Raw genomic sequence first — 576,716 nt, 5'->3', positions numbered from 1 at the left:
CAGAGTTATGTCAGTGTAAGCTGTCTTGCATCAATCTATCTTAGGGCAGGTCTTCACTTAGGGGGTCGATTTAAGATACGCAAATTCAGCTATGCAAATAGCGTAGCTGAATTCGACGTATCGGAGCCGACTTACCCCGCTGTGAGGACGGCGGCAAAATCGACCTCCGCGGCTCCCCGTCGACGGCACTTACTCCCACCTCCGCTGGTGGAGTAAGCGCGTCGATTCAGGGATCGACTGTCGCGTCCCGACGAGACGCGATAATTCGATCCCTGAGAAATCGATTTCTACCCGCCGATTCAGGCAGCTAGTGTAGACCTAGCCTCAGTCAAGGCCACAAAAGACAGTGAGGAACTTAAGAGATGACCTATTCAAGCTAGGTGATGGGGCAAGATGATGACAGATGAACTTCAATTTAATAACTGCAAAATAATGCACATTTGAGGGGAAAACTGAACTATCATACACAGTGGCAGATTAGCCTCTGAGCCCACGGGGTCTGGGCCCTGGGGTTCTGGCCAACTGGGGCCTGGTGAGTGGGGCAGGGAAAGCCTCCGCACCTCCCGTCCCTGGCAGAAGTTGCTGGATGGAGGTAACCCCCCAGCAGCCCACCAACCCCCTCCCCATCAGAACCCCCTGGGCTGGGGGAGCCCCTGCAGTGCCCCCCCCAACCCTGTCCCTGGTAGAAGCTGTGGGATGGGGGAAGCCTCCCCCCCAGTGCCCCCAACCCCATCCCCAGCAGAAGCCGTGGGACAGGGGAAACTCCTGCAGCAGTCCCCCCATCCCCAGTAGGAGCTGTGGGATGGGGGGACTCCCTGCAGCACCCCCTTATGCCATCCCATGAGAAGCCATGGGATGGGTGATGCCCTCCAACGGCCCCCCAACCCCATCCCGATCTGAAGCCCCCCCAGCAGCCCCTGACCCCGTCCCCAGCAGAGGAAGCCCCCAGTGCCCTGACACCATCCTGGCAGAAGCCACGGGGTGGCAGGGGAAGCCCCCACACCTGACCCCGCTTTCTGGCAGAAGTGCCGGGTGGTGTGAGAGAAGCCCCAGAGCCCCAACCCTGGTCCCCTGCAGAAGTGTGGGGGATGGCAGGGGAGGTCCCAGCACCCAGATCCCTGGAGTAGCTCTCACTCCCTGCTGCGGCCCTGGGGCTGTGACACAGGGACAGAGTTTCTCTGGTCTTGGGGCTGCAGTGGGGGGCCAGAAAGGAGCAAACAGGTTGTGGGGCTGGCGGAATGGGGGAGACCCTGGGTGCAGCAGGGACAGGGTCCCAGGGAAGGGACAGAAAATGATGGGGCTGTGGGCAGGGCCACAGGCGGAAGGGGCGGAATGGGGGTGGAACCACAGGCAGAAGAGGTCGGGAGGGGCCACCCACTTGCTCTGGCCCAGGGCCCTGGAAAACCTTAATCCGCCTCTGATCATACACCTTACAGGGTTCTAAATTAACTTTATTAATTCAGAAAAGACATTGCTTTGGATAGCACAGTTGAAGATTTCGCCTCGATGTGCAGCTGCAGATAAAAAAATCAAACAAGAGGATAGGTTACATAAAGAATGGGATGGAGAATAATATGGAAAAAAATTATAATTTATTTAAATTGATGGTGCAGTCTCATCTAGAGTAGTATTTGCAGTACTGGTCACCCCATCTCAAACAGGATCATTTAGAATTAGAGGGGTTACGAGAAGGGTGACTAGATTAAGGGTAATGGAAAAATTCTCATATGAAGAGAGATGGAAAAGGGAGGGATTTTTTACCATAGAAAGGAGATAAATAAGAAGAATATGGTAAAAGTATGTCAACTAATGACTGCTATAGAGACAGTAAACTAGGAACATCTGTAGTCCCTGTTTCATAACACAAGAACAAGGAGTTTTTAAAAGAAATTAAAAGGTGACAAATTTAAAACTGAGAAGAGGAAATACTTTTTTGCACAATGCATAATTAGCCTGTGGAACACACTCCCACAGGAAGTCACCGAGCCCAAGAACTCAACAAAATTCAGAGAGGGATTGGCCATTTATAGGGATAACAAGGATATCCAGAGTTATAATAGTGAATGCCTAAAAATGTATTGGAATGGATATCATCATACTTCAGGGAGTAAGGCAGTACCTAACTACAGTTGAACCTCAAAGATACGAACGCCAGCATTATGGACTGACCAGTCAACCGGACACCATGTGAAACCAGAAGTAACCAATCAGCAGAAGAGACCCAAAAAAAAAAAAAAAAAAAAAAGCAAATACTGTATTATGCCTGTATTACATCTTAAAGGTAGGCACATCTGGGCTGTCTGTCCCCACCTCGCCCCCTCCCCCGCAGGCGGGGCAGCCACTTACAGCTAGGAGGTGAAGCCCAAGGCAGCCAGAGCCAGCAGAACAGGAGCAGCGCTGGGGTTTATGCCACTTTCACCCTGTCCCTCCCCCCGGCTAGAAGGGGAGGAGGGAGCTCCGCTGCTGCTGGAGCCTAGCCTGGAGTGACAGCTGCTGGATCTGGAGCCCAAACTGCTTTGTACAGAGTTACGAACATTTCAGAGTTATGGACAACCTCCATTCCTGAAGTGTCCAAAACGCTGAGATTCCACTGTACTAAGAGTTAGGATGAGACTGTGATCGGGGACAGATTACCTGATGTTGGGTTTCTTCCCCCTTCCTCTGAAGTATTTGGCCCTGGTTACTGTGGGAGACCACATAGACCATGGATCTAATCCAGTACAGCATCTTCTATGTTCCTATATCCCTGTCTATCATTATGTGGAGCTACGGGCAGGCAGATCTTGTTGCTGGGGTGATTATGGTAAGGAAGGTTGGAATGCATAATGAATGAAAAGCAAAATTTGAGGGTGAAGTGCTCTGTGAAGATATAATCTCCTCACTCCTGCCTGTGGAGTTAGCTTTGTGCTAGAATTTTCTGTGTAAGAGTTTCTAAATCAAATGAAGTGTTCCCTTTTTTTATTCTAAAATGAATGTTGGCCATACGTCAGATCTTTATACAGTCCTGACTGTGTTTTCGGTGTGGGATGTTATGCTGACTAATGTGGAGCATTTTTTATTATCAATAATTTCTGTTTTTAATAAAAAATGCTTTTCTTTTCTCTACTACATTCTCTTCGAGGATCTCAAAGAATGCATAAACATGAATTGATTTAGGTTCACAACATCTCTATGAAGAAAAAGAAATATTAACTTCTTAATAAAATGAGTTTAAGACTTGCCCAAGATCACACAGCAAGTCAGTTCCACAGCCAGGACTAGAACCCAGCTATATATGCTCCTTTGCATCTAAACCACAAGACACATCCTCTCTCTCCCAGCCATTACCACTCAGCACAATCATGCAAATGATCTGCTTTTCTATATGTGCTAACAACCAACCACACTGCCTGGTTGTTCCCTTGGCTTGCAATATGCCACTGGAAGAAACCCACATTTACAAACTGAACCTGTTGGGATGTACATCAGTGCCACGTCTCACTGCGGAGCGCTATGACAAGGTGTCAGGCCTATTTGCTTTCATCTCCTGGCAAGTATTTTATCTCAACATCTAGTTGAACAAACGTATGTGTCACTTTTTAAAGAAAAGCTAAAACATTTAGGAATCATTTTGATTCCTACCTCCCCCAGATTGGAGTTTCTCCTGTAGTCTTGTACAGCCAGGGTTCCCAGGGAGGGGAAAGAGCGGGAAGGGAGTTATTTTCTCTGTGTTTGTGTAAGCTGGTTGACCATCGTTTTATGAGAACCCTTTCTGTGTCTCCAGCAGCGACCTTCTCTTTGCTCCGTTGCATATCCTTGCTTATTCCCAGCCCCCTCCCCACAATCCCTCTTCACTTTCTTTCATGTGGATCAAGGCCTGGAAAATGACAGGCCCCTTGATTAATAGATACAAAAAATCTTCTTATGTAATTTATTTGCTTTCTGCACCTGACTAGAATCACTAGGTCTATCTGGAAAGGAAAATATATTGTCCTTCCTGACTCCGAGTGGCAGCAGAGAGAGCTGAGCATGTGATATCAAGCTGCGCACGGAAAGCAAACAAAACGCAGTTTCTGTATTTTGTAAGCATCTCAGGTCATAAAAGTGTCAGCACACTATATTTCTTGCCAGGATCCTCTCCATTTTATTATCTGAGCCTTTTCCATTGTGCTGAATGTGTGAGGAGAGTTACTGAAGCAGGCAACATCTGTTCCCTGTCATGTTTTCGATTATCAGCGCCATATTCCTTGTGAGTCTCCTGCTCACATATTCCAATCAAACTCAACAGGGGCTGGAAGAGCCAGGACACTTCCCTCTCTCTTGCTTCCCCCCCAACACCCAATCTATCATTCTCACATGCTATCCAACAACCTCTCCGCTACAGGCTATTGCAAGGGGCCAGTTCTTTCTACTTGAGCGGCACAATAATTAACACAACAGTGACCTCTGCAATTTGTTTTGTTCAAATCTAATTACTCTAAACATATATTCAGCTTGGCCCTTAATGGTTTCGGCGGGGGTGGGGGAGGCAGTTTGAGGAGGTAGGTGAGATACCCTGACTGATTAGAGTTTCGATACCTGTGGAGAAGAGCTTTCTAACTTACCTTTAGATTTGCTTCCCAGTATTTTCCCCTGAACAGAAGTCCCCCCCCCTGCCCTTTCTCTCTTAGTCCCCATCACAGCAGGTGGTAAATGAATCTCATTGTGCTTTTCCTGTGAATGTCCATTGCCATTCGCACCGGAATTCAAACTTTCAGGGGGAGATTCTGGCCAGGTGAATCAATTCAGACACTCTCCTTTCACCTCTGGTATCAGAGTTAAAGCCCCCACAGCACTTAGGTTTAGGAAAGCAGAGAGGGAGAGGTACAGTACATTACAGGTGGGTGGGGGCAGGGACCTTTTACACTTTATTTATTTAAAAGATGTGTTTACATTCTCATCACTGCAGACTGCACCTTCTAGCATTGCCTCAGGTACAGCCACAAGGTAGAAGTTGGTGGGAACAACACAATGGTTGCCGGTACTCAAGACTGGGCTTACAGCCCTGCATAAATGAAAATAAAACACTTTTCAGTTCTAAAATCATCTTGATTCCTTTAACATTCTTCATACTAGTCTAAACCCTTCATTCTTGGATATAAAAAGGCCATTTATTATTTGTATTGAGGCTGTGCCTAGAGATCCTAATCAGAAATCAGGGTCCCAATGTGCTAGACACGGTACACATAAATATAAAATAAAAAAAAGATAGTTCGTGCCCCCGGTGAGTTTCTAATCTAAATACATGACAAGACAATGGGTGGATAAAACAAACAGATGGGGGAGTGTGATTGTGGTGCCATTATTGGGAAAGAACAAACAAAAAATTAACCCAACATAAATAAAACAAAGAAAAAGTGAGCAGCAATCTGAGAAAGCAAAACTGATTAAAAACCTTTTCCCCAAGCACAGCCTCCACAGATTTCCCCCTCGCAAACTTCCAGCCCTCTTCAGAGCTTTTTGACAAGCACAGGCCACTTTAAACAGAAAAAACTCCTTTCATTAAGATACTGGACAGCCACAAGGACTTCAAGCATCTCTTTCACCCATCTGGACCCAAGATTTAGAACTTTATATTAGAAATGAACCCTACCAAAAGTTGGGGTGTACAAAAAGCCTTGTGTAAAACGCTGGAGAGGAAAAAGTCCTCCCATTCCTCCTGTAGCTGTGCCTTTGGTTACTGCCCCAAACCTCCCCTGTGATGATCATAGGTAGTTCTCTGCATCATGATCTCAGGGATCTGTTAACCTCTACAGCTGGGGACTTTTGTTTCAAGTCCTCAGGACTGCATATTTAGAGATAGTCAGCAAATGTGCTGCTGTTGATGTTTGCTATGGAAAGAGAGGGATCTCTCAGGTCACCAGGTTCCAAACCACGTAGGGCTTTTTAGATCAAAACCACTAACTTTGAACTGCACCCTGAAGCAGGTGACAGTTAGAGCAATTCATGGAGCACAGAGTTTATATGCATTCTGTATTCTGGACTAGTGAAGGCTTCTGAGTGATCTTCAAGGGCAGCCCACAATAGAGTATTTTAGTAGTGTTATCTGGAGGTGACAAAGATATGGATGAATATAAGGTCCACAACAGAAAGAAAAGGCTGCAAGTGAATAGCTAACCACAGACAGAAAAACCGATATATGCCACCACCACTGTCTGATAATTGATAGTCCAGATTGTTGCTGATGAGCAGTCAAAGATCCAAAATGACCCTGTAATGGGGTATCCTGGATCTTTAAGAGCAGAGGGGGCCAGAAGACTCTTTTCCAGGGCACTGGAATGAAAAAAGGCCCAGGAAATGGCCTGGTAGCGGAAGAGAGGAAGTGGTCCTGGGGAATTAGGAGTTGGATGTGGGAGCAAATCCTGAGATACTGTTCCTTTGAGAGTCCAGGATCAGAAGCCATGTAGTGTAGGGTGGGGGCAGGGCTCGCCTCTCTTCCAGCCAGCTGGGAGAAGCTCTCTGGTTGAGGGCAGTATATAGGCTGCCTTCTTTCTCAGAACCAGGGAAATACTGGCAAGAGAAGGAAGCCAGAGCCAGAAGGCTAAACACCAGGGAGAGATGACTAGGAGAAGGGAATTTGCGAAGACCAGGCGGTGGCAGGGAAAGAGCTCTGTGTGGGTGGCAGAAGCACCAGAGATAAGTATGAACCTTTGGACTGCAGTGATGGACTTTATTGGTGGGACTGTTTGGAACTGTTTTTGGGCACTAAATCAGCCTTAAGTGGAGGGTGGCAGATCTGATAAGAAAGGGGCCCTGAAGAGGGATAACAGAGGGAGGCCACGGCAATGGGAACTCTGGCCATGAGGGACCACTCAGGAAGCAGCAGCTCTGTTACAGTCCCCAAGAATGAAAATTTCTTTGGAAAGACATGGAGATACTCAGCCTTTACATTGAACAGCCACAACCCTGTCAGTTCAGCCCTAGTAGCTTCCCTCTTGTAAGAGCATCGTACCTATCTTACTGTGATTGGACTTCAGATAGTTATCATTCAGATCCCTACCTCAAGCACACCTGTGGAAATTACTGCCTGGATCTGATGAAAAGGAGACATACAGGTAAGTGTCGCCAGTGTGCTGATAGCACTGCAGTTAAACATGACTCACAATTTCCCCTAACAGCCTCATAGTCATGTCAAAGAGGGTGCCTGGGATAAGGTGAGTCTGTACACAATCAAACCTTTCAGGAGCACACACACAGAACAAAATGAGAAGTTACCTAATTAACATCAATGATATCATGGGCCTTAACTCTGTGTAAATCATGGGTGATGGAAATTTAATTAGCCACCAGTCTGGCATGAAAAAGCAAGAAGTGCAGATTAGTTATCTGTAGCCCTTTGCTCCTCACAGGCGACCCAGGCACAATCAAAGGTATACACCAGGGGTAGGCAACGTATGGCACGCTTGCCAAAGGCAGCATGCGACCTGATTTTCAGTGGCACTCACACTGCCCGGATCCTGGCCACCGGTCCAGGGGGCCTCTGCATTTTAATTTAATTTTAAATGAAGCTTTTTAAACATTTTAAACACCTTATTTACTTTTCATACAACAATAGTTTAGTTATATATTATAGACTTATAGAAAGATCAAGCAAGAAGGGAGGAAGAATTCAATCAGAAAAACGTGAATGACAACTGAGAATTGTTTAAGAACACCTTACTAAATGCCCCAAAGCCACAATCTTACAACAGGGGCAGAAGGCTGTGCTGGTTAAAACACTGACCTGATTTAGAGGGGAAGTGAAGGCAATTATAAATTTAAAAAAATGTAACAAATTGAAGAAAGGGGAAGTTAATAGAAATGAATATAAATCAAAAGTTAGGAACTGTAGAAAATTGGTAAGGGATGCAAAGGGACACACAGAAAAGTCTATGGCCAGCAGAGTTAAGGACAATAAGCAGAAGTTTTAAAAATATATTAGGAACAAAAAGAATCCTGACAACGGTATTGGTCCATTACAAGATGGAAATGGTAGAATTATCAATAATGATGCAGAAAAGGCAGAGATGTTCAATAAATATTTCTGTTCTGTACTTGGAAAAAACATGATACAGTCTCATCCTATGGTGATGATAATATTCTTTCCATCCCATGAATATCTCTGGATGATGTTATACAGAAGTTGCTAAAATTAGACATTTTTGAATCAGTGAGTCCAGATAACTTGCATCCAGGAATTTTAACAGAGTTGGCTGAGGAGCTTGTTTGACCAGTAATGTTGGTTTTCAATAAGTCTTGAAGCACTGGGGAAGTTCTAGAAGATGGAAAGAAAGCTAATGTACCAATTTTTTAAAAGGATAAACTGGATGAGCCAGGATTTATATGCCTGTCAGCCTGCAATCAATCCTGGGCAAGATATCAGAAAGGTGACTTGATTAATAAAAAATTAAAGGATGTAATTAATGCAAATCAACATGGGTTTATGGAAAATAGATCTTGTCAAACTAACTTTCTTTTTTTGATGAGATTATAAGTTTGGTTGATAAAGGTAATAGTGCTGATGTAATATACTTAGACTTCTATAAGGCATTTGACTTGGTAGCACACAACATTTTGATTAATAAAGTGGAATGATATAAAATTAACATGGATTAAAAATGGTCGGATAGGTCTCAAAATATAGTTGTAAACGGGGATGGTCATCAAGCTGGTGTGTTACCAGTGGGGTTCTGCAAGGATTGATTCTTGCCCCTATGCTATTTAACATTTGTATCAATGAGCTGGAAGAAAACATAAAATTATCACTGAAAAAGTTTGCAGATGCCACAAAAATTGGGGGAGTGGTAAATAATGAAGGGGACATGTCACTGATTCAGAATGATCTGGATCTCCTGGTAAAATACATGCAAGCAAACAATATGTGTTTTAATATGACTATTTAATTTTATAAACAAATAATATAGGCCATACTTACAGGATGGGGGACTCTATCCTGGGAAGCAGTGACTCTGAAAATTTGTTTGGGATTGTGGTGGATACTCACCTGAACATGAGCTCCCACTGGGACACTGTGGCTAAAAAAGCTAATGAAATCCTGACAAAAAGCGGCGAAATTTTGAGTCAGAGTAGAAAGGTTATTTAACTTCTGTATATGGCATTGGTACAACCACTGCTGGACTACTGCATCCAGTTCTGGTGCCCACAATTCAAGAAGGATGTTGATAAATTGTAGAGGGTTCGAGAAGAGCCACAAGAATGATTAAAGGATTAGAAAACCTGCCTGATCATAGGCTATAAGTATCTACATGGGGAACAAATATTTAATAATTGGCTCATCAATCTAGCAGAGAAAGGTATAACAGGGTCTAAAGGCTGGAAGCTGAATCTAGACAAATTCAGACTGGAAATCAGGTATAAATGTTTGACAGTGAGGGTAATTAGCCATTGGAACAATTTACCAGGGGTCATGGTGGATTCTCCATCACTGACAATTTTGCATCAAGGTTGGATGTTTTTCTAAAAAATCTGCTCTAGGAATTATTTGGGAGAAATTCGATGGCCCATGTTCTATGGAAGGTCAGGCTAGATGATCACAATGGTCCCTTCTGTCCTTGGAATCAATGATTTTATGTATCTATAAGAAGTAGGTGGGAGCAAGGGAGTGGGAGCTTAAGGGGCTGGATGAGTCATTGTAACAGATTGTTGCCCTCTCCTGCCTTCATGCCCACAGAAACCTGAATAGACTCCACTGGTCGGGTGTCCACACCATGCGATTTACTTATGTTCCCTCCACCAACATATTTACAGTTTTGTGCAGCAATACTATTTACAATGTCCTTTGTATTTCAAGCCCTTTTCTCAGGGCCCAAGAGAAGAAGAGGTCTCCCTTCCTAGAGGTTTTGGACTCTGGGCTCATCTAGCCCTGTTCCTCCCACCCTGGTACTTCCTTCCCATACCCTTATTTATCAGTCCTCAGCTGATGGGTTAATTAATCCTTTAGCTCACCCAGCCTGCAATCCTGTTTAGCTAATTACACTTCATTCCCCAATCAGCCCTTTCGAGTGTAGCTAATTAGTGCCAGAGTGATCAGAGTGCAGGTTCACCTGTTAGCTCCAAGCACTCTGTCGGAGACATCAATCAGAATGTTAAAGTCACTGAGGATGAGGGTGGGGGACTGAATTGATAAGAAAAGGGAGAGCAAGGTGTCAAAATCAGAGACTGTATTGGGGAAGATTCTGGGCAGTAATAAATAACAGTGACATGGAGGGACAGGGGAATGAAGAACTTGGTGGAATGCAGCCTGAAGGGGGACAAAGTGTGAGAGACTAACACAGCCACTGTTGTCATTCTTGATGGGCCCAGTGGACTGGCCGTTGTGGGAGACTGAAGCTGCAGAGGCAGCATCAGAGTGTGTAAAAAAGGCAGTAAGAGATCATGGCGAGTTTCTTAGAGATGGAGTGGGCATGGAAGATAATGGGGGTGAGGTTGGTTAGTGGGATGGATGTAATGTCAGAAGAGGGTACAGGATGTGGATATGCTGGGCATGAAGAGCAGGCTGGGATTGGGAAACTCTCACCAGGGACATGGAAGAAAAGGAGGCAGATGAAGAAACGGAGTTGGTACAAGGATTAATGAAGGGGTGGGGTTTAGCATCAGAAGAATGAGAAGAAAAGGTAGATCAGGTGAGGGCAGGGAGGAAGGTGTTCACAGAAGGTGGAGGACATCTGGAAGAGGAGATGTGTCACCAGAGTAATGAGGAGGCTGCATGGAGTAGGAGTGGTACAACATCCAGTGAAAAAAACAGACATAATACATAAAAAGTGACTGGTAACATGGAGACAGCAAGTAGGAGCCTGAGAGTATGTCTACACTGAGAGCAGCATGTATAGACATATCCAAGCTAGGTTTGATCTAGCTAGCTTGAAAAGCTATAACGGTGAAGCTGTGCCAGCTTGGGGAGTAGCACAATCTTCACAAACCTGCCTGGGACCCTGAATACGTACTCAGGAGGCTAGCCCATGTTGCTACCCCTGCTGCTGCAACTTCACTGCTAATGTTCTTTGAGATATATAGATTAAAGCCATCTTAGGTATGTCTACACAGGCTGCAATCATGTCTTTGATTACAGTGTAGACATGCACTCAGGCTTTTTGGATTAGATGGCATCTGCTGGAGCAGGACTACCAAACTCCTAGATTCAAGTCTGTCAGGGCTTCAAGTGAAGTAAGAGATGGGAGAAATACTGTTTTTGTTTAACTCAAACATCTGTGCTGCTCATAATAGAATTTGGTTTTGCAGTATCTCTTTTTTTTAAAAAAAGGAAAATACATACAAAAACTACTTTCAAAGACCATTGTTTAGGATGCAAAGTTAAGGAATTGAAAGTTGGTATTATTGTTAGCTCTATTGGTATTATTATAGTGCCATGGGGCCCTAGTCATAGGCTAGGGGAGTACAAGTAAAACAATGAGGTCTGTGGTCTCTGCACATCAGCAATCTAACCGTTGTCAAGTTTTGTGTGGCTAGCATGGCACAGGAAAGTTTTGAGGAGGGATTTGAAGGTGGAGAATGAGGTAACTTTGCAGATGTTTGCAGGGAGCACTTCCCAAGCATGTGGGGTGGCAGCATGGGAGAAAGCACAAAGTTGCTTATTTGAAAATTTAACAAGTGGGCTGTGGAGGATGGTACTCTGGGCATCAGAGGCGAGCATCAACAGATCAATAAAGAAGGTCCCATAAAAGCTAGACATTGTGACACACATGAATTGAAGATGAAGCCCTGGTTACAGGCCCAAGTGACAAACATGATGGTGATCTTGTCCACTGTAACCGAGAAAGGAGGCAGGGGAGAGGACTTGTGGCTCTTGGAGCTCTGTTTTAGGTATGTTTAGCTTGACATCCATGAGATGTCAGAGAGACAGGCCTATATTTTAGTTTGGCCAGAAGGAGACAGCTTTGAAGCAAAAAGGTAAATCTGTGAGTCATCAGCATAGATAAGGTAGTTGAAATTGTGTTTGCAGATGAGACTGCCTAGAGATAAAATATGGGGGAGAAGACAGGGCAGGCTCCAGGGCTTCTGCCGCCCCAAGCGGTGCAAAAAAAAAAAAAAAAAGCCGCGATCGTGATCTGCGGCGACAATTCGGCGGGAGGTCCTTCGCTCCGACCGGGAGTGAGGGACTGTCCGCTGAATTGCCGCCAAATAGCTGGACGTGCCGCCCCTCTCCGGAGTAGCTGCCCCAAGCACCTGCTTGGCAAGCTGGTGCCTGGAGCTGGCCCTGGGAGAAGAGAAGGGAACCAAAGACAGAGCCCAGTGGAACCTCCAGAGAAAGTTGGTAAATGCTAGATTTAAGTTTGCGCATTCAACCTAAGGGCTATTCTACACTACCTGCCTGGATCGGCGGGTAGAAATCGATCTTTCAGGGATCAATTTATCACATCTCATGTAGACAGATAAATCTATCCCCGAATCGAAGCGCGTACTCCCACCTTGTCAGGAGGAGTAAGCGCCGTCGATGGGGGAACCGCGATGGTCGATTTGCCACTGTCCTCACAGTGGGGAAAGTCGAATAGGATATGTCGAATTCAGCTACGCTATTCGCATAGCTGAATTTGCGTATCTTAAATCGATCCCCCCCCCAGTGTAAACCTAGCCTTAGCTCTGCCCCGCTGTGCATATGCACTATGGTACAGTCACATGATTACATACCAATTTGCCACAGGATCCCTACCTCATTCAGTGCATAGGAGGCAAAACAAAGGATACACAAGCAACCTCTAATCTGGTATTTCCAAACTTTCAAGTGCTTGAGTGCAACCTAAATAACATTCTTTTCACATACTTTTTGTATTTAATTTTATACATGCATATATAGAGCTGGAACTCTACTTAAAAAAACAACAGTTTTCTTACTAAAAATGTAGTTTGGTTGAAATCAAACTGTTTCATGGGAACACATCAATTTTGATGAAGTTTTTGATGGGACAACGTTTAAATTAATAATTTTAACTTTCTCATTTCATTTCAATATGGTCATTTTTTGGTGTGATCATTTTGTTTAGATATTTATATTAATTCAATAGTTTATATATTATATTTAATATTTTTAAAGTTTAAACAAATGATAATGTCAAAATGACATGGTTTTTACCTCACTGAAACTAAATAATTTAACATGATCCAAATGAAATGTTTTGATTATGTCAAACATTTGCCCCCACCCTCATTGAATAAGACATTTTGAAATTTTGGGGTTTTGTTCCAATTCTAAGCAATTTTTTAAAAATGTTTATGTCCTTGTGAGTAGATCAGGCCCAGTTCCCCTGTGTCAGAGTAATTGGGCCCAGTTGAGCCAATTAAAGGGGGCGGGGATATAGCTGGGGATATAAAGGCCTGTCACAGGGCAGGAAGAGGAGCAGTGATTGGGGCAAGCTGTGCCTGGGGAGAGGAACCACAGAGCAGTGGCGCTAACGCCAGTGATGGATCCCTGGAACAAGGGGCCAGGTGCCCGAGGAGGTACCCCTGGGCTGGTGTTCTGGAAAGGTAGAAGACCTGTCTGAGAGCTGAGCTGGCTGAATGAGAACTGACTGTGAGAAGGGAGCTAGTTGGGATCGGGAAGCTGCAAAAAAGCAGGATTACCAGACACCCCTTGAAGGGGAGGCCGTGAAACCTTAAGACAAAGGGTGAGCTGAACTGTTATGTTTGGACAAATAAACCTACTTAAAGGAGACTGGGCATGGCAGTAAGTGCTTGTTAAGCTAGGGAGCAGCCCTGCCATGTCATATATGGCGGAGAATGAAGGCACTTTGATCGACCCTTTATACACGGTGGACTTTAGTGCCCAATGAAGAGGAGGAAAAGAGAGCCAGAATATCACAGACTGACCTCTGACTACAGGGGGAGCGGGGCACTGGGATGGCAGCCACCATATTACAGTTGATATTTCCCACAGAACAGAAATTCAGGTTTCTGACTAGTTCTATGTTTGAGTGTGTATTGACGGCACAATCCTAAGCACCCCACCCTCACCTTCAGTCACGGGGGAGAGTGGGGGGACAACCTCTTGTGACCATTGTCTCCTGCCACAAAGATGTACAGCCTCATTTTAATGAAATGGTGGCAAACCCCAGGATCCCAAATGATATTGGTGTGGTTGTTTTGTCTTATCTGCCTTTTTATACATCGGCAAGTCCCCAAGGACTGTCATCAGTTTCCAACAGTGAAGGCATTCTTACTTACATCCTGCTAGCCCGGGGCTCTGGCAGCGATTTAAAGGGCCCGGGGCTCCCAGCCAACGTAGCTGCCACTGCGGCAACCGCTGGAGCCACAGGCCCTTTAAATTGCCACCGAAGCCCTGGGCGGCGAGGGCAAGGCAGCGCTGAAAGGCTGGCTGGGGCATTTTGGCCCCAGTCCCGCCCCTTCCGTCCAAGGCCCAGCCCCTTCCAGGGGCCCAAAGCTCCCCCGCCCACCTTGCCCAGGACCCTGGCCGCCCTGCATACTGGTAAGTCATTTAAGTTACTTTCACCCCTGTGTCTAACAAAAATAGATTTGATATGCACAATCACCTGTTTACCTGCAGTATCTTCTAGTAAGGCTATATCAAGGAAGTGAGAATAATAGTCCAGGGGAAGTATATAGTTTTTGAGCCAACATAAATAAATCTATGCCTATTTTGTTCCAGGGAGCCAATTTTTCCTGTGCCACCAACATAGGCTCTTTCGCTTGACTTGGCCTGTATTTTTAGCATAGGCAACAAACCTTGACAGCTTTCTCAAAGTTGCTTTTCATTTGAGGCCAGTATAAAATAAGGCCTTTCTCCTTAGATTTTTCAATTCCTAATGACCTTCATGCATCTTTTTAAACATATTTTTCTTTAATACCTTAGGAATCATCATTCTGGTTCCTTTAAACAAAATCCCTTCTAATACCAAGAGTTTTCCCTTAAAATGATAAAAGGAACTAGGAATATCCAAGTTTGGCCACCCTGTGCTAAGATAATAACCTTAATTACTTTCAGCAGGTCTCTTCCTGAGCAATAGCTCTGACAATCACAGTCCACGTCACCTGAGACTGAAGAGGAGATTTTATCAGATTGGCATGTACAAAATCTAGCTCTGAACTTTTCTCCACTGCACTTTTGTGAAACGCTCTAGAGTATGTCTGCAATCACCAAACCTCTCCCCGGTTTGTACTCAATTTGCAAATCACACATTTTTAGCTGAAAATATAATCTCTATATTCTCCCGGGGTGGGAGAGGAAAGCCTCTTTTGGCAATGGCAATAAGTGGTTTATGGCCAGTTTCAGCTCACACAACTAAATGAAGATGTGGAGCTTTTTACACCCCTGGTTTAAGGCCAAAGCCTCCTCTATTGAGCACTTTTGACACTCAGTTTTTGTTAGCACCTGTGACCTATAAGCTTTTGGTCTCCAATTTTGATGGAAGAAGAGTGTGCCAACACACTCCTTGGAGGAATCTGTGGGCAACTTACTTTGTGCTCGCAGTCATAGTACCCCAGGACTGGGACCTCTTTAATTAACTCTTTCTTTTTCTCTCACTCTTTATTAAAATTTTTATCCCATATTCATTGGACATCTTTGCGCAGTAGCGCTCTCAGTTGCTGGAGAAACTAGACTAGGCTCAGATGTCCCACCCATAGTTCACCATTCTAAGGCCTCTTTGTACCCTTTGTCATAGTTTCAGGGTAACTGCACCTGTATCCCCCCTCCTCCATGGTCCCACTTAAGGTTTCCAACTCCCAGCTGTCACCTCTCTTAGGCAGAGATGCACGTCTCTCTCCCTCCTGACCAGGGTGTTAAGGCTGCACAGCCACTTGCCAGACACTGTGATATCCCCAGCAAGCCAGACTGTGTAAAGGCCAGTGCCTAGTCTTTGCTTTCTCTCAGAGGGCTGTGAACTGTGTTTTGCCAGCAGTTACAAGTTACCACACAGCTCTTTCTAAACAGACACCTATATTCTCAAGGAAAAAGCATTACAGAGAAAACATACAAAAAAGTAAAAGTTCCTATACACGTGCTAAAAACTTACCAGAGGTCACCCATCTATCCTAGGGGTCCCTGTAGGCCACAGTCTCTTCAACTCTTCAGCAAGGGTTGGGGTCCTTGGACAGAAGGTCCTGTCCATTTGCTGGATCAGTCAGAAGACGCCGAGGCAGTTTAAACCCACCTTTTTATATCAAAAGCCCTTTCTTTGTCTGTTGGTCTCTGGAAAACCAAGGCTGAACCAATATATATAAGCCTCCCCAGGGAAAAGGCACCTCCAGAGAGGTGCCTATAACTAAGTGATTCATCTTAATCACCCACCACTGTTTTTGTTTCCTGAAGTAGTTGGGGTAGCCTTCTCTCCTTGAGTTACAATCCCTGGCCCACAGTGATACATAAACTTAACACAATATGGTCCCCAAAGGTATTTCATGGGATTGCAATATTGATTACACCTCTTTCTAGTCCATTAGGGCAGACGTGTTGGTTATTGTCTTTCCCTGTATGCCTTGCTGTGTTCACTTCTCTCTCAGGTAGGCTATTTCTGTTACACAGAATTTTCATTTTGTTTGTGTTACTTTAGCCCAGCAGCTCTGTCTCTTTCCAAACCTTCCTGGAGTCTCTGGTCATGCCCTTTCAATGCCTTTCCTCAGATCAACTTTAATCTGGGGCACCCTTAGCACCCTCTGTACCATTAAAAATGTGGTGTATTGTCTGGTGACACACTTCAGGGGCTGAACAAAACCCCAGCAGCATTCTGTGGAAACAGTAGCTCCCAAGGGGATGTTGAATGTGCACACACATGGGTTCTGTTTTTCTAAGGGCACCTGCCAGAACCCTGCTGATGCAACCAGCCTAGACAAATAGTTAGCTTCAGCCAACTCCCCTAAATTTCTCTCCATGTAGACAGTGGGAAATGTTCCTTTTTAACATATTCATTTAATTCTTGGGGGTCTATATGTAAGCAAAGGATTTCATCTTTTGTTTTCTACAGTGACCAATGGGTGTATCCTCTCTGTCGGTTCTTCTACTCATCTGGTGATTTTCAGGCCAATCAGCCCATCCAGCTCTTCCTTTGGCCTCTGCCTTAGGGCAAGAGGAACTTTCCTAAGGATGTTAATTGTGGGGCAGTTTGGCTCTTTCAGCTCAATTCTGTACACTGTTGAGAGTTTCCCTATTCCCTGGAAGATGTCCTCAAACTCTTCTGGGGCCAGATTCTGGGCCCTGAAGGAGCCTTAAATCTATCCTAACTGGCCCCTTAAGGACTCACCCTGCACAGGCAATCCTTGGGTGACACAGAGCCGAGCCACTATAGCACCTCCTACACTGGCCTCTCTCCTAGCCTCCTGTGTAGAGGCATGTGGACTGGGGATGACACGAGGGGTTTCCATGTATCCCCACGGTATCCAGCTGCCAGACCAGTCCTTGGAGTATGTGTACACTGCAAACAAACAAACAAAAAACCCCACAGCAGCAAGTCTCAGAGCCCAGATCAACTGACTCGGGCTTGCGTGGCTTGCTCTGCAGGGCTAAAAGTAGCACTGTAGATGTTCCCACTCGGGCTGGAGTGGGGAGAGGGTCTCAGAGCCTGGGCTCCAGCCTGACAGGAAAATCTACACTTCTATTTTTTAGCCCTATAGCCCAAGCCTGAGTCAGCTGACATGGGCCCAGAGATTCACTGTAGTGGGGTTTTTTTTTTTTTTTTTTTTTGCAGTGTAGCTGTACCCCTCCAGACCACTGACAGCAAGATTAGTTACAGCAGCCCTGAAGCTGCTTTTATTTATATCAAGGACTGGCCTGGCAGTCAGACTGCCCCAGATTTGGGGGAACATAAAAGCAGCTTTAAGACACATTTGCGCAACTCCCTTTCTGAGCTTTGCCAAGCATAGCTCAGCTGCAGCTCTAGCCCTGGGTCTCGGAGCTTAGTAAGGCATTTGAAGGTGTTTCATGAAGCCTTCATTTCAAAGTAAATTAAAATTGTCATGTACAGAAACTATCACGTGGCCTGAAAACTGGCTGAAGGTGTATTAATAATAAACATCAATGTATCAAGTTGGCAGAAGGTGACTGGTGAGATGCTGCATGTGTTAAGGATGACTTTATGTGATATTTTCGTTAATGATTTGGAAAAGAGCGTAAACAGCAGCTTAATGAAGTCTGCAGATAATACTAAAATGGGAAGTTCATATCCAATAATAACACTGTAAATACAGCAAGGCGAGAGAAATAATACAAAGAGACCGAGAGAGATCAGAAACATGGGCACAATGTAACAAAATGAAATTCTACTTTGAAAAAATGTAAACTAATACATATGGGGAAAATTATCTGAAACGCATTATTCACTGGGAGAAACCTGGAAATAGGTAGTGCTGGAAGAGACCTAAGTTCGATAGCGGACAGCAAATTAGACATGAGTTTGCAATGTGTCAGCAAGAAAAGGCCTTTGCAGTTTTAGGCTGTGCACACAAAGGCACCACATCACAGAGCAGGGAGATAATAAACCCTCTCTGCACATGCTTGGTGTGACCACACCTGAAGGACTAAGGGACTTTGAAGTCACTGGAGCTATGCCAATTAACGCCAGCTGAAAATCTTGCCCATTGTGTTCAGTTCTGGTCACCTTGTTATCAGAGAGGTATTGACAAGTTGGAAGTGTTCTGAGAAGAGGACCATAAGTTATCAGGGAACTAGAAAGTCTGACAAAAATGATTAAATGAACTAAATATTATAAATGGTTGAATACTGCAAAAGAGCATTCACAAATGTTCATTCAAATTCCAAACAGCTGGTTAGTTTGACTGTAGTTTGATATCCATGAACATTCCCATGTTCATAAGAACTCTGGGGAATTGCTGTTCTTTGTATCAGTGGCGATATTAACGCATAGAAGGGCATTTGTGAACGAACAAGCGTATTCACTACAGAAGCCCTTCTCAGCATGTTCTCCTAAAACTAACCTATATTTAAGCGCCTAAATAAGTGAACTGTTTTTCAGAGGTTACTGACCCTGCACAACTGCCATGGACGTCAGTGGGAGATGCTAGAAGTTCAACACCTCTAAAAATGACCCTCTTTTATGTCGTTGTTTAAACATGGATTTAGGGGCCTAATTGTAGGCATCCACATTTAAATATTTTAGCCTATATCTCCTGAAGTCACCATGAAAATCTTGACATTTTCCATTCTGTTGTCTTTTATTTGAACATTGACACTATGTTAAACCTGTTTACTGCAATATCATTTGAAAGAAATTCCAGAAACTGAAAGTTCTCTACCATTCCATGTAAAATCCATCAAGGGGCTGATCCAAAATCCATCGATGTCTATGGGAATCTTTTCATTGATTTCCATGGGCTTTGGATCAGGTCCCAATTGGCAGCATCTCCTTCATTAACTCCAATTAAATTCAATTGTCTGAAATTGCACAGTAGACAAATTAATTCCCTACCACTACCACCACCACCACCACCCTGCATTGTTTGCAGGCCAGCTCCCTTTAACGCCTCTTGTGGGGCTTACAATATTTAGTGGAATATTTAATTGTTATAGGCATCTTCTGTCCAATCTGGATCCCAGCTGTTGAGCTCTGACTGATCATTGTTAAAGCACAATACAATAAACAACAACCAGAGGAGTCAATTAATCTAAAGCACCCAATACAGGACTACAGATGTCAGTGAGTTGATCAGACATAGGAAATAGTGGTCGGATATGCCCCAGCAGCAGTCAGAAGACTACAAAAACCCATATGAATCATTAGTCTCCAAGGCCATAAAGTCATGGATGGCAACGTCATAGCCCCTGTTCTAAACACACCAAGTGATCATCTGACCACATAATTATTAGAGACCCAAATAACTTACACTACATATAAAAATGAGGTTTAACATATGGCCAATCCTGTAGGAGACTATAAGTCCCAGACAGTCCTTCACTTCCACAAGTTGCCACTAATGTGTAAGGACTTTTAAATAAGCTCGAAAAACTCAGTTGTGAAATCTGCATTAAAACCAGTGAGCTAAGCACCATGAAAATAGCGAACTTTTACCTTGCTGTAGTGACACAAGTCTTGGCCAGATGCTCAGGTGGATTCATCTGCATGGTAAGCCATCTTGTGTACTGTAAGTAGGATAAAAATATTGGAACTACACTGCTGTCACCACCTCTATCTTCTCCCTAAGATTGATCAACCACTCAGATGCCTACCTGGAATCAACATCATGCAACCAGGACTCAGCAAGACATCCCATGGTCACTTCATGAATCATGAAGTACACTAGTCTTAGTCATATAAGACATGACATCACTCAACCAAAAATTTATGCAAGAGAAACCTGAATTATTCATTCCAACGTAGCTACGTGAGTGTTTCTCAGTAGGATATAGGGGATTCTGCCAAAGGAGCCTAAGATGAGATGCCTTCTGACATACCTTGGACTTATCTCCCCTATGGAGAGTTGTCTGAATGGGTAGCTTCATATCTACTATCTCAGCTACTTCACCATATGACTCACTTGTGCTATAACCTCCCCAGTTGGAACTCTCTCTCTTTTGTGCACGTCAACAAAGACAAAGCAGTACCTAAGCACTCAAAGACTGGGATCTCTCAGATCCCTTTCTCTAAAGTGGAACAAATCAAACAGAAACGAAGAAATAGTGCTCCTCACTGACAAAACACACTCCAAAAACTCACCAAGAGAAGCATGCTTTAACCACTGGTGGAGAGAAGGAAATGAAATGATGGGTAGGTAAAATGGGGAAGAGCTCATCTGATGAAACAAATAGCAACTCTCCATAGTCAACAGATACAAATAGTGACATTAGGATCTATCCTGCTTCAGAAGCTGCTGGAGCCAGCACAGACCCTGCCTTTATGCTTTTGCCTCCATTCCAAGCACCCATAGGCAAGTGTTGCAGTAAGAATGTTACTGCCTTATGCTATTTTTCTTGACTTAATGCACATTCCCTGCAGCAAGACAGGTACATTGAAATAAATCATATTTTCCATCATCCTTGGGAATTTAGTATCACTACGAAACTGAGGTTTATAAAGTTACCTCTCCTCAACAAAGATAATAGGATTTGTAAAATCATTTATGGCAACCATGACTCATGGGTAGCCTGGAACATCTTCCCCAGGTGAGGGCTTGAAAGTGGGTATCAGACCACATCATGTTTCATCTTTTGTAAATAAAGTAGAGCAGAAGAGAAAAACGAGGACATCAGTGGAATGCACTTAAGAGAAATAGATACATGCACCAAAGAAAAATGCTTTGAAATTTAAAATATTTATGACTTTAAAAGGCATGAAAAATGATACTATCCATTAACTAATAGACATTCCGCCTTTGTGATGCAGCCTCCATCCCTAACTAAAAACACATCTCTGCTCTGCCTTTGAAGCCAGATGCAAACATGATTAAATTTGAGGGTTAGGTAGGGGAGAGTGTTTATGTTCCATCACTTATTGTATCTCTTTAGAGCACATAATGGCTCATGAAAATCAGATTGTACATATTATTTGCTTCACTTACTCTTGTTGAGCTGAGATGCTGAGCCCATGATCTTCCGCTGTGTCACCTTGCTGCCTGCTATAATGTGCAAGCAGAAGAAATTTAAACTTAAGGACGCTTGTCCTCTGCTCTCAGCAACAGCTTCTGTAGTGTGTTCACAATTTACAAATTATATGTTGCCCAGTCTCTCATTTTTATAAGAAAAGGAAAAATATTGGCTCCAGATCTTGTGGTGTGTAGATCACTGTAAATGAGAGGAGAGCATATTATTTACAACTTCTGCATTTCAGTGTCAGAATAGCCTAACTCTACCCGTGTATTTGTGCCATGCACCTACCTACAGTCGGAAACTGAAAAGACTGAGGCTGATTCTTCATTGAGACCCTCAAGGTCCTTGGCAAAGTGTCTCACTGCCATTTGGAATGAAGAAAAAGACATCAAATATATACATTTTTTAATCAGGACAATAATATATCCCCTACTTTACATGAACCTGTGCAAATCAGCCAGCATAGACAGGATCCATTCTTCCTTTTCCTCTCTGTTCTAGTCAACATCACCTTCATGTAGAGTTGAGCCTAAACTGACTTTAGGATCAATCACACCCACATTCAGGTTTTTCAGATGCCCAAGCCCATCTTCCAGCCAAACACAAAACTCCACAGGGACAGGTTCAAGACACCAGATTAAGAGGTTCCCCCAAACCACTCCACTTTTGTCTTGACTAGGCCCTCCTTTTCCTACAGCTATTCTCCCCCCACTCTTCATGGGCCTTTTCCATGCCTTCCTCCTCAAGGGCCCTTTGGCCTGGACTACAAATTTGGGCAACTGAGACCTCATGATTTCAGGGAGATGACAGATACCCTGGCCCAGACAGCAGGAAGTTCTATCTCCACCAGGCATTCCGTGAGTGTCCGTGAGACTACAGACCATATTAAACCTTTGTGAGACTGGGATGGGTTTTTTTCCTTCATATTTCTCAAAGGAACTTGCATTTATTTGGAACTCAAAGTTGGTGTTTTGTTTAGGTTTTTCCAATGTGGTTGAGCTGTAGGGGCTATTCTAGTCTCGTCTAGTCTACCTAGGTTATTATACAACCTTCATCACTGTAGTATCTGAGCACCTTACAGTAGTACATGAAGTGACATGACTAGCATCTGTCACATGTAGTTCATTTTCTCATCCACTCCCATGGGGAGAATTGTGTATGCAGTGGAGTGACTTGATCTGGTAGGGGTATGTTTTCGAGGTTTTTTTAAATGTATACACTGCTCTGTGGTATGTGTGTTTGAGAAGGCACAGTTGAAGAAGTGCACCTTGCACTTGGAGCGGAAGGTGGTGGGGTTTGGGATGGCCCTTAGTTCCTGGGGAACTTCATTCCACAATCTTGGACTAGCTCCCAAGAAAGCTCTGTCTACCACACAGATAAGCTTTACGCTGATGTTAGACAGTTCCATTATGCTAGAGGAGCAAAGTTATTGACCATGTCTCCATCGTGGAGTTTTAGGCAATCTTTTAGATATGCAGGGCCAACTCCATTGAGTACATTGATGATAAGGACTGAGACTTGGAACTTGATTCAACATTCTATGGGAAGCCATTGTAGGGATCAGTGGGCAGGTCTGATGTGCTCAGAGTATCCTATGTCGCTGTGCTGAGCAGACACGCTGCACTATTCTGTACTAATTGGAACTTTCTAAGGGCTGAGGACTTCATACCCAGGTATATCACATTGCAGTATGCCAGATAGGAGCTAAGTCATCATCTGCCATGATCAGATGTTTTGTCCTAGCTAATAAGAGATAGAAAGCCTCACTTGTGGATGGTGCTATGCCTCATAGAGGAATCCAGGAGCATTCCTAAACTATGGACTGAACTGACCAGATGAAGGTGGATACCTTCAACTATAAAAGACTACACTATGATTGCAAAATCTTCACAATGCTTTCCTCTGCCCACCAGCATGACTCCCATCTTGGCTGAGTTCAGCTTCAACCAGGGGTTCTTTATTCATGAGCTGAGCTCATCCAAACCCAAGGCCATTTTAGTGTAGTGGTATAGTTGTATGTGGTGAAGTTTAAACAGATCTGTGTGTCATCTGATCTGCTGTAGTTCAAACAGGAGTTAACTCAGGAAAGTCCTATGGCCTGTGTTATACAGGGGGTCATAGAACTAAAGTTTAAGGCCAGAAGGGACCTCCAGATCATCTATTGCAACTTGTATATCACAGGCCACCAACACCACTCAGCCACCCACACACTAAACCCAACAACCGGAATTAGACCAAAGTATTACAGTTCCCAGGAGACTAAACTATTGTGGGCCACAGGCAAAGAACAGAAGGTCAGATGAGAGTTGACAATGGTCCCTTCTGGCCTTATAACCTGTGAATTTGTGTATTGCTAGGACTTGTGTCCATGTCATCTGACCAGTTCACCTAGTGGCTGTGTCTAAATGTTGAATAAGACCTTAGAAAGACTTGATCCTCAAGGGACTTCGGTTGTCGGGGCTATTCAGGAGGACTGGTTGACACAGAGTCAGACTCTGCAGAGGAAACTGGGCCTTCCCCAGATCCAAGAAACGGTAAGCCTTAGAGGCAGGCATGTGTGTAGACTATTTTATTAAGGTCTGTTTCCTGTATCATGCTTTGGTTTGCTTTAGGAAGACTCTTTGCTCACTGTATTAACTACTGGTCTCTTACTCCTGTTGGGGACAGAACTGCAGGAACTGAAGATAAGTCTGGTCTGTTGAGGTAACCATGGTTAGCACCTGGGGACTGCAGCCCAAGGCCTGGTCTGAGAATTAGAAAATCACTGGGTTCCTTCACTCCTGACAAAGGTTGAGACTTGAAACCTAACAGGAGCGCACTCAAAAAGATCAGTAGTGGTCAGAGGTGCAGTGAGCCCAGTAAGCATGACAGAGCTAACAAGACACACCGACTGTCATGCATCAACAGAAATAACAGCATCTTTATACAGGTTTCTAACAACTGACTGTGGTAAATAAGGAGAAGATATCTGCATTACTATGCAAAGTCCTAAGAAACAGCCTTCCTGTTACAAACTGGGGAAACTGTATCTATTTTTACATAGATTGAAGAAACTATAAAATAATTCCTATGGCTATAACTAGGGCTGTCAAGCGACTAAAAAAATTTAATTGCGATTAAAAACATTAATTGCATGATTAATCGCACTGTTAAAGAATAATAGAATTCCATTTATTTAAATATTTTTGGATGTTTTCTACATTTTCAAATATATTGATTTCAATTACCACACAGAATACAAAGTGTAAAGTGCTCACTTTATATTATTATTTTTATTACAAATATTTTCACAGTAAAAAACAAAAGAAATAGTTTTTCAATTCACCTAATACAAATACTGTAGTGCAATCTTTATCATGAAAGTTGAACTTACAAATGTAGAATTATGTTAAAAAAATAACTGCACTCAGAAATAAAACAATATAAAATTTTAGAGCCTGCATGTCCACTCTGTCCTACTTCTTGTTCAACCAATCGCTCAGACAAACAAGTTTGTTTACATTGGCAGGAGATAATGCTGCCCGCTTCTTGTTTACAATGTCACCTGAAAGTGACAACAGGTGTTTGCATGGCACAGTTGTAGCTGGCATTGCAAGATATTTACGTGCCAGATGCTCTAAAGATTTATATGTCCCTTCATGCTTCAACCACCATTCCAGAGGACATGTGTCCATGCTAATGGTGGGTTCTGCTCGATAACAATCCAAAGCAGTGCGGTGCAATGCATATTCATTTTCATCATCTGAGTCAGATGCCATCAGCAGAAGGTTGATTTTCTTTTTTGGTGGTTCGGGTTCTGTAGTTTCCGCAATGGAATGTTGCTCTTTTAAGACTTCTGAAAGCATGCTCCACACCTCGTCCCTCTCAGATTTTGGAAGGCACTTCAGATTCTTAAACCTTGGGTCGAGTGCTGTAGTTGTCTTTAGAAATCTCACATTGGTACCTTCTTTGCGTTTTTTCAAATCTGAAGTGAAAGTGTTCTTAAATGAACAACATGTGCTGGGTCATCATTCAAGACTCCTATAACATGAAATATATGGCAGAATGTGAGTAAAACAGAGCAGGAGACATACAATTCTCCCCCAAGGAGTGCAGTCACAAATGTAATTAACACATTTTTTAAATGAGCGTCATCAGCATGGAAGCATGTCCTCTGGAATGGTGGCCAAAGCATGAAGGGGCATACAAATGTTTAGCTTATCTGGCACATAAATTTCTTGCAATGCTGGCTACAAAATTCCATGTAAATGCTGTTCTCAGGTGACATTGTAAATACGAATTAGGCAGCATTATCTCCTGTAAATGTAAACAAATGTGTTTGTCTTAGCGATTGGCTGAACAATAAGTAGGACTTAGTGGACTTGTAGGCCCTAAAGCAGTGGTTCTCAAACTTTTTTACTGGTGACCCCTTTCACATAGCAAACCTCTGAGTGCAACCCCCCTAATAAATTAAAAACACTTTTTAATATATTTAACACCATTATAAATGCTGGAGGCAAAGCGGGGTCTGGGGTGGAGGTTGACAGCTGGCGACCCCCCCATGTAATAACCTCACGACCCCCTGAGGGGTCCTGACCCCCAGTTTGAGAACTCCTGTTCTAAAGTTTTACACTGTTTTGTTTTTTTGAGTGCCGTAATGTAACAAAAAAAAATCTACATTTGTAAGTTGCACTTTCATGATAAAGATATTGCATTATGGTACTTGTATGAGGTGAATTGAAAAACACTATTTCTTTATCATTTTTATAGTGCAAATATTTATAATAAAAATAATAATATAAAGTGAGCATTGTACACTTTGTATTCTGTGTTGTAATTGAAATCAATATATTTGAAAATGTAGAAAAGCATCCAAAATATTTAATAAATTTCAATTGGTATTCTATTGTTTAACAGTGCAATTAAAAGTACGATTTATCTCGGTTAATTTTTTTGTGTTAACTGTGATTAATTGACAGCCCTAGCAATAACACTATGTGGTTCCCATATGTACCTATCTTTGCCTGCAAGATAAATATGAAGTTTGAAAAATAAGCAGTAAGAATAGAAGTGCCTTTTCCCTCCCTGACACCTCAACTACTGTGACACTGCAGTACTAGGATGCTGTAATAAAAGAAAAGTTATGAGGAACAGCTGAACAGCTGACATAACCTAGAGATTTAATTCAGTGATGAATTAATTGCACCATATTTAATATTCCCAATATGAAATTGCAGAGAAATTGGTTCTGTTCCTGCTCTCTGGGAATCCACCAGAGGGAACTGTATCCCCTAATTAAGGAAGACTGATTTGATTTTTCAAGCCTTCTTTTGCCCCAACACAAAATGATGAGAAATAAATGGTGTGCAGGGTAAATTGAAACCACATTTGAAATGCAAACAGGATTCAAACTTTGACTGCACTGGATGCTAACAGCTAAAGTTCTTTAATCATTTAAATGAAGAGTCAGCCAAGTGGAGAGTCAGCCAGAGAGTCAAGTTAAAATAAGAAAGAATTTCCTTCTATTCTTTCAGTGTGGACAAATCAGTGTGCTGGGACAATGTGTGCTGAAACTGTACACATTTTCCACCTATTTTATAGGATTGATTTTGGATTTCGGGATGATTAGTTTATCATTGTATTTCTTAGAACTGTAGGGGAAGTGAGGAGGACTAGGGGGGTCAAGATGAAGAGGTGATGATAGAGCCTCATGAGAGCCCAGGATTGGAACTGCAGAGGGGATAACTTGGAATAATGATTTTAAACTGAACAAAAGAAAATGTAGGCTGAATAGCAATAAAATGGTCAGATCTATTAGAATGCAGACTGGACTTCAAAAATGAAGTTATGGAGTCATTTAAAAGTAGGCTGAAAAGTCCTACAGAATAAGTCGTTGGAAATAGTCTTTCATTGGTACACAGGAGAACCAGATGTGAGCTAATACTTCTTCTGCAACTCTGTTTTATGAGACTATATTTTTCCTGATATCTAAAGTTGATGAACGAAAGAAGAGAGAACTGCAAAGTTTATTCAGCGAAAGGAAAGTTCAGTTCTGCACCTTCTAAAATATGCTATGGCTAGTTGATTGGAGGTATACTGCTGTGGTCAGGGTTTTGTGAGTTTCTTCCATTGCCGAAATGCCATGGTGAAAAACAGAACAAGTAGGGCTTTTTTTTGCTAGAGAGAGGCTGAAGATGGACACCTTTGATGGTCCACAGATGAGTTGCATGATGATCCTTCTACTATCTACTGCTAGTGGCTTAAAAATAGTTAATGCTCTTAGTCCAAACCAGTCTCACAGAATTTACCATAAGAAAGAGACGTTTTCCTGTAGTAATTAATATCTGTGTTTCAGAAATTACTCTCTGTGATCCCTGATTTTGCCGGTACAGCCTGGGAACTTTCTTAGTTTGTCAGAAGAAAAGGTAGAATCAAATTAAGGGTATGTCTACACTACGGGATTAATCCGAATTTATATAATTCGGATTTGAAAAACAGGTTGTATAAAGTCGAAATGGATGCGGCCACACTAAGCACATTAATTTGGTGGTGTGCGTCCAAGTACCGGGGCTAGCGTCGATTTCTGCACCGTTGCACTGTGGGTAGCTATCCCATAGCTATCCCATAGTTCCCGCAGTCTCCCGCGCCCATTGGGATTGTGGGTTAAGATCCCAGTGCCTGATGGGACAAAGAACATCGTCGCAGGTGGTTCTGGGTACAGCCTCACCTCCTCCCTCCCTCCTCCCTCCCTGCATGAAAGCAACGGACGGCAGACAACCATTTTCGCGCCTTTTTTCCTGGGTGGGTGAACACTGCAGACTCCATACCACGGCAAGCATGGAGCCCGCTGAGCTCAAGACAGCAGTCATGAACATTGTAAACACCTTGCGCGTTCTCGTGGAGTTTATGCTCAGCCAGGACCAGAAAAACGAGGCGAGGAGGCAGCGGCGGCGGCAGCGCAGCGACAAGCATGATGAGGACATTGACATGGACATGGACACGGACACGGATACAGAATTCTGTGAAACCACGGGCCCCGGTGCTTTGGAGATCATGTTGTTAATGGGGCAGATTCTATCCATGGAACGCCGATTCTGGGCAAGGGAAACAAGCACAGACTGGTGGGACCGCATAGTGTTGCAGGTGTGGGACGATTCCCAGTGGCTGCGGAACTTTCGCATGCGTAAGGGCACTTTCATGGAACTTTGTGACTTGCTGTCCCCTGCCCTGAAACGCCAGAATACCAAGATGAGAGCAGCCCTCACAGTTGAGAAGCGCGTGGTGATAGCCCTGTGGAAGCTTGCAACACCAGACAGCTACCGGTCAGTCGGGAATCAATTTGGAGTGGGCAAATCTACTGTGGGGGCTGCTGTGATGCAAGTAGCCAAAGCAATCACTCAGGTGCTGCTACGAAAGTTAGTGACTCTGGGAAATGTGCAGGCTATAGTGGATGGTTTTGCTGCAATGGGATTCCCTAACTGTGGTGGGGCGATAGACAGAACCCATATCCCTATCTTGGCACCGGAGCACCAAGCCACCGAGTACATAAACCACAAGGGGTACTTTTCAATGGTGCTGCAAGCACTTGTGGATCACAAGGGACGTTTCACCAACATCAACGCGGGCTGGGCGGGAAGGGTTCATGACGCTCGCGTCTTCAGGAACACTACTCTGTTTAAAGGGCTGCAGCAAGGGACTTACTTTCCGGACCAGAAAATAACCGTTGGGGATGTTGAAATGCCAATAGTTATTCTTGGGGACCCAGCCTACCCCTTAATGCCATGGCTCATGAAGCCGTACACAGGCAGCCTGGACAGGAGTCAGGAGCTGTTTAACTACAGGCTAAGCAAGTGCAGAATGGTGGTAGAATGTGCATTTGGCCGTTTAAAAGGTCGCTGGCGATCATTATTGACTCGCTCTGACCTCAGCCAAAGAAATCTCCCCATTGTTATTTCTGCTTGCTGTGTGCTCCACAGTCTCTGTGAAAGTAAGGGGGGAGACCTTTATGGCGGGGTGGGAGGCTGAGGCAAATCGCCTGGCTGCTGATTACGCGCAGCCAGACACCAGGGCGATTAGAAGAGCACACCAGGAAGCGCTGTGCATCAGAGAAGCTTTAAAAACCAGTTTCATGACTGGCCAGGCTACAGTGTGAAATATCTGTTTGTTTCTCCTTCATGAAAACCCGCCCCCTTTATTGACTGATTTTCTGTAAGGAACCCACCCTCCCCCTTCCCCCAGCTTTCTTTCAAACCAAATAAAGTCACTATCATTTAAAAATCATTTATTCTTTATTAATAGATTAGAAAAAGAGGGAGGGAACCCGGGTGGTATTTGGGAGGAGGATTGCTGGGAAGGAAAAAGCCACAAAGAAAAGGTTAAAAAAATGACAGCCTTTTGCTTGGGCTGTCTACTGGGGTGGAATGGGAAGGTGTACGGAGCCTCCCCCCCCCCGCGTTCTTACACGTCTGGGTGAGGAGGATACGGAACATGGGGAGGGGGGAGGGTGGAACAGGGGCTGAAGCGGCAGTCTGTTTTCCAGCAGCCGTTCCTGAAGCTCCACCAGACGCCGGAGCATGTCTGTTTGCTCACGCAGCAGCCCCAGCGTTGCATCCTGCCTCCTCTGGTCTTCCTGCCACCACCTCTCATCTCGAGCGTCTCTCCTCTCCTCACGTTGGTCCCTCCTCTCCTCACGTTGGTCCCTCCTGTCCTCACGTTGGTCCCTCCTGTCCTCACGTTCACTGGCTTCTTTCCTATACTTTGAAACTGTTTCCTTCCACTCATTCAGATGAGCTCTGTCACTGCGGCTGGATTCCATAATTTCAGAAAACATCTCGTCTCGCGTTCTCTTCTTACGACGCCTTATCTGTGATAACCTTCGGGATGGAGGAGGGAGGCTTGAGGAATTTGCAGCTGCTGTAAGGAGGGGAAAAAAGAGAGAATTGTTTAAAAAGCTACATTTTGCAGAACAATGCTTATACTCTTTCACGGTGACCAACACTATTCACATTACATAGCACATGTGATTTCTGTGCAAGGTTGCATTTTGCCTCTTAATGCTGAGTGCCTGTGGCTTTGCTGCTAGAGATCACAGGTCTGGGCAACAGAATTCGGCTTGCATGCGGCCATGGTAAGCCATTGTCTTACAGCTTCTGCGCCCTCCTTTCCCACATACCAAGCATAGCCTGTAGAGTGCTGCGGTTTTTCTGTTAACATTCAGCAGCAGCAGAAAACAAACTAACCACCCCCCCCCTCGCCATGAATTCTCTGGGATGATCGCTGTACCCCTCCCCCCCACCGCGTGGCTGGTATCAGGGAAGATCCCTGCAGGCACCAAACTAACCACCACCCCCCGCCGCCGCCCCCCTCCCGCCATGAATTCTCTGGGATGATCACGGTACCCCTCCCCCCACCGCGTGGCTGGTAACAGGGAAGATCCCTGCTAGCCAAACACGAAAAACTCAGGGCCAATTTCCCATCTGCGCTTGGCTAACTGCAGGGAAGGATTTATTTTCCGCCACAGGCAAACAGCCCAGTAGGAACGGCCACCTCTGTCCCCTTAATTAAGTTCCCGTATTTCAACCAGGTTACCAGGAGTGATATCACTCTCCTGAGGATTACACAACAAGATAAAGAACGGATGTTGCTTGAATGCCAGCAAGCACCGGGACCATACGCTGCCAGGCTTTGTCAGGCAATAATACCAGATTACTTGCTGCAAGCATGGCGTGGTCAAGTGTCCTACCATGGAGGAGGGAATAAGGATGCACTGCCCAGAAACCTTGTGGCAAGGCTTTCGGAGTACCTCCAGGAGAGCTTCATGGAGATGTCCCTGGAGGATTTCCGCTCCATCCCCAGACACGTTAACAGACTTTTCCAGTAGCTGAACTGACCGCGAATGCATCCCAAGTCCTCAGGGCAAAGTAATCATTAAAAACCGTTTGCTTTTAAAACAAGTTTTATATTTTAAAAGGTAAACTCACCTGAGGTCCCTTCCATGGGGTCAGAGACTTGGGTACTGGCTTGGGAGGCTTGGGAGGGTACCTCAGTCAGGGTGAGAAAAAGATCCTGGCTGTTGGGGAGAACGGAGTGCTGTGTGCTCTCTGCAAGCTCATCCTCATCCTCCTCCTCCTCCTCTCCCCCATCGGCAGAATCCTCAGGTGTCGCTGATGAGACTATCCCCGACCCAGAATCCACGATCACAGGTGGGGTAGTGGTGGCAGCCCCCCCTAGAATTGCATGCAGCTCGGCGTAGAAGCGGCATGTCCGCGGCTCTGACCCAGAGCGACCGTTTGCCTCCTTTGTTTTTTGATAGGCTTGTCTGAGCTCCTTGACTTTCACGCGGCACTGCTCAGAGTCCCTATTGTGGCCTCTCTCCATCATGCCCTTGGAGATTTTTTCAAAAGTTTTTGCATTTCGTCTTTTAGAACGAAGTTCTGCAAGCACTGAATCCTCTCCCCTACAGCGATCAGATCCAGTACCTCCCTCACAGTCCATGCTGGTGCTCTTTTTCGATTATCAGCCTGCATGGTTACCTGTGCTGATGAGCTATCTGTGGTCACCTGTGCTCTCCACGCTGGGCAAACAGGAAATGAAATTCAAATGTTCGCGGGGCTTTTCCTGTCTACCTGGCCAGTGCATCCGAGTTTAGATTGCTGTCCAGAGCGGTCACAATGATGCACTGTGGGATAGCTCCCGGAGGCCAATACCATCGAATTGCGGCCACACTATCCCTAATTCGAAATGTTAAAATCGATTTTGGCGCTACTCCGCTCGTCGGGGTGGAGTACAGAAATCGATTTAAAGGGCCCTTTACATCGAAATAAATAGCGTCGTTGTGTGGACGGTTGCAGGGTAAATTCGAATTAAAGCTGATAAATCCGAATTAAAGTCGTAGTGTAGACCAGGCCTAAGATGTGAAAAACTGCTGCCAACCATTTCCACTTGCTGATGACACTGTAATAACTCTGTGCTTGGACATGGAGTGTCAGAGCTCTGCCCAAATGAAGGCCACATTGGCAGCTTACCAGGAGTCTGCGAGGCAAGCCAGACAATCTGTGTATCTGTTCATGGAATCGTTTTTAATGTGGTGGTGCAGCTCATGGGCACCACTTGTTATAACTTTCACTGTGCTATGCAGGTCAGAGTGGCTTTCTCCATTCATTATGCCGTGTATGATCTCAGCATACTCAGATGCTATGCTGGCAACAGTAAATGAGGGAGATGGCTCTGATCTACATAGAGCAGTGTATACAGGAACATGTAGATTCCATAGGCTTCACTTGTCTAACATAGATGAGGTGGCTGCCCTCTGAGCATCCCTCCTCTGTCTCACATCCCCAAAATACCATCATGCATGTACACCCTCCCTCTCACCCAGTGCAAGACATTGTATTTTACTAGTCTGGCTTTTACTTTCACAGTTATTAGGCTAACTGTCGGTTTAGATGAGCAATGCTGCATCTATCCATGGAGAGAAGGATAATCTCTGTCCTCTCTAGTTCAGTGGTTCCCAATGTGCAGTTAAATCATTGTGCTTCCTCCTCCTCTGTACTGCCTGAGCATCTTTTGTGAGGCATTGAGAGCACAGAAGAGACAGAGAGTCCTGTGGCACCTTTAAGACTAACAGATGTATTGGAGCATGAGCTTTCGTGGGTGAATACCCACTTCGTCAGACGCATGTAATGGAAATTTCCAGAGGCAGGTATAAATATGCAGACAAGAATCAGTCTGGAGATAACGAGGTTAGTTCAATCAGGGAGGGTGAGGTCCTCTGCTAGCAGTTGAGGTGTGAACACCAAGGGAGGAGAAACTGCTTTTGTAGTTGGCTAGCCATTCAGTCTTTGTTTAATCCTGATCTGATGGTGTCAAATTTGCAAATGAACTGAAGCTCAGTTTCTCTTTGGAGTCTGGTCATGAATTTTTTTTGCTTACGCTCCAATACATCTGTTAGTCTTAAAGGTGCCACAGGACTCTCTGTTGCTTTTTACAGATCCAGACTAACATGGCTACCCCTCTGACAGAAGAGACAGTATCCCTGCACCACAATGACCCCTGGCTGCATGGAGCAGCAACTGCAGGGAAAGTTCTGTTCAGTTCCTGCAGCCCTAGGGTGGATCATACTCAGTGCAGGCAGAATCTTCAGAGAAATTATCTGCCAGACCGATAACAAGGTCTGCTGAGCATATGCAAACAGGGATTTTCAGGGGCTTATGACTTGGTCAAATCTGGGTGGATTTTCACAAAGACAGCAAAAGGAACCTCCGTGATCCCAGGAATTATCCCCTTCTTCAAGCATAGAGCTGCATGAGCTTATCAATGGAACAGTTGTAAGAATTTAGCATGAGGAGCTTCATTCCTGGAAACTGCTTAACCACTTTTGCTGCAACTTTCCAAAATATTCAGCTCAACACAGAGAGCGAGCATAGAAAAACTCATCCTGAATAATTAAAATCTGACAAAGTGATAGTCAATTGAAATGGAACCTTATAATCGGAAGTGTTAAGCAGCATCAAGTTTAAGACTTGCTTCCATCTGAACCTATAATAAAAGGGTAGAAATTTGAGAGGACTTTCCCCCATGAACAACATATAAGGGGAAAGTGTTTTTCTGCAAAACCTGGAGCATATGCCCAAGAAACAAATCTGATAAGAAGAATCACTGCTGACTTAATAGTTTTGCCATCTGGTTTACATCACTTAGAATTATGTCAAGCCAGGCTCCCCACCAAATTCTTCCAAAGTCCCAATCCCAACCTGCCACTACTGGATGCTAGAGTGAGATGACAGCATGAGACATAGTTATTTGCTCGCTATAAAATCAAACAGAATAACCAACCTGGGCTAATAAACATTGTGATTGCTGTAGAAACTTGCACATGTTTACACAGGAAGTTTTTGCTTGGACTCACAAAATTATATGCTTCTCTCACCAACAGAAGCTGGTCCAATATTACCTCACCTGCCTTGTCTCTCTAAACTTCAGACTGTGCACTCGCATAAAAATAATCAACTGCAAATAACCAGCTGGCAAAAATCATATAAAAAGGCAGACTTGAACGTCAACAGTGTTTTGGCCTGAATGCTGAATTGTAGGAGTACATGTTTCTTATTTTATTTTCCTCACTATCCTAGAAACAGGGCAAACACTACTTAAAAGAGAGAGAGCCATTTTTATTTTATCTTGAGTCAGTCACAAGTGAGCAGGACAATGTTGGGAAGCAAGTGTTAAATACTCAATCTCCTATAGGCCAGAATCTAAAACCAAGGGTGTCTTTATTTTCTGTTTGAGAAACCCAAATATAGTGGCATTGGCCCTTTTTAATCTGTATGTAATGGTGATGGCTGAACACTTGAAAACCCTTAAGTTTGGTGAGTTTGCTAGACAATGTACATCCTAAAGGTAGGGTGTTCACTGAGCATGTGCAACTTGAGAACAATGGCAAAGGACCCTGATGATGATTTCAGCTGAAATTTATATTGGTCCAGTCTGGATTTATCACAGCGTCACACTGTGTACTAATGACTGTTGAGGATAAAAAGCATGGAATTAAGATTTCTAAGCATATTAGCAGACACCGGTAAAGGCACCAGGCTGTTTTATGCCCTTTGTGTCTGGCAGAACCCTAAGCAAAGGCTTTTTTTATGCCAGCATTAATTTTGATATTTGTAAAGCAAAGCTGACATCTAGTGGGGAGAAAACAAACACAGGAGCTTCCCTACCTCTACCATGGATGCCCAAGTGCATGACAGGAGATAGTGTTTTTCCTCTTATAAAATGATATGTAACCAATAGGCCACTTTACGCCAATACCATCTAACTGGAAAAGAAAGACAACTAAAGAGCACAGAAGTGACCATTACTGAAGTGTGCTTTTTTTGGGCCCCTGCAAATGTAGTGATGAGTGAACGCCAGTGGGTACATTGCAGCATTCTCAGTGTATCACAGGCTTGAAAGTGCTTCATAAGCTAATCTTAAAGTCTCCGGTACCTAGTAGAGCGTTGGCCAATACTCAGACATGGATAGAATAAAAATGAAAATCTTTACTAGGCCTGGCAGAAAGAAAATGGTGCAAATGTCCCAGGCTTGCAATACTGCAGTTAGGACCACAGAACCTGCCAGATTGGATCAGAGCAGTGCCTCAGTTATTGGGTGCCCAATTTGAGACACCTCAGGACTCATTTTCAGAAAATGCTGAGCATCAAAAACTCCAATGGAAGTCAATAGCAACTGAAAATTAGGCCCAAGATGTCTCAAGCTGGCATATTTGTCAACATCTTCAGGCAGAATAATAGTAGATTTTTAATTTGCAAATTGAATTAGGCCTTATGTAGACTGGAACTTTGCACTGATTACTGCTATCAGTGTAGTTGTACCAAGTCAACCTTTGTATCAATTTAGATGGAATATACAAGCCAAAGATGTTAACATAACCCAGTCACAGTCCAACAGTATACAGTTTTTAACAAGGTTCGGGGTTTGGTATACAGAGACCTCATTCTGCTTAGTACTGTGGGAAACACACCATGAAACATCCTTTTAACCTTTTGTTAAAGATAATGAGGGAAAAAACTGGTTAAAAATTTGAAATGTAAAGTATTAAGCCAGGTCCTCATTTTAATAGTGTTTCTTGTTCTTTTTCACATTAGCTGGAGAGAGTTTTTAAAGGACAAACCCCCTTGTTTGACAGTCTGTTAGATGGCATTTAACTTGGTAATACTTTCCTTAGGGTTACCATACGTCCGTTTTTTCCCGGACATGTCCGGCTTTCCGGCACTCAAACCCCCGTCCGGGGGGAATTGCCAAAAAGCCGAATATGTCCGGGAAAGTGCCGGCCAGGCACTTCCCCTCCCGCGGCGGCTCTGCTCCTCCCCTGACTCTTCGGCTCTGTTTAAGAGCCGAACTGCCCGAGCGCTATGGGCCTCAGGCATCCCCCTTGCCTCCGGACCCCAGCCGCCAGCCGGGCACTTCCCCTCCCACAGGGTCCGGAGGCATGGGGGCTGCCCGAAGCCGGTAGCGCTCGGACAGCTCGGCTCTTAAACAGAGCTGAAGAGTCAGGGGAGGAGCAGAGCCTTCGGCCGCGGCGGCTCTGCTCCTCCCCGACTCTTCGGCTCTGTTTAAGAGCCGAGCACTACGGGCTTTGGGCAGCCCCATACCTCCGGATCCTGCGTCGCCGGAGCCCGGGAGGGGAAGTGCCCGGCTGGGGGCGCAGGGTCCGGAGGCATGGGGGCTGCCCAAAGCCCGTAGCGCTCGGGCAGCCCGGCTCTTAAACAGAGCCGAAGAGTCAGGGGACGAGCAGAGCCTCCGGCCGCGGCGGCTCTGCTCCTCCCCTGACTCTTCGGCTCTGTTTAAGAGCCGGGCTGCCCGAGCGCTACCGGCTTCGGGCAGCCCCCATGCCTCCGGACCCTGCACCGCCGGAGCCCGGGAGGGGAAGTGCCCGGCTGGGGGCGCAGGGTCTGGAGGCAAGGGGGCTGCCCGAAGCCCAAGCGCTACCGGCTTCACGGTTTGCCGGGCAGCCTCCAGACCCTGCGCCCCCAGCTGGGCGCTTCCCCTCCCGAGCTCCAGCTGCGCTGGGGAAGCCGGCCGGGGGCGCAGGGTCTGGGGGCTGCCCGGCAAACCGTGAAGCTGGTAGCGCTCGGGCAGCCCTTTCCGTGGGGCTGGGAGTGGGAGGGAGGAGGGGGCGGAGTTAGGGCGGGGTTGGGGCGGGGAAGGGGCGGCGTTGGGGCTAGTGGGAAATGGGCGGGGCCAGGACCCCATGGAGGGTCCTCTTTTTTTATTTGTTAAGTATGGTAACCCTACTTTCCTTTTGGGGAAGATAGAAGAAATTAGATGGGTTGGGATGGAGCTGTTTCATCCCAGCTGGAGCCGGTAGAGGTGGCGATGTCACCTGGATCCATCTCTCTGGCTCAATGTGGTCAGGACATCTCTCAGGATCAATATGAAGGCCTGGATCCTAGAAAATGCGGGGAGGGGAGCCATCATGGTGAAACTCACTCCAGTAGCCAATTTTTGTGCCCAAAGTCTCTTTGTTTAAGGACCCACAAAGGAAGTAGTGGGCAGAATAGTTCTTACACTCATTATTTTATCCACCAATTAGGCCTAATTTTTGACACACCAATTTTGGTTCATTGATTTTTTCAGTCTGGCACTTTTCTTGTTTACCAAGCATGATCTCAGCATAGCCCATGAGTTATATCAGTAAGCCTTTTTTTGTTTGCACTAATTCAGTCTTTCTGTCTCCCTTTCATACCATTTCCCATCAACATTTGATATTATAGATCATTGTGACATCCTAAAAAATTGCACTTACTTTTTTACAGTTGAACTCACAATTAAGGTAAATTTGTAGGCCCAATTATCACAACAGACCTTACTGTAGACAGGCACCAGTAGAGTTTACGGTAGGGTTTCAAGCAAGGGTAAACGCCACCGGAGCAAAGCGTGGTTATCTTATCTACGCTAAGGGGTTCACTGGTACCTAGAGCAGCAATTGGCCACCAATGACTGTAATCAGCACAAAATCAACAGCTGAGACGTGGCTGCTGATAGTGTAGTTCCTCAGCTCTGCTTTTTGGCTGACAAAGCTGATGCATTGTCCCACACTGATGTGTCAGTAGAAGATGTTTTAGAACAAATTGACAAATTAACCAGTAATCGGTGACCAGACCTAGCTGGTATTCACTCAAGAGTCCTGAAGGAACTCAAATATGAAGCTGAAGAACTTCTAACTGTGGTATGTAACCTATACTGAAACTTAGTATGTCCCAGATGACTGGAAGTTACCTAGTGTAACACCAATTTTCAGAAGGGCTCCTGAGTTAATCCTGGAAATTACAGGCTGGTAAACCTAATTTGAGTACCAGACAAATTGATAGAAACTATCATAAAGAACACAGCTATCAAACACATACATAAACATGATTTGTTGGGGAAGGACCAACATGGCTTTTGTAAAGGTAAATCATGCCTTACCAATCTATTAGAATTCTTCAAGAGTGTCAACAGGCACATTGATAAGGATGATCCAGTCAATATAGTGTACAATACTTGGATTTTAGAAAGCTTTTAACAGGGTTCCTCACCAAAAGCTATTAAGGAAATTAAGCAGTCCTGGGCTAAGAGGGAAGGTCCTCTCATGGTTCAGTAACTGGTTAAAAGATAGAAAACAAAAGCTAGTAATAAACTGTCAGTTTTCACAGTGGAGAGAGGTAAACAGCGGTATCCCCAAGGATCTGTACTGAGACCTATGCTGTTCAACATAGATTCATAGATTCATAGATTCTAGGACTGGAAGGGACCTCGAGAGGTCATCGAGTCCAGTCCCCTGCCCGCATGGCAGGACCAAATACTGCCTAGACCATCCCTAGTAGACATTTATCTAACCTACCCTTAAATATCTCCAGAGACGGAGATTCCACAACCTCCCTAGGCAATTTGTTCCAGTGTTTAACCACCCTGACAGTTAGGAACTTTTTCCTAATGTCCAATCTAGACCTCCCTTGCTGCAGTTTAAACCCATTGTTTCTGGTTCTATCCTTAGAGGCTAAGGTGAACAAGTTCTCTCCCTCCTCCTTATGACACCCTTTTATATACCTGAAAACTGCTATCATGTCCCCTCTCAGTCTTCTCTTTTCCAAACTAAACAAACCCAATTCTTTCAGCCTTCCTTCATAGGTCATGTTCTCAAGACCTTTAATCATTCTTGTTGCTCTTCTTTGGACCCTTTCCAGTTTCTCCACATCTTTTTTAAAATGCGGCGCCCAGAACTGGACACAATACTCCAGCTGAGGCCTAACCAGAGCAGAGTAGAGCGGAAGAATGACTTCTCGTGTCTTGCTCACAACACACCTGTTAATGCATCCCAGAATCATGTTTGCTTTTTTTGCAACAGCATCACACTGTTGACTCATATTTAGCTTGTGGTCCACTATAACCCCTAGATCCCTTTCTGCCGTACTCCTTCCTAGACAGTCTTTTCCCATTCTGTATGTGTGAAATTGATTTTTCCTTCCTAAGTGGAGCACTTTGCATTTGTCTTTGTTAAACTTCATCCTGTTTAACTCAGACCATTTCTCCAATTTGTCCAGATCATTTTGAATTATGACCCTGTCCTCCAAAGTAGTTGCAATCCCTCCCAGTTTGGTATCATCCGCAAACTTAATAAGCGTACTTTCTATGCCAATATCTAAGTCGTTGATGAAGATATTGAACAGAGCCGGTCCCAAAACAGACCCCTGCGGTACCCCACTCGTTACTCCTTTCCAGCAGGATTGGGAACCATTAATAACAACTCTCTGAGTACGATTATCCAGCCAGTTATGCACCCACCTTATAGTAGCCCCATCTAATTTGTATTTGCCTAGTTTATCGATAAGAATATCATGCGAGACCGTATCAAATGCCTTACTAAAGTCTAGGTATACCACATCCACCGCTTCACCCTTATCCACAAGGCTCGTTATCCTATCAAAGAAAGCTATCAGATTGGTTTGACATGATTTGTTCTTCACAAATCCATGCTGGCTATTCCCTATCACCTTACCACCTTCCAAGTGTTGGCAGATGATTTCCTTAATTACTTGCTCCATTATCTTCCCTGGCACAGAAGTTAAACTAACTGGTCTGTAGTTACCTGGGTTGTTTTTAGTTCCCTTTTTATAGATGGGCACTATATTTGCCCTTTTCCAGTCTTCTGGAATCTCTCCCGTCTCCCATGACTTTCCAAAGATAATAGCTAGAGGCTCAGATACCTCCTCTATTAGCTCCTTGAGTATTCTAGGATGCATTTCATCAGGCCCGGGTGACTTGCAGGCATCTAACTTTTCTAAGTGATTTTTAACTTGTTCTTTTTTTATTTTATCCGCTAAACCTACCCCCTTCCCATTAGCATTCACTATGTTAGGCATTCCTTCAGACTTCTCGGTGAAGACCGAAACAAAGAAGTCATTAAGCATCTCTGCCATTTCCAAGTTTCCTGTTACTGTTTCTCCCTCTTCACTAAGCAGTGGGCCTACCCTGTCTTTGGTCTTCCTCTTGCTTCTAATGTATTGATAAAAAGTCTTCTTGTTTCCTTTTATTCCCGTAGCTAGTTTGAGCTCATTTTGTGCCTTTGCCTTTCTAATCTTGCCCCTGCATTCCTGTGTTGTTTGCCTATATTCATCCTTTGTAATCTGTCCTAGTTTCCATTTTTTATATGACTCCTTTTTATTTTTTAGATCGTGCAAGATCTCGTGGTTAAGCCAAGGTGGTCTTTTGCCACATTTTCTATCTTTCCTAACCAGCGGAATAGCTTGCTTTTGGGCCCTTAATAGTGTCCCTTTGAAAAACTGCCAACTCTCCTCAGTTGTTTTTCCCCTCAGTCTTGATTCCCATGGGACCTTACCTATCAGCTCTCTGAGCTTCCCAAAATCTGCCTTCCTGAAATCCATTGTCTCTATTTTGCTGTTCTCCCTTCTACCCTTCCTTAGAATTGCAAAGTCTATGATTTCATGATCACTTTCACCCAGGCTGCCTTCTACTTTCACATTCTCAACGAGTTCCTCCCTATTTGTTAAAATCAAGTCTAGAACAGCTTCCCCCCTAGTAGCTTTTTCAACCTTCTGAAATAAAAAGTTGTCTCCAATGCAGTCCAAGAATTTGTTGGATAGTCTGTTCCCCGCTGTGTTATTTTCCCAACATATATCCGGATAGTTGAAGTCCCCCATCACCACCAAGTCTTGGGCTTTGGATGATTTTGTTAGTTGCTTGAAAAAAGCCTCATCCACCTCTTCCACCTGGTTAGGTCATTAATGATCTGGAAAAGGGAGTGAACACTGACGTGGCAAAGTTTGCAGATGATACATAAGTGTTCAAGACAGTTAAGTTCAAAGCTGATTGCAAAGAGGTACAGGGGATCTCATAAAACTGAATGACTGGGCAACAAAATAGCAGATGAAATTCAACTTTGTTAAATGCAAAATAATGCACATTGGAAAAAATAATCCCAACTATACATATAAAATGATGGGATCTAAATTAGCTGTTACCACTTGTAGCGAGGTGGTGGGATACCCCACAGCCCCGCTGAGGGCTGAACTTCCCCTAACACCAACGTGGGCGGAGCCACCGGGTCCGGCGCCCGCCCCCCAGAGGACACGGCGCCGACCCGGAAGTATAAAAGCCCACCTGCAGAGCTCAGTGGAGAACAAGCCGGCGGAGAGAGCAGATGGCTGTGGCCGAGCTCCCGCTTGGGAGACAGTAGCAGGCCGCGACCGGCCTGCTGAGTCACCAGGCCAGCCGAGCCTACCCCTCGCCCGGTACCCTGAGGAGGACTGTCCAAGCCTGCCCCGTTCCAGCTATCCCGAGGAGGAGCCGAGCCTGCCCCGTGCCAGCTACCCTGAGGAGGAGCCGAGCCTGCCCCTTTCCTGCTATCCCGAGGAGGAGCCGAGCGTACCCTTCGCTACCTACCCGGAGGAACCGATGCTGGTGGAGAGCACCGAGGATACTAGTACGGCCCAGGTACCGTACGAGGGGGAGTGTGGAAGTAGCCCGGGGGCAGCCGACCCCAGTCTGGCTGCAGCCCTGCCAAAGCCAATGTCAGTGTGTTGCGTCCAGGATCCCCACTGACAGCAGCGAGTTTCTGCAGCTGCTAGGGCCCCAGGCTGGGATGCAGTGGAGTGGGAGGGCCTGCCTCCCCTCTGCCAGACTCCCCCTTTCCCTGGCCTGGAGAGGCTGGGACCTCTTGCTCATTGACTCAGCCCCTGCTTAAGGGTCTGGGTTTCTGACTGACTGTTTGATTGCTGCCCCGCCCTGACCTAGGGCCTGGGCTACTACAAATATTGACTCAGCACCTGCTTAAGGGCCTGGGTTCCTGACTGAGTATTGAATTGCTGCCCTGCCCTGACCTAGGTCCTGGGCTGCTACAAACATTGACTCAGCACCTGCTTAAGGGCCTGGGCTGCAATCAAACAGTGAGTCAGAAACCCAGGCCCTTAAGCAGGGGCTGAGTCAATGAGCAAGAGGTCCCAGCCTCTCTAGGCCAGGAGGAAGGGGGAGTCTGCCAGCCAAGGAGCGGGTGGCAGGGGGGACGCAGGCCCTCCCACTCCACTGCGTCCCAGCCTGGGGTCCTAGCAGCGGTGGAAACTCGCTGCTGTCAATGGGGATCCTGGCCGCAACACAGTGACATCGGCTCTGGCAGTGCTGCAGCCAGACTGGGGTCGGCTGCCCCCGGGCTACTTCCACACTCCCCCTCGGAGGGTACCTGGGCCGTCCTAGTATCCTCAGTGCTCTCCACCAGCATCGGTTCCTCCGGGTAGGTAGCGAAGGGTACGCTCAGCTCCTCCTCGGGATAGCTGGAACGGGGCAGGCTTGGCCAGTCCTCCTCAGGGTACCGGGTGAGAGGTAGGCTCGATAGGCCTGGTAAGTCAGCAGGCCGGTCGCGGCCTGCGGCTGTCTCCCAAGCGGGAGCTCGGCCACAGCCGTCTGCTCTCTCCGCCGGCTTGTTCTCCACTGAGCTCTGCAGGCGGGCTTTTATACTTCCGGGTCGGCGCCGTGACCTCTGAGGGGCGGGCGCCGGACCCAGTGGCTCTGCCCATGTTGGTGTTAGGGGAGGTTCGGCCCTCAGCGGGGCTGTGGGGTATCCCACCGCCTCGCTACACCACTCAAGAAAGAGATCTTGGAGACACCATGGATAGATCTTTGAAAACTTCAACTCAGTGCTCAGCAGTGGTCAAAAAGGCTAACAGAATGTTAGGAACTATTAGGAAAGGGATAGAAAATATCATAATGCCACTATATAAAGGCATGGTGCACCAACATTTTAGTCCAGTTCTGGTTGTCGCATCTCAAAAAGCATAGTGGAACCGGAAAAGGTTCAGAGAAGGGTAATAAAGATGATCAAGGCTATGGAATGGTTTTCATATAAGAAGAGATTAAAAAGATGAGGGCTGTTCAGTTTAGAAAAGAGATGATTAAGGGTGGATATGATAGAGGTTTATAAAATCATGAATGGTGTAGAGAAAGTGAATAGAGAAGTATTATTTCCCTTTCCCACAATACAAAAACCAAGGGTCACCAAATGAAATTAATAGGTATCAAGTTTAATAAAAAACAAGAAGTACTTTTCCATACAACACACAATTAATCTGTGGAACTCATTGCCAGGGGCTATTGTAAAGACCAAAACTGGGTTCAAAAAAGAACTAGATACGTTCATGGAGGACAGGTCCATCAATGGCTATTAGCCACAATGATCAGGGATGCAACCCCATGCTCCAGGCATCCCTGAGCCTCTGATTGCCAGAAGCCAGGAGGGGAACACAAGGTAGATCACACCAACTGCACTGTTCTGTACATTCCTCCTGTAGCCCTAGTAGTGGCCACTGTCAGAGACAAGATACTGAACTAAACGGACCACTGGTCTGACCCAGTAGGGCCATTCTTATGAGAATCTCACCTTTCATTTAAAAAAATAAGTCTCCAGCTCTTACACTTGCAGAGAAAAGCTTGAAAATGTGAACCCAAAAGGCTCCCGAACTAGAAGACAGATACAAATAATCCAACATTTGTTATTTTTTAAAATCTCATCATTTTAAAGCCAAAATCATGAATTTTCAGAGCCTGATTCACGCTTTTTGAACTCCTGGGCTTGGCAGTACTAGAGCGTGCAGGATTCTCTCACCTCTCCCTAGGCATGAGGGGTGGGGTAGGGCTGGGGAGGGGGCAGCACTAGCAGCCAGAGAGACAAAGCTGCAAAGCCAGCTGGGACGCAGGAGGGCCGAGAGCTTGGGGAGCACTCTTGACCCCTTAGACAAGTGAGGGGGTAGAAGGGACCTCTGCTTGCTCCATGTGCTGAGGGTAGACGAAGAAGCTCTGCAGCACGTGGAGCAGCATTTTCCCAGGAGGCAATGGGGAAGGACAGCCTATCAGAGGGGTTTTTCCCCACAGACCTGAGTATGAGGGCCTGAAAAGCTGCAGGTTACAGGGAAAGCGGGTAGAGCTGGCAGCCCTTTGATGGAATCCTTAAAAACCAACACACCCAAAAGCAGTAGCCGCTTTTGAAATTTGGGGGCTAAGTGCCTATCTGTGAGCCCCTGGTCCTTATCCACTGTTGGAACGTGGGGGCATGGCCAGTCAAGTTCATTGATAAATCGTTCTGTCTGTTCAAAGAAAACTTGGCATGTATGTTCTTATTGAGGTACAGAGGGTCTATATTTAACACTTACATTATATTTATTTAAACAAGTGGTTCTCAAATTTTTGTACTGCTGACCCCTTTCAAATAACAAGCCTCTGAGTGCGACCCCCCTTCTAAATTAAAAACACTTTTTTATATATTTAACACCATTATATATGCTGGATATAAAGCGGGGTTTGGGGTGGAGGCTGACAGCTCGTGACTCCTCATGTAATAACCTCGTGACCCCCTGAGGGGTCCCCACCCCGAGTTTGAGAACCTCTGATTTAAACACTACATAACTCTGACACAACAGCAGACTGTTGTTTCTGGTAGCCCACAGCCCGCACCTTACCCAATGGAGGAGACAGGGGAGTGGTACTAGGGAGAGAAAAACTAAGGTCTTCTCCCCGCCCCATTCATGGTGTCCTGTACTTGCATTCACTGTGGGGTTTCTTTTTCGTGCCATTTGAGGAAAGGAGGGGAAAAGTGGTATCAGCAGGAACTGGTGATGTTCAAAGGTATTTGCACCAAAGATGTTTCAAAGTGTCCATCTCTTTTCCTCCCATCTCTGGGATAGGATCTGAAATATGGTTGTGTTCAGAGCAAATAACTAGGGTTGGTCTTAGACAAATGCTACCAGGGAAGGGCTCCCAGAATGTGAATCCTTGAAGCCCCAAAGCATGGTGCCCTGGGAGGCCATACACCCCATACAGGCCTTGGACCTGCTCTGCACATGCTTCAGTGTTATTTACTCTGCATTACCTTCTGGGATGCTGCAGTCCAGTAGTCTTTGCACTGCAATATCCAGTCCCAAGTATGCTGCATTCTGCTGCAGTGGCTCTGTACCTTCCATTGATGACTGCACTGCCTTCAGTCACTGTCACCCAGCAGTTCCCAGGGATGTTTGCCAAGCAATCAGTTTGTAATAAATATGATCTGTGTCTTTGGCAGGAACTTTCTTTCAGAACAAATTTAGACAAACACAAAAGTACAAAGTTTGCTGGTAGGTTAAGCTTTAATCTCTCGTAGTTGTTTATTCACTCCAGAAAATAGTGGCCATTTTGTAGGTCTGTAATTCACTTTGAAGCCTGGAGTCTCACCTGGTTCTGCTTGCTTTTAAAGCGCAAAGTAAGTTGATTTTTTCAAATGATTGAGAGATGAATAAGGGCTGTGTCTGGGTGACTATGGTTCCTGCTTTTCCTGCTGTGAAATAATTTGATTTCATATTTGTCCTTGGTGACTTTTGCTTTCTTTGCACTAGGAAACTTAAGTCCTATAACTCTCCTCTGGTGTGGTTCCCCTTTTGTCTGCTATCATGCAGATGTGTACCTCATGCACATGTCACTGTGTCACCTTCTCAGAGAAGATGACACAGTGACAAAAACACCCAAGTCCTGTCTACGCTACTGCCTCCGATATTGCAACTATTACTGGAGTTGCTCTAGTGGAGAATTACAGGTCCCTATCTTTTAGTGGAGAGTTAAACATGTCTGTCAGTGAGACAGGCCATATCTACTCTTGGAAGTTTGGTTGAGTGATTTTGTCTACATAGCCAATGTGTTTAGACTCATAGACTCATAGACATTAAGGTCAGAAGGGACCATTATGATCATCTGGTCTGACCCCCTGCATGCTGCAGGCCGCAAGATCCTTCCCTGGACTCTACCGTTGAAGTCCCCAATCCTGTGTTTTAGTGACTTCAATCGGCTGAGACCCTCCTGCTAGTGATCCCTGCCCCATGCTGCGGAGGAAGGCGAAAAACCTCCAGAGGCTCAGCCAATCTACCCTGGAGGAAAATTCCTTCCCGACCCCAAATATGGCGATCAGTAATACCCCGAGCATATAGGCAAGAGTCTCTAGCCTGACCCTTGTTGGCCATTATGCTGTTCATGTACCATTGCTTGGTTTTCCTTGGCTACTATGTTTTATCATTAAACCATTCCCTCCATAAACTTATCCAACTTAATCTTAAAACCAGACAGGTCCATTGCCCCCACCGTTTCCCTCGGAAGGCCGTTCCAATATTTCACCCCTCTGATGGTCAGAAACCTTCGTCTAATTTCAAGCCTAAACTTCCCCCCGGCCAGTTTGTATCCATTCGTTCTCGTGTCCACATTAGTACTAAACTGGAATAATTCCTCTCCCTCCCTTGTATTAACCCCTCTGATATATTTAAAGATAGCAATCATATCCCCCCTCAGCCTTCGCTTTGTCAGACTAAACAACCCAAGCTCCTCTAATCTCTTTTCATACGACAGGTTTTCCATTCCTCTGATCATCTTAGTCGCCCTTCTCTGCACCCGTTCCAGTTTGAGTTAATCTTTTTTAAACATTGGAGACCAGAACTGCACACAGTACTCCAAATGAGGTCTCACCAGCGCCTTATACAACGGAAGCAGGACCTCCCTATCTCTACTACATATACCTCGCCTAATACATCCCAAGACCGCATTGGTTTTTTTCACCGCCACGTCACATTGCCGACTCATAGTCATCCTGCGGTCCACAAGGACCCCTAGGTCCTTCTCCTCTTCCGTTACTTCTAACCAATGCGTCCCCATCTTGTAACTAAAATTGTTATTATTCGTCCCCAAGTGCATCACCTTACACTTTTTACTATTAAATTTCATCCTATTTCTGATACTCCAATTCACAAGCTCATTCAAGTCTCCCTGCAGAGTATCCCTATCCTCCTCCGAGTTTGCAACTCCTCCCACCTTCGTATCATCCGCAAACTTTATCAGCCCTCTCTTGCAATCGGTCCCGAGGTCAGTTATAAATAGATTAAATAAGATGGGTCCCAAAACCGAACCTTGAGGCACTCCACTAGTAACCTCCCTCCAACCCGACAATTCACCCTTTAATACGACCCGCTGCATTCTCCCCATTAACCAATTCCCTATCCACCTCTGGATTTTCATATCGATCCCCATGTTTTTCATTTTAACCAATAGTTCCTCATGGGGTACTGTATCAAACGCTTTACTGAAATCCAGGTATATTAGGTCCACCGCATTTCCCTTATCTAATAAGTCCGTTACTTTCTCAAAGAAGGAGATCAGATTCGTTTGGCACGATCTGCCCTTCGTAAAACCATGCTGTAATTTATCGCATTTGCCATTAACTTCAAGGTCCTCAACTAGTTTCTCTTTCAGAATCTTCTCCAGCACCTTGCACACTACTGATGTTAAACTAACAGGCCTATAGTTACCCGGGTCACTTTTTTTCCCTTTCTTGAAAATAGGAACCACATTGGCTATTCTCCAGGCTAACGGGACTACCCCCGAGTTTACAGATTCATTAAATATAGTCGCTAATGGGCCTGCTATTTCCCGCGCCAATTCCTTCAATATTCTCGGATGAAGATCGTCCGGTCCACCCGACTTAGTCCCATTAAGGCGTTCTAGTTTTGTTTCTACCTCGGATGCGGTAATCCCCCATCCCGTATGCCCCTCTGTAACGGTGCTAGTATCCCTAATACCTTCATTGGCCTCATTAAACACCGATGCAAAATATTCATTGAGATATTGCGCCATGCCTAGATTATCTTTAATCTCCTCTCCGGCTATAGTCTTCAGCGGTCCCACTTCTTCTTTCTTTGCTTTCTTCCTATTTATATGGCTGTAAAACCTCTTACTATTACTTTTAATTCCCCTCGCTAAGTCTAACTCTTCCCGGCCTTTGGCCTTTCTCACTCTATCTCTACATTCTCTGACTTCACTAAGGTAAGTTTCCTTACTGATCCCTCCCCTCTTCCACTCTTTGTACGCTTTCTGTTTTTTCCTAATCGCCCCTTTCAGCCGGTCGCTCATCCAGCTCGGTCTAAGTCTCTTGCTTAGTAATCTTTTTCCCTTTTTGGGGATACAGGCCTCTGACAGCTCTTGCATCTTTAACTTAAAGTAATCCCAGGCTTCTTCTGCCTTTAGGTCCCTTAATACGTTTGCCCAATCCACTTCCCTTACCAGTCCCCTTAATTTGTTAAAATTGGCCTTTTTAAAATTATAAACCCTAGTCTTTGACTTAATTCTGGTACTCTTTCCATTTAGTTTAAAGCGAATTAGCTCATGATCACAGGAGCCCAAGTTGTCCCCCACTACCACTTCCTCAACAAGGTCCTCACTACTTACCAGAATCAAATCTAAAATGGCCTCCCCCCTCGTCGGCTCAGCTACCACTTGATAAAGGAATTGATCTGCAAGCACATCTAGGAACATCTGAGCCCTATTATTGCTACTAGCGTTTGTTCCCCAATCTATATCCGGGAAGTTAAAGTCCCCCATAATTACACAGTTTCTATTAGTATTTACCTCCCTTAATACATTAAACAATTCCTTATCCATATCCTGGGTCGATCCCGGCGGTCTATAGCACACCCCAAGCACTATCCCCGGAGAGGCTCTAGTAGTACTTTTACCCAGCTTGAGTATCGCCCAGACGGACTCCGTGTTATCTATTCCATCCACTATTATTTCTTTACAGCTTATTTCACTATTGACATACAATGCCACCCCCCCACCTTTACCTTTATCCCGGTCTTTCCTAAACAGCGCATACCCCTCCATACCTGCGTTCCAGTCGTGACCGCCATTCCACCACGTTTCAGTTATTCCTACGATATCCGGTTTCAATTCTCGGACCAAGAGCTCCAATTCCTCCATTTTATTACCTAGGCTTCTCGCATTGGTGTACAAACAGCCTAATGTATGTCGTTTAGCCTGTCTCCCATTACTAGCACTGTATGTTGCGGGCCTCTTTGTGTTCGTCCCCCCTGTCCCTCCTATGTCCAATCTCATCTCCCCGGCTATGTCTCCTCTTATTACACTCAGCTTTTCAATACCGGAAACTGGCGTGGAGATTAACTGTGCATCTCCCAACCATCTCCCCAAACTTCCTAGTTTAAAGCTCTTTTGATAAGATGAGCCAGCCTCCCTCCCAGAAGTCTATTTCCTTCCCTACTCAGGTGAAGCCCATCCCGCGAGAACAGGTGTCTGTCCCCGAAAGCCTCCCAGTGGCCATACATCCCAAAGCCCTCCTTATAGCACCACTCCCTTAGCCAACTATTTATCCTCACAATCCTATCAGCCCTTTGCTGCCCTTCCCTCGGAACAGGCAGAATCCCACTAAAGATAACCTGAGCCTCTATCTCCTTGAGAGTCTTCCCCAGCCTGGCATAATCTCCCTTGATTCTCTCTAACGATAACCTAGCCGTGTCATTCGTTCCTACATGAAGGATTATCAAGGGGTTCTTACCTGCTCCTTTTAGGATCCTTTTCAACCGCAGGTCCACATCGCGTATCTTTGCACCCGGTAGACAGCACACCCTTCTGTTCTCCGGGTCCGCCCTGGTCACAGGCCTGTCCAATCTCCTCAGTAAAGAGTCTCCAATTACATACACCTGCCGTCGCCTGGCAACAGTGCGATCTAGTAATCTAGTCTCTGATCCCTCTAGTCCTGACCTGTGTCTGCTCCTATCTTCCCTTATGCTCCCCCTTATGCCTTCCTGTATCCTCTGGTGGCCCATAATTGGTGCTGTCTCCATCAACTCCTCTATGTCTATGTTTCTCTATGTCTGGAGCACAGGTTGTCATCATTTGGCCGCCTTTCCAACCTGGTAGCTCACATTGTGGCTATCTGAAGTGCTGGTCCCAATAAGGGTTGCAACTCCTAATTAATTAATATAGGAGGATAGCAGAGAGGGCTGGAGCACTCTCCTGGGTATTTTCAGAAAAAAAATAAATTGTAAACAGCACATTTATTCCTAGTCTGAAGCCCCTCCGTTTTCATTTGCACTGTAAAAGGTCTATTTTAACTAGGCCTGCAAAACTATTAGTAACAAATAGTTTATTAAACAAATTTTGCTTCTTTTTCTGTTTTGTGAATTATGAGGAAACACCTCACACTCATTTCATATTTTGTCATTATTTTCCAAATCATTTCTGTGAATAATTCTTGGTCTGTAGTTTATTCACAATAGTTCATAGATTAATATAGTGCAAGGTCAGAAGGGACCACTGTGATTATCTAGTCTGATCTTCTGTATAACACAGGCCATAGAACTTCCCCAAAATAATTGCTAGAACAGTATTTTTAGACAAACATCCAATCTTGATGTAAAAATTGCTATTGTTGGAGAATCTACCATGACCCTTGATAAATTGCTCCACTAGTAAAATTTACACCTTATTTTCTGTCTGAATTTGCTAGCTTCAACTTCCAGCCACTGGATTGCGTTATATCTTTCTCTGTTAGGCTGAAGAGCTAATTATCAAATATTTGTTCCCCATGTAGGTACTTACATCTTCAAACTTTAGCAGTCATTATTTTTTGTTTTCTTCCAGGAAAAATATGAAATAGCATAGCAAGAATATAGCATAGCATAGCAAACAGAATAGCAAGAACTGATCCCTGTGGGACCCTACTAGAAACACACCCACTCAGTGATGATTACCTGTTTACAGTTACATTTTGAGACTTATCCGTTAGCCAGTTTTTAATTCATTTAATATGTGCTAGATTAGTTTTAAATCATACAAGTTTTAATCAAAATGTCATGCAATACCAAGTCAACACCTTACTGAAATCTATTACATCAACCCTATTATCTTTATCAATCAAACTTATATAATCTTATCAAAAATAGAGATATCAAGTTAGTTTCAAAGGATCTGTTTTCCATATAAACCCATTTTGACTGGCAAGTATTTGATATTCAACATTCCTGCTGCTTTGACTGCACACATATGTCATGCAGTGTTATTTCTGTTCTCTGACTAGATGAAGTAATACTAACAATCATATTTCCAGTGTGAACAGTTACAAGTACAATTTCAAAATTTTCTTTGTGCCAATATTCTCCTATAGTTGCTCCAAATGTTATACATTTGCCTTCGCACATACTCATTTGCTACAATATTCACAGAAAGCAAACATCAAAGGGACATGAATTCATTACAAAAGTCAACTGAATATTCCTGGAAAATATTTGGCAGTTTTCACCAAGCACTAATTCTAACTATGAAGCGGAACATAGTTTTGCACTGCATTTATTCTGGAATGGGTTTAGATGCAGGTTTCTGTATTTACTCTTTTCAGAATTTTCTAGACCAAATTCAAAAATGTTCTAAGTGAGGATTGCATATTGGTGAATGTGTGTAGGGCTGGTATCATTTATAGAAGGGTGGAGAGGAACACAGGAAAATGAACCAGCAGGAGGATGTAAAGGCTGCTTTAATTTGCACCTTCTTACAGGCTTTTGTTGGGTGCTTTTCCTACTACAGCCTTACTCTTCCACCTCTAATGTATGTTCACTTACACCACCTACTGGTAGCAACATGTAACACAACCATCCATTGATGTTGCCGGCAAGTTAAAGAAGTATGGGTTGGATGAACGGACTATAAGGTGGATAGAAAGCTGGCTAGATCGTCAGGCTCCACAGGTAGTGATCAATGGCTCCATGTCTAGTTGGCAGCCGGTATCAAGTGGAGCGCCCCAAGGGTCGGTCTTGGGGCCGGTTTTGTTCAATATCTTCATTAATGATCTGGAGGATGGCGTGGACTGCACCCTGAGCAAGTTTGCAGATGACACTAAACTGGGAGGAGTGATAGATATGCTGGAGGGTAGCGATAGGATATAGAGGGACCTAGACAAATTAGAGGATTGGGCCAAAAGAAATCTGATGAGGTTCAACAAGGACAAGTGCAGAGTCTGGCATTTTGGGCTGTATAAGTAGGGGCATTGCCAGCAGATCGAGGGACGTAATCATTCCCCTCTATTCAACATTGGTGAGGCGTCATCTGGAGTACCATGTCCAGTTTTGGCCCCCACACTACAAGAAGGATGTGGAAAAATTGGAAAGAGTCCAACGGAGGGCAACAAAAATGATTAGGGGGCTGGAGCACATGACTTATGAGGAGAGGTTGAGGGAACTGGTATTGTTTAGTCTGCAGAAGATAAGAATAAGGGGGGATTTGATAGCCGATTTCAACTACCTGAAAAGGGGTTCCAAAGAGAATGGATCTAGACTGTTCTCAGTGGTAGCAGATGACAGAACAAGGAGTAATGGTCTCAAGTTGCAGTGGGGGAGGTTTAGGTTGGATATTAGGAAAAACTTTTTCACTAGGAGGGTGGTAAAGCACTGGAATGCGTTACCTAGTGAGGTGGTGGAGTCTCCTTCCTTGGAGGTTTTTAAGGCCCGGCTTGACAAAGCCCTGGCTGGGATGATTTAGCTGGGAATTGGTCCTGCTTTGAGCAGGGGGTTGGACTAGATGACCTCCTGAGGTCCCTTCCAACCCTGATATTCTATGATTCTATGAAGTTCTCCCTGAACTTGGCCCACACTCTCTGTTATTGATTGTTTTTTCTGACAGCTGAACCTTGGAGAAGACAGCATGGAGACAGAGACTGAGACAGAGAGATCATAAAATATAAGCTTCATTCTGCTTTCTGGCCATATCAGTAATGCTTTTTTGTAACATTAGGGCAGAAGATAATTTGCAGGGTTTGCTTGAGGCCAAGTTAAGTAATCATTAACCTGGATAATCACAACCTGGTAAAGCAGTAGCTAAGGTTAGACTAGGTTCTGGTTTTAGCTATCTAAAAAAGATCAAGGGGCAAATTCTGCCCACATTTGTGATTCTTTCATTCCTAAGTGGCATCCATGGGGTTGTACAGGTACAAAGAAGACAGAATTAGGCCCAGTGCACTTAACACTGTGGCCGACATCAAAGAAAGTGATTTGAGTTGCTTGTGAAGTATTTCCCCTTATAGACATATGATTACATTAAAAAAAACCCTATGTTAAAAGAACATTAAGGTTGCAAAGTCAAGCACTCAAAAGTTAGGAAATGCCAGAATTAAGGTGGCCTATGCCATCTTAATTCAGCCCCCTGTGTGTATGCATTATGATACAGTCTTTAATTATATGATCACATGCTATTTTTTCCACTGCCTCATTGAGTGAACACATTGGACAGTGCTCACTTAATGAGCAGCTATTCATTAAATTAATATTATCTTCATGATTGAATGTGTGGGCATATGCATTATTTAGTGAACACCAGTCATACATTGCTCTCAATACAGAATTATTATTTCCTCAGGGACTTTTCCATGGTGCTCATCACTATAATATCAGTGCTTCACAAACATTAACAAATTTATCTTCAGAACACCTCTAATATTGTTATTCCCATTTTACAGATGGGGAACTGAGGCACAGAGATATTATTGTCAAAAGTATCCACTTACTTGGGGCGCCAATTTGAGATGCTTATGGCCTGATTTTCTCTAGAACTTACCATTTTATGGCACTGTTCAGACTATAGCTCTCATTGATTTCAGTTGCAGCTCTGAGTGCTCAGCACTTCTGCAAATCAGACCCCTTCTGTTTCAATGTAAGCATCCAGAAAATGAAGAACACTCAATTAGTGGCCAACTGTAAAATTTTTGCTTTCGTTGGATCCCACAGGAACTCTGTGGCACAGGCAGGGATAGAATCTAATTCTCCAGAGCGGCATTCAATTGCCTTATCCATAAGACTGTCCTTTCTCTTTCTGCAATCCCCTGCTTCATTCACTCACACCTTCCAGATTCTGCAATAATGAGGGAGGGGTTTTACAGGCAACAGCGTTCTTCTTTACACAGCCCTGATTCATTCCCTGAGCATGGGCCATCCTGTACACTAAATGAGTCAGAAATTCTATGGGGAAAAAACTAGTATTTGATCATATAATTAAAGAGTGTATCATAATGCATACACACAAAGGAGCCAAATTATGGTGGCATCGGCAACTTTAACTGTGGCATTTCCTAACTTTTGAGTGATTCACTTTGCAACCTTAAAGGGATTTAAATGTATTTTTTGTAAGTAATTTCCTAGGTTTTTTAAAAAAGCAAACTGAAACCCCCCCCACCCCCCAAAATTCCATCATGTTGAACCATATTGATTCTCACATGGGTCATCTTCAGGTTTCAAAATTTTAAATCCACAGCACAGCCCTCTACCACTTGAACTAAAAGAGTAACTGGTAGCAGTAGTAGGTTGGCATTCTCTGTGTGGGCCAGCTACTAGGGGGAGGGGGATGAGGCATACATTTTGGGTTACACAGATATTTGCTGACAGCAAAGGAATGATGGGGCCCAGGAATCCTGGGTTCCATTCCAGGGTCTGAGGGGAGTGTTCTCTAGTGGTTAGAGACTTCTGTCCCTGTTCCCTGAAAACTAGGCCCCTTCTGCCCACCAATGCCTCCAGTCTGTCCTAGGACCAGCCCCAGTTATCCATCCCCCAGGAGCCGGCAAACAGGGCTGCTAACAGGGGAGTTTGAGTGGGAGTTCCATTGGAGGAGAAGGTATCTGTATTTGTGTCTGTCTTTGTAGTGCTTGTATGTGTAGAGGCCTGTAGGGGCAGCGTGCTGGGAGGGCAGCTGAGCCCTGATTAGGGGGCGGAGCTTGGCTGAGGAGAGGGCCTATAAAAGCGGCCACCCAGCCAGGCAGTTTGACCGGGGAGTTTGAGTGGGAGTTTACAGGGGGAGGTGGAAGGGGAGGCAGGAGGGCGTGGTGCCCCGTCTGCTGTGTTACCCCAGGTGCGGAGGGCACAGGTGAGCAGGTGGGCACAGACAACAGCAGCCATGAGCCAAGTAGCAGGGGACACAATGCAGATGATTGCATGTGGCAGCTGTGGTATGTACATGGTCCTAACAGGGGAGCCTGAACAGAGTATGCCTGTATGAAGTGCTGCCTAATAGAGCTGCTGGAAGAAAAGATCCGAGGTTTGGAGATGCAGATAGATACCCTGGTAGAGTTTAGAAGGGGGTTCGAGCAGTTGATGGAGCAAAGGCAAGGAGTGGCTGAAGGGGAATGCTCAGGAGTACAGGTGAAAGCAGGGGCAAAGGCCTGTGAGGGGGGAATGCCGGGTTGAGAACAAGGGCAGTGGAAGCATGTGACCATGAGAAGCAGGCCAAGGAAAAGGAGGGCCAGTGAAGGAGAAATAGAGCTCAGGGAACAGGTTTGGGTGTTTGGAAAACGAGGAAGGCATGCAGCAGGTGGTAACTGAAGGTGGGAGGGTGAGGAAGAAGAGAAGAGCAGCTAGTCCCATAGAAAGAGGGGAGGAGTTGATGGAGACAGCACCAAATCTGGGCCCCAGGAGGATACAGGATGGCATAAGGGAGATTATAAGGGAAAATAGGAATGGACAGGGGTTGCAACTAGAGGGAACAGGGCATAGATTAGTAGATCACACTGTCACCAGGCAAAGGCAGGTTTACATGATTGGGGACTCCTTACTGAGGAGGTTAGACAGGCCTATGACCAGGGTGGACCCAGAGAACAGAAGGGTGTGCTGTCTACCGGGCGCTAAGATACGGGATGTGGACCTGCGGTTGAAAAGGATCCTGAAAGGAGCAGGTAAGAACCCCTTGATCATCCTTCACGTAGGAACGACTGACACGGCTAGGTTCTCACTGGAGAGAATCAAGGGAGATTATGCCAGACTGGGGAAGACGCTTAAGGAAATCGAGGCTCAGATCATCTTCAGTGGGATTCTGCCTGTTCCTAGAGAAGGGCAGCAAAGGGGTGACAGGATTGTGATGATAAATAGTTGGCTAAGGGAGTGGTGCTATAAAGAGGGCTTTGGGATGTATGGTCACTGGGAGGCTTTCGGAGACAGAAAACTGTTCTCACGGGACAGACTTCACCTAAGTAGGGAAGGAAATAGACTTCTGGGAGGGAGGCTGGCACATCTCATCAAAGGAGCTTTAAACTAGGAATTTGGGGGAGACGGTTGGGAGATGTACAGTTAATCTCCACACCAGATTATAACATTGAGAGGGAGGACAATGAGATAAGAATGGATATAGCCGGAGGGAAGAGATTGGACATAAGGAGGAGGGGGAGGATGGATACTAGACTAATAGGTCATACTGGTGGTACGGTGTCTGTACCAAATTGGACAACGAATGTGAGAGAGGCCAAACAGCATAAATTAAGATGTTTATACACCAATGCGAGAAGCCTAGGTAACAAAATGGAGGAATTGGAGCTCCTGGTCCGAGAAATGAAATCGGATATCATAGGAATAACCGAAACGTGGTGGAACGGTAGTCATGACTGGAGTACAGGTATGGAAGGTATGTGTTGTTTAGGAAGGACCGGAACAAAGGCAAAGGTGGGGGAGTAGCATTGTATGTCAATAATGAGGTAAACTGTAAAGAAATAATAAGTGATGGAATGGATAAGACGGTCTGTCTGGGCAATACTCACACTGGGTAAAAGAACTACTAGAGCCTCCCCTGGGATAGTGCTTGGGGTGTGCTATAGACCGTCGGGATCTAGCCTGGATATGGACAGAGAACTCTTTAATGTTTTTAGGGAAGTAAATACTAATAGGAACTGTGTAATCATGGGAGACTTTAACTTCCCGGATATAGATTGGGGAACAAATGCTAGTAACAATAATAGGGCTCAGATTTTCCTAGACGTGATAGCTGATGAATTCCTTCATCAAGTAGTTGCTGAACCGACGAGGGGGGATGCCATTTTAGATTTGGTTTTGGTGAGTAGTGAGGACCTCGTTGAAGAAATGGTTGTAGGGGACAACCTTGGCTCGAGTGATCATGAGCTAATTCAGTTTAAACTAAACGGAAGGATTAACAGAATTAAATCAGAGACTAAGGTTTACGATTTCAAAAGGGCTAACTTTAATAAATTAAGGCGACTAGTTAGGGAAGTGGATTGGACTAACATATTTATGGATCTAAAGGTGGACGGCGCCTGGGATTATTTCAAGTTGAAGTTGCAGGAGCTGTCGGAGGCCTGTATCCCGAGAAAGGGAAAACGGTTCGTGGGCAGGAGATTTAGACCGAGCTGGATGAGCGAGCATCTCAGAGGGGTGATTAAGAAAAAACAGAAAACGTACAAGAAGTGGAAGATGGGAGAGATCAGCAAAGAAACCTACCTTATTGAGGTCAGAGCATGTAGAGATAGAGTGAGAAAGGCCAAAAGCCGTGTAGAGTTGGACCTTGCGAGGGGAATTAAAACCAATAGTAAGAGGTTTTATAGCCATAAATAGGAAGAAAATAAAGAAAGAAGAAGTGGGACCACTTAAGACTGTAGATGGAGTGGAGATTAAGGATAATCTAGGCATAACAGAATGTCTAAACGAATATTTTGCATCAGTCTTTAATGAGGCTAATGAAAGGCTTAGGAATAGTGGCAGCGTGATGGATGGGAATAAAGGGGGGGGGGTTGACATTACAGTATCCGAGGTAGAAGCCAAACTCGAACAGCTTAATGGGACTAAATCGGGTGGACCGGATGATCTTCATCCGAGAATATTAAAGGAACTGGCGCGAGAAATTGCAAGCCCGTTAGCGATAATTTTTAATGAATCAGTAGACTCGGGGGTGGTACTCTTTGACTGGAGAATAGCTAATGTGGTTCCTATTTTCAAGAAGGGGAACAAACTGACCCGGGTAACTACAGGCCTGTTAGTTTAACATCTGTAATATGCAAGGTCTTGGAAAAAATTTTGAAGGAGAGAGTAGTTAAGGACCTTGAGGTCAATGGCAATTGGGACAAATTACAACATGGTTTTACGAAAGGTAGATTGGGCCAAACCAACCTGATCTCCTTCTTTGAGAAAGTAACAGATTTTTTAGATAAAGGAAATGCGATGGATCTAATATACCTCGATTTCAGAAAAGCGTTTGATATGGTACCGCATGAGGAATTATTGGTTAAATTGGAAAAGATGGGGATCGATATGAAAATCCAGAGGTGGATAAAGAACTGGTTAAAGGGGAGACTGCAGCAGGTCGTACTGAAAGGTGAACTGTCAGGTTGGAGGGAGGTTACCAGTGGAGTTCCTCAAGGTTCGGTTTTGGGTCCGATTTTATTTAATCTATTTATTACTGACCTCGGAACCAAATGTAGGAGTGTGCTGATAAAGTTTGCAGATGACACAAAGTTGGGAGGTATTGCCAATTTGGAGAAGGATCGGGATATCCTGCAGGGAGATTTGGATGACCTTGTAAACTGGAGTAATAGTAATAGGATGAAATTTAATAGTGAGAAGTGTAAGGTTATGCATTTAGGGATGACTAACAAGAATTTTAGTTATAAGCTGGGGACGCATTGGTTGGAAGTAACGGAAGAGGAGAAGGACCTCAGAGTCCTGGTTGATCGCAGGATGACTATGAGTTGGCAATGTGACGTGGCCGTGAAAAAAGCTAATGCGGTCTTGGGATGTATTAGGCGAGGTATTTCTAGTAGGGATAGGGAGGTGCTGGTTCCGTTATACGAGGCACTGGTGAGACCTCATTTGGAGTACTGTGTGCAGTTCTGGTCTCCCATGTTTAAAAAGGATGAATTCAAACTGGAACAGGTACAGAGAAGGGCCACTAGGATGATCCGAGGAATGGAAAACCTGTCGTATGAAAGGAGACTCGAGGAGCTTTGTTTTGTTTACCTTAACAAAAAGAAGACTGAGGGGGGATATGATTGCTCTCTTTAAATATATCAGAGGGATAAATACCAGAGAGGGAGAGGAATTATTTCAGCTCAGTAATAATGTGGACATGAGAACAAATGGATATAAACTGGCTGTCGGGAAGTTTAGGCTTGAAATTAGACGAAGGTTTCTAACCATCAAAGGGGTGAAGTTCTGGAACAGCCTTCCGAGGGAAACAGTGGGGGTGAAAGACCTCTCTGGCTTTAAAATTAAGCTTGGTAAGTTTATGGAGGGGATGGTTTGATGGGATAATGTGATTTTAGTCAATAGGTCAATAATGTGCCATCACTGGTAATTAGTAACAATGGTCAATGATGGGATATTAAAAGTTACTACAGAGAACTCTTTCCGGAGGGTCTGGCTGGAGAATCTTGCCCACAAGCTGATCGCCATATTTGGGGTTGGGAAGGAATTTTCCTCCAGGGTAGATTGGCAGAGGCCCTGTAGGTTTTTCACCTTCCTCCGCAGCATGGGGCAGGGGTCGCTTGCTGGAGGATTCTCTGCGACTTGAAGTCTTTAAATCATGATTTGGGGACTTCAACAGCTGAGTCAAGGGAGAGAATTATTCCAGGAGTGGGTGGGTCAGCTTTTGTGGCCTGCATCATGCGGGAGGTCAGACTAGATGATCATAATGGTCCCTTCTGACCTTAAAGTCTATGAGTCCTCATCCCAGTCCATAGCCCTGCCCCCACCCATCGGTCCTCTGGGTCTTCATCCCAGTCTCCCCTTCATCATCACCCCAGCCCCTCACTTCTCTGCATTACAGCTAGCAAGTGCCTCCTCTTCCCTGCTGAGGAGCCAGTGGTGGATCAGTCTCCCAGCTCTCAGTTCCTGTGTCTGCTGTCTCAGCTGCCTCTGGTGGCAAGGAGACACAATTGCAGGGAAAGTCCTTCAGGTCTGGGTTGGAGAATGCTCAGTGAAAACAAAATCCTCAGAAAATTTAGCTGCCAAACTCTGTCTCTACTGAGATGTGCAAACTGAAATTTTCAGTCTCACAACTTGGCCAAATTTAGGTGGATATTCACAGCGAAGAAAAAGGACGTGTACCTTACACCAAAGCAAATTCCAAGTCCCTGGACCAAAGGACAGAGGTACTAGAACTTCTCAACGAAACAGTTACTCATGAGCAAAACAATGTATTTTCCCTAAGCTTGTTCTCAGAAATGACTGAACCGCTTTTGTTGAAATTTAAAACAACAAAAAACAAACAAAAACTCAGCCGAAGACAGACACCCAGTATGGAAATTTCAATCCAAATGATTAAAGTCTGACAAAGTTAAAAGCAACTGAAAACAGAGTCTTATGAAGGAAGCGTCAGGCAACCTTAACTATTGGCAGCACTACATGCACCTCTTATAATGATGCCTCTGGGAGAAAATAGATGTGTAGCCAACAGCTAGACCTGCAGATGTGCGCTATACAGCAATGCCCAATGACAAGTGCCCAGTAAAAATAATACGACAGGCGTAGCATACACAGTATCAGCAAGTGGGCTGTGGTACACAATATATAACACATAGTACATATCACAGGCCAAATTCAGCCAGTAGTTATACCCTACAACCTCACAGACTTCAATGGCATTTCATAGAATAGAAAATTTTTCTCTTTATGCTTCAATTTCTGAAAGGATGAACATTCCACCTTATGCAGTGGTCTTGTCAGTACTTTGGTTGGAGACCACCAAAAAAAAAAAAAAATCCCTAGCCTGCTGCAGGAAGCAGTGTGGGTGACTGAAATTTGTTTGGCAAATGGCCTATACAAAATGATATAGTTGCATCTGAGACCATTTCAGATCTTGAAAGCCACCCTCATCGTTATACTTTAAGGCATTCTCAATAGATAGATTAGGGATAAACGCCCTTCTCATTCCTGGAGGTCGCTCCACCATGGCAGAGATGAGGCACACTGGTTGGTCACTGTGGAGAAGCTGGAGCTGTAATTCTTCTGCAGACAGAGGACTGTAGAGCTGTCAATCCAAGACCAGCACTAAATTAAATTGAAATGGATAAAAGCGAAAATGCTGACAAAGGGAATGCTCAGGGACCTCATAGCTACTCTATGCTTCACATGTTATTCCTCTCTTCTCAGGTTCCTATAACCTTTTTCTGAAATGCCCATGATATGTTTGTCAGACTTTGAAGCTTATGCTAAGAAGCATCTGTCCAAGACCACTTGGGACTTCTTTGCAGCTGGAGCTGATGAGTGTTGCACCCGAGATGAGAACCTCCTGGCATATAAAAGGTACAGAGAGCTCTTATTTTGTGGGCCAAAATCTTTTAGGCTATGTTGGGATGCAAGTTCTTGATGTTCTCAAGTGTCTAATACTCTCAACACCTATCCCCTATATATATGCTATATATATATATTTCCCAAACTTGAGACACCGCTTGTTCAGGAAAAGCCCCTGGTGGGCCGGGCCGGTTTGTTTACTTGCCGCGTCCGCACATCCGGCCAATTGCGGCTCCCACTGGCCACGGTTCGCTGCTCCAGGCCAATGGGGGCTGCTGGAAGCGGCAGCCAGTACATCCCTATCATTCCAGTATAGGTGCTGGAATTGCGGAGAGGGATCGCTCAGTGGTTTGAGCAGTGGCCTGCTAAACCCAGGGTTGTGAGTTCAATCCTTAAGGGGACCACTTAGGGATCTGGGGCAAAATCAGTACTTGGTCCTGCTAATGAAGGCAGGGGGCTGGACTCAATGACCTTTCAGGGTTGGTGATAGGATAGCTCCAATTATTATTTACTAAGGGTTCGGGGGATACAGCAGCACCCCCTGGCCTGAAGTGTTTCCATTATATATAGGGTTTACAGTTTGGTTCAATGGCTCACTATAAAAATTGTTCCAGGACCCCTGCCTTCCAGCAAGATGGCCGACCACCTCCTTTGGTCAGAATCTCCCCAAAAGTTTGAAGTGCTCCTTTGTCGTCTTAGGTGAAAGATTACCTGGGGTTCTTTGCCGCACTTTTTATATCTTTTTTACCTTTGAAAGGGATTCAGCTGAAGGTTACCTCTCAAAATAAAGTTCATTAAAGCTGTGAGGAAGGAGCCAGGGAATCTGGTGATAAAGGAAGTTCAATGATGGGGTCTTCCCCTACTAGTGTTCGCTATAATGCGAATTGATCTGTTCCTGCCCCCTCCAATGCAAATGAATGGCCACTAGTCATGTGATAGCCAATTGATTCTGACAACACCTCACTGGAGGGCTTGGCTTGTCCTTTGTCTGGGAGAAACCTGTTTACTCACTCCACAGATTTGTCTGGTAAACACATTTCAGTCTCACATTTCCTCCACATTTGTATGGTCCCTTGGGCTGTTTATTGTACATACACCTCACAAGAATATTAATGATCAGTGTGTTGTTATGAGTTTTCTACTGATATCTTATATGACACATATCAGCTATAGTTTATGACCTTAATGAATTGGTGCACCGAACTGGTGACACCAGCTGAAACTGTCTACTAGATATCAGGGTGCCTCTTGCCCTCTGGCATTGGGATGCTCTTAGATTACAGTGGTACAGAGAGTGATGGCGGATGGTTCAAGAGCAGATGGTATGGGGTTTACAGGTAGGCGGCAATGGCTGTAAAGAGAGTCATATTGGGGAGTGAAATCAACGATGGGGTGGAGTTCTCAACAGGCCATGGCCCCTGGCTTTTCCTGGTTGGGTCAGACTACTGTGTGATAACATGTATCAGGGAAGATTGCAAGCATTAAAACCACGGAACTGTTACCTTATTGACTGGCATTTCATCTTTGTCTTCTTGCAGAATCCGCTTCCGGCCACGCATATTGCGAGATATGTCTGTGATGGACACTAGGACTACGCTTCTAGGTACTGAAATCAGCTTCCCTGTAGGGATTGCCCCCACCGGGTTCCACCGGCTGGCTTGGCCTGATGGAGAGAAGAGCACAGCAAGAGGTACCCTGTTATTTCATTCCTGTAAAACAAAAGAGGACACATTAAAAACCTGTTGGAAACCTTGAGCAACTCTGATGGCATTTTAAAGTGTGGCTGACCCCCTGAAAAACCAATCCATAAACATGGCACTTCAGTATCATTCTTTACAGCCAGATTCTTTTCCTGACCTCCTACTGACCACCACCCTTGTGATGTTCTGGAGGCACAAAGCAGCTGGAAAATCACATATGGTCACAGTACTGCAGCACTGTAGTTATCCCTAGCTAGCAGAACAGCCTCTTGGGGGCTGCTGTAACTTAGAGAAGACCTGAAGCTATTCTTCCTTGTGCCCAGGACCAAACTGGCCCCCTATTGGCCTCAGGATCTGAGGTGGGGTGACAAACAGCATTCAGCCTGTACAGTCCATACACACTTTATAAAATATGGATGAAAGATCTTGTATTGGGGGTTGTTAGCTGGCATTCCCATTGTACCCAGGCAGAATTGGTGAGGAAGCTTCACCTCATACAGAGGCTTTTTAAAATATCTCCTGCAGCTGCTGAAGCCATGAACACCTGTTACATCACCAGCACATTCTCCACCTGCACTGTGGAGGAGATTGCTGCAGTCGCACCCAATGGCTTCCGATGGTTCCAGCTGTACATTCATCGCAACAGGGCACTCTCAGAGGGGCTGATCCGACGTGTAGAGGCTGCGGGTTTTCAAGGCCTGGTGCTCACTGCCGATCTTCCCTACACTGGGAAGAGACGAGACGACATCCGCAACAACTTCCAGCTCCCACCACACATGACAGTGAAGCACTTTGAAGGAGTGTTTGAGGTTTGGGAAATGATTTGTGTGTGTGTGTGAGAAAGAGAGAGAGAGAGGGAGAGAGAGAGAGCAGATGGGAGCCTCTCTGGCCAGAGACAACCTCTGCCTGCCAATAGTGAGGGAGAAGGCACAGTGAGGGCAGCTGGCTTAAGCAGTGTTACTGAGCATGCTCAGTCAGTGTGAGCATGCTCAGTACAAGCCAAGCAGCATATCAGGGTGGGGGAGCACGTGACCACAGTCTCCCTCCCCCCCACAGACACACACATCGCCTCTGCCACTGGACTACAAAAGTAGTTCCTAGTCTTTGTTATCATTTGCCAAACTCAGGCCTGGTCTACACTTAAAAGAGTTACTGTTATAACTACTTCAGTGAGGGGATGTGATGTTATTAGTGTGGATGCAGTTATACCAGCATAACGGTGACTCATACCAGTATAGTTATTTCCCTTTCCATATGGGAATAGCTATATTGGTAGATGCACCTTTATACCAATATAACTGCACCCGTGCTGGTGGCAGTGGTGTGTGTGTGGGGTGGGGGGGGAGGGTGTTATACTGCTTTAACTGTACCAGTATAGTTAAAGTGGTACAATTTTTGTGTATAGACAAGCTCTAAGATCTTAGCTGTACCAGCCAGTGCTCACCACCTTTCATTCATCTGTGCCTGCTCTAAATTCTGATGAAGCTTGGGTTGCTCTAAAGCCTGGCCTCACTCTCAGAGCGCCACTGACAGTTACAGCCGTCATAACTGAATGGGGGGGTGAGCTCTAAATCCGTGTAATGCCCCTGAAGTCACTTTGTTCGACAGCTCAAGTGCCTTTGCAGGAAAGAATTCACAACTGATAGGCATATAGTCCCCTGGTCAGACATTTTCCTTTCAAATGGTTGGATGAAAATCTGTTTTGATTTGACCAAATGTTTAAAATCGTACTCTGTACATGCACAAGAATATTTTAATAGTGCTCCCCCTGTTTTCTATTGGCAGATCTGCATGTGCAGATCTAACAAAATTGTGTGTGTGGAGATTTTACTAAAACATTTTGAAACACCGGGCCAGGTTATCGGCTGCTGTAAATCTGTGCCAGTCCATTTGCTTTAATTGAGCTACATTGATTTACAACAGATGAGAATTGGTCTCGCTTTTCTAATTCAGGGTGCTCGTGTATATTGACTGAGGCATGGCTTCAAAGCATAGACACCAACTTACCAAGTTGCCAGGAGGTGCTCGACTCCTGCTCTGCCACAGGCCCCGCTCCCACTCCATCCCTTTTCTCAGGCTCACACCCCTGCCCCACCTCTTCCCGCCTCTTCTAGCTGATCTGCGGCAGGTGGGAGGCGCTGGGAGGGAGGGGGAGGAGCTGCTCTGCAGGGCCGCTGGCAGGTGGGAGGCGCTGGGAGGGAGGAGGAGGCACTGACCCACGGGGCTATCAGTAGGTGCTGAGCACCCACTATTTTTTTTCATGTGTGCTCCAGTGCTGAAGCACCTTCAGAGTCAGCGCCTATGCTTCTGAGTAACTTGCCTTAATTCCATTCACTTTTTCAGACTCTGCAAGAGCAAGCAGTCATGGGATAAGAGGGAAGGTCCTCTCATGGACTGGTAACTGGTTAAAAGATAGGAAACAAAGGGTAGGAATAAATGGTCAGTTTTCAGAATGGAGAAAAGGAAAATAGTGGCGTCCCCCAGGAGTCTGTACTGGGACCAGTCCTAGTCAACATATTCATAAATGATCTGGAAAAAGGGGTAAACAGTGAGGTGGCAAAATGTGCAGATGATACAAAACTACTCAAGATAGTTAAGTCCCAGGCAAAGAAGTACAAAAGGATCTCTCAAAACTGGTTGATTGGGCAACAAAATGGCAGATGAAATTCAGTGTTGATAAATACAAAGTAATGCACATTGGAAAACATAATCCCAACTATGCGTATAAAATGATGGGGTCTAAATTAGCTGTTACCACTCAAGAAAGAGCTCTTGGAGTCATTGTGGATAGTTCTCTGAAAACATCCACTCAATGTGCAGCTGCAGTCAAAAAAGCAAACAGCATGTTGGGAATCATTAAGAAAGGGAAAGCTAATAAGACAGAAAATATCATATTGCCTCTATATAAATCCATGGTACGCCCACATCTTGAATACTGTGTGCAGATGTGGTTGCCCCATCTCAAAGAAGATATATTGGAACTGGAAAAGGTTCAGAAAAGGGCAACAAAAATGATTAGTGGTATGGAGCATCTGCCATATGAGGAGAGATTAACAAGACTGGGACTTTTCAGCTTGGAAAAAAGATGACTAAGGGGGATATGATAGCGATCTATAAAATCATGACTAGTGTGGAGAAAGTAAATAAGGAAGTGTTATTTACTCCTTCTCATAACACAAGAACTAGGGGTCACCAAATGAAATTAATAGGCAGCAGATTTAAAACAAACAAAAGGATGTATTTTTTCACACAACACACAGTCAACCTGTGGAACTCCTTGCCAGAGGATGTGGGGAAGGCCAAGACTATATCCTGGTTAAAAAAAGAACTAGATAAGTTCATGGAGGATAGGTCCATCAATGGCTATTAACCAGGATGGGCAGGGATGGTGTCCCTAGCCTCTATTTGCAAGAAGCTGGGAATGGGCAACAGGGGATGGATCACTTGATGATTACCTGTTCTGTTCATTCCCTCTGGTGCACCTGGTATAGGCCACTGTCAGAAGACAGGATACTGGGCTAGATGGACCTTTGGTCTGATGCAGTATAGCCGTTCTTATGTTAAGCCAGGGATTCAAAAGAGTGCCTCATTCAAAGCACAATATGAGCACTGAGTGAGGCACGATTCTGCAGGAGTCCTTGCCTCCTTCAGTGTGCATCTTGAATGGACAGAGCAATCTATGGTGGGCTAGCCACATCCAATTTCTTTCTCCTCCCCCCCCCCTACCCCCCCCCCCCCGCATTGTTGCCTTTTAAATAAACTAGTAATTCCATCAAGAAAATGTCACTAAAAGCACTCATAAATCAGGAAATGCCAAAGTGACGGTTGCATATGTAAATGTATTGTGATACCAACTTCATTTACGGGCTACTCTTTCTGTGGGTCTGGGTGGCACACACTGAATGAGACAAGGTACAGAATGAGTGAGAAATGTTCTGTGGATCTGGGCCTGATTTGGGGCCCAATTGTTTCTGCACAGCGTAATTCCTGAGTATGCATTATAGTCCATGCACTTACTCTCTGTCTAAACCAGTGTAACTGAAAGTACCTTTAAGGTTAATGGAAGGATGGATGATATGTAGCAAATAGGCAGGTTGCATAAATCAGAGCTGTATGGCTATAGGTAGCCTTCCCTTCTGTATCTGCTGCTTTCTCATCTTGTTTTGAAATACAGTGAATGGAAAGGAGACCTGCTTTGGCCTCCATCACACCAGACAGTTTATGCTGCTATCTAAAGAAGCCTAATGGGCTTGTTTGCAGAAAAAAAATCATTTTGACAACTGCTGTATCAAGGGCATATCACCTCCCTTTTCTGGTCTGCAATGTCCTCGTTTGCATTCCTGCCCTCCAATACCTTGGCTTTGACATCTCAGCCTACATCCCTCGGAGACTCTTCTTTCCATATCCATTCCCCATAATAATTGTTGTCCTCCAGGGACATGCCCTTTACAAAGCCAATTGATGGAACTGTTATGAAGTCTATTAATGTCTTCTGTGGTAGAGAAAGAGTTTGAGGGATATTATATTATATTATATTATATTATATTATATTATATTATCAACATGTAATGAAATTTCCTTCTACTCCATGGCTGCAGGAAGAGAGTTGTTCTGAGTATGGCCTCCCGCTTAACTCCATAGACCCTTCTATAAACTGGAATGACATCTATTGGCTGCAGAGCCTGACTCGCTTGCCTATCATTCTCAAGGGAATTTTGACTAAGGAAGATGCAGATCTGGCAGTGAGACATGGAGTTCAGGGGATTATTGTATCCAACCATGGTGGAAGGCAGCTGGATGGAGGACCTGCCACTGTAAGTGGAAAGCTGCAATCTGTTGTCATAGGCATGCACATGTCTCCCGACATGAGTAATTGTGTGCCGACATTCATATACATAGCTGTGATATACCTGCACATACATTTGCATGCCTGTGTGTACTGTAGCAAAGATGAAGTGAGCACCTAATTCTGCCGAGACACAAACCCATTGAATTTAGTGGGAACTGCCTGCAAATATTTGCAGCATTAGATCTTAACGGAATGGAAATTTATAGTCCCTTAAGCCCCAGAGTAAAGATAATTTATGTGGCAGAAATCTCCCTGATATCCATCTCTACAAATTAATCACTGGGTGTTTGAATGTTTGCCTGCACCCATGTTTCTTCCCATCTTTTTTCTGTTTCTTTTATCCATGTTATTTTTGCATATTGTCACGTCTGTTTTATTGTGACCTATTCACTTTATTATTTTTACTGACTTTTCTCTCATTTGCTTTATAAAATACAACACAATAATTCCATGGAAACACTACTTTGATGCAATGACAAGGTAGAAAATTTTATGCATGCAGAAGTAAAAAATATATATTTTATTATATATATATATATATATATATTACTTCTGCATGCATAAAATTTTCTACCTTGTCATTGCATATATATATGAGTGATAAGGTTTTCACTACCACCTTAAATCTTCCTCCTCATGCCTGTACCTTCATGATTTTCAAAGTGTGGGGCACACCACCCTGGAGAGACACAACAAGGTTTTCAGGGGGCTGAACATGCTCCAGGGTGGGGTGGGTGGGATGAGGCTGGCCAAAAAAGAGCACTTTGCAAAACACACAAAAACTAACAGCAACAACATTTTAAGTACACCAGAAGCAGGAAGCCTGTCAAACAATCAGTGGAGCCACTGGACAATGGAGGTGCTAAAGGAGCACTCAAGATAGACAAGGCTGTTGCAGAGAAGCTAATCGAATTCTTTGCATCAAACTTCACTGCAGAGCAGAGGATACGGGGAAGATTCTCATATCCAAACCATTATTTTTCGGTAACAAATCTGAGGAACTCTCCCTGACTGAGATGTTAATAGAAGAGATTTTGGAGCAATATTGATAAATTAAAAAGTAATAAGTCATCAGCACCAGATGGTATTCACCCAAGAGTTCTGAAGGAACTGAAATAAGAAATTGCAGAACTATTAACTCTGGTATGCAACCTAGCACTTAAATCAGCTTCTGTACCAGATGACTGGAGGATATCTAATGTAATGCTGATCTTTTAAAAAATCTCCAGAGGTGATTCTGGCAATTACAGGCCGGTAAGCTTAACTTCGGCACAGGCAGAGTAGTTGAAACTATAGCGAATAACAGAATTATCAGACAGATAGATAAGCACGATATGTTGGGGAAGAGTCAACACGGCTTTTGTAAAGGGAAATCATGCCTCCTCAATCTATTAGAATTCTTTGAAGGGGTCAACAAGCATGTGGACAAGGCTGATCCGGTAGATATAGAGTAGTTATGCTTTCAGAAAGCCTTTGACATGCTCCCTCACCAAAGACTCCTAAGCAAAGTAAGCAGTCATGGGTCCTCTCATGGATCAGTAACTGGTTAAAAGATAGAAACAATAGGTGGTCAGATTTCACAGTGGAGAGAGGTAAATAAAACCCTAACCTTTTTTTGCTGAAAATTTCCCTTTTTTCTCCCTTAACTTTTTTTTTTACAAATATTTTTATCTTTTATCATTTATTTTCTATTTTCAAAATAAGAAATTTTCAAAAATGGTTTCTTTTTACATTTTGAATTTTTTGGGGAAGAACCTTCATGCCATGTGACCAAAAATGCAATTTAAAAGTATTTCAGAAATGGAAAACAATTAACAAAAATGTCCCACTATTCACTTTTATTTTTTGTGTGTTTGTTTTGTTTTTTAATCAGCACTAACAAATAAATCAAGTAATCACAACATGTTCATGACACTAGAAAATGGGATAAAGTATTTGGCAAGTAGACTGGAGGACTGCTTTTTTTTCCCTACAATTTAGAAACACATATTTGGCATTTTGTATGATGAGGTGCATTGTTAAATTTCAGTTTAAAAGAGCATAAGCAGTTACAGAAGGTCTTACATAATTGTACCCCCTCCCTTCTCTTCTTACATCTTTCTCTAAGAATCAAAGGCTGAGTTCTATGTGGACGTATCTGTTTCTTTTCAGATTGATGCTCTGATTGAAATTGTAGACACAGTGCAAGATAGAGTTGAAGTTTATCTAGACGGTGGAATACGAACAGGAAGTGATGTATTAAAGGCACTGGCACTCGGAGCAAAATGTGTCTTCCTCGGAAGGCCAGCTTTATGGGGTCTGACCTACAAGGTGAATGAGGAAACGTGGGGTTTGTACGTGCACTCATTCTCATGTTCACAAACATTGGGTTACTTACAGAGCTGGTAGGGATATTTTTTCCAGTGAAAAAATTAAACAAAAATGAAATATTTTTAATTTTCATTGTAAAGTTTCTCTGAAAATATTCAGGCTTTTGTTTTTTCAATGGAAACCAAAAACATTTACTCAAAACCAAATATTTTGCACAGAAATACCCGCTTTGACAAAAATGCCATTTTGTGTCAATGGACATTTCTCTGGAAAAATTTTCACCAGCTCTAGTTACTGATAAAGGAAGAAGTTGCAGATAAGTAGTGTTCACCCTGAGTAAAAGACTCCAACTCTCCAGATGGTAGGTTACCTTGCTCTGTGACATAACTTTTCCAACTCTTGTGATTTCATGAGGAGTTTTGTGATTATTGAGAATTTCAGGGTTTTGTTTTTTTAAGTATATTTATAGCCCTCATGGCTATGAAGAGGGTATGAAAATGTAAAATCTAAAGACTCAAAAACCAAAAAAGAAAAAAAAAAAAAAAAAAGAACCCAAAATGTATTTATAAAAAAACCCTGACTTTTAAGCCAATCAGATGATTTGGGGGGGCCTTCCTCATGATATATGGATTTTCAGATTTGCCTAAAGGAGATAGGCACCCAACTCCCAATGAAGGGGAATGTGTGTTGGGTGCCTCGCCTCCCTAAAGTGCTTCTGAAGATCTCACTCAATGTAATTTTGCTAGTGTATGAGACAGAAAATGCAAATGACCATCAATGAAAGAGAGACATTGACATCACCAAGTATTGTGAAATGTAAAACTGAAATTAGAGAAAAATAATTTTCTCTAATACCTTTCAGTTACGGTGATATAGAATAGTATAGAAAAAATAGGTGGACAAAATGTTCAAATGGAAATGTGCTTTTCAAGTTGTTGGCACCACTTTTACAGAAGAAAATGTACACTACACTATTTTTAGGATCCATAACTTTTATCTGAAAAACCTATATCTTCCAAAATGTAAAGTGCTCAAGACCTTATTGAGCACTAAGTGCATGCAAAATTTGAAGTTTTGAAACAAAGGCATTAGCAGAAGTTATCTGAAAGCACACTAAAAAAAAAAACCCCCAAAAAACAAAAACCCCACCTCACACATCCGGAAAATGTCTGAGGTGAAAAACAGCTCCATTTTCTTTCTTCATTCAGATACAGCACAAAAAGTGAAAATATCTAAATTAACTTCTTGTGAACTAAAATATCCATAAACCTAAGAAGCCATCTGTCTGAGTATCTAAAAATTGGCACTGCTCTAAGGAGTTGCCCCAACTTTCATAGTAAATGCTCTTTGCTGTGTTGCTCGGTGTCTGCATTCCTCTTACCTTCACTGCTTTCTCTGTTTGAATAGGGCGAAGAAGGGCTTCGAGAAGTTTTGCAGATTTTACATGATGAATTTCGTTTGTCAATGGCCCTGGCAGGTAAGAATTTTTTGCTGTTTGATTAGTAATTGATGAGAAGCAGTATTGCCACCTTAGAGTGAGCACAAAGGCACCACATGCAAACAGATGGATCAAATCAAAGTGAGGGGGTTTGTAAAAGGACCGCTCAGTGCAACAAAAATAATTCTATTCACAGGATTTCAGGCTTGTTGCTTTATATGAATGCATCAAAACAGAGTGGGTAGAAAAACTCTCACTGACTAAAATAGGAAGTAAGGCGGGGTACAGCCTGGCTCCATCCCATAGTACTCTGGACAACCCAATTAACCCTATCATGAGGTATAAGCACCTGAAGGATAATAGGGTTATAAGGAATAGTCAGCATGGATTTTTCAAGAACAAATCATGCCAAATCAACTTAATTTCCTTCTTTGACAGGATTACTGGCCTAGTGGATGGGGAAAAGCACTAGGCATGATATACCTTGATTTTAGCAAGGCTTTTGACACAATTCTGAATTCTCGTAAGCCAACTAGGGAAACATGGTCTATATGAAATTACTATAAGGTGGGTGCACAACTGGTTGAAAGAATGTACACAAACAGTACTTATCAATGGCTTGTTGTCCAACTGGGAGAACACATCTAGTGGAATCTCACAGGGGTCAGTCCTATGTCCAGCACTATTCAATATTTTCATTAATGACCTGGTTAATGGAGAGGAGAATATGCTTATAAAATTTACAGATGACACCAAGCTGGAAGGGTTGCAAGCACTTTGTAGGTTAGGTTTAAAATTCAAAATGACCATGACAAATTGGACAATTGGTCTGAATTCAACAAGATAAAATCCAACAAAGACAAGTACAAAGTACTTCACTTAGGAAGGAAAAATCAAATGCACAATGACAAAATGAGGAATAATTATGTAGGTGGTCATACTGCTGAAACGGATCTGGGGATTATAGCAGGTCACAAACTGAATGTGAGTGAATGAGTTGTCAATGGGATGCATCTGCAAAAAGGGCTAATATGATTCTGAGGTGTATTAACAGGAGTGTTGAATGTAAGACACAGGAGATAATTGTTCCGCTCTACTCAGCACTGGTGTGGTCCCAGCCGGAGTCCTGTGTCCAATTCTGGGCACCACACTTTAAAAAAGGTTGGACAAAGTGGAAAGGGTACAGAGGAGAGCAACAAAAATGATAAAAAGTTTAGAAAACCTGACCAATGAGGAAACAAACTGGGCATATTTAGTCTTGAGACAAGAAGACTAAGGAGGAACTTAATAACAGTCTTCCAATATGTTAATGGCTGTTATAAAGAGGATGGTGATCAATGTTCTCCATATCCACTGAAGCTAGCACAAGATGTGATTGGCTTAATCTGCAGCAAGGGAGATTTAGGTTAGATATTAGGAAAAACTTTCTAACTCTAAGGGTAGTTAAGATCTGGAACAGGCTTCCAAGGAAGTACGTGGTCCCCATCATTGGAAGCTTTTAAAAATAAGTAGGAGAAACACCTGTCAGGGATGGTCTAGCTTTACTTAGCCCTGCAATAGTGCAGAGGACTGGACTGGATGACTACTCAAGGTCCCTTCCAGTCCTCCATTTCTATGATTCTATGACCACTTTACTACAAGGGTATAGTGGTTAGATCAGGGAACTGGGGATCAGGATTAAAGCGTTAGAACCATGCTGGTTTCAGTTGTTAGGGTTCATGAAAACCCTCTTTCATTTTTGCTTCCCATGGGTTCACACACTTTGCGTTTTGTGAGAAAGTGGGCTGAAGCTACTTTTTTACCTGGTGTGGGTTGAAACCATGCAAAACCACTGACCAGGGCTAAGCAAAAATTGGAATTTCCATCCATTCAGATATTTCAACATTTCGTTTCATCCTAAATTGGAATGCACTGTAGTTCACTAGTACCGTAGCTCAGGAGGCAGCAGTGTGTATTGCAGTGCTGATGGTGTTGGCTGTTACAATTGCATATAATATGATTTATTTTTATCTTTTTCCTTTAAAAAAAACAAAGAATTTACAACCTAAAAGCAACATTCAAAGTAAATTATGGAGTTTGCAAAGTCAAGCGCTTGAAAGTTAGGAAATGTCAGAATTAAGGATCTCCATGCCACCTTAATTTGGCCCCCTTGTGCGTATGCATTCTGATAGTCTTTAACTACCTCATCACAGACTGTACTATTTTTTCCACAGGATCCTTGTCTGATTCAGTGCACAGCATGGATGATACTGACGGAATGAGACAGCTGCTCAATACTTTTTTTTTATGATCTCTGATCAATGTATGGCCCTAGACCTTGTTTACTGCACACCGTCCAAACCCTGGACTGGACACACAATTATTTATTTCCTTGTGGGCTTTTCTGTGGCACTCACTATCGTAGTATTAGAATGTTTCAAAAACATTAATTTCCCTGTGAGAGAAGAAAATACCATCACCTCCACTTTACACATGGGAGAAGAGAAACAAAGAGGTTTGCCTAAGACAACACATTGAAACATTGGCAAGGACTAGAAATCCATGATCATTCCACCAGAGCACACAACCTTACTGTCAAAAAGATTGAGCATCCATTACTTTCATTAACATCAGTTCCAGTCATGAGTGCTCAGGAGTTTGAAAATCATGCCCCAGGATCTCAAGTTAGGCTTGCAGAAAATAAGAGACATACCATTATTGGCCACCTGCAAAAAATTTAGTTTAAGTCATTTGCACAGCATTATATCGGAAGTCTGCCAGCTAGCCAGGGATAAAAATCCAGATCTGGGCAGGAGTCAACTATCTTAACTATAAGACCATTCTTTCCTTGCCTGCCTGTGTTTGCCTCTACACCATCCATCCTGTGCACTGAGTGAGGCATTTTTGCCTGTGAAAATAATAGTATGTGATCACATAATTAAATACTGTACCGTAATGCATGTGCCCAAGGGGGCCAAATTTAAATTATGCAGTCAGTCTTAATTCTGGTATTTCCTAACTTTTGAGTGTTTGATTTTTGCAAACTTAATATTATTTATAAAGTAGGTTTTTGGTATGTAATTATTATTTATGGTACATTAGTGTCTAGAATCCTCAACATGCTAGGTGCTGTACGTACACTTAGAAAACTGGTGAGTTTACAAGCTAAAACTAGAGTTTTATTGTTCCCATTTTATAGATGGAGAACCGAGACAGATTAAGTGGCTTGCTTATGGTCACACAGGAAGTCTGTAGCACAGCCAGGAATATAACCCAGACCTCCCAAGACTTAGCTCAGTGCCTTAACCATAGACCATTCTTTCTCTCAATAGTCATTTTTAACCCTGTATTTTATTTCAGGCTGTCACAGTGTCTCAGGAATTGGCCGAAACCTGGTTCAGTTCTCCAAGCTGTAAATGGCTCATGCAGTGCCCATTAACCAGACAAATGGAAGCAGCTCCTGATAACTATCAAAGCCTTGAGTATCCTCAGTAACAGACTCCCAGCTGTGTAACTCTTCCACTGTCCCCTGACAAGCACCCCAGTTCCCCTTAAGCTGTTGAATCCCCCCCCCCCATAAAAACAAGTGAAACTATCAGGATGTGTAAGTAACATCACTGCATGTCCTTATCATCACAACCCTCACCCTCCCCACACACACACCCTCCCCGGTCCCAGACCCCTCTACTTTAAGGCTAAGCTTGGACACAGCAGGGGTCAGGCCTTATTTCTGTATAGAGCACCATGCATGCCTATGGCTCTGTATAAATATTTGTTGGTCACCCTGTGGTCTCCTTATTGGCAGATCAGTGCAGTCATATGGGGTCCCTGAATAATGATACTGGCATAAGCTCAGTTTAACAACAGGTATTTATTTTTGGCATAGGATACAGAACATCCTGCTGCTGGTACAAATAGTTTCCATCTCTCCCTGAGGCAGAAAACACACTTCTATTTCCTCTCAGAGTTACTTTTCGAGACAGGGGTCTTTCCATCCGGTCTGGGAGGAGCCACCTCCCTTCCCACAATTGTCTTCTTATCTTCCATCCCACCTCACCCAGAGTATAGCCCTCTGCTATTTTCCCCATGTATCATCCCTCTTCCCCCTTTCTTCTCTCCCCCACTTTGGGACTGTCCATAAATTACATAATGCATTAATGGATGGGAGGGTGGGTCTTTAATTTTGTATGTTTGTTTCAGTGTTACAAGTTGTGGGTGGGTCTTGAAAAATCAATAAAAATGTGTTATGTAATTTAGGGACAGCCCTTTCTCTCACTCCATGTCTTCTGTCTCCCCTCTGCCCAGAATATTGTTTCTTTATTTCCTTTTCCCTTCCCCTATGTCCAGGGCCGACTCTGGCTTTTTTGCTGCCCCAAGCAAAAAACGCCCAGCCGGCCAGAGCAGCGGGGGGGGGGGGGGGGGGAGGGAGGAGGGGAGGAGGAAAACAAACCTGCCCTCGGCCGGGGAGGCGGGGGAAGAGAACAAACCGGCCGGCCGGAGTGGCGAAGCGGGGGGGGGGGAACAAACTGGCCGGCGAAGGAAAGAAAAAACAAAAAAACAAAACCAAAAACAAATACCTGCGGGGTGATGGGAGCGTGGGTACAGGGGGACTCCTGGCCCTGCAGACCCCGGGCAGCGGAGTGCGCACCCCGGCTAGCTGGGGGGGGAGGGGAGAGAGAAGGGGGGCATCCAGGGCTTCCTTAAGCGGGGCGCTTGCCACGCGGCCCCTCCCACTGCGCCGCCTGCCGGGAGGGCTCCGCGCCGCTCCAGTCGGCAGGCAGGGAATGACGCGAGATGCCCTGCTGGACTTGATGCAGGGCGCTCCCCTCCTCCACCCCCTACAGGGCAGCGGGAGCAGCAAACCGAAAAGAAAAAACCTGCAGGGGCGGCCAAAGTGGTGAAGCGCAAAAAAAAAAAAAGGATTGGAGGGAAGCCGCCCTTTGGAATCTGCCGCCCCAAGCTAGAGCTTGCTTGGCTGGTGCCTGGAGCCGGCTCTGCCTATGTCATCTCTCTTCCTTCTTTCAGGAACAAGACATTTCATCCTTTTACATTATCCAGAGGCTGTTGACTGGGATGATGCTTTGTCCCACTTATTGTCACATTTTGCTTTTTAGGCCTTGGCTACCTGCAGAGTTGCACGGGTTGAACTAAAGTTGATAATTTACATTGCTCTAGTTACAATGATGAAAGCCCATGTGGACACTCATATTTTGTTATAGGTGGGACTTACTTCGGTTTAGTTTAAATCAGCTGGGAATTGGTTTAAACTAAACTGAAATAAGCCAATCTACACCAAAATAAAGAATGTCTACATGGTTTTAACTGAACTGGTTTAACTAATTGTGATGGTTCTCATTTGATGGTTCTCAGGGTGCCCAGGACTGTGAGTCACCTCATTACACCCTGCCTCTAGCAGGAGGTAGCCTGGACTGTGCTGGCTGGGTGTTAGCTCCCTAATGTGACCAGCCTGTCAGTCACTCAAGCACTGTCCTCCAGGCTATGCCAGACCTGTCTTCCCTTGTGGGTTAACAATAGGTGCACCCCTGTCCCTGAGTCCCTTTGAATCATTCCCCTGTGATACTCAGCCCTTGACACTGGCTACTCACAGAAATCCCAGATCCTTTCCCCCCAGGAGAGCAGTGTACCCCAGTTTATTAATTTTACCTTAAATCACCGATCCTGTATAACACACAGCACTTGTGAGCACTTATAATAAAACAAAACAAGGTTTATTTAAGAAAGAATAGAGACAAGAGAGAGTAGTGGAAACAAATGGTTACAATACAAAACAAAATCATAAAATGTGAACCTGGATCTACACTTATTAATGGTTACCTCTCCTATCTAATAAAGTAGGGTTCCCCCACCCCAGAGTTCAAGCTGCTGCAGAGCTGGTTGGAGTCACAAGAACCAGAATTCAATTTTTCATGAGAACATCTCAGTACCTGTGAGAAAACATCCCTGCTCCCCGAGATGACTCCTCAGTGAAAGGATGCAGACGGTCTTTCCCCCTCCTCTGGTATACTGAAACAGGCTTTTGTCTTTATTCATAAACAGGGTGAACCCCTTTCTGTTGTAATGTTCCTTTTCTACCTTCCAGTGGTTTTGATTGTTTGCACAATAATACATGTCCCTAGCAGCTCTTTCTCCTTTCCCTTCCTTCCATGTTTGCCACACACTTGGTGCCAGGGCAGGGGGATGATGGCATCCATGTGGGACTGCATGAGGCACATTTGCCCTATCCTGCCACTCATAAGGCCTGATTGCATGGGCCACCCAGCCATGAAGTTGTCCAAACTGTTCCTGGAATGCAGCCAGGGTACTGCAGAAGGAACACAGGCCATGGTGTGGGTGCAGCAGGAGCCAGGACTCTTGCAGACATTAGAGATAGCAGCTGCCCTGCCAGCTCTCTCTGTTGTGCTCTATCTTCCTCCCTTAACCATTGTACCTGTTCCAGGAACTGCAAAGTGAGCACCTGCTCCTGCATTGCTACCCTGTCCTCAAGGTGCAAAGCTAGCCTGAGCCTTTTCCACTTGCCTCCTGCATGTCTTTCCTCTTGCCACAAATCCCTTTGCCTTTGGTACTCGTCCTGCTTGTTGGCCCTGTCCAGAACTTCAATCACAAGTTTATCCCAGAAACCCTTCCTCTTGGAACGGTCCGCGAAGGTACGGTGAGCCCTCTGCAGTGTGGGCGAGCTGTGGAGATACTGCAGCCTGTAGTGGTCGAGGGTCCTGCAATAAGACAAGACACTGAGGGTTACTGTCCCAAATATCTCAGTGCAGGAGCACAGAAACAATCGTTTTGGACTTTCCAGGGCAGAAAATGTTACTTCTGGAAACTGAACTTCACTGTATTGGCAGAGAGCTGCTTCAGACCACAGAAGCTCCCTGGACACAGCCAGGTTAAAGACGTGCTGAGAGAATGGTATGTTAAAAATCACAACTTTAATAAAAAAATCAACAAAATGGAGTTTGGGGGGAGGTTGGTGTCCGTGCTACGTAAGCCTTCTCTATCATTTCAGGCTTTGCACATTTTGGAGGCCATAACAGTTCTTGTGGTGCCCAATTGGCAAAGAGAGGTGTTATTCCAAGCTGCTGGTGGGAAACCAGGCGTGTTTGTCAGCGAAATATTCAAATATATGGTGACTGAACAGCATATCTACGAGTGGAGGGGGCTGGTGAGCTACTGAGGTGGCTCTGGAAAATATGCCCTTCCCTGAAATGTGACTACCTATCTGGAATTCCTGCTATGGGAAAGTTTGCAGATACTAGCACCTGGGATTGGGTCAGAATTCATGAGGGAATCAACAGGATACAACATTATCTTCCAAATGATTAGGTGCCTCCCCATGGCTTCCGATACAGTCTGTTGGGACTGCCTGCAAACACACAGAACTCCATTGCCATCCCCCTTCCCCCTGGTAAATTTCTGGACTGAATTCAAACCCAGTCGTATTTGGGACTAATGATTTCATCACCCATGGAAAGCCTGGACTGCATTAATAGAAATGGACATGTGAAAATGGACGACATTTGAACCTCTTCCCTCTCCCTCCCCACCCCGTACAGTTCAGGCTTTTTAGGCAGCTTGTTACACTGTTGAGTTGGTATCAAGCAGCGTACATACAGGGAATGTAATATAAGATTCTCATTCTAACAAACTGGAATGTATTAGCAAAACTGTGTGCCTTAAATATTCTCTCTTACATGCTCGTTTTACTGTTTGTGTTTCCCGGTTTCCATTTTTAATTCCATGTGGTGGGTGGAGAGTGAGGGGACACCAAGGTGCTGGCATGCAATCCGCCATTAGCAGATATATGCTGCTACCCAGGGCTTATATCTTTTGCACTGGTTCTTAGAGCAGAAATCCCTCCTGTTCCTATACTAGTAAACACAAAAATGGAGCCAGAAATGTACTAGGCTGCAGGGCAGCATCTCCCTCCTCCCTTTCTTCTGCAAGTCTTCTTGAGCTGTTCCTTTGGGCAGGGGGGGGTCAAAAAGCTCCTCCGAGTACGGCCCCAGGATGTGCTGCAGCTGCTCCTGCAGCAAAGTCTCCTCTAGGACCCATTTCGTTAGCAAAGTCTTTTTATTTGACACATTTGGAACTTGCTTGTACACATCGATTCCCATGCTGGCTTCTCAGGCCAGCAGGGCGTCATCCCAGCTGATCAGGTCATTGTGTACCGCTGGTGGATCCCTCCTTGGTGCAGTGCCCAGCACCCAGGCAAACTCATCATAAAACTGGCATGATGTTGGTGAGTTGCCAGAGATGCAGTTGTGGTCCCTGGTTTTCAAGTATTCAGTCCTGAGCCACTGAATCAGTTCTCTGAACTGGTCATAGCCTGTTATATTTCTAATGCTGCCAGCTTCTTTGCTATTTGCTGGTATAAATGGTCATTCCTGGTTCTCTTACTAAAATCCACTGTTTTGCTGGCCTCACAAATTAATTTAAATCTTGCTGTGTGTCCAAAACCATGAAGCAGCATGCTTTGCAGGGCTCATTCTGGTCAGTATCCATTGCAAATGCTGAAGGTTCTCCTAAGGTGTGTTTGCAGCTTGCAGTCAGAATAAAATGCCAAGCTGTTGCATTGAAACAGGGGGTGGAAGATGTTCCATTTCCCTGGAGTTGACTTGATTCTTGGGGGAGAGAGGACAAGTAAGTTGTCCCACAGCATTCTGGGATACTATTGGCGGACTGCAAGGATCTGAGTCTCGGCGGGGACTACATCTACACTGAAAAATGATAGGGCTCGAACCCTCGGTCCTGCCTTGACTCAAGATCAGACCCTCCACCCTCGTGGGATTCTAGGACCCGGGGTCTGAGCCCGATTTCAAGAGCTTTGTGTCTATGGAAGGGGGGTTAGGGCTTGAGCCTGAGTCTGAGCTTGCATTGTTTTGTAGATATACCTTTAAGGTATGTCTACATTGCAATAAAGCACCTGCAGCTGGCACGTCAGCTGACTCGGGCTCATGAGGCTTAGGCTGTGGGGCTATAAAACTGCAGTATAGATGTTTGGGCTTGGGCTGGAGCCCAGGCTCCGGTACCCTATGAGGTGGAAGGACATCTCTATCTTTGTCTTCCCATGTTGACATCACATCCTCATGCTGATTATATATGAACTGAGTCAGGTGAATAAACATTCTTTATCTGACAGAAAACTTAGTTTGTCAACTCTGCCTGTAAAACATATTTTGGGAACATATCTTCAGCACAGATACATTACTCTTTAAATATTCCCTGTCCATACATCATGACATGATTAAGAGGATCAGTGTGATGTAAGCTGCCACTAGACATCTCACATGACCCTTTTTGGATAAATACTATGAAAGCATGTGTGAGGTGTAGTGAGTTTGTCAAGCCTGATACAAGTTGCTGTTACAGAACATTGAATCCTTTGCCAGTGGACACTGAGGAGTTCTCTTGGGCACAGTGACCTTGACTAATTCGCTACACCAGTCAATAGGCGGCCCATGGGTCAAATCCCAACCGCCAGTTACTTTTGAACAGATTGAAAAATCTTTTTATGTACTTATTATGATCATTAGTGCTGGGTTTTTTTTATTATTTTTACCCTCTCATTCTCTCACCATGAGATCTCCATTACATTGCATTGTGAATTAATGATTGGCTGGTTCTCTTTAATTCTTTACTTGCTTAATTTGAGCTATCATCAGTTTCTGCCAATAAAAAAACGAATGTATGTTCCTGTTTTAAAAAATTACATTTTCCACTTCCCACTCATAGGCTCATTTACACTATTGAAAGCTGTAGACCTGCCCCCAGTGTTTTCAGCATCTAACGGCACTGGGTTTAAACATGGCAGCAAAAAAAAGGGAAGTTGACACTGAAAACCATTCATGTAAAGAAGCGTGGCCTGACGCTTACTGTTTTATTTTGCCACAACGTCCAAAGGCTTGACTAGTATGTTTAATTTGTATAGAGCCTGTGGCTGTTGTTGAACGTGGGAACAGCAAATGGCACTATGAAACAAACACATGGATTTTGACCATAAGTATCTACTGGGCTCCCGTTTAAGCTCAGACTAGATCGCTTCATTAAAAGATGAATATTTTCAGGGCAGAAATATGATTTCAAAGGCTACTTGCACTCAGGAAAAGGCAACTGAAGCTTCACTGAGGTGTCTGTGGGTAATGGCAAAACACAGGAAACCTTTTACCTATGCAGTCATTGTTAAGCAGTGTATAGTTACTACAGCTGAAACCCTCTTTGCGGAGAAGAAAGACATTGTTGACGCCTTCAGACAACTGCTGCTCTCAGCCACCACAGCTATTAGGCGCACTGAGTTGATGGCACAAGACGTTTTCAAGCAGTTGGGTGAGAAACAAAATGGGAAGATTTTCCATGGCAGTGGACAAGTCCTGAGATATCAGACCACAGCTCAGCTAGCGCTGTATGTCTGTTTCTTTATGGAGCTAAATTTATGGAGTATTTGTTGTCCTTTATACTGCATAACAATCGCACAACAGGTGAGGATTTGTTTATTCTGTTCAACTTTTTTGTCTAATGAAGGTTTTGATGTGACTCAGATTGTGTCAATTACAACAGATGGCGCTTCTGCCATGATTGGTACTCACTGATAGCTTGTGAATCATCTGCAAGACCTGAACACCAGTCTGATTTCCTATCAGTGTGTAAACCACCAAACCACACTTTGTGCAAAGCTTAGCGATGAGTATGCTAATGTAATGTCAATGGTGATTAAACCTGTCAACTTCCTTCAGTCCAAGTCAGCACTGCAACACATACAGTGCTAAAGCTTTCTTTCAGAAGTATCTGCTGATTACTATGACCTGGCAAGTACTAAGAAGGCTGTGGGAAATTTCAGTTCATGTGGAAGAATATCTACATAACATTCCAGGGGAAAAGGCAGAAGAGCTACATGCATTTTGCCACAAGCCTGAGCATCCTGGCCTTCCTTGTTGATTTGACAGGCCACTTCAATTATTTCAACTTAAAGCTACAGGGGCAAAATCTCAGTGTAGTGGATCTACACAGCAGTGTCACTTCATTTGAAAAAAAACTGAGTCTCTGCAAAAGTGATTTGGAAACTGGGGAGAAGCTGCATTTCCCGACACTGCTAAGGAGTGAATCAGATGGCGTCATTTCTGGACAGGCATCTTCAAAACTTCCATCAGATGTTCCAAGAATTTAAAAATGTTAAAGACGTCATCCTGTTTGTAAGGAACACGTCTGTGGTACAAGCAAATGGCAATCAAGAAAAATTATCATTTCCAGATGTTGAAAAAGCAAAATTACAGCTGGAGCTTACTGATTTACAAGCAGATGAAGAGCTTACGGTGTGGCACACTGAAACTACATCTGAAACTCTCTGGACAACCCTTGTGCTGGACTCCAAGTATCCACATTTGAAGAAGGTGGCATTTAACATCTGCATTATGTTTGGCTCGACATACGTGTATCACTCAGCATTCTGAACAATGAACAACATTAAATCACATAATCACTGCATTTTGACATATAATCATCTGTGCAATTGCCTGTGTCTTGCTTGACTGAAATCACTCCAATCATCAAGGCCTTTGTCCAGCAGAGGACATGTCACTTTTCCCACTGACAGTGAGTATTATATAATTAAACATTAGTCACATATATTTTATTTTATATTTGTATTGTCATATAAAATTACATTATCAGTAGTGATATGACAGTTTTAACAGGTATTTCACAGTAATTATTCATGATTCTTTTGCTTAATACGTGTGTGTGTGTGTGTATTTATTCTTGGAAAGATTTGAATCATGAAGCTAAGATAGAGAGTTCATATGTACTAAGTGTTATTTTCTTTCAAACTCTGATACTAATATTAAATAAGCCACAAAAGGCTTGAAAGTTTTGAATATGTTTATCTATCTAGCTGTATACATACATGCCTACAATAATTTTATTTGACAAAACTAAAGTTAATACTCTTTGTAAACTCAAAACAAATTCAAAACTTAAAACAATTGTCTGAAAGTGTTTTAATGCTAATATTTGCATCTATTTGACAATTTATCTGTGCACTTTCTCAAAGTCTCAGATGTAATTTATTACATCTTTCATGGAGGTTATTTTTAAGTTATACAGTGGTTTGATCTTATTTTTCATGAAATACACTAAAAATATAGGCAATGGGGTATATTATTAACGCACAGCATTGTATGTGTTTGTTGAACAGGGGCACTGGCGCTGTGAAAAATGGTTCTCTGGATTCTGGACCTTGACTATACCTTGACCAAGAAATTTGGACCTTGACAAAAAATAATTGAATATCTCTGGTCTACACTGACAGGACATTTTCCTCCAATCTTAAAATGTTAACAAATAAAACCTCTCCCTCAACCCATTATTTTATTCCAAACATCAAACCACAAGAAATTTAAATTAATTTGTTCAATTTTAATCCAGTTTAAATTGAGCATATGGAATAGACAGTCTGAAAAAGATATAAAATCACAGGCCTACTGTAATATTGAGTATACTATCTGGAAGCTCTAGTCCTTCTGAAAATGTGGATGTATGGAGATTTTTATTATTAGCGTGGATTTCTATCTCTTCCAAAGAAGTCTGTGAATTATTTGGGTGATTTGTTGTGTCTTGGCAAGCAGAAATTTCAGCTCGTGTAAATCAAAGTAAATTTGATGCAGATTTACATCAGCTTTGGCTCTAACATGCAGTGTCTACAACACTTGGGGCATTATGTTCATTTTAATTTAATATTTAATTTGATTTTTTGATAAACCAAGAGAGAGGGAAAGAGAGAGCCATCTCTCGAGGACTGTTTTGACTTGGGCCCAATGTGGCTTGACAGTATTTAGCTTCTTCCTCAGTAGGGCCTGATAAATAATGTTCTAGTACAGAGAATTCCATATAGAACCACCCTCTTTCGAAACAGCTACTAAAATTGACTTGAAAATCCCAGCTAAACATTTTTCCATTGGAATTTGCCAATTTGTTGAAATCAAAATGTTTTGCAAAGATGATTCAGTTTTAACCAAGTTCTGACGGAACCTGCCTGGTTTCCTGCCATTTCACCTGCCCATCTCCTTGACAGCCCACCTAATGGCTTTTTGGGAAGCCTGGGATTCCAGGCTTTGGCTCTTGGGAGTCAGGCTCCCAGGGCTTCCAGGAGCTGTGACTCTGAAACAGCCCATTATGTGGACTGCCCTGGAGCTACAGCTCCATTTCCTTTTGCAAAGCATTTCAAAATGTTTGGGTTTTGTTCAGAATTGGAATGAAACCACATTTTAAAATTTTTAAATCCCCTGCAAAAAAAAATTATCTTATAGGTACTCCTAGCTCTTATAGGTACTATTTCCCATTGTTCCCAACAGGACTGAGGTCAGACGTTGCCCACAGTTAGTTGCCCTTCTCAAAATGACCACCTATCTCCTATTGTTTTTAATAGCATTCAAGCCACAGGCTGCTCTTAACAAGAAGACACTCTGATAAATAAGCTGGGGAAATGCAGGCTCAGCAGAACTACAATTAAGTAGTTACATAATTGATTAAACAACCACAAGCAAAGAGTAACTATTAATGAGATGATGTCAGTTTGGGGGGAAGGTTCAACTGGGGTTCCACAGGGATCTGTTCTGGGTCCGGTGTTATTTAACATCTTTATTAATGACCCAGATGTAGGAACAGAGAGCATACTGATAAAATTTGCAGATGACACAAAGCTGGGGGAAGCAGGGGCGGGATTAGCAACACTTTGGAGGATAGAGCTAAAATTCAGAGGGATCTTGATAAATTGGAGAAGTGAGCTATAGACAACAAAATGAAATTCAACGAAGACAAATGTAAGTAAGGTGTTACACTTAGGGAAGAAAAACCAAATGCACAAATACAGAATGGGGGATAACTGGCTTGGCAGCAGCACTGCTGAGAAGGATCTGGGAGTTGTGGTGGATCACAACCTCAACATGAGCCAATAATGTGATCAGGGCCGGCTCCAGCTTTTTTGCCGCCCCAAGAGGTGAAGCGAAAAAAAAAAAAAAAGATAAAGCCGATCGGCAGCACTTCAGTGGCAGCTCGATCACACCGCTTCATTCTTCTGCGGCAATTCGGCGGCAGGTCCTTCGCTCCCTCTCTTCCTCTTCGGCGGCACTTCGGTGGCAGCTGAAAGAGGAAGAGAGGGACTGACGGACCTGCCGCCAAATTGCCACCAAAGACCCGGACGTGCCACCCCTTTCCATTGGCCGCCCCAAGCACTTGCTTCCTTCACTGGTGCCTGGAGCCAGCCCTGAATGTGATGCTGTTGCAAAAAAACCAGCAAAAGCAAATTTAAGTTGCATTAACAGAGGCATGGCATGCAAGTCATGGGAGGTGATATACCACTCTACTCAGCACTGGTTAGGCCTCAGCTGGAATACTGTGTCCAATTTTGGTCATCGCTGTATAAAAAGGATGTAGAGAAACTGGAAAGAATCCAGAGGCAAGCAACAAAGATGATCAAAGGAATGGAATACAAGCCATATGAGCAAAGGCTGAAGGAATTGGATATGTTTCGTTGAAAAAGAGGAGATTAAGGGGGGACACATGATAGTGGTCTTTGAATATTTGAAAGGCTTCCATAAAAAAGATGGAGAAAAGTTGTTCTCTCTTGCCACAGAGGGCAGGACAAGAGGCAATCGGTTCAAACTATGTCATAGCAGATTAGAATAAATCTCAGGAAAAACTTCCTAACTGTTAGAACAGTAGGACAATGGAACAGGCTGCCTAGGGAGGTTGTGGAAGCTCCTTCACTTGATGTTTTCAAAAGGAGGCTGAATAGCCACCTATCTTGGATGGTTTAGACACAACAAATCCTGCATCTTGGCAGGGGGTTAGACCAGATGACCCTTGTGGTCCCTTCTTACCCTGTGGTTCTATGATTCTATGATTCACTCTCACTGGAAACAATGGAGCAAGGTGGCCATTTTGAAAAAGAGCATCTTACCTGAGTTTTCTCTGGCCTTGACCAATGTTCCACTAAGAACAATGGAACATGGAAGCCATTTTGAAAGAAGGCAAATAAGGAGTTTCCCTGAAGAAAATTGTTATTCACCAGCCTCTGCTGAGAGATAAACTTTCAGTTATTAACGTTAATGGCAAAAATGATAACTAATCCTAAGTATATCTTTTCAAATGCTACCTGTTACACCAGCCCTACTCAACAGAGAGAGTAAGAGGGGGAAACTAGGGGCATATGGGCAGGGGAATATGAGATGCAAAAGGTGGGGGGAGGTATGCAGGAAAATGGGGAAAAGGGGATGTGTGAGTTGGGGAATATTGGGAGATGCAAGAGGCAGGGGAAATTTTGAGGGCAGGAGATCGGAGGAAAATGGAGTGTACACTGCAGATGCTTTGTGCTTCTCTGGCAATGCAAAACAACTATAAATACAGCTTACCTGGCCAATATGATCTGGTCAATTTGGGCTGCTCCAGATTGGCGTAAAACAGTGGGAGAGTACTGGTGAATCCCTGGGTCTGTGTGGACATTGGAGCCTGGGGTTCAGGCCAAGGTTAAAATATTCTTAACCTAGGGCTAGAAATCAGTGTAGCTGTTCAAGCCCTAAATTATCAAATCCAGGGTCTACTGACTCGATTCCCACTCACCCTGGGTATACATTGCAGTGTAGATGTACCCTAAGAAGCAGGTTGTACCTTTTTGTTTTACATGCAACTTATTGTTCTTGTTCTCCTTGCTGACTCTCTCTTAAATCTTAATCTTTGTGATAAACTTATGTTTGTTTTCACTATCAGTAGATGCCAGTGCTGTGTTGTTATAAAGGACCGGAGTCTGAGTTGTCACAGTTAAGCTGGGTGTACACTGTCGCTATGGGGACAGCTTACCTGGTAATTCCTGTGAGTGTCCAGTGACAGGAGCTGGATGCTGCTGGGAGCACTCTAAGGACTCGGGGGTTGGTGTGTACTGACCACTAGCCTGCACAGAAAGGGCAAGGTCTGCAGAGACCAGGAAGTCAGTGCTGGAGGGACCAGAGGCTGTTGGTTTCAGGGAGCTGAATCACAGCAGGCCCAAACTCCTTCGTGCTAATGTCAGGTAGTGGTAAAGTACCTCACAGCCCTGAGTATCCCAGGGGAGTGTCACAGTCACTCATTTGTTTTATTACACACGCTTGTTCTGCTCAATCTCCGGAGTCTTTCTAGACGTTAGTTATACTCTGGGGGGAAGTAAGTTACTTTATTCTTCTTCATGAAGCAGCTTACTGCACCTATGCACCCATCAGCTACTCTGGCCAGCAAGTAGGGAGGCGGAGCCCCAACTCTCCCTGCTCTTTGTCCCTCTTATTGGAGCAGGGAGTATTGGGTGAGTAGCCTTTGCTCTCCTTTCGGGGCTGGAGTCACAACCTGAGCAGGACCATACAGGAAAGGAAGGGTGGGGAGGGGCCAGCATGGCTGAGTAAAAGCTGTGACAATCTATTGTGGGCCTGATCCTGTTCCCACTAAACTAGCCTTTTCCTATACAACTCACTGCTGGGCACTGAGGCCCTTCTCCATTCCTATTGCTCTGCTCTTCTCTTTTCATTTTCTCCGTTTCTTCTTACAAACAACTTTTGTTTCAGGCTTTGCTTCTTGGGTCACGTGCTGTAAGAGATCCTACTATTTGCTTGTTTGTCTCATGGAAATCTGTTCAAATCTGGCTAAATTATAAACTGCGGAAACCCCCTGTTTCCCATCTGTGATTCACACCACAGACCTTGTTTCTGGCCTGCTGCCAAAATCCCTCAGCACTGTGCACGTGCCAACCAGCACCTCACAGCAACCGCCCATATACACAGAGCAGGACCTCCAGACACAACACGCACTTGAATTGGGTCAGAAACCTGGCACGCTTTTTATGGAGCCATTTTGCTCTCCAGATTCTCAGCTTTTGTTTTTTAAAACAAATAAGGATCTAAATGTTATGGCTATGAAGGAAATCCTTCGAAGTGGGAAGTGACTGTAACTCATGCAGGGATGTCTGCCTGTGTGAGCAGAAAGCCTTAAACAATTGCTTTGAACACTGTGAACTTAAATGAGATATTTTTATGATTACCCCCTAGCACCTCGGAGCCCCAGTCATAGACCTATCGTGTTAGGTGCTGTACAAGTACAGAGCAGAAAAATAGTCCCTGCCCCAAAGAGTTTACAGTCTAAGCACAAGACAAGAGATAACAGATGAATACAGACAGACAGGGGAATACAAGGAAACAATGAGACAGTATTGCTAGGCATTGGTCCCAGCGCACCAGCGGCATAAGAACATAAGAACAGCCATACTGTGTCAGACCAAATGTCCATCTAGCTCAGTATCCTGTCTTCTGACAGTGGCCAATGTCAGGTGCCCCAGAGGGAATGAACAGAACAGGTAATCGTCAAGTGATCCATCCCCAGTCACCCATTCCCAGCTTCTGGAGCCCTTTTTAAAAATTGATGTCACATTAGCTATCCTCCAGTCACTTGGTACAGAAGCTGATTTAAATGATAGGTTACAGCTTAACCGTTCTCAAGTTTTTTTGTAGGCATTATGGCAAAGGAGAGTTTTAAGGAGAGATTTTAAAGGAGAAAAATTAAGTGCCCCAACCACATGGGGCAGCCTGGGAGAAAGCATTAAGGTGCTTGTTTGAAAATTTAACAAGCGGATGAAAGAGGCTGGTATCATGAGCTGACCAGACGCAGGAGTCAACTTCTTGATATTGACTGAGCGACACCAGGCAGGGTGGGGATAGGCTGTGAAGGGTCTTGACGTGAAGACAAGTGCCTCATGTTTGATGTGATCGAGACAGGGAAGCAAGTGGAGGGATGCAAAGAGAGGGGTTGGCAAGATCAAAGCGGGTAGACTAGGGAAATGATCTTTGCAGCAGCATTCTGAATGGATCTGAGTGGAGAAGACTGCATTGGTCAAGGCCAGAGAAAAGGTCTTGTTGCAGTAATTGAGACATGAGATGGTCAGAGCCTGGAGGAGAGTCTTAACTGTGGGGACGGATCGGAAAGGCCATATCTTAGAGACGTTAGGCAGAAAGAATCTGCGAGACTTAGACCTAGCCCGATGGGAGGACCTAGAGAGAGGGCTGAGTCGAAGATGATGTGCATGTTATGGGCCCGGTGATGGTTTTGTCTGCAGTGATATAGAAAAGAGTTAGCGGGGAGGTTTGGGGGAAGGGGAAGATTATAAAAGGTCTGAGTTTGAGTTTACAGCTAGACATCCTCAAGGAGATGTCAGAGAGACAATCTGAGATTTTAGTTTGGACAGAAGGAGACAGGTCTGGAGTAGAGGGGTAGATCTGTGAATTGCCATCATAAAGAAAGGAGGTGAATTTGTGCTTGTGGATGAGATTACTCAGAGATAAGATGCGGAGGTAGAAGAGAAGAGGACCAAGGACAGAGCCCTGTGGAACTCCCTCAGAAAGCGGAAGGGGAAATGAGGAGGATCCTCCAAAGTACATACTGGAGGAGTTATTACAGGTGTAGGAGGGGAATCAGGAGAGGGCAGAGTAATGGAAGCAAAGGGAGGACAAGATTTCAAGAAGAACAGCATGGTCGACTGTATCAGAGGCAGCTGATAGGTCAAGAGGGATGGGGATGGAGTACTGATTCTGAGATTTGTCTAGGGCTCACAAAATTGGGGTTGGAGTGCGGGAGGGGGTGTGGGCTCTGGGGTGGAGCTGGGGATAAGAGGTTTGGGGTGTAGGAGGGTGCTCTGGGCTGGGACCGAGGGGTTTGGAGAGAGGGAGGAGGATCAGGGCTGGGGCAGGGGATTGGGGTGTGAGAGAGGCTCAGGGGGTGCAGACTCCGAACAGCGCTTACCGCAAGAGGCTCCCAGAAGCAGTGGCATGTCCCTTCTCTGGCTTCTATACGGAGGCGTGGCCAAGCAGCTCTCCACGCTGCCCCATCCACAGGCACTGCCCCTGCAGCTCCCATTGGAGCATGTAGGAGCCGGAGCGGGGCCATGCCGCGGCTTCCGGGAGCTGCGTGGTAAGACCCTAACCCAGGGCCCTGGCCAGAGCGCTGCCAAGTCACATGGTACGGCTCACGGGTTGGCTTAAAATGGCTTGCAGGCCAGATCTGGCTTGTGGGCCATAGTTTGCCCACCCCTGGTCTACGGAGAAGCCATTAGAGAATTTGGCAAGAGCTGTTTCAGTGGTGAAAGCTGGTTTGGAGAGGGTCTAGGATGGAATTGCTTCTGAGAAATCCAGGGACGCCCGGGGGGGAGGGGCGGAAGTGGGGCAATTTGCCCCAGGGTCCTGGGCCCTGCAGGGGCCCCAATGAGAATATAGTATTCTATAGCATTGCAACTTTTTTGTATGGAAGGGGCCCCCGAAATTGCTTTGCCCCAGGCCCCCTGAATCCTCTGGGTGGCCCTGGAGAAATCCCAGACAGTGACTGTAAACAGCTCAGTCAATGAGCATAGAGATGAAAGGGCAGACGGGAGATGGGGTGATAGCTAGAGAAGCAAGAGGAGTCATGGATTTTTTTTTTAATATGGGAGCAACTAAAGCATATTTATAGTACAAGGGAAAAGAGTGAAGGGAGAGTGAGAGGTTATAAAGACCAGAGTAAGGGAGGGGATGAGAGTAGGCATGCCAGAAGATGGGATGGGGTCACTGGAAAAAGTGGAAGGTTTAGAGGAGGTGAGTAGATGAGAAACGTCTGCATCTGTGTTGGGAAGAAGGAGGAGAGCATTGCAGGTAGGGGCCTGCATGAAAACTTCTAAGCTTAACTACCAGCTTAGCTCTGGTTCCGCTGCCACCATTTCCCAATTCTAGATTCCCACCCTGGGAAACCCTGAGAAAACCTTTCACCAATTCCCTGGTGAATACAGATCCAAACCCCTTGGATCTTAAAACAAGGAGAAATTAACCATCCCCCCTCCTTCCTCCCACCAACTCCTGGTGAACACAGATCCAAACCCCTTGGATCTAAAACAAGGAGAAATTAACCTTTCCCCCTCCTTCCCTTCACCAAATCCTGGTGAATACAGATCCAAACCCCTTGGATCTTAAAACAAGGAGAAATTAACCATCCCCCCTCCTTCCTCCCACCAACTCCTGGTGAACACAGATCCAATCCCCTTGGATCTAAAACAAGGAGAAATTAACCCTTCCCCCTCCTTCCTTTCACCAACTCCTGGTGAATACAGATCCAACCCCCTTGGATCTAAAAACAAGGAAAAATCAATCAGGTTCTTAAAAAGAAGGCTTTTAATTAAAGAAAAAAAGTAAAAATCATCTCTGTAAAATCAGTATGGAAATTAACCTTACAGGGTAATCAAACTTAAAGAGCTCAGAGGACTCCCCTCTAGTCTCAGGTTCAAAGTACAGCAAACAAAGATAAACACTCTAGTAAAAGGTACATTTACAAGTTGAGAAAACAAAGGAAAACTAACACGCCTTGCCTGGCTATTTACTTACAAGTTTGAAATAGGAGAGACTTGTTTAGAAAGATGTGGAGAACCTGGATTGATGTCTGGTCCCTCTCAGTCCCGAGAACGAACACACTCCCAAACAAAGAACACAAACAAAAGCCTTCCCCCCCCAAGATTTGAAAGTATCTTGTCCCCTTATTGGTCCTTTAGGTCAGATGCCAGCTAGGTTACCTGAGCTTCTTAACCCTTTACAGGGAAAAGGATTTTGGAGTCTCTGGCCAGGAGAGATTTTATAGTACTGTACACAGGACAGCTGTTACCCTTCCCTTTATAGTTATGACACGCCTCCCAAATCACAGATAGTGCTGGACGTTCGGTTCCACACTGGCTGTGATTTTTTTCCTGGAGTTCTAGGAGAAAACAGAGTTAATAAGACACATGTACCTTTAGACATACTACTGATTAGATAAAAACTAACAATATGTTTCATTCCAAGAACAATTGTTAACCAGTTAACTCTGGGAAACTTTCCCGGGAGAGTGCATCAGCCACTTTGTTAGAAGCTCCCGAAATGTGTTGTATTTCAAAATCAAAATCTTGGAGAGCTAAACTCCACCACAGAAGTTTTTTGTTATTTCCCTTGGCGGTATGAAGCCACTGTAGTGCAGCATGGTCTGTTTGTAGTTGGAAACGCCGTCCCCAAACATACGGGCGTAGCTTTTCCAGCGCGTACACAATGGCATAGCATTCCTTTTCGCTGATTGACCAATGGCTTTCCCTCTCAGACAGTTTCTTACTGAGAAACACGACAGGATGGAATTCTTGATCCGGTCCTTCCTGCATTAAAACTGCTCCCACGCCTCGCTTGGACGCATCTGTGGTTACTAGGAACGGTTTGTCGAAGTTTGGGGCCCTTAGCACAGGGTCAGACATGAGTGTTGCCTTAAGCTGGTTAAAGGCCTTTTGACACTTATTAGTCCACCGAACTGCATTTGGCTGTTTCTTTTTGGTTAGGTCTGTCAGCGGGGCGGCGATTTGGCTGTAGTGGGGTACAAATCACCTATAATATCCAGCCAAGCATAAGAAGGATTGGACCTGTTTTTTAGACTTTGGAACCGGCCACTTTTGGATAGCATTCACTTTGGCCTGTAGGGGATTTATAGTTCCTTGACCCACCTGGTGCCCCAGGTAAGTTACTCTGTTTTGGCCTATTTGACACTTTTTAGCCTTAACAGTTAGTCCTGCCTGCTGGATGCGCTCGAAAACTTTTTCCAGGTGCTTCAGGTGCTCTGCCCATGAATCAGAAAAAATGGCCACATCATTGAGGTAGGCAACTGCAGATTCTCCCAATTCCGCTAGGAGACCATCTACAAGTCTTTGGAAGGTGGCGGATGCATTTCGCAACCCAAAAGGGAGTACATTGAATTCATACACCCCTGCCTGGGTGACGAAGGCTGACCTTTTCTTAGCGGGTTCATCCAGTGGTACTTGCCAGTACCCCTTGGTTAAGTCCAAAGTAGAGATGAATTGGGCATGTCCCAATTTCTCCAATAGCTCATTTGTGCGTGGCATTGGATAGTTGTCAGGACGAGTTACAGCATTTAGCTTACGGTAGTCCACGCAAAAGCGTATTTTCCCATCTGGTTTGGGAACTAGAACCACTGGAGATGCCCAGGCACTATTAGAGGGGCGGATTATACCCATCTGTAGCATGTCCTGGATCTCCCTTTGTATAGCAGTTTTGGCATGAGGTGACTCCCGGTAGGGTGGGGTTCTAATAGGGTGAGCATTACCTGTGTCAATGGAGTGGTATGCCCATTCGGTCCATCCTGGAGTGGCTGAGAAAATTGGTGCAAAGCTTGTGCACAGCTCCTTGATCTGCTGTTGCTGCAGACGTTCAAGGGTCGTGGAGAGGTTTACCTCTTCCACGCCACCATCCTTTTTTCCTTCGTAGTAGACACCTTCAGGCCACTCCGCGTCATCTGTTTCCTGGGCTGTAAACTGGCAAACGTTTAATTCTCTGGAATAAAAGGGCTTAAGAGAATTAACATGGTATACCTTAGGCTTTATGTTGGAGGTGGGGGAGGCTATGAGATAGTTAACAGCTCCTAGGCGCTCCTGGACCGTGAATGGTACTTCCCACGATGCTTCCATTTTATGGGCCTGGAGCGCCTTTAAGACCATGACTTGGTCTCCTACTTTGAAGGACCGTTCTCTGGAATGTTTATCATACCAGGCCTTTTGCTCTTCCTGAGCATTCTTTAGGTTTTCTTTAGCAAGGGCTAAAGAGTGTCGGAGGGTGCTTTGTAGGTTGCTTACAAAGTCTAGAATGTTAGTTCCTGGAGAAGGCGTAAACCCCTCTCATTGCTGCTTCACCAACTGTAATGGCTCCTTAACCTCGCGGCCATACACAAGTTCAAATGGTGAAAACCCTAAACTGGGATGTGGTACAGCCCTGTAGGCAAAAAGCAACTGCTGCAACACTAGGTCCCAATCATTGGAGTGTTCATTTACAAATTTACGTATCATGGCCCCCAAAGTTCCATTAAACCTCTCCACCAGGCCATTGGTTTCATGGTGGTAAGGAGTGGCAACCAAGTGATTCACCCCATGAGCTTCCCACAGGTTTTCCATGGTCCCTGCCAGGAAATTAGTTCCCGAATCTGTAAGGATGTCGGAGGGCCAACCTACCCTGGCAAAAATGTCTGTTAATGCCTGGCACACACTTTTAGCCCTGGTGTTGCTTAAGGGTACTGCTTCCGGCCATCGGGTAGCAAAATCCATGAAAGTCAGTACGTACTGCTTTCCTCTGGGTGTCTTCTTTGGGAAAGGACCCAGAATATCCACAGCTACGCGCTGAAATGGGACCTCAATTATGGGTAGTGGCTGGAGAGGGGCTTTAACCTGGTCTTGGGGCTTTCCCACTCGTTGGCACACCTCACAAGACCGGACATATTTAGCAACGTCCTTGCCCATTCCCTCCCAGTGGAAGGACTTCCCCAACCGGTCTTTGGTTCTGTTCACCCCAGAATGGCCACTGGGATGATCATGGGCTAAGCCCAAGAGCTTTACCCGATACTTAGTGGGAACTACCAACTGTCTTTGAGGATGCCAGTCTTCCTGGTGCCCACCAGAAAGAGTTTCCTTGTATAAAAGTCCTTGTTCTACAACAAACCGGGATCGGTTAGAAGAGCTGAGAGGCGGTGGGGTGCTCCGCGCCGCCACCCAAGCTTTCTGAAGGCTGTCATCTGCTTCCTGCTCGGCCTGGAACTGTTCCCTTGATGCTGGAGACATCAGTTCCTCCTTGGACTGTGGACTGGGGCTTGGTCCCTCTGGAAGCGAGGCAGGTGCTGGGGCTGTTTCCATTGACTGTGATCCACTGTCCACTGGTGCACTATGTGGTATCTCAGGCTCTGGCTGAGCCTCTTGGGTAGGGTTATCTGCTGCTTCTGCCAGGTCAGGCTCGCTGGTGCCCTCTGGCATTGGAGTTGTAGACGGGTTTGCAAGCGCTGGACTCAGGGCTCGCAATGGTTCTGGTGCTGGTTGCGTTGCCAGTTCCGGTTCTGGGACTAGCTTTGGCTGGGTCTCTGGGATTGGATCCACTACGGTTGTTGCAGTCGTTGCCAGGGGATCCTGTTCCACCACCTTTGTCTGGGTCTCTGGTAACCCAGACGGGGCCCTGGTGGACGGCTCAGGAACAGGGATGGGGGTGAAAGCTTGCTTAGCCTTTGCTAGTTCCAGTTCATGCTTCCTTTCTTTTTCTCTCTCCTCCATCTCTTTTTCTTTTATCTCCATCTCTTTTTTTTTTTAGCTCCATCTCTTTTTCTTTCAGCTCCATCTCTCTCTTGTGGGCCTCCTCTTTGGCTTTTTCTTCTCTTTCTTTTAGCTCCATCTTTCTTTTGTGGGCCCCCTCTCTGGCTTTTTCTTCTCTGTTTCTCAGCTCTATCTCTTTTTCTTTCAGCTCCATAGCCCTCTTGTGGGCCTCCTCTTTGGCTTTTTCTTCTTTTGTAGTCATTTTCCTGTTTTCTTGTGCTGGGTCACCCCCTCTGCAGTTGACTGAAACTGGGAAGCTCTCAGCTCTGGCTGCTGCTGAGTTAACAGAGACTTTCTAACTAGCTACTCCCAAGGATGTAAAAAGAAAAAAAGAACAATTCAGCTTGTAAATTATCTTTACCTTTGTTTGCCCATTTGAACACTTCTCTTAACAAAGGACCTGTTAAAAAAAACTTAACACCTCTGCCTTCAGGCAAGGAGAGATAAGATATGCATCTATCTACCTCCAGCTCGGCTTTCCAAGCAGCTAGAAGGAAAAAAAAAATCTCACTGGCTTTTGGGTTTAAAATGATCCCACCGCTATGCCACCATGTCAAGGCTGGATCCCCACTTTGAACTTTAGGGTACAAATGTAGGGGCCTGCATGAAAACTTCTAAGCTTAACTACCAGCTTAGCTCTGGTTCCACTGCCACCATTTCCCAATTCTAGATTCCCACCCTGGGAAGCCCTGAGAAAACCTTTCACCAATTCCCTGGTGAATACAGATCCAAACCCCTTGGATCTTAAAAAAAGGAGAAATTAACCATCCTCCCTCCTTCCTCCCACCAACTCCTGGTGAACACAGATCCAATCCCCTTGGATCTAAAACAAGGAGAAATTAACCTTTCCCCCTCCTTCCCTTCACCAACTCCTGGTGAATACAGATCCAAACCCCTTGGATCTTAAAACAAGGAGAAATTAACCATCCCCCCTCCTTCCTCCCACCAACTCCTGGTGAATACAGATCCAACCCCCTTGGATCTAAAAACAAGGACAAATCAATCAGGTTCTTAAAAAGAAGGCTTTTAATTAAAGAAAAAAAGTAAAAATCATCTCTGTAAAATCAGTATGGAAATTAACCTTACAGGGTAATCAAACTTAAAGAGCTCAGAGGACTCCCCTCTAGTCTCAGGTTCAAAGTACAGCAAACAAAGATAAACACTCTAGTAAAAGGTACATTTACAAGTTGAGAAAACAAAGGAAAACTAACACGCCTTGCCTGGCTATTTACTTACAAGTTTGAAATAGGAGAGACTTGTTTAGAAAGATGTGGAGAACCTGGATTGATGTCTGGTCCCTCTCAGTCCCGAGAACGAACACACTCCCAAACAAAGAACACAAACAAAAGCCTTCCCCCCCCCAAGATTTGAAAGTATCTTGTCCCCTTATTGGTCCTTTAGGTCAGATGCCAGCCAGGTTACCTGAGCTTCTTAACCCTTTACAGGGAAAAGGATTTTGGAGTCTCTGGCCAGGAGGGATTTTATAGTACTGTACACAGGACAGCTGTTACCCTTCCCTTTATAGTTATGACAGCATCTGTGTTGGGAAGAAGGAGGAGAGCATTGCAGGGGGAAAGAGGGAATGGAGGATAAACTGATGGGAAGATTTTGTCAATTCTTCTCTTGGAAGCAATCAGCAAGGTCCTGTGCAGAGAGAAAAGAGGAAGGTGGAGTATTGAATCAAAAGAGGAAGGTGGAGTATTGAATCAAAGGTGGCAAAAAGTCAGCTGAGATTATGGTATGGAATTCACTTGAGGACTTATGGGGCTTTAGTGTGCAGCAAGCTGGAGTGTGAATCTACAGCGCATCAGCCTGCTGAGCACTAAATGGCCATGTGGACACGGCTGCAACACATTAAAAGTTCTGTAGTGTGCTTTGAGCACTAGATAGAAGTGCACAATGGAACTTGTAGTGCACAGCAGTGGTGGGGTCAACATGGCTTATTTTAAGCCATTTGAGTGAGGCCTGGTTACAGAAACTGCTATTTTCTTGTTTTTTGAAAACTTTTAATTTTTCTGCTCGAGTACGCTGTATATTACTAGGCTATGAGTCAGCTCTGTTACCAGGAGGTGACTTTTCATTCGGCTAAAATTATAACACTTCAATATTGCCAGTAAGTCTTTGGATGTTTTTTTAAAAGTGCTGAGAGTGAAAATATGTGTGCCTGGAAGTGAGTGAAAAATAGCAGTGATGGCCACTAAGTCATGTATCATGCACAGACTCTGGAGGGACTTAGAGGAACGCGATCATTGATACCCATGGCTGACACCCCGGGTGGGTGAAAACTGCATTTGTGGAGTCATCTCCTGTTCTTTTTATATCTATGGAAGGACAGCTATGCTTGGTGATGTATAGTATCACTGAACTGCCAGGAGACCAGACCATTTCTAGATCACTGAAAGGTCAAATTGCCCACTCCTTAACTCTGATTGAACTATGTTTTTGAGGTCTGTATGAGGTCTGTAATCCATTGATTTGCTTGGAAAATCTCCAGAGAGGTGCCATGGGGCAGAAAAAGCCAGAACTTGTAACCTTAAAGACTCAGGTAAACATGGAGGAAGCTATGATCCTTGGGCCACCATAACCCAAGACGACTTTGCTTCCTCTCATCCTGAGGCTGGCTGAAGGAAGGAGGAGATCAAGGCTTCACAGGTCATGTCAACCTGTTTTGCCAAGAGCCCAAGAAGCCGGCTGGCATGTGGTACTGACCAAACAACATCACCTGCAGTCCTGGCCTTAAAGCTAAAGAGCACGCAAACTGAAGAGCTAAATTTCTCTTTAACTGTATCTTTTTTTTTAGGTGGCGATGTCCATTATATTACTGATTTTTTTCCTACACCTTTTCAGGGGTGAATAAGAGTGTGAGTGTCAAAAAGAAACAGCATGTGCATATTTAGATTATAAATAAATGTTTACTTAAGTCATTTTGGGTTAATCTGAGTCATAAATGAGTGATACAGCAACTGCTTTGCCAAAAAAGGGAAAGTTAGAAACTGTCAGTGACCTAGTTCACAGAGAGGAAATTAGTCAAGGAAAGAGACGACAATGAAAGTTACCTAGTAGTGGGGAGACTTTGAAGGGCCTCAGAGCTGTGAAGTAGATGACGCCTTTTTAAGATTCCAGGGATATTAGGTAGAAGAACTGACCATGTGTTATGCTAACTTCATGATTTAAACCTTGATTGTGTTCACGTAATGATTTTGGACAATTGTTGAATCCATTCCATATTACAGTCAATTTGTTGATTCATTAACTCACTTCCAGTTGTAACTCTGATTTGATAATTGCATTATTAATTCACAGATAATTAGCAAAATTTGAAGTACCTAGTTTTAAGGAAAATCTTAATAGATTTTTATTTGTTTTTTTTTAATTTAATAATAAAATCCTTAAAAAATCACAATGCTGGTTCTTCTTCAAAAACTGCGATGAGGGTCACAATACTCTCACCCAGGCTTAAAAGTTAAAGGGTAATCGTGTAAAGTATCAGAGAGCCCCTTAGTTCTGGTTCTAAATGAACAATTTTATCCCTCACAGTCATCAAGATGGAAGTTGAAGTCACTGAGGCTGAGTGTGAGAGACTGTGAAGAGAGAGCCAGAAGTCAACATCAGAGAAGAAGGCTGGTGGGTACTTGGGTGGATGATAGATGACAGGAACATGGAGCAGAGAGGTGGATGCATGCTGCTCAAAAGAGGAAGATTGGGGAGGGGGGAGAGGAGGAGTCCAGCACCCCCACCAGGGGTGGGGAATGTGAGAAAAGTTGTCATTTAAATGACAACATTGTTAATGTAAGCAGAGTCTGAATGAGCTCTCCCCTGACATCTAATGGTGAGCTGTGGAAAAAGACTTCAGGAGCTGATCTCGTTTGTATGGACACACCCACCCTGCCTAGGTGCTCAGCACCTAGGATTGCTTGCCCAAATGATCACTTGTGGCTGGTGTTGGATCCCCCAACTCCTTGTTATTGAGGCAGGAGTAATAAAGGGTTGTTATCCTTGTGTGAACTGAGGGCAGTAGAACTGTACCTGGTGTACCCTGATGGAGGGACTTACCCTCAACTGAATGGCACTCGCTAGGCTAGGAGGGAGGGAGGGAGGATGCACGCACGCACACATACATACTTGTACCTGGTGGGGTGGGTCCTGTTTAAGAGTCCTAGACACTATTTGCCCCTTCTGCTCTTCATGGAATTATAACAGAACTAATTTAGATTTAATTGAGAGTCTTTTTACGTGCTGCAGAGCTGAAATCACTGACACCTAGGTCTAAGTATTAGACATATTTTGGGACAGTGTCTCTATTGCAAGAGACTGCCCAGTGTGCACCAACAGTGAGGCTCCCTCACTTACAGCTGAAATCACTGAGAGCTGTGTTAAGTGGGGGGCCCTGAAGACATTCTGGTGAGTGGCCAGCTGGGTGGCTGGTGGAGAGGTGCAGCAAGCAGGTGGTAGGGTGGCTGGCGGAGAGGCGTGGCAAGCCGTCAGCAGAGACACTGGTGGAGAGGGCCACAGCAGAGCTCCACAGAGAGGCATGGCAATTGGCCATTGGGGCGACAAGTGAGTGCTCAAGCAGTAGAGCATGTAAAGTGCCTCTTTATCCCCCTCCTCTACACAGGGTGGGAGGTGAATACTGTGGATGAACCACTGAACTCTGGGACTGCACTGGCCAAGGACAGCAACTGTGAGTGGGGTACAGAGAAGGGACTTTTGGGTTGCTGGACTTAAGAACCTGAGGGGAAAAGGATACTGCCCAACTTACTTGGGGGTGGGTCTTTTGCTCATGGTTTATGTTTATGAACCCTAGTTGTGGTGTTTTCCCAAATTAATGCTGAGTTACTTCCCTCCTTTTATTAAAAGTTTTTGCTACACTCAGATTCTGTGCTTGCGAGAGGGGAAGTATTGCCTCTTCGAGGCGCCCAGGGGTGGTGTGCAATTGTCCCAGGTCACTGGGTGGGGGCTCGAGCTGGTTCTGTGTTGTATTGTTGAAAAGGAACCCCTAGATACTGAACCCAGCCCTTGTTGCTGCTGGCTTCACTTCACAGAAGGGTTACATTAACTATATCACTGCTGACCAAAACATGTTAGAAAGGAGAGAAGATATCATATTGTGGCAATGTGCACAATTTGCTGTGAGTGGTGTTTAACTTTGTTGTGTTGGAGCGTTATCAGCACTTTATCTTTCCCAATCTGATCCATGGAGCCAAAAAGTCAGGGGGGGAAAAAGGGGCATCTGAGCCTCACTTGGTGGAGACTCAATTCCACAGTCCAGCTGGGCTTCCAAACTCTATCCCCGTGGCCAGCCTTTGCTAGACTAATTATGTGATAAATAAATATATGGAGATATACCTATCCCATAGAACTTACGGACCCTGAAAGGTCATTGAGTCCAGTGCCCTGCCTTCACTAGCAGGACCAAGTACTGATTTTGCCCCAGATCCCTAAGTGGTCCTCTTAAGGATTGAACTCACAACCCTGGGTTTAGGAGGCCAATACTCAAGCCACTGAGCTATCCCTCCTCCCCATAATGGGAGGAGAGCTGTTATGTGAGACTGGATCACTTCATTCAAAATTGCAAATCACTTATTACTCTTTTATTTTTAAATTACACTTGGCATATTCCAAAGTTTTATGTAGCTGCTGGGAGGAGCCATTACGTTGACAAGTGACCTCGTGTAACATCCCGCTTTTAGATCGGTTTAACAGGCAGAAGGGAAGATCCATCTACTAATCTCGTCCTGTTAAGACCTGAAGTTGTCTCTGAGATAAATATGTCTGCACTGATACTCTAGAGTCCTTCACTTGGGGGACTTTCTCTGTGTTCCAGTGATAACAAACCTTGCTGGAAGACACTCAGCCACATAGATAAAGCCCTGGAATAACACCACATCAAGCACTGTGATAGATTTCAAGGATGTTCCCCAACAAAGCAGCAATACATCATACTGATAACCCAGGACACCTGCGGGGACAGCTCTGAAGTGGCCCCCTTGTCTCTCCCATCTCCTGGGCTGGCATGGAACTGTGGCGGCAGCATGTTCAGGCTCTAGGAGAGAGCATAAAAACAGCAGTTTAAAAATATATATACATTGGTGACTTGCTATAAAACACCTATCACAGCATTCCACAAGGGGTGAGAGGTACCGTTGTCATGATGTCCTCAGGCCAGAGATCTGGAAGCGTTTCAGAAACTATTATTCACAAACTGGATTAGCCCCCACCCCAAAACCCAAGCCCCCTTTTCTGCCTCCTGCACAGTTTCTTTGTTGTTTTTATTTGCTGGGAGTTTCTTTGGTGTAAATTCAAGCAAAGCCACATTTACAGATGATCTCAAACCTGGAGGTGTTGTAAACACATCAGGAGGGCAGAACTGAGATGCAATGCATATGGGAAAGACAGAGCAAAGGGTGCTACCGGCTGTAGGGAAATTCAGCCCTAATTAATGTAAAAATCTGTATCCAGGAAGAGGAAATAAACAGCTGAGATATAGCTGTATTCTTCACATTACAGTGCATAATTTTTCATCCTTAACCCTCTTCTAATATTAACTCCTGTGGGGGGGTGGCTACAGCTGAGGTGGGAGATGGGGAAGGAGAGATTGGGAGGGGAGGTATCCACAAGAGGCTCTCTACTATAAGGCAGTGGATCGCAGTATGAAAAAGCTGAAGAACTGTAATAAAGAAATAATGGTTGCTAACATGAATATGTAACAGAAACATGTTCCTATTGTTGTCCTTTTGCTGAACAGCAAATTTGGGGGCCTTGCAGGTCAGTTTCCCTTAGGAAGAGAAACTGTTAACATCGTGTCAGGCTATTTTCTACCATAACTTGTTTATTTATAAACCCTGTTTCCTTAACAAGAGGTTGTAACAAACTGCATGCAGGTGCACAGCTGGTGTCAACAGGAAGGTGGTGGCTTCCTCAACCATGGGATGCTTTTCCATGAAAGAGGATTGCTGGGCAGAATGGGCTACATCTGATGAAGAAGGGTCATAGAGTCAGAGTTCAAGGCCAGAAGGGCCCACCAGATCAGCTAATCTAAGTTCTTCTATATCAAAGGCCACCAACACCACTCAGCTTCCACACACTAAAGCCAACAACTGGAATTAGACCAATTATACTCCTCAAGAGACTAAACTATTCATAGATTCTACGATCAGAAGAGACCTTTGTGATCATCTAGTCTGACCTCCTGTATAACACAGGCCATAGAAATTCCCCAAAGTAACTGATAGAGCAGATCTTTTAGAGAAACATCCCATCTTGATTTAAAAATTGCCAGTGATGGAGACTCCACCATGACCCTTGATAAATGGATCCAGTGGTTAATTACCTTGACTGTTAAAAATGTATACCTCATTTCTAGTCTGAATGTATCTAGCTTCCACTTCCATTGGATTGTGTTACACCTTTCTCTGCTAGATTGAAAAGCCCATTATCAAATATTTGTTCTCCATTTAGGAACTTCTTAACTGTAATGAAGTCACTCTTCAACCTTCTCTTTGTTAAGCTGCATGGACTGAGCTCCTTGAATCTATCACTATGAGGCATGTTTTCTAATTCTTTAGTCATTCTCATGGCTCTTCACTGAACCCGCTCCAATTTATTAACATCCTTCTTGAATTGAGTCGCCAGAACTAGTCACAGTATTCCAGCAGCAGGCGCACCCTTGTACTTTGTACTGTTAAATTTCATCCCATTTCTGTTACTCCAGTCCTCAAGGACGTTTAGTTCTTCCTGTATAAGATTCCAATCTACCCCTGTACTGGCGATGCCTCCCCACTTTATATCCTCAGCAAATTTAATTAGCATACTTCTACTTTGTGCCAAGGTCATTAATGAAAACATGAAATAAGATCGATCCCAAGATTGATCTTTAAGGAAATCTAGTAGCTTTCCTCCATCTTAGTGACAAAAGCCCACAGGGAAATAAAAATGGTGCCTTCAACAAAGGCCTGGGGCGGGGGGGAAAAGACATGGGAAATAGCAATCAGGTCATTAGAGAGACAAGTGGGAAAATAATGGGACAACCTGCTAAACACCTTAGATGTTTATACACTAATGGATGGAACATGGACAATAAACAGGAAGAACTGGAAGTCTTGGCACACAAACCTTTCCTTCCCCATCTCCCACCTTCCCTGTAGCCACCAGAGTGTTCTGTGCAGGTCTCACATTCAAGAAGTGATCCTTACTGAGTCTCTGAGGTGTGATGGATAATAGGACTACAAGTAAATATTGTGTCCTAAAGAGTTTTAATATTTTCTTCTGATTAACTCAACTTTTCAGTTTTCCTCCAAGAAAAAACATGTTTTTTTTCTTTGGAAATCCTGGGAAGAATTTATGAAGTGGGCCCACAGAGCACTAATGAGTTTGATCATTAGCTATAGGATATTAAGCTGTTTTTTCTTAATAAACTAGTCATGTCACCCAGAAAGAAAACTTTTGCACCAGCCTCTGATGGGAATATATAGTTTCAAGGTTTTGAACTATAACAGCTGAGCAGAAAATCACAGATAACTTTTTTAAAGATTTGTTGTCGTAAGGGAGGAATTTCCAAGGACTTGCCATTGAAACACTTGCAAAAATTGTCTTATCATGTGTGTAAACTTGAGAATCCTCTTTATTGCTTGGGCCCAATGACACTTTTGATTTGCTGTTTATATCTGGGGATGGGGGGAGTGGGGGAAGGTTTAAAATAGAAATGATGTTTCCAGAGCTATACACCAAATCCTTGGCTAGTGACTAAACACTATTCATTAACACCATGTAAAAAGGGGAAGGACGTTTAGGAATTATTTATGCTAAGGGTTAAATAAGAGATTTTTTAGTGCCTGCTCTAACTCTCTTTGGGCCAGAGAGAGAGAGAGACGGACTCTATAGTCTAGTGGTTATGGCACCCACTTTCATAAATGCAGAACAGCTTCACCAGGAGAGCCCTATCACTAGGGCCCTACCAAATTCACAGCCATGAAAAATGTGTCATGGACCATGAAATCTGGTCTCCCCCCATGATATCTGCTCTTTTGTGTGCTTTTACCTTACACTGTACAGATTTTAGGGGGGAGAGCAGCATGTCTCAAATTGGGGGGTCCTGACCCAAAAGGGAGTTGTGGGGGGGTCATAAGGTTATTTTAGAGGGGGGATCATGGTATTGCCACCCTTACTTCTGCGCTGCCTTCAGAGCTGGGCAGCTGGACAGCAGTGGTTATTGGCAATACCATACCATGCCGTCCTTCTGCACTGCTGCTTGCAGCAGTTCTGCCTTCAGACCTGGGCTCCTGGCCTGCAGCTGCCACTCTCCAGCTGCTCAGCTCTGAAGGCAGCACCGCCACCCAGCAGCAGCACAGAAGTAAGGGTAGCAGTACCACAACCCTCTCTACTATAACCTTGTGACTCCCCCATGACACCTTTTGGGTCAGGACCTCTACAATTACAGCACTGTGAAATTTCAGATTTAAAGAGCTGAAATCATGAAATTTACTATTTTTAAAATCCTATGATCACGAAATCGACCATGAATTTGGTAGAATCATAGAAGATTAGGGTAGGAAGGGTCAAGGAGGTCATCTACTCCAACCCCCTGCGCAGGACCAATCCCCAACTAAATCATCCTAGCCAGGGCTTTGTCAAGCCAGGCCTTAAAAACCTCTAAGGATGGAGATTCCTCCATCTCCCTAGGCAGGGCCAGCTCCAGACACCAGCATAACAAGCAGGTGCCTAGGGCAGCCAATGAAGAGGGGGTGGCACATCCGGCAGTTTGGCAGCAATTCGGCAGCGGGGCCATCACTCCCTCTCGGAGTGAAGGACCTCCCGCCGAATTGCCGCCATAGAATGAAGCGGCTTTTTTTTTTTTTTTTTTTTGCTGCTTGGGGCAGCAAAAACGCTAGAGCCAGCCCCATCCCTAGGTAACCCATTCCAGTGCTTCACCATCCTCCTGGAGAAAAAGTTTTTCCTAACATCCAAAAAGAGCCCTACCTACCACAGAATACCCTATAGTCGGATAGTTAGGGCACTCATCTGTGAGGTGAGGTGGGGGAATGTGAATTCAATTCATATTTGAGCCTCGGTCTCCTACAGGTGTGCATTTACCACTGGGCTATAGAGGAGCACTGCTGCCTTTGTTTTTTGTGCGGAAGGGATGACCTGGGTTAGGCACTTAACTCCAGAAGAGGGTTCACATCTGTGACTCCCAAGTGAAGACAGGCATCTCCCTCTGGCTCACAGTTAGGTGCCTAACTCCTGTTGAGGGCTGGAGCTTAGGCATTTTCTATTGGCGAGCTTCAACAGCTTCCCACCATGCTGGCTTCTGTGGCTCCTATTCTTAGGCACCTGACTCTCTGCATGCATTATATAGGGACCTGGGCACCTAAATCAGGGTGGTGGAGTCCACACACAGAGTAGTAGGGTGCCTAAAGTTAGGCTCACCGTTGAAATGCCTAAGTTCCCTTTGTGGATCAAGCCCATTGGAGGTTGCGACAGTCCTACTAGGGCTTTCTAACAATAAGAATTTTTTAGTTGGCAGCAACACTTCTAGGCAACTAATTCAGAGGGTTTGTCAGAGTGAGCATTTCTCCATTTGGGTGAACAAGTCCACAAACTTGTTGCACAGCTAGCAGCGTTTATTGACTTTCCCTGGGAAGAGTTTTGAATCTGTAGATTCTTTTCTTCCCTTGCCATGGAGGAGTCTTTTTTTTAAAAAAACTTTTTATTTGGCATGGAAAGAATCCTCTGTCGGCCCACTCAGGAGGTGCAAAGCTCCCCAAACTTGCACTGAAGTCCCACTCCTCTCGCATATTTTGTTGTGCTCTTAGGGTTGTGAGCACACAGAGTTCATAGGTGCTGAGAGGTAAAGTGATGCCACCAGACCTTCTGGAACCTTTCTTTAAGAAGGGGAATGGTCCCGCTACTGTGGGGAACTTTCCTGGCTTATCCACTTCCCCGGTGGAATGGACTAGCGAAAAGATCTGAGTCCTCGCTCCCACTCCCTTTACCCAGACGCCTTCCTGACCTCGAGGGCTCCCCTTCCACTCTCCTGTGTGGCAGAGTCCTCGTAACCCCAGCAAGGCTGGGCCCAGGATTCCTGAGGGGCTCAACCCCCAACCTTGTTGTAGTCACTTAGGGCAGGGGCTGCGGTGTCCCTACTCCGGGGTGCTCTCTCTGTACTGGATGCTTCCCTGACCCACTGATCATTACATACAGTCAGGGCTGCCCAGAGGATTCAGGGGGCCTGGGATCTTCAGCGGCAGGGGGCCCCCGCCGCCGAATTGCCGCCGAAGACCCGGCACTTCGGTGGCGGGTCTCGAGGCGGAAGGACCCCCCCCGTCACTGAACTGCCACCGAAGATCTGGAGCGGAAGAAGCTCCGGGGGCCCAGACTCCGCGAGAGTTTTCCGGGGCCCCCAGAGCGAGTGAAGGACCCCGCTCCAGGGGCCCCGAAAAACTCTTGTGGGGGCCCCTGCGGGGTCCGGGGACTGGGGCAAATTGCCCCACTTGCCCCCCCCCCCCGGGAGACCCTGCATACAGTTCCAAGCAAATACAATTTATTCAACAGCAATCAATTAAAAAAAAACAAGGAAAGAATGGAAAAGGTTAAAGGAAAACCCGTCATCCCACTCTGTGGCACGGGGATGTCACAACCAGCATCTCTGGAATGTAAGGGAAGTTCACAGTCTGTTCCTCACATGTCCCAGGCCCTGGCTGTGCTGCAGGGATGCTGCGGGTCGGACACTTGCTCTGGCGGTGACCACACACTCTCAGGCTCCAGGTGGCAGGACCCTTCTTCCCAGCATTGTCCCCGCCTCGTAGGGGTTATGATCCCCCTCCAAGTCTGGCCTGCAAGACCTCTGCCCAGGGTCCCCCTCGCTCTCCCCAGCTGCTCACCGCACCCGGCTCTGAACTGCTCCAAGCCTCCAGTGCCAGCCTCAGCACTGCTGTTGCTCAGCATCCAGCTCCCTGGGCTGCTTCTCTGGCCCCTCTGGCTCTGGTTGCTGCAGCTCTGCTCCCAGGACAGGTCTGCTCTCTGGGCTGCTTCTGTGGGTCTGCTTCCTGGGCTGCTTCTCTGGTTCTCTCTGGCAGCATGGCCCTGCTCCCCAGCTCAGCTCAGGCTCCTACTCTCTCCTGGCTGGGCCCCCCTCTGTTCCAGGCAATTCCAGCTCACAGGGAGGACAGGACCTCTCTGGCCTCCTGATTCCCTCATTAGCCTGCCCGCCCTGTCAGTCAGGCTGACCTGGAGGGTCATTGGCCTCTTCCCATTGCTCTAGGGGACTGTCAGTCACGGGTCCTGATTTCCCATTGACCCTTCCCCTTTCTTTTCATATTGGAAGCTAGCCACTGAGTTTTAGTAAGCGATCAACAGTCCCCTTATATTTCTGATGGAATCTTAATGGTAGAGGGATTGCTGGAGAACCATGGCCCTGCCTGCGTGCTGGGAAGTCCATGGCTGCCTGAAATACATGAATTTATAGATAACTTAAAAGAGAACATATATGCCTTTAAGTATATTAGGGTTACCATACGTCCGGATTTTCCCGGACATGTCCGGCTTTTGGGGGCTCAAATCCCCGTCCGGGGGGAAATCCCCAAAAGCCGGGCATGTCCGGGAAAATCGGGAGGGAGGGCTGGGCCGGGGTCGCGGTGCCGGGCGCGCGGTGCCGGGCCGGGGTCCAGGGGCGCAGTGCCGGGCCGGGAGCCGGGCCGGAGCCGCGGGGTCGGGCCGCCGAGGGGGTGCGCTGGGCCGCGGGGCCGGGGGGTCGAGCCGGGCCGCCGCGGGGGTGCGCTGGGCCGCCGGGCCGGGGCCGCGGGGGTGCGCTGGGCCGCGGGGCCGGGAGCCTGGGGGGTGCGTTGGGCCGCGGGGCCGGGAGCCGGGGGGTCGGGCCGGGAGCCGGGCCGCTGGGGGGGTGCGCTGGGCCGCGGGGCCGGGAGCCGGGGGGGTGCGTTGGGCCACGGAGCCGGGGGGTCGGGCCGGGAGCCGGGCCGCCGGGCCGCCGGGCCGGGGCCGCGGGGGTGCGCTGGGCCGCGGGGCCGGGAGGGTGCGCTGGGCCGGGAGCCGGGGGGTCGGGCCGCGGGGCCGGGCCGCCGGGGGGGTGCGCTGGGCCGCGGGGTCGGGTCGCTGGGGGGGTGCGCTGGGCCGCCGGAGCCGGGGGGTCGGGCCGGGAGCCGGGCGGGTGCGCTGGGCCGCCGGGGCCGGGAGCTGGGGGGGTGCGCTGGGCCGCCGGGGGCCGGCCGGCAGTGCTGGGCGGGCCGGGGGTGGTCGGCCGGGGGCCAGGGCCGGCACCCCAGGGCCCGAGCCGACCCAGGCTGGAGCCGCCGGGGGGGCCAGCCTGGGCCGCACCTCCTCCCCCCACACCCTCCTTACCTGCCCAGGCTTCCCGCGAATTAAATGTTCGCGGGAAGCAGGGGAGGGGGCGGAGACTTTGGGGAGGGGCGGAGTTGGGGCGGGGAGGGGGCGGGGCTGGGGGCGGGGTCAGGGCCCCGTGGAGTGTCCTCCTTTTGGAGGCACAAAATATGGTAACCCTAAGTATATAGACTCTATCTTGAAGAGTTTCCATAGCTGTACCTCCTCTGCTCCTTGCCCCCAACTCTCCAGACCTCCAACAACTCTGGGAGCACCAATTTGTCTCTCCCTCCCCCAACGACACAGGCTATTATGGAAGAATAGCAGGGCTCACTGGGAACAGTGATTCTGCCTTTGCAAGGAGAGTGCATCCTGTCTTCTCATTGATCAGCTAGAGCTGTGCACAGATGGGCCATGCACTCCTACCACGGTGGCTGTTGGGTTAGGAGAAAAGGCAGGCTCTGAGGCATGAGCCTCTCTAACAACAAGAGAAGGACAAGAAGCATGAGCCAAACAGGCAGAAACCTCTGAAACAAAACTCGCAGTTTGGTCCATGGTCCCCCTTTCCATGGGTTAAGTTAGTGGGAAAGTGTCAGAGCTCCAGCATCAGGCACAGGCTGCAACAGAAATTATCACAGGGGGATTTTATTTCTGTCCCAGAATGACTAGGCACAAAGGATCACATTTAAATGGGCATTCAGATGTCAGTTACTTCAAGGATGCTCTCCAAACCGATGAGGAGCGGGTATGGGGGAGTCTTTGTGTCATCATTAATCCAAGGCAAATGAGGAGGGAGGGAGGGAAAGGGAGATAAGTGTAGTACCAGCTGTGCAGTACATAAATACCAGCCACTCTTTAGTTCCTGCCTCCTGAACCCTAGGAAGTTAGAACCAGGACCAGAGACAGAAAACTGTGAGGTTTATTTATTATATATGTTGATTTTAATAGTTAACTTCTTCAGATTTGTGAATTTCCTCATCTTATATATAATATCTAATTAGTAAGTGCTTAGTGATTTGCCATGAAAAAATGTATAGGCAACTTCTGAATATTAATATATCAGTGAAGTTAATTGACAGGTTAATGAAGTTGTTGAGTTAGGGTTGGTGTCTGAAACTGGGTTGTTTTTTCTGCTGGAATCCCTTTCTGGTGTTATCACTGGTTTCACTGGGCTTCTTGACGTTGATGCTGTGTCTTTTTCTTCCCAGTCAGGAAGAGGAGCTGCCTTTCCTGGGTCTGGAGCTGGCTGGTTTGCAGCTAGGGAGTAATCAGGTGCCATGTCTTTAGCTGGGGTGAGCTGTCTGGTGACAGGAGCAGGGGGATTTCTTGGCCAGAGAATTGTCCGCTTACTGCTGGAGGAAGAGAAGGAGCTGGCTGAGATCCGAACCCTGGACAAAGCCTTTAGCTACGAGGCACGCAGGAATTTTACAAGTAAGTGATTACTGTTAGGATAGGGGATTGGAGGAGGATTCTTAAGATACACTCTCAAGTAGAACCTCTTGGAAGGTTTTCCCCTTTTGCAAATCTGGGACTGACTTACCTCAAGCATACTGTGTTTCATATGCATTCCCAGTAAAGATAAGTAAATGTGGCACAAAAATCATAGGTGTTAAAATGAAATGGCAGTAGCTTCACTGATGACTCTTGGGGCCTCTACATAGTACAGAAGATTATTTATTAGTGTGTTGCAATTAATTGGATGACACCCACCCAGTTTTCATTAGTTTGATGCTCACAGAGCAAAATCATTACAAAATTCCTCACCGTTGATTAGTGCAAGAGAAGCCAAGAATCAGTTTTTATTTGGGGGCACTGTAGGTCAGGACTGAAAAGAAGAGAGCCCAGCCCCGGAATAGGAGGGGGCTCTGCATGTCAGGATCGCAGGGCATTGGCAGAGCGGCGGGAGCGGGGGAGGGCGGGAAGGTCCAAGACTGGAACAGTGGGGGATTCTGCAAGTCAAGAATGGGATACACTGACTGAGCTATATTGGGATAAGTTTAATTATTATTAATTTTTATTATAATAGGGCCCAGCAGTCCCATCCAAGACTGCGGCCCCATTGTGGCAGACAGTATTCAGAGAACCTATAGTAAGAGACAGCGCCTGCCCTTAAGAGTTTACAATCTAACTAAACAAGACAGAGAAAGGATGAGAGAAATAGAGTATTATTATCCCTCGCTGGGAAACTGCGGCACAGAGATTAAGTGACTTGTCCAAGGTCACACAGGACATCTATGGCACAGCAAGGAACCAATATTTTTTAAAATGTCTAAATGACGTAGGAACTTGAGTCCCATTATCAAAAATGACTTAGGAGCTTACATCCCTTTGACTTGTAATGAGCATTAGGCTTCTAAGTCACTTAGGCACATTTGAAAATGTTACCCTCAGTCCAGTGCCTTACCCACCAGATCATCCTTCTCTGCAGCCATTGTCTTTACGGAATCACCCTGTACAACTGGATAAAGAATAATAATGTTTCTATAGCATTTTAAATCAATTTATAGACTTCTACAGCAGGAATATAATTCTCTATTAAATTGCACAGGGTTTTAGAATAGATTTTTTAGAGAACTCTGCTGGTTGGTTTCATCCCTATTAAATTCTATGCTAGGTTCCAATAAGGGTTAGCCAAGGTCCCCCCAGCTCAGTTAATGCATCTCACACTTCGACAGCAGCCTGTGCTATTCTAGTCTCAAGGCAGATCAGACAATGCTGCAAAACCTGCACTCACAAGTGGGCCCAATATCGTGGGCCCCCCACTAACGTGTGCTGTTTACTGTTCCTGTAACAGTGTAGCACAAGGTGGAGCATGAGCGTCTTTGTGCTAACTCAGAGCTCTGAGGGGATAATTTAGCCCCCTTAGGCAGGGCTGCCCAGAGGATTCAGGGAGCCCGGGGCAAAGCAATTTCTGGGGCCCCTTCCATAAAAAAAAGTTGCACTACTATAGAATACTATATTCTTGTGGGGGCCCCTGTGGGGCCCAGGGCCTGGGGCAAATTGCCCCACTTGCCTCCCCCTCTGGGTGGCCCTGGCCTTAGGAACTAGAGCCACCTTCTGTGTAATGAAACCCTGACTGGCTGCAACAAAGGTCTCTTTTCTCCCTCTATTTAACAGGAAAGCTCCATCCACTATTCCCTTAAACTCTCCCCTGCCCACCCTCCTCCAACACATGCCAGATCTGTGCACCTTCTCTCTCACTCTTTGGGTATTTCTACACTGCAATAAAACAGCTGCATTTGGCCCATGTCAGCTGACTCTGGCTTCCAGGGCTTGGGCTGCAGGGCTATACAATTGCAGTCTAGATGTCCGGGCTTGGGCTGGAGCCCAGGGTCTGGGACTCCGACCAGGATGTCTACACCGCAATTATACCTGTAGCCCAAGCCCCGCAAGCCAGAGTCAGTTGACACAGGTCAGCCGCAGCTGTTTCATTGCAGTGTAGATATACCCTTTAAGATCTGCCCTCCTGCCACTGCCAAAGCAAGTGACACATTGGCTCTTGGGACTTGCAAATGGGAAGGGGTCAAAATGAGTGGCACCACAAGGTATCCCAAATATACTTGAACTATCTCTGAATGACACTCCCCCCTCCAAACCCAGATAATTAACTTTGAGCCACTACCATCCCCAGCTCTGTAAATGCACGTCTAGTGACTATGCTTCAGTGATCTCTCTCAGGAGTAAGTGAAACAATTTGAGCCAGTACCCTTACCACAGTCAGTCCCTGACGTAGGGATTCCTGTTCCAGATGTAGTGTTGCTGCAAGACCGTTGGGCTTGATTCCTCTCACCGACATCCATCCGTTATATCCCAATATAACTCCATTGGCTTCAGGGGAGTTATTCCTGATTTACCACTGGAATGAAAAGATCTGGGCCATTATATTCGTTTGCCCATACTTATTTCTGGATTTCTTTCAGGCAGCAGTGACACAGACGTGCAGAGCACACTGACTCGTTCATTTCATGAGTTCTTTTAATCTGAATGTCCTTGAAAAACAGGGCATGAAGACATGTGCATTTCACAGCTATTAGCTTTGTATTTATTTAGGTCAGGGACAGGGACATTCACATTTTGCCTAATCCAGGGCTTCTTGCTGGGCCACATTCAACTCATATAAAATAGAGGAGATTGCTGGTTCCTTCATCCTCGGTATGAAGGTGTGTGCCGTGGAAGAGTCAGGTCCCAGCATGCAATGGGGCCAGGATTCTCCACTCCAAAAAAAGTATTGAGTGGGGGCCTGTAGTTTTTGTCATTTAAACCTCCTTATTAAGAATGAATAAGATAAAAGGCCACATTGACGAACCCAGGTCGTGGGCTCCACCCTGAAATTTATCTGTACCACTGCCAAGTTTCCCAGTACTTCTCCAGTCTAGTTTATTTGCCCAACATTCTATTGCAAGCTTCTTGAAATGTTAGAAATATTGTTAAGTGCTCAATTTTTTTCAAGGAGCATTCTTGATCATTTTAAAGCAGCAGCTTTCATGTCTATTACAGCAGCTATCACTTTGCAAAGATTTGTGCTCACAGAAGGCCCAGTATTTAAGCATGACATCTAGTGCCAGATGTTCCAAACATGGACAACTAACTCAGCACCATTCCCCATTGGGAAGAGTAGAAGGAGATTGGCATATTGTTGTGTATTACTGTTGTTACTGAAGAAAACTGGTTTAGGAGATTCCACTACAGAAAATCTCAATATAGCAGCTGCCTTATTAAATCCAACATTAACGTAGAGCTGCAATTAGATTTGTTTGCCCTTGTAGCTGCACTAACAAGAGACATGCACAATACCCCTAGCACTTCACAGTAGTATAACTGATCTGGGACCAATAGAGTACATACATACATACATACATACATACATATAAATGGCTCAGCTTCCCAATAATAAATCAGGTCAAGATGTGACAAATCATTTAATTCCTTACAAATTAAAATAAGATGTGGTTTCACTATTTTTGCTGTGGATGCCTGAGCTACATTCTTTTAATCAGTCATCTATTTATCTAGGAATTGATACAGTATGCCTGACTGTAGCATCTAACTTACAATAACTCAGCAGTAGTTAGGAGCTATTTGAAGGAAGATCGACAATAAAACATATTGGGTAAATTTTCAGAAATGCCTAAGTCACTTAGAAGCCTAAGTTCTACTGACTTTAAATGTTTGCATGCGTTTTAAACAATATGTAGAAGATAGAGACAAATAGTTTTAGGCAGCTAATATGACTGAATTGGTAAGGCAGATGCTGCTTGCAGTAGCAATTATAGTTTATTAGAATAACCATCAAATTTCCAAGCATAGACTGCCAAGCAACAGGCAGTACCCTTGTTTACAGCTCAGGTGACACAGACAAAGTGTGAGTCATGTAGGCAAAATGTCTGCACAGGCTGCCTGCTGTCTTAGAACAGATACAGCCAAGGATTGTATATGCTTGTTGTTCAACAGAATGTACCACAATGAAATGGAGGGGTTGAATTTCTGCCCCCTCCCCTAACCCCAAGACACACATGCTTTTCTGGTAGATGGTTGAAGACCAGACACATAAAAGTCATTTGTTCTTTGTTCATCCATCTTTATAATAACCTCTCCCTAGCATTAATACTCCCTCCTCATTGCTCTCCTCATCCCCTCCAGGGCCTAATTTCCCTCTCAGACCAATGTACATCAGGAATAACTCAGGTGTGAGTCACTGAATTCAATGGGGGTAAAGCTGATGTAAATGAGAAGTGAATCTGGCCCAAGTTGTACTCATGAAGCAATTTCCATTGATTTCAGTGGAACAGGACATGGCCTACAGTGAGCACATTTTAGCCCCACTTCCTCAGTATACCTTTGGACCAGGACTCCATTATGCTAGGTATTGTACAAACACATGGATTCTACACCAACTGGATTTTTCTGATGATAATCCTAATGTTAGTAGATGTTAGAACAAGCCCAGTGACTGAATATTTACAGAATATTCACAGGTGTCTGTGTCTGTCAAGAGTGGGTCCACGTATGTAATCAAACATTTTGCATATACACAAGTAAAAAACTGGTTTAAGGGGTTTTGAAAATGTAAGTAGGTAATAATGTGAGCTATAAAATGAATGAGTATGAGAGAGAATGTATCAGTCACCAGATATGTGGCACTATTTTTAGATTAAGGCTTAGATCTTCTTATCACTTCATAAACCAACAGTCAGGTCAGAAAGACTATGTGAGGAAAAATATATGTATATATAAAAACAAATGGAAGAAAGGGGAAGTTGATAGTAATGAACAGAAATCAGAAGTTAGGAATGGTAGAAAATTGATAAGAGAAGCAAAAGAACAGCCAGCAAAATCTATAGCCAGCAGAGTTAAGGACAATAACAAGGAATTTTTAAAGTATATTAGGAACAAAAAAGAATCCTGTCAGTGGTACTGGTCCATTATTAGATGGAAATGGTAGAATTATCAATAATAATGCAGAAAAGGCAGATGTGCTCAATAAATATTTATGTTCTGTACTTGGGGAAATATAGATGATATAGTCTCATCACATGGAGATGATAGCATTCTTTCCATTCCACTAGTATTTCTGGAGGATGTTAAGCAGTAGCTACAAAGGTTAGACATTGTTAAATCAGGAGGTCCAGATAACTGGCCTCCGAGAGTTTTAAAAGAGCTGACTGAATGTTGATTTTCAGTAAGTCTTGGGGCATTGGAGAAGTTTCAGAAGAATGGAAAAAAGCAAATGTTGTGCCAATTTTTAAAAAGGGTAAAAAGGATATCAGAGCTGTCAGCCTGATATCAATCTTGGGCAATATAATGGAGAATCTGATATGGGACTCTATTAATAACAAACTAAGGAGGGCAATATAATTAATGCAAATCAACATGGATTGATGGAAAATAGATCCAGTCAAACTGATGCAATATCTTTTTTTGATGAGAATAAAAGTTTGGTTGATAAAGATAATAGTGCTGGTGTAATATACGTAGACTTCTGCACCGCACAACATTTTCATTAAAAACTAGAACGATATAAAACCAACAAGCACACATTGAATGGATTAGAACTGGCTAACTGATCAGTCTCAAAATGTAATTGTAAACAGGGAAGTGTCATCAAACGGGTGTGTTTCCAGTGGGGTCCTGAAGGGCTCAGGTCTTGACCCTGTGCTATTTAACATCTTCCAAGCCTGGAAGAAAACATAAAATCACACTGATAAAGTTTGCAGATGACACAAAAATTGGGGGAATGGTAAATAATGAAGAGGACAGGTTATTGATTCAGAGTGATCTGGATTATTCGGTATACAGGGTGCAAGCAAAATTATGTGTTTTAATGTGGCTAAATGTAAATGTATATATCTAGGAACAAAGAATGTAGACCATACTTACAGGATGGGGGGAATCAGTGACTCTGAAAAAGATTTTGGTGGATAATCAGCTGAACATGAGCTCCCAATGTGATGCTGTGTCCAAAAGAGCTAATGTGATCCAGCAATGCATAAATGGGAATCTGGAGTTGGGGTTAAAAGGTTATTTTATTTCTGTATTTGGCATTTGTGCGACAGTGCTGGAATGTTGTGTCCAGTTCAGGTGTCTGCAGTTCAAAGATGTTGATAAATTGGAGAGGGTTCAGAGAAGTGCCAACAGAATGATTAAAGCATTAGAAACATGCCTAATAGTAGTAGACTCAAGGAGCTGAATCTATTTAGTTTAACAAAGAGAGGGATAAGGGGTGACTTGATCACTTTTTATATGTACCTGCATGGGGAATTAATATTTAATAATGGACTTTTCAATCTAGCAGAGAAAGGTACAACAGGATCAAATGACTTGGCAACAAAAATGATTAGGGGTATGGAACAGCTTCCATATGAGGAGAGATTAATAAGACTGGAACTTTTCAGCTTGGAAAAGAAATGAGTAAGGGGGGGATATGATTGAGGTCTATAAAATCATGACTGGTTTGGAGAAAGTAAATAAGGAAGTGTTATTTACTTCTTCTCATAATACAAGAACTAGGGGTCACCAAATGAAATTAATAGGCAGCAGGTTTAAAACGAACAAAAGGAAGTATTTCTTTATACAACGCACAGTCAAAAGGTGGAATGCTTTGCCACTGGATGTTGTGAAGGCCAAGACTATAACAGGGTTCAAAAAGGAACTAGATAAATTCATGGAGGATAGGTCCATCAATGGCTATTAGCCAGGATGGGCAGGAATGGTGTCCCTAGCCTCTGTTTGCCAGAAGCTGGGAATGAGCAACAGGGAATGGATCACTTGATGATTACCTGTTCATTCCCTCTGGGGCACCTGGCATTGGCCACTGTCAGAAGATAGGATACTGAGCTAGATGGATCTTTGGTCTGACCCAGTATGGCCGTTTTTATGTTCTTAAATTGAAGCTAGACAAATTCAGACTGGGAATAAAGTGTACATTTTAAACAATAAATGTAAATTAACCATTGGAACAATTTTCCAAGGGTTGTGGTGGATTCTCCATCACTGGCAAGTTTTTAATTAAGATTGGATGTTTTTTTTCCTAAAAGCTCTGCTCTAGGAGTTATTTTGTAGAAGTTCTGAGTTATACAGGAGGTCAGACTAGATCAGGGATCTCAAACTCAAATGACCATGAGGGCCACATGAGGACTAGTACATTGGCCTGAGGGCCATATCACTGACACCCCCTACCGCTGCCCCCGGCCCCGCCCCTACTCCACCCCTTCCATGAGGCCCTGCCCCTCCCCCGCCTCTTCCCCCCTTTCCCCAAATCCCCAGCCCTGCCCCGCCTCTTCTCCGCCTCCTCCCCTGAGCGCGCAGCTCCCTGCTCTTCCCCCGCCCTCCTGGAAAGCGCTAAGCGCTACCAAACAGCTGTTTGGCAGTGGGAAGCACCTGGAGGTAGGCAGAACAGCTGGGATGTGGCACGCTTGGGGGGGGGGGTGAGGGAGCTTGGCAGGCACAGGAAATAACTCGGGGGGCAGGGAGCTTGGCAGGCCACAGCAAATAACTCCGCAGGCTACGGCCACGTATTTGAGACCCCTGGACTAGATGATCACAAAGATCCCTTCTGACCTCAGAATCTATGAATAGGATAGTCTCCTGAGGATTGTAATACTTTGGCCTAATTCTAGTTGTTGGGTTTAATGGGGGGGCTGGGGGGTGTTGGTGACCTTTGATATATAAAGGAGGTCAAATTAGATGATCACAATGGTCCCTTCTGGCTTTCGAATCTATGAAAAAGAGGCATTAAAATAGCTTTTTTTTAATTAATAAAAGTTCATTAGTGTCATATTAAATAGGCAATGGGATACCCACAGAGAAAACTTCTTAAATGCTCTTTGTATTCAGTGCCAAAGCACAATAAATATATATATTAGCCTTTCATCATTAAAAATCTGGGGTGGTATCCTGGCTCTAATGAAGTCCGTGGTTAAACTCCAGGATTTCACCCCTGGATTTCAATTGTGGCTCAGGCTGTAAGTGAAATAAACTGGGGCTGGGGGAGTCTCTTGCCTGCAATGGCCATTTGTTAACATCATAATACTGTAGCTGTCACAGCATAAGAGACTATAAGACTGGGGTTGGCTTGGCACCACCATGTTGCATGACAGACACTTGACAAAATTACCGTACTTAGTGACGGACATTGGGGCGTAGCAGAACTTGGGAGCAATGTATGACCTAGGACTGGATTTGTAGAGGTACTGCAGGTCAGGACTGGGATGAAGACAGCCCAACTCTAGAACAGCAGGTTTGCTGCAGGTCAGGATTGAGGTACATTAGCAGATGTGTGTGTGGAGCCCAGGCCTGGAAAAGCAGCGGTATGGCAAGTCAGGACGAGATGTATCAAGAGAGCAGAGTCTAGAGCCTAACACTGGAATAGCAGGAAGTGCTGCAGATTAAAGCTGTAGTGCTTTATGAAAGCTAAGGTCCAGCCCTGGAGTAGCAAGGAGTTCAGGACTTACAGGCCTCAAAAAGATATGTGAGACCTGCATTGGAAGAGCTGTGGGAGTAGGGCTGGAAGAACAAGGAGGTTTATTGGGCAGGAATTGCGTGCATCTGCAGAGCTGTGTGTGCATCTCATGACTGGAGGGATGCTGTCAGTCATCTTTAAGGGAAACGCCTACTTTCATGAGTAGCAAAGCACCACACTTATCAACCTATGTACTGCACAGTGTTCACGTAAAAAGAGATTTGTAGCCCTGCTGTAGGCAGTTTTCTGGGACTTGCTGGCACTGAAAGATGTTTCTCTTTTTTTAAAAAAAAGGACCGGGGTGCATGTTTGCCCCAAACACATTCTAGAAATTAGCAAATATAAGAATTATATAAAACTGTAACTAGAGCTTAAAAGAATATAGCCAATGGGAAAAAGCCATATAGTTTGCCTGCCCCCATAATATCCCTCAGCCCAAGCAGTCCCACAACTGCAACCATGAGATCAGTATAAGCATTTCTCTTGGTTGAGTGCCTCACCACGCCCTTTATTACGCTTCTTTGTCATGCCGATGAAGGCCACTTTCTTTGTTTCATGTTGCTCTTGCAGATTTCAAGGGTCAGACTGTGGTGAAGATGCTGGAAGGGGACATCCGGGATGCTACGTTCTTGGACAGCGCCTGCCAGGGTGTCTCCCTTGTCATCCATACAGCATCCATCATTGACACCTTGGGCCTTGTAGAGAAGCAGCTGCTCTGGGAAGTCAATGTAACGGGTGAGCAGAGTGGATTTCCTTTATTGTTTTAAGCCTTGAGTCTATAGTAATGACCATCATCTGCCTAGGGAAGGACACAGTTGTCATGACCGAGCACCTGATTCACAGGGTTGCCCTGCTGCGCCTTGTGCAGTCATTTACACTCGGCCAAAGTGTGTGTAAAACTTTGCTGGGCTGATTGGGTAACATTGTGCACCTACTTTGCAGCAGTGGAAAGATGCAGGGCAATGCATAATCAGGCCCTGAGACTAGAATGAGGGACTTCAGGGAGAGAAGACACCTGTTAATTCCTATCTTCTGTCACACATCTCCCTCCCCCCCGCCAAGGTGTAGTGCAAAATTATTCTCTACAGCAACAGTAGTTTGGCTTTGGGCGTGGATTGGCATAGTCTTGTTCTGACTGGACCTTTTCAGTACCCACACACATCATCAAAAGGAGGAGAATCCCCATGCCCGCCATGTTAACTGGCTGAAAATGCACAGAAAGGTATTTTTAATATCACTTTCTTCCACAGCCCCCCTGCCAACACCTATTCCCCTTCTCCTCCATGGCTGCAGAGATTTGGCTGTGTTTAAAGTATTACAGGTTTTATATACAATTACCTTCATCTCCTATAACCACCTCCTGGGACTCTTTCAGGCTTGTGCTTCCCCTTTCCTTTCCCCCTCTCTTCACCCTTGTCTTTCCCTCTGCCTTTTTTCCTGCAATCACACTTCAAAGGCAGGAGGGGCTCCTAGGTCCTCCCAGATGCTCACTGTTAAAATTCCTCATCAAACTGAAGGGAGGGTTTAAGTGATTTCCCTGTCAGCGATGAAGTCCCCCTTCCCAGATCCTCCTAAACCAGCTGTGCCATCATCTGTCCCTGGGCCTCTTTCAAATAGTGCTGAAAAGCAAATTCTCCAGGTTTCATCAAATGTCAGGGAATTTCAATACATTTCCCAAGAAAAGGAGACCCCCCCCCCATCCTCCTCCCTCACACCAGATCATTATCCCCACTTGAAGTTATGCTTTGAGCCCTGCACTGTGCTCCCCCAGTACTCAGTGGATCCCTAGAGCTGTGTCACTCAAAACTAGTTGATCTGCCCCGTTCTGCCATCCCCCTGCCTTGGCTGAGAAAGCGTTTTTGTTTAAATGACTATACTTCCCTGTCCTTCGTGCCAAAGAGCAGCAGGCGTGGACCTGGGACACAGGGCTTCTCACAGGCAAATGGAAACATATTTGTGGGAATCCCTTGTTCGGATATTGGCCGCCCATCATTGTTCAGATTAAAATTACTGCTTTTCCCTGTAGCCAGGTGTAACAGAACATAGCAAGTGCCACTCCACGGCCACTCACTAGGACTGCTGTGACGGGGCTCCAGAGATACAAAGGTTTGGATTCCCCTCACAGCAGTCTGGTGGATGGCTTGAAGGGAGCACCCAGTTGGATCTATGACACCAAGCTTCATCGGAGGCAGCTGGGGTTACATTTCAGATATAGTTCACGGTGGGAAAGAAGAGGAGGAAGAGACAGGAAATTGTGGGAAAGAAGGAGGGAAAGGGAGAGAGGCAAGTGGCAGTCTGAATCTGCTTCTGTTACCCATGAGCTCAGCAGCCAGCACCTTTAATTCTATCTGTTCAGTAGAAAGTGTGAATTGAAAGTGCCCACAAATTTCAGCAGAGAAGGCAGCTGGCCAGGCTCCAGGTGGGAGGGGACGGGGAGAAATCTGGGAATCTTAGGGAAAAAACATCTACGGATGGTATATATATATACACATATATATATATATACATACACATATATATACATACACACACACACTCTAAATATAAAATATATATACTAACTTAGAAGGGTATTTATAACTCTCCCCTCACTATTTTCTCTTTCACTACATATTATTTTTTCACAGAATACATTACATAAAATCATGTGAAAGCCAAATTTGTTAAAGGTTATAACAACAGGAGAGAGGCTGGGGTGCTGGAGCTGAGTATGCCCAACCCCTTCCTTTAGGCAGGAGGGTGTTAGGCAGAGGCAGAATTTTGAAAAGTCTTTGCACATTTATAAAACAACCTCAAAGTCCCTCTAAACAACAAGTGTCTCTACAAGGGTCTTACTACAGCTAGAAACTAAAAACTAAGGCTGAATGGAAAGTGTTTAGTAGAATTACCTGTAGAGAGCACCTGATAGCCTAGCAATCCTGCTCCTAGGCCTCAAAACCAGAGGGAAAGACAGGTGCAGAGAGCACCAAGAAACCCAAAACACACTTCCCAATGTGCAGTAAGTACTGAAGTCCCCCTCAGGCTCCACCTGAGAACACTAGTTCACTAGTGCTCTGCTGCCTTGTGGCCATCCCAGCACCCAGCTACATACACGATGCCCCTCAGGATGAACCTTTTGTTTCTGCTTGATAACTAACCTCGTCTAATAAAGATACATGTCAAGCACACATAGGCAGTGACACTTACAAGAGCCAGACCGCAGACACTGATCAAGCTCCAATTCTGATTCACCCATGTTATTAAAGAATTTTTCTGTTTAAATGATCAAGTCACGATCCATACTGTGAGGATAAAGGCCTGGCCTCCTCCACAGGATCCACAGGGTTTGGAGCTGAGGCCTCCAGCTTATTCTGTGGAGATGCAGGGTGTGAGAGGGAACGCTGCCTCTCTCAACCTCCCCTCCAACTGAAATATCTGGGAGGAGCCCTCATGGCATTTTCCTCCATCATAGCTCCCTCTCATGAGTTTTGCTGCAGGGAGCAGCTGACCCCAAGCAAGGACTTTGGGATTTGGTCCAATACCATCAAGAGTTTGCACTTCCCTCAGTGACCTCATCCACCTCATGGAGAGCTCATTTCAAAGCTCTTAGGGGACTTTATAAAAATTAAATGCAATGAAGAGTGAAACATTGGGTCTGAGAATTCAAACCCCTAAGAGTCAGGAAAGGGAGAAGTTAAGTTGAGAGCAACCTAAACCAGTGGTTCTCAAACTAGGGCCGCTACTTGTTCAGGGAAAGCCCCTGGCGGGCTGGGCCGGTTTGTTTACCTGTCACGTCTGCAAGTTCGGCCGATCACGGCTCCCACTGGCCGCGGTTCGCTGCTCTGAGCTAATGGGGGCTTCGTGGGCTGAGGGACATACTGGCTGCCCTTCCTGCAGCCCCCATTGGCCTAGAGCGGCAAACCACGGCAAGTGGGAGCCGCGATCGGCCGAATCTGCGGACGCGACAGGTAAACAAACCGGCCCGGCCTGCCAGGGGCTTTCCCTGAACAAGCGGCGGCCCTAGTTTGAGAACCACTGACCTAAACCAAGGCTTTCTCTGCCACACAATCACATACAACTTATCAGTGGACCAACTAGTTTTTGTTTGGTGGGTTTTGTTAGTTTGTCCAGGCCCTTATTCTGTCCTGACTCCGGTAAAATTTCCTCTCAAGCCAATGGGACTACTTATGTAAGTAAATAATACTTATGTGAGTAGGAATTTACAGCACTGGTCCATTAAATAAATATACACTACATGAAATACGAGCAAATTAACATTGCTGTGAGTACCTGAACTTTTGTATTTCCACAATATTTTATTTTAAATCCACATCCTTAATACAATTTTGTATGCATTTAAATTTATTGGGGTCAGAGTTGTACCGAACAGATGCTACTTCTGAAGATTTTCCCCTCCCCCGCCAATTTTGTACCTCACTAGTTTTTCATTACTTTAAAAAAAATTTTACTGTCATTGAAAGCTAATTAAGAACTTTCCCTAAAACCCTGTATTGCATGTCATCTAGACATACTGACTTATATGAATTCAATTTTTGTAACTATTTTATTCTTGGCTGCATAACAAATGTTTTGTTTTTTTTAAACAAGGTCTTCATTACTTCCTAGCTGTTCAAACATCTTTTCTTTATTTTTCTTGTTAAAGACTGAAGGAGTTCAGTATGCCAGACAGGTTAAAGTCAATAATTCCTCCCACTTCACTTCTCATTATTAAACAAATCTAAATTTTTCACCAGTGTTTCTTTTTCCTTTGATAAAACTACAAAAGCCTTTTTTATTCCCCATAGTCCCTTTGGCAATATTAACTCATTCTGCATTTTGCTTGCTTTGTCTTTTCCACTAACAGACTGAATAGTCTTGCTTGGACATTTCCCTCCTTTATTTCTAGCTATTATTAATTTAACACTCAGATCTTTGATTTCTGAAGCCATGTTGGGAATTTGTTTATTTAATTTTGTCTGTTTTGTTGTGCTTGGAAGACAAAGTTGAGCATGCAGCCTTTGGTGTATGCATTATAATAGCATTTAATTTGAAAAATAATGTGATTGTGCATTTAAAAAAGACTTATATTCCATAAAGAAAGCTATAGTAAAGACAGCATCAAGGTTCCAAAGTGAAAAGCAACAATCAGGAAATGCCAAAGTGAAAGATGCACTCTGCTCCTTGTACATAATATAGTCTTTGATTACATGATTATATACATTATCTTTGCAGCATCCTACTTTATTCAAGGCCTGATCCAAAGCTGATTGAAGTCAATGGAAAGATTACCACTGAATACAGCTGATTTTGGATCAAGCCCTCAGGCTGCAGTTTAAACAAAGCATTTTAAACACATTTCGCAAAGCACTTAAGCACATTTCTGTCTCAAGGTGGACTGTAACATTGGGGCCTCAGTACACAGAATGGATGGTGCATAATGAATGAGGTGGTGTTTTAAAGAGCCCAGCCTCAACTGTGTAAATTTGAAGTTACTGAAATTACTTTGAGTTTACATTAGTATAAGTGAGAGCAAAATGTAACCCTTCAGTGCACAGCCTAGACAATACACAGACCAAACCAAAAACAAGTAGTTGTTTGATTAAAGAGCATGTATATGCTTCATCCTTGTATAACTCAAACAGCTGAGTTGACTCCCTTTTCCCAACTAAAAAAAAAAATCCAAAAATATTCAGTTTGGTTGAACCTACCACCTAATTCAAGAGAGGATTCCTGTCAGGCTCCAGAGTAAGGAACTGATAGTTTCAGGGGCAGCTGTGGACAGCTGTTTCAGGAGATGCTATTTCAAGCTAATAAGCATACCTTCCCCTGGTTGGGGAGGACTAAATCTGAAGCTTCATCAGCAGGGATCATTTTAGGTGCAAGCAAACTAGGTAGTGGCCTAGGGCGGCAGATTGCTGAGCAAATCCATTTTGGGAGCTTGTCTGCACAGTGCTGCAGATTGGTCTACTGGGGTCTGAATGGCCAAGTGCTCTAACATGCAGCACTCTCACTGCCCCATGTGGGCCCTGCTGGCACGAACTAAAAAGTACCTAGTTCACATTGATGTAATCCTCTTTCACGCAGAATTACAGTAACACACACTAGAAACCTTCCTTTTAGTTCATGCCAGCAGGGTCTACACAGGGCAGTTAGAGTGCTCTGCTGCCCCCCCCCCCCACCTACCCCCGCAGAGTGGTCTGCGGTGCCAGGTAGTCAAGTGGGTAGGCTATTTTGAGTATGACAGCAGATCTTCTTGAGCGGCCTCTGTCCATCAGGCAGTCCAGTTATCTACTGCTTTACTAACACGTTCCTCTTTTCAAGGTACCCAGCTACTGCTGGATGCCTGTGTCCGCAGTAATGTCCAGCACTTCGTCTACACCAGTACCATAGAAGTGACAGGCCCAAACTGCAGAGGGGACCCCATTTGCAATGGGGATGAAGATACAGCCTATGAGAGCACATCAGGATTTCCTTATGCCCAGAGTAAGAGACTGGCAGAGACGTCTGTGCTGAAGGCAAACGGCCAGGCACTGAAGGATGGTGGCATCTTCCTGACATGTGCCTTGAGATCCATGTACATCTTTGGAGAAGAATGCCCGTTTCTCCAGAATCACCTGGATAAAAGCCTCTTGAACAAAAATGTCTACCTGCGGATTTCTAGGAAGGAGGCTCTGGTGAATCCTGTATACGTGGGAAACATTGCATGGGCTCACATCCAGGTGGCAAAAGCTCTGAGGAACCCGGAAAAAGCCAAGCACATCAAAGGGCACTTCTACTACATCTCTGATGACACTCCTCATATGAGCTATGCCGACCTAAATTATGAGCTGACCAAGGAGCTAGGGTTTGGGATTGAGCCCCACCTGCCCATGCCGCTGATGATGCTGTACTACTTTGCGCTACTGCTGGAGGTTGTGAGCTTCCTGCTTAGGCCCTTTGTCAAATACATCCCCTCCACCAACCGTCACCTTGTAATCTTGCTGAACACGCAGTTCACATTCTCCTACAGGAAGGCATGGCAGGATTTTGGCTACGTACCCCGCTACAAATGGAAAGAAGCCAAGCAGCGCACCAGCCAGTGGATTGCCTCAGTGATTCCGCAAAGGAGGGAGTACCTGAAAAACAAGGCTGCCTAAGCCTGAGAGAAGCTGAAGCATGGCAAGACGAGCAGGCCCATGAGCCACAGGTGAGCTAGAGGAATTGCAGTAAAAGACGACAACAAAGCATTGAAATGTGAAATCTGTGTAATGAAAAATGGGAATGAATAAAGAATATGAAACTCTTCATTTGTTTGTGGTGGATGGGCTGATTTATTATCACGGTTACTGTATAATCTACAGCCACCTCTTCCGCTCTGCAACACAGATATTTTTATTTGAGTAGAGTCCCTTCTGAAGTATACTCAGCCCTTCCCTTTCTCTTAACTTTATCTGAGACTTTTGGAAAAGGACAAAAGGCTCCATTATTATCTCTCCCAGCAGTGTTTGGATACTCACCCACACACGCCACACTCCACGTACCATCATCAGATTATATCCATATAAAACAGGTGGGAGCAACCTGACTGTAGAAGCTCTTATAACAAATAGGGACAGTAGTCCACCTTTTCAAAGTGGTGTCTAATATTTTTGTTTCCTTTTTTAGGATCCAACTTTAGATACCTTTCTTAGGTGCCCAAATATGGGCTTCAGCTTCTAACTTTATGGCCCCATTTTTGAAAATATATATGGAAAATTTCCTGATATCATATGCGTTAGTCAACTGGGTAAAACAAGTTCTACTGTTCCTGATTCTGTCGCTGATTTGCTGGGTTACTTTGATCACGTCACTAACCTTTTTGTATCTCAGTTTCCCTTAGCTGCATTACAAGGAGAACACCACCTACTCCCAGGACAGTTGTGAAGATTACTTAGCTAATGTCTACCCATCAATCTGAATGTGCAAAGCACTATATAAGTGCAAAGTAATATTCTATTAGTGCTTTGTGGTGGGAATACCCTTGGATATCTTAAGGCTGTCAGCCTATAGCCCCTTAACTTGCCAATTACGTAACTATGGTAAATTTGATGGAAGCCCAGTAAGAGCAAAGGACAAAGGCAATAACAAAATTAAGAAAACTGATGTTGCAGGAAAGTCATGGTACCTAGAGGGGGTTTCTCTGCAAAGTTCATAGATTCCAAGGCCAGAAGGGACAGCTGTGGTCATTTAGGCTGACCTCTGTATAACACAGGCCACAGAACTTACCCAAAATAATTCCTTTTGGACTAAAGCACATCTTTTTCAAAGAAAACCAATCCTGATTTAAAAAATCTTCTGAATGTGATCCAGTGCTGCATTGTCTTCCTGACTCTACAGCCAGCCTGAAACAACCCTAAGAGGTGTTCATCTCAGCATGGTGTTAACACTGAAACTTAATGATACAAATTAAACTATTAATAGACTTCATTTTCAGAGGTGTTGAGCACTCAAAGCCTCCACTGGGACTAATTCTCTGCTGCCTCGCACCTTATTGTCATTTACAACACTGGTGCAAAATGTTACCATTTTGCTTTAGTATAATTGCATACCTACTTTTTTTCCATAGATTCCAAAGCTAGTAGGGAACCCTGTGACCATCTAGTCTGACCTCCTGTTTGACACAGGCCACAGAATTTCCCAAAAATAATTCCTAGAGCAGATATTTTAGGAAAATAACCAACCTTAATTTAAAAATTGTCAGTGATGGAGTCTCCACCACGACCCTTGATAAGTTGTTCCACCAGTTAATTACTCTCACTGTTAAACATGTACACCTTACTTCCAGTCGGAATTTGTCAAGCGTCAACACGCAGCCATTGGATCATATTATACCTTTCTCTGCTAGACTGAAAAGCCCATTACTAAATGTTTGTTCGCCATAGGTTCCCATATAGGTCCTTATAGACTGTGATCAAATCATCCCTTAACCTTCTCTTTGTTAAACTAAATAGACTGAGCTCCTTGAGTCTATCACTACAAGGCATGCTTTCTAATTCTTTAATCATTCTTTGGCTCTTTGCAAGATAAACTGAAGTGAAAAAACAATCACTCATTGACTTTAGTGTTGCCACTTAATCCCTCCCCACATTTGTAACTGGTGAACAGTTTGCAGATGCCTCCACCTAACTAGGACTGCAGCGGCATAGTAGTCATTCAAGCACTGTTTTCAGTCTCAGGTAGCTGGAGGCCTCTTGTCAGGTGCTCAACAGTTAAAAGAATGGGAAGCTGATTTTCACAGGGACCAAGTATCCACAACTCCAAAGTCAATGGGTGTGAGATTTATATATATAAAATTATTCCCCTTGCACATTGGACCACCAGGAATACAAGGGCTACTGTTTCTGTATAAAATGACTTATTAGCCCATAGCTTTCTCATCCTGAAGGAGACAGAAAATGTCTCCCATAGGCTGTACTGTACATTAATAATCACTGTATAGAGCCAATGTTGGGTTAAAGCCATCACATCTCACATCTCAAGGAAAGAGAATTACAAATGCATTAAGGAACAGATATGCAACTAAAATCTGGAATCGTCAGGTCCAGCCTACGGTTCACCTCAACCAGCTAATAGATGCCAAAATGCAACTTACCCTGTCTATTCTAGAGTTTTACAAAAGGTATTTTAAAATGTTTTCATTAACATGTTTTAAAAATACACATTTTATCCTTCTCTAGGCAGGGCTCAAATAGTCCAATCCTGATAGGTGCTCAATATCTATAATATGCCTTCTATGAGAGACATATGCTCAAGTGATCAGGCTCCAAATTAAAGGCACTTTAAATAATTAGTGTCCCCAAAGAGACAAATGTTTCTGGTTTTGGTTGGATCAGTTCTGTGAAATAAACTGCTAACAGCAGGCAAAGGAATTGGAGGTTTGGCAAAATGAAAGTGTCAGACACAGAGGTCTTGTCTAGCACACAAACTGATTGGGAATCGGCCTTTAAATGGTTTTTTTTGTGGTGTGGGTTTAATTTTGTGAAATCATTTTAGAAACCAAGTGATGCCCTGTCCACACAGTACCAGCAAGAGAGAGAGACAGCTAAATATGTTTTAAAAACAGTCTCCTAAATGAGCAGGTCCTGCAGCACAGGCAGGGCTGGAGCAATCAGCAGCTGCTGCTTAGCCCCAGAACAATGTGCCATTATTTTGGTTGACATAGGAAGCAATGAGGGTCTGATTCTCCACTATCCTACTCCCTGTGTTACTTACACTTGCTCAAAGTGAGTTCAAAGTCTAAATGCTACCAAATCAGAATTCTCCACTCACTCACACCACTCACTCGCACCAGTGGGTCGCATTCATTTTGCATAGGTGCAAATAATTATACAAGTGCAAGGCTGGGGGGAACAAGACTGAGTACTTTCCCCTTGTGGTTGCTGTGGGAACTTTGAGTATCCATGATCACCTTCCTATCAAGAATTTGTGTCCAAATAAGGGCTGTTTTTCATGCCATTTGATTTTGCATACCTCCCTAAAATTCTTTTTAGGGACCTTAGAAACCAGCCCTTAGTTTTTAACAAAACTTTTGCAGTTTACCTGACCTGTGGAGGCGCTATTATGGTTGATAATATTGTGGCTGAATACACTATGAACCGATAGGCAGAGTATTGACTTGAAATGTGGCTGCATACAAATGGCACAAGCACAGTCTGCAGGCAGAGGACAAGGCTCTCCTCCTAACATTAGAGTAAACAAACAATCTTTGGACAACATGGTATGGAGCTGTGACCAGGGCAAGCCAGAGGCAAACTGAAGTATGAGGCCTGACAGTAAAACTCCAGAGCAGCTAAAAGATACATTCAGCCCTGGTTCACTCAACTAACTCCAGGGATGGAGACGGCTCTTAGTGTGTACTAGACAAATCATTTTTGAGCAGTGACCATGAAGGCCCTGTCTAGACTGGGAAGATGAGGTGTGCTTAGCAAAGGTGTTTGCTAACACCAGTTAATTCTTCTAGTCTAGACAGGCCCTAACAAGACAGCTTTGTTCCTCTTCAGTGAAGCTGACTGTAAGCTATACAGGGCATTCTACCCTAGAAACAGGACAATAGGAGAGAAGATGGGAGAACATAGGGTATTTTAAAAAAAAAAAAAGTTTTATTTCAGAGGGGGAGACACAACACAACAGAAAACTAGATATTATAACATGTACCAGAAAACTGGGACATTTTTGCCCAGATTTAACTGAGCTCCTAAAATAGCAGCTACAAATAAATAAAATCTAAAATGAGGAAACCATTGCTGGAGACAGTGCCAGAGAGAACAAAGGGCACTTTGTCTTCCTCAGTTCAGTAAGTGAGGCGTTTCCCAGGACATTGGCTCTGACATCTTATGAGCCAGGTATCTGTCTTGGAGCCTAATTGATCATTTTTGACTTCTTAATAAGACAATGAGATATATATTTCCCCTCGTCCCTCTATTTTGCTGTACTTCAAACAATGTTCCTTAGCACCAAATTCCCTCAGCGCCCTAATTCCTCCCACCTCCCAGCCCTCTGAACCCCAAATGATCAACTCCCCCAGCTGCCTCTCTCTCCTTGTTCCCCCCGATACGCAAATGATTGATTCCTATCAACATCAAACTCATTTCCAACACTCAGCACCCCCCATCCATCCTAGAACAATCTACTTGCACAAAGAATGTGCCCCCTCCCTTTGTAGTTCCTTCTCGATGTCATCACACCGTATAATAATAATTTATGCATCAGTTTCTGTGAGCAGGACAGGGGCTCTCATGGCTGTGCTTTCTACTCCATGTGGAGTTTATGGTGTTGGGCAAGGTGACTCTTGTATCGAAAGCTTTTCCCACACTCAGCACATTTATAGGGTTTCTCTCCTGTGTGGATTCTCCGGTGCCTGACGAGGTGTGAGCTCTGGATGAAGCTTTTCCCACATTCAACACATACGTAGGGTTTCTCACCCGTGTGGGTTCTCTGGTGCTGGGTAAGTGTTGAGAAATCACTGAAGCTCTTCCCACACTGAGCACATTCAAAGGGCTTCTCTCCGGTGTGGATTCTTTGGTGGTTAATAAGGTGAGAGTTCCGGCTGAAGCTTTTCCCACATTCGTTACAATGGAAGGGTCTCTCTCCTGTGTGGGTTCTCTTGTGAGTGAAAAGGTGAGAGCTCACACTAAAGTTTTCCCCACATTCACTACATATGTAGGGTTTCTCGCCTGTGTGGGTTCTCTGGTGTTTAATTAGGTCTGAGCGCCAGCTGAAACTTTTGTTACATTCAGTACATTTATGAGGTTTCTCTCCTGTCTGTGTTATCTCATGCTGTGTAAGGTTCGAGCTCTGACTGAAGCCCTCCCCACATTCAGTATATACATAGGGTCTCTCCCTTATAGGAATTCTCTGGTGGATGATGATACCTTGGAGAGCCTCCAAATCTCTTTCTGGATGAACGGAGTTACCCAGTATCTTACCAGGAAGGTCTCCCTGCTGTGTTTCTGACATGTACTGGCCCGCATAGGCCTCCTCCTCATCAGGGCTCTGGAAGACATTCTCTTCAAACCCCTCTGATATCGTCCCATACTGTTCCACATTCTCAGGACCATCTTCCTGGGGGTTCTTCTCCTCATTCTCATTCAGACTCTCACTGTCTCCTTTAATAAATAGAAGCCAGACATGAGTGATTGGTAGAAAAGAAATCTAAGAAAGGGAAATTGCACAGAGTATGAGTCAACTAAATAAAATGTAAGACTGGATGTGAGAAGGAAAATCCCAACCCCCACTCCACAAAAAAAAGAAAAGAAAAACAGCCATTCCCCAATGAGGAGAGGGCAATTTTGCTTCAAAAACTCAAATGAACATTAGAGAAAAGTTGAGGGGGGGGGGCGGGGGGAGAGAAACAGAACTCTGGCCAGAAGTCAGTCAGGACTGGTGGAAAACCATAAGTGAGGCTTACCAGAAATAACTGCTGGCTGTAATCCCAATGCGGAGAAGATGAGACAGTATGGCAAGGGTTTTAAATGAAACAAAAAGTTGGATTTCCAGCCATTTCTGAATTTGCTTAACTTATTCCTCACCTGTGGAGGCCCCAAAGAGGATCTCCCTTTTCTCGGAGTCCTGGAGAACTGGAGCACACAGCTCTTCCTCTCGTTCCATCCAGAGATGATGGCAGGCTTAAGGACCCTGCTCATGGCCATTAAAAGAGTCAGTATCACACCTCGTTACATCGCCATCGAGTATTTCCTATTAACAACCCCCAAAGGGGCACAACAAAAACACAAACAAAAACTCATGAGACTAACTTAAAAATCATTACGTGTCCCCCATCAAGCATTCCCAAGTATGACTGAACCCTCAGGGGCACTAACGAAGTAGGGTATGTCATATTTAATTTTCAGTTTGTCTTCTGATTTTATATTTCAGTACAGAAAGACCACCCTGATATGTACATGAAACACATACACGGAAATATCCTCCTCTTCCTCCTGACAGACAGGAGGGACACTCTCCCCAGCATCCTCCTATGCTCACCTTAAGAATCCCCTGGGGATCTCTCCCTAATTACCTGCCATATACACCTTGATCTGGGTGCTGGCACCTTTTCCCCTGTCCCGCTCCTCCTAAGGCCCCTGTCCCTCACACAGTTTCGCAGCAGAGGTCAGCACAGAGCACCTCTCGTGCCGGTGGAGGGAAGTAAAGGTCACTCTCCTCTATTTCTATACATCCCCATTGCTTTCACTTTTCCATCCCACCCTCCCTGTCATTACATTAAACTGCAAGGGAGCTGCTGCTTCTGCCCGGCCGGCCGGCTGGCAACTCCCTCACTGCGTACAAAGCAAGGAACACGGTAGAAGCTCTTCAGGGAGCCAGGGTGTCTCACAGAGGAACCTGCGCTCCAAAGCCACCTGCTTGGTTGCCAACAGAGGCCTCTAGAGGCCATAGTCAGAAATACTGAGCTGAAAGGCAGCTGCTAGCAAGTTTGCAAGTGGCTGCTAAGACGAAGTGAAGTTATAAGAGTCATAGAAATTTCACATGAACTGGCCACCCTGAGTGTTTGCTGCAATGCACTGCCCCTCAATATTAAAGCTACCCAACCCTTCTACTGGGAGGAGATCTGCATTAGTAGAGAATATAGCACCGCTAGATTATGAGCTCTCTGAGGCAGAGACTGCCTCTTATTAGTATACAGCACCTAGAACAACAGGACCGCAACTTTGTTTTTTTTTAATCAAAAGATTCTACATTAGAGGCTTCAATCACAATCCCATTTATTACTCACAATACATTTGCACAAGTTGGCAAGACCTGAACAGTTACATACACATTAGGGGTCAGGAGAACCAAGGGCGGCTCTATGTTTTTTGCTGCCCCAAGCACGGCAGGCAGGTGGCTTTCGGCAGCGCACCTGCGGGCGGTTCACTGGTCACACGGATTCGGCGGCATGCCTGTGGGAGGTCCGCCGGTACCGCGCCATCGGCGTCCCCACCGCTGAAGCTGCGGGACCGGCGGACCTCCCACAGGCAAGCCACCGAAAGCCGTCTGCCTGCCGCCCTCACAGTGACCGGCAGGCTGCCCCCTACGGCTTCCCGCCCCAGGCACGCGCTTGCTGCGCTGGTGCCTGGAGCCGCCCCTGAGGAGAACAGGGTGGGGGAATTCAAAATTCCAAAGACAGACCAAAACACATTACATTACACATTAAATCTTATTTATGAGGCAGTCTGACTCATGATTTTTGAACTTCTGTAGTTTGCAATACTGCAATATTTTGTTACCCACTCACTTAGCTTTGACAGTAGAGGGCAAGTTTAAAATTGCTTGAGGCCCAAAGTGCTGCCAAAATAGCATCCAGGCTCATGTGAAAGGATCAGTCTCTCTTCCTCTTTCCTCAGCCATCTCAACTGACTATTGACACCCTTTGCCCCCAAGAAAGGTCCCTCTCAGCAGTGAAGCTAGGAAAGGGAAAGAGAGGAGCAGGAGAGCAAGTTATGTCTTTGGGGCTACATTTGCAGTTGAAAGCTGCAAGGTCATTTTTTTGAATATCAGTTAAAAATTCCAGGGCAGGTGGGGAAGAAGATAAAAATTGTTGTCTTCCCCAAATTAATGCCCCCATTAAGTATTACTATTTGCAGTTGGATTGCAGCTAGTTTACCACCTAGGGTCAGGTCAATCCAGATGTGGCTTTACAGTGTACCTAACCAGAATTTAGCATAATTACAACCTTAGCAATTCAGGAGCCTGTCTACAAAATCCACCCAGGCAAGAAGAGTTCCAGTACTTGCTACATATGACCTGGACTCCCCATCTAATCTATATACTGACAACTGAGAAGGGAAGCTACTGGTATCAATGAAAGTCTACGGCCAGTAGGATTAAGCCCAATAAGAAAGATTTTTTTCCCCGTTATATTAAGAACAAAGAGCCAGATTCAAAAAGGTATGCAAGTGCCTAAACTGCCTCTTTAGGCACCTAAGTCCAACATTTGGTGCCACTGACATTCTCAAAATCGCCACTCAGATGCCTCCTAATTCTGTAGGTGTCTAAGTTTCTACCACTAAGCATACACAAAGCAAACTAAGTAAGCCCTGATGCTGCCCCATAGCTAACAAGATACTTGGTGCCCTCACTCACACCTAAGCCTCAATGGGATTCTCAAAATAAGCATTCCCTACATCTCACCAGCAGGGGCCCAATCTTCAGAATATGCCTGTAGGATCAGCCTTACACAAAAGACAGCTGAGAATGAGCAGGTCAGGAATTTTTCAGTCTCAAAGGTGCAGATAAAAACAGTTAACTATTCATTGGAGCAGGGATCTGATCCCAACTCTCCTGCATCCCAGGTGAGTACCCTAATCACTGGGCAGTGGAGTTGCTTTCTCCCTGTCCCCATTAATATTTATTTCTACAAAGTGGAACAGCTCCAATAAGATAGATTGAGAGAGATCCACCTCAGAATACCTGATAGCCTGGTGGTTAGGGAACTCACCTAAGACATAAGAGGCCTAGGTTTAAGTCCCATAATAGGTGGGAGTGTCAGCGTGTGTGTCTTGCTCTCTGGGTATTAGAGAAAGGAATGACCTGGTTTAGGAGCCTAACTGTGGGGGAGGATTCGTGGCTGAGAATCCTAAGCAAAGGGAGGTGCCTCTCTCCAGCCCATCAGCCATGTGACTAAGGCCCAAATCAACAGGATTTTACACCTTTGAGGATCTAGGCATTTCACTCCTGTTCAGTTTGCTGGCATCTGAGAATCCTCTTCTTAGGTGCCTAACTCTCCCCATGCATCATATAGGGGGCTTGCTGCCTAACTCGGGGCCGAGAATTCCATGAGGCAGCAGAGCACCTGAGTTATGCATTGCAACACCTAAGTACCTCTCTGAACCTAGTCCCAAAATCCTAGAATGGTATAGGGTTGCTAGATGGATGTGGTCAAACTGTCAAGGAGGCAAAAAAGATTGGAGTGTTCAATAAATATTTTTTCTGTTCCGTATTTGGAAAGAACCTGGATGACACACTTGCAGCTTACACTGATAATGAAACACTTTCTATTCCAACAGTAACCAATAAGGTTACATTCAACACCATCTCCTAACATTAAATATTTAAAAATCTGAAAGACCAGATAATTTGCACCCAAGAGTTTTAAAAACGTTGCCCAAGGAGCTCCTTGACTTTTACTACATTTTGGAATACTGAATATTTACATTGCCAAACAAACAAAATACTGATTTTTTGCAGGGATTCCAAGTTTAGTGGACAAAGATAACTGTGTTGACGTAACATACTTAGATCTCTGGCAGGCATTTGACTTATTACTGCACAATAGTCTGATTAAAAAGTCAGCATTTTACACAATCAATGTAACATTAAACAGATTAAAACTGGCTGATAGATCTCAAAAAGCAATTGCTAACTCTCTCACACTTGAAGCCTTTAAATCAAGACTGTATCCCTTTCTAAAAGACATGCTGTAGCTCAGCCAGAAGTTACAGGCTTGATGCAGGAATCATTAGATGAAATTGTATGATCCATGTAATGCAGGGAACCAGATGAGACAATGGTCCTTTGGGCCCTGAAAATCTATTAATCTATCTATTAAATATTTATAACAGGTCCATCACCAAGGTATCTGGGTATTAATAATAATTTCAGTCAGTGGAGAGGTTAATTATAGCAAATCCATATAACTAAATAAAACATAGGACTCCATTTTTAATACCAACCACTGTATATAAATATTCGAGAGCCAGTCTAAGGAAGGGGAAATAAACGGGAACCAAAAATAGAGAAGACAAAAATATACTGTCTCCCTCCTGGCCCCGCAGCATAATTGCCATGTAATCTACCAGTCTGGGCCGGCCAGGCAGTACAACGGGCACTAAACCGAGGCAAGCAGAAGGTCCCCGTGGTTTGGTCTGGCCAATGGGGAGAACAAGCTGCAAGCCATTTAAACAGGACCGAAGAATCTGCTATATATCTTGGGGGGGAGGGGGGATTTTAAAGGTGAAAATAGAAGGAGAGATTCAGGCCACCAAACCCTAGCACAAGGAAGGAGAATGTGGTTCTCCTCTCATCAATATGTTCAAAAGGGTGACTGACAGAGACATGGGGAAGAGAAAGAGCTTGGGCCTTTAAATAGAGGGACTAGACTCTCCTCTGCCTTGTCTCTAATCAGTGCAAAGCAAGGGAGGGGGGGGCCTAAAATGGTACCATTCTGATTTGGTAGCATTTTACAGCGACTTTTGCACAAGTGTACATAACTACACAAGGTTTGAGGCAGTAGAGAATCAGACCTAGGTTGTTATACTTTTCTGGGTCTCAGAGAAGGGTGGTAGGAACTGTTTTCTACAGAGACAGAGCATGAATCAGACCTGGTTTGGTGTCCCATGGTACCAGTGGGCTCTGCTCGCTCCCCTCTGCAGGTTGCAGTTACCAAATTATCAGTGATGGAGGAAGAAAGGATCTGTGGAGAGCTAGGGTTGAAAGTTGAGAGTTGCACTGTGCTTGCACTTACTCTATATCACACCTTCCAACAAAGCACTTAACATGCATTACAGGAGACCAGTAAGGGAAAGAAGATTAGCTCTTTTTGCTTCTTTAAGATGGATAAAGACAGCCTCGAAAGTTTAAAAAAAAAAAACAAAATGCACACACCATGAATAAGGGGGTTCTTTTTTGTTTTTTAACATTAGGAATTCAGGTTTACTCTGAAAGACTTTATTGATGACTGGAAAACTGGTAGGCATCACAAGAGACTGAAATCTGAACATGGGGAAGGGTTTATTTTTTTAGAGTCAAAATGCTTAAAAAACTTTGTTTTTGTTAGCACCAATTTATTTCCAGTAACTAATATGGTCTCTGCAGCCACCCACCACCAGTAAGCACCCACTGTGTAGCCTGGAATGCCCACCAATCTTGCCAGGTCCAAGAAAAAGTCCTGAGAAAGATGACCATGGGAGGCTGGGCTGCTCACTGGCTCTATGTACAAGCCAGAGAGCATTACTAGTCAGGGCAAGTGACCCTGGGATCTCCCTTTCACTGCTACTTGAGCCCATGAGTTTTCTATCCCAAATGCAGACAGTTCATCTCATACTCAGAATTTGCAAATCCATCTCCTAAGATATTACCTCAATCTCAGCACAGCAATGCTCAAAAGGTGTCTAGACCATCACCGTGAGGGCTGTCTCCCCTATCACATTTATTAGACATGGGGTCCATACAAAGCAGCATGCAACACTCTGTCCCAATCCAGGGCCAAGATGCATTGCCCACCAAGAGACGGAGCTTCGATAGGCATCCGGTTGACATGGGAGAGCTCTGTTTTCCATGCCTTTCTCAGTCACTCTCCTGCTGTATGACCCTGTCACCAGGTCGTCCCTAGGGCGATGTGGGGCCCAGGACATAGGCAGCGAGTTTCTATCTGCCGGGGGTGCTCCCCCTGGCTCTGCCAAGGCCCTGCCCCCACTCCACCCCTTCCCCCAAGGCCCCACCCCTGCCCTGCCCAGTTCTGTCCCCTCCCCCGAGCACACTGTGCCCTCACTCCTCTCCCCCTCCCCCCCTCCAGATGCAGCAAAAGAGCTGATTAGTGATAGGCACTGGGAGTGAGGGGGAGGTGCTGATATGCGGGGCCCGCCCGTGGGCAGGAGGCGCTGGGGGATGGGGGAGGTTGACAGGGGAGAGGGGGAAGTTGGTAGGGAAGCTCCTCCTCGCCCCCGCCCGCCCACCTGCCTCACCTCTCTGCCTGTCTCCTCACGAAGCATGGAGCCCCACAAAGTGCAGGGTCTTGGGCAGCCGCCCCCATTTGCCATAACCTTGGGATGGCTCTGCCTGTCACTTTTGCTCCTTTGCCTATGTCAGGGGTGGCCAACCTGTGGCTCTGGAGCCACATGCAGCTCTTCAGAAGTTAAAATGCAGCTCCTTGTATAGGCACCGACTCCAGGGCTGGAACTACAGGCACCAACTTTCCAATGTGTTGGGGGGTGCTCACTGCTCAACCCCTGGCTCTGCCCCCACTCCACCCCTTTCCGCCCCCTCCCCTGAGCCTGCCATGTCCTCACTCCTCCCCATTCGCCCCCAGAGCCTCCTGCACACAACAAAACAGCTGATCGAGAAGTGCCGGGAGCGAGGGGGAGGCGCTGATCGTTGGGGCTGCTGGTGGACGGGAGATGTGGGGGTGGGGGGAGGCAGGAGCTGATGGGTGGCTCTTTGGCAATGTATAATGGTAAATTCTGGCTCCTTCTCAGGCTGGCCACCGCTGGCCTATGTCTTTTTAGATCAGAAGGCCTGGGTTAGTGACTGTCTCTGAGGGACACTTGATGGGGAGGGCTCTAAGCTACTACAGAGAATTCTTTCCCAGGTATCTGCCTGGCAGGTCTTGCCCACATGCTCAGGGTCTAACTGATCACCATATTTGAGGTGAGGAAGGAATGTTCCTGCGGGTCAGATAGGGAGAGACCTTGGGGGGGTTTCGCCTTTCTCTGCATCATGGGGCCAGATTACTTGCAGGTTTAAGTTAGTGTAAATGCTGAATTCTCTGGAACTTGAAGTTTTTTAATCGTGATTTGAGGACTTCAGTAACGCAGCCCGAGGTTGGGGGGCTATTACAGGGTTGCGGGTGAGGACATTCTGTGGCCTCAGTGTGCAGGAGGTCAGACTCCAGACCCGGCGATGACAGTCCCTGACACCCTTCTGCCCTTAAAGTCTGTAAGTCTTATTATCTGTGTGAACAAGGGCACATGCACTGCGGCCCCGGGCCTAACGGGAGGAAGGGGAAGCTATAGGACGGACTACAATAGAAATACGGGGTTTGCTTGCCCAGGCCGCCCAGCCACCCGCCCCCGCTGTGCCACACCTCCCCTAACTCCTGCCCGGCGGCGGCTCCCTATCCCCGGACCACGCCCCCTCGGCCGGCTGCGCTGCTGCGCCCTGTCCGCGGCTCTCCCAGCCCTGCACCCGGCCGGGCCGATTCCTGCCTCCCCCGCGCCCGCGCCGCTCACCCCCCGGGCCGGGCGGCTCCATCGCGGCGCGGCTGGGCGCAGACGCCACGGACACGTCACGCTCCCGCCGCCCTAGCTCGGGGGCCGCGGCTGCTGCTTGCCGGGGGCGGGGGTGTCCCCGCGCCTCTGCCCCGCGGCCCCTTGCGGGCGGGGGCGAGCCCGGTCGCCCCCCCGCCGCGCGTGCGGCCGCCCCGCCCCTACCTGCCGGGCTCGCGCGCCGCGCCGTGCCGTCTCCCCGCGCGCGGCCGGACAAAGGGCCGCGGCCCGCGCCGCCCCGATAACTGCCCCGCGCTCGGCCAGCCAGTGCCCCCCCCCCCCCCCCCCGCGCCCCGGCAGCGCTCCTCAGCCACGTCGGCTGCGGCTGTCAGTCCGCGCGCACCGCAGGGCTGGGAGGCTTCCCGGCCGGGCCGTGCTGGGCCGGTCTGTGCTGTGCGGGGCTGCCCCGCGCCTGCTTCCGAGCCCCCCAGCCCGCTCCTTCCCCCGCCAGCGCCGGCCCCTCACAAACCTGCCCCGGGAGCGCCCCGAAAGGGGAGGCCTGGCAGGGCCGCTGGCGGCTCGCAGAGTCTCCCCTCAGTTGTGTGCTTTGCAACAAACAGGGGCTGCCAACGTTGTGGGGTTTCCTTAAGTCCGGGGTTAGAAACACGAGAGGCCCCAGTGCTCCAGCTGCCTCTCGGCGGAGCTGAGGTTAGAAGTCCATAAAAACATCTGGCGCGTATAAGGTTAAGTACGTGGGGGAGCGTTGGAAGAATCAGGGCCTTGGAAAGAAAATCGCAGCTAGTCAAAAAACCCAAACCCCAAATGTTAGAAAAGAGCAACCCGGCAGTGGTCACAAACGTTTAAAAAGACAGCGTTAAGAAAATCAGCAAGGGTTAAGGGCAGCCAAGACAATTAGGTGAGGGATAAAATAATAATACAGTTGGCAAAGACTATGAACAACAACCAACAAATAGAACTAGTTCGATCGCTGTGAAATTTGCCTCTCTGCAAATGTCCACTGTGAGAGTTATGCATTTCACCCAGGATGGAAAATCAAATAAAGGGGAAAGTAGCCACGGGCTCAAATACCTTAATGTTTTAAAACCATTGTGCCTTCCCCCTCCCTTTTCTTTGTAAATCTTTTGGTGGGGCCTTGATCCTGCAAACATTGATATAAGTAACTAATTTTACATAGGTATGGAGCTGTGTTGAACTTAATAGGCTGGTTCTCCTTACCACTTAGGTTGCACTGAGGGCTGGCAGGACAAACAGGCAGGGGTGGGGAGTCTGAGCAGCCCAGGCATGCAGCACAGCTTATCTCCACTGTGGTCTATGAGGGTCCAGCACAGAAGGTCAGTTTGGATGTGTGGTCATAGATCCATGCATATACAGATCCAGTGGCCTCAGTACCCTGAGCAATCAGTATATAAATAATTCAAGAGTCATTGGAGCAGGGGGACTGGACCCAGAGTCTCCCAGGTGGGTGCTCTAACAGCCAGTCTATAGTCATTCCTATTGTCTCAGTCTTGCACTCTCTCTCTCTGGCCCAATGAGTAGTTCAGTATATATAAATCTCTGAAAAGTCAGGCCCTAGACATCTTAAAAGTGGGCACCCAAAATTAGTGGACACTTGACCATTTAAGCCCTAATTTCTCTGTGCCTCCATTAATCATCTGTAAAATGGAGCTAGTAATGCCATATTATCTCACAAGGGTCTTGTAAAGATAAATTCATAATATTTGTGAGGTACTGAGATACTGCAGTGATGAGTATCATAGAAAAGCCGATAAAGAAATTGATAATTCTGTATTCAGTGCAGGGTTTAAATGATATGCAATAAGATGATATGGGGCAACACTGAATTGTTAAGATAAGATACTTCTGATTAGCTTCCCATTCAGTGAGCATAATCCATCCTGTTCACTGAATGAGGCAGGGGTCCTGGGGAAAAATAGTATGTGCCATCCCTAAGTGAAGGAGGAGATAATCATACCTGAACCATCAGATTGTACATCTAGGCAGAAAAAAAAGTGAGGCAGGACAAAAGTCCTCCTCGTAGCAGTACTGGCCAAGCCCAAAGGGTTGGAAGACCAAGATGTTTGGAAGCCAGCACAGCCAGAAGAGATGCAGCAGGGCAAGAACTGAACTGCAGTGCCAGTCACCTAACACTTTCTCCACAAATGGATTAAGAGCCAGCTGCAAGGCGTTAGAATGTCCATAGTGGGTCAGACCACTGGTCCCGCTAGCCGCATATCCTGTCTCCTGACAGTGGCCAATGCCAGATGCTTCAGACAGAATGAACAGAACAGAGCAATTTAGAGTTATCCTGCCCTTGTTGTCCAGCCCCAGCTTCTGGCATTTGGAGGTTTAGGGACACCCAGCACAGGGGATTGTGTCCCTGACCATCTTGGCTAATAGCCATTGATGAACCTATCCTTCAGGAACTTACTTCGCCTTCACAACATCCCCCAACAGCGAGGTCAACAGGTTGACTGCACTATGTGATGAAGTACTTCTTTTATCTGTTCTCAACGAGCTGCTTATTAATTTAATCGAGTAACTTCTAGTTTTGTGTTATTTGATGGGGTAAATAACACTTCCCTATTCACTTTCTTGATACCATTCATAATTTTATAGACCTCTATCATATGCCTCCTTAGTCATCTCTTTTCTAAGCTGAGAAATCTCAGTCTTTTTAATCTCTCCCCATACGGAAGCTGTTCCAAGCCCCCTAATCATTTTTGTTACCCTTCTCTGCACCTTTTCTAGTTCCAGTATATTGTTTTTCAGATGGGGGGCAGAGGGGACAACACACCAAAACTGTATGCAGTATTCAAGGTGTGGTCATACCATGGATTTATATAGCAGCATTATATTTTCTATTTTAAATGGTTCCTAACCATTAGCTTTTTTGTCTACTGTTGCACATTGAGCAGATGTTTTAAGGGGAACTATCCATGATGACTCCAAGATCTCTTTCTTGAGTGTTAACAGTTCATTTGGACCCCATCATTTTGTGCGTATAGGAGGAATTATTTTTTCCAATGTGCATTACGTAGCACTTAACATTTGATTTCATCAGCCATTTTGTCATTGAATCACCCAGTTTGTAACTCTTCACAGTCAGCCCTGGATCTAATTATCTTGAGTAATTTCGTATTGCCTGCAATTTTTGCACTTAACTACTCTCCCATTTTTCCAGATCATTTATGAATATGTTGAACAGCACAGGCCCCAGTACAGACCCTTGGGAGACTCTGCTATTTACTTCTCTCCATTGTGAAAATTGACAATTTATGGCTACCCTTTGTTTCCCATCTTTTAACGAGTTCATGAGATGACCTTCCCTTTTATCCCATTGCTGCTTACTTTGCTTAAGAGCCTTTGGTGAGGGACCTTGTCAAACGCTTTCTGGAAAGTCCAAGTACACTTTATCCACTTGATCCCCCTCGTTCACATGTTTGATGACTCCCTCAAAGAGTTCTAATAGACTGGGGAGGCATGATTTCCGTTTACAAAAACCGTGTTGACTCCTCCCCAATATATCCTGTTTATATGTCTGATTATTCTGTTAATTCTGTTATTTACTATAGTTTCAACCAATTTGCCTGGTACTGAAGTTAGGCTTAGTGGCCTGTGATTGTCAGGATAGCCTCTGGAACCTTTAAAAAAAATCTGCTACTGGTAAAACATAATCCAGTACAGCCTACTGTGAGTTGGATGCTTTTTGACTAAATCAAGTGTTACATTAATCAGCCTATTTAACAGATGGCTGTAAGGTAGCTAAAGTGATAGGTTACATACTACAGTGAGTAGTTCTGCAATTTCATATTTGAGTTCTGAAGGAAACATCTGATCCAGGTGTCTTACTACAGTTAAATTTGTTCCAAAACCTCCTTTATTGACCCCTCAGTCTAGGGCAGTTCCTCAGATTTTTCACCTAAAAAAAAAGTTTGTTTGTGGGTATCTCCATCATATCCTCTGCATTGAAAATCAATGCAAAGAATTAATGTAGCTTCTCCAAAACAGCCTTGTCTTCCTTGAGTGCACCTTCATTACTTTGATTGTCCAGAGGGACCACTGACTGTTTGTCAGGCCTCTAGCTTTTGATGTTCTAAAAAAAAAAAAATTGCTATTAGCTTTCGTGTCTTTTGCTAGTTGCTCTTCAAATTCTTTTTTGGCTTGCCTAATTATACTTTTACACTTGATTTGCCAGGGTTTATGTTCCTTTCTATTTTCCTCGCTATTGTTTGACTTCCAAATTTTAAAGGAGGCCTTTTTGCCTCTAACCACCTCTTTTACTGAGCTGTTTAGCCATCATGGCATTTTTTTTATCCTCTTGATTTTTTTTTAACTTGGCGTATACATTTAGTTTAAGCCTCTATTATGGCAGCAGTGCCAGGTGGAATTTCTCCTTTATGGATATTATTTTTCATTCCACTGTGTATCTGGCATATGTCCCACCAATCAATAGTGGCATTCCCGGTTTAGTGGCTGAGGATCCAACTCGCAGCAAGTCGCACTGGATTATGTGGTACCAGTAGCAGGCCAAACATGCCCAACTTGACAATAAGTGATTATCTACAGATCTAGAACAATCTGTGATTGCCAGTTTCCAGAGGGCGATAGCAGCACATTTATGGACTGATACCATCTCTTTTTTCTTTGACCTTCTTTTAATCTGGATTGCCCACATCCTAGGTGAGTGCCCTAATCACTGGTCTACTTGAGGGGAGGGATAGCTCAGTGGTTTGAGCATTGGTATGCTAAACCCAGGGTTGTGAGTTCAATCCTGGAGGGATCTGGGGCAAAATCAGTACTTGGTCCTGCTAGTGAAGGCAGGGGGCTGGACACAATGACCTTTCAGGGTACCTTCCAGCTATATGAGATAGATATATCTCCATATATTTATTCTGTAAACACATGCACACTCACCCTCTGCTGTCTTATGTATGAGGCCTGATCTGATAGGTATGTTCTGAGAATATCTACCAGATCAAACCCCATAGGGGAGCCAGGAGCAGGATACCTCAACTGGGGCTTAGGCATGAATTAGGGCTCAGAATTGCTTGCTAGCTGTGGGACAGCATCAGGACTTAGAGGACTTTTTGTATGTCTACTAACAGAAATGTAGGCACCTATAGGGTTAAGCAGCAGTGAGTAGTGACTTGGAGGATATCAGGGGCATCCAAATAGAGACTTACAGTCCTAAAGAGGCAGTTATGCCACTAAGTACCTTTGTGAATCTGACCTGCAGTGCCTCTGGTCAGCCACAATGAAGAATTAAAGCAGTAAAAACTATTTTATTCAGGCCTGTAGGTAAAGAGAAGCCAGAGGAAACCATCTGCAGTGTCCAAGTGTCAGTTCCACACAGTCCAGAAACTAGCCTGCATATCACTGAGTACCATCTTATCTATTATTAACTATTTGCATACATACAGATATAGTGCACTCTTATCACATCCTTGTTTAATGGGCAACTTGTTGCCTCTGAATAATCCTTCACTTAAAAGAAAAGTGATAGTGAGTGCAAGTTTGCTGCCTCTTCTCTTCACACCTGGGGGATAGGTGGGTGTTAATGAGGCCATTTAGTGTAGTTGTCAAATGAGAGTCAATCACCACCTGGCGGTTGCAAGAAGAACCTATTCTGCAGCAACCACTTGTGCCAGGATGTAGTAGTTTGAAAATTCCTTAAGGGGTGCATTTTTCTGGCTAGGCTCTCCCCTGACACAACTCACTTGGACCCCAGTTACATATTCCTTTGACAATGCTTAAAAAGTGCCAGTTCCACGTGTGCCTGTTTTCTAGTGGTACAAAAGTCCAAATTTTTGTTGTAAGCTCTTTGAAGCTTTCACACTGTGTTTCAATGGCCCTCATGTGTTGCTCCCCCCAAGCGCCCCTGCCTCTCGGTGCTTTGTTAGCTGTCTTGACCTGACCTACCCTATGTCAAGGAACACGGGAAATCCACTTTTGAAAAGTTTCATCCCCACAACAGCTAGCCTGTGCTTTACAAACCTGCCAGATGTCCCATTTTGCAGAGGTCACCAGAGTTAGTAAGAACCCCAGAAGACAAGAAACAGTTACTCGCGTACCTACCTACCTTTCTCTGCCCAAAGAGCACCTGTCCCTTACTGTGAGAGACATAGGGGAGAAATGAGAAACAAGACCATAGTGGGGGGAAGTCAGGGCAAATGGGGGGCCCAGTGAGATATAAGAGACAATCGGAAGAAGGCTCAGAGGGACACTGGAGGACAGAAAAAACAGAGACACGATGGAGGGAGACAAATGGCTGGTGTGGGAGAGGACACAGGGAGATGGGAGAAAACAAAGAGGGACTATGGCAGGGCCAGGGCCAGCTTTTGCAGTATGCACTTTGATGTAGTGCCCAGGTCTCCTGATTTGTCCATGTAGCTGGGCTTGCACCTAGAGCCTTTGAAAATAGTACGACACAAGTAATGTGCATTTATGTTGTACAATGTGCTCATGTTAATTGGCACCTAGGCTGTTTGAGATAGAGGTACTGTGGGCAAGGCTTGTGGGGATAGAGAGAGGCTGATATTTAAAGCAGGGTGAGATTTGATGAAGGATTGGATCCCCAAATGAAAATATCAGTCTATTTGTCCATCCATTCTGGAAGGGATTTAGAGACGTGACCACTGGGTGGTGTCAGTGCATAACCTTTGCCTCATTTCAGCATTTTCCCTCAGCAGTTACTAGCCAAGGGGGAAAAAATGCAACAGCAGAATATAGGTCAGATCCTGCAAAACATCCTTCAATAGCAGTCTTTGCTTGAGGAGGAAGGAGTTTGGTGTCAGGGATTTGGCAGGATTGGTACTTGAGGAACATTTGTGCATTAATTAGAGCTAGGCCTGCTGGCTGCATCAGTCTGCAGGTTTGTTTACTACAGGGTGGCACTTCCATCACTGGATTCCCCTCACCTGCTTTTTAGAGAGTTTGATCTTTAAAGTCTGTTCTACCATTCTTATTGTTATGTTTCCATCCCATCATCCAGAGCATTAATGATTATAATGCTTGTATACAAACACTAGAAGCTTAAATACTAAGATGGATGAACTTGAGTGCCTGGTATTAAATAAGGATATTGACATAATAGGCATCTGTGATGGGGTTGGGACTCACCATCTGGCGCCTCCTACTGGTTGTTTTGGGAATTAGCTCTGTCCAGTGGAGCGCCCCCTCCTGGTGGTGTCCCGTCCGTCGTCTCGCCCTCGGTTGGCGTGTCCAGACCCGCGTTGCTCCCAAGCTCACGGCGTCCTCTTTGAGCCACTGCCCTCCGGCAGTGCCCCTTAGTCAATCCTTGCCCCCTTCCGGGGAGGGGGAAATCAATCAGCTGCCTCTCTGCGACCTGGCCGATGTGGCCAACTGCACCCTCAAAGTCACTCCCCTCTTGGCAGGGTATTGGTGCAGCTCTAGGTGGCTGCTCCGTCGGCCGGGTGCAAGGCAAGGGGATGGGGGTGGGGGACGACCCAGGCCCGCCCACTACTCTGGGTTCCAACCCAGGGACCCTCTAGTGGCAGCTGTCCTGCCCTCCTTCTCTCCTTCCATCTGTCCACGTCCCTGGGCCGCTTCCCCTTCGGCTCCTCACACCAGCTAGGCCCTTCCCTTCAGGGTCTGCAGCCTGACAGACTCCGGGCTGGAGTTACCCTCTGCTCCCCTGGGCCTGCCCAGCACTGCGCTGTCCCGGGTGCTAGTCTCCCGGGCTGGAGACAGACCTTCCCCTGTTTAAGGCCTGGAACAGACTGCCTGCTCCTGTCCTGAGCAGCCTTCTTATAGGGCTGAGCCTGGCCCTGATTGGCTCCCTGTCTGTGCAGGCCCACTGGCCTACTGCAGCCCAAATTCAGGGAGTGGGGCAGCCACCCCACTACAGCATCACAAAAATTTGGTGGAATAAGGATAATATATGGGACACGGTAATTCAAGGTACAATGTATAAAGAAATGACAGAGTGCACTGGTGGGGGGAGGGGAGGTAGCACTATATTTGAAAGAAAGCATAGACTTAAATATAGTAAAAATCTTAAATGAATCAAATAGTACCATAGAATCTCTGTGAATAGAATATAGCAGTAGGAATATACTACCAGTCACCTGACCAGAATGGTGATAGTGATTGTGAAATGCTCAGGGAGATTAGAGAGACTACAAAACCAGAAAACCCAATAATAATGGGGGATTTCAACTATCCCCATATTGACAGGAAACATGTCACCTCCAGAGATGATGCAGAGATAAAATTTCTAGATCCCATTAAGACAGCTTCTTGGAACAGCTAATCTTGGAACCCACAAGGGGAGAAGCAATTCTTGATGTAGTCCTAAGTGATGCACAAGATCTGATTCAAGAGGTGAATATAGCTGAACTGCTCAGTAATAACGACCATATATTATCAAATTTAACATTCTTATAGGGGGAAAATGCAAAAGAAACTGACCACAGTAGCATTTAACTTCAAAAAGGGGAACTACACAAAAATGAGGAATCTAGTTAAATGGAAATTAAAAGGAATAATCACAAGAGCGAAATGCCTGCAAACTGCATTGAAATTTTTATAAAAATACCATAATAGAGGCTTCGACTATATGTATATCTCAAATGCAAAAACAAAAAACAAACCACCACCAACAGTAAGAGGACCAAAAAAAGTCACCCTGGCTAAACAACAGGGTAACAGGTGGTCAGAGACAAAAAGACATCCTTTAAGAATTGGAAGTCAAATCCTACTGAGGAAAATAGAAAGGAACATAAACTCTGGTAAGTCAAGTGTAAAACTCTAATTAGGCAGGTCAAAACAATTTAAAGAGCACCTAGCAAATGACTCAAAAATGATCAGCAAACATTTTTTAAGTACATCAAAAGCAGAAAGCCTGCCAAACAATCAGTGGGGCCACTGGGCAATTGAGGTGCTAAAGGAGTACTCAAGGAAGACAAGGCCATTGTGGAGAAGCTAAATTAATTCTTTTCATCCATCTTCACTGCAGAGGATGTGAGGGAGATTCTCACACTTGAGCCATTCTTTTTAGGTGACATATCCAAGAAACTGCACCAGATTGAGCAGTCAATAGAGGAGGTTTTGGAACAAATAATAATAAGTCATCAGGACCAGATGGTATTCACCCAAGAGTCCCAAAGGAATTTAGATAAGAAATTGCAGAACTACTAACTGTGATATTTGACCTAGGCTTAAATCAGCCTCCATACCAGATGACTGGAGGATAGCTAATGTAATGCCAATTTTTTAAAACGCTCGAGAGATGATCCTGGCAATTGCATGCTGGAAAGCTTCACTTTAGCACCAGGCAAAAGTGGTTGAAACTATAATGAAGAACAGAATTATCAGACACATAGATGAACACAATATAAGAACATAAGAACGGCCGTACCGGGTCAGACCAAAGGTCCATCTAGCCCAGTATCCTGTCTATCGACAGTGGCCAATGCCAGGTGCCCCAGAGGGAGTGGACCTAATATGTTGGGGGAAGAGTCAATACAGCTTTTGTAAAGGAAAATCATGCCTCCCTAGTCTATTAGAATTTTTTGAGTGTGTCAACAAACGTACACAATGGTGATTCAATGGATGCAATGTTTTCGGGCTCTCGGAAAGCCTTTGACAAAGTTCCTCACCAAAGGCTCTAAAGCAAAGTAGGATGTTATGGGATAAGAAGGAAAGTCCTCTTCTGGATCAGTGACTGATTAAAAGATAGGAAACAATGTTAGGAATAAAAGGTCAGTTTTCACAGTGGAGAGAGATAAATTCCAGGGTCCCCCAAAGATTTGTACTGGGACCAGTGCTGTTCAACATATTCATAAATTATGTGGAAAAAGTGGTGAACAGCAAGGTGGCAAAGTTTGCAGATGATACAAAATTATGCAAGATAGTTAGGTTCAAAGCCAACTGCAAAAAGTTATAAAGTGATCTTACAAGACCAGGTGACTGGGCAAGAAAATGGTGCAATGAAACAAAATGAAAGTAAGTGTTGATAAATGCAAAGAATTGCACATTGGAAAAAATAATCCCACCTATACATACAAAATTATGGGGTCTAAATTAGCAGTTACCACACACAAAAGAGTTTTTGAAGTCATTGTACATAGTTCCCTGAAAACATCTGCTCAGTGTACAGTGGCAGCCAAAAAAGCTAATAGAATGTAAGGAACCATGAGGGAAGGGATAGATAATAAGACAGAAAATGGAAGTAACGGAAGAGGAGAAGGACCTCAGAGTCCTGGTTGATCGCAGGATGACTATGAGTCGGCAATGTGATGTGGCCGTGAAAAAAGCTAATGCGGTCTTGGGATGCATTAGGCGAGGTATTTCTAGTAGGGATAAGGAGGTGCTGGTTCCGTTATACAAGGCACTGGTGAGACCTCATTTGGAGTACTGTGTGCAGTTCTGGTCTCTCATGTTTAAAAAGGATGAAATCAAACTGGAACGGGTACAAAGAAGGGCCACTAGGATGATCCGAGGAATGGAAAATCTGTCGTATGAAAGGAGACTCGAGGAGCTTGGTTTGTTTACTTTAACCAAAAGAAGGCTGAGTGGGGATATGATTGCTCTCTTTAAATATATCAGAGGGATAAATACCAGGGAAGGAGAGGAATTATTTCAGCTCAGTACTAGTGTGGACACGAGAACAAATGGATATAAACTGGCCGTCAGGAAGTTTAGGCTTGAAATTAGACGAAGGTTTCTAACCATCAGAAGGGTGAAGTTTTGGAACAGCCTTCCGAGGGAAACAGTGGGGGCGAAAGACCTCTCTGGCTTTAAGATTAAGCTTGATAAGTTTATGGAGGGGAAGGTTTGATGGGATAAAGTGATTTTAGTCAATAGGTCAATAATGTGCCATCGCTGGTAATTAGTAACAATGGTCAATGATGGGATATTAAAAGTTACTACAGAGAACTTTTTCCAGAGGGTCTGGCTAGAGAATTTTGCCTGCATGCTCGGGGTTCAGCTGATCGCCATATTTGGGGTTGGGAAGGAATTTTCCTCCAGGGTAGATTGGCAGAGGGCCTGGAGGTTTTTCGCCTTCCTCCGCAGCATGGGGCAGAGGGCGCTTGCTGGGCAGGGGGCGCTTGCTGGAGGATTCTCTGCGACTTGAAGTCTTTAAATCATGATTTGGGGACTTCAACAGCTGAGTCAAGGGAGAGAATTATTCCAGGAGTGGGTGGGTCAGCTTTTGTGGCCCGCATCATGCGGGAGGTCAGACTAGATGATCATAATGGTCCCTTCTGACCTTAGAGTCTATGAGTCTAAAATATCATAATGCCACTGTATGAATCCATGTTACTCCCACACCTTGAATACTGTGTGTGGTTCTGCCCCATCTCAAAAAAGATAGAACTGGAAAAGGTGCAGAGGAGGGCAACGAAAATGATTAGGGGTATGGAACAGCTTCCATATGAAGAAACAGATTAAAAAGATTGGGACTGTTCATCTTAGAAAAGAGATGGGTGGGGGGGATATGATAGAGGTCTATAAAATCATGAATAGTGTAGAGAAAGTGAATAGGGAAGTGTTATTTACCCCTTCACATAATCAGGTGGCATCCAATGAAATTAATAAGCAGCAGGTTTAAAACTAAGATAAGGAAGCACTTCTTCACACAACACACAGTCAACCTGTGGAACTCACTGCTAGGGGGGTTGTGAAAGCCAAAAGCAAAACCAGGTTCAAAAAGAATGAGATAAATTCCTGGAGGATAGGTCCATCAATGGCTATTAGCCAAGATGGTCAGGGATGCAACCCCATGCTCTAGATGTCCTAAACCTCTGACTACCAGAAGCTGGGACTGGACAACAGGGGATGGATCAGTCAATAAATTGTCCTGTTCTGTTCATTCGCTCTGATGCATCTGGTAAAAGACATTGTTCGAAAACACGATACAGGGCTAGATGGACCATTGGTCTGATCCAGTATAACAATTTGCATGTTCTTACGTAAGACCTCTAAAAGCAGCTGAGCTTATTCATTCTGTCCAATAGACTTTTGGAAGGTATATGTCAAATTAGGTGTTTCTTTATCTGCTGAAATACATATAGACTCTAGTGTTGCTTCCACATTTTCTTTATCTTAGGTTGTATAGGCTCATGCTTTTACATGCAGAGGGCCCCAGTTCACTCCCTGCAGACATCGCAAACGGGTGGCACTGGTGTCACATTTGGCTATGCTGTCTGTAACCACTAAACCACAACCAACTTCCTGCTCCTGGAAGAGAAGCTGAAGCCCAGCACTCCACTGGTGCTCTGCAATATGTGTTGTGTCTCCCTGCATGGGCTGCTACATGTAGAGGGTAGTAAGCTGCTTCCCCTCTCCCCAGTTACTCCTATAGCAGAAGTGGAAGAGGTCTATACTGTGGATCTGAAAGGGGTAGGGTCAAACCCAGTGAAAAAAATATCCATACATCTATAAGAGTTAGTGTAAGGACCCTGGAGTAACTGTGGGAATGATTTTATATTGTAAAACATTGTATTTGGATGTTGTGTTAATATTTGTTTTTCTGTTGCATTTTTAGTGTTTGTATTTGCCCCCTTTAAGAACAGAATGTGGGAAACAGCATGTGTTGGAGACTGAGTGGTGTGATATGACCTGTGCGTCCACGGTCTGGAAGACCCTGCCTGCCTAAGATCTGAAAAGGTCAGAACTTGAATTAATAAACTTATTTTCCCAGTAAACAACCCTCGTTCTCTTTAGCACTTGAGATGCTTCTCAGGGTGTTGTTAATGCAGTGTTGCCAGGTCTCATGATTTTATTGTGAGACTTGTGGTATTTGATGTTTTTCTTAAAGTCCCTGCTGCTGGAACCAGAAGACTGCAGGAGAGTCTTAGCTTTCCTTCCCCTTCGTCCCCACCCCCCATACATTTCTAATCCTCCTGGTTGCAGAGAAAACCTTGAAAAAATGAAGCTAGAGCACCCTAAAGATTTCAAAACCAGAAGGCAAAGAAAAAAGAAGGCAACATTTATTATTTAAAACAAAATATCATGATTCTTGGGCCCCGACTCATGATTTTTGCACATTTGGGGTTGGCAGTACTGCTAATGAACTACAGTTTTTCACCAATAGGTCACAGTCTGAATCCTGCCCAGCTCAGCAGGGATTAACAGCTGTTCACATCTAATGGATGTTTGGTGGCCCCTATTTGAGATGAGGCTCATTTCTAGGTTCCACATCATCTCTTCAGACTGTCTCTCACTATGTGATTGTACTGGGCCTAGCCCGATGGGTCCCTGATCGCACTTAGATCCTCTATTTAGAATTCCTGCAGCAGGGGCCAAAATTGCCCTTTTCACTATAAATTTGTGGGAAGTGGAATCACTGCAATTGTTATATACACACTGGGATGAGCAGGAGGAGTTCAAAAATCAGAGGACAGACCAAAACCCATGATTTGATGTTGGGGCTGATCTCATGCTATTTTGAAGTCTGATTTATGATGTTTGAACTTTTGGGGTTGGCTATACTATGTTTTTTCAATAGACTTTTAGTATGTATCCAACAAGTTCTTGGAATGTATTGGAGACAATTTTTATTTCAGAAGGTCGAAAAAGCTATTAGGGGAGAGGCTATTCTAGATTTGTTTTTGACAAATAGGGAGGAACTGGTTGAGAATTTGAAAGTGGAAGGCAGCTTGGGTGAAGGTGATTATGAAATGATAGAGTTCATGATTCTAAAGAATGGTAGGAGGGAAAATAGCACAATAAAGATAATGGATTTAAAGAAGGCAGACTTTAGCAAACTCAGGGAGTTGGTAGGTAAGATCTCACCAGAAGCAAATATAAGGGGACAAACAGTTAAAGAGCGTTGGCAGTTTTTCAAAGAGACATTATTAAGGGCACAAGAGCAAACTATCCCACTGCGTAGGAAAGATAGGAAGTATGGCAAGAGAATACCTTGGCTTAACCAAGGGATCATCAATAATCTAAAACTCAAAAAAGAGTCCTACAAAAAGTGAAAACAAGGTGAAATTACGAAGGATGAACATAAACAAATAACACAAGTATGTAGGGACAAAATTAGAAAGGCCAAGGCACAAAACAAGATTAAACTATCTAGCAGCACAAAGAGTAACAATAAAACATTCTGCAAATACATTAGAAGCAAAAGGAAGATCAAGGACAGGTTAGGCCTGTTACTCAACGAGGGGGGAAAAACAATAACAGAAAATGTGGAAATGGCAAAAGTGCTAAATTACCTTTTTGTTTCAGTTTTGACCAAAAAGGTCAGTAGCGATTGGACATCTAATATTGTGAATGCCAGTGAAAATGAGGTAGGATCAGAGATTAAAACAGAGAAAGAACAAATCAAAAATTACTCAGACAAGTTAGATGTCTTGAAGTCACCAGGGCCTGATGAAATACATCCTAGAATACTCAAGGAGCTGACTGAGGAGATATCTGAGCCATTAGCAATTATCTTTGAAAAGTCACAGAAGATGGGGGAGATTCCAGAGGACTTGAACAGGGCAAGTATAGTGCCAATCTATAAAAAGGGAAATAAGGACAACCCAGGGAATTACAGGCCAGTCAGCTTAACTTCAGTACCCGGAAAGATAATGGAGCAAATAATGAAGCAATCAATTTGCAAATACCTAGAAGATAATAAGGTGATGAGTAACAACATGGATTTGTCAAGAACAAATCATGTCAAACCAACCTAATAGCTTTCTTTGATAGGGTAAAAAGCCTCATGGATAAGGGGAAGTGGTAGATGTGTTATATCTTGGCTTTAGTAAGGCTTTTTGATACTGTCTTGCATGACCTTCTCATAAACAAACTAGGGAAATACAACCTAGATGGAGCTACTATAAGGTGGGTGCATAACTGGTTGGAAAACCATTCCCAGAGAGTAGTTATAAGGGGTTCACAGTCAAGCTGGAAGAACATATCAAGTAGGGTCCACAGGGATCAGTTTGGGTCTGGTTCTCGTCAATATCTTCATCAATGATTTAGATAAAGGCATAGAGAATGCACACATAAAGTTTGCGGACAATACCATGCTGGGAGGGGTTGCAATAGTTTTGGAATATAGGATTAAAGTTCAAAATGATTTGGACAAGCTGGAGAAATGTCCGAAGTAAACAGGATGAAATTCAATAAGGACAAATGCAAAGTACTCCACTCAGGCTAGGTCTACACTACAGGGGGGGGTCGACCTAAGATACGCAACTTCAGCTACGTGAATAGCGTAGCTGAAGTTGCATATTTTAGGTCGACTTACCTGGCTGTGAGGATGGCGGCGAGTCGACCGCTGCCGCGCTGCCGTCGACTCCGCTTCCGCCTCTTGCCGCGGTGGATTTCCGGAGTCAACGGCAGAGCGATCAGGGATCGATTTTATCACGTCTTCACTAGACATGATAAGTCGATCCCCAATAGATCGATTGCTACCTGCCGATCCAGCGGGTAGTGAAGACGTGCCCTTAGGAAGGAACAATCAATTGCACATGTACAAAATGACTGCCTAGGAAGGAGTACTGCGGAAAGGGATCTGGGGATCATAGTGGATCAGAAGCTAAATATGAATCAACGGTGTAACACTTGCAAAAAAAGAAAACATCATTCTGGGATGCATTAGCAGGAATGTTGTAAGCAAGACATAAGAAGTAATTCTTCTGCTCTACTCTATACTGCTTAGGCCTAAACTGGAGTATTGTGCCCAGTTCTGGGCACCACATTTTGGGAAAGATGTGAACAAATTGGAAAAGGTCCAGAGAAGAGCAACAAAAATGATAAAGGTCTAGAAAACATGAGGGAAGATTGAAAAAATTATGTTTGTTTAGTCTGAAGAAGAGAAGACTAAGAGGGGACATGATGATCGTTTTCAAGTACATAAAAGGTTGTTAAAAGGAGAAGGGAGAAAAATTGTTCTCTTTAACCTCTGAAGATAGGACAAGAAGTAATGGGCTTAAATTGCAGCAAGAGTGGTTAGGTTGGACATTAGGAAAAACTTCCTGTCAGGGTAGTTAACCACTGGAATAATTTGCCTAGGGAGGTTCTGGAAGAGCAGGTTAGACAAACACCTATCAGGGATGGTCTAGATAATACTTAGTCCTGCCATGAGCCTGTTCCTGAGTAAATTTTAAATTCAATAGTCTTTCCATGAATATTCAATTTCATTCTCCAGGCAGGCTCTGTGTCATCAGACATGATAGATCCAAGAAACAGTAGCTCTTCATTGTCTGTACTATTAGTCAGCTCCCTCATTGCTTTGGTGCAGCAAACAGCTACAAAATGTCCATATTTTGTGCATCTGTTATGCCTTCTGCCTATGGCAAAACATACATCTTTGGGCTATGAATTTTTCCACACTTGTGCATGTAGACTGAAAGGCTTTAGTGTTTGACTTGAATTTGTCCTTCTTAGCCTGGGAGTTCTCTCTCATTGCCTCAGGAGTTTTATGATAATGACTTTCAGCTTTCATGTGGTCTACAACTTCTAAGCTAGTTTCAGGTTTTTCAAGTTGCTCTTGCCTTTTGTTCTGCTGTTTGAATAGTGCAGAGGAGTAGACTAGATGATCTCTCGAGGTCCTTTCCAGTCCTATGATTCTCTATTATTCTATGTTAAAAGCTGATGTAAGAAGTTGCCAGAGAAAGCCATTTACACTGCACATGTTCTATGGGACCTACAGAACCCAGGGACGCAGCATGTTAATTTACTTTGCGGGGTTATTTTACATTAAGGGAAATAAAAAAAAGAAGTACTAAAGTCGGCAGCAGACAGCAGTTATAGAGTTGGAGGCTGGAAGAGACCATATTATCATGAAGTGTACTTTTGCTCATTTCAGTATTCCAGACCAACTAGTGATGACCAATGGACCACAATTCACTGCAGCAGAATTTAAGACATTCTGCAGGAAATATAATTTTGATCATGTTACTAGCAGCTTATATTACCCACAAGCGAACAGAGAGGCTGAGATAGCTCTGCAGACCGCCAAGAAAATCCTACAACTGGAAAATCCATTCCTTGCTCTTTTAAGCTACCAATCAATACCAATGGCAGCTACTGGATACAGTCCAACACAACTCCTAATGGAAAGAAAACAGAAAAAACAGTTATTTACCTTGCTGTAACTGTCGTTCTTTGAGATGTGTTGCTCATGTAGCTGTGTGCTCGCCTCAAACACCGCCGCTGGAAAGTTTTCCCTCATTTATGGAAAGTCAGTAACCTTTTTTGTTCTTTGAGAGCTTCCTCATGTGCATTCCAATGTAAGTGACTCCCAAGCAGTTGTGCAGATGGAGGGTTCAAAGTAATTGGTATGCTGATTGTACTGCCACTCAGCCAAACCCAACATTGTCTCTAGCCTGTTGGGTGATGGCATAGTGAAATGTGAAAGTGTGAACTAATGACTACGTTGCCGCTCTGCAAAGGTCCTGGATAGGAACGTGTGCCAAAAATGCTGTCAAAGATGCTTGGGTCCTCGTGGAATGTGCCATTAGGGCAGGGGGAGCCTTGACCTTTGCAAGGTCATAACATGAGCAGATACAGGAAGTGATGCAGGAAGGGTCTCCCGTCTGAGCTGAGACAGGAGACCCTTCATCCTGTCTGAAATGGCTATGAAAAGTTGAGCGGATTTCTGAAATGATTTAGTTCTTTCTCTGTTGAAGACTAGAGCACATCTAATGTCCAGATAGTGGAGCCTCTGTCCCTCTCTGTTGGCATGTGATTTCGGATAGAAGACCGGAAGGAAGATATCCTGGTTACTATGGGATTGGGAGACCACCTTTGGAAGGAAGGCCGTATGCCAGCGCAATTGGATCTTGTCCTTGAAGAATACTATATAAGGTGGTTCTGACATGAGGGCCCAGATCACCAAGATCCTCCTGACAGAAGTAATGGCCACCAGGAAGGCCATCTTCCATGACAGGTGGAGCAGCGACCATGTTGCCAGTGGTTCAAATGGAGGTCCTGTCAGTCTTGCCAATACCAAGGTGAGGTCCCAGGAAGGGATTGGTTGCCATAACTAGGGGTACAGTCTCTCAAGGCCCTTAAGAAATCAACTACAGATGTAGTTTGAGAAAATAGAACAGCCATTCACCCAGGGATGGAAGGCCGAGATTACCGTCAGATGGGCCCTAATAGATGACACAGTTAGCCCTTGCCGTTTCAGGTGAAGTAAGTAGTCTAAAGTGAATGGCAGTATTGACTGTGTGGGTGAGACACCTTTCTGTGTGGACCAAATCAAGAACCTTTTCCACTTTGCCAGGTAAGTGGACAGTTTTCTGCTCCCTAAAAGCACCTCGTGAACCAGCTCTAAACTAGCTACCTGGGGCAGAGGTCTTCTCTGAAAGCCCCTGCTCCTCCTTCTATGATAGTCTTGGTGGGCAGGTAGCAGGAAGAAACGGTAGCTGGTTGAGGCTTATAATGTTTCCTAGAGGGAGCTGGTGTACACAATCCAGAGGACTTCAGGGTGGCCCTCAAGTCCTTTAGGCTAGGCAGCTTAGAGTCTGTCTGCTCGGAAAAGCGTGATGTACCCTCGAAAGGAAGGACTTGTAATGTCTGCCGAAGCTCAGGAGATAAGCCTGAGAATTAAAGCCAAGAACTTCTGTGCATTGCCACCACTGAGGCCATGGATCGGGTTTCAGAGTCCACCATGTCCAAGGCTGTCTACAGGGACACCCTTGCCACAGATTTGCCTTCCTCCACTAGAGCTGAAAATTCTCACCCGGACTCGTGGTAGCAGCTCCTTAAATTTCAACACAGAGTCCCAGGAGTTAAAATCATATCAGCTCAGGAGCACTTTCTGACTTGTGATCCTGAATTGGAGGTCACTGGTTGAATAGACCTTTCTACCAAAGATGTCTAGTTTCTTGCCATTCTTGGCCTTGGGGGTTGGCTCCTGCTGACCCTGTGGAGAGTCTATCAGTGCCGGACTCAACAGTACTCATTCCGAGGCAGGAGTCAATGATACCGTATGAGTTGCTGGAGCCTTAGAGTGCCTTGGGCTGGGCTGCACTTTACTAGTGTCTCTCTGCCTCGCCAACCTCAGAGTTGGAGAGTGAACTCTGTTAGTCTTTTTCTGCTTCTTTCTCGGCACTGGTGATGGAGAACAGTGCCGAGAGTCCCTCACTGGAGCGATCTTCAGCACCGGGGATGACGGACATTGCTGAGGCTCCTGAGAAGCAGGAGCATCCTTTCTCGGTGCCAGAGATGAGGACCGGTGCTGAGTCTCTTTTAGAGTAGCCGGAGTGCACCTTACCGAGGCTGAAGTACTCGGGGCTGAGAATGAGTGACTGGCATTCTGAGAGCACGACTCCAGGAGGCACCAGAGCCAACCTGATGGATACCACGGAGGGAAAACGTTCTGGCAGTGGTACTTGGGGTGAGCACATTCCTACATTGGAATGGACATGGGCAAGCACTCCAAGAACTGCTGTTCCAACTTTGGAAAATAACTTATCTCCAAAGTGGACAGACATGAAGAAAGGAGCCAAACTAGATAAAAGTCTAAAAGAGCTTAAAGAACACTTTTACAACAGATGTCATTCAGAGAATCACCAGGTCATAGATTCAGGTGACCATGTTCATGTCAAACAGGATGGAGAAAAAAGATGGATAAATTCAGCTGTCATAAAGAAAAAGACTTCAGCACCCAGATCATGTGAATGAGACTGGCAGTGGAGAGTTCAGCAGAAACTGCTGACATCTACAGATGGTTACTCAGAACAACGCACAGCGCAAACTCTACAGATGGTAGATGAAGAAGACAACTTGAGGATTCCAAACCCACCACACCGATTCATTGCAACTAATGGACAGGCAGATGTCCAAGTTGTTATGTTTTCGGGTCATATAGTTAGAAAACCAGTATGATTTGGAGACACTTAACAGACTGATATATGCCAAACTTCAAAGGCAGCATGATACTGTAAATATTGTAAATGGTAGGAATGTAGAATTTTAAGTGGGAGATGTAATGCAGCGGTTTTCAAACTGTAGGTTGTGACCCCAAAGTGGGTTGTGACCCCATTTTAATGGGGGTCACCAGGGCTGTCTTAGACTTGCTGGGGTCTGGGGGCCAGGGCCGAAGCCCGAGCCCCATTGCTTGGGCTTCAGTTTTGGCTCCCGCACCAGGGGCAGCAGGGCTCGGGCAGGCTCAGGCTTCAGTCCCCCCTCTTGGGGTCATGAAGTAATTTTTGTTGTCAGAAGGGGGTTGCGGTCAGGGCCGGCTCCAGGGTTTTTGCCGCCCCAAGCAGTGGAAGAAAAAAAAAAGAAGAAGCCGCGATCGCGATTGGCTGTAGCTCCACCGCGCCGCTTTCTTCTTCGGCGGCACTTCGGCGGCAGGTCCTTCCCTCCGAGAGGGACCGAGGGACCCGCCGCTGAATTGCCACTGAAAGGCCCGACTTGCCACCCCTTCCCCTTGGCCGACCCAAGCACATGCTTGCTCAGCTGGTGCCTGGAGCCGGCCCTGGTTGCGGTGCAATGAAGTTTGAGAACCCCTGGTGTAATGAAATGCAAAACTGTATTATGCTGTTCGGCCACTAGGTGGCACTGTGTGTAACATGCCTTATTTAAGCTAACCTCAGCCAGACCTGGCAGTGCATTAAAGGATCCCATAGTGAACATATCTGGTGTGTATGTCTCTCAGAAGGATGCTTTATAGCCAGTTTGTATCTGGTACAGTCTATATCTGGTACCTGCCAGTAACAACCCTGCAGCCTACTGTGTATAAGTAGTAAACGACAGGCACCATCCAATTTGTCAGTTTTACCCTCTGATGTCCACACTCAGCCTTAACTCTGTAGTCTGGGTGCAGAGGCTATTAATGGGGGAGTAGGGAGGCCTGAACACAAGGTCAGATGGGGCAAGATGAGAGGAAAAGACTAAGAAGCCACGTGCCTAGCATCCCTTCTGCTTGCAACTCCTTCCCATCTCCACTGTTTGTCTTGCTAATTTAGAGTTTAAGCTTTATGGAGCAGGGGTCATGTCTCCTCCCTGTTCTGTGAGGTACCTGGCAATTGGATGAATAATAGTGATAGGAAGAGTTGCCCTCTAAGAAGTCCTGGGAGTCTGGTGTTGCTAGGGAAATACTGCAGAGTCCTCAAAATCTGTTTGTGCTGTCTGCAATGTGGAGTTTGATGGAGGAGAGTGATGGACACGGAGAAGAAAGTCAGGAAAGAACAGAAAGAAAAAGGAGAGAAGAGGCTGAAGCATTTCCTTTTACCAGAGACTAACCGCGGCTATCCAGCCCCGTTGGGAAGTGCTGTCTCAAGTGAAGAGGAGCTGACCCAGACATCCCAGGACTTAAGGGGAGGAAACTAGATGACAAAGGGGAGGAGGCAAGCAAACCATTAGTTATGGAGTCTGACTCTCCACTCTCACACTGGTTTTACACCGGTGTAACACCACTTATTTCAGCAGTAACAGAGTGGAGAATTAGTTTAAAAATATTTGGAGGTGGAATGGCTCCAAAGGGAAAAACTTGGACCACCTTCCCTGCATTGAGCTGGCTTCTGAAAAAATCTCCCCCAGATTCATTCAGCATTTTCCCTCCCTCTTTCACCAGTTCACTGTGAATGAGCTGAAATGCTACAGACAGCTTACAGCAACTGTGGAAATGTAGATTTGACTAGGAATCTCTCTGATGAGTTCTGTATCTGTCTACTAGGGCTCTAATCCTGCTAGATATTCATTTAATAAAGGGACCAGCTGGCTTTTTCTCCTCAGAGTAAAACCCAAACTCAAAATCCTGAATTCTATCAAGAGTAGCTCAGACTCTGTATGCACAGGGGATATGGGAGTGGTTAATACGCCAGCTAGGAGAATGGGCCTTCTTCTCTGTGTGAGCAGAGCCACAGATAAACCCTTTTACACTGCATCATCGGGAACGTGTGGGCAGGTGCTGTGTGGCTGAATCTCCCTGCAGATTAATTATTCTTCACTGAAATGGTTTTCTGGCTTTTCCATTGCTCTAGCTCCCTGGTGGTTTGCTGAAAGGCCTACCTGGGGTGCATCTGATGCCAGCTTGTGCAAGAACTGGATATGGGGGCACAATAATTGTGAATGCTATAGCCTGTTTATAACTATAGGGGCAAATATGCCCCATACAGGATTGTGCCAATGCTAAAAAAACAGCATTTAATCTTCCCTCAGATAGTCCACTGTACAGCCTTGCTAACTGCCACATATAGACCACCCCATCCCTTGCCTACAGCTGCCTTGCACAGTGGAAGCCTTTGGATGGAAGATGACTGAACTGCTGGTTAATTTTATTAGTATACAGGAACAGGCACTGGTTTTTCCCCACAGGTTTTCACCTGCTAGTAATCTGGCCTTAGGCATTTTATGTTGCCTGAACTCCTCTATCCCATTGAAGCTGGAACACGATTGACATACCACTGTCATTTCACTTAAACAAAACACACCTACCCCATAAACAGGAGTGACTTGGCATGAATGGAAGCCCTCCCTCACAGTACTTTTAAAATGGCTCCAGCCTCCCTATTGCGTGATAGATGGCAACCGCAGATCTGCACATGACAGGGGAAATGTAGCAGTGTTCCCTCCTTTAAACATATACAGTTGATGAATGCGCCAATTGGCTGAATATGTACATTTTTAGTAGTATATTGGTGGACTACACAGTAGAATTTGACTATAATGAAGTCACGTGGTCCAGAAGCATGAGTCTAGGGAGCGGAGTGGAGAGGGGGTGGTGGTCCATGGAGAGTTGCATGGGGTATGTGTATAGTAGGAATAGACAGTCATGGGGAGGCAATGTCATAGGCGTAGGGTACAGGGAGATGGGTTACCTGGAGGGGGTGTTTTTCCATGAGGGTCAGTTGCTATGATAGTGGGGTGTGGTGTACCATGGGGATGGATTGCTGAGTGGGACGATTTAGTGGGGTGGAGTGCCATAGGGGTAGGCATTGTAGTGCAGGGGCTGTTGAGTGGGGGGATACAAGGGAATGAAGGCACAAGAGGTACTGTTGTGTTAGGGCACAGGGGTATAAGCTGCTGTGGCTGTAGCTTGCTGTGAGGATGCGGTGCGGCAGGTGTGTTGCTTGGCAAGGGCAAAGGCAGAGGAATGGAGTACTGGGTGTGTGTGGTGTGTGGGAGTAGGGTGCAGTAGAGCTAGGGCACGGGGGGACACATTAGGAAGGATGCATTGCTGCTGGCTTGGGGAGCTGTGGGGGAGTACAAGGGGCTGGGATATTGAGAGGGTGAGATGCAGGCATTGGCATTCCATGGGCAGGTGCAGAGGGTTGGGTACTGTAGGGATGTGGTGCACTGGGATAGGCTGCAGGGCTCTGAGGTTCAAGGGGATGAGGTGTCATGGAGATGCTGCGCTGATGGTAGGACGTAGCAGGGTCGGGGCACAAGGAGTGGGGAGTTGGAAGGGAGGGTGTCCTGGAAGTGGTGGGCGACTGTGGGAGTGGGTGCTGGGGATGAGTTGCCATAGCGGTGGGGTGCTGTGATGTGGAGTGCTGTGGCAAGTGGGACTGTGGATGTGGTATGCAAGGGGGTGACGTTGCTATGGGGCTGCGGTGCACAGTCATGGGGTAGTCATAGGGGTATGGTGTAGAAGTGGTATGCCATGGGGGTGGTGTGCTGGACGTTGGGATATCACGGGTATGTGGTGCTGATGTGGAGGGGTGCAGGCTGTTAAGGGAATGAAGGTCTGGGGATTTGGTTACCAAGCAGAGCCATGCAAGTGGGGTGTATGGGGTGGAGTGTCAGGGCAGTGACATACCATGGTGATGGGATGGTGAATGGTGGGCTGACATGTCAGCAGGCGGAGTGTATTGGGGGATGGTGCTGGGGAGGTGATGTGCATGGGGTCAGGGTGTCGTGGGACTGGCGCCCAGATACAGGTTGCTATAGGGGAGGGATGACATGGGGTGCTGTGGAGGTTGGGTGCCTTAGGGCTAGAGCAAATGGCTGTTAGGTGGATTTTTATTTTTATTTTTTTTATTAATGGAGATATCCCATCTCTTAGAACTGGAAGGGACCTCGAAAGGTCATCGAATCCAGCCCCCTGCCTTCACTAGCAGGACCAAGTACTGATTTTGCCCTAGATCCCTAAGTGGCTCCCTCAAGGTTTGAACTCACAACCCTGGGTTTAGCAGGCCAATGCTCAAACCACTGAGCTATCCCTCCCCCCGAAGCACTGAATGGGCAGTGCTTTGCTCTGGGGGGTGGGATTGGATGCTGTGAGGGCGAGAGGTGGGGGAGGGAGGCATCAAATGCCTGGAGCTTGGATGTGTGATGGTGAAGTTCTGCAGGTGTACAGTGCTGTCAGTGTAGGGTGCTGGGAGGAGGAGGTGCTGGGTCCTAAGTGGGTTGAATTAACTAAGTGGGTGCTGTGGGTGTGGGGTGAAATGCCATGTGGCTGTGCTGCGCATAGGTGGGGGTGCTTTAGAGTTGGGATGCAGAGAGATGGGTCTATGTGGATAAGGTATCATGAGGCATGGGGGGGGGGGTTGGGTGCCGGGGTGTGTCTGCGCCATGAGCATGGGGCTCAGCAGAGTGAGGTGTTGTGGGAATGTGGTGTGCGGCATGGGGTGCTGCAGAGATGTGGGGATGGAGTGTTGTTGGAGTGGTGTGCATGGCAGTGTGGTGCAGAGCGGTGGGTGCTGCCCAAGTGGGGTAGTATGGGGGAAGGATGCCATGGGGTTAAGTGGAGCCTGATGAGGTATGGGATGCTAGGTTACATTGTTTAATGCTTAAAAATCACCATTTTTAAGTGCTAAATGTTACCTGCTTTTATTGTGAAGTGGAATGAAGTAGAATCCAAAATGTGTTCATTGTACTGCAGTAAACAGATTATGGTTGTGGTTCAAGTGAAATTTTTCTGTATTTCTGCAGAGGGCAGAAATTTCTGTATGGGGAAATTATTCCAATCTAGGATTCCTCTGTTTCTGTTCCCTACATGCATAACATTTAAACAATAACTAAGAACTGACTTTTCTCCACATGGAGGACACATCATGGCCAGTTCATCTGCTGTTCTAGCACAATGTCAGGTCCTAGATAATTTCTTTTCTTTTCAAACATAAACATCAAAATTTAAGACATAACTGTGTAAAATGACAAGCCCAGGCTTGATTGCATCCTGAACAGACTCCAAACTTGGAAATCATCTGTTAATGGTAGCTAAGAGATGTGGAAATCTTAGTTTTGAAATAGCGGACTTTGAAGAATATTTAACACTGGAGAGGAAGTGCCTGGCTAAACTGGTTGAGTGGAATGCTACAGCACCAGCAGGACTGCAAATCCACAGCCCAGTGCCTCGGCATGTTGCTAAGAAAGGAAGATAAGAACACAGCACATGCCCTTTTTCACGTAAAGACATTCTTTATTTGATATTTTTTATATACAATATTACTTTTCATCTGTAAAAAGTACATATGCAGGGTACCAGGTTGGAGGCAGCCAGAAAGTTCCCAAATCAGAAGGTTGTCTCTTGCCCCTCTGTTATTTCAGAGGAAAAATAATCTGTGAACTTTATGCAAAGAAAGTGCGGCAGAACGACAGTGCAACTTCCACCGAGAGTGACAGGGATTAAAAACAACAGATTCTGACTGAACCAAGCCATGCAGTCTTCTCTCTAGCTTGTAGTGGTTCCCAACCTTTTGGGCAACTGTAGAGCAGTTGTAGAAACCAGTGCTTGCCCTCCCTTATAGAACGGTGCACACGTTAACCAGTAATGGAGATCAGGTTGCTCTCAGTATGACAGCCCAATCTGCACTTTTGGTCAAAGTAATATTTCCCAAAACATGGCAAGTGAAGGACTGGTTGAGAGTTATGGCGGGAGTGCAGTCAGACCACTCAATTGTCCTCCAGAGAATCAGCATTTATTTCTTTAAAATAAAGTCAATTTCTGGGTGTTATGCCTGTGGTAAAAACCTTAGAAACATGGAGTAAGGTCTGGTCTATACTAGGAAATTAGGTCAGTATAACTACATTGCTCCGGGGTGTGAAAAATCCACACCCCTGAGCGATGCAGTTAATCTGACCTAATCCCTGATGTAGACAGTGCTAGGTCGACAGGCGAATACTCCCGTTGACCCAGCTATCGCCTCTTGGGAAGGTGGAGTAACTACGCCGATGGGAGATAGTCTCTTCACTGATGCGCCACAGTGGTGCAGCTGTAGTGGCTTATGTGTAGACATACCCTAAGTGTAACTAGTGCAGAGATGTCTGCCTGAGTTGGTAGAGAGCATGAAAAGATAGCTCTGAAGTGTGAACTGCCCCATGCATTTCAATGAATGCTAATTCAGATCCCAGTGATGATGCTTTAAATGTCCACATTATTAACCATTTCACTGCTCACCACACTAGGTAGGAAAGCAGAGGAAATATCCTATGATGAAACTCTACATCAGCATTTCCAAAAGAGACAAGGGGGAGGAGCATCTGGGAGCCCAGATGGTGTATAAATTAAGATCTGTAGGCCTTTAACAACACATGGCGGGGCTCCCAGAAGAGTGTGATTGGTTTCATTTTCCACAGCATTCAAGAGTTTGGAAAACACTGGTTCAGAGTGCGCACCAAGGAATGAGAAGTAGCAGGGGCAGTGCATAGAGGGTTATCATCTTTAAGGTTTGGGGCAGGGGAACCTAAACACCCTGAGCTGACTTGGGAACCACAGAACTTTCTCTGACTTTCCACTGACTTCAGGTTTGTTCTCTGGATCTCCAGAATAGCTACAATTGTATATACAAAAATCTTCAATAAGAGGTTTAAGGAGCATTTTGTGCAGTAAGTGAGCAGCTGGAATGTCATTTTAGCCTTATTCAGTAAATGGAGCAAAGCCAAGAAGGAAACTGTCAGGTGTGGTTGGCACCCACAACTCCAGCTAAGTCACTGGGAATTGCAGATGTTTAGCCTCTCTGAAAATCAGGCCCAAAATGTTAAAAATAATGCCTTTGCTCCTGGTGGATCCTGGCCTACAGAGGCCTGATTGGGATGTGGATTGCACATTCATACCTTGAGTGCACGCAAACAGAAAATGGACAGTTTGGGGATCTCCAGGGTCTTTCGCAAAGCCAGTTTGCCACAAGAAATGTGTTACCTAGGGAGGTGGTGGAGTCTCCTTCCTTGGAGGTTTTTAAGGCCCGGCTTGACAAAGCCCTGGCTGGGATGATTTAGTTGGGAATTGGTCCTGCTTTGAGCAGGGGGTTGGACTAGATGACCTCTTGAGGTCCCTTCCAACCCTGATATTCTATGATTCAAGTGCACACCTTGTTTTCTGCTCTTGTTTCTTCCTGTAAGAACACAGGGTGCTGTAGAAATTGCCAACCAAGACAGCAGCAACTTGAATGAAAGCCAGAACTATGTGTTTGTTTGGTTAGAAGATATAGCACAAGATTTGGAGACAGCTAACACTAAAATATCACTCTGTTAAAAAAATAAGTATCTATACCTTCAGAAAAGTCTGTAAAACAGCAGCAACAGAATGAAAGTGACAATGTCCTAGTATGCCACATGTACCCAAGAGAAAACAGAGTCTGAGCTCTTGGCTGCAGCTACTCCATGCTGCTGGTCAGTATCCCAGCTCTGAAAAGGGCTGAGAAAAAGTCTACCACCTGAAGTCAGGAAAACAAGATGGATGCTTCAGCATCCATGTCTGGTTATTATGGACATCCTTCTCAGAACTCACGACAGCCAAACTCATTCTGCTCTGGGGGCAGCCCAGAATGCTGCAATGCATGAAGGGTACAGCAATTAGTTCACAAAATGTATTACTCTAGAAGTAGGCAGCACATTAGTAGCTTTGAGGGAGATGGGTGACTGCATTCTAAACTGGGATATGGTAGAAACCAGCAGACCCTGGGATAACTAGATGACAGGAAGCAAATGTCCTTTATTTGGAACCTATTGCATGTTTACACACAGGAGAAATGGCATTGCTGTACATCTGATTGGAGAAAATTACAATTCCCTTGCCATGAAGTGGCTCAGGACCTAAATTCAAATACTTCTTGTGGCAGTGAATTAACCCCAGTGAGACTTACACAGGCAATTAATTTGAGTGGTGGTTCTGTAATTCAAACCAGTGGGATGGGAAAAGAGTAAACATCAGTGAGAGGTTTGATGTTTCTATTTTTGGGACTCTAGAATTTTGTCCTTGACCTTTCTCTGAAGAGACTGGCAGCCATTCCGTGCTTCCACTAGCCAGGAGGAGTATGGGTTGGCTGGGGTAGAGCCTGTTACTAAAGACTCCCTGTTTTTCCTCAGTCCCCCTTCAACACAGAGAGTCTTACAGAACTAAGGCAATGAAGTGCAGGTTCAAACTGGGACTGGAAAAACTCAACTCAATATCACAAAATATTAAAATGGAAAAGCACTAGCTCTTCAATTAGTCATTAATTTCTAATTAGAAAATTATATTTTGTGGCAGTAGTAAAAAGAATCAGTTTATTTTAATTTGAAGTAAACAATTACTTGAATCAGAATTATTTACTACATTCATTACTTTGACTTTTTTCAGATTGATTTTTTTTTACTAGTGCTGCAAATTACAGTAATTGAGTAATTAGTACTAAGATAAAAACTCTTGGCATTTGAGTGTTTTTCAAGCTCTCTCTCTTCCTCCTCTGAAACTGAAGTTGCAATCTGGCGACAATCATTTGGATAACATTTGTTCCTAGAGTACACCACATCAGAATTGCCATGACACGGGAGTCAGTGGTTCTACCATTCTCTCTCTCCATGCATGGTTCTTGGTCTGTGCATTAAGGCCACAGGCTTATGTGCTTTGCTGAACTGGAGACTAAAAATGGAAAAACTAAATGCCACTTTAGATATACAAAATGGAACAGATTGTAGCCAGGTCACTCAGGCCAAGATGAGACACTGCATATTGGGGGGACACAGTGTTCTGCAGGACACTGCTGTGCACCAAAGATGAAGGTGGCCATGGAGTTCATTGTAGCACTCAGTAGGCTGCACTTTCCTGTCTCCATCCCTTCCTGGAGTTCCTGTTGTGGCAATGTTCTTGTTATAGAAAGCTCATTTTCAGGGGCTTAAAACTCAGTCAAAGCAAAAAAACCCAAACTTCTCTTTAAGCTGACATGAGGGGAATGAAGTACTGAGAGCCCAGAAAGGCTCAAATAATTAAAAATGTCACAGGAATCAAAGACAAAGGTGTTTCGTGGCTGGCTGCCTAGTAATAGTACTTCCCTCTGCAGTGATCTGACATAGCTACAACAGGACTATTGTAAAGGCAGCATGTTCATTCTGCTGGTGTGAAGAGGGCAGAAGCACCTTACGATGATCTACAGCCAGCCCTTCGGAGCTGTGAAGAAGAAGAATAAAAAAGGAGGTGAGCAGAATCCTTTTTAGCTCTCAAGGTGCTGGGGCTGGGGGGAGAGATGATTTGCTTTTGAAGATTGAGTTTCTTTAAATAAATATAGCCCACGATGGGGTACTTTGCCCTTTTGTTGTATTTTGAGAAAACAAAATGGAGACACCTTTAAGACCTCAAACATGTTGGAAATTTGGCGCTGAGGTGTGTGGAAATAAATGACTTACACTTAATATCCTATTCTACCCACTGAGGCATGGTAGGCAGACCCAAAGGCCAATAGCATGAATCTTATATATGCTTTTAATTGAATAAGCCATCTTCTCTAAGGTTGTTTTATTGCCAACTGACTGGAAAGGAAATGCTTAAAATATGTAAACAACAATCTGATTCCAGTCTATGCATACAATATTGATTTAAGACATTTCTCTAGTAAGCTGTCAGCGAGACAGGATGCCTGGTACAGAGCTGCCCACTTAAGCAGAAAAACTGAAAGAAAGGAAATGTTTAGAAATTAAAGCAGCAAGTGAAACTCACTTTAAACAAACCCTACTGATGTTAACAGGCGTTATTTCTGAGTGCACAGGATTCTATTCTATAGATGAGAAGAGATTCTCAGTAATGGGAGACAAGAGTCAGGACACGTATGCTGTAAGTGAAGACTGAAATGCACTACCCCCTTAACTCATGCTGTTGGGCCTGAACTCAGAACAGTGAGGTTGCTTCAGCCAGCAATGTCCAGAGGAAATCATAGAAGTGTAGCACTGGAAGGGACCTCGAGAGGTCATCTAGTCCAGTCCCCTGCACTCAGGGCAGGACTATGTAATAACTAGACCAAATGTATGCAGGTAACACAGCCTTATTAACTTGAGTTATGTGGTATATTGGTGTGTAATAGATTTTACCATGTTTCCAGAGAGACTCTCATGTTGGCTTTGCATTGGGGCAGTTTATGGCCCAGATAAAACTTGTTTTAATAAACTAAATCTGAGGCAGTTTTGGTCTCTTGCCATACACCTCAAAAAACAAGGCAAGACTTCAGATTTACAAAGCAGGATTTGTGAGCATTGTCCAAATAATAAAAGCGAGAGTCAAGGAAAACCACACGTTGCATGGACAAATGTAATGCAATGATACAAACTACTATATCTCACCTAAAGAGAACTGTGTCCCAGTGAATGTGATGCAGTCTGCCACATAAAGCAGGATGGGCAATTTCTGTTGTTATCTTTGTGGAAGTGGCAGAAAAGGACTGATATAAGGGAGTGTGGCCTTTCCATATGACAGGATTGGTGATCAAGGGAAACAGGACACTTAGCTGTGTCTTCCATACTCTGTGTCCATATCTTGTGTGGTGAACTAACAGCACAGTGCTGCCAGTTAATTACAAAAACAAATGCTTGGTAACTGTTCTCTGGGCGTGATTGTGCTTCACAGGTCTTTGGACTTTGTTATGAAGGGGGTAAATGAAAAGGAGGCACTGGGAATGGCTGCCAGTCTCGGCAAACTGATGCAGATTAGAAAAGTCAGACAGGTACAGAAAAAATTTCAAATCCTGGTGCTGCTGGTGCAGTTACGTTGCTTTTTTGTTGTTGCTTTGCTCATGCCATCATCAAAATAGAAAGAAAAAACAAATGTCTTAGTCTCTGGAATACACCCCATCTGAGTAGGAGACAAGTGTGCAGTTTCTTGCAAAGGCCAGCAGCAGCAAACTCCAGCCCCTGGCCAGGAAGCCAGTGGTTCCTTTGGCTGCTGGACTCTATATCTAGTAACAGGCTCCACTCTGCTGTTCGGGTTCAAAGCACACAAGGTCTCTGTCCTGCAAATGCCCCAGTAGCATGTTTTGGTCATGTATAAAAAGGAATTATTTCAGAGTTTACTTATCTACAGGTTGAAGAGCTTTGGGGGCAGAGGTTGTTTCTCACCCTGCATCTTGACTCAGATTAACTAAATGTCTGTCTCCTCTCCAGCCTAAAGTCTCAAGTGGTCCATGTAAACAAAACACAGCTGAGTGCAGTCTCTCCTCTTCTTCCTGGAGCTGTTTTTATCGATAAGCAGGATTTCCTGAAAGTGTGGTGTTGGCTAAATGTAAAACAGGCAAGGGATGAGCTTCTGTGTTAAAAACCCAGTTGTCTAAAGGCAGGAGGTCATCATTGGAGAAAAGCAGATACAGATACCTGGACATCAAAAGAGAAAAACAGGGATTTAAGGATGGCAAAAGCACAAGGTATCGAGCCTGACACTGGCCCCAGGCTGGCCTGTGCCTGCACCCTCAACAGCCAGTTGCCCCAGACTCCTCCCTGCACCGGCTACTCAAACACCTACCTATCCCTCAGCACCCACCTGCCCCCATGAATCCCCTGCCTCAAGAGCTCCATGCATCAGCAGCTCATGAACTCTAATCTCCTGGAGCCCTAGCAGCCCTCTATCCATCTACCCAGTCAAAGTCCTCCACCCAACTATGTCCCCAGACACCCTTGAGCATCTACCCTGCCAGAGATAAAATGTTTTGTGCATCTTCATGTCTTACCGTCATCAGTGCTCAAGGCAGGCTGTGTTCACTGTGTTACATTTATCCGTATATGCAATAAATGCCATTACAGAATTTATATGAACTATCACATGAAGTGGCACAAGACTTGGCAGCTATGAAAACTCATTGCCCAATTTCTATATTCACAGACTAATTACGAAGTGCAGCCATTGAGGAGACCTGTTTGGGAGTTTAAGCCTCACGTTTAGGCCTGGTAAAATGAAACAGAGAGAGCTCCTACAGACCAGAAGAGTTTTTGCTTACAAAGTTATATTTTCAGGTTTTAGCAGCAAGAGACATATCTGAGAAGTAATTAAAATTAATTTTTAATATATTGAAAGCTGGAGCTATTGAGGTGAAAATATGCATACCCTGCAAGAGATCACTTAGGAGCAGGTGAGGCAAGGTGCTCAGCCCAGAAGGATGTGCATATTTCTTTGGGGCGGATAGATCTGTGTGTGCCACACAGCAAGGAAAGATTCTAGCCAGTCTCTCCTTTTGCTAACTCGGTTTTGCTGCCCCTTTCTCTTAATTGCCATATTGTCCCATTTCCCCAGGTCATCTCCAGAGCAAAGAGAGAATCAGCCTGTTGTGTGTGTTTTCTTCCTCGTCGTTAATTTTATTTTACTGATTCATATACACTCGTTTTCTTGATTCTAAGGGCATGTCTATACAGCAAATGAAGGTGTCATTTTAGCACAGGTAGGCATACCTGCACTACCTTTAATCTAGCTAAATGGGGTAACAATAGCAGTGAAGATGTCTCTGCACAGGCTCTGAATGGGCTAGCCTCCCCAGTACAAGCCTGCTGGGACTCCATACATACTTAGCTTGCTTACCTGCACTGCAAATCACACCTTCATTTGCTGTACAGACAGACCCTAAGAGCTCAAGTCCCCTGAGGAGAGGCAGCAGCTTCAATTAGATCCAACTGGAGGAGCAGTGGTTCCTAGGAAGCTGATTTCATCTGACCCATTTGCCTATGAAGCCAGAGCAGAGGACTAGAGCTGAGCCTTTGGGAGCTGTGTGGAGACAGGCCTGGGCAGAGTGTGGCACAACCTCCAAGGTCAGCTCCAAATGGAAACATCCTCAAGTCTTTGGGGAACTAGAAAAACTTTGAGGCAGTAAAATTCTGTTTTTCTTTATTAATAAATGGTTGGTCATTTTATCTTAGTCACTTTACAAAAAAAGTGTGCTAAATGTGGAGTTATTATTTAACATTTATATTGTAGTAGCAACCAGGTGAGGCCCCCATTTTTCTAGTAACTGTACAAACATATAGAAAATTAGTGTCCCACCCCAAAGATAGGTTTCAGAGTAGCAGCCGTGTTAGTCTGTATCCGCAAAAAGAACAGGAGTACTTGTGGCACCTTAGAGACTAACAAATTTATTAGAGCATAAGCTTTCATGGGCTACAGCCCACTTCTTCGGATGCACCCCAAAGAGTTTACAGCCCAACAGACAACAGACAACAGTGGCTGAGACAAGTAGGTAAGGTGAGATGGGGGAGACAGGGTAACACAAATAATAGAATGTGTGCAATTCTTAGGCAATCAGGAGCAGCAATCATAATGCCACCTGCCCATTATCATGGGGGAACTCTATCCAGGGAAAAAGACCTGAGGGAGGGGGGGGTCATGGTAGATAATCTGTGGAAAACAAGCTCCCAGTGAGATGCTGTAGCCAAAAGAGAAAGTTAGGAGGGTGACTTGATGACAGACTATAAGTACCTACATGATGATCAGAAATTTGACAATAGATGGCTTTTCAATCTAGCTGACAAAGGTATAACAAGATCCAATGGCTGGAAGTTGAAGCTAGACAAACTCAAGCTAGAAATAAGGAGCACATTTTTGCCAGTGAGGGTAATTAACCACCGGAACAACTTACTAAGAATTCGCCATTAATGGAAATCTTTAAATCAAGACTGGATGTTTTTCTAACAGATCTGCTCTAGTTCAACCTGGAATTAATTCAGGGAAGTTCTATGGCCTGTGTTATACAGGAGGTCAAACTAGATGATCACGATGGTTCCTTCTGCCCTTGGAATCTATGAATCAGATTGTATTTTACTGTGTCCATTATGGAAGAGATGATTTCTGAGGAAGGAGTTGGAGGAGGGTCAGACGGTGGCTTCATGGATTTTGACTGGGAACTTTTCCACATGTAAGGAGCAGCATGAGAGAAAACACAGAAAAGTTTGTCAGAGACATGGGGAATTGGGCTATCAAGGGTGGCATCAATGAGAAAGGCAAGAGCAGGGCTGGCCTTACCATGAGGCGAACTGAGGCGGCCGCCTGAAGTGCCAGTCTGGGGGGGGGGGGGGCGCCACTAGGACCCAGAGTGTAGAAAATTGTGTCTGCTGCTGGTGAATATGTATTCTCTCTGCTCTAGATGCACAGAGATGGTGGAGTGCAGTGCTGGAGGAAGGAGGGCACAAGAGACATAACAGGCAGGCAGAAGAAAAGGTGAGAGGGAATAACAGAAAGCAGCAGGAGCTGCAGGGAGAGAGAGGAGGAGGAGCCTCTTATGTACCTCTCTATTACCCCCAGGAGCCTGGACTGATTAACACCAGCTTCTCAGGGAGTTTCCTGCTGCTTCCCTGAACCCATTTGAGGAGAACAGGCAGTCAACTGAAGTAGTAGGAACCAGTTAGGCCCTTAAGACGCTGATATCTTCCCTCACTCAGGTCCTGCTACCAGCTTGCTTATTTGTCCCCTTCAACTGAGTATTGAGAGCCACTATAGCTGGCACAGAACAGCAGTTATGAGTGAAAGAAGAAAACACCCCTCTGAGGCAGCATTCAGAAAAAGAAAGAAAGCAAAAGAAGCTTTTCTATCTAAGCAGGAAGGAACTTTCCTGAGATACATAGACACAAATGTTCATGGTGAGCCTTCCGGCCCCAGTGAGGATGTGAGTGGTGAGGAGATGCCTGATCTTCCAGTTAGTCAGAGTGCAGGTGACCTGACAGCTACTGCAGCATCCATATCTCCATCTCAAATGGATGTAACCATGCACATTCCTGAAGAAAAAGGTAGATCAGAGAAGAGTGTGCTGGAGGCGCAAGAAACAGCTGCTGCTGAGTTTAGTTCCTTAAGTCTAGATGATCCAGGACTGTGGACCCACTTGAACAATAGCCTGAGGGACTTCCTTGTACTGCATGGGCCACAGCCAGTGAAAAACTTCATGTTCCCCAAAGACAATGAAAATAGAAGTTTCCATCCAACACATTACTGGTGTGAAATCACCAATGGCGACAAAATGGAGAGGCCATGGCTTATGTACTCCAAACCCCAGAATGCTGCATACTGTTTTTGTTGCAAACTCTTCCAGTCTAATGTTCCAGTCACGCTGGGTTTTACAGGAACAAAGGACTGGAAAAATCTGACTAGAAATCTGGCATGCCATGAGAAGGCAGCAAATCACCAGAGAGCATTCCATAGGTGGAAAGAGCTTGAGATGAAACTAAGGTTAAAGGCCACCACAGATGATCAGCATCAAGAGAAGATTGCATCTTTACTGGCAAAATGTTCTGAAAAGGTTCATTGCCATTGTGAGAATGCTTGCTACCCAAAATCTAGCACTGCATGGCACTTCAGATCAGCTGTATGTGCCAAACAATGGAAACTTCCTTAAAATTGTGGAGCTGATGGCTGAGTTTGATGGTGTACTCCAGGAGCATCTAAGAAGAGTCACCACCCAAGAAATGTACACACAACACTACCTTGGAAAAACAATTCAAAATTAGATCATACAGTTATTGGCAACAAAAGTCAAACAGAAGATTGTGGCAGATCTGATGTCAGCAAGATATTACTCTGTTATTCTGGACCGCAAACCTGACATCAGCCATACGGAACAAATGACTTTAATGGTGCATTTGGTAACAACAACAGAAGCTAGTGAAAATGCCCCTGAAATGGTGACTATCAGAGAGCATTTTCTAGAATTTATTGACATTGATGATACTACAGGAGCTGGTATGACAAATGTGCTTCTTAAAAAGCTGGATGATATGGGAATTGCGATAGCTGACATGAGAGGTCAGGGCTACGATAATGGTGCCAACATGAGAGGAAAGAACAAAGAAGTGCAGACACAGATCTGAGAGTTAAACCCTCGAGCTTTTTTTGCCCCATGCAGTTCTCAATCACTGAACTTGGTGGTCAGTGATGCAGCATCAGCTTCTAGTGAGGCTGCTAAATTTTTTAATGTAATTCAAAGCATCTATGTATTTTTCTCTGCATCAACTCATCGATGTCAAATTTTGAAGCAACATCTGGGAACATCCTCTCTGACACTGAAACCACTGAGTGCCACATGATGGGAAAGTCGAGTGGACGCGATAAAGCCTATCAAACACCAAACTGGGAAGATAGATGATGCCACGGTTGCCATTATGGAGGATAATGCTATGACAGGAACTGTTTGTGGGAGAACAGTGGCAGAGGGAAATGGAATCACCAGAAACATACATAACTTCAAATTTCTGTGTGGCTTTGTGTTGTGGCATGACATACTGTTTGAAATAAATGTTGTAAGCAAGAGACTCCAAGGTGTTGACCTTGATATATCAGGAGCAATTGAACAACTGGACAAAGCGAAGTCATACTTACAGTCTTACCAGTCAGATGAGGGATTTCAAAACGTTCTGAAGAGTGCACAGAAGTTGGCAGAGGAACTTCACACTGAAGCTATTTCCCCACCCATTCAAGAATACAAGAGTCACCAAAGAAGAAGACATTTTGATTACGAGGCACGGGATAATCCCATAAGAGACCCCAAACAACAATTCAAAGTTGAATTCCTTAACCAGGTGCTAGATTGTGCAATACAGTCAGTTGAAGAATGTTTCCTGCAGCTCAAGGAACACAGCAGTATATTTGGGATGTTATATGATATTCCAAAACTCCTCACTATACCTGAAGAAGACCTACACCAGCAATGCAGGGCACTAGAGACAGTGTTGACACATGATGACATGCGCGATATTGATGCGAGTGATTTAGGTGATGAACTGAAAGCCCTTTCAAGATACATTTCAGCAGGATCAACTCCAAAGGCTGTTCTGGAATATATGCGCACAAATAAGATGACCACCCTCTTTCCAAATGCTTTTCTTGCTCTGCGCATACTTCTAACACTTCCTGTAACAGTTGCCAGTGGAGAACGCAGCTTCTCCAAGCCGAAGTTAATAAAAACACATTTACTCTCCACAATGACACAGGAGAGGCTGGTTGGCCTTGCAACCATCTCAATAGAACATGAGCTGGCCCAGAGTATGGACCTTCAGGAAGCAGTTCAAATCTTTGCAACCAAGAAGGCACGGAAAGCACCACTGATTATTCAAACAGATAAAAATGCCAGTGTTTACTATGCAGACAAGAAAAGTTACATTTGCTGTTCAGGCGTTTGAAAGTTAAGTGTTACTTAAAAATTTTGAACAAGGCATTTTAAGTTGTTAGTTCTCCTTTATTGGGGTAGGTAGCATAGCAGTACCATGAGAGGAGTAGAACAGGAAGAAGGCAGAATTGAGACCTTTCAAAGTTTTAGCCCAAGTGAGGGGGTATGGGGGTGTCATTTGAGCTCCCCGCCTCAGCTGCCAAAATTTTGCGGGCTGGCCCTGGGCAAGAGTCAACCTTACTGTAAGATAAAAGGTTGGCTAGGCAGGACAGACCTAGGTTTGGGAAATGCTTTGTGAGAATGCAACAAGATGTTTGGAGTCTGATTGTAGTGGAAGAGGGTCAGCCAGAGGAAGGGGTGACAATCAGAGTGACAAGCCAGGAAGATTATTTTAGCAGCAGCATTTGAGGGGATTTGAGGGGAGTGAGGCTACAGACATTAAGGGTAAAGGAGGAGGAGATTGCAGTAGCTGAGATGTGAGATGATCTGAGCTTGGACAAGAGTTTGCTCAGTGTGAGCACAGAAGAGAGATCAGCTTTTAAAGATGTTGTGCAGGAGGGAGCAGCAAGATTTAGACATAGTTTGGACATATGGACCAAAGGAAAGTGTTGAGTCAAAAGATGATACCAAGGCTGAATGACAGGGAGAATGGCGGTACTGTCCAATTCATAGAGAAAGGTTGGGGAGAGCTGTGGAGTGGGGAAAAGAGCAAGGGGAGAAGATGGAAGGAAGAGGGCACAAGAGGAAAAATAAAATGTATAGAAGAGGGTAGGCTAGAGCCATAGGAGAGAAGTGACTGGTCATGATAAGTAATCAGTTACGTACAACAAGCAGTTACATTGTGAGTAAATGAAACAAGAAATGAAACCTATGATGATTCAGTTCTGGAGTGGATAAATCCAACAGAGAAAAGCAATGGAGGAAGGATTCAATATGTAAATAATCAGTCAGTGACATAGACAGTCAAATAGGGAGTAGTCAGTAGAACACAGCGCAGAGGGCGCTTGAGCTGCCCAACGAGTACCGCTGAGGGAAAATGTTTCTGACAGCCATGCACTGGGCGCACAGACTTCAATAGTTGACTGGACATGTACAATTACTCGAAGAACAATTAGTTTTTTAAAACAAATATTTAGGATTAATAGTCATTTTGCCATTATTTTTCATAACGGAAAGCTTGTGATTTTTTTCTTCAGCCTTTCTTGACAAAGGAGATGTCTCCATCTCCCATTTTTCTTGACAGGAATGGCTGAAAAAGCACTAATACATTTTTCAGGAATTTTTCAAGTTTTTTTACACTTCAAAAATGTCAAAATTTCATTAACATTTTAATCAAAAAATTCCAACCAGATCTAAAGCTGTTTGAAAACCCAAAATGTTAGACTAAATATTTTTTGTTAATTTTTCATTGAAAATTGAATTTGACAAAAACTTTTGACAAAAATGCAATATTTAGGACAATTTTACCAACTCTAGTTCTTAATAAAAGTGAGACCAAAGGGCTGCACACAGTTAAGATGTCCTGTTCCCAATTGCATACTTCCTCCAATTGTTACCAACAGGCGTGAAACCAATCTGTCTGGACGGAAGATTATGGTCCCTTCTTGGGAGGTTGAGAGGAGCATTGTGAGGAGCAGATACACTGAGAGAGTGGATATTCTTTCTAAGGGCAGTGTGTGGCCTCGATCTCATTGAGAACAACAGAAGTAGCAGCCATTTTTAAAGCTCTCCCTGGAATTCTATAGAGTAGAACATTATTCTTCAACCTCTGCTGAAGGAGAAATTTCAGTCATGAAGAATAACGGCAAACAATGTCCATTAATCCTAAACATTTTTCAGTGGAGCGTATGCACAAGATTTCAGTGAGTTTTAACTACATAGGAAGTTTGAAGACTCTATACTGTTCGTTTAAGACCAAACCAATCAAACCAATTAAGAGATTTAATTTTAAATTCTCTGATATTCATTCTATACTTAACAAGATGACACTTTTTTTTCATAAATATAAAAGATGCTGGCTTTAAGTGCAAAACTCAACGCAATCTTAACTATGGAGTGTTAGCAAAGCCTCCATAATACATTGTTATCTCTATATAGATTCCTATCATGGCATCCATCACGGCAGTATCTCAGTACCATTGGTGTGTTCTAGTACAGTAGTTGCTAGGTTATTACTTGGGAAAAAAAGGTGGAGGAAGATCCATTACTTGGGACACTTAAAACCAGACTGGATGAAATACTGGAGAACAGACTGCATTACCATCTGGAAGATGGACTAGATGTGCCCTAGTTGAACCATTTCTAGTTAACAAATTTCGACTAAACAAAAATATTTAAAGATCTCTAAAATTTGAAAACATGCTGAATCTGGCTTTGAATTAAAAGTTACCCCACTAAACAAACATTCTGCAGACATAATACAGAAAAAATATCCAATAACTGTGTGGTGGATTTTTGTACGATGCCATATTTTCCCCTTCACAGTCCCCCAGCTAGGTCATTGCAACATCAGGCAGAGTAGATTCTGCAAGATAAATGTCCTGGCATTTGGTCATGTAAAACATGTTGATTCAGTGCAGCTAAAATTAAATGATCTCCTTACGAATGGAATTTGTTTAGAGGCGATAACCTCTCCTTTTCCCTGGCAGTTGTGTTCTGACTAGAGATACAAGAAATCAAAGTGAGGTCTTAAGAACAATAAGCTCACACTTCTGTCATTGGGGGATTTTTGCTATGGTTTCTCTAGACTGGAATGGGAAAACCAGGGAACTCCAAAATAAAAACAAAAAAGAGGAAAACACCCTGTGACGGTCTCGAATTTGAAGTGTTAATCCAATCTATTCTTTTAGGCACTGGGTAATCATACAGTACGTGACACTGCCCCAGGCTATTTTATGGGAATATGCATAAAGAGAAGTTTGCTTACTTCAGAGTTTCAGCAAGGAAAAAGCTCTGTTGTACATCGTCATATGCAGGAGATGAGGAATAGACATCCTTGACCCCCGAAAATCCACCACTGACTCGGCAGTACTTGTCAATAGCCTGTAGAGATGACGTAAGAACAGAAGAGGCATATTTTACCTGTACTTTAATATTTGAAAAGATACGACAAAGCAAGGATTGACCAATAATGACCAGAGTACACAGCGACATACTCTGCTAATGGTATTGAGAATTTCAGCTGAAATAATGGGGGAAGGACATTCATATCACTGGACTTTGTAGATAGGAGAGCTGGAGGAGTTTTAGATAGTTTGTCATGGGTTCCTGCAGAAGGTTATTAAGAGGGGGCACAAGGGATTGTACACATCACTGGGGGCTGTCTGCTGACCCGTACAGCCTCCTCCACCTCCCTTTGGACTCCCATGTGATCTCTTCCTTTCCTATTTTAACTGAATTTTGATCCCAGCTGTACTGGTCTGAGCTGTCCCAGCAGGGCTCCTGGCCTTTGAAATGGTGCAATCGAAGTCCCTGAGCACACAAATACAAAGAGGAATTGTAGAATCATAGAATATCAGGATTGGAAGAGACCTCAGGAGATCATCTAGTCCATTCCCCCTGCTCAAAGGAGGACCAACCTAAACTAAATCATCCCAGCCAGGGCTTTCTGTTTGTTATGCTCAACAGAAGCTGAGAGGAGTTGAGGCAGGGGAACAAATGCAGTGTAGAAACAGATGTCTCTATACACAAAGAAAATGAATTCAGACTGAATGAGCTACTCACAATCTATGCCTCAACCTTGGAGGGCTGGAAACAAAAAGAGATTCTCCACTGGAAATGTGTGTTTGTGAATATCTGCAGATGCAATCAGGGAAACTAGCAGGGAAAGTTACGTGGTTTCCCCTAAAACTGTAGGACTATAGGTTAAAATTGTCCATATCTATAACTACAAAATCCAGCAGTATCAGTCAGATAGTCAAAGTGTGTGGCTATAATAGTTTAGGACTATTATAAAGAAACTTTAATTCATCCAGACTCTTAACAATGAGGGTAGATGAGAGGGTGGGGAAGGGGAACACCAGGTCTCAGCATGACTGTCCTATCTTTAACATAGTCACCTGGCCACAATGCATGCCAGTGTCTGTACTTTCTTCAGGAAGCACCTCTATTCAAGAGGACAGCAGCCACTGAAGACTTTTAGAGGCTGGACTTGGTCATGTTGGCTGTTCCTGACAGATTTTAATTACCAACAGCTATTATAAATGCTGATAGCAACATAAATACTATAGGTTAAAAACAATACATCGCTTTTACAAAGTATGTTACAAACATTAGCTAATTAATTCACAAAGGACCACTATGTGGTAGGCATTAAATGGCAAAAAAAATAATTAATGAAGAGATAAGGTTGCCCAGTTATAGTTTGTGACTTTCCAGAACATTAAGTTCAGAAAAATCCAGGCTTCTGAAAACCAGGTAATACATAGTTAAGGTAAATGCCTACACAAACTTAACTTTGCCTCCTTCAAGTGGACAATAGCCACTGAGAATTATCTGCATGCACTTAGCTGCATTCCCTGTTAGGTGTAGCTGTACTGAATGGCTGGGGCAACTTGAAAGAGCAGTTATTGTGATATGAGATCTGGGAATTAATTAGAGGAGACTCACAGAGCTGTGACAGTGATATGCAGAGATCTGGGTCTGAGGCCCCTCATGTGTTATTAAAGGAAGGATGTACATGTCTACCTTGAGGTTCCAGTTGGCATCACTTCAATACATAATTGTATAGGTTGTATCAGACTGGGAAACAAAATGGCAGATGAAATTCAATGTTGATAAATGCAAAATAATGCACATTGGGAAACAATCCCAATTATACATACAAAATGAGGGGGTATAAATTAGCTGTTACCACTCAAGAAAGAGATCTTGGGAGTTACTGTGGATAGTTCCCTGAAAACATCTGCTCAGTGTGCAACGAAAGTCAAAAAAGCAAACAGAATGTTTAGAACCATTAGGAAAGGGATAGATAATAAGACAGAAAATATCATATTGCCTCTATATAAATCCATGGTACGCCCACATCTTGAATACTGTGTGCAGTTCTGGTCATCCCATCTCAAAAAAAAAAAATTATAATTGGAAAAAGTACAGAAAAGGGCAACAAAAATGATTAAGGGTATGGAACAGCTACGTGTGAGGAGAGAGATTAAAAAGACTGGAACTGTTCAGCTTTGAAAAGAGACAACTAAGTGGGGATCTGATAGAGGTCTATAAAATCATGAATGGTGTGGAGAAAGTAAATAAGGAAGTGTTATTTACCCCTTTACATAACACATGAACTAGGGGTCACCCCATGAAATTAATTGGCAGCAGGTTTAGAACTAAGACAAGGAAGTACTGCTTCACACAACATACAGTCAACCCATGGTACTTATTGCCAGAGAACATTGTGAAGGCCAAAAGTAGAACTGGGTTAAAAAAAGAATGATGTAAATTCCTGGAGGATATATCCATCAATAGCTGTTTCCCAAGATGGCCAGCGACACAACCCCATGCTCTGGGTGTCCCTAAACCTCTGACTGTTAGAAGCTGGGCCTGGACAACAAGGGACGGATCTCTTGATGATTGCCCTGTCCTGTTCACTACCTGTGAAGCATCTGGCACCGGCCACTGTCAGAAGCCAGGATACGGGGCTAGATAAACCATTGGTCTGCCCCAGTATGGCCGTTCTTACGTTCAGTAGTAGGGCACTGCGGTGGTCTTGCCCTGGGTACTGTCAGCTGTGAGGTGAGATTTAAAAGGATATGATGACATTAAATTTTAAAAGTGTGGTATTCTGTTGGGGGAGTAGGCTCAGTGTTTGAGCACAGGGCAAATGCAGGCAGTGCCTGTCCACTACAATGAAAAGGCAGAGTGTGAGTGTGTGTGTTATGGCGGTTGCAGGGCGTTGCTCCAAAAGGGCAGTTTGAAGGTTGTATGGGTATTTAACTTAACTCTTGTTTCCTGTTTTTCAGAAGTTTGACCTTTGCTGAACTCACCATTCTGCAAGGGCACAAGCTATCACCAGGCAACCTTAACGCTGCATTAACAAAGCCTTTGCCATTTAATTTCTTAGGTTTTTTTAAACCGAAAAAGAAATGTTAGTTCGTAGGAGTTAGTGGTCATTTAAACAGGTGTAATTCTCACCTAGGTTTGCAGTTGATATGCTACTGCAGCTAGGTACTAATCAAAAGACCTAGCTTTTATATAGTGCTTTTCATCAGTAGATCTTAAAGATATTTACAATATTATCCCCACTTTTCATATGGGAAACCAAGGCACAGAGAGATGAAGTGACTTGCCAAGGTCACCCAGCAGGCCAGTGGCAGAGTTAGGAATAGTCCCAGTTCAACAGTCTTTCCACTAGGCCACACAGTTACTATGTGATTCCATTTTGCTATAGTGGAATAGGGATAATGGTCATACTTTGAAATGTTTGCAATGTGTAGTTGCTAAAAGGGCCAGTGAGAGAAATCTTGATGGTCTGTGTTCTAAAACCTTGACAATTTTATTATATAGACAAGGTGAGAGAGGTAATATCTTTTATAGGACCAACTTCTGTTGGTGAGAGAGACAAGACTTTGAGTTTACAGGTTTAACTGGTATGGGGGTTCTTGAACCCAGATTTTCTGTGTCCAATGCCATTCCCACAGATTGTTCTAAGAGGTGGAGCTTGAGCTCACATCCCACAATTTTCTGGTTTTAGTGGAGAACGAAAGCACCTGCTTGGAAAGTATGGTTCATCTAGGCAGAAAAGGCATCTGCTGTGCTCATCTTTATGCAGGATTAGTTTGTATGATGGGTAGGGATTGAAGCCCACTGTTTTTGAGTCTGCCATCTTATGATCCTATACGTGAGCGGTGGGGTCTGTTTAGAGGGTGGAAGTTGTTCAGGGAGGTCTGATTGAAGGATTTCAATCCGGACAAGGGTTATTGAGTCCAAAAGGTTGAAGGTAAAGAGATGAAGATTGGTCTGGAGAATTTCAGAAGTTTAGATTAAGAAAGACCATGATAGAGTTGCTAGCAGATAGGACACTGCTAGGTTCCATCTCACTGCCATGGGTGGTAAGAGGGAACTGAGGGAGAGTCGTGGCCGCCCACCCTTTATGCCTTTGTATGGGAGCCAGTGCAGCCCCAACGGACACTGCTAGCAAAAAGAATCCAGTCACATGCATAAAATGCATGTGCACCTACAGTGGGATCCACACTGACACATATTTGAAGAGCATGTGAAGAAGCTGCCCTGAAAACTGCGGGAGGAGCTCAAAGAAGAGCTTGGTATCCTCTCAGACAGAGAGACACAGGAAAACACTGGGGGTTAAAAACCTCCAAAGCTTATCTCAGAGAAACCTTTATTGGGACTGGGATTCTACTGATTAGTATAGGGCCTGGGCGTCATGGCTACTGGGTTCTATTGCCAACTCTGCCACTCACTTGTTGTGTAACCTTGAACAGATCACCTATTTATACATCCATTTCTCCATCTGTTATACAGGAAAGATAATAGTAATCACCACCACCAACACAACCAATCTATCTTACAGGGGCTGGTGATGGCTAATAAATTATTGTTTGGAAAGTGTTTGGGGTGAAAAGAGCTACAGAAGAACAAAGCAGAATAATTCTATTGACTGAGCCAATCAGCAGTTACCTGTGCTGCTTCCCAGCCCCACTGCCTGTATTTGGGATCATGTGTAAATCTCCACATATACCAATAGGTCTCGATCACCTCTGGTCTTAGAATGTAATATTTTTCATTCTGCCGCACTGCCACTGCCTCTAGACCACCATCAAATTTGAACGCTTCAGGACCCAGCTTTAATGCTGCAGAGAGAAGAGAAAAGAAAAGAGGAATACTTTATTCCTTTCCAATCTTTGGAGGAGGGATTTATACAAAGCATGCAAATAAATCTGAAACGAAATTTAGCTTTTCTTTGAATAGTCTCATAAATATTTCCTATTGTTAAGGCTTCTAATATTTCTAATGAATAATGTATTCGATCCCTGTGTTAAATCTACTTATCTTGACAGGAGAATAGTAGTCCCCTTAGAAACTAATAAAACACTAAGCATATAAGCATTTTAACACATTCCGTTATAAGGTAAAATTAAACTGAGACAGACTGGTTCTTGCTATACATAAGGAAAAGAGAAAATGGTCAGGAACATTTTTAACATTCTATTGATTTAATATGGTAGAATGGGAAAAGGCCTGAGAAGGTGAATTAGGAATCATCATCGCAGATAGTCTGTATTTCCAGCTAGGCCAGTGGTGGGCAACCTGCTCCATCTATGCCTCACTTATAGAAACTGCATTACCTGAGCAGGAAGGATACAGAGAGTGGTGCTGCAGTGGCCTCTGAAGCTGAGACCTGGGATCTGAAGGGAAGAGTAGAACAGGGAGTGCTGTCTACCTGCACTTGAATCAAGGCAGCACATGGAATGCAGCACACTCTTATAATAAATGAGATGGCCTCAGTGTCAATCTGGCTGGGCTTTTAGTGCCTCTTTCATAAACTCTTCCAGGAGTTTGAACCACTGCTCTGCTCAAGGCAGGGCAGAGGAGGAAAGACAAATTAAACTGAGTATCCTGTTGGACAGCATCCTTCTTCCATGCAAAGAAAGGTCTGGTATGGGGGTCCATCATGCTGTCTACCTGCACTTGAATCAAGGCAGCACATGGAATGCAGCACACTCTTATAATAAATGAGATGGCCTCAGTGTCAATCTGGCTGGGCTTTTAGTGCCTCTTTCATAAACTCTTCCAGGAGTTTGAACCACTGCTCTGCTCAAGGCAGGGCAGAGGAGGAAAGACAAATTAAACTGAGTATCCTGTTGGACAGCATCCTTCTTCCATGCAAAGAAAGGTCTGGTATGGGGGTCCATCATGGATTTTTACTGTAGTCTAACACACTGTTCAAATCCAGATGTTTTATCTAGGTATCCAGAAGATTGAGGGGCCTCATTCTAGGCAGTGGGGCAAACAGAGAATGATTTTGGAAACACACAAGAGTGCAGAGTTAAACTATAACAGGACTGGCTCCTAAAGAGACTTTAGCCAAGTAAGGGTGATATCCATGGGAGCTGTGGGTGTTCAGCACTTAAAATTAGGTAACTTATTCGTGTGCTTAAGTATGGATTTAGGAACCTAACTAGAGACTTTAGTCCTAATTTAGTCCTTTATTTTTATATGTTTGTCACTATAAAACTACAGCTAGCCTAGAAACTAACTAGCTAGTGAAAAGGAAAGACAGAGTCAGAAAACAAATGTTGCTTTCTAACCTCTAATACAGGGGTCGGCAACCTTTCAGAAGTGGTGTGCCGAGTTTTCATTTATTCATTCGAATATAAGGTTTCGCGTGCCAGTAATACATTTTAATGTTTTTAGAAGGTCTCTTTCTATAAGTCTATAATATATAACTAAACTATTGTTGTATGTAAAGTAAATAGGGTTTTTAAAATGTTTAAGAAGCTTCATTTAAAATTAAATTAAAATGCAGAGCCCCCTGGACTGGTGGCCAGGACCGGGGCAGCGTGAGTGCCATAGGTTGCCTACCCCTGCTCTAATATAAAAACTGAGGAAGAGACCCTCAGTAGTTTGTAGCTACAGAACCAGTCCATCAGTATATAGTGTCATTTTACATTTCCTAGGAGAACAACTATCACATCCCTCCCACATTTCCTTTGTCTGTTTATCTGATTATAGCCAGTCTTGGAACGGGGCCAGTACCTGCTCTTACTTTGGCCCTACCTTGTCTGAAGTCGTATTCATGAATTCACTTATGCAGTTTGTGCTATTGGGAATGCAAGAATTACCACTGTGGATAAAACCAACTAATCCAGTATCCAAGTCTCTGAAAGTTGCCATCATCAGACACTTCAGGGGAAGGTGCAAAAAATGTCTTCATGGACAACTGTAGAATAAACAGCCCACAGACAGTTTCTAAACTATGTCAGTTAATGGCTGGGGTATGTTCTTAAGCATAAAGGTCTATGTCCTTTATTAAATAAAACCCCGCTATAATACAAATCTGGGTGTTCTCAGTATCCATATGTGTCTACCCCTTTTTGGAATCTTGCTAAGCTCTTAATTTCTATAGTATCCTTGTGACAGTGCATTCTGCAGGTTGATTTATCAGGTTTTAGTTTGTTGCATTTCCAATTTCATTGACTGTCCTCTTGTGTCATGTGATTAGATAAAAAGGAGTGGTCAAAATACCATCTTTTCACAATACCATTCTTTTTTTATGTGCCTCTATCATGTCCCTTATTAGTCTCACTATACTAAATAGAACAACATTATGCCCTAAGTCACACTGGCGTAAATCTGGAGTAACATCACTAAAGTCAACTGAGTTACTTTGGATTAACAGTAGCGTAACAATAGAGCTTGGCCTCCACAGTTTTCTCTCATCACATAGAAATTTCTCCAGGCCCCTTCCATTTTTTTTGCCCAAATCAAGATTGCCTTTATTTACTTATATCTTTGATGAGATGGAGTGACAGGAAACGAACACAGTATTGCAGACATGGTGTCCTGTGATTTATATGATGACATTATTATAGGGGAAGCTGGTAGTGACCCATACACCCCTTTAGATTCCCTAACACTTTCTATTATAAAGGATTCTTGCCATAATTTCTTTGAGAAATTCTCACCCCTCCATTGTTTGTAACAGCCTTTGATATTTGGCAGGGGAATGTCCTCAGGATACAAAAAGGAAATTTCTTATGAAAATTCCATTCAGCTTTTCCTGAGAAATATCAAAAGAATAGAATGCGATTTCTCTTCTCTCACATGCATTCCCCAAAGCAGTCGCAGCTGCCCTGAGAATACCTGGAAGCTGCCAGTGCAGCTGTAGCAGGAGTGTGATGAAGAACAGAGTTGGGCTGGGCTCCCCTCCCCCAGACCCAGCACATGGCCTTAATATGCCCCCTCTGGGGGTACTTCATAGTGCAAGAGCTCCCCCAACTCCCACGGTGTGAGAGAGCTAGAGATTTGGGCCAGGCCAGGCCGGGTGCTCTCCCACTGACCACAGCACCTGGACCTAGAGGTTCATTCCCCACTCTGGGATAACAGCTTCCTCCTGCCGTCACTAACAATTAGTCCTGTACTCAAGTGGTAACAGTTTGTGCTGCAATCCAGAAGACTCAGGATTGAAACCCTAATACTTATTGGGGAGGTTGTTACCTTGCACATAGGATAATTTATCTTAACCTTTTTCCTTTAAAACACCCAGGAAATTAAATACAAAAAATGTTAAATGAACATTATTTAGGTTGCAATGTCAAGCACTTGAAAGTTAGGAAATGCTAAATTTTTGGTTGCTCAAACAACCTCGTTCTACCCCCTTTTGCCCATGCATTATGATACAGTCTTTAAATATGTAAACACATGCTATTTTTTCCATAGGACCTTTGCATCATTCAGTTCAGAGGATGGATGAATGAGGAATTGGGGTTGCACAAACAACTGTAAATCTGGCAATTCACAAGTTCTGTGTGCTTGAATTTATAAAATAAATATTGTTTTACTGTAGCTTTTTTCTATGTAATAGTATTTAAAACAGTATTATCTATCCCCTTTCTTACATAGCCTGACATTTTATTTGCTTTTTTTAACTGCTGCTGCACGTTGAGCAGATTCATTGAGTTGTCCAGGTCTTTCTGTCTTGAGTTGCTCCTCTTCATTTAGAACCCAATAAGGTGAACGAGTACTTGAAATTACTTCTTCCAACATGCATTACTTTGCATTTGTCAGCAGTAAATTTCATCTGCCACTTTGTTGCCTATTCCCACTGGAGATTCTCACAATTTTTTTCTAGTCTTAACTATCTTGAATTATTTTGTATCACCTGTAAATTTGGCACCCATTATTCACTCTTTTTCCAATGGAGTTTAAATATATTAAACAACACTAATCCTGTCCTGACATTAGAGACGTCTTTATTTTGTTGAAACTTGTCCACCCTGCCTTTCGCCTCCTACTCCTAAGGGGAATCCCTTCAAATAAGTTGTCTCTGCTCAGCTGCTGACCTAGGTGAATATATTTGTCAACTGCCTCAATTTCTTTCCTGTTTATCGTGATGATTCCTTCTGCACAATGCTCATTCCGCATCCACTTTGACTACATCACCCCATGCAAAAATGGACAAACACAAAAAAGTGGGATGGGACATCAGAAGTGAATATGTCTGAGGCCTGGTCTACATTATGAGTTTAATTCGAATTTAGCAGCATTAAATCGAATTAACCCTGCACCCGTCCACACAACGAAGCCCTTTATTTCGATATAAAGGGCTCTTAATATCGATATCTGTACTCCTCCCTGACGAGGGGAGTAGCACTGAAATCGGTATTGCCATTTCAAATTAGGGTTAGTGTGGCCGCAATTCGAAGTTATTGGCCTCTGGGAGCTATCCCACAATGCACCATTGTGACCGCTCTGGACAGCAATCTGAACTCAGATGCACTGGCCAGATAGACAGGAAAAGCCCCGTGAACTTTTGAATTTTATTTCCTGTTTGTCCAGCGTGGAGAGCACAGGTGACCACGCAGAGCTCATCAACACAGGTAACCATGCAGTCCGAGAATCGAAAAAGAGCACCAACTTGGATGGTACGGGAGGTACTGGATCTGATCGCTATATGGGGAGAGGATTCAGTGCTAGCAGAACTACGTTCCAAAAAACGAAATGCCAAAACTTTTGAAAAAATCTCCAAGGGCATGATGGAGAGAGGCCACAACAGGGACTCAGATCAGTGCCGCGTGAAAGTTAAGGAGCTCAGACAAGCCTATCAAAAAACCAAGGAGGCAAACGGTCGCTCCGGGTCAGAGCCACAGACATGCTGCTTCTACGCTGAGCTGCATGCAATTCTAGCGGGGGCTGCCACCACTACCCCACCTCTGACCGTGGATTCCGAGGCGCGGGTAAGCTCAGCCACACCTGAGGATTCTGCGGACGGGGAAGAGGAGGAGGAGGAGGAGGACAAGCTTGCTGTCATAATTATAAAGGGAAGGGTAACAACCCTCCTGTGTACAGTACTATAAAATCCCTCCTGGCCAGAGACTCCAAATCTATTTACCTGTAAAGGGTTAAGAAGCTCAGGTAACCTGGCTGACACCTGACCCAAAGGACCAATAAGGGGACAAGATACTTTCAAATCTTGGTGGGGGGAAGGCATTTGTTTGTGCTCTTTGTTTTGGTGGTGGTTCGCTCTTGGGACTAAGAGGGACCAGACATCAATCCAGGCTCTCCAAATCTTTCTGAACAAGTCTCTCATATTTCAAACTTGTAAGTAAACAGCCAGGCAAGGAGTGTTAGTTTTTATCTTTGTTTTCTCAACTTGTAAATGTACCTTTTTGCTAGAGTGTTTATCTCTGTTTGCTATAACTTGAACCTAAGGCTAGAGGGGGGTCCTCTGGGCTCTTTAAGTTTGATTACCTTGTAAAGTTATTTTTATCTTTTTCTTTAATTAAAAGCCTTCTTTTTAAGAACCTGATTGATTTTCCTTGTTTTAAGATCCAAGGGGTTTGGATCTGTGTTCACCAGGGAATTGGTGAAGAGTCTCTCAAGGCTACCCAGGGAAGGGAATTAGCACTTTGGGAGTGGTGGCAGCGGACCAGATCTAAGCTGGTAGTTAAGCTTAGAAGTTTCATGCAGGCCCCCACATTTGTACCCTAAAGTTCAGAGTGGGGAAGCAGCCTTGACACTTGCAGAGAGCACACAGCACTCCGTTCTCCCCAACAGCCAGGATCTTTTTCTCAGCCTGAGTGAAGTACCCTCCCAACCCTCCCTAGGCAGTATCCAAGACCATGACCCCATGGAAGGGACCTCAGGTGAGTTTACCTTTTAAAATATAAAACATGGTTTAAAAGCAAGCGTTTTTAAAATGTGTTAGTCTCTAAGGTGCCACAAGTACTCCTGTTCTTTTTGCCTTTTTTAGTGATTAATTTGCCCTGAGGACTTGGGATGCATTCGCGGCCAGTACAGCTACTGGAAAAGTCTGTTAACGTGTCTGGCGATGGAGCGGAAATCCTCCAGGGACATCTCCATGAAGCTCTCCTGGAGGTACTCCAAAAGCCTTTCCACAAGGTTTCTGGGCAGTGCAGCCTTATTCCGTCCTCCATGGTAGGACACTTTACCACACCATGCTAGTAGCAAGTAATCTGGTATCATTGCATGACAAAGCCTGGCAGCGTATGGTCCCAGTGTTTGCTGGCATTCAAGCAACATCCGTTCTTTATCTCGCTGTGTAATCCTCAGGAGAGTGATATCGCTCATGGTAACCTGATTGAAATACAGGAATTTAATTAAGGGGACAGAGGTGGCCATTCCTACTGGGCTGTTTGCCTGTGGCTGAAAATAAATCCTTCCCTGTAGTTAGCCAAGCCGGGGGGGGGCGTAAATTGGCGCTGAGCTTTTTGCGTTTGGCTAGCAGGGATCTTCCCTGATACCAGCCACGCGGTGGGGGGAGGGGTAAAGCGATCATCCCAGATAATTGATGGGGGGAGGGCATTAGTTTGGTTTCTGCAGGGATCTTCCCTGATACCAGCCACGCGGTGGGGGGAGGGAAAAAGCAATCATCCCAGAGAATTGGATGGGGGGTTAATTTGTTTTTTGCTGCTGCAGGTTAACAGGAAAACCGCAGCACTCAACGGGCTTTGCTTGGTATGTGGGAAAGGAGGACGCAGAAGCCAAAAGACAATGGCTCACCATGGCCGCATGCAAGCCGAATTCTGTTGCCCAGACCTGCGTCTGTGATCTCTAACACCAAAGCCACAGGCACTCAATATTAAGATGCAAAATGCGACCTTGCACTGAAATAACATGTGCTATGTAATGTTAATAGTGTTGTTCACCGTGAAAGAGTATAAGCATTGTTCTGTAAAATTTATCTTTTTAAATACTTCTCTCCCTTTTTTTCACTCCCTCCAACAGCTGCAAATTTTTCAAGCCTCCCTCCTCTGTCCCGGAGGCTATCTCAGATAAGGCGGAGAAAAAAAAAGGACACGAGACGCCATGTTCTCGGAAATAATGGAATCGACCCGCAAGGAAAGAGCTCATCTGAATGAGTGGAAGGACATGGTATCAAAGTACAGGAAAGATGCCAGTGAACGTGAGGACAGGAGGGACCAACGTGAGGACATGAGGGACCAATGTGAGGAGAGGAGAGACGCTCGAGATGAGAGGTGGCGGCAGGAAGATCAGAGGAGGCAGGATGCAACACTGGGACTGCTGCATGAGCAAACAGACATCCTCGGGTGTCTGGTGGAGCTTCAGGAACGGCAGCAGGATCACAGAGTGCTGCTACAGCCCCTGTATAACCACCCTCCCCCGTCACCATGTTCCATAGCCTCCTCACCCAGACGTGCAAGAATGCGGGGGGGGGGGGGAGGCTCCGTGCGCCTTCCCATTCCACCTCAGTGGACAGCCCAAGCAAAAGGCTGTCATTACTTTAACCTGTTTTTAGTGGCCTCCTCCCCGATACTCCTCCCAAACCCCACCCGGGCTACCTTGTCAGTTCTCTCCCTCTTTTTATAATCAATTAATAAAGAATAAATGATTTTTAAATGATAGTGAATTTTAAACATCCAAATGCACATTCTATCACCATTCTGCACTTGCTCAGCCTGTAGTTGAACAGCTCCTGACTCCTGTCCAGGCTGCCTGTGTATGGCTTCATGAGCCATGGCATTAAGGGGTAGGCTGGGTCCCCAAGGATAATTATAGGCATTTCAACACCCCCAACGGTTATTTTCTGGTCCGGGAAGTAAGTCCCTTGCTGCAGGCGTTTAAACAGAGTAGTGTTCCTGAAGACGCGAGCGTCATGAACACTTGCCAGCCAGCCCACGTTGATGTTGGTGAAACGTCCCTTGTGATCCACCAGTGCTTGCAGCACCATTGAAAAGTACCCCTTGCGGTTTATGTACTGGGTACCCTGGTGCTCCGGTGCCAAGATAGAGATATGGGTTCCATCTATCGCCCCACCACAGTTAGGGAATCCCATTGCAGCAAAGCCATCCACTATGACCTGCACATTTCCCAGAGTCACTACCTTTGGTAGCAGCAGCTCAGTGATTGCTTTGGCTACTTGCATCACAGCAGCCCCCACAGTAGATTTGTCCACTCCAAATTGATTCCCGACTGACCGGTAGCTGTCTGGCATTGCAAGCTTCCACAGGGCTATCGCCACTCGCTTCTCAACTGTGAGGGCTGTTCTCATCTTGGTATTCTGGCGCATCAGGGCAGGGGAAAGCAAGTCACAAAGTTCCATGAAAGTGCCCTTACGCATGTGAAAGTTTCGCAGCCACTGGGAATTGTCCCAGACCTGCAACACCATGCGGTCCCACCAGTCTGTGCTTGTTTCCCGGGCCCAGAATCGGCGTTCCACGGCTAGAACCTGCCCCATTAACAACATGATCTCCAAAGCGCCGGGTCCTGCAGTTTGAGAGAATTCTGTGTCCATGTCCATGTCCTCATCACTCTCGTTGCCGCGCTACCATCGCTGCCTCCTCCTTGCCTTGTTTTTCTGGTCCTGGTTCAGCATAAACTGCACGAGAATGCGCAAGGTGTTCACAATGTTCATGACTGCTGTCTTGAACTGAGCGGGCTCCATGCTTGCCGTGGTATGGCGTCTGTTCACCCAGGAAAAAGGCGCGAAACGGTTGTCTGCCGTTGCTTTCATGGAGGGAGGGGTGAGGCTGTACCCAGAACCACCTGCAACAATGTTTTTTGCCCCATCAGGCACTGGGATCTCAACCCAGAATTCCAATGGGCGGAGGAGACTGCTGGAACTATGGGATAGCTATGGGATAACTACCCACAGTGCAACACTCCAGAAATCGACGCTAGCCCCGGTACATGGATGCACACCGCCGAATTAATGTGCTTAGTGTGGCCGCATACATTCGACTTTATACAATCTGTTTCCAAAATTCGAATTCTGTAAATTTGGATTAATCCCGTAGTGTAGACATACTCTGAGTCTTATAACCACATTGAAGGGGATGTCAACAATAAAAATTTGAGGGGACACGAAATGAAAAGATAAAAACTGAACTGCAACCTCCCTGTGGCTGGAGTAGGAAATGGTTTTTTTTCTTGTGTTCCTTGCTGGTAATATAGGTTATGTATAGTACCTGACGGCAAGTGGGGATAAACTCAAGACATCTTCATTCTAGAGAAAACTTTCACTAAAATGAACCACAAACACAAAGAAATCAAGAATAAAAGCAGCAGACTGATCCTCAGCTCCCCAAGCTGTGCGAAGACTTGCCCTTTAAAGTCAAACATTTAAAATAATTTTATTACTGATTCTTTTAATGAAGTTAAATATAATGAAGCTGAAGAATGCTTATGCAATATTACTTCAGCATGTTTTTCCATTCCTTGAATTTGGATGAGTTTTGTGTAAATGAAACTTAGCCAGGAATGGAGCTCTAGATTCACCCAAAGAAGGAAACAGTGGCGAGCGCATTGCAAGCTGTAGTACAGTGATTTGCAAATACACCTCAGCCTTGAACTACCAGCTATAGTATACTGGCAATAAGAACAGACCCAGTCTCCAGGTTGCTGGTACCATCTGAAAATTCCCTTGATTGGATCAGTTGATTGTGCTTTATTAAGTGTATGAGTTCTCTAATGCAAGCTAACAGGACAGCCAAAACATTACAGACCACCATACTCTTAACAAATCAATTATAACTGCAAATGAAACTCAAACCAGAGGCTCAGTTACATAATAGTTGTTGAAGTGCTCGTTCTGGGGCCCAGGCACACATTTCTGCACCATCTTTAAGACTTAGTCTTTTAATACTGAGGGGACAGAGTTTGGGGAATACACAATAGGGATTATGTAACTTCTGGTTGCCGGGGTGTTTGCTATAAATAGAGACAGCCTACCCTTATCAATGAGAGATCCGGGTCATGGAAAGAACTAACTTTATTTGGACTATCTTGGTTGATAAATGTGTCCACTGGTGTTCAATGATATAATGCTACTGAGTCCCAATGCCCCAAAGTCTTCAAGTTTAATTTAATAGCCTTTAACATTTTACTGTCTTCATTTTCAAACTGATTCACAATTTCACCAAATTGTTGGAAATGCTGTACAACCTGCACCTGTTTGTGAACTTGTACAGCCAGCAAGAATGCACCAGTGTTCATTTTAGCCAGAAGCAGGACGGCACTGTCATGACAAATGGGATTTTTGAACCATGGAAAACAGCAATTCACCAATGTGATTTCAAATTGTAACAATTTCACACACTAATTTATGTTTCAAGAGGGTGAGGCTAACTAACAGTTATTACTATAAAAATGGCTGGTGTTTTTCTGCAGAGCACATTCTCATGTATTAATTATTTTGCTAAAACTATTTTAAGTTTTAAAACTTAAAACTGGGGGGGGAGGGATAGCTCAGTGGTTTGAGCATTGGCTTGCTAAACCCAGGGTGGTGAGTTCAATCCTTGAGGGGGCCACTTGGGAATCTGGGGCAAAATCAGTACTTGGTCCTGCTAGTGAAGGCAGGGGGCTGGACTTGATGACCTTTCAAGGTCCCTTCCAGTTCTAGGAGATAGGATATCTCCATTATTTTTTTTATTTTTTTTTTTAAGTTGGATATATAAAACACTACCCCATGTACCAATGCTCTCTCAAATGTAGTTTTATCATCTGAATGATCTGCACACAACACTATATTTAGAAAACATTCAGGGATAGACATAGATGACCAAACATAAAAGTCTTAAGGTCTGAGTCTACATTCACGTACACTGGCCGCATAAATTAGGAGTAACTCCAATTAAGTCAAGAAAGTTACAGTGGCATAAAAATGATGTGAGGTAGAGGAGGATCAGGCTCATGCACTCAAGACAAATGTCTTGAATAATCTGACCACCTCTCTTTCCTGTGTATTTCTACTGTGCAGGGTCCTGTTAAATTAAAATAATTAAATTGATAATATCTCTTACTTGTTCTGTCGTATGACTCATGACATGTATGTGCAATCTCAGCTCCAAGTTGCAAATAATGTCCAGCCTTATCATCTCTGGAACCATCTGCTCCAAGTGCAAACATTCCCCCAGCAAAACAGGTGAGGTGGCCCATCTTTCTCTCCAGGTGCCCATTCTTCCATTCCCCAATGTATGTCAGTCCTCCGTTAGACTTTCTGATAAGATGTCTTTCTATGGCCTGCAAGGAGATTGGGATAATCTTTAAATACTGGAAACAGTCAAGATTCTATCTGTTTTTACTATGCTTTAAACACTATATATTTCTGATCACAGATCTTGTGTTAAAAAATTAACATCACTTTCAAAACAAGAATATTTTTTCCTTCTTACCACATTTATCTATGAACACTCTAAAAACACATTCAACATGGCAAACAAAAATTAACCATAATGCAATTCTATGGTTTAGAAATCAAGCATGTAAAAGTAATTAAATTCCAAAAAATCAAGGTTTCAACAACAACATTAACTCAGTCACATCTGAAGTACAATTTACATCTGATACATTTTATGACAGACATCTGGAGGTACTGAACCCAGGACCTCTTCATTTAAAACCATATGACTCTACTATTGAAAATAAAGACTTAGGACTCATTAACTAGCAACAGTAGTAGCCTCACAAACTTCTTTATGGGCACTAGCCACTAGAGCAGGACAAAGACCCACACTGTGTTAATGTGGGTTACATGGTATTTTTAGTGTTTGTATTTAATTTCCCAGGTTATTTAAGATACTTGAGCTTTTATTATAGTTGATTTATTAAAACCAGAACCCCATATATTCTGTAATTTTGTGACTGCAGAATCCTCCCTTTTCAGCCAAATTGTTCTCCAAATTCTCTACATTAATTAAATAAAATTGTTCTAGCCCTTCTGGTTGCAGAAAAACCTCAAAACTGTAAACTGTGTGTAACTGATGTAATAGTATCTTCCTGAGTCCACAGCTAGCTAGAAACAATAGCTCCTGAGAGATGTGAACAGCCCATTAATCTCAACTGGGGCCTCACACACTTCAGGATTTTGCAACCACAAAATCTGTCATTTTCCCAAAATGCTACAGAAGTCAGCACTTTTGCAGTGGAATTTGGTATTTTGCTGCAACCTGCCACCAAACATTTAGCTTTCTGTATTCCTGCTCTGCCAGAATCTGCCTGTAGCTGCCTTTTGCCATAAGTGGGAGTAGTATAAAGCACATTCCCTGCGCTGTTCCATGGAGCCAGGCAGCAGAGGTCAAGAAGCCAGAGCCGGAGTCCAGCTTGTAGCCAGAAAGCCAGAGATGTAGGCTGGTGGATTAGGCTGTCTGGAGAACTGTTCAACAGCCTCGAGAGCTGAGATGATGAGCCAAGGAAGTCAATTACAAGCTCTCCCCTTCCCTAGCAAAAATGTGTCTGTTTGTCTGTCTGGAAAGCATTACGAGAGCTGAATTTGGCAACCTGGAGAGTAAAAGAACCCAACCTCAATAATAACCATCAAAAATATCAACAAATTTTACACCAGTAACTATTTCAATTTTGAGCCATATAGATGATTGTATGGGGATGGGGAGATGGGAATGAAGGGTATTTTCTGGCAGTAGAATAAATCAACATTTTGGTAGAATTTAGCACTTGTTGCCACAGAATTTGTTCCCATTCTCTTGTGAAGTACATGATACTCTGTTGAAGGTATTTAAATTCTGGGGGTTGACATCTGCAGAATAGATTCTGTTCTCTTTTCTTTCTTCATAATCTCTGCAAGGAGAAGGGTGTCGCAGCCAGACACAAGTGGGAATGTAAAGGTGGCAATGGTGCTCTCTTCCCCACCCAGTGAGAGTTAGGGGAGTGAAGTATGGGTGAACTCAAAGTTAAGCTCAGTTAAAGACTAAAGTCTACTCAAAGGTTAAGGCCTAAACTAAACCACTTAAAGAGTTTAAAGTAGCTTAAGAACCAGATTGTCAGAAGTCCTTACGGTCAATCCTCATCTGCAAGTGCCCTTTGATTTGGGAAGTAGTCCCTGAACCCTCTGTGATTTGGGAAGTAGAGGCACTGCTTGCCCCTGTTCTCCTGATTGGAAGCAGGATGCCAAGAAGGTGATACAGAGATAGTAGGGTCATGGTCCTCCGCATTGTACACTACCCCTCAGAGCTGGGCCAAAATAGAGGAGTCAGCAATCTGCTCTATTCTAATGATGGAGCAGATTTTGCATGTTCAATGCATGTTGAACAAATGCAGGAATATTGTCCATCACGGGCAGGCCCCCTCCTCAAGGATGTGTTTTAGTATCCACAATTTACTCCTAAATGATTAAGGCACCTAAACTTTTAGCTTAGCCACAGTTTCTGAGCCATCTTGAACACTGAAATCAGCTCAGTGCTAAATATGGCCTTAAGGGCTTATTTGTCTTTAGTTCTTAAACAGCAAGTAAGAGCAGTGCCAGTTCTAATAACCCTTAGCTTCACTTTTCTCTGAGAACTCAGCTGGAGAGTTCCAGTGCACACGAGCCAATATTCTAACTTTGAAAACACAGAACTCATTTTTCTTTACCCACTGCGCCACAGGGGTGTTGTGGGGATTAGTTAATGTCTGTACACAGCTTTGAAAACAAACATGCTACAAACATGCTAAATATAAATTACCATCAGTTGGATTGTTTTTCCTTTCTCAGTGAGAACTATAAAACAAACTAAGTTTCACATTCCTTCCTCCTTCAATTTTTAAGTTCTGGGAACACACACACAAATAACTGGACTATGGAAAGAAAGTGTATTTTATACGCTACCCCTTCCACTTCAAAAATGATATGAAGAGATTTTGCTCAAATTTTCCAAAACCAAAGTTAGAAACATCAACCTTAAAGGAAGAGTTGAGAAAGTTATGAGCAACTAAAAAAGAGTAGGTAGATTGGAAGCTGGAACTTGGTTTTAAAGGGTATGTCTACACTGCAGTGTAAGTCCAGGATTAATGGGAGTCAAGTCAGCGGTCCCTGGGTTTGAGAACCCAGGGCTTGTCTACAATAACTGCCAACCCTAAGTTAAGAATTTTTTAATCTCAAACCGGGGCTCTGACGTCCACAGTACAGGACACAAACCTGAGTTCAACCAACTGTATTCTACACTTCCTAGCACCCTCCAGAAATGTGATTGCTTTGTTCGTGGTACAGTGTGGGAAAACTTGACCGTCCATGCAACGCGTTATAGGATGTTTGAATGGCCTGCCAGAACATCTGGCTAAGTCATCAATTTTGGTCTGTGTGCTTCCAACAATGGAAGCCAGCAAAATGGAAAAGTCACCATTTCATAACTTCTTTTGCTTGGGCTTTCGCTCCTGTATCAGGATGCAGGCAGAGCTTCCATGAGACACTGGTGGGCACTGGTGGTGTTTTCTCATCCACAAAAGGTACCTGACAGAGCTAATAACAGAGCAGCAGGAGGAGGAAGACACAGACATGGCACATGTGAACTGGCTGATGCTGCTCCTGACACTCGGTATAGCTGCTGATGCCCCCTACATAGACCAGCTCTTTGAAGCAGGGCCACAAGCACAGACTGGTGGGATCACATCATCATGCAGACCTGGGATGACAAGCAGTGGGTCCAAAGCTTTTGCATGAAGAAAGCTACATTTCTAGAGCTTTGGGAGCAGCTTGCCCTGACCCTTCAGGGTAAAGACACACGCATGAGGGCAGCCATGCCAGTCCAGAAGCAGCTTGCTATAACTGTCTGGAAGCTAGCTACTCCTGCCATCCAGTCTGATGTTGGAAAGTCGACTGTGGAGGTTTCGGAGGCAATCAGGCATGTGGGGAACCCTAAGGAGGCAAGCATAAAAGATATTCCTGAAGTAAATTGCTGGCTTTCATAGAATCATAGAATCATAGAATATCAGAGTTGGAAGGGACCTCAAGAGGTCATCTAGTCCAACCCCCTGCTCAAAGCAGGACCAATTCCCAGCTAAATCATCCCAGCCAGGGCTTTGTCAAGCCGGGCCTTAAAAACCTCCAAGGAAGGAGACTCCACCACCTCCCTAGGTAACGCATTCCAGTGTTTCACCACCCTCCTAGTGAAATAGTTTTTCCTGATATCCAACCTGGACCTCCCCCACTGCAACTTGAGACCATTGCTCCTTGTTCTGTCATCTGCCACCACTGAGAACAGCCGAGCTCCATCCTCTTTGGAACCCCCCTTCAGGTAGTTGAAGGCTGCTATCAAATCCCCCCTCATTCTTCTCTTCTGGAGACTAAACAATCCCAGTTCTCTCAGCCTCTCCTCATAAGTCATGTGCTCCAGACCCCTAATCATTTTTGTTGCCCTCCACTGGACTCTTTCCAATTTTTCCACATCCTTCTTGTAGTGTGGGGACCAAAACTGGACACAGTATTCCAGATGAGGCCTCACCAATGTCGAATAAAGGGGAACGATCACGTTCCTCGATCTGCTGGCAATGCCCCTACTTATACAGCCCAAAATGCCGTTAGCCTTCTTGGCAACAAGAGCACACTGTTGACTCATATCCAGCTTCTCGTCCACTGTGACCCCTAGGTCCTTTTCAGCAGAACTGCTACCTAGCCATTCGGTCCCTAGTCTGTAGCAGTGCATGGGATTCTTCCGTCCTAAGTGCAGGACTCTGCACTTGTCCTTGTTGAACCTCATCAGATTTTTTTCTGCCCAATCCTCTAATTTGTCTAGGTCCCTCTGTATCCGATCCCTACCCTCTAGTGTATCTACCACGCCTCCTAGTTTAGTGTCATCTGCAAACTTGCTGAGAGTGCAGTCCACACCATCCTCCAGATCATTAATAAAGATATTAAACAAAACCGGCCCCAGGACCGACCCTTGGGGCACTCCACTTGAAACCGGCTGCCAACTAGACATGGAGCCATTGATCACTACCCGTTGAGCCCGACGATCTAGCCAGCTTTCTATCCACCTTACAGTGGACACCTCTGAGAGAATGGGGTTTCCAAATTGCACTGGAGCCACTGATGGGACTCATGTGCCCACAGTTTGCCCTCCTCAAGATGCACAAGTACATAAACCACAAAGAGTACTACTCTATCATTACGCTGGCCCCCATGGACCACAACGGCAGATTTATGAATGTCAGTGTTGGCTGCACTGGAAAAGTTCATGATGCCAGGTTTTCCACCAACTGGGAATCTATGTTCACAGAGAGCCTGGGACACTATTCCCACCACAGGACATTGTCATAAACAGAGTTACTGTCCCCACTGTTTTTCTGGGGGACCCCATGTACCGCCTTTTGCCTCCTCTTATGAAACATACCCTGATTTCAGAGGCCCTGGCAAAAGGAGGTTTAATTACACTCTGAGCAGGTGTAGAGCAGTGGCTGAATGTGCTTTTGGCAGATTGAATTCTGGCTGGAGATGTCTGCAGACTTATTTGCATTCCAAGTGTCATCAATGCTGTCCATGTTACTGTGATGTGCTGTGCTCTTCACAATCTTTTTGAAACCAAAGGTGAGCTATTTCCCTATGACAGCTATAGGCTGCTGAATCGGTGAGAAAGTGCACCTATACAGCTAAAGCTGGATGCATCCAGGCAACAGAAATCATAAGTGCTTTGTGCTCCCAGATTATGGACTTGCATGGGCCAACAGAACATGGAGAATGGTACCTTTATGTCTGTGCTTGTCTGGTGGAGGCGGGCATTGATTACTTGTGTGGGAAGGGGGGTTGATTGCCATGCATTGTACTTTTGAATGACATGACTGCTTATGAAATGGGGGGAGGGGAATGGTATGTCTTGATGTAAATAACTGATGTATGGAATGACGCTTATAGCTTTATTGAGACATGAGTTTTGCATACAACCTCCCAGTTGTCCCTGCACATGTGTTTACCTTTATTATTTGAAATACACATTATATGATGTGTTGCATGATAACAATACAATTTATTTATAAAATAAAAACCTTACACATGTATTGGAAAAGTACACCATTAAACCGCTGCCATTAGCACACCAAAACATTAGCAACACCAAAAGTTTTAAAAGTAAACAAGAACAAAGTGCATAAACAAGTGCAAACAGTTAAACTATGTACAAGACACGCTCCCCTCACTATTGTGTGTCCCCTACTCCTCCTTCCCCTTTCCCTCCCTTCCACATTTGCCATGCGCTTGGTGCTGGGGCAAGAAGGTGGAGGCATCCATGGGGCAGGGGTTCAGCATGAGGGCTGCATGAGGTACATTTGCCCTGTCCAGCTGTTCATAGGGCCCAATTGCATGGGCCACCCAGCCATGAAGTTGTCCAAGCTGTTCCTGGAATGCAGGCCAGGGTACTGCAGAAAGGATTTGGGCCATGGTGCAGGTGCAGCAGGAGCCAGGACTCTTGCAGACATTAGAGACAGCAGCTGCTCAGACAGTTCTCTCTGTTGTGCTCTATCTTCCTCCCTTAATCACCATTCCTGTTCCAGGGACTGCGAAGTGAGCGCCTGCTCCTGCACCGATACCCTGTCCTCAAGCCGCAAAGCTAGCCTGAGCCTTTTCCACTTGCCTCCTGCATGTCTTTCCTCTTGCCACAAATCCCTTTGCCTTTGATACTCAACCTGCTTGTTGGCCCTGTCCAGAACTTCAATCACAAGTTCATCCCAGAAACGCTTCGTCTTGGAATGGTTCATGAAGGTACAATTGATGAGCCAGGCTTCGGTGGTGTGGGCGAACTGTGGAGGTACTGAAGCCTGTAGAGGTCTAGGGGCCTGCAATAGGACAAGATACTGAGGATTACTGTCTCAAATATCTCAGTGCAGAAGCACAGAAACAATTGTTTTGGACTTTCAAGGACAGAAAATGTTAAATTTTGAAACTGAACTTCAGTATATTGGCAGAGGGTGCTTCAGAGTTCACTGGACAGAGCCGGGTTAATCACAGTGAAAGAAGTGCTGAGAGAATGGTATATTAAAAATTAGAACTTTTAAAAAAAAGTTTTTTAGTGAAATGGAGTTTGGGGGGAGGTTGGTGGCCGTGCTACATAAGCTTTTATCACTTCAGGCTTTGCACATTCTGGAGGTCATAACAGTTCTTGTGGTGCCCGACTGGCAAAGAGAGGTGTTATTCCAAGCTGCTGGTGGGAAACCAGATGTGTTGTCATTGAAGTATTCAAATGTATGCAGTGGTGCTGGAACCAGGGGTACTGGGGTGCTGCTGCACCCTCTGGCTTGAAGTAGTAATACCAAACCCCAAAGACATGGTTTCCATTATCAGGACCCCCACTATAAAAATTGTTCCAGCACCCCTGAATGTATGATGACTGAACAGCATATCTACGAGTGGAGTGGGCTGGTGAGCTACTGAGGTGGCCCTGGAAAATACACCCTTCCCCGAAATGTGACTACATATCTGGAGTTCCTGCTACAGGAAAAGTCTGCAGCTATCAGCACCTGGGATTGGGTCAGAATTCATGAGGGAATCAACAGGATATGGCATTATCTTCTAAATGGTTTAGTGCCTCCCCATGGCTTCCGATACAGACTGTTAGGACTGCCTGCAAACACACAGAAATCCATTGCCATCCCCCTTTCCCCCGGCAAATTTCTGGACTGAATTCAAACCCCAGTCGTATTTGGGACTAATGATTTCGTCACCCATGGAAAGCCTGGACTGCATTAATAGAAATGGACATGTGAAAATGGACGACATTTGAACCTCTTCCCTTTCCCTCCCCACCCCGTACAGTTCAGGCTTTTTAGGCAGCTTGTTACACTGTTGAGTTGGTATCAAGCAGCGTACATACAGGGAATGTAATATAAGATTCTCATTCTAACAAACTGGAATGTATTAGCAAAACTGTGTGCCTTAAATATTCTCTCTTACATGCTCGTTTTACTGATTGTGTTTCCTGGTCTCCATTTTTAATTCCCCGTGGTGGGTGGAGAGTGAGGGGACGCCAAGGTGCTGGCATGCAATCCGCCATTAGCAGATATATGCTGCTACCCAGGGCTTATATCTTTTGCACTGGTTCTTAGAGCAGAAATCCCTCCTGTTCCTATATTAATAAACACAAAAATGGAGCCAGAAACTTACCAGGCTCTAGGTAGATTTGCCCTCTTCCATTTCTGATACCAGTCCCTGGGTGAGCTGTTCCTTTGGTGGGGAGAATCAAAAAGCTCCTCCGAGTACGGCCCCAGGATGTGCTGCAGCTTCTCCTGCAGCAAAGCCTCCTCTAGGACCCATTTCGTTAGCAAAGTCTTTTTATTTGCCACATTTGTTGCCTGCTTGTACCCATCGATTCCCATGCTGGCTTCTCAGGCCAGCAGGACACCATCCCAGCTGATCAGGTCATTGTGCACCGCTGGTGGCTCTGTGCTTGGCGCAGTGTCCAGCTCCCAGTCAAACTCATCATAAAACTGGCACGATATCGGTGAGTTGCCAGAGATGCAATTGTTTTTCAGGTACTCAGTCTTGTGCCACTGAATCTGTTCTCTGTGTTGGTCATGGTCCGTTAAATTTCCAATGCTGACAGCATCTTTGCTATTTGTTGGTATGAATAGTCAATCCTGGTACTCTTACTAAAATCCACTGTATAGCCAAAATCTGGCTGTGCTTCCATGACCACGAACTAACACACTTCGTAATGGATTTCTTCTAGTTGGCATTCATTGCAAATGCTGAAGGTTCTCCTAATGTGGGTTTGCAGCTCAATGGTCAGAATAAAATAGATGGGTTAAACGCTAAGCAGCTGCACTGGAACAAGGGGGCTGCTTCAATTTCCCTGGAGTTAACTGGTGATTTTTGGAAGAGAAAGGACAAAGGAAACCATCCCGTTGCATTGTGGGATACTGTTGGAGGACTCCAAGGACCCAAGTATGTTGGGTGGGGGAAGGCTGCATCTACAATGTAAAATGATAGGGCTTGAACCTTGGGTCCAACCTTAACTTGGGCTTTGACCCTCTACCATCATGGAGTCCTAGGACCCTGGGTCTGAGCTGGAGCCCAAGAGATTTGTGTGTAGACAGAAGGGGGGTTTGGGCTTGAGCCTGAGCCCAGGCTTATATTGCAATGTAGATATGCCCAGAGACACAGAACACTTACAAAAAAATGCTGTCATCCATGCACTAGAGATCAACCCTGATTAACTATTCTATGGATTTAATAAAACATCCAAAATGTAGTTAGAGAAAACAATCAGCTATACTTACTGAACACTTGTTTGCACACATATTCCTGCTATGTCTAGCAGAATTGCTGACTACAAAAATAGGCCCTGATCCTGAAAGCTCTTCCACATGGGTGGACCCCGATGCACGTTTGGACCCACCTTAACTTCCCTATGTCTCCATGCAAGCACAGGGGTCTGCCCATATGGAATCACTGGCAAGACTGGGACCATAGGGAGTACAATGACAGATATAGTTTTAAGTGTTTTTGGCTGACCACCATGAAATAAGAAAAATAAATGGGGTTTACATATTCACAGACCACGGTGATAATGAAATACTTTTGATTCCAATAGTAACCAGGGAGGATGCTAAACAGCAACTGATAAACATTTTTAAACATGTCGGACCAGTAACTTGCACCCAAAAATATCAAAAGAGGCTGAGGAGCTGAGGTGCTCTCTGAACTACTGATGTTGCTTTTTTACAAATCTTGGAATACTGGGGAAGTTCTAAAGGACCAGAAAAAGCTAACATTGTGCCAAAAATTAAAAAGAGTAATGGAATGAACTGGGTAACTACAGATCAGATTATCCTGACATCAGTTCCAAGCAAAATCATGGAAAGGCTCAGATAGGATGCAATTAGTAAAGAGCTAGAGACAGCAGCAAACTAATGCAAATCAACATAGCTTTATAAAAAATAGGTCCTCTCAAAAAATTTCAAATCTTTTTAAAATTAAATCACAAGTTTGACAAAAGTAACTGTGTTGACATAATAGACTTCAGTAAGGCATCTGACGTACGATATTCTGAGTAAAAATGTAGCATTATATAAAATCAATGTAGCACATGGTAAATGGATTAAAAACTGGCTAACGGACCCATCACAAAACACAATTACAAATGGGGGATCATTATCCAATGAGGGCATTACAGTGGGGCCTCTTAGGGAGAGGCCAGTACTCTAAGTTGTCCAAAGTAACAAAATTAAAAGCCAGAGTGTTATATAAAACTGTATGGGAAAAGGTACAAAAAGGAGACAGAAAAACTGAATTAGTCAAAACAAGAGTCTACTGATACTACCCAAGGATGGTGTTAAGATCAGGACTGGTAAACAAGAGGAGAATGGAATTGGAAGCTAATGAAGCAAAACTGAAGTGTCAGAAATTAGGTCTAATTGCTGGACCAAATAATGAGGGGATGAACTATTTCCCCCATCATTCCCTTTTGCAGTCCTTAAAAATAAGACTTCATGGATCAAAATTTTTGGAGTCTGGGTGGACCGAAAGGAGCAATCTTCACCACCATGGCTCCCACCACTATCTCTTGGAACTCCAGGAGCCACTGTGACACTATTGGACTTTCATCCTTCTGATCCTGAGAGATGTCCTGCCCACAATGGGCCAGAGAGAAACCCACATGATATCACCCTCTTCACTGGCCCCAGCTAAATCACCTGAAATGTGAGATTTGGGTTCCTGCTGTGATTCCTATCGCATGTGTCCTTTTCCTTCCCACACCTTATTTCTTCTCTTTCCTCTCTTTTTGCTTTCTGTTTAATAAAAACTTAGCTGATCTGGCCAAGACTGCATCTTTTGCAACATTGCTGTGAGCCAGTAATCAGAGAGGCAATGAAAGCAATATCTTAAACAGCCCGATTCTGATATGAGTTTTCTAGGCCTTGGAGTGGCTGATAAGACAGTGTGCTGTGCCTGTGTTTCTTCAGCTGAAAGGTTGCAAGTGCAAAAGTCAGCGCCAGAGACAGAAGCTGCATTTTGTGTCTTTGCAGTCCTTTTCTCTCCTTTTGTGTGTTCGTCTTGTTGTGTCTTTCCCCCAAAAGGACATTTTTACTGTCTTTAATGTCCTCTAAAAGACTGTCAGACTGGGTTTTTTTTCCGTATAAAAACTCTCTACATCTAAAGGTAAAGGGAACAAGGACCATTCTTAAAATAAAAGCCTTACTTATTACTTTACATTTCAAATGCTTTAACTGCTTTTCCTTTTTTTTTTTGTAATTTTAATAAAAGATTAATAAGATTTTTAGTGGTGTGTTTGCCATTGTAAGCAGGCTGAGGTCTCTGTACTCAAAAACTGGAACCATGTTTAAATGTTTAGAGTTGTACAGTGAAAGGATGAAGTAGATCCCTGTGACTCTCTGAATTCATTAATTCCATCAAAATTAACACAACAAATCCCACAGGGATCAGATCTTGATCCAATGCTATTCAGTATCAATGATCTGCAAGAAAATATAAAATCACTGCTGAAAGTTTTCAGGTGACACAAAAATTGGCAGAGTTGTTAACAATCATAAAGACAGGTCAGTTCTACAGAGCAGTGTAAAACAAATAATAAGCTGGGCATATTTGAACATCATGTGTTTTAATATAGCTAAATGCAAGGCCATACATAGAATCATAGGACTGGAAGGGACCTCGGGAGGTCATCTAGTCCAGTCCCCTGCACTCATGACAGGACTAAGTATTATCTAGACCAATGGTTCTCAAACTTTTTTTTTCGTGGATCACTTGAAAATTGCTGAGGGTCTCAGCGGATCACTTAATGATCTTTCCAAATGTTTGTACCATTAGCTAACTATTATAAAGCGCTTTGGATAAAAGTACTATCTAAAAAAACCCCTTAATAATAAACGTTTTTTTGTGCTACAAATAAAAGCACACAACTTGTATTTTCATATCAGTAGTCTTACCTTTCTAATGCGACGGATGTGCCCTCTCTCCCACACCGCATCAGCACCCGAGCTGGGACTGGAAAAGAGGGGGAAGGTCTCTCCCCGGCAGCCACAGCCCTGGAGCTGGGGAAAGTCACCTCTTTCTCTGGCTGCCGCAGCCCTGCACGTCCCGAATTCCCCCACCCCCTCTTCTCACCCCACTGCCCCCTCCCACCTACCCCCTATTCCCCCCAAGTCCAGCACCTCACCTTACGTGTGCATCTTCTCCAGGGTCCAGGCACCTAATTAGTGGAGCCAAGCCTGCATGGCTCCACTAATTAGGTAGGTGGCCCTTCATTCTCTCATGTGTGGCCACTCAGGCGCGCACCGTAGAGGGAACTATCCGCGAACCACCTGAATGGAGCTCTTGGACCACTGGTGGTCCACAGACCACAGTTTGAGAACCTCTGATCTAGACCATTCCTGACAGGTGTTTGTCTAACCTGTTCTTTAAAATCTCCAAAGATGGAGATTCCACAACCTCCCTAGGCAATTTATTCCAGTGCTTAACCACCTTGACAGTTAGGAAGTTTTTCCTAATGTCCAACCTAAACCTCCCTTGCTGCAATTTAAGCCCATTGCTTCTTGTACTATCCTCAGAGGTTAAGAAGAACAATTTTTCTCCCTCCTCCTTGTAACAACCTTTTATGTACTTATGACTGTTATCATGTCCCCTCTTAGTCTTCTCTTTTCCAAACTAAACAAGCCCATTTTTTTCAGTCTTCCCTCATAGGTTATGTTTTCTAGACCTTTAATCTTTTTTGTTGCTCTTCTCTGGACTTTCTCCAGTTTGTCCACATCATTCCTGAAATGTGGCGCCCAGAACTGGACACAATACTCTAGCTGAGGCCTAATCAGCGTGGAGTAGAGTGGAAGAATTACTTCTCGTGTCTTGCTTACAACACTCCTGCTAATACATCCCAGAATTATGTTTGGTTTTTATGCAACAGTGTTACACTGTTGACTCATATTTAGCTTATGGTCTACTATGACCCCCAGATCCCTTTCTGTAGTACTCCTTCCTAGGCAGTCATTTCCCATTTTGTATGTGTGCAACTGATTGTTCCTCCCTAAATGGAGTATTTTGCATTTGTCTTTATTGAATTTCATCCTAATTACTTCAGACCATCTAGGAATCAAGAATATAGGTCACATTTATAGGATGGGGGATTGTGTGGGCCAAATTAGGGTCAACATTTAACAAAGATGATTGTGTTTGAAACCACAAGAGTGTAATCACATGAACAGTGTATCATAGCATTAGTACAGAAGTCCCCAAACTATGGGGCAACCCCCTAAGGAGGCACGGAGGGGGGGTCCACCTGGAGCCCGGGCCAGCTCCCACCGAGCCAGCTCCCACCGGGCCACCCAGTTCCACTCCTGGCCCCGACTCCAGCTGCTGGCCCTGCAACCGGGACCCTGGCTGCCAGCTGTGCACCTGGGGCCCCGGCTGCTGGCCCCACGCCGCAAGGAAAAAAGCTTGGGAACTACTGCATTAGTAATATGCCTGGAATAATACTGTGTCTGCCTACAGAGATGTTTCAAAGATTATCCAACAATGTATGAAAATCTATATTCTAGTACTATATTTAATTGGTGATCATACTCATCAAGGTGAATAACCTAAACATTTAAAACGTTTTAAAGAAAAAAACCTTGTAATTAGCCTCCTGACTCTTGACAAGGATTCCCATTCTCCCCCAGTCTGATCTGGAAGGAAAAAATTAAGCCACAGGTCATCCTAGGAGTGGACCATGCGTGACCCATAATTACTAGAAGCAGGAAGAGAGGGAGGAAGAGAGCAAGCCTAAGGGCTTGTCTATACTTACGCGCTGGTTCGGCAGCTGGAAATCGAACTTCTGGGTTCGATTTATCGCGTCTTGTCTGGACGCGATAAATCGAACCCAGAAGTGCTCCCCGTCGACTCCGGTAATCCTGCTCGGCTCGAGGAGTACGCGGAGTCGACGGGGGAGCCTGCCTGCCGCGTCTGGACCGCGGTAAGTTCGAACTAAGGTACGTCGACTTCAGCTACGTTATTCACGTAGCTGAAATTGCGTACCTTAGTTCGAATTGGGGGGTTAGTGTAGACCAGGGCTTAGTTCAGTACTATGCTGACACCACTCAACGTTAAGATCCAACAAAATCACATTACAAGGTGGCATGAAAAACACTGCAAAGAGAGTCACCGTGGGAGGACACTGGTTTGTAACGTCTACACAGTTACTAACTAAATATTTTGTATAACATCTAAATACTTTCAAAAAGAATTTAAGAAATAAAAAATTCAGGACCCCAATTCCTAGTGTCATTACATACACTTAACAGGCAAGAAGACTATCCATGATGTCATGGGGAATTTTGCACATATAGGGTTGTAGGATCAGTCCCAATTAAATTTCACCTTGATTTTCTGTAGCTAATCGTTTTGAAGGAGTTGATATTTTTTAGTACGATAATCTGCACTAAATAGATTACACTGAAATATTTTTTCTTAAACTACACAAAAGGAAAGGTTTCTGTTGTATTCTTGGAGCCTTAAAAACAACCAAATTGCTTTCCAAGTAGACTTAATAAAACAGGTAAAGTCCTGTGCTTCCCAGTTATCAAAAGTGTTTTTTTTAATGGCACTATTTTTATCCATTACATAGAAAAACTCAGTGGATTATAATCACCTCAATAGCATCGTCGTACATTTTCCTTGCCTCCGTGTCCATTTTGTCTGACATCAACCAGGCTTTCAATAAGTATTCATAAAAACTGTCTCCCAGCCCGCCCACGGATGTGTGATCTATAACAGAGAAAAAGAGAATAAAATGTAGGGGGTTTTAATACAGTACCACCTTGGATTTATCCAGGACAAAATTCTACATTTTGTTTAAGCCCCTACCAGTTTCAAACCGTCATTATTTTAATCCAGTTCAGCAGCTATTTCCCCTCAAACCTTTTATTTCATTTTCTTGGAATCTGTCCCACCGCAGGCATCACAATTTTCCTACTGTGCATGTTCAGTATTCCTCATTCTGTGTCATTTACAGAGTAAAGCTGACCCTTCCATGTCACAGATTTAATGTAAGGAATGTTTTGGCTCCATTACACAGAACTTAATCTTTTCATCGTTTGTTGTTGTTGTTGTTTTAAATAAATAAGAACGTATACTCTCAGATTCAATAGCAGGGATATAATTGTAACATGTAGCTATATAAATTGTTCAAACCCATAGGGAATCTGTTCTTTCAAGGACATTTTTATTATTCATTATGAAATAATAACTTACAGAACCTGCAAAATGTGCCAAGGTAAATACTCATATTCATGTTCTTTCACAGTTAAATTGGTGACTACCTTCCTTTGCAGTATACAGTGCAAGCCTTGTTCTGTTACCCCAGGTATAGTTCAACTGGAGTTGGGGAACTGAACAAGGCATGCACTGTTCACTACATTGTTAGCTGTGCTTTCTTGAATATCTATTAGAATCCAACACCAATGAACGCTGGGTCTCCTTAAGTACGTACACAGTGATCCTTACTGTGATGATTTTCATTTCAAGGGCTGCTTATCCTTAGAAGTCACATTCATCACATTCAAAGGCATGTTCACATGTACCCACAGACAGCACGGTAAGGACATCAGAGAATATCTGTGAGAATTTGGTGAATCTACTTACATAATGCATGCTGTTTTATATTGGGGACTCTCCATGTGTACCTGTGTCAGACTACGAGTTTTACTTTCAATGCGGGGTTTGTTTTCCTTCTCTGCTGTCTTTTACCTTCATATTAAGCTAAAACCCACAGGAGGTGACATAAGCTCTTGCCAAGGAAATTAAAATAAATAATAAGAGGTTTTATTAGGCTATGTCAACACTAGCACTTTTGTCGGTAAAGCTTTTGTTGGTCAGGGGAGTGCAAAAAACACCCCTCTGACTGACATAAGTTACACTGACAGAAGCGCCAGTGTGGATGGTGCTATGTTGGTGGGAGATGCTCTCGCCCGACATAGCTACTGCCACTCATTGGGGGTGGTTTAATTATGTCGGCATAGAGCAGCTACACGGGCGACCTTATAGGGGTGCAGCTGCAGCAGTACAGCGGTGCTGCTGTAAGATGTGTAGTGTAGACGTAGCCTTAGTTACATAAATAAAAAGGGAATAAGGAAGGATGAGGTTGGGCCGCTACACAGTGTGGATAGGAAGGAGATTAAAGATAATCTAGGTATGGCCCCAAAACTAAATGAATACTTTGCCTCAGTTTTCAGTAAGAATGATAATATAGAGCATGTGCATGAAGACAGTATGGCTGATGGAAATGAGTGTCTATAGCTGGAAATTACCACATGATGTTGAAGAAAAACGTAAAGAGCTTAATGTGCTCTGTAGCAGGGTGGTCCCCTGCTCCTGCCCTGAAGGGCTTAAAACAGCCAGAGAGGAGGGCTGGGGCAAAGGAAAAACTACAAGGCTGATTGGGAAGCAGCCGCAGCTGGGTCATGCCCCAATCAGGCCTCAGCTGGCCTGTATAAAAAGGTTGGGAGCCAGGAGCTCAACAGTCTCTCTCTGCCTTCAGAGTGAGAAGGGCCTGGCTGCAGCAAGCTAGACATAGGGTACCTGAGTGGAGCAGGGCTGGGGACAGGCTGAGGAGCTGAGGAGCTCCAGCCTGGATAGCCCCAGGCTGCGGCCTAGTAGGAGGCCAAAGGGTACTGGGGGTTGCAGAGGGCAGCCCAGGGGTAGGCCAAGGCAGCAGGTCCAAACCCAACCTTACCTGTGATGAGTGGCCTATACTGCAGTCTGCCCCAGGGAGCGGGGGCTAGTTGGTGACTGGCAGTGGCCTTATTCTGAGGTGAGGTAGGGATAGTGGGTGGGGGTTCCCCAGGGAGGGGAGACCCTAGTACTGAGGGGTTACTGCCAGGGGGCAGCACCCCAGATACAAGGGCACCAGGGTCCAGGAGGGATACGGGGGCCAGAGGACAGGCAGATCACTGGCCTGCAGGGGGCTCTCCAGGACGCTGGAAGAGCTAATTCCCAGAAGAGACCAGCAAGAGGCGCCACAGTGGTGAGTCCGCCCCTCTACATGCTCAAACTGGGGGGACTGGGTAATTTTCATCACAGAATACTGAAAGAAATTGGCACATGAGATTGCTAGTCCAGGAACAAGGATTTTTAATAAAACTATTTGCGGGGTAGTACCATATGACTAGAGAATGGCTAATGTTGTACTTATATTTAAGAAAAGGAAAAAAAGTGATCCAGGCCGTTACAGATCTGTTAGTCAGACCATAACAGGGTTCAAAAAAGAACTAGATAAATTCATGGAGGATAGGTCCATCAATGGCTATTAGCCAGGATGAGCAGGAATGGTGACCCTAGCCTCTGTTTGCCAGAAGCTGGGAATGAGCGACAAATGATCACTTGATGATTATCTGTTCTGTTCATTCCCTCTGGGGCACCTGGCACTGGCCACTGTTGGAAGACAGGATACTGGGCTAGATGGACCTTTGGTCTGACCCAGTAGGGTCATTCTTATGTTCTTATGTTCTCAGTAGCATGCAAGGTTTTAGAGCAAATTGTGAAGAAAAGAACAATTAAATTCACAAAGGTAAATGGTAAAGGGGATGGAACGCAACATGGATTTAGCAAAGTCAGATCATGCCAGACTAACCAGATTTCCTTCTTTGAGAAAATAACTGATTTTTTAGATAAGGGAAGTCAGTACATCCAATATATTTGGACTTCCATAAAGTGTTTGATGTCACCTGTGGGTCCGGGGACAGAACAGGCCCACTGTTCCTCCTGCATGTTGTAAGAAGCGACTAAAAGGGGGCTGCCTGGAGAGGAATGGGCTCCACCAGGTTAGAAATTTGCCCAAGACACACCATATGATGAGCAAGTCAACAATGTCCATACCGGATTGATCGCAGCCCAGGTTAATAATGACCGCGCCATCCATATCCCACCAGGGCAGACACGACAAGTATACTACTGGTGTAACCCCAACAAAGAGGGTCTGTGGAAGATATAACATCACCATAGCCACATGGAATGTAAGGACATTGAGACAAATAGGGAAGTTGAAAGAACTCATGTACGAAATGGAACAATACACCTGGCACCTCCTAGGAATCTCTGAGGTCACATAGAAGAACTTTGGAGAGGTACTAACGGAAGAAGGCCATGTACTCTATTACAGTGGAGAGGACAAACATGTAAATGGCATAGGATTTTTTGTGTGTAAAGATATCAAGAATTCAGTATTAGGATGCCGCCCAAAGTCCAGCAGGCTTATTTCCATCCGTCTAAAGGCAGTACCGTTTAATATCACAGTGGTACAAGTCTACGCCCCTACAACAGACTATGACGATGAGCAAATTGAAGATTTTTACAATCAGATCCAAGACATCATCAATAAGGAAGATATCAAGAAAGATATCTTGATTGTACAAGGAGGTTGGAATGCTAAAGTGGGTACTGACACACAGGCAGATTGGCGAGATTATTGTGGCCCTTTCTGTAATGCGGTAACCAATGAGAGAGGATTGAGCCTTTTGGAGTTTGCCAGCTATAACAATTTGGCTCTTTTAAACACATTAGGAGCACATAAAGCATCCAGACGATAAACATGGCACACACCTAATGGTCTACATCACAGCCAGATCGACTACATCATGGTGCAAAATCGATTTCATTCTGGGATTAACAGAGCTAAAACAAGGAGCTTCCCCAGTGCTGATATTGGAAGTGTCATGACCTTGTGATGCTAAATTTTTGACTGTGGCTAAGGAAAATCGTCAGGCCAAAGCTCACCAGAACCAAGTTTGACTTAGAAAGACTCAGAGACCGAAACATTGCAGAGTAATTCCAAGCAATGGTCGGTGGAAAATTTGCCCCGCTGCTTGCTCTAGAGGAAGACATAGAAACAATGACCAACAATTTCAACGCTGTAATGAATGAGGCAGCAATGGACATCCTTGGGAAACATCGTAAGAAGACAAAACAGTGGGTCACAAATGAAATACTACAACTGTGTGACATTAGAAAATAACTTAAGAGATACAAGAATAGCACAGAGAGCTGATAAATACAGAGCGATTGGCAGAAAGATCAAGAAAGGAATGAAGGTGGCCAAGGAGATATGGATTGAAAAACAATGCTCTAAAATTTAAGAGTGTATCGATAATAAAAATAGCAAATGAGCCTTCCAGGTTGTAAAAGATCTGACGAAGGAAAGATGGACCAAAGCTAACGCAATTCAAGACAAAGAGGGGAATAGTCTTATAGAAGAAAGGGACATCATCAATAGGTGGACAAACTACTGCTCTGATCTATACAACCACCAGACAAATGAAGATCCTAGTGTCTTAGATAGCCCAGATTCAACAGAGGAGGATAACTTTCCAATACTATGTGAAAAAGTGGAGACAGCTGTGAAATCACTCAAGAATGGAAAGGCTACAGGTATTGACAACACCCCAGCCAAACTGATGAAATTGGGAGGAGAAAAAGTAATAGATGTACTCAACAAGACCTGGCAGACCGGCGAGTGGCCTTCCATGTGGACTCAGTCACTAATAATCACTCTGCCAAAGAAAGGCAACCTGCAATTGTGTCAAAATTATCAGACCATAAGCTTAATTAGCCATCCCAGAAAAGTGATGTTGAAAGTCATATTGAACAGATTGAAGCCACAAGCAGTATTTACAACACCAGTAGGACATCTCCCACATCTTTGTTGGCTTCAAGAAGGCGTTTGACAGATTATGGCACAAAGCTCTCTGGGAAACCATGAAGAAGTATAATGTTGGTCATAAGCTTATTCTTACCATTAAACATCTGTATGCCAAGGCCAGCAGTGCAGTTTTCGTCACTGGCACAACAGGAGAGTGGTTTCGCACCACTGTTGGAATCCGGCAAGGCTGCCTTCTTTCGCCCACATTATTCAACATCTACTTGGAGCGCATAATGACTGATGCCCTAGAAGATCACATATGCACAGTCAGCATTGGAGGGAGAACAAACTCAAATCTTCGGTTCGCTGATGACATTGGTGGCCTGGCAGGCAGCGAAGATGAACTTGCCAACCTTGTGAAACGATTGGATGAAACCTCTGCAAAATATGGCATGGAAATCAGTGCAGAGAAAACCAAGCTGATGACAAACAAATATGATGGGATCAGCTCACATATCACTGTCAGTGGACACGAGCTGAAGACAGTGAAACAGTTCAAGTATTTGGAGGCAATCATCACTGATGAAGGATCCAAGGCAGAAATTCGGGCAAGAACTGTGCAAACAACAGCAGCAGTGGCAAAGCTAAAGCCAATTTGGAAGGATAAGAACATCTCCCTGGAATTCAAACTGAAACTGCTGCACGCATCGGTCATCTCCATTTTTCTGTATGCGTGCGAGACATGGACCCTTATGGCAGAACTTGAATGGAAAATACAGGTAGTAAAGATAAGATACTTCCGTAAAATCTCCTACTTTGACCACATCACTAATGAAGAGGTCTGCAACATCATCAGCCAATGCGCTCGGTCAAACGAAGACCTCCTGACGACTGTGAAGAAGCACAAGCAGAAGTGGTACGGCATGTAACAAGATCATCTGGTCTATCCAAGTTCATCCTCCAAGGGACAGAACAGGGGAAGAGAAGAAGAGGTAGACAGAAGAAGAGATGGATTGACAACATAAAAGAGTGGACAGGAATGGACTTCGCGGAGACTCGAGCACTGACACACAATCATCAGGGGTGGAAACAATTGGTTGACTGCTCATCAATGATGGTGCCCCAATGACCAATGCGGTTATGAGAGTGATGATGATGATGATGATGAAAGTGTTTGATACGACACCACATAGGAAATTATTAGTTAAATTAGAGAAGATGTGGATCAGTACAGGCATTGTAAGGTGGATAAGGAATTGGCTAAAGGGGTGAAGACAACAGGTTGTGCTGAAAGATGAACTATCAGACTGGAGGGAGGTTACTAGTGAAGTTCCTCAAGGAGGGGTCTTGGGACCCATCTTAGTCAATATTTTTATTAATGACCTGGGCCCAAAAAGTAGCAGTGTGCTAACGAAATGTCCTATGATATCAAGTTGGGAGGCATCACCAATACAGAGGAAGATCAGAACATTACACAGGAAGATCTGGATGACTTTGAAGACTAGAGTGACAGAAATGGGATGAAATTCAATAGCAAAAATACAAAATCATGTATTATGGTCTAATAATAAGAATTTCTGCTACAAGCTGGGAGACTCATCAATTGCAGGCGACACAGGAGGAGAGAGACCTGGGTGTGTGGGTTGATCAAAGGATGACTAAACGCCACCAATGTCCTGTGACAGTGAAAAAGGCAAATGCAATCCTAAAATGTTAGGCAAGGCATTTATTCCATTAGAGGTAGAGACGTATTAATGCCATTTACAAGGCATTTACATCTGGAATACTGTGCACAATTTTGATCACTCATGTTCAAGAAAAAGTAAACTGGAACGTGTGCAAAGAAAAGCTACTAGGATGATCAGGGGAATGGAAGGCTTGAGAGGAGACTGGAAGAGCTTGGCTTGTTCAGTCTAGCAAAAAGAAGGCTGAGGGGGATATGATTGTGCTGTATAAACACATTGGGGGGTAAATACCAGGAAGGGTGAAGGACTATCTAAGCTAAAGGATGATGTTGTAACAAGAACAAATGGATGTAAACTGGCCATGAACAAATTCAGGCTGGAAATTAGATTTCAACCATTAGAGGGATGTGGCTCTGGAACAGACTCCTGATAAGAGTTGTGGGTGCAAACAACTTAGTTTTAAGAGAGAAGGGGACACATTTATAAGTGCCATTGTATGATGGGGTTGCTTGTGATGGTGGGGGGAAGGCTCAACAGGCCTGTGGCTTACTTCTGGTTTATGTCTTATGTTACTAAAGCTCATGCTTCAGGGTTTCAGCTGGCCACCACAGAGGTCAGGAAGGAATCCTTCCCACCCTCTGCAACGTATTCGGGGAGGTTTTTTATCCCCTTCCTTTGAAGCATTAGGGATGGCCACAATTGGAAATGGGATAATGGGCAGCATTGGCCAGGGCTCTGAGGTGGCACCAAGCATTCACTTTCTCAGGTGCTTGGTTGGCTGGTTCTTGGTCCCATGCTCAAGATCTAACTGATCACCATATGTGGGGCTGGGAAGAAATTTCCTCCTAAGTCATATTGGTGGTAATGTTGGGGGCTTTTCACCTTCTCTGTAGTGTGTGGGTGCAAGTCACTTGCCAGGATTATCTGGGTATACCTCACTTAATACTCTACCATTGTGGGGGCCTCAAGCATTGGTGCACCTCAGTCCTTCCTATTCCCTGCCTGTGGCACATAATAGTCCAGTCTCCTGAGGGTCTCCTTTACTTTCGTCTCATTTCCTTTGTTGGGCTTAATGTGCAGGTAGTGTTTGTCTCCTGTGATATACAGGAGGGCAGATTAGATGACCTCGTGATCCATTCTGGTCTAAAACTCTGTGACTCTGTGACAGGGCTAACAATGGAGAGTCATTCATTCAAATGGACAACTCTTAGATAAAGCGATGGTTATTATGGTGGCAGTGTGTATGGACCTGTAACAGTGTGAATTACACAAGTGCAAAGATACCTCAGGATCACCACTCCTCACAGCACTTAGATTTCTTTATAGTGAAAACAAGTAAAAGTTTATATAACGAAGAACAGCGATCCAAGAACAAGCAAGCAAAGTACTGGAAACATATGGTTACGTATAAAATAAAAACATAAAACATCTTCTAGACCCTAAACTTAACTACCAAGACATTGTCATGTCATATAGAGCAAAAGCTCATATTCTTCCAGTGTATTACAGCCAAGCTTGGCTGTGATCTTCCATTCATGAGACAAGTCAAGTTGTGCTCTTGTCTCTTCAGTGGCTGTGACCAGTGGGTGACTGGGAACCAGAGGCAGTCAGGCTCAGTGAGTCCAGAAACTCTTTGGGAGGGGGGGAGTGGAAGGGACAGGAAAGTCGGAGGCACGCTCTCCTGTTCTGATCTTGCTTCCCATTACCATCTTCTACCCCTTTCCCCTAGCTAGTCTCCCCTACCCCTGCTTCCTCCAGGTTAGAGTTAGACACTAGGGTCAGGACACCTAGCAGTTCTGCTCCTTTCCCTGCTTCCATGGCCCCTTTTAGTGGGTCCCTGAAAGCGTGTGTGGTGGGGGGCAGGTAAAAGGACTCTCCAGGGTACTGGGGGGCACATAACTTTACTCCTTCCTCCCCATCCCAGTATTCTCTAGGCAGTACTGAAGAATCCCTATTTTATGGACTAATGGGGGATTGGGGATTTCATACAATAAAAAATTCTTAAAATTGAACATCTTAAAATTACAGTGCATAAATGTATTCATTGTTCAATGACAGTGTACATAATTAGGGCCCTACCAAATTCACAGTCTGTTTTGGTCAATTTCATGGTCACAGCATTTTAAAAATTGTAAATGTCATGATTTCAGCTATTTAAATCTGAAATTCATGGTGTTGTAATTGTAGGGCTCCTGACCCAGAAAGGAGTTGTGTGTGTGTGTGTGTGTGTTGGGGGAGGTTATGGTACTGCTATCCTTACTTTTGTGCTGCTGCTGGTGGCAGCGCTGCCGTCAAAGCTGGGCAGCTGGAGAGCAGCGGCAGCTGGCAGGGAGCCCAGCTCTTATGGCAGAGCCACCGCCAACAGCAGCACAGATGTAAGGATGGCATGATATGGTATTGCCACCCTTACTTCTAGGCTGCTGCCTGTAGAGCTGGGCCCTCAGTCATCAGCTGCTGCTCTCTGGCCACCTAGCTCTGAAGACAGCGCAGAAGTAAGGGTGGCAATACCGTGACTTCCCTAAAATAACCTTGCAATCCCCTACAACTCCTTTTTGGGTCAGGTCCCCCAGTTTGAGAAACGCTGGTCTCCCCCATGAAATCTATGTAGTAGAGGGTAAAAGTACAGAAAAGGCCAGACTCATGGTCCGTGATGCATTTTTCATGGCCATGAATTTGGTAGGGCCCAACCCGCAGTTTGAAAACCACTGATGTATAGGGCCCTACCAAATGTAAGGCACTGGGTCGTGGTGGCTCTGGTCAGCACTGCCAACCGGGCCGTTAAAAGTCCCATCAGCAATGCTGCCAGGATAAGGCAGGCTAGTCCCTACCTGTTCTGACACCGCGCTGCGCCCCGGAAGCGGCCAGCTGCAGGTCCGTCTCCGCACTCCTATTGGCCGGTTCCTGTGGGTGAGAGCCTCACAGAGCCGCTTGCGCACCTCTATCTAGGAGTCAGACCTACTGCTGGCCGCTTCTGGGGCGCAGAGTGGTCCGCGGTGCCAGGACAGGCAGGAAGCCTGCCTTATCATCCCCATTGCACTGCTGAGTGGGAGCCACCCAAGGTAAGCCTGCACCCCAATCCCATGTCCCAAACCCCTGCCCCAGCCCTGAGCCCCCCCCAAACTCGGAGTCCCTTCCTGCACCCCAAACCCCTCATCCCCAGCTCCATGCAAGAGCCCTCACCCCCTCCTGCACCTCTACCCCCTGCCCCAGCCCAGAGCCCCTCATTCCCGGCCCCACCCCACAGCCCTCCCCTGCACCCCAACCCTCTTCCCCAGTCTTGAACCCCTCCCACACCCCAAACCCCTCATCCCCAGCTCCATTGGGTCATGGGCATCAACAATTTTCTTCAACTGTGTTGCCAGAAAAAAAGTTTGAAAATCACTGCTATACATAATGAATGGTAACAAATGTATACACTGAGCCTGATTTTGCTTTGTTTGAGAGAACTGCATCTCTTTGCTGCCAGATCTCTGAGTCTTTTCAAACCTGTATAGCCTCTTGAACATGGCTGAGGATTTAACTCACATTAAGCAGCAGAAAGATAATTTTGCTGGCAGAAAAATGGTTTATATAACTTGTCATTCACAGGATCAATGTTAATAAAACTGAGGTTTTACTGAATTGCTAAACCCAAGCATCCAAAAATCATAAGTCAGGCCTCAAAAAATGAGATTCTTTAAAAAAAAAAGTTTTTCATTCATTTTATTTGCCTTTTAGTTCTGGGCCCTTAGGGTGCACTTTGGTCACATTTTCAAGCTTTCCTCCATAACCATGAGAGCTAGAAACTACTTTTTTAAAATGTATAATCACATAACCACGTGAATCTAGGAGCTGGGGCTTTAAGAAAAATACCAGATACCATGAGCCTTGTGATGAAATTACATGAGTTGGCAGCACTGTTTAGGTCTTGTCTTTGTTGGAGTGAAAAACACAGCTCTCTGATCTTTGACAAATACCTGGTTTCTCAAAAATTGAGTTCTTCAGCGATCCCTTAGACAAATGAGGGATTGTTGACAAAGGTACTGCTTCTTTGTCAAAGCTGTCCCACTGTCATGAGGGCTGGTCCTCTCAGGGATCAGGCACCCAGAATCCCTGTGACAGGTTCTGCTACAGACAATGAGCCAACTTAGATCCATGAGTGCCTCTCTGTTTGCTCCCTACTGTATCTGGGGAGCACTCAGAGGGGCAGAGCTGTCATCTGCAGGGTTTTCTGGAAGGCAGCTCTGACCTCCACTCTGCCTGTAGCTGTCCTTGACCATGTATTACAGGGAGAAGCGAACTTAGTGAAGCTTGGAGCTGAGCTGTTGAGATCCCTGCAGTTCTCAGCTGTTCTACTCTGCTCAAGATATCACCCGCTTTTAAAGGGGAAGAGCTGAGAGCTGCAGGGCTATGAGGCGCCTCCCTTTCTCGCTGCTACACCTTCCCTGGCTGGAGCAGGAGGAAAAAGATAGCAGGAGCAGCAAAGCTACCAGCTCTATTCTTGTTGCCCTTCTAAGAAGCATTATTATGAGGAGGCATATCTCATGGATGTGGGGAGAGGGATTTATGGGTGAGGAGAATGGACAGTGTGGCAAATATGGTAGGGGAGATTCCAATAATCATTTTATGATCCACAGGAGTTTCAGCATTCCTGAATATAAACATAGCTGCCATGGTGCCTCTGGAAAATTGTAGTTTTGAGTCATTCATGCTCCATTCTTTCATGTAGGTCCTGCTCCCCAGCCAGACTACATGTTCGATGGTGCACTGCTGTCTCTCCCTGTGGTTGATTCACAACTCAGATGGATGCAGATTGTCAGCCCAACCCAAAACATGTTGTTCATATTTTCCTCGGCAGAAAATCCTGCCAAAATCTATCTTTTCCCAATTTTGATGAAAACTGATTTTCTGATAGGTAAGTATTTTGTTAGAAAATTTGTGACCAGCCCTTATCGGAGTAGTCCTATACATCATTCCATAGAACCAAAAAGAAAGTCTGAAAACTTTTGATTTCTTGGGGTTGTAATGGTTTATAAGATGGATCTTGATGCTGTACACTAATTGAAGCCAGAATTGTATTTACTACTATAAGGCCTGGTCTACACTACGGGTTTAGGTCGACTTTAGCGGCATTAAACCGAATTAAGCCTGGACACGTCCACACAACGAAGCCCTTTCTTTCGACTTAAAGAGTCCTTTAAACCGGTTTCTTTACACCACCTCCGACGAGGGGATTAGCGATAAAACCGGCCTTTGCGGGTCGGAATTGGGGTAGTGTGGACGGAATTCGACGTTATTGGCCTCCGGGAGCTATCCCACAGTGCTTCATTGTGACCGCTCTGGACAGCACTCTCAACTCAGATGCACTGACCAGGTAGACAGGAAAAGACCCGCGAATGTTTGAATTTCATTTCCTGTTTGCTCAGCGTGGAGAGCACAGGTGACCACGCAGAGCTCATCAGCACAGGTAACCGTGATGGAGTCCCAGGATCGCAAAAGAGCTCCAGCATGGACCGAACGGGAGGTACGAGATCTGCTCGCCATATGGGGAGATGAAGCAGTGATAGCTGAACTCCGTAGCAGTAAAAGAAATGGAAAAGTATTAGAAAAGATCTCCAAGGCCATGAAGGACCGAGGCCATAACAGGGACACACAGCAGTGCCGCGTGAAAATTAAGGAGCTACGGCAAGCTTACCACAAAGCCAGAGAAGCAAACGGAAGGTCCGGGGCAGAGCCGCAAACTTGCCGCTACTACGCGGAGCTGCATGCGATCCTAGGGGGTGCAGCCACCACTACCCCAACCGTGTGCTATGACTCTCTCACTGGAGAAACACACAGGGAAGACGGTTCGGGGAACGAGGAAGATGAGGATGGAGGTACTGTAGGTAGCTCACAGCAGCAAGGAAGCGGAGAAACTGGTTTCCCCAACAGCCAGGATATGTTTGTGACCCTGGACCTGGAACCAGTAACCCCCGAACTCACCCAAGACCCTCAGGGCACACAGGAGACCTCTGGTGAGTGTAACTTTGTAAATATTTGTAAACATTACAAAAAAAAAAGCAAGCGTGTTTAATGATTAATTTGCCCTGGCAATCGCGGCCAGTACATCTACTGGAAAAGTCTGTTAACGTGTATGGGGATGGAGCGGAAATCCTCCAGGGACATCTCCAGAAAGCTCTCCTGGTTGAAATGGGGTGATTTTATTAAGGGGACATTCAGAGGCGCCCATTCCTGCTCTTCTGAACAGAAATGTTCCCCGCTGTTAACCACGCGGTGGAGGGGAGGGGTGAAGTGATCATCCCAGAGAATCGTGTGTGTGTGTGGGGGGGGGGTGGTTTACTTGTGTTTGTGCCGCATGTTAACCGGGAAACCGCAGCCCCTCCTTTTACATTGAAAACCCATTTTAAATGGACAACCCAATTCATCCTTGATATGGGAAATGCGCTGCTGTTTGCAACCTTTCCCGCATGTTAAGAAGGTTAAAAAAGCCAAACCACTGTGGCCTACCATGGCTGCCTGCAAGCCGAAATATGCGACATTGTAATGAAAGAGTGTACCCATTGTTCTCTAAAATGTGTCTTTTTTAACCACCTCTCCCTTCTCCTCCACCAGCTGCAAATGTTTCTCCTTCGCAGAGGCTCGTGAACATTAGAAAGAGAAAACGTAGGACGAGGGACGATATGTTCACGGAGCTGCAGATGTCCTCCCACGCTGATAGAGCACAGCAGAATGCGTGGAGGCAGTCAATGTCGGAGATGAGAAAAGCCCAATATGAACGAGAGGAGAGGTGGCGGGCTGAATCGCGGGATGAACAGAGCAAGTGGCGGGCTGAAGACGATAGGTGGCATCAGCTTGCAGACAGACGGCAAGAGGCAATGCTCCATCTGCTGGAGCATCAAACTGATATGCTCGAGCGTATGGTTGAGTTGCAGGAAAGGCAGCAGGAGCAGAGACCGCCGCTACAGCCCCTGTGTAACCAACAGCCCTCCTCCCCAAGTTCCAAAGCCTCCTCACCAAGACGCCCAAGAACACGGTGGGGGGGCCTCCGTCCACCCAGTCACTCCACCCCAGATGATCGCCCAAGCATCAGAAGGCTGGCCTTCAATAAGAGTTAAAGTTTTAAAATGCAGTGTGTCCTTTTCCATCCCTCCTCCCCCACCCATCCCAGGCTACCTTGGCAATTATCCCCCTACTTCTGTGAGGAACTAATAAAGAATGCATGAATGTGAAAAAACAATGACTTTATTGCCTCTGCAAGCGGTGCTCGAATTGGGGAGGGGAGGGTGGGGTGGGGTGGTTGGTTTACAGGGAAGTAGAGTGAACCGGGTCGGGGGGGGGTGGTTTGGAGGGTTCATCAAGGAGAAACAAACAGAAGTTTCACACAGTAGCCTAGCCAGTCACAAAACTCGTTTTCAAAGCTTCTCTGATGCACACCGCGCCCTGCTGTGCTCCTCTAACCGCCCTGGTGTCTGGCTGCGCGTAATCAGCGGCCAGGCGAGTTGCCTCAACCTCCCACCCCGCCATAAAGGTCTCCCCCTTACTCTCACAGATATTGTGGAGCGCACAGCAAGCAGCAATAACAATGGGGATATTCTTTTCGCTGAGGTCTGAGCGAGTCAGTAAGCTGCGCCAGCGCGCTTTTAAACGTCCAAATGCACATTCCACCACCATTCGGCACTTGCTCAGCCTGTAGTTGAACAGGTCCTGACTCCTGTCCAGGCTGCCTGTGTACGGCTTCATGAGCCATGGCATTAAGGGGTAGGCTGGGTCCCCAAGGATCACGATAGGCATTTCAACATCCCCAACGGTCACTTTCTGGTCCAGGAAGAAAGTCCCTTCCTCCAGCTTTCGAAACAGAGCAGAGTTCCTGAAGACGCGAGCATCATGTACCTTTCCCGGCCATCCCACGTTGATGTTGGTGAAACGTCCCTTGTGATCCACCAGGGCTTGCAGCAGCATTGAAAAGTACCCCTTGCGGTTTACGTAGTCGGTGGCTTGGTGCTCCGGTGACAAGATAGGGATATGGGTTCCGTCTATGGCCCCGCCACAGTTTGGGAATCCCATTTCAGCAAAACCATCCACTATTGACTGCACGTTGCCCAGAGTCACTACCCTTGCTATCACCAGGTCTTTCATTGCCCTGGCAAATTGGATCACAGCAGCCCCCACCGTAGATTTGCCCACTCCAAATTGATTCCCGACTGACCGGTAGCTGTCTGGCGTTGCAAGCTTCCACAGGGCTATCGCCACTCGCTTCTCAACTGTGAGGGCTGCTCTCATCTTGGTATCCTGGCGTTTCAGGGCAGGGGAAAGCAAGTCACAAAGTTCCATGAAAGTGCCCTTACGCATGCGAAAGTTTCGCAGCCACTGGGAATCGTCCCATACCTGCAGCACGATGCGGTCCCACCAGTCTGTGCTTGTTTCCCGGGCCCAGAATCGGCGTTCCATGGCATGAACCTGCCCCAGTAACACCATGATTTCCACATTGCTGGGGCCTGTGCCTTGTGAGAGGTCTATGTCCATGTCAATTTCCTCATCACTCTCGTCGCCGCGCTGCAATCACCTCCTCGGCTGGTCCGGGTTTCGCCTTGGCATGTCCTGGCTCTGCATATACTCCAGGACAATGCGCGTGGTGTTCATAGTGCTCATAATTGCCGCGGTGATCTGAGCGGGCTCCATGATCCCAGTGCTAGCTATGGCGCCTGGTCAGAAAAAAGGCGCGAAAGTAGTATCTGATGGACCAGGAGAAGGAGGGAGGGTGGGAGGGAGGGAGGGCCGAGTGACGACATGGCGTACAGGTACAGGAACAGGGAGAAACACAAACAACTGTCACACAGAATGGTCCCCCCAAAGATTAAACTGAAAACCCTGGGCTTAGCAGGCCATTGATTTCACGGAGGAAGGGGAAGCAAATGAATACAGAACAAATCTATTTTTTACATCTTAAGCTGGCAGCCGACGGTGCAGCATGAGTGATAGCCTCTCCAGTATGACGATGACGGATATCAGTCATAATATACCATCGTCTGCCAAAAGGCAAGGGGCTGCTGCTGTGTAGCAATGCAGCCCCACGTCTGCCAGCCCCACGTTCGCCAGCACCCAGCATCGCCCTCGGCCTCTTCTGGGTGCTTAGCAGACAATACTGGGCAATTGGCAGAAAATAGTATATTACGATTGGTAGCCATCATCATCGAAACATGTCTGCCCAGGTGGCCATGATTGACAGCCACTCCAGTACGACAATGATGGGTACCAATCATAATATACCATCGCCTACCAAAGGGCAAGGGGCTGGTGCAATGCAGCCCTACGGCTGCCAGCCCCATGGCTATCACTCATGCTACACCGTCTACCGCCAAAAGGCAGTTAGCAGCTGCTGCTGTGTAGCAATGCAGTCCCACGTCTGCCGGCACCCAGAGGACATATGGTGACGGTGAGCTCAGCTGAGGGGAGCGGGCTCCATGCTTGCCGTGGTATGTTGTCTGCACAGGTAACCCAGGTAAAAAGGCGCGAGTCTATTGTCTGGGGTTGCTGTGACGAGGGGGGAGGGGCCTGACGACATGTACCCAGAACCGCCCGCGACACTGTTTTGCATCATCCGGGCATTGGGATCTCAACCCAGAATTCAAAGAAAAGGCGTGAAAGTAGTATCTGACGGACTAGGGGAAGGAGGGACGGCGGGCCGAGTGACGACATGGCGTACAGGTACAGGGAATTAAAATCAAGAACGGTGGCTGTGCATCAGGGAGAAACACAAACAACTGTCACACAGAATGGTCCCCCCAAAGATTAAACTGAAAACCCTGGGTTTAGCAGGCCGTTGATTTGACGGAGGGAGGGGGAAGCAAATGAATACAGAGCAAATCTATTTTTTACATCTTAAGACGACGGTGCAGCGTGACTGATAGCCCTCGGCATCTTTCTGGGTGCTTGGCAGCAAATACGGGGTGGCGTATGACGATGGTCTTCAGGCCTATTGCACGATCGGCTGCTCGGGGAAGACTCTGCTAATGTGCGATGACACGACTTGTAATAGGACGGTTAACAGTCGTAATACACCATCTACTGCCAAAAGGCAAGCCCCACGGCTGCCAGCACCCAGATCGCCGATGAAGGCTACCAGTCTACTGCACCGTCTACTGCCAAAAGGCAGTTAGCAGCTGCTGCTGTGTAGCAATGCAGTCCCACGTCTGCCGGCACCCAGAGGACATATGGTGACAGTGAGCTCAGCTGAGCTGAGCGGGCTCCATGTTGTCTGCACAGGTAACCCAGGTAAAAAGGCGCGAATCTATTGTCTGCCGTTGCTGTGACGGGGGAGGGAGGGGCCTGACGACATGTACCCAGAACCGCCCGCAACACTGTTTTGCATCATCCGGGCATTGGGATCTCAACCCAGAATTCCAAGGGGCGGCGGAGACTGCGGGAACTGTGGGATAGCTGTCGGATAGCTACCCATAGTGCAATGCTCCAGAAGTCGACGCTAGCCTTGTACTGTGGACGCGGTCCGCCGACTAGAGCACCTAGAGCATTTTATGTGTGGACACACACAATCGGCTGTATACAACCGATTTCAATAAAACCGGCTTCTATAAATTCAAACTAATTTCGTAGTGTAGACATACCCTTAGATCCTTTAATGCACTGCTCTGGTATAGGGGATCTATTCTCAGGCAAGGTATGTTACACACAGTGCCACCTAGTGGCTGAACAGTATAATACAGTTTATCATTCCATTACAGAGGTGGTGGTTGCTTTTCTAATTTCAGAAGTGAGAAGGGGGTAGAGGGGGGTTGAAGGAAAGCGGGATAGAAAGGGGTAGAAAGAAAGGGGGTAGAAGGAAAGGGGTAGAAGATGGTAATGGGAAGCAAGATCAGAACAGGAGAGCATGCCTTGTGAAGTATCATTTGAAAACTAATTATGCTCCCAATACTTCTGTTAGTCTTAAAGGTGCCACGGGACCCTCTGTTGCTTTTTATTTGAAAACTAATAACTCTCTGGTCAATAATATCATGGGGAAATGTGTATAGCAACATTATATGTAAAGTTATGAGAATAAGATGAAATTATGACTGAAACATGTTTACCAGACAAGTCTGGTACCAGACAACCTGTTTCTCAAGGACAAGCAACAAGGTGACACCTCTAGCCAGGTGTCTGGAAAGTTGATTGTCAATCACCTGTCAAGTCGCCATTCTTCGTCAATGAAGGGGGACAGGAACAGATTGATCTGCATTTTAACAAACAACAACATGGAACTTCTTAAACCAGGAGACTCCATGTCTCTGTCCTCACAGTGGGAAGCAACTTTATCTACAGGTAACCTTCAGGAAAAAAGCATTTCAGTGACTGGACTATAAAAGTGAGGGGGCAAAACCATCCCATTCCATCTCTCTTTCTCTCCCTAACTCTCTCTTTTTCACCTAAGAAGACAAAGGAATCAGCCCTTTGACTTTGTGAGAGATCTGACCCGAAAATTCAGACAGCAATGTTGCTGGGACCATGTGGTAACGATTTTACCTTGAATCAAGTCTAGCTTGTTAAGTTTTAGGCACTAGAAAGTGTTTAATCTTTGTAACCATTTTGACTTTAATGACTTATACTCACTTAAATTTTCTCTTTGTAATTAAATAAACTTTTTTTATTTTTTAATCAAAACTAATCCAGTGTTGTGTTTAAATGGAGCTATTTGGTAACTCAACTTAAAGCATCAGGCTGTTGCATATTGACTCTTACAGGGGCAATTGCCTTTTAATATCTGAACTGCCAGGAGAGGGCTGGACAGGAAAAATACACATTTTGGGAAAAATGCAGGAGCATGCTGGGGTCACCTGGTAAGTAGTAACAAAGGCTGCTGGAAGTCAGCGTGTTGCTGACAGACTGCTGGGGTCAGAGTTGCTGGACGAGGCCTGTAGCTATACACAGACATGCATGCTGTCTGGCTGGCTGTGAGTGGCCCAGCTTAGGAGCTACAATAGCAAAGCACAAAAGGTTGCAGGGCAGGTGGTAACACAACCTCTCACTGGTCTGGATTGCCCCCTGGAATGTGACAGTGATCTCTCTTCTTGGCATTCCCTCTGTCAACTCAAATGGGTTCATTAGTGAAAGAGTCACCCCAAAGAGAAGTGATTGTGCATACGAGGTACATTCAACTTTACATGATAATTTAGTGTATTTATTTTATGGTATTTTCATTTAAAATCAGTTAATGAGGAATACATCAAGCCTGGTCTAATTAGTCTCCTCCAGAAGCTAATTATCTATGTCAGTAAACAATCCCGATGATTTCTCATTTACAGAAGACACTGTCTCTGGTGCCAGGGTTGCAATCAGGAATGAGAAATGACATTACTTTGAAAAGACTTCAGACCTGGCATCCAGTCAAAGTATATGAGACTCAGAGCTTCCATGCAATCAAGATGACATATGAATAATAAAAGACTGCCCTTTTAAAAAGAGCTGCAGTGGAAACTCAGCTTTGCAATCAATCATTCCCTCTTCAACTTTCTGAATGTGTGGTCAAGACTGGTTCTCCAGACACCTCCATCAGGAAACCTAACAACACAGGTGGAAGCACTGGAACTGTAGTATGATAAGAATGTTAATAATGGAAATGGATGAAAGCAAATTACTAGTCAGTTGTCATTTACAGAAAAAGCCGAACATTTCATTTTCCAGATATGTGGCAGTTAAGCAAAGACAGAAAAAAATGGTAATATACTAGTTAATTCAGTTAAGATCGTCCTGTGGTGGTAATAAGATTAAAAGGATGGTGCAGTGTAAGTAACTCCAGTGTTCCTTAGAAAATATATGGTGGAATCAAATAATTGAAGGATCTTATTTTCCCAGTGCCTGGAGGCAATAGGAGTTTGAATGAGAGTGAGTAGGTTAAGGCTGAATTGAGACAAGATGGAAGAGATGCTCTTAGGGAAGGGAAGCATTTGCAAAGGGCAGAGGGATGATGTGGTGCCTCCTCATTAATGAGGTTGTAAGACTACCATTTGCCAAGGACAAGAAAGTTTGCAATCTGGGATCCCACAGTTCCCGGAGTCCTAGATGGCACCAGTGGCTAGAAACCTTTTTCTTATGAGCTTGATTGCAGAGACAATTGTGCCCATATCTGCCCACTAAGGTCATTGTCACTGGTGGCCTTTGTCACCTCCTGATGAGGTGATATGTCCGTGGGATGGGATGTACCAGGCGTTTGCTATACTCTGCTGGAGGCCCCGCTGCCTTGGTACACCCCACCCAAAGAAGGTGTCTTTTAGGAGGAAAAGGTTTAGTCCTCCAGGAGTGACCTAGAAAAGCCATCCCAAATCAGCTGTGCGTGGAGTACTGAACATCCAGCAGCTAGAACGGCTAGGAACTGGCAGAAGCCAATCAGGGCCCAGCAGGCAAGATAAAAAAAGGGTGGCTGCTTTTTTCCAGATCTAGTTCTGCGTGAAGCTGGGACAGGGTAGGAAAGCTCTAGAACACAAGAATGGCTATACTGGGTTCCACCAATCATCCATCTAGCCCAGTATCCTGTCTTCCAACAGTGGCCAGTGCCAGATGCTTCAGAGGGAATGAACAGAACAGGGCAATTATCGAGTGATCCATCCCCTGTTGTCCAGTCCCATCTTCTGGCAATCAGAGGTTTAGGGACACCTGTAGCAGGGGGTTGCATCCCTGACCATGGACCTAACCTCTGTGAACTTATCTAATTATTTTTTTAACCCAATTGTAGGCCTTGCTGGAATCCTAGGCACAATTAGCTGTGTGATCCAAAGGCTGTGAACCAGTGTAGGCCTTGGGAGAATAGCACCGCACTAGGTGTCAGCTAACCAAGTAAGCACATTCCTGACTGGAGAGGATGGTACAAGCACACCCAGAGTTCTCAAGTAACTACCTAAACAAATTCCCAAGAGATTGTACAGGAAAATGCCAACCCCTCGTAAGATAAGGATGGGATGACAGGATAATGGATAAGAATGTTTTGTTTGAACTAGCAGGTACAAGTTATAAGGATAGTAACTAAGAACATTTGGAGTGTTCTATGTAACTTGTTTGTATTAATGTATAAAAGGAGAAGTCATAGGAGGGGCATCTTTGTATCAGCCAAGGGGACAGAATCCTGTTATCCTGACAGTGTTTACCTTGTCACAGGCAATAATGTGTTTGTGTCCCTGTGACCCCTTTGACAGGGTACTAGTACTGCGCGTTACTGTCAATAAACCTGGCCAAGCACCTTCACCACCAAACCGAGCCTGTAGTCTTTCTTTATGAATAACATCCAGGTCTGATGAATTACCACGCTGCACTCTCTGCTAGTGCAACTAACACTAGAGCTCTATGAATAGCAGCAGTAGGAGCATTAACAACTCTGCACCATCAGCAACACTGCATAGCACTAACAACACTGGTGACCCTGATGTGATATTTTTGGCCTTCACAACACCCTCTGGCAATGAATTCCACAGGTTAACTGTGCATTGTGTGAGGAAGCAATGCCTTATGTTTGTTTTAAAGCTACTATTACTTTTATTTGGTAACCCCTGGGTCTTGTGTTGTGTGAAGGGGTAAATAACATTTCCCTATTCACTTTCTCCACATGATTCATGGTTTTATAGACCTCTATCATAGCCCCCTTAGTCTTCTCTTTTCTAAGATGAACAGTCCCAGTCCTTTTTTAATATCTCCTCATATGGAAACTGTTCCATACCCTTAGACATTTTTGTTGCCCTTCTCTAAACCTTTTCCGATTCTAATATATTTATTTGTTTGTTTGTTTGAGATAGGGTGACCAGAACTGCCAAGTGTGGGTTTATCATAGATTTATATAAAGGCATTATGGTATTTTCTATCTTTTTATCTATCCCTTTCCTAATGGTTCCTAACATTAGCAGCCTTTTTCAGTGCCACTGCGCACTGAACAGATATTTTCAGAGAACAATCCACAATGACTCCAAGATCTCTTTCCTGAATGGAAAAAGATAATTTAGAATCCATCATTTCTCCCCTCTCTCTTAACTCAAGAAGCCTGGTCTGGTCTGGACCTAACTATGACTGAATATTTTTGTTTGAGCTGAAAGACCATGTTTTTTACTTTGCTGAATGTAAGGCGCAGATGGACCATCCTGAGCTGAATATTGATTTGACTTCTGTAAGATCAGGCAAGCTCACTTCTTGAGAAACTCCACTGGCTCAGGTGAATGGATAATAATTATGTGCACTTCAGAGCCCTCATTATTGGATGAGGGCTCAGACCTTACCTTAGGAGGAAAGCAAATATCACTGACTCCCCATTTTACAGATAGAGTAATAAGAAGTTGCATAAAGTTACTTCCAGCAGACTAGGGGATAAAACCCAGGGGTGATCTCTTGACTCTACTGAAGTCAAATAGGAGCTTTTTCATTGCCTTTATTAGCAAGAGGATTTCACCCAAGGTTTCTAATATGGATGAGATTTGGGTCTGCAATTAGCCACTGTGCCTTTCAGAATAAACTTGTCAAACCTATGTGCTTGGCTATGCTGTTTGTAACCACTGGATGATACTCCTCTCCAGAACCATGCACAGAATCCAGGATTTCTGAGTCCTAGCATTCCTCTGCTATCAAGCAAACAGTTGTAGAAAAGACAGGCAAAGTGTTTTTCTTGCCCCCTTTAGTGGCTAGTCTGCAGAGAGACAATGTGGACTAGGACTCAAGAAACCTGGGTTCTTTTCTTAGCTTGAGCACTGACTTGCTATGTGACCTTTGGCTGTGTGCCTCTGTGTCCCACTCCCATTCTTTGTCTACCTCATCTTAATAGGTTGTGAACTCTTCATAGAAGGGACTTTCTCTTCCTGTGTATTTGTACTCTGCCTACCATGATAAAGTTCTGATCTTGGTTGGGGCCTCCAGGAACTATCAACATATAAATAATAATAGAGGATAACAACTATAATGGCTATTAGTTACTACTTTAGCTCAAGTAGTAAAAGATTCATCGGGGGAAGGAGACCAAAGCCCTGAGGGAAGTGGGATACCGGGAGGGAGCACGAGCAGGAGAGCGCAAGATGGAAGGACTCCTGCCTCATACTGAGAAAGCAGGACGATCAGCAAGTTATCTTAAGTGCCTATACACAAATGCAAGAAGCCTGGGAAACAAGCAGGGAGAACTGGAAGTCCTGGCACAGTCAAGGAATTATGATGTGATTGGAATAACAGAGACTTGGTGGGATAACTCACATGACTGGAGTACTGTCATGGATGGATATAAACTGTTCAGGAAAGACAGGCAGGGCAGAAAAGGTGGGGGAGTTGCACTGTATGTAAGAGAGCAGTATGACTGCTCAGAGCTCCAGTATGAAACTGCAGAAAAACCTGAGAGTCTCTGGATTAAGTTTAGAAATGTGAGCAACAAGGGTAATGTCATGGTGGGAGTCTGCTATAGACCGCTAGACCAGGGGGATGAGATGGATGAGGCTTTCTTCCGGCAACTAACAGAAGTTACTAGATCACAGGCCCTGGTTCTCATGGGGGACTTCAAGCACCCTGATATCTGCTGGGAGAGCAATACAGCGGTGCACAGACAATCCAGGATGTTTTTGGAAAGTGTAGGGGACAATTTCCTGGTGCAAGTGATGGAGGAACCAATTGGGGCAGAGCTCTTCTTGACCTGCAGCTCGCAAACAGGGAAGAATTAGTAGGGGAAGTGGATGGGAACCTGGGAAGCAGTGACCATGAGATGGTCGAGTTCAGGATCCTGACACAAGGAAGAAAGGAGAGCAGCAGAATACGGCCCCTGGATGTAGAGGCAACCCAGTGACAGAGGATGTGGAAAAAGCTAATGTACTCAATGCTTTTTTAGCCTCTGTCTTCACGAACAAGGTCATCTCCCAGACTGCTGTGCTGGGCAGCACAGCATGGGGAGGAGTTGTGGAAGCAGAAAAAGAACTGTCATGCATTGCATCCCCTTCCTGTCAGTTCTTTCTCTGCTTCCAGAGAGGTGACCAGCCCCCCTGTGGAGAAAGAAATGGTTCAGGGCTATTTAGAAAAGCTGGACAAGCACAAGTCCATGGGGCCACATGCGCTGCATCCGAGGGTGCTAAAGGAGTTGGCGGATGTGATTGCAGAGCCATTGGCCATTATCTTAGAAAACTCATGGCGATTGGGGGAGGTCCCAGATGACTGGAAAAAGGCTAATGTAGTGCCCATCTTTAGAAAAGGGAAGGAGGAGGATCTGGGGAACTACAGGCCTGTCAGCCTCACATCAGTCCCTGAAAAAATCATGGAGCAGGTCCTCAAGGAATCAATTCTGAAGCACTTAGAGGAGAGGAAAGTGATCAGGAACAGTCAGCATGGATTCACCAAGGGCAAGTCATGCCTGACTAACCTAATTGCCTTCTATGATGAGATAACTGATTCTGTGGATGAGGGGAAAGCAGTGGACGTGTCATTCCTTGACTTTAGCAAAGCTTTTGATACGGTCTCCCACAGTATTCTTGCCAGCAAGTTAAAGAAGTATGGGCTGGATGAATGGACTATAAGGTGGATAAAAAGCTGGCTAGATCATCGGGCTCAATGGGTAGTGATAAATGGCTCCATGTCTAGTTGGCAGCTGGTATCAAGCAGAGTACCCCAAGGGTCGATCCTGGGGCCGGTTTTGTTCAATATCTTCATTAATGATCTGGAGGATGGCATGGACTGCACCCTCAGCTAGTTTGCAGATGACACTAAATTGGGAGGAGTGGTAGATACGCTGGAGGGTAGGGATAGGATACAGAGGGACCTAGATGAATTAGAGGATTGGGCCAAAAGAAATTTGATGAGGTTCAACAAGGACAAGTGCAGAGTCCTGCACTTAGGAAGGAGGAATCCCATGCACTGCTACAGACTAGGGACCAAATGGCTAGGCAGCACTTCTGCAGAAAAGGACCTAGGGGTTACAGTGTACAAGAAGCTGGATATGAGTCAACAGTGTGCCCTTGTTGCCAAGAAGGCTAATGGCATTTTGGGTTGTATAAGTAGGGGCACTGCCAGCAGATTGGGGGACATGATCATTCCCTTCTGTTTGACATTGGTGAGGCCTCATCTGGAATACTGTGTCCAGTTTTGGGTCCCACACTACAAGAAGGATGGTAAGAGTCCAGCGGAGGGCAACAAAAATGATTATGGGGCTGGAGCACATGATTTATGAGGAGAGATTGAGGGAACTGGGATTATTTAGTCTGCAGAAGAGAAGAATGAGGGGGGATTTGATAGCTGCTTTCAACTACCTGAAAAGGGGTTCCAAAGAGGATGGATCTAGACTGTTCTCAGTGGTACCAGATGACAGAACAAGGAGTAATGGTCTCAAGTTGCAGTGGGGGACGTTTAGGTTGGATATTAGGAAAAACGTCTTCACTAGGAGGGTGGTGAAGAACTGGAATGGGTTGCCCAGGGAGGTGGTGGAATCTCGTTCCTTAGAGGTTTTTACGGTCAGGCTTGACAAAGCCCTGGCCGGAATGATTTAGTTGGGGATTGGTCCTGCTTTGAGCAGGGGGTTGGACTAGATGACCTCCTGAGGTCCCTTCCAACCCTGATATTCTATGATTCTATGACTGTGCTATGAACTTAAACATTCCAACCCAGTTACTGACCTATTCAGGGAATCAACGTGGTTGGTTTCACATGATGGAACTTCTGATTATTCAGTTTAGTTTCTGAAAAAGCTAGGAAATTACCTATACAAATTTTATATTAACAAAGTCAAGAAGTTAAAAGTTAGGAAATACTAGAATTAAAGTTGCTCATTCCACCTTAATTTGGAATCTTGTGCTTATAAATTATGGTAGTCTTTAATTCCATTCCCAGACAAAAGATACATTAAGAGTGGAAATGTACAGTTAAGGCACCCAAAAAAGCTTAACTCTTCCATGTAACCATGCAATTATATTTAATGCACAACAGCCTGTGTGGTCCCAGATTAGATTAAACTGAGTTTAAAGACACATGAAGTCTTTCCCCCTCATGGTGTTACTACGGAGCAGGTTTAAGGTGGTTTGAGTGCCTGTGAATTTGCATACCTTAACATGTTTGGATTTAACTGTTAGCATAACTGTGGCCTCAGTTCCATGGAGAACAATTGGAGATGGCAGACATTCTAAATGAGGGCAGTTCTTTCAAGAAATCCTTGAACATTGTTTTATGTTTCAGTCTCTGATGAAGAAGAAATTTCCATTTGTGAAAAGTAATAGAAAAAAATTGACCACTAATTCCAAAAAATAGTATTCAAATGTCACATATCCTTGAGGTTTCAGTTATTTTAGCTATAGTGATGGAGTTTCATGCTTACGTTGACCTACAAGGATTCAGCGAACACTATAGATGAACATGTATATGCAAAGTCAGATCAATGTGAGAACTGCAAACACAGTTACATGTGTGGGACAGACAAGATTGTCCATGACCATTGCAAGCTGTTATATCCTTTCCTTATATTGTTCATATTTTTTCACAAGGAGTTAATACACCTTGTTTCAAACAATGAATGGTGACATGACAAATCTGCTGCCACCTTGCTCATTTCTGGGCTATTCCTTCCTTCCCAGTTGCTGGGGTAAATGTAACATGCTTTCAAGTTTGACTTCATTGTGTCTTTATATCTTTTGTACTGGCCGCTATGAGAACAGGTGCCTCACTTTGGCTGACCATAAAATATGGCCTTGGGTATTCTCAGGGCAGCCATATGAAAGAGATGCCCAGACCAATGCAGCTCAGCTTGTACAGTAACTCCTTGCTTAACGTTGTAGTTATGTTCCTGAAAAATGCGACTTTAAGTGAAACGATGTTAAGCGAATCCAATTTCCCCATAAGAATTAATGTAAATGGGGGGGTTAGGTTCCAGGGACATTTTTTTCACCAGACCAAAAACTATATATTATATAGATATACACACAGTATACGTTTTAAACAAACAATTTAATACTGTTCACAGCTATGATGGCTGTGAAGCTTGGTTGAGGTGGTGAAGTTAGAGGGTGGAAGAGGGAGGGATATTTCCCAGGGAATGCCTTGCTGCTAAATGATGAACTAGCACTCGGCTGAGCCCTCAAGGGTTAACACATTGTTGTTAATGTAGCCTCTCATCAAGGCAGCACGAGCAGGAGGGAGGGGAGACAGCATAGCAGACAGAGACAGACACACACCTTGTGTGTGGGAGAGAGAGAGAGAGATGCACACTGCCCCTTTAAGTAAGCTGACCCACTCTTAAGTGCATTGTCTTTTAAGTGGATCAGGAAGTTGAAACAGCAGCTGCTGCCCCAAGCTCTCTTTGTCTCTCTCCGTCCGTGTCCCCTCCCTGCTCTATATGGAGAAGGGGTAAGTGGGGTGCAGGAGCAGGGGGGAGGGGGACACCCTGACATTAGCCCCTCCCCCCCCAATTCCCCTGCACAGCAAGCAGGAGTCTCTGGGAACAGCTCCAAAGCAGAAGGCAGGAGCAGCACATGGCAGTGGGAGGAGGGACAGCTGAACTGCCGATTGATAGCCTGCTGGGCGGCTGCAGCACAGGGAACTTAGGGAAGCGGGGAGCTGATAGGGGGAGCTGATAGGGGGGCTGCCGGTCCACCCTGGTTCCAAGCCCCCACCAGCTAGCTGCAATGGGCTGCTCTTCCTGCAAGCAGTGAATAAAGCAGGCGGCTGTTAAAGACCTTAGAAGGGAGCATTGCACAACTGTAAATGAGCGTGTTCCCTAATTGATCAGCAATGTAACAACGAAACAACGTTAACCGGGACGACTTTAAGTGAGGAGTTACTGTATGAGCATGCTTTGAATGCCTGACATCCGAAAGCAATTAAGGATTTTTGATATTGGGAATCTTTTCCCACCATTTGACTGCAAATAGACTGAGGACAGTGCATGTGGAATTAATTGAGTTTCCCAATGCAGTGGCAATAAGTTGAGCAGAAGCACTGCAAGCACGACTGCCCAATAGGCATTTAGCTTAGTGCTCTTTTGAACCCCATTATTGTTAACAAAGTTAAAATTGCAAAGTCAGCCGCCTGCTTTGTCCACTGCTTGCAGGAAATGCCTGAATTAAAGTTACATGTGCAGTCTTGATTTAGTCTTTTATGCACATGCATTATGATAGCCTTTAATTACATGATCACACACTTTTTTTTTCCAGAGGACCCCTGTCTCAATCAGTGTATAGGATGGACGGTCTCACTTAATATGTAACTATTTAATATTTTGTTTTATTCTCACTGTTCAAGGTGTAGCTCTTGGCTTTATTTACTGCACACTACTCAAATCCTGCTCTAAATAGAATACAGGTATTAACTCTCTGATGGGCTTTTCTATGATGCTTTTCACTATAGCATTTGAATGCTTCACAAACATTAATTTATGTTCATAACACAGGCCATAGAACTTCCCAAAATAATTCTTAATCTTTAGAAGAACATCCAATCTTGATTTTAAAATGGTCAGGGGTAGAAAATCAGATCAATTTGGATGCCCAGAAAATGAGGAAAACACAATTTCTGGCCAACTGTGAAAAGTCTGATTTAAGTGACTTGTTCATCATCACATAGTTACTCTATGGCAGAGGCAGAGATACAATCCAATTCTTCAGGGAAGCATTTAACTGCCTTAATCTGGGACCATCCTTTCTTTTCCTGCAGAGTTCCCTGTCTCATTCTTTACACACCTTCCAACCTCTGCAACAAATAATGTAGGGATTTTGCAGCCCACAGCTTCATTCACTACACAATCCTGATTAATTCCTAGAGCATGTCCATCTTGTGCACTGAATAAGCCAGGGGTCCTGCAGAAAAAATCGTATGTGATCATGTAATTAAAGACTATATCATAATGTATACATACAACGAGGTTAAATTAAGATTGCAGATAACATCACACATCTCACTCTCACGTGACTCAAACTCTCTCACACACAAGCAGGTGCGCTTGCGTGTTCGTGGGAAGACGGCGGCTGTATTTTCAACAGGTTTGATCTGTTATCACTTAAACTGCAGAAGTGGCAACACTACAGCATCTTTAGCTGAACACAGAAACTTTTAACTTTAGATATCCCAGTGTATTGTGATAATAATGCAAATGTTTAGACCCACATAAAAAACCCTATCAGATTAAATTATTTTTCTGGCAATTGGCAAATCCATAAAAATAATTGGCCAGGCTGGTCAAATACTGGCCAGGTGGTAACCCTTTCACCAGTCAGCCCTGAACTGAGACGGCTCTCTTATCCTCTCTCCAGGCCTGGCATTGGCTGCAGGTATAACAGGGTGGGGCTAGGTGAGCTCAAATGCTCTCCTTAACCCCTTCTGTGCTGGTAGGTGGTTCCCCTGTTTCACTACATACTTATTTAATATCTTATTACAAACTCCTTGTTTCTGTTCATATACATTGAGTGCTGAATTCAAAGCTGCAGCAAAGTCTCTCCTTTTATATTTACATCCTTTTACATTTCTTGAGATCACAAGTACCCATGCAATGATTTCTAACTTCTGGCGACACTGAGACTTTCGTCTTGCACTTCAAAGACAAAAATCAGAGCTAGAAAAGACTTAGTAAGTCAGCCCAGTCCATCCTCAGCCTGTGCAGAATTGTTCCCACCAGTATACTGTCTGCAGCATTGTTATCTGTCTTTTGTGATGAGACTTGAATAGTTTACATACATACAGAGCATGAATAGCTGGAAGTCAATAAAATGATTCAGAGAAGCTAGATGAACAGATATACTTGCACTTTTCTGTGTACTTGTAAATTGCACCACATGTACAGACAGGAAGGGGCTATACATATGCTCATGCAGTTTTAACCTAAACTTGTGAGGATTTGTGTGCCTATGATGGGTACCTCGAAAACTGTACACAAAGCTATTTGAAAATTTGGATCTCCGCATAGTATAGTAGGAAATTAGTCTGATAACGACACCTTACTTTTTACACAACATTTTATCCCAAGGTGCTTTTCAGATGTAAACAGGGATCACTTAACCCACCACTGAAATAAGAGTCACTTCTGGGTGGGAGCAGGACAACATTACTACATCACTATTAAGTGAACTATTTAATTTCATTTCATTTTTAAGCGGTAAGAGAAGATTACACATTATGAAGCCACCTGAAACAACAAGGGGATTTTATGTAGAAAAAATGTAAATACTCAATTTTGACATATACCTCTTTCTTGTGGAAAGAGCATTATGGAATCTTTAAAGGCCAGATTGGGTTTTACATGTCACCTAAAATATATTAGTGCCTTGGGAAATGAAGTTAATAATTATAAATAGTTGCACAGCTTCCAAGTTCGCAAATGATATATATGAAGAAATGTTGACAGAGTGAGAGAGATGGCAAGTTTGCAGTGGCATTTTAATAGGTTCAGGAAATGGGCAAATAAGCTGAACAGGTTTTTAAAATAAAAAAATGTAGCAGACATATCTAGTTAAAAAGTGAAATACTCATTAAAAAGATAAGAAACCAAGGGGCTTTTGAGGTAGTGCTGACCACTGAAGAACACCAAAGTAAATCAATAAGGTGCTAGGTTGCATAAGTAAGAGGAAATGTTTGAATATAGAAAGAAATATTTGTATCTGTATATAAACACTTCATTTCTTTAAAAGTTACAGGGCATGGGTAAAGGAATACATTTTCATTTCCTAATCAAAGACATATTTCTTTTTAACACAGTTGCCCTTGATGGCCACAATTTAGACCTTCAAGAGTCATAAATGGTTTTCATGACACAGGCTAGACACTAGTGATGTATAATGGCATATTGGTACTTCTACAACCTAGATCACATGATAAATTTCACTGTGAAAAGAAAAACAAGAGTTAAGACCTGGTGCAACACATTTCAAATTGGAGATAATCAATCACTTCCTTCCAATACTATGGTTCATCTTGACCAGCGTATCAGGGACCTTGAGAAAAACTGTTTTATATGGTCACACCTGAAACACTGGACTCCTCTCAGTTTCCATACAGCTGTATGTAGCACTTTTACAAGCTCAATAAAAAACAAATTCCAGATCCTATCTTTAGTAAGTTCTTCATACACAGACTCTTTCAAGCTTACACTTCACATAAGTGCAGGAAACATTATGCACGCTTAATAATCCAATGTTAAAATCTTTAAAACAAAATAAGCAAACACTTCATTTCTTTAGCCTTAACACATATAAACAGAACTGACAGCCCAGAACCTGACGTTACTTGCAGTACTGCAATAATAGATTTCAAGTTATCTTGTTTAACACGCAAATAATACTGTTCAGAAATACATCTGGTAGTGTTATAAAAGTAATCTGCACTACAACATTCTGCAAAGCATACCTCTAACTGCATTTCTTTACAGTGTTTGAAGCAGAAAGTTTTAACATGTTAAACATCCTCTGGCTTCCAAAAAATAGTTATCTATCCAACTCTATGTCTACACTACAAACTTTGGTCAATGTAAGTTACATCATTGTAAAGCTGCCACACTTGGGGCACGTCTTCACTACCCGCCGGATTGGCGGGTAGCAATTGATCTATTGGGGATCGACTTATCGCGTCTAGTGGCTTGGTGGCCACAGGAAATAACTCATGTTTGAGACCCCTGAACTAAATCATCCCAGCCAGGGCTTTGTCAAGCCTGACCTTAAAAACCTCTAAGGATGGAGATTCCACCACCACCCTTGGTAACCCATTCCAGAGCTTCACCACCCTCCTAGTGAAACAGATTTTCCTAATATCCAACCTAGACCTCCCGCACTGCAACTTGAGACCATTGTTTCTTTTTCTGTCATCTGCCACCACTGAGAACAGCCTAGCTCCATCCTCTTTGGAACCCCCCTTCAGTTAGTTGAAGGCTGCTATCCACTCCCCCCTCATTCTTCTCTTCTGCAGACTAAATAAGCCTAGTTCCCTCAGCCTTTCCTCATAAGTCATGTGCCCCAGTCCTCTAATCATTTTCATTGCCCACCGCTGGACTCTCTCCAATTTGTTCATATCCTTTCTTAGTGGGGGGCCCCAAACTGGACGCAATACTCGAGATGTGGCCTCAACAGTGCCGAACAGAGGGGAATAATCACTTCCCTCGATCTGCTGGCAATGCTCCTACTAATACAGCCCAATATGCCGTTGGCCTTCCTGGCAAATAGGGCACACTGCTGACTCATATCCAGCTTCTCTTCCACTGTAATCCCCAGGTCCTTTTCTGCAGAACTGCCGCTTAGCCATTTGGTCCCCAGCCTGTAGCAGTGCATGGGATTCTTCCGTCCTAAGTTCAGGACTCTGCACTTGTCCTTGTTGAACCTCATCAGATTTCTTTTGGCCCAATCCTCCAATTTGTCTAGGTCACTTTGGACCCTATCCCTCCTCTCCAGTGTATCTACCTCTCCCTCCAGCTTAGTGTCATCCGCGAACTTGCTGAGGATGCAATCCATCCCATCATCCAGATTGTTAATGAAGATGTTGAACAAAACTGGCCCCAGGACTGACACCTGGGGCACTCTGCTTGATACCAGCTGCCAACTAGACATCGAGCCACTGATCACTACCCATTGAGCCTGATGATCTAGCCAGCTTTCTATCCACCTTATAGTCCATTCATCCAATCCATCCTTCTTTAACTTGCTGTCAAGAATACTGTGGAAGACCGTATCAAAAGCTTTGCTAAAGTCAAGATATATCACGTCCACCGCTTTCCGCATGTTCACAGAGCCAGTTATCTCATCATAGAAGGCAATCAGGTTGGTCAGGCATGACTTGCCCTTGATGAATCCATGTTGACTGTTCCTGATCACCTTCATCTCCTCCAAGTGCTTCAAAATGGATTCCTTGTGGACCTGCTCCATGATTTTTCCAGGGACAAAGGTGAGGGACTGAGGTCTGTAGTTCTCCAGATTCTCCTTCCCTTTTTTAAAGATGGTGGGGCAGAAATGAGTTGTACTGGGGTGACTAGAAGCATGGGATCAAGTTCCCATTATGTAACTTTCTCCATCCCATAGTGCCTTCTATAACCCATAATTTTCACACCTTTTTTAGAAATCCCATAAACTTGTAAGACAGAAGCGTGGAGCCTGCAGAACTCTGCACCACTGTCATGAGTGTTGCAACGATACTCCAATATTTGCAGAGCTGTGGGAAGAACCGCAGCAGTCGGGGGACATGATGATTTTGTGGAGGACAGATTGCGGAGGGACATAGTAAAAACCAATTCAAATGTGTTGGTGGTGTTCACGGAGCAGCAGATGGTGAAGTGTTGCTTCTGTAATAGAGGTTTGGGATGATGAGCAGTGGCTATAAAACTTTTGGATGCAAAAGACCACATTCCTGGATCTGTGTGCCAAGCTTGATCCAGCCCTCCAGCTCAGTGACACCAGAATGAGAGCTGCATTAACAGTGGAGAAGCGAGTGGTGATTGCACTGTGGAAGCTTGCAATGCTGGATTCTCATCTGTCAGTGGGAAATCATTTTAGTGCTGGGAAATCCACAATGGGCGATGTTGATATGCAAGTTTGAAGGGTCATTAATCATCTACTGCTATGCAGGACTATGATCTCAGTAATGTGCAGGACATAGTGGATTGATGTGCAACAATAGGGTTCCTGAATTGTAGTGGAGTGATAGATGGCAGCATATCCCTATTTTGGCATTAGACCACCTTGCCACAGAGTACATCAACAGAAAGGGCTACTTTTCTATGGTTATGCAAGAGATGGTGGATCCCTTGGGATGCTTCACCGACTTCAAAGTTAGCTGGTCAGGAAAAGTGCATGACACTCACATCTTTAAGAACACAGCTACTGTTCAGAAAACTGCCAGCAGGGATATTCATTCCTGAATGGCAAATTGCCATTGGCAGTGTTGAAATGCCAATAGTGATTCTGGGGGACCCAGCCTACCCTTCACTCTCCTGGCTCATGAAGCCGTATACCAGCCACTTCAACAGCACCAATGAAAGATTCATCAACTGGCTCAGCAGGCACAGAATGACAGTTGAATGTGCTTTTGGTAGTCTGAAGGGATGCTGGCAGTGTTTACTCATATGGCTAGATCTCACTGAGAAAAATATCCCAATGGCTATACCTACATGCTGTGTCCTGCATAACATCTGTGAGGCAAAGGGGGGAAAACTGCTGACAGGATGGAGGGCAGAGGAATAGCATCTATTTGCTGAGTATGAACAGCCAGACACAAGGGCTATTACAAAAGCTCAGTCTTTTAGTGGTTTATTAGGAATTGTGTGGGGCTTGGTGTACATCTATGAATATAACACTGTTAATGCACCTATTAATTTTGAAGTGCTGGCTGTACATGTATAATCAGTATACTGTGTTTGTCTCTGATCCTATGAGTTCTGTCACCTTGTGCAATAACAAGTAGTGTGTGTTTTCAGTAGCACTAGGTATCCTGCTGCATATGTTGTGAAGTAATAAAGACAAATTATTTCCCCCAAAATTGATTTTTTTGCATACTGAAATGGGTGCAAAAATCCTCTGTGCAATTAAAAAACAAATACAATAAAAACTTCTGAAATAAATGAACAGAACTTAACAAGCAGAAAAGAACACTCATGTCCATTTCAGTCCATTTTGGCTACATATACACCAACCGTGACTCTCACAGGACAGTGTATGTGAAGCTGCGATTGTTTTTACTGTTCTCTGGAAAGGAGTGGTAGGGATACGAATGTGGCCTTGATGCCACGTTGAATATTGGAGGGGTGTAGGGTAATGCTAAAATGGAGTTTTCCATTGACTGGGAGGTGAGCCCAGGCTTGTTGAACCAGAGTCTGCAGTCTCAGTGTTTGCTGCTGGAGAGCCCATTTATGTTCCCAGGGCCGCCCGGAGGATTCAGGGGGCCTGGGGCAAAGCGGGGGAGCAGACCTAAAAAAAGGCGCCACCCGCTGCGGCGCTTGTACTCGCTGGGTGGCGCTCCGAATCTGTGGTTGCGGCAACAGGTCCTTCACTCACTCCGCGTCTTCGGCAGCACTGAAGGCCCCCCCACCACCAAAATGCCGCCGAAGACCCGGAGCGACTGAAGGGCCCCCTGCTGCCGAAGTGCCGCCAATGACCCAGATCACCGCCGGGTGAGTAAAAATTAAAAAGGGATTCTTGGCCAGGGCTCGCCCGGGGCAAATTGCCCCACTTGCTCTCCCTTCCCCTCTGGGCGGCCCTGTCTATTCCAGATTGGAACACATCGGCAGCATGTAGCTGGCATGGTTGCATGCAACAAGAGAGAACTGCTAGATGTGCTCACCAAGCTAGGCAAAACAGGAAAAGGTACTTCAAACATATGTAAGTATTTTAAAGGAGGGAGGGGTGGCTTCTGGTCTCCGTGACCCCTGGATAGTGGAGGTCACAATTGTGACCAGAGTGGTCAGTGTCGGGATAGCTGTGGAAGACTTTCAGGGTCGACACAGGTCATGCAATATCTACACTCGCACTGAATCGACTACACTATGTTGACCGGGCTCATCACCATTCAGGGAGCTGGTGTTACTGCGCTGTCGTAATGGGGCACTTCTGTCATTGAGAGACGAACTTGAGTGTACACACATGCATAAATAGGTTGATGCAAGGTGACTTACATTGACCTAACTTTGTAGTATAGACCTGGCCTAAGTGTAGCCCTTTCTTTGAAGGCAGCTATATATACAGTTAACTATTGGCAACAGTATGTAAACGGTAGTACATGTAAAGATATGCATTAATAATGGACCTTGAGCATGCTGTATTAGCACAAATGCCATCAACTACCTGAAAAGCACAAGTGCACAGAATGTCACTGAATTAAGTGTAATTGATTTTATAAGATGTAATTCGAAGGGGAAGGGGAGGAAGAGAGAGAGGGCTTACATGAGATATTAAACAAACACTTTTTTCAAAGCAGCTTTTACATTTTTTTCTTAAAATGAATTTAGCACTGATGAAAGCTGCCATAAAAACAGGCTTTGGTATTGAATCTTGCAAGAGGCAAAAGCAGTGAAAGCTTTTCACACTCATGCTGTGACCGGCCAACATGCTTCAGCAGAAACCTGAAAGGACTCACTTACAAGAATGAAAAGGAAGGTCACCGTTGTGACAATTGAACCTATAAATTTACCTACATTGTGAACTTACCTGTAAAACGTACGTAAAAGGTCTTAAAATGTTAAAATTACCTCTAACAACAAATACTGATGGGAAAAGATATGAAAGCAGGGAGAATTACTAAATCAGTCTAAACAAAAAGGCCTAGTTGATATGATTCAAGGGCTATGATAAAATTATGCTTAAAAACAGGAGATGTAGAGCCAGAAGTTAATAAGCCAAAGTTGATATATCAGATATTAGGTCTAATTGGTGGACAAAATAATGCGGGGATGGGCTATTCCACCCATCACTCCCTTTGGGGTCCTTAAAAGAAGACATTTGGGGAGGAAAGTGCGAAAGAACAACAACAATACAAAAAGAACAGACAAAAAGAACTGACAAAACCTACTGAAGCGAGCTTCACTATCATGGCTGCCTAGCTCATTGTTCCCTGAGATCCCAAACCTTCATTATCCTGATCTTGAGAAATGTCCTGACCAGACAGGGCCAAAGAGAGGGACCCAGATGACACTGCCATTCAGCTCCAGCTGAATCCCAAACATCACCTGGGATGAAAAGGACTTTAACAGCAGCAGACAGCAATAGCTCCACCTCAACTAATTTCGGCTCTTTTTCTAAAAAGGACAGTTATTACCATCTTTAACACCATCTAAAATACTGTCAAACAGGGGGTTCCTTCCTTCCAAAACTGTCTCCAACTACAGGGAAAGGGAATAAAAAATATTAAAATGAAAGCCATATTAAATACTTTACATTTTAGATGCTCTGTTTGTCCTTCTTTTCCGTTTCTTTAATAAAAAAGTAATGCTGTGTTTGCTATGGTACTAATCAGGGCTGTCCCTAGGAGGGTGTGGGGCCCGGAACGTTAGAAACTTGGCGCCAATTTGTCAGGGGGTGCTTCCCTCCGGCTCTGACCAGGCCCCGCCCCACTCCACCTCTTCCCTCAAGGCCCCACCCCTGCCCTACTTCTTCCCCCCACCTCTTCCCGCTCTCCTGTCTTCCCCGCCCAGTTCCACCCTCTCCCCCTCCCCCGAGCGCCCTCGCTTCTTCCCTCTCTCCTGGTCTGAACAGATTGTACTCTAGTACAAAGCATGGTGGTGAGTTTATGATGTGGGACCTGGAACTAGAACCTAGTCACACAGGGACCATTAGACGGGAACATGTTTTAATCCCTGCTGAGGGAGGCAGGATTCTAGCCGTTACCTATTGGTGAATGACTCTGTGGCTCATTCGCAATGCCCTGAGCATCCAGTCCCCATAAATACTAGTGTGACATCTTTGAGGGTGATGCTTGATTTCAGGAAAAATAATTACTTTTATATATACAGTAGTTGCTGTCCTTCGAGATGCATTGGCATGTTTATGGGTATATGCGTCAATGCACTGAAGTCAGAGACTTTGGCAGCAGTACACTAAGCAGCAGTACACTAAGCAGCTCATACACCCCTACTCTCCTAATGCTCTCGGACATGAGAATAATGGGGCATGTCTGCTGCTTCTCTCTCCATTCCTTCACACCTGAAGTAGCAGGGAATGTGGGAGGGTCATGGGATGAAAATGTGCACAACACATTTTGAAGCATAACAGTTACTGTACAGCTAAGTAACAGTTTTTCCTTCTTCGAGTGATTCCCTGTTACACTGCAGGTGACGCATCAGCAGTTCCCTTACAGGAGGAGGGACTCTGGATCATCTCAACAGAGACTGTAACACCAACTTGCCAGAGTTGGCATCGTCCTGAGAGACTTTTGTGATGGTGTAACGAATGGGAAAAGTATACACAGACGACCACATCTCTGCCTTGCAGATATCAGCTATTGGAACATTGCTCAGAAAGGCTGATGAAGTGGACTGAGCCCTGGGGAAGTGAGCCATAATTCTCAGTGGATGAGAGACTTTAGCAAGAATGTAGCAGAGCTTAATGCAGTCAGAATCCAATGTGAGATTTGCTGACAGTGATTGCCCTTTAACTCTCTCAGTGCAGGCTACATAAAGCCTGGGAGAAGTCCTGAAGGATCTAGAGTGGTCTAGGTAGAACTCCAAATCTCTATGAATGTCCAAGGTATGAAGTTTTCCTTCAGCATTAGAAGAATGGGGCTTTGGGGAAAACACTGGCAAATGAATTAGTTTGGTTCAAATGGAAAGCTGACACTACTTTAGGCATAAACTTAGGGTGTGGCCTAAGGTAAGCCTTGTCTTATTGAAGACTATGGAAGGAGGATCAATCAAGAGAGTGTGAAGTTCTGAAATCCTCCTTGTGGAAGCAATTGCCACCAGAAATGTTGTTTTCATAGACAACAAAGCTAGTGAGGTTGTAGCCGTAGGGTTAAAGGGGGGTCCTGTGAGTTTGGAGAGAACTAGACTGAGATCCCATACAGTTACATGATCAAACACAGGAGGGTAAACATTGAGTAGCCCTTTCAAAAACCAGAGAGTGAGAGAAAATGGAAAACTCATCTACTAGCAGATGTAGCGCAGACATGAGAGCCAGGTGGACTCTCAAAGAACAAATTGAAAGGCCTGAGGATTTCAGGTGCAACAGATAATCCAACACTTCTGTGGATTAATGTTGCTTTGTCTCTTTTCAGTTTCCTGAATATCCTCAGAATGAAAGGAACTGGAGGGAAGGCATACAGAAGATGACTAGACCACAGGAGAGGAAGGCATCTGTGATGGAGTCTAAGCTGTGGCCCACTCTGGAGCAAAATCTTGTTCACTGGTTGTTCAGGTTGGTCACTAATAAGTCTATTACTAGGTATCCCCAGTGGTGGAAAATTTGAAGGAGAATGTCTTTCCTGATTGACCACTCATGTTGGTCTAAGAAAATCCTTCTGAGGCAATCTGAAAGTGTGTTTCTCACTTCTGGAAGGCTGTCAGAAAGACATTGTGATATATGTATAGATTCCAGAGAAGGATAGCTTTTTGGAATAGCTGAGACAATCTTGCACCTCCCTACTTGTTTAGATAAAACATGGCAGGGGTATTGTCCATAAGAACTTGTTTCACCTGGTTCTTGAGGTGAACATACACATTGCACAGGCTCAAAGAACAGCTCAGAGCTCCAGCACATTTATGTGGAGCAAAACATCCTCAGATGACTAAGGGCTTGTGCCTAGAGTTGACTGAGATGGGCCCTCCCCAGCCTTTGGAAGATGCATCTGTCACCAGACTCATAGTCAGTTCTGGTGACAGAAAGGAAGCTTCTTTACACTCATTTCAGGTATCTAACCACCAATCCAGAAACTGAAGCACTCGCACAAGAAGGCAAATCTGCATGTCCACAGGGTTCCTGGAAGGGACGATACACTGAATTGAGATAGGCCTGAAAACAGTGAAGGTGAAGTCTGGCATGCAAAGTTAAATATGTGCACAAGGCCACGTGGCCCAATAGCTGCAGGCAGGTATGCACCAATGTCATTGGGTTGGATTTGAAGCCTTCTGAAAGAAAGGCTACAGATTGAAACCTTTCCTTTGGAAGGTAAGCCATGGTGGTCATGGTATCGAGGTCCACTCCTATGAAGATTATGCACTGTATTGGTTGTAATTGTGATTTGTCCAAATTTAATTTCAGGCCCAGATGGAAAACAGCAGTCTGGTTATTAGGATGCCGTTTTGGACCTGGTCGATTGATGTTCCATAAACTACCCAATCATCCAGGTAAGGAAATATTTGAATGCCCAGCTGGTGGTGGGCTGCTGCCACTGCCATGCATTTGGTAAAGACCCTTGGAACTGGCAGCCTGAAGGAAGCATGTTATACTGGTAAGGGTTGTTGCCTGCTATGAATTGAAGGTACTGCCTGTGGCAGGGATGAATTGCCACATGGAAATATGTGTCCTGTAAACTGAGCGCAGCATATGAATCTCTGGGGAAGGGATAATGGAAGGAAGGGTGACCATCCTGAATTTGATTTTCTGGATGAAATAGTTCCAATATCCTTAGATCTAGAATAGGACGAAGACCACCAAATTTCTGTGGGACCAGGAAGTACTGGGAATAGAAATCTTTCCCTTTATGTTGGCAAGGAACTTCTTGTATTGCTCCCAATTCCAGAAGAGACAGTACTACTTGAAGTAATACAGTCTTGAGAGTCCCTGTAAAGAGACAGGGAAGGTGGGCTGGGAAAAAGGAGGGAGGTAAATTGGGTAACATATCCCCTCCCCTACCGTGCTGAGCACCTGCTGGTAAGAAGGGCCTCCCGTCAACAAAGACAGGTGGCGACCTCAAGGAGGTCTTGATATTCTCTTGGGAGCATACTATAACCTCTGTTGGACAGAGGGTCTGAAGTAAGATTGTGGCTTAAACCATTTCCTTTTTGTAAACTCCTAGCAAACGACACATTGCATGGGAGTCCTTCAGTGTCTGCATGGCATTGTCCGTTTTGGTAGAGAATGGTTTAGGCTCCTTATAGGGTAAATCTTCTATTGTGTTCTGCAGCTCCTTTGGAACACCAGAAGCATGCAGCCAGGAAGAACACCTTGCGGAAATTGCAATGCATATAGAATTTGAGGCCATATCAGTAGTATACTTGAAGGGATATTTGAGCCGTAAGGCATCTCTCAGAAACCAAAGCCAAAACCTGATCCTCATATTCTTCTAGCAACTTGTCAGCAAATTTAGAAATTGCAGAAAAAAATAAAATTACATTTTGACAAGAGAGCCTGATAATTAGCAGCTCTCATTTGAAGAGAGGTGGTGGAATAAATATTTTGGCTGTACAAATCTAGCCTCTTAAATTTCATATCCTTGGGAGTGGCTTTAGGACAGGACTGATGAGACTGGCTGTGACCACCAAGGAATAAGAAACAGGTTGGTTAAAGAAACAGTCAAAATCTTTTTGAGGGACTTGATATCACCTGTTCATTCGCTTGGCCACAGGAGGTATAGAGGCTGGGGTCTGCCAGAGGGTTTTCGCTGACTCCAGAAAGGCTTCGCTGATAGAAAGGGCAACTCCTTCTATGATAGGAGTCTGTAAAATATCAAGGAGGGTGTGCGAGTTATCTTGCACAATCTCCTCTTGTACTCCTCGAGAAGTGACCTCCTGAAAAACTGAAGTCCTCTGTGGGGTGGGGAAGAGGTCAATCCTGGAGTGATGGCTTCATCTAGTGAAAATTAATAGAGGGTGAGGGGGGAACATCTAAGGGTTCCTCTACTAATTCTCCATCCTCCTGAGGACCACTGTCACCTTGATAGCCATATTCAGATGCTCCCCAAAGAACTATATGATGACAAAGCTACTGTGAGTCAGATAGGTTCTGGAGATGGGGTGAGCCTCTCAGGACTGTAATCATAAGTTAACTTCTAGAAACAGGATATTCATCTGACTCATGATGCAATACAAAACCTTAGCTTCAAACTCATATTTCCCCTATGAAGATTTCATAACTCCTCCAATAAACTGAAATCTAGGTATTCCATGTATCCATTCTAAGGTAGTTGAGGTTTGGAGTTACAGTTTTCCATTGCTGTGCAAGTCAGATGAATGTGGGGAATACACTGCTTGCGACTTGGAAGTGGAAAGTGCATCTCCAGGACGGGCTGAAGTGTCTCACTTACAGTGGAATAAATTGACATGTAGTGGGAATGTGTGAGGAAGACCCCCCCTTAACGTGGCATTTTCTTGCTTTTAAAATTGGTTCTTTGTGAGCGTGTAGAGAGGGTGAGAGGGGAAGTAGCATGCCCTGTAGCAACCATAAGTAGCTTAATAATAGCTTGATGGCAGTGAGCTACCCAGGTGAATTACATATTATATAAAGTAATATTTCCTTTTATCCTAAGAACCTAAGTCTTGGACCCTGTTGTGAGCTTTATTCACAAGCCCGTCCTTCCTCAGAACTCATAAGACATTGTGCTTTGAGTCCCCACCCCACTTCCTCAGCAGTGAAGATAAAAATGATCCACTGCCCATCATATTTATTCTCTCTTAATAGCATTATTTCCATTCCCTGGGGACTGTTAATTTTGAAAAGCGATAAAAAAACAGAATCCTGCGTATGTGCCAAATGATGCAACTTTTTGGCAAAACAGCACCAGCAGAAGCAGAAGCAGAAGGCTACAAAATGTAAACAAGAATGAAAAGTCTTATTTTGAAACAAAACTGTAATTTTTTCCTTTGAGTAATATTTTCCCAACTCTTTGCTTTTGCCATACGGTTAAAAAACAACTAATCTTTGCTGAAACAAACTAGCCCACTAATAATGCTCCTTTTTTCAAAAGTTACTATCTTTTACTTCTTAGATTAATACTGTAGATTCCAAGGTCAGAAAGGACCATTAGGTGATAATCTAGTCTGACTTTCAAAATGTACTGGAGACACTTACAGTGGAATTTAATCTTAATTATCACTTTAGACGAATCCCTTCATATTCTGTCTTAGTGACAACTGCATTTGGATTCTTTTCATGTTGGACACAAAAATAGAAGCAAATTCTCCATTTACAAGCTCTGGGGAAATTCTGCTAGGCATTTAGTACTAAACCTTGGCCCTATTGAAATCTGCCACTGACTTCAAATGGGACCAGAATTCATTCTTTAATGACAAGAGAGGTTGGTCAGATTTTTTGTTGTTGTTTTTTTAAATGAAAGATACTGGATTGACAAGCCTTGGAGCAAAAGAACTCTCTTTGTCCACAGAACAAATACAATACCATAGCAGCAGTAATGGCTTCAACTCTGTCCTGGAAGAATCAATTCAAGGAATCATGTATGTCTCTAGGACTTAGTCAATGCTTGGGCTCTCTTCTTGCATTGCCATCAAGGGGTCCAACTTTAGTGTAATTTGTGAGGATGTTTTTTATGATGCATACATCTGTAAATTAGAAACTAGACTGATACCAATTCACTTCACATAGGCCACTGAACAGAAACCAGATGGCTAAAAATTTTAGTCACTACCAACCTGCAAGCTAAAGGTGAAAGGTCCTATAGTCCACTACCAATCCCATACAGTCAGAACCATCCTTAGGGTACGGCGAATCGGGGCAACCGCTCCTGGCCCCATTCTTTGGGGGGGCCCCACAGGCCTGTGGAATTGGTCCCAGAAGTGACGGGTTGGTCCTGGAAGTGATGGATTCGTCACTTCCACCCTGGGCCCCGCACCCCGTAGGGATGGCCCTGCATACAGTTGAGTTATAATTACCTCTAATTAGTACTCCCACAAACTGTGACATCTATTTGCCAGCTGGCTCACAGAAATGTGAAACAGTTCTTCCCACTTTTGAGGAGGTCAAAGAAAATCAAAGAAACAATTTCCAACCTGATAACTATTACTGAAGACGTTGCTGATCAATGTAAGTGAGGCAGAGATATGAAGTAATATGGGAAGTGCCTTTGGGGAAAAGTACTGTAAGACTTGATCAAGACAGACAAATGATCACTATGAGAGGTAATAAATAAAAGATAATTCCATTAAATATCTTCAAGTCTTGGAAACCCTTTTGCACTCCAAATACAAATGATGCTGTGTATTCTCTATACTCCTCAATTTTAGAGTCTCTCTCTCTCTTTCATTCAAAGTAATTTTTCCTATTCATTATTCTGAGTGTATAAGATAAACTTGAATTACTAAAAAAATATAATAAAAATACTCACGCTGACCCCAGCGCCCAGTCCTTGGGTTCAAATAATTTGGATAAAGCCCATTAGGCCGGTCCATTTTTTGAAGTAACTTCCGAATGTGCATGACCTAAATTAAAGCAAAAGTCAGGATCACCAAAAATAATTTTCATCTACCTTCAACATTTGTTTAAATCTGGATTTTCTTCTTCAACAGCAATTTTTCATAATTTAATTAAACAGGCTTCTTGCGGGCTTTTTCTAGATGGGCACTTCCTTTTAATGGCTACTCATGTAGACATATGTCATGAGCATCATTTCTAAATATTGGTACAAAAAATAAAAAAGATCTTGTCTTCATAATTTTCTGCTTTGGAGAGCTATGTATTTTGGTAATATAAATGCAAAGAATGAAATAATTGGTCTGTTACCAAAAAACATTATTGTAATCGATCAGGCTCTCTCATTCCTAATCAGATTCACAGTACACAACTCTGAGTCTTCTTATAAAAGTCGACTGTCAGCACAAAACTAACCTTGTTGTAGTAGACAGGGTCCCCAGTCAGGTAGCTGAGGTGGACAAATTCCATGTGCAGAGTACCGAATTCAGCCAGGATGCTGCTGCCTGCAGAAGCCCAGCCCCAGTTTCGACCAACACCACTGAGGTGCAACAAATGTAAAGTGAAGCATGAGAGGGGGAAGGAAAGAACAAACAGCTGGTCAGTGAAAGGATACCATCAATATTCAGACACTGTGTGTAGTAATCACATCACATTAGATTGCCTATTAGAAGAGCTACATACAGTAAGTTGATATTAGCCTATATCTAGGATGACAAGTGATTTATTTTAAAAATAGGCTTCACAACTTGATATTTCAAAAAAACCTTCATAGTTAAGCAGCTCTCTATATGCCCAAGCAGTCCTTCCCATGTCTACGCTGCTATTTTTAGGAGTGTAGTGTCCTGGGTGCTGTGAAAGGCTCCAATAGTAGCAAAAAGCTCTGGAAGAAGGGAGATGGTGACAGGGAAAGGTTCCAGCAGCGGATAAGGCTCTGGCAGGGGGAAGGCAGCAGGTAAAGGCTCCCGCAGTGGGAAGGCAGTGGGGAAAGTCAGCAATCCCTATTGCTTCCCTACTACCAGAGACTTTCACTGCTGTGTGCAGCTACACACCAGAAGTGTGTATGCAGCCTGCTTTTCACTGCAGCATGTAGCTCCATGTAGCCTACATGCTGTTGCAAGTGTAGACAAGACCAAAGCGCATCTTAAAAGCTTCCCACAAAATCAAATCAGGCACATACATTTTTTTCTCTCTCTGGATCTCACCTATAAAACAATAAGATCCCTCAACTATCACTGATTTAATATGATTTGAGAGCACTCAGCGTTTTGGAGGATTGGGCCTTTTAATTTGTAAAGTTAAACAATAATCATTCCTGCAAATTATTTTTCATTCAAAAACCACCACTGAAATTGGATTTGAGCTGGATGTCACTAGTGAGCCTAAAGCCAATTAGGAATTTGCTGTTGTCACATTTCATTTTTAAAAGAAACAACATATTCAAAAAGGAGAAGAAATATGAGAGAAAAATCAGCAGGAATGAAGGAGCAGGATTTGTATCCCATAACTACAGACAAGGAAGCAATTATTTTATCTCAATAAACACTGTCTACATAGACGACATGGCCTGTGCCTCAATGTTTTGGCACAGCTAATCATAACAAGGGAAAATGAAGTGTTTCATGCCCTATTTGCTTCTTAATACTTTTCAAATCAACAAAATTGGAATCAAATTCAACATAATACAAAGGCTGCCAATTTTCACTAACCTATCTAACCCCATAAATTACAGTGTCACAATGAAATAGAAACATTGCTAGATGCCATTTAATGTTGTTTAAACAGACACATAACTTGGATGCATAATTTCTATATCTATTCTCTCACATGGTTTTAAAGCAATACACAAAAGTAGTAATCCTTTTATTTGTTTTGGTTACAGCTATATTATTGATACCAGTTTTCCTGAGCTCCAAAAACTCCAGATTAGTTCTGCACATGTAGACTGGTTAAAAGGATGAGGAACCAGAGTATGAAACACAAGTAAATGACAATGCCATGGCTTCACCATGAGGCAACAGATCAAGACACCTCTAGGAATTTAACACTGGCTTTTAAGCCAATGAGCAGATTCACCAGCCAGGGTGGTCAAAATAAAGCCCAATTTCTCAAGATTCATTCCAAGTCCCTTTCTTCAGGGCTGGTTTTATTAATAAACAGAATCTACAAGTCTCAAAACCACACAAAACATTGAGTATCAGAACCCTGTTCTGCTTTCCACAAGCTAGGAAAGGAGTGGATATGCCCCTCCCTTTAGGTAGCCATTCCTGGCTATCCCGTAGACCAGTGGTTCTCAACCAGGGGTACACGTATCCCTGGAGGTACACAGAGGTCTTCCAGGGAGTACATCAACTCATCTAGATATTTGCCTAGTTTTACAACAGACTACATAAAAAGCACCAGGGAAGTCAGTACAAACAAAAATTTCATACAGACAGTGACTTGTTTGTACTGTTCTATATACTATACACTGAAATGTAAGTACAATATTAATATTCCAATTGATTTATTTTATAATTCTATGGTAAAAATGAGAAAGTCAGCAATTTATCAGTAACAGTGCGCCGGGTCACTTTGTATTTTAATGTCCGATTTTGTAAGCAAGTAGTTTTTAAGTGAGTTGAAACTTGAGGGTACGCAAGACAAATCAGACTCCTGAAAGGGGTACAGTAGTCTGGAAAGGTTAAGAGCCACTGCCCTAGGCCTCCTGCTTGGTCCCTACAGAGGGTCTTCCTTCAGGGGTTTTTGTTCAACAGTGGACCCTTTACTATCATGTGCCCTGTCTGGAAACTACAAAACCTGGCAATCCCCATTCTTAAAGGGCCCAAGGGCAACAGCAGGCACACTCTCGTGCATGTATGTGCCCCATGGCCCAGTGCCACCCTGAAGATACTGTCCTATTAGGGTTATCATCTGGCTGGCATTTCACCAGCCTGGCCAGATTTTTTATGAATTTGCCAGTTGCCAAAAAATAATGTAATCTGCCGGGCTTTTCTTATGTGGGTCTAAAGATTTGCATTATTATCACAATACACTGGGATATCTAATCTTAAAAGTTTCTGTGTCCAGCTAAAGGTGTTGAAGTATTCCCACTTCCACAGTTTAAGTGATAACAGATCAAAACTACTGAAAAGACAGCAGCTGTCTGCCCAACAACATGCAAGTGCACCCGCATGTGTGTGAGAGAGGGTTTGAGAGTGAGGAGACTGGCAATGTTTTCAATCTTAACATCTTATCTATATGCGATATGACTCTAGATAGTATAAGGGCTTGTCTACACAGTGGAGGTGTATGCACTGCAAAGCCATTTTTTGTGACGAAACTCCTCAGTTGCAGTGCTGAAGTAAAAACACCTCAACGAGAGTCATAAGGCTTTTTACGCAAAAGTTTTATCGCCATAGTGCCAGTGTAGACACCATGCTTGATTTTTGTGCTATCATTGGTCTCCGGAAGATGTCGCACAATGCCCATCCTGACCACTCTGGTCAGCAGTTTCAACTCTGCTGCCCTGACGCCAGGTAAACAACCTTCCAGGGTCCCTCCCCCTTTAAAGCCCCAGGAATTTTGAAATTCTCCTGTTTGCTTGGCCTGCAGAGCCCACATCTCATCCTCCCCAGTGGCCATGGCAGCTCCACGCACCAAATGATCTCCTGCTTGGAGCAGTGCGGAGCTACCAGATCTAATGAGTGTTTGGGGAGAGTGTTACCCGATTTGCCCATTACTTTGGGGTATGCTCATTTATTAGGATTACTCTTCGGGGTGGGGGGGTGTTCGGTAATTCTATCAATGTACTGCTTGTGTCACTTGTGTTTTCATATGGAGCTCTACTTTTCCCTTCTGCAAATCCCCTCCCAATGGAGCTATCCTGCAGGACCTACGTTCCCCAGGGCTGGGTTCCTCCAGCCCCAGAAGCAGATGAACACACACGCGCACACGCGCACACTCTCAAGCTGACCCCTTATATGTCCCTGGACTCAGTGGGCTGGGTGAAGCAGGATTTCCAAGCTGCCACCCTTATATGCCGCAGGTACCGACCGGAATAGAGTAAGCCTGAGCAGGCTGGGTTCAACAGCACTTCCAGGCTGCCACCCTTTTATGCCCCTTGACTCAGCGGACTGGGTCGAGCAACACTTCCAAGCTGCCAGCTTCGTATGTCCCAGGTTCAGCACATCCCTATCCTCACTTTCACATTACAGTTGTTCTGGTAGTGACCCACTTGATGAGCAAACCCCACAATATTTTTGGGCGCTACAGGGATCTTTAGATTAGGTCAGAGGAGCATTGCTGCAGAGTAAATGGAGAAGCCAAAAACACAAAAGAGTAAAGTTCAGAGAGAGAGGGAGGGAAGGAACCAGCTTACCATAAAAGTTATTTATTGAATAATAGTGCAACCACACAAGGAGAGCCTAAACAAACAAAACAGTTCCATTATTAAAGATTATAAAAGTCAGATATAGAAAACTATACCTGATCAAAGAAATCAGGGTTAAAAAGTTATACCTGAGGTAGAAAAGAAAAGAGAGAGAGAGAGAGAGAGAGAGAGAGAGGGAGACAGAGAGCTGGGGTCTTACAGATCCATGAACCTTGAACTGGTTAGGGTTCCCAGGTGATGGTCGTAGCTCAGGGTCGTAGCTGGAGACAGGCAGAGCCCCCAGCACGATCAGACAGAGAGAAGATTAAGTCCCAGTGGAACTGATGCAGAGTTTGGGTCCAGACATCAGAACACTTACTTGAGCATGGGTAGGGGTTTTTGTAGGGAAACAACAATGGTTCAAGGGAGAACACTAGATTTGTTTATGGGTAAACTGATGACTTTTCTTTAGGCTAGACAATAGGAACTGATCATTCCTGGCTATGAGTGGTGTTCCTTCAAGGGAGCTCATAATGCAATTGGACAGCTTCAGTATTTTGGATATCAATCAAGGATGCATTACTAAAATTGGTCTGATAACTGCTGACCTGGGTGTGTGCAGGCATAGGTTCATTAATATCTGGAACAGAGATCCCCCATGATGCAGTGCTTCCCTGCTTTTCTGGTCCCGGGGTTCAGTGCAGTTCTTGCCTTGGAATCTGTTCTCCATTCTGTATGCTAATAGAGATGCCTCCCTGTCCCACTTTTGAAGCATATGAGGCTAGGGGAGTTGCCTTAATCCTGTCACCCTTGTCAGGAGGGGTTTAGGTGTGTCTCCCACCGCCTTTTTATTGCTTTCCGTAAGTCTTTCCTCTGATTGGTTTTGGTTCAAGCAGAGGCTTGGGGGGAGGGGGGTGGTGTCCTTCATGAGTCAGACAGGCTGGATACTGCACCCTGGTTCCCCAAGAACACAGAGCTTACTGATATCAAGAGGAGGCTGTCCAGTCCCAGCTGTGCTCCAGATGTCGGAATTCCAGGACCTATGGCCAGCTTGTGCAAAAAGGGCTGTGACCGGGACACGCTGCAGTGCAGGGCAAAGGTGAAGGAGCTGAGGCACACGTACCAGAAGGCAAGGAAGCCAAACCGTGCTGCGCCCCAGACCTGCCATTTTTATAGGGAGTTACACGCTACCCTCAGCGGCTATCCCACCTTCACCACCAAGAGCCCCGTGGATACTTCAGCAGGTCAGGAGCCAGTGGAGGAAGTCATGGATGAGGAGGTGGAGGCAGAAGAAGATGTGGAGCCTATGTCAGGGTTGCCCGGTGCTGCGTCCAGTCAGGAGCTGTTCTCAGCTCTGGAGGTGTCTAGCCAATCTTGGCACTCACTCTCTGGTGTGCCAGAAGCAAGAGAGGAGAACCCTGGTAAGCGGTTTTGCTTTGTGAAGTTCTGAAGCAGGTTGAGGGCAGAGAAATGTACAAGGCTGACTGTGTTTCTGTGTGCTGAGCATTTCCCCACGCAGCTAGGCAGTACGGCAGAACAGGGAGTTTATGCACTCCGAGATTTCACGGGAATCCTCCAGAGAGATTTCTAGGAAACTTTCCTGGAGGTACTTGGAAATCTTCTGCTGGAGGTTCCTTGGCAGAGCATCTTTTGTTCCTTCCCCTATTGAGAGACACTTTCCCATGCCACTCTGCAATTACTTGGGCAGGGACCAAAGCTGCACACAGGCGAGCAACATAGGGACCAGGGTGGAAGCCATAAGCGTGTAGCAGATGCACCCTTGCTTCCTTGCTTCCCCTCAAGAGTGAGATATCTTCCATAATGAGCCCTGCCTGTGGAAAACGGTTGGAAAGTTTAGACTGTTGCCCCCCATCAGTGCCCCGTGACCCTTTCAGATTTTATTTCTGCAATGAACAATGCCCCTAACCCTGGGTGCACTCACCAGGCTTGGGGTGTTCGCCAGCATACATGCTTGACTAGGGTCACCTAGAAGTGATAGGTATGTTACCAGCGGTGTATTTTAATGCAATGTTTCAATGCTCTGTGTGTTAACAATAATGCTACGGTTTATTGTTACTTGTGCCTCTCCAGGTATGACCTTGAAAGGCCCCCGCTCCCCACACAACCAGCAGAGCATCTGCGCCGGATAAGAAAATGCCTGAGTCAGAGCAAGGAAGATATGTTCCGGGAGGTGCTGCAGTAGTCAGAGACAGAAAAGACTGAACGCAAGCAGTAAGGGAAAGTGACAAGCAGGAAAGAAAAGAAAATGATGCGTACAATAGGGACACCAAAGAGAGGATGATAAAAGTTTTGGAGCGACAAACCAACATGCTGCAGTCCCTCGTAACACTCCAGACTGAGCAGATGCATGCCCACCCTCTCCTTCAGCACAGTCAGCACTCTTTCCCATGCCCTCCCCAAACTCCACCCGCGCATTCCTTTCCAATTTCTGGGACTTGGCGCTTTCCCCTGCACTCCACCCCCACAGACAGCATTTCAAACGACAGCTGGACTTATGCTCAGCTCTGAAAGTCAGCCCCCCCAGTACCTTCTCCCCAAACAAGAATGTGTGTGTCAGTGTGTGTGCATGTGGTGTTGTGGTTTATTTGGCAATAAAAGCAAAATTCTTTGAATGATCAGCACTCTTTATTTGTTTCCATGCAAGTTATGACAGCAGATGGCACCTGCAAATCAACAGGCACTTTTATCAGTTCCTTACATTGAATCCTAGGCCTTAACAATAACAACTGCTTCCTAGCCTACCAAATGTAATTAACCATTGCAGTCCCAAGCATAGCAACGAACATTACTGGTTTTCATCTTCAAAATGTTGCCTCAAGGCATCCCTGATTCTTATTGCCCCATGTTGCACCACCCTAGCCCTGGTATCTGGCTGTTCAAAATCAGCAGCCAGGTATTGTGACTAGGCAGTCCACCCGAGTAAACTTTTCACCCTTCCCTTCACAAATGTTATGCAGCATGCAACACGTGGTTATGACCATGGAAATATTTTCCTCATTGAGGTCTAATCTGCCATATAGGCATCGCCAGCACGGGTTTAATCGGCCAAACTCACATTCCGCAGTCATCCTGCACCTACTCAGCCATGGCATTAAGAGGTATGCCAGGTCTCCCAGGATCACTATGGGCATTTCGACATCCCCTATGGTGATCTTCTGATCTGGAAAGCCAGTACAGGAAGCTTGCAGCTTCCTGTACAGGCTAGTATTCTTAAAGATACATGTGTCACGCACTTTTCCGGACCACCCCGTGTTGATGTCAGTGAAAGGCCCATGGTGATCCACAAGAGCCTGCAAAACCATGGAGAAGTACCCCTTCCAAATGATGTACTCCGTCGCAAGGTGGTCCAGTAGCAGAATTGGAATATGTGTGCCATCTATCGCCCCTCCGCAGTTAGGGATACCCATGTCTGCAAAGACATCCACAATGTCACGCACATTGTCAAGAGTCCTGGTCTTTCACAGCAGGATGCTGTGACGAGTTTGGTCACAGAAACTCCTTCAAGACTGTCACTAGATGTGCTGGGATACCACTGAGAGCAAACCCCCCTGCCAGAGAGGGCTTCCCTCCACTCCCGTCTTGCTGAATTAGACACTCCAGTCAGCTACAGCACAGACCAAGAAGTTGGGCCACGCCCCCCCTGCAGTGCACAGAAACTAAGATTCACTTAGCCCAGGGGCTTCTCAGTTAACAGAGACTTTCCCAGCATCCAGTATTCAGTCTTTTTGGGAGCCTAAATCCCAAATAAATCCGTTTTACTGTACAAAGCTTATACAGGGTAAACTCATAAATTGTCCACCCTCGATAACACTGATAGCGAGATATGCACAGCTGTTTGCTCCCCCAGGTATAAATTACTTACTCTGGGTTAATTAATAAACACAAGTGATTTTATTAAGTATAAAAAGTAGGATTTAAGTGGTTTCAAGTAATAACAGATAGAACAAAGGAAGTTGCCAAGTAAAATAAAACAAAACACGCAAGTCTAAGCCTAATACCATAGGAAACCGAACATAGGAACAAGGGAACATCTCACCCTCAGAGATGTTCCAATAAGCTTCTTTCACAGACTGGACTCCTTCCTAGTCTGGGACCAATCCTTTTCAGACCCATGTTGTATTTTTTGGCCTGAGTCCAACAATCACTCACACCCCCATAGTTACTGTCCTTTGTTCCAATTTCTTTCAGGCATCTCTTTGGGGTGGAGAGGCCATCTCTTGAGCCAGCTGAAGACGAAATGGAGAGGCTTCCAGGGCCTTTTATATTCTCTCTCTTGGGGCTGAAATCCCTTTGTTCTCCTGTGCAAAATCACAGCAACAAGATGGAGTTTGTAGCCACCTGGGCAAGTCACATGTCCATGAATGATCCAGCTTTTTGCAGGCTGACGCCATTGTTTACATGTTAGTTTGAATGTTCCCAGGAGAGCTCAGATGTGGATTGGCATCTCCCAAAGTCTGTTGTCAGTTAAGTTTTTCTTGATTGGGCACTTACTCAGAATAGTCCTTTCTCAAGAAGCTGACCAAATGCTTCACTGATGCTACTTAGAATCAAACACATTGAGATACAAGTACATAGACAATATTCATAACTTCAAAAACAAAAATGATACACACATATAGACAGCATAATAATAACCAGCAAATTACAACCTTTCCATAGACACCTTATTGACCTCCTTTGTACAAGATTTGGGCCTTGTCTTCACTTACCGGCGGGTCCGGCGGCACACCATCGATGTTCTGGGATCGATTTATCGCGTCTGGTTAAGACGCGATAAATCGATCCCGGATCGATCCCGGAAGTGCTCACAGTCGGCGCCGGTACTCCAGCTCGCCGAGAGGAGTACACGGCATCGACGGGGGGAGACTTCCTGCCACGTCTGGACCGCGGTAAGTTCGGACTAAGGTACTTCGAATTCAGCTACGTTATTCACGTAGCTGAATTTGCGTACCTTAGTCCGATTTGGGGACTTAGTGGGGACCAGGCCTTGGTGCAACTGTAGGACCTTGGTTGCAACAATGATCTATATTGTCACAATTTATGTCAATAATGTCACAGATGGGATTAATGGCCTTGCACACTTGCATTAACACAGCCCAAATGGTCGACTTCCCACTCCAAACTGATTCACCACTGACTGGTAGTAGTCTGGAGTCGCCAGCTTCCACATTGCGATCACCATGCGCTTCTCCACTGAGAGGACAGCTCTTATTTGGGTGTCCTTGTGCCGCAGGACTGGGGTGAGTTCGGCACTCAGTTCTAGGAAGGTGGCTTTCCGCATTCAAAAGTTCTGCAGCCATTGCTCATCATCCCAGACCTGCTTAATGATGCGATCCCACCATTCTGTCCTAGTTTCCCGAGTCCAAAAGTGATGTTCCACTGTGTTCAGCTCCTCCGTGAATGCTAAAAGCAATCTAATGTTACTGCTTTCTGTGTTGGACACCACGTTAGGCAACTGTGACTGCCGTTGCCTTTGTAACTTCAAGAATAACTCCACTGCCGTTTGTGATGTTCTAGTAATAGCTAGCAGAGCAGTGGAGATCAGTGTAAGATCCATTCCTGCAGATAGATGTGGCACGGCGAGCAGAAAACAAGGGATGTTGAAAAATGCCACAAACTGAAGACGGAATGCTGGGACAGAAAGCAGTGCATCATAGGGCATTGAGCCCGGACCCATGATGCACTGCGATCCCCTTCACCTTCCCACAAGACCTAGCGGCAGAAGGGGGAGAGCTGCACTGTGGGATAGCTATCCACACTGCACTGCTCTCATTGTCGATGCAAATGCCCCAAGTGTAAACGCACTATGCCACCAGTGGGTTCTGCAGGGATTGGTCCTAGGCCTGGTGCATTGCACATTGGCTGGCTGAATACTAATGAGAGAGACTGCTCCCTAATGATTCTCCACTGAGAACTATTTTTTAAGATCTGTCAGTTAGCCAGTTCTTAATCAATTGAGGGTGCTTTAGTGATAGTGTATAGTGCTAATTTTTAGTCAGAATGTCATGCAAGTCAAACAGTTACAAAAGTCTAAGTGTATTACATTTATGGAAATAATTATATTCCTATCCTTTTATTCTTTATTAATTGAATCCCCTACCAGCTTTTCCATTATTCTGCCTGGGATTGATGTAGGCCAACTGTCCGATAGGTACCTGGATCATCCAGCTTGCACTTTTTGATTATTGGCACAACATTAGCACTGTTCCAGTCTTCCAAAATTTCCCTGGTATTCCAAGACTTATTAAAAATTAGTATCAATGGAGGAGAGATCTGCTCAGTCAGTTTTTTTAGGGCTCTTGGATGCAAGTTATCCAGGCCTGCAAATTTAAAAATGTTTATCCCTAGTAGATATTAACATCCTCTCCAGTTATTAATGGACTGGAAAGTACTTCATCATCCTCAAGGCATACAAACACTATCCTGCTTATTTCCAAATACACAAAAAAATATTTATTGAACACTCCTGCCATTTCCATCTAGTAATGGGCCTATACCATTGCTAGGATTTCTTGTTTTCCTAAAATACTTTAAAAACTTCTTATTGCTCTTAGCCCTGCCAGGCATGGATTTTCTGCTGACGTCTTTAACTTCCCTTATCAATTTGCTATACTTCATAACTTCCAGTTTATATTGATAGCTATACATGTCCCCTTTTTTCCATTTGTTAAATATTGCTTTTTCATATCTTATTTCTTCCTTCACTTCATCACTGAACCAGGATGAGCTTTTTGATCCAAAATAGAGATACCCATGTTGGGTGCAATACCTTATGAGTTAGAAAATTATCATCTATAATTCTCTGCAAGGTGAATCTTGAGAAAGTTAAATACTAGGACTGTCAAGCAATTAAAAAAATTAATCACAATTAATCACACTGTTAAAAAATAATAGAATACCATTTATTTAAATATTTTTGGATGTTTTCTACATTTTCAAATATATTGATTTCAATTACAACACGGAATACAAAGTGTACAGTGCTCACTTTTTATTTATTTTCTATTACAAATATTTGCACTGTAAAAAACAAAAGGAATAGTATTTTTTAATTCACCTAATACAAGTACTGTAGTGTCGGAGAATAACAGAGTTCTCACTTTTTGTTTGGGTACATCATGAAAGTTGAACTTACAAATGTAGAATTATGTATAATAAATAACTGCATTCAAAAATAAAACAATGTAAAACTTTAGAGCCTACAAGTCCACTCAGTCCTATTTCTTGTTCAACCAATCGCTCAGACAAACAAGTTTGTTTGCATTTGCAGGAGATAATGCTGCCTGCTTCTTGATCACAATGTCACCCTAAAGTGAGAACAGGCGTTCACATGGCACTGTTGCAGCCGGTGTCACAAGATATTTATGTGCCAGATGCGCTAAAGATTCATATGTCTCTTCATGCTTCATCCACCATTCCAGAGGACATGCATCCAGGCTGATGACGGGTTCTACTTAATAACAATCCAAAGCAGTGCGGACCGATGCATGTTCATTTTCATAATCGGAGTCAGATGCCTCCAGCACAAGGTTGATTTTCTTTTTTGGTGGTTTGGGTTCTATAGTTTCTGCACTGGAGTGTTGCTCTTTTAAGACTTCTGAAAGCATGCTCTACACCTCGTCCCTCTCAGATTTTGGAAGGCACGTTGGATTCTTAACCCTTGGGTCGAGTACTGTAGCTATCTTTAGAAATCTCACATTGGTACCTTCTTTGCGTTTTGTGAAATCTGCAGTGAAAGTGTTCTTAAAATGAACAACATGTGCTGGGTCATCATTCGAGACTGCTATAACATGAAATATAGGGTAAATGAGGGTAAAACAGAGCGGGAGACATACAATTCTCCCCCAAGGAGTTCAGTCACAAATTTAATTAATGCGTTATTTTTTTAACAAGTGTCATCAGCATGGAAGTATGTCCTCTGGAATGATGGCCGAAGCATGGATGGTGGAACCTTCTGGTAGCAGTGCCTGTTAGAGCACTCACATGCCCCTTCTACGCCTCCCCTCAGCGTTCAAGCACATACTGAGGGTGCGGTTATAAAAGGGGGAAAGATGCCAACTGCTGCCTCAGTTCCTTCCACTGCTAATGCAGAGTCTAGAGGACTCCGTAGAAGAAGGGAAGGTGGGCAGGGAATATGCAGAATCCATCTTGAAGAACTCCAGTTACATGTAAGTAACTTTAATTTCTTCTTTGAGTGTCCTCTGCATATTCCCAATCTTGGTATTGTTCGCAAGCAGTATTCCAAGAGTGGACGGAGAGAGACAGAGTCCTAATTAAACAAGAAATAAAGTATCGCTCTGCCAAACTGTACATCAGATCTGGCTGCCAAATCTAACACACTGTGTTTAGTGAAAGTGTGACTTGAACCCCAAGTGGCAACTTTACATATTTCAATATGAGGAACATGCCTAGTGCAAGCTACAGATGCAGCACGTGCCTTGTAGAGTGAGCTCTAAGACCTGCAGGAGGGAAGAGGGAAGAAATCTTATAACTCTCCTCTATACACTGTCTAACCACCTAGACAAGGACTGGGCAGAAATTGCTTGACTCTTACTATATCCAGAACACCTTGAGAAGAGGTTCAATGGAGGAGACATAACTTAATACCAAGTTTAAGTCCCATGAAGGAAATGGATTATTTGTTGGCAGATACAAGTTTAATAAACCCTTTTAACTGAGTTGTGTGAAAAATAGATTTACTATCAATTGGTATATGAAACACTGGACAAAACTATAGTTTTCAAGTGAAACAAATATTGTAAAATACACTGAACTAAAATACACCAAAACAGAGTCAAAATTCTTATCAGAACTTATACTGCCCCATGGAATCACTGCTCAGTCAATCTGCAATCTGGTTGTGATTTCCCACTGCATGAAAAGGAATCAAATAAATGTTAAGTATCAGAGGGGTAGCCGTGTTAGTCTGGATCTATAAAAAGCAACGAAGAGTCCTGTGGCACCTTATAGACTAACAGATGTATTGGAGCATAAGCTTTCGTGGGTGAATACATGCGTCTGACGAAGTGGGTATTCACCCACGAAAGCTTATGCTCCAATACATCTGTTAGTCTATAAGGTGCCACAGGACTCCTTGTTGCTTTTTACAGATAAATGTTGTGTAGGATATGCCAGTCCCACAGTTTTATTGCTTCCTGACAAAGCTGAGATGAATAAGGTCTTTCCTATATACTTAATACATTGCTGACATATTGTCCTTGGCAACTTGAATTCTGCACATGTGGGAGGAACAACATAAGGGGCATATATAAATCTCCTAGGTCTAACACATTTATGTGTAAATGGCATTTTTTGACATTCCAAAGACCTTGAATGAAAAAAATGTTGAGCTGGTACCCATCTGGAAACTTCAGATGTAACTATCACAACATGAGGAGGAGAGTTGAATAAAACTTCTTTGAGAACCTGGGGGCTCATCAGTTGGAAGCGACAAAGAAGGAGAGAGACCCTGGGTGTGTGGGTCGATCATTGGATGACTAGGAGCCACCAACATGACCTGACTGTGAAAAAAGCAAATGCAATCCTTAGGCAAGGCATTTCCAGTAGATGTATTATTGGCATTGGTAAGACCTCAATTGGAATACTGTGTACAATTCTGGTCACTCATGTTCAATAAAGATTAATTTAAACTGGAAAAGGTGCAGAGAAGAGCTATTAGGTTGATAAGAGGAATGGTAGGCCTATCTTATGAGAAAAGAAGAACAGGAGTACTTGTGGCACCTTAGAGACTAACAAATTTATTAGAGCATAAGCTTTCGTGGACTACAGCCCACTTCTTCGGATGCATATAGAATGGAACATATAATGAGGAGATATATATACACACATACAGAGAGCATAAACAGGTGGGAGTTGTCTTACCAACTCTGAGAGGCCAATTAATTAAGAGAAAAAAAAAAAAAAAAAACTTTTGAAGTGATAATCAAGCTAGCCGAGTACAGACAGTGTGATAAGAAGTGTGAGAGTACTTACAAGGGGAGATAGTCAACGTTTGTAATGGCTCAGCCATTCCCAGTCCTTATTCAAACCGGAGTTGATTGTGTCTAGTTTGCATATCAATTCTAGCTCTGTAGTCTCTCTTTGGAGTCTGTTTTTGAAGTTTTTCTGTTGTAATATAGCCACCCGCAGGTCTGTCACTGAATGACCAGACAGGTTAAATTAGTGGGAGAACACTTTAACCTGTCTGGTCATTCAGTGACAGACCTGCGGGTGGCTATATTACAACAGAAAAACTTCAAAAACAGACTCCAAAGAGAGACTACAGAGCTAGAATTGATATGCAAACTAGACACAATCAACTCCGGTTTGAATAAGGACTGGGAATGGCTGAGCCATTACAAACGTTGACTATCTCCCCTTGTAAGTACTCTCACACTTCTTATCACACTGTCTGTACTCGGCTAGCTTGATTATCACTTCAAAAGTTTTTTTTTTTTTTTTTTTTTTTTTCTCTTAATTAATTGGCCTCTCAGAGTTGGTAAGACAACTCCCACCTGTTTATGCTCTCTGTATGTGTGTATATATATCTCCTCATTATATGTTCCATTCTATATGCATCCGAAGAAGTGGGCTGTAGTCCACGAAAGCTTATGCTCTAATAAATTTGTTAGTCTCTAAGGTGCCACAAGTACTCCTGTTCTTCTTTTTGCGGATACAGACTAACACGGCTGTTACTCTGAAACTTATCTTATGAGAGGAGACTGGAAGAGCTTGGCTTGTTTAGTATAGCAAAAAGAAGGCTCAGAGGAGATATGATTGCTCTCTAGAAATACATTAGGATGATAAATACTAGGGAAGATGAAGAGCAATTTAAGTTCAAGAAGAATGTTGGCACAAGAACAAATGGATATGAACTGGCCCTAAACAAATTCAGGTTGGAAATTAGAAGGAGGTTTCTAACCCCCAGGGGGATGACACTCTGGAACAGCCTCCCAATAGGAGTTATGGGGGCAAATAATTTAATTAGTAGATTGGAAATTAGCAGAACAAAATCCAGATCAGTATACTTGGTGCTTTAATAGGACCAATTTCACAAAGCTGAAAACAATTATGAGTATAATCAGCTGGGAGGAAGAATTTCATCAGAAAAGTATGAATGATAATTAGGAATAATTTAAGAACACCTTACTAGATGTCCAAAAAGCCACAATCCCACAACTGAGAAAGAAGGTTGTGCTGGTTAAAAAATCAACTTGGTTTAGAGGTGAAGTGAAGGCAGCTGTAAAAAATATAGATATATAACAAATGGAAGAAACAGGAAAAGGGAGAGGGATAGCTCAGTGGTTTGAGCATTGGCTTGCTAAACCCAGAGTTGTGGGCTCAATCCCTGAAGGGGCCATTTAGGGAATTGGGATAAAAATCTGTCTGGGAATTAGTCCTACTTTGAGCAGGGGGTTGGACTAGATGCCCTCCTGAGGTCCCTTCCAAACTCTGAGATTCTATGAAGTTGACAGTAATGAATAAAAATTGATTAGGAAAGCAAAGGGATACAAGGAGAAATCTATGGCCAGCAGAGTTAAGGACAATAACAAGGAATTTTTTAAATGTTAGGAACAAAAAAAAAAAAATCCTGACAATGGTATTGGTCCATTACTAGATGGAAAAGGTAACATTATCAATAATGATGCAGAAAAGACAGAAGTGTTCAATAAATATTTCTGTTCTGTATTTGGGGAAAAAACAGATGATATATTCTCATCATTCCATTCCACTAGTATCTCTGGAGGATGTTAAACAGGATCTACCAAAGTCAGACATTTTTAAATCACCGGGTCCAAATAATTTGCATCCAAAAGTTTTAAAAGTGCTGGCTGAGGAGATCTTTTAGATTTCTATAAGGTGTTTCACTTGGTACCCCTGACATTTTGATTAAAACACTAGAACAATATAAAATTAATATGGTACACATTAAATTGATTAAAAATTGGCTAATTGATAGGTCTCAAAATATAATTGTAAATGGGGAATCATCCTTGAGCGGGTGTGTTTCCAGTGGGGTCCTACAGGGATTGGTTCTTGTCCCTACACTATTTAAAATTTTTATCGATGACCTGAAAGAAAACATAAAATCATCACTAATAAAGTTTGCAGATGACCCCAATATTGGGGGAGTGGTAAATAATGAAGTGGACATGTCGCTGATTCTGGATCACTGGGTAAAATGGGCAAAAGCAAACAATATGCATTTTAATACAGTTAAATGTAAATGTATACATCTAGAAACAAAGAATGTAGGCCATACTTACAGGATGGGGGACTCTATCCTGGGAAGCGGTGACCGTTAACATTGATTTTAAATAAGACCTGGAGCACTGGGGAAGTTCCAGAAGGCTGGAAGAAAGCTAATGTTGTGCCAATTGTTAAGACGGGTAAATGGGATGACCCATGTAATTATAGGTCTGTCAGCCTGGCATCAATCCTGAGCAAGATAATGGAGTGGCTGATACAGGACTCAATTAATAAAGAACCAAAAGGAGGATAATGTCATTACTGAAAATCAATACAGATTCATGGAAAATAGATAATTTCAAACTAACTTGATTTTTTTTGATGAAATTACAAGTTTGATTGATAAAGGTATCAGTGTTGACTTAATATGCTTAGCCTTCTGTAAAGTGTTTGACTCGGTTCCCCCATGACATTTTGATTAAAACATGAGAACAATATAAAATTAACATGGCACACATTAAATGTATTAAAACTGGCTAATAGATAGGTCTCAAAATGTTTGCAGTGTTCTTGTAACAATGTTGGTCTCAGGATATGAGCCCCCCGGGTGGGTGAGGTAATATATTTTATTAGACCAACTTCTGCTGGTGAAAGAGAGATGCTTTCAAGCTCCACCAAGATCTTTTTCAATTCTTAAAATGCAACTGTATATGGGGAATCATCCTCAAGTGGGTTTGTTTCAAGCATTTCGGGCTTCTCTACGTAGGCAAGTTTTTTCAGCATATGTTTTTCCACTATAAATATCCAGGTTTAACTAGCCCAAAGAAGGGTACCCAAACCCCTTTGTTCATGCCATCTTAAGATAGTTCTCTTCTGTGATTCACTGCACACTGCTCTTCACTTTTTCAAAATAACTGTACATCATTTGGGCCAGATATCCCACTGTGTAATGTTCTGCCACTAGGCTCGGATTTTGTTGTTGTTGTTGTCACATTGTGGGATGCCCACTGGAATTCTGGGATCAAACTAACACACTCCCGTAATTCATCTGGTTTGAGCAAAGCAGGATCATTTTCAAACATCTGTCAGGCAGCAGGGAGGGAAGATTGCTGAGCACTTGCAATTCTGACAGTCATTAATACGAATAGGCTGCTCCACATGTATCATGCAGATTGATGGTTATGAGTGATTTGGAAAATAGCCACAGTGATGCTGTGGGGAAGAGATCAAGCAGTTACTTCTGCATGACATTTTCCTGGAGTAGCTTTATTCAGTGGAACATGGCACTTAGCTGACCAGCACCACCTGCTGGGTCAGGATAGTCTGATGTTCAGGCTGAGGAAGGCTACTTTCCCAGAGGCCTGTGCAGAGCTCACCTGGAGCTGATGCAGCAGCAGAACACAAGCCTGAAACCTCCTCTTAGTCTGGAGAATATAGCCGTCGCCATCTGGAAACTCATCACCCCAATTGCTGCCAGTTAGTAGCTAAACAGTTTGGTGTTGGGAGATCAACTGTCAGGGCTGTTGTCATTGAAGTGCACACTGCTATCAAGAAGGTGTTGTTTCTTGAGAAATAAAGTTTGTCAATGTACAGGAGGTTATTGCTGGATTTTCACAGTGGGGATTCCTGAATTGCCTAGGGCCCATTGATCAGACCCATATACATATGTTTTGCCATCCACACCAGGTCTCAGAGTTCATCAACAAAAAAGGAGTATTTTTCCAGGTTGCTGCAAAGCCTGTTTGAACAACGTGGTAAGTTCATCAATATTAATGTGGGATGGGATCTGGAAAGATTCATGGATGCCAGGATCTTTAGAAACTCCAGCCGTGAAAAACTATGCAATGAAACCATGCAATGAAAAATGGAACTTTTGCCCACAGGATCACTATGGACATTCATGCGGTTGTGAATCCTCCTGTCATTCTGGTTTATGAAATTTTTTACTGGATACTTGGATAAGAGAAAGGAACTGTTTAACTATAATCTGAGTAGCTGCAGAATGACAGTGAAGTCTGCATATAGTAGACTGAAGAAAAGGTGGCAGTGTCTTATGTCAAGGCTGGAGGCTTCTGAGCAATATCTGCCTTGTATGATAGATGCTTGCAGCATTTTGCGCACCATCAGTGACAGCAAAGGTGAGAGCCTCACCAAGGGCTGAGAGGCAAAGGTGGAGAGACTTTCTGAATGTGTGAACAGCCAAGAGAGGGTGCCTCTGCAAAATGGCCCAACTGGTCAGGCCAATGATGCATTGTGCTCCTACTTTGAGGCCCGCATGCAGTGCAGGAAAATTAATGTACTGTAACCACGGAAAGGAATGCAATGGATATGCTTTGTGTAACAATTATGCTATTAGGGATTGATGTTATTAGTCAGGAGCTGAAATTTTTCAGTCTCAGCGTTTGGCATGCTGAAGTGATCTTGGTGGTCTTGAGAAATCATCTCTTAGTTTCCATGATGGCTTGGGCATCTTCTGATACTCTAGTCAACTTGTCCAGAATCCCATATCGGGGTTTGGAGGTGGCATCCTTGGCAAAAATCCAGTCCATTTTCTCATAGTAAGTGCAGGTAGTGGGAACATTATCAGAGGTCTTACTTTTATCCCTAGCATTTTTATAATTCTGCTGGAGTTCCTTTGCTTTGGCATGGCTCTGAGCCTTCTCCTGCATTTGCTGTTAATATGGGCCTGAACACGCTCTTTTCCCCAGTGGCCAATGAAGTCCAGGACCTCTAGACAGAACCATATGAAGACATTGCACATGACTCCTATAATGGATATGAGAGTCCAAGAGTGTGAACTTGTCACAAGCTGGAATTTCAAAGGGGCATCCCTAGATGTGTGCCATCATTTAAACATGGAGGTGAAATCCAGCCAAGATGAACCTGGAGTAGCAGAGGGCTATATACAAGTAAACAGATAGGCTAGTGCAGGTGTGAAGCAACGTAGTGTGGGATAGCAGAGGGAGGACTGCCTGAAATAGCAGTTAATTCAAAATAGGGATGCCTCCATGCAAACCTTGTAACATTCTGAAATAAGGCCACATCTACACTACAAAGTTATTTCAGGCAAGTTATGTTGGCCTAAAGCCTCTGCCGTTAGTACATTGCTTATATGTGTGCATACTTGGCTGCTTGTGTCGGTGGTGCACGTACTCACCAGGAGTGCTAGTACCAATGCACAGTGCAGTGCACCATGGGTACATATCCCAGTGTGAATCCAGTCATTTGGGAACTTTTTGAAAACGCATGATGGTGCCAAAATGAGTTGTGCTGGGATGACTGGGAGCCTGGGGTCAACTTCCCAACATGCAACAGTCTCCATCCCACAATGTCATCTGTATTCCATAATTTTCAGGCCTTTTTTCGAAATCCCACAAACCTGCATAGCCCTCCTCGCTATCTGCCATCTCTGACAGAAGCATGGAGCCTTCCCAGCTCTGCATTATTGTCATGAGCATTGCAAGCACAGAGCGTACAATCCTGCAGTATTTGCAGAGCCACAGAAGAACCGAATCAGTAGGGAACATGACGATTTCATGGAGGACACATTGCTATGGGACATAGCAAGAACCAATTCAAAGTTGTGTTGGTGTTCACAGAGCAGCTGTAGATGGTGGAGAGCCACTTCTAGGCCCGAGAAACTAACACTGATTGGTGGCATCGCATTGTAACGATGGCTTAGGATGATGAGTAGTGTCTGCAGAACTTTCAGATGCACAAGGCAACATTCCTGGATCTGTGTTCCGAGCTTGCCCCAACCCTCCAGTGCAGGGACACCAGAATGAGAGCTGCACTAACAGCAGAGAAACAAGTGGCTATCGCATTGGAGAAATGTGCAACGCCAGATTGCTACCGGTCAGTCAGAAATCTATTTGGAGTTGGGAAATCCACTGAGGGGCCACTGACATGCAACTATGCAGAGCCATTAATCACCTCCTGCTACACAGGACTGTGACTCTCAGCAATTTGCAGGATATAGTGGATGGATTTTCAGCAATGGGGTTCCTGAACTGTGGTGGAGTGATAGACAGCATGGATATGCCTATTTAGGCCCCAGACCACCTTGTCACAGAGTACTGAAAGGGTTACTTTTTTATGGTAATGCAAGCATTGGTGGATCACTGAAGATGCTTCACCCACATAAGCCTGGGCTGGTCATGGAAGGGAACACAGGACTTTTCAGAAAGTTGCAAGCAGGGACTTTCTTTCCCAACCAGCGGATTACCATTGGGAATGTTGAAATGCCAACAATGATCTGTGACCCAGCCTACCCGTTGTTCCCCTAGTTTATGAAGCTGCACATCTTGACAACACCAAGGAACGATTCAAATACCAGCTTAGCAGGTACAGAATGACAGTTGAATGTGCTTTTGGTAGATTGAAGGGACTCTGGCATTGTTTACTCACACGACTGGACTTCAGTGAGAAAAATATCCCAATGGTCATAGCTGTCTGCTGTGTCCTGCATAATATCTGTGAATCAAAGGGGGAAACCTTTCTGCCTGGGTAGAGTTGGAATGGCTGTCTGCTGAGTTTGAACAGGCAGACAGACACAAGGGCTATTAGAAGAGCTCAAAGCTCAGGGCGGGTTTTGAAAGACCATTTTTACAGTAAGCTATGTAATGTATTTTGTTGTACTGTGCTCTGCACAACCCTTCTCTTTTGTGGTCTAATAGGAATAGTGCAGTGATTGCTGTATATACAGAAATATAACGCTGTCAATACATCTATTAATTTTGTTTATGGCTTATTCTATGAGTTGTATCACATTGTCAGTAACAAGTAATTGGTTGCTTTCATACCTGTTAAGCATTTGGTAGTAGATGTTGCAAACAAATAAAAAAGAGTTATGTTTTAAATAATAGACATTCATTTTGTACAAGAATTCAGTAAAAAAAAGAAACTGAAATTTTAAAATAAATATATTTAAAATAAACTTACTGAAACTTAAAGGAACAGAACAGAACTTATGAAGGGGAAAAAACATTCATGCCTATTTCAGCTACATCTACACCAACCATCGCTTTCACAGGTAAGTGTATGTGAAGCTGTGACTGTCTTTAGTATCCTGCGGGGTGGAGTGGTAGGGATAGCGAGGCAGCCCTGGATGCCATGTGGAATGTTGAAGGGGACAGGGGATATAGAGAGGTCCCGATATTAGTTCTCAATGGGCTGCAGAGGGAGGCGAGCACGGGATTCTTGAACCTGCAGGTCCACCAGAGTCTGGAGTATCTGAGTTTGCTGCCTGAGAAGCCTGATTATGTCCTGGTGCATCTCCCGCTCCTTTTCCTGCGCCTTCCTCCTCTCCACTCTTTCCTTCTCCAGGCTGTCCCCAATGTTCATCCTGCAGTCCCTGTGCTCAAAGTCCAGTGCAGTACTGACTTGAAGAAGCTCAGTGAACATGTCATCCTAAGTCCTCTTCTTTCTCCTCCTTATCTGGGTCAGGCATTCTGCGGATGTGGAGGGGAAGTCCCTCAAAGCTGCAGCAGCTGCAGATAAACACATAAAGTTACCGCTGTCAGTATAGTCACTATGGAAACTGAAATTTAAGATGCAGAACTTGCTCCCCTAAAGTTTCAAGAACTACAAGTTCATTTTCACTTCTGGCTGGGATTGCTTGTGCACGGTGCCAGTCACAGCACCAGCCACGGTGAGTATGGCCCATTAGAGATTAGGGAAATGAGGAGAGAATTGCTTGGTTGCATAAAACTACTAACATAGGGCACTGACACTGGATACTGGCACCTTTTTCCACAGGCAGTGGTGATTTTAGCTGATATCTCACTCCTAATGGTAACAAAGATACAGAGAACACAGCTGCTGCTGGCATCCCAAAGTCACTTGTGTCCGTATACTGCTAGACTGTGTATTGCAATGGTGCCTGCCAATGTTATCACTGAGTGCCGTGGGAAATTGTCCTACCACAGAGGAAGAAATAAGGCTGCCATCCCTAGAACCCTGCGACAGAGTACTGGAGAGCACCTCTGTGAAAATTTCATCAAGATCTCTCAGGAGGATTCAAGGGACACCCCTGTGTACATAAACAAACTACTTTGCATGCTCCCTCTCCCCGCACCTAACTCTAGAGGGACTGAAAAGCAGATAGCAACTCTACTTCTCTTGGTTCTTCTAGCACGAATAAATTAATGAAAAGTCAAAAGCTGTGTCCTGCTATTTTGAGGGGGCCATCCCTGGAATGGAAAATTTATGTACACGCTTACCTGAGGTTCATTCCCCTGCATTGGGCTTGCCCATGCTCTATTGACAGGACTGGCTGGACTGCAGTGGAGTCAAAAACAGGTCCTAGCTTGCTGTGCAGCTGGATCCAGTTGCCTGTCTCCCATCCTCCTCCTCTTCCTTGTCCACCCCCTCCTCCTTTTTGTTCACAGCAGAGACCTGTGATTTGGGCTCCTTGGAGATATAGATGGTTTAGCTCATTGTAAAAGTGGCAGGTCTGCGGCTTGACACCGAATTGATTGTTGGCCTCCTGGTATGCCTGCTGAAGCACCTTGGCTTTCACGCAGCACTGTTGCTGGTCCATTATGCCCCTTCTCCTGCATACCCTGAGCACAGCCTCTTCTCCCCACAGGCCCAGGAATTCCAATATATCTTGTCTCCTCCAGGTCGGAGCACATCTGGAGTGTGTAGCTGGTATGGTCAGCTAGGCAGTTGCACACAACAGCGGAGAGCTGTTAGGTGTGCTCTTCTCGCTAGGCAATCAGGAAAAGGAATTTCAAAAATCCACAGGGCTTTAAAAGGGAGGAGTGTCTTCCAGTCTACTTGACCTCTGGGCAGTGGAATTCACAATGGTGACCAGAGCAGTTAGTGTGGGACAACTACTGGAGGACTGTTAGGGTTGACAAAGGTAACAGAGTGTCTACATGCGTGCCGTGCCAACCTCTGTACATAAACCTTGGCTCAACACCACTCCGGGAGGTGGTGTTATTATGTCGGAATAACAGGCCACTTACTCAGTCGGAAATAAATTTAAGTGTAGACACATGCACAACTGGGTCGATGCAAGACTCCTTACATCAACATAATTTATAGTATAGACCAAGCCTAAGAGTTATGTTGCTTCCCAGTTAAAGTGGGATAAGATGCCAGCTAAATAAAAAAAGAACTTTTGTGGGTCAATGTAAGGGAGTTTATGATGAAAAATTGAAGTTTATCTATATGGAAAAAACTTTTCTGTGTAGACAAGCCCTTAGCATTTATAAGTTCATGAATTAGTTTATTAACTGAAATTAATTAAAATGGTTTCTTTGAGAAATTTATTATCAGTTGTCTAACTTCTTTTTAATATCTGGAATAATTCATAGATGATCAAAATGGCCAGAAGTGACCATTTTGATCATCTAGTCTGACCTCCTGCATAGCACAGCGATAGAATGTCACTCAGTGACATCAAGCCCATTACTTTTGGTTGAGCTAACAATAATGGAAAAATGCAAACTCTTCAAACTCCAAAATACAGTTAAAACTAACTGAAATTTTATGCTTGGCTATATTTGAAGGTGGTGTTTTTTCTTTTTCTTTTTTGGTTGATCACTTTTGCCATTATTTTCATAAATGACAGTTTCTCATTCTACTTCAGAAAATTTGACAGTGAACTGCCCCCTTTCAGAATGGCTGCTATCTCCTACTGTTTTCAATGAGATTGAGGCCACATGCTGTGCTTAGCCAAAATAGCCACTCTCTCCATTCACTGGCTTCTCATAGTAGGGTTACCATATGTCCGTTTTTTCCCGGACATGTCCGGCTTTTTGGTAATCAAACCCCCGTCGGGGGGGAATTGCCAAAAAGCCGAACATGTCCAGGAAAAATACCGCCGGCCGGGCACTTCCCCTCCCGCAGCTGCTGTGCTCCCTACCTTTACTCTTCTGCTCTGTTTAAAGCTGAGCTGCCCAAGCACTACCGGATTTGGGCAGCCCCCATGCCTCCAGACCCTGCGCCCCCGGCCGGGCACTTCCCCTCCCGGGCTCCAGCTGCGCTGGGGAAGCGCTGGCCGGGGGCACAGGGTCTGGGGGCTGCCCAGCAAACCGTGAAGCCGGTAGCGCTCGTGCAGCCCTTTTTGTGTGGCTGGGAGGGAGGAGGGGGAATGCGGGGCACTCAGGGGAGGGGGCGGAGTTAGGGCGGGGACTTTGGGGAAGGGGCGGGGAAGGGGCAGAGTTGGGAAAGGGGCGGGGCCAGGGCCCTGTGGAGTGTCCTCTTTTTTTATTTTTTAAATATGGTAACCCTACTCATAGTCCTCTTCTCCATTTCCTGATAGCATAGGGAGACACCATCTTTTGAGAGGACAGCTTAGTTTCACTCCCACAGGAAGCAATGAGAGCCAGTACCGGTTTTGTAAGAAGGCATCTTAATGAAAGGTAGCCTGTGGCCTCAGGCCCATTAAAGACAATGGGAAATGGTGGCCATTTTGAAATGTGACTCGTCATATGTTTCTGTTGAGGAGATTTTATTCTTCAGCCTCTGATGACAGATACATTTCAGTTATGAAAATGCCAGCAAAAATAACTATTAATCTTAAATATTTATTTTAAAACTATCACCCACTGCACCAGATCTACTCAACAGAGAGGACAAGAGGAAATAGAAAACTTGCAGTGTGTATGAACAGTGGTCAGAAATAGGACTTGTGTGTGCAGGGGAGTATAGAGAACAGTAGGGAAGAAGAAAATGGGATATATCTCCTGCTGACTTGCACTGCTCTTGCAATGCAAAGCAGCTGTAAACCTAGTTTAACTGGCCAGTATGCCCTGGCTGCTTTGTTTTGCTCCAGAGCAGCCTAAAGCAGCCAGAGTGTACCGGTGAATCAGATTCTAACAGTTACATATTTTTAATGATTTCCAGTTCATACGACATACCTACAAATCATTAGATGAATCTCAGAGAATCATTACTTTTGACTTTCTTGTTCACGTTGAAATTTTTAATAATTTAAAAAAACAATCATAAACACCCATATGGAAATTCCCAGACAAAAATGATGTGAACTTGGAGTTAAGGTTCACAATGCTTGACAGTAATTTAGGGTAAAATATATTACAGAAATGTTGTGATTATCCCAACCCCAAACATTACAAACCCAGGCACTCCAGAGTTAAGTTTCTAAATTTAAAGAAATAAAAAAATGGCAAAGTATGGAAATGCATTATAGAGCACTGGTTCTCAAATGGGGTTGTGGCTGAAACCTGGTGCCCTGAGTCCCGGCGCCCCTCAACACCCCCCCTCTCCCCCCGCAGAGCTGAAGCAGGAGCTGTGGGGCTGAAACCACGAGCCTCAGTGCCCCACCCACTCCTGGGGCAGAAGCTGGAAGCTGGGCCTCTGCTCTGGGGCTGAAGCCCCAAGCCCCAGTGCCCTCCACCCCTGGCTGAAGCCAGAATTGGTGGGGCTGAAGCCCCAACTCAAGCAGAAGCCCTGAGCACATGGGCAGAGTTGAGGGGGCACAAGGGTGTTGCCACCCAAAACTACAGTGCCTTACCCAGAGTGGGGCAGTCCCAGGGGCAGCTCCACTCCCTCACCTCCTCCTCTCCCCCAGTCCTCCTAAGGCTCTGCTCTCTGGCCAGGACATAGGCAGAGGGGAAGCTGGAGCCAGGTGGTGCAGGGAAGCTGCTCCTCTGGCTGGTGGTGCCACAGAGCGGGCAGCCATAACATTCCCGTGTCTGCTGCTAGTGCCCAGGGATGCAGCTGCTCCTCAGCTCCCAGCCACCTCTGACTGCTCATGCAGCCTGTAAGAGCTGCCCGGGCGGGGGACCTGGCTCTGGGGCCAGGAGAGCCCTTGGGGAGCAGCCACCCCAGGGGGAGCCCTCCTAGCACACAGCCTCTAGCTACCCCTCTCCCTGCACCCTGAGCTACCCCCCTGCCTGCACACAGCCCCTAGCTACCCCCTTCCCTGCACTCTGCGTTACACCCCTCACTGCACACAGTCCTGAGCTATCCCTTGTCTGCACCCTGAGTGGTTTTCAAACTTTTTGAGCTGAGCCCCCCATTTGAGTTATATGTTTTGGTTGCATCCTTCCACAATCCAGACAGGGTGGGTGGCCTGCTGAGATGAGTCAGAAAGTGGAGGTGGTGCTTCCTCCCTGTACCCTGCTGTGCGGAGTTGGCTCAAGCCCCGCCAGCCCTTGCCACCCCAAAATACAAGTCAACCTACACCTATGCATGCATAAGGGTCCCACCCCTGGCCTGGAGCCCCGAATCTCCCTCTCCCACCCCTGCTGGGCCCTGGAGTTTTTATAGCATGTTGAAGGGGCCCTCGGAACGAAAAAGGTTAAGAACCCCTGCTATAGGACATCCAAACAACCTTAACTTCATCCTGAAGAAATAAAGGAGGAAAACAAAAGAGAAAGAACAAAATCTAATATGTCTTTAAAAATCAGTTTGATTTAATCTGAAACCACAAATATTAAAATGTTTTAATCAGATGCTCATTCTGTGGTGTTATTATGGGGTAGAGTTACGGTTATTTGGGTGCACTAATTGTTCATATCCATACCTTAACATATTTGGATTTCAATTTAGTTTAATCTTAATTTTGAATTTTCTGGATTTATAGTGCTTTGTTTTGGGATAATTACAAACATCTCTGTAATATACTTTACCGTAAATTACTTATATGTACTCTCAAACTTAGCTCCCTCTTAATGTAGTCATCTTAGAATTTAGATTTTTTTGAGGCTACATTAAACTGGAATAATGACTGTGAAACCCAGGGTGCTACACAATCAATAAATAAAGTACATACAAACGTTAATTTAAAATGTAATTTAAAAATATAAACGTGAGATGACTAAGCCAGAGAAGGACATTATATATTATATGTAACCATCAGTCAAGACTCTTCTTCCAGTTACACCAATGTAAATCAGGAATAACTCCACTAAATCAGTAGATTTACATCAGCGTGAAACTGGTATGACTGGGTGGATAATCAGTCCTTTCATCTTTACAAGTATTTTGAACCTCTGCTGAGAAAGGTGTGGCTAACACACAGCCCACACAATACATGAAGCTCATGGAGTTTAACTATGTTGCCTGGACCAGGTGTGGTCTACAGAGACTGCAGGTCCCATTGCATAATGGCCATGGAGCTACAGTGGGCCAAACCTTCATATGCAAAATGAGAGCAGTCACAATCTGCTACAGTTAATGTTAATGCACATGAGGCAGAGACCACAGGCTCCTAGTATATTTACTCTCAAGTGTAGTGAATATCACTTCGTCTGTATCTTCCACACTTCCTCTACCTAGAAAGGACAGAGATGTGCCATTACAATTTCTGGTTTAAAACTATAACAAAAGAAAATCTGTTACCTTTTCAGATTCACCATTGCCCAGGGAATGCCTGTGGGTGTGTTAAATGCCGGAAGGAGCTTTCCTGCCAGCTGCACTGCTTTGAGCTTGAACACCTGTGACAGTAGACAGAAGGATGAATTTCTAACAAACCTGGTTTTCTTTAGTTTACCATAAATTAAAGAGAGATTGTTACTTTAAAACATATATATCCCCCAATCCCATTAGGAAAACTTTAGATTATCAAAAACAATTTTTTTTCTGTTCTCTTTTCACATTTATGATTTAATTTTTACTAGTTCACTTTCCACATTTCACTAAGATTTGAACACGAAGTTTCAATTTTGAGCTTTCATGCTCAACAGTGCTGCTCCTTGGATACACACTGAAGAATATGAAAAAAATCCAATTACTATTATTTGCTGTTGTAACCATGTTGGTCCCAGGATTATAGACACACAAGGTGGGAGAGGTAATAGCTTTTATTGAACCAACTTCTGTTGGTGAAAGGCACAGGATTTCAAGCTTACACAGAGCTCCTCTTCAGGTCTGGGAAAGGTACTCAGAGTGTCACAGAGACCATTAACTCCCCACTTCACCTGAATAGTCTCTTGCGACCTGTTAACTCTTGATGCTTAACAATCTGTTCTACTTTGTATTTGGCTGTAACACTCTGAGTACTTTTCCCAGACCCGAAGAAGAGTTCTGTGTAAATTCAAAAGCTTGTCTCTCTCACCAGCAGAAGTTAGTCCAATACAAGATCACGTCATCCACCTTATTTCTCGATTAATATTAGGTATTTGAAAATATCTTCCAAAACTATCTTTAAAAAAATCTCAGCTTAAGATTTCTCCCTAAGTCTGATTTTCCAGAAGGATTAATTCTGCTCAGTCTCTAGTCTAGGTCCCTCTGTCTCATAAGAATGATTCCAAACCATTTTCTATACGGCTGGAGCTAACAAAGCCCACCTAAGAACAGTCAACAGTAATTAATCTGCATCTTTATGCAGCATTCTAGCACCTGAATTTAGGATGGTTCACCTATGCAGGGTTCTGGAACCTGTCACATTATCACAGTATCTATGGAAACCACACCAGAGTCTATGCTTGTTCTATTTTGTATTATTAAATGAAAAAAAACTTAGTTAACCCAGAGTTAAGGTTCTAAAATTGATTCCTGTGGAATTCTGCTGGAAACACCCCCATCTGATGATGATTCCCCATTGACTACTACTTTTTGGGATAAGTCAGCCAGTTCTGAATTCATTTAATATGTGCTTTATTGATGCTGTAGAGTGCTAATTATTATTTTAAACAGAATGTTTTTGGCATGGAGTCAAATGCTTTACAAAAGTCTAAGTGTATTCAATGGCAAAAAGCTACATTAACACAGAGTTAAGGTTGCTTGGTGGCATGTTGTCCCCTTGCAGAATGTTGAGTTGAGTAAAATTCAAACTTTTGAAAATCAGGAAACACTCAGTTAACATTGCATGGGCAACCTTAACTCTGCCCTCTTTCAGAAGTGTCCCAATATGCCCCATTAACACACATACCTTTACTCTGCCAACCCCACAGTTGATGAAATGTACCAGCTCTTCACCTCTTTTTAAAATCCATTCCCTCTCACCTACAAGATTCCATCTAACTCTATTAAAGGGTGGGGGAGGGCTGCTCATGCTACTTTCTCTCTGTGCTCTTTGAACAATGCCTCAATATGCACATAGCACATACTCACCCTGGCCCGTGGCATTATAAGATTCAGGAGGTTCCAGATCCCAGTGTAACTCACACACTTAGCCAACTCCCCAGAAAGAATATCACGTGTACAATTTAAAAACCACTTCACAGCCTTTTACAACTTCCTTACACTTATTCACAGGATATTATCTCAACCTACATTTTGCTTAACCATGATTAAAGCACTAGAATTCTCTCATATTCCTGCTCACTGCTGACAATATCCTTTGTAATAAAAGCCTTATGCCCTGATACTGACAAAACCTACACATATTTGCATACTTGTAATGAAGTGGGAATTTCCTGTAATATTTGCTTGAATCCTAGGTGTGCGTCGTTTTCCCCTATACTTTGCTACTCAGTGGGGAAAATATAATTAAGTTTGCTCTCATGGCTGACTAAGGCCTTGTCTACTCTACAAACAGTGAATGCGTACACTGCAATGTGACTTTTGGCAGCAAAAACGCCCTGTTTTGGCAAAAAAATACGATCACCCCGACAAGAGTCATAAGTCTTTTTCCTCTAAATTTTTGTCGACAAAGTGCCGGTGTAGGCACCACGCTTGATTTTATCACTTTAATTGGCCTCCAGAAGGTGTCCCACAATGCCCATCGTGACCACTCTGGTCAGCAGTTTGAACGCCACTGCCCTGCAGCCAAGTAAATGACCATCTGCTCCTCCCCCTTAGAAGGCCCCTTAGAATTTTTGAAATTCCATTTGGCATGGAGAGGTCTCATCGCATCTTCCCAGGTGACCATGGCAGGTTATTGCAGCAAACGCTCTACCGCTTGAATTATTGCGGAGCTCCTGGATCTGCTCATATAACTTTTTTTTTCCTCTTACTTAATTGGCCTCTCAGAGTTGGTAAGACAACTCCCACCTGTTCATGCTCTCTGTATGTGTGTATATATATCTCCTCAATATATGTTCCACTCTATATGCATCCGAAGAAGTGGGCTGTAGTCCACGAAAGCTTATGCTCTAATAAATTTGTTAGTCTCTAAGGTGCCACAAGTACTCCTAATCATGCTTCTGTGCATTGTTCCTTGTGCTTTGGCAGATGTGACCTTCAAGTGATCCATACACACCAGCTGAGCGTCTCCCCCAGATAAGAAAGTGCCCAAGACAGAGCAAAGAAGACCTGTTCTGGGAGGTATTGCACTCTTCCAATGCAGAGAAAAGGGAACAAAAGGATTGGAGGGAAGCCGAAAGGCAGGACAGAAAAGAAAATCAGGTGTTTGTTAAGGACACTACTGAATGGATGATTAAAGTAATGGAGGTGCAAAGGCAGATGCTGAACTCCTTAATAGTGCTGCAGACTGAGCAGATCCATGCCTGCCCTCTCCTGCACAGGGCCGGCTCCAGCGTTTTTGCGGCCCCAAGCGGCAAAAAAAAAAAAAAAAAAAAAAAAACAAGCCGCGATCGGCGGCAGCTTTACCGCTGCCTCTTCTTCGGCGGCAATTTGGCAGCAGGTCCTTCCCTCTGAGAGGGACTGAGGGACCCGCCACCGAATTGCTGCCAAAGACCCGGACGTGCTGCCCCCTCCGTTGGCCACCCCAAGCACCTGCTTGCTGCGCTGGTACCTGGAGCCGGCCCTGCTCCTGCAGCACATTCAGAACTCTTTTCCGTGCCTCCCCCACCCCCCAACTCCACCCGCGCAGTCCTTTCCACTTTCCAGGACTTCTCGGTTTCCCCTTGGCTCCACCCCATTCAGACAACTTTCATAATGATAGCTGGACCTACACACAGCTCTGGTGTCCTTGTGCCACAGTGCTGGGGTGAGCTCCACATACAGTTCTAGGAAGGTGGCTTTCTCCATCCGAAAGTTCTGTAGCCACTGCTTGTCATCCCACACCTGCATGACAACATGATCCAACCATTCAGTGCTTGTTTCCCAAGCCCAAAAATGACGTTCCACCATGTTCAGCTGTTCTGCGAATGCCAAAAGCAATCTAAATTTGCTCCTATCCATATCACACAGCATGTCAGGCAACTGGGAGTCTTCTTCAATTAGGAATTTTGCAATTAACTGCACTGCCATCCACGATGTCTTCATGACAGTTAACAGAGCATAGGAGAGTAATGCGGGATCCATCCCTTCTCATAAAGATGCCGGGGTACACAGCAAAGAAGGTCCATTGAAAAATGCCATGAAAGAAAGCCGGAAGCCCATCAAGTGCTGGGACAGAAACCAATACATCACAGGACATTGAGCCAGGTCCCAAGATGTGCCGTGATCTGCTCCACCTTCCCACAACACCTAGCGACAGATGGTATCGAGCTGGACTGTGGTACCCACAGTGCAATGGTCACACTGTCGATGATAGTGCCCCAACTGTGGACGCGCTCTGCCAACTTTTATTATGCAGATTTCTGAGTGTCGACATCACTTTTGTCAACAAAACTTGGAAGTATAGACAAGGCCTAAGAAACATAGGTCTGTGTGTCATATCTCTGCCTGGGTAGAATGAATAGAGTCAGTAAGGAAATGAATGAAATCAACCCAAATCAACAAGGGGTCCAAGAGAAACAATTTGAGAAACAGGGATTGATACTCTCAGTAGGGAAGCTGAGCAGAGACCCCCACTCAAGAACAAAGGGCTAAGAGGTGTGAGATGGGAGAATAAGTGAGGGCTCTGGAAAAAGACTGTGGGCTCTCTCACCTGGGAACTGACTAAGGCCTGGTCTACACTATGAATTTAATTCGAATTTATCAGCGTTAAATCGAATTAGCCCTGCACTCGTCCACACAACAAAGCCATCTGTTTCAAAATAAAGGGCTCTTAAAATCGAATTTCTGTACTCCTCCCCGACGAGGGGAGTAGCGCCGAAATCGATATTGCCATTTCGAATTAGGGTTAGTGTGGCCGCAATTCGACGGTATTGACTTCCGGGAGTGACCGCTCTGGACAGCAATCAGAACTCGGATGCACTGGCCAGGTAGACAGGAAAAGCCCCGCGAACTTTTGAATTTTATTTCCTGTTTGCTCAACATGGAGAACACAGGTAACCATGCAATCTGATAATCGAAAAAGAGCACCAGCATGTACCGTATGGGAGGTACTGGATCTGATCGCTATATGGGGAGAGGATTCAGTGCTAGCCGAACTACGTTCGAAAAGACGAAATGCCAAAACTTTTGAAAAAATCTCCAAGGGCATGATGGAGAGACGCCACAATAGCGACTCAGATCAGTGCTGCGTGAAAGTTAAGGAGCTCAGACAAGCCTATCAAAAAACAAAGGAGGCAAACGGTCACTCCAGGTCAGAGCCACAGACATGCCGCTTCTACGCTGAGCTGAATGCAATTCTAGAGGGGGCTGCACCACTACCCCACCTCTGACAGTGGATTCCAAGGCGGGGGTAATCTCAGCCACACCTGAGGATTCTGCAGGAAGGAGGAGGAGGATGACGACGAGCTTGCAGAGAGCACACAACACTCCGTTCTCCCCAACAGCCAGGATCTTTTTCTCAGCCTAACTGACAAGCCTCCCAAGGCAGTAACCAAAACCATGACCCCATGGAAGGGACCTCAGGTGAGTTTACCTTTTAAAATATGAAACATGGTTTAAAAGCAAGCATTTTTTAATGATTAATTTGCCCTGAGGACTTGGGATGCATTCGCGGGCAGTACAGCTACTGGAAAAGTCTGTTAACGTGTCTGGGGATGGAGCAGAAATCCTCCAGGGACATCTCCATGAAGCTCTCTTGGAGGTACTCCAAAAGCCTTTGCAGAAGGTTTCTGGGCAGTGCAGCCTTATTCCGTCCTCCATGGTAGGACACTTGACCACGCTGTGCTAGTAGCAAGTAATCTGGTATCATTGCATGACAAAGCCTGGCAGCATATGGTCCCGGTGTTTGCTGGCATTCAAGAAACATCCGTTCTTTATCTCGCTGTGTAATCCTCAGGAGAGTGATATTGCTCATGGTAACCTGGATGAAATACGGGAATTTAATTAAGGGGCTAGAGGTGGCCCTTCCTACTGGGCTGTTTGCCTGTGGCTGAAAAGAAATCCTTCCCTTCAGTAAGCCAAGCGCTGAGGGGAGGGGGGACTGGCGCTGAGCTTTTCACCTGTGGCTAGCAAGCATCTTCCCTGATACCAGCCACGCGGTGGGGGGAGGGATAAAGCGATCATCCCAGATAATTGGATGGAGGGGGGGGTTAGTTTGTTTTCTGCTGCTGCAGGTTAACAGGAAAACCGCAGCACTCAACGGGCTTTGCTTGGTATGTGGGAAAGGAGGACGCAGAAGCCGAAAGACAATGGCTTACCATGGCCGCATGCAAGCCGAATTCTGTTGCCCGGACCTGCATCTGTGATCTCTAACAGCAAAGCCACAGGCACTCAATATTAAAATGCAAAATGCGACCTTGCACAGAAATCACATGTGCTATGTAATGTGAATAGTGTTGTTCACCGTGAAAGAGTATAAGCATTGTTCTGTAAAATGGATCTTTTTAAATACTTCTCTCCCTTTTTTCCCTCCCTCCCTCCAGCAGCTGCAAATTATTCAAGCCTCCCTCCTCCGTCCCGAAGGCTATCTCAGATAAGGCGTTGGAAAAAGAGGACGCGAGACGAGATGTTCACAGAAATCATGGAATCCACCCGCAATGAAAGAGCTCATCTGAATGAGTGGAAGGACACGGTATCAAAGTACAGGATAGATGCCAGTGAACGTGAGGACAGGAGGGACCAACATGAGGAACCAACGTGAAGACAGAAGGGACCAACGTGAAGAGAGGAGAGACGCTCGACATGAGAGGTGGCGGCAGGAAGATCAGAGGAGGCAGGATGCAATGCTGGGACTGCTGCGTGAGCAAATAGACATGCTCCGGTGTCTGGTGGAGCTTCAGGAATGGCAGCAGGGTCACAGACTGCTGCTGTAGCCCCTGTATAACCACCCTCCCCCTTCACCATGTTCCATAGCCTCCTCACCCAGACGTGTAAGAACGCGCGGGGGGGAGGCTCCATGCACCCTCCCATTCCACCCCAGTGGACAGCCCAAGCAAAAGGCTGTCATTATTTTAACCTTTTTTTAGTGGCCTTTTCTTTCCCTCCGATCCTCCTCCCAAACCCCACCCGGGCTACCTTGTCAGTTCTCTCCCTCTTTTTATAATCAATTAATAAAGAATACATGATTTTTAAACGATAGTGACTTTATTTCCTTTGAAAGTAAGCTGTGATCGAAGGGGGAGGGTGGGTTGCTTACAGAGAATGAATCAATAAAGGGGGTGGGTTCATCAAGGAGAAACAAACAGAACTTTCACACGGTAGCCTGGCCAGTCATGAAACTGGTTTTCAAAAGCTTCTCTGATGTGCAGCGCTTCCTGGTGTACTCTTCTAATCGCCCTGGTGTCTGGCTGCGCGTAATCAGCTGCCAGGCGATTTGCCTCAGCCTCCCACTCCTCCATAAAGGTCTCCCCCTCACTTTCACAGATATTGTGGAGCACACAGCAAGCAGCAATAACAATGGGGATATTGGTTTGGCTCAGGTCTGAGCAAGTCAGTAACGTGCGCCAGCAACCTTTTAAACGTCCAAATGCACATTCTACCACCATTCTGCACTTGCTCAGCCTGTAGTTGAACAGCTCCTGACTACTGTCCAGGCTGCCTGTGTATGGCTCCATGAGCCATGGCATTAAGGGGTAGGCTGGGTCTCGAAGGATAACTATAGGCATTTCAACATCCCCAACGGTTATTTTCTGGTCCGGGAAGTAAGTCCCTTGCTGCAGCCGTTTAAACAGAGTAGTGTTCCTGAAGACGTGAGAGTCATGAACACTTCCCGGCCAGCCCACGTTGATGTTGGTGAAATGTCCCTTGTGATCCACCAGTGCTTGCATCACCATTGAAAAGTACCCCTTGCAGTTTATGTACTGGGTACCCTGGTGCTCTAGTACCAAGATAGGGATATGGGTTCCATCTATCGCCCCACCACAGTTAGGGAATCCCATTGCAGCAAAGCCATCCACTATGACCTGCACATTTCCCAGAGTCACTACCTTTGGTAGCAGCAGCTCAGTGATTGCTTTGGCTACTTGCATCACAGCAGCCCCCATACTAGATTTGTCCGCTCCAAATTGATTCCCGACTGACCGGTAGCTGTCTGGCGTTGCAAGCTTCCACAGGGCTATCGCCACTCACTTCTCAACTGTAAGGGCTGCTCTCATCTTGGTATTCTGGCGCTTCAGGGCAGGGGAAAGCAAGTCACAAAGTTCCATGAAAGTGCCCTTACACATGCAAAAGTTTCGCAGCCACTGGGGAATCGTCCCACACCTGCAACACTATGCGGTCCCACCAGTCTGTGCTTGTTTCCCGGGCCCAGAATCAACGTTCCACGGATAGAACTTGCCCCATCAACAACATGATCTCCAAAGCGCCGGGGCCCGAGGTTTGAGAGAATTCTGTGTCCATGTCCATGTTCTCATCACTCTCGTTGCCGCGCTGCCGTCGCCGCCTCCTCCTTGCCTCGTTTTTCTGATCCTGGTTCAGCATAAACTGCACGATAATGTGCAAGGTGTTTACAATGTTCATGACTGCTGTCTTGAGCTGAGTGGGCTCCATGCTTGCCGTGGTATGGCGTCTGCAGTGTTCACCCAGGAAAAAAGGTGCGAAATGGTTGTCTGCCGTTGCTTTCATGGAGGGAGGGGTGAGGCTGTACCCAGAACTACCTGCGACAATGTTTTTTGCCCCATCAGGCCCTGGGATCTCAACCCAAAATTCCAATGGGCAGGGGAGACTGCGGGACCTATGGGATAGCTATGGGATAACTACCCACAGTGCAACGCTCCGGAAATCGACGCTAGCCCCGGTACATGGACGCACACCACCGAATTAATGTGCTTAGTGTGGCCGCATACATTCAACTGTATACAATCTGTTTCCAAAATTCGAATTCTGTAATATTCGGATTAATCCCATAGTGTAGACATACCCTAAGGAAGGAAGTCAGAAAGAGAGAGACAGAACCTGAAAATGGAGTTCACTACAGCTTCACTGATGAATTATGGCTTGACCAGAATGGACTATGCTTTAACATTCATTTCTCTATGCTAACCTAAGGACTTCCAGTGCTGTGGTCCAGTTGACTAATATATCCCAATCTGTTTTGAACATGTTGTTTGGGGTGTCACTGCAAATACTGGGTCAGGTGCATTAGTCCCTGAAGAGTACACAAGTCTCTAATGCTGATGACGCTCATTAAAAAAAATACATGTTAATTAAATCTGTGACTGCTCTCCTTGGGAGAGAATTGTATCTCTCCTGCACTGCAGTTTTATCCTCATTCTGCCATATATTTCGTGTTATGGCAGTCTCAGATGATGACACAGCATATGTTGTTCAATTTAAGAACACTTTCACTGCAGATCTGACAAAAGACAAAGAAGGTACCAATTTGAGATTTCTAAAGATGGCCACAGCACTCAACCTAAGGTTTAAGAATTTAAAGTGCCTTCCAAAATCTGAGAGGGAGTAGGTATGGAACATGCTGCAAGAGAGTCTTGAAAGAGCAACACCTTGATGCAGAAACAGCTTTTTATGTGACTCAGATGATGAAAATGAATGTGCGTCATTCCGCATTGCTTTGGATTGTTATCGAACAGAACCTATCATCAGCATGTAAACGCCCTCTGGAATGGTGGTCGAAGCATGAAGGGGAATACGAATGTTTAGCATATCTGGCACGTAAATATCTTGCAACGCCAGCAACAACACTGCCATGTGAATACCTGTTCTCACTTTCAAGTGACATTGTAAATAAGAAGTGGGCAGCATTATCTCCATAAATGTAAACAAACTTGTTTTTCTTGGTGACTGGCTGAACAAGAAGTAGGACTGAGTGGAGTTGTAGGCTCTAAAGTTTTACATTGTTTTATTTTTGAATGCAGTGATGCAAAAAAAATTCTACATTTGTAAGCTGCACTTTCACAATAAAAAGAGATTACATTACAGTACTTGTATGAGGTGAATTGAAAAATATTTATTTTGTTTATCTTTTTTACAGTGCAAATATTTGTAATAAAAAATAACATAAAGTCAGCACTGTACACTTTGTATTCTGTGTTGTAACTTAAATCAATATATTTGAAAATGTAGAAAGCAACCAAAATATTTAAATAAATGGCATTCTATTATTATTTAACAGTGCGATTAAAACAAGGATTAATTATGACTTTTTTTAATCTCATGATTAATCACGATTAATTTTTTAAATAATTTGACAGCCCTAATGTAAATGCATTCTCATTGTTTTCCAAAATACTGGAAGTAACTGCAGGTGGAAAAACCATATTCCTTTGTTTAGGGTGGGGTAGCTCCTGTTTGTCTGGCAAACATATTTTAAGAATTACAATTTCACTATATGTCCATAACTTTGCATCAGTTACTTGCACCTATATTACACAATGATACTAATAATCAGTCAGTTATGAGCTTTCCATTGACATATTACATGACATCTTTCAGAGACAGATTATGACAATACCGAGTTGGGGTACACTGGGCTGGGCAGGACAGCTGAAACTCACTGCTAGATATCAGGGCACCCTTTGCCCTCAGGCTGTGCCTCATATCCTCTCTCAACCTTTTTTTTTGCTAGACTGAACACGCCAAGCTCTTTCAGTCTCCTCACATAAGATAGGCTGTCCATTCCTCTGATCATCCTAGTAGCTCTTCTCTGTACTTGTCCCAGTTTGACTTCCTCTTTCTTGAAATGGGTGACCAGACTTGTGAAACCTCCAGATGAGGTCTTACCAGTGCCTTATACAATGCATTAATGCTTCTCTATCTCTAGTGGAAATGCCTTGCCTAATATGTTCTAGGATGGAGATTGCCTTTTTCAGAGCTACATCACATCTGTAATTGCTCAGAATCTATATGTTGACAACCCTGGCCAGCGCACACTTCTTTTCCCACAGAGGTCAAGGTATCTGTGTTGTTAGTTCCAAACTGTCTCTCTGGAAACACCACATTAATCTGCACAGAGATCAGGAAGTAGCCACTTGCTCCTCCCTCTCCACTGACTCACCCTCCTGGGGCTAGTAAAACAGATTTTTTCAAACAACCAATCCAAGGCCTGCCTACCAAACATCCTAATTTCCCGCCCCCCTGTAGCTCCCTGTTCCCCCTCCCTACTCCTCACAAAGTTCTCTGCCTCCAGCTCCTGCCAGTCCCCATAATAAAACAAAAAAATTGGGTAGATTGGCTACTGACTATTCTGCTGTATTCACAGTAAACCTCCCCATAAAATAAAAACATGTTATACTATAACAAACACAACTCATAGCAAGCAACATAAGTTATTACATCTTTACTGCACAGCTGTATAAAGATTTGGACTAGAAATGTCAGTGGTGGCTGTTCACCAGGAACCCTGGTGTAAGCACATTGTCTTGAACTACATAGGTAAGGCCCTACCAAATTCACAGCCATGAAAAATGCGTCACAGACCGTAAAATCTGGTCTTTTGTGTACTTTTACCCTCTACTATTCAGATTTCATGGGGGAGACCAGTGTTTCTCAAATTGGGGGTCCTGACCCAAAAAAGGAGTTACAGGGGGGTTGCAAGTATTGCCACTATTACTTCTGCACTGCCTTCAGAGCTGGGCGGCTGGAGAGCAGTGGCTGTTGACCAGGTACCCAGCTCTAAAGGCAGCGCCGCACCAGCAGCAGGGCCCTATACATAGGCAAGCACAAAGTGGCTGCATAGAAATCCTCTCACTTTTTTTTCTTGATTGGCATACATGCACTATAATCCTTTCAGTCTGCAAATCTATGCAAGCTAAAAAGTGAATATGTTCTTAAATGTCATATGCAATTTGGGTCCTCCAAAGGTGGGTGAAATATATATTATATATATTTTCCAGACCTGAAGAAGATCTCTGTGTAAGCTCAAAAGCTTGTCTCTCTCACCAACAGAAGCTGATCCAATAATTACCTTCCCTATCTTGTCTTTCTAATATCTTGGTACCAAAACAGCTACAACAATACTAAATGAGACATTTTGACATGCATCAAAAAGACTCCACTAGAATCTTTTTTCAAAATGCCTATTTTTGGACCACAGCCCAAATGATCCAATATTTTCTGCACTCCAACAAGGCATAGCAAATTTCAAGAAAATCCACACAAGCATGTGGACTATAGAGGACTCCGAAGCATTGTTCTTTAAGCAGGAAGGACAGAAGCACAATGAAGGGAAAGGACTCCTGTATACATCCATTTGCAGCATAGGGGGGCCTGAACGATGTGAAATGGCCCATTCATTGTAATGAGATGTTCTCAACTGAATGAGAATACCCCATGGAGGTGACTACTACCTGCAAAAATAGCTCTGAGATGTGTGACCTGCTCAATTCATCTCAGTGCATGTTCCCATCCCCCTCCCGCATGCTTTTGATGCTGTGGTATGCACAAAGTATGCCTCTTCTCAGCTCCCCACCCAGAACTCAGCTCACAGGGAAAGGGTCCAATGCTTGTAGCTGGACACATGCCCCTCAGAACCTGGCACACACTGGGGGCAGTGAAAGGGCTCAGACACCCTCAGAGAAGCAAGGCCTCTTCATATGAGGGGGGACTCAGCCCCCCTGGAGGGGCAGGAGCCCCTCATATGTTGGCACAGACATGGGAAGGGAAAATGTGGGACTGACAGGTGCTCCTGCCCCTAGTCTACCCCAATCCTCGTGCCACTCAAACCCACGTCCTACTTCCCAATGTCCCATCCCCTCCACTCAGGAATACCCATGATGCGAACCAACTGTAACAGAACTACACCATCACCCTTGCAGCTCTTGTTGTAGGGGGTATGACCAAGGAAACAGAAGACATTGCCAAAGTGCCACTGTGTTCCAGCTACCTTCAGATGCTGAAATAGTCCTTTGAGGCCAGGGACAGCCATGTTTAAGTTAAAGCAGCTGCGAATATGCTCCAAATTACGACAGGCAAACTGGTCACCAGTTTTCTAAAAGATATGTTTTTAGTTCAAAAAGGAACTATTTCAGGGAAATTCTATGGTCTGTGTTCTATAGGATGATCACAATGGCCCCCTCTGTCCTTGGAATCTATGAGGTCAGAAGGGATCACTGTGATCGTGCAGGAGGTGAGACTAGATGATCTCAGTGACCCCTGTTTGAACTATAGCATATCTTTTAGAAAACATCTAATCTGAATTTTAAAATTGCCAGTGATTGAGAATCTACCATAACCCTGGGTAAATTGCTCCCAGGCTTAATTGCTCCCAGGCTCTCGTGCCTTTATTAGCATTCTGAATTTGTCTAGCTTTAATATCCAGACACTAGATCTTGTTATACCTTTGTGTACTATACAAAAGAGCCCATTATCAAATATTTGTTCCCCATCTGGGTACTTAGGACTGTAATCAAGTCACCCCTTAACCTGCTCTTGGTTAAACTTAAATGATTGCACTCCTGGACTCTATAACTATAAGGCATGTTTTCCAATCCTGTAAATAAAGCATACATTTTTTAACAGCGCGGTAAGTAACCATTGGAACACTTTACCAAAGACTGTGGTGCATTCTCTCTCCATCACTGGCAATTTTTCAATTAAGATTGGATGTTTTTCTAAAAGATCTGCTCTAGGAATTATTTGGGGGAAATTCTATGGCGTGTGGCACACAGGAAATCCGACAAGATGATCTCAGAGGTCCCTTCTCAGGCTGGAATATATGAATCATTCTCAAGGCTCTGCTCTGAATCCTCTCCAATTTATCAACATCCTTCTTGAATTGTGGATGCCTGAACTGGACACAGTATTCCTGTAGGGGCTGCACCAGTATCAAGTATAGAGGTAATATAATTTCCCTACTCCTACTCAATATTCCCATTTATGAAAAGTCCAGTACATATGAAATGGCTAAGGATTGGCATTACAATCTGTACTGTTTTGTGTGCATGTGTGTCTGGGGTCTGACATTTATGAAAAAAATGTGAAATTGCCAGTAGGGAATTGTCACATCAGAGAGTAACAGAGCTCTCATGACCACTTAAGAACACAGAGCTCATTTCTTGGCAATATAGTGAAATCTAATCTTTATATGATGGGATATCCACAATGTAATTCTCTCCTCTGTATTTCAACTTTTTGGTAAACTATTAGTGCAGATAAGCCCCTTCTAAGGGAAAGCCAAGCCTGCTGTCTGCAAACAGTTCATGAAACATGCTGTTTCACTGACTGAAGGGCTGTACTTTACATATTCAAGTCAGTTGTAGGACAAAAAGGTTCATTCCATTTCACTGGCATGCATCACCATAAGTTTCTTTAAGAAACCTGAACAAAAGACACACTGCATATCAATCTTCTGGAAAAGGATTGTTTTGATTATCTGTGAATAGCCTATCAGGTATTCCACATCCCTATTCCTCTATTTTCAATGACAGCTTTCAGGGTGAATTTATCCACCTGAATTTTATTATCAACTCACCCAGAAAGAGATGCCACTTTGATGATGGTTATCAAAATAAGAAAAGACAATCACATAAAAGAACTGTTTTATATCTGAGGCCAGCAAAGGTAAACACAATAAATAATTGGGCTTTTTATGTTGTGTAGATTTAATATAAGTAGCCTAGTTCAGAGAAAATAAAATGATAAATCATCCCTTTTATGATGTTAATAAATAAAGTAGATGAGAATACTTTGTTAGGATGGCATATAGCCCTCATCCTCCTACATGCATGCAAATACCACTAAAATAAAGTTTGCTTTGTTCTTTTTACATAATACTATTTTTTAAACATAGCAATATGCTATGGTGTAAATTTCATACGATTTCAGGCTTGTATCATATGTAAAGAATGACCGTCTATCCATTACTAGGGTTCTGTTATTTTAGGGCATTTTTTTAGTGTTTTACTTGTTTGCTGCTGCTGGGGTTTCTTTATTTGGTTTTATCAATCAAATTTGGAGTTTTTATGATCCACAAAGTTCCACCTTGTAAGAAAAAACAAGAATTCTGGGTTGAGGGGGTGAGTTTAAGCAGTTCTTTATCTCTCCGGACAATCCATTCTTTGTGCCAAACAAGCTAGAGCTGATTTATTAGTTTAGAAATTCCACATGAAGCTTTTTACTAAGTAGCCAGTAATTCTGGAAATGTATATTCTGAGAGAATATCTATCTGTAATTTGACAATATCCTTAAAACATAGTTAAAATCAAAGGGGATTACAAAACAGTATTCAACAAAACTCTCAAAGTTCTAAAGGAAATACCTGACAAACAATTTTCTAGCAGTTCAGAGCAGGATATGCCAAACAATCGAGGAAGGAATTTGTTTGTCAAAATGCAGAGGGAGGGGATTAAAGTTTCAAGTATTCCATTTCTAGCCAAAAGCTTTTGAGGTTGAAACTCAGAATCCAGGTTCAATCAGACAGAAAGAGTCCTTGTAGTGATAAAAGGAAGTGATTAATTCTCACCTGACCTGAGAGATGAAAATAATGGAAGACAGGCTTCCCAAGAGAGAGAGCTGATGACACCATGAAACAATGGATTTGAACAACTTTCTATTATTTGTCCTCGTTATGGAGCAGCCAGTAGACTTTTCATAGTTAATTAAGGCTGTAGCCCAGTTCCTATTATAAGCCCTCTATTTTTCACTCCCCTCTAAAATCTGCAAATAAAGACTTATGGGGTTGAAAATCAGGAAGGTGCTTCTAGAGCAAATGTAAAAGTTTTCTATCACGTTTCATGCAAATTGAATGAGGGGTTCCTGAACTATGGATCTCCCATAACTGACTGGCATTCTGTTTGCAAGTTCTTATACCTTTATGTGCTCACTTTTAACTTAAAAAGTACATGGAGTACAGGCAAACACACATCAGTGAACTCCACTGGATCAGCATTATGCCCTTCATTGGTTTTGGGAGCACCCAAGTACAGAAAATAAGAGATTTGATGTTCTTTTCTGGAACATTAGCTCCAATTAACCATCTTCAGATTGCTGCGATATAAGGAGGGTTATCACTGCCTGCTAATGATCCACACAAAGTTCACCAGACAGAGAAACTGCAATCAAGAGTAGAGCTGATACTGCATCCCTTGAGAGTGCTTTAGAGAGAGCCCCTCATCCACAGTAAACATGGGCAAAATGGAACCACCACCATTGCTTTCAATATCAAAATATCCTTTGGTCTATGTGAAGGAGCACCAGACTCGGAGCAACGAGACCATGGGGGCAGATTCATTTGACTTGAATGGGCCTCCACAGACTTACACTCGCGGAGGATCTAGCCCCCATTAGCCCATTATTACTTATAATTCTATGGAGTTTACAAGCTGCCTTCTTGAGGAAGACTTACCCCTACTTTAGGGAGAAGCGAAGAGTCTCCCATCTCGCAAATGAACAACAGAAGGCGGACCATGTCACACGTGTGTAGCTGGAATAAAACTAACATCTCTAACATGGCAGGTGAAAATCTCATCCATATAGCCACATTGTCTCTCAAGAATAATAGACAAAATCTATTTGCTTTGTTATGCTGTCTGCAAATATGATTATTCTTGCATAACCCATCGTCACAAAGCACTCTGAGGCCAACAGCTATAGGTAAAGGAAAAGTATCATTAAAAAATAAATATCACCTAGGAGTCCTAATTCCTCTGCTCACTAGATACTACTCCCTTCCAAAAACTAGTAGTAAAACGCAAGAATCCTGATAGCCAGCATTCTTCGGCTGCCTAACAAATAGTTGAAACTGAAGTTCTGTGTACTCCAACAGGAAGAGCTCTGCAGGAAGAGAAAGAATGGTTTTACAGTTAAGTCACTGATTGGAATCCAGGAGACATAGATTCTGTACTTGGCTATACTATAGACTTCCTATTTGATGCTGGGCAATTCAATTAAAACAGAATTTTCAGAGGTTACCACTAACTGTGTGTTCTTTATTTTCTGGGTACCCAAACTTCATACACTAAGGGTTTGATTTTCAGAAACGCTAAGCACTCACAGCAGCAACTGAAAGCTGAAAAATCAGACTCTAGGTGTGTCAAGTTAGGCCTCCAACTATTGAGGCACCATGCCTAGAACCCCGACCAGGGGTATTCTATTTGCTACCCAAGATTCATAAACCTGGATATCCTGGACGCCCCATCATCTCAGGCATTGGCACCCTAACATCAGGCTTGTCTGGTTATGTAGACTCTGTCCTAAGACCCTACGCTACCAGCACTCCCAGCTATCTTCGAGACACCACTGACTTCCTGAGGAAACTACAATCTATCGGTGATCTTCCAGAAAACACCATCCTGGCCACTATGGACGTAGAAGCCCTCTACACCAATATTCCACACAAAGATGGACTACAAGCTATCAGGAACAGTATCCCTGATAATGTCACAGCTAACCTGGTGGCTGAACTTTGTGATTTTGTCCTCACCCACAACTATTTCACATTTGGGGACAATATATACCTTCAAGTCAGCGGCACTGCTATGGGTACCCGCATGGCCCCACAATATGCCAACATTTTTATGGCTGACTTAGAACAACGCTTCCTTAGCTCTCGTCCCCTAACGCCCCTACTCTACTTGCGCTACATTGATGACATCTTCATCATCTGGACCCATGGAAAAGAAGCCCTTGAGGAATTTCACCATGATTTCAATAATTTCCATCCCACCATCAACCTCAGCCTAGATCAATCCACACAAGCGGTCCATTTCCTGGACACTACTGTGCTAATAAGCGATGGTCACATCAATACCACTCTATACCGGAAACCTACTGACCGCTACACTTACCTACATGCCTCCAGCTTCCATCCAGGACACACCACACGATCCATTGTCTACAGCCAAGCTCTAAGATATAACCGCATTTGCTCCAATCCCTCGGATAGAGACAAGCACCTAAAAGATCTCTATCAAGCATTCTTAAAACTACAATACCCACCTGCTGAAGTGAAAAAACAGATTGACAGAGCCAGACGAGTACCCAGAAGTCACCTCCTACAAGACAGGCCCAACAAAGAAAATAACAGAACACCACTAGCTGTCACCTTCAGCCCCCAACTAAAACCTCTCCAGCGCATCATCAGAGATCTACAACCTATCCTGAAAGATGATCCTTTACTCTCACAGATCTTGGGAGACAGACCTGTCCTCGCTTACAGACAACCCCCCAACCTAAAGCAAATACTCACCAGCAACCACACATCACTGAACAAAACCACTAACCCAGGAACCTATCCTTGTAACAAACCCCGATGCCAACTCTGTCCACATATCTATTCAAGTGACATCATCATAGGACCTAATCACATCAGCCATACCATCAGGGGCTCATTCACCTGCACATCTACCAATGTGATATATGCCATCATGTGCCAGCAATGCCCCTCTGCCATGTACATTGGCCAAACCGGACAGTCTCTACGCAAAAGAATTAATGGACACAAATCTGACATCAGGAATCAAAATACTCAAAAACCAGTGGGAGAACACTTTAACCTGTCTGGTCATTCAGTGACAGACCTGCAGGTGGCTATATTACAACAGAAAAACTTCAAAAACAGACTCCAAAGAGAGACTGCTGAGCTGGAATTGATATGCAAACTAGACACAATCAACTCCGGTTTGAATAAGGACTGGGAATGGCTGAGCCATTACAAACATTGACTCTATCTCCCCTTGTAAGTACTCTCACACTTATTATCAAACTGTCTGTACTGGGCTAGCTTGATTATCACTTCAAAAGTTTTTTTTCTCTTAATTAATTGGCCTCTCAGAGTTGGTAAGACAACTCCCACCTGTTTATGCTCTCTGTATGTGTGTATATATATCTCCTCAATATATGTTCCATTCTATATGCATCCGAAGAAGTGGGCTGTAGTCCACGAAAGCTTATGCTCTAATAAATTTGTTAGTCTCTAAGGTGCCACAAGTACTCCTGTTCTTCTTTTTGCGGATACAGACTAACACGGCTGTTACTCTGAAACCTAATTAATGGACACTTTTGAATATTTTGTCCATAAACCTGTCCATAACTCAGTTCTCCATGTGTAAAATGGAGATAATATCTCCATTTCTCACAGGGATGTTATGGAGATAATTTCATTAATGTTTATGAGGAGCTCAGATACCATGTTAATGAACACCACAGAAAAGTCCAAGAATAAAGGGTTTGGGTTGTGTGCAGTAAATAAGGCATGAAGCCACACATTGAATTAATAAAAAAGAAACACTAAATCAAGTAAGCATTTGAGCACTGGCACCTGAGGTACCATGCATTGCCCACCCTATGCAATGAATGAAATAGGGGACTTTGTGGAACTGATAATATGTGTCAAGTATCTGAAAGGTAGCCGTGTTAGTCTGTATCCACAAAAACAATATGGAGCCCAGTGGCACCTTAAAGACTAACAGATTTATTTGGGCATAAGCTTTCGTGAGTAAAAAACCCACTTCTTCAGATGTTTTTTACCCACAAAAGCTTATGCCCAAATAAATCTGTTAGTCTTTAAGGTGCCACCGGACTCCTCGTTGTTTTAATAATATGTGATCATGTAAGCTACCTCATAGTGCATATGCAGAAAATGACAGAATTAACACTGCATGGACTATATAATTGAATGGTCATTATTCATGACAAAAATGATACCACAAGCTTAAAATATAACAAAATTTAAACACAAAAACTGTTAAATGTACAGTTAAGTGTCCTTAGCTACTCATGCTAAACATGAGACTTTAATTCCCCAAATTCAAATCTTGGAAAAACAGGAAATGCAGAGTTAAGGTTCTCCCAAGTAATCCATTAAAAGAAAATTAGAGTTACAATAACCCCCCTACACAGACACATAAATACTAGAACAACAGGAAATGTAGAGTTAAGGTGACATAGCACACAGTTCAACCACAAAATTTAACTCTGTTTTTGTATGGATAGAAAGAGAAACTAAGAACATTACAGCACCTTACCTATGTCTAACAAAAATCTGCCACTTTCTCTGTGCCCACCACTACTCCAAATCAGGACTCCCATTCATACATTCCAACAGGATCCTCAACATGGTCCGTATAACAGTACTGACAGTGAGCAATTTCTACTGGTTGACAGAAATCACAGTGGTGTCACGCTAAGCTTTCCCTCATTACTTACTGGTTGCACAATCACAATTAAAGAGTCTAATAATGAATTACAGCACATCCTTAAATTACTTTTCTACAGTTCACACATGTGACCAAAGGAAAATATTCCCCACTCTCAAAAGAATGATGCAACAAGCTGCTAGCTTCCAAATCGGAGGTGGAGACGAGTGGTTGCGATGTGGGGCAGTATCACCTTAACTCTGCAATTACCAGTTTTGGTACATTTGTGGAGGGGGAGGGGTTGTACACAGCCCTCAGAAGGAAAGCAATGGACAGGTGCTGGCCTTTAGACAAACTGCCTTGCTGAGGGTATTACACAGTATAAGGGAGTGGGATATGGGTCCCCACCTAGAGAGAGGTGACAGCTGGCGATCTGAGACCTGATGTGGCACTCCTGGAGGGGGCCCCGGAGCAGGGTGTTACAGATGCTATTACCCCAAAACTGTTACAAATGGCCCCCCAGTCATTCTGTCAGTTAACCCAGTGGGATATATACAACCTGCTGATTTTACTTGGCAAAAAGGGTGAGATCACAAAGACAAATCAGTGAGTCTATTATCAGGGGGTAGCCGTGTTAGTCTGTATCTACAAAAACAACAAGGAGTCTGGTGGCACCTTAAAGACTAACAGATTTATTTGGGCATAAGCTTTCGTGAGTTAAAACCTCACTTCTTCGGATGCATCCGAAGAAGTGAGGTTTTAACTCACGAAAGCTTATGCCCAAATAAATCTGTTAGTCTTTAAGGTGCCACCAGACTCCTTGTTGTTTCAGTGAGTCTATACGAATTTTAAAGGCTAAGCTATTGATGGGGCAGAGGTCCTTGTGCAAGGCCAAATTAATTGAGCATCTCATGAAGGGGGACACCTAGATCTCACTGAAATAACTACTACTGTATTATGTCTAGAGTAATACATGCACTCCCTGTCTGCGCAGGAAGGCTATTGTCACTGCCACACATTTTGTGAACACTCACAACACTGATGCTAGCCCAAAAGACAATATACACAATGAATAGTACAGTTCTCTTATTACAAATCTGTTCAAGTTTATGCCAGTCTTATGCAGTCAGGAGGCTCCTGAGCAGCCCCTCATTTGGGTAAAATCTGGGTGTCTGACCTAGTTCTGCAGAGAAACAAGTAAAAGGAACCCATGTAACACCACTTTTTGGAACTTAAGGTTCTGCTAACCACCTCTCTTCTGCTCCTTCAATTTCCTGGTCACTCACCTACTTTTTATATGTCCCCCACTTTCCCATGCCTGAGTCTCTCAAAATACTCTCTTGCCCTGCTTTCTTTCTCCCAATATGTCTCCTCCCTCTCATGCTCTATATACACTCTCCCTCTTAGGTTTTATCACATGCAAAACAGGAGGAGCCAGAAGCAAACATCCTGGAAACAATGATAGATGGCAGCAATTTTTACTAAAGTTAAATGTGTACAAGTAGGGTGACCAGACAGCAAATGTGAAAAATCGGGACGGGGGGGGGGGGGGGTAATAGGAGCCTATATAAGAAAAAGACCCCAAAATCAGAACTGTCCCTATAAAATCAGGACATTTGGTCACCCTATTTACAAGGCAGTTGCTCCTGAAATTATGAAGTATTTTAAACAAAATCTGAAATCACAAGATTGGTGATAAAACCACAAGAACTAGCCACTCTGCCTCTACAACTACATGAGAAGAAGGCAGGGGCAGAGCTTCTTAGGCTGCTTGGGGAGAGGAAGGAGCTTGCTGTGTGATAGCAAAAGCCAGAACTTGTCTCCATGGGCAGATGGTAGGACTTGCAATATAACAGGCACAGCAGGACTTGTCTCCAGGGCGAGGTTACAGAGCTCGCAATGTAACAGACAGGGTGGGGTTTGTATCCATGGGGAAGGGGACAGGCTTGTCATATAACAGGATGGAGACTCTCCCAGACTGGGAGGAGGAGGGGTTTGCTATGTAACAGACAGAGGGCGGGGCTCATCTCCATGGGGCCACAGTTTATTATGTAATAGGTGGAGGAGTGGATGTCTCACCACAAGGAGAAAAGCTTTCTATGTGACAGGGAGTGTGGTGAGAGAAGGCAACCTGCAGAACCCAGAAAAGAAGATGACACTGCTGCTGTCCTGCCTCCTACTGCTTCTTAGTCCACATGTGCTTGCTCAGCACCTTGGAGTCATCAGAGTCATTCCAGAGAAGGGAGGGGATTACTGCTTCCTCTTCCCTTCTCACTGGGTGCAATCACTGCAGGATAAGAGTGGAAAAACCAAATGGCTTCAGCCACATCAGGACCTAACTTACTCAACCTTGTGTTGTCTTCCTTCCTCCTTTGGCGAGGAGGATTGTGATGGTGGGGGACTCAGCACTAGAATCGCCTCAGTGAGGAAGGGTAACTGCAACTTCTTTGAGAACGGCAGACTCCAGAGAATAAATGGAACACAAGTGCTATTAATCCTTGGTGGAGATGCCCCAATATCCCTCACAGGAGGCAGTGGATTGGGCCACAACTGGGGTCACTGTGAGGAGAGCATTACTCCTGTAAATCTGCTCAGTGACATGGACATAATCTATTTATTCTTCAAACACTTGGGCAGGCTCTTGAGATACAATACGGGGATCATGTTCATCCTTGCTGTAGGCACAGTCACCACTGGAGGCTACTGGGCAGGAAACATAGAGAAGAAAAGGCAGCAATACATGAAGTGCAGATGCAAAAATGAAGAAGATTTTGATGATGTAACAATTGACCCTGATGTCCTCTTTATCTGTGCAAGTGTAATAATGTCCTCCTTCATGCTGCTTGCTCTCTACTACTTCTACGATAACTTGGTGAATATAATGATAGGATTTTTTAGCTTATATGCATCCATTGGGCTTTACAGTTGTTTGTCTCCCTCTGTGAGCAAACTCCCATTTGGAGAATACAAACTCCATTTACCATATTTTCACAATGGTCCACAAGTTAGGACATTGTTCCTGGCAGGATTTTCTGTCTCCATCACTATCACATGGATGATCTTCAGAAATGAGGATCAGTGGGCCTGGGTCCTGCAAGATTTTTTAGGAATCTCTATCTGCCTTTATGTTCTAAAAACAATCCGCATGCCTACCTTGAAGAACTGCAGTTTGTTTCTAGCCGCTCTTTTGGTCTATGATGTGTTTTTCGTATTTATCACTCCTTTTCTAACCAAGTCTGGGGAGAGCATAATGGAAGTGGCAGCTCTCGGACCATCTGACTCTGTCAGTCGTGAAAAGATCCCTTTTTTGTTGAAGGTTCCAACATTATCCTCTGCATCAACCTTTAATGACAGCCCCTTTACTATCCTTGGCCTTGGTGACATTGTAATTCCTGGTTTCCTGATAGCCTACTGCCACAGATTTGATGTTCAGGTGCACTCCTCCAGAGTCTATTTTGTAGCTTCTACCATAGCTTATAGCTCTGGCCTCCTGGTGACCTTTGTAGTGTCAGCATTAATACAAACAGGTCAGCCAGCTCTCCTCTACTTGGTGCCCTTTACGCTTACCACTAGCCTGGTTGTTGCTCTTCTGCGCAAAGAACTCACAATTTTTTGGACAGGCAGTGGTTTTACAGAGGACTTATCTTGTCCTTCCTCAGAGATCAGCTATCCAGATACCCCAAGAGATTCAAATACACAAGTGTGTCAACAAGAAAGGGAAGAAAAACGGATCAATTTCACATTCAATGAAGAACAGCTAGATAACTCCATTGTAGTGACAGAAGAATTGACTGATTTCAACATATACGTTGAACAGAACTCAGACTCCATGCTATGTAAAGAAGAACCAATCAATCAACATGATGGTGAGCATAAGGGAGAGATTCTCAAAGCAGAGAAGAATGAGTCAGACTCTATGATAGAGGAAAAAGCTCCACAAACATACCCAGAAAACCTCAACATGTAATTATGATGCTGGTTTTGCAATCACTGAAGAGTCTGCCTCAAAAATGGATCAAAAATGCAAGAACATTCAATCTCAGTGTAGTAATAAACCTATAACATGTAAATCATCTTTCTAAAATGCAGTGCTTTACGTGTTCTGATATGTGCATGTGACAATTTTGACTAGACATCTGTACCATTTTGTTGTTCTTATGCTAGAAAGGTACAAATATTTTTTTCAAGTCATTTTATTAATGTTATTTTAAAAAGAAAGGGATAACCACTTTTACATAACTAATTCTAGGTAATAATGATGTCAACATAAATGAACACACTGAAATAAAGCACTCGTACAATATAATTGATGTATAACAATTAAAACAGGAGTCAATTAATGAAATGATAAAAATACAACTATAAAGTAAAAACAAAAGGAAACTAGGCTACCCAGGATAATACAAAAGAACTTAGGATACAGTATGAAAGATTTTCTTCAAGGTCTAGCAGTTTTCATACTGCCATGAACGACCCAGTCCTTTGTTTTCTATGTAAGAGTTCACTATTCAAATCCCAGACTCATCTCTCCCCATCCAAATATTATCCCAATATAAAATATCTGAAGATCCATTTTAGTAAACTGGAAGTCCAAACTTTCAGGGAAGGTTCAGCTGAATATTTTATTTATATTTAGGCATTTCAATTATGACTATCACCACATAACTGTGCCTTACAAACATTAATGAAAATATGCTCTACCTGAGGTTATGGGCTTCATGAATAATCAATGGATGAAGTTCTGTATCGTGTATTATGCAGGTCAGACTAAATGGTCATAATGGCCCTGAAATCTATGAATAATCCATATTAATTCCATTTTATAGGTGGGGAAAATGGAGGCCTTGAATAATTTTCCCAAGATCATACAGGGAATCTACTGCATAGCTGGGAAGAGAATACAGCTGTTCATACTCCCAGTTTCTGTGCTTTAACCATAAAATCATCCATCCTTCCAGCACAAAGGGGATAGAGCAGAAAAGTGAATTTGGCCCGATGCACTGAAAAAACCCTCTCTCCTCAAGCTACAGATACTGCAGAACTCTGCATGTATCTTCCCCAAGAAAGCCTGGGAGACATCCAGATGTGACAGATACCGCTACCTGAAAGATAATAGGTCACTGTTCACCAAACAAGTACTTAATAAAAGTTTTGTGACTAAACAAAGGATTATACAAGTCTGCACAATTTTAAGCCAAGGAACTAGCTGCTAAAACAAGACACTGTAAATCAAGTATGTTATTTTATTATTTTCCCATAGTACAACATTTGCATTTGTAACACCTAGGAGTAAATGTAGAACAACTCTGATTGGAAGAAGGGATGGTAACAGATATAATCGTTGTATAAAGTCTTTTAATTTCCACGGTACTCCATGATCAGGTTCCTCCACCACAAAAACAAGCACAGTTGATGCTAATTTTTCCTCCTGTGAGCAATTATCAGCATAGTCTCTAAAAACTGAAATACACCATGAAGACTACCATCCCATGTCTACACTCAGAAAACCAAGCTTGTATGAAAGTGTGTTAGCTAACATCTTTTAAGTAACATACTGTGTTAAACAACTTAACACTCAGTGTTGACAGGAACAAGCTATGTTTAGAAATGTGGGTTGATACATAAGCTGGGTTAAACACAACCGGCTAACACCTCTTTAAATACAACAATTGTCCTTGTCCAAACTAAGAGAAAAATCTTGTCAGTTAAAACGTGTTAGAAAACGTTAGTTAATACATTTTCTAACATGGCACATTTTCCTACTGTAGACTAGGACTTAGAGGTAGTTAAACTGCCATAACCAATACTTTGTTTCATGATTAAACAAACACCTCTATTCTCCACGGGTGTCAGTGCAGCATCTTTCACCAGCACTACATTTATTGTTTTAAAAATGAAGAAACAGAATGAGATTCAGCATATAATCCCCCAAACAGTCAGCAGACAGCAATAATTTTCAGCCACTGCTGACAGAGGCAAGTTTTATACCTGTGAGGTAGAGGTAAAAAGCTGAATCAGTTCTGAGAATACTGTCCCATATATCCAACCTATATTTCAAGATACCACGCAGGCTATATAAAGGTGAGGTGGTGGCCTTCCAATCCTACACTGTATATAGTAGAAGTTTTTCCCAGCAATCCCCATGCAGGAGGGGACAGAGAGAAGTCTAAATGTAGCCCGGATATAGAACAGGCATAATTCACAATGACTTCCGTGGGAACTGTACTTGTGAGATGAGTTTGATCCAGTGTGCCTCAGTCTTAGCCTATTGTTGTAGCAGAGTTATGGCTCCCTACACAAAAGATACCTGAGAAAACTGTCAAGGGTTTCTGCATTCAGGTACCTGTGTCCATTGGGGAACAAGTGGCAGCTGAGAAAAATTCTCTTTTGAGAGAGGTGGAATATCTTGAAACAAGGTATTTGTAAGCACTAGAGTCTAATGATTAAATAACTAGGGTTGAGGTGACTACTTGTGTAAGAAGGTTCAACTCTGTTGACAATTAAGTTGAAAAAACCTTGATAAAAAGAGCAAACTGGAGAAGGCACAGGCTGCTTCAAAGTCCTGGTAAAGGATCCTCAGTTAGCCTAGAGATACTGTAAAGTAATCAGCTTTAGATGAAGATTCCATGATCCCTGTAGAGTTGGGTAACACAGCCCATCCTACTTATTATATTAGCTCAAAAAAATACTGTGAAGCCAACAACTTCAACCCTTCCAACTATGCAGCTTTCATTTGATAGACTACTAATTTCCACACTTCCTTATGGTTTCCTTACCTCCTGTCCTGAAAGGTAATATGCTGCTAGAAGACCACCAATGAAGCGAATATTGACTTCAAAAACGGACACCTCTGAATTCTGGGAAGAGAGGAAAACGTAAATGTTTAAAAAGCTTCTCTATACAACAATCAAAGTATCAGAAGAAACTGTTATCATTAAGGTAAGCATAGATACAAATCCAAATGCACACAAGGACTTGTAGTTTGCCAATATTTGGATTCACAAGGACAACCCACTTGCAAATCTTCATGAAAAACAACCACCACAGCCTGTTTGCAACTCCCTCCTCTTAGCCAGAATCCCTCTCCCATATTCCTTCAAAAGTGCCAGCATCCACAACTACAGCCCACCCACACTGTCCTATGTGCCTCCTTCCACTCTTTTACCTTGAGCCTCCATAATTAATTTTCAGTATCTGTAGGATAATGATAACTACGAATAGGTACTTGACAGCCCCCTAAAAATGGAATTGTCCCATCTCACTTCAGGGTTCCAAATACAATGTATAATTTTTAGACCTAAATTATGGGAGACAATCCTTGCCATTCATCCACTCACCCTTTTTTCTGTGAGAGAGCTGCACAGAAACATATGACAAACTGGGAATTCTGGGACAATGTTAGCTGATTACAAAAATCTTATCACTTCAGTATTAATGAAATTCTCATAATGTACCACAATGTTAAAATATATACCTAATGCATATTACATTTAAGCTTAAAAAAATCCACAATGAAAATATATTTGCCCCAGAAGTTAAGACTTTTCTTAAGGTAATTAAGCCAAAGGTCTGGAATGTAGGCCATGCTCATTCTTGCTGTCCTAAATCATGAAATATCTCATTCTCCCTGCCTCCTATTGTTATTTTATGGGAACCTGCACAGAAGTAGGCAAAGGAGAACCCAAACCTCACTGAACTCCCCCAGGCAAGAAAAACACTGAAGAAAAAAAAACCTGACATGGTAAAAGGTGTCAAAAGACAGCCAGATAAGCTCAGGATTGGAGGGTAGAAGGAAAATGGCCACATCTGTAGATTTATGTAGCATACAAAGACATTTGTGACATCGTCACAAAACTGGACACTGTACTCCAGATGAGGCCTCACCAATGTCAAATAGAGAGGATTGATCACGTCCCTCGATCTGCTGGCAGTGCATGGGATTCCTCCTTCCTAAGTGCAGGACTCTGCACTTGTCCTTGTTGAACCTCATCATATTTCTTTTGGCCCAATCCTCTAATTTGTCTAGGTCCCTCTTTATTCTATCCCTACCCTCCAGCGTATCTACCACTCCTCCCAGTTTAGTGTCATCTGCAAACTTGCTGAGAGTACAGTCCACGCCATCCTCCAGATCATTAATGAAGATATTAAACAAAACCGGCCCCAGGACTAACCCTTGGGGCATTCCGCTTGATATCGGCTGCCAACTAGACATGGAGCCATTGATCACTACCTGTTGAGGCTGATGATCTAGCCACCTTTCTATCCACCTTATAGTCCATTCATCCAACCCATACTTCTTTAACTTGCTGGCAAGAATACTGTGGGAGACCGTATCAAAAGCTTTGCTAAAGTCAAGGAATGATCACGCCCCTCGATCTGCTGGCAATGCCCCTACTTATACAGCCCAAAATGCCGTTAGCCTTCTTGACAACAAGGCACACTGTCGACTCATATCCAGCTTCTCGTCCACTGTAACCCCTCGGTCCTTTTCTGCAGAATTGCTGCCTAGCCATTCGGTTCCTAGACTGTGTGTGTGCAGCTATTCAGGGCCTGCTGCTACATATCTGCTGTTGGACTGTTTATCATGTTCTTCGGTTCAGACTGTTAATGACCTAACCAGTTCATGGTTATTACATGTTTTGTTTGACAATCTACCTGTGTCATCAGCAAGTTTGCAGATGACACTAAGCTAGGGGGAGAGGTAGAAACACTGTAGGGTAGGGATAGGGTCCAGCATGACCAAGACAAATTGGAGGATTGGGCCAAAAGATCTGATGAGGTTCAACAAGGACAAGTGCAGAGTCCTGCACTTAAGAAGGAGGAATCCCATGCACTGCTACAGGCTGGGGACCGACTGGCTAAACAGCAGTTCTGCAGAAATGGACCTGGGGATTAAAGTGGACGAGAAGCTGGATATGAGTCAGCAGTGTGCTCTCGTTGCCAAGAAGGCCAACGGCATATTGGACTGTATTAGTAGGAGCATTGCTAGCAGATCGAGGGAAGTGATTATTCCCCTCTATTCGGCACTGGTGAGGCCACACCTGGAGTATTGCACCAAGTTTTGGTACCTCCTCCCCCCCACTACAGAAGGGATGTGGACATATTGGAGAGAGTCCAGCGGAGGGCAACAAAAATGATTAGGGGGCTGGGGCATATGACTTACGAGGAGAGGCTGAGGAAACTGGGGTTATTTAGTCTGCAAAAGAGAAGAGTGAGGGGGGATTTGATAGCAGCCTTCAACTACCTGAGGGGGGTTTCCGAAGAGGATGGAGCTAGGCTGTTCTCAGTGGTGGTAGATGTCAGAACAAGGAGCAATGGTCTCAAGTTGCAGTGGGGAGGTCTAGGTAGGATATTAGGAAACACTATTTCACTAGGAGGGTGGTGAAGCACTGAAATGGGTTACCCAGGGAGGTGGTGGAATCTCCATCCTTAGAGGTTTTTAAGACCTGGCTTGACAAAGCCTTGGCTGGGATGATTTAGTTGGTGTTGGTCCTGCTTTGAGCAGGGGATTGGACTACATGACCTCCTGAGGTCTCTTCTAACCCTAATATTCTACAATTCTATGTGTGTCTTGCTTTGGTGGTTTGTTTGTTTTCTGAACTGCTATTCTGGGGTGCATCAGGGCGTAACATTATAGTGATGAATGCTTCTATTCTGCAACCCATGCTGCCTGGCGCACATCCTTCAGCTGTTGACTAGTGATACTTCATTTGGACTTTTTGAAACTATGTGCAGATTCTGCAACTCTTCGATGCTGCTAGGTTACATTTGGTGCAGAACTGCTTAGGCCATGATGGCATTGATATTTATAATGGACTCCTGGAACCCAAGTCTTCCTTTGATGCAACTGTGCAGTGCCTCAACGAGTATTTTGGCACCAAAGATTCTGTTCTGTAAAGGAGGGAAATGTTTTTTAAGCTTGCCAGCAACCCAACAAAATCATATTAGAGTTTGCATGTCATCTGCGGAGGATAGCCCAGAAATGTGAATTTGGGGACATTATAATGATCATGCTCAGGGATATTTATGTGACTGGAATAGCCAATAACCACCGGGTGACCGGTTCCTGGCTGAAGATTCTAGATTGCTAACTTTTGTTGCCACGGTTGCTTAGAGTGAGGCATTTGAGAAGGCTTGGGCTGAGAGAGGTGCTACATCTCAAACTGCTGCTACTTTTGTGTCTATGCTTAAACTGTCAGTTTCTCCTCCTTACATCACCCAGTCGTACAACTACTTACAGTTGCTCCATGGCCCCAGCAGTGAAAGTTGACAGTTTCTGTTTCTTGAGTGGTAGCGCGGCACAGCAGGGGTGAAACCCCTTGAATGCCCTGCTAAAATGCTGACTAAGCCCAGCTTTCGGGCAGAGAGGCCAGGGGCAGAGGCTCAAAGCAGCCAGCAGGGAGCCCAGCTGCGGGCCCTAACAAGGGCTGGCTTACTGCAATAGGCTGAGCTACACAGCGACAGCTGGGCTGAAGGCTGGGAGGGCTATAAAAGCCCTGAACAAAACTCAGTGAGGAGGCTCGCCTGGGATGGGACAGGAGGCTACAGCTCTGTCTCCTCACCACAGGAAGGGAGCCTCAAGGGCCAAGAGACCCTGGAATGGGTTAGAAAGGGGATAACTGTTGGGGGATAAAGGGGACTGCACGGTGGCACTGTAAAATAAAGTACAAGGGCGAAACACCAGAAGAAGGCCTGAGAACTCTTATTTTACCAGCCTGGGCACAGGGCGAGAAGGCAGAAACCTGTGCGGACGCTGTGACAGGTAGTATGTGACAGGTAGTATGGGTCACTTGGCCAATTTCCCTGCCTGGCCAGTTAGAACTGCTATGTGCTGGGCTTGTGGGGAGGAAGAACACTTTAATTTAGCATGCTGGATACACTGGTCCATGAAAGTGCATACGGTGAACGTGGAGCTGCACAAGACCACCTTTACCAGGGTCCCTGATGTTTCCTTTAGCATAAACTTCTCATGTGGCAAAGCCCTGGAGTTCGTATCCCATACAGTAGAAATTAACCTTACACTAGTGAAGTGCATAATTGATATGGGTGCGAAGTTAACATTCTCTCCTCTGGGTTAGTTCACAATCTGGACATTTGACTGACTACAGACAGTGGTTATAAAAGCTTGGAATTGTTATGCCTTGCAGACAGTGGGTAAAGCTGTATGCTCTGTGATCTACAAAGCTATAATAAAGTTGACTGCAAATTTTATATTGTTAAAGGTACAGCTGCAAATGCTGTTCCATTATTGTCCTACAATCTGTGCTGACAGCTTGGTATTATGCAACTTATACAGGACATCTCAGGTGAGCTTATGTGGACTGGAATAGAAGGGGATACCCAAAGTATTGTCCAGAGACAGCAGGATTTATTTAACAGTGATGGCTTTCTGTCCACAAGAAGTGCATACTCTCTGCAGTTGGATTTGAACACCAAGTCCTTCGCATGACCTGCATGTCATGTACCTCCAGAGCAAAATCTGAGCAGAACTGCACATGAAAGATAATTATATCATTCAGGAGGTGGAAGGGCCTATGGATTGGAGCTCACCCCAGTGAATATACACATGAAGAACAGTGATATTTAACTGTGCACAGATTATAGGGCACTTAATAAATGTGAGCAGTTTCAATTACAAACCTTCAAAGAGATGACTTGCCCAATAAGTGGATCCTGGATTTTTTCTGTGTTGGACTACTGATCTGGTTATTGGCAAACATCTTTGGCTGAAATTCTGCAGCTGTCATTGACTTTCAGCCGCCATTTGGGAGGTTCTGCTATCAACAACTCCCTTTTTCCTTAGTCTCTGCTCCTGAAATATTTCAGAGAGTGGTCTCTCAGCTTCTGGATAACATCCAGGGTGCATGTTGCTATTTGGATGTCCGTCTTGTCTTTGCTAAGACTAGGGCCAACCCTGGGGGGTGCAGGGCCTGGGACAACCCCCCACCCCCCGGCCCAGGTCCCGGCCCCACTCCACCCCTTCTCCCAAGCCCCTGCCCCGCCTCTTCCCGCCCCTGCCCTGCCCCCTTCCCACCCCCATTCCACCCCTTCCCCAAACCCCCTCCCTGCCTCTTTCTGGCTTCTGCCCCCTCCGCCAGGAGCTGGTGGGGCAGAGCAGAGTGGAACGGGGCGGGCTGGGGCCAGGTCGCTCACTGCTGCCAGCGCCAGGCCCGCCACTAATCCCTCAGGCTGCCCTGGACCCCATGTCCTGAAGCACGGGACCCCCCAAAGCGTGGGGCCTGGTGCGATTGCCCTGGTCCGTCCTATGGACAGGACGGCTCTGGCTAAGACTCTTCCTGAGCAGTATTATTCTGAATCAGGTGCTAACCTGACTCCAACAGGATGGTATAAAGTTGAATGTGGCCAAGTGCCATTTTGCAAAAGCTGCTGTAGTTTGTAGGGCATTCTCTGTGGGCTGATGATGTGAAACAAATGCCTGAAGGACTACAAACTGTTGCTTCACTACCATTATCCACTGATTGTAGCAGTTTATGTTCATTCCTTGGCCTAGTTCAATATATAGGATGCCATGTTCCACCCCATTTTAGTACCTTTGCCACACCGCTGTGGGATTTAACCATGGGTCAGGGCCAGTTGGTTCAGACTAAAGAAACAAAGCCCTTTGTTGGATCCAATCCCACGCTTATTTTCATATATGGAAGCCGGCAGTAATTCAAACTGATATAATGCAATTGGGGTCTGGATGCAGTTCTGCTCCAGGAGAGATGGCTGGTTCCATTTGTGTCCTGTACTCTGACACTGATGGAAGGAAAATATTCCAAGATTGAGCTAGAGTTCTTGGGAATAGTTTTTGCTATTGTACACTTCAAGGTCTACTTAGTGGGAAAATATTTCACCTTAGAAACTGATCATTTGCCCATTACTTGCTGAGAGCGAAGCTGCAGTAGTGGATTATTCAATTGCACCAATATGACTTTGATTTGGTACATAGCAAAGGAAGATGTAATTTATTTGCTGATACTTTTTGCTGGGTTAGCACCCTTGCACGCAAAAAAGGCAGAGTACACCATATGCTTTTTACTGAAAGATATGCCAATTGACTTAGGGGAGACTTAAAGATGCTGAACTGTGCAAGGTGATATGAGCTGTACAAGCAGATTGGATGGACCCAGTCTTTAAGAAAACTTTTTAGCTACATTCTATAAAATTCGTTCAGCACTCACAGGAAACACGTGTGCTACTCAACGTATCTTATGCAGAGGAGCCTAGTTGATCGTTCCAGGATCGTTGTGACAAAAAGTCCTAGATGTGGCTCATGAAGGACATTTGGGATTTACAAATATGAAAAAACTTCTGCGTAGTCATGGTTGGTGGTCAAACTTATGCACGGACATTTAACATCATTTGAAGGCATGCTCTGCCCGCAAAGTGCATACGTCTGTTCCTCCAGATCCTTTGAAACGGGTAGTCATAGACAGATCATAGCAGAGAATTGCAGTGGCTACTACTGGCCCCTTGATTTCACTGCATGATTACATCCCATTGACTGTTTCAGACTATTACTCATGTTATCCCTTTGCATTCATAACTTCACGAGGCATCTCAGAGGAGCTCATTTCTTGCCTAATTACTTTATTTGCTATGCTTGGCTTACCAGAGAGTCTCGTTTCAGATAACAGGATGTCCTACATACTGTCATGGGGTAGGCACACCCCATCACAGGGTGTCAGGTCACGTAGGGTTAGATGGAAGGGTGGAGGTGATTCTGCAGCCAGTCAGGTCCTGAGGCTGAAAGCATAGTTAACCTTTTGGGGGCTGGTGTAGGGTAGGCACACCCCGTCACACACCCTACCTCTCAAGACAGGACCCGGCGGGGGTCCATCCCCATTGCCCCCTTCTCCCCCCCAGCCGGGGAGAAAAAGTCTGCATTAGTGTGGGCCCTACCTGGGCAGTGTAACAAGCTGAACTCGTAGAGTTGGAGGCTGAGGTATCATCTCATAATCCATGAGTTCAAATCCTTCATGATGTTGACCCATTGTAGGAGTGCAGGGTCTATAATAAGATGAAAGGGGCTCCCCAATATGTAATACTGTTGCCCGTTTTACTGTTAGGGCATCCTTTTAGATGGTGGAGTACTTGACTTCTCAGGGAAATAGCTTCCGGCTTAGGTACAGCACCAGGGGTTCCCCCCCGCATCTTGTTCCTGTCCGTAAGAATGGCCACACTGGGTTAGACTAAAGGTCCATCTAGCCCAGTATCCTGTCTTCTGACAGTGGCCAATGCGAGGTTCTTCAGAGGGAATGAACAGAACAGGCAATCATCAAGTGATCCATTCCATGTGGCCCATTCCAAGCTTCTGGCAAACCGAGGCTATGGACACCATTCCTGCCCATCCTGGCTAATAGCCATTAGTGGAGCTATCCTCCATGAATTTATCTAGTTCTTTTTTGAACCCTGTTATAGACTTGGCCTTCATAACATCCTCTGGCAAGGAGTTCCACAAGTTGACTGTGCGTTGTGTGAAAAACAACTGCTCCCAGCCTCACTTCTGAGCCGTCTGTTTGTAAAATAAAGGGTTTTGAGAAGTCTGGGAGGAACAGGATGGGTTCATGGGTGAGCTGATCTTTCAAGGTCCGGAAGGCTCTTGCACAATCCGCCAACCACCGGACATTCCATGGCCGGGAGTTCTTTGTGAGGTAGAAGAAGGGGGCGGCTATCGTGGCAAAGTCTGGCATGAACGCTCTGTAGTTTCCAGCCAAACCCAGGAACTTCCTTACCCTTCTTTTCGTTGTAGGGGTGGGGTAGTCCTTCAGGGACTGTACCTTGTCCACCAGGGGGTGGAGTTGGCCCGCCCCCACTGTGTATCCCAAGTAGGTCACTTCTTTCCACCCAAGGGGAAACTTCTTGGGGTTAGCTGTGAGTCCTGCTTCCTTCAGGGCCTGTAGGACCACGGTGAGATGTAGGTGTTCCTCCCGACTTGTGCTGTAGACCACAATATCGTCAATATAAGCTGCCGCATACTGCCAGTGTGGCTGCAACAGTTGGTCCATCAATCACTGGAATGTAGCCACAGCCCCATGTAACCCAAAGGGCATGGTGATGAAATAATATAGACCGAGTAGTGTAGGGAAGGCTGTCTTCTCCAAGGAAGTCAGGGTCAGGGGTATTTGCCAGTACCCATTGGTCAAATCTAGTGTTGATAGAAACTTAGCACTACCCAGCTGTTCCAGCAGTTCATCCACCCATGGCATCGGGTAGGCATCAAAGCCGGAAATGGCATTGATCCCCCTAAAATCTATACAGAGCCTCATAGTCCCATCGGGCTTTGGGACCAGGAGTATGGGGCTTCTCCATTCACTCTGGGATTCTTCCACTACTCCAAGGCTAGCATCACCTCGAGTTCTTTTTGGACCACTTCCCACATTTTCTGGGGAAATGGGCGATGTTGGTTGCGGACTTTTTGTCCAGGAATGGTGTCTATGTGGTGGCTGGTAATACTTGTCCATCCTGGACAAGAAGATAAAACAGAGGTGGCCAGTACTGAGATAGCCTCTGGGTAGCAGGTCACATAATCAACTACCACTAGAATACACTGACACACCCTGTGAGCCGTAGTCCCGTAGCTGGGGTTTGTAGCAACTCCCTGCAGGGAGCTCACAGCCTCCGTCCTTCTCCGTCAGCAGCCTCCCCAGACTGAGCTGGGCTGCTACCTTTTATATGCTGCCTCCAGGCGAGCATGCCCAGCAGGGTCAGAGGGGCGGGGCTTCCTCAGCCTGCAAAGCATAGTTAACCCTTTTGGTGCTGGTGTGGTACCCAGTCATGTGTACCAAAAGAGTTTGAAGGCTTTCTAATGAGAATTGGTACATTTCATTATAAATCTGCTGTGTATGCCAAGGAAATGGGATAGTGGAAAGATTGCATGAGACTCTGAAGTAACATGTAGCTTACATATTAGAGGAACACTGAGATACACCCTTGCATTAAGTCCTGCTTTACATGATAGTCAGAGTATGCCTCATGAAAATACAGAAGTAAACCCGTTCTATCGGCTCTTCAGCCAACCCAGTAGGATCAAATTGTTTATAATGACAGAAGAGGATCATCCCACTCCTTCGCTGTCCTTGAAAACAACTGATGTGATTAGGAAATACATGAGTTTCAACAAGCATATCCATAAGAGACTCTAGGCATTCTATCCTGGACAGGCAGTGTATGTTAGATGGGGATCTGGAAGCATTTTGAATGCTTGTGGCATGATCTTCCGGGCTACAAGCTAAGGAGCATGCCAAATGCATTTGCCACAGGGAGAATGCACTGTTCACCAGCAAGATATACTGCTTACTGAAAGAGGACCAGACAGGGCAGAGGAGGCTCTTTCTGTGTATGATGGTGTCATGTGGCCAGCTGGGGAAGTTGTAGCACAGCAAGAGCACCCACATAGTAATCTGAATCAGAGGTACAGCCTACAGCCCCAAGGTCACTTGATGCCTCCAACTAGGCACTGCTGAACTTTTGGGGAGAAGGGAAGGAAAGTGTGTGTGTGTGTGTGTGTGTACCATTGGATGTGTGCTGCTATTCAGGACCCATTGATACATATCTGCTGTTCAGACTGTTATGTTTTGTTCAAACATAACTAGTTCATGGTTATTACACGTGTGTCTTGTTCTGTCATTGTTGTTTTGTGTTTTTGGATTGTTATTCTGGGATGCATCAGAGTATATACCTTAAAAACTTGTAATAAACAATTAGACTGAAATATTGTAAGTAGTTCATGCACCGCAATTTTAAAAGTAAACCCCCTTCTCCTTCCACAACTGAATACTCTGGTGCTGTTGTAACATGCTTATAATTTGATCTGTATTGGGGATAACTTTGTACTTACTTCTTCTGCAGAGGTTTTAATATCTCTCATGGAACATTTAAGTATTATCCATCTTTTGACAATCACTAACTTTTAAACACATTAAATAGAAAGACATCCTTGGTTAGGGAGCCAGAGATATTCACTTTTCAAAACAAAAAAAATAAAAAGGAAGTCCTTTGAAGTTTAGCCATAAACCTGAATTTCAGGTCTTTCTAATAAATGTTTTTTGTATCCTCAACCATAGTTCCAGCTTAACAACTTTTCCCTCCCCTGGGAACACTACAGTATGTTTTCTCAAAACACCTTTAAAAGAACCAGTGAAATGCAAGGAGATGTTCTACTTACCACACTAAAATCAAGGTTTTTGTCAATCCAGTCTTGTCCTTCTCTGAATTCATCATGAAGCCCCATGATATAGAGAGTATCCAAAGCATCTACTATGGTAGCACCCATTTGCGAATTTCCTACAAGCAAAAAATAAGATTTCTATTAGAAGTGATTATTTTACTGGAAAAAAATGTCACAGACAAAAATAAACAGTCAAAGTAGTCTTAGATCTTGACAAGGCGATAGTACCAGAAAGAAATCTCACAGTCAGACAGAAATTAGGAGCAGCCTGAAGGCCCTGACGCTTAGGTGCATTGCTGAAGGCCACACATTTGGGTTTTGGGGGAAAAGAGAGAGTGAAACTTGAAAAGACCATTCTTATCTGATTTCCTTATCAGAAGATGAACAACCACATTCTCAGGCAGCTACAAGGACTGTAAGGACATTCAACTTCGAATACCTATTAGGGGATTCTTGGACAGGACTGGGGAAAGAGTTTTACCTAAGAGATCTACTGTAATTTCAAGTATCTGCAGTAATTCTTTGCACACACTTAGCAGAGGAATTACACTGAATTTTGCAAACACTGACGTTAACTAATTGCATGCCTTACTTATTGAAGGTAACTGTCAATTACCATCACTGTGTCATATTCCAGACAAAAAAGTACATTAAGATGCAGTTAAGGTTCCAGATATGTATCAGTACTCTGTAGTGATGCTATGCAATAACTATACAATTATGATTAAAGCATTTTTGTGTTTCTTGTCCCAGATTAGATTAAGGTGATTTTTTAAAGACACATTCAATCTTTTTTTACCCTCTCCTTTCTGGAATCACTTCAGGGGAGAGACAAGGTTTGGGTGTCTGTGATTGTGTGTATAAGCCTCACAGAGGGGAATCAAGGGTTAACATGCAATTCTGGGCCCAAAAGGTACCTGCTGGGCACGCTAACAATGGAAGCAGAGCTCAAAAGGGAGCCGCTCAGTTCAGTCACAGCTACTAGGGCATGGGATCAGTCCTACACTAGTAGCTTCTGCACAGAGGCCACAGCACCTGACCAGAGCCCATGTCTGAGCCACTGAAGGCCCCCGTGCAGACTGGGAACAGTGGACCATGACTGATGGAGAAGAGCTTCCAGATCACAGTTAGGGAGAACCCCCTTTTTTGAGTCCATAAGCAGACCCTGCTGGGACTTAAGATGGTAGAGGACAGGGCAGGAAGCAACCCATGAAGCAGGCTTTGTGGTGCCCATTCCCAGGCTGCCTATCTGACTGCCAATCACAGGGCCCTGGGTTGGAACTTGCTGCAGCAAGGAGGGCCTGGTGTAAGCAGGACCGGCTCCAGGGTTTTGGCCGCCCCAAGCAGCCACAAAAAAAAAAAAAAAAAAAAAAAAAGCCGCGATCATGATCTGCAGCAGCAATTCGGCGGAAGGTCCTTCGCTTGGAGCGGGAGTGAGGGACCATCCGCCGAATTGCCACCGAATAGCTGGACCTGCCGCCCCTCTCCAGAGTGGCCACCCCAAGCACCTGCTTGCCAAGCTGGTGCCTGGAGCCGGCCCTGGGTGTAAGTCTGTATCCTATGCTCACCCTTTTTTCAAGACTAAGATACATTTTGTACAAACTATGCCTTGTAAGGTATCATTTGAAAACCCATGATTTACTGATCAATCCTGTCCTTGTAAAATATGTGTGGCAACATTGTATGTAAAGTTAAAAGATTTTACTGTATAACATTACTGAGACATATTCCAAGTTTAGAAAAGCAGGCACAAATTGGTTCTTCGAAGACAAAAGGCAAACTGACACTTCAGACAGGTGTCAACAAAATCAGATAGACTATCACCTGGTTAAACAGCCATTCTTTGGCAGGAAAAAGGGTGTGAGCGAGAAATTTACATCTTGACAAAGAAGCAGCTGGAAGTTCCCATCTCCCCAGATTTTGTCTCCTGAACCCCAGCTGGAGATGATTCTCAAAGAAGAGAAAAATGAGGAGCAGAGGCCCCAAATCATCTCTCAGGGCATCTCTACTCGTGGCATCAACAACACCTGAAGGACAAGAAAATGACCACTGAACTGGGGGAGAGATCTTAGCTGAAAGTACTGCAGCCAATAAGATTGCTAAAGCATGTTGGAAGATAAAATTTTGCTTTGAATTCACTTAGCTTATTAAGTTAAGTTTTAGTTGTGTTTTACCTTTTTTTTTTTTTTTTTGGTAACCAATTCTGATTTTTATGCCTCATTACTTGGAATCACTTAAAATCTATCTTTCTGTAGTTAATAAACTTGTTTTATCTAAACCAGTGTGTTTGGGACACTTCATTTGCGATAACAGGATTTGTACATATCATTTTCTATTAATAAATGACAGATTTAATATGAGCTTATCCAGGAGAGGGCTGGGCAGTACAAGATGCACATTTCTGGGGGTACGTCTGGGACTGGAAGTTTGCTGGTGTTGCCCTGCAATGTAATTCACGAATGGCTGGCTATAGCACTCATACAGTATACCGGGGAGTGATTTACATGCTGGAGGCTGTGTGTGAGCGACCGGGAGTGGTTGCTCTCACAATGAAGCAGTGTCAGAGGCAGCCCAGGTTAGTGAACTGAGTAAATACAGGTGTCCACCAGTTCAGATTGTACTCTGGGGAATGTCACACCCGGGTTCCCCTACCACCAGCCACAGACCCTCACCCCTGGGAGACACAGCTGGACTCGGACATGAACCCCCCGACAATGTCTTAATTGCGCATTTCTCAACTTCATATTTCTGGATTTCTTTCAAGCACAGCCATAACTCTGAATTTCCTGGGTTTGTGGTACTTGATTTTGGGATAATCACAATATCCCTGTAATTTTTTTCTACCCTAAATTACTGATACATAATTATAAACTTAACTCCATTATTTTTTGTAGTGGAATAAAAATTAGATACAACAATCTTTAATAGCTTAATTACAACCCTACACCTCTGACTGCTAGAAACTGGCCCTGGATGACAGGGGGTGGTCCTGTTCTGTTCACTGCCTCTGAAGCATCTGGCACTGGCTACTGACAGAACACAGGATACTGGGCTAGATGGACTATTGGTCTGATCCACTATGGCCATGCTTGTGGTCTTATGTAAACTAATTTATTCAAATATAACTTATGCACAAGATTTAAATGAATTTTAATTATATGTAGAAAGTTTGAAATGTTACTTCTTTGTTAAAACCATTCAAGACAAAAAAGGCTGAAACAGTTGCTAAATATTTTAAAGGAACAGTTTTTAAATTAATTTTAATTGAAATTAATTAATGGATTTACTTGTAATTCTCAGAAAATTCATTCAGTATTCAAAGAATAAGTACTGTAAGTTCAGAAAGGATGTACTGTATTTTTCATACAAAATAAAGGTTGAATTCCTGCCAGAAGTGCAAAGTAGAATTCAGCCTTAACTATGATGTCACAACGAATGCCTCACTAATACTGTGATAGCTATTACAACCACATGCATTATATTTGGGGACGATTGGATTAACTTTATGAATGCTATATGTCACATTGTAGGCTAGGGATTGTGTTCTACTCCACAGGGTGCATTACCACAGCCCCTCCAGGATTTAAAAACAGTGATGGGTAATTACTGCTGTCCCTGGGACTCAAGAGAAGTACTTACCCCTGGGGTAAACTGCATATTTGGTTGTTGACCAAATAATTCAAGACTAGCACAATACATATATACTAGGGAGCAAAATTCAGGGTTATACAGGCAACCTTTACTCTGACATTTCCTAATGTATATGTTATTGACTATGAAACCTAAATAACGTTGTCCAAAAGTAGATGTTGTATATTGTACTTGCAACTATACTGCAGTTTTCCTTTCAATGCAACTTTGAAAGTTTACTTAAGTTTACTTTTATTAATTTATCTTTTCTCCTTCTTCCGCACAAGTAGGCTTCGGTTTCACCTCAATCTAGGCACTTCCTCCCAATTTTAGATGTTTGCAAACTAATCCCATGTTGTAAATCAATATCTCTTCCTTAAGGAGCACTGTGGGTTAAATATTTTTAAAAGGTTGAGGACAAAAATCAATATTTTGGAGCAATATCTCTGTTCTGTTGTACTTCCAGAGAGAGCAAAGTGAGTGGAAAACACAAGTCCCCTGCTAGGGATTCTCTTGACTAGGGGAGACCACAACAGGTGTAGCACTCCTACACTTCTCCCTCAGTAGTGTCTGACACACAGGAATGTTGGGGCTGGAGTTGAACATATAAGGGTCATGGAGCTGGGAGGTCATGAAGGGGCCCCCCAAATTATTCTAAAGTACACAAGTGCTCAGACAGAGAATCAGGAAGCAGTAACTGGTTGTCTCAGATTCTCTTCTCCTCTCCTGGATTGTTCTGCCTGGCCGTAGGGAAAGGGGAGCAGACCATCCTTTATTAGGTGCTCCCCTGGGCTCAGGCAGTCTCAGCTGAGCACCTATTCTGTTCTCCTTGGGTCTCCCACAGCCTAATAGGGAAACAGGTAATGGTGCAAGCAGAATTACTCTCCTCCCTTTCTTGTGATTCACCTCATGGCCAACAGGGAAGCAACAGCAGCTGCTCAGAGCACTCCAGGCTCACACTGCAACTGCTTCAGGGGCTTGCAGGGTAGGGTTGCAAACTTTCTAATTGGAGAAAACCAAACACCTTTACCCGCCCCCTCCCCCATCCATTCTCAGAGGCCCCTTCTCTGAGGCCCTGCCCCCACTCACTCCATTCCATGCACCCTCCCTTACTCGCTCTCCCCCACTCTAGCTCCCTCGCTCATTTTCACCTGGTTGGGGCAGAGGTTTGGGATGCAGGAGGGGGTGAGGGCTCTGGCTGGGGGTGCAGAATCTGGGGTGGGGCCATGGATGAGGGGGCACTGGGCTGAGACAGGGGGTTGGGGTGTGGGAGGGGATACAGACTCTGGGCTGGGGTGCAGGCTCCAGGATGGGGCAAGAAATAAGGGGTTCAGGGTGCGGAAGGAGGCTCTGGACTGGGGCAGGGAGTTGGGGTGCAGGAGGGGGTGAGGGTTCAAGTTGGGGGTGTGGGCTCTGGCGTGGGGCTGGGATGAGGGGTTTGGGATGCAGGAAGGGACTCTGGGCTGGGGCCGAGGGATTTGGAGTGTGGGAGGGGGCTCGGGGCAATGGATTGGGGTGCAGGAGGGGGTTCAGGGTGCAGGCTCTAAGTGGTGCTGACTTCAGGCAGCTCCCAGGACGTGGTGACATGTCCCTCTGGCTCCTAGAAAGAGGAGGGCAGCCAGAGGGCTCTATGTACTGTCCCACCACCTGCAGGCACCGCCCCATAACTCCCATTGGTCATGGTTCCCACCCAATGGGAGCTGCAGAGCTGGCACTTGGGGTGGAGGCAGCGCACGGAGCCCCCATAGCCACCCCTCCGCCTAGGAGCAGGACATGCCAGCTGCTTCCCAGGAGCTGCAGGGAGCCTGCCAGCCCCGCCGCACCGCCAACTGGACTTTTAACGGCCCAGTCAGCAGTGCTGACTGGAGCCATCAGGGTCCCTTTTCAACGGGGTGTTCTGGTCAAAAACTGGACCCTGGCAACCCTATTGCAGGGAAACCAGAGGGATATATCTAGGGAGGCAGTTGTACCTCCTCTATAGGAAGAGGGCTAATTCAAACAAAGTGATTGAAACAATACATTAACTCAAAAACACAGCACTATAACTGTGGAGCCACTAATGACTCTTTCAAAATTAGGCCTAATTATTAGGTCTTTAAAGTACCAACATTTGAACAGGATTATTTAATAAAACCTAATCTGCATAGTCTGAGAAAGTATAGGCTGGCTTTTCCAGAGATCCAAGCATAAAGTCTCTCTCTGACCCCTCTGAAAGAATAAACTTCAAACTCCTCTATTTACGGGAACAGGACCCCTAAAATGAAATAGGCACAGGATTAAAGCCCCAATTAAAAAATTCACAACATGAAAACTGAAACAATTTTCCACCTCAATTTCCTTTTCCATCTCTAACAAGGCTTTGGCAATAAAACTGCCAATATTGAAAACACTTTTCTTATAAAATCTCTTAATGGTTCACAATGAACAAGATAATGTTTAAGAAAATGGATTGAAGAATGAATTTTAATTCCAATCTGCAAATAAGTGGCTCAAAATAAGTCAATGAAAATATGCAGTGTATATAAAACTGCCACATATGATTTCAGCAGAGCTATAAAATGCAACAAGTAAACACTTAAACCACAATGAGAAAATTAATTGCCTTCAACATTTTAGACCAATTTAAAAAAGCAGATAAAAAAAACAAAGGCTACTTACCTTACAGAAACTGGAGTTCTTTGAGATGTGCAGTCCCTATGTGTATTCTGCTCAAGGTATGCATGCACTCCACCTCACCTGACTGCATAAGATTTTTCAGTAGCAGTGTCTGTTGGTCTGTGCCTGCACCTCCTCATGCTCCAACCCAAGGGCAGACTGACTGCCTTTCCAGTTCTTTCTCTACCACCAACCATCTTAGGAAAGGATCCAAATCAGAGGGGAAGGAGGACACATAATAGAATACACATAGGTATCACACATCTCGAATAACTCATTACTATAAAACTTACTTTCTTCTTGAGTGACAGTCCCAATGTATATTCCACTCAAGGTGACTCTCAAGCAGTACCCAGTGAGGAGAAGGGTACAAGAAATTGTGCTGCACCACATACTGCAGAACTGCTGTGCCAAAGGATACATCTGCAGAAGAAGCTTGTACCATCTTGTAATGTCTGGTAAAGGTATGTGCTGACACCCATGTTCCTGCTCTACAGATCTTCAGAAGGGGAACATCTTGAAGAGAAGCCATTGAAGTACACACCTTGAGAGGGAGATGTCTAGTTCAAGCTCAAAGCACAGCAGGATGCAATCTGAAACTCATTTAGAAAGTCTCTATTAGGGGACTGCTTCTCCTTTCACCGGTTCGGCAACAGAAACAAAGAAACCCAGGGATTTCCTGAAGGGTTTTGTCCTTTGCAACTAGAAAGCTAAGGCTTGATGGACATTCAGAGAATAGAGTCCTTGTCTTCTCTGGAGTAGTGAGGTTTTGGGTAGAAAATCGGTAGGCGTATGATCTGATTCAAGTGGAGTTAAGAGGGAACCTTTGGAATAAATTTGGGGTGTAACCTCAAAGAAATCTTATCCTTATGGAAGGCAGTGTAGGGAAGGTCTGTGATAAGGGTCCCACGCTCACCTACACTTCTGATGGAGGTGACTGCAGTCAGGATAGACACCTTCAAAAACAGATGAAGAACACAGTAGGAGGTTAACAGTTTCAATGGAGGATTCATGAGCACTGACAATACTAGATGGAGGTCCCGAGTTGACATTAGTTCCAGTCCTGGAGTTAAGGTTCTGGAAAGGCCTTTCAGAAACATCACAGTTATATGGTGGGTGAAGACCAAACAGTTTTCCACTGGAAGATGAAAGGCATTAATCACAGCCAAATGCACACACAGTGAGCTGACAGACATAATGTCTTTAGACAAAGATGGTAGTCTGAAATGGTAGGAATTTTTTAGCCTCTGGAGGTATCTGACAATGTTGGCACCAGATAAAAAATCTTTTCCATTTTGCAGCACAACATTTTCTCACAGCACTTCTCCTACTGTTATTGAGGATGGATTGTACTGGCTCTGAACAAGACCTCTCTCTGGGCTCATCATCCATCCAAATACCAATCTATTAAATGGAAGGATGCTGGTTTGGAATGGGTGGTCTTGCCATTGTCCTGAGTTGGAGGGATTGGAAATGGCTGGATGCATATGCAGAGACATGAAGCCACCTAAAGGATGCTGGTGGTCAAAAACTGCCTTGGCCACCAGGGCACTACTAGCATTACTGATACTTTGGCCTGCTTGATTTTCCTCAGGACTTGAGGTAAGAGCGGAATGGTTGGGAAAGCATTATTAGTGGCTCTGATCACTGTACTAAGAATGCATCCCTTTTGAAATTGTGTCCTCAAGCTGTTTTAGAGCAGTAGGCCAGGCATTTGAAAGAGGCTGAGTAGGGAAAGGACCACCAACTGTACTTCCTAATATGACGATCCGCGTGAGCAGCCAGTTGTCGAGGCAGAGAAATACTGGGGTGCCCTAGTGATGCTGTCATACCACCTGTGAGAGTATCTTGTTAATTAAGTCTAGACTTCAAAAGGCGTTATAATTTTATTTTATATTTAACTGTTTTCAAAACCTACTTGATATCACTTAAATCTCTGTACTTTGTTAAATAAACTTATGTTTGATTTCACTATAAACATACCTAAGTGCTCTGAGTTAAGCGGAGCAGTGATCTGAGATGGTACAAGTAAGCTGGGGTGAACTGATTTTTGGAAGCAGCGAATCCATGAATACTGTGAGTGTTCAGTGGACCTGGGACTGGACTCTCCAGGGAGACATTCACAGGGCTTGAGGATGGGAGTGCGCCAACCACTAATTTGTAGGGTGACAGCAGAATCTGCAAGGCCGCAAAGGGAATGCTTGTGTTGCCCATGGCCGACAGAACTGGGGAGCTGACCCACAGCAGGCAGAGACAAGGCTTCCTCACACTAAGGGCAGGTGGTAGCAAGATGCCTCATAACCCTGGGTATTCACAGGAAGTGTCAAACACCACCAAGGATACCACCTTTGTGAAAACCCTTGTGGCGTCAAGAGACTGAATGGAAGCACTCTGTACTGATAATGTTCTAGGCCCACCATAAAGTGCAGGAACCTCCTGTGCACTGGATGAATGTCTATGTGGAAACAGGCATCCTTCAAATAAAGAGCTACAAAATAGTCATCTTTGTTTAGGGTAATCATTTCAAATCTCGAACGGTGTACAAAATTAGTCAGTTGTCTGAGATCAAAACGTGGTGTCCATCATCACTTCTTTCTGGGAATCAGGAAATATTTTGAATAAAAGCCTTTCCTCCTGTACTGATGAGGGATCAGTTCCAACTGAACAGGGAGTCTATCTTCAGCCTGAGAGTCCTCTCATGAGAAGGGTCCCTGAAGAGGGACAGGGAAGAGTTTTGTGGTAGGGACGGACAAAAATTCCATGTTATAGCTGGTGGTGACAATTTCCAGGATCCATCCATCCAAGGTGATATGATGCCACCCTGGGGAGAAATAGGCGATAGGATCACCGAATGGAATGTGGGTGCCAGGTGACAAGGGGACTGGTTGAAAGGCTCTCTCAAAAGGATTTCTTGGCTGTGGAGAGAAAGACAAAGGGACATTCTGTCTGCTGCACTTCTTGGGAAGCTCATAGGCCTTTAGTGATCAAAGGGCTGAGGAGCAGGATGTTGCTTATATGGAGGTGGTTTGGAGTATTTTCTCTCAGCTGCTGGAGTGAATATACCTAGGGAGTGGAGGGTTGCATGAGAGTCCTCTCATGGAGGGATTCATCCATTCTGTGACTGAACAGGTTGTTGCCTTCAAAGGGGAAGTTCTCTACAGTAACTTGAACTGTCTCACAAATCCAGAGGATTTGAGCCCTGAAGCTTGTCTCATGACAACCAAAGTCACCATGGAAGCTGTGTCTGCTGTATCAACTGAAGCTTGGAGAGAGGATTTAGTTATCAGTTTACTTTTGAGAGGGGTATGGTTCTTCTCAATGAGGTGACCTCTGTATGATTTCCTGCTGTGATTCTCTGAACTCAGGAGGTCTCAAATACGGTTTCCAGGGATCCCAATAGAGCCAGTGTGAGGGACTGTATGGGTAAGGTCCCCATAAGGAAGGGTAACTGTGGTCCTGATCCAAGTAGTCTGGCCTGTAGGAACGAGAAGGAGCCCAGGAACCTTTGGAATCTCTGTTGGGGCTAATCTTCTGTCTCTTGACAATGCCAATGGTGTCGATTTAGGTTGGACAGTGAGTGTTGGCGCCGCTGAATCCATTGACTTGCTGCGCAATGGTACTGTCGGTATGCTCGGTGACTGCTCCCTTACTGGGGCTGGTCCTACCTCTGCAGTTGTAGGCAGTTTCGGAGCACTCTTGGCTCTCAGCATCCACAGGTCAAACCCCTGCTCCCTGTGAGCTCCTGACCACTCCCATACCGTGGCACAGAGTCTCACCAGATTTGGACGATATAATGGAAGCAGTCCTCTTCTTAGATGAGGACTTGGGGGAGGATTTCCCTCACTTTTTATGAGAGTGCTTGCTCTTACCTTCCTTCTGTGTGCTCTGCCTGCAAAAATCCTTAGCTCTACTCTCTGATGATCCAGAGTCCAGGAGGACTGTGCTAAGATGAGCACTTCTCAGCATCTCCAGACAACGTACAAGGGGCTCTGTCGACCCAGGGCTGGACTGGGGTCTCATAAATTGTTCCGTCAGGAATCTTCTAAGCTGGAACTTGAGACTCCCCTGCAGAACCACCATCCTTGCCTAAACCATTCCTTACAAGAAACACGAGGGTTAGCGGTGCTGGTGGTACTGCCTACCTTATAACTTTTAGCCTAGTGATAAGAGCACTCATCTAGGATGTAAGAGATCTTGGTTCAATTCCTCATCTACCTGTTGGAGAAAAAATATTTGAATAGGGATTTCTCGCCGCTCAGGGAGTGTGCACTAACCAGCGGGATATGGAGTAATATTCTCAATCTCTCCAAATGAAGCTGTTTCACTGTGTATAAATAAGTAAAGAGTCATTGGATCAGGGAAATGGGACCGGGTCTCCCACTTCCCAGGTGAATGCTCTAACCACTAGGCTAACAGGTACAAAGGAGGCACCACCACCTCTTCCCTTGGCTGGATATTGAATGGGACCTGATCTGGTATGTATGTTCTGAACACGCCTACCAGAGCTTGTTCCACATGCAAGACAAGCGGGCAAGCACATCTCTCCCAGGCTCATGGATCACACTGGGGCATAGATGTGAGATAAGCATCCGGATACCTAGAATGAGGCAGCAAGCCCAGCAACACAAACTTAGGTGCCTAGGGAATATTTACAGTGAAAATTTAGGTGCCAAATGAGTTTAGGCATCTACTAAATTACACAGTAGCTCAGTGGATTTTTTGTGAATTACAGTGGCAACTATATCTGGGATTTCGCCATCTAAATCCCTTTGTGCATCTGGGCTGAGGTGACTATCCCAAGGTCACAGTCAGTCAGTGACAGCCTAAAATAGAACTCAGGTCTCCGGGCCCAGGCTGGTACCCCAATCCATTGAGCATGCTGCTTTCCCTTCAGTTTACCTATCCTGATTTCTGATCACAAGCACAAAGTTCAACTGAAACTTGTATTTAAAATATTAATGTATTTTACGAATGTGAATTCAGAGGTTTCAGAAAAGATGAGACTAGTTAGAATACAGGGATCAATACAGGGATAACTGAGTGGAATTTAATGACCTGTGATATATAGGAGGTCAGACTAGATGATCTAATGATCCCCATGAAATATATTGAAATCAATAACAACTGCAGGTGCTCAGCACTTCTGATAAATAAACCACTTATTTAGATGCTTAAATATGGTCTTAGAAGTCTAACTTTTGGCACATTTTTAAACAAATCTTAGCCAGAAGATACAGCAGATGGCAAAGGTATCCTTCATGTTGTTGTTATGGTCTACTATCAGGAACATATTAATGGTGAGCAGTTCCAGCCTCAAGTACTGTCTGGACCAGCGAAGAACCGTTCCTTGAAGAAGCTTCCTGACTTCATGAGTAAAAAATGGTTACTCACTTCTTGTAACTGTTGTTCTTCGAGATGTGTTGTTTGTGCCCATTCCAATCAGGTGTGCGCGCGCATGTGCACAATGGTCGGAAGATTTTTCCCTTAGCAGCATCCATCGGGCTGGCCTGGGTGCCCCCTGGAGTTGTGCCTTCATGGCGCTCAATATAGAGCCCAGCCGACCCACCACCCCTTCAGTTCCTTCTTGCCGGCTACTTCAACAGAGGGGTAGGAGGGTGCGTATTGGAATGGACATGAACATCATATCTCGAAGAACAACAGTTATGAGAAGTGAGTAACTGTTTTTTCTTCTTCGAGTGCTTGTTCATGTCCATTCCAATCAGGTGATTCCCAAGCCAAGTTCAGGAGGTGGGGTCGGAGCTGTCCACTGATTGGAGTATTGCTCTTCCGAAGGCCGCATCGTCTCTGGCCTGCTGGGTAATCGCACAATGCATGGCAAAAGTGTGTACGGAGGACCATGTTGCCACTCTGCAGATTTCCTGGGTGGGAACCTGAGCCAGGAACGCTGTAAATGAAGCCTGTGCCCCGGTAGAGTGTGCAGTGATCGGAGGTGCAGGAACACCTGCCAGGTTGTAGCATTCACAGATACAGGACACGATCTATGACAAGATGCGTTGGGATGAAACTAGCTGGCCTTTCATCCTGTCCACCACTGCTAAGAACAACTGGACCGACTTTCTGAAAAGTTTCGTTCTCTTGATGTAAAAGGCCAGCGCCCTGCAGATATCTAGAGAGTGGAGTCTCTGCTCCCTGCCACTGGAATGAGGTTTAGGGTAGAAAACTGGGAGAAAGATGTCCTGGTTGATGTGAAACTGCGATACAACCTTCGGGAGGAAAGCAGGGTGAGGCCAGAGCTAAACCCTGTCTTTATAGAACATGGTGTAGGGAGGGTATGATGTCAAGGCCCTGAGCTTGGACACCCTCCTGACCAAGGTTATTGCTACCAGGAACGTGACCTTGTAAGAGAGGTAGAGCAGGGAGCATGTTGCTAAAGGCTCAAAAGGGGACCCCATGAGCCTAGAAAGGACCGAGTTGAGGTCCCAGGCAGGAACCGGTTGACGGACGTGAGGGTATAACCTGTCGAGCCCCTTTAGGAATCGGCCGACCATGGGGTTAGTGTGACGTTATTGACATAAACTGTGACTGTATAGATCATGGTTGCAACCAAGGTCATATAGTAGTACCAAATCTTGTACAAAGGAGCTTAAGTAAGGTGTCTAAGACAAGGTTATGATCTGCTGGTTATGATTATGCTATCTGTATGCATGTATCAATTTTGTAGTTGAATTATGAATATTGGCTATGTACTTGTATCTCAATGTGTTTAATTCTAAGTAGCATTAGTGAAGCATTTGGTCAGCTTCTTGAAAAAGGAATTTGCAGATTACATGCCCAATCAAGAAACACTTAACTGACAATGTATCTTGGGAGACTCCAATCCACATGAGAAGTCTTCCTGGGAACGTTCAAGGTAGCATGTGAGCAATGGCTGCTCTCCCTGTAAAAGAACTGAGTCATGCGTAGACATGTGACTTGCCCATGTGATGCCAAACTCCATCTTGCTGCTGTGATTTTCCACAGTAAGAACAAAGGGGTGTCCTTCCACATGGCAGAGGATATAAAAGGCCCTGGAAACCCCTCCATTTTGTCTTCAGTCCTGCTTCTTACCTTTGGAGGAACCTTGCTACACTGAAGCTCTGAACAAAGGATCGAATGACCCATCCAAGCTGTGGATGTACTCCAGAGACTTGATTTGAACCTGCAGTTTATTCCATCACTGCTACAAGCCTGAACCAAGAACTTTGCCATTACTGTATGTAATTGATTCCATTTAATCAATTTTAGCTATCATCTATATTTCTTTCTTTTTATAAATAAATCTTTAGATTTTAGATTCTAAAGGATTGGCAACAGTGTGATTTGTGGGTAAGATCTGACTTGTATATTGACATGGGTCTGGGGCTTGGTCCTTTGGGACTGGAAGAACCTTTTTTCTTTTACTGGGGTATTGGTTTTCATAACCATTCATACCCATAACGAGTGGCACTGGTGGTGATACTGGGAAACTGAGTGTCTAAGGGAATTGCTTGTATGACTTATGATTAGCCATTGGGGTGAGACCGAAGTCCTCTCTGTTTGACTGGTTTGGTGTGCCTTAATAGTAAAGGAAACCCAGCCTTGGGCTGTAACTTCCCTGCTCCAAGCAATTTGTCCTGAATTGATACTCTCAGTTATGTCCCGCCAGCGGCAGCATCATTACAATTAGCAAATATGGAGCGGCCCTGCACGCCCGGGTAGAAGGCCAAGATGGTGGCTAAGTACACCCTCCTGCTTCAGATGGAGGAGGTAGTCCAGAATGTGCTGCTCTGAAGACAGCGTTGGGGGTGAATGGCGCTGTGCCCACCAGATTGAAAATCTCTTCCAGTTGGCAAGGTACAAGGCTCTCGTAGAGGGTTTCCTACTGCCAAGGAAGACCTGTCTAACCTGATCTGAACAGGAAAGCTCCAACAGATTTTTCCATGGAGCTTCCATGCCATAAGATGGAGCGACTGAAGGTTCAGGTGTTGGAGACTTCCTTGATCTTGTGTGAGAAGATCCGGGGACAGCAGCAAGGTAATCGGGGCTCCCACAGACATGTCTAGGAGGGATGTGTACCTGTGCTGACGGGGCCAGGCCGGTGCTATCAGTATGACCCGAGCTCGATCTCTGTGGATCTTGAGCAGCACCTTGTGAACAAGCGGTATTGGTAGAAAGGTGTACAGGAGAGAACCTCCCCAATGGAGGAGGAACACATCCGCGATGGAGCCCAAGCTGTGATTCTGGAAGGAGAAGAACTGCTGGCACTTCCTGTTGCGTCGCGTGGCAATGAGGTCTACCAGGGGAAACCCACATCTCTGGAAGATTGAAATTGCGACATCGGGCAAAGGGACCACTCATGGCTGTAGCAGGACCTGCTGAAATGGTCCGCCAGCTCGTTCTGAACCCTGGGGAGGTATGATGCCTGCAGGTGAATTTAATGTTCTACAAAGAAGTCCCACAGCATGAGGACTTCTTGGCATAGGGGAAAGGAGTGTGCACACCCCCATTTGTTGATATAGAACATTGTTGTCGTATTGTCCATCATGACTGATACACATTGCCCAGTTAAGTAGGCGCACCGCTCTCAGCTCTCTGACATTGATGTGGAGATGCATATCTGCTTGCGACCAGAGGCCTTCAGTTCTGTGGTCTTCCAAATGAGCTCCCCAGCCCAAGTCTGATGCATCTGTCATCAATGACAGAGACAGCTGTGGGGCAGCAAAGGGGATCCCTGAGAACACCTGCTGAGCGTTGATCCACCACTGGAGGGAGTCGAGGACCGGGTGAGGCTGGGTCACGATCCTGTCCAAGCGGTCCCGTGCTGGGTGATACACTGACGCAAGCCGCGACTGGAGAGGTCGAAGCCTGAGTCTGGCGTGCTGCACCACATAGGTACAGACTGCCATGTGCCTGAGAAGTTTCAGGCAGTTTCTAGCTGTAGTGGTGGGGAACTGCATGACGCCTCGGATTATGTCGTTGAGGGCCTGAAACCTTGCCTGTGGCCGGTATGCCTTGGCTTAGGTCGAGTCCAGTACTACCCCTATGAATTCTATCCTCTGGACAGGAGACAGAGTCAATTTTGCTTTGGTTAGGAGTAGACCCACCTCTTGAAGGTGGCTCTGATAAATGTGACCTGAGATTCCACTTGGGTCCTGGAGTGGCCTTTGATCAGCCAGTTGTTGAGGTACGGGAACACCGGTACTTGGTTCCTCCGCAAGAACGCGGTGGTGACTGCCATGCACTTGGTGAATACTTGAGGTGCTGCTGACAGGCCAAATGGGAGGACAGTAAATTGGCAGTGGGTACCATTGACAACAAATCTGAGATACTTCCTGTGGGGCTGAGTGATTGCAATGTGAAAGTACGCGTCCTTAAGGTCGAGAGTGGCATACCAATCTGCTGGATCTAGTGAGGGGATGATGGAGGCCAAGGAGACCATGCAGAACTTGAGTTTCTTTACAAACTTGTTGAGTTCTCGCAGGTCCAGGATAGGCCTGAGGCCACCTTTGGCTTTCGATATTAGGAAATACCGGGTATAGAAGCCTGTACTCCAGAGGAACCTCCTCCGCTGCCCATAGCAATAGGAGCAATTGCACCTCCTGGTTGAGTAGATGCTTATCAGATGGGTCCCTGAAGAGGGATGGGGAAGGGGGGTAGAAGGGTGGGAGGATACAGAATTGGATGGAGTATCCCCTCTCTACCGTGCGGAGCATCCAGCAGTCTGAAATTATATGGGACCATGCAGGGTAGAAAGGGGATAGTCGGGAGGAAGAGGTAAGGCAGAGTAGATCCAGTCTCTGATTTGGTGCGCCGTCCTTGACCGCACCTTCTAAGGGCTGGTTTAGGGCCAGAGGGCGGCTTGGGCTGGCCAGAGCCTTGGCCTGAGGATTGGTGTTGCCTCCTCCTGCCATTCCTGTTCTTCCTCCAAGAACCATCCTGTCGATTCTGCTTATGGAATCTCTGAGGAGGCTGCAGGCAGAAGTGTCTCAGAAGTGTGGCGGGAGTGTGCAGGCCCAATGACTTGAGGGTGGCTCGTGAGTCTTTCAGGCTGTGCAGCCTCTTGTCTGTCTTTTCAGAAAAAAGAGTCTCACCCTCAAATGGGAGGTCCTGAATAGTTTGCTGGACCTTGTAAGGGAGCCCCGAGACTTGTAGCCAGGAGCTGCTCCTCATGGCTACCCCAGTCACCATAACTCTAGTGGCAGCATCTGCAGCATCCAATACGGCCTGGAGGGAAGCTTCCCCTCCTCCACCAAAGCCAAGAACTCGGTTCGGGAGTCCAAATGGAGGAGCTCCATAAATTTGGCCATCACCGCACTGGTGTTGTACAAGTACCTGCTGACGATGGCCTGTTGGTTCGAGATACGGAGCTGCAGACCCCCTGCAGGATAGACCTTTCTCCAAACAAGGTCTAGATGCTTAGCCTCCCTGTTTTTGGGGGGAGGGCCCTTGGAAGTCCTGTATCTCACACTGGTTAGCAGCATCCACAACAAGAGAGTCAGGGGGTGGGTGGGGATATAAATGTTCGAACCCTCTGGAGGACACGAAATAATGCCTCTCATTCCACTTGGCAGTGGGCGGCAAGGAAGCTGGGGTCTGCCTCAGAGTCTTGGTGGTGTTAATAAGTGGTTTTAATAAGTGGAAGGGCAATACGGGAAGGTCCTGACGGTGCGAGGATGTCCACCATGGGATCAGCCTCCTCGACTACCTCCTCAACCTTAATGCTCAGATCCTGAGCGGCCCTGCGCAGCAACTGCTGCAGCACCCTGTTGTCCTCAAGCATTGTACCCACCAATGCTTCATCCGGTGACAAAGAGGAGGAAGCGTTTATGAGCGGATGCTCCCTGCCATCCGCCCCCAGGGGGGTCCCAAGTCTCTCAGTGCAGTGTTGGTGCTAGTGGTGCGCCAGATCGTGCAGGAGCTACAGATGCTGGAACAAGTGTTAGCGCCACCATGAGTACAACAGGAGGAACCATCAATGGAGCCAGTGCCAATCCGCTCGCAGGTGCCGATAAAGGTGAAGGGCCCATCGCCAACATCGGTGCCGGGGCCATCAGTGCCTGCGTCGTAGTTGACAACAGTGCCGGCGTGGAAGACGGGTGCGAGGATGCTGCCAAGGGCAGTGCTGAGGTCGGTGCTGGAATAGGTGACAGTGCCGCTGTCAGAAGCATTGGCATATGGGCAGGCGCCAAGGCCAGATGCATAGCCGATGGCGGGACAAAGGTGGCTGAGGCCACATAAGATGTCGCAGAGCTGTGACCTTGGGTTCCTCCCTGTCCTTGGTGAAAGGCCCAGGGGGTCCAGAAGGGCCACTGAGGTGGGTTCTGCCACTGCGGAGGCCACACCTGGGGCTCCCTCCTATCTCTCCCGGACCTCGATCTGCAGCTCCTGCTTCTCCTGGAGTGATAGGAGTTGGACTCTGACTCCGAAGTCTCCGAGACTGAAGACCAAGCCTGGAGCCGAGCCTTGTTGCCTTGAGTGTCGAGAGCTCGGGGAGCGGGTAAGCTCTCTGTCCAAGTGAGCTGGCGCCGACGGACATGGAGAGGGGGAGCGCCTCGACATCATAGCCAGCTTCCCTATTGACTGCACCGGAGTGGCAGGGTGGGTCTGTCAGCTCTGGAGGTTCTTCCCTCCTCGGGAGCGAGAACAGTGCCATAAGATGCCTGAGGTCCCGAGCAGCTCGGTAAGCTTCCGGCGTCCAAGGGAGCTGTAGCTGCTGTGTAGGGACCGGCGACCGAGGGGGAGCTGGACTCAATTGCCTCACTTTGGCAGGAGTCAACATGGCCCCAGCAGGAGATCCGGAGCTGTGGCCCACCTGGGGTCTCACGTCTCTGGATTTAGCTGGAGGAGAGCAGCTGTCCGGCTTCTTTTTCTTCTGAGGCTCCAGCGAGTGAGATTGGTGCCTGCTTTCAGCCAGGGCTCGTGCGGTGCCATGTCAGTGCCAAGCGTCTCGGGATGAGTCCTTTCTTGGCGCCGAGCTTGACAATGGTGCTGGGGCACTCCACGTCTAGGATGAAGCATTAGGAGCCGGATCCCCTGAGCCCAGGTCGGAGTGAGGGTGTAGGGCTGCCTCCATGAGGATCACCTTAAGCCGCTATTCCCTTTAAGAGTTCTAGGGTGGAACTTGTGGCAGATCTTACAGCGATCCTTTTGGTGGCTCTCCCCTAGGCAACGTAAACACGACGAGTGTGGATCGCTCTTAAGCATGTGCTTCACGCAGGCCACACAATTTTTAAACCCAGGGGACCGCGGCATACCAAGGCTCCAAGGAGGTGGGATGGGCGGGGAACCCCCAACAACTCTACTAAGAACTCAAATATTAAGAAGACACTAAGGTAACTATATACAATGACTACAGAACGCGCTTGCTAAGCAAGGACTAAGGGAAGTTCCAGCCAATCGTCACTGGCGGTAAGAAGGAACTGATGGGGTGGCGTGTTGGCAGGACTCTATATTGAGTGTCATGAAGGCACAACTCCAGGAAGCGCCCAGACCGGCCCGACGGATGCTGCTAAGGGAAAATCTTCTGGCCATTGTGCTCGTGCGCGTGCACGCACCTGATTGGAATGGACATGAACAAGCACTCGAAGAAGAACTTACTTTCCTACCAATGTCCAAAAATTCTGAAGCCAAGAAGTCCAGTTTTCTATGAACCAGAAGTTAAACTGAGAATAGTAGAACTTTCTACATTCACTAATCTGGACCTCACTTGATTATTGTGCAAAGTGGGATGCATTCCAGAGGCAAAAAAAATCACTGAATACTGCTTCAGCTACAGAGATAGAAGACATACCCTCAAAATGATCTGGAAACCCAGGACACACCATACCTACACCATTTCAGAAGAAAGGTACATTCCACCATAGTTAGCCTTTAACTCAGCACTACAAGAGGTGCCAGACCAAATAACCCAAGTATGCATACTGCCAATCAAACCTGCTACCCCCACTGATTGCTCAGTTCACTCAGAAAAATTGCCACTTTTATACCTGCTATCAAGAAGTCAAATTATTAAGCAATGGAATAGCTCTGGGAAGACTGAGCACATCCAAAACTAGCCTCTCCTATCAGGCATGGATGGGTCTTGGAGGATGGACTAATCACACCAGTTATGTGTGAAATACCATCTGCTCCCTAATCAATCCTTCAGCTAATCAAATGCTTGAGTGCGAAGACCAGATTCTCACCACGCTGCAAATGTTTGACCAGCAGAATGTGAGATATCATAGACCTTGCACACCGGCCTGTGGGTCCCCAGGCACTGCTCACAGCACAGCTGCCACCCAGCAGCTCACCTGAACCAGTGGAAAAGGGGACCAGCAAAAGGTCTAGATCGCAAAGGGCCCTGCCCACAAAGCTCCTGATTGGGGGAGATGTCCAGCCATACAATTGGCTGGGACGCTCTACTTAAACCAGAAAGAGGCACAGCAAGCTGTCTAAGCAACTAGGTGAATCATTGGTTGGCTGCTACTATGGACACTGCCTATTTGCCTGACTCCTGAACCCTGTCTCCCAGCCTGTTCCTGTCCTTATCCCAGACCACCATCTGTTCCAGGTTCCAGTTTTCCTGCCTTGTTCCAAGTCCCTGCTCCTACGCCATACTCCAACGCTGACTCAGGCTTAGACCCCTGGCTTGACTCCTGACTCTGTTTCTGGTTCTGACTTTTGGCTTGGCACCTGACTCTGGCTCTGGCTTTGACCCTTGGCTTGACTCTTGACTCTCACCCCAGCTGTGGTCCCAGGCTACTGACTAACCCTTAGGTCTGACCAGCCATGCCCCAGTCCCTACACAGCCTGCCTTGCAGAGAGATGTGCAGGTGCGGTGCAGACAAGGAACAGTGCGATAACATTGTGATGCTGCCAAACAGGCTGCCAGCTCAAACAGGGCAGCAGGCTAATTCACTCACATGCTAATAGAAACCAAAGAAATGTTAAAAGGTCATAGTGTGTTCAAGCCAATTCACTTGTTAGACTAGAACAAAAGGGGATGTTATCACATTACATGTACATGGCATATGCCTGATAATTACATTTGCCCTAAATGCTTGAAAATTAGTGAAATGCTAGTATTATTGTCTTTGTTCATCTGAAATGTGTTGATTTACATTATACTTATTTAGTCCTAGATCAAAAGGTGTATTAGCATTAGGTTGAGAATTTATTTAACATGTAAAACTGCAAGAAAACTAACAAAGGCACGTTTCTGACTATCTCAGTGGTTCTCAAACTTTTGTACTGGTGACCTGTTTCACATAGCAAGCCTCTGAGTGTGACCCCCCTCATAAATTAAAAAAAACCACTTTTTTGTGTATTTAACACCATTATAAATGCTGGAGGCAAAGCAGGGTTTGGGATAGAGGCTGACAGCTCGCGACCCCCCCATGTAACAACCTCGCAACACCCTGAGGGGTCCCAACCCCCAGTTTGAGAAACCCTAGACTATCTCTTTATTCCTGTAAACTAATGAAAGATTGTCTGGGAGGATGAAATTAAATGCATTAATGGGATGGAAGCCTCAGAACTGTAAATGAAGAAACATGTTAACTTCAAACACTGGTCTTTGCATTCAACAATGGAAAATCCACAAGCTTTGTCTGCCTTCAGTCAACAAAGCAAGAGTCCATGCTGTGTTGAAAACACTTGATAGACTGTTTTCAACTATAAGAAGGAAGCCTGGGAGTGATTCTGCATTTCTGGAGTGATGAATTCTGATGGGGAATTCTGATGAGCAAATGTACAGAGGTCCCTAAACTCATCTTGGATAACTCTGAGACTTATGGAAACTAGCAGACTTTACATCTCTGCTACCAATTAGACTTACAAACTCCGACTCACCTGTTATATATTTTACCTACTTTAACCTCTCAATAACTCATTTATTCTTCTTAGCTAATAAATCTTTAGTTTAATTTAGTAAAGAAATTGGCTGTCAGTGTTGTTTTTGGTGTGAGATCCAGAACATGCATTGACATAGGGTGGCCGACACTTTGGGATTAGAAGAACTTAATGTGAGGTGATTTTTGGTTTTAATAACCTTTTATTACCAAGTCCCATTTGTGTGAGTGGCAAGATGCACCAGAGAGCCTAAGGGGACTATCTGTGGCTCCATGGTAAGGCTAATATAGTAATCCAGGCGTGCATGCTTGTTATTGGTTTGGTAAAATCTAACTGCAGAACACGTCACCCGTTTGAGATGTCTGTCCTGTTTTCTACCAGTCTGCCCTAACTTTGGCACTCTCAGTTGCCAGCCACATATCAGACAGCATGACAAACGTGTCTAGCAGTTGTGGCCTAGACAGAGACAGCACTGATGATGACTTTGATGAATAAATATTTTTGGTCATGTCAAGTCTAACTTCCCTAGGATTACCAAAGATCAGTGTCCTTTTTTTAAAATGGTAAGCAATGCATCCCTGTATTAAAGTATCATTTTTTAAAAGTTCATGTTTAAACAAGCATCTATCTACATAATTTGTCATGTTTGGTATCGTGTTTCTGGGAGAAAGGGCTTTCAAATACAGCCAGCTAAAGCCATTTCAAACACTGTATTATCAAAATTTTCACCAGAGGACCTGGAGCTGGGAGCCTGGGGGTGGGGTGAGGAAGCGAGTTCCCCCTGCCCCACTGCAGAGAGTGACACCCTTGACATTTTGATTCTGTAGATTTTTACAAATCAAATAACACCTCCCTTACCTTTCTATCACTAACTTATCCCCAGAATGAAATTTTACTACATTATGTTCTCGGACTAAAAAGCATGGACTGTATTCAACATGGCTGCTCTGCAGATTTCTATTTAAGGAGTATGTCTCGAGAATGCCACTGAAGCTGCCTTTGACAGAGGAAAATGTGCTGTAGTTCCCCGAGGAAAAGAGAGAACTTTCAATTCATAAGCCTCTTTAATATATGTGTTGTATGCAGTGCAGTTGTAGCCGTGTTGGTCCCAGGATATTAGAGTCAAGGTGAGTAAGGTAATAGCTTTTACTGGACCAGCTTCCGTTAGTGAAAGAGAAACTTTTGAGATTACATAGAATGTTTCTGTGAGGCCTCATCTGGAATACTGTGTCCAGTTTTGGTCCCCACACTACAAGAAGGATGTGGAAAAATTGGAAAGAGTCCAGCGGAGGGCAACAAAAATGATTAGGGGTCTGGAGCACATGACTTATGAGGAGAGGCTGAGAGAACTGGGATTGTTTAGTCTCCAGAAGAGAAGAATGAGGGGGGATTTGATAGCAGCCTTCAACTACCTGAAGGGGGGTTCCAAAGAGGATGGAGCTCGGCTGTTCTCAGTGGTGGCAGATGACAGAACAAGGAGCAATGGTCTCAAGTTGCAGTGGGGGAGGTCCAGGTTGGATATCAGGAAAAACTATTTCACTAGGAGGGTGGTGAAACACTGGAATGCGTTACCTAGGGAGGTGGTGGAGTCTCCTTCCTTGGAGGTTTTTAAGGCCCGGCTTGACAAAGCCCTGGCTGGGATGATTTAGCTGGGAATTGGTCCTGCTTTGAGCAGGGGGTTGGACTAGATGACCTCTTGAGGTCCCTTCCAACTCTGATATTCTATGATTCTATGATTCTATGATTCTTCAGGTCTGAGCTCTGTAAGCTCGTAAGCTTGTCTCGCTCACCAACAGAAGTTGGTCCAATAAAAACTATTACCTCACTCACCTTGTCTCTTTAATACATAGTACTGTATACAAACACTTTGCAGATGGGTTAGACTAACAGCTCTAACCTTTTTCCTAACTTCATAAACGATAAACAAGTTAGGATACAGGACTAAGAATTTTAGACAATCTAAATAAAAGGCTAACTCATTCTAACATCCAGTGTATGTAATCTAGTCTCACCAACCTGAGTATGAAGTTTTGTTTTGGGGGGTTCTTTTTTGGGGGGGAGCAGGGGGGGCAGTAAACTTATAGACTGATTTATATGAAAATGAGAAACCATTTTAGGTAAGAACCTTGGGTATGTACAAAGTAATACTTTATCTTTATGAGCACAGGAAATGGCAGGTCAGCCATTAACACTTGTAAACAGATTTATAGGTTTAGCTGAAGTGATGGCTATTAAAAAGAGTGTGTTAATGGATAAACAGAACAACATACAACTCCCCATAGGTTCAAACGGATGTTTCATTAACTGTGCAAGCACTATCTTCAAATCCCAAGACTGCAGGGTATAGATTAAGCCCTTTTAAAAACCTCTTAATTTCATTATGAGTAAAAACCAATTTACTATCCACAGACACATGGTGTGCTAATATCACAGAAATATGAACCTTTATGAATGACAAAGAGAGACCCACTCTTTTAAGATATAATGAATACTCTAATGCATAAATAATATAGATCCATCTCATTCATGGAAACACACAATAAAATATTTTCCATTTATAACTAATGTTTTTGAGTTGACACTTTCTTTGGATTTATCAGTACATTTTGCACCTTTAAAGAACAAGACTGCTCAAGCAATCCCAGAGTCCTATCTCCTATGCTGTGAGGTGAAGAGACTGAAGGTCTTGGTGATATATCATCCCTTGTTGTTGCGATAACAAGTCCGGCATTAACAGTAGGAGTTCATATAACCCTTTGGACAAATGGATTAAAGCCAATTACTACTGCTGCCTGACCCAAGCCAGCACTATCAAAACCACTCTGGCTTGCCTTGTTTTATTTTATCACTCTCTGAATGAGGGAAAATGAAGGGGATGCATTTATGAGACCATGACCTCAATTTCTCAGAAATGCATCTGATAGAGTCCTTGTCTCTGCCTGTTCTCAAGCAAAATCTGACACTTCCTGTTGCTGCTGGTTACAAAAAGATCTATTACTGACTTTCCCCAGAAACTGAAGAACTGTGCTACTAGTTCCTTCTTCAGAGACATTTGTGCATCTGAGAGGTTTACCTGATCGGTTGACTGCCAGATGGTTTGGTTTCCCCTAATACACAAATTGCTATTGGGTGAACAGCATATTTTATACACCATTCCCAGAGACGCACCTCTGCAAAATAGCAGGGAATGTGCTATCCCTTGTTTGTTCAGATAATACAAGACTGTCATTGTCTGTTACCACCTGAACCACTCTGTGTCTGATCTGAGGCAGAAATGATTTTGGAGCCCGTTTGATTGCTCTCAGGTCTAACGGTGCAAGGAAGTTTCGTGCCCTAGGCGAAACTTCCACCTTGCGCCCCCTCCCCGCCAGCCCTGAGGCAGCTCCCTGCCCCCCCCTTCCGCCCTGAGGCGCCCCCCTCACCCCCGCGGCAGCTCCGCCCCCCTGCCCTGAAGCTCCCCCCCGGGGAGCCGTGCGGCAGCTCCCCACCCCAGCTCACCTTTGCTCCACCTCTTCCCCAAGCACACCCCCCCCGCTCTAATTCTCCTCCCCTCCCAGGCTTGCAGTGCCAAACTGCTGATTGGTGCTGCAAGCCTGGGAGGCAGGAGAAGTGGAGCGGCGACCGCGCGCTCGGGGAGGGGGTGTAGGAACGCTGTAAAAAAAATTGGGGTCACCGCTTTTTGTTGCCCCCAAATCTTGGCGCCCTAGGCAACCGCCTAGTTTGCCTAAATGGTAGTACTGGCCCTGATAAAGTGTACGGGGTTCATTGACATGGTTAATGCCACAAGACCCACCACTGATCAAAAAGAATATCATCTGCTCTGGAGAGTACAGAAGCAGAAGTATGGATTAATTTACTTTTATAAACCTTTTTTCTGGATGAAAGACCTTGGCTAAAGTTAAGTCAAATATGATCCCTCTAAAAGGGAATTTTCTGTGCTGGACTTAGAGGAGTGATTTTTCCCCATTTATGCATAACTCCCAACTGACAAAAATCTATTTCTTTTACATCTACCAGGCTCTTTTCCCTCAATGGTACTTCTGTGAACCAATCATCTAGGTAAGCATATACAAATATCTGATTTCCTTAAATATGCTGCTACTACAGAGAGACATTTGTAAACATTCTCAGTGCCATGGTCAGACCAAAAGGAAGGACCCTGTACTGTAAATAAACTTCTCCTACCATAAAACGTAGGTATTTTTGATTATATAGCCTTACAGAAATATGGAAATACATGTCTTTTAAATCCAGAGCTGCAAACCAATGCTGAAGTGAAAGAGAAGGTATTACAGAATCTAGAGACAACATGTGGTAACTGAACCTTTTTTATAAATAAGTTTAATTTTCTGAGAGCCAACATGGAGGAAGGCCTCCATCTTTTTTTGGAATTAGGAAATAATATGAAGAAAAAAAACCCTCCTCCGTATTTGTGAGGCACCTCCTATATTGCCCCGACTCTAAAAGAGAGAAAATCTCTCTCAGCAGGTTGTGTGAACCAGATCCTTGACCTAGAAGGGGAGGGAGTGGTTGGGAGGAGGAAGGGACTTGAACTGTATTGAATAACTGCATGAAATAATCTCTAGAATCCACCTGTCCTAGCCATCTGTAATAGATTGCCATTGATGACAAAAATGGGACAGGTGGCCTCAAATGGAAGAGCAGAAGTATCTCGCAGGAAAGGTTTGTAACTCACTGTCCTTATGTCAAATCTGCAGTCTTGAATGAAGTGCAGAAGCCAAAATCACAGACTACCCCTTATTACAAGGTTTAAATTATCTCTTCTTTCACTGCTGCTGTTATTGAAAGTGATGCTGAGGCTGATAATTCCTTCTCCAGTAGGAGTACAGAGCCAACAGTACTGTCTCTGGTATCTAAATAGTGGAACAGATGATCATCTTTTAGTTGTCTGAAAAACACCCGAAGATCTATCCATGGATCTCTCATGCTTCATTTTCTCCAAAACTTCAACCATCTTCATAATAAATAGGTCATCTCCCTTAAAGGGAAGATCTTCAATTCTAATTCTTCTCTCAAGGAGAAGACCCACCAATTTTAGCCAAGCATGATGCCTGAATGTCTGCATGGTGCCAAACTGGTGAAGTTCTATTACCATACAAAGGAAATTCTTGAAAGTCTAAAGGAGAGGGCCAATGAGACGATCTGAACTAAGGCAGAGATTGCCTATTCGGCCAGAACCCCACACTCGGATATAGCTGAAAATATTTTTGGGCATAAAAATCCTGAATGAATTACTAGAGATCGCTTGTCAAATCTTTTCTCCGGTTCCGATCGTGGATCAGGTCCCATTCTCAGTTCTGAGGGAACTGGTGATACCAACAGTCTAGGCTAAATAAAAGAGTTCAGAAAACCTTTTTTAAGGGATCCTGACAGAATCTTAAGTGGCAGAGGTACTGGAGCAATCCAAATTTCTTCAACCCTCCTTCTCTTTCCTGAAGGGCTATCTATTAGATTCAGCGCCAATAAAAAATCCTATTCTTGTTCTACTGTCACAGAAGGATTTATTACAAACTGATGGAGACAGAGACAGTCGATGAATTTGTGCCTTGTCGACTATCCGTTCATAGAATCATAGATTTTCTAAATAGTCCTGAACCACTTATTTCTCTACAGAGGGCTGGTCACCTCCTCCCCATGCTGTGCTGCCCAGTGCAGTAGTCTGGGAGCTGACCTTGTTCATGAAGACAGAGGCAAAAAAAACATTGAGTACATTAGCTTTTTCCACATCCTCTGTCCCCCATTCAGTAAGGGGCTCACACTTTCCTTGACCTTCTTCTTGTTGCTAACATACCTGAAGAAACCCTTCTTGTTATCCTTCACATCCCTTGCTAGCTGCAACTCCAAGTGTGATTTGGCCTTCCCTCTTTCACTTCTGCATGCCTGAGCAATGTTGCAGTCTCTGGATTTCTGCTAGCCTTATCCTTCTTCTTAATCTCTAGGAGAGGTTCTTAACTCTTTCCAGCTCATCCAGATCCAAAAAAGATATCAGATCCAAAGAACACTTTCTGGTTCTATCACAAGAGTCTTGCACAAGCCTGGTTCCTTAAAGACCACCAGATTAGATGGGTCTTTCTCTCATGGACTGGCTCTTGAAGAAAAAGCTGACCCCAATGCGGACTGAGCATTTATGCTCACCATAACGATCACATCCCTATATCATGGATTGGCTCTGGAGACAGGCCAACACCACAGTAGGTTAAATAATTCTGCTCTTTGGATTTTTCCACTGTCTTCTGGATCCCGTGGTCTTCAGCACCGAAAAAGGGGACTTAACTTTTTCACTCCACTCACTCAGAGTCAATGCCAGTCTCTGAGGTTTATCCAGGATCTGGGATCACTGACAAAGCTTCCTGGAGTAAAGCTCCCTGAAGCCAATTCTGTCTCTCCTGCTCCTCCTACTCTCACTTCATAAACACTGAGCAGATCAAGCATTTTGATGGCGAGTGTCCCTCACCCAAGTATACCAAGCATCTAGCATGTACATTGGATGCTGAAAACACAGATGGGCATGACACACATATCTTAATGCCCAGGTAATTGGTCTTTGGCTCTGCCATCTTGGCAGCAAAGAACTTAAATTCTTCAAAAATTAACACCAACAATACTCAGGGCTTGTCTACACATATTATGCTGCAGTGACGCAGCTGTGTCACTGTAGCGCTTCGTGAATATGCTACCTACTACGCCGATGGAAAAGTTTCTCCCATTGGCTTAGGTACGCCACTTCCCCAAGAGACAGTAGCTATGTTAATGGGAGAAGCCCTCCTGTCGACACAGCACTGTCTACACAGGGAGTTAGGAGGGTATAACTACATCAAAAATCTACCCCAGGCAACATATTTATACCAACATAGGTCTGCAGTGAGACCAAGCCTAACTAACTAAACTAACTATTTACAACCCAAACAAACTGGGCTTTGAAAGATATGGATACGAGACAATCCTGGAGCAGTTTCTAATCCATTCAGCTGGTGGTGATTAGAAAGAACTGAGGGGCTGGAGTATTATGCCACTTTTATACTCTCAGTGTTCACTCAGTAGAGGGGTAAGGGATACATGTGAGTGCTTCAATGGGCACTGCTAGCTACAGTTCTACAATTCACTCTGCACTGGTCGGAGTCTCCCATGAGTGGGAATATGCAAAGGACACTCGAAGAAGAAATCTTAGTTCACTCATGCTCAGTAGATACTTGTTAAAGGTTGGCTGCTAAATTCTGATGATTCCATCTGCATGGGCATGCTCCAGCCCCACAAAGCTTATAGTGCGACTGGACTGTGCATGGGCCATCCCCACAGAGCAACCAAGCGTGGTCCATCCCAGAGCTGCAGGACATTCCTGTAATTCAGTGGTTTTCAACCTGTGGTTCGTGGAAGCCTGGGGATCCAGTCTAAGGAGTCTGCAAAAGGTTGTCATTACTGTAGAACAGTGATTTTCAACCTGTGGTCTTCAGACCCCTGGGAGTATGCAGACTATTCTTAAGATTTCCAGAGAGGTTCGCACCTCCATTCAAAATGTTTTAGGGGTCCATACAAAAAAAAGTTGAAAACCACTGCTATAATTGCTGCTGGGGTCTGCTGTGGCGCCAGAACTGAGAGCTGTGAGACTGTGTCACCTGTTCTCATTTCTCTCCCACCTGGCAACAGTGAGAAGATGGAGGAAGCAGGCTGACTTAGTATTCACAAGGTTGAGGAAAGTGGGGAGACGTGGGGAAAGGGGGATACAGGAAGCCACAAGGGAGGTAGCTGGAAGGGTGTGGAAGCAGACAGCGACAAGATCTGTGGGTGGGGTTTCAATAGGAGCAGAGAGAGGGATCTGGGGATATATAGGCACAAATGTGGGATGAGGATAGGAGAAGGGAACAGGAGGTGGGGATAGGAGGAGATGGGGACAGAGACAGGCTTGAGAGTACAGGAACAAAAGAACCTATTACCACTATAGGACACTCCCCTACAGAACCTGGAATTGAACCCAGGAGTCCTGACTCTCTTTGTTTTTCTGCTGTCGGCAAACAGGAAGGTGTGGGATATGGATTTAGTAAATGGGATGAAAGAGTGATCTTTGGAAGATATGGAAGGAGAGGGAGAGAGTAGAAGGTAGAGATAATGTGAGCTGTGGCGTGGGAAGAGTGAATTGAGGGAAGGCACAAGGAGATGAAGAGGAAAAAGAAAACATATAGATGGGGGAGGTGAGAGCCATGAGAAATGAATAATCAGGATAAGAAATCAGTTATGCACAACAAGCAGTTAAATGAGATCTTCAGTGACTCAGTTCCGGAGTGGATAAATCCAGCAGAGAAAAGCTGTGGAGGAAGGAGTCAATCTGTAAATAATCATTCAGTAACATGCAGAGTCAAATAGGAGCAATCAGTCAAGCTGGCACAGGCAGGGGAGGCATCAGAGAGCAGAGTCTTACCAGGATGTGAGTGACGTCAGCAGCATAGTCAGAAAAGATGTGTACCTTCTGAATTCTAGTCTATATACGTTTTTTTACACCATGCTCATCGTTGCTCATCTGAAGAGCAACAATGTCCCAGAACTGTTCTATTAAGCGCTGTTCTTCCAGACAGGAAAACATATAGGTAGCTATCCATATTACAGCATATATTAAGCCCTGCTCCTTTACCAGCTAGAAATGAGGAATTGTATCATAAAACAGGCACCTTTCTCAACTTCCATAAATTGCTCCATCTGTGAATTATCACAGTCTTGGAGTCCTTCCTAATACGTGTGGCATTCTGCTTTACAGATTGGTGAATTAAACCAACTTCAATGGTTCTGCCTGTCTACTTTACATTTTACTAAACTGTCCAGAGTTGATAAGGCAAGCACAATTTCATTTCGTCTTTTGCATCCTCAATTTTTAACGAGTATGCCATGCAAATAACTGTCCAGGATTTTAAAATCAGGAAAAGTAAATACTAAACTTAGTGCCACAGTTTCCAAATAGGGAATTGAACTAATATTTCTATCTAGAAAAAAACCCTGCGGGGCAAATAAGAAAAGGACAGGGGATAACAGGGAGAGAGAAAATTCTTCCTGAGGAAAAATAAAGTGGACACCTGGTGCCTTCTTCAAACCCTGACCATGTAGAGCCACAGTACTTAAATGGGTATCAAGAAACACAACAATTAAAATCAGAGCATATTGTTTTCAATATTCGCAGCTCATTCAACCAGTCTGCATGCTTTTTCACACATTATTATTCTGCTATGGGAAGTTGTAAGAGCTCTCTCTCTCTCTGTAACACAAAGACATATGTCACCTGTAAGATGTAGGCACACAGACTGTTAGTAAAGCTGGTGAGGTTCATCACACTGCAAGATGCAGGAATTTTAATGATCAAGTTCCAGTACTGTATAGACTGGAAAGACGCTGACAAAAGGCAGGGAACTACATGTTCAAAACTACACGTAAAGGTATGAAAGGTACACCACAGTGTTCAAGACCAATGGTCACTAGGTTAGCTATGCATTTCCCAACTTTATTGACATCATTGAAACTACATACAGGTGTGTGAATACGCACACATACGTAGTTTCACCCAAAGCATGGAGATACCTGTTACCTGCTTACAAAAATGAGTATGTGTACACTTCATTATTGTTCCACATTCGTGGTCATAAAGTAGTATCAGAAAAGCACAGAATAAATATTGCCATTGTCTCTTGGAAGGTAAACAGTTTAATATTAAATAATGTTAAGATGAAGAGAGGAGAAGGAAAAGTGACCAGAAAGAAGTAGAAGGAGGAACTGAGACACAGAAATAAAAAGGGGAGGGAAGGTTTTTTTGTTGGTGGTGGTTTGGTTGTTTGTTTTTTAAATAATTAAATAGCATAACCCTAAACGCATATAAATTAAGCCTTTAATTCCCTTGAGTGGTTATAAGTTCTTGAGCTTTGTCAACATATCCCTACAGTGAAACTACAGCATTAGATACACTAGGTAATATGGTCTTTTTACCAGATGTTGTCCAAGAGACACATATTTTATATAAAATGGAATTAAAGAAATGTATTACCAAAAGTGTAGGGAGCATAAACTGTTGTTAATATACAGGTACCCGCAAGATCAAAGTTTTCTTGACTGCTCCTTCAATCGTATGGTCCCAGCAGTCCCAGAAGGTGCAGTTTGTTTCTAAGGACAGGTCATAAGGCCTCAAGTGGGAGGCCACTGCAAAATCCATCTTGGGGTGCTTCAGTCAAAAGTCATTAAAGGCCAAATCTAAACTTATTTTTGTAGAGGTTTCTGGGGAGAGGAACAAAGACAAGTGCAGAGTCCTGCTCTTAGGACAGAAGAATCCCATGCACTGCAACAGGCTGGGGACCAACTGGCTAAGTAGCAGTTCTGCAGAAAAGGACCTGCAAAGTACAGTGGACGAGAAACTGGATATGAGTCAACTGAGTGCCCTTGTTGCCAACAAGGCTAATGGCATATTGGGCTGCATTAGTAGGAGCATTATCAGCAGATTGAGGGAAGTGATTATTCCCCTCTATTCGGCATTGGTGAAGACACATCTGGAGTATTGCATCCAGTTTTGGGCCCCCCACTACAGAAAGGATGTGGACAAATTGGAGAGAGTCTAGCGGAGGGCAGCAAAAATGATTAAGGACCTGGGGCACCTGACTTACGAGGAGAGGCTGAGGGAACTGGGGTTATTTAGTCTGCAAAAGAGAGACTGAGGGGGGATCTGATAGCAGCCTTCAACTACCTGAAGGGGGTTCCAAAGAAGATGGAACTCGGCTGTTCTCAGTGGTGGCAGATGACAGAACAAGGAGTAATGGCCTCAAGTTGCAGTGGGGGAGGTCTAGGTTGGATATTAGGAAAATCTATTTCACCAGAAGGGTAGTGAAGCACTGGAATGGGTTACCTAGGGAGGCGGTGGAATCTCCATCCTTAGAGGTTTTTAAGGCCTGGCTTGACAAAGCCCTGGCTGGGATGGGGTTGGTCCTGCTTTGAGCAGGGGATTGGACTAGATGACCTCCTGAGGTCTCTTCCAACCCTAATCTTCTATGAATCGATGAACAGCCCCACTGCGATTACAACAGACAATCTTCACTTTCTGAATAGCAGAACTGAGGCCAAAGAGGGCCAAACTGCCCATCTTACAAAAAACAGGAAGGCCTGCCTCATACTCAGGGGCTTTCAAATGAGTAACTCCCCTTCAGGGACTGAGCCATAGGAAACACTAAATAGCTTCACTTTTCAGAGGGTATCTGTGACCCTAACACCACTCCAGTGCCAGTTGGAACACTGTTGTCATGATATATACCCAAAAGGTGTCAAGTAATATTATATTGGGAAACTACTAACTTACTGCTCAGTAATATTTTTGTGTGATGTATGGATGGTAAACCCACCAAGGACTTTATATATAGGTGCTGGAAATATACTCTTCAAATCTATTTGGCAAGCAGTGCCTACATCATGGCTGCTCCAGGCAAAGGAATTTGGTTCTGCCTGCTTGAATGTGTCTCCGATGTAAATTAAGCAAGTTGCGCCCAAAGACAAAGAAAAACACATTTACATGCAAAGTAAAAAAAGCCATCAGGGGAACAAGAGGGGAAAGATGACCACTTAACAATCTCAATGGGGGATGGAGACTGCACCCTGGAAGCAGGGCTAATGAACTTAGGGAAGATATAAGCAGATAAGAAAGCTACTTTGGCACCTACATCATAGGAGACAAAGGAACCAAGCACTTTGAGATCTGTGAGGGGTCCTTCCAGAGCATCTAGTCAGCCATGCTGGAAGAGAGACTTGGTAAGAAACTCTTCTTTGAACAAGAGATGCTAGTTTGTGAAACCAGGTTTTAGTCTTAGGCTACGTCCTCACTACAGGGGGGAGAGGGGGTTGATTTAAGATACGCAAATTCAGCTACGCGAATAGCGTAGCTGAATTCGACGTATCGGAGCCGACTTACCCCGCTGTGAGGACGGCGGCAAATCGATCTCCGCGGCTTCCCCGTCGACGGCGCTTACTCCTACCTCCGCTGGTGGAGTACAAGCGTTGATTTGGGGATTGATTGTCGCGTCCCGATGAGATGCAATAATTCAATCCCCGAGAGATCGATTTCTACCCGCCGATTCAGGCGGGTAGTGTAGACCTGCCCTTAGAAGCATATTTTACCTTTGTTTGCTTGTAATCCTTGTATCTTAATTCTGTAGAGTTGGTATCACTTAAAACTATGAGTTTCTGTTCAATACATCTGTTTTACTTTTACTATAAACCAATTCAGAGTTTTGATTAAAATAGAGTGTTTGTTAACACAATTTAACAAAATAAGCTGCTGGGTACTGTCTCTTTAAGGGAGCAAGGAATCTAGGAGAATGTACAGTGATACAGGCTATGTTTGCAGATAGACATATTGAATGAACTCAGAACCTGAAGTTCATTGATTGTTACTTGCTTGGCAAGACTTGAGCTGGCAGATCCCTGAAGAGTTTGTTGACCAGGCAGATGAGCTGGTGTGTCAGGAAGTGTCACACAGCTTAGCAGCCACAGCAGCAAAAGCTCTCCCTTACTAAGGCTGAGAGCGGTAACATGGTGACTCTCAGTTCTGGGAACCCCAGCAGGTTTGCATAATCATAACAAGATTTACACACAGCTTGCTATTTTGACTAAGGTTTACATTTTACACCCTGGTGTAGTTTTTAGTGATTCCCAAGTGAAAAGGCTAGGAACAGTCAAAGACAGGTTACAGTTTCAGTATTTTCCGTTTATTTCAGGGAGGAAATAGAACAAAGGCAAGTATAGTGTAAAAATCAGTGAACAACAGAAAAGGCAGGAGGAGCAAAAAAACAGATGCTAAGCTCACCAAGAGGCAGTTAGAAGAGCAGTATGCACAGCAAGGTCTATCAGCAGCTGATCAGAAGAAATCGGAGCTAGTGCCAATGCTGCACTCTCATGTCATGAGACAGGATAGGGCACCTGCTCAAAACTGGGGGCCAGAAAGGTCCCCTTTTCTACTACAGGGTATGCTGAAGCCAAGTAGTCAGTTTCCCAGACAATTCTGCAGAGTATACTAGGGCAGGAGAGACAAACAGAGCAGAGCTCGAGCAACAGAAGCTTGTCGCGCAGAACAAATGCAGATGCTCGGACAGAAGAAGTGGATCAGGTCACATCCAGGGGACTCAGGAGGAAGGACATACTTGTGTGCCTGATCAGGGGCTGGCAGACAACCAGATATAGGTATAATGGACCGCATCATTCTGCCTGTAGCCTGAGTCGTGGACACTACATACAAGCTGTTCTGGAATTCAGACTGTGGAAATGTGGGAAGTGTTTTTTCTTGATTAATTGTTCTCTCTAAAGATGTAATAGGTTTGAGCCCAAGAGCTCAGGTACAAGCCCACCACGGCTCAACTCAGCAGCCGAAGGGGCAAACCCTCACTGGGGTAATGAGTCAGTGTGGATTGTGTCTGTAGTGCAGCAGAAATGTGCTGGGGCCAGGATCTGCTAGGAGTGGTGGGATCCTGACACAGCTAGGAAATACATTACTGAGAGCAAAGACTGCTGAGGAAAGCTGTGTCCCAGAACTCCACTAAGAGCAGGGAAACCAAGGTACAGCTGGAAGATGCTGAGGCCTAAAAACTGCTGGGGGCAATAAATCTCTGCTACAGCTAGGAAACAGCTGTGGGCCAACACTCCACTGGGCGCAGGGAAAAATTATTGACTGCAGAGAGACACTGGTGCAGCTAAGAGTAGCTGTGGGCCAGAACTCTACTGGGAGCAGGGCAGACTCTGGGTGGCAAGAGATCTGGTTTCACACCTTCGGGGGTGACAGAACCTTTTACTGGCATGGTTGACCCAGATGGATGTGAAGCAACCGCCGGGGTGTGTGTGACACAGAGGCTCATTGATGGTTCACCACTCTGTCAGCAACTCTTGTCAGGCCTGACATACTCACTACACCTCATACTCTAATGTCATATTTATTTAAAACATGACACGTAATATATCATTTGAAATCTAACAACACACTGGTCATTAATAGCAGTGTGAAATGTTTGTAACAATGCTGTAGGTGAAATTATGGATATTGTCTATTTTTATGTCTTGGAGACTGTAAAAAGACAAAGCAAAACAAAGTTGAATTGTCAAGAGTGTTTTGATACAGTAAAGAGAATCTTGTCTGAAAAGCCTGCTCTGGCTAATCCAGATTTTGACAAAAAGGTTCTCATTCTGTACAGATAAATCTGACATTCGTTTAGATGCTGTTCTAATGCAGTCAGAGGAAAGAAATAAGAAACACCTTATCACTTTCTTAGGCAAGAAACTGATACCCACTGAACAAAATTAATTTGTCATAGAAAAAGAATGTTATGCCTTAGGGTCAGCAATCAGGCAAAGAAAAACGCATTTACATGCAAAGTAAAAAAAAAAAGCCACCAGGGGAGCAAGTGGGGAAAGATGGCCACTTAATCTTGATGATGGATAGAGACTTCACCTCAAGGAAGCCTTCCTGCCCCTGGAAGCAGACTCAATGGACTTAGGGAAGATATAAACAGAGAGAAAATCCCATTTTGTCATCCTACACCTGAGGAGATGAAGGAACCAAGCACTTTGAGATCTGTGAAGGGTCCTGGCCAGAGCGTCTGGTCAGCCACGCTGGAAGAGACTTAGTAAGAAACTCTTCTTTGAGCAAGAGATGCTAGTCTGTTAAACCAGGTTTTAGTTGTAGAAACGTATTTTTACTTTTGTTTGCTTGTACCCTTGCTAACTTTATTCCTTACAGATGGTGTCACTTAAAACTATACCTTTTTGTATAATAAATCTGTTTTACTTTCACTATAAACCAATTCAGTATTTTGATTAAAATAGAGTGTTTGTTAATCCCAGTTACGATAATAAACTGTTGGGTACTATCTCTTTAAGGGAGCAGCGAACATATTAACTTTTGTGAGTGTACAGTGATAGGCATTCTTCATTCAAGATAGGCATCTCTGAGAAACTTGGGAGCTAGAGTTCCCTGATTGTTACCTGCTCTGGAAGATTTGGGCTGGAAGAGCCCTGAAGCCTTTGCTGGCAATGTAGACAAACGGGGGTGTCAGAGAGCTGTCACATAACTTAGGAGAAGCAAAGGGGGCAACAATGTGACTCACAGTTCTGGGAACTCCAGCAAGTTGCCACAGTATCTTCCTAGGATTTTGTGAGAAGGAAGGAGAAATGGGAAGTGTATCAGGAGTTTTCCTGGTAGATTTTAATTTGTAATTGCCTATGCAAGCTGTACTAACCTTTGAAATATTTTAGAAATTAACTGTTTAATTAATTACACTTATGTGCACGTCAGTATTTAGTGTTAGAGATGACAATAAACAGCTTCATATTATGAATATGCAAAAGCTATGAGAGAAAGAAGTGACCTAACAAGTAGTGAAGACAAAGTCCACTAACAAGTCCTTGCTTTTGCACTGAAAATGAATGTTACAGCTCTTACCAGCCATGTCATCAACAATATGACAAACCCATTTGACTCTGAATCACATCTAGAGGTGCCTATCAACATATCTACTAAACTGCATGTAAAAGCAGATGTACAAGAGTCTCTACAGAAAATAGCAGATGTTGGCAAAGAACAAATGGAGAAATTTATGGGAGGTGCATTTGATTCTGATGGGACATGTAGTACCTGGCATCAAAACATTTGCTGACACGGCCAAGTAGACCAAATATAAGTCTGACAAGGGAGGGACAATCACAGCAGCTACCAGTCCAGAAATTGTTTTCCATGGAGCCCTGTACTTAGCAAGATGCAGAGATGATGTTTCAATAACAACTGTTCTTATGCACAGATCCTATTGGGTGACTATGTCCCTCATGCTGATGTAACAATGAGAACAGACAAAGCTGAATTAGGACATCAGCTGGAAGCTCAAGCTGAAAGAATCAATGAGCTAAGAGCATGCAACAAAGAAACCAGCATACATGAGAGATGCCATGTGTGTCACACAAGTGATGGTTGGAGACAAATTCCATACATTCAGTTAATTGGCTTCTGAGTAATTGAGACAGGTCCTAAAAGATTTGACAAAGCTAATTCTGTAACTGAAGTATTTGTCAGATAGGACAATGGTAACTCCATGAAAACTACAGAAACACAGCGCTGGACAAGATCTAAGGTTGGATGCAAGAAATACAAGGTGATTGGTGTCTCCATAGAAAAAGTTTCTAAACTTAGCACCGAAAAAGCAATCATTTGTAAAATTCCTCTGTGAATATATGGTTCAAAATGCACCTGACTGTGTAGCACACCTAACACAAATACTCCTTGTTCCTGAAGGCTTTTCCAATGGTGAAGAAGCAAAGTCCATCATCAGTAGAGGTGTTGAAGAAACCCAAGACTTGTTCAGTACTCAAGAGGAAGTGGACATAAAAAACAGTTACTAACCTTTCCGTAACTGTTGTTATTTGAGATGTGTCCATTCCACTATAGGTGTTTGTGCACTCCAGTGCACAGATGTCAGAGAGATTTTCCCTTAGCGATACCTGTCAGGGCAGCACAAGTTCCCTCAGCTGCCTCGCACACCATGTGCAGGCATAATAGGCCGACCCAACCCTAACCCCGCTCAGTTCCTTCCTACCACGAAGACTCCAATAGAGAGGTGAAGGAGGGTGGGTCATGCAATGGACAAGTGCAACACATCTCAAAGAACAACAGTTACAGAAAGGTTAGTACCATTTTTTCTTCTTTGAGTGATTGCATATGTCCATTCCACAAGCAGTCCCAACTGGAAGTGGGTTCGGAGTCTATTTGATCAGAGACCAGAAGACCACCTGCGCAAATTTAGCATCATCTCTACATTGCTGAGAGATAGCACAGTGAGAGGCAAAGGTGTGACATGATGAGCGGGCTGCTATTCTGCAGATGTCTAATATGGACGACTTGTGTTGATTGATAAATAACTTGCTCAAGTGATCTGCCAGTGTATTCTGAACCTCCAGGAGGCAGGCTGCTTTGAGAAATACAGATTTGTTGATGCAGAAGTCCCAGAGTAATATTGCTTCCTGACAGAGTAGTGAAGACTGGGCTCGCTCCCGCTTGTTTACATGAAACATGGCAGTCGTATTGTTGGTCAGCACCAATACTCCCCTTCTCCTGATGCCAGGAAGGAATGCCATTCAAGCTAATCGGATAGCCTGCAGCTCCCTGATCTTTACATGCAGACTGAGATCTTGGGCGACCAGCGACCTTGCATCTGCAGGGGTTCTAGGTGAGTACCTCAAACCAGGTCCGAGGCATCCATGACTAAGGCAAGAGATTGTTGAGGACAGGTGAAAAGAACTCTCTTGCAGACACTGGGTCTGTCCACCAATCTAGGAAGGATAACATGTGAGATGGTACACACGCTAACATGTCTAACTAACATGGCACCTTTTTGGAGAATACACCTCTGCCAAGCACCCCTGAAGGAGTCTGAGATGCATTCTGGTGTACTGGACCACATAAGTGCACGATGCCATGCACCCCAGCAGTTTCTCACCATGGCAAGAGGATAAGCCTTTAAGTCCAGAATTTGCATGAAACCTTGCTTGAAGTAGTAAGGCCCTAGCCACTGTCAACTGCAGGACCATTCCAATTGTATTTTCTGCACCAGAGACAGGACTGATTTGTCTGAGTCGATTAGCAGTCAGAGTGCATCTAAAGTGGATCAGATTTTGCCTATGCTGAACACCCATGTGACCTGAATCCATCTCTTATCAGACAAAAGAAAAGGCATCTGAAGAAGTGGGCTGTAGTCCACGAAAGCTTATGCTCTAATAAATTTGTTAATCTCTAAGGTGCCACAAGTACTCCTGTTCTTTTTGCGGATACAGACTAACACGGCTGCTACTCTGAAATCTTATCAGAGAGATGTCCAGGTAAGGGAATCCCTGGACCTTTGTCCTCCGGAGTAAAACCACTACCACAGCCATGCACTTTGTAAAAACACATGGAGCAGACATCAGACCAAAGCAGAGCACTGTGAACTGGTAATGGAACCGTTGACAGTGAATCTCCGAAATTTTCTGTGGCTATGATGAATTGCCAAATGAAAGCAGGCATACTTTAAATGAGAGCAGCATGCCAGTCCCCCCAGCTCCAGGGAAGGAATAATGGAAGTACAGTGACCATCCAGAATTTCCATTTTTGGGGGAACTTGTTTAATTGTCTTAGATCTAAAATAGGCCTGAGACCCTGTTTTGCTTTCAGTATCAGGAAGTATCAGGAGTAAAACCCTTTCCCCTGAACAAAGGATGGATCTCCTGTATAGCTCCCACAAGGAGTACCAACTGTATTTCTTGCAGTAACACTTTCTCATGAGAGGGGTCCCTAAAGACAAACAAGGAAGGAGGATGCAGGGGAGCTAAGGGGGTGGTAGAAATAAATTGGAGTGTATATCCCACTTCCACCATGGTTAGAACCCACCGATCTATTGTGATGTGGGCCCAAAGAACAATGGAAGGGGGACAGGGTGGTCTCAAAAAATTGGAAAAGAAACAAATGGAACTCTTAGAACTGATAGTCTGCTCTCTACCTATTCATCAAAATGAGCTCTTGGAAGATGCAGCCTGTCTTGATGAAAAGGCGACTGCCAAAGCAGGGGATGTGGGTGGGTGTCTTTTGTAACCTCTCCTCCTGCTCTTTGACTGGTCTTGGGCTCAAGGGGCAAACCCCTCAAAACACTGGGACTGGTGACGGATGGAATGGTTTCCACTTCCCTGCTGGGATGTAAATGCCCAAGGATTTCAGGGCTGCTCTAGAGTATTTGAGACTATGCCGAGTCTCATCCATCTTTTCTGAGAAGAGTGGTTGCCCTTTAAAAGGTAGTTCCTGGCTTGTCTGTTGTACCACTCGAAGGAGGCCAGAAGTGCATAACCAGGACAAGTACCTCATCGTGATAGCAGAGGTTATGCATCAGAGGTCTTGCCAAATTAAGAAAGAGCGATGGACAAGCTGCAATTTCTGCAGCAAGGAAGATAGTACAAGTGTGGTATGATCAGAGCAAGAAAGAGGAGACCAACAAACAACTGAATTGCTTGCACCTCAATCTAGCCATCAAAAAGGACAAGTCACTGGTCAAACTCCCACCATGTAAGGACAATTCTGAAGCATGTCAAAAGAACATCTTGGCCAAAAAAGATTTCAACGTCTTTGCATATAAGTAAACCAGCCATTGGATCACCATTACGACATGGATGGGGAAATGTGGATGATTAACTACTTCCTGTATTCTTCAAGGACCCACTAGCATCTCAGCTTCCTCAAGACCTTATTTGTGCCTGTAACAGTAGGGTTGGCTGCACAATCAACTGTGTCTCTAGACCGAACTCTCTTTCTTGCACGGAACTGTGTATATGACAAGGAAATGAAGATTATGATAACCCACAAATTCTCAACAGAGATCAAAATAATGAACAAGTTGATGACAAAAAATATCACCAGTGCTATTACACATCAAAGATACCTGTAAAACTTTATTATTAGATTTTGTTTTACCATTTAGATTGTTGTTTTGAGGCTTGCAGGTCACAAAGAAATCCAAATTTGTGTCTTGAAATAATATATAGAGTCATTAAACAGAAACCAATGTAAATATTTCAAACATTTAACATGTTCGTGGTGTCATTGTCTATTCCCATTTCTATGGGAATGGCACCACTTAACAACTCCACATCATACCTCACCTGGAAGTAGACATAATAAGCTTTCAATTGATGTATGATGTGCATGTGTGTAGACAGGATACATTTAATCAACCAAATTGGTGATGTCTGTCACTCTTCTACTAACATGATCCAATGGCTAAAAATAAGGTTTAAATTTTAACAATGAGAGTGATTAACCACTGGAACAATTTATCAAGGATCGTGGTGGATTCTCTAACCATTTCCAAATCAAGACTGAATGTTTGTCTAAAAAAATCTGCTTTAGTAATTATTCTGGGGAAGTTCTATGGCCTGTGTCATAGAGGAATTCAGACTAGATGATCACAACAGTCCATTCTGGCCTTGGAATCTATGAATCTATTAATGTAAGATGGGATAATGGAGTGCTTATAAAGTGGAACAGATGAAGTAGGAACTATGCATGTTGAACTTTACTTACTGTGCTGCAATGCTTATTACAATTTGAGGAAATGCAAAGATTTCAATCATTCTTCGACTGTAACTACAGTAGTTTCCCCTTATGAAAGCTGTATTACAGCAGTTAAAATGAAAAAGAAAAAGTTGCATCCCATATCCTAGCCCTCCTGCACTCAACTGGAGTCACTGAAAACAGAGTCATGCTCTAATCAAAGAGCATCTCTACCGCTGTGAGGCAAACCCTGGTTTTCCTGTATATTTCTAAAACATGACATTATTTTTCCCGTAGGGTAGCAGAAGGCATAGGTGTTACACTCAAATTAGGACATCAAAAATTATGTTACTGGAGAAAAATAACATGTAGTTAATTTAAAATATTAATCCTGTGGAAATCACTGGTGATCAAAAATCTCTCTCAATGGATTTCTCCCATTACGTATTTCACAGAAGAAAATGTTGCACATGCAGCTATTTTACACTTGTTGCCTTCAGTAAAGTTTAATGGCAAATCTCATTGTTTTAAGAAGAAAAAAATCTTGGAAATACAGGAGCTCTAGGTTCACTTATATGACACGGATTTGTAATTTGCACCATGGAGTTCTTTTGTGCTTTTCTTTATCAGTAGGCATTTATAGAATTATTGCTCTCTTTTATTTGCCACAAAGAAACTTGAATGATGGATGGGCTGATTTTATATGCATAGCTCAGCTAAAATACCACTGCTCATCATATGCAGCATTTCATAAAAGGAATATAGAAAGAGACAAATAATATTATTTACATAAACAGCTGCCTCAACCACTCCTTCCCTTCCCTTACTTACCCTATGCATGCACACACAGAGATTGTGTCTTCACTGACAAAAAAGGGGGTGTGTGGGGGGGGGGGGTAAAGTAACTAACACACCAGTTATCTCACTGTAAAATCCAAGACAAAACATTTGTAGTTTTTACCACAAGATAGGCTGGTGAGGTCAGCAATATAGCCCCATTCATGGCTGACCTCACCTAGTTTATCTCATGGTAAAATTACAGTTCCTCACTTCCACTATTTTAACAGCGGGAACACAAACTGTGTTAGTTACTGCTGAGTAAAAAAACAACTTTTTTTTTAAATCAGTGAAGACAAAGCCACACTCAACAGTATGTCAGTGATCCTTCCTTTTATCTTCCACGCTACCTACTTTTATTGTTTGGCCTCTCTTCAACAGTGCTTTCTGCATATTTTATAGTTCAAACTTGACATATCAACTTTTGCTGTGTAGTTGAGGATAGTAAAAACCAGGAAAAAGTTTTGCAATGAAGGTAGAAATGGAGGAATATTATAACCGAGAAGTATTGCATAGTTGTTCAGCTGAGTGATGCTGCACCAGCTTATATGGTTCTGTCTGATCTGTTAAGAGAACTAAAATGATTTTATTTCTAATATCAGCACAATGATAGGTGAATAGAATAATCCAGATGACTATGGTACATTTTTCTCCAATAATTTTACACTTGTACATATAGTTAATTTCTTTTATTATATACATATAATGCACCAACTCTGGCTTTCCAGGGCTCACACTGGAAAAAGAAACAGCATTACTCATCCAAGCTCCACCCACAACAAAAATCTATATGAAACAGACATAAAAGTGAGAGACCTTTCTACTGGGCTCAGCTTATCCTCAGAGTGATCTGACACCCTCAGGGCTTTGAAGGTATGTTTGCTCCCCACTCCCACCCCTGCTTTGTGGGGCTCAGCCTGCTGTTGCTTCTGCTCTCTCTGACTGCTCTCAGGCAGATAAGCAGAATGAAATGTTAGCTCTGTGTTGCCTAGCAACAAACACTGATATGTGGCAGCAGCCGGAGCCAGTTCCCACATTTTAAGGCAGCAGCAAGCAGTTGGCTCAAGGTAGCTGCCTGGTCTGTCTCTCTCACTCTCTCACACACACACACACACACACACACACACAGATGAGTAGCAGCTAGGCAGTGAAACAGGTCCAGAAACAAAAACAAAATGATGGTTTGCCAAGCTCACCAAGCCAACCCAATTTGAGACCTGGCCTCCTCCATTTGATATCTTACTTGTTAGTCCAATATATCTGCAACCGCTACAAAAAGAGCATCATCCATTAGGAAAGATCTTTATCACGTTTTTTAAATCTACAAGAAACTGATATCTATCAGACCAGATTTTCTTAACACAACATATCCCTTGCCAAATACTGTGCACAAGCAAAGCTTGGAACTGCACAGCAAAATGGTTATGCACTGTTATGTTTTTAATGTCATAACATTCTGTATCATTAAAATACATCACTTCTGCAGACAAATTAATCTTCCTTTATTAAAACACTGTGTAACTGATACATTATGACACTCAAACGTAACAGCACACTCTCTGACCTTCATTCTGTGTACAGTACTGAAAAATCAGAAGACAAAGTGATGAGGTTTTAGAATTGTCAAGGCTCTTTAATTTCAGGAAATGCCAAACAATATAGGTGTGCATATCAATTATTTTATTCACAATGCTTCCTGTTGTGCAGAAGACTGTAGTCTAAGCTGTCCAAGGTAATAAAGTCACACTCAACACAGCCTGTTACATAAAATAGTCTATAAAAGCAAAAGTTGGAGACAAATAAACTAGTACAAACTAGATTATTTAAATTAAAAGAACTGGGATATGGCTTCAAAACTCCAGCTAAAGTCATGTGCTACCATAACAATGAGCTGAAAGTTACTAGAAATGTTTATAATAAAAATCACTGAAATGTGGCCGGATTGTTTAATTTTATTGGGGTGAGGCTGCCACCTCTTCTTGGACACTGTTTATGTGGGGGTCAACTAAATGGGAGGAGGGGGATGAGTGGACTGTTAGGAGCAAGTTTTAGCAATTCATGGCTGCCACCCTCAGTCTCCTGCGATCACAGAATCCATCAAGACACTGCTGGGCCTTCATTGTTCTGATCCTGAAAGATGTCCTGAAGCAGAGTGGGCCAAAGAGGGGGAACCAAATGACATCACTACCTCCCCTGACTTTGGCTAAATCCTAAACACTACTTGGGATGTGAACCTTAGGGTTGGTCTACACTAGCAACTTACATCAGTATAACTACAGCAATCAGGGGTGTGGAAGATCCACCCCACTGAGCAACACAAGTCTACCAACCTAACTCCAGTGTAGGCAGCACTATGTTGATAAGAGGGCTTCTCCCATCAACACAGCTACCACCTCTTGTGGAGGTGGATTACCTATGCTGACTGGAGAAGCCCTCCTGTCTAAGGCGCTACAGCAGTGCAGCTGCATCGACACAGCTGCACCACTGTTCCCTTTTAAGTGCAGACAAGCTCTTAGATTCCCATTGTGACACCTTCTCCCTCATATGTCATTTTCCTTCCCAACCTTATTTTTCTTACCTATCTCTCATCTTTCTGACTTAGCAGCCAAAGTTACTCCATCTTTTCAACAGTGCTGTTACCCTGTTGACCAGAGAGACAGCTAAAAAGAACATATAACTACCCAACACTGATAAAAGTTTGCCAATTCTTAGAGCGGCTGATAAGACCAAGTGCTGGATCTGTGTTTCTCCAGCAGTGAGGCTGCAAGTGAAAAATCAAAACCAGAGAAACTAAGTTTTCTGTCTTTGCTGTTCCTTTCTCTGCCCTTTGTATGTGTTTGTCTTGTTTTGTCTTAAAGGAAAAACAATTAACTCTAACAATAGCAATAATAACAGCTACGGACCTTTTTAACCTTTTTAAACCTTTTTTCTTTTCTCCCAAAAAGGACAATTAATACTACCTTTAATACCAACTAAAAACTGTCACACAAGAGTTTCTCCCTATACAGGCCTCTAGACAGCTAAAAGGAAAGGGAATAAAGGATATTGTTAAAATGGAAACTTAACTTAATACTTTACATATTAGTGGTGGCTGTTACAATGGAAGTAATCAGTGATAAGGTGACATGAAACCTAATTGTTAAACACTGCAATAGTGAAAGAGGGTTTTAGTAACATCTTATCCCTTGTTGGGCCCAAGACATGCTCTTATCAACACATCTGTCAAACCATTTTTTGATGAAGCTCAATAATTTTATGGCTAAAGAATTTTCACAGATTTTCAACACTATATCAACCAACAAATAGGAAATAGCAGCAAGTCAGTATCTTCACAGCTCTACCAATTTGGACTGGATTTTTTTTTAGTCACCACTATAAAAAAGCCACAAGCCTAGATCATAAAAAAGCCTTATTTATTATTTAATATACTATATGCATATATCTCTTAAAAGGTCCAAGAAGTACCAACCCTTTGCTCCTTTTTTAAACTCTGATTTATCCATAAAAGCACTATTGCACAATTGCTTTCCCTCAGATATTAAACTGATAAAAACAGATTAATTTTTTTCTTAAAGTTAATGTTTAAAATTAAATATACACATGATAAGAGGGAAGGTTCTGTACATCTGGGGTCAGGCTTGAGTTATGAGGGATTACAGGTATTGCTTACAAGGATCACGAGATACATACATATCACATAACCAGCATAGACCCAGATTGGGGTGCAGGAGTTTTTAAAGCGTCAGTGGATAAGTGGGCTCGTGTACGCCACCCATGTAATGTATTAAGAGTCCAAGTCAGTATCAGTGTAGCAAATAAGTACATGGGTGGGGTGTATCCCTTGGTTCGTTAGGGAAGGAAGTGGGTTATTTCCCTGGTCGGCGATCTCGATTACTCAAAATGGTATTGACAGTGTCCCGTGATGTGTTCTGTATAGATGTCTCTGGCCCACCTGATGGTGTTGGATACCATGAGCTGTCTCATGAACCAGGCATAGTGTTGACTGACTCTGCAGGCTCTCAGTACTGGCTCGTTGTGGGGGTCCCACAAGCCCAGGGCTCCCACAATCAGGGCGTGTATCTGGACCTCGTAGCTCTGGGCTCTCAGAGTGTCGGCCAGCAGGGTGTACATCAACGCCTTCCGTGCTCGGGCCTCATGGAAGGCCGGTGACCTGTTTTCAAATGGCACCATGACATCTACCATGAGGACCTTCTTCTTTTCTGCATCCATCACGACGATGTCGGGTCGCAGTCAGCTGTCTGTCCTGGGGATGGCAGAGTCGACAGTGGTCTTCCCCACAGGGACGGCGGGATGGCTTTCAGCAGCCGGTTCTGGATGGCATTGTGGCAGTGCCGCCAGGGTCCAGAGTGCTGTTTGCATCCACGCAGGACGTGGGACACGGTCTCATTGGCGTAGCTGCACTTCCTGCAGGGCTTGTCCTGGTTGCCGTGGCAGATGGCTCTGTTGAGGGGAATGCAGTTGAGCTGGGCCCAGTGGATGAAATGCCAGTCCGCGAACCTGGTGAAGCTGCCCCTGGGGAGGAAGTGGTTGCTGGCGTTCCACTTGCTGGACACCTCGAACACCTTGCCCTGGTCCGGTTTCTGCTTGAGGTTCTCGGCATAGTGGCAGCGGATGGCATCTTTCAAGGTCCTTTCCAGCATCTTTCTGGCAGTCGGGGTGATGATGGTATGGTCCGGGGTCTTTATGCACGGCATCAGTATTCCCAGTTCCTGGCCCTCCTCGCACCACTTCCAGCAACACCGGTCCTCTTTTCTAGGCATCTTGAGGCGTTGCAGGCGCGGGACCAGAGAGAGGACATGTCTCCCTCCCTCTCCCAAATTCAGCCTCCAGGGAGCCGCTGAGGTAAGTAGCAACTTCCTGCTTGGAGGGGGCCCTGGTGATGTGTTTCCTGACCACGTCCCGTACGGCTTCCTGCTCGATGCTCCTCACCATCGGGTCTGGGCACATCAGGAGGCGGAAGGCGTGGGTCATCATGCCATGTCGCACAGGTCACCCATCCGAGGTACGTGGGCGCCGCGCTGGCTGTAGGAAATGTAGAAGATGTCAGTGCTGGCCCTCTGGGGAAGGTAGAGCCATTTCCTCACCAGCTGCCTGATGGTGCTGTCGGCCTTGTTCAGGGGCACCTTGGCTACGGCTGATCCCCTGAGGGCAAAGTAGATGCGGGAGATGAGGAAGGTATTGAGGGTGTTGATCTTTTGCAGGGGGGCAAGCAGGGAGGAGTCAATTTGGGCTGCATCTCGCAGGATCTCCGCGATGGTGTCTTCAGGGGTCTGTCAGATGCGGACTCCTGTGGGTGTGCCCAGGTGTTGGTATACCTCTCCCTCCCTCTCCACTTCCCTGGATCAGGAACCATGACGCCTGGACCAAAGCCCTGGCACCGCCATCAACGTGGAGGGAGGCGCACTTTTTGGGGTTGAAGCAGAGGCTCATCCACTCGGTGGCTCAGCAGGTGACATCGAGCATTTCCTGGAGGCTTTCCGAGCTGTCGGCGACCAGGGCCAGATCATCGGTGTAGGTCAGAATGCTGATTTTCTTGCCGTGCAGGTCGAAGCCGGTCGGGCCACTGGAGATGGCTCGGATGAGCGGTTCCATGGCCAGGTTGAAGATGATGGGGCTGAGGGGGCAGCCTTGTTTCACGCCGCAGCGGATGGGGATGGCATCCGTTTTTCCGTCTGTGGCGTGGATGGTGGTGGTGCAGTCATTGTAGAGGTCCGGAGGATCTGGATGAAGGTTTCTGGCATTTGTTGAAGATGGCAGCAAGCACCAAGCAGCCGGGGTCTCGCTTCTTCAGCAGGTGGTAGTGGATGCCATCTTTTCCAGGGGCAGTGTTTTTGGTCCTCATCAGCCTTGCCAGCACCTCCTGCTGGGAAAAATCTCGCTTCAGGTCCTCCGTGAGGTTGATTCGGGGTAGCGGGAAAAGGCACTCTGGGCGTCGCATGTCGGTTAGGGTTAGGGCCCTTGAAGTAGGAGTAGAGCCTCTCGGGCTGGATGGCACAGTAGGAAGAGATCCCGTCGAGGATCTCCCTCATGGCTTTCGGGCGATTCGTCCTGTATAGTTTCTGAATATGGGATGCGGCTGCCAGATCGTAGCGGCGGCCAGCATCCCCTCTCCTGCCTTCTCTGGCAGTGTCGTTACGGCTTGGCGTGGGGAATCTGCGAGTGGTCCATGCAGCCTCCTGGGGTTCCCTCCTTCCGGCTGTGATTTCCGCAGACAGTTCTGCGGTCAGTCTGTCCATCAGGGTTTCAAAGTTCTCAAAATTGTCAGCCTTTGCCAGCTCCTCCGTCCAGGCGGATTGCCACGGCATGGCAACCCTCGCTCGCGGCCGTCGCTCCTCCTGCTGCGTTGTCTTCACAGGTTCAGGTGCTGCATGGATGGTCAGCGGCCTTGTTGTCCCTCGGACTGGGGAGCGGTGTTCAGGTGGATCTTGCGGGGAGGGTGTCCTGGTGTGGTGCGGGGGGCAGCTCTCAGTGTCTCCGAGGCTGCTCTGGATCTTCTGGTAGAGAGTGGGTTCTGGAAGCACTGGTGCTGGGCTTTGTGGGGGGCACGGTTGTGTCTGGAAGCGCTGGGGATGGTTCTGGTTCTCCTGCAGGCGGTATCCGGCTGGGGGGGTCCTCGGTGGGGCATGGGATTTTTGGCGGTCGGAGTCTTGCTGGGCAACCTTGGAGGAGGTGTTGGGTCAGGAGTGGGGTCCGGCCGTGGGATCTGGGGGCTGTGGGAGGCTCCTCCTTCGGCTGGATCTTGCCCGGCGGCCTGGGGGGCAGTGCTAGTTGCTCCTATGGCAGGGCGGCATGAGGTTACCTGTGGGGGAGCGTTGCCCCGTCTTGTATCCATGTTGTGCCGGATGGTTTCTATGAGGTCACTGAGGCATCTGGTGAAGTTGCTGACTTGCGACATGGTGGTGATCCCCCTCACGGCAGAGTCCAGCGTGGGGATTCTGGAGACGGGGCTGGTTCTTTTGGTGGCATCGTCTTGTTGGTTAGTCCTCAAGGCAGGGTCACACGTCCCTTGGTTGGTGGTTGGTCCCCCCTTATATGCTGTGGCTTTGGGGAAGCTGGCTGGGGTGCTGAATCCGGAGCGTCGGGGGGGTCAGGGTTGGAACCCGCAGGGTGTCAGTGGGATTGACCTTTGCGGTCATGAGGGGTCCTTTGCATGTGGTTTGATGGTACTTACATTTCTTTTGAGTCTCGAAGGGTAGATCGCAGTGGCTACACCGGAAGGTGATCCGTTTGTTGTGGGCCTTCCGAACGTGTTTGCTGAGGGCCCCAAGGGTCTGGGCTCCATGGAAGGGGAAGCAGAAGGGGCAGAGGAGGAGGCCTGTAGGGATCGGGTACTGGAGGTAGATGCAATCGTCTTCCCCTGCCTCACCTTCTGTGGGGCAGACCTCTGTTGTGCCTGCAGACTCGCCGGGTGATTCCTCTCGGTCTGGCAGAGAAGCTTGAGGAGGTGAAGTTGCTCCTGGGGAGGTGCTAGATTCACTGGCCACGATATCTCTTTGCTTGGAAGGACAGCATGTGACATCGAGATCCTGGGCTGCAGAGTGTGTTCCCCTTGGAGCGGCCTTCCTCTGGGCAGCAGGGTGGTAAGTAGTTTCGGGGTCCCAGGTTGAGGAGGTGGTTCCTTCGGGAGCATCCCTCTCTGGAGTAGCGGGGCAGCAATCAGTATCCTGGTCCTGGGTCATCACGGGGGGCTCCTCTGGTAGCAGCCTTCTCAGGAGCAGCAGGGCAGCGCTCAGCATCCTGGTCCTGGGCAGTGGGAGAGGTTCTCCGGGGGTCCTCCTGGCAAGCGAGATGTTGTTGCTACTGGATGTGAGGTCCCGAAGAGCCGTCCTTGTGGTGCTAGGTCTCCCTGCAGAGGTATCCCCAGGGGTTTTCTTCAGCCAGGTGCTGATTTTTTCATCCTTGCTGGTGGTCTGTGTCTTCTGTGAGGAACCAAGGGTGGTCTTCGAGATGGGCTTCTGCTGAGCTTTCTGAGAAGTAGAGGATGCAGGAGCAGCAGCAGCTGCCAAGAGCGCAGCTGGGGGTGTCTCAGAAGCAAAGAGAGGGTTTTCTTCCAAAGTAGCAGCAGTGGAGTATATCTTCAAAGCAGCATCGATTTTCTCAAAAATGTCAACAGGAAAATCCATCTTCAGAGCAGGTGTTGCAGATGTTGTCAAAAGAAATTAAACTGATAAGAACAGATACTATACGTGATCTTAGTCAAACACTGACTACCTAGCTCACACTTTTAGCAGACTCTGCTTTATGATTTAAAATTACTGGAAGTCATACACCTTTTCAAAATAAATATTAGCCACAGTTTCAGGGAGAACACAGTATCCCTGCTTGGATTTATACAAATCCATTCTGTAAATTGGTGCAGTCCACACTACCTCTCCCTACTCAAATGAAAATGTATAGACAACGCCTTGGGAAGTGAAGGGGGAGGGGCGAGAGGGAGTGCACACGTTAGAGGAACAGCTAGTTTGCCATCTAGATTTATCACCTTCATTTGAGTGTAATTTGTAACCTGGTTTCTGGCAGATTCAGACATCCAGAGGAAGGACCTGCCATTTCTTTGGCTCACTCCACAAGTCACCAATGGATTTAAAGTGAATTACAACACAGGGCACAATGCTATGCAAAGGGATGATCTGGTTTCTAATTACACACAGATTTTTACCCTTCCTAATTTTTCATGAGATAGTAGCCACAAAGAGACGGGAAAATCTTCAATTTGTACAGCTGGTTCTGCTTAATTAATTAGATCACTTAATGAAAGCATCTTAAATTAGTTTCCCTGACAAGGGGATGGCGCTAATGCAGGGAGAACAGGGGTTTAAAAAGCCAGCTTCTAAGCAACCAGAGGAGCAAGAGAACAAGAGCAGCAAACGGGAGTTTTGCCAGGGAGTTTAGAGAGGTAGCGTGAGAGCCAGATACACTTAATAAACATTCTCTAAACTTGAGCTGTTCCACATATTCATAAATGATCTAGAAAAGGGGGTAACCAGTAATGGTGGCAAAGTATGCAGACGATACAAAACTACTCAAGATAGTTAAGTCCAAATCTGACTGTGAAGAGTTACAAATTAATGGAGATGTCCTATCTCCTAGAACTGGAAGGGACCTTGAAAGGTTATCGAGTCCAGCCCCCTGCCTTCACTAGCAGGACCAAGTACTGATTTTGCCCTAGATCCCTAAGTGGCCCCCTCAAGGACTGAACTCACAACCCTGAGTTTAGCAGGCCAATGCTCAAACCACAAATGGATCTCACACAACTGGGTGACTGGGCAACAAAATGGCAGATGAAATTCAATGTTGATAAATGCAAAGTAATGCACATTGGAAAACATAATCCCAACTATACATACAAAAAAGGTGATCAGGAACATACAAAAAGGTGGCATCTAAATTAGCTATTACCAGTCAAGGAAGAGACCTTGGAGTCCCTCTGGATAGTTCTCTGAAAACATCCACTCAATGTGCAGCAGCAGTCAAAAAAGCTAACAGAATATTAGGAATCAATAGGAAAGGGATAGATAATAAGACGGTACATTTTATAATCCCACTATATAAATCCCTGGTATGCCCACACCTTGAATACTGTTTACAGTTCTGCTCATCCCATCTGAAAAAAGATATATTAAAACTGGAAAAAGGTACAGAGAAGGGCTACAAAAATGATTAGGGTTATTGAACAGCTTCTATTGGAGGAGAGATTGAAAAGACTGGGATTGTTCATCTTGGAAAAGAGACAACTAAGGAGGATATAACAGGTCTATAAAATCATGAATATTGTGGAGAAAGTGAATAGGGGAGTGTTATTTACCCCTTCACATGACACAAGAACCAGGGGTTACCCAATGAAATTAACAGACAGCAGGTTTAAAACAAACATAAGGAAGTACTTCTTCACACAATGCATGGTCAACCTGTGGAACTCATTGCCAGGGGACATTGTGAAGGCCAAAAGTATAACTGGGTTCAAAAAAAGAATTAGATAAATTCATGGAGGATAGGTCGATCAAGCTGTTCTAGACTTGATTTTAACAAATAGGGAGGAACTCGTTGAGAATGTGAAAGTAGAAGGCAGCCTGGGTGAAAGTGATCATGAAATCATAGAGTTTGCAATTCTAACGAAGGGTAGAAGGGAGAACAGCAAAATAGAGACAATGGATTTCAGGAAGGAAGATTTTGGGAAGCTCAGAGAGCTGATAGGTAAGGTCCCATGGGAATCAAGACTGAGGGGAAAAACAACTGAGGAGAGTTGGCAGTTTTTCAAAGGGACACTATTAAGGGCCCAAAAGCAAGCTATTCCGCTGGTTAGGAAAGATAGAAAATGTGGCAAAAGACCACCTTGGCTTAACCACGAGATCTTGCACGATCTAAAAAATAAAAAGGAGTCATATAAAAAATGGAAACTAGGACAGATTACAAAGGATGAATATAGGCAAACAACACAGGAATGCAGGGGCAAGATTAGAAAGGCAAAGGCACAAAATGAGCTCAAACTAGCTACGGGAATAAAAGGAAACAAGAAGACTTTTTATCAATACATTAGAAGCAAGAGGAAGACCAAAGACAGGGTAGGCCCACTGCTTAGTGAAGAGGGAGAAACAGTAACAGGAAACTTGGAAATGGCAGAGATGCTTAATGACTTCTTTGTTTCGGTCTTCACCGAGAAGTCTGAAGGAATGCCTAACATAGTGAATGCTAATGGGAAGGGGGTAGGTTTAGCGGATAAAATAAAAAAAGAACAAGTTAAAAATCACTTAGAAAAGTTAGATGCCTGCAAGTCACCCGGGCCTGATGAAATGCATCCTAGAATACTCAAGGAGCTAATAGAGGAGGTATCTGAGCCTCTAGCTATTATCTTTGGAAAGTCATGGGAGACGGGAGAGATTCCAGAAGACTGGAAAAGGGCAAATATAGTGCCCATCTATAAAAAGGGAAATAAAAACAACCCAGGTAACTACAGACCAGTTAGTTTAACTTCTGTGCCAGGGAAGATAATGGAGCAAGTAATTAAGGAAATCATCTGCAAACACTTGGAAGGTGGTAACGTGATAGGGAACAGCCAGCATGGATTTGTGAAGAACAAATCATGTCAAACCAATCTGATAGCTTTCTTTGATAGGATAACAAGTCTTGTGGATAAGGGAGAAGCTGTGGATGTGGTATACCTAGACTTTAGTAAGGCATTTGATACGGTCTCGCATGATATTCTTATCGATAAACTAGGCAAATACAAATTAGATGGGGCTACTATAAGGTGGGTGCATAACTGGCTGGATAACCGTACTCAGAGAGTTGTTATTAATGGTTCCCAATCCTGCTGGAAAGGCGTAACGAGTGGGGTTCCGCAGGGGTCTGTTTTGGGACCGGCTCTGTTCAATATCTTCATCAACGACTTAGATATTGGCATAGAAAGTATGCTTATTAAGTTTGCGGATGATACCAAACTGGGAGGGATTGCAACTACTTTGGAGGACAGGGTCATAATTCAAAATGATCTGGACAAATTGGAGAAATGGTCTGAGTTAAACAGGATGAAGTTTAACAAAGACAAATGCAAAGTGCTCCACTTAGGAAGGAAAAATCAATTTCACACATACAGAATGGGAAAAGACTGTCTAGGAAGGAGTACGGCAGAAAGGGATAAGACGGTTACTCACCGTTGTAACTGTTGTTCTTCGAGATGTGTTGCTCATATCCATTCCATTAGGTGTGCGCGCGCCGCGTGCACGATCGTCGGAAGATTTTTACCCTAGCAACACCGGCGGGTCGGCTGTGGAGCCCCCTAGAGTGGCGCCTTCATGGCGCTGAATATATACCCCAGCCGACCCGGCGCCCCCTCAGTTCCTTCTTGCCGGCTACTCCGACAGTGGGGACGGGGGGCGGGTTTGGAATGGATATGAGCAACACATCTCGAAGAACAACAGTTACAACGGTGAGTAACCGTCTTTTCTTCTTCGAGTGCTTGCTCATATCCATTCCATTAGGTGACTCCCAAGCCCAACTTAGGTGGTGGGGTCGGAGTGAGACATTGCTGTGTGCAAAACCGCTGATCCGAAAGCAGCATCGTCTCTGGACTGCTGCACTAGTGCATAGTGAGCTGTAAATGTGTGGACTGATGACCAAACTGCTGCTCTACAAATGTCCTGGATCGGAACTTGTGCCAGGAAAGCCGTCGAGGAAGCCTGGGCCCTCGTGGAGTGAGCGGTGAGGTGCGGTGCTGAGACACCTGCCAGGTCATAGCAAGTCCGGATGCAAGACGTAATCCAGGAGGATAGGCGTTGTGAGGAGACCGGTGAGCCTTTCATTCGGTCGGCCACTGCAACGAAGAGTTGCGTCGTCTTTCTAAAGTGCTTTGTGCGGTCAATATAGAAGGCCAGGGCCCTTCGTACGTCCAGGGAATGCAAACGTTGATCCTGGCGAGTGGCATGTGGTTTGGGATGAAAGACCGGGAGAAAGATGTCCTGGTTGATATGAAAAGGAGAAACCACCTTAGGGAGAAAGGCAGGATGTGGACGAAGCTGCACTTTATCCTTATGGAAAACTGTATAAGGGGGCTCGGATGTAAGCGCCCTGAGTTCAGAAACGCGCCTTGCTGAGGTGATGGCTACAAGGAAGGCTGTCTTCCAGGATAGGTACAAAAGAGAACAGGTGGCCAGTGGCTCGAATGGAGGACCTGTGAGCTTGGAGAGAACCAGGTTGAGGTCCCACGTCTGAACGGGCTGACGTTGTTGTGGGTACATCCGGTCTAAGCCCTTGAGGAATCTAACGACCATCGGGTTAGAGAATACCGAGGACGCGAGTTCCCCTGGGTGAAAGGCCGATATAGCGGCCAGGTGAACTCTAATTGAAGATATCGCCAACCCCTGCTGTTTTAGGGAGAGGAGATATTCCAAAATAAGGGGAATGGGTGCCTGCAACGGGGATGTGGCTCGTTGTTCGCACCAACAGGAGAACCGCTTCCATTTGGCCAGGTACGTGGTCCGTGTTGAGGGCTTCCTACTGCTCAGTAGAATCTGTTGTACAGAGTGCGAGCATTGCTGCTCTGCCTGGGTGAACCATGGAGCAGCCACGCCGTGAGGTGGAGTGATTGGAGGTCGGGGTGACGCAACCGGCCGTGGTCCTGAGAGATGAGATCCGGATCCAACGGAAGCGGGATCGGTGTCTGAACCGAGAGCTCCAACAGTGTGGTGTACCAATGTTGTCTTGGCCACGCAGGAGCGATCAGAATTACCTGTGCCTGGTCTCTGCGCAGTTTGAGCAGTACCTTGTGGACCAGAGGAAACGGAGGGAAGGCATAAAACAGGTGGTCTTTCCAGGGAAGCAGAAAGGCGTCCGAGAGGGAGCCCGGAGCTCGACCTTGTAGGGAGCAGAACACGTGGCACTTCCTGTTGTCTCGAGATGCAAACAGGTCTATCTGGGGAAACCCCCACCTCTGGAAGATGGAATGTATAATGTCCGGACGGATAGACCACTCGTGCGTCTGGAAGGACCTGCTGAGTCGGTCCGCTAGAGTGTTCTGGACTCCAGGGAGGAACGATGCCGTGAGATGGATTGAGTGGGCGATGCAGAAGTCCCACAGGCGAATGGCCTCTTGGCATAGAATTGACGAACGTGCTCCTCCTTGCTTGTTGATGTAGAACATGGCCGTGGTGTTGTCGATGAGAACTAACACACAGCGGCCACGTAGGAGATTGAGGAATGCCTGGCACGCCAGGCGTACCGCCATCAGTTCCCGAACATTGATGTGTAGGGCTAACTGGGATGCAGTCCACAGGCCCTGGGTATGGTGTTCGTTGAGATGGGCGCCCCACCCCAGAGATGACGCGTCTGTGACCAGGTGCAGGGAGGGTTGTGGGGCGTGAAATGGCATCCCCTCGCAGACTACAGTGTGATCTAGCCACCAGGTGAGGGAGGCCAGGACCGAGTTCGGGACCGTGACCACCATGTTCAGGCTGTCCCGATGTGGACGGTATATTGATGACACCCAGGTTTGAAGCGGGCGAAGTCGAAGTCTGGCATGCCTGGTTACGTACGTGCAGGAAGCCATGTGACCCAGCAGGGTAAGGCACGACCTCACCGTGGTAGTTGGGAAGGCCTTGAGCCCTTGAATGAGGTTCGTGATGGTGCCAAATCGGTTGTCTGGCAGGATGGCTTGTGCACGTCTGGAGTCTAGAACTGCGCCGATGAATTCTATTCTCTGGGTAGGTTCTAGAGTGGATTTGTCCTTGTTGAGTAGGATGCCCAACTTGTTGAATGTGTGCACTATTCTGTGGACGTGAGCTTGAACTTGCTCCTTGGTGCGACCGCGCACCAGCCAGTCGTCTAGGTACGGGAACACCTGTATCCCTTGCCGACGAAGGTACGCTGCCACGACAGCCATACATTTCGTGAACACCCTTGGGGCCGAGGATAGGCCGAAGGGAAGGACTGTAAATTGGTAGTGCACCGTGTTTACCACGAATCGCAGGAAGCGTCTGTGAGGTGGGTAAATTGAGATGTGAAAGTATGCGTCTTTCATGTCGAGGGCGGCGAACCAGTCTCCAGGATCGAGGGAAGGGATAATGGCCCCCAAAGAGACCATGCGGAACTTCAACTTTACTACGAATTTGTTGAGTCCGCGCAAGTCCAAGATGGGCCGCAGACCTCCTTTGGACTTGGGGATCAGGAAGTAACGGGAATAAAATCCCCTGCCCCTTAAGTCTATTGGAACCTCCTCTATGGCCCCCATGGCCAGGAGCGTAGAAACCTCCTGTATAAGAAGTTGCTCGTGAGAAGGGTCCCTGAAGAGGGACGGGGAAAGGGGGTGGGAGGGGGGGATAGAAGAAAACTGGATAGCGTATCCCCTCTCCACCGTGCGGAGGACCCAACGGTCCGAAGTTATAAGGGACCATGCACGGTGGAAGTGGGAGAGGCGATCCCGAAAGGAGGGAGCTGGATCCTGGGGGATGACTGGGGCGCCGTCCTCGACCGCACCTTCAAAAGTTCTGTCTAGGACCTGAAGGTGGTCTTGGTGGCCCTTGGTTCTGACCGGGTTGAGGGCCAGCCCATCTTCTCCTACCACCTCGCCCTCGCCTTCTGGCAGGGTCCTGTCTCTGACGAGGTGGAGGAGGGTAAAAACGTTGAGGCTGCGGCCTAAATGGTCTGCGCTGGGGACCCGCAACATGCATCCCCAAGGAGCGCATGATTGTCCTGGAGTCTTTGAGGCTCTGCAATCGAGAGTCCGTCTTCTCCGAGAACAGCCCCTGTCCTTCAAAGGGCAAATCCTGTAGGGTCTGCTGTAATTCAGGGGGCAAACCCGAAACTTGGAGCCAGGAGGTCCTGCGCATAGCGATACCTGCGGCCAGGGTCCTTGCGGCCGAGTCCGCTATGTCCAGGGAGGCCTGTAAGGAGGTCCGAGCCACCTTCTTACCCTCCTCAACCATGGCTCCAAACTCTTCCCTGGACTCTTGGGGAATCAACTCCTTAAACTTCCCCATAGAGTTCCAGGAGTTGAAATTGTAGCGGCTCAGTAGCGCCTGTTGATTCGCCGCTCTAAGTTGTAGCCCTCCGGCTGAGTAAACCTTACGGCCAAACAGATCAAGCCGCTTAGCCTCTTTTGATTTTGGCGCTGCAGCCTGCTGGCCGTGGCGCTCTCGTGCATTCACTGATTCCACCACCAGTGAACACGGTTGGGGGTGTGTGTACAAGTACCCATAGTCCTTAGATGGGACAAAGTATTTCCTTTCCACCCCTCTCGCTGTGGGTGGAATGGAGGCAGGAGTCTGCCATATCGTATCCGCGTTCGTTTGGATCGTGCGGATCAAGGGTAACGCCACCCTCGATGGGGCATCCGATCCAAGGATATTCACGATCGGGTCGTGCACCTCCACTATCTCCTCCGTCTGCAGGTCCATATTACGGGCCATCCTGCGCAGGAGATCCTGGTGAGCCCGAAGATCTATCGGAGGGGGACCCGTGCATGAAGTGCCCGCCACTGCCTCATCCGGAGAGGAGGAGGAGGACGCCTCCGGTGGTAGTGGATCCAAGGGGGGGTCCCAGTCCCCCTGGTCTTGGGTCGGAGCGTCACCTGCACTTGGGTCCACGGTGTCGGGTGGTGTGGACACAGAAGCCTCCACGCCTCCAGGCGGAGGCCGAGAGATGGTGGATTCTGGGGCCCTTCTGACCGAGTGACCCGAGCGAGAGGTCGATGGTAATGAAGCCCCTTGCTCCTGGTGATACGCCCACGGGGTCCAAAACGACCAGTGAGATGGTCCATGAGAGTGGTCCTCTGCCCTCTCCTGCCAATGGCCCAAGTCTCGTTCCTCGGCCTGCCCCTGAGGGGGGTATGCCGATCTCGACAGGTCCTCCGAGGAGCGAGACGCCGATCTTGACGGCCATGGCGGTGCCGCGAAAGATGAAACGATCCCCGTGGTCTGCGGTGCCGCACGGTGCCGGTCCGGAGATGATCTATCTCTGTGCGGTGCCGGCGATCGGTGCCGGGACCGCGACCGGTGCCGATGACCTCGTCGGTGCCGGGAGTCAGATCTGGACCTCGACGAGGACCTAGAGTATGCCCGGTGCCGGGAGCGGCCTCTCGACGTCGAGCGTCGAGCGTGGCGGTGCCGAGAACTACGTCTCGACGTTGATCGGTGCCGACGATCATAGCGGTGCCGAGACGTAGACCGGTGCCGCGACGAAGATCTTGGCCGCGAGTACGACCGGTGCCGAGACGATATTCGGTGCCGGGACTGCGAGCGGCGTGGGGACCTGCTTCGGGACCTGGATCGGCGCCGAGGTTCCAGCCCTTGTGATGGAGGGCGCATCAAGGCAGGTTTCCCTCTTGACTGTACCGGGCGAGTCAACGGTACAGTCGGTGCCGGTGGTTGAGGCGGTGCCGGCTCCGTGAGAGCTATCAAGTCTCTCGCCGCCGCGAAGGTCTCTGGAGTCGACGGGAGACACTGTATCACCGCCGGCCTCGGTGGAGACGCTATTTGTACCGGACTCGACGGCCTCGGCGCCGGAGTCGACGGTGCTGGAGGCGCCTGTTTCCGTTGCTCCACCGGCGGACGCGGCTCTACCCCCGGCACTGGGGGAGCCGGCGTCTTCGGCACGGACGTCCCCGTCTTATGGGCTTTTTTATGCCCTGGGGATAATGACCGGCGCCGCGGCACTTGCTGTGTTTGCGGTGCCGACGAGGTCCGGTGCCGGGGAGGCTTGTCTGACGCCACTCGCGTGGTCGTCATAGCCGGTGCCGCCGGGGCACTGCGCACCGAAGTGCTAGGCGTCGGAGTCTGGCCCGTGGAAGGAGTGTCCGGGCTAAGTGCCGCCTCCATTAGGAGTTGCCTGAGCCGAAAGTCCCGCTCCTTCTTGGTTCTTGGTTTGAAGGCCTTACAGATCTTGCATTTGTCTGTTTGGTGGGACTCTCCCAGGCACTTCAAACAGGAGTCGTGCGGGTCGCTCGTTGGCATAGGCTTAGCGCAGGAGGCGCACTGCTTGAAGCCGGGAGCGTTGGGCATGAGCCCGGGCCCGCGGCCGGGGGAGAAAGGGGGAGACGACCCCCTTAACCCCCTGAACTACAATAACAACTATAACAACTTTAAAACTATTTAACTATAAACACTAGAACTACAACTATAACTATAACTTTGAATGACTAAGTAAGCTAGGGAGAGTGGAGGACAGCTATGCCGCGCTCCACAGTTCCAACAACCGTCAGGGGCGGTAAGAAGGAACTGAGGGGGCGCCGGGTCGGCTGGGGTATATATTCAGCGCCATGAAGGCGCCACTCTAGGGGGCTCCACAGCCGACCCGCCGGTGTTGCTAGGGTAAAAATCTTCCGACGATCGTGCACGCGGCGCGCGCACACCTAATGGAATGGATATGAGCAAGCACTCGAAGAAGAACTAGGGGTTATAGTGGACCACAAGCTAAATATGAGTCAACAGTGTGATGCTGTTGCAAAAAAAGCAAACATGATTCTGGGATGCATTAACAGGTGTGTTGTGAGCAAGACACGAGAAGTCATTCTTCCGCTCTACTCTGCTCTGGTTAGGCCTCAGCTGGAGTATTGTGTCCAGTTCTGGGCGCCGCATTTTAAAAAAGATGTGGAGAAATTGGAAAGGGTCCAAAGAAGAGCAACAAGAATGATTAAAGGTCTTGAGAACATGACCTATGAAGGAAGGCTGAAAGAACTGGGTTTGTTTAGTTTGGAAAAGAGAAGACTGAGAGGGGACATGATAGCAGTTTTCAGGTATCTAAAAGGGTGTCATAAGGAGGAGGGAGAAAACTTGTTCACCTTAGCCTCTAAGGATAGAACCAGAAACAATGGGTTTAAACTGCAGCAAGGGAGGTCTAGGTTGGACATTAGGAAAAAGTTCCTAACTGTCAGGGTGGTTAAACACTGGAACAAATTGCCTAGGGAGGTTGTGGAATCTCCGTCTCTGGAGATATTTAAGAGTAGGTTAGATAAATGTCTATCAGGGATGGTCTAGACAGTATTTGGTCCTGCCATGCGGGCAGGGGACTGGACTCGATGACCTCTCGAGGTCCCTTCCAGTCCTATAATCTATGAATCTATGGCTATTAGCCAAGATTGTCAGGGACTAAACCCCATGCTCTGGGTATCCATAAGCATTTGACTGCCAGGAGCTGGGATTGGATGACAGGGGATGGGTCACTCAGTAAATTGCCCTGTTCTGTTCATTCCCTCTGAAGCCTCTAGCACCAGCAACTGCTAGAACACAGGCTACTGGGCTCGATGGACCATTGGTCTAATCCAGTATGGCCATTCTTATGTTTTTATGTATTTTCTCTACCTGAATAGACTCATACACTGTAATCAAACCAACTCTTCATCTTATTTTTGATAAGCTAAACAGAGTGAGCTCTTTTAGTGTTGTGACACTGACAGGCCAGTTCAGGTCAGAGCAATAGATCAATTCACTTGTGTGTGACTATCAAAGAAATGTTAAGTGTACTAATTCACTCGAATGTTAATTTAGCTCAGAGGAAATGTAAATGATATTGTCTTCACTTATCTATAGGCATTACATTATGTATATCCCTGAACTTAATTAGCCCTAGATCAAAAGTGTGTGTTAGCACTAAGATGATAATTTACTTGATTTGTAAACTGCCTGAAAACGAATAAAATGTTACTTGTATTGTTTTTTCTTATCTATTCCTATTATAATATAATGGCAGGCAATTGCATTATGCATATCACTGTAACTAAATTACTTGTGAATGCAAAGGAAGCAGAATACTAACTTCAAAGCAAGGATCATTGTCTTCAACAATGGAAATTCACAGATTCAGTCTGCAATTGCTACTCAACAAAACCCACGTGGGTGAGGACATTGTTCAGGTTGTCTTCTGTGAGCAGGATCTATAAATAGTGGTTTAAGGGAATGATCTTGCATCTCTGAACTGTTTGGACATTCATATGGGAATACTCCAGGTGCAAGACAGAGATCCCTAAAGTGATTTTGGATAACCCTGAGAAATTTACGAAAAACTAGCAGACTACTATATCTGTGCTATCATTTTGGACTTACAAACTTTGACTCACGTGTTAATGTATTTTATCTGCTTTAACCTATCAATAACTCTGACCCTTTGGGGTGGGGAGTAACATAATGTGATGTGATATTTGGTATAGTGACCAGTGTCACAAAGTCCAGTTTGTCTGGGTGGCAAGGAAGGCAGGAGAGCCTAAGGGGATCATTTGTGACTCCATGGTAAGACTAAGGCTATGTGTACACTACAGACCTTACAGCTGCAGTGCTGTAAGGTCTCCCATGTAGTTGCTCTCCCATCAGCATAAATAAACTACCCCCAACGAGCAGAGGTAGCTATCTTGACATTTCCCACCAATGTAGTACTGTTCACACCAGCGCTTCTGTCAGTGTAACTTATGTCATTCAGGGGTGTGTTTTTTCATACCTCAGTGGTGAAAGAACAAGTTAAGGACTATTTAGAAATGCTGGACATGCATGAGTCAGTAGCGTAGCTAGCGGGGTGCAGGGGAAGCAGCCTTTCCGAAAGCGGCCGGAGGAACGGGGCGGGGGGGAGGGTGGCATGACACTAAACTGGGAGGAGTGGTAGATACTCTAGAGGGTAGGGATAGGATACAGAGGGACCTAAACAAATTAGAGGATTGGGCCAAAAGAAATCTGATGAGGTTCAACAAGGACAAGTGCAGAGTCCTGCACCGCTACAGGCTGGGGACTGACTGGCTAAGCAGCAGTTATGCAGAAAAGGACCTGGGGACTTGGGATGAGAAGCTGGATATGAGTCAGCAGTGTGCCTTTGTTACCAAGAAGGCTAATAGCATATTGGGCTGCATTAGTAGGAGCACTGCCAGCAGATCGAGGGAAATGATTATTCCCCTCTATTTGGCACTGATGAGGCCACAACTGGAATATTGTGTCCAGTTTTGGTCCCCCCACTACAGAACGGATGTGGACAAATTGGAGAGAGTCCAGCAGAGGGCAACAAAAATTATTAGGGGGTTGGGGCACATGACTTACGAGGAGAGGCTGAGGGAACTGGGCTTGTTTAGTCTGCAGAAGAGAAGAGTGAGGGGGGATTTGATAGCAGCTTTCAACTACCTGAAGGGGGGTTCCAAAGAGGATGGAGCTCGGCTGTTCTCAGTGGTGGCAGATGACAGAACAAGGAGCAATGGTCTCAAGTTGCAGTGGGGGAGGTCTAGACTGGATATTAGGAAACACTGTTTCACTAGGAGGGTGGTGAAGCACTGGAATGGGATGCCTAGGGAGGTGGTGGAATCTCCATCCTTAGAAGTTTTTAAGGCCCGGCTTGACAAAGCCCTGGCTGGGATGATTTAGTCGGTGTTGGTCCTGGGGTTGGACTAGATGACCTCATGAGGTCTCTTCCAACCCTAATCTTCTATGATTCTATGAAAAGTTTTACCGACATAGCCTAATAGTGTGATCCAGGAATGCCACCAGTTTGGAGTGTCTGTCCTTTTTTTGGACAGTCTGACCTGAGATTGGCACTCTCAGTTCTGAGCCATTCTAGACAGCATGACAAGGATATTTCTACACAGCCCATGGCAATGAGCCTTCCAGGCCAGATTGATAGACTTGGGTTTCAGGGGCTCACGCTGGTGGTCAAAGAGCTGTGCTGACAGCATTTTGAAGTTGTGGCTTGTGCTCTGAATCACACCCTCCACCCTACACTTCAGAGCCTGAAGTCCAGCCCAAGCCACAACATCTATATAGCTATTTTTAGCATGACAGCATGAGCCCAAGTCCATTGACCCATTCTGGGAGGCTTGCTACTGCGAGCTGTAGAAACATAACCTAAGTCTCTCACTCTCAAGCAACAAGTTGATATCTTTTTTTGATGAGATTACAAGGGAATAGGGTCATTGTAAGAGATTTATGTAAGGCATTTGACTTCATACGGCACAACATTTTGATTAAAAAATGAGAATGATATAAAATTAACATGGCACATGTTAAATGGATTAAAAGCTGGCTAACATGTAGGTCTAAAAAAATTATTGTACACAGGGAATCATCATCGAACGGGTGTGTTTCTTGTGAGGTTCTGCAGGGATCAGTTCTTAGCCCTATACTATTTAACATCTTTATTAAACAAACAATGTGCATTTTAATTTGACTAAATGTAAACATACACATCTAGGAACAAAGAATGTAGACCATACTTACAGGATGGGGGACTCTATTGTGGGAAGCAGTGGCTCTGAAAAAGATTTGGGGTTTGTGTTGGATAATCCACTGAACATGAGCTCCCATGGCAACACTGTGACCAAATAGGTTAATGTAATCCCTGGGTGCATAAACAGGGGCATCTCAACGCAGAGTAGAGAGATCATTTTACCTCTATATTTGGCATTGGTGCAACCGCTGCTGGAATACTGTGACTAGTTCTGGTGCCCATAATTCAAGAAGGATGTTGATAAATTGGAAAGGGTTCAGAGAAGAGCCGTGAGAATGATTAAAGGATTAGAAAATATCCCTTATAATGATAGATTCAATGTGCTCAACCTATTTAGTTTAACAAAGAGAAGGTTAAAGGGTGACTTGGTTATAGTCTATGGGTACATACCTGGGGACCAAATATTTAGTAATGGGTTCTTCAAACTAGCAGAGAAAGGTATAACATGATCCAATGGCTGGAAGTAGAAGCTAGACAAATTCATAGAAACATTGAACCAAAGGGTTATAGAAGGGACTACAAGGGTCATCTAGTCTAACCCCCTGCCAAGACACAGGATTTGTTGTGTCTAAACCACCCAAGACAGATGGCTATCCAGCCTTTTTTTTATAGACCTCCAGTGAAGGAGATTCCACGACTTCCCTAGGGAGTTTGTTCCACTGTTCTACTGTTCTTACAGTTAGGAAGATTTTTCTGAGCTTTAATCTAAATCTGCTCTGCTGTAGTTTGAACCCATTGCCTCTTGTCCTGCCCTCTGTGGCAAAAGAGAAAATTTTTCTCCATCTTTTCAATGGCAGCCTTTCATGTATTTGAAGACCACTATCATGTACTCCCTTAATCTCCTTTTTTCCAAATTCAGACTGGAAATAGGGAGTCAGTTTTAACAGTGAGAGTAATTAATCATTGGAACAACTTACCAAGGTTTGTGGTGGATTCTCCATCACTGACCATTTTAAAATAAAGATTGGATGTTTTTCTCAAAGATATAGTTTAGGAAGTATTTGGGGGGAATTCTAAGGGCTATGCATATACAAGGTCAGACTAGATTATCACAATTCATGGGATCATAGATTCCAAGGCCAGAATGGACAATTGTGATAATTTAGTTTGACTTCCAGTATAACATGGACCGTAAAAATTCCCCAAAATAATTCTACCTCCCCATTTTCAATATAGCTTCTGTTTTTGACAAAGACACTCATATCCTGGCATACTCCTCAGACTTTCCTCCTGAACTCTCAGAGCTCTCCTATTTCTCCTTTTATCTCACTCACTACTCCTGCATTACCTTTTTTATGTGTTCCTCCCACACTTTCCTTCCATTCTCAGCTTTTTCCGTGATGCAATCCTTTTCTCCCTGGGTTACCTCATTCCATTCCATTGGTTCAGCTACTAACTCTAACCCAGTGACTCCCTAAATCTACTTCTCCACCGCTGATCTTTCACTCTATCTCCAATCTTGCATCTTTGGCTTTCCAAAATCTCCTCTTGGACACCTCTCAGTCACTTAAGGAGCATCCTTCTAGATCATCCTATCTTTTCACCCAAACCATCTCCTCTTTTTTCCTTCCTTATCATCACTGATAACTCCACTTTCCTTTCCATAACTCAGGCTTCTAACACTGTCATCATCTTAGATTCCAGGCTCTCATGCTTGCCACAGCCAGGTTCATGGTAAACCTTGTTACTTCCTCGTTATCTAAAATCCACCCTTTCCACTCTGACCTTGTGTTCTGCAACTCCTTCATCTCTGACTTCCCCACATCTTCCTTTTCCCTGCGCCAGGCTATCCAAAATATCATTGCTAAAAGCCATCTTCCTCTTGATGCTCCTACTCCAACAACATCACTCCTTTCCTTGAATTCCTTCACTGCTTTCTCTCTCCTGCATCAAAATCAAACTCCTCATTCTTACCTTCAAGCCTTTTAAAAACTTCATACCTGCTTAAACCCATATTCTTGTGCTCTGAACTCTACTCTTTTTTCATTCAACTCCTAAGTTTAGAGTTGCTCCTAAATTCCTGCATTTTCCTCCTTCAGACTCACTTACTGCATAAATAGATCTTCTTACAAATAGTTTTTCTATGTGTATTGCATTTAAATTTTGAGAGTTTAACTTCAAGCATGCGGAGAAGGCATGCTGTATTTCTACACATTTCACAATGAGTAACACATATGGCACTTCATAAATATCATTACCACATTATTACGACTGGTATGCACATCAAAATAATACTGTTCATAAACCCAACTCAGCAATATAACTGTAGTAATAAAATACGTTTTAAAAGCACTTGTCACAAAAAAATCCCATTAAATAGTTTCTACATGGATAAGAATGGTCATTAAAATGACGCATTAATAGCTTTCTCTGATTCACAGTATTTTACAATATTTACAGTACAGTGTACTATACTAAGAAAGTCCATATGGAATTTCTAAAAAAGCGTTATGAGAAGGAAGGAGAGGACAGAAGCACTAAAGTAACAGAAAGTATAACTTACCAAATATGTTGGTGGAATGTCCTTTCCTGGCAATGGGTTTGAGTTCATTATGCCCCCATCCATATTGCCTGTAATTTTCCCAGGCATGTTTCATCATCTGAGGAAGGGAAATATTAGATTCAGTTAATATGGATTACTCAGACGATGCAGTTTTATAATCTAGTTCCTTACCACAACATATTAATGATTATCCTGACTCTATTTCTATCAGTTACAATTGGCAGACTCAGACGAACAGTCTTTGAATCAAAAACATCTCAAGAGTATCTAAAATACTCCAGTAAAGAGGAGTGATGCATTGTACATGCTACAGCAGTGTCAAAGGACATAAAACTGTGCTTTTTTAACCAGGAGTTATTGAGAGCACAAATAGTAACTTAAGTCAATTCAATTTCAGTGGGAGCTATTAGGTGCTCAGCCTTTCTGAAATTCAGGCTGCTGATTTCAGCGCCTATATTTGGACTCAGGAGCCTAAGCACAACATTCATTTTTAAAAATCTTGGCCTAAATCTAACTTGCCTAAGCAATAATATGACAAGAATCTACAAATATCGGAAGGGTGTATACTTCTAGGAGAGCAAGGAGGAATTATTTAGGGCTTGCCAACAGAGCAAGTTACTATGTGGCAAAGCAGGGCACACCTTGCCTACAGCACACCAGTTTGCCACGCAAAATGAGGGGAGGTTGCCACAAGTTCCAAAAGCTGGCTTCCCAGTAGGAAAACACTTGAGAAACACTGCTAGAAAATATTCTGTAGGGGACCACCCTGCATTGACCCATGGGAAGTGGATTAGATGATCTAATACTGTTGGACTTATCCATCTTTAGCTCCATGATACATATATTAAAAAACAGATGAATAATACACCAAAGGTGAAGAGAGAAGAGCTCCAGAAGGCCTGCCATTTCATTACAGTTCACAAATTTGTGTTAGACATTCTGGTAATTATTTGTAGAGCACTACATTGACCACAATGCTGCACAGCAGGTGAACTGTGCCAAACAAACAGCAGACCCATTACCTAATAATAAAAATAATACTTAGCATTTATTTATACAGCACTTTACACATTCCAACTGACATAAATACACAACAGCCAATTAATAATCATAACATTTATATAAAGTAAGTTGGTAAGTAACACTATCCCTTTTTAAAGACAAGGAAACACAAAGAGTGAGTCAATGTGTAAATTTTTCTAACAACCCCTTTTAAAAGCATCAAGAAGCAACATACAAATGAACTCAGTTTTCTACACTCATGCATAAAATTGGTTTTATCTACTTAAGGTGGAACACACATCCTTTTTATTGTGTCCCTCTCTCTCTGTGGGTTTGTAATTCCTTCTTTAAATATTACTTGCTCTACCATTTAACAAAGAGTGAGCTTTGTTTTCACATGGGTTGGGAATTTCTAAAGTGTCTAAGTAACTCAGGAATTATTTAACAGACATTTTCAAAAATCTCACCCATAATATATAGCAATAAACACTCTTATTAATTATTTATATTGTGGTAGCACATAGGGGCTCCAGTCATGGATTGGGGCCCTCTGTATTGAGCATCAAGTATGTCTGTTTCCTTTACTTTCCTGGGAGGGTGGGTAGTGGAGTAACCAGAGGAACACACATCTCGAAGAACCACAGTTACTGCACAAGGTGAGTAACTCTTTCTTCCTCTTCAAGTAGCACCCCTGTAGATCAGGGGTGGGCAAACTTTTTGTACGGCGGGCCATGAATGTTCACAAAATTGGGGTTGGGGTACAGGAGGGGGTGAGGGTTCTGGCTGGAGGTGCGGGCTCTGGGTTGGGGCTGGGAATGAGGGATTTGGGGTGTAAGAGGATGCTCCAGGCTGGGACCGAGGGGTCCTCCTGAACCAGCCCTGAAAGCAGCGGCGGTGTAATCTTGTGTGCTCAGTCATGAATATGCAAGTTGTTATATGACTGTCATAAATATAAAGGGAAGGGTAACAACCTTTATGTATGCAGTAAAATCAAATCCCTCCTGGCCAGAGGTACAGAATCGCTTACCTGTAAGGGGTTAATCAGTTCAATTAATCAAGTTGGCACCTGACCAGAAGGACCAATGAGGAAAGAAGATACTTTCAAATCAGGGAGGGGGAGAGGGGGAAGGTTTTGTTTGTGCTCTTTGTTTTTGTTCCCTCTTGGGACAAAGAAGAGACCAAAGAGGTAACCCAGCTCTTACTGAAATTATACATCTAAAATTACAAAAATTGTAAGTAATAGCAAGGAAATGTGTTAGATTATCTTTTGTTTTAGCTTGTGAATTTTCACTATGCTAAGAGGGAGGTTTATTCCTGTTTTGTAACTTTGAAGTTGAGCCTAGAGGGGAATCCTCTGTGTTTTAAATCTTTTTATTACACTGTAAAATTACCTTCCATCCTGATTTTACAGAGGTGCTTGGGGGGATATTTTGGGGGAGGGAGGATAGGATTCCAAGTGGCCCCTCCCTGAATGTCTGTTTAAATCACTGGGTGGGCAGCAATACTATCCAAGGACAAGGAAAGGAATTTGTGCCTGGGGGAAGTTTTTAACCTAAACTGGTGGAATATAAGCTTAGGGGATCTTTCATGCGGGTTCCCACATCTGTACTCCAGAGTTCAGAGTGGGGAGGGAACCCTGACAATGACCCAGGAGCTACAAACAGTTCCTTATTTCCTTGAATTGTCTCGACCAGATTTGACAGAGTAACAAATCTCTCTGGGGGAAGGAAGGCCCTGGCTGCCAACAAATCCAAATATGCCCCTATGACCTGTACTCTCTGTACAGGGGCTAATTTGGATTTATTTATGTTTAGCTAGAGACCCAACTTAAAATACTACAGTTACCAACAGACTGAAACTATGGGTCAGAACTGAGACTATGTAATTTATTTCAAATCCTAGTCAACATTCTAAACATTCTAATTGCTACATATTGCAATGATTAATGTCTGTCTAGTTTGAAATGTAGATCTGATCATATATTTAAAATAGCTCTAGTCCCATCCTACACTGTTGCTTGCTCACAGTGATGATGTCCATGGAAACATTTTGTTCCTCGTCCTCCTTCAAGACAGTAGAGAGGAGCCTAATGAACTCCTTTCAGCTGCAAGATCTGGAGTATCCTTTGCAGCATATAGGTGAAATTACTTGTTTTGTTTTGACTAAGATCAGTGTAGAAACTCCATACTCTGTTATTGAAGTGCTAATAGAACTATGAGAACACCTTTTCCACCAAGAAATGTGTTGCTCATATCTATTCCAGTTAGGTGTGTGCGCACGTCGTGTGCACAACTGTGGGAAAACTTTTCCCTAGCAGCTACCCGTCAGGCCGGCTGTGGAGCCCCTTGGAGTGGCGCCGGGTATGGCGCTCTATATATGACCCAGCCGGCCTGACCCCCATTCAGTTCGTTCTTGCCGGCTACTCCAACAGAGGGGAAGGTGGGAAGAATGGACTAGATATGAGCAACACATCTCGAAGAACAAGAGTTATAAAAAGAGTGAATAACCATTTTCTCTTCTTCGAGTGCTTGCTCATATCAATTCCAGTTAGCTGACTTCCAAGCCTTACCTCAGAGGTGGGGTCAGAGTCAAGGTATTGCTAACCAAAGTACCGTTCTGCCAAAGACCACATCATCCCTAGATTGGTGTAGTGCGACATGAAAGTATGCACTGAAGACCATGTTGCAGCTCTGCAGATCTCCTGGAGAGGTACATGGGCCAGCAAGGCTGTCGACAAGGCCTGTGCCCTCGTGGAGTGAGCAGTGATAGCAGGCAGAGGAACCTTCACCAAGTCATAACAAGCGCAGATACACGCCGTAATCCAGGAGAAGATCCGCTGGGAAGAGACTGGCAAACCTTTCATCCACTCCACTATTGCAATGAACAACTGGGTTGTCTTGCGGAATGGCTTCATACGGTCGATACAAAAAGCAAGTGCCCTCCTGACATCCAGCAAATGCAGCTGTTGTTTGCTAGGGCTGTTGTGTGGTTTTGGATAGAAGACTGGCAGGAAGATGTCCTGGCTAACATGGAAACGGGACACCACCTTGGGAAGGAAAGCCAGATGAGGTCTAAATTGCACCTTGTCTTTATGAAAGATAGTGTACGGAGGCTCAGAGGTGAGGGTCCGCAGTTCAGACATGCGTCATGCTGATGTGATAGCCACCAGAAAGGCAATCTTCCAAGAGATGTAGAGGAGTGAACAAGACGCTAACGGCTTGAAGGGAGGGCCCATGAAGTGGGAGAGGACTAGGTTGAGATCCCAGGCTGGAATAGGGGGCTTCATCGGGGGATGTATCTTTTCCAGACCTTTCAGGAAACAAACCCACAATGGGGTGCATGAACACCGAACGCTTGAAATTGCCCAAGTAAAACGCCGAGATGGACTTTGAGAGAACCAAATGCCAGAGGCTGGTCTTTCAGGTACAGAAGATAGCCCAAGACACCAGGGATGGGAGCCTGGAGTGGAAGTACCTGCCTTTGGGCGCACCAGCTAGAGAACCTCTACCACTTCGCCCTGTATGTGGCTCATGTAGATGGCTTGCGGCTCTCCAGAAGCACCTGTCTCACCGGGTCGGAACAGGCGAGCTCTGCCTGGTTCAGCCACAGATTCTCCAGGCCATGAGGTGGAGAGACTGAAGGTCTGGGTGAAGGACTTGACCGTGGTTCTGTGAAATGAGGTCTGGGTGACAGGTAGCCATATCGGTGACTGGACCGATAAGTCCACAAGGGTGGGGTACCAGCACTGGCGAGGTCAAGCTGCGACCACCAGTATGATGTCTGCCTTGTCCCTGCGGACTTTGAGAAGCACTTTGTGGATGAGCGGGAAGGTGTATAGCAGCTGACCTGACCATGGAATCATGAACGCATCTGCGATCAAGCCTGGACTGTGGCTACTGAAGGAGCCAAAGGTTGGGCACTTCCTGTTGTCCAATGTGGCAATCAGGTCGATTCGGGGAGACCCCCAGCTGCGGAAGATGGAGTGGATGATGTCCAGGTGAATCGACCACTCATGCATGAGGAAACGTCTGATAAAGCTGTCCGCCAGCACGTTCTGAACGCCCGGCACGTATGAGACCTGGAGAAGGATGGAGTGGGCTAGACAAAATTCCCACAGTAGAAGGACTTAATGACAGAGAGGAAACAATCAGGCTCCGCCTTGCCTGTTTATATAAAACATGGCGATGTTATTGTCCATCAATACCGCTACGTTGCGGGCCTGAAAGCGGGACAGAAAAGCTTGGCAGGCGAGGCGGATCACCCTGAGTTCGTTGATTTTGATATGTAGAGCCAGTTCCTCTATCTGCCATAAGCCCTGTGTTGTCAGGCTTCCGAGATGCGCTCCCCAGCCAACACGGACACATCTGTTACCAAAGTCAAAGTGGGTTGGGGAGGGTGGAAAGGAACCCGGGCGCCTACCATGCGGGGTTCCAGCACCACCATAGGGAATCAAGGGCGTGTCTTGGAATGGTCCGCACCATGTCCAGGCTGTCGTGGCCCGGGCTATACACAGACGCAAGCCATGCTTGCAAGGGTCTGAGTCGTAACCTGGCATGTTGAACCACGTAAGTGCAGAATGCCATATGGCCTAGCAGTCTGAGACACTGCCTCACCATGGTGGTGGAGAAGCTGCAAAGGGTGCTGATTATCTGCGAAAGGGCCAGGTGACGCATCTCTGGCAGGAACGCTCTCACTTGATTTGCATCCAGAACTGCTCCGATGAACTCTATTCTTTGAGTTGGTGTGAGTACAGATTTGCTGACGTTGAGAATGATACCTAAACATTCGAATGTGTCTCTGACCATTTGCACCTGTGATTCCACCTGCTGACGGGAGCGGCCCCAAAGGAGCCAGTCATCCAGGTAAGGGTAGACATGCACGTGGTGGCAGCGGAGAAAAGCTGCTACAACCGCCATGCGTTTGGTGAAGACGTAAGGAGCTGTGCACAGCCCGAATGGAAGGGCTGTGAACTGATAATGCACCTTGTTCAGCACAAAGCGGAGGAACCATCTGTGAGCCAGGGTGATAGATATGTGAAAATAAGCATCCTTCATATCGAGGGTGGCGTACCAGTCTCCCGGGTCTAGGGAAGGGATGATTGTGCTCAGGGAGACCATGCGGAATTTCAAGTTGACTATAAACTTGTTGAGCTCCCACAGATCCAGGATGGGCCTGAGGCCCCCTTTCACTCTGGGGACATAGAGCAGTGCCGCGATCGAGGACCATGTCGAAGCGGGGACCGGTGCTGTGAGCAGGATTGGGAGCGGTGTCACGAGCGGGAATGGTGCTGTGTTGGGGAGCAGTGCTGCTAGGTAGAGCGGTGCTGCGAAGTAGAGCGGTGCCGGGATGGGGCGCAGTGCCACGATGCAGAGCAGTACCACTGCATAGAGCGGTGCCAGTTCTTCAAGCGACGCCTAGAGAGTGCAGGCTGAGGCAGTGCCGAAATGTGAAAATAAGCGTCCTTCATATCGAGGGCAGCATACCAGTCTCCTGGGTCTAGGGAATGGATGATTGTGCTCAGGGAGACCATGTGGAACTTTTAGCCGACTATAAACTTGTTGAGCTCCCGCAGATCCAGGATGGGCCTGAGGCCCCCCTTCACTTTGGGGACGAGAAAGTATCGGGAGTAGAAACCCTTGCCTTTCAGCTCCTAGAGGGACCTCCTCCACCGCTCCTAACGTGAGGAGAGTCTGGACCTCATAGACTAGAAGTTGCTCGTGAGAAGGGTCCCTGAAGAAGGATGAGCAAAGGGGATGGGAAGGCGGGGAGGAGCAGAAGTGGATAGAATATCCTGCCTCTACCATGTGGAACACCCACCAGTCCCACGTAATAAGAGACCATGCACGGTAGAAGCGGGATAGACGGTTCAGGAAAGGAGGATGAATGGCCGGGTTGTGGACTGGTAATCTGTCCTCATGCACACCTTCAAAAGGGGCACTTAGGGCCCGAAAGGGGTTTGGGATGCCCCTGGCCCTGCCCAGAGGGAGGGCACGACAACTTGCAATGACTATATCTGTTTCTCCTATGGGAGAAGTCCTGTCTGAGCCTACGGGGGAAAAACTGCTGCTGGGTGGTCTGTGGTTTAAAGGGCTTCCTTTGGGTCGCCGGAGTGTGCATACAGAAGGACTTAATTGTGTTCCGGGAGTCCTTTAGGCTGTGCAGTCTGGAATTTGTTTGGTCAGCAAATAGGCCCTGGCCATCAAAGGGAAGGTCCTGTATTGTTTGCTGAACCTCTGGGGGAAGACCAGAGGATTGGAGCCAGGCATTGCAATCCCGGATGCCAGAGTACGCGCCGCCAAGTCCGCAGCATCCAGGAAGTCTTGGAGGGAAGTCCGAGGAACAGCTCTGCCCTCCTCAGCAATGGCCCCCAACTCCGCTTGTGACTCATAGGGGAGAAGCTCTTTAAATTTTAAGATTGAGGACCACGAGTTATAGCTGTATCTGCTCAGGATCGCAAGTTGATTAGCAATCCTGAGAGAGAGACCCTCCATGGAATAAACTTTCCTTCCAAACAAATCAAGCCATTTAGCGTCTCCTGATTTGGGTGCAGGGGCCTGCCTCTCTTTTTCATTCACCGCCTCCACCACAAGAGCGCATGGGGGAGGGTAGGTGAAGAGATACTCATATCCCTTAGTGGGAACAAAGTATTTGCGCTCAGCCCCTTTGGCCATAGGGGGAATGGAGGCAGGTGTTTGCCAAATAGTCCTGGTGTTGGACTGAATAGTCTTTATAACTGGTAAGGCCACCCTAGAGGTCCCCTCTGGTGCCAGAATGTCCACCACAGGGCCTCATCTTTGACCACTTCCTACACCTGGAGATTCATATTCAGTGCCACCCATCACAGGAGTTCCTGCAGGGCCCTGTAGTCCATGGGTGGTGGCCCAGATGTAGAAGTGGCCGCCACCGCCTTGTCAGGGGATGACAAGGAAGAAGCCACTGGCAGGACCGGTTCTGTGGCAGCCTCTTGATCCTCAGGGAAAGAGTCCTCATGTGCACCGGCTGCAGCCTCCACAGGCGGATGTGGGACTGGGTCCAGGTTTTGTGGTGGGTCCTGGGGTGGGCGACTGAGGGTTGCCTCGGGGAGGCGAGATCCTGAATGGGAAAACGGAGGGACGCCAGGAGGGGTACCCTGGGCCTTATGGTACACCCAAGGGGTCCAGAATTGCCACTGGGACTGCCGCTGGGATGCCAAAGTGTCCTGCATTAGGCTCCCCGGCCCTGATCTGGGTGCCTCACATGCCCCCGATGCCCTGCTTGATCTGAGGGAGGACGATCTCAAGCAGGACGGCCAAGGGTGAGTGGTGCGGGACTGCATCAGGGAGGCATCCTCCTCCGACGGATGGGATGGATGCCGTGAAGGGTAGCAGGGTCTCAACGTCGATCAGTACTGCAGTGCAGGGTGATGCCGCTGCGGGGAGCGATGGTGGGATGTGGAGCAGTTCTGCGAAGTAGAGTGGTGCCACGAAATGGAGCCTCACCGAGGCGGGAAGCAGTGCCAGAATGAAGAGCGTTGCCGTGATGTAGAGTAGTGCTGCAATCGAGGACAGTGTCGAAGCAGGGACCGGTACCGTGAGCAGGAACAGTGCTGTGTTGGGGAGCGGTGCTGCAAGGTAGAGGTAGAGGTAGAGCAGTGCCGGGATGGGGCGCAGTACTGCAATGTAGAGCAGTACCACTGCATAGAGCGGTGCCAGTCCTTCGAGCGATGCCCGGAGGGTGCAGGCTGAGGCCGGTGCTGAGAGCGGTGCCGTGAAGTCACAGAGCGGGACTTGGACCTCAAGCGGTACCATGACCTATCCACCGACAAACACCTCAAGCAGGAGCAGCGCCAAGGGTTGGGGCTGCGAGACCACTGCCACAAGTCGGACCGGCGCTGCGAGTCGGACCGGCGCAGGGCATAGGTGCGATGCCAGGACTCAGAGCAGCACCAGGACTCCGAACGGCGCAGAGATCCTGGTTGGGGGGCAGACGGTCCAAATAATGGCCGGCTTGCCTCTGGACGGTGCCATGCCTCGAGGGAGGGGAGGCCTCAAAGATGGAGACTTGGGCACCGTCATCTCAATGAGCCCCCTTCGAAGGTGTCCAGAGTGGAAGGCATCATGACCTCCCCCACATGCAGCCACGGTGAGTCCAGGAGCGTGGGGCTTCCTGGGGAGACAGAGGCCCGCGACGATTGTGCCTGGATCGAGGGTCTGTCGGCGATAGGCCCGTTCCCTGCACCGTCCCCTTCCAAGGGTGCAGAGTCTGTGGCAGGTCACTGTGGGGGACTTCCCCTTGGCCTATTTCTTACGAGCAACCGGTGAGTGAGAGCGGTGCCAGGGAGAATGCTTCTGCGGCCCGGGGGACCGGTGGCCCCTGTGTTGGTGTGCCGAGTCCTTTCTTGGTACCACAGATGGCACCGCAGGAGGAGCGCTCTGTACTGAGGCGCTCAGAGCCGGGTCCTGCTGTGGGCGGAGGACTGACTCCATAAGGAGTTGCTTTAGGTGAATGTCCCTCTCTTTCCTGGTGTGAGGCTTGAAAGCCTTGCAGATCTTGCACTTGTCCAACTGATGGGCTTCTTCCAGACACTGGAGGCAGGAGTCATGGAGGTCGCCCGTGGGCATAGGCTTAGCGCAGGAACTACGGGGTTTGAAGCCCTGGAACTGCATGCCCGAGGCCCTGCGGGGTGTGTGTTGGAGGGGAAGCCCCCCCAGCCGCTAAAGACTACAATTAACAATTAAGTGAGAACTATTAACTAACAATGGGTAACTATATACAAAGATTAGCAGAAGAGCTAAGGATAAATGGGACACTTGCAAGCAAGAGATCACTGTTCCAACAACCATCACTGGCGGTAAGAAGGAACTGAAGGGGAGTCGGGCCATCAGGGTCGTATATAGAGCGCCATATCAGTGCAACTCCAGGGGGCTTCACAGCCAGCCCAACGGCTAGTTGCTAGGGAAAAGTTAAATAGTAAAAGTCTTAAAAATATCTTTGAAAATAGACATACCTTTAAATATACAGAAAATCTTTTGAAGATTAGATTAGCAAACTCCAGATTGTGCTAATACAATTTATATTAAAGCAAGGACAAAACTAAATAGAACTACGTGAAAGTCAAAATTTGCCAAAATAAATAAAATTAAAAAAAGAGAAACGCTGGCATAACAGGACATAGGAGAACAAACAGAATACAACAAAATGCCTTTAGACAATCACAACAGCAACAATATTTTATTTTAACTTATTTGAGAGATTGAGACTCAACCACTTTTTTTGGTCAGACCAACAATTTTGAAATCTTAAGTGCTCATGAACAAGTGATCAGAAAAGTGTTTCTCACACTAAATGGGACCATGAAGTGCTAGAATATTCTTTACTGTTCAAAAACATTGAACTTCATCTATTTGGTTGTTTCCCTTATGTTACTGCCTCTAATTTAATTCAATAACTGAAGACCTGAATCTAAAGCCCAGTGAAGACAATGCAAGTCTCTAAATTTATTTCAATGGTTTTTGGAGCAAGTCCCAATATTGTAGCTCGTCTAAAATTACCTGCACAGAACACATCACTAATGTGAAATGAAAAGTCTACATAATTCAAAACATTCCTCCTCCTCTAAAGTGGTATGCAACCATTCACCATCCATTGTTCAAAAGTTTCTGTACTACTTTAACATCCCATTTGTATCATACAGTAATTACATAACTTCTTCCCAAAGGTGGATTTATAGAGTATATTACTGCTCATCCCCAAAAGCAGGCAAAGGTTTTAAAAACAGATACGTCTTTCCAAAGAGCTTAAAGTCTCCCTCTGAACATGAAATAGGGACTAAGTAAAGCCATTATACAGTATGCAAAAGAGACAGTGGTATGAACAATGCTCAGGAGTCATGTTTCCTGAAGAGGTAAGTTTTGTTCAATCAATATCTTGTTGTGGTTCCATTTATGGATATGAAGGATTTCTAAAAAAGGGGAGAGTCTGAAGAGACATAACAAAGAAGAATAAAATGAAATTGTTGTCCTACTTTCCTATGTGAAAGTGTCTTAGTGATAGATACAAGAAGGGGAAGAACAAAAATTCAAGGCAGTTTCTAAAAATCAAACGAGACCACAATCTCCATTTTAAGTATAATGAGCAAACAGAGTGGTACAAAAACAGTGGTTAAGACTTCTGAGCTGGAATTTATCTATGGTGAGCAGCAAGGGAACAATTAGGAAATATATATAACTCATAGCACAGCAACAGTCAAAGTGCAGCTCGTGACTGCTCACATCTTTAATATGAAGGTACAACATATGCCAATTCTACTCTTAGGATACAATGCTCTATCTTAAACCAAGAAGCCAGGCCCTGGGCTATACCTGAGCCGTTAAAAACACTGTCCTGGGAGTATCCCTTTTAGCATACCAGACCCCCAAGGGGTCAGACTTTTCCACAAGGGTAGGCCAACATAGCCACAGTGCCTCTGAGACTGTCCCTTCGGCTCCAGCACCATCTGTTTCTCAACGTTAGCTCTGAAAGGCAAGTCTGCCTGAGCTAGACTTGTGACTTTCTACTCCCTTCAGACACCGATACATATCAGTAAGCACTTGCAGCAACATCAGGCAGCTTGTTCAACCCAGGTTCAGTTTTAATAGTCAACTGGAATAGAGCATCAGGAAGTACTTAGGTTATCAAAGAGTTGTTACTGGCAGAAGCAGGGCTCTACCAAGCCCTCCTTCAGCAGAATCCATCTTGACTCACTCTCTCTGTTCCTTTGACTCTGAGTCCCAAATGACAGCTGTGTGTCTGAGAGCCCTGACACATTCAATCCATTGTTCTTCAGCTAGTCTTTTTTGCTCTGCTTTCTGGCAGAGAGGTGGGTGAAAGTAACTTGCTTTAAAAGTTAATCTTTAGTCGTTGAGGTTTCTGTTGTCTCTGTAGAGTCTTTCATTAATGGTTGATTCCAGCCACCTCCTTTTGGCACACTCATACCACACCAGACAGCTGTGACCCAAACACCTCAGCTCCCTTTCTCTGTTCCAGGAGAAGCATTTTAATCGTTCTGCCTCCAGGGGGTAACACCACCAACTCAAATGGGTCAACTGAGACCCATACTGTTAATAAAATATTACAGAAAATTCCCACTTTTATCACAAGCCTGATTCTGATTAAGTTTTGCAAGGCCTCAGGATTGATAATAAAATCATGCTCTGTGCATATAATATTCCTAGCAAACAAGCTGCAAGTAAGAAACAGAAGCTTTCTCTTATTATCTTTGCTATTCTTTTCTCTCTACTTGTATGTCAATCATTTGTTGTTGTTGTTTTTTTAAGGAAACAAAATGATACAAACTACTGCCACTCAAAATCTGCTACCAAAACAATAACTAACCTTTTTTCCTCTGACAAGGACATTTTAAAATCACCTTTACTACCACCTAAAATACGGAGAGATGAGGACATTTCTTTTAAAAGACTGTATACCGCTAAAAGAGACAAGGGAAATAGTACAAGTTTCACCAAATGCTTTAACTTTTTTTTTTAATTCATGAGACAAGGGTGAGGGAATATCTTTTATTGGACCAACTTCTGTTGGAGACACACAAGCTTTCAAGCTTAGGCAGAGCTTGAAGAAGAGACCTGTGTAAGCTCGAAAGCTTGTCTCTCTCACCAACAGAAGTTGGTCCAATAAAACATATTACCTAACCCACCTTGTCTCTCTAATATCCTGGAACCAACACAGTTACAACAGTGCATACAACATTTTTTATTCAAGTTTAATAAAAGGTTAACTATTGACTGTTGTTTACAAGTCTGTGCAAACCCAGACCATGCTTAACTCAGATAGTTCTCTGAAAACATCCACTCAATGTGCAGCGGCCGTCAAAAAAGCGAATAGAATGTTGGGAATCACTAGAAAACAGATATATAATAAGACAGAAAATATCATATTGCCTCTGTATAAATCCATGTTACGCCCACATCTTGAATACTGTGTGCAGATGTGGTCGCCCCATCTCAAAAAAGATATATTGGGGAAATGGAAAAAGTACAGAGAAGGCCAACAAAGATTATTAGGGGTAAGGAACAGCTTCCATATGAAGAGGGATTAATAAGACTGGGACTTTTCATCTTAGAAAAGAGACAACTAGAGAGGAATATGATAGAGGTTCTATAAAATCATGACTGGTATGGAGAAAGTAGATAAGGAAGTGTTATTTACTCCTTCTCATAACACAAGAACTAGGCGTCAACAAATAAAATTAAGAGGCAGCAGGTTTAAAACAAACATAGGCAGCGAGTTATATGGGCCCATGATGCCCATGCTCCACCAATATTCAGGAATGTGGGCAAGGCTCCACCAATGTTGGGGCTTATATTTTCAGAGCTGTCCCGTCCATAGGGCAGACCAGGGCAACCGGTGGGGCGGGGAGTAGCGGGACGGGCTGGGGACGGGTCGCTTGCTGCTGCTGGTGCCAGGCCCCCTGCTAGCCCTCCAGGCCGCCCTGGTCCCTGCGTCCCTCTGAAGCACGGGGCCCCCCAAAGCACGGGGCCCAGGGCGGTTGCCCCCACTCCATCCTATGGATGGGACAGCTCTGCTTGGACCCATTATGGGCACCACCAAAAATTATACAATCCTGGCGCCCGTGAATTCACAGTCAACTTGTGGAACTCTTTGCCAGAAGATGTTGTGAAGGTCAGGACTATAACAGGATTCAAAAAAGAACTAGATAAGTTCATGGAGGATAGGTCCATCAATGGTTATTAGCCAGGATGGGTAGGGATGCAAAACCATGCTCTGAAGTGTCCCTAGCCTCTATTGCCAGAAGCTGGGAATGGGCAACGGAGAATGCATCACTCGCTGATTACCTGTTCTGTTTATTCCTTCTGAAGCAACAGGCATTGGCCACTATTGGAAGACAGGATACTGGCTAATATGGACATTCTTATGGTTTTATGTAATGTTGTAACAATAAACAAGCATTTTAAAAACACCTTAACTCCTGCAGCTTGAGACAGGGACGGGAGAGCCTTCCCAAAAGTAATGGGGACCCCAGCCTCTGCAACCCTTGCCCGTGCCCCTCCTCTTCCCCCTGAAGCCCTGCCCTCCCTTCCCCCTGAGGTCCTGCCCTGCCCCTTTCCCGCCAGGCCCCTCCTCTTCCCCCCAAGGCCGCCTCTTCCCCCAAGGTGTGGGGACATGGGGGGAAGAGGAGGGGAAGGCAGCGGAATCCACCATGGTGAAAAGTGGGAGGGCCCTGGCCCCCTGGGACCCTCCTGTTTTGGCACCACTGACTTGAGATACAAATTTACCAACAGAGCAGATATCCCTTGTCTTAATGGAAACACCTTAAAATTTGTTAGTCTGCTGCAAGTAAGCCACCTTGTATGTTAATAACGGCATTAACATTTACACTAAACTTTGAGATGCAATATAATCAGAAATGAAGTCTATTACACCCTCTGGCATAAAGAATTTGCTTAATGAACATTATGCATATATTCTAAGGGGTTGCTATGGGAGACACAGAAGAGAGTTTAGCAAAAGGTGTGCAAATAAGCCTAACACTTTGTGGCATTTCTGCTATCTTAAAAAATACACCATTGCTCTCCAATAATGGGCTCAACTGGTAAATTTACACTGTACCTTAGTTCTTGATTGCATTAAACTATACAAATCTATCCATCTCTATCTGTTTTAGGGTTTTATGTTGCCAGCCCTTGCCTTAGTAGCGAAGTATCCTCCACATAAAATATACACCAATAGCAAAGTCCCTAGAGGACTTCATAGAATCTCTGGCTCTTCTCTATTTTGGGGGCGAAAATTTTACTTTGGGTTGTTGTTGTTTTCTTTGTAGGTTGATTTGCGGGGGGGAGGGTGGTTGGAACTTACCCAGAAAACCTGTTTTCCAAAGATGGTGTGTAAAGTACATAACCATTTTGTTTTGTATAAATCACATGCAGTGAGTTTTACACATTGTAAATGCTTAATAGAGCCTCAGACCAGAAGGGATCCTTGTGATCACCTAATCTTTATAACACAAAGCCATAGGACTTCTCTGAATTAATTTCTGTTTGAACTAGAGCATGCCTTTTAGAACAATATCCAGTCTTGATTTAAAAATTGCCATGATGGACAATCCACTACATCATTAAATAAATTGTTTTAATGGTTAATTATTGTTAAAAATCTGTGTCTTATTTCCAGTATTAACTAGCTTCAATGTCCAGCCACTGGATCTTTTTATAACTTTCCCTGATAGACTGAAGAACCCATTTTATTCACCACGTAGGTACTTATAAACTGTGATCAAGTCTCCCCTTAACTTTCAGTTGTATTGTTCAGAAATAAGTTATTTCATTTCATCAGCTTCTGTGTGTTAAAATTTGAGCCACTGACATTGATGGGTTTAGTAATATGTTACAAGTGCTAGAGCATATGCTCAATCTCCAGACAACCTAAGAGGGCTTGAGCTTTCTATAATTACAATTACTGACAATCTGAACAAGTCATTTCATTTAAAAAATGCTCTCAGATAGACAGACTCACTATCCTCTTCAGATGCAGGTTCTCTCAGTTACCAATCAAAGCAAACTGTCTAGCAGCTTATTTACCATACTGTGGAAAAACAAGTCTTTTTTTCCTTTTTCTGTACGAACAGAAATCCCAATGATCACTCAAGGTCAAAAGTTTCCCATAGTTGTGGATGACAGATTGCCAAGTATAAAGTTAGTATTTTGTTCGCTAAGTGACGTCATTTATCTACTATGAAAGTTACCTTTTAAACTGTCAGGTGTATATTAGCTTACATAGTCTCCCTTAGTGACCTCATTCCTAGTGAGAGTAGGGGCCCAAATATTGCCCAGAGCCAACCCTAATTTCCATGTACTACACAAGATACTAATCATACTTTTAACTTTCACACCTGAAAATTATATATACCTATAAAAATTAAAGCTTATCACATGCAATGCTGTATCTTGATTTAAAAAAAAACAATCTGCTTTGTATATTGGACACCTAATCTCTGCTGACTTCATCTCTACAGTAAACTGGCCTCACTGAACTCCAGAAGGCTACATGTAGCTTGTGGCCATGTTTAGCATGTTGGCTATCCCATATTTGTTTCCGGAGAATTAAGAATCTTTTGAAAAGACAGTTACCTTTTCATAACTGGTGTTCTTTGAGATGTGCTGCTTATGTCTATTCCACAATAGGTGTGTGTGCTCACCACATGCACTGGCGCCAGAAGTTTTTCCCCTAGCAGTACCCATAGGGGAGCACCCCTAGCGAACGCTGGAGTGGCGCCTCTATGGCGCAGTATAAGGGGCACTGCACGCTCCCCCCACCCGCAGTTCCTTCTTTCCAGACAACTCCGACAGAGGGAAAGGAGGGCGGGATGTGGAATAGACATGAGCAACACATCTCGAAGAACACCAGTTACGGAAAATGTAACCAACTTTTCTTCTGCAAGTGATTGCTCTTGTGTAATCCACAATAGGTGATTCCAAGCTATATCTGTTGGAGGTGGGTAGGAGTTCACAGACTCTCGGGACGGAGTACAGCCCTGCCAAACCCGACGTCTTCCCTGGTCTGGGAGACGATCACATAATGCGAGGTGAACATGTGAACTGAAGACCATGTGGCAGCCCTGCAAAAGTCCTGAATGGGGACATGGGCTAAAAAGGCAGAAGACGAGGCCTGTGCCCTAGTCGAGTGTGCCCTTACAATCGACGGCGGAGGGATTCCCGCCAGGTCATAACAGGAATGGATACACGAGGTGATCCAGTTGGAGAGCCGCTGAGTGGAGATCGTCCGACCCCTCATGAGTTCGGCCAAGATGATGACTCCATGGTGTCTGAGGTAGGTCGCCACCACAGACATGCACTTTGTGAATACCCTGGGGGCAGTGGACAGGCCAAATGGGAGGACCATAAATTGGTAGTGCTCCTGCCCAACTGTGAAACGGAGGAAGCCCCTGTGTCCCTCGAATATATGGATGTGGAAGTACGCGTCCTGCAGGTCGAGGACAGCATACCAGTCCCCAGGATCCAGGGAGGGGATGATGGAGGCCAGAGAGACCATATGAAACTTGAGCTTTACCATGTACTGGTTCAGGCCTCACAGGTCCAGGATGGGCCTGAGCCCCCCTTTGGCCTTCGAGATAAGGAAATAGCAGGAGTAGTACCCCTTGTGTTTGAACTCCGCTGGCACCTCTTCCACTGCTCCTAAGCCAAGGAGCCGCCCCACCTCCTGCTGGAGCAGGGCCTCGTGAGAGGGGTCCCCCAAGAGGGGCGGGGGCAGAGGATGGTTGGGCGGGATAGAAGTAAACTGGAGGGTGTAGCCCCGGGAGACGGTGTTGAGGACCCAACAGTCGGAAGTCAGCCGCGACCACTCTGGGAGAAAAGCACACAACCAGTTGGAAAAGGGAATCTTTATTACAGGTGGATCCCTGGTATGAACTGGTAGGTCACCCTTGATCGTCCCGTCAAAACTGACGTTTCCCCCCCTATTCACCCTTGGAGGACCCAGGCCGGGGGGCAGACCAGGACTGCCTCTGCGGGCGTTTCTTATAGTCACGTGACTATTTATAAGGGGGCTCGTATATAGAGTGGGATGGGAGCCTGCTGAGGCTTAAACTTGATCCTGGACAGAGCCGGGATGTAGAGGCCAGGTGTCTTAAGCGTACTGCGGGAATCTTTCAGGCCTTGCAATTTCACGTCCGTCTGTTCTGCAAACAGGGCCTTGCCATCCAACGGGAGGTGCTGTAAGGAGTTCTGCACCTCACTGGACAGCCCAGACAGCAGGAGCCACAACACCCTCCTCATGGACACCACGGAGGCCATAGACCTTGCAGCCATATCCATAGCATCCGACGCTGCCTGCAGGGTTGCCCTGGCAGCCGCTGTACCCTCCTCCTCCAGAGCTTTGAATTCCTTCTTGTCACGATCCTGGAGGGAGTCCTCGAATTTGGGTAGAGAGCCCCACAAATTGAACTCATACTGACCCAGGAGAGCCTGATGGTTCGCCACCCTTAACTGGAAACTCAAGGACGAATAAACCTTTCTCCCAAATAAGTCCAGCCTCCTTGAGTCTTTATTTTTCAGAGTAGGGGCTGGATGGCCCTGCCTCTCCCTGTAGTTGACCGACTCAACCACCAGGGAGTTGGTGGCTGGGTGGGTGTACAGGTATTCATGCCTCATTCCGTTCTGCCCTCTTGAGAGATGGGGGGCAAGGAAGTTTGCCACAAGGCGTTTGAAATTTTTGCCACCCCCTTCATGGAGTGGGAGGGCCACCCTGCCCGGTACCAAGGCTGATAGGACGTTGAAGACGGAGTTCGAGGGTTCCTCCACCTCCTCGGCCTGAAGGTTGAGGCTCGATGCTACCCTTTTCAATAGTTCCTGGTGGGCTTTAGAGTCCTCCTGCGGAACAGAGGGAGAAGGGGCTGTAATCGCCTCATCGGGGGAGGATGAGGATGCGGGTGCGGTACTCTGCGTACCCACCAGTACCGGAGGTCCCACCACTTGGTCGCCCTCCGGGCGTGGACCCAAAGATGCACACCCCACCGACTCCTTTCTGGGAGGCTGGGAAAGGGAGGCAGACGGTCCTTCCGAGGCTCCAGCCACCGAGCGAGCCCCCACCGGGGGCTGCGTCGGAAGCCACTGGGCCCATTGGTACCACGGTGCCTGACAAGGAGTCCGGTGCCACTGTTCAGCCTGACTAGCCTGTCCTATCGACTAACAACTACGAAGGGAGGCCGGGCTGGCGTACAACCTGCCGCTGTCCCTGGACCGGGAGGAGCGGTGGCATCGGGAACAGTGCTGACCACAAGACCGTGATCTCAACATGGAAGAATGATACCACAGGTAGCAGCTGCTCTGCAATTGGCTCCGGAGCGAGACGAAGAATGGGAACGGTGTTAACGCCTGTATCGCGACGGGCTCTGATAGCCTCTCGGAGACAAGGACCTCTGGTGCCGTCTGTCTCGGTCTCAACAGGGCCGTCTGCGGTCCCTTGAGGCCGAGCGGTGCCTGGAATCCCTGTCAGTCGGAACCCAGCCAAACAACCTGATGGGGGTCGACGGTGACCAGCGTGGACTATGCACAGGACGGTCACTGAGCGGCGTCGGGAACATTCCCTCGACCGCGAATGGTACCAACCAGGCAGCGACTGCGAGGATCGAAGCGGTAGCTTGCCTCTGGACCAGGGAGACAATGGTGGCAGTGCCCCTGGTACCAGCGGAGACATAACATCCCGGGCCGCTTGCAGGGCCTCCAGCATGGAGGTCATCCGGACATCCGGGAAAACCTGCATCGAATGGGCCGGGCTTCTCCGCTCAACCTGAGTCAGAGGCCTGGAGGCCGACGGGGACCAAGAACTGCCCAAAGTCAGTCTAGTCTGTCCCCGGTCTTGTTCTGCTGCCTCGGCAGAGAAGACCTCTTCTTAGCCTTCTTGGCATGCCCCGTGGATGGGGAGAAGTGCCGACTGGTGGAAGGCAGCAAAGAGTCACCACTTACCGACACCGTGGTACCCGAGCCATTCTGATGGAGTCGGGGTCAACGCCGACTCCATCAGAATGGCTCAGAGTCGAATGTCCCTTTCCTTCTTGGTCTGAGGCTTGAAAGATCTGCAAATCTTGCAGCGATCGCTGAGACGGGTTTCCCCCAGATAGTGTAAACAGTCCGCGTACGGGTCACTCACTGGCATTGGCTGCCTATAAGTGTCGCACGACTTAAAACCCGGGGCACGGGGCATGCCCCGACCCAGGCGCACTAAACTAAAGTGACACTAATCTAAATTACTTTAACTACAGGTACTACTAACTATGAATGAACAAGAGTTCAAGAGGAAAGCTGCAGACAAGCTGGAAGAGAGCAGTTCCGATGCACCTTCACTGGCGGCAAGAAGAAACTGAGGGTGGGGGAAGCGCACAGCGCCCCTTATACTGCTCCACAGAGGTGCCACTCCAGGGGTTGCTAGGGGCGCTCCCCTACGGGTACTGCTAGGGGAAAAGCTTCCGGCACCAGTGCACGTGGTGAGTACACACACCTATTGTGGAACAGACATGAGCAATCACTCAAAGAAGAAAGTGTGCAAATTTAAAATGATTCCTTCTCCTGTGCTGTCTCTATACATATATGTCTATATTCTTTTTTACATTTAAAAACTGAGAAAAAGGAAAATTACTGAACTGTGAGCTCAACCCCTCGTTTTAAATGAGGACAAAGACCAAAGAAGCAAGTTACAGAATATATACAGAGTAGCATAAAATACTAACAAAACACTAGTAATAATATATAGGGTTTTTTCTTTATAAAAGCCAGTGTCCTAAAATTTAAAACAAAGATGAGCAACATTTCAGTACCTACATGGAGAACAGAATTTTGATAATACAGGTCACTTCAGTCTAGCACACAAAGATCTAGCAAAAGCCAATGGATGGAAGACAAATTCTGATTAGAAGTAAATTGCACGTTAACAGTGAAAATAATTAACCATTGGAACAATTTACCAAGGGTTATGGGAGATTCTCTGTCACTAGAAATTTTTAAATCAATATTATGCTAAAAGATAAACAAACAAATTAATTCAGGGAATTCATATGGCCTGTATTACATAGGAGGGCAGATTAGATTATTACAATGGTCACTTCCGGCTTTATAATCTATGAATCTATGATTGGGAGGAAAAAATTTAAACAGAAAAATGTAAGCAACAACTGGGAATTGTTTAAGATTATCTTACTAGACTCCGAAACCCCACAATTCCACTATTACAAATTGATGCTGATTTGATTTAAAAAATCACTATGGTTAAGAAAGTGAAACCAGCAATGAAACGTACAAAAAATGGGGAAAAGGGAAAAAGTTGATAGCAATGACTGTGAATAAGAGGCTATGAAATATAGACAACCAATAAGAAAAACTAAAGATATCAGTGAAATATCTATAGCAGCTAGAGTTAACAATAAAAAGGAAGTATTAAAATATATCAGGGACAAAAGAAATCCCAGTACAGTAACTCCCCACTTAACGTCCTCTCGCTTAACATCATTTCAATCTTACGTCCCTGCTCAATTACAGAATATGCTCCATTTAAAGTTGTGCAATGCTTCGCTATAACGTCGTTTGGCTGCCCACTTTGTCCACAGCTGGCAGCCCCCCCATCAGCTCCCCTACACCCCCCACCCCCAGCACCTCTCACCTGCCGGCAGACCCTGCAGATCAGTGCCTTTCCCCTCCTCCCCCTGCCTCCTGCCACAGCAATCAGCTAGCTTGTGGCGTTCAGAAGGGAGGGGATGTGACGTTGCAGTCTATATGATTTTATAAAAATTTGATAATGAGTGAATATAATGTAACTGGAATATGCTTCATGCAAAAGGTCTCTTGTAAGGTATCATTACAAAGCTTATAATCTACTGAATGTGATCATCCTATTTGTATAAATGTACCATTCTTGTATCTGAAACTAGAAATATGAAATATAACTCTGAGGGGCTATTGTAATTATGCAAAGTGTGGGCTATTAATGGTGGTTTGGAATCTTAATGGCTCCCATCAACCAGGACAATTGACTGGATGGTCTGTTTGCAGGCAAGCCTTCCTGTGAGTCAGGCTGAGAGGAATGAAGGCTTGGGGGGGGTCTTACAATGACATGTGATCATGTCACATGAACTGGAATCCATCTTTAACCTGGTGCTTTGCGGGGGTGGGGAGGGTGGAAACCCAGAGGAACAAAGGATTAATGCCTTATGCAAAAGATATATAAATGGGTGGAACAGAACAGAAGAGAGGAGCCATCATGAAGAATCCCCTAACTACCACCTGAGCTGGAACAAGAGCTGTACCAGGGGAAAGAATTGTGCCCAGGCCTGGAAGGTGTCCAGTTTGAGGAAAAAACTTACTGAAGCATCTCTGAGGGTGAGATTATCTATATTCAGTTTCATTAGACATAGATTTGCACATTTTATTTTGCTTGATGACTTACTTTGTTCTGTTTGGTACTACTTGGAACCATTTAAATCCTATTTAATAAAATCACATTTTACTTTCTGTATTTAATAAAATCACTTTTTACTTATTGATTAACTCAGAGTATGTATTAATGCCTGGGGGAGCAAACAACTGTACATATCTCTCTATCAGTACTATAGAGATTGAACAATTTATGAGTTTACCCTGTATAAGCTTTATACGGGGTAAAACGGATTTATTTGGGTTTAGACCCCATTGGGAGTTGGGCATCTGAGTGCTAAAGACAAGCACACTTCTGTGAGCTGTTTTCAGGAAAACCTGCAGCTTTGGGGCAAGTAATTCAGACCCTGGGTCTTTGTTGGAGCAGACGGGAGTGTCTGGCTCAGCAAGACAGAGTGCTGGAGTCCTGAGCTGGCAGGGAAAACAGGAGCAGAGGTAGTCTTGGTACATCAGGTGGCAGCTCCCAGGGGGTTTCTGTGATCCAACCCTTCACGGGGGGAGGAGCGAGGACTCGGCGCGCAGGCTCCCCCTCCCTCCCCTGCCTCCCGAATGCCGCAAACCAACTGATTGCTGCGGGCAGGAGGCAGGGGAGGGAGAGGGGAGCCTGCACACCGAGTCCTTGCTCCTCCCTCCTGCCCCCTGAATGTTGCAAGCCAGCTGATTACCACGGGCAGGAGGGAGGGGGGAGGAGCGAGGACGCGGCGCATCTCCCTCCTCTCTCCTCCGCTTCCTGCCCGTGGCAATCAACTGGCTTGTGGTGTTCAGGAGGGAGGGGAGGGAGGGAGAGCCTGCGCGCCATGTCCTCGCTCCTCCCCCCTCCCTCCTGCCTCCTGAACGCTGCAAGCCAGCTGATTGCCTCGGGCAGGAGTCAGGGGAGGGGGGGGGAGGAGCGTGGATGCGTGTGCGGAGTAAAGGGGGAGGAGGGGGAGGAGAGGAGGTGGGTTAAGGATGCAGGCTTAGGGGAAGGGATGGAGTGGGTGGGCTGAAGGTGGAGGCCCACCCCCCCGGGGGCTTGCAAACTAGGGGAAGATGTCGCTGCTGCTGCACAACATGCTTCTCCTAGTCTACAGCACCTTCAGCCTCCATGCCTGCCTCATTGTCTCCAGTGCCAGTGGGCTGTGCCTGTGTGGGGTAAGGCGGGGACACCTCCCAACTATAGTACTGTACTGTACTGTATGGCAAAAAAAAAAATTCCCTGGAACCTAACCCCCTCATTTACATTCATTCTTATGGGGAAATTGGATTCACTTAAACATTGTTTCACTTAAAGTCGCTTTTTCAGGAACATAACTACAATGTTAAGTGAGGAGCTACTGTAATCTGCTACTGGATTCAGATGGTAAAATTTTCAATAATGAAGCAGAAAAGGCAGATGTGTTTCATAAACATTTCAATTCTGCATTTGGAAAGAAGCTGGATATGTATTCATACTTTTCAGTGATAATTAAACACCTTCTATTCCAACAATATTTAGACAGGATGTTAAACAGTATCTCCTAAATTAAAACATTTTAAAATCTGTAAAGCCACGTAACTTTCCCCTAAATTTTAAAGGAGTTGGCCAAGTAGCTCTCTGAAACATAAAGTTGAGTTTTAACATAATTTAGAACACTGGGGAAGTTCCAGAGAAATGGAAAAAAGCTAATGTTGTAGCCATATTTTAAAAGGGTAAATGGGATGACTTGGGAAAGCACAGGCCGATTAGTTTGACCCTGATCATGAGCAAAATCATGGAATGGCTGTTATGGTACTCAGTCAATAAAGGATAGTAACATAATTAATGCCAGTCAACATGGTTTTATTAAAAAGAGATATAAAACAAACTTTATACCCTTTTTACATGAGTTTCCAAGTTCGATTAACAAACCTAATTGTCCTGACATAATATACTTAGACTTCTGCAATGCATTTGAATTAGTACCACATGACATTCTGATTAAAAAACTGGTGCTATACAAAATCAATGAAGTACATATTAAATGGATTAAAGTCGGGTTAACTAACATCTCAAAGTAATTGTAAATAAAAATCATCCTCCAATGGAGGTATTCATAAGCAAGGTCCGACTCTGATTTCTTATTGGCCCAATGCTATTCAATATTTATAGATTTAATAGATTTTAAAACCCGAAAGCACCATTAAATCATCTCATATAACCTCCTGTATTTCACAGGCCTTTCAGTTTCACCCAATTATCCCTGTGTTCAGCCCAGTAACTTATGTTTGACTGAAGCATAATTTCCAAAAAGGCATCCAGTCTTGATGTCTTAGAGTATATTTACACAGCTGGCCTGGGTGAGCTCACTCAGGCTCGCTGGGCTCGGGCGATGGGGCTGTAAAATTGCAGAGTAGATGTGCGGGCTTGGGTTGGAGATTAAGATCTGGGACTCCATGAGGGGAGAGGATCCAAGAACCTGGGCTCCAGCTTGAGACCAAACATCTACCCTGCAATTATACAGCCCCACAGCTTGATTTGAAGACATTAAGAGATGGAGAATCCACCAATTTCCTTGGTAGTATGTTGCTGTTGTTAATCACCATCACTGTTAAAAATTTGAGCCTTATTTCTAATTTGAATTTGCCTGGCTTCAACCTCCAGCCATTGGTTATTGTCATGCCTTTCTCCACTAGATTAAAGAGCCCTTTAGTTGCCAATATTTTCTCCCCATGAAGATACTTATACTCTGTAATCAAATCACCTCTCACTCTTCTTTTTGACAAGCTAAACAGATAGATCTCCTTAAGTCTCATAGGATCATAGACTTTAAGGTCCGAAGGGATGGTCGTGGTCATCTACTCTGACCTCCCACACATTGCAGGACACCGAACCTCACCCACGCCTGAAATAGAACTTTAATCTTTGGGTGAGTTACTGAAGTCATCAAATCATGGTTTAAAGACTTCACGTTACACAGAATTCACCATTTTCACTAATTTAAACCTGCAAGTGACCTGTGCCCATGCTGCAGAGAAAAGCGAAACCGCCCCAAGGTCTCTGCCCATCTGACCGGGGGAAAATTCCTTCTCAACCCCAAATATGGCGATCAGTTAGACCCTGAGCATGTGGACAAGATCCACCAAGCAGATACCTGGGAAAGAATTCTCTGTACCAACTCAGAGCCCTCCCCATCGAGTGTCCTGTCTCCAGCAGTTGGGGATTTTTACTACTGCCAGTCACCAATGGGCCACATGCCATTGTAGGCAATCTCATCATACCAACCCCTCCATAAACGTATCAAGTTCAGTCTTGAAGCCAGTTAGGTTTTTTGCCCCCACTGCTCCCCTTGGAAGGCTGTTCCAGAACTTCACACCTCTGATGGTTAGAAACCTTTGATTAATTTCACAAGTGTCTTGCATCAAGGTTTTTTCTCTAGCTCACAACTAATTTTTGCAGTTCTTCTCTGCACCATCTCCAACTTTTCAACATCCTCTGTGATGTTCATCATTGATGCGAGCAAGGATGAAAAAGTCAGGGGGACGCAAGTGACATTCTTATTCATCCTGCTGGCAGAGGATAAGGGCCCAAGCAGAGGCAGACTCATCCTCAAGTCAAATGCATGACTGCACAGATAGTGTTGACAGGAGGGCTTTGGCTTCCTTGACTATGGGATGCTGTTCCATGAAGGACTCCTGGGCAGAAATGGGGTCCACCTAAAGAAGGGGAAGAGCATATTGGGACACCGACTCGCCAACACAGCAAGACGGACTTTTAACTAGTTTCAAAGGGGGTGGATGACAAAAGCCCACAGATAACTATGCAAAGATGACCTTGACAGATTCCCAGAATTTGGAGAGCTGGGGGGAATGGAAAATTTCAATAGGGTCATATAAGCAACAAGAGGAAAACAGTGGATGAATGTGCTCAACTTCTTAGATGTGCATACACAAATGCGAGGTACTACGGAGAATAAACAGGAAGTACTGGAAGTCTTAGTACACAAGCTAAATTATGACTTAACTGATATCACAGAAACTTCATGGAATAAATCTCATGACTGGATTATTGGTATAGAAGGTACACCTTGCTCAGGAAGAAAGTCTCTAGGTGAAGATAAAAGGGATGGGGGGAAACAGGGGCAATGTCATTGTAGAGGTCTACCAGAGACCACCAAATCAGGAGGCGGTGGGTCAGACATTTCTAGAACAAATAACAGAAATATCTAAAACACAAGACCAGGTAGTAATGGGGGACTAACTACCCAGACATCTACTGGAATAATAATACAGCAAAACATAAAAATGTCCAGTAAGTTCTTGAAATTTGTTGGAACAACTTTTTGTTTCAGAAGGTGGAAGACATAATTAGGGGAAACGTCCATTTTACACTTGATTCTGACTAAGAGGAAGGAATTGGTTGTGAATCTCAAGGTGGAAGGCAACTTGGATGAAAGTGAATCATGAAATGATCGACTTCTTGAGTCTATGGAAGGGAAGGAGTGAAAGCAGCAGAATAAGAACAATGGACTTCAAAAAAGCGGACTAACAAACCCAGAGAACTGGTAGGTGAGGTCCCATGAGAAGAAAATCTAAGGCAAAAAGGAGTGCAGAAAAGTTGGCTGTTTCTCACAGAGACAATATTAAAGGCACAACAGCAAACTATCCCAGTGCAAAGGAAAAACAGAAAGAATAGTAAAAGACCAATATGGCTGCATCAGGACCTCTTTAATGACCTGAAAATCAAACGGAATCCTACAGAAAGTGGAAACATGGACAGATTGCTAAGGATGAATTTCAAAGAATAGCACAAGCATGTAGGGACAAAATCAGAAAGGCTAATGCACAAAATGAATTACACCTAGCAAGGTACATAAAAGGCAATTAGAAGAGGTTCTATAAATACATTAGGATCAAGAGAAGAATGGTACTCAGGCAAGGAATCAATATTCTATAGTGAAGGAGACTTGTCTGTTGGACCTCATTTGCTGGAGACTGTGTAGTGAAGGAGGTAGGGGACTGCAGGAAGAGAAAGGTTTAACCATGAGATCAAAGGGTTGAAGTCTTCCTGGAGAACTGGATTATTTCCCTGCTTCTGTCACAAGGATCCTACATGATGCTGGGCAAGTCACTTACAATTAGTGGCCACCTAGAAAAAGGTTGGTGTGTTTTCCTCATTTTCTGTGACCTCACTTTGAGACACCAGGGATCTGAAGTGCTGAGCACTCAGAGCTGCAAGTTAAGTGAATGGGAACTATGCTTTGAATGTATAAAGTGCTATAAAAATACTAAGTAAAAAAAAAAATTCAAGTCCTAGAAGTCCCAAGTTGGGTACCCAAAATTAGGGAAGATTTTAAAAAATGGACCTTATTCTATTAAGATTATTATTGTAGTATTTATGGAACCCAGCTGAGATTGGGACCCCACAGAGTTAACCACGGTATAAACACAGAGTAGTAGATAGTCCCCGTGCCAGAAGCTTACAATCTAAATAGAGGAGACACAAAGGGTAAGAGGAAAGGAAACATACAAGTAGAGAGAAGTAAGTGGTGGTTTGCAAATGTCAAGTTGGTGCCATGATTTGCCTGTGTGTGTGTTTTGTTTGCTTTTATTCTTTTTGAAGGGTTTTACTGGGAGCGGGTTATCTAAAGAGAGACAAGCAAAGCAAAGGTTGAAATTAAAGGAAAAGGGAAAGAAAAAGGGAGAAGGGAGAGGAAGAAGGGGAGGAGGAGGGCAGGGGGAGTTGAGGCTGATGCAAAAAGACTGAGGCAGGGGTTCAATGTGAGAGGAAACAGCCAATCAGCAGAGGGAAGAGAATGTCCAGAGTAAAAACTGTAAAAAAGTATATCTGTGCCTCAGTTCCCCATCTGTAAAGTAGGGATAATACCACATCTTACCTCACAGGGGTTTTGCAAAGATGAATTCATTAATATTTGTAAAACATTCAGAATCTACAGTGATGTGTCACAGAAAAGCCCAAGAATAAATTGATAATTCTGTATTCAGTGCAGGGTTTGGATAGTGTGGAGTAAATAAGACATGGGGCCATGAAATTAATGATGAGGATAAAAAGAAACATTGAATAGCTATCAGAGTGGTAGCCGTGTTAGTCTGGATCTGTAAAAAGCAACAAAGAGTCCTGTGGCACCTTACAGACTAACAGACATATTTGGAGCATAAGCTTTCGTGGGTAAATACGCATGCGTCTGACGAAGTGGGTATTCACCCACGAAAGCTTATGCTCCAATATGTCTGTTAGTCTATAAGGTGCCACAGGACTCTTCGTTGCTTTTTATTGAATAGCTACTCATTCACTGGGCACCACCTGTAGTCTGCACAGAAGGAGGTAAGTGCTCTATGGGAAAAATGTATGTGATCATGTAATTAAAGACTTTATAACAGTGCATATGCACAAGGGGGTTGAATTAAGGTTGCATCCAACTGTTGTCTATATTCTTATACTTAGGCTGTAGGCTCTTTGGGGCAGGGACAGTCTCTGTTACATGTTTTTACAGGGCTAGCAGAATGGGGCTCTGGCATCTAGGTGCTACCACAATACAAATAATATAACTTAAAAATCAATAAATCCAACATACTTGTTGCTGATTTCTAAGACTTAGAAAAATTAGTGCTCTGTCACACTTCAGAATTTGTTCTCATTATCTTTTGTTCATCTAGTCCAAACAATGGGGTGCAGAAAGCTCAAAATAATCTAACTTGGGTCTCAGCAGAGAACTATGCATTGAACAAATACTGGGTTCTAGTTTTTAAACAAACACATTTAATGTGGGAGTGTTGGGAAGTTTCCTGAAGTTTTTGAAAGCCCAAGGAAGGTCTAGAACTTGTTGCAAGCAAAACCTAGTTTATGCTTTGTGTTTTAATACATTAAACACTTCCCTTGTACTGACTTCAAATTAATTGGCAATGTGGGAGAGGAGGGAAGATGGTAATGTTGGTATGTGCATATGAGTGTGGTACATTAGTTTCAGATTTAAGAGTATAGAGGTATTAACTCTTTGAATTACTGCTTTGCGGTCGTCTGTAGCTTTATAGTTGAGTATTCCCCTAAATTTACAGGGATTTTCCCTCCCGTTCACTTTCCCCAAAAAATATTCACCAACAGCAGAGGGGCACGGAACACTTCTTCAGCTCAGAAGCTTGGGAAGAAGAGGATGAAAAGCAGTGTAGGTAGCACTACATAATTCTCCCTAAACCCTCGTTTCTCAATCTCTGTTGAGAAACTGTTATTGCAGACTTTCTTACGGAAGGCCGTGTAATAATTACCATAGTCTACCCAATGCCTGGAGTGAACTCAATTGTATTTTTTTAATACAGACAACAGTACAGTGGAAGAATTGCCGGAACAAACAAGAGTGCAAAGTGGAAAGCTTTTTAAAATGAGAAACAGTCATGTAAGTTCAATAAACTAAAATGGATTATTAATAACCTAAATCTAGTCTCCTGTGAGCCCAAACTGCTGTCTTATAGTAGGCTAAATTCCGAGTATTTGGAAACAATAGTAAATATATTTTCTTTGATTGAACAAACTTTGTGATGCCAACCTCAAGCATAAAAAACAAATTAGTCAGGCTGCCCAAAATCAAGAGGGTTTTTTCTGAGAGAGAGGTTAAGTTACCTTATAGTAAGTGATGTTCTTTGAGATTTGTTGTCCATATGCATTCTAATCATAGTATTGCACACCCCTTAGCAATAGAGATTGGAAGTTTTTTTCTTGCTAGCAGTCCCCAGTTGGTCCTTATATGTTCAAGGAATAACCCCCGCCCAAGTGCATCAAGGGGCAAGGCAAACCAAGTGCCTCTCAGTTCCTTATAATCATACTTAATTTTTTAAATATGATTTTATAAAATGTTCATAACAGCAATGGCTGAAAATCTAAATAAAACAATTCCTATCACAGCCTGCAACAACCATCATCCCACACTGCCTGTTACCTCTTTAATTTTGTCCCTCTTCTCTCGGATGTCCTTATCTGTTGGGTCTTCACTGTTTATCCCTATGAGGTTTGGTACTGGTACAGGTGGCAGAGGCTTGCTCTCTTTCTTCTTCATTTCTTGGGCTACTTTGTTCTTTTCTGTCTGAATCTCTGCTCGAATCTCATCTCGAGATTTCTTCAGCTTCTCTTTTGCCTCCTCTAGAGCTTTTTCATGGTCTGCTCGGATCTTATTTCTCAGGCGTTCCTCTTCTTCTCTAAAGAAACAAATGGTAGTCAGAGCCTGGCTTTATAAAGGAAACAACAATTGTGACATTAAAGAGAAGAAGCCATATTCTGCATTGGTTTACAGTAAGCAATTATGTTGACTTAGAGTTACACAGAAGTATGTCAGTTTAGAATTTAGTCCCAGTTCTCAAACCGATTCCACACAGTTTCGCTTTAGTGCCTTATTTGTTCACGAACATGAGAGCGCTCATCTTTCTGAGGCAGTGACTGGTTATTGCAAATCAGGTCTCAGTATTTTTCCTTGCCCTTTCATTCAACAGATAAGAAAGAAAAGGCCCCATGTTCTGAATTTCATCTACAGCGCTGACACATGGTTTCATAAATGCATCTCTCCCCCTATATAGAACAGACAAAATTATGCTTAGCAATGACCTAATTAAAAAAATACCAAGAGGGCTCTTCCCTACCTCAACAACCTGTTTTATGTGTAACACAGCAAATTGCAGTCACCCAAGTCATTCAGGAGACATGCCCTGCAAAAACTACAGGTCCCAGCACAGCAAGTCCCATCCTGGTGGATCATGGCATGCTGAGAACTGCAGTCTCTGAAAGCAGCAAAGCTGAATTTGGACCGCTCATTTTGGGCCTTCCAGAATTAGTTTTCATCCAACTATAAAGTTTTGTATGTAAGAGAGGAGTATGACTGCTCAGAGCTCCGGTATGATACTGCAGAAAAACCTGAGAGTCTCTGGATAAAGTTGAGAAGTGTGAGCAACAAGGGTGATGTAGTGGTTGGAGTCTGCTATAGACCACCAGACCAGGGGGACGAGGTGGACGAGGCTTTCTTCTGGCAACTAGCAGAAGTTGCTAGATCACAGGCCCTGGTTCTCATGGGAGACTTTAATCACCCTGATATCTGCTGGGAGAGCAATACAGCGGTGCACAGGCAATCCAGGAAATTTTTGGAAAGTGTAGGGGACAATTTCCTGGTGCAAGTGCTGGAGGAACCAACTAGGGGCAAAGCTTTTCTTGACCTGCTGCTCACAAACAGGGAAGAACTAGTAGGGGAAGCAAAAGTGGATGGGAACCTGGGAGGCAGTGACCATGAGATGGTCGAGTTCAGGATCCTGACACAAGGAAGAAAGGAGAGCAGCAGAATACGGACCCTGGACTTCAGAAAAGCAGACTTTGACTCCCTCAGGGAACAGATGGGCAGGATCCCCTGGGAGAATAACATGAAGGGCAAAGGGGTCCAGGAGAGCTGGCTGTATTTTAAAGAATCCTTATTGAGGTTGCAGGAACAAACCATCCCGATGTGTAGAAAGAATAGTAAATATGGCAGGCGACCAGCTTGGCTAAACAGTGTAATCCTTGCTGATCTTAAACGCAAAAAAGAGGCTTATAAGGAGTGGAAGATTGGACAAATGACCAGGGAGGAGTATAAAAATATTGCTCAGGCATGCAGGAGTGAAATCAGGAAGGCCAAATCACACTTGGAGTTGCAGTTAGCAAGAGATGTTAAGAGTAACAAGAAGGGTTTCTTCAGGTATGTTAGCAACAAGAAGAAAATCAAGGAAAGTGTGGGCCCCTTACTGAATGAGGGAGGCAACCTAGTGACCGAGGATGTGGAAAAAGCTAATGTACTCAATGATTTTTTTGCCTCTGTCTTCACGCACAAGGTCAGCTCCCAGATTGCTGCACTGGGCAGTACAGCATGGGGAGAAGGTGGCCAACCCTCTGTGGAGAAAGAAGTGGTTCGGGACTATTTAGAAAAACTGGACGTGCACAAGTCCATGGGGCCGGATGCGCTGCATCCGAGGGTGCTAAAGGAGTTGGCGGGTGAGATTGCAGAGCCATTAGCCATTATTTTTGAAAACTCATGGCGATCGGGGGAGGTCCCAGATGACTGGAAAAAGGCTAATGTAGTGCCCATCTTTAAAAAAGGGAAGAAGGAGGATCCGGGGAACTACAGGCCAGTCAGCCTCACCTCAGTCCCTGGAAAAATCATGGAGCAGGTCCTCAAGGAATCAATTATGAAACATTTAGAGGAGAGGAAAGTGATCAGGAACAGTCAGCATGGATTCACGAAGGGGAAGTCGTGCCTGACTAACCTAATTGCCTTCTATGATGAGATAACTGGCTCTGTGGATGAGGGGAAAGCAGTGGATGTGTTATTTATTGACTTTAGCAAAGCTTTTGATACTGTCTCCCACAGTATTCTTGCCACCAAGTTAAAGAAGTATGGGCTGGATGAATGGACTGTAAGGTGGATAGAAAGCTGGCTAGATCGTCGGGCTCAACGGGTAGTGATCAATGGCTCCATGTCTAGTTGGCAGCTGGTTTCAAGTGGAGTGCCCCAAGGGTCGGTCCTGGGGCCGGTTTTGTTTAATATCTTTATTAATGATCTGGAGGATGGTGTGGACTGCACTCTCAGCAAGTTTGCAGATGACACTAAACTAGGAGGCGTGGTAGATACACTAGAGGGTAGGGATCGGATACAGAGGGACCTAGACAAATTAGAGGATTGGGCAGAAAAAAACCTGATGAGGTTCAACAAGGACAAGTGCAGAGTCCTGCACTTAGGACGGAAGAATCCCATGCACTGCTACAGACTAGGGACCGAATGGCTAGGTAGCAGTTCTGCTGAAAAGGACCTAGGGGTCACAGTGGACGAGAAGCTGGATATGAGTCAACAGTGTGCTCTTGTTGCCAAGAAGGCTAACGGCATTTTGGGCTGTATAAGTAGGGGCATTGCCAGCAGATCGAGGAACGTGATCGTTCCCCTTTATTCGACATTGGTGAGGCCTCATCTGGAATACTGTGTCCAGTTTTGGGCCCCACACTACAAGAAGGATGTGGAAAAATTGGAAAGAGTCCAGCGGAGGGCAACAAAAATGATTAGGGGTCTGGAGCACATGACTTATGAGGAGAGGCTGAGAGAACTGGGATTGTTTAGTCTCCAGAAGAGAAGAATGAGGGGGGATTTGATAGCAGCCTTCAACTACCTGAAGGGGGGTTCCAAAGAGGATGGAGCTCGGCTGTTCTCAGTGGTGGCAGATGACAGAACAAGGAGCAATGGTCTCAAGTTGCAGTGGGGGAGGTCCAGGTTGGATATCAGGAAAAACTATTTCACTAGGAGGGTGGTGAAACACTGGAATGCGTTACCTAGGGAGGTGGTGGAGTCTCCTTCCTTGGAGGTTTTTAAGGCCCGGCTTGACAAAGCCCTGGCTGGGATGATTTAGCTGGGAATTGGTCCTGCTTTGAGCAGGGGGTTGGACTAGATGACCTCTTGAGGTCCCTTCCAACTCTGATATTCTATGATTCTATGATTCTATAAAGTGATTTAAAATGTTAAAGTTTTAAAAAGCTGTGCCCTCTGCTATTAAAGTCTGCTGTCACTGTCCAACAAATCAGCTGCTTAGCGATATTATAAAGATCTACAACAGTGTTCCCCAAGATATGGAGGGCATCCTCCTGGGGGAGGAGGGAGAGGAAGGACTAGCTGGGAGTGGGGGGGGGGGCACAGAAAGTATATACATTAACATGAGTAAGCCTTTAACAACACATTCCAGGACAGCAGGGGTTGGTACAATTGGTTTCATTTTCCTGGACTGGAGCTCAGCTTCCAAAAGTTTGGTAAATACCACCTTAAATTATAAAGCAAATTATATAAAATACAAAAGCCGTGTTAAAATAACCTTCACTAGCATGGAGCAGAAACTTTCACAAGGCACTGCAGTGAGCTCATACTGAACGTCTATCATAAAAAGGGGTTGAGGCCCCTTTGAAAACTTGGGTGTAAAACTAGGGAAGTTTGCCTCTCCCCAACACAATTTTTCCAATTACCAAAATGCACTTAAGTCAATCAGAGTTGGAGGAGTGGTAGGAATGCAACACGGAGATCTCAGAGTATAAAATGTTGCTACAACCTTCCAAACGCACTACTCTCGAGTTGTTTTCCCCACATGTGTTAAAGATCAAACTGCTGACATCTCCCCCTGTGCTGTGCAAATGGTGCTCAGAATAAAAGAGCAGCCCGATTGTGCAGGAAACGAGGGCTGGGAGCTGGAAACAATAATTGCTTGTCTCCGTTGCACATTCTCTACAATCAAAATCCAAAAAGCAGGAGAGAGTTTGGGTGCAGAAGGGGTGAGAGGTTGGGCTCTGGGAGGGAGTTTGGGTGGGGGAAGGGGTCTGGGGTGCAGGCTCTGGGCTGGGACAAGGGGTGGGGGTGCAGGAAGAGGGGGTGGGGTTGCACACTCTGTGAGGGAGTTTGGGGGCAGGAGAGGGTGTATGGGAAGGGGGAGGGGGTGCAGGTTCTGGGAGGGAGTTTGGGGGCGGGAGGGGGTGTGTGTGAAGGGGGGTGCAGGCTCTGAGAGGGAGTTTGGGGGCTGAGTGGTGTGGGGTGGAGGTATAGGCTCTGGGAAGGGGTCAGGGGGTGCAGCACTTACCTGGGGCTCCAAGGCGGGGCAGGGGGCCTCCGTGTGCTGCTGCCCCCAGGCACCGGCCCCACAGCTTCCCATTGGCTGTAGGGGCGCTCAGGGCGGGGGCAGCACACGAAGGCACAGCCCCGCCCCACCTTGGGGCCGGCAGATACATGGAGCGAGCAGGCAGATGCCACTCAGCTCCGCTGAGCTGCCAGGGCCCAGGGCCATTGTAAATCTCCTGGAAGGGGGGAGCGCCCGGGGCGGCAGGCAGGGCCAAGGGAGAGACCTGGCCCAAAAACTGCTGGAGGCCTGCGGGCCACGTTGGGAAGGTTCACAGGCCGCAGATAGCCCGCGGGCCGGGAGTTTGAGACCCCTGATCTAGGGTGAGAAATACTATTTGTAATCAATTTCTTTAGTGAAACTAGCTTAGTTTGTGTGTTTGATTTCATTTGATTAGTAATATGCTTTGTTCTGTTTGCTACCTCTTTTACCACTTAAAATCTGCCTTTTATAGTTAACAAAATTTGTTTTGTTTATTATTAAACCCAGATAGGTAATTTCTAATGGTGGGGGAGGGGGTAAGAAGTGTGCACACCTTTCTCCACATTGAGGGAGGGGGCAAAATTCACAATATATCTTTGTGTCTGCAGTCCAAGGGAGGTGGACATCTGAGTGCTGGAGCAAGTCCCTTAAACTGAGTCTTCCCAGAGCTGATCTGCAGCTGGATGTGGCCCTGCCAGTGTGTATGTAAGAGGAGGTTTTAAGAGCCTGGCTCTGCAAGACAGGTTAAAGGGGGTCCATGCTGGCAGAACAGGTAGACTCAGTGATATCTCTGCACCATCAGGTGGCTTCCGAAGGGGTCCAACCTGTCACAGTACCTTATACCCAAAAATATTTTTTAAAAAATTCTCTGATCATCTCTCTGAACTATTAATGTGGATTTTTAGCAAATGTTGGAACACTGGCAAAGAGCATAGGAAAAAAAATAATGTTGTACCAATATTTTAAAAGAGTAAATGGAATGACCCGGGAAACTACAGACCAGTTAATCTGACATCGGTCACAGGCAAAATCATAGAAAGGTTGATATGAGAGGCAATTAGTAAACAATTAAAAGATGGTAGCATAATTATTGCTCATCAACATAGTTTTATGGTCTTGTCTAACAACGTTTTTTGATTAAATTACAGGTTTTTTTTATTAAGGTAACTGAATCCTGCAAACAGTTAAAAGTAACAGTCTGCATGCAGCTAACAGGCAAGTGACAGCTACAGTATTTGCTCTTGGTAAAAATCAATCATTATGCTGTGACAGTGAGAAACTAAAAGCAACACAGAATATGCAATTATGGAAAGAAAGAATGCATAGTCCTATGCCCAGACAGAGAGTGGAATCCAGAGAATTTAAGGAAATGTAAAGGCACTGGCACTACTGCCTTTCTTGCCCCATCTGTACCTTTGGGAAGAAGATAATAGCTAGCCTGATTTGTATTCCCACCCCTCCACACACACCTCTCCCTCGTAAAACCCTTTTGGTACAATGTGACCAGTGATAATGTTAATGATTATACATCTCTCAAATTGTTTGTTAAAATTTTGTGCTAGTGTTAAGTCACAGAAGGCTAAACATGGCGCTGGATGCCACTCACCACCCAAATCCATGAAAATATGTTTGTTAAGTTTGTTTGTGCTAGAAACAGAATTCTCCCGCTGATCTAGCGCTGGACTACACCGTGGGTTAGGTTGATATAGTGGAGTCTCTCAGGGGTGTGGATTTTTCATACCCCTGAGAGACGTAGCTATACGAAAGTAAATTCCTAGTATAGATCAGGCCTAAGTTAAAAAGCTGGAACAGTAAAACTCTTGTGCTAATTAACCAATATATTGCTGCACACAAAAGAAAAAGTAGAAAAAAAGGCAAACAAAATTCTTCAAATCCTTAGATAAAGGAAAGTATTGGTATAAAATGTTTTCTTTTTAACCTAGTTAATAGTTTTTGTTTTGCTGCAGTAATTCAAGAAAAACAGGATTCTGAATGAACTTTAACTGTTATTAACTGCAGTTATTAACTCAGTTTTTTTCCCTCTGAGGCATCCACTCTATTCAGCTTATATATTTTTTTCTCTCAACAACCAACCGCTATAACCTTTTATATATTTCTCGCTCAGCTGGGTATGTTGAATTGTTCATTGTTATTAGTGTTTTGGAACACTAGTTCTACTTGTCTATTCTTATTGCTTTTATCCATATTGCTTATGTATATTCCATGTCACATAACCTTTTTTATTTTTTATTTTAACTTTTATTTGGGTTTTACTTGTGGTGCAACAAAAAATAATTTTGCTAATAACTATAATTATTTGTGATATGACACTTTTGATTAAGGTAAAAAAGGCCTTTAGTAAGTTTATTTTCAGGATGTAATAAGTTTGTCAGTTATAAAGTTATTTTGGTTTATATTTTGTAGGTACCTTTGTTTGTAAATGCTCAAAATATGAGGGGACCCCACTCAGGGTAATATAATCTCCCCAAGAGAAAATGTATGAATGCTCAGCCCTCAAACAAAATATAATCTCAGTTTATATACTTCTGGCTAATTTACCAACTAAGGGGCATCAAAAATCTGAAAATCCACATTAATCAGTTAAATTGTTTAAAGGGAAAACATAATATTATTAATATTTTGCAAAATGTTTTTGTTACTGGAATATTTTCTAAAATGCTTGTTAAATTATGAACTTAAACTGTACTGACACAGTGCAATTTCCAGGAATGACAGATTTTCTCAGAAGTTTATACCTGAATAGACAGAAATAGCTGCTCCTTTATACGCTTTACTTACAGGTAGCAGCTGAAAATGAAATGCAAAATTGACTAAAGCGGTCACTAATTGAAACAGGCATTAGCCTCAGCTCCTATGTTGATTCAATCTGATTATTCGCAACCACTGCAACAGAGATAACACTGGCAGCTGGTTTGGGTCAACACAAGAATTCAAAAGCAGACCAATTGCTTATGCATCTCAGGTATTAGCTTCTGTAAAACAAATATTCTTGGTGTGAGAAATATATGTTGGCTACCTTTTGGGTTGTTATGCATTTTGCTTACATTGTGGGACTGTCATCTTTGATTATCAATACGCTGTACACTCCAGTATCATTCTTGTTATTGCGCAAGTATTAAGGAAAACACTAAAAAGAATCAGTTAATAATCAGTATAATTATGAAGTTTATATTTAAATTAAAGTATATATTAAAATTTATAGTTATATATGAAACAATGGGTACATATATATTCATAAATATTCAAAAAGCTTTAAAAAATACTCCAATGGAGAAATGCCTGGCCTCGTTGCCAATTAATATTTGTTGAATCAGTACAGGAATGAAACACAACTAGTCACAGAGATTGATATCCTCTGGAATCTAGCTGTGTAGCTATGTCACCTCTTGATTATAGTTACTATACAGAAGACTTGCAAGTACAGCATATTTTTCACTTTTCCTGCCAATAATTGAAAAAGAAAACACATTTATGAAACAATAGTACAGGCTCATTTGGTAGGGGTCCTCAAAAACTCTTTTCAAGTACTGTGTCCAGGTACCTCAGACACTGGTAAAACACTCACATGAATGATGGCAAGCACCCATTCTGGCCTGCTGCTCAGAATTGCAAGCCAGACTGATCTGCCAATGTGTTACCCTAGGGTCCACATAACCCAGCTCTGGTATAAATCACAGTAATGAGCCAAAAACCAATGGAAGGCCTCATCTTGACTTCCCAGTATGGCTGAGTACCTGGAATGTACATCAAACACATGCATGTATGTGGGAAGTGGAGAATACTGTGTAAAAAAAACAAAAGTATAGAGATATACCTATTGCATAGAACTGGAAGGGACCCTGAAAGGTTATTGAGTCCAGCCCCCTGCCTTCACTAGCAGGACCAAGTAATGATTTTGCCCCAGATCCCTAAGTGCCCCCCTCAAGGATTGAGCTCACAACCCCCTGGGTTTAGCAGACCAATACTCAAACCACTGAGCTCTCCCTCCCCCATGTTACATAACAGTTACAACAGAATTAGAGAGGGAAAGTATTCCCAATTAACCAGTTCAATTGGTATTTTATTCCTAAATTCAAAACTATAAATAGATTAATCAAAATCAAACCCACACTCAAATTTGTGGAGCCAGGAGTAATAAGTCACCCATGCTTTGGTCTAAGGCTATGTAATTACTCCCTAACTTTACAACACCTGTTGCTAAATTAAATCTACATTTAAAGTCTGTTAAAACAAAATACTTAATTCACATGCAAGAAAAAAATCAATACATGTTAAAACCAGTTAGCTAGTGAAATCAAATAAATACAATTAGGAAACATCCAGCTGTGGCATTTATTTTTAAGGATATTGTTGTGGATACAAACACTGATAACTGTAGTAATGCTTATAATGTGTTGTAAGATAAAGTGTATGTTAAAGGATTGGCAAAAGAAACAGGAAAGGAAATAAGCACTGGAGGATACCACTTTACTCCATCATGTAAAGTAATCAACACCCTTGAAAACAGTACATTTCCAAAGGTGTCAAAAGGGGGGAACTACACCTGGAGTACCATAAAAACAACTAAATATCAAGCCTCTAAAATCAAGACACACACACACACACACTCAAAATGCAACACAGGAAAATTTCTAATGACTTTTTTTGTAATGATTTACAATCAAAACTGGACTTTGAATGAAAAACCCATGTTTAAAGAAAAAAAGAATTGCTGACATTAATCAGTATGCTCTCCAAACCATCCCAACAAATAAAGGTGAAAGCACATACTAACATACAACAATGAAGTATAAAAAATGAAGGACTCCTAAATAGTAAGATTATAAGCTTTGTTAGCTATATTTTAATGATTTCTAATTATGGATAGTAAATGAGTTTAAGTGAGGTCACACTTAGCATGTTTTTGACTATTCTTCTTTGATATTAATTGCTGATTTGTTTAAAATGATATTGCTGGCAAGATAGGTAATGTGTTATGTTGGAAGACATAACTAAGAGGTACACAAATAGGCAATGATAATTAAAAAACCCGTTTTCTGGGATAACCCAGGCCTGACTGACACAAAACAACATGAAAGAGACAAGATAGAGGAGGTAATATCTTTTATTGGACCAGTTTTCAGAGTAGCAGCATAAATTTGTTAGTCTCTCAGGTGCCACAAGTACTCCTGTTCTTTTTATTGGACCAACTCCGATCGGTGGAAGATACAAGCTTTCAAGCTACACAGAGCTCTTCTTCAGGTCTTTCATATCCTGGGTCCAACATGGCTACAACAACACTGCAAACAAAACAACATGACATAGAAACTGTAAAACCATCAGTAAAAAATACAGAAGTTAGGTAACTAATGCTTGCTCATGCGTAATGTATGGTTATATAAAAAATAAAGAACTGATGTGCTAAAAGCCAATTGCAAAAAGGTGAAGTAATCTGGAATGTGGAAATGTATAAAAAACTCAAGTGAACAATGCCCAAATAGGAGAAACACCGGATCAGAAGCTGAAGGAACAAGACTACAGGACCAGACCAAGGGAACAGAAGAGGCGATGACCATCATGAAGTATAGAAGGACTTCCTAGTGCCCTGGAAAGCGGTAACTTGAGTCCCTACCAATTCCATCTTGTTTGTTGTTTGTCATCTGGCAGAAATGTATGTTCAGACACTATACATGACAATAAATCTGTCTGAAATTGTATAAAAAAAAGGCAAACATTGCGTGGACTTATCAGTTTCCCACTTCACCCTCAACATCTAGGTGACATTCTGATAACAACTTAGCACTATACAAAAACCAACTGAGCCCATATTTAGTGGATTAAAAACTACTTAACTGACAGCTCTGAAAACATAATTGTAAATGGGGGAATCATCAGCCTATGGATTTTTTTTCTAGTGGGGTCCTGCAGAGATCTGTTTAATCAGTTCAATGTGGCCCAATGATCTGGAAGAAAATATCAAATCATTGCTTCCAAAAGTTTGCAGATAACGCAAAACTTGGTAGAGTGGTAAACAATGCAGGAGACAGGTAATATATACACAGTAATCTAGATCTTTGCAGGCAGATCTATAAAAACAACATGCATTTTAATACAACCAATGCCAGTTCATATGTCTAGGAACAAAGAACGCAGGCCATTACAACAGAATGGGGGACTATATCCTAGAAAGCCACATCTCTGAAAGAAATATAGAGATCATGGTGAACAAGCCACTCAACATGCATTCCCAATGCAATGCTATAGCCAGCAGTTCTCAAACTGTGGGTTGCAACCCCGTTTTAATGGGGTTGCCAGGGCTGGCATTATTAGACTTGTTGAAGCCCGAACCCCACCGTCTGGAGCTGATGCTGAAGCCTGAGCCCCACTGCCTAGGTCCAAAGCCAAAGACCAAGAGCTTTAGCCCTGGGTGGCAGGGCTCAGGTTATAGGCCCCCCGCCTGGGACTGAATCCCTTGGGCTTTGCTTCCCCCCACCCCCAGCCTGGGCAGCAGGGCTCGGGCAGGCTAAGGCTTCAGTCCCCACCTCCTGGGGTCATGTAGTAATTTTTGATGGCAGAAGGGGGTTGCAGTACAATGAAGTTTGAGAACCCCTGCTATAACAAAAGGAGCTAACATGATTCTTGGAAGGATAACAAGGGGAATATCAAGGAAAAGTAAAGGGATGGTATCACCTCTGCATAGGGCGTTAGTGAGACCATTACTGATATACCATGTCCAGTTCTGGTGTCCTAACTTCTAAAAAGATTCATTGCCTAGAAGTTGAAGCTAGATAAATCGGATGGGAAATATAGGTATACTTTTTTTTTTTTATCAGTGAGAATAATTAACCATTGGGATAATTTACCAAAGTTCATGGTGGATTCTCCATCACCAGCAACTTTAAAATCAAGATTGGATGTTTTTCTAAAAGACCTAGGAATTATTTTGGAGAAATTCTATGGCCTGCATTATACAGCAGGTCAGACTAAATGATAACAGTTCCTTCTAGGCTTGGAATCTATGAAAGTTCATACTAGAACTAAGGTGTAAGTTTTTAACAAAGTGTAATTGACATTTGAAACAACCTTTCAAGGCATTTGGTGGATTTTCTATCCCTTCGAGTCTTTACATTTTTATCACTTTTATAAAATTGTAGTTTTTAATGACGGGCACTGAAGTGCCTTCATCTGTCAGATTATTATTTTTGTTCTCACTATGCTTGTGTGATTTGTAAACAGTAAAAGTGACTTCTTTGCAAACTTGATAAGAGAGTAAATTCTTTCTTCTCAGAGACCTTGTATGTAAATTTTATAGAATTTTTAGATCCCATAGAGATAATGACATAAAATGATATTAGCTTTAGAACTGGTCAAAATGTTTAATGAAATTATTTTTTGGCCAAAATATGCTTAATGAAAAAATTTTATGTAAAAAATTATTTTTGAAGTTCTTTATTAAGAATGTTTCATCAATTTTATTTCAATTTTGTCTCACCACAAACTTTTTTTTTTTACTAGTCTTTATTTCTCACATGTTGTCATGTGCTATAATTGTTATTCTTTATTGGACAAGTGCCATAAGATACTGGGAGAATGTGCAATTTGGTCACACGAAACTGCATCTCAAAGAGCAGGAGTTCTCAATCTTTTTCTTTCCGAGGCCCTTCCAACATGGATGTCTTCCTAAAAAATAAGCTTTAGCTCAGCCAGAAGTTAAGGCCTTGATGTAAGAATTAGTGGGTGACATTCTATGATCTGTGTTATGCATGAGGTTATACTAGAAATTAGATGATCAAAATGGTCTCTCAAAAATCTATGAAAGCACCAGAAGTAGTCAGTCACTCAGTCTTTAATGCAGACTTTTGGTATGGTGTTGAAATGAACCAGTACTGCTCAGTATACAATGAAGAGTAGTAAGGGTCAGTGAGGGGGATAACAATCCAAAAAACATCCTTTTCCCCCAACAAGATATGGAGAGGGTAGAGGGAAGACCCGGCATCCCCAAAGTGAAACCTTGTTAGCAGACATCAATGTAGCTTGGCTTAGCTCCCTCAAGGAGAAACAATTCATCCTCTATGACAGCGGTACTCAACTGGGGGTCCACAGCCCCATGGGAGACCATGAATAGGTTTCTGGGAGTCCACCAAGCATTAGACTCGCTGGGGCCCAGTCCTGAAACCCCAGAGCCCCACCATCCCACAGGGGCTGAAGCCTGAGCAACTGAGCTTCGCAGGGTTCCCTGTGGCATGGAATCCCAAACAATTGCCCTGCTTGCTACCCCCTAGGTAGGGCTGGCCCTGGCTTTTATATGCAGAAAAACTTATTGTGGCACAGGTGGGCTATGGAGTTTTTATAGCATGTGGAGAGCGGGCACCTCAGAAAAATGCCCATCATTAAAAAGTACAATTTTATAAAACTGACAAAAAATGAAAGTAAAATGTAAGCCAACTTGCATAAAGTTTTCTTTACATACATTTGAAAAGAAACAGCACTCTACTTAAAATATAGTCAAAACCCAAAGAATTAAAAGTAGCTCCAGGTGCTATAAAGGTCTCTAAGTCCCCTCCTAATAGTTGTAGCTTTACAATCACATTTTCCTTTGTTTTTCCTCCACTGTTGTTGTGTGAAAGGCTCATTGTGAGTGATTTGGAACTGCTCTGTAATAATTTATAAATACTGCATGTTGATGTGGACATTGGGATATTTACTATATGAATATATTGGTTTAGAGTAAAAGTAGGCTATCGGGAAAGCAAATGGAAAGGAAAAAGAATGGGTCAAGATAAGAAACACACACACCCTTTAGAAACACTTGAAGGCTACTAAAGGACAATGACAGCACTGTTAACTGAAGATTTGCCTCCTCTCCAGTCAATCTGCAAAACTAGTTTCAAATAGGACAGGAAGAAGCCATTGAACATAGGCAATAAGAAGAACTGTAGAAGATTTAAAAAGGAAGACATTCTCCAGGGCTTGGCTACACTTGCGAGTTAGAGTACATTAAAGCCGCCCCGGGCACCCTAGCTCACTCCCCATCCACACTGGCAAGGAACGTAAAGCGCTCCAACTCCTCAGCTAGAGCACTCCTGGTACTCCACCTCGGCGAGTGGAATAATGTTTGCTGCACCTTGGCTACAATGCCCGGGCATCAGTGTGAACAAGGTATTGCATTACTGTGGTCTGATCAGCCTCCGGAAACATCCCATAATCCCCTTAAGTCAAGTGGCCACTCTTGTCATTGTTTTTGAATCGCTGCAGGAATGCAGATATGCCCTTTCAAAGCTCCGTTTCTGACAGCTGGCATGCTTATCTGCTCCAAGACAAAGCAACCATTACTGTGGAATGCTGCGTGAGAGAGAGAGGTGCAGGGGGGAGGGAGGGGGAAAAGGGGTCTGCTGCTGTCTGAACTTACAAGACATCATGCTGACATGCTATCAGCCCCCCAAAAACCCACTCTCTCTCCCCCCACATACACACAACACACTCCCTGTCACACTCCACCCCACCCCACCCCATTTGAAAAGGATGTTGCAGTCACTTGCATGCTGGGATAGCTGCCCATAATGCACTGCTCCCAATACCTCTGCAAGTGCCGCAAATGTGGCCATGCCAGTGCGCTTGAAGGTGTCAGTGTGGACAGACTGCAGTGCTTTCCTTACTGCGCTCTCCGAAGGCTGGTTTAACTCAAAGTGCTCTACATCTGCAAGCATAGTCATGTCCAAAGAGAGGGTGGGTGGTTGTTCAGACAAACCTGAAAGAGACCTAAGACACCCTGCTGGGGTGTCTGAAGGAGGTCAGGTCTGCTTAGTTTACCATCAGGGATGATAACCCGTTAGGTAAGAGACATGTGTGCAGCCTATTTGTTGTTTTAAAATCCTTTTTTTTCCTTATGCTTTCTTCCTACTGCTAAAATTAACAGTATTTACTAGTCACAGACTCCTGATGGGAAGAACCACAGGTACCTGAACTCAGTTGGACCCACTGGGTAAGAACAGTTGATACACATGGTACTGCAACACATGTGTTTAAGATTGGCAGAACTGCAAAAATCCAACCTGGAACAATTAAAGACAGGAGGCTGAACTCTCAAGGGAGTGCACTCAGGGAAACAAAGGGAACAAAGGTACCGTTAGCACTGTAATCATGACATCCACAGGAACCCAACTGGGAAACTAACTAGGAAGGAGAAACAGTGAAATTGACTAGACACAAGAGGACTTAGGTGTTGCAGTGCAATGCCCAAATTTTAGGTATCAGAGGAGTAGCCATGTTAGTCTGGATCTGTAAAAGTGACAAAGAGTCCTGTGGCACCTTCTAGATCAGGCCTGCACATCATGCGGCGGGGGGTGGGGGGGAGAGGCTTCCGGGTTCACCCCCTGCCCGGGGGACCTCACAGCCCGGCGTGCCGCGCTCTGACCGCCCGGACGGTCAGAAGCGCGGCTGCCAAGTTCGCCCCTGCCCGGGAAGAGGCAACCTCACAGCCCCGCGCTTCTGACCGTCCGGGCGGTCGGAGCGCAGTGCCTGCTCATGCAGAGCTGTGAGGTCGGCCCCCCTGGGCAAACCCGGCAGCCGTGCTTCTGACCGAGTTCGGCCCCTGCCGGGGGAGGGGGAGCAACCTCACAGCCCCCCGCGCGCACACTGCGCTCCGACCACCCGAACAGTCAGACACGCATCTCCGTCTCCTGCTCCTCCTGCCTGGCGTACAGTGTCACTTCCGGGGCTGCTGAGGCGGGTAGTACTGGGCACGAGGCAGAGCCAGTAAGTGCGAGTGAGGGGAGAGGCACCGGGCCTGGGCTCGAGCCACAGCTGGCGGGGGATGGAGTGGGGGGGTGCTTGGCTCAGAGGGGCTGGGCTCAGAGCAGGGGGTCAGAGCTGTGGGGGGGATGGGGTCGGGGGAGTGTCCGGTTCAGAGGGGCTGGGGTCAGGGCTGTGGGGCAGATGGGGTCAGGGGGGTGTCCGGTTCAGAGGGGCTGGCTCGGAGCTAGGTGTCGGGGATGTGGTCGAGAGTGTCCGGTTCAGAGGTGCTGGGCTCGGAGCTGGGGGTCAGGGCTGTGGGGCGATGGGGTGAGAGGGTGCTCAGCTCAGAAGAGCTGGGCTCAGAGCTAGGGGTCAGGGTTGTGGGGGGGATGGGGTCAGGGGGATGTGCGGTTCAGAGGGGCTGGGCTTGGAACTAGGGGTCAGGGCTGCGGGGGGATGGGGTCAGGGGGTGCTCAGCTCAGAGGAGCTGGGCTCAGAGCTAGGGGTCAGGGCTGTGGGGGGGGGATGGGGTCAAGGGAGTGTCTGTTTCAGAGGAGCTGGGCTCAGAGCTGGGGGTCAGAGCTGTGGGGGGGATGGGGTCGGGGGAGTGTCCGGTTCAGAGGGGCTGGGGTCAGGGCTGTGGGGCAGATGGAGTCAGGGGGGTGTCCGGTTCAGAGGGGCTGGCTCGGAGCTAGAGGTCAGGGCTGGGGGGGGATGGGGTCGAGGGGTGTCTGGCTCAGAGGGGCTGGGCTCAGAGCTGGGGGTCTGGGCTGTGGGGGGGATGGGGTCAGGGGTGTGTCCAGCTCAGAGGGGTTGGGCTCAGAGCTAGGTGTCAGGGCTGTGGGGGGATGTGGTCGAGAGTGTCCGGTTCAGAGGTGCTGGGCTCGGAGCTGGGGGTCAGGGCTGTGGGGCGATGGGGTGAGAGGGTGCTCAGCTCAGAAGAGCTGGGCTCAGAGCTAGGGGTCAGGGTTGTGGGGGGGATGGGGTCAGGGGGATGTCCGGTTCAGAGGGGCTGGGCTCGGAACTAGGGGTCAGGGCTGCGGGGGGATGGGGTCAGGGGGTGCTCAGCTCAGAGGAGCTGGGCTCAGAGCTAGGGGTCAGGGCTGTGGGGGGGATGGGGTCAAGGGAGTGTCTGTTTCAGAGGAGCTGGGCTCAGAGCTGGGGGTCAGGCCTGTGGGGGGGGGGTGAGGTCAGGGGGATGTCCGGTTCAGAGGGGCTGGGCTCAGAGCTAGGGGTTAGGGCTGGGGGGGGGGGGGTCAGGGGGGTGTCCGGCTCACAGGGGCTGGAGTCAGGGGGGTGTCCGACTCAGAGCGCCTTACCATGCTGCTTACCTCCGCCTCCCTGCTCTCCCAGACGCCACGTCCAGGAGTGGTCCTGGACAGCACTGCAGCGGCCTGGCTCCAGCAGGGCGTGAGCTCCCGCCGCTCAGCTGCAGCTCGCAGCTCCGCCCCCTTACCACAAAACTCTGAGCGGGAGGAGCTCAGGCCTCGCTGGAGTGATGCCGCTGCAGCTAGGGTGACCAGACGTTCCGATTTTATCGGGACTGTCCCGATATTTGCTTGTTTGTCCCACGTCCCGATAGATGTTGATGGTGCGGCTTTATAGTTGGGGGAGGGGGTGAGGAGGCGAGTGGCGAGTTGGTGGCTAGAGGGAGGCATCCATTTTCAGTATTTTAATTTTTGGTACGGCTGTGTGCAGTAATATAGTGATCCCTGGGGGGTTGAAGAGGGGTGTAATGGTGGGGCTGAGCAGGGAGGGGGCGGGTCCTATTTTACTGCCGTTATCTGGTTACCCTATGTGCGCCGTTTCTTTCCCCCTCTACAGGCTTCCACACACTATCAGTGCCTTGCTAGTGTGCCACGCGCCGTGAGATATCACTTCTCTTTGTGTGTGACTGTGAGTGTTTCCCTTATGTGTGAATTTATTCAACAAAATCTTGAGCTTCATAATGGCTACCATGAGTGAAAAGAAAAATAGCACAGAGTACAGAGCACAGAGTTTTCAACAATGAATGGACAAATAAATACTTATGTACTCTTTCCAAAGACAAAATACTGTGCCTCGTGTGTCACAAAATGTTAGCCATTCCGAAAGAATACAACCTTCGGCGGCACTTTGAAACTAAACATCCCAATCTCACCAAATTGAATCCAAATGAAAAAATAATTAAAGCACCCAGTTTAGTGAAAAACCTTGGTGGAGAACAGCAAATTTTCAAGAAAGTGAGCGCTGAGAACGATACAGTTACTAAAGTAAGCTTTCAAATTTCTAAGGAAATTGCTGCTGCTGGAAAATGCTTCACAGAAGGCGAGTTTTTAAAAAAAATGTATGTTGAGTGCTGTATCTGAGTTATGTCCAGAAAAGAGGGGAATATTTGAGAATGTCAGTCTATCACGCGTGACTGTATAGAGAAGAATAGCTGCCATTTCTACCAATCTAAGTGATCAGTTAAAGCAGAGAGTCAGTGAATTCTGCTTTTAACCCCTAGCTATGGATGAAAGCACCGATTTAAAAGACACCGCCCAACTTATTTTTATTAGAGGTATTGATAAAAACTTTGAAATTACTGAAGAACTTGTTGGCATGTGCTCCATAATGGGTCGCACAACCTGAAAAGAAATCTCCAGTGAACTGATAAAGTGCATGAATGATAAATTGGGATTAGATATCACAAACGTGGTGGCCATTTGTACTGATGGTGCTCCAGCTATGTGAGGAAAAAATGTTGGAGCAGTTACTCTTCTTGAAGAATTTATCAGGAGACAAATAACCAAACATCACTGCATTATACATCAGCAGATTTTGTGTAGCAAAGTCTTAAAATTTGAGCATGTAATGTCAGTGGTAGTTTCCATTGTAAACTACATCCGTTCTAGAGGACTAAAACATAGGACATTTCGAGCCTTTCTTGAAGGGGAAGACGCCGAGTGCAGCGACTTAATCTACCATACAGAAGTGAAGTGGTTGAGTCGAGGAAGAGTGCTCCAGCGTTTCGTTGCTTTGAAAGAGGAGGTAGCAAAATTCCTAGAAAATGGGCCAATAAAATTCCCAGAGCTTGAAAATGAGTCCTGGAATCAAGATCTCTTTTTCTTTTGTGATATCACAGCACACCTGAATGATCTCAACATTCAACTTCAGGGGAAAATCAACTTATATTTCAAATGTGTGCAGCAGTGAAAGCTTTCAAAATGAAATTGAAACTTTTCAGAAGTCAGCTGTCAAAAGGTGAAATGTGTCACTTTCCCCCTTGTGCACAGCATATCCCTCAGCACAAACACGCCGAGTTAGGAGAAAAATACACAAAGCACATCAATCTTTTGATTGAAGAATTTGACACAAGACTTACTTTGTCTAAAGATGATGACATCCAGTTGAGGCTGATTGAAGATCCCTTTTCTGTGGATCCAGAGGAAGTGCCACAAGATTTGCAGTTGGAGGTTATTGAACTTCAATGTTCGGCAGTTTACCGAAATAAGCACAGAGAAAACAGCCTGTGGGAATTCTACAAAAGTCTAGACGATGAAAAATACAAGAATCTTATCGAAGTTGCACTGAAAACGTTCAGCATTTTTGGAAGCACTTACATATGTGAACAAACATTTTTCATCATGAACATGAATAAAAACAAGCAACCTTCTTCTCTGACGACCATTTGGAAGACATTATGAAAATATCCACTTCAAATATGACCCCGAATACGACAAGCTTGTTGCCGAAAAGAGATGTAATATCTCTCATTAAATTTGCAAGGTAATTATGAAAAGTACAAATGTTTTCTTTCAACGGAACAGGTGTTTTTCATTTTTCCATGATTCATAAAAAAAATTAAAATAATTTTAAAAATTGTTTGCTTTAATTGAAAAATTCTTAATAAAGTATCACCCCCCCCAAAAAATCCCTTCCTTTTCGGCCCACAGCTGTTTCGGCGGGGCGGGGCGGCGCTGGGGAAGAAGGGTTTGTTTCCGCGGTGCGGGTGGCACTGGGGTGGGGGATGTGTTTCGGGGGGTGCAGCAGGGAGGTCACCCCGCTCCTGCCCTGAAGGGCTTAAAACAGCCCTGGAGGAGGGCTGTGGCAGGGGAAAAAGCTGAGCTGATGGGGGAAGCCGCTGCAGCTGGGCCATGCCCCAGTCAGGCCCCAGCTGGCCTGTATAAAAAGGCTGTGAGCCAGAGGCCCAGAGGAAGTCTCTCTCTGCTTGTAGAGAGAGAAGGGTCTGGCTGCTAGGGAGCTGAGCAGTGTATTGGGAGTGGAGAAGGGCTGGGGGAAGGCTAGAGGAACTGGGGAGCTCCAGCCTGGAAAACCCCCAAGCTGCGGACCTAGCTAAGGGCCTAAGACCAGTACCAGGGCTGGAGAGGGGTAGCCCAGCTATAGAGGGAGGCAGCAGGTCCAAACCCAACCTTGCCTGTGATGAGTGGCTGATATACTGCAGTCTGCCCCAGGGCGCGGGGGCTAGTTGGTGACTGGCAGTAGCTTTATACTGAGGTGAGGTGGGGATTAGAGAATTGGGGGTTCCCCAGAGAGGGGAGACCTAGAGCCAGAGTGCGGCACCCCAGATCAAAGGGCACCGGGGTCCAGGAGGGACACACAACCAGAGGCAGTGGGACACCGGCCTGCAGAGGACGCTGGGGGGGGGGGCGGGGTTCGGCGGGGCTGGGCGGTGCTGGGGGTGGAGGGAGTGTTTCAGCATGGCCAGGGGGTTTCGGCCCTCAGCAGCACGATCCAGCACATAATATTTAGCGAACATGTGCACCCACTTCCAAGTAGTAGCCTTGCGTATTTCCCTAATAAGAAATCTTTAAGTGAAGCTAATGATGCTTCCACCACTTGAAGAATAAGGCCATTAAAGAGGCAGCTCAGGAATTTCAGCTAACTCATAATATTGCACAGTGCATTGTTTAACCCATCCGGAAACAGTATGAGTGGACACACTAGGATGTGTGATTTTTAGCATAAGAAACGATCTAGGTGACTTCCTAAAACTTGTAGGTGTATTTAAGTAGTCTGGAAGAGCCAGCCTACCATCTAAAAGTATGTACAAAGACTCTGCTTTACTAGCATGAGGTCTTGGAAAGAAAACCAGTAAATCAATTGTCTAATGTGAAAAACTATTTTTGGTAAAAACCTGGGATCAGGTCTGAGGACCACTTTATCTTTCCAAAAATTAGTAAGTGGTGGGTCATCAGGGTGTACAATTCACTCACATTTCTGACTGACATAATAGCAGTGATGTATGCCAGTTTAATAGATAAATAAAATAACACTCCATCATGGAATTTAAAGGGTGACCTCATACTCATAAATAATACTAAATTAAGATCCCAAATTTGGACAGGATCCCTAAAAGAAGGATATATATTAGATAACCCATTCATAAACCTTTTGACAGAGTCATGTACAAATAGTGATCTACCATTGACCAAAACATGGTAAACTGAAATAGCAGCCAGGTGAACTCTTAAAGAAGAATTAGACAACCCTTCAATATTTAATGTCCTTAAAGTCTGAAGAATAAGAGGTATGGAAGCTCCCACCAGAGAGTCAGATTTTCCCTTCATCCAAGCAACAAATGTATTCCATTTTAACTGATAACACTCTCTTGTAGATAGTTTTCTAGAAATGGAGCAGCATATTCTACACCAAAGAAGAACATGACTGCTCAAGACTAGTCCAAGTCCAATGGCCCTTCGCGGTCAGATGAAGAGACTGTGGATCTGGATGGCTCTGGATCTGCCTTGTTGCGGTTACAAAATATCCAGAGACAGCAGAAGGCACCATGTGTCTGACAGGTGAAGGCGATCTGAATGGCTCTTAAAGAACTTGCATGTCATTGTATTGACATTATTTGGAAAGCCCAGTGGCCCAATTGTAAATTGAGCCAAACAATCTCACTATCCAATGTTGGATGCATCCGATGTTAGCATCACCGATGGCAAAGGGAGATTGAATAGAACATCTTGGCAAACATTTGATCTGTTCATCCACTGCCTCAGACAACCCAGAAGCTCATGAGGCATGGTGAAAAACACAGAAAAACGTGCTGTACTGCCCAAATTCTGAGATGAACAAAAGGAGTAACATAAGTGGTAGCTGCCATCAACCCCAGGAAGAAGACCACCTTATTGATGATTTCACAAATCTGAACCTACTTGTTCTATTTTTAGAAACACGTTTTCTGTAGGGAAAGCTCTCCCTGCTACTGAGACCGGTATGGATCCGATAAACCTCTGTGTTGGGCAGAGATTTGATTTCCTGAGAAGTAACCCACATCTGAGAAGAGGGGGACTGTAACCTCGAAGTGAAGTAACAGGACTCCCACACAGCCACATTCAACAGCCAATTGTCCAAAGGCATGTAAACAAAACTAGCCTGTTTTCTTAGGTGCACCACTACCACCAAAAAGTACTTTGGGGGGGAGGGGGGGACTTTTGGTATTGACAATACTCCAAACAGGAGCACTTTGTATTGGAAATGGTGCCCCACCAAAATGAACTGCAGGTATTTTTGACGACTATGCTAGACAGCAATATGAAAATACACTTTCTTTAAAATCGAGAGTGGGGAACCTTCCTGTAAGCAAGGAAATTAGAGGCTAGAGTTAACATCCAAAACAGGAATTTTCAAGTGTACCTGTTCTAATTTCTTAAATCTAAAATCAGATAAAAACTCCCATCTTTTTTATCAAAATGAAACAACGTTGTGAAAAATGCACTTCAGAAGGCAAAGAGTGTGTAAGCTGACGTGGACATGTCTGAACTACCTCGATCAACATGTTAGGAAACTTATTTTTGCATCATTCTTATGGGCTATCTACCATGTTTTACTATACTATGAAATCATAATTTAGATTATTCTCATAAAGTTATGTTTTGGGTGGATTGATTACTTATGAATTTCAGAATGTTTGTGTTCAAAATATAATTGGTATGTTAGTTTGTTGTGGGAGTATTTATCAATTTACATTTTTACTGTTATTGCAGGACTTCTGAAATGACTTTTTTATTGCTCAATATAATTAAACATCCTAGGTGAAGATTTCTTGTTTAAAAGTAAAGATTTATTAGGCACTTATGAATTTTAACATTTAAAAACATTTTTCTCAAGCTGTTGGGTATGTTGCTAGAGATAAGTGTTTAAATAGATTTAGACCATCCTTATGACTAATTATTTTCCCTATAAAATTGGGTTTAGAATAAATCATATCATTTAAACAGTGGTACAAACAGCTGCAGTAGGAGTACAATCTTATATTTTTAAAGCAGTGCACTGAGTAATAGTGAGTGAAAGTGAGGACTAGTATACACTACCGCTTAAGTCAATCTAACCTATGCTGCTCAGAGGTGTGAAGAAGACACCGCCCGCCCCCCCCCCCCCCCCCGAGCGACATAAATTACATCAACCTAAGCACGGTCCACACTGGTGCTGTGTCAGCAGGAGTCGCTCTCCCGCCAACATAGCTTCTGCCTCTTGTGAAGGTGGTATAATTATGCCGACAGGGAAGCGCTCTTCTGTCAGCATAGCACATCCTTCAACTAATGCAGCTGCGCTGATGTAGCACTTGAGTGTAGACTTGCTCTGAGATTTTTACCATTTTGTTTCAGGGTCCAGCTTAGACAGAAGGGGTTATGAATGTTCATCATATGCAATGTCTACAACTTCATTGTGATCTATTGGTACCACCATCAGTGTTGCAATTACACGTCAAACAACAAATTACCTATATAAAAACAAAACCAAAGAAGACTTTCTTCATCAGCCAATAAAAGCATGGATGAGTTTCTAATCAGACAAGCAAATTCCAGCAAGACTCCATAGATGCAAAGATTGCTTGGTTCATTTATGCAACACATTCTCCCTTTCATCTTGTCCAGAACAAACAGTTCGTTGACATTGTTCAGTCATTACAACCCAGGCTACACTATACCTGGCAGAGCAAACATTGCTGGAGACAATGTATAAGAGGGAAATGTAATAGCGTACCAAAAAAAAATTGATGGGAAATTTGTTAACCTGACTCTTGCTGAGTGGAGAAATGTACACAATGATCCAGTAATAAGTGCTTAAGTGACAACAAAAGATGGGGTTGTTGATCTTACAGATGTATCGCTTACAGAAGTGATACATCAGGAAATGCCATACAGCAGGATACTTAACCCTCCTAATGTTTTGGGGCTTGACCCCCAATATGAAAAATAATGTAAATAATTTTCATGCTAAATCTGTTCCTCTTCATACATTAAGTATTCTCAAATTAGGATGAGGTCATTGTTATTACCATCCTACCTGTTGTCATTTTTGTGTAACAAAGAAAAGTTACTAAAAGAGTAATGGGGTCAGTTAGACCCCTCAATGTTAGTAAATAGGGACAATGAAGTTACTGCACTTCCAAGATATTTGGGGGTCTTTTGGACTCCAAACATATACAAAACTTTAAATAAAACATGATAGGCAAACCATTCACTCTTCTTTAAATAGTCTCAAACAATAAGGGCAACCTCTTAGGTTTGGTTTTGTCTACATACCTGTTGTGATTTTAGTGTACTGAAAAAAGTCACTAAACTGGTATTGGGGTCAATTAGACCTCAAATTAATTATGCAGGTATTCCAACATCAGATTGTTTTTATTTTGAAACAGCAATTATGACATGACTGTATGAATCTTTCACATTGATTTTGTCACAGTTTCCGTGTTTTTTGTTACACAAAAATACACCAAAAGGGTCTTGGGGATCTGAGAGAAACCCAGGTAACATTTGCCTCGTGTATCATCACAATTGTTCAGCAAATTGAGTTTCTTTGAAGATAACATTGTCAAATTAATTTTCTGGGACACCTACACTTGCTAGGAAGCGTTTCTGGGGAAGCCACAATTGTCAGACATTTTCTGGCAAGCCCTCACTTGACAGATTCTGTTGTTGGGGCAAGATTCACTGCTGCTGGGGAAAAGAGTTGCTGTTGCATTGCACACACACAATGCATGTCTGAATGCATGTATTGTTTAGATTTTGTTAAATTGTAAGTGGCATAATAAATCTTTGAGTAACTGATGGATGTTTCTTAGGGAGCTAGATACAGAAATGGTGAAACCACTGGTGCAGAAAAGAAACACTGCAGCTTTGCCTCAGACTTCTAGAGAAGCAGTGTCTAGTCAGTGTGCTGGAGACTGATCCAGAACCTAAGAAACAGGGAAGATGTTACATTTATGCCAGAAAACAAGACAGAAAAACACATCAAAAATATGCAAAGTGTAAAAACTTTGTATGTTCAGAACCTGTCACCTATTTGCTCCATTTGTTCATATTGGTAGGACATTTACTGCCACTTTGCTGTGTTTGTGCCTTTTATATTATTGCTATTTTTGTTGTCTAAACATGGGGTCATTTAGACCCCAACACCTATATAGTGTGTAGCTTCGAATCTAGGAAAGTGTTAACATGTTCATAGTTTTATAGTTCACTGGTTACAATAAAGTCAATTTTAAATGCATCCTATGTGGGGGTGGGGGTTCCAGTTTTCACATTAGGGGCCTCCAAGATTCCAGTACAGAAATAATCAGGTGATTTTTGGTTCAATATGAGGGTTAAAAGAAGTAGTAGTAAAAAGCTGTAACAAACTTTAAACAAAAATTCAAGAGTTGTGTGTAGCTTTGCCAAACACAATGCTGCAAATGTAGCAAAGATGAGAAGAGACATTGAAGAAAATAAAGAAGGGAACCAGAAAATTATAACGTATGGGTAGGGCCCTACCAAATTCATGGTCATGAAAAATGCATCACGGACTGTGAAATCTAGTCTCCTCCCATAAAATCTGGTCTTTTGTGTGCTTTTACCCTATACTATACAGATTTAATGGGGGAGACCAGTGTTTCTCAAATTGGGGGTCCTGACCCAAAAGGGAGTTGCAGGGGGATCGCAAGGTTATTTCAGTGGGGTCATGGTATTGCCACCCTTACTGCCTTCAGAGCCGCGTGGCCAGAGAGCAGTGGCTGTTGGCCAGATGCCCACCTCTGAAGGCAGCGCCCCACCAGTAGAAGCTCAGAAGTACCATACCGTGCCACCCTTACTTCTGTGCTGCTGCCTTTAGAGCTCGGCATCTGGAGAGTGGCAGCTGCTGACTGAAGACCCATACCATACCATGCCATCCTTACTTTTGCGCTACTGCTGGCGGCAGCTCTGCCTTCAGAGCTGGGATCCCGGCCACCAGTCACTCTCTCCAGCTCTGAAGGCAGTGCTGCCACCTGCAGCATCACAGATGTAAGAGTAACAGTACCGCAACCCCCCCTCCCCCCCCCCGCAATAACCTTGCGACCTCCCCACAACTCCTTTTTGGGTCAGGACTCCTACAATTACAACAGCGTGAAATTTCAGATTTAAATAGCTGAAATCATGAAATTTATTATTTTTAAAATCCTATGACCATGAAATTGACAGCGAATTTGGTAGGGCCCTACATATGGGTGCAGAGCTCATTTGATGCATCTTTTAGCCAAAGACTTATGTACAACTCCAGGAATAAAGGAAAATGATGCTGAATTTGCAAGATACAACCACATTGCTTCAGCTTCACTGCAGAGAGCAGCAGGATCCAAACTAATTCTTCCGCATAATGTACGATGGAATTCAGTGGTTGACTATTTTGAGCTATTTATTAAGAACTGACCTATTCTGATGACAATTTGTGAAGACATTCATGACAAAATAGATGGAACGATCACTGCCAAACATCAGACTAAAGAGAAATGTAGGAGACATGCTGAATACACTGAAACCTATTTCCACAGCCTTGGACAAACAGCAGAAAGATTGCTGCTGTATTGCTGATGAAATTTGGGGACAATTTCAAGAAACATTGAAGAAAGAAATACACAGCAACAAAGTTAAATTGCAGGCAGTTAAGAAGCAGGTGGATTAAGCATTTACTCCACCTCATTTTCTTGCCAATATTCTCAACAAAAATACCACAGTGGATGCCTAAGTGCTGAAGAAGATGCTGCTATGACATAGGAATCTAATAATCACTCATCAATCTTGACAGCCATAATAAATTTCAGAGCTGGAGGTGAACCATTCAAGGAGTATTTAGTTGATGTTTTAAAGAAAGTCACACCAGTGGAGGTCACTAGCTAAGCGCCTGGAACCAGAGCTTGTTGAAGTGCTAAATCAGCTTTTGACAGCAGTAGCCTCTTCTGCAGGCACAGCGAGAGTACTTTCTTCATTTTGACTAATTAATTCAAAGTTGAGAAATTGACTGGGAACTGAAGAAGTAGGAAAACGTGTCTCTCTCTTCCAGTCTATGAAGGAGGGAGGGATCTATTAATCTGAAAAGTTTGAAGGACAGCCTAAGTAGTTTAGGGCTGGTTTTCCCCACAAAGTTAGGTCATCTTAACTACACCACTCAGGGCTATGAAAAATTTTACATCCTAGGTAATGTAACTAAGCAGGCCTGAGCCTCATTGTAGGGAGGTGGATTTACCACAGCAACAGAAGAATCCCCTCTATCGCTGTACTGAGTATCTATGCTACAGCGCTACATCAACACAGCTGCAGCAGTGTCGCTGTAGCATTTCTAGTGCAAATATACCCTTAGGAGATTGTCTTATTTTGAAGGGACATAGGCAAGAAAGCACTTAAGTTCCAATCACTTTCACTTAGGCATATCTGAAAATTTTCCCAGGCTGAAATAATAGTTTAATTCACTAACTATAGTTAATCCCCCTATTTAATAAATCAATTAGCTGTAAATGTGAAACATGTTTTGAAACAGAAGTATATGTATCCAAAACATTTAAGGTTGTTTTAATAAAAAGATTAGATGCTGTTTTATGCATTTGATTAAACTGCAATTACCATCATAATGAAGCTTGACACTAATATTGAGCAAAAAAAAAAAAAAAATCTAGTAATTCAGCTATATAGTATTCACCATTTTCTAACATACTAAATATGTACAACAGCGATAGTGTACCCTCCCAGGTAGCAAAAAGATGTACCAAATCTAGTGTAAAGGCTCTACTTAGCTGTAAATCAACATGTTTTTATGGTTGTATCAACCAATAAGAATGTACTTTTTTTTTAGAAAATAACCTGAGAACAAATGGAAAGGTTGATTAAAATCAATTATTTAAATTGAGGCTTTCCACTTGGAGATTTAAATCGCCTTGATTTAAATCAATCCGTCCTGCCACAAAGTCATGGAACTGCAGAGCATCCTCACAAGGGGAGGAGGTGTAAGACACACTCATATGCTCATCAAGTGACAAGTCCAGATCAAGGACTGTCTCTAGTGTCTCCTGTTCAAAAAGAGGATCCATTTCCTCCTCCCTTTTTTCTCAGAGTACCACTGTCTGCACGAACAGATCCAGAGGAACCAGTTGAGATGAATGATAAGCCACTGAATCCTTACTAGAGGAAACTTCACCTCTCCATCTATAAGGAGGATAATCAAAAAACTTTTCTGGTGGAAACCAATAGGATCATGAAGACCATGGCTACCAGTCTCTCCAGTAGCTGGGATTGGATATGTACCCATGCAAAGAGGAGTGAAAGGGTAGGATGGCATAAAAATGGGACAAAGCAGGTCTCCTGATTCTTCCTCTATCCTCTTCTAAGGATGGACCAGACCTCTTATCTGGTATGGATCTCAATGCAGAGATCAACAGAGCCAGAGAATGGAGAGAAACAAAGGGTGAGAAAGATCTGCCCAGACATCCTATAAGAGTCTTGCGAGGAGGCACAGAAATGTCTGGAGACAAGCTAACAATCTTCTCTACTTTCTTCTTCTATAACCTCTGCTCTTTTTCCTCAGTAGGTCCTGTTGGCAAGGCGTGAAAGTAGGGCAGGGGTGTGGTTGCTGAGGATGGAACTGCTGACAAAACCAGTACTAATAAACTCAATAAATCCCTCACCACAGCATAATCTTCCGGAGTTCACAGCCCTGGGATAGCCACTTGCTAGTGGGACAACACAAACAGCCCTATTGTGCTTGATGGTGCTACTTCCGGGGCTGATCTCAATGGTGCCTGTGCTGGCACCAGAGTTGACAGTCCCACCTGAGTAGATGACTGTCTCACAGAGTGCCCCAGCTTGAAGTACACTCTATTTCCTTTGTCCACATGCTTACTGGACTGCCAAGGATCTCTCTCTCCTTGATGCTGAGTACTTCAAGAAAAACTTGCAGTGTGTCTTCCTCAGTACCAGGGAAGGAGACTGGTGCAAGGATTCAGCCAACACAGGAGGAGTGCTCCAGATTGCAGCCGATGTTCTCGGCAGCTGTTCTAAGCAGGAAGGCTCTGAGGGAGGGCACAGTACTGACTCCATCAGTAAAAATTTAAATCTGGATGCCCTATCATTTGTAGTCCTTGGTTTAAAGTTCTAAAACTTTGACACTGATCCTGGATGTGTGACTCCCTGAAATACTTTAGGCAACTGGAATGCAGATCACTTACTGGCATTGGCTTTTTGCAGGAATGTCAGGGTTTGAAGCCCGGTGATGAAAGTATGCCCTGGTACCAGAATGCAACAAGGGGAATCAAAGTACATAACACTCTACAAAGCAAACTTAGTACTGAAAATTATTTAACACTAAATCTATGGCTAACCAAGTACCCAACCAGGTACAAAATAGACAAATTGGGAAAACTTGCAAAGGCAAGACAAGACATTCCAACAACTGTCACAGGAGACTAGAAGGAACTGAGGGGCCTCAGGGATGGCTCTGCCCTTTATACCATCAGGCAGCAGCGCAAGTCAGCAGAGGGCACATGTACCACCCTGACAGGTACCGCTGAGGGAAAAATCTCCAATAACTGCACTGGTGCGTGCATGCACACGCGCACACACACACACACACACACACACACACACACAAGGTGGAATGGACATGTGCAATCACACGAAGGAGAAACATAAGAAACAAAGTTTATCAAAACATGTTTTGCATTTAAAACTAAAAAAGGAAAGTAGTATCTGTAGTTTGTGAATTGAGCTGTTTCTGATCACCAAGACCTTCAAGATTTTAGAACTAGTAAATTTCATACTCACACACCTAGTTTTTTATTTACAGATTGGAAGAAGAAAACAAGCTTTCTGCTTTTTCAACATCCAATTGATTTCTTAACTTTGAATGAAATAGATATTTAACTGAACTGGTTGAACAAACAGATGACAAAAATATTCTCCCTGCCCCATGAAAAGTTATTATTGCTAAAAGCTGGTTGAGCACTTCAACAGACTCTGGCTGCAGATGCTTAGCCAATGACAAACTATGAACTCGTGAAACTTTCTTTAAAACTTGGCAAATGTACTGCTTAGTATTATTTTTGCATTTAATTATTTTTACAATTATAATAAAGTTAGGCCCTAACATAGGTTGACAATTTCAAATTTAAAGTATTTATTTAACCATTGATTTTACCCATGACTGATTTCCTTCAAATAGCTTCTGGTGCATAATACTAATTCTTCTTCCATGTGTAGCACTTATGTGCAATTCTCAAAGCACTTCCAAAAAGGATAATACATTTACTTGGTGGTACTTTATGGATTTTAAAAATTGTATTAGTTATTAATAGGGCCCTACCAAATTCACAGTCCATTTTGGTCAATTTCATGGTCATGGGATTTTAAAAATCGTAAATTTCATTATTTCAGCTATTTAAATCTCCTGCTGTTTAATTGTAGGAGTCCTGACCCAAAAAGGAGTTGTGGGGCGGGGTCACAAGGTTATTGTAGGGGAGTTGCAGTACTGCTACCCTTACTTCTGCGCTGCTGCAGGCAACAGCACTGCCTTCAGAGCTGGGCAGCTGGAGAGAGGCGGCTGCTGGCCAGGAGCCCAGCTCTGAAAGCAGCAGTGCAAAAAGTAAGGGTGGCAATATTGTGATGCCCCCTAAAATAACCTTGCGACCCCCCTGCAACTCCTTTTTGATTCAGGACCCTCAATTTGAGAAACGCTGGTCTCCCCCGTGAAATCTGTATAGTGTAGGACAAAAGCACACAAAAGACCAGATTTCATGGGGGGAGACCAGATTTCATGGTCCGTGATGTGTTTTTCATGACTGTAAATTTGGTAGGGCCCTAGCTATTATTAAGATTGAAGTATTTAAAATAAAAACAATAGGGCAGAAATAAGGGAACAGAAAATAGCAGGTAGGGGAAAGAATAAACATGAGCAAGAGGGTGGGGAGAAAGAAGAACAGAGACAGGCTGAAGGAATTAGAAATAGAGGTGGGGTGTAAAAAAGGAGAGAAAGGGGAAGATGAAGAAGAGAATGACAGAGGGAAGTGTTGGTGGGAAAGAAGGGCTGAAGATCGGTAAGAAGGTCAGAATAAACATCCAACCAATCAAGAGGAAGTCTAGTCCATTTTGAAGAGAGATTCTTCTGATTCCTGTATCAGAGGGGTAGCCATGTTAGTCTGTATCCACAAAAACAACGAGGAGTCTGGTGGCACCTTAAAGACTAACAGATTTATTTGGACATAAGCTTTCATGGGTAAAAAAAAACACTTCTTTAGATGTGGTTCTTCATCTGAAGAACTGGTTTTTTACCCACGAAAACTTATGCCCAAATAAATCTGTTAGTCTTTAAGGTGCCACTGGACTCCTCGTTGCCTTTCTGATTCCAGGGAGCCTCCAGGGTCCACTGTACTTTTCAAAATTGCAAAGGCCAATTACAATTCCAGTCACTAAACTATAAGTCTCTCTTGAAAGCTCTGGTATCAAACACTGCTTTGTCAAAAGTAACGAAAAAAATCTATATCGCTACATACATTTGTAATATGTCAAGATGTTCAAAATTCAGTCAATGGCCAACCTCAACTTAAATAAAGGGTGCAGTCCAAAGCTATCAGACATTCTTGCATGCTATGCTCCCTTCTGATCTAAAAAGCTTTCCATTTTGCTGGAGATGGAACACTACATAATTGGCTCTCTAGCCTCCATAAGCAGCACTGTTGTGTTGGGGCTCAGTCGTGTAAACACATGCTTAAGAGCTTTATTGGATCGAGGGCAAAGATAATAACCTCACCAAAGTCAATAGGACTGCTCATGTACTTAATCACATGCTTACGTTCTTTCCTGGATTGGTGACAGAGTGTTCATCACCATGAAGGATCATGCTTTTAAAGATGAGTGTGGATTCAAGTCTACTCCTCCTCTTCAAAAACTGCTAAAACACAAAACCCATGCAAAGAGGAAAGAAGTGAAAAAGTGGCCAGTGAACCAGAATTTCAGGGTCTCTCTCCCTCTCTCTCTCAAAGGACTATGCTTGCTAACAAAAATTTCTTTGGCGCAATAAAGGTGTGGTGTATTTGAGAAAGAATTTATTGTGAAGTCTGGAATGCTGCCACATTTTCCACGATGCCACAAAGTTGATCTTACATAAACTTTTTTTAAAGATTTTGTCATGCTATACAAAGCCATTTATATTGCTTTAATCTGTGCAAAATGAATATTATGTACACTATCCATTTTTCACAATGAAGCAGAACCCTGCTTTGAAGAGCTACCCTTTTCTCTAAAAAATTACAATTCTATTTAACTACAAAGTAGGTTCCTAAAAAAAAAATTCCATAAAAAGGTAAACATTATTTAATTTGCTCAAATATTTGAAACTTGGAAAATACCAGATTTACAGTTGCCCATGCAGCCTTAATTCTGCCCCCTTAGGCATCTATCCTGTGCACTTAATGAAGTAGGGGTCCTGTGGCAAAAATAGTATGTGATCATGTAATTAAAGATTGTACCATAATGCATACACTCAAGAGGGTAAAATTAAGGTTGCATAGGCAACCAGAAAGCTACTTTTTCTAACTTTCAAGTGCTTGATTTTGCAACCTAAATAATGTTCTTTTAACACTGGAATTTTTTAGCCTAATTTCCTAGTAAGTATGGGTTATATTTTTATAAAGAAAGTTAAAACAAATTCTATTATGAGCAACGGTAACAACCACTCCATTATGCATCCTCTTTAGAGTATGAACCCTGAATCTTCAGCATTGCAAAACAGACTGCTGCTACCTTGAGCTAGGACTAACTAAATCAGCTGACAGCAGGGGAGGCTATTACACCAGATGGAGGAATTAAACATTTGATCCACATCCTAGGCATGGAAGATGATCTGACGGGTGGAACTCAGCCCAGCTCTCTCCCTTTCCCCTTCCATTCCAGAAATTATTAGGGTAGCTTCTGCCCCATATGGTGCCTCTAGAAGGGAAGAGATGAACTGCTAGGGCCATGTACTGGGTCCTGAAGGATAGTTGGGAGTGAGCTTAACTCATCCCCCATCCTTCCCAGGAACTGGAAGAGCTCATGTGGCAGGCCTGGAGCATGGTAGGGAAGAGACAGGTCACAAAGGCCAGGAAGACTGGGGAGGAGCTTGGCCCAGCTCCCTCCTCTTTCTCCACCTGACACATATGGTGTCCTTAGGAGTGAGCATGAGACACTGGGGCCAACAGATGTACTAGAAGTTTCCAGGTGTGCCCAGTAGTGTGTGCTGCTGCTGCAGTGGTGGAGGCATCATCCAGCCTTCAAATGTTCATGTGTAGTTATTCTGGCATGCTACCAAAATCTTCCTGAACACCTTGTTCAAGAAAAAGGAAGTGGCAATTAACAGATTATACTCCAGCAAAAGCTGAATGGAATTTCATGGGACAAAGAAAAGCCATTTCTATATCTGAAGTCATTCCGCCTGTGAATATCAAAGGCCTGCTGTAGATAATGGAGATGTGATTGCTTCTCAGAGACAAGGTCTCAAGAATCTTTTATAATAGAAAATGTTAGGCAAACTAATGGCACTTCTACACTTTAAACTTGTTACAGGTTTTGCATATCCATATTAAATGAGCAGTGCACACCCCCATGCATTGTTATCCCAAGATTAAGGTAGTTTTGCCTTGTATCATGGCTACTACAGTGACCTGGACTAGGCTATGCTAAAGGTGAGGAGCGAGAGAGGCAAACCAAGACCAAAAGGTTCATTTTAAGTTTTTAGAACCTTAAAAGGGATACCCCAAAAAACATAGCCAAACAAACATAACAGAATATTACCAAGTACTTACTAATTATAATAATAAACTATAAATTACCAACACATTAACCTTTGTGAGCTTGTATATGCCACTCTTCCTTACTTTGTGAAGGTAACACCAGATGTATCGTTATTAACAAGAACCAAAGAAACCACTCAACAGTAAATTATGTCACTTCAGAGACTCAACTTTTCCTCTACTTGGCTATAAGACAGACTCCACTCTTGCTCTTCTATCTTTTGCTTCTCTTCAGCTCATAGTGCTCCTTAGATTCAGTGTGCCTGTGGCAGTACCTCTTCACCAAGTTTATCCGCAAGGGGGATTTCAGTGGTCCTCACTTGGCCATTAGGCATCTGTGACGGGGTCGGCGTACCCCGCACTAGCCCAGGGTTAGGCCCCAGGGGTTGAGAGTGGAAGTCCTGCCTCCCTGCAAGACTGGGCATGCTCCAAGTGCTCTAGTAGTATAAAGGGAGGGAGACTGGCTCATTCTGGGCTGGAGGCCGTAGGGGAAGGACCTGCTGAGGAAGTGCCTGTGGAGGGCCAGTCACAGCCTCTGACCACGCCAGAAATCGCAGCTATCCAGAGCCCGCCTGCACCCCGGCAACTGGAGGAGACCCTGGAGACAACTGGACCTGTCGAACACAGGGGAATTGACGTCTCATGGGAAACCCCATCACAGACTCAGGTAGGAAGTGACCCAGGGAGGGTGTCGGAGTGGTACCTCCCACCCAGGGAAACTCAGCATGTTTTGGCAGAACCCCCCTGCTGAGTCAGTGGCAAGCAGCTATGCCACTGTTAGGGCCCTGGGTCAGGGCCCAGTGGAGTTGGGTTGGCCTGGGCCCCCCCTATGGGGGTAGCCACACCCCAATGCTATAGACTCTGGCCACTAGGCCATGCTACCCTGCGCCAAAGGGTCGCTTTATGGATTCCGGCTGTTAGGCCACGCTGCCCTGCAACAAAGGGAGCACTATAGACTTTGGCCACTAGGCCATGCTGCCCTACACTGCACGGTGGCGCTATAGACTGACTGATAGTCCACGCTACCCTGACCCCACAAGCGTGGACTGTCACAGCATCTTTGAATGCTATTCATTCAATAGATGTTCAGTTATTCTCTTGGTTCATCTACTTTTTTCAGGATCTATTTTTATCTAACACAGACGTTCAATCAGTTCCTTTTTCACCAATTCTATTTGTATCTGAATTTAAATCAGAATTACTGTATACATATTAGTGTATGTGCAGTACAACAAAGCTTTGTTTATGCAGATGTAGCGATTTCAGTATACTTTGTTGTGATTTGAATTCATATAGGTCTGGATTTTATTCCAGCACCTGTGGAAGTACAGAGGAAATGGATATTTTCATAAGTTGTTCCAGACACAAAGTCTGGAACTACAAAGAGATACACAACATATTTTTATAAAGAATACACCAACTGCCTCTCCTTCTGACGTTATCTCCTCCCCCAGCTTCAGCTACCCTGCCACTGGCTATTCCCTTCCCAGGCCAGCATTCTATGCTGCTGCATCATAGCTGCAGGCCTCCTAATAGCACCTGACTAACTCAAAACTACAGCAGGTACTAGTTCTGGAGCCAGGGTTACTACACTACCATACAGCAAAATGTTTGAAATCAGTACTCACACATTCTGATCAAACATTTCATAGTGCATTGCTCCACCATCCTGCTATTTGCATTCTGGGATTTTTCATGCTGTGTATTGAGGGATACTTACCAGAAGGCAATAGAATTCTAGGGCTTGGGAACAAATTAACTAATTCCCATTATTGCTCCTTTCATCCCATCATCCATCTGGATTCAGTAATCTAACAGCATTTTCAAAGCACAGTCAGGCAGCGTGCAGAAAGCACTGGTGAGTGTTGCAATCCTCCCAGTGATGAATATAAACAAGTTGCTAAAAGAATATCTAAATTAAGGACCAGGTTGATAACAGCTCTCAAAGAGGCAGCAGTTGAAATAAAGCAGACAATTTTGATCTTTTCCTGGGGCAGCGTCTCTCAGTGGAGAGCTGCCTTTCAGCCTGGTCAAGAAGCACTGACTTGTGGGACCAGATAACACTGGCATGACCAGCAGTGGTGGCAGATCATCAGGATACTGAAAGCCACTTTTCTAAAAATACATGCAAAGCTTGTGCTGGAGCTGCAGCAGCAAAACATTTATATGAGAACTGCTCTCTGTGTGGATAAGTGTGTTGCCACCACCATCTTGCAGTCTGCCCCCTCCAACTGCTGCCAGTTGGTAACTATCCAATTTGGTGGCAGATCATCAACTATTGGGCAACTGATGGAGTTATGCACTGCAATTAAGAAGGTGCTTTGCCTCCTTCCTCAGTCTTAAGAGTGGGTAATGTATAGGAACTTATTAATGGGTTTCCATGGATGGGGTTCCCAAATTGCACTGGGGCCACTAATGGAACCCACATGCCTTTTCCTTGTGCCTCCTCCCTCCAACCCCCCACCTCAGGATTCACGGTACTGCAAGGCCTGGACAGTTAACCCATATTAAAACAGGGTGGTCTGTAAAGGTCTATGGTGCCAAGATCTGAAGAAAACAGTGTAGAGTTTCTAAAATGAGAAATGGAACATTTGCTCCCCTTGTGTCTATTGGCCTGCTAAACCCAGGGTTGTGAGTTCAATCCTTGAGGGGGCCATTTAGGGATCTGGGCAAAAATCTGTCTGGGAATTGGTCCTGCTTTGAGCAGGGGCTTGGACTAGATGACCTCCTGAAGTCCCTTCCAACCCTGATATTTTACGATCAATGGCACTGCCATTCCTCCAGCCATTCTAGAAGACCCTGTTTATCCTCTGCTTCGCTATGAAGCCTGGGTATTGAGCAACTATACTCTGAGCAGCTGTAGAATGACCATGGAATGTTCATTTGGGAAACCGAAAAGTAGATGGAGGAGTCTAACTTTAGGCTGGAGGCTCATAAGAGATATCTGCCTCTTATGATAGCTACTTGCTGTGTTCTGAACAAATGTTATGAAAGTAAAGGGGAGAGCCTTGCAGATGGGTGGAAATTTGCTTAATATTTTAAACAGCCAGAGAAGGTGTCTCTATCACATGCTGCAACTACACAAGGTCACAGAGTCAGGGATGCATTACATGCTCCTATTTCAGGACTAGTAGGCCACTTGTGATCAATGTCTGTGCATTGGAATGAGGCATAAATCAGGATTACTGTATACATATTAGTGATTATGCAGTGCAACAAAGCTTTGTTTATGCCAGATGTGGGGGGTTCCAGTATACACTGTGGTAATTTTAATTCACGTATGTATGGATGTATTTTAGTATAACTCCTGTGAACATGGAGTGGAAATGGGTATTTTTATGAGTTGTTCCAGACAAAGTCATGACTATAAAGACATACAATGTATTTTTATTAAGAATACACAAATATAAACAGTTTGAATAATAGAAATAGCCTTCACCATAAAGTGTGTGCAATTAGAGAACAACACACCTTAAAAGGGTTGCATGCAATCAAGTTTCTGACCCCAGGTCACAAATGTATGTACCTAGCATACCAAAAACTGTTTTCTACCCCGTGGGATGGTGGTAGAACAGCATCTCCCTTGTGGGTCAAAGAGTTAAGGGGATCACCCACCGTTTTCTTTGCTGTGCTGTGGCACAGAATGCCTACAAAAGAATGTTTCACTGTTGTAGCAGTGAATAGTGTGCCCCAGAAAGCAGACACTTCAGAGGTAGAGGGCTACTGGTGGGGAAATGTGTAAGTTGTGACATGATCCTTGACCATAAAATTACCATATTGTCCAGGAGGGCTGTTTGCCTCTCCATCAGCCCCAGCAGCTGTACTCGGGAGGACCTGTCCTTTTCTCTCTCCTCTTTGTCATACTTCAGGAACCCTTCACTCTACTCCATCTTTTTATACCTGTCTTGGGATGTACCCAAGAGTTCTTTGAATGTGTCATCCCTTGAGCTCCTCCACTTCTGCCTATATAGACTGGACAGCCATTGACCTGATGTTCCAGCCTTGTCTTTGTTCAGCTGCTATAGGGAAATTAAAAAGAAAAAGGACGACTAATTATTGTCAAAATTGAAGTCTCCATGACCATGATAAAATGCTTCTTCCTCAATTTTGGAATTCCATTCCCATAGTCTTTTCCTAGTCTTGGATAAGACTGGAGATAGGAAGATATTTTCACAATCTTTCCTGCTGGAGCTGGACCTCCGGGCCTGTGCTATGAGTGAAGTGGGCGGGGGGTTGTTGTTATGCCAACAGGCAGAAAGGGGTAATTAATACAATGTGGGCTGTTAGTATCAAGGGTAGGAACTATTAAATACAGAGCTGTAGAAGACAGAATACTAATTATTGTACTTCTGTAGGTGGAATGGGGGTTGATTGGTGGAATGGCCTGTAGATGTAGGCTATTAATACCTAGCTCTTACATAGCACTTTTCACCAGCAAATCAATGTAACCGTATGTGCACTTCTACAGGCTGTCCTTTGGAGGACACTACCCTGATGCATTTCCCCAAAAGGCAGAGAAGGAGTCTGTTCAGAAAGGCAATAGGCAAACTGTGAAGATATGCCATGCTGCTGTTTGTCAGGGTGGCGTCCCCAAAGCTGGTGAAGAGTGAAAGGGAAAAACAAGCTATAGGGGCCTTGCAGAGAGCTGCCTTGCCATGTAATCTTTGGGCCCAGTTAGAGCACTACTTTTGGCATCAGTTCTTTTTTAACGTGTGCAAATCTACATAAGTGCACTGCAAAATTAATATAATTCTTTAGTAGCTCAAAAGGGATTGATATCCTTAAAGTGCCTGACAATAACTTCCTTTTGGAAAATATCTTTTCCAATATAACTCACAACATTTCACATTGACTTTTAGCTAAGGGCATTATTGAACCCATCAACCAGATAAATCCTCCTTGCTATCTTTTCTATATATCTTCTCTTACAATAAAAGGACCTTTTTCTTAAAATGACCTCATCCTAGAGCCATGTGGTGGTGCCATCTTGGCGGGGACCACATATGAAAGAGTATGGATGGATGTTATTACAGCACACTGGAGGGAGGATGTGGAGCAGAACACACCAAGCTTCAGTGGTAGCTATGTGTTTGCACTTAGATGGGGGGGGGGGTGGGAAGTTGCAGACTTTGTACTCTCTCCAGTGTGAATGCCATTCTGAATAGTCTTTGCAAAGGGCAGAGGGGAAGTGTTAAAGCCTAGGAGGCAGAGATAGCCTACATTAAAGCCAGGAGGTGAAGAGAAGGTGGATCAACACGGCAGTACCCTGCTTGAACCCAGAACTAAGTTTTTCAAATCTCGCATACAATTGTATTATAATGTATCATGCAATACTTACTGGAAGTGGTCCCCTCCCCACTTTGAGTCTCTGCCTGTGATCCAATTGGTTCCTCTGGCTATGAGTCAGCCAGCTCCTAGGTCTCTGACATTATGTATCATGGTTCACCACGTGGATCAGATCAGAGATTTTATTTATCACTGTCGTCCTCTTGGTCGTGGTCAACTCAGTGGGGATGTAACTGTTGGTGTTCACAAAATCCAGTGGTTCAAGTGGTGGGATCTCTTGCAAATACACGGTCCTGCTCATTTTGAAGCTGCAAGCAATCCCAGAAGTCCTACTGTCCTTCACACTTTTGTAACCCAGCTGGATCTCCTTTCCCTGACTGGCTTGGGTTCTGCTTGTATCACCTTTATTTGTTCAGAAAGCCACTTGTATATTTGTGCATTATGTTAGCTAGAATTCAGATGGGCCTGTGCATGCTCCTCTCCCACACAGGATAACGAAGTTCAGGACCTCAGCATGAGTTCACACAGAAGCACAAGAAATCACTGCTCAATAATCAGACTGTCACTCAACTAACTGCTGGAATCACAAAAGCAGAATCTGGCTGTGTACCAGCATTTAAATGGGACAGTGACCCTGGAGCAGCAGAAGGCATACACATAAAAAGACAGGATGGCCCAGATAGCGAGTAAGAGTATGGGACACCAGTAGAAGGACTTGACAGATGTGCATCAGTTGTTTTGTCATGGGGATCTAGCCACATCTACTTTGCTGCAGGTAAACTCATCCTGCATCCCTACAAGCCTGATTTCAAAATGAATTTCATGACATGCATTAAAAAGCCAGGTGATGCACAACAAATAAATCTGTGGATGTAGGTAACTAACATGAAATAACTCAAGTTGACTTGCAATAAATGTCAAATATGAACAAGCCTTAAACAAAAGGTGTGCTACCAGATCCCTATATTATAAGCCACATTATAGAAATGTCACCTGTCTCTGTTGTGTTCACAGCCGAGGCTATAATAGGCTGTGCAGGTCGACACCGCTCCAGTATCCCTTTTAACATTGAGCAGTCTAGTTCACAGCACAGGGCATGGAGGATGGATACTGGAATCCAAACAGGGACCACTAGAGTTGCTAACTGTCTAATCACAGAAACCCAAACATCCTTGCCCCACCCCTTCTCCGAGACCCTGCCCCGCTCACTCCATTCCCTCTCCCTCCATTGCTCGCTCTCCCGCACCCTCACTCAATTTCACTGGGCTGGGGTGCAGGCTCCAGGCTGAGCCTGGGGCAGGGGGTTGGGGAGCAGCAGGGGGTAAGGGAGCAAGCTCTGGGAGAGAGTTTGAGTGCTGGAGGGGGCTTAGGGCTGGGGCAGGAGGTTGGGGTGTAGGAGGGGGTGGGGGCTCCAGGAGGAGGCTCAGGGCTGGGGGAGGTGGTTGCCGTGAGGGGTTCAGGCTCCGGCTGGGCTGCGTTTACCTCCCTGCCTGCCCTGGCCCCACGCTGCTCCCAGAAGCAGCCGACATATCCCTGCGGCTCCTGGGGGAGCACCCATGGGACTCCACACACTGTTTCTGCCTGCAGGCCCCAACCCTGCAGCTCCCATTAGCCGCAGTTGCAGGGATGTGCTGGCCGCTTCTGGGAGCCACGCGCGGCCAGGGAGCCTGCCTTAGCCCCACTGGACTTTTAGAGGCCTACAATCACCCAGTTTGGCTTCAGAAGCCTCCAGGAGATAGAGCCCGATTCCGGGAGACTCCCAGCAAAACCAGTAGGGACCAGACATCTCAAAAAACCTCAAAACCAGTTACAGGTAAGTAAACTCCTCCTCTTCAAGTGATAGTCACCAAGAAAATGGATTTGCGAGCACTGACCAGCTAAGAGGTGGGTGCGAGGAACTGCAGTCTGTAGTACAGCACAGCCTATGACTGCATATGCAGCCACCACTGGGGCAATGAAGTCACGAAGGTGTGAACGGAGCACCATGTTGCTGAGCGACAGATGTCCTGCCACAGTACGGCCACGAGGTAGGCCGATGTGACCATGATCACTCACGCAGAGTGCGCTGTGACTCCAGCAGCGGGAGGTACATTGCATCGGTAACATTCATGGATTCACCGGAGACCCACTTGGAGATTCCTTGCAAGGGACAAGACCTCTTCTCACATCGATCAACAATGGCGATACAGAGTCTCGTGATACCCAAAAGGCAGAGGTGCATTGGAGGAAGAAAGCCAATGTACATTGGATGTCAAGGGAATATAGTGTGCTGTCCACGTGTGAGGCATGGGGTTTGGAACAAAAGGCCAGGAGGTGAATTGTACTGATTTAGGTGGAATTCCAACACCTTCAGGACAAATTTTGGATGCAGCCACAAGGAAACTTTCTCCTTGTGGAAGACTGTGTAAGGAGGGTCATCCATCAGGACTGTCAGATCGCTGACCCCATGTGCCAAGGTAATGGCTATCAAGAAGATTATTTTCATGGAGAGGTGAGAGAGAGAGAGAGAGTGCGAGTGCATGGGGTAAGGGGTTCAAAGGGCGTTTTTGTGAGGGCAGAGAGAACATGGTTACGGTCACACACAGGCGTGGATCTGAGTATAGGTGGAATCATATTAAGCAGATCTTTGAGTAAGCATATGGTGGTGGTGTACGTGCAGAAGCGCCATCCACTGGGGGGGGGGGAGGGCGGGGGGAATAAATCACTGAATGCTGCCAAGTAGACCTGTATGGAGCTGAAGGTGAGGCCTGATATTTTGAATTTGAGGAGGTAATAGAGGACGATAGGTATGGAGATCGCCTCACTGAGTTTTGATAGTGGTGTGCCCCGGTTACAGGCCCTGGTGGACAGCCTCTTGCTTTGTGTAAGGATATGATGGACCGGGATGGAACATGCATTGTCTATCTTTGAGCACCATCCAAAAACTAAGCTGTGAGATGGAGAAGGCCCAGATTGGGATGTCAGAGCTGGCCTTGATCTTGTGTGAGAAAATCCAGGCAAGTGTGAAGGTGGAGTCATCTGTAAACAGAGAATCAGAGGTCTGTGAACCAATACTGATGGGGCCAGAATGAGGTTACCAGTATCACCGTAGCTTGGTCCCGTTGGATCTTGCATAGGACCTGCGGGAGGAAGGAAATTGGGGGAAAGGCATAGCGTAGGTCACCTGTCCAGGGGAGAAAGGTGTCGCCTTGTCAGTCCTCCCCCATGGCCCCGCTCGAGCAATAAAGAGACAGTTTGTGGTTCACACTAGTCACAAAAAGGTCCCAGCGGGGGGTGCCCCACTTGTGGAAGAAGTATTGGAGCATGGTGTCATGCAGCTCCCACTCATGGTTCACATAGAAAGACCTGCTGAGCATGTCCACAAGGGACTTTTGGGAGTCTGGGTGGTACATGTCCTGCACAGTGACTTGGTATTTCATGCACCAGTTCAATAGGTGGATGGACTTGGCACAAAGGGAGGGAGAGACTTGGCATCGCCTTGTTTGTTGATACAAAACCACCACTGTGATGTTGTCAGAGAGCAGCTGAATGTGATGGAACCGTATGAGAGGGAGGAATGCCCAGCATACAAGACTGACTGTTTTCAACTCCAGGATGTTGATGTGCATCCTGGCTTCTTGTGGTATCCAAATGCCCTGGGCTGTGTGGCAGTCCAAGTGGCCCCCCAACCCGCGAAGGAGGCATCTGTAGTGATTGTTGTTTGTGGGGTAGAAGGTGACATACAACCCTACTTATCCTTCACTAATTACAATCCAACCACTATCAGCAAGATATCCCAGTGTTTGGATGAGATCAGATGAACAGCTGACTGAAGCTGAACCCAGACACACAGGGATTATGCTAGTGGGCAAAAAAGCATTTAGAAGAGTTTACAGCCACAATGCAGGCTCCTTTGGCTGAAGGTACACACCCTCAAATGGTCAGTCTGTTGTTTAGGAGTGCTCCTGCTTTTCACTGATGTCAAGTTCTCACATGGTAGAAAACATTCATGGATGCTGCTATCTCCAGTTGGCTAAGAGATTGTGCCCTATCCTGGAAGAAGATAACCTGACCTCAGTTTACACACACCTGTCACTTCTGATTTGGACTACAGCAATGCAATATACCTGGACGTAAAGTCTTCATCACTTAGGATACTCCAACTAATACACAGCACTGCAGCACGTTTCCTCAGCAACACTGGTTACCATAAACATCAAATATCTTCCCTCCACTCCCTACACAAACTTCCCAAAGAATATCAAATAAAGTTCAAAGTTCTTATCTTCAAGGCACTCAGTGACCTGGGCCCAAGCAAGATCTCCTAAAGCTACAAAATGAAACCCTTGGATGACAATTCCTCTGGCACAATGAATTTTCTACCACCAAGGTAAAGCTCATCTGCAGGTGCCAGACTTTAGAACGAGCTCCCACAGGAGCTAGGGACCATTACAAAGTTCACTGACTTGCATTCCATTTTCAATGCACACTTCAACCATGTCTTATCTAATAGAAACACAAGGAACTACAATCAAAAATAAAAAAAACTCCACTGCTCACAATTCTCCCTCTAGAGAGGTTAAGTTAAAGAACAAGCAACGTATGACAGATGTTAGTCAGACTGTTTAGCGCACTGCAGGACACGTCAGAAACTGTACCAAACAGAACAGAGTTTTCAGACATGGGTCACCTATGCATGGTAGCAGCAACCAGCACCACTACAAACCCATCCCTGGCTACCTGTACACATTGGTTTAAAGTTAGTAACTATCAACAGTCATCTAAACATATCTAAAACCCATTTCTAACCCTTAAGTAAACAAAGCTAAAGTGTCTATTTACTCCTGAAGTTTCATTTTTAAAAATCAAACATTAAAAACCACTCATTTCTAAAAATGAGCGCAGTAACAATTGTCACTCCAAACAAAGTTTCACAGTTATTACAAAGCCCCGGCATCTTCTGAACGCTAAGACACAACATTTACACCTGAAATGCAGAAATACTTTTTTCAAGTGAAGATTTTCAGAACATTCAACCCCATTTCAATATCATATAATTAATAAACTTCTAAAACTAATATAAAGCCAGCCAGCTAGTTACAAAAAGCCATTTATGGAGAGCTGTTCTACTTTTATTTTTGTATTTCTGGTTTAAAAAAAAAAGCTTTGATCTATTTTCTTTCTAAATATCTTGTAAAGAGACCAGTGATGAGTAATTCCAGCTATACGACTACAGTGCTGCATAAAAAAAAATAACTGCATTATTAAATATCTGAATATATACAGAAATTGTAATATGGCTCCTATAGGCTCTGAAATGAAAGCCACCCTTTAGTACGAGCTGAACTGACAGTTAATTGGTATACAGAACACCACCAGTCAACTTTACATAGATCTACAATCAATTTTTTAAAATTGCAATGCTCTGTATTTTGCAAAAGGGATCCTGTAATGGTTTATGAAGACTAATCATTGTTGATCTTTCTTTGCCAGTAATCATTAATAACTGGCAAACTACCACTTCTCTTTAAAATGCCAAATTTAAAAGAATATATTTGAGAAACGCGACAGCATTAAGAAAGATGCAGACTAAAAGAATGTGGACCATAACTTCATTTGGACCATTCATGAACTGTTAAAAAGGTCAGACTAGATGATCATAATGGTCCCTTCTGACCTTAAAGTCTAGGAGTCTAATCCTTAAAAATCAGAATCCACTCTTTAGTAGTCTACACTACTGCCTAAAGAACCTTCCAGTAGATTAACATACTGATTGATAATGTATTCACAGAACTTTTGATAAAACTTTCAAACAATTGAAAGCAAAAAACAGCATCATCATAAAGCTGAAATAGTAAGTACACCACTAGGGTAGTAGTCCAATATAAGCATTCCCAAGGAAAGAGCTCTGATATTGTTTAAACTTTTGCCACCAACAGTCACTAAGTGCTTCCATTAATGGACCAGACTCCTGCATAAAGCAGTTACTAATACTATAGAATGCTATATACTAGGGTCCAGACTAAGGCAATTAGGGGGCTCTAGGCTCACAACAAAGCGTCTCCAATGACTCCATGTCCAAAGCCCCATCTCTGTGCCAGAGCCACTCCTAGAGTGGCAATAGCCTCCCTCCCTTCCCCAAGAGACTCGAGCAGTGATATGAGGCCCATTGCCCTAAGGTATGTCTACACTGCACACTTCTGCAGGCAGCGTGTAGGGTATATACATGCATAGCTTCCCTAGTACAGGTATAAATAGAAGCATAGACCATGAGGCACAGCTTTGGCAAGTAAAGACCCAAATACATCCACTGCATGGCGCTCTATCGCCCAAACTGTGCCTCCCCATCTATATAGTGCCCCACTGCCTCCTCGCTGCTGGAGGCATTCACTGACATGTGTAGCTATATATCTATCACAGTGTGGACGCAGCCTGCTTTTTGCTATGGCATGTATCTACAAGTATACTACATGCTGCTGCCAGTGTTGTGTAGTGTAGACATAGTCCACGAGTGCAGCAGGGACGTTTCCCCTTTAGGAACAGTAGGAGTGACAGCAAAGCCTCTTTTGTCCCCCCTATGCTCCCCAGTGAAGCAGGAGTGGCAGCCAGGTGTGCCTCCACTACCTATTCCAGCAGCCAGAATGTGTCTACTTGGATGGGTGGGCTGAAATTGCTGCACTCTTCATTCCAGCAGAGGTCTCTGTGTGGCAGAAGGGGGGAGGGAGTGGGGGTGTTAGCATGGTCCTCCAAAGCAGTGTCTTGCTGTTAACAGCCATTAAGATTCAGGGGGAAATGTATACCTGTCGGAGCTGTTGTTTCAGGCTGACTTCAGACTCAGGAACTCATCCCTCCATCAGTCATGCTCAGATCAAATTTTAAAGTTTTCCTTCACTTTTTTTTTTTTTAAATGAAAGCTGAGATTCTGCCCTTGTCACATGGCCCCAGAAACTGAGTCCCTAGGCATGGGTCTATAGTGTCTATGCCTTAATCCAGCCCTATGCATAACCAGTCTGGAGGGAAACAAAGCTATAATTAATTATTCCAGTTTATGGCTGCTGTGTGATCACAGCATATATGACACTAGGTCTAGGCAATAGGAGACAAAGACACACTGTTAGTGTGTTACACACTCATGCTGGCCACTGAAGCTGTCATAGGATTTACCACTTGAATACCCCTTTCTGGGAGTGAGTAGGGGAACCTCATCATTGCTCCTGGAACCTTCCTTCATATATAGGTGTTGTTAAAGAGTCTGAAAAGGTGTTGAGACTTTCCAGCTACAGCTATCATGGGAGTAGTTCAGCCCTCCTCCAGCAATAGTCCAAACAAAAAAGGGCAAACTAGACCTGTCCTGCAACCCCAAAGTAGTTCAGGTGCACCCTGCTTGCCTTGTGAGGCAAACAGGCCACTAGTCTCTGAGTTGAGGCTAGGTGTCTAACCGTTTGTCACTCTGATAGACCCAGGCTGAGCATCTGGGATCTAAGAAAGGAAAACAATTTAAAGAAAGTTCCTGTATCCACAGGACCCAGGTGGTAGAGGACCTTCAGCAGCCTTATTCCCTGTTCTGTGGATTCATGGAGCTCTGGCTCTGTTTCCCTCGGCGTACCACCCCAAAATGGACTTGGTTCCTCTTTAAGGAGTCACCCTTCTCTAGGTACAGCAGTCTTCACAGATGGACCAGGCTGGTGCTGATTATGCTGCGAGGAGCACATTCACTTCTTCCTGACTAGAGTGGGTCAGGGTCCCCATCACAGAAGCTCATCACAAATTTCAGAGGTCCATAGCAGTTCAAGTCTCCATACAGACCACCATTTTTCAAATACTTCACTGGAGCATTATCTACAGGGATTGAACCTCGGACTTCAGGATCTAAAAGCATCAGCCTTTATTGTTTGAGCTAAAGTACCAGATTCACTGTGTTTCAAGCAGTGGGTGCTGTGCTCTCTATTTCTGGTATCCATTTCCTGCACTGAATTGGAACCTGAATGAGCCCTCTCAGTTATCTCCAGACAACATCTGACTTAAGGATCCCTCTGCTTCATTCACTAATGGGTGGATCCCTTTAAAAAAAAAAAAAAAAAAATCTGATTCACTCAACTCACTAGTTGAGGGAGTAGAGAACAGATAATGGCACCTTGACCTCTGGCAACGTATGTGAGAGGGTGAAATGCAAACAGGAATTATTGGATAAGCCTTGCATGAATCCTTGTTCATTAAAAGCATGGTAGTCCTGATCGCATGGACACAAACAAAGCTTAAATAATAAAACTTCAGTAAGGGAGATTTCAATAAAATTAGGTTGCTAGTCAAAGAGGCCCTAACGTTAAAAGTAAAATCCTTTTATGTGGCATGGATGCTATTAACAATAGTCTCAGACAGTAGTACTGTCTAAAAAGACAAGGAGCAAACCAATATAGCTGAATGGCAAGCAAGGTTCAAGAGGCTACTCAAGCCAAAACAGAAATCCTTCAAAATTTGGAAAGCTGACCCTGAAGCCAAGAAAATAAGGAGGATGATTTACAGCAGGTCATAAGTAGCATCAGTTACAATAATTTAGACTGATTTGTGTCAATGACTGTTTTAAAAATTTACTTTTTAGGGCCTATTTTGGTCAATATAATTAAAACAAATTTAATTTTTTAAAATGTATCCACCCTGGACACTAATTTGAACCTGATACCTGTGGCTATGTGCTTATTTAAAAATGCCTGTCTCTATCAAATTAATGAGAAATTCTAATCAGATACTATTAGAATCCTGGGGCAGGGGGATAAACTGCTATGGACTTATCGGATTTCTTTCATAGGCATGATTAAAATTCACTTGAATGTTTAATTTTTTTAAGAAACAAACATTCTCTCTCCACTATCATTCCTCACCCTGACCAGCTGTCATGCTGAAGAATACCACTACAGCTCCTGATTACAACAGCATTGTCTATTGAATATAACAACTGTTTACATATAATGTCTCTTCAAAAACTGCCAAAAGTCCAAAGTACACCTCTACCCCAATATAACGCGACCGGATAGAACACGAATTCAGATATAACGCGGTAAAGCTGCGCTCCGGGGGGGCGGGGCTGCACACTCCGGTGGATCAAAGCAAGTTCAATATAATGCGGTTTCACCTATAACGCGGTAAGATTTTTTGGCTCCCGAGGACAACGATATATCGAGCTAGAGGTGTACTTTATTAATCCCTCCAAAATGTTAGTTCAAAATTTAATAACCACTATAATATGATGAAATAATCAATAATTTGGACACTTTCCTTTAAGCAGAAACTGACAACAGCAGAATAGATGCCTTTATGAAAATAAGACCTTGCAATTATAATCACAGGGTAAGAGGAAAAGATGTACCCACATCAACTGTGATTAGAAAATTTACACTGCAATAGTTAAGGCTACTAGGATTTCCTTGATAAACCTGCTTAATGAGGGACTTAAAACCTCCAAGTTATTTTAAAAAAGGGAAGAAATTTTAAAATCTGCTTCATTTTTGTTTATAAATCACTTTCATTTTCAGGTTTCAGAGTGGTATCAGCAAAAACGAGGAGTACTTGTGGCACCTTAGAGACTAACAAATTTATTTGGGCATAACCTTTCGTGGGCTAAAACCCACTTCATCAGATGCATGGAGTATATACACACATATATATATATACATACATACACACATATATATATGTATACACATATATACACATATATATATACACACACTACATGAAAAGATGGGAGTTGCTGATGTGGTTAGGTCCTATGATGGTGTCCCTTGAATAGATATGTGGACAGAGTTGGCAATGGGGTTTGTTGCAGGGACAGGTTCCTGGATTAGTGTTTTTGTTGTGTGGTATGTAGTTGCTGGTGAGTGTTTGCTTCAGGTTGGAGGGCTGTCTGTAAGCGAGGACTGACATGTCTCCCAAGGTCTGTGAAAGTGAGAGATCGTCCTTCAGGATAGGCTGAAGATCCTTGATGATGCGCTGGAGAGGTTTTAGTTGGAGGCTGAAGGTGACTGCTAGTGGTGTTCTGTTACTTTCTTTGTTGGGTCTGTCCTGGAGTAGATGACTTCTGGGTACTCTTCTGGCTCTGTCAATCTGTTTCTTCACTTCACCAGGTGGGTACTGTAGCGTTGTTCTAAGTCAGCCATAAAAATGTTGGCATGCTGTGGGGCCATGAGGGTACCTATAGCAGTGCCGCTGACTTGAAGGTATACATTGTCCCCAGATGTGAAATAGTTGTGGGTGAGGACAAAGTCACAAAGTTCAGCCATCATAGGACCGAACAGCAGAGGCTAACAGCGGGAGTTTGCCTGGGAGCTGTCCGAGAGGAGGTACGCTAAGTGCTGCATTAGGGGGGCTGTGTTGGTGAGTATCTGAGTGTCTGCTGCTGGGACAGTTGGTCAGTTTGACCGTGTGCTTGATTGCTTGCTTGTTTGTTTGAAAAGTGTGAATTGGGAGTGCTTTGTTCCAGCTGGGCCTTGAGTGGGCCTGACTGGTATATAAGGGCAGTCAGCAGCGAACCAGCTGAGCGGCGAACAGCAGAGGCTAACAGCGGGAGTTTGCCTGGGAGCTGTCCGAGAGGAGGTACGCTAAGTGCTGCATTAGGGGGGCTGTGTTGGTGAGTATCTGAGTGTCTGCTGCTGGGACAGTTGGTCAGTTTGACCGTGTGCTTGATTGCTTGCTTGTTTGTTTGAAAAGTGTGAATTGGGAGTGCTTTGTTCCAGCTGGGCCTTGAGTGGGCCTGACTGGTATATAAGGGCAGTCAGCAGTGAACCAGCTGAGCGGCGAACAGCAGAGGCTAACAGCGGGAGTTCGCCTAGGGAGAGCGCACTGAGTCTTTCATCTGCAGGTTTCTCCGAGTAGTTCCTGCAACAGTTGAGGAAGCTCCTAAGAGGACGGTGATATGGAAGGTGAGCGATCAGCTGTTGTAACCTGCACAGGTTGTGCCATGTTTGTCTTTCTTCCGCAGGACAGAAGCGACTTTGTCTGCACAAAATGCAAGCTGGTCTCCATATTGGAGGAGAAGGTTCGAGGGCTGGAGAAACAAGTATCAACTCTGCGTTGCATAAGGGAAAATGAAGATTTCCTGGACAGACGTCAGGAGATGCTTCTATGGCCACAATGTTCTGAAGATTCAGAGCAGGCACAGCAGGGACAGAAGGATTGTGAGGAGGTTTGGCAGCATGTGACCTCCAGAAGAAGAAAGAGGAGCGTCCATGCACCAGCAATGGAGATACAGGTGAGGAATCGTTTCCATGTTCTCTCTACAGGTGCTAATGCGGAGAGTGGACTAGATGGCCCATCTGAGGGAAGGGAGCAGAAGGAGACTCCACCGATTGGAAGGCAAAAGATGCACTGTCCTAGGGATGGGGGTTCCACGACCACCACTCCCAAGAGGAGGAGGAGGGTGGTGGTGGTCGGGGACTCCCTCCTCAGGGGGACTGAGTCATCTATCTGCCGTCCTGACCGGGAAAACCGAGAGGTCTGCTGCTTGCCAGGAGCTAGGATACACGATGTGACGGAGAGACTGCCGAGACTCATCAAGCCCTCGGATCGCTACCCCTTCCTGCTTCTCCACGTGGGCACCAATGATACTGCCAAGAATGACCTTGAGCGGATCACTGCAGACTACGTGGCTCTGGGAAGAAGGATAAAGGAGTTTGAGGCGCAAGTGGTGTTCTCGTCCATCCTCCCTGTGCAAGGAAAAGGCCGGGGTAGAGACCGTCGAATCATGGAAGTCAACGAATGGCTACGCAGGTGGTGTCGGAGAGAAGGCTTTGGATTCTTCGACCATGGGATGGTGTTCCAAGAAGGGGGAGTGCTAGGCAGAGACGGGCTCCACCTAACGAAGAGAGGGAAGAGCATCTTCGCCAGCAGGCTGGCTAACCTAGTGAGGAGGGCTTTAAACTAGGTTCACCGGGGGAAGGAGACCAAAGCCCTGAGGTAAGTGGGGAAATGGGATCCTGGGAGGAAGCACAAGCAGGAGAGCGCAACAGGGGAGGACTCCTGTCTCATGCTGAGAAAGAGGGATGATCGTTGAGTTATCTTAAGTGCCTATACACAAATGCAAGAAGCCTGGGAAACAAGCAGGGAGAACTGGAAGTCCTGGCACAGTCAGGGAACTATGATGTGATTGGAATAACAGAGACTTGGTGGGATAACTCACATGACTGGAGTACTGGCATGGATGGATATAAACTGTTCAGGAAGGACAGGCAGGGCAGAAAAGGTGGGGGAGTTGCGTTGTATGTAAGAGAGGAGTATGACTGCTCAGAGCTCCGGTATGATACTGCAGAAAAACCTGAGAGTCTCTGGATAAAGTTGAGAAGTGTGAGCAACAAGGGTGATGTCGTGGTTGGAGTCTGCTATAGACCACCAGACCAGGGGGACAAGGTGGACGAGGCTTTCTTCTGGCAACTAGCAGAAGTTGCTAGATCACAGGCCCTGGTTCTCATGGGAGACTTTAATCACCCTGATATCTGCTGGGAGAGCAATACAGCGGTGCACAGGCAATCCAGGAAATTTTTGGAAAGTGTAGGGGACAATTTCCTGGTGCAAGTGCTGGAGGAACCAACTAGGGGCAAAGCTTTTCTTGACCTGCTGCTCACAAACAGGGAAGAACTAGTAGGGGAAGCAAAAGTGGATGGGAACCTGGGAGGCAGTGACCATGAGATGGTCGAGTTCAGGATCCTGACACAAGGAAGAAAGGAGAGCAGCAGAATACGGACCCTGGACTTCAGAAAAGCAGACTTTGACTCCCTCAGGGAACAGATGGGCAGGATCCCCTGGGAGAATAACATGAAGGGCAAAGGGGTCCAGGAGAGCTGGCTGTATTTTAAAGAATCCTTATTGAGGTTGCAGGAACAAACCATCCCGATGTGTAGAAAGAATAGTAAATATGGCAGGCGACCAGCTTGGCTAAACAGTGAAATCCTTGCTGATCTTAAACGCAAAAAAGAGGCTTATAAGGAGTGGAAGATTGGACAAATGACCAGGGAGGAGTATAAAAATATTGCTCAGGCGTGCAGGAGTGAAATCAGGAAGGCCAAATCACACTTGGAGTTGCAGTTAGCAAGAGATGTTAAGAGTAACAAGAAGGGTTTCTTCAGGTATGTTAGCAACAAGAAGAAAATCAAGGAAAGTGTGGGCCCCTTACTGAATGAGGGAGGCAACCTAGTGACCGAGGATGTGGAAAAAGCTAATGTACTCAATGATTTTTTTGCCTCTGTCTTCACGCACAAGGTCAGCTCCCAGATTGCTGCACTGGGCAGTACAGCATGGGGAGAAGGTGGCCAACCCTCTGTGGAGAAAGAAGTGGTTCGGGACTATTTAGAAAAACTGGACGTGCACAAGTCCATGGGGCCGGATGCGCTGCATCCGAGGGTGCTAAAGGAGTTGGCGGGTGAGATTGCAGAGCCATTAGCCATTATTTTTGAAAACTCATGGCGATCGGGGGAGGTCCCAGATGACTGGAAAAAGGCTAATGTAGTGCCCATCTTTAAAAAAGGGAAGAAGGAGGATCCGGGGAACTACAGGCCAGTCAGCCTCACCTCAGTCCCTGGAAAAATCATGGAGCAGGTCCTCAAGGAATCAATTATGAAACATTTAGAGGAGAGGAAAGTGATCAGGAACAGTCAGCATGGATTCACGAAGGGGAAATCGTGCCTGACTAACCTAATTGCCTTCTATGATGAGATAACTGGCTCTGTGGATGAGGGGAAAGCAGTGGATGTGTTATTTCTTGACTTTAGCAAAGCTTTTGATACTGTCTCCCACAGTATTCTTGCCACCAAGTTAAAGAAGTATGGGCTGGATGAATGGACTGTAAGGTGGATAGAAAGCTGGCTAGATCGTCGGGCTCAACGGGTAGTGATCAATGGCTCCATGTCTAGTTGGCAGCCGGTTTCAAGTGGAGTGCCCCAAGGGTCGGTCCTGGGGCCGGTTTTGTTTAATATCTTTATTAATGATCTGGAGGATGGTGTGGACTGCACTCTCAGCAAGTTTGCAGATGACACTAAACTAGGAGGCGTGGTAGATACACTAGAGGGTAGGGATCGGATACAGAGGGACCTAGACAAATTAGAGGATTGGGCAGAAAAAAACCTGATGAGGTTCAACAAGGACAAGTGCAGAGTCCTGCACTTAGGACGGAAGAATCCCATGCACTGCTACAGACTAGGGACCGAATGGCTAGGTAGCAGTTCTGCTGAAAAGGACCTAGGGGTCACAGTGGACGAGAAGCTGGATATGAGTCAACAGTGTGCTCTTGTTGCCAAGAAGGCTAACGGCATTTTGGGCTGTATAAGTAGGGGCATTGCCAGCAGATCGAGGAACGTGATCGTTCCCCTTTATTCGACATTGGTGAGGCCTCATCTGGAATACTGTGTCCAGTTTTGGTCCCCACACTACAAGAAGGATGTGGAAAAATTGGAAAGAGTCCAGCGGAGGGCAACAAAAATGATTAGGGGTCTGGAGCACATGACTTATGAGGAGAGGCTGAGAGAACTGGGATTGTTTAGTCTCCAGAAGAGAAGAATGAGGGGGGATTTGATAGCAGCCTTCAACTACCTGAAGGGGGGTTCCAAAGAGGATGGAGCTCGGCTGTTCTCAGTGGTGGCAGATGACAGAACAAGGAGCAATGGTCTCAAGTTGCAGTGGGGGAGGTCCAGGTTGGATATCAGGAAAAACTATTTCACTAGGAGGGTGGTGAAACACTGGAATGCGTTACCTAGTGAGGTGGTGGAGTCTCCTTCCTTGGAGGTTTTTAAGGCCCGGCTTGACAAAGCCCTGGCTGGGATGATTTAGCTGGGAATTGGTCCTGCTTTGAGCAGGGGGTTGGACTAGATGACCTCTTGAGGTCCCTTCCAACTCTGATATTCTATGATTCTATGATTCTATGACCTAACCACATCAGCCACACCATCAGGGGCTTGTTCACCTGCACATCTACCAACGTGATATGTGCCAGCAATGCCCCTTTGGCATGTACATTGGCCAAACCGGACAGTCTCTACGCAAAAGAATAAATGCACACAAATCAGATGTCAAGAATTATAACATTCAAAAAACAGTCGGAGAACACTTCAACCTCCCTGGACACTCAACAGACTTAAAAGTGGCAATTCTTCAATAAAAAAACTTCAAAAACAGACTCCAACGAGAAACTGCAGAACTGGAATTAATTTGCAAACTGGACACTATCAAATTAGGCCTGAATAAAGACTGAGAGTGGATGGGTCACTACAAAAACTAATTCCCCATGCTAATTTCCCCCCTACTGTTACTCAGACCTTCTTGTCAACTGTTTGAAATGGGCCACCCTGATTACAACTACAAGTGATTTTTCCTCCTGTTGATAATAGCCCACTTTAATTGAATTGTCTCATTAGCACTGACCCCACACTTGGTAAGCCATCTCCCATCTTTTCATGTACTGTGTGTGTGTGTGTGTATGTATATACATATACACACACACACACACATACACACACACGAAACCCACAGATCACCACAGATCCAGCAAACACCCCAAAGGCACCAGATTATATACATCTTCCTACAGTATTTTCCACTCCATGCATCTGATGAAGTGGGTTTTAGCCCATGAAAGCTTATGCCCAAATAAATGTGTTAGTCTCCAATGTGCCACAAGTACTCCTCGTTGTTTTCATTTTCAGGTTCTTGGTGCTGCTATAACTAAGTTTCCAACACTGCTGGAGAAATTTGTCCCTTTAAAGGAAAGGTAAAAGCTTGACCCTACCAATTTTTGCATCCAAGCCCCCTTAATTTCACCACCAGAACATATACTGCCAATCCTACAACAAAAATTCCCAAAGACTCTGGTATATCCTGATCTGCTTTGGAAGTGGTACAGTGACAGCAGAACACGGATACTGCAGGTTTATGCCAATTTTCTACACACAAGCCCCCCAATTTCACCACTTACGCATAGATAGGCTTGGCAGAATTCAATTATTTTATGATTTTGATGGATAATGGCAATGTTTATTTTTAAGCATTTTTTCTGATTTTTAATCAGTTTAAAATTTCACAGTTGCAGGAAATTATGGGAGTGATCAAACAATAAGGGAGAGCAGTTAACTACTGAATGAATTGCAATCTCTACTGTCAAAAAGGTAAAGCTTTACAACCGATAAAATAAAAACTGTCAGCATCATATGTTAAAATATTCCGAGTAAATATCCTTAAATCAAACTTTAAGTTCTCAAACAGCATTTTTCTTACATTGAATTTTGATTATTATTGATGTAAATATGTGTGTGTGTGTGTACGGTGAAATTGACTCATCAATAAAAATCTAATCCGTCCAAGCTTACACACAGAACATGTCCCTCCACTCCAACTATCTGCAGCACTGTCAACAACTTGTTGGTGTAGTCAGAGCAGTTGAACATATTCTGTATTTAGGCACTGGAATTTGGGAACTTGGATACAAAAACATTAGCAGGATTTTTGTGGTGCGGGCATGATAGGATCTGGAATTTTTTGTGCATTACGAAGAGAATCACACCCAACTACTCCTAGTGAGCCAAAATATTACGGCACTTGTACATAGAACACACTGTAAGAAAAATGTTTACAACTTCTTGGGTTGTGCATTTGTCTAAAGTGAAAACAAACCAAGAAAAAAAAGCTATTGAAAAATTATATTGCCAAACTCATCTAGGTAATCCTCACCCACAACAATTTCACATTTAACAAAAACTTTGTCCAAATCATGGGAACTGCCATGGGTACAAGGATGGCTCCCAATATGCCAACCTTTTCATGGCATCTGGAGGGAGAATATTTAGAAAAACGCACCATGAAACCAATGATATACCTGAGATACACTGATGATATTTTCACCCTCTGCACAGGCAAACTAAACTCCCTCAGATTTCCACTACAACTTCAACCTCCACTACCCATCCATCAAACTCTCTCTAGAACACTCCCACTCCAGCATCAACTTCCTGAACACAACAAGTCAACAATGAAACCCTAAAGAAAATATACAAGAAACCCACAGATCACCACAGATCCAGCAAACATCCCAAAGGCACCAAGAAGTCTATTATCCACTGCTAGGTATAGTCAGATACACAGAATTTGCTCTGAACCAGGGTGGACTGATTTAAATCAGCAAGTAGAAAACATTGATTTAAATCTATTTCAATCAACTTTTCCATTTGTATGTCAGTCATTTTCTGAAAAAGGTGCATTCTCGTTGGTTGATATAACCATTAAAACATGTTGATTTACAACTAAATAGAGCCTTTATGCTAAATTTGGTATGCAGTTTTTCAACTTGAGGGTACACTAACTATATACACATTTAAACAATTATATATCTTATTTTCAGATTCTTATACATTTTAATACATCAGAAAATGGCAAATGATGTATTATTTACTAGATAATTATCTTTTTGCTCATGATTTCTGTCAAGCTGCATTAGGATAGTAATGATTTAATTAAACACAAAACAGCATTTAAATTTACTTATTAAACAACTTTCAAATGCTTTGGATACAAACTATTCTTATCAAAATATTCACATTTGCAACTAAATTATTTATTAAACAGAGGAGTTAACTGTAGTCAGTGAATTAAACTGATCATTTAGGTCAGCCTGGAAAAATTCTCAAATATGCCTAAATGAAAGTGACTGGAGCTTAAGTTCCTGACAGACATGCCAAACCTGCAGATTTTTGGCTTAGTGTGAAAGTTGGGGTGCTTACTTATCACGTGAAGGTTGGCAACTGTGTTCCTAATCACCCAAGTCTCTAGAAAATGAGACAGTCTCGTAAGTTATTTAGGCTGTCCTTCAAACTTTTCAAACCAGAAAATTTCAAGACACCTCCCCCCCTTCATTTTTATTCACTAACTGAAATAGAAGAAAAAGCTGGAAAACTTATCTAATTCCCAAGCGATTTCTCAACTCTGCATAAATTAGTCCAAATGAAGAAAATAGTCCATCTGTGCCTGCAGAAGAGGCTACTGCTATCAAAAGCTGATTTAGCACTTCAACAAATTCTGGTTCCAGGTGCTTAGCTAGTGACCTCCATCAGTTCATTGGTATGATTTTCTATAAAACAATATCAACAAACATGTATTGCTTGAATGCCTCATGCCCAGCCCCAAAATTATGACTGGCATGATTGATAGGTTATTATTAGATCCCCATGTCATAGCAGCATCTTCTTCATCAGTGTGACATCAACCCTAGTACTCTGGACTGAGAATACTGGCAAGAAAATGAGGTGAGGTAAGTGATTGATCCCTCTGCTTCTTTACTGCCTGCAATTTAACTTTGTTGTTGGATAGCAATGTCTCAAAGTTATTTCCAAATTTCAGAAGCATTAATAATATAGCGGAAATCTTTCTGCAGTTTGTCCAAAGCTATGGAAGTAAACTGACTATACTGAAAACAATCTTCTACATTTCTCATTAGTCCAATGTTGACTACTTTGGATACCATCTATCTATATTCAGATTGTTTTTGTAGACACAGACTAACACGGCTACCCCCTGATACTTGACAACATGCAAGGCACTAAATTTAGCCGTATGGAGTGGAAATCCATCAACCTCAACAAAAAACTTGCACAGATACAGACAGACATCATCTTCCTCTCCAAATGCAAACAGATGGACATCATACCAAAAGGACTGAAGGTAAAAAATCCATTGCAATCAACATACTACACTGAGTATGGTGAGAGACTGTGCCACACACTCTCAAAGAAACTGAGGAACCACCTGATCAGCATCCTATACAGCAGACAGGAGAAGATCAAGAATGAGCTCTCAGAACTGGAGACTCTCATACAATACCAGCCTTCTACACAAACTTCAACGTGGCTGGACTTTACAAAAATGAGACAAGCCATTTACAATGCACATTTCACTTCTCTACAGAGGAAAAAGGACTGTAAGCTATCTAAACTAATACCTGCCACTGGGGACTATAACAATGGTACCCTCAACTCATCTAACAACATTGTCAATCTTTCCAACCACACACTTAGCCCAGCAGAAGAGTCTGTCCTATCTCGGGGACTCTCTTTCTGTCCCACCATCCCCACGAACATGATACAGTTCTGCGGTGATTTGGAAGCCTACTTTCGTCGTCTCCGACTCAAGGAATATTTTCAACGCACCACTGAACAGTGCACTGACCCACAGGAACCTTCCTACCAACACTACAAGAAGAGGAACTCTGCGTGGACTCCTCCTGATGGTCGAAATGACAGACTGGACCTCTACATAGAGTGTTTCCGCAGACGTGCACAGGCTGAAATTGTGGACAAACAACATCACTTGTCCCATAACCTCAGCCGTATAGAACGCAATGCCATCCACAGCCTCAGAAACAACTCTGACATTATCATCAAAGGGGCTGACAAAGGAGGTGCTGTAGTCATAATGAACAGGTCAGATTATGAACAGGAGGCTGCCAGGCAACTCTCCAAGACCACATTCTACAGGCCACTATCCTCTGATCCTACTGAGGAATACCAAAAGAAACTACACCATCTGCTCAAGAAACTCCCAGCTACAGTACGGGAACAAATCTACATGGACACACCCCCAGAACCCCGACCAGGGGTATTCTATCTACTACCAAAGATCCATAAACCCGGAAACCCTGGACGCCCCATCATCTCAGGCATTGGTACTCTGACAGCAGGATTATCTGGCTATTTGGACACTCTCCTCAGACCCTATGCTACCAGCACTCCCAGCTATCTTCGAGACACCACCGACTTCCTGAGGAAACTACAGTGCATTGACGTTCTTCCTGAAAACACCATCCTGGCCACCATGGATGTAGAAGCACTTTATACCAATATTCCACATGAGGATGGACTACAAGCTGTCAGGAACAGTATCCCTGATGAGGCCACAGCAAGCCTGGTGGCTGAGCTTTGTGACTTTGTCCTCACCCACAACCACTTCAGATTTGGGGACAACTTATACCTTCAAGTCAGTGGCACTGCTATGGGTACCCGCATGGCCCCACATATGCCAACATTTTTATGGCTGACTTAGAACAACGCTTCCTCAGCTCTCGTCCCCTAGTGCCCCTCCTCTACTTGCGCTACATTGATGACATCTTCATCATATGGACCCACGGAAAGGAGGCCCTTGAAGAATTCCACCTGGACTTCAACAATTTCCACCCCACCATCAACCTCAGCCTGGACCAGTCCACACAAGAGATCCACTTCCTGGACACTACAGTACAAATAAGTGATGGTCACATAAACACCACCCTATACCGGAAACCTACTGACCGCTATACGTACCTACATGCCTCCAGCTTCCATCCAAGACACATCATACGATCCATTGTCTACAGCCAAGCCCTAAGATACAACCGAATTTGCTCCAACCCCTCAGACAGAGACAAACACCTACAAGATCTTTATCAAGCATTCGTAAAACTACAATACCCACCTGGGGAAGTGAGGAAACAGATTGACAGAGCAAGACGGGTACCCAGAAATCACCTACTACAGGACAGGCCCAACAAGGACAATAACAGAACACCACTGGCCATCACATACAGCCCCCAGCTAAAACCTCTCCAGCGCATTATCCACGACCTACAACCTATCCTGGAAAATGATCCCTCACTCTCACAGACCTTGGGAGGCAGGCCAGTCCTTGCTTACAGACAACCCCCCAACCTGAAGCAAATACTCACCAGCAACTACACACCACACCACAGAAACACCAACCCAGGAACCTATCCCTGTAGCAAACCTCGTTGCCTACTCTGTCCCCATATCTACTCTGGCAACAGCATCAGAGGACCCAACCACATCAGCCACACCATCAGGGGCTCATTCACCTGCACATCCACTAATGTCATATATGCCATCATGTGCCAGCAATGCCCCTCTGCCATGTACATTGGCCAAACCGGACAGTCCCTCCGCAAAAGAATAAATGGACACAAATCAGACATCAGGAATGGTAACATACACAAGCCAGTAAGTGAACACTTCAATCTCCCTGGTCATTCTATCACAGATTTAAAAGTCACTGTCATTGAACAAAAAAACTTCAGAAACAGACTTCAAAGAGAAACAGCAGAACTAAAATTCATTTGCAAATTCAACACCATTAATCTGGGCTTGAATAGGGATTGGGAGTGGCTGGCTCACTACAGAAGCAGCTTTTCCTCTCCTGGAATTGACACCTCCTCATCTATTATTGGGAGTGGACTACATCCACCCTGATTGAATTGGCCTTGTCAACACTGGTTCGCCACTTGTGAAGTAACTCCCTGCTCTCCATGTGTCTGTATATAATGCCTGCATCTGTAGCTTTCACTCTATGCATCCGAAGAAGTGAGGTTTTTACTCACGAAAGCTTATGCCCAAATAAATCTGTTAGTCTTTAAGGTGCCACCAGACTCTTTGTTATCTATCTATATTGTCATGATTTTCTTCACAAATTCTCATCAGAATGGGCTAGTTCTTAATAAATAGCTCAAAACAATCAACCACTCCAACAGACTTCTTGGAGGAGAATTAATCCTGCTCTCTTCAGTCAACCTGAGCAATGTGGTGTTACAGAAGTAATTTGCAAATTCAACAACATTTTCCTTTACTACTAAACCTATATTTAATTCTTTGGCTAAAAGATGCAAGAAATGAGCTCTGCTCCTATGTGTTATAAGTTTCAGGTTCCCTTCATTATCTTCCTCTAGATTTCTTCTCATCTTTGCTACATTTATAGCATCGTCTGTGAAAAAGCAGACACAGATTTTTGTTAACAGTTTGCTATAGCTTTTACTGCTATTTTTTAAGTATTCTGCTGTATGTACATTTCCTGATGTATTAATTATTTCTGTAAGAACAACAGCCCCAACTCTTTTTTCCAGACAAGAAGAAAGGAAGAATGTGTTGCGTAAATGGACAAAGCAATCTTTGCATTTATAGAGTCTTGCTGGAATTTGCTGGTCCTGATTACGAACTAATCTGTGGTTTTACAATATAATGAAAAAAGTTTTTTATGTTTTGTTTTGTTTTTTATATAGTTGTGACACTGCTGCTGGTACCAGCAGATGACCCTGACATTGTAAATCATGGATATTCATAACCTCTTATAGCTAAGATGGACCCTGACACACAAGGGTGAAAAAAGTCACTCTCAGTGAGTATTACTCAGTGCATTGCTTTAAAAATGAGATTGTAAAGATTCCTCCTATTGCAGCTGTTAGTACCACTGTTTAAACTATATAATTTATTCTAAACACAGTTTTATAAGGAAATTAATTAAGTCATAAGGATGATCTATATCTATTTAAATGCTCATCTCTAGCAACATACCAAATAGCTTGGGGGGGGGGGGACTTTAAATGGTAAAATTCATAAAAGCCTAATAAAACTTTACTTATATATAGGAAATTCATCTAGGATGTTTAATTATATTGAGCAATTAAAAAAATCTCAAAAGTCCAGCAACAGTAAAAATTTAATAAATACTTTTTTGAACAAACATTTTGAAATTCATAAGTAATTAATCCACCCAAAATACATATTTAGGAGAATAATCTAAATGATCATTTACTAGCATAGTAAAACATGGCAGGCAGTCCATAAGAATGGTGCAAAAATAAGTTTACCAACCTCTTGATCCAGATTGTTCAGACATGTCCACATATCAACGTTAGTCATTGCCTTCTGAAGAGCATTTTTCGGGCTGTTTCACGCTGATAATTCAGCCTTGCATCTCTCTGTTCCACTGTTTTCATTTGACACATTTCTTTTTTACCCAGAGATACAGGAACTTCCTGAAAATATTCCCAAATAGGATCTTTTACAACCTGCAGCCATGGCAGGTTTTTTTCCTCCAGTCCTCACATGTTGAAATCAACTGCTGCACTCTGAAGATTGTTGTCCCTTCTTCCCACAGTATCCTTCTTTGACAGCAGTGTTGCTCCTTTCTGGTTGCATGGTCTGCTCCTTTCCCCTTGTTACATAACTCCCCCAGTCCCACCCTACGCCCACCCCTCTCTCTCCACTCCCAGAAAAACAAAACAATTAACAATAATCCAAGACTTCTACTCCTGTAACCCACATGCTTTTTACACTGCAGTATCTCATTTGTTTAGAGAGGGAGGCAGTTGAGAAATTAATGGATTTCTGTTTGTTTGTATCTCTGTCTGTGAGCACACACAAGAAGGCAGAGAAAAGTAATTTACTTAAAGTCTCCAGAACTATCCAAAAGCAAGAGCTGGTAGTCACTGGACAGCTACGTTCCCTGTAAGCTGCATGGCTGCGCAGCAGGCTCTCAAGGGCTGCGCAGGTGGAGGGGAAGAGGAGCCCCTCCCCCAGCCCAACCTGGTCCAGGTATGCCAGAGCTGCCACAGCTGCGGACAAGTGCCTCTCACCCATCCCCAAGCTGCTGCAGTAAGAGAGAGAGCTGGGGTGGGGGGGGGAGAGACTCCTCTCTCTCCCCCCATCCCAGCCCCATGGCAGCCTGCACGCCAAACTCCCGCATCCCCAGCCCCACCCCAGATCCTGCACACCGAGCCAGAGCCCTCACCTCCCCCCGGCACCCCAACCCTCTGCCCCAGCCCTGACCCACCTATTACACTCCGAACCCCTCGGCCCCACCCCCACCACATGAATTTTGTTATGTCCACCCATATGAAGATGATGTGTCACACATCATCTCCATATAGATACACATAACAAAACTCATTCCACGCACGGATGTAAAAAATTAGAGGGAACACTGTTGGGCAAGTCAGTGTTTTTCAATGAGCTGGAGAGTAGATTTCCATGGTGGGTGGAGTTAAATATTCATAATTTGAGAAATGAGCCAATAAGAGATCAGATAGGGAGAAACTATAAAATAGGAATAAGACCACCCAGTGGGCTCAGTGGATGGTCTTGATAAGATACCCATTTTATTTAATCTATTTATAACTGACCTATGAACCGATTGCAGGAGTGGACTGATAAAGTTTGCGGATGATACGAAGGTGGGAGGCGTTGCCAATTCGGAGGAGGATAGGGATATTCTGCAGGGAGACTTGAATGAGCTTGTGAATTGGAGTATCAGAAATAGGATGAAATTTAATAGTGAAGAGTGTAAGGTGATGCATTTAGGGATGACTAACAACAATTTTAGTTACAAGCTGGGGACGCATTGGTTAGAAGTAACAGAAGAGGAGAAGGACCTAGGGGTCCTTGTAGACCGCAGGATGACTATGAGTCGACAATGTGACGTGGCGGTGAAAAAAGCCAACGCGGTCTTGGGATGCATTAGGCAAGGTATATCTAGTAGGGATAAGGAGGTGCTGCTTCCGTTGTATAAGGCGCTGGTGAGACCTCATTTGGAGTAGTGTGCGCAGTTCTGGTCTCCCATGTTTAAAAAAGATGAACTCAAATTGGAACGGGTGCAGAGAAGGGCCACTAGGATGATCAGAGGAATGGAAAACCTGTCATATGAAAGGAGACTAGAGGAGCTCGGGTTGTTTAGTCTGACAAAGCGAAGGCTGAGGGGGGATATGATTGCACTCTTTAAATATATCAGAGGGATAAATACAAGGGAGGGAGAGGAATTATTCCAGCTTAGTATTAATGTGGACACGAGAATGAATGGATATAAACTGGCCCTGGGGAAGTTTAGGCTTGAAATTAGACGAAGGTTTCTGACAGTCAGATGGGTGAAATATTGGAACGGCCTTCCGAGGGAAACGGTGGGGGCGAGGGACCTGTCTGGTTTTAAGATTAAGTTAGATAAGTTTATGGAGGGAATGGTTTAATGGTAAAACATATTAGCCAAGGAATACCGAGCAATGGCAGGTAAATAGTATAATGGCTAACAAGGGTCAGGCTGGAGACTCTTGCCTACATGCTCAGGGTCTTACTGATCGCCATATTTGGGGTCGGGAAGGAATTTTCCTCCAGGGTAGATTGGCTGAGGCCCTGGAGGTTTTTCGCCTTCCTCCGCAGCATGGGGCAGGGATCGCTAGCAGGAGGGTTCTCTGCCAATTGAAGTCACTAAAACACAGGATTTGGGGACTTCATCAGCAGAGTCAAGGGAAGGGTAGGGACGGTTTTGTGGCCTGCGGCATGCAGGGGGTCAGACCAGATGATCATAATGGTCCCTTCTGACCTTAAAGTCTATGAGTCTATGATGGTGTCTCCTGAAGTCAGAGGCCAGGCCAGAATGCCTGCGATGAATTTGCAAAGCTCTTGCACCCACTAGCACAGCCCCCGGGTCCCCCCTAGGATCAAGCCCTTAATACAATACACAATTTGTTGTGCCACATTTATAAAGCTTGACCTCAAAAGTTAGAATTCGGATCAAGGGGGTGGGGGAAGAGAGGAAGAGATCTTTATGCAGAAAAGCAGCATGTAACTCAAAGTTTTTGATAGAGGCTCATGGTTTCAGCATATTTATTTTTTATTTAAATGTGTTAAGACAGTAGTAGTTTAAGCCTAAATATATTTTGTATTAAACTCAGATTTCGTTTTAAACAGGATTTTTTTTAAAGTTATTTAAATTATCAACTTTTTTTGAAAATAAAAAATAAAAATTGGATTTTTTATTCATCCACTCTCCTGCAAGAGAAAGTCTGGGATACACACCTAAACATACTTAAAATGCCTTCACTATACAAGGACTGCACCAGAGAAGTAGATCACATATGGGAATACGAATACCCTGGGAAAAAACTGTCAATACAGAAAAAACCCACTGACCACATACCCCTAAGCTGTCACCTCTCATGCCACACTAGAACCTATACGACATATCAAACAGTTACAACACATACTTGACAAGGACCACATCCTGAAAAAAAATCCTTCCCAAACCCTTGCTTCTGACCCAGACAAGCCCCTCAACCTCACCAAGCTTATCAGAAGCAAGCTCCCCACAGACCAGAACACACCAGCTCAAAGTAGCAGCAGATCATGCCAGAACAGATGAAAAACCTGCAGACATATCAATAACCCCACAACTCACCTTTCAAGTTCCACCAGTCTTACACATGCCTATCACTACACGTGCTGTACTTCATCCAGTGCATCATAAGCCCCAACAACAACTATGTGGGTGAAATCAGACAGTCGCTATGCTCTCGAATGAAAAAATGATGACAAAAACGCCGTCACCCACGGTGATCACTCTTTACAAAGCAATCGCTATCTCTGACCCCTCAGTCCTACTCCTCAAAGGAAATCTGCACAACATATTCAGAAGACTAGTCTGGGAACTTAAATACATAACTCTGCTAGACACCAAACTCAGAGACACTGGTTTTATAGCTCACTACAACAATTTGTAACACACCCTACAGCCTGCTAACCTGTAATTGTCCCCACTTCATTAAGTGGTATCCTACAACACATGTGAATCCCTAATGCTAAACAATCTGACATACCTTGTATTTAGCTTGGACACTCTGGTTACCTTCCCCAGACCTGAGAAAGAGCTCTGTGAAGCTTGAAAGCTTGTCCCTTCCATTAAAAGAAGTTAGTCCAATAAAAGATATTACTTCACCTACTTATCTCGCTCATTGAAAGTGACAGTTATGGATAAATATGCAGTGTTGTTGTAGCCGTGTCAGTCCCATGATATTAGAGAGCTCTGTGTAAACTCAAAAGCCTGTCTCTCACCAACAAAAGTTGGTCCAATGAAAGACATTATCTGACCCACCTTGTCTCTGTAATTATGGGTAAAGTTTCTGTTCTGTTGGCTAGGAAAAGTAACATGATTATAACGGATGTTTAACAAACTAAAGTTTGAAAGTCCGAAAGGTCCAATGCAACCCTGCTAGACCTGGATGGAAACTAATTTAATCTCATACCATAGTCTCCCAGGCTGTTAGTGTCATACATTATGTCACTTCAACGACTACTACAAACAGCTGGTTTAGAAATGACAGTTTTCAATTGAATCTTATTTTCGATATACTCAGCAGTTTAAACGTAGAAATTCCTTTCACCATATGATTTTTTTAAGAATGCTGTGTTTCATTTTGTTCATGTCACAAGGAAAGATGAAGTTTCCCTTATTTGCACATGTGTATTTTGTCTGCTTATTCTTCTGTTATATTGAATACAAAGATTAATTTTTAATATTAAGAAATTATGCCAGTAAGAGAGTTAATCCAAGAAATCTGTGGGTTTAGTCCTGCAAACACTTACTTAACCAGGATGCCCCCACTGACTTCAGTGAAGCCATGCACAAGGGTTTACAGCAGCACTAGTGCCTATAATCAGTATATCTTAGGGCAGGGGTAATCAATAGGCAGACAGTGGGCCAAATCTGGACTGCCAGATGTTTTTGAATGGACCCCAAAATCTTTTTATTTACTACTTATTATCATCATGTTATTTTTTTATTATTGTTGTTATTATTATTATTATCTTCTCTAGAGTCTGGACCTTGACCAAGAAATTTGGACCTTTACAAAAAATAATTCACTATCAGCCTTAACGTTTTATACTGCCAGCCATCACTGTAGTACCTGAGCATCTTCAACATAAAACCAGTAAACGAGATGATTTTACCTCTGGATAGGCTACTGTAAAACCAATACTAGTATACCGCAGCCAGCTCTGGGGTCCACATTTTAAAAAGAATTTTGAAAAACTGGTGGGGTAGAGAGAAGAGCCACAAAAACTATGCAAGGGCTGCCTTACAGTGAGAGACCTAAAGAGCTCACTCTTTTTTTGAAAGGTGAGTTTATTGAGTGCTTTCTCAGGGAAATAATACCAGCTGCTAAAGGGTTGATATAGCAGGGAAAGGCACAACAAGAATCAATGGCTGGAAGCTGAAGCCAAAAAAATTCAAATTAGAAGAAAAAAGGTACACATTGAATGGTGAGACTGATGAACAACTGCAACTACCAAAGGAACTGGTGGATTCTCCATCTTTTGATGTATTCAAAACAAGACTGGATATCTTTCTGGAAGATATACTTAAGTCAAACAAGTTATTGGGCTCAGTAAAGGGGTAAGTGGCCTGTGTTATACTGGAGTTCAGACTGGGTGATCTAATGGTCCCTTCTAGCCTTTAAAATAAAAAAATCTATGAATAGCAAAATTACAGTAAATATAGGAACCTAATTGCTCTCTCAAAAATTCCAAAGAGTTTTTATCCCCTCCTTTTCTTAAAAGGCATACTCAATCTCTTAAGAGTGAAATCACAAACCTTGGCTGTGCATTTTCACATTCACACAAACATTATCAGCCTAAGAAATCAAAAATGAACGAAGGGTTCCCGTTTCTCAGATACATGCAATATCTCTTTCATAAAATCATGCAAGCAAGCAAGGTGAAAACCATTCTGACCAGTTTCTGAACATAAACAATTACATTCAAAATTTATGAATCTGAACAGAACTGTAAACTTAAAGGGCATTTCTAATCATGTGTCTATTTTATCCTGATTTCCCTTTGTCTTTCTAGGTGTCACTACCTTTAACTTAAACTAAATACACCCAAATGACTAATTAGCTCACTTCACAGTTATACCGATTCAAGTAACACAACTCAGTACACACAATCCATCTATTGATTTAAGTAAAAAAAAATTAGTCAAATTTTAAAAGCTGAACACCAAAAAGACCATTGTGTTCCCAGGTGACCCTGCCTTCCCATTTTTATCATGGCTAATTAAATCATTTTCTGACTATACAAACATGGAGAGGCAGATTCCGAGACACTAATGAACAGATTGTGTTATCACCCTACCCATTTCTTAGTTTTAGACAAAAGGTAAAAGGACAAAACAAAGATTAGAGACACAAGATGGATAAGCTATTATATTTTACTAGACCATCTAAAAACAAAGATTGGAAGTTTCTGATAACATTTTTATTTGTTTATACAGTGCCTAGAACAATGGAGCCTCTAGGTGCTAATGTAATACAAATAACTATACAGTGAGCAAGAAGATGGAGAAGTGTCTTTTCAGGAATAATAAAAGATGCAGATGACTGTTAACCCATAACTGTTCAGAGACTAATGAAGCAGTTATAGTATCAGCTTGACATATTTTGCATGACATATGACAAGGATGCTGACTTCTGTGAACAGGAAGTGAACTAGGGACTACATAGCTGAAAGCATGGCTCTACAGCTTCAGCTAGAAAGCCAGACGGTACTGCTAAGGACTGTAACAGACTCGCATCTTCTGGGGATCAGGCCCAGAGGAGAGTTGTGTAACACATTGTAATCCCACACCTCCCAGGCACTAACACTATCACACATTAGTGAGCTTTCAAAATCACTTCCCTAAAGTACACATTGCTGCACCATGTAGATGAGCCCTTGCAATTTTAATGCCACACTGGTGCTGGGTTTGTCCTTTTGTAATACATTTGTTTTTAATAATTATCCCACTCTCAATCTGTAATATGAATGTGTTTCTGAAAGACTGCACTGTTGACATAGCGATAGGCCAGCTGCTGCTTTGAAGTGGCTTTGAGATGTTGTGCTGGTGTGATTATATTCTTATTTGCATACATTTATATATTTCCTGCTGTAGTAGTGACTTAGTCATTTTGAAAGACAAGGTGGGTAAAAATATTTTTTATTAGACTAACCTCTGCTGGTGAAAGACAAGCTTTCTAACTGCAAAGAGTTTGGTGAGGGAGCATTTAGAGGAATCATTTGATGAATTTAATAAGAATATGATTGATGTTCAAATTAGATAGGCCTTCAAGACATTTAATTAACACAAGAGGTCACAAGACAACTACAATATCAAAACAAGTTAACTCATTTATATTATTAGGTGGCAATAGACATATCAATGAAAGAGTTAATAAAATGCCTCATTTTGTGGAAAGGAAAATTGAAATCAATCTTGTAAAGGAGTAAAGCGACTTTGTAATGGCTCTGAAGGACTTGGTAAGAAGCAGCCCAATAGATAGCTACTTGCAAACTGTGGTATTGGGTATCAGCTTGTTGCTGAGTTTACACAACTGTCACTCTTTCCCGAGTCCTCAGGCATGCATTAAAGATTTCCATTTGGAATAGTCTAGCCGTCATTCACGTGCATGTGTCTCATTCCAGAAGTCCCGTATGATTTCTGAATTTGTCCTGTCTCTTAAAAGTCGAGCTTCCCCACACACACACACTTTTCAAACTATACATGTGTTCAGGGTTTCTATTCATGTCTCTGTACATGTCCAGTGGCAGTCTTTTCTGCTTCCCCTTTTCCTAGACCAGAGATTTATGCGCCTTTCCAACATTGTGAATCCAGTTAACTTGACCCTATGAATACTTTGGGACACCCATCCTGCCTGAGTAGCACTGAAACGAAGAACAAGAAATTAAAAAGTGTTAATAACCATAGCAACAGCCCATCCATTTCCTGAAATACCAAAGAATGAGACTAAAAGTACAATCACAGTTCTGTTTCAGATTCTAAATGTATTCTTGTAAGACACTTCTCCTGGACCACAGACAAATAATTCACAAAAACACGGATAAAATTACAAGTGAGCAGGGGACGCTATTTTAACTGATTTACAGAATAAAGATAGGGGGCCCAGGAGATTGCAGCTCTAAATAAACTAACAGGACCTTCAAGAATGGCTTTGTTTATGGTCCCATCCAGGAAAAGAAAAGCAATCTCAGAAAGCATGAAGACCAATGAGGATCATTTGCACCTCTGATATCAAAGGACTGCCTCTGAATGGAAAGGCTGTGCAAGGTTCCATCTGGGTGGAAAGAAATGTGCACTGTCCCAAAATTTGATTGCAAGGTTGGAGGACTTGCTGAGTGAGTTATTCAGATACTGGAGGGGAAAGATTAACAAGAATCTCCATTACATAGGTAGAGAACTGCATTACATATCCAAGATCAGTATGAATGCACACCAGCATTCTTACAAAATATTCTTCCCTCAGCCACCAAGCCTCCAACATCAATCTGTCATTACATTTTATAAGCTACATACCAGACAGAGGACCTTTCATCCTGTTTCCTCCTTCACCCAAATCAGCTTGGACACTGAAGATCCAGGGTTCTTAAAAGGAGATCCTGAAAATTCTCATTGTGTCCAGTGTCTCATAGCCCAGCTCTTCGACCTGTTTCTCTGACCGTTAACAGAGCCCGTCCTCTCCTTTTCTACATGGCACTTTGGTGCTATCCTGAAGCACCTCCAGCAGGGTACAGGTGATACCTGAGGATTCTCTCCAACTCACCACAGAAGGGGCAAGTTTCTAACACAAAATGAGGCAATAACAGCTGATGTGGGACATTCTGTCCCTTCAGCAACCCAGTCATACTTAAAGTATCACTTATGACTGAGTTTTGTGATCCCTGTCCATGCTGGTATGTCAAATCAAATGTAATCCAAAAATAGGCTGTAAAGCTTGTGCATCACTAGAAGCATTTGTGTGCTTAGAGCGAAAGTTTAAGCACACAAGGGTTAGCATGCCAAGTTTCTCTAGTGTGGACAGTGCCTGTATAGACTGACTGAAGTCTACTTTGAACATAATTGAAAAGTTACCTCTATCTACAGGTACTCCACAAATAAAGCCAAAGTTGGCACAACCATAATAATTTCCTTTGTGATATCACTACTGAACTGATTATATGTCTTCAGATAGATATCTTCTATGTTGAAGGGGTGGGGAGATCACATGCACAGGGAACTAGAACTACAACTTGGTCAGCTAGCTCCAAAAGCTATGTCAAAAATCTATTTTTAGCAATAGCAAGTTTATTTTCCTTTCTATAGGCCAGCCACTAGAAGGCATCATGCAATTCAAAAATGTGTGACACAGCTTTTAATTTGGCTTGTCTACTTTAGAAATGCAAATCATTGTGACTGGGAAGCAAGAGAATCACGAGACACAAAACAGCACAAGGTAAGCATAACTGGGTTAATGGGTCTGACAAAAAAGGAAGCCAAGCTTGTGGCCAGGTAGTTGAGAGATGGGGTGTGTTCACCTTGACAAGGGTGTTGAGCATTGTGATAAGGTGAACCCTGTGGGATGGAAGCCAATTGGATTGGGGATGAGAGGACAGCCCTACCTGAGGGGAGTTCAGGTGATCTCCTGGCGGTCTCTCTCTGCCTGGGGTTTGCCTATTTTGCCCAGAAAGGGGTTAGCTGAACTACTCTAGAAGAGAGCAACTGGTCTTGGAAACACCGAGAAAGCCCCCTACCGTGTTGGGCCTTTTTCCACTGAGAACACCTATTGCTGCTGCAAAGGTTAGTCCCCCAAGCGAATTAGCACCCTAAACACCTCACTACACTCAAACAGCTTCAGACCTGCAATGACTCAAAATATATGGGCACCTCCACATTACAGAGTCCATTAGCATGGAATAAACTGGAATCATGAATCCAGAGAAATCCACCCTGGAGCTGTGTTACTTGTGTATTGTATATTACTGATATACCCACTCCAAATCCATCTTCCCCTTCCCTTTATATGCTTCCTCTGTACTTCCCTTATAAATAAAATGTACACTGATTCAGCCATTACAGTGGTGTTAGAAGAGTATATCTACAAGGTATCAGGCAAGTCATATGGGTAAGTACATAAACAGGAATAGTTGAAACCACAAAGACGGTATGGTAGTGTTCCTGACACCGTTAGCAGCTAATAACCCAGACCGTTGAAGCCAAAGCAGAGGGACACTGGCTCCTGTTCATGATTAGTTGCCATCAGGGGTTTGGCAACCTGTAAAATCTTCTTACATATGTAATTATGAGGCTTAGTCAATGTCTAGAATTGTTTTGTGTAGCATTTAACAGTAGGGGCTAATTAACATGTTCAATAAATTAATTCTTTGTTAAATATTCAGCACCTGTGCCCTTTCAAGTAAGGCATCAGAAATCATAATAAATGTACTTCAAGATGTCTAACAGATCCTCCATGAATAGCAGAGAATAATCAGGCTTAACACTGCTGATATTTCTAACATAAGGCACAAACCAGGGTGGGAAATACCCCAATATTCAGATTGCCTTTATATACCACATAGTAACAAAAAAGGACAATCCCATTTTTTCAAAAGCTGGCACAAATCACCATTATAGAACTCTTATCATAGACAGAAGAGGGAACCTATTTCACACCACTCCCAAAGAAACACTGTAAGCTTAAGAGTTTTTTGATTATTTTTTTTTAATTCTGTTACTGTTACTAATTTTTTTTAGGAGTATTATAAAATAATTCTAATGATAAGTGTACTCAAAAACTCATCTGAAAATTTCAAAAAAAAAAATTCAGATTTGTAAAGCTAGTTTTTCTACAAAATCCATGTCTGGGACCTAATTTGAGCTAACCCAACTCTATACTGCATAAAGACCTGATGCTGCAGAGAGCCCAAGCCCACCTAGACCAGTCAGCACTAATATTTCAGTTCTAGTGCTTAATTATGGTGTCCCTCCACTAGTGACCATCAATAGAAAAATCCCAATCGCTGCCACCTCAGGCTTGGTCTACACTACCCCCCTAATTCGAACTAAGGTACGCAACTTCAGCTACGTGAATAACGTAGCTGAAGTCGAAGTACCTTAGTTCGAACTTACCTTGGTCCACACGCGGCAGGCAGGCTCCCCCGTCGACTCCGCGGTACTCCTCTCGCCGAGCTGGAATACCGCAGTCGACGGCAAGCACTTCCGGGTTCGACTTATCGCGTCCAGACTAGACGCGATAAGTCGAACCCAGAACTTCGATTTCCAGCCGTCGAACTAGCTGGTAAGTGTAGCCAAGGCCTCAGTTTGTTCTCATAGCTGCAGGTTCTCTCTCACGTTACTTCTCTTGCTCTGCAGAGATCGTTAGGAAGCTAAAACAGGGAGAAAAGGCAACCACCTGGCTTACTAACACCTGCCCAAAACAGCAGCACAAATTAGGGCCAGGGGTTGAGAGCCTGAAGGAGACAGAATCATGGTGGACAAGGGCCCAGGAGCTAAGGGACCCCAAACAGCCTCACATGTAGCAGCTTGGGGAAGACAGGTATGGGGAGAGGCACAAAGAACTCAGAAGCAGAAAGACATTCAGGAAATATACAGAGAATAAATACTATGGATATTTCATGTTCATGAGAGCAAGGCTATATGAGGTGACTCTCCACTTGTGAGCCCACCCAAAAGTCACTATGCTCCTTACATTACAGTATCCCTTTCAGCCATGATTAAGCAACCATGACTTTTACATTTGTCAGAAGAAAATTATGCCATCTAGGTAGAGCTACATTTTCCTGGAAATGGCAAAAGGAAAACCACATTACACAGTAGGCCAACCGCAGTCCTCTTTACTAGGTTTTCTTTGGACCAAATCCTATTCCCACTTATAGTCACTCCAATGACAGCAAGATCAGGCATTGTTTTCTTACGTGAAACAAACAAAACCATGTGTATACATTATACCTGTGCCTGTGCTCATCGTGTCCTTGCCCGTGGATCAAGTAGCCTCCAAGGTTTTTGCCCCCCTTGCTGGTATCCACGTGAGGAATTAACACATCCTCTAAACCCAGATCAAAGCGTTTGTGTTTGGAAGAATCCGGGAGGAAGAAGAATGCCCCAAAACAGAGGGTGATGAAGGCACTAAGAATGAGGAGGAGGATAAATTTTTCGGACAGTCTCAAGGTAGCCCTGTGGTGGGGGAAGGAGGAGGTCCCAAGGTTCAGGGGGGGGAGTCTACGCCCAGACAGGGGCAGCAGAGCGGGGGTGGTCATTGTCCCTCTAACAGCGGACCGGAGAGTTTATATCATCTCATATCCGCCAGCCAGGACCGGGGCAGCCGGAGAGCGGCAAACCGGAGCTGTTCAGCTCTCGCCGAGCCGTGCGCCGATCCAACCACCGGCGCGTCCACGCTTGGCTTCCCCCACACCAGCTCAGCAGGCGCCGTCCCCTTGCTCCTCGCCCCGGGCCGCTCGGTCACGGCACAGCCACCCCCGGCCCGGCCCGGCCCTGCAGCGACCGGCTCAGCGGCGAGAGGCCGGGCTGCGCCGGCGCCCCCCGCACCCACTGGGCCACATGCCGGGCTCGCGGGGCCGGGCAGGCGGATTCCGGGCGCTGCTCCGGGGCCGCTCCGCGGCGGTAACTACTGGGCGCGGGAAACCCCGCGGCGGCAGGAGGGTCGCCGGCGGGCGGCGGCGGTTGCCCAGCGTGCGCGAGGCCGAGGCCGAGCCAGGTGACGGCTCATTCCGCTCCCCCCGAGCAGAGCCAAGCACGGCAACGGCAGCAGCAGACAACGCCGATTCCGCTCCTCCTGCCCCCGCTGCTACGCATGCGCTACACTAGCCCCCCACAGAGGACGCACACATTCCGCGCATGCGCGTTGGGGGATCCGATGTACTGAGCTGCCTCCCCAGGCGGAGCAGTGGTGGGGTGGTGCTGCGCGCAGGGGGCGCTGCGCTAGGGTGTGGTCTGCCCTGAGCAGGGCTGGCTCCAGGCACCAGCTTCTCAAGCAGGTGCTTGGGGCGGCTGCTCCGGAGAGGGGTGGCAGGTCCAGGTATTCGGTGGCAATTCGGCGGACGGTCCCTCACTCCACCTGGGAGTGAAGGACCTCCCACCGAATTGCCGCTGCAGATCGCGATCGCGGCTTTTTTTAGATCGCAATCAGGGCTTTTTTTGTTGTTGTTGGTTTTGTTTTGGCTGCTTGGGGCGGCCAAAACCCTGGAGCTGGCCCTGGCCCTGAGACTGGGACGGCGAGTGGCATCCTGATAAGGGAGGTTATGTTACAGGTAGCATACGTCAGTATCTTCCAGTGTTGGAAACACCAACCCTGTAGCAAACCTCGTTGTCTACTCTGTCCCCATATCTACTCTGGCAACACCATCAGAGGACCCAACCACATCAGCCACACCATCAAGGGCTCATTCACCTGCACATCCACTAATGTTATATATGCTATCATGTGTCTGCAATGCCCCTCTGCCATGTACATTGGCCAAACTGGACAGTCCCTCCGCAAAAGAATAAATGGACACAAATCGGACATCAGGAATGGTAACATACATAAATCAGTAAGTGAACACTTCAATCTCCCTGGTCATTCTATTACAGATTTAAAAGTCACTATCATTGAACAAAAAAACTTCACAAACAGACTTCAAAGAGAAACAGCAGAACTAAAACTCATTTGCAAATTTAATACCATTAATCTGAGCTTGAATAGGGACTGGGAGTGGCTGGCTCATTACAGAAGCAGCTTTTTCTCTCCTGGAATTGACACCTTCTCATCTATTATTGGGAGTGGACTATATCCACCCTGATTGAATTTGCCCTGACAGCACTGGTTCTCCACTTGCGAAGTAACTCCCTGCTCTCCATGTATCAGTATATAATGCCTGCATCTGTAACTTTCACTCTATGCATCCGAAGAAGTGAGGTTTTTACCCACAAAAGCTTATGCCCAAATAAATCTGTTAGTCTTTAAGGTGCCACCAGACTCCTTGTTGTTTTTGTAGATACAGACTAACACGGCTACCCCCTGATACTTTCCAGTGTTGTTGTAAATTGATCCAGTATAAGTAAAACATGTGCACGCACCACCTGTTATCCCACCCTGGAACCAGCTCAAGATATGATTGTGACAAACTGGGACTGTTCTTGCTGTGGTCTGTGAATGCTAACAGGGAAGTGTGGCTAGGATAGTCTGCACTGGGGGATGGGAAACTGACTGACAGAGAATACCTGAGCATGTAACAAAAGAACCCAGGAAGGGGTTAGAAGCCAGATGACACCTTTTCCCCGGGAAACAGAACAAAGACTGTGGGAGGGGTTGCTGAAGAAGAGTTTCAGGAGCTGCCTGAAGAGATGGCTGGGAGGCAGACGGGGCTCTGACCTCCCAAGGGGCTGGGGCGCCCTGAGACCCCAGGATGGACCCAACTGAGGGGGGTCCTGTTGTCTGTGCCTGCAAGACCTGTCTTGGACTGTATTTCTGTCGTCTAAATAAACCTTCTGCTTTACAGATTGGCTGAGAGTTATGGTAAATCGCAGGAAGCCGGAGGTGCAGGGCCCTGAGTCCCCCACACTCCGTGACAACTGGTGGCAGCTGTGGGATCTACTGCACCCCGTGGACGGCGCTTCCTGCAGTAAGTGACTGGGGAGCAGTAAAACGAAGGGGGATTGACAGGGACCAGGCACTAAAGAGTCAGAGAGAGACGGTTATCACCCCTAGGACTGTGTGACCAGCGAGAAGAACTTTTGCAGTAACAGGGTCCCCCGGGGGATTGCAGCGAGTGGTCTCAGGGGCTCGACCCTGGCAGAGAGGTGGTGACCTCGAGAAGGGCTGGCACACTAGAGGTCTTCCTGGAAACTGTGGGGAGCGGTGAGCACACAGGCCGGCGAGCGGCCAGCAGAAGGATGTATGCTAAACGCCTCAAGAGCGACCTGGTGGAGCTGTGCAGGCAGAGGGGGCTGCACATTGGGAGGTCCACCAAAGAACAGCTAATTGCCCAGCTGGAGGAGAGGGAACGCTTGGATGAACCGAGCCCTGTCCCTGAGAGAAGCCGCTCGGCGGATGCAGAGTGGGCCCCGGGGCCTGACATGGCTGGGAGGGGTCAGACTGCTGCCGGGGACATCCCAAGACCCTGCCTACCTATACCTAGGGGAGGGGTTGGGGGAAGCCCAGCGAATATCGAGGGCACCCTGACCCCGGCAGCCAGCAGGGGATCATCCCGGCGAAGCTCCCCGTCCCAGGAGCGGGTGCGACTGGAATGTGACAGGGAGCTGAAACTAAAAAAGCTCAAGTTAAGGCAGCAAGAACTGAAGCAGGAGTGGAAAAAGAAGGAGAAACAATGTCAGCATGAGCGGGAAGAACAGAAAGAACGGGAAAAACAGCGTCAGCATGAGGAGAACCAACATCAGCATGAGCTGGAACTGGCCAGGCTGAGAAGCAGTGGGGCCCCGGCTGCGGTGAGCAAGGGGGGACCCAAGACTGCAAAGAGCTTTGATAAGTGCTTTCTGGCCCAGCGTAAGGAGGGGGAGGACATGCCTCAATACCTGCGAGCTGCTCCAGGTTGACCCTGCAGAGAGGCTCCAGTTTCTCATCCCCTCACTGAACCCCACAGCCAGAAAGGTGTACAGCCAACTGGAAGGGACAGAGACAGGGGACTACAAACTGTTCAAAAAGGCCCTGCTCCGCGAGTTTGGGCTGACCCCTAAGATGTACCGGCAAAGGTTCCGAAATCAGCATAAAACCCATGAGGTCACATACCTACAACTAGCCAACCGGGTGCAGGGGTATGCCCGCAAGTGAACGGCTGGGGCCCAAACTATAGAGGATCTGCTTGACCTAGTCGTACTGAAGCACGTGTATGAGCAGTGCCCACCCGGCCTGAGGCGATGGTTGATGGCCCAAAAGCCAGAGAACCTGCAGCACGCAGGCCAGTTGGCCGACAAATTTGTAAACAGTCGGGCAGGGGATAACCGAGAGGAGTCCCAAAGGAACAGGCCCGCCACAACGCATCATGGAACCTCCCAGCGAGGAAATAGGAAAAAACCCCACCAAAGGGAAACATCCAGCGTCAGGGCCATTCGACCCACTCGAGGGGACCCACGGGACATGGGCTGCTATCACTGTGGCCAGAAAGACCACGTACGGGCCCAGTGCCCCAGGCTCAGGAACAGACTGAGCAGACCGAACCCACAGAGGGTTAACTGGGTAAAAACCCAGCCGGGCAAGAGGCAGCATTCCCAGGGAAGGGGAGTTGGCAGAGTACCACCTGCTAAGGAGGGAGGAGAGCTCCAAGCCAGCTCCTCTGGGGGGCTGGATGCTCCATACTCAGGGTTTTTGGTTTATACGGTGGGCGCAGGGCTGTCCCTCCAGAGAGAGTACCTTGTTCCCCTGGAGGTGGATGGGAGGAAAGTCAATGAATACTGGAATACGGGCACAGAGGTGACGCTGGCCCGGCCCGAGGTGGTGGCCCCAGATCGGGTGGTGCCCAACACCTACCTGACCCTGACGGCGGTGGGTGGGACCCCATTCAAGGTACCTGTGGTGAGGGTACACCTAAAGTGGGAGGCCAAGGAGGGCCCCAAGGATGTGGGGGTACACCCGTATTTGTCCACTGAGGTGTTGATGGGGGGGACCTGGAGGACTGGCCAAGCAACCCCCAGGGTGCCCTGGTCATGACCAGTAGCCAGAGCCGGCATGGGGCACTGCGCCCTGACCTTGGGGAGGGTGCCTTGTCTGAGGCGCAGAACCCTAACCTGGTGGGGAGGAAACGCCCAGGGACACAGCTCAGGGAGGCTGCGGCTTCAGACCCAGCCAGCGAGAAAGAGCAGGTGGCCATCCCTGTCCCAGATGCTAAGTTCCAGGCCGAGTTGCAAAAAAATCCCTCCTTGCGGAAAATAAGGGACCTGGCCGACCTCAGTGCGGTACAGACCATGGGGAGAGGGTGCCAGAAAAGGTTCCTGTGGGAAAAAGGGTTCCTGTACCAAAAATGGGCTCCCCCAGAAAAAATGGAGTTGGGGGGATCAGGAGGCAACTGGTGATGCCCCAGAAGTATCGCCACCAGCTGCTGTACTGGGCCCATGACATTCCCCTCTCAGGGCACCAAAAAAACCTGGCGTACCCAGCAAAGGCTGCTACGAAGCTTTTACTGGCTTGGGGTCTTTGTTACTGTCCGACAGTACTGCCGATCCTGTAACCCCTGTCAGAGGGGGAGGAAGGCCCGGAACAAGGGGAAAACGGCTTTAGGACCCATGCCCAGCATAGAGAAGCCTTTCCAGAGGGTGGCCAAGGTTCAAAGGGGGGCTCTAAACCAAAAGAGCCCGAATCACCAACCTCCAGACTAAAACGCTGGGAGAAAACCCCAGGCCAGTTGAAACCCCAGGGGTACTGGGGTGGAAAAAGGGCACAGGCCGCATAAACCTTCCCACATGCAAACTGCGAGTGCCATCAAGCAACCCCAACCTAAGGGGGGGTGTAAAACTGGAGGGGCCTGGTGTAATTCTCACCAAGAAATGAAAGCAATGCTGGGGCATCCACTGGAAGGGGGGTAGATTCAAACTTCCTCGGGTCACTGGCTAAAGTGACCCTGCTCAGTTCGGTCTCGAAGGGGGGAAAGATGTGACAAACTGGGACTGTTCTTGCTGTGGTCTGTGAATGCTGACAGGGAAGTGTGGCTAGGATAGTCTGCATTGGGGGATGGGAAACTGACCGATGGAGCATGTAACATAAGAACCCAGGAAGGGGTTAGAGCCCAGGTGACACCTTTGCCAGGGAAACTGAACAAAGGCTGTGGGAGGGGTCGCTGAAGAAGAGTTTCAGGAGCTACCTGAAGAGATGGCTGGGAGGCAGACAGGGCTCTGACCTCCCAAGGGGCTGGGGCACCCTGAGACCCCAGGATGGACCCAACTGAGGGGGGTCTTGTTGTCTGTGCCTGCAAGACCTGTCTTGGACTGTATTCCTGTCGTCTAAATAAACCTTCTGCTTTACTGACTAGCTGAGAGTTATGGTAAATCGCAGGAAGCCTGGGGGGCAGGGCCCTGAGTCCCCCACACGCCGTAACAGTGATCAAACAGTTACAGCCCATGCGGACCACAGCCTCAAAAAAAAAAAAAAATCTTTCCCAAACCCTCCCCCAAACCTTGCCAAGATTATAATCAGAAGCAAGCTCCCCCTTAGGGTTACCTCCTGACCCGTATTTGAGCTGCTTGGATGTTTTTTTTTTTTATGGATTTACCAGTTGCCAGAAAAATAATTTAATCTGCCTGGGTTCTTTTACATGCATCTAAAGATTTGCATTATCATCACAATAATGTAATGTTAAAAGTAGGGCTGTCAATTAACCCCAGTTAACTCAAGTGATTAACTCAAAACCAATTAACTCAAAAAAATTAATTGTGATTATGCACAGTTTTCATTGCACTGTTAAACAATAATAGAATACCAATTGAAATGTATTATAAATATGTGGGATGCTTTTCCACACTTTCAAATATACTGGTTTCAATTACAACAACAAAAAACAAAGTGTACAGTGCTCATTTTATATTATTATTTTTATTACAAATATTTGCATTGTAGAAAGATAAAAGAAATAGTATTTTTCTATTCCCCTTATACAAGTATTGTAGTATAATTTCTTTATCGTGAAAGTGCAACTTAGAAATGTAAATTTTTTTTACATACTTGTACTCAAAAACAAAGCAATGTAAAACTTTAGAGCCTACAAATCCACTCAGTCCTACTTATTCAGCCAAGTGTTTCCTTAGCCACCCTGAAGACCCAGACCCCAGGAAGAGCAGATTAAGGGGGCAGTAGGCAGATTATTCTAGGGGTTCCCCAAAACCTATTTTTGGGGTAACAATTTGATGAGCCAGCCAGGAGTTCTTAAGGAAAGAGGATGATTGACAGAAGGCAGTGAAGAACACAGATATAACCTTCCGCTAAAGTGATTGACACATGCAGTATTTGTGTATATTTATGGGAGATAATGCTGCCCACTTCTTATTTAAAATGTCACCTGAAAGTGAGAACTGGCATTCACATAGCACTTTTGTAGCCGGGGTTGCAAGGTATTTATGTACCAGATATGTTAAACATTCATATGCCCCTTCATGCTTCAGCCACCATTCCAGAGGACATGCTTCCATGCTGTAATTGAAATCAATATATTTGAAAATGTAGAAAACATCCAAAATATTTAAATAAATGGTATACTATTATTATTTAACAGTGCAATTAAAACTGCAGTTAATGGCGATTATTTTTTTAATCGTTTGACAGCCCTAGTTAAAAGTTTCTGTGTCCAATTAAAGATGCAGCAGAATTCTCACTTCCGCAGTTTAAGTAAGAAAATAATGTTATCAATCTTCTCTATATGTGTTCTCTCTCTAGATACTATAAGAGCTTGTTGAAGGAAAAGGGGGTTGTGGAGTTGCCTTAGGGTTGGGGTTGTGGTGGGCTTGCTTTGTGGCAGTGGTGGGTGCCAGTTTTTTTGCATTTCAAAGGTGGTAACCCTACTCCCCACAGACCAGGAAACCAATTCAGTGGCACCAGACAGTTCCAGAACAACAGATACAAAACCTGCAGACATATCTTCCTCTTCTATGATGATCAGTAGCCCGCACAATTCATCTTTTCAAGAGCTATGGGTCCTACACATGCCTATCACCACATGTGATAGGCATCCAGTGCATCATATGCCTCCACAACAGCGTGGTTGAAATATGCTCTTGAATGAACTCACACAGAAAAATGAAAAAAGACAAAAACACTATCGTCTACGGGTGAACACTTTTCACAAAGCAATCAATCCATATCTGACCTCTCAGTCCGCATCCTCTAAGGCAGTGCTCTACTGCAGCCTGTACCCTTTGGTTCTCAAAATATGTTCTCGCACCTCTACAATTGGCTTAAAAACTTGAAAATACATTTTTGTTTGTATATTATATTGTTTATATATTACAGTAATCGATAAAAAATGTATGTTAATAAATACATAGGTTTGATTAAACAAAGTAGTTGTACTTATGTGCCTGTGCTTAATTTGTGTTTTCGATGATTTACCTTCTAAAAAAATCTGGCATGTCTCACACCCCCAGAAAGGGCATCTCGCACCTCCCAGGGGCCTAAGGAACCCTGCACAACACTTTCAAAAGACTAGCCCGAGAACTTAAATTCATAACTGCTGGACACTAAAAAACATGGATTTAGCAGAAACACTGGTTTTATGGGTCATTACAACAATTTGTAACACACCCTGCCACTAGGGTGACCAGATGTCCCGATTTTATAGGAACAGTCCTGATATTTGGGGATTATATAGGCATCTATTACCACCAACCCCTTGTCTTGATTTTTCACACTTTCTATCTGGTCACCCTACCTGCCGCTTACTACCCTCCTTTGCCCTATGACTGCAGAGAAGTTAATTGCCCACTTCATTTGAAATGTTCTGCAACATGTGTGAACCTCTCATGCTAAACAATCTATCCCACCTTGTATTTAGCTTGAACACTCTTGTTACGATTCCCAGACATGTGGAAGAGTTCTGGGAAGTCAAAAGCTTGTCTCTTCCATCAACAAAAGTTAATCCAGTAAAATAAATTACCTTGCTTATCTTGTCTCTCTCATATCCTGGGACCAGCAAAGCTGCACCACCACTGCAACTCACATACACACACAGAGATCTAACACAGAGACAGGAACACAACCAGAATTTTCCTTAAGATGGGGCCCAAATTTCTTCTTTCCTGCCCTGCATCCAGACCCACACATTCCCCCCACATTGCCTCTGCATCCAGATCCACTCTCATCTCCCTGCATGCAGCTCTACACACACTCCCCTCTTGCTGACCCACACCCAGACCCATGCTTTTCTCCTCACATTGCCCTGCATTCAACTCTGACCTCTCCCCCTTGCACCCAGCCCACAGTCTCCCCACCCAGCTGTGAGCTTTTCCTCAGAGAGGTGGTCCGGCCCCCCGGCTCAGCTCCAGCCCGGCCCCAGCTGACCGGCTCCGGGCCAGACCCAAGCCCCACGACCCCGGCTGGAGCTCTGGCCAGAGCACAGCCCGATTCCTGGGGGCGGGGCTTGCGGCAAGCCACACCCCCAGGAATCGGGCCCCACTCTTGCTAAAGTCAGTCCTGCCTCCAGGGAGAAGTGGAGCAGGGGACACCAGAAACCTCCAGTCCTCAGGAGGGTGGGAAGATTGGATCCAGGCTTTGTTGCTTCTTGGGAAAATGGAGAGGCAGAAGGAGGATGGGGTCTGGGGCTCCCAGGACTCCCTGGTAAGGTGGTGCTCTTCAGCCTGCTCCCCTCTCCCTACATCATCCAGCCTGGGAATGGGGAGAGGGGACCCCACTACATCCCTCCAGTCCAGAGAGAGACAGATGAAGAACCCCAGGAACTGTAGGAGGAGCAGAGGTGGAGGTGCAGAACAGATGTGGGTGAAGATTTGATGTGGGGCAGAACAGATTGGGGGCTGAAGCAGGCAGAACTGTTGGAGGACTGTAGGCACAGGATGGGGGCTGGGGGCAGAATTTATTGATAGGCAGGGGGATGGGCAGATGTGGGGGTGTCAGCATGAACCAGATTTACAGACACTTATACCCTGCTAGTCTATCTGCAGAAATTAAACCTGCCTAGACTGCCTTTATAGGATGGTAGTACTTTGGGTAACAGACACGCACACAAGTGGTTTGTTCTAAAATTCTCTTTTCTCTAATCCTTTCTTCACCTGCTAAACAAAAACATTGTGTGGTTAAGATGGTTATTGGTCAATTTCACTGGTCACAGGTTCTCAAAGGAGCACCCTCTGCTAGCCGGTGTGTCACCTGCCGCTGGCCCCATGTCCCTCCCAGACCCTGGTGCCCTTTACCTCAGGGTTCTGTCCCAGCTGTACCCCCACACTCTGGGTCTCCCCTCCCAGGGGAACCCCCAACCCTCTAAACCCACCTTTCCTCAGTGGCTACTGCCAGTCATCATCTAGCCCCCTCGCTCACTGGGGCAGATTGCAGTCTGTAATAGCCACTCATCATTGGCAAGGGGTTAGAACCTGCTGCCTTTGCCTATTCCCAGGCTGTATCTCTGCAGCCCCAGTACCTTCATAGGCCTTCACCAAGGCCTGCAGCCTGGGGGTTTACCAGGCTGGAGCTCCCCAGCTCCCTTGCCCTATTCCTCAGCACTGATCCATCTCAGGTACCTTGCCCCAAGCAGCTAGCCCTTCCCACTCCAGGTCTAGAGTGAGATGCTCCTGGCCCTCCAGTCCTCTTATCAGGGCCAGCTGTGGCTGCTACTCAGTCAGCTTCCCCCAGCTGTTTTTACTCCTTTTCCCAGCTACAGCCCTCTCCAGGACTGCTTTTAACCCCTGTTCTGCAGGAGTGGGGCAGCTGCCCCACTACAGGGTGTTACAGAGTCCCCAGGTGATGCTCTGGAACTGCTCCCCACAAAGCCAGATAGGACTTTGGGGAGCCTCCTCTCCCTCAGAGCAGACTGTCTTTAGGGCAAGAAGCTCACACGGCTTTACCCCCTGGGAGCATTCAGCATATGCCCCTCTGTGCACTTCCCACAGCGAGTACAACCCAGGCTGGGTCCTGGGGAAGCCAAAGGGTTCTGCACCCCCCACTTTGCAGTTAGACGTGACTCTCAGCCAGCCAGTAAAACAGAGGTTTATTAGATGACAGGAACATGGTCTAAAACAGAGCTTGTAGGTTCAGTGAACGGGACCCCTCAGCCGGGTCCATTCTGGGGCCCAGTGAGGCAGCCCCCCGTCTGCCCTCACTCCTAGTCCCCAGCCAGCTCCAAACTCCAACCCCTGTCCAGCCCCTCCTTTTTCGGGCTTTGTCTCTTTCCCACGCCAGGAGGTCACCTGATCCCTTTGTCTCCAACACCTTCACTTGGCACCTTTGCAGAGGAGGGGCCCAGGCCATCAGTTGCTAGGAGACAGAGTGTCAGGCATTTATGTGCTCTGGCCCTTTGCTCTGCAGCAACCATACACCCTTATCCCACCACCTAGATACTTAAGAACTGCTTAGGGGAAAATGAGGAAAACCTTAAGAACAGTACCACTTCGTCACATCTCTCCCCCCTTCGAGACCGAACTGAGCAGGGTCACTGCAGCCAGTGACCTGGGGAAGTTCGAACCCACCAACATTCCCATGGACGCTCCAACACCCCTCCCATTTCTTGGTGAGAGTTACACCAGGCCCTTCCGGTTTTATGCCCTCCCTTAGTTCGAGTGCGTTTGATGGCACTCGCAGGCTGCATGTGGGAAGGTTTATGCGGCCCGTGCCCTTTTGCCACCCCAATACCCCTGGGGTTCAAACTGGGACTGGGTCTTCTCCCAGCACTTTGGTTTGGAGGGCTGCGATTCGGGCTCTCTTGGTTAAGAGCCCCCCATCTTGACCTTGGCCAGCTGTGGGCTTGGGCAGCCGCTCCCCACCTTGTGGCCCAGCTACAACACCTTTGTTGTCCCCACTTTACACTTTCCAGCTTTTACCATCAGTTCCACTTCCTTGAGGCAGCCCAGCACCCTCTTTACCTGGGACACATGTTCCTCCCAGGTCTGGCTAAAGACACACATGTCATTGATGTACGCCAGGGCCAAGTCCCTCTTCCCCCTCAGCTTGTCTAGAATCTCCCCAGGCCTAGACATGGGGTAGGTATCGGACACGGTGATGGCTTTAATCTTCCAATAGTCCCCGCAGAACCAGATTATCCCATCTTTCTTGGGGACCAGCCCCACGGGTGAGGCCCATGGGCTGTTGAACGGCTGGATCACATTTAAAGTCAGCATGTCCTTGACCTTTCTTTTCAGGTTTTGGGCTCCTTTCCCAGTGACTTTGAATGGAGAACACCTGATGGGGAGATTGGCTTCCACCTCAGGAAAGAAATCCACCAGGGGGTCTTCCCCCTTCTCCTCCCAATCCTTCCTTTTCAGGTCCAGGGGTTCCCTCACTTTCCTCCCATACAGCAGCTCGAAAGGGAAGAACCCTGTGGATTTCTGGGGCACCACCAGCTGCCTCCCGATTTCCCACAGTTTTACTTCCCCTTGGGAAGCCCATTCCTGGTACAGGAATCCCTTCTCCCACATGACTCTGTCCCTGCAGCCTTCCCCAAGGGGGTTTGCAGCGTGGTGGCCAGCAAGTTTCCTCAGCTTCTCCAAGGAGGGATTCCTCTGCAGCTCAGTCTGGAATTCAGCTGCTGGAGAAGGGAGTGGGACCTGCTCCCTCTCGCTGGCTGGGCCTGGGGTTACAGCCCCCCTGAGCCCTGTCCCTGGTAGCTTCCTCCCTGCTGTGTAATTATTTCCCAGCAGCGCGTCTGGACCAGGCAAACCTGGTTGGCAGCCAACCTGCCCTGTCTGGGTGTCCCCCCACTCAGCTAGGGTTTCAGCTCCCACCATGCTCAGCGCGGCCCTTGCTGTCCCAGTGGGGCCAGGCAGCGAGCTCCCTGCTCTGGTCACAGCATCAGAGCCAGCATGAGCCCCCTCTATGGTGTGCAGGGGGGCAGGGAGCATCTCTCCATCCCTCTCAGCCCCAGGGGTCTGGTTACTAGTAGGTAGGTATTTTGAGCCCAGCAGCCCCTCCCTCCTGCCAGCCAGGTCATTTGCATTTTTACTGACCACTTCCATCTTAGCCAATTGGTTCCCTGGATCCTGTCCCAAAGAGACACAGTCACCCCCACAACAGGATCTTATAGCTGATATCCTCTTGGGTCTGCACAGGGATCCAGGCCATAGGCAGGGTGAGGGGCTTTATCCCTGGGACCTTCACCCAGGTCACACAGCCCCTCAGCATTTGCGGCTGCACCACCTGGGGTCCGACAACAGTTTTTTGTCCCAGGGTCTTGCCACCCCAGGCATGTCTCCCCATTGACCATTACCTTCCACTCCCCCTGGGGGTCCGAGGGGCCTGAGCCCAGGAAACTCCACGCAGACATATAGGCCGGGGCCAGGAGTGGGAGCCTGTTTACCACCCCACCCATCTGGCTGACAGCGTCTATGACCTTGGGACCCAGCAAGGGAGCTAGATACCAGGGCTTTTCCGCAGGGTCCCCCTGCTTCAAATCACCAGCCTGCGTGAAGGCCGTGTGGTGGGCATCCACATCTCCTTTCTCCTTAACCAGGGGCAGCAATTTAGTGTCGAGCCTCCCTGCGGAACTGGCAGCCTGGGGTCTATTTCCACTCACCCCTGGGGAGCCCCCTATGCCTCTTCGCTCCACCATCACCAGTCCATGCTGCTGTTGCTTTTTCTGCAGCTTTTCCTCGGGCTCTTGCTTTTTCTCACAGTCCTCTCACTCTCTCAGACTCAGCTCCAGTCCCATCTGTCTCCGATCCCCTGATGGGGAACCCGATTGTGAAGACCCCCATCTGGTTGGGGGATCAGACTCTTGGGGATGCCTGGCTACTGCTTTAGCTGCTCCCAGATCCTCTTGGAGCCCCATCTGGGTCAGGAATCTGCTCCTTAGAGCGGTCCTCATCCTCCAGCTGCACGATTAACTGGGCCTTGGTGAACTTTCCAATGTGTAACCCTTTCTTTTTGCACAGGATTACAATGTCCTTTTTGAGGAGATGGTGATAGGCCATCACTGTTCCCAAGTTGCTTTGGACTCAGAGGCCCGTGTGTCCTTAGCGCCCCCATGGTTTCCAGGAAGAACCTGCAGTGTGCCAGCCCTTCTCGTGGTCACCACCTCTTTGCCAGGGTCGAGCTGCAGACTCCTCTGCCCTTGGGACCGCTCGCTGCAATCCCCAGGGAAACCCTGTTACAGCAAAAGTCCTTCTCTCTTCCAGGATCAAGTGGCAAGCTCCTCCGCCCCTGAGACTGCTCGCTGCAGTCCTCAGGGGGACCCCGTTACTCCAACAGTCCTTCTCGCTGGTCACACACTCCTAGGGGTTAATCGCCCCCTGAAACTGTCCCCCCTGTTTTACTGCTTCCCAGTCACTTACTGCAAGAAGTGCCATTTACGGGGTGCCGTACATCCCACCACTGCCACCAGTTGTCACGGAGTCCCTGGGCAATACTCTGGAACTGCTCCCCACAAAGCCAGTCAGAACTTTGGGGAGCCTCCTCTCCCGCGGAGCAGACCGTCTTCAGGGCAAGAAGCTCACACGGCTTTACCTCCTGGGTCTCTCCTGGGAGCATGCAGCATATGCCCCTTCATGCGCTTCCCACAACGAGTCCGCCCAGGCGGGGTCCTGGGGAAGCCAAAGGGTTCTGCACCCCCCACTTTGCAGTTAGACGTGACTCTCAGCCAGCCAGTAAAACAGAGGTTTATTAGATGACAGGAACATGGTCTAAAACAGAGCATGTAGGTTCAGTGAACGGGACCCCTCAGCCGGGTCCATTCTGGGGCCCAGTGAGGCAGCCCCCCGTTTGGAGCTGGCTGGGGCCTAGGAGTGAGGGCAAACTCCAACCCCCGTCCAGCCCCTCCTTCTTTGGGCTTTGTCTCTTTCCCACGCCAGGAGGTCACCTGATCCCTTTGTCTCCAACATCTCCAGTTGGTACCTTTGCAGAGGAGGGCCCAGGCCATCAGTTGCTAGGAGACAGAGTGTCAGGCATTTATGTGCACTGGCCCTTTGCTCTGCAGCAACCATACACCCTTATCCCACCACCTAGATACTTAAGAACTGCATAGGGGAAAATGGGGAAAATATTAAGAACAATACCACTTTGTCACACAGGGCCTCACAGGTGGTAGGAAGCAGAGACTGCCCAGAGCCAGAGGTGCACTTGGGTCTGGCCAGGGGGTGGAGAGGAGCTCTTGGCCGGCCGGTGGGCAGACTGAGAGGCTCAAGTGGTAGGCAGGAGAACCAGTGGGCTGGCAGAGTCTCGGGGCACAGTGCAAGCGGAGCAGGCTGGGGCCCCTTCTGAGCATGGGCCTGGCTCCATGGTGCCACTGGTGCCATTGTAAACCTGGTACTGTGGAGTGGAGAGGAAGATGGGTGAGTCATTGAATGGTAGTTGAATTTATGTTTTTTACTGAGATTACCAAGATACGAGGTGTAGTGGGAGAAGAGAAAGGGACTAAGGACAGAGCTCTGTGGAACCTTCCAAACAAAGTTGGATGGAGGAATGAGGAGGATCCTCCAAAGGATATACTAAAGAACCAGAAGAGGACAGAGCCGTGTAAACCAAGGGAAGAAAAGATTTCAAGAAGAGCATAGCTGACAGCGTGAAGGCAGCTGACAAGTCAAAGAGGATGAGGACGGAGTGCTGGTTTTAGATTTGTGTAGGAAGAGGTGATTAGAGAATTTGGCTTCAGTGGCGAGCAAGGGGCGGAAGCCAGATTGGAGGGGTCTAGGATGGAATTGGAGGGGAAGGACCCCAGACAGTGATTGTAGACAATGCGTTCTATGAGCTTAGAGATAAGGGAAAAGGGAGATGGGGTAGTTGCTAGAGAGGCAAGGTGAGTCAAGGATGAGTTTTTTTTTTTTTTTAACTAAATAAACTAAAGCATATTTGAATTTTGAGGGGAGAGTGAGAGGTTAAAGAGAAGACTACAGGAAGAGATGGGAGTGGGTGTAAAGATCAGGAGAATCACTGGAGGAAGTGGAAAGGTCAGAGGAGGTGAGCAGATGAGAAACTTTTGCATCTGTTATGGTGAGAAGGGGAAAGGAGTAATAGCAGGGGAAGAATGAAGAGAAGTAGAGAGGAGTGGAAAGTCACATCATATTGTGTCAGTTTTCTCTTGGAGTAAATCAGCAAGATCCTGTGAGGAAAGAAAGAGAAGGAACAGAAGGAGGGGAGGGCTTGAGGCATGAATCAAAGGTGGGTCTAAAATTGAGAGCATGGTTAAGTTGGAGAAGTAGAGTTGTTTAGCTAGAAAGATGACTGAAGTGATGGAGGAGAAAAATTAATAATGGAGGAAATCAGTCTAGTCATGGGTTTTTTCCCCCAGAGATGCTCCATAACATGCAAGCAAGAGTGGAGGAAACAGGTATTTGGGGGTGGGGGATGAAAACCAAGGCTGGGGGTTGACAGGGTGAACCTTTGATAGGATAGAAATACTACTGATACTGAACATATTCCAAAAACCAATCTCAAGCTGAGCAATATCAAATGTTATACTGAAAGTGCTAGTTTTGGATGTCATGGAGTATCTGCCAAATCATCTAATTTGCTGAAGAATTGGGATACGTCTGTGATGCTCTGTACTTCAGGGGAACACCCAGGACCCCTATGTTCATCCTTGTAAAATGACTGTGTGGTATCCAATGCAAAGTTTGTCATGTTGGGTGTCTTCAGAATGCTCATGATGCACTGAGCATTGTTGTTACAGTAAGGTTATAGGTTATAATTTCATGTATGTAGTTATGAGGCTGAAAACATATCCTCATGGCTTAAAATAAGCCCAGGCAAAAACTCTCCAAGAGCAGAAAGGCAGTTCACACCTCATAGAATCCATCAGGGCATGTATGGGACAAATCCAGCCCAGCCTCACAGGAACAAAGGACGCTGGCTTAGGCAGCAACAAAAAGGTCTGTTGGTCTCTCCAATGAGTCACCCTCCTTCCTTTGGTCAGTATGGGACTGCGATGAGGTGATTCTCATCTGACTCTGAAGGAGGATGGGCAAAGCCAAGGGGAAAGAAAGAACATGATAAAAGGGAGGGACAGTTGCCATGCTCTCTCTCTCTCGCTCTCTCCCCCACCTACAACTACAGACACCACCACACCAAGTGACTGAAGCACTGATCAAAGGGGAGAGCCTGGCTGAAGAGCAACCAGCCAGCCTGTGGTGAGAAGCATCTAAGTTTGTAAGGGCACTGAAAGTGTTAAGATCAGCTTAGAATGTGTTTTGCTTTTATTTCGTTTGACCAAATCTAACTTGTTATGCTTTGGCTTATAATCACTTAAAATCTATCTTTATAGTTAATAAATGTGTTTGTTTATTCTACCAGAAGCACTGTGTTTAATTTGAAGCGTGTCAGACTCTCCTTGGGATAACAAGCCTGGTACATATCAATTTGTTAGTTAAATTGATAAACTCATATAAGCTTGCAGCAACCAGAAGGCATAACTGAACACTACAAGATGGAAGTTGCATCTGGGACCGGAGCTATTGGCTAGTGTCATTTGATTGCACAATCCAAGGAGCAGCTTGCATGCCAGAGGCTGTGCGTGAACAGCTCAGCAGTGGGGGTTCTCACAGAAAAGCAGGGTAAGGCTGGCTCCCAGAGTCAAGGATTGGAGTGACCTAGCACATCACCCATCTGGATAACAGCAGAGGGGAACGTCACAATGTCCATGCTTAAAACGCTACAGCGGTGCCAATGTAACACTTCACTGTAGACACTGCCTATGCTGAACCTGTTGTCATAGGTAATCCACCTCCCAATGCAGCAGTATCTAGGTCAACAGAAAAATTCTTCCTGTGACCTAGTGCTGTCTATGTTACCCTGAAAAATAGTCTTTGGGGTGCCCCTCTAATAACCTGCCTATCACCCCCTTAATCTGCTCTTCCTGGGGTATGGGTCTCCAGTAAAGTTGCCACCTTTCTAACTGCTGGTAACTGGACCTCTGAGGCCCCACCCCCTGCTCCACCTCTTCCCTAAAGGCCCCACCCCACCTTTCCCCCCAAAGGCCCCACCCTGCACTTCCCCCCCCAAAGGCCCCCACCTCACCTTTCCCCCAAATATCTACAGTTTGAGCTGCTTGCATTAAGGTAGTAGCTCTTAGAGTGTCAGCCTTTGTTTTCAGGATGTCTGTTTGTGGTTTTAAGTTAGCTGCTTCTGTTTTTGAATTAGCCAATTCCTTTTGTGTAGCTACAATCTGAGCTGCTTGCATTAAAGTGGTAGTTCTCAGAGTGTTAGTTTCTGCTTTTAAACTATCCAATTCTTTCTGTGAGGCAGCCATCTGAGTAATCTGTGCCAGCATAGTGGCTCTCATCATATCTATAACCTCTTTTAGACCAGCCAGTTCCTTGTTCCTTTTTTCTTTTAGTGTCTGTATTTCTGCCCTTAGATCATTTACTAATTCTTTCTTTTTGAATTCTTGCTTTCTCATCCTTAGGCTGTCCACTTCTTTATCTAAAACCACAGCTACCATTTGAAAACCCTGTAGAGTAGCTCCTTTTTTTAGCCTTTTTATCTGGAGCACCTAAAAAGATTCTGAGTAGGGTGACCAGATGTCCTTTTTTTTTTTTTTTTTTTTAATATAGGCTCCTATTGCCCTCCCCCCCGTCCCGATTTTTCACATTTGCGGTCTGGTCACCCTAATTCTGAGAGAAAGGGAATTTTCCCAGGCTTAACCAACTGATCCCATTGCTCACATAACTGACAATATGCATCAGGTCCAGTAAAAGCACTAGAACAAAATTTTATATTTTAGAACAAAATCCTCTGATCCTTTTTCTGACATTTTCTCACTATTGCTTGACTCTACTTTTTCTGTAGTCATTTTTGATGTTATTATACACTTAGCCAGGTACTAAGACCTGAGTCCTAAATTCCCTGAGTAACTCATGGACTATTTTAGGAATGCAGGTTGCGACCCTGGGTCCTATCCTCTCACTTGCTTATAAGATTTGTGTTTCTGGTCGAGGCCACTCAGTCACAGCTATTCAAGCCTTATAAAGTGATCGGCCTATGCCGTGCAGTCTTGGCTATGCAAGCCTACAGTGGTCAGCTGACATGACCTTTATAGTTTGGTCACGGTCCTTACTATTCTGTAACCCTGTATCGTAAGTCACAGATAAGGGGTCCAGTTACCTGCACTGCTACCGTAAACCACAGACTAAGGCGAGTCTGGCTACCAAATGTCACAGGTGCTACCATAAACCATGAACCGTACAAGTCCAGCTATCATGTACAGGGGGACCACTCGCAAACTATTTCTTGGTTGTCAGGACCACTTGGAATTATATTGTGATCCCGACCACTATTTTTTGGTCGTCGTGACCACAAACAAAATTATTTATACTACTACTGCCTTCTGTCAATCATCCTCTTTCCTTAAGAACTCCTGGCTGGCTCACCAAATTGTTACCCCAAAAATAGGTTTTGGGGAACCCCTAGAATAATCTGCCTATTGCCCCCTTAATCTGCTCTTCCTGGGGTCTGGGTCTTCAGGGTGGCTAAGGAAACACTTGAAGAACACAGATATAACCTTCCACTAAAGTGATTGACACAGGCAATATTTCTTCTAAAACAAATTATCTTTTTATTAATGTAGCTAGTAATCCCTATTACATTGTAATCTAAAAATGAAATTAGACACAAAACCCTTATTGCAAGTTAAAGAGCATCTAAACTACAATAGCATATATATGATTCTAAGCAATGTGTTCTATTGCAAATGGCCACTATGCTGACAGCAGTTCTTAAATTGTACTTTAAATTTTAGATAGGTAAAATGAAAATAATACACACACATCTAAGGCATGCACATACTAATACTATTCTGCACTATACTTATGCTGTATGTGATAAAGTTCCTCCTCTATCTTGGTGGGTCCTGTGCTTATTGGCAGATTTTGCTTGCCACAGTAGCCCTCAGTTTGGCCACTTTCGTGGCTCAAATCTGCTGTTCACTCAGACAACCTTATCACTGGCCAGTATGGGGAAAGAGAGTAAGAACCATCGCCGCAGTTTCTACTGATCCACCATGTGGGCCAGGGAACAGCCCAGAGACCTTCCCCTCTGGTGGAACTACCTGTGTTGGATCAGGAGTTGGGAGGTTTGGGGGGAACCCGGGCCCACCCTCTACCCCGGGTTCCAGCCCAGGGCCCTGTGGACTGCAGCTGTCTAGAGGACCTTCTGGAACAGCTGCACAACAGCTACAATTCCCTGGGCTCCTTCGCCATGGCCTCCTCCCAACACCTTCTTTGTCCTCCCCCCAGGACCTTCCTCCTGATGTCTGTTAATGCTTGTACTCCTCAGTCCTCCAGCAGCACGTCCTCTCACTCCCAGCTCCTTACGCACACCTCACTAACTGGAGTGAGAGCTTTTTTAAACCAGGTGTCCTGATTAGCCTTAATTAATTCTAGTAGCTTCCCAATTGGCTACAGGTGTCCTAATTACCTTGCCTGTCTTAATTAGTTCTAGAAAGTTCCTGAGTGTTCTGGAATAGTCCCTATTATCTTTCCCAGGGAAAAGGGACCTGGGTAACCTGGAACTAATGTATCTACCTTCGACCACTCTCTTGTAGCCATCTGGCCTGTCCCTGTCACATATACTATAATGAAAACCTTAGCAGACTTACACTATCCATTGTTTTTGTTGTGTTGTCTGCTGTTGTTACTGCCACCATCACGAGGTCTGGTCTGTCAGCTCCGTTTCTTTGTCTGCAGTTAGGTCTCTCAGCAGCTTGTAACTTCTTTCAGCTCTTCTCACTGACTTATGACTTTTGCCTGTCAGCACACTGCCTTATATACTATTCCACTTGCCATCAGACATCTACTGAGCATGCTCACTTGATCTACTAAGCTAACCTTTCACCTATTTTCATACTGAGCATGCTTACTATCAAACATTTCCTCATTTTTGGTAACTAGTAAAAGCAGCTCTGAGCTGGCCCAAGCCAGTTCAGGCTGAGGCTGTCTGACCTTTTTGTCACCCTTCTCTTTTTGTACTGCACATGCTCACTGCTAAGTATTATCTCATTCTACATATGCTCACTTGCATTGTTTTACCTCAGAACCATGATTACCTCATCTGACCTTATTGCTCGTGTTCCAGATCTAGCTTTTTTTGTGGCCATGCCTCATTTTACTCTACATTCTCTAGGGCATGCTCAGCCCAGGAATCAGTCAGTTCTGGTCATGTGACCTATATAGTCCAATAAGTAACCTGCAGCTTTCAGTTGGTGAAGTGACTCCTGCTTATTCAAGAGGGAAGCAAGAGACACAAAAATGGAGGTTCAGACTACAAAATGGCTTTGGTATCAGCTACACTAGGGATTAGGTTATGCCAGTTGGATGGGGATTTTTCACACCCCTGAGTGTGATAGTTAAGCCAATTAAATTTTCTAGTATAGACCAGCCCTTGGGCTCTTGACAGCTCAAACATTTTGGTTCTGGTAGGCAAGAAGTGGAAATAGTCCCATTCAATGCTCTTGTTTACTTCCTTGGGATTAGTGCACAGTCTGAGTCTGTCCCCTTTTCTCTCTACAGTTACTAGGGACTATACCCACTCTGACTGCGCTTCTTGTCAGGAGTGAGCTCCTTCAGATGAGCCTGAGGATGAACCAGCCTAGCCTCCAGGCTGATGAATGAGTTCAGATGGGTTGCTATAGAACTGCCTGATTGGCTGAAGAGAGCATGCAGACCTGCTTTGAAGCTCAGCAGCAGGTTGCTGGCTGCTCAATGCTTATACTTACAGCTGTGATCACTCATGTGCCTGCCTTGTTCCCAGTCCTATTCCTGTCCTGCTTCAGCCCTGGTTGCGCCTGACTCCACCGCTCACCCCTGGCTCAGCTCCTGGTTCACAAACCTGCCTCTGACCCTTGACTCAGTTTACTGACTCCTGCTCCAACCACTAGGCCTGACTCTTACTCTAACTATTAGCACTGATTGCAATACTTCTGTTCTATGAATGATGCCATCTTTTGTCATATTTTGCAGCTCTTCCCCATCCCTTTTTTAAAGCTTATAGAACACTTTGGGCAGCATGTATAAAGTACTCTACAACCTCACAATCATATCTTGTGTATCATTAGGAGATACCCTTCTCCTCTGAATCTAGTTCTATGTAATGCAATTAGCTTGTTTCTATCTGGTTCAGATTTGTTTTAAGAGTCTGACTCTCTTTATAGCACAGGTGTGTAAGACCACAACTGATTGATTTCCTTAGTATACAAACTTGTTTTACTGCTTTGGCTTTTTACCTCATTGACAGGATTGACCTCACTCTCATCCAGGACTGGAATATATCTTTCACTCTAGGATTTCTCTCTCATCTGTGATTTTTTTTAAAAGCTTTTTACTTTCTTTTGAATCATTCTATTTCAGTTTCTGTTATTACATTCACCTGTGTTCTTGTGTCTATTTTGTATGTCATACCAGCTGCCATATTGCTGACATTGTTTGGCCTGACTGTTTCCTTTTCATTTTTGTATAGACTTTTTACTTAATTTTAGAAATACACTCTTTAGCATAGAATATTAGGGTTGGAAGATACCTCAGGAGGTCATCTAGATCAATCCCCTGCTCAAACCTCTAAGGATGGAGATTCCACCACCTCCCTAGGTAACCCATTCCAGTGCTTCACACCCTCCTAGTGAAATAGTATTTCCTAATATCCAACCTAGACCTCCCCCACTGTAACTTGAGACCATTGCTTCTTGTTCTGTCATCTGCCACCACTGAGAACAGCCTAGCTCCATCTTCTTTGGAACCCCCCTTCAGGTAGTTGAAAGCTGCTATCAAATCCCCCCTCACTTTTCTCTTCTGCAGACTAAATAAGCCCAGTTCCCTCAGCCTCTCCTCATAAATCAGCCCCCAAATCATTTTCGTTGCCCTTTGCTGGACTCTCCAATTTGTCCACATCCGTTCTGTAGTGGGGGGACCAAAACTGAACATAATACTCCAGGTGTGGCCTCAACAGTGCCGAATAGAGGGGAATAATCACTTCCCTTGATCTGCTGGCAATGCTCCTACTAATAAAGCCCAATATGCCATTGGCCTTCTTGGCAACAAGGACACACTGCTGACTCATATCCATCTTCTCATCCACTGTAATCCCCAGGTCCTTTTCTGCAGAACTGCTGCTTAGCCAGTCGGTCCCCAGCCCGTAGCAGTGCATGGGATTCTTCCGTCCTAAGTGCAGGACTCTGTACTTGTCCTTGTTGAATCTCATCAGATTTCTTTTGGTCCAATCCTCCAATTTGTCTAGGTCACTTTGGACCCTAATCTCTACCCCCCAGCATATCTACCTCTCCCCCCAGCTTAGTGTCATCTACAAACTTGCTGAGGGTGCAATTCATCCCATCATCCAGATCATTAATAAAGATGTTGAACAAAACCGGCCCCAGGACCGACCCTTGGGGCACTCCGCTTGATACTGGCTGCCAACTAGACATCGAGCCGTTGATCACTACCCGTTGAGCCTGACAATCTAGCCAGCTTTCTATCCACCTTTAGTCCATTCATCCAATCCATACTTCTTTAGCTTGCTGGCAAGAATACTGTGGGAGACCATTTCAAAAGCTTTGCTAAAGTCAAGATATATCACATCCACTGCTTTCCCCATATCCACAGAGCCAGTTATCTCATCGTAGAAGGCAATCAGGTTGGTCAGGCATGATTTACCCTTGGTGAATCCATGTTGACTGTTCCTGACATGGACATCATATGCTCTGTGCTTTTTCATGTCAGATCCATGGATCTGAGTGGTCTTTCATATACTTATTTATTTGTTGAACCCCAAATCTACTTGGTGTTTGATGAAGGTTCTTCATATTCAAAACTGACAAGATTGTTTTTTTTTAATTTTAAGTCTATGAAAAACTCTTGTTGGCTCCCCTTCTTTCTGAACCCTTATTTAGAAAATTGTAGCACTTTTTCAATGAACATAATGATCCTCAAATCTTTTCATTCATCTTCTAGTATTGTCTCTAAGGGTGCTCCACTTCAGGTGTGCATGCACCCCAATGCACCTTTGATTGGAGATTTCTGGTAGCAGTGCCCATTCGGCCCACGCCTGTGCTCCATACAGCTTCCTGCTCCAGACCGAGGCTATATAGCAGGGGTGGGCAAACTTTTTGGCCCGAGGGCCGTATGGCTAGCCATGAATGCTCACAAAATTGCGGTTGGGGTGCAGGAGGTGGGCTCTGGTTGGGGATGCAGGCCCCAGGGTGAGGCCAGAAATGTGAAGTTCAGGGTGCAGGAGGGGGCTCTGGGCTGGGGGAGTGGGGTGTGGTGGGAGTGAGGGCTCTGGCTGGGGGTGCGGGCTCTGGGGTGGGGCTGAGGAGTTTAAGGCACAGGAGGGTGCTCCGGGCTAGGACCGAGAGGCTCAAAGGGTGGGAGGGGGATCAGGGCTAGGACAGGGGGTTGGGTTGAGGGAAGGGGTTCAGGCTCTGGCTTGGGGTGTGGGCTCTGGGATGGGGCTGAGGGGTTTGGGGTGCAGGAGGGTGCTCTGGGCTCGGGGTTCGAAGGGGGGGGATCAGGGCTGGGGCAGAGGCACGGGGAGAGGCTCAGGCCTGCAGGCAGTGCTTATCTCAAGCGGCTCCGGAAGCAGCAGCAGCATGTCCCTTCTCTGGCTCCTATGTGAGGCACGGCCCAGCGGCTCTGCACACTGCCCAGTCCACAGGCACTGCCCCTGCAGCTCCCATTGGCTATGGTTCCCAGCCAATGGGAGCTGCAGGAGTGGCACTTGGGGTGGGGACAATGTGCAGAGCAGAGGCCCCTGGCTGCTTGTATGCCTAGGAGCCAGAAGGGGACCATGCAGCTGCTTCCAGGAGCCACATGGAGCGGCCCCCAATCTTGCTCCTCGGCTAGAGCAGAGCAAGCTCCAGATCCTGCTCCCCAGTGGGAGCTTGAGGGCCAGATTAAAATGGCTGGTGGGCCACATCTGGCCTGTGGGCTGTAGTTTGCCCACCCCGTGATATAGGGTTGCACAAGTCAGCTGCCCTCAGTTCCTTCTCAACCATCTTGGCCTGAGACAGTATCAGAAGTGTCTATTTTTAGCTTCTCATTTTTAATCTGTTTGTATAGTTAAGTTAGTTTTCTAATATTAGTTGTTTAGTTAAAATACTAAACTGTATAACGACAGTTGTTCTATTAGTTTTCCGCCTTCAGGGAACTTTATCCTTCTCAGGAAGGGTATGCCTGGCTCTATGAAGTTCAAAAGTTGCCTCAATTGCCAGGAAGCTGTCCCTGTGCACAATGGACATTCTTTGTTGTCTTGGGGAGTTGCATGTTCCCCAAAACTGCAAGTTTTATCTGGCACTAAAATCCAAAGCCAGGAAGAATCGGAAGATCAAATTGAGACTCTATGATGGAGAGCTCCCTCCATCCTGTTTGTCTGGCCAGGGTCAGACAATCTCCCCTGTACCCTGGTCTCCAAGCAAATTGAGCACCTCAACCTCTTCAGCTCAGTGCTCTCCATAAGCATGTAGGTGGGTGTGGTGCTCCCTCAGTGTCTGAGGAGGCCACACCCCTTTGTTGACATGCTCCTGAAACCACAGTCTAAATAAAGGGAAAAGTTAGCTGTCTCTGGCTGATTAGCATCATGAATAATTCAGGAGCCTAGGCCCTCAGCCAGGGCAGGGCACTGAACAAAGGGTCTAAGGTGCCAGCAGGGATTTAGCACCCAGCAGGCAGTCTGGGGAGGCTCAGGCAGGGGTGAATGCCACACCAGTCTGCAATCCTGGCTCTGGTGGGTGACAGACAAACGTAGGCCTCTTGGCCTAAAGAGGAGGAGTACTGCGACCCCAGGGGTGATGTGTCAGGGGTAGGGGGACACAGGCCCACCCAACTCCACTGCATCCCAGCCCAAGGACCTAACAGTGGCAGAGTGCTCTGCCACTGGATCAGCAGGGAATCCCACCGCAACATGCTGACCAGAGTTCGGATGCCCCTGCAGCCAGACTACAGTCAGCTATACCTGGGCTTCTTCCTCCCCTCCAGGTGTACCTGAACCCTAGGGTCATCCTCCATCTCCTTGGGGTATACTGCCAGTGTCAATCCCAGCACCTCAGTGTCAGGTATGTCTGGCAATCCTGGTCCCTGGGGGCTGTCCTTGGGGCAGCAGAAGTATTCTGTGGGTTCCAGCTCCAGCAGTGGGCTGGAAGCATCTGCCTCCCTTGGTGGTTCCTGCTCAACTGAGCTGCTGGGCCCATCTCTTATACTTCCAGTTCCTGTCCTGCCCTTCCACTTCTGGTATGGCAGCTTGGGCCTTCGGGGTCCTGCCTACCAGGGGGCATCTGGCTCTCCCTGTCAGTCTGAGGGAGGCCATGCCCCTTTTCTAAGAGAAAGACAAGAATCTTCTCAGAAAGATCCTAGGAAAAGGAGCTCATGCTCTCCATATAAGGAATCTGCTCCAAAAAGACCAGTCTCAAGATAAGACTGTTACATTGGAGCACTCCAGTTCCCAACTCAGTACCCCAGGAGGATTCAAGTTCCTCAGTTACTGGCAATACTGTTAAACCCACGGGAAAAAGGGTTTCGGATCTGGCAGATCATTGGTACTATAGGGAGGACAACAATGGGGAAAAGACTATTTCCTCTAAGTCGGTACCAGTAGAGGCAACATGATTCTTGGTATTTAACATCTTGTTACTGCAGAAGACCAAGCAGACACCTAGCTCTGGCGTGCATAAAACCCTCAGTACCATCCACAGCCTCTGCTACAATCACTTCTGCCCAGGCTACTGCTTTGGTACGTATGGTTATATCAGTACCACAGGAATTTAGATACTCCAGAGATCTGACAGTGTGGAGGTGCCAGATTCCCCTTTGCTGGGTACCAAACCTCTCTCATTACCGAGGATCACAACAGATGTTCACCTTGTACTGACAGAATCACCACCATTCTCTAGTGGTCCCCAACCTGTTATAAAGTGATAGTGACAATGATGGAGACTTTTCTTTGGTCTCTCAACTATCCATTGAGGGTTCCCCTCCTCATTATCAGAAGAATATTTTTCAAGAGACCTTCACGGAGATGGAAGGTACAAGAAAGATCTTCCAGTTCCATCATATTGGTATGAACACTGTTGGATGCCTTCTCCCATCCCATATTGGCCTCCTCAATTGCCATAGTGGGACCCCCAGATGGCATACCATCAGCAGTTTTCTAGACTCTGTATATCCCTATTATGAGGACAAGTGAGAATAATCTCCTTCATATTCTTCTCCCTTGAAGGTCAAAACCACAGGAGAAGATATTTGAGGAACAGGTGGCAGGAGGGGATAAGGAGGTCATCCTGCAAAGTAACAGCTCATCTTCATCTCCTGATGAGGCAGTCATGCCTCCTCCACCTTTGCTAGCTGATGACTTCAAGCAGTTTCAAGACCTTATTAAAAGAGTGGCCAGCACTTTACAAATACCATTGGAAGAGATCAAGGAGTCACAGCATAAACTGCTAGATATTTACACACAATATCATCTGCTCAAGTTGTTCTACCAATTAATGAGGCTCTTCTAGATCCTACAAAGACAATATGGCACATTCCAGGGGTAATCATGCCCACCTGTAAGAGGGCTGATAAAATATTATATTCCATCAAAGGACTGATTTTTGTTTTCTCATCTCTCTCTCAACTCCCTAGTTGTCAAGTCTGTAAATCAGGGGTTCTCAAACTGGGAGTTGGGACCCCTCAGGGGGTTGTGAGGTTCACGAACTGTCAGCCTTCACCCCAAACCCCGCTTTGCCTCCAGCATTTATAATGGTGTTAAATATATAAAAAAAGTGTTTAATTTATTGGGGTGGCTGCACTCAGGCTTGCTATGTGAAAGGGGTCACCAGTACAAAAGTTTGAGAACCACTGCGAAATGAAAGTGGAAGACAGCACTATGCTAAAGCAAAAATGTATGACAAAGACCAAAAGTGTCTTGACTTATTTGGTCACAAATCATACTCATCCGTGACTCTACAGTTTAGGATTGCCAACTATCAGGTGCTGATGATGAAGTATAACCATACCAACTACTCAAAATTTACCTTTTTTATTGAGCGTCTACCACCAGAACAAAGGGATCAGTTTCAAGCAATCATTACAGAAGGTCAGCTTCTCATCAGAACATCTCAGATGCCACTGACACTGCTACTAGTTCTGTTTCTATGGCGGTCCTCATGAGGAGGGTGTCTTGTCTTCAGATGTCAGGATTTGCAAGGGTGGTATGGAATATGGTCAAGGACCTTCCCTTTGATTGGACAAAGTTGTTTGCTGAAAATACGGATGAGTCTCGCATACATAAAAAAAGGTATCTAGTGCCACTCTGCATTCTCTGGGAATTTACACTCCTGCAAATAAAAGGAGGTTTAGTAAATCCCAGACAGTGAAAAGATGCCCTCCTGTTCAATTCACCTTGCTCCAAATACCTTCTGAACCCCAACAAGAGAGATTCCAGAAAAAGACCATTCAGTTCTGTTCAAGAGGGGGATTGGATCAACAATCCCTGGGAGATGCCTTTCTCCTACATAGATCTGTTATATGCTTCCCTCCCCCTCATCTCTAATAGGTAGTGGCATAGGCGGCAAGTTATATTCCCATGTGGTGCCCAGGCACCAGCAATATTCAGAGCCCAGGGGCCCAGCTCCACCTGCTGCCCCTGCTCCCCCCCCCCCCAAGTGTCCCCCAGCCCCCTCTTGCTGCCCCCACGCACCTCCCCGGGCCCTGGAGCAGAGCGTCCCTGCCTCTTCCTGCAGCTCCATGCGGTCTCCCTGCAGCCACAGGGTCCTAGTGCCCCCAATTTCAACTGCCAGGGCAGACTGACTGAGCCTGCCCTTCCACCTTGGACCCTTCCCTTTTCCAGTGGGACCTTCCAGCAGCACAGGGGGCCCCCCTGCCTGCAGTCATTGCTCCATGCTGGGCAAGGAGGCAGCCCCATCCCTCAACCCCCAGCAAGGCTACAGTCAGGAGCCCTAGGAGCACATGTGACAGTGGTGGGGGTGAGTGTGCTGCTGAGAGGACAGTAAAGGGGGGCTCCTCCCCCAGAGCTTGCTGCTGTTGACAGGGAAAGGGCTGGGGGGAGTCCTCCTCTCTGGCCCCTGTCCTGGAGCAGCCTGTCTGCACCCCAAACTCATAGAATCATAGAATATCAGAGTTGGAAGGGACCTCAAGAGGTCATCTAGTCCAACCCCCTGCTCAAAGCAGGACCAATTCCCAGCTAAATCATCCCAGCCAGGGCTTTGTCAAGCTGGGCCTTAAAAACCTCCAAGGAAGGAGACTCCACCACTTCCCTAGGTAACCCATTCCAGTGTTTCACCACCCTCCTAGTGAAATAGTTTTTCCTGATATCCAACCTGGACCTCCCACACTGCAACTTGAGACCATTGCTCCTTGTTCTGTCATCTGCCACCACTGAGAACAGCCGAGCTCCATCCTCTTTGGAACCCCCCTTCAGATAGTTGAAGGCTGCTATCAAATCCCCCCTCATTCTTCTCTTCTGGAGACTAAACAATCCCAGTTCTCTCAGCCTCTCCTCATAAGTCATGTGCTCCAGACCCCTAATCATTTTTGTTGCCCTCCGCTGGACTCTTTCCAATTTTTCCACATCCTTCTTGTAGTGTGGGGCCCAAAACTGGACACAGTATTCCAAATGAGGCCTCACCAATGTTGAATAAAGGGGAACGATCACGTTCCTCGATCTGCTGGCAATGCCCCTACTTATACAGCCCAAAATGCCGTTAGCCTTCTTGGCAACAAGAGCACACTGTTGACTCATATCCAGCTTCTCGTCCACTGTGACCCCTAGGTCCTTTTCTGCAGAACTGCTACCTAGCCATTCGGTCCCTAGTCTGTAGCAGTGCATGGGATTCTTCCGTCCTAAGTGCAGGACTCTGCACTTGTCCTTGTTGAACCTCATCAGGTTTTTTTCGGCCCAATCCTCTAGTTTGTCTAGGTCCCTCTGTATCCGATCCCTACCCTCTAGTGTATCTACCACGCCTCCTAGTTTAGTGTCATCTGCAAACTTGCTGAGAGTGCAGTCCACACCATCCTCCAGATCATTAATAAAGATATTAAACAAAACCGGCCCCAGGACCGACCCTTGGGGCACTCCGCTTGAAACTGGCTGCCAACTAGACATGGAGCCATTGATCACTACCCGTTGAGCCTGACGATCTAGCCAGCTTTCTATCCACCTTACAGTCCATTCATCCAGCCCATACTTCTTTAACTTGGCAGCAAGAATACTGTGGGAGACCGTATCAAAAGCTTTGCTAAAGTCAAGGAATAACACATCCACTGCTTTCCCCTCATCCACAGAGCCAGTTATCTCATCATAGAAGGCAATTAGGTTAGTCAGGCATGACTTCCCCTTCGTGAATCCATGCTGACTGTTCCTGATCACTTTCCTCTCCTCTAAATGTTTCATAATTGATTCCTTGAGGACCTGCTCCATGATTTTTCCAGGGACTGAGGTGAGGCTGACTGGCCTGTAGTTCCCCGGATCCTCCTTCTTCCCTTTTTTAAAGATGGGCACTACATTAGCCTTTTTCCAGTCATCTGGGACCTCCCCCGATCGCCATGAGTTTTCAAAAATAATGGCTAATGGCTCTGCAATCTCACCCGCCAACTCCTTTAGTACCCTCGGATGCAGCGCATCCGGCCCCAGGGACTTGTGCACGTCCAGTTTTTTTAAATAGTCCCGAACCACTTCTTTCTCCACAGAGGGTTGATCACCTTCTCCCCATGCTGTACTGCCCAGTGCAGCAATCTGGGAGCTGACCTTGTGCGTGACAGAGGCAAAAAAATCATTGAGTACATTAGCTTTTTCCACATCCTCGGTCACTAGGTTGCCTCCCTCATTCAGTAAGGGGCCCACACTTTCCTTGATTTTCTTCTTGTTGCTAACATACTTGAAGAAACTCTTCTTGTTACTCTTAACATCTCTTGCTAACTGCAACTCCAAGTGTGATTTGGCCTTCCTGATTTCACTCCTGCACGCCTGAGCAATATTTTTATACATCTCCCTGGTCATTTGTCCAATCTTCCACTTCTTGTAAGCTTCTTTTTTGCGTTTAAGATCAGCAAGGATTTCATTGTTTAGCCAAGCTGGTCGCCTGCCATATTTACTATTCTTTCTACACATCGGGATGGTTTGTTCCTGCAACCTCAATAAGGATTCTTTAAAATACAGCCAGCTCTCCTGGACCCCTCTGCCCTTCATGTTATTCTCCCAGGGGATCCTGCCCATCTGTTCCCTGAGGGAGTCAAAGTCTCCTTTTCTGAAGTCCAGGGTCCGTATTCTGCTGCTCGCCTTTCTTCCTTGTGTCAGGATCCTGAACTCGACCATCTCATGGTCACTGCCTCCCAGGTTCCCATCCACTTTTGCTTCCCCTACTAGTTCTTCCCTGTTTGTGAGTAGCAGGTCAAGAAAAGCTTTGCCCCTAGTTGGTTCCTCCAGCACTTGCACCAGGAAATTGTCCCCTACACTTTCCAAAAATTTCCTGGATTGCCTGTGCACCGCTGTAGTGCTCTCCCAGCAGATATCAGGGTGATTAAAGTCTCCCATGAGAACCAGGGCCTGCGATCTAGCAACTTCTGCTAGTTGCCAGAAGAAAGCCTCGTCCACCTCATCCCCCTGGTCTGGTGGTCTATAGCAGACTCCAACCACAACATCACCCTTGTTGCTCACACTTCTCAACTTTATCCAGAGACTCTCAGGTTTTTCTGCAGTTTCATACCGGAGCTCTGAGCAGTCATACTCCTCTCTTACATACAACGCAACTCCACCACCTTTTCTGCCCTGCCTGTCCTTCCTGAACAGTTTATATCCATCCATGACAGTACTCCAGTCATGTGAGTTATCCCACCAAGTCTCTGTTATTCCAATCACATCATAGTTCCCTGACTGTGCCAGGACTTCCAGTTCTCCTTGCTTGTTTCCCAGGCTTCTTGCATTTGTGTATAGGCACTTAAGATAACTCATCGATCGTCCCTCTTTCTCAGCATGAGACAGGAGTCCTCCCCTCTTGCGCTCTCCTGCTTGTGCTTCCTCCCAGGATCCCATTTCCCCACTTACCTCAGGGCTTTGGTCTCCTTCCCCAGGTGAACCTAGTTTAAAGCCCTCCTCACTAGGTTAGCCAGCCTGCTGGCGAAGATGCTCTTCCCTCTCTTCGTTAGGTGGAGCCCGTCTCTGCCTAGCACTCCTTCTTCTTGGAACACCATCCCATGGTCGAAGAATCCAAAGCCTTCTCTCCGACACCACCTGCATAGCCATTCGTTGACTTCCACGATTCGACGGTCTCTACCCCGGCCTTTTCCTTGCACAGGGAGGATGGACGAGAACACCACTTGCGCCTCAAACTCCTTTATCCTTCTTCCCAGAGCCACGTAGTCTGCAGTGATCTGCTCAAGGTCATTCTTGGCAGTATCATTGGTGCCCACGTGGAGAAGCAGGAAGGGGTAGCGATCCGAGGGCTTGATGAGTCTCTGCAGTCTCTCCGTCACATCGTGTATCCTAGCTCCTGGCAAGCAGCAGACCTCTCGGTTTTCCCGGTCGGGGCGGCAGATAGATGACTCAGTCCCCCTGAGGAAGGAGTCCCCGACCACCACCACCCTCCTCCTCCTCTTGGGAGTGGTGGTCGTGGAACCCCCATCCCTAGGACAGTGCATCTTTTGCCTTCCAATCGGTGGAGTCTCCTTCTGCTCCCTTCCCTCAGATGGGTCATCTAGTCCACTCTCCGCATTAGTACCTGTAGAGAGAACATGGAAACGATTGCTCACCTGTATCTCCATTGCTGGTGCATGGACGCTCCTCTTTCTCCTTCTGGAGGTCACATGCTGCCAAACCTCTTCACAATCCTTCTGTCCCTGCTGCGCCTGCTCTGAATCTTCAGAACATTGTGGCCGTAGAAGCATCTCCTGACGTCTGTCCAGGAAATCTTCATTTTCCCTTATGCAACGCAGAGTCGACACTCGTTTCTCCAGGCCTCGAACCTTCTCTTCCAATATGGAGACCAGCTTGCACTTTGTACAGACAAAGTCGCTTCTGTCCTGTGGAAGAAAGACAAACATGGCACAACCTGTGCAGGTTACAACAGCTGATCGCTCACCTTCCATATCACCGTCCTCTTAAGAGCTTCCTCAACTGTTGCAGGAACTACTCAGAGAAACCTGCAGATGAAAGCCTCAGTGTGCTCTCCCCAAGCGAACTCCCAGGCAAACTCCCGCTGTTAGCCTCTGCTGTTCGCCACATCCCCAGCCCTGCCCCACCCCAGGGTCCACATCCCCAGCCAGAGCTTTCACCCCCCTCTGCCCCTCAACCCTAGCCCTGAGCCTCTCCAACACCCCAAACCCCCTAGGCCCAGACAGAGTCCTCACCCCCCACACTTCTACTCACCCTGAGCCCCTCCCACACCCCAAACCCCTCATCTGCAGCCACCCCCCATAGCCCTCACCCCTCCCATCCCCAAACTCCCTCCCAGAGCCTGCATCCTGCACACAATCCCCTGCCCAAGGCCTGCACCCCAGACCACCTCCCCCACCCAAACTCCCTCCCAGAGTGTTGGCAGGTGGGGGGCAGAGTTTTGGGGGGGTGGAATTTGGGCAGGGGTGGGTTCTGGGTACCACCAAAATTTCTACAAACCTGCCACCCTGGGGTAGTGGTGTTAATTAAGATGTTGATCAAGGTAATGAAAGACAAGGCCAAGGTTATACTGATGGTTCTGACATGGACAAGACAAACAGGATTTCCCTACCTCATCCAGTTGGCAGTTTGCCAACTGATCACCCTCCAGACCATCCCTCATCCTCTTTCTCAGGATGCCAGTTGAGTCCTTCACCTCAACCTCAGATTTCTTTGCTTCTAACCCAGTGAACCATCAGTGAGCCAGGTGTTGAGACAATCTGTTCTGAAAATGTGAAAAAAGCAATGTTCTACAGCAGAAAGGAGTCTACCTACAATACTTAACTACAGAGATTCAGCCGATGGAGCAGTCAGAGACACCTTTCCTCTGCTTCTTCCCCGCTGTTAGGTATCCTAGATTACATACTCATTTTAAGAGGACAGGGTTTTCTTTGTGTTCTATTAGGGTCCATTTGGCAGCCCGTGACATTACGAGTGCAATATAATCTCATTGAAAGATGACAGGGCCAGAAAGTGTTAATTAGCTCACAGACCGACCTTACCCATGGCTGAACTGAGACTGGTTAGGAAGATGTGTAAATGAATAGAGCTTAACAATGCAGGCTGCATTTCAAGAGATAGAAGGGTAGGTGTTTGCTCAGGTCTTGTGATGTAAGCAAACGAGTCTTGTCTATTGCTATAGCTTTGATTCAAATATCAAAACAGGAATATTAACATTTAGGAAGACACTTGAGTGAAATAGTATTATTGTCTATATGTCTCTGAAGATTGTGGTAACCTGTAGCTGAACTGTTTAACGGATAAATTACCCTGTACTAATTGCCATGATGTGTAGGAGAAGAAAAGTTGAGCCTATTGTTTTCTCAGGCCAAAAGGCTGCTGGAAATGTATAAAAACCCTGGGTTACAATCCTTCATCTCAGATCTGCTTTGGGTTTCAAGAGGGGAAAACCTTAAGCCATAAGGATTGAGATCCCCAGTAACTGACTGGAGTCACCCTGAATATGGACATTGGACTATAACCTATGGGCTATTTCTAAAAGGACTTTTGGTAACTGCAAGCTCATCTCTGCAATGTATCTGACTCAAGAAATTGAACTCAAGCCTGTATGTATATTGATCTTTTAACCACTACTCTTTTTTAATAGAAGTTAGTTTAGTTAATAAGAATTGACCATAAGCGTGTATTTTGGATAGGGTCTAAGTTATCATTTGACCTGGGTCTGGGGCTTGGTCCTTTGGGATCAGGAGAACCTTTTCTTTTATATGATTAAATAAGGTTCAGAATTTATTATCATATGTTTGACATGTAATAAATAATATGTGGAGATATACCTATTTCATAGAACTGGAAGGGACCCCAAAAGGTCATTGAGTCTAGCCCCCTGCCTTCACTACCAGGACCAAATACTGATTTTGCCCAGATCCCTAAGTGCCCGCGTCAAGGATTGAGCTCACAACCCTGGATTTAGCCAGCCAATGCTCAAACCACTGAACTATCCTTGTCTGGATGGAGACCCGAGGCTGGGTACTTTAAAGGAACTGCATTGTTTGACCTTCTGAGTAACCAGTGAGGTACTATAGAAGCTGTTTTGGGCTAGCTTGGTAAATCTAAGTATTGGAATATCCATCAGCTTTTGGGGTTTGTCTGCACCATTCTGTTTGCAGTTCACCCTAATTGAGTGACCTCAGCTGGCTCCCACAGGCAGATCACAGGAGATCTGTTAATGTCCAGTGATCAGGAGGAGGGAGCACAGCCCTTACCTGGTACTACAGAAACTGCAGAAGCAATTAGAATGAAAAAGGCAGCAAATAAACTGCAAATTGAGCATGAACAGAAACTAGCTGATCTTAGATAGCTGAATTAGAAAGAGAAGCTGATGAGAGGAAGAAGAAAGGTCACCAGATGCAATAGGAGATGGCCAGACTTCGGCTCCAAGTCAAAAAAAGCAATGGAAGAATAGTTGAAATTGTATCCTCTTGAAAGTCCAGTTTCTAACAATGTTGGTATGTTGTATAACTGAGCAGATGTCTGGGTGTAACCAAATGTACTCCAACACTGCCACCTTTTATGTAAATGTTGTTACTGTGAGTTCAGTAGAAGGTGACTCCATAACTTGTGCCAATGCTATGTATGGGAGTGGTAACGAAAAATTCATAGAAAGTGTAAAAATCAATGGTAAAATCTGTTTAGGGCATATTATGGCTTCTAACATCACTCTTGTTAAAGCAGATCTTGTCAAAGAGGAAAATTATTTACCAAATCAGAGTGCAAATATTGTAGTCCTCTATGAGTTTACTGTAAGTGTGCCTTTAGCCAGAATCCACCTTGAATGGAATGGTGCTAAGCATGAAGTTATAGCTGGTGTAAGGAAGTTATTGCATAAGGATCTTTTGAACGGGGAATATATTAAAGCTTTGTTCAGTCCAGGTAATGAGTCACAGGAAAGGAGTGGTCTTAAACCCGTCTGTCTATTATGGGCAATAATTTGCCTGGGGAGGGTTTCTCCAAATGTGTGCCTGTGCAAAAAAGCAGTTTGTCTTTGAATAAAATTTCTCAATGTCTGTCTAATGTCTCAGAAGTGAATCTGGAATTAGATAAAGAGCAGAAAGATCTCATTGGTCAGGAAAATGTTTCTCAGGAGCAGATTAAAGTGAATGGTTGGATTAAAGCTGTAACTGAGGAAGAAAAGGGTAGATTTTTGATGGGTGATGGATTATGGGCAAGTACAGCTTGTAAAAGTGAACCTGAAAAAGGTAACGGATTTGCTGGAAGTAACTCAGTGTAGTAAGAGCAGCAGCAGTTTATATGTTGGGAGTGGCAATGTGCTTAGTAATGAAAGTCTGGATAAGCCTAGGCAGCCTTGTGAGCTGATGGCTTTGTCTAGTCAGCAGTTTGGGAAGGCAAGGAGAGTGGAAGATAATTGTTCCTATACCTTACCTGTTTTCTGTGTGGAGAATTGTGACAGTGAAGGAAATGTGCCTGTTAGGGGTATTGACTTGCCTATAGAGGAAGCTACCTCAGTCTCCAAGCAGTTGTCAGTGTGTGTGCTGGGACAAGGGAAATGAGATCCCAAGCTGTGTGTCTGGTAAAGGAGTATGTGTCTCTGGCTCTTTGTCTGTGGAACAGACAGAAGGTGCCTTTCAGCCTGTGATGGTTGAGAATAGTGCAATTGTCTCAGAGTTGGTTCTGGATTCAACTAAAGCCCAGGAAGGGAATGGTCCTAAGTTTGTGGCTGCTAGGGAGAATGGCACTGTAACTAGGTTGCATCCAGTTAGTGTCTTAGCAAAGTCCCAGAGACTGAACAATTCTGGTGCTTGTATTTTGCTTGTTGCTAGTGTGTTGTTGGGAAAGGGTGTAGCAACTCTGTCTAATCTGGGTGATACCCTAGCCAGGGCACAAGAAGAGCATAAAGGTGATTTAATTGTGTTACCCACTGACAGTTAGATAACTTTCCCTCAAGTCAAATGTCCAGTCCATTTGGAACCTTAACTTAGTGCACAAGTGCCTAATGAGACCTCCCTTTGAAGCAATGGCAATCTGTTCTTTACTTATCTATGAAAACAGCCTTCCTGGTAGCTGTTACATCTAGAAGAATTGGAAAGATAGGGGCTTTGATGCACACACCCACTTCATGGTATTTTCCAAGGACAAGATTTCACAATGACTACACCCCAAATTCTTACCTAAGGTATCATCTGAGTTCCATATTAACCAGATCATTCAACTTCCAGTTTTCTTCTCTAAACTACATTGACTAGGGAGGATGCAATGTTAAGTGGGAATTCTTTTACCTGGACAGGACTAAACCATTTAAGAAATCTTCAAGCCTTTAGGTGTCCACTGCTGACACAATTTCCAATCAGACTCTTTAGGTGGATATCAGGATGTATCATCTCTTATTATCTATTTAATGATCTTCAACTATCTCCTAGGGTACTTGCCCATTCAACAAGATCCCTTTCTACTTCAATGGCCTTTAAGACTACCTTCATCTTGGACCTCTATACATACTTTTTCAAAATATTATGCAGTAATCCAAAACTCAGCTTCAGATGCTGTGTTTGGCACCAGAATACTGTCTTCAGTTTTGGACTTCTCTGATCCTTCCTCCTCCTCTAAGGGTACTGCTTGGTAGTCACATGAGGGCCCATATGTGGGTAGTCTTCCCTAATGGTCAAAGGCCAGAGTAGCATCACAGTTGTAGTCAGGATTCATGCCAAGGGTCACAGCCAGAGGCAGAAGCCATGACAACGGTCAAACTGAAGTGGAACAAAGAACAAGGAGAGATTGCACCCTCAGCAAGTTCGCAGATGACACTAAGCTGGGGGGAGAGGTAGATACACTGGAGGGTTGGGATAGGGTCCAGAGTGACCTAGACAAATTGGATTGGGCCAAAAGAAATCTGTTGAGGTTCAACAAGGACAAGTGCAGAGTCCTGCCCTTAGGATGGAAGAATCCCATGCACCACTACATGCTGGCTAAGCAGCAGTTCTGCAGAAAAGGATTTGGGGATTACAGTGGATGAGAAGCTGGATATGAGTTAGCAGTGTGCCCTTGTTGCCAAGAAAGCTAATGACATATTGGGCTGTATTAGTAGGAGCATTGCCAGCAGATCAAGGGAAGTGATTATTCCTCTCTCTTTGGCACTGGTGAGGCCACATCTGGAGTATTATGTTCAGTTTTGGTCCCCCCGCTACAGAAGGGATGTAGGCAAATTGGAGAGAGTCCAGTGGAGGGCAACGAAAATGATCAGGGGGCTGGGGCACATGACTTACGAGGAGAGGCTGAGGGAACTGGGCTTGTTTAATCTGCAGAACAGAAGAGTGAGGGGGGATTTGAAAGCAGTCTTCAACTACCTGAAGGGGGTTCCAAAGAGAATGGAGCTTAGCTGTTCTCAGTGGTGGTAGATGACCGAACAAGGAGCAATGGTCTCAAGTTGCAGTGGGGGAGGTCTAGGTTGGATATTAGGAAACTATTTCACTAGGAGGGTGGTGAAGCACTGGAATGGGTTGCCTAGGAAGGTGGTGGAATTTCCATCCTTAGAGGGTTTTAAGGCCCGGCTTGACAAAGCCCTGGCTGGGATGATTTAGCAGTGTTGGTCCTGCCTTGAGCATGGGGTTGGACTAGAAGACCTCCTAATCTTCTATGAGTCTATGTAACAGGAAGAAGGAGTGAGAACCAGGCAGAGAGGCAGGAACTTGGTACTAAGGCTCTGGTCAGCAGCAGGCCTAGCAACTGATTCCTTAGAAAAGCGGTGTGACCGGAACAGGAAGTTTTATGCCAGGAGGTGACCAATCAGCAGCTCACTGTTACTTGGTTGATCCCACAGAGTCGGTGGATATAGCCTCTGTTTGTGGATATGATCTTTGATTTCCCTGTCCGACAGTGGCACAGAGTAGGGCTCCCACTTGGCAATCCCTTGGGCCTGGGTTTGAGATGTTGTGGCACCTGACAGCCACCTGAAATGCAAAAAAACCTAGCACCCCGCCCCCCCCCCCCACAAGGCAAGCCTATTGCAACCCCAATATTGAACCACAAAGTGACTCACTCTGTAACCCGCCCCCCCCCAACAGTCACTAATAGTATCTAGAGAGAGAACACATATCAGTAACAGAGGGGTAGCTGTGTTTGTCACCTTTTACAGATCCAGACTAAGAGTCCTGTGGCATCTTATAGACTAACAGACGTATTGGAACATAAGCTTTCATATGTGAATTCCCACTTCGTCAGCTTGTGCTCAAACACATCTGTTAGTCTATAAGTTGCCACAGGACTGTCACTTTTTACAGATTGGTGATAACACCACACCTGACTCAGGTGACTAAAACCCTCTCTCACACACACGTGGGTGTGCTTGCATGTTGGTGGACTAGGGTGACCAGATGAGAGGAAGAAAATATTGGGACACCGGGGTCCGCTGGAGGAGAAACACCCCACCCCCCACCCCCTGAGGGCTGCTGGCGGAACAAAATATCAGGCCAAATTGCTTCCCGACCAGAGATTGGTCAGGATGCAGAACAAATGCCTAAAAATTGGGACAGTCATGATTTTATTGGGACGTCTGGTCACCCTATGTGGGCAGACAGCTGCTGTATTTTCAAGAGTTTTGATCTGTTATCACTTAAACTGTGGAAGTGGGAGTAGCTGGACACAAACTTTTAACATGAGCTATCCAGTGTATTGTGATAATGCAAATCTTTAGACCCATGTTAAAAAAACCCTGTCAGATTAAATTATTTTTTTGGCAACTGACAAATCCATAAAAACCCTAGCAAAGCAGTCAAATACCAGCCAGGTATTAACCCTACCTAAACATGTTGAAGTTAGGAGTATGTCACAGCCTGGCTGGCCCTTTAAGGCAACCTGGGATCATCCTGACTCAATGCCTCTCAGCCTTACCCATGTTCTAGCCAAGTAGGGGCAATTAGTGATCCCAGTTGGGTAAAATGGAGTTAGAGTGACTGACCTCAGCTGCAGAGGACTTCTTAAACAAAGCTGACAGCAAGCGAGGAAAAACTGAAGAGGGATCAAGTCTATCTGGGGAAGAGAAACCCTGGGATAAGGTTTAGCTGACAGGAAACAAAAGAGGAAGAGCTCTACAGGAGCAGGTTAGACCTCTGTAGGAGAAAACCTGAAGGAGGGCCAACAAGAGGTAGGTTTACACAGCCCACAGCAGTGAACCTCTCAGTCTGGATCAACAGATGTGGGCTTGTGCTAGCACTCTAAAGAAGTCTGTGTAGACAGTATGTTCAAGTTCCAACTTAGGCTGGAGCTTGGTGTTAAAATATAGATATTTGGGCCTGCCTGTAAAGGCCTATACCTTAAGAATGTAGGTGTATTTTTATCACTTAGCTAGTTACAGGGGTATAAAAAGAATCAAAATCACAGTCCACCTGTGTATGGGCCTTCTCTCGCTAGGACAATCTGAGGCCTTGTTCTTAGGCTAAGGCCTTTGGCTAAGCAGCAAGGGCAGCCATAAGCTGGGAAGTGTAGGGTCACAGCCTCACATTCAAATCAGTCACATTGAAATAAGGTGGTATTGGGCTGTTAGAAAGATTATCCTGTCCTGATAGTGCCCATCACCACCAGATAAAGAAAGCGATCTTAAGATGGTTAAAGAAAACTTAATTTGATAGCATCCTGTCTGGCAAGAAATCACTTATCAATAGCTTTGGGTGTGAAACACTCATTTCTATATTGTTTTATCTTTATGACCCCCACTTTTCTATTAATTTGGCTGGTTCTCGAATTGTTTGTCTGCTGTATAATTAATTTTGCTAGATGTAAGTTAATTAGGGTAGTGGGATATAATTGGTTAGAGAATTATGTTACAATATGTTAGGATTGGTTACATTTCAGTAAAATGATTGATTAAGGTATAGTGGAGAATATTACTGTATAAATGGGTCAAACAGGAAGTGGGGAAAGGGAAATTGGAATCATGTTTGTTAAGGGCTGGGGAATGGGCATAGGGAACAGGGCACAGGCAAGGCTCTGCGACATCAGAGCTGGGAATGGAACACGAGGTAAACACTCCGCAGTGTCAGAGCTGGGAACGGAACACTGGGGAACAGAGTCTATCGACATATAGAGATAAGCCCAACTGGTGTGAATGACTTTGGAATATGCTTGCTTGGAAACTAACCTCAATAAATATTGCATTGTCTGCACTTCTGGTCTTCTGCTTTCTGTCTATGTGATAAGAACCAGGGAAGTGGGAGGGTTGAGGGAAAGACCTCTAATATCTTGGTGCCATGACTTGGATGCATCATATTGGGCAGGTGAGTGGCAGCCAGGTAGTTCCTCCCTCCCCAACAGTCCACACTCCTACTTGGAGAGGGTATGGCAACCCGCAACTCTCATGATGGTAGTTGCGGGTTCTGGCAAGCCGGGGTAATGGATTTTTTTAAGAATCAGAGCCCATTCCAGGTGTGGGGGTCAACCTGGGATGAGATTAAAGGAAATGGGAGCGGCATTAGGGGACCCAGAGGGATGGGGGCTGGCTGAGGAGCCCACCCTCTTTGGTAAATGGGTAGCAGAAGGAGGCCCACGCCCCTGGGGACAGGATGCCTTCCAGGGAAAGGAAGCACTTAAGTCCACTTGTAAGATGTTTGAAATAAAGGTAGCATTATGGGAAGCTGCCAGTAATATTTCAAGTTTGTTACTACTCCAGTGAAGGCTACTAGATGATTGTAAATTAGCATTGGGGTGGTTAAAGATGATTTGGCACAACAGGTTTGGCATCAAAAGCAGAGTTAACAGACCACCTTAAGATACAGGAGCTGGGACTTGGTCCTAGGGGAGTGGAGGAAAAAAAGTTTCAAAGTTAAAAAATGGCTTGATTTTCAGGAGCGGGTAACAAGTCCCACTCTTCTCCCAGAGCCAGGATAAAAACCTGGGAGTAAGGGTTCTCAGCTGTTTAAACTTAGGGAGCCCTGACCTTTGCTCAGAGCTAACTATCCTTTTCTTCCCCCCCCCCCTCAGTTTGCTTAATTTGCTGCGGTTAGCCTGCATTTTAAAATAACTTCACAGGGTTAATTGGTTGCTTTCCACCCCACTCCCCTCTCACATTTTTGTTTTTTCTGAAGTTTTAATGGAGAGTACTTTAGATATTCATGTGAAATGTTTGTTTTTGGAAAAAGCATGACAGAAGTCTGCTGGATTCTGTTGAAATTTTTAGAGTAATGGATCCAGGGGTGACCATGGAGATAGAAGTTTTTTACTGCCTTTTTGAACAATCCAAAGGTAAAGACAGCACAGGGCAAAAGGCAGGGAGAGAAGTAAACGGTTGGGAGTTGTGGAAATGTTAAAAGGTAATGGTTGTGAAGATGTTAAAGAGTAACAGTTGTGGTGTTATAAGAAGGAAGTTTTAGGCTTGATGCTAAAACCCAGTTATGTAAATGTAATTTGTGCAACTCGGTACAGTCACTTTGGGTGGAACCCTGGAAGTTAAACAAATTATACAAGGAGGTCAGGTGGCTACTACCACCACCATGTTTTTGTCCCCAGGAATATTTATAGCTATTCTGAGGGGAAATGGGCCCTTTTCCCACAGAAATGGTTGGTAAAGAACTGCTGCAGGCAGCCAGATACTCTGATCTATATTATTTGACTATTGGATAAATTAATCCAGGGATGGGCAAACTTTTTTACCCAAGGGCCACACCTGGGTGGGGAAATTGCATGCAGGGCCATAAATGTAGGGCTGGGGCAGGGGGATGGGGTGTGGAAGGGAGTGCAGTGTGCAAAAAGGGGGCTTAGGGCAGGGTGTTGAGATGCAGGAGGGGTTTGGGGTGCAGGGTCCTGCCTATCTTGGGCCTGTGCCACTCCCGGAAGCAGCCAGCACCATGTCCCTGCGGCCCCTGGGGGAGGGGGGTGGCAGAGGACTCTGCGTGCTGCCCTCGCCTGCGGGTACCTTCCCCAAAGCTTCCATTGGCCGCGGTTCCCTGTTCCCAGTTAATGGGAGCTGCGGGGGCGGTGCCTGCAGGCAAGGACAGCTCATGTAACCCTCTGCCCCCCTCCTCTCCCAGGGGCCACAGGGACATGGTACTGGTCACTTCTGGGAGCGGCATGAAGCTGGGGCAGGCAGGGAGCCTGCCTTAGCCCTGTGGCACCATGGGGGTGGCAATCCTGTGGGCCGGATCCAAAGCTCTGATGGGCTGGATCCGGCCTGTGGGCCATAGTTTGCCCACCCCATCCTAGTGGCTGGTATATTGTTAAGTATACTTGTGTTATGTTGTATATGGAAACAGTCAAGTCTACTTATGTTATAATTAGTGACCGTTCCTTAATGTAATATGCCCTCCATCCTAGTGTACTAGACAACTGGGACCCAACCTTCTTGGGCCCAGTATAATGTGAAGTCTGGAACACTAATGGAATAGGTGTAGTATGCCCATGCGAGAGAAGGTGCAGGGCATTGTACTACATATGGGGCAGTGGGACAGATGGAGCATTGACACATTCCACCTTGATGCTGGCCCTATCAGGAAATGTGTTGCCATATATCCTATGCTTTTCTAGGGATACCTGGGCAGGAGGGTCCCAAAAGAAAGGGGTGGAGTGTTAGAGTATAGATATTCAGACCTGCCTGTAAAGGCCTCTACTTTAAGAATTTAGGTGTATTTTTATCACTTAGCTAGTTACAGGGGTATAAAAACAGAATCAAAATCAGTCTGCCTGTGTATGGGCCTTCTCTCACTAGGACAATCTGAGGCCTTGTTCTTAGGCTAAGGCCTTTGGCTAAGCAGCAAGGGCAGCCATAAGCTGGGAAGTGTAGGGTCACAGCCTCACATTCAAATAAGGTGGTATTGGGCTGTTAGGGAGATGATCCTGTCCTGATAGTGCCTATCACCACCAGATAAAGAAACCGATCTTAAGATGGTTAAAGAAAACTTAATTTGATAGCATCCTGTCTGGCAAGAAGTCACTTATTAATGGTTAAAAGAACGAGGAGCATTTGTGGCACCTTAGAGACTATAGTTGGTATGGCAACAACCCATTTTTTCATGTTCTCTGTGTGTGTGTGTGTGTGTGTGTATAATCTTCTTACTGTATTTTCCACTGCATGCATCCGATGAAGTGGGTTTCAGCCCAAGCCAAAAGCTTATGCCCAAACAAATTTGTTAGTCTCTAAGGTGCCACAAGTACTCCTGTTCTTTTAATTAGGATAGTGGGATATAATTGATAAGAGAATTGTTACAATATGTTAGGATTGGTTAAATTTTAGTAAAATGATTGGTTAAGGTATAGCTGAGAATATCACTATATAAACGGGTCAAACAGGAAGTGGGGGAAGGGAAATTGGAATCATGTTTGCTAAGGTGGGGGAGAAATGGGGAACAGGGACACAGGCAAAGCTCTGCAGGGTCAGAGCTGGGAACGGAACACTGGGGAACAGACTGTCGGCATATAGAAAGATGCCTGATGTGTGAAGGGCTTTCAAATATGCTTGGAAACTAACCCCAATAAACATTGCATTGTCTGCACTTCAGACTTCTGGTCTACTGCTTTCTATCTATGACAAGAACCAGGGGAGAGGGTGAAGGGAAAGCCCTAAAACACTTGGGCTCTGAATTTTCAGAGCCTGAGCTGTAACTTCAACATGCTCTCTCCATAGCTATTTTTAGAGCCCTAGTTTGAGCCCCACAAACATAAGTCTGTTGACCCAGGTGGTAAGGCTCGCTATGTAGACATACCCAAGGGATCTACAGTGGATCTTGAGAAGGTTAGAAGGGGTGGAAGTTTGAAGATTTGTTTGGACATCTGTTTGGAATTTTTTTAATGTTACCCTGGAAGGGATTTAGACTTTCACATGTCTTGGCTGGAGTACTAAGCCACTAGAACAGCTAGAGGGGGAATCAGAAGAAGGCAAAGGCTGGGAAAGGGCATTGCAGAGCTGAGGGAGAGCTCCGTATGAGTGCCAGAGACAAGGACCCCATGCAGTGCTGTGACCAGAGATGAGGAGTGCCTTCAAGGTGAGGGTGTGCTATTACAGGGTGGAATTTGTTTATTTTCCTGAAAGGGTGGGAGGCTCAATTTTCAAATGGTTTTGAGAAAAATCTTCTCTTTGTCAGGGGGATGGGAAGAAGTGTATCTAATATCTTTCCATTAGGAAAAATAGCTCTGAGCTGAAGAGAAAATCACAGTGCAGAGATATAATCACCTCTGAAGTCCTGCTGCTAGCAGGTCTACTGCAGTGAGACTTTAATTAGGATCTGGTTTAAGGCTCCGAATTCAGTTTAAGGATTCATTTAGGAGAGGTCAGGAACTGGTAGAAAAGGCAGGCAGATGGGCGATGGGTTGCTGGAGGTATTAGCAGCCTATGCTATCAAAGCTTATTTAAAAGGAAACTTCCCCTTCTGCTTCCTAAGCTATTCTGTTAAATGGGGGTGGAAGAGAAATGGAGGGGGAAAAAAAAAAAGATAGTAAAACACTTTTCTTTATTTCCTTTTGGTGTTACCCATGTAGTATTATGAGCAGACTTTGTACCTTGGGAAACTGGTGCATCGCTATATTGACATCCAAAAAGCCTGAGTGACAAGTCAGAATATGCTTTTGGACAAAATGTCTAATCACTGTAATTGTGAAGTTGAAGCAAACAACAACTCGTTAGGGAGAGTGTTGCCTAATGGATAGAGCATTGCTGTGAGACTCAGGAGACCTGGGTTCTATTCTGGGCTTAGCCCCTGGCCTGTTTGGTGACTTTGGGAAAGTTATTTCATCTGTGTTCCTCAGTTTCCCTATCTATAAAATGAGGATAGGGATGCATAAGAATGGCCATACTCCATCAGACCAAATTGCCATCTAGTCCAGTATCCTGTCTTCTGACAGTGGCCAGTGCCAGGTGCCTTAGAGGGAATGAGCAGACCAGGTAATCATCAAGTGATCCATCCCCTATCGCCCATTCCCAGCTTCCAGCAACAAGAGACTAGGGACACCATCCCTGCCCATCCTGGCTAATAGCTATTGATGGACCTATCCTCCAGGAACTTATCTAGTTTTTTGATCCTGTTATATAGTCTTGGCCTTCACAACATCCTCTGGCAAGGAGTTCCACAGGTTGACTGTGCATTGTGTGAGGAAATACTTCCTTTTGTTTTAAACCTGCTGGCTATTAATTTCATTTAGGGACCCCTAGTTGTGTTATAAGGAGTAAATAACACTTCCTTATTTACTTTCTCCACACCAGTCGTGATTTTATAGACCTCTATCATATCCCCTCTTAGTCTCTTTTCCAAGCTGATGAGTCCCAGTCTTATTCATCTCTCCTCATATGGAAGCCGTTCCATACCCCTAATCATTTTTGTTGCCCTTTTCTGAACCTTTTCCAATATATCTCTTTTGAGATGGGCAACCACATCTGCATGCAGTATTCAAGATGTGGGCCTAACATGGATTTATATAAAGGCAATATGCTATTTTCTGTCTTATTAACTATCCCTTTCTTAATGATTTCCAACATTCTGTTAGCTATTTTGACTGCTGCTGCACATTGAGTGGATATTTTCAGAGAACTATCCACAATGACTCCAAGATCTTTGAGTGGTAACAGCTAATTTAGACCCTATCATTTTATATGTATAGTTGGGATTATGTTTTCCAATATGCATTACTTTGCATTTATCAACATTGAATTTCATCTACCATTTTGTTACCCAGTCACCTACTTTTGAGAGAACATTTGTAGCTCTTCACAGTCTGCCTGGGACTTAACTATCTTTAGTAATTTTGTACCTGCAAATTTTGCCACCTCACTGTTTACCCCTCTTTCCAGGTAATTTATGAATGTTAAATAGGACTGGGCCCAGTACAGATCCCTGGGGGACACCACTATTTACCTCTCTCCATTCTGAGAATGGACCATTTAGTCCTACCCTTTGTTTCCTATCTTTTAACCAGTTACAAATCCCTGAGAGAACCTTCCCTGTTATCCCATGACTGCTTACTTTGCTTAATAGCCTTTGACAAGGTCCCTCACCAAAGACTTTCTGAAAATCTAAATACACCATATCCACTGGACCCCCTGATCCACATGCTTGTTGACCCCCTCAAAGAATTCTAGTAGATTGGTGAGGCATGATTTCCTTTTACAAAAACCAAGTTGACTCTTTCCCAACAAATGATGTTCATCTGTGTGTCTGACAATTTTGTTCTTTACTATAGTTTCTTGCCACTCCGCCACCGTAGAATGGTTCGATGATATGCAGGGAATTAAGATCCACTTATGGTTTTTTTTTTTTTTTTTTTTTAAGCCGTTAACTTCAAGCCATCCCACTGGCTAGGTGGGCAGGCATGCGTACCTCCTCAAGCTTAGCTAGTCTTCAACCTCTAAGGAGAAGGAAAAGTGCTCTTTCTGAGAAAGCAATCCCCCTCCCTGGATTGGATAGTCTGACACCTTTGTAGCATGGTTAGACCTACCAGGGCATATGCCCCACTTCCATAGTAGTCAGACAGCCAGGGTCATCGCTGCGCCACGATGAGGCACTGAGGTAGGATTTTGCAGCGGCCTTCACTTCCTGCCTCAAAATGGTTATGAACAAGATCAAGTGGAGTGGTGTTAAAACAGAACAATTCTCGTCATCTGCATATCTGAGATGAATTGTACTAATTGCTGAAAGCACCAACCAACTGCAGAGCATGCTACGAAGACTCGACGAGAAAAGCAGTCAGGTCAGCCTGAAAATGAACTGCTGCAAAACGAAATACATGCGATCAGATGTCTTACGAAAAGCCCGAACAACAGTAACAGGAGAAGAAATCCAAGGCGTGGAACAGTACATATATTTGGGCCAAGAAGTTAATATGCGCCAAGACCTGAACAGAGAACTCTCGAAGGATTCAAGCAGGATGGTGTGCGTTTAATTCCATCAAGGACGTCCTCAAAGGAAAAATTGACAAGACCACATGGACAAATATCTGCAGTTCAACAGTGCTGCCAGCCATGCTGTATGGCAGTGAAATGTGGACACTGATGGAGAGAAGAGCAGCAGCTGTTGGTAGCTGAAAGGGCAATGGAACGAGCTATGTTGGGAATTTCCCTTTTGGATCGCGTCCCAAATGAAATGATCAGAGAACGCAGCGGTGTGAAAGATATTGTCGTGGAAAGCAGATATAACAAGATGTGATGGGCATGCCACCCAGCACTGCAATCATTGTTGAGTGGTACCCGCGAGAACAGAAAAGACCACCCGGTCGGCCTCCAATAAGATGGGAAGATGACATTGTTAAATGTTTCGGACAAACGTGGAGAAGAAAGGCAAGAGTGCGAAAAGAATGGCAGATGTGTTGTGACCGGTGCAGTATTAACGACAGCTGAAGACCAATTGATCCAGGTGACTATAGTTTCAACCAGTTTGCCCAGTACTGAAGTTAGGCTTACCAGCCTGTACCTTCCGGGGTCACCTCTGGAGCCCTTTTTAAAAATTGGCATCACATTAGCTATTCTCTAGTCATTTGGTACAGAAACTGATTTAAATGATAGTCTGTATTCTGTAGGCTGCAATCTTTCTTGGTAAAATGCTTTGAGATTTACTGATGTAAAGTGGTATATAAGAGCTTTATTATTTATTAACACCAGAGGGGAAGAAAGTGTCCGCCTTCAAATTCAAGGCTTCCTGGTAGTCATTTGAAGGAATTTATATAAGGTACTTAGAAGTCAGATGGTCCAAGGCCCAATCCTGTAAGGAACGGGACTCCTTCAGAGAGGTATTGAGGGCCCTCACTGATGTCAATGGAGTTAAGGGTACTGACAAGCACCTTTTACAACTGGGTCACAGGTATTACTTCTGTTATTACTTTAGGAATGTTCTTTGATAATGGTTTGCTATTCAAACAATTATTTTGCTTAGCAAACCTGTCTGTACTGTATTTCAGGGAGTAACCTGGGCCTTGTCTTGTGGCATGGTGAAAGGAAATGTTCCTGTGTCCAATACATGGTACAACTGACAAGTGAATGCTTGACCAAATATTTAACATAAGTAGTTCACCTTATTAAAAGAGATGCTCTGGCTCACTCTACATTTCTACTTATCTTTTTATTTCCCTACATTAATGTGTATCATGCAGTGGGAAATACAATTATTTGATTTATTTAATCATCTTAAAAGCTATACAATTCTGTATGCTTGGAAAGTGTGAGCTGCGTTAAATGATGCATCTATATTACCAATATTGTAAGTGCAATAACAACTTCATTCTGTAGCAAACAAATCTCTGAAACGAAAGGGTATAATATGAATGGATAAGCCTGAGTGCAGACTCATCAGCCAGGGATGGAAAAATGAAAAACTACAGGTCTCTTCTCATCCCTTTCTTTAGGGCTTACTTTGATTCTGATTTTGTGTGTGTTTTGGAAATAAGCTCAAACTACTGGGTAATAGCTGCCTGAGGCCTTTGTAGCTTCAGTCAGCTGGAATAGAAAACAAATGCTTTCTGGCTATTCTGAAGAGTCACCCACTAGAGCAACCCTAATCCATCCTAAGGCCTGGTCTATACTAGAGACTTGTCAGTATAGTAATGTTGCTTATGAGTGTTATTTATTTATATTTTTAATGACACTTCTATACCAGCAAGGCCACTAGTCTAGATGCACTTACACAGGCAAAAGCACTTTTTTGATGGTATAACTTATTTTATTCAACAACTAGTATAAGCTATATCTCCAAAAGCATTCTTTTGCTGGTTAAGGCTCAGGGGTGAACAATACCTGTGTCCTCTCTGAGCACTTTTCTCAAGTGACAGGCCTACATCTGCATTTATGTGAGTGGAATCCTGTGATTCGTCCCACTTTTGATTAGACCACATTTGACAGCACAACCATATTACGTCCAATAGAGGTTGGCCCGTACTCTAGAATCCTCTTCAAGAGCTATAGTCTGCTGGTGAATGCAGCAATAGAGAACAGCATGTTTGTTTAGCCATAGGAACATCTCAAGAGAAGAGGGTACAACACCACAAGCCCATCGACATATCACTAAACCTTATCCTTTCCTTGCCTGTTTAGGTGGGTTCCACTTGTCCCAGGCAACCTTTCAGAGTCTGCATCTCTGTAGAGCTGCTCTTGCTCATTATGTCAGGGTTCACAGCAGTTTTTTTTTTTTTTTTTTTATCCATTCAAAGTTCTTCTGTCTGAGCTGTGACCCCAAACATCAATGAAAACTAATCCAGTGTTGTGTTTAACCTGAATGGCATGGGTAACTCTATTTAAAGTAGCAAAGTGTTGTACATTGAGCTGTAACAGGGGCAATGAACCCCAAATATCTGAACTGTCCAGAATAGGGCTGGACAATGCAAAATGCACTTTTGGGGAGGAAATCCAGGGCTGGGGTTGGGGTGGGGGTCACTGCAGGTGGTAACCAAGGCTGGTGGAAGCCAGAGTGTGATTGGAGTGTTGCTGGCAAGCTGTAGCTATACAGAGACTCAGGGTGTGACCCACATGCTGTTTGTGAGGGATCCAGGTTGGGAGTTACAGCAAAGCATTGCAGGGTACTCAAGGCTTCAGGGCAAGTGGTGACACAGCCCCTCACTATTCCGCAATATCATATGTTCCCGATAAAAATGATTGCTGCACCAAAAGTGTACACATCTAAAAATGATACCTGAAGATGGGACAAAAAAAGGGGGATGTGGATCCCTGTCATAATTTATATGATGAGTAAACATATAGAGCCTTTTATTACTGAAGTCCAAGCATATTCTACCAATACGCTCATCACACTGGCAAACCAGGTGCCAGCTCTTGCCAAGACTCCAGGCATTAGCTCAGAACTAACAAACTCATAGCTGACCAGTTCACCTGTATGTTAGTTCCCTCAAAATTGGTATTAGTCTTATAAGACTGTATTTAGTGATTAGACTCTATAAAATGCTTGTAAATTGTTGTGTGCATTAATCTCACTTGTAGTATCTGTATTCCCTCCTATAAGAAAATATCTGTTGCTTTAGAACTTTGAAAATGTTTGCTCTGAACTTGTGAATCCAGTCACAGGAATCCTCACCCTCTCTCAGCCTATTCAAATCAAACAGACTATCAAAATCAGATGGGTCATCAAGGAAATCACAATACAAAGCACTGGCTAATAGCATTTCCAGGATGGAATAGGGCCATGTGCAAGAAGGCTTGTCCTGTGGACTTGGAAGCTGAACGAAGGAAATAAAATCAAGTTATAGGAAAATTTTTCCATCTCTCTTCACTGTTTGAAGTCTGACAGGGCCTGAGACTATAAACTGAGGCAGAGATTCTCTGGGGTTACTCTTGGGTCTGCCCTGAAAGACACTTTGAATTGACCGATCACTACAACTCTGTCACTCCTAGGATTTAGATGATGACTAAACTGTCTGTCTACATTTGCTTGCTTTAGCCTGTAAATAACTCATTTTTTTCTTATATAATAGATAGTTTTACAGAATTTGCATTGTCTTTGGTGTAATATCTAAGGTACAAGTCAATCTGGGGTAAGTGACTGGTCTCTTGGGACTGGAAGCAACCTGAATATGGTAGGATTTTTTTTTTTTTTTTAAAGTGTAAGGCTTGGTCTACACTAAACCCCCAAATCGAACTAAGGTACGCAACTTCAGCTACGTGAATAACGTAGCTGAAGTCGACATACCTTAGTTCGAACTTACCGCCGTCCAGACGCGGCAGGCAGGCTCCCCCGTCGACTCCGCGTACTCCTCGCGGCAAGCAGGATTACCGGAGTCGACGGGGAGCACTTCTGAGTTCGATTTATCGCGTCCAGACTAGACGCGATAAATCGAACCCAGAAGTTCGATTGCCTGCCGCCGAACCAGCGCGGTAAGTATAGACAAGCCCTAAGTGACCATTTATCACTAAGTCCAGTTTGTCTGGGTGGCAAGAGAGCCTGGAGAGTCTAAGGTGACTGAGTCCATGGTGAGACTGTTACAGTGTTCACATTAGATTTCACTGAGCCAGCAACAAATTATAAAATACACAACCAGTTTGGGGTGTATGCCCTGTTTTGACAGCCTGCCCTGAGGTAGATGCTCATGAGCCATTTCAGACACTGACAATTTATTACATTTATCAACCAAACTTGTAACTTGAAGAGGGGGAAATTAAGTTAGTTTGAAAAGCTCTATTTTTCATAAATCCATGTAACCCTTGTGCCTTACCCCTTCGTTCCCTCTATGGATAAGAACAGTTCAGTCCCCTCCCTTTTATGTCCAGTTCAGTCTTTGGCTTCTGTGAAAGCTGCCAACAGAGGTCACTTTTTTTACAATATGCTCATCTGTCCACGAGGAACTGGACTATGACCGACCAATTACTATCTGATGGTATCAATCTAAACAGTTGATATGCCCACATTTAAAAAGTGTAAACCAGGTGACCCAGGAAACTGTGAGCCTACTAGCCTGAGATTGATCCTAGGCAAAATCAGGCTAAGGCCGATATGGGACACAGTAGAGAATTAAAGGATTATAGCATAATTAATGCCCATTAATATGATTGTATGGAATAGTGATCTCATCATGAACTTGATATCATTTTGATGACATCACAAGTTTGATTGGTAAAGGTGACATAATAGTCTCAGACTTCCCTATAGCATTTGACTTAGTTCTGTATGACACTAAGATTAAAAAATGAACATTATATAAAATCAATGTATCTGTAGAGGAGTAGACTTACCCCTGCAGCACCTCCTGCTGGTCATCTCCAGGAATTAGCTCATTTCAGCATTGGAGCACTCCCGGCAGGCCAGTGGTCCGCCTGTCCTCCAGCCCCCATGTCCCTCCCAGACCCCAGTGCCCTTTTATCTGGGGTGCTGCCACCTGGCAGTACACCCCTCAGTACTAGGGTCTCCCCTCCCCAGGGAACCCCCACCCACTATCCCCACCTCACCTTAGTATGAGGCTACTGCCAGTAATCATCTAGCTCCATGCCTGGGGAAGATTGCAGTATTAGCCTACTCATCACTGGCAAGAAGGGTTTGGACCTGCTACCTTGGCCTACCCCTGGGCTGTCCTGAACACAGCGGGTGAGCTCCCTCTAGTAGGCCCCGTCGCCCCTCCCCCACCTGCCCCCTTAGCCGCTGCCAAACCACCTGCCACCGCTGCGGCATTGGCAGCGGCGGGCGATGGGGTGACCTCCGCTGCTGCCACGTCCCTCGCTCCCCCCAATTATGGGGGAGCTGCCCCAGCCGGCAGGAAAGGCCAGGGCAAGGAAAAGGGAAAGAGCCCCACTAAAAAGACTGGGCCCTCCATGGCAGGGGCTGCCCCCACTGCCGCGGCCCCGCCACCAGCCGTGGCATCCCTTCCCGCTGCTCCCTCCACCAGCTCTGCAGGTGCCCCTCCCCCTGCCCCCAGGGCGTATGCCCAGGTGGCGGCAGCCCCTCCACCTGCTGGTATGCCATCTCGCCCATCCACCGCCTCCGCTTCCATCTACAGTGGCCTGGGCCCCTTCCCCACCTTGACTAGGAGGCATGGCATCCATTGCCTCCTCATGCCCGCGTCGCCCCACGTGGAGACCTACGTGCGGGCGTTGGCGAGGGTGGTGGGGCCCACGGCCATCGTGACGGCCTCCAAAATGTATGGCAAGGTTGTCTTTTTCCTTGCCTCGGAGGCCGCCACCCAAGAGGCAATGGAGAAGCCCCTGGCTGTGGGGGGCGTATTCGTCCCCATGGAGCTGCTGGAGGACCTGGGTGTCCGTGTGGTCCTCACCCCCGTTCCTCCTTTCCTTCCCAGTGTTGCTCTGCTGCCTGCCCTTTCTACCCTGGGGAAACCTATTTCAATCGTTAGCCCTCTCTCGCTGGGGTGTAAGGACCCCGCCCTCCGTCACGTCCTCTCGTTCCGCCGTCACATGCAGCTCCAACTGCTGCCGGCGGCATATGCCGGAGAGGTGCTCGAGGGGTCTTTCTTGGTCCCCTATCAGGGGGCCCATTACCGGGTGCACTATTCTACGGGGGAGGCCCGGTGCTACCTCTGCCGGGCGATAGGGCACGTCTGGAGGGACTACCCCTTGGCCTGGCACGGAGGAGCGTCCGGGACCCTCGAGCCCCGGCAGAGTGCCAGCCCCACCATTGCTGGCGCCCCTAGTTGCCCGGTACCCGGAGCCGCCCCTCCTCCTTCTCGGACCACCACTGCTCCCGCTCGGGCTCAAGGGGTACCTCCCCCACCATGCCCAGACGAGCGGGAGAGCCCCGTCTCTGCTACGTGCATTGTGGCGGGGCCTGTAGAGGAGGGTGCGGTGGGGGTATTGCCGGGCGCGGGAGAGGGCCCTCCCCAGGGGGATTCTGCCCCCCCTCCTGCTGCCCCATTGTTACCTCCTCAGGTCCCCGAGCCGTCATCTCTGCCCCCCCCGACCCAATCCCTGTCACCCAGCCCGCAGACAATGCCATGGAGGGCTGGACCCTAGCACAGGGAAAGTGGAGCAAGCGGAAGGCTTGAGCTCCGCTCCTGCCATCTGGTGCAGAGGCCCCCCGGAAAACCAGGAAGGGGGGCACCACTGCTGAGCCTTCCGCTTTGCCCACGGGTGAATTACATCGACCGTTGCCAGCTGGGGAAGCTGTTGCAGCACTGGAGGATGCCGCCATCCATTCTCCGCGGTCCCTCCTCGCGGAGGCCCCAGTTGCAGCCCCTCCTACCCCCTTACCACCTATACCCCCTGCACTGCTTGAGGCAAGCGTTGCCTCGGGTGCTAGCGGGGATGACCCCGGGGGTGGTGGGAGGTGAGCTGCCCTCTATCTATGAGGAGATCGAGGCCCTGGGTCTGACCCCGGTCACCCAGGGGGAGGACGACCCTCTGCCAGCGGGCCTCGATCTGGCCGACCTCACCCCAACCCCCCCTTCTCAGTCTCCTGTTCCCCTGACCGCTGCTCCTGCCTTAGAGGAACCCCTGGACTCCTTGACCTGCCCGGCTGTGGGTGACACCTCGCTGACGGCCGCCGAGCCTCTTCAGGCGACGGCCGGTGCCTCGCGGCCGGGACCCGAGTTACCAGGGGTATCCCTTGTTGGCGTGGGGCAACCGAGTTCCTTCCCGGGTGGGGGCCCCGTTGCAGATTGTTCACCTCCTGCTGCCATGGCTGTTCCATCTGCCGTAGAGACTGAGCCCGGCATCCCTGGGGACCTCCTCCCTAACCCTCAGACCCCTGGGCCCGACCGAGGGGAGCTACCTTCCAGCTGTCCAGCTCCTGGGGCCCAGGATCCCACCTCTGTCCCTCTTCCCGACCCTACTCCTGACCCCGGCCCTATCCCCTCCACCTCCCATGATGCCATTGCCGCCTCTGGGGATGTCTCTTTCTCTTTCCCAGAGGGTGACCCCCAGGGAGCGGCCTTTGTGTTCCCCAATCCCGACCCACTAGGGGCTGCTATCCTCCCTCCGCCGCTGCCCCCCCCCCCATTAAGCCGGGGTCTGAGGCGGACCGTGTGGCGCCGGTTCATCGGGCGCCACTTCGAGGGTCTGCCCCTTGCCTGCCCATCTCAGTGGGTCATGGGGCTGTGCCAGGGGCCCCAACGGGGGCTGATTTGCAGCCAGTGACCCCACCCCCTCATACGCTGCGAGAAGAGCTGCAGGAGTTTTTAGAAGATGTGCGTGGCTCCCGCAATAAGGTGCCGCTCGCTCTCCAGTGATGGGGGGATTTCCACCAGATCCTCCGGGCTGCGAGGGCCCTCATGGCGGAGGGTAAAAGGACCGGGAAGCAGGGTGCTCTGGCTTACCAGCGGGTCCGCGGCTTCCGTGACTCCTTGCTCGCCTTCAGGGTGGGTCACGGTTTGCTGCGTGGCCCAATGGGGGCCATGAGCGTCCCTGCCAGCGAGGATCCCCCCCAGCCCTCCTCATGCCACCTATCACTTTCGCAACATTGAACACCCGGGGCTGTAGGGTGGGTCTCCGCAGGTGCTCTCCTTCCTTCGGGAAGGGGGGTACTCTGTGGTTTTCCTGCAGGAGACCCACACGGATCTGGCCGCCGAAGACCGCTGGTGGCTGGAGTGGGGGGACAGGGTCTATTTTAGCCATCTCACAGTTCGTACGGCTGGAGTGGCTACCCTGTTCTCTCCCGACCTACGGCCCAAGGTGCTGGGGGTTGCCGAGGTTGTGCCGGGCCGCCTGCTGCACCTCCGGGTCCGCATGGAGGGGCTCGTGGTCAATCTTGTCAACGTCTATGCCCCAACATCGGGCCCGGAGCGGCTGCCTTTTTATCAGCAGGCGTCCGCCTTCCTTGGCTCCTTGGATCCTCATGAGTGCCTGGTCCTGGGCGGGGACTTCGTTACCCTCGAGGAGTGGGACCGCTCGGGGACCGAGCAGTGCCTGGCCGCCGCGGACGTCCTCCGGGAGATTGTGGAACGTCACTCCCTAGTGGACGTCTGGCGCGACCACCACCCAGACAATGTCTCCACGTTCACCTATGTCCGGGTGGAAGCCCATCGGTCGTGCCACTCCCAGTTGGACCGCATTTACTTGTCACGTCTCCATCTTTCACGGGCCCACTCCTCTGACGTGCGGCCGGCCCCCTTTTCAGATCACCATTTAGTCACCGTGACGGACTCTCTATGGGCGGAGAGGCCGGGGCTGGCCTATTGGCACTTTAACAATAGCTTGCTGGAGGATGTGAGCTTCGTGGCATCCTTCCGGGAGTTCTGGCTGGTCTGGCGAGGGCAGCAGCGGGCCTTTCCCTCGGCTCGGCAATGGTGGGACCTAGGAAAGGTGCGTGCCCGGCTCTTCTGCCGCGACTACACCCGGGGCGCCAGCCGACGGAGGGATGCGGCGAGAGAGCAGTTGGAACGGGAGGTCTTAGAGCTAGAGAGGCGTCTGGCCGCCAGCCCTGAGGATCCATCCCTTTGCGGAGCGTGCCGGGAGAAGCGGGAGGCGCTCCGGGCCCTCGACGATCATCGAGCCAGGGGTGCTTTTGTTCGATCCCGCATCCGCCTCCTTCGGGAGATGGATCGCGGCTCCTGCTTCTTCTACGCCCTGGAGAAAAGGAGGGGGGCCAAGAAGCACGTCACCTGCCTTCTAGCGGAGGACGGCACCCCCCTTACGGATCCCGTGGAGATGTGTGAGAGGGCCAGGGCCTTCTACGCACACCTTTTCTCCCCGGATCTGACCGACCCTACCACTTGCAGAGTGCTCTGGGACGGACTCCCGACGGTCAGCACGGGTGACCGGGACCGGCTAGAGTTGCCTCTCTCTCTGGCCGAGTTCTCGGAAGCCCTCCACCGCATACCCACCAATAAATCTCCGGGCATGGACGGGCTGACGATGGAGTTCTACCGCGTGTTCTGGGATGTCCTCAGCCCGGACCTAGTCACCGTCTGGGCCGAGGCCTTGCGGAGCGGGGTCCTCCCTCTTTCGTGCAGGCGAGCCGTACTCACCTTATTGCCGAAGAAGGGGGACCTCCGCAACTTACGGAATTGGCGTCCCGTCTCGCTCCTCAGCACGGACTACAAAATCGTAGCCAAGGCCATCTCGCTGCGGCTGGGGTCCGTGCTGGAGGACGTAATCCACCCAGACCAGACCTACACCGTCCCGGGCTGTAGCATCTTTGGTAACCTCTACCTGGTCCGGGATCTTTTGGAACTTGGGTGTAGGGATGGTCTGTCGTTCGCCTTCCTGTCCCTGGATCAGGAGAAGGCGTTTGACAGGGTGGACCACGGGTATCTCCTGGGCACTCTGCAAGTGTTAGGCTTCGGACCCCAGTTTGTGGGTTTTCTCCAGGTGCTGTACGCCTCCGCAGAGTGTCTGGTCAGGCTCAACTGGACCCTGACCGAGCCAGTCAGCTTTGGGTGGGGAGTGCGGCAGGGGTGCCCCCTCTCGGGCCAGCTGTACGCTCTGGCGATCGAGCCCTTCCTCTGTCTCCTCCGCAAGAGGTTGACGGGGTTGGTGCTTCAGGAGCCGGAGCTGCGGCTGGTCCTGTCGGCGTACGCCGACGATGTGCTCCTTGTGGTCCAGGACCCGGGCCACTTGGCAATCTATAAAACCAGTCCGTTCACATATCCGGGCAGAGTTCCTCTTGGCGGCGTCCGCTGGCTCCCTTGACACCTTTGAGGAGCAGTGGGCGCTATCCGGGGTTTTCTGCTTGGTGTCCCCGTCAGGTTCCTTCTTTTGACCCCACTCCTGTCCCTGGTTTTTTCATTAGTTGTCCCCCATAATTATTTGAGTTTCAGGCCCTGTGGGCCCTCCCCTTAGGCTGAGGGGGGACCCTTTAGCAGTGGGTGGGCGTAAGCTTCCCAGAATCCAATATGTACAGTATCCCATATTAAACGGATTAAAAACTTAACTGATTGCAAAGGACAGAGGATCGGAAATAGGCCCCACAGTCACAGGAACCTCCATCGGCCAACCTCCTCTCCCTGGTTTTATAGATGGCCTGTTTAGCCAGTGCCAAGAGGAAGTTGACCAGGAGGTCCCGCGACTTTGTGGGGCCACGGATAGGGAGTGCATAAATGAGAAGGTGAGGGGAAAAGTGTAACCAAAAACGTAACATAATATCGGTGAGGAGCCGGTGTAGGGGCTGCAACCTGGCACACTCTAAGTAAACATGAGCCAGGGTCTCCCTCACGCCGCAGAAAGGACAGGTGTCCGGGACAGGGGTAAACCGCGCCAAGTACACGCCCGTGCTCACGGCCCCATGAAGGAGCCGCCAGCTGATATCCCCGGCGGGCCTCGGGACCAGGGTGGAATAGAGGCTGGCCCACTGGGGTATAGCTTCTTGTAGCAGGGTGGACACCCGCTCCTGCCCTGAGGGGTTAAAGCCAGCCCTGCACAGGGCTGGGGCTGTGGGAAAAGCTACCTAGGCTGATTGGGGAAGTAGCCACAGCTGGGCCATGCCCCATAAGGCCTCAGCTGGCCTGTAAAAAGAGGCTGGGATCCAAGAGCTTAAGAGTTCTTTCTCTGCGTTCAGAGAGAGAAGGGCCTGGCTGCAGGGAGCTAAGACAGGGTACCTGAGTGGAGCAGGGCTGGGGAAAGGTATAGGAGCTGTGGAGCTCCAGCCTGGAAAGCTCCCAGTTTTAGTCTAGCATTAGGCCAGGGGTCACCAACCTTTCAGAAGTGATGTGCAGAGTCTTCATTTATTCACTCTAATTTAAGGTTTCGCGTGCCAGTAATACATTTTAAGGTTTTTAGAAGGTCTCTTTCTATAAATCTATAATATATAATTAAACTTTGGTTGTATGTAAAGTAAATAAGGTTTTTAAAATGTTTAAGAAGCTTAATTTAAAATTAAATTACAGAGCCCCCTGGACCGGTGGCCAGGACCCGGGCAGTGTGAGTACCACTGAAAATCAGCTCGTGTGCCACCTTTGGCACATGTGCCATAGGTTGCCTACCCCTGTGTTAGGCTAAGGGGTACTGGGGGTTGCAGAGGGCAGCCCAGAGGTAGGCTAAGGCAGCAGGTCCAAATCCTCCTTGCCTGTGATGAGTGGCCTATACTGTAGTCTGCCCCAGGTGTGGGGCTAGATGATGACTGGCAGTAGCCTTACACTGAGGCGAGGTGGGGTTAGTGGGTGGGGGTTCCCCTGGGAAGGGAGACCCAGTGTGTGTGGGTACTGCCAGGGGGCAGCACCCAGAGCAAGGAGCACCGGGGTCCTGAGAGGGACACGAGGCCCAGTAGAAGTGACAAGGTTGATCACTGGTCTGCAGAGGATGCTCCGGACACTGGGTCGAGCTAATTCCCCAAGAGACCAGCAGGAGGTGCCGCAGGGGTGAGTCCAACCCCTTACACTTCTCCATACAAAGAACCATGAAATATTCACCCCCACAGGTAAAAGTAAACAGTGACACAATAACATGCAGCTTTTCAGTGGGGTTGCTCATATCCAGGCCAGGCTAACCCAGGTGCTCAGATCCTAGTGCCATGGCCTAAGTGAGTCAATGCAATCTTTGGATCTATAAACAGGGGAATATTGAAGGAGAGTAGGGAGGTGGTATTACCTCTGTATATGGCACTGGTGGGACCATTACTGGGACCATTCTCAGGTCCCCACTTCAAAAAGGGTGTTGAAAAAGTTAAAAAAAAAAAAAGTATAAGTGATTCAAGGTCTGGAAAAGCTACTTTAAACTGAGAGACTTAAGAATCATATGCATGGAAGCCCAAAAGGACATAGGTACCAGGAAAAATCCCTGCAATTCATAAAGCCTGAGTTGGGAGTCTAGTGATAGGCACCTTAGACTATGATTCACAAAGCCAGCAGGGAACTGCCTAAGCTAGCCAATGAGAGGGGTGTGTCCTAGGTGCCTATCTCTGTGAGAAGGGTGGGACTTAAATCCTGACTGCAGGCAGACACCCATCTCTCCTAGGGTTCACAGCTGAAAATCATTCTCTTGGTGTTAGGAGCCTATGCTGTTTTTGCAAGAACAAAAGGGCCTACCTCACAGCTTTTTGCCCAGTGGATAGAGCACTCACCTGGATGTGGAAGACCTGAAATTCATGTCCTCCCTCTACCTGAGACAGAGGTGGAGGAGGGATCTGAACAGGACTTTACCACCTCTCCAATAAGTGCTCTAACCACTGAGCTATGGGATAATCTGGTGTGTGTGGTGGTGTGACGCTGACAGGCCAGGTGCCAGTGCATGCCAGAGCATCAGGATCATTCACTTGTGTGTGAGTATCAAAGAAATGTTAAGTGTACTAATTCACTCAAGTGTTAATTTAGTTCAAAGGAAATGTGAATATTATCTTCACTTATCTATAACTTGTTGATTGCTATCACATGACACATACCCTGTAATTAGATAACCCTAGACCAAAGTGTGTGTGAGGCTAAGATGAGAAGATGTTTGATGTGCAACTAATGAAATCTTAAGTGAAAACAAACCAAGCATCTATCCCTATTATAATGTAACAGCAGGCAATTGCATTATGTATATCGCTGTAACTAAATTACTTGTGAATGCAAAGGAAGTAGAATGCTAACTTCAAAGCAAGGGTCGTTGTCTTCAACAATGGAAGTTCACACTCAGTCTGCAATTGCTACTCATTGTTCAAATTGTCTTCTGTGAGCAGGATCTATAAATAGTGGTTTAAGGGAATGATCCTGCATCTCTGGAGGGTTTGTATTCTAACAGGATGGAGTAACTAAACAAGAAGGCAGAGATCCCCAAAATTATTCTGGGGAACCCTGAAAACTTTTGGAGACTGGCAGATTACTACATCTCTGTTATCATTTTGGACTCACAACCTTAGACTCATCTGTTGATATATTTTACCCACTTTAACCTAACTCTTGTTTCTGTTTCTTAACTAAACCTTTAGTTAGTTTACTAGAGAAATTGGCTCCCAGTGTTGTCTCTGGTGTAAGACTGAGAGTATCCATTGACCTGGGGTAAGTGACTGACCATTTGGGATTGGGAGTAACCTAATGTGATGTGATATTTACAGTGTGCTGGGCATTCTCTCAATCTTTCCTGTTGAAGCTGTTCCATTGTGGCTAAATTAGTCATATGTGCTAGAGAGAGAGAGGGAACAAGTATGGGAGTGACTTTATAGCCCTGCTCCAATTACTTTTTTTTTTAATTATTTATTCAGAGTGACAGCTTCAATAGAAAAGATTCAGCGGGCCCCATATCTGAATCTTCCATAGCTTGGTGACAGGTCCCATGCTGAGGGGTGAAGATCCCTGTTCCAATCCCTTCTTCTCAAGTGGATGGGGGACTTGAACCAGGGTGCTACCTACATCCCATGTACATACCCCAATCACTAGGCTATGAGGGTTTCAGTCTCTCTCCTGGTTGCTTTGTGTGAACTTGCCTGAGGTACTCTGTCCAGCAGGCATGCTCAGAGGGCACCTACCAGCTCAAGCAAACTCTTGCCTTTCCTGGTTTGTGAATCACTCTGGGATATAGGTGGGATGTAGCACTATGCATACTCAGAGGCAGAAATGTAGCTGTGTAGGGAACTTTTACTGCAAACATTTAGGGGCTGAGTGAGTTTAGGTACCTACAGGGATCAGCAGCTGGTTTGTGAATCATAATGGAGCCTAAAACTTGGACTTTAGGCATCTAGCTCCTTCTGTGTGTCCAAGCCTCAATCTATTATGTTATCCAAGAGAAGGTTAAGAGGTGACTTGAGCATGGTCTACAAGTGCCTACATGGGGAAGAGATTTCTGACAGTAGTTAGATCTTTAATCTAGCAGAAAAAGTCATAACAAGATCCAGTGGGTAGAAGGCACAGCTAGAAAAATTCAGACTAGAAATAAGGTGCACATTTTTAACAGTGACGGTAATTAAGCATAGAAACAATTTATCTAGATATATGGTGATTTCACTCTTCTTTATATCAAGGACGTATTTCTAAAAGGTAAAGGGGAGCTATAGCTCAGTGGTTTGAGCATTGGCCTGCTAAATCCAGGATTCTGAGTTCCCTCCTTGAGGGGATCATTTAGTGATTGGGGAGCGCAAAAAAAAAAAAAAAAAAAAAAAAGTGAGGGACAGTACTTGGTCCTGCCTAGTGAAGGCCAGGGACTGGACTCAATGACCTTTCAAGGTCTCTTCCAGTTCTATGAGATAGAAGCTATGCTATAAAAAAACGGTATGGGCTTGATGCAGAAATGATTGGGTGAGATGCTTTGTCCTGTGCTATGCAGGAGGTCAGACTAGATGATTGTAATAGTTCCTTATGGCCTTAAAAAAAATCTATCCCTTTATGAACTTTCAATTGCTGGTAACTTATGCCACATTTGAATTAGCCACCTGGAAACAATGTATAATGAAGCTCATTTATGATTCCCCAAACCATTCAGTCTGCTACAAGAGCATCATTGTCATCTTCTTTAAATACAGCTGCTTTGCATATATATAAATCACCACCTTAAAACTTTCAGTAAGTAAACTGCATATCCTTCAGTTCACTCATTAAAAGTGTGCGTCTTTTGCCCCCTAGTGGTTCTTCAAAATCTCTTGCAAAAGACAGTTACGTGTGAAGTGTATTGCTTGAGGTAAACAGATTTCTGTTGCCTCTATCGAGGCAGTGACCAGATGTCCCAATTTTATAGGGACAGTCCCACTTTTTGGGTCTTTTTCTTGTATAGACTCCTATTTCTCTCCCCCCCCCCCCCCAACCCTCTGTCTCCATTTTTCACACTTGCTGTCTGGTCACCCTATCTCTATCTCACAACCAAAGGATTTATTACAGAGAATAAGAGCCCTTAGACAAGTGCTGGCTCAAAGTTCCTTGCCATCCTAGGAAGATTAAAAAAAAAAACTTGGCTAACCTGGAAAAAATCAATTGATTTGACTAGGCCTGTTCTTGGCTTATTTCTCTGAATAAGAACTTTCTCCTTCTGTCTGATCCTGAAGTGACTCCGCAATGCTGTGCTGGTGTTTATTTATCAGTGTGAAACAGGAATTCTCAGGCTCTTCCATAGTATGGCCTACATCTTATTAGAGATGGTCTCATAGGAACCTTCCTCTCATTAACAGGAACCACCCTTCCTTGCTGCCCAGTGCCCCTGGAGTGGCTAACACTTGTTTATTTAGTATCAGAGAGGTAGCCGTGTTAGTTTGGATCTGTAAAAAGCGACAAAGAGTCCTGTGGCACCTTATAGACTAAAAGACATATTGGAGCATAAGCTTTCGTGGGTGAATACTTACTTTATTGGACGCATGTCATGTTTATTTGAAGATGTAATATTGGGAAGTTATTTATCCCCTCTGATCTGTCTTTACTCATGCAGCCACTAGTTCTGCTCATCATTTCAACTTCCCCTCCCATCCCTTCTGTTCCTTGCAGTTGAAGAACCACCAGAGCAGATATTTAAATCTAGGTCTTCCACATCCTGGGTGAATGTTCTAATCACTGGGCTCAAAGTTTTAAGGTGAACACCACCACCAGCTCCTCTGGTTATTTTGTGAATCTAGCCCTTTAAAAGTGCTTGGAAACAAAATGTTTCAGGTCAAATGACTCCCTTCCCCCCCCCCCCCAACACAAAACAGACTCTTTTGATTTACTGACTTTTGGGGGGATTTTTTCCCCAATTTTTCAGAACAGCCAGGCTTTAGGTTAAGTTGATAGTCTGGGCTAATTTAAAGATAAATAGAGGGAGCCTAGTGAGCAGAAAGCTAGGATCTCCCGAGAGATTGCGACAAGAACAGTTAGTAGAGGCGTATGATTTCAGTTGCAACAGCTGCCCATTCTAAAGTTTTCCATATGACTTCAGCTAATTCATTATGGGTGCTGGAAGTGTTAAGACTTGTTTTCGTGGATGGGAGTTCCTGAACAGATTGTAGGTGACAACAGAACACAGTTCACATCCAAAGAGTTCTCATTTTTGTCAAAAGAAATTGTATCAAACGTGTCACATCACCTGATTATTATCCTGCCACATGGATTAGAAACATTTATTCAGACATTCAGCTAATGCTGTGGCTCCACATAAAGATAGTTTACAACACAAGGCTGCAAATTTTCTACTAACCTATAGGAATGCAGACATGCTAATACAAATTAGATATCAGTGATGTTGTTTATAGGATGTAATTAGGTTCTCACCTGGACTTGTTAAAACCTGATCTCCACAGGGACATTTGTAAGAAACACTGTGTTCAAATTGCCACAAACAGTCACGCCCAACAATGTGTATATTTTTTTTCACAAGAGAAAACATTTTAGTAAAAAAACTTCTGAGATAATTTGTGGAAACCTGGAGTGATTACATCCCAGGCCTTTATCAGATAAGTGGCACCAAACATGTCCTGGAGAAGACACCTCAACCAGCTTTTGAGCAAAATTCTGCAGGATGTTCTACACCACTGATGCCCATTGAAAATACTGAGCGTATAGTTCAGCCACCGACAGTGACTACTGCCAGTGAACCTAATGTCCCTGTTTCTACCACAAGTGACCTAAACGCTACAGAGCAGGAAAATGTTGATACAGCTCCATCAGAAAGTGCAGACACTGTTCTGATGACTGAGACATTATTCAGAGAGATGTTGTAAACCACCTCTCAGACTCAATTTGTAGTGTGTTGTATATTTAATTATAGTAGTTTTGATACTTTGAAATTTGTAGTTTGTTCATGTTCTTTTACACTAATGCAGAAAAAGTATGTAGCATGTATGAATTGGGCAGCATTGCTTTAAATTGGTGATACCCTGACCTCAGTGGTTCAGGAGCCAAATTAGCGATCAATATTACCCAATAGAGCACAGTACTGTGACTTCATTGTTTCATTTACTATATAAATTCTCACAGCAAAATGACTGACCAAGTATTATTATTTTATCAACTATAGTTGCTTAATAACATAGTAAAAGCACCCTGATTGGTTAATCTTAGATTGGTTAATAACTAAATCACACAATAGTTTATTATCATATGCTGCAAAGAGCTGCAGGAGACACATTAAAGAGCCATGTGCGGCTTGTCAGCCTCAGTCTGAGGGCTTGTCTTCACTACAGCTGCTAGTCGATTTAAGCTACGCAATTTGAGTTATGTTAGTAGCGTAACTCAAGTTGACATAGCTTAGATCTACTTACCGTGGGGTCCACACTGCTATATCAACGGGAAATGCTCTCCCACTGACATTGCTTACACCTCTTGTGGAGGTGGAGTACAGAAATCAATGGGAAAGCGCTCTCCCATTGATTGAGTGTGTCTTCACTAGACCCACTAAATTGATACCGCTGCATCGATTGCAGCAGCACTGATTTAGCTCCCTACCGAAGACAAACCCTGAGTATCACTGCTTTAAATAGTTTGAGAGCCCTCTAGTGGGTCTTCCCATCTACTGTAGAAGCTACCAGGATCTAACAGCTCAGCAGTGTAAATATGTAGCTAGTCCTCATCTGTTTGTACATACTTAGCAAACATGGTTATTTGGAACACAAATGTATCCATGTGGTTTCCTTGAGTTCTGAATATTGTGTGAAAAGAAAAGACACAACAGAACTGGAAGAGAGGAGATGCTTTGCTTTACCACAAGGAGAGGAAGTGATCTTGGGAAGGCAGGAGAGTTTGGTGAACAATCTCAGACTGCTGCTTTAAGTTCAGAGCCAAAGAGCACGGTGAATTGGAGTTCTCTTGTTTTCTCAGTTCTGAGGGACTGCTGTTGGACTACCCTCTGACAATCCTGAGTTGGTTGCTGCATTCCATCCCAGAAGCTGCTGCACTTTACTTCACACAAGTTTATAATTTATAAACTGGTTTGGGAAGAAAGCTGCTTTCTCCTCACATCATATGGCTGTGGCTCAATGAAAGGGGTGAGGGTTGGTGGTAAGGACCAGGGAGATGTGAGGACCAGGGTTTATTTTATGCTTTGTTGGGTGGTGACACCCCAAAGTCAAGCTCTTGCAGAGTTTTGAAACTCTGAATGGACAAAGATGGAGCTTCCATATCAATAATATATATAACGATCTCACTGAATTATCATTCTTTCCCAAAATTAACAAAAGACACAGAATAAAGGAAATTCAAAGAAAAAATTAATTGCTTTTAAGATTTTATGTATGGAACAATAACTTACAGAGAGACAGTAACTGTAATAGGATATTGTAGTTTTAAAAATAAATGTGTGAAATCTGACCAATGCAAAGTTACACTAAAAAAGCATTCAAACACTAGCAAATCTGGAAATGCAGCTCTAATGTCTTCAAACAACCTTAACTCTGTCCCATTAGCACATATCTATGTACTCCCTCCATGTAAGGAGGGTGTCTGTGACAGTATCACAACATGTCTCCTCAGTGCCATGTTAAACTCTGAATACCTCTCCCAGTCAAACAGGAAGACAGGCAAAGCTGTGGAGGGAATCGGGACTGGAACAGAAGTGGGAGCTGCAGGTCAGGGTAGATGTGTGCTGGCACTGCTGTTTGAGTTAACTTGCAAAACATAGCCAGTACTATCTGAGCCATGCTTTCGTGAGCACTAGTATATTTTTGGAAACCCAATAATCCTGTATTTTAATTAATTTCCCTCTCAACCCCCATTGCAGAGAGGAGACAGGTGCAGAGTCAGTTAATTAATCTTGATAGGTAGAGTAATACAAATGTGATACAAATGTTTCCAGATCAAGTTTAAACAAAATATAGAGTCTGGGATGCTCTGTTAAGAATAGTAGGTCCTTTATTCCTAGTTATTTTGGATAAATTGACAGCTGTTCAATACTTTTTTTTAAACCAGACAGGGAGAAGTAGGTGAATGTGGAACCCAGCATAGCATGCTTGCTAGCAGGGAAGGCATTTTTTAGGAGAGATTCATCGAAGAGACCATTGTGATCATCTTTGTCTGACCTCCTGCGTAATGCAAGCCATAGAACTTCCCTGAATTAATTCCTGTTTGAACTAGTGCATGTCTCTCAGATAAACATCTAATCTTGATTTTAAAATCTCCAGTTCTGGAGAATCTACATAATCCTTGGTAAATTGTTCCAGTGGTTACTTACCCTCATTTTTAAAAATTTGCATCTTATTTCTATTCTAAGTTTGTTTAACTTCAACTTCTAGCCAATGGATTTTGTTCTACCTTCATCTGAGAGACTGAAGAGCCCTCTATTATCAAATTTCTGTTCTTCACGCAACAGGGGCATGCACAGAAATAAAAATTTGGAGGGATATTTTCTGTGTGCCCCATGGCCGAAGGAGCTGGCTCTTGCCCCTGCCATGGCCCTTGGTCCAGAGGAGCTTGCTCTCCTCCAGCAGCCAGAGGAGCTAACTCTTTCCCCGCACCATAGCCCCAAAGCCAGAGAAGCTGTATCTCCTGCCCATCCCCCAAGGAGTTCTGTGCCCCCACTGTTTGCCCCCCCCCCCCGTGCATGTCCCTGCCATGCAGTAGTTATAGACTGTAATCAAATCACCCCTTAATTTTCGCTTTAAGCTAAATAAAGTGAGCTCCTGGAGTCTATCACTAGAAGGCAGGTTTTCCAATCCTTTAATCATTCTTGTGCTTTTCTCTGCACCATCTCCAATTTATCAACAACCTTTCTGAACTGAGGACACCAGACCTGGACACTGTATTCCAGAACTGGTTGCATCAGTGCCAAATATAAAGTGTGATAGACCCAGGCCAGTTGGGATAGCAGAAGGCAGATATACTGGCCACTGGATTAACAGTTTTCTTTTCCCTGACTGACCAGAGCAGGGGCTGCTCCAGGCTAATGAGAACACCTGACTCCAATTAACCTGCAAAGAGTCAGGTGAGGCCATTAAGCTACTGTGATCACCTGACTCTAATTAAGGCCCCACTGATACTATAAAAAGGGCTCACTCCAGTCAGGCAGAGGAGAGCAAGTGTGGCTGAAGGGCTGGCTAATGAAGACACCCTCAAGGTATTGATAAGAGAGCCCTAAGGTAAGGGTGAAGAAGGCAGAAGCAGGAGAGCTATGGGGAAGTGGCCCAGGGAAATGTAGCAACTCTGGCAGTGAAAGGTTGGCTGCCAACAGCTGCTACCATTAGGGTCCCTGGACCGGAAGCCAGAGTAGAGGGCGGGCCCGGGTTCCCCCCAACCCACCACTACAGGAACACCTCCTGGGAGGGGAAGTCAGGCCCCTGTCAGGACAGGAGGCTAAACTGTTCTAAAACACGCCCTAGGGACAACAGTGACTGTGGGAGTTCTCTTACCACCCTCCTTGCTGGCTTATGATGAAAAGGGCTCAGTAGATTGTAACCCTGGCCCTAGAGAGAGAAGCTCTACGTGGAAGGTCACAGAGAGCCACTGAGGCTAGCATATACCGCCTAGAAGCACAGGGGTATCAAGGTCAGAGCTTGCCACAAAAGGGGACAAGGTCAGAGCTCTGCCACAAAAGGTACTATAACCTTCTTACTCCTGGTCAATATTCCTCTGCTTAGGAATCTAAGGATCTCAGCCCTTTTGGCCACAATGGGTATTCTACACTGCAATAAAAAAATCTGCAGCACTGAGTCTGAGAGCACAGGTCAGCCGATTCAGGCTTGTAGACCTCAGGATTCAGGGCTGAAAATTGCAGTGTTCTGACATTCAGGCTTGGGCTGGAGCCCAGACTCTCAGTCCCTTTCCCTTCATGGGGTCTCAGATCCTGGACGCCAGCCTGAGCCTGAACATCTGTTCTGCAGTTTTATAGCACTGCAGCCTGAGCTCCATGAGCCCAAGTCAGCTGACCTGGGGCAGCCAAGGGCCTGCCATGGGTCTTTTATCACGGTGTAGCTGTAGCCAATGTCCCTTTGGGAGCTCATGTTGAGTTGATTATCCACCAAGTCTCTTTCAGAGTCACTACTTCCCAGGCTGGAGCTTCCTCCACCCCATCCTGTAAATATGGCCTGTATTCTTTGTTTCTGAATGTATGGCTTTGCATTTGACCATACTGAAACCCATATTTTTTGCTTGTGTGAAGTTGAACAAGTGACCCCAGATCACGCTCTATCATTATTTCTCACTCCCCCATTCTTTGTGTCAACTGCAAACTTTGTCTCAGCTGCATTATTTTATTTTCTTCATGGTGGTTAATAAAAATGTTAAATAGCACAGGGTCAAAAACCAGTCCCCATTGGACCCCAGTAGAAACACACTTGTTCAGTGATGAATTCCCAATTACAGTTACATCTTGAGACCTGTCAGTTATCCAGCTTTTACTACATTTAATGTGTACCATGTTGATTTTCTGTCATTGTAGATAGTGCAAGAATGTGATTCATGCAACATCTGATAGAGTAAAAGCAGAGGCAGGGTGTATGTGAGCACAACTTCCACCTGAGGAGAAGTTCAAAGCGCTCATCCCACTGAGGACAGCACAAATTCTGATTTTCAGGAGACATTTCTATGTTTGATGGGGCTAACTCACATCCTGAATGTTGGGATCATCTAAGGTGCTTGAGATCTTTGTTTTAAACATCAGGGGCTGGGCAGACTCAATCAAGGGAAGTGAATAGATCTGGGATTTTGGTTGGGAGTGGTGTGTTTCTGAGATATTTGCACTGAAAATCATGTGATAAATTAATTGTGCAAATGCCCACTGGAATGTTGGGAATCAGGCATTATTTATACATTACAAAATTAAGTCATTAATGTAATTAAATAAAGCTGGTCTTGCAGGGCATTGAAAGTCTCCTGGTGTCCCAAGGATAGTTTGAAGAAATTGACATGCCAGTTCCACTGTGTTCAGGACCCTCTGCTCCTATAGAAGTGGCGAGCAAGATTTACTTCTTAATGAAAGCGCCATGTTGCTACTCCACTATGAAGTCCAGCCCAATATTTTATTTTAAGAAGCTGGTTCTGTCTTATTAAAACATTTTGCCTAATGTGCATTTTGTTTTGAATTGCTCAGGGATCTTTTAGAAACTCCAAATAAAATTTCTTGGATTTAAACAGAGTGGGAGAAATTTGTCACCTTTGTGTCACATGGAAAAGGTTACTGGGTCATCTGCAGTGTCTCTGATGAAAATTCAGCTCTGCATACTGGTGTCCAAGGACCCCTACCCCTAACACTGTTCTCATGCAGCCAAACCCGCACATGAAAGTAAATAAATAGGAATTTGAACTGAAAACTGGCCTTGGAACCATCTCCTGACAGCATAGCGACAGCCAGTTTCCCAAGATACTTTGTTATGGAAAAGACAGCATGTGAATGACCTTGGAATGGGGTCTCAGCCACAAGGAAATGCTGCTGAGAGAGGAAGCCACCTTGTGTGAGGGGAACAGCACAATGGCCTATTTAGGTTGTATTTTCTTGCTCATTCATTCTCCTTTAAGTAAAAGTCCATTTCATCTTCTCTTTGTATCAGTGAAAATGCTTTGTATTTCTATAGTACCTTTCATCTAGAAGCATTCCAAGTCCTTTATAATAATGATATATGTGCTGTTTAGGAATAGCTTCACTCTCTACTGAAATGTAGCCAACTCTGGGGTGGACAACAGCAGACATTTAATAACACATAGCAACAAAAGTTAAGGAAGAAAATGAAGAAGAGTGTATCCAATTGAAACTTCAGGGATAATTCTTAGAGGGAACATTTAATTAATATCTGAGTTTGAAAATGCATAGGCAAAAAACATACTTGTTCCTGTTTATAACAGGATGCCTTATTGGTTTAGATAAACAAAACACATCAACATCAGAGATGAGCTTTGTTGTTCCAATTCAAGCCCAACATGCCAGAGGAGAGTCACTCCTAAAGGAGACAGCTGGTTATACCCTTGCCTGCCTGACTTTGAAGTTTCTGCCAGGGAAGTTGATGGTAAGTTCTGTTTGAGGCTATCTATTTAGTTGCTTACATCACTATAATATCTGAGCATCTTGCAAGCGAGATAGAAAAGTATCATGCCCAGTTACAGTTTGTGAACTAAGACACAGGGAAATTAAATGACTTGCCCAAAGTCCCACAGGAAGTCTTTGAAAGAGCCAGGAATGAAGCCCAGATTTCATGCATACCACCCGAATGCCTTAGCCACAAATCCATCCTTTCACAGGAGCCCAGCACCTGGAGGCTGCTCAGTGACTGAACTGAATCAATGCACCACACAATCCCTCTGGTCACATTTCTCTCTGGCCAGTAACATCCACGTTTTGTGCTGTGCTTGGCAAAGATTGTGGACGTTTTCTACGTATATAGCCTTTGAACCTGGGGAGCTTTTGGCTGCTGGGATAAAAGCCAGCATTGCTCAGGAGTGAGTTGGGTCAGGCAGTTTGGAAATAGCAGTCTGATGGATGTAAAAAAAAAAAAAAAAAAAAAAAAAAATGGAGATATCCCATCTCCTAGAACTGGAGGTCTGTTCTGTTTGTGAAGGAACATAAATCCACACCATGTAGAAGTCAAGCATAGGAGTTTATTACGTACAGCGCTGACGGAGTGTTACCTTGCTTATTAGGCTCAGGGACTCTGTCAATCAATTAGTTACAATGGATTTACCATGGGTGGGGGAAAGTGGGTAGTCCCAAACCCCAGATAGGTCTAACAGCAAGACAAAATAGCACAGTAGCCGATAGTCAAAGGTTACATAATGTCTCCGCCCTTAGATTCAGGTTAACAAATTAACATTTAATTAGTACTTTAATGAAATGTATTAATATAAAATATATATGTTGAATTCTGATTTGGGGTCCATAGGAATGAAGTGGCTCCTCTGATTGTCCATCAGGAATATTCCTAGGGGTTGAAGCAAAGAAAAAGTGAAAGTATATGGCAATAAAGATTGTCTTTCAAGTTGCTCATTTTAAGGCAGGCATTTGTCCCTGGGAAAGGGAGGAGGAAGGAGGCCATATCTTATACTGACTGCTTGAACCTTTCATAAACTCAAGGCTAGTATGTGGGAAGAACTTCTCCCTACAAAAGAAATTAACACAACAGAAACAGGACGACTTTGTTCTGTTTTGCAACTTTGAATAAGACACAATTATTGCTCCAACATCTAGCATTTTGCTGACTAGGCTTATTTTAGCAAAGCAAGGTTCTGCTTTCTCTTAGCTAATCACTATTTGCTAGGCCTCTGGCTTCTTGACCGAACTCTGGACTTTGGGCCTGTAAAAGAGCTGGCACAATCCATATACCAGGTTGTTATACAAAATGCACGAGGATTTTAACCCTTCAGTTTAGTACCCTGTGCTCAGGCAGGGATATTATTTTCTGCTGTCTAGAGCAAATGCCAACGCTTGAGATTATATTCTCATCCATCCAGGTTGAGGATATCAATTGATCTCTCAGTACTTGCCTCTTAATGACAATAGCAGCTTTCAAGAGGCCATAAGTATTTCCCTGTCTCATGTATACAGAAGCACTGCACATGGGTGCTCAGTTTCCATTCAATACTAAAAAGGGTTTAGCAGATTGTCGATAGTAATACTTCTGTTTGGTTCCCAGCCTTCCTTGCATCTGTCTTGGAGTCACTGCTTCAGGCTTCAGCTGTTTGTCTGTAGAGGACAACAATGAGCAAACATGAGCAGTTGGACAGGTGACAAGAGGTTGGCAATAGCAGCAGAAACCATGCCTATCTTGTTTTGGGTCACATCAGGAAATCTCCAACTTTAGCTCATCATGTGTCAATAGAAAGATTGTCTCATAGACCATTTTCCATCTCATTTGTAGTCGCATAGAACAGTGGTTTTCAAACTTTTTTTCTGGTGACCCAGTTAAAGAAAATTGTTGATGCCCACGACTCAACGGAGCTGGGAAGGAGGGGCTTGGGGTGAGGGAGGGGCTGAGGCAGAGGATTGGAGTGTGGGGGTGAGGGCTGCAGGGTGGGGCCAGGAATGAGGGGTTCAGGATGTGGGAGGGGGCTCTGGGCTGGGGCAGGAGGTTGAGGTGTGGGAGGGGGTCAGGGCTCTGGGCTGGAGGTGCAGGCTCTGAGGTAGAGCTGGGGATGAGGGGTTTGAGGAGCACGAGGTTTGGTGGGGGCTCAGGGCTGGGGCAGGGGGTTGTGGCACGGGGTTGTGGTGTGGACTTACCTTGGGTGGCTCCCGGTCAGTGTCGCAGTGGGGTTGTTAAGGCAGGTTTCTTGCCTGTCCTGGCACCTGGCACCCCGGAAGCAGCCAGCAGCAGGTCTGGCTTCTAGGCGCATAAGTGGCTCTCACCTGCAGGCACTGCCCCCCAGCTCCCATTGGCCAGGAACCAGCTAATGGGAGTGTGGAGCCAGTGCTCGGGGCGGGGGCAGTGCGTGGAGCCCTGTTGCCTCCTCATTTAGGAGCTGGACCTGCTGCTGGCTGCTTGCGGGGTGCAGCGCGGTGTTGGAACAGGTAGGGATTAACCTGCCTTAGCCGGGCAGCACTGCCAGCGGGACTTTTAACGGCCCGGTCGTCGGTGCTGACCAGAGCTGCTGCAACCCAGTGCCTTACATTCTGCGACCCAGTACTGGGCTGCCACCCACAGTTTGAAAACCACTGGCATAGAACATGTCTCCCTAGATATTCACCTCCTGCTGACAGTTGGCACCTCCAGTCCCATTGGTGGCTCCAGTCCCTGTTTCACTACCTCCTTCCCATGCCTGAAGAAGAAGAGCTCTGTGTAACCCACACACCTCCTGGATGTGGTGTTCTGTCCCATCTAGTGGCACTGAGACCACTTAAAGAAGAACACGAGTACTTGTGGCACCTTAGAGACTAACAAATTTATTAGAGCATAAGCTTTCGTGGACTACAGCCCACTTCTTCGGATGCATATAGAATGGAACATATATTGAGGAGATATATATATACACACATACAGAGAGCATAAACAGGTGGGAGTTGTCTTACCAACTCTGAGAGGCCAATTAATTAAGAGAAAAAAAAAACTTTTGAAGTGATAATCAAGATAGCCCAGTACAGACAGTTTGATAAGAAGTGTGAGCATACTTACAAGGGGAGATAGATTCAATGACCCACAGAATCCTCCCTACCAGCACTACAAAAAAAAGGATTCTGCGTGGACTCCTCCGGACGGTCGAAACAACAGACTAGATTTCTACATAGATTGCTTCCGTCACCGTGCAAAGGCTGAAATTGTGGAAAAGCAACATCACTTGCCACATAATCTCAGCAATGCTGAACACAACGCCATCTACAGCCTCAGAAACAACCCTGACATCATAATAAAAAAGGCTGACAAAGGAGGTGCTGTCGTCATCATGAATAAATTGGAATATGACCAAGAGGCTGCTAGACAGCTCTCTAACACCACATTCTACAGGCCATTATCCTCTGATTCTACTGAGGATTACCTAAAGAAACTACACCATCTGCTAAAAAAACTCCCTGACAAAGCACAGGAACAAATCTGTACAGACACATGCCTAGAACCCCGACCAGGGGTATTCTATTTGCTACCCAAGATCCATAAACCTGGATATCCTGGATGCCCCATCATCTCAGGCATTGGCACCCTAACATCAGGCTTGTCTGGTTATGTAGACTTTCTCCTCAGACCCTACGCTACCAGCACTCCCAGCTGTCTTCGAGACACCACTGACTTCCTGAGGAAACTACAATCCATCGGTGATCTTCCAGAAAACACCATCCTGGCCACTATGGACGTAGAAGCCCTCTACACCAATATTCCACACAAAGATGGACTACAAGCTATCAGGAACAGTATCCCTGATAATGTCACAGCTAACCTGGTGGCTGAACTTTGTGATTTTGTCCTCACCCCCAACTATTTCACATTTGGGGACAATATATACCTTCAAGTCAGTGGCACTGCTATGGGTACCCGCATGGCCCCACAATATGCCAACATTTTTATGTCTGACTTAGAACAACGCTTCCTTAGCTCTCGTCCCCTAACGCCCCTACTCTACTTGCGCTACATTGATGACATCTTCATCATCTGGACCCATGGAAAAGAAGCCCTTGGGGAATTTCACCATGATTTCAATAATTTCCATCCCACCATCAACCTCAGCCTAGATCAATCCACACAAGCGGTCCGTTTCCTGGACACTACTGTGCTAATAAGCGATGGTCACATAAATACCACCCTTTACCGGAAACCTACTGACCGCTACACTTACCTACATGCCTCCAGCTTCCATCCAGGACACACCACACGATCCATTGTCTACAGCCAAGCTCTAAGATAGAACCGCATTTGCTCCAATCCCTCGGATAGAGACAAGCATCTACAAGATCTCTATCAAGCATTCTTAAAACTACAATACCCACCTGCTGAAGTGAAAAAACAGATTGACAGAGCCAGACGAGTACCCAGAAGTCACCTCCTACAAGACAGGCCCAACAAAGAAAATAACAGAACACCACTAGCTGTCACCTTCAGCCCCCAACTAAAACCTCTCCAGCGCATCATCAGAGATCTACAACCTATCCTGAAAGATGATCCTTTATTCTCACAGATCTTGGGAGACAGACCTGTCCTCGCTTACAGACAACCCCCCAACCTAAAGCAAATACTCACCAGCAACCACACATCACTGAACAAAACCACTAACCCAGGAACCTATCCTTGTAACAAATCCCGATGCCAACTCTGTCCACATATCTATTCAAGTGACATCATCATAGGACCTAATCACATCAGCCATACCATCAGGGGCTCGTTCACCTGCACATCTACCAATGTGATATATGCCATCATGTGCCAGCAATGCCCCTCTGCCATGTACATTGGCCAAACCGGACAGTCTCTACGCAAAAGAATTAATGGACACAAATCTGACATCAGGAATCAAAATACTCAAAAACCAGTGGGAGAACACTTTAACCTGTCTGGTCATTCAGTGACAGACCTGCAGGTGGCTATATTACAACAGAAAAACTTCAAAAACAGACTCCAACGAGAGACTGCTGAGCTGGAATTGATATGCAAACTAGACACAATCAACTCCGGTTTGAATAAGGACTGGGAATGGCTGAGCCATTACAAACATTGAATCTATCTCCCCTTGTAAGTATGCTCACACTTCTTATCAAACTGTCTGTACTGGGCTATCTTGATTATCACTTCAAAAGGTTTTTTTTTTTCTCTTAATTAATTGGCCTCTCAGAGTTGGTAAGACAACTCCCACCTGTTTATGCTCTCTGTATGTGTGTATATATATCTCCTCAATATATGTTCCATTCTATATGCATCCGAAGAAGTGGGCTGTAGTCCACGAAAGCTTATGCTCTAATAAATTTGTTAGTCTCTAAGGTGCCACAAGTACTCCTGTTCTTCTTTTTGCGGATACAGACTAACACAGCTGCTACTCTGAAACCTGAGACCACTTAGAAAGAGATAAAATGAGTCTGCTCTACAGCTTTAGCTAGCAGCCAGTTGGCTTTTAGCTCATGCAGTAGAGGCTCATGCACTGAGCTCCAGAGGTCCCAGGTTCAATCCCACCCGCCAGTGACTGGGGTCCGTCGGTGTTACATAAGCTTGAAAGCTTGTTTCCTTCACTAACAGAAGTTGGTCCAGTACAACAAGATACTACCTTGCCCACCTTGTTTGTCTCATATCCTGGGACCAACACAGCTCCATCATGACGGCAAGAAAAAAAATATTAATAAATCTCAGTGTCACGTAATTTTCTGCCACTCCTTCATGGTGAAGGAATCAGTTTTGGGGGAGAGGGGGAGTGAGGGAACAGGTAGTCCTTATTCAGGCTTTACTCACAGCTCCAGGTCTATGCACTTTTGATGTCAAATGAAAAGTCACTCAAAGGAGCTTTTGCAGATCATTATATGGTCACGATTTCAGCAATGAAATAGTGGTACTGGGTTGGATTTTCAAAAAAGTGGCTATGCTCCTAACTCATTTAAACATTTTTTGAAAATACCACCCATTGACATTTAAATGATCACTACACACTCAACATAACTGCATATTTTGAAATATTTCTTTGCCATCAAAAGGGCTAGAAACTTAGGGATAAGTTATCTGTTGGCATAACTCCATTAGAGTCAATGTAGATATGCTAGCAGAGAATGCGTTTTGTTTTTTTTCTTTAATGAAATCTTAGATTCTGTGGCAACAAGATAGCAGGCTGCAGCATAAAAAACTGGCTCACTCAGCTATTGCAGTCCAGCTTGATTTGCCTCGTTACTACAGCCAGACCCTTAACTCTGTGCCCTTCAGTTTCCCCATTTGTAAAATGAGGCAATATTTAATCCCCCCCCCCCATGAAAAGCACTTTAATATCCTCACATAAAAGGCAGTCTGGTAGTGCCAAGTTTATTATCACTATTATCTGAGTTGAATTTTGAACCTTTGATCCTGACGCTCTACTTCACATCCTCACCATATGCTCCAAGACCTAATAGCTGCAGCTTTACTTTTTTTTTCCTGTGGATGTACTCATTGACTCTATAGCCCTGATGTTTTTAACTTGATGGTATCCAGGATGTCTTAGCTGACACCTTTTGCCAACAACCCACATTCCTTGCTTCCTGGGATCTGGGAGATTTGCTGCATTCCTCACTTTTCCACACCGCTGTTGAGGAAATTAACTGCTGGGGGGGAAAAACCCTCCTCAGGCAAACAAACAAGAAATCCCACAACCATAAGGGATTTGCAGCATGTTGAGAGCATATAGGGGTGGAAAAACAACTCTGAAGCTGTCAGCTGAACCTGATCCAAATAACTTGATCTGCCCCTTGATCAAATATGAGCAACGGAAGCAAAATAAATAATTTGACTTTGCTTTGTGCAAAGAGACATTTATTTAAACATAGCACACACAAAGAGAGGAAAACATTGGAGGTATTGGAGCAGCAGCCCTGAGACAAGGATGAACTTCTGTTGCGATAGTACTTCATCTCTTGACAGGGCGAGGTGATAGGGAATGTGGCAAGTTTATTTGGAGCAGATATTTTTGAGCTGACATTAGTCAACATTTCCCTTATTTGATATTTTAAGTTGTAACAGCATCTAGATAATGTTTAATTGTACTGCAGTTCCCCATCTATAGAGTGGGGATAATCACACTGCCCTATCTCACAGGGGTGTTGTGAAAATAAACACATTAAAGATTGTGAAGCGCTTTGACACCTACTGATGCAAAACGATATAAGAGCTAGGTGGTATTATTACTTAATAAGCATATTGGGTATTCAGTTAATATAAGTGTGTGGGTGACAGACATGGGCAACAGCAGCTATACCAGCATTCTGATAGCTGGATCACCAATTAAATTGCCCCAGAGTAAACCTGAGGGGCAAAGCTGTGCCTAATTGATTGATTAGGAAGGGTCTGGAGAGAACTACAAGGCTAATGAACCCATTAGCCCAGAAGGTAGAAAAGGCACAGGATGGACATACTCAGGGAATAGACCTGATGTTCCCCAACCCTGTAGAGTGAGAAGGTCTTTGAGCGGTGTATGGCTAGGAAAGAAAGAGGAATTGGGTAATGACCTGTCACATGTTTGGGCTTGTCTAGGATCATAGCTGTTGTAGGGGTTTGTGGCCTGCACAATGGAGGAGACCTTCTCTTGCTGTTTCACCAGATATGACGAGATGTAGATGACTATGCAAAGTTTCCAGGAGTCACACCACTTGGAGAGGCAGGTGTTGCTTGCTTCGTAGGTGAAGCAGCAAAAGAGCCTGCATAACCTCATCTGAGAGCAAGTGAAGATGCTGCAGCAGCAGCAGTTACTATAAAGAATGGTGAGCCCCATGATGGCAATGGCAATCGGGGCTGGGCCTCGGTCAAATAGGCCCTGCAGCTGACCCTGATGTGTTCCTAGGTGCCTTCAGAGAGTGGCTATGGCTGCAGGCTGGGATGGGGAACCTGGGCCCTGTGGCTGGCACCTATTTGACTGGAGAAGCTTAAGTGGCCTATGAGACTCTAAATGATCTGGCCTGAGACTGGGGTGGTCAAGGTGGCCATCCTGGATTGGGTGGGTCTGGTCACTGAAATGCATAGACAGAAGTTCTGAGCTGTGAGATAGACTGAGGTTTTGGGCCATGTGGTGGCTGAGACCAGACACCCAAATTCTGATGGAGATTATAGGCACTCTTTATTTTTATTTTATTTCATTATTATTTTGGGGAGGGGAGCAGTTACTCTGGTGCCTCCCTGAGAACATAATGGTATGGATCAGGTAGTGTCAGCCAGGTACCTTAGATGCAGCAGTTAAACTGATAGCAGAGTTTGCAGACATGGACATTCCCAGGATAGAAGGTCAATCACTTAGGGGATCAAAGCAAGGGAAGAAGTCCAGGGAACTCACCATCAGGAAGGGCATAGAGGAGAAGGAGGAGCTCAGAGGAGTTCCAACAGAGTCTTGTACCCTTACCAGTTACTAGTGTGGGTGGCGCACGCACACACACACACACACGCACACAGATTGCCCATATATGGAGTGTGTTTGGGCTGGGAGTTGTGGGGAAAGAAAGGAAACTCTATTACTTCTGCAGCTGTTGGCTAGAAAGCATCAAGGGGGCCTGGTAGATGTGACCTCAGCTTGCTGTCTGGCCCTTCAGGAGTGGGTAAAATCCAACTGGGTGATTCCAGAAGCAAGCTTAACATTAGAGCACTACCTGACAGCAGAGCTACCGCAGAGGTCATAGGGAGGTTCATGTGGAAAAAGGTAGGGTTAGTGGATGTGTTACCCCATCTCATTGTGTTGGGTGTCAGCTGAAGCCTCTTCCACAGGGAAAAAGCAAGCCGTCACTGTTGTGGGAAGCAGGGAAAAATAAAGCCCTAGTGGTATTGAAACCAATCTAGAGGAACATCTCCATACTTGCATCTATCATTGGGGTTTGTTGTTAGCCCCTTTAAAAAACAACTAGGAGGTGTGGGTGTAAATAACCAAGGTATTTACTAAACCATCAACAGTTCTAAACAAGGTAAACCACGTGAATAGGAACACAGGTAAACAAAGGACCCCCACAACAGGTGATATAAGGTAAGCAAAGGACTGTGACTGAGGGTGAGTTCACTCCCCTAGGATGGGACCCAGGTAAGAGAATGGAAGATCAATGTACCACTACCATGTCTTACAGTTCTGATGACCCTCATGACAGGACAGCTCTGGACTCCATCCAGGTAGGTGGAACCCACAAGTAAGGAGTGGACTTCAGGATCAGGCAATGACTGCTTTGCCACAAAGATGACTCTGCTTGTACTCCTCCTGCAACATTGTCGGGGGGTGTTTGTCCTCAGTGGAAGAGTGGTAGCTGGTGACACACTCTCTGCATGCAAGTGAGAATTACCCTCCTGCAACCAGATGAAAGAGCACGGTGCTCTGGGCAGATCATAGGTTGCATGGTTTGCTTGGTTTCCTGCCTTTTGGCAGAAAGGGCAAGAAACTACACCTGAGGAGGGGGAAGAAGGGCAACCAAGATGGATTCCCAGTTGTTGCTTGGGCATTTCAAGATGGCGCACCTATGATGTTAAGCACCAGTTTTTCCCCTACAGTGGGAGGGAGTGATACCCAAGGAGAAAGGAAATGACAAACTAGATGTAGATGCTTCTAGACAAAAGGATGAAAGGAAAGAGACATTCCCTGTGGGGGAGAGGAATGAAAACAAGGTAGAAGGTTTAGAAACTAGACAGGAGAATGCAAGCATTAAGGGGAGACCCCCAAGAGACTGAGATTGAGGGTGAGGAAAAGGAAAATAGGGACATGGGTCTGGTGGATAAAGAGAATGTAAGCTCATTAATGGGGGTTGGGTGGCCCTCAGAACCCATGCCCCACCAGTGCACCAAGGTGAAAAAGCTGTGGTGTAGTTCAGAGGGTTAGGAGAGCCTGGAGCATGGGAGGAGTTCACCAGCCCTATTCTCACCCCTTTGATCACAAGATCAAAGGGGTGAGAATAGGAAAAATAGCACCTCCAAGGTGCCCATGGTGTGAGGACCTGGGCCAAAACTGAATAGCCCTGTCAGCCTCCACCCAATATATGTGATTTTTGTGGCTGGAGAATGGATGGACCTACAAGGAGGGCCTGGATGATCACCCTGGACACGTGAGGTTCTCCCTTTAAGGAAGCACCTCCAGTAAAGGAGGGAGAGCATGGGGTAAGAGTTGGAGGCTGTGTGACAGAGTGCTGGGAAACAGCAGCTGTATCAGCACTCTGATCACTGTAATACCAATGAAAATTTCTCTGGGAGTAAACCTGATTGGGGTGGGGAGGCTGTGCCTAACTGACAGATTGAAGAAGGTCTGGAGAGAGATACAAGGTTAATTAACCCATTAGCCCAGACAGAAAAGGCACAGTAAGGACATGCCCAAGGGGAGACTAGTAGGTTTTTCAGGGTCAGGGCTAGGAGCGCTCTCCCAGAGGGAAGATGCTTTCTGTCTTTCTCTTCTCCCTCCGGGCCCCCGCTTTGGCTGAGGGAGCTAAGGAGTGTATGCTACTGTAAATACAGAACTGCACAAGTTGGTAAGGGTGGTCGGGAGAGCACTGTAAATAAATTGTCCAAGTGTTTGACCAAAGGAGGTCTCCTAGTAGTTTGTGGCTAGATAAGAGGTGTGGTAAAGTGTGTGGGTGTAACGGTGTGGTTTTGGTGGGACCCAACTGAGAGTGCCAATTCAGGACAAATCGCTTAAAACGGGGCAGTTACAGCCCAAGGCTGGAGTTTTTCCACCTCAAGGCAAACCAAACCAGCCAGACTAAGAGGACTTTGGTCTCACCCCACTGGCTAACCCCAAGTCACAAAAGCAATTCCCTTAGCCACTCCAGTTTCCCAGTATCACCACCAGTGCCACTAGTTATGGGGACAAATGGTTATGAAAACCAATACCCCAATAAAAGAAAAAAGTTCTCCTGATCCCATAGGACCAAGCTCCAGACCCAGGTCAATATACAAATCAGATCTTACTCACAAATCACGTTGTAGCCAATCCTTTAGAATCTAAAGGTTTATTCATAAAAGGAAAAAGAGAGATGAGAGCTAGAACTGGTTAAATGGAATCAATTACATACAGTAATGGCAAAGTGCTTGGTTCAGGCTTGGAGCAGTGATAGAAACTGCAGGTTCAAATCAAGTCTCTGGAGTACATCCCCAGCTGGGATGGGTCCTCGGTCCTTTGTTCAGAGCTTCAGTTTGTAGCAAAGTCCCTCCAGAGGTAAGAAGCAGGATTGAAGACCAGATGGAGGGGATGCATCAGCCTTTTATAGTCTTTTCCAGGTGTAAGAACACCTCTTTGTCCTTACTGTGGAAAATTACAGCAAAATGGAGTCTGGAGTCACATGGGCCAGTCACTGCAAACTTTGCTGAGTTGCAAGGTGTATTTGCCTTCTCTCAATGGGTCAGTTGTATAGCTGATGGTCCTTAATGGGCCATTAAGCAGGCTAGGCAGAGCTAACACCAACTTGTCTGGGATGTTTCCCAGAAGCATAGCATAAGTTTGAAATACAGACAGTATAGAGCCAATATTCATAACTTCAACTACAAAATTGATACACACACATAGACAGCATAATCATAACCAGAAAACCATAATCTTGTCTTAGACACCCTTTATACAAGATTTGGTGCCACTACAGGACCTTGGTTGCAACCATGTTCTATATGATCCCTGATTATATCAATAACATCACAGTGCGTTTTTTTTGGCATTAATGTATATGGCCATGTTACTTGTTGGACATGGCTTTGGCACATAGTAGCTAGTGCCCAAAATAAGTGGGGTGTGGAGTAGGTTGATCATATTTTCAGAGTAAAAAATGGAAACACCGGTCAAGAGCATCACAGGGAAACATTTGGAGTGGGGTTGGTGAAGAAGTGGGAAGACAAAATGGCAGCCTCACTCTTTCAGAATAAAAACACTCAGACACTCTAGAGTATAAGGCAGGGAGGGATGGGGACCAGCTACTCAGACACTGGTCCCCATCCCCACAACATGTGAGACTAAGGCTAAGAACCTATCTCTTCTTAAACTGTGCATAGCTCAGAACCGCGCACTCAACTTTGATCCCTCTTCCACCCAACGCTGCCAGGCTTAGAACACACATACAACCCTCCGTGTTCAGAAAATGCAGCCTTGGGCTCAAACCCTTCCTCTCCCTCAATGGCACCCACTGCTGGTAGGGTCAGAAGCAGCCCAAGCACTTTGTTTTGGATCTGCAAAAGTAGACAATCCTCTGACTATTCTGGTGATGTGGGCTAGAGCTACAGCAGTCTCTTGCCTGCCTTGTACCTCCCCTCTCTACTCTACAGTCTGTGCTGCAGAGCCAGAAGTCCCCTGTGACACAGGCCCATTATAGCATTGAACCACCACGTCAGCAACTCTTGTACTCAAAAGGTGGCATTGGAAAACTAATAATTTCACTAAAAAGTTATTACAATCACAACAATTGAGAGATATAGGTATGATAAACCACAAAGCACTTCAGAGATAAGTACTGCAAATGTGCTCTTAAAATGTTTTTGGTAAGCAGTGCCGAAGTCATGCCTGTTTCAGACAAAGGAATATGGTTCGGCCTGCTTGAATGGGTGTCTGATGTGAATTAGGCAAGGTGTGACTAAAGTCAAAGAAAAGCACGTGTGTGCAAGGCAAACAAAGCCATCAGAAGAACAAGTGGGGAAAGATGAATACTCCTGAATTTTGGTGGGGCCTGGAGACTATACCCCCAGGAAGCCTGCCTGCCTCTTGAAGCAGGGTCAATGAACTTTGGGAAGACAGCATGATGTCTGCACCCCAGCAGGAGTGAGAAGCATTGTCTAGGCTTCCTTTACAAAGACACGCCAAAGGTTCACTGGACTACAAAAAGACCCATAGTTGTCCATTCATGGGTAGATAAGAGACCAGAGCACTTCTACATCTGAGAAGAGTGGATTCTTCAACCAAGAGAGTCGAAGGCTCTGGGAACTGCCTTTAGGTGAGATTGTAGGCAAACACTGCAACTTGCTGAAATTCAGTTTTAGTTTTAGAAGCATAATTTTACTTCTGTTTGCTTATCCTTAATCCTATGTCCTTTTTGTTAAATAAACCTGTTTTACTTTTACTATAAACCAGTTCCAAGCTGTGAATGAACTATGAATTTGTTAAATCCCAATTAAATTAATAAGCTGCAGTATAGTGTCTCTTTAAAGGAGCAGCAACCTAAATACATTGAACCCCCCAGACTGAACCATTGAGTAAGACGGAGGTCCCCGAACTGTGGGGCATGATGTCTACGCCCCAGCAGGAGTGAGAAGCATCACAGAGGAATGTTCGGGGGGGCTGGGAGGGAGTGCCCTCCAGACCCGTTCTGGTCCCAGCTCTGCTTTGGCCCAGGTGTGGCCCTGGCTGAGGCTCTGCACCTGGCCTCAGGCCCTAACCCCACTCCTGTCCCCAGCTGCGGCTCCAGCTGGGGCCCCCTCACCCCTGTCTGCATCTTCCCCCTCCCCTGCAGGAGCTGCAGCCCTGCTCCCAGCCCTGACTTGGGGGAGGGGGGGCATGACCTTGAAAAGTTTGGGAACCACTGGACTAAGGGGTACCTCCAACATTCATACGCCCCCCACTACCCCTGCTGTCAGTTGGCTTGCATGTGTGTGTTCTTTCAGTGTGCTGTCCAGCTTGGCGTAGATAGCTGCTTCAGCAGACCTTGATAGTGCTACCCAGTGTGGTTAAGTGCTGACGGCTAGAATGTTGCCTCAGTAACGCTGTTTAGGCTTCTAAGTGTTTCTGTCTTTCAAACTCCAATGTTATAAGTAGATGATTCAGCAGACCTTGATATTACTCATAAAGGAAGACCACAGGCATGGTTCAGCAGTGAAGGCGCTCAGCCAGGTTTATTGTCAACAGAGCACAGTCCTAGTGCCCTGGCTCTGTGGTGACATGTACATGAACACACGTATGCCTATTACAATGGACTCAGCTCAGTCAGGGGTGGGACTTTCCGCTGCCCCCTAGACTGGACAGTGAATTCTGGCAAGTACCCTGACACTTGTAGGATGAGGAAAATAACTGGACTACACAACTTACACACCACTTTACGTATTTCATCACATCCACTTGTTACCTATCCTTGTTCCTGCTATCCTGGACAAAACATCCCTATTCATTAAATTGCAAACCATCTTGTACGAGATTGAGAAGTATCTGCTGTACTAGCTGGAATATAGTTACATAAATATTTAGTGCCTAGTACACTAGCAACAACTTTGCCAAGCTCACGTACTGGACAGTGAACTTTTAAGCATTTGCTTTAATACATGGCCTGACTTTGGTTCACAGGCTCTGGTTCAGGCCTTAGATCTTGAGGCAGGCCCAGTGCTCCAGGCCCTCTTTCCCTACTACACCCCCACCAGTTGTGTCACACCCACCTGGGTCACCCAAGCCAGTAAAGGTTCTATCACCCCGAAAAGGGGTGAAACCAGATCTCTTGCTACCCTGGGTCTGCCTGACTCCCAGTAGAGTTCTGGCTCACAGCTTTCCTAGTTATGCCAGGGTCCCACGACTCCTAGCAGATCCTGGGTCACAGCACCTTTTTAGCTGTGCCAGCTGTATTCAACCCTAGTTCAATTTCCCTGGTGAGGATTTACCTCCTCAGCCATTGAGTCTAGCCATGGTGGGCTTGTACCTGTCACGTCTTTACAGAAAATATTTCCCACATTCCCAATTCCAGAGCAGCTTGTAGTGTCCATAATGACTCAGGCTACAGGCAGAGTGATGGGGTCCATCATACCCACATCTGGTTGTCTGCTAGCCCCTGATCAGGCACACAAGTATGTCCTTCCTCCTCAGTCCCACGGGTGTGACTTGACCCTTTTCTTCTCTTCGAGCTGCCTCCATTTATTCTGCTCAGCAAGCTTCTGTTGCTCCAGCTCTGATTTCTCACTCAGACATGTGGCCTCCTGCTTCATTCATCTCTCCTCTGTTGGTGACCTTTTCCACTCCAGCCTCCACAGCTTGAGACCTCTTGCCATTGCTGCTGGCTCTGCTAGATCTCCTGCATATCTTGTAGGAGAAAAAGGGACCTGCCTGGCCCGCAGTTTGGAGCAGGTGCCCCATTCTGTCTCATGGCATGAGAGTGCAGCATTGGCACTAGCTCAGATTTCTTCTCATCAGTTGCTGACAGACTTGGCTGTGCATACTGCACTTCTAACTGCCTCTTGGTGAGCTCAGCATCTGTTTCTTTGCTCCTCCTGCCTTTCCTGCTGCTTACTTATCTTTACACTATACTTTGCTTTGTTCTATTTCCTTCCTGAAATAAGCAAACAAAGTAATAAAACTCTAACCTGTCTTTGACTGTTCCCTGCCTTTGCACTTGGGAATCACTAAAAACTACGTCACCAGAGCTTAAAATGTAAACCTCAGTTAAAATAGCAAGTTGTGCGTAAATCCTGTTGTGACTATGCCAGTGTGATACCATGGGGTTCAATCCAGGCCAGTAAGGTGTTAGTGTCTGCCCCACAAATCTGGGTGCCTTAAATGCTGTGCCACTGCAGTTTATAGTCCTGATGCCATCAGCCAGCCTACAAGCATGCCACTCACACCCTGGCTTCCACCACCTACTTACTTTATGCAGAGGGACCCCAACACCATCAGAGTCCTGCATTTCCCCAAAACAGTTTGCCTATGTGAAATCTGCTGGGTGTCCCAGAACTGAGTCACTGTTACCCCACTCAGCCTCAGCAAATGCTATTGTGCTGAGTACGTGCTATGGCTAAGCTATGGGATAACTAAGTGACACACCAGCTTGTCTGCCTTTAGGACTCTGCCAGTCCAAACCTTGCCTTGCAGGTATCAAACAGTGAGGGCCGAGCTCCCTAGAGACATCTCCCTGCTGTATCCAGCCCCGTCCTGCAATGCTTACAGAAGTTGTTTGTTGCTCTTTTTAAAGAGACAATATGCTACAGTTCATTAATTTAATTGGGGTTTGACAAACTCTTATTCCAATCACAGCACTGAAGTGACTTATAGAAAAAGTAAAACATGCTGTTTATTTAACAAAATGATTTAAGATTAAGTGATACCAAGTACAAGGAATAAAGACAGTAGAAATAAGCTTCTAAAACTTTAATTTCAGCAAGTTACAATCTTTGCCTATGCAGGTTTCTCACTTAAACTCAGTTCCCCAAGTCTTCAACCCCCCTTGGTTGAAGGATACATTTTTATCAGATGTACAAGTGCTTTGGCCTCTTGTATCTGCCCATTAATGGATAACTACGGGGTTCTCTCCGCCCCCCTTCCCCCCCGCCTTTGCTTTTTATGGTCCAGTGAACCTTTTAAATGTCATCTTTGGAAAGTAAGTCCAGACAAAACTTTTCTCCTCTGCTGGGGTATAGACATCATGCTGTCTTCCCAAAGTTCATTGACCCTGCTTCCAGAGTCAGGAAGACTTCCAGGGGGTGCAGTCTCCATCCCCCATCAAGATTAAGTATTCATCTTTCCCCACTTGCTCTCCAGCTGTCTTTGTTTACCTTGCATCTAAATGTGATTTTTCTTTGTTTTTGGTCACACCTTCCCTAAGGGCTTGTGTCACCACAGCAAGTGAGTTTTTCTACTGCTTAGCTGTGTGACCACTCCCTGACACACCAGCTTGTCTGCCTTGCCGTCAAACTCTTTAGGATCCACCAGTTTATCAGGCTATTTTATGTTTTCTTCCAGATCATTAATTGTTCAGTAGCATAGAGCCAAGAACTGATCCCTGCAGGACCCCACGAGAAACACACTCACTGGATGACTATTCCTCATTTACAGTTACATTTTGAGACCTTACAGTTAGTCAATTTTTAATCCATCTAATGTGCCATGTTAATTTCACATTCTAGTTTTTTAATCAAATGTTGTGGTACCAAGTCCAAATGTCTTACAGAAGTCTAAGTATATTATATCAATATTATTACCTTTATCAATCATGCTTGTAATATCATAAACAAGATATCAAGTTGGTTTGACAGGATCTGTGTTCCATAAACCTATATTGATTTGCATTAATTACATTACACTCCTTTAATTCTTTGTTAAGCAAGTCCTGTATCAGCTACTCCATTATCTTGCCTGGGATTGATGTCCGTCTTAACAAACCTATAATTACCTGGGTCATCCATTTACACGTTTAAAAAACAACAACAAAAAACCAAAAACCTGGCACAACATTTCTTTCAGTCTTCTGGTTCTTCCCCGTTGGTCCAAAACTTTTTGAAAATCAACTTTAATGTCCAGTGAGCTCCTTATCCAGCTTTTTAAAAAACACTTGGATGGAAGTTATCTGGATCTGCTGCTTTAAAAATGTGTAATTTTATTAGCTGCTATTTAACATCCTGTGATACTAGTGGAGTGGAAAGAGTGTTATCATATGATATGACTACATCTGTTTCTTTTTTTCCAAATATAAAACAAAAATATTTATTCAACACCTCTGCCTTTCCTACATTATTATTATTGGTAATTCTGTCAGTTCCATCTAGCAATGGACCAATGCCATTATTAGAATTCTTTTGGTTGCTAATATACATTAAAAATCCTTATTGTCCTTAACACTGCTGGGTATAGAATTTGCCTTGTGTCCCTTTGCTTCCCTTATCATTTTTCTACAAATCCTAGGTTCTGATTTATATTTATCATCAACTTCCCCTTTCTTCCATCTGTGTGTGTGTGTGTGTACACACACACACACACACACACAATTTTGACTCCTTATATCTTTCTATTTCAGTTTATTACATTTACTTCTGCCCCAGTGTCTATCTTGTATGTCACATAAGTGCCATTAGTGCACATTTTAATTAGCCAGTCTTTTTAGTTCTTTAGCGTCCTCCATTATTGTGCACAAGAACAGGTCTTCCTCTTCATTTGATGAATAAATTATTGCTCTAAATGCATACAATTTCCTGCTTTCTCTGCACATTTTAGCATAATGGTTGGGCTTATTACAGCTTCTACATATTTACCTGAATGATGGGCATTTCCTATACTCATGCTGGTTGTCATGTCGCTGGCATTGTTTCCTGCTTTCCATTTTTCTGTTCCTGGCCAATCTAATTTCTTTTCCCTTGCTGATTTAGCTATGGTTCTGTCATATGCTCCATACATTTCTCTAGGCTTTATTTGTATCTGTTTGTTCTGCTGCTTGGCATATACATAGCTCCCTTCCTAGCGTCAGATCCAACTTCCTTAGTACCCATTCACATACTGTGGTGTTGCATCCCAGGACAATCTGGTCTTTAATGAGAGTCTTTTAATTTCTGTAATCACAGGATT

At 45.1% G+C, this 576,716-nt stretch overlaps 6 protein-coding genes across 11 annotated transcripts; 3 read left to right on the top strand and 3 right to left on the bottom strand.

Moving 5' to 3' along the window:
• Positions 1 to 29,825: 29,825 nt before the first annotated feature.
• On the bottom strand, positions 29,826 to 31,555 carry LOC128830540 (uncharacterized). Its single transcript, XM_054016389.1, has 2 exons — positions 31,480 to 31,555; positions 29,826 to 30,412 (listed from the first exon to the last, which is right to left on the bottom strand). Exons 1-2 carry the CDS (start codon positions 31,493 to 31,495, stop codon positions 29,907 to 29,909), a joined length of 522 nt encoding a protein of 173 aa, XP_053872364.1. The 5' UTR covers positions 31,496 to 31,555; the 3' UTR covers positions 29,826 to 29,906.
• A 14,152-nt stretch (positions 31,556 to 45,707) lies between these two features.
• HAO2 (hydroxyacid oxidase 2) lies at positions 45,708 to 75,447 on the top strand. Of its 2 annotated transcripts, XM_054016388.1 has the most exons (9): positions 45,711 to 45,779; positions 57,409 to 57,612; positions 61,249 to 61,401; positions 62,928 to 63,079; positions 63,615 to 63,898; positions 67,688 to 67,903; positions 70,090 to 70,248; positions 71,656 to 71,725; positions 75,026 to 75,447. In XM_054016388.1, exons 3-9 carry the CDS (start codon positions 61,271 to 61,273, stop codon positions 75,079 to 75,081), a joined length of 1,068 nt encoding a protein of 355 aa, XP_053872363.1. In that variant the 5' UTR covers positions 45,711 to 45,779; positions 57,409 to 57,612; positions 61,249 to 61,270; the 3' UTR covers positions 75,082 to 75,447. The 2 variants fall into 2 exon arrangements, with proteins under 2 accessions (XP_053872362.1, XP_053872363.1); XM_054016387.1 differs by lacking the exon at positions 57,409 to 57,612 and having other exon boundaries at positions 45,708 to 45,779.
• A 7,557-nt stretch (positions 75,448 to 83,004) lies between these two features.
• Positions 83,005 to 126,407, top strand: LOC128844578 (3 beta-hydroxysteroid dehydrogenase/Delta 5-->4-isomerase-like). Of its 3 annotated transcripts, XM_054042460.1 has the most exons (6): positions 83,005 to 83,266; positions 99,390 to 99,476; positions 100,468 to 100,533; positions 110,393 to 110,615; positions 119,713 to 119,877; positions 125,443 to 126,407. In XM_054042460.1, the coding sequence occupies exons 4-6, from the start codon at positions 110,462 to 110,464 to the stop codon at positions 126,255 to 126,257; spliced, it is 1,134 nt and encodes a 377-aa protein (XP_053898435.1). In that variant the 5' UTR covers positions 83,005 to 83,266; positions 99,390 to 99,476; positions 100,468 to 100,533; positions 110,393 to 110,461; the 3' UTR covers positions 126,258 to 126,407. The 3 variants fall into 3 exon arrangements, with proteins under 3 accessions (XP_053898435.1, XP_053898417.1, XP_053898427.1); XM_054042442.1 differs by lacking the exon at positions 100,468 to 100,533; XM_054042452.1 differs by lacking the exons at positions 83,005 to 83,266; positions 100,468 to 100,533 and adding an exon at positions 98,212 to 98,713.
• Positions 126,408 to 130,221: 3,814 nt separating this feature from the next.
• Positions 130,222 to 140,283, bottom strand: ZNF697 (zinc finger protein 697). Of its 3 annotated transcripts, none has more exons than XM_054042478.1 (3): positions 140,086 to 140,283; positions 132,168 to 132,333; positions 130,222 to 131,744 (listed from the first exon to the last, which is right to left on the bottom strand). In XM_054042478.1, exons 2-3 carry the CDS (start codon positions 132,244 to 132,246, stop codon positions 130,888 to 130,890), a joined length of 936 nt encoding a protein of 311 aa, XP_053898453.1. In that variant the 5' UTR covers positions 132,247 to 132,333; positions 140,086 to 140,283; the 3' UTR covers positions 130,222 to 130,887. The 3 variants fall into 3 exon arrangements, with proteins under 3 accessions (XP_053898453.1, XP_053898448.1, XP_053898463.1); XM_054042473.1 differs by lacking the exon at positions 140,086 to 140,283 and adding an exon at positions 139,581 to 139,732; XM_054042488.1 differs by lacking the exon at positions 140,086 to 140,283 and adding an exon at positions 137,712 to 137,931.
• A 27,915-nt stretch (positions 140,284 to 168,198) lies between these two features.
• Positions 168,199 to 488,418, bottom strand: MAN1A2 (mannosidase alpha class 1A member 2). Its single transcript, XM_054042404.1, has 13 exons — positions 487,586 to 488,418; positions 414,468 to 414,723; positions 384,647 to 384,743; positions 318,429 to 318,547; positions 308,035 to 308,115; positions 281,505 to 281,599; positions 254,042 to 254,165; positions 253,542 to 253,635; positions 210,253 to 210,368; positions 195,715 to 195,934; positions 184,391 to 184,563; positions 179,685 to 179,800; positions 168,199 to 170,999 (listed from the first exon to the last, which is right to left on the bottom strand). Exons 1-13 carry the CDS (start codon positions 487,891 to 487,893, stop codon positions 170,867 to 170,869), a joined length of 1,932 nt encoding a protein of 643 aa, XP_053898379.1. The 5' UTR covers positions 487,894 to 488,418; the 3' UTR covers positions 168,199 to 170,866.
• On the top strand, positions 303,411 to 305,225 carry LOC128844573 (signal peptide peptidase-like 2B). The gene has a single exon (XM_054042413.1). It carries the CDS (start codon positions 303,411 to 303,413, stop codon positions 305,223 to 305,225), a length of 1,815 nt encoding a protein of 604 aa, XP_053898388.1.
• Positions 488,419 to 576,716: the final 88,298 nt, after the last annotated feature.

Source organism: Malaclemys terrapin, chromosome 1 (genome assembly GCF_027887155.1).
Source record: "Malaclemys terrapin pileata isolate rMalTer1 chromosome 1, rMalTer1.hap1, whole genome shotgun sequence".
In the NCBI taxonomy this organism is placed as follows: Eukaryota; Metazoa; Chordata; order Testudines; family Emydidae; genus Malaclemys; species Malaclemys terrapin.
Note: the sequence above shows the minus strand (reverse complement) of the source record. Positions and strands in the feature narration are given on the sequence as shown.

What these genes read in the sequence shown, in the direction of transcription:
- ZNF697 (XM_054042478.1), bottom strand. Translation starts at nt 132,246, where the DNA reads ATGGAACGAGAGGAAGAGCTGTGTGCTCCAGTTCTCCAGGACTCCGAG. An exon ending in CCTCTTTGGGGCCTCCACAG is followed by an intron (nt 131,745 to 132,167) that starts GTGAGGAATAAG and finishes TATTTATTAAAG; the next exon opens with GAGACAGTGAGAGTCTGAAT.
- MAN1A2 (XM_054042404.1), bottom strand. Translation starts at nt 487,893, where the DNA reads ATGACCACCCCCGCTCTGCTGCCCCTGTCTGGGCGTAGACTCCCCCCC. An exon ending in AAAACCTTGATTTTAGTGTG is followed by an intron (nt 308,116 to 318,428) that starts GTAAGTAGAACA and finishes CTCTCTTCCCAG; the next exon opens with AATTCAGAGGTGTCCGTTTT. An exon ending in GCAATGGTGAATCTGAAAAG is followed by an intron (nt 254,166 to 281,504) that starts GTAACAGATTTT and finishes GTTGCACCTCAG; the next exon opens with TGGTGTTGGTCGAAACTGGG.
- LOC128844578 (XM_054042442.1), top strand. Translation starts at nt 110,462, where the DNA reads ATGTCTTTAGCTGGGGTGAGCTGTCTGGTGACAGGAGCAGGGGGATTT. An exon ending in GGCACGCAGGAATTTTACAA is followed by an intron (nt 110,616 to 119,712) that starts GTAAGTGATTAC and finishes TTGCTCTTGCAG; the next exon opens with ATTTCAAGGGTCAGACTGTG. An exon ending in CTGGGAAGTCAATGTAACGG is followed by an intron (nt 119,878 to 125,442) that starts GTGAGCAGAGTG and finishes CCTCTTTTCAAG; the next exon opens with GTACCCAGCTACTGCTGGAT.
- HAO2 (XM_054016387.1), top strand. Translation starts at nt 61,271, where the DNA reads ATGCCCATGATATGTTTGTCAGACTTTGAAGCTTATGCTAAGAAGCAT. An exon ending in AGAGAAGAGCACAGCAAGAG is followed by an intron (nt 63,080 to 63,614) that starts GTACCCTGTTAT and finishes TATCTCCTGCAG; the next exon opens with CTGCTGAAGCCATGAACACC. An exon ending in TATGGGGTCTGACCTACAAG is followed by an intron (nt 70,249 to 71,655) that starts GTGAATGAGGAA and finishes CTGTTTGAATAG; the next exon opens with GGCGAAGAAGGGCTTCGAGA.
- LOC128844573 (XM_054042413.1), top strand. Translation starts at nt 303,411, where the DNA reads ATGACACTGCTGCTGTCCTGCCTCCTACTGCTTCTTAGTCCACATGTG.